We start from the raw sequence: 447,500 nt of genomic DNA, 5'->3' as shown, positions 1-447,500 counted from the left end.
CTCCCAAACATGCGTGGTGATGGTGGAGAAGGTTATAATAATGCATTTATTAATAAAGGGGGCTAGAGACTTTGGAATGTCTCTTGCACTATTAAACATTTTTGACCTGCGTGAATAACACATATATGGTATATATATTGTGGAATTGCGCCATTCTGTAAACAGCTCAAAGGTTTCCCGAAAATAAGCATGAAACAAATGTAGACTTTAGCCAGATGACTGGAAACTATCCATTTACATTTACAGCATTTACCAGACGCCCTTATCCAGAGTGACTTACACTCAGTAGTTACAGGGACAGTCCCCCCCCTGGAGACACTCAGGGTTAAGTGTCTTGCTCAGGGACACAATGGTAGTAAGTGGGTCTTACCCGCTAGGCTACTACCACCCTACTACCGTGTATGTTGCGTTTGGGCCCATTTAATAATTCGACTAAACGTGATGGAGCTTTGTTACCTGCCGAACTGCATTGGAAAGTGAAGAGTCACACCTCCGCTGGCTGGCAGAAGGGAGGATGCTCTCTGTGTACTAATGCGTTGCTGGGATGTATCTGGTGGTGCTTCGGTGACAAGCGTAGGCGCCACAGTGACATTTTATTTTTAGGCAGAGCCTCGCGCGCCCATTATGAGTCAGAAGGCGCGCACGGAACGCGGCTGTGAAGCGCGCTCGCGAGCAAAGCAAAGATCGAAGCGCCTGTTGAGGAGAGTGACATCTCTCCTGCCTCCCGGTTGTCTCGTCGCTGGGACGCAGCCTCAAAAGAGGTGTTGATAAGTAAACAGTGCCCGGGCGGAGAGGGAAATGGGTGCGTTTCAGCCTCTGGTGGAGCCCTCCTCGTGGACTGGGGGGGCCCCATCCCTTCCAACACTTGACAAATAAATCGGAAACACTGTTGACAGCTGCTTCCGATGAAGCAGGAGGACGGGGAATTGCTTGAAAGCAGTGGCGCTCGTGACAGATATTGTCGTGGCTTTTAAAGAGAAATCAGACTTGTTGGGGGAGGGGGGGGGGGGCGTAGGAGGGGAAGCTATTTGAAGGTACAGCAGGCTGCAGCTGGGTTTTTATGTAAAGTTTACTGTGCCCTATTTTCCCCCAGCGCGCCGCGCACTGAACAGCATTCACGTTGCGTGGAAGTAATGATGATATTCCGAGAGAAATTCGTATTCCGAGCATGGGTCGGACGCGGGGGGATGGCTAACCGGCGTGTGTTGTGCCACTTCGCCGTGATGAGAAAGGAAAATAAAAACGAGACGAAAACCCCGCCTCCTCGACCACACGCTTAAAAAAAAAAAAAAAATTCTGTATTTAATTGAAGGGCCCCGGTACAGCGGTGTGAAGCTAAGGGGAATTATTAAAGCATTAACCGGGGCCCTATTGGGAATACAGGCCTAATCAGGGGACTGGGGAGCGAGCTGCACGCTGATGAGAGTTATGACGATTATGACATGTTAGCACATGTCTGTAGGACAAGTGGACAGACAATGAGTTAATCAAGGGCTGGAGGAAATGGCTCCCATGCTGGCTGGGTATCTACCCCCTAGCCTCGGCGCCAGCGGCGTCTTATTAGGGTCAGGCGTGACTCTAATGGCTTATGTATATATGTGTGTTTCTTTCTGATCGTTTGAATAATTCATTGTGCCGCGTTGCATCACTGAGCAATGAATAGAGATGTCCTGCCGCCACGAGCCTCCAACTTCTATACGTCCGCGCCTCGGAAGCTACTCTGATAAATGTAGTTTAGGGACAGAGTTAACCGGGTCTGTTACAAGGACATTCCAATCGTCTGCGGTTTGAACGTTGGTCTGTTTTATGACTATTGTGAATGTTTCGGTACAGATTTTTGCTGTATTTCCCTAAAATATAACACCGTTTTTAAAGATATTACACCCGTCAAAAGTTTTACTTGACATAAATATTCAAAATCCATATGCCCACCATTGACCGGTTTTCTACATATATCCTTTATAGAGTGTGATTTTGTTCTGAACATCTTCTTAACTATTTACTGTATTAGTATACTAGAGAATAGGCGCCGCATATCTCTTATTTACTTCTGTGTTGGATTTTACATTTTAGCCGGCGTGTTTAATTGTACGGGAAACTTCTCCACCGCGGCATTGATTTTGCTGCTCGCAGAGCTTTAGCCCACAGATCTTCATGATGGCTGAGGAACGGGCAGAATCGGTCGGGCTGTCAGGATTCCCTTGTGTTTGTTTGTTCGCTTATTTATTTCTTTCCTTCAAAAATGGCTTCATTTCCGTAACGCTTTTCTCACCCGGCACGTCGACATCGTTGTTTTTTTTCTCACTCTTCACAACCTGTTTGATTTTCACACACCGCGCAGGAGAAGAGCGGGTTGTTCTACACCGCGTTTAATTGAACGTAACAATTGCTGCCTTACCGTTGTTGTGTTCAGAGCCAGGGCAGATGAAATCATCCCCGTTTACGTGGCAGAGGACCCCGTTTATTACCCCGCCCTACACGTCACAGCGTCAAGCTAATTGATTGGGCTTTGCTCATGTTAATTTACCGTTGGTAAAGAACAATACCCCACGCTCTCGAATTTACTTTCTCTCTCTCTCTCTCTCTCTCTCTCTCTCTCTCTCTCGTTTCCCCCCATCACTAATAAAGCTACCTTCCCTGCTGATGGAAAATTATCAGTTTACCTCGAGCTACAGGGGGCTCGGCAATCAGTCCTTAAAAAAGCCCTGACAGGTTAACCTGCTGTGCTCACGGGTCTCCGGGGAGCGGCCTCCACTGCAGTTTTACATGCCAAGCTTCTGTTTGCCAGTGAGGGACTCACCGCATAATAGAGTTGTTACCAGCCACTTCACTTTAACCTTTCAGGACCTTGGGAGAAACGTGCATGTTTTTAAACATTTTTTTTTTTTATTCCTTCCTCCCTGGTGTCCCTTAGCTTGAGAGCGCGCTGCGATCGTAAATGCAGACCAGGTCGTTTCTCTCCTCTGCGAGAGGAAGCCGCCATGGTGCCGGCCTGCCAAAGAGTGCTTTTAATTATCCCGTACTCTCTTTTCCTCTTTCGGGGAGCTTCAATAAAACTCTGACGGCGAATGGCGTCTTGTTCACTTACGCGGAGCCACGTCACCTGCGAACGGCGTGAAAATGGCCCGCGTTCGTTAACCAGGACGAGGCACTTCCTGCATTGTTTGTCGCAGAGCGCTTTTTGGAGGACGTTCGCAGGCCGCGCATAGCAGACAAAAGCATTTCCTCGCCGTTCGCCGCCTCTTCGGCATGTTTTTTTGACGCCGAGGGGCTGCACGTGGTGCGCAGGTAACACTTTCTTAAGAGCGGTGCCGGAGCTAAATGGTCTCCGGCATCATTTGCGGTGAAGATGGATTCCACGACTCGATATCTGCAATGCAAACAGCATCTCTGCAAAAAAAAAAAAAAACCTGAGATGCAAAAAAGGGATCATTTTGTAAAAAAAAAAAAAAAAAGCCGTAAACACAACGACATGTGGCCACTTTTCCTCGGTCCATCTTAACCTCAGATGCCCGCCCCACCTACATTTAGATTTACAGCATTTATCAGACGCCCTTATCCAGAGCAACTTACAACCAGTAGTTACAATGACAGCCCCCCCCCCCCCCCCCCCCCCCCCCCCGGAGTAACTCAGGGTTAAGTGTCTTGCTCAGGGACACAATGGTAGTGAGTGGGATTTGAACCTGGGTCTTCTGGTTCATAGGCGAGTGTGTTACCCACTAGGCCACTACCACCCTACCTCCGCCTCGTCTGCCTCATTATGTGCTTTTTTTGGGTCCTACACAAAGCTGACGACTTTTCAATATAATTTACCATACGTGCTGGTTTTCTGAACATATTTACAGATGCGTAGTGCACCAGTTCTTTTCCATATTTGCCCGTCTCACCACTTAAGACTTCGTAGAATTCGGAAATCCGGCATCTCTAATGATTATGTTCATGTTTGGCATTAATGGATACTAATGTGAACGAGGCCGCTTTATGAATAGCTACAGGAAATTATTTGAGGAGAAACCAGACCAAATACACACACTGTGTCATAGCTAATGTTCTATTACAGCTCTATTATTATTTAGAAACCAGACCAAATACACACACTGTGTCATAGCTAATGTTCTATTACAGCTCTATTATTTGTTAAATTACATAGTTCCGTGTAATTTGGCGCTCTACCTCGAAATTTTCTCACGTCAAAGATGCCTTTTAAAAACAAACAGGGAAGTGTGTTCCAAAGCGCGCCCTCCGCAAAAAATGTTCGTGACAGACGAAACCAAGTTGCCTTCTTCCAGCCAAAGTGGGAACAACGAGTGACTTTTAGCACGTTGGCGACAAGGAAAATGGCCAAACAACAGGCCGGCAAGCGCCTCGTCCTCGCCGTCGTGTTGATCCAGTTGTTGATGGAAATTCCCAGGAATGTCTCCCCTGAGTGCAATTGTCTGTCACTTAATTAGCCCAAGTTTTATCGCCACATGCTCCTCCAGTGTTGGATGGTGTGTGTGTGTGTGTGTGTGTGTGTGTGTGTTTTGGCCGTGCTCGCGTGTGTGTTTGCACACAGCCCTTTATTTCTCCGCGTGCCGGCGTAGGTTTAAGTCGAACGTGTGAAAGACAAGAGCGGCGACGGCGACCCTCCGATTTCCCTACAAAAATCCCCACCATTAATAGGCATCTGTCTGTTTTGGTCGCAATTTACCGCCGAGTGATCTTGTCACGCGCGCCATTGTCTTGACGGCGGCCGCTCCTGTATTTTGCCGCATTTGCCGCTGAGGGGAATTACGGGAAGAAAAGGTCCGGGCCGTACGCGCGGTGAGCTGAAGTGCCTGGAGTGAATTGATATTGAACTCCTCAGACCCGGCTTTAATTCGCGCCCGGCTCTGACCTGGCGCTGTGCGGGGATATTCATCGCATCCCTTTTAGTCAATTCACTTAATTATCCCCGGTCTTCCCGGGGTGCCGCGAATGTTGCCTCCTCAATACGAATGCATAAACAATGCCAGCCGCCCTCTCCCCGTCAATACAATCACTTACCGGCGCTTTACATCGGCGGAAAAATACCAGAAACTCCCATCTGCACCGCTGTTGCGATGCCTCCTCTTTCGCCAAACGCTGCCAATTAGCGGCCGACCGTATTCGGTTGCGTGTTGGGGGGGGGGGGGGCTGTCACTTTTACACGTTCGCCTCCTGCGTGCGCAGGTTTTCGGGGCGAGCGCGTGCTCTCGGGGGCCCGCGAAAATGGCGGCCGCGCCCGGCCCGGCGGCCGCTAACAAAAGCCGCGTTGATGTGGAGGCGCTGGCGGAGGCCACGGGGCAGCGAGGGAGCCCAAGCTGTGCATCTGAAAGAGGCCGGCCTCGCCCGCTCTGCCGGCTTAAACGTGCCCCCGAATTCAGACCCCCCCCCACACACACACACACACACACACACACACACAAAACCGAGGGGGGGGGGGTTATAAGGAAGAAAAATTCAGAAGAAGAAGAGAGAAGCGAGCGAGAGGGCGAGACAAAAAGAGGGCGCGAAAGAGACGGAGACTTGTTGTTTGATATTCCACATTAGCCGGCGGTTTTGGCGGCGCTCGGGTGTAAATGTGGCCGGGCCGGCAGGCGCCCCGATATCAAAGGGGCCCCGATGGCGTCCGGCTGCGCCGGTGGCGGCTGCTGCAGGTGGCCGCTGGATTCAGCCCTCGCTGCAGGGAGCAGCGCCGGCCCCAGCCCGAATGTGAGCCGCCGCAGAAAGGGAGAAGAAGGGGGGGAGTGGTAGAGAACTGAGAGAGAGAGAGAGAGAGAGAGAGAGAGAGATGGAGAGAAGGAGAAGGGAGGGGGGGGGGGCAAGAGAAACCACACATAGGCTGAGAAAGAAAACACCGGAGCGAGAGAATATAGACGTCCAGCGGTTTTTCCTGGCCGGACCATGGGAAGTGGATGAAATTACCGGAGTGGCGGGGCCCGGGAGTTTGTAGTTGGACGGACAGCCGACTCCGCTGTTATCCCAGTCAAAGGGAAAAGAGAAGAAGAAGAAAGAGAAACAAGCACACGCAAGCAAACCAAAAAAACGGAAAAGGCGGGAGGCGCCTGGCTTCTGCGTACGGAGGGATATAGATTGTAGGCGCCGTGGCACCGAGGAATTAATTATTTAACAAAACAGGAAACAACAAAAACTCGGCGGGGTGGGGGTGGGGGGTGGGGGGGGGGGGGGGGGGGTGTGGCGGGGGCAGTGCACGCGAGGACCGGAATGGACTCGTGTTAGGTGCGATTACGCCGGCCGACTGAAATGTGGTCGGAAACGGCCGAGGTGGAACAAGCGTTGAAGTAGGGATTATATATGTTGTGTACAAAGTACACACACACACACACACACACACAAAATCACTAAATACGCAACGGCGAATAGTTACATAATGCAAATAAATCTGCTGTGTTTATTGCTAATGTGTTATGTGGAGTGAATACGGCCCGATATTTATGCGTGGCGGGGAATGGAAAACACATCGTCGCGGGTATTTGGGGTCTTTCCTGTTATTTTCTAGCCGAGAGACGTTTTCTTTCCCCTAGATGACGCCGTGTTTTTTCCCCGAGACCTGTGCCGCGCCCGGGCGTGCGGCCGTGTTGTCTGAGGAGGAGGCTTGAGAAGCCAAGTCTCTCCTCCTTTGGCCGAGATTCTCATTAGAAAAATTGACACCGGCCAGACGTTAATTAGGGTCAGCTATGTTAATTGTGTGTAGGAACCCGATGTCATATCAATCTCGTGCGCTCACCAGCCGCAGCTGTGCACGGGTGCGCTGACAATGCGGCTGACCCCCGAAACAGCTCGCTGTTCGTACTGTCGTGTAGAAAAAGAAGGGGGCGGAAGACATTTAGTGAGATGTAAGCACTTTGTACATTTCTGAGATCTGTCCTTCAGTTGCTTGCGCCCAGTCCAGTCGGACTAATATAGAAATAAATCATTTAATAATAAATCATATTCATATGAGTATTGACTAGACTAGAGCTTACTTGATTGCCAAATTGAAGTGATTGAAACAGGGTCACGTCTAAAATCTGTAAAATGTTGAAAATTTTTGGGAAGAAACTTGCGTTGTGCTTATTGTAATTGTTTTTATAATCCCATTGCCATGTGTGTACCTGATGGTTTATGAAGTGAAGAGTTCATTAGCAAGAGATCATTTATAACTGGCTGTTGAGAGTTATTCTTATCCTATAACACATTCTGAGTGCTACATACGTCAGAAAAGCCATTTCTGCCCAATGTCGGGCCAAATCAAGAAACTGATAAAAAGGCGTTGCTATTCAACAAAACCCAATAGACCTGTCAAGCGAATCAGAACACAGCTTTTCATGTTTGTTGCTGTTACTGTTGAGTGATATGATATCTCCTGTCTCGGTTGGGGGGTTAAAGGTAAACTGAAATGTATACAACTACCGTGTGTCGACGCAGCTCCTGTGGGTTTATCTGCAATTGCAGAACAGGAAATGAGTTTAACCCAAAAACTCAGGTTGAAAAGTTTCCTGAATAATAGCTGTTATAATTTTCTTTTTTGATTGATTAAAATAATCTAGAATGCACAATGAATTCATTAAAATGTAGGTTTAGCTAATTAACTTTTAATAGACAACAAAGTTTGGATAAATATATATATATTTTATTTATTTATTTATTTATTTTTTATCCAAACTCTCTCTTTTATCTCTCTCTCTCTCTCTCTCTCTCTCTCTCTCTCAAAAGTTAACTTTCTTATGCTTTCTGCGTACCGCTTAATGTGCTTAGTGGAAAATGATCTTTATTTCTCTCATTAAAAAGAAATTATATTTTAATTATCTCTATCAGCAGTGTTTAGCGGAAGGACCAAACCGACCTCCCCTTCACATCCGTACTGGCTCCGCAGCGGCAGCATTGTTTCATTACTGCCTGACAGATGGTGTTCATTATCAGAGGTCACACAGACTGTCTATTAGGTTATTTAGGGGGTGACAATTGGTCTGTATATAGCTCTTAATAGATTTGCTTTTTTTATTTTTTTATTTTAATCATACAGATGCCAGAGTTCGACTTAACCTGCGTGCCTCCGCTTTATACAACTTCTGCTCTTCTATTCCCGGCAGAAGGAACATTCTGAAGTATTCGCGGTTACTTGGTTTTGGTGGCCGCACGTCTGCACCGGTGCATTTTTTCTTGGTCCTCCTCTAAACTGGGATGTAGTACCTGACTCTGCGCATTAACCTTTGCAGTGATATTTAATTAAAGGCCTAAAGGGCAGGCAGCACCTGCACCGCACTTTGAATGCAGCCGGAGTTGAGCGAAGTCGCGGTGGCGGAGTGGCGGCAATTAGCATGACCTTAAAAACCGCCGCCGCCCCTGCCCGCCCATGCTGCGCCGGGCCCCGCCTGCGCCGCGCCATGCTGTGGGAATCGAGATGGCCCCCGAGCCAACAAGCTCCCCCACGGACAGGCCCGGGATCCTCCGAGGGGTCCCTGGCTCCTCCGGGGTGCCACTGCGAAGTAAACCCTGCATTTGCGGCGCTCGCTCAGCGTGAACAGCGGGCCCCGGCAGCGGCCTGCGTCACGACCTGCCCGACCTGCGCCTTGCGCCCCCCCCTTGCCCCGGCTTCGGAGCCTCGCTACGCTTCTGCGGTACGCCTAGGCCGGCGTGTGCGCCGAGTGTAAAGGGAGTGCCGTCACCCCTACCTAACCCCCTACTCCACGGGGGGTCAGGAGCACCCGTAGCCCCGTGGCTCTGCCTGCTGGATCATGCTGGGCTAATATTTTTGTGAGCTTGAATGGCTTGCCGACACGGTGTTTATTTGGATTAGGGAGTTGCTTTCGTTAAATCAATACAAGACAAACAGGAAAAAAAAAAAACGGTCAAAAACCGTACACGACATCGGTACAAGAGCACCAAACGGAACGGGGGAGCGAGGAGGATGGAGGAGGGCCTCCTTCCCGCCGTACCTGGTTCTGTCAACGTGCCTGCTGCAATGAAGACGTCAGCGTTGCGGAAAAGCTACTGCGCTACTTCCCAGAATTCCTCCTCAAAGGGCCTCCGCTAAGCTAGGTGGATTTGTTCGTAATCAGCGACATAAATATTCACTGTTGGGAAAAGGAACTCAGCTCAGGCAAACATGAGCGCGTGCCCAAATAATGCACACTTTGATCCGAGGAGCGAACCGCGGAGCCGAAATGAAAATTTGTCTCCGAATAAACATGAATGCGAAGCTGTTTTTCCGTGGATCACTTATCATTTAGGACCACCAAGGGAAATGCTAATAAAATATTATCAGAGCTAAATGGAAGTTAAGTGGAGGGGAAAGAGCTGAATATTCACATTCGGCGTGGCTGGCAGCTGGGGAAGCTACTCACTCATCACACATTGATATTCATTGCATTATGCGCCCTCTTCCCCTCTGTGATTGCAATCAACAGCTTTAGCACCTTTGTTTTAATTTAATTAGAGGTGTGATTGCTAGAGTGAAAACTTCATTTGCACACATTTGATAAAATAAATAAGAAGAAATAAATAAAAAGGGGGGAGGGTGGAAAAAAGAAAACAATCAAGGAGGAGGAGCCAATTAGCCTAATGTCTGAAGTCCTAATAATTAGGAGGCCCACAAATGGTCTACAGCAGCGTTAGTAACGTATGAGGAACATCAAGTGGAGGTCTACTGTTTGCAGTAGGCGTGGACTGCAGATACAGAGTTAATTGCCAGCTTTTAAATGACCTCTGCTTTATAATTTTATCCACAACCATGTCGGTTTTGCATTTAACACTTTACAGAGTTCACTATTTAGTGTTAAATCACAGTGACTCCACCCCTACCCAGGTAACAAGCCCATATGGGGGGTACACAGTTACCAGACAGGTGGTCCATATCAGCCCCACCATAATATGAACCCAGCTGAGGAGCAACCTTGTTGCATAAAAAGTTGTATACAAGATGTACAAGACAAAACATCTAGAATCTAGATTGAATGATCTGTGTCAGTCATTTACACCACATACAGTGCAATATTATAACCACTGACAATTGAATAACATGGATTTTCTTGTTAAAATAGCACTTGACAAGGGATTGGATTTATTTGTTCTTAAAACCTAAAAAATGTGAGTGTTTTTAACAAGCAACTGCTGCTGATGTGGGATGTGCAGTGGTCAGGATCAACCAAAAATGTTACAAAGAAGGAAAACCCTGCTGAACTGGGAGGAATGTCATGGGCAGCCAATGCTCACTGATACCTGTTGGGGGTGCAGACTGACATGATTTGTCTGATCCAATAGAAGAGCTACAGAGGTTCAAACTGCTGAAAAAGATGTCTATGCTGGTTCCGATAGAACACACAATTAAGGATCTGCTACTGAAGCCTTGGTGCCTGTTACAACAGCATACCTTCGTAGGTCTGGTGGAGGTGAGGGCTGCCATAATAGAAATCTCTGATTCGGCCTAAGGCATGGCATGTCTTTTTCCATGTATGCCTTTAATTAAGGGACATTAAAATACGTGTTACTCATGGATACTTATAAAATTCTTCTGAAACTTATCAGTGTAGCCGGCTAACAGTGGAAGTTATGCACAAATTCATATATGTGCAGAGTCAGAACTGATTCATATATGTGCTGATGTTGCCATTCCACCTTATAACCTAGCAGGGTACTAGCCTAGTGCGTAGCACACTTGCCTGTTAGTTCAAACCCCACTTACTACCATTGTGCCCCTGAGCAAGACACTTAACCCTGAGTTGTGGCTGTGTGGTATGAATGGTATGTAATATAAATTTGACTAATGGGAGAGATTTCGAATTATACCCGCCTATATCTGCTCAAGAATAGTGTTATGTAAATATTTTCTGACAATATTTTTTATGTAAACTTTGAATACAGAAAATGCAAAAAAAAAAAAAATTTTAATCACTTGCATCATACAAATACCTGCTATTTCACTAGCCATATGTGTGTTATAGAAAGTCCACTTTCAGTAGAATTGCCCAGATATTGCTTTATCGGGTATACGGTCATGCTACATGTTGATGCAGCTGTAAAAAAATGTATTTTACAACTTCCTGCTGCAGTGCCTTTGCTATGGACACATTACCCTTTCAAAAACAGTTAAATTATTTTATCAAATTAAATTTATCAATATATACAGTCAATGGTTTACACGCAATATGATTTTTTTTTTATATATCGCACAGCCTTTCCTTGTTAATGTTGACATTTCCTTAACTCACTCCAGTGTAAAGGGTATTTATCGTGCTCTGTCTAGCTCATATTGTTTATGCCTGCGAAGCTGGCCTAATTCATTAGCAAGCTTGAGAGGTTCTGCAAGAGTAGCGAGCAATTGAGTTTCTTCACCAGATTGCGCACTGTGATCGCGCCACCGGTGGCGGTTTGTGGAGTCAAGAAGTATGCAAAAAATCTACAATGCCCAAAATAATGTGTTTTCTTTCACAAAAGTACCATGTCATTCCAGAAATACCCACAATATTGAATTTACTTCTGTTGTGTATATTTAAAAAAATTTGTGACAAAATACAATTTTAGTTAAAGTTTTGCTAAAAGCAAAAAAAATTAAATATACAAAAAAATAGTACAATTTGCTGGCAGCTCATTCTGAGAAAAACACACCGAGAAAATCGTGAATCGTATTCACCCACAAGCGCATGGTTACATCCCTGATTAACAATGGTAACAACTAACTAACCAGCCAGCAGTTTCTAGTTCTCTTGCTTCCACTTCTGATGGCGAGGAAATGTTGATGTCGTGGAAGCTTGGTGGGTGTGGGTGGGTGGGTTGGTTGTGCGGAGGGTTGCCTGCGTCTTGTGGGCTAATTTAGTGGAGCCCAAAACTTAGGCAGGGAGAAGGTTAGCCAGGTTATGTCCATTCTGGATCTGGGTTTCTCAGCTCTTATTGATATAATTCCATGAGTTTCACTTGCTCTGGGAGCGAGCTGCTGCAGTTCAAATCAGTGGTGCAGATCTGTACAGGGTGGAGAACTGCTTCCTACAGTCAAGAAAAACAATTAAGGTGGGTGTGTTATTCGCCCCAGACCTAAAGTTCCACATATAAACATCTCAGAACATTCATGAAGCTTAAAAAAAATAATAATAAAAATCAGGGCTCAGAGTGTACAGTAGTGTTTAGATTTAATTTTAGTACAGATTGAATATATAGAGATATCCCTCCATGCATTGTATGAACAAGTTTATGCAATCTTTGTTGTACAATCGTAATGAGAGTTCCAACTTAGTTCAAATGCTCCACAACCTGCTTGAGTTCATTAAAAAGTTCCCTGGGTGTGTGTGTGGGGGGGGGGCATACTATGAGTTGACCACAGTAATAAAACTATTTCAATGCTGTTAATTGCCGTTCTCCTTGGTTTGTTCATGATGTCTGTATGACAATGATTAAATAATCGCTGAAGGGAATCAGTAAATAAAAATTAACAACTGGGAAAAACTACACCATGTACGTAAGCATGTAAGTCTTCACCTACAATACGTCAATACCTTCGGATCAATGATGTGTCACCAAAGTACCACAATATACTGCCGTATCGATTTTTTTTACTCCCACCCGTAGTTTGAGGATGCTCAAAACGCAAATGCATTTCTGAATCTGCCTTTTTTTCCCTGCAGGTCAGGCTTGGTGACCTGGCTAATGCCTTTGGGCCTAAGGTCAAGTGCTCATCCACTCCAACGTCCTCGGGTTGTGGAAATCCTCAGCTTTTTTTTTTTAATGTTAAACAAATTCCATTGTTAGCCTTTGTCCTCTCCATGAAGGGCTGGAGGAAAGGACTTCGTCGCATCTGTATGGAACCGTAAACAGCCAGGTAATGGAGGTGCACTTGCATTCTTATCTCGGGAAAATTATGTAAATAATTTGACGTGCGTGTTGATTGTGCAAGGGCCCTTTCATATGCGGGAACGGTATTTTGTAGCCTCCCCTTTCTTCTTCCCTCAAAGGGCCGTCCTCAATGGGATAGCGGGTATACTTGCCCCCGTCACTCCTGGGGATTTTACTTTACCCTTTCCAATTCTCACCTACTTTTGTTTGCCGTCATACGTGTTTCATATGTCACAACATTTACGTGTGTTACTTTATGCCTCAATTTGGATGTGTGAGAGAGGAACCCCCCCCCCTCTCCCCCAGCCCCCTCCAAAAAAAAAAACCCCCAAAAAACTCAAAAACAGTTAAAAGAAAAGAGAAAAATAAAACCATTTCCCCCTACAATTATGAAATCATCTTCTGTGGAGCTGATGGCCATTCACTGAAGAACAAACAAAAATCAAAAGCCAACTCTGCTTTTAGCTTTTAATTCCAGTCCCAAAAGTTTCCAACTGCTAGCATAATTATTACCTTTAAAGAGTAAGAAAATGGCAGGTTAATTCAAATGCAAGTTTTTTTTTTTCTTCTTCTTCCTCCACTTCTACACTCCACCCCCTCCCCTTCCTTATCCACGGCAGGTAAGCATCAGTCCTCAGAGGAGTCCTTTCTGCTTGTAATTTAGCTTGAAACTCCAGTCCTGCCCAGATTATTCTTTCCTTGGCCCCGTTTCCTGGCAAGGTGCACCTTGTGCATGTGGAGAGCAACAATGCAGCTTCTGGCAGGTTCCAGCTACTCCCCTCCGGCTCTGGCCACCCTCCGATTGTCATGCAGGCCCCCCTCGAGAAAACAAAGGGCCTGATGGGCTTTGTGACACCCCGGGACCCCAGCATTGTTGTTGGGATCCCGGGGAGTGTTTGCTCTTGGGTCCTTTCTCATCTTTTTCTGGGACCCTGGCACCACAAGCTTTGCTGCAAGGTGACTCAGGAGCTGTGGAAGCCCCGAAACTGGTCTTCGCATGACGAATGACGCGGGAGGGAGGGAAGAGAAGCCGAGGCTGCAGAGTCACGGGCCGATGTTATTGTTCGACCGCTGTGATGGATGGCTGGAGTCACACGCAGCCTCAGCCCCTGCTGAAGGGGGCACATCGCCAGGCTGAACGTCTCAACTTCATATTGTCCTTGTCCCTGACGACAGTGGGCCACCGGTAGGGCTGACACTCATCACCTGCTAGCCGGGTTTATTCCTATTAAAGCTCCACAGAGAGCCCAGCCATAACCCCTGAAGGTGCATTAGTGCTGGATGTTTATCTGAGCAGCTCCTGCTGACTTGGAGTGACACTTAGTGTCTGATTTTCATGGCGCTGGAATATACCAAGTTATCCACCTACTTATCCAGTCCTTTTGCGTAATTATTTCTGAGAGTCAGAAGACTTTAAACGTAAAATTCCATCTATATAAAAGGCCACACCTTCTTTTTTTAAAAGGAAACATGTATTTACGTAAATAAGCTGGACTTGTCTACGAGCTGCAGGTGTCCCTGTTGAAACATGAGATATTGACAGAGGAAGAAGTTACAGGAAAGATTTTTTTAAAAGTCCTTTAATTAAACAAATACCTACATACCACAAATGCTTTTTTTCCCCAGAAAAATACTAGAGTTGTCTTCTTAAAAATATGCCATTATTTCTTCACAGAAATTCTCGGTGAAAACACAGGAAGAGTTACTGATCACTATCGCCATCGTCCTCCTGTGCACTCGAGCTTAAGTGCAGCGGCTCTATTTCCTTCTTTGAAAGCAAGACTGATCGCTTTTAACTGGGAATTCCCATAATTTGCATTTGTCCATGTCCTTTCCGTGATGAGGAAGAATCTGATCTGAAGAATTAAGTGTGAGTGAGTTTGCCATTGGTGTGACCTGTTTAGTCATTTCATTGGTCTGATGTGAGGAGGTTAAATGTGTTGGTAGGAGGAAGCTAGTTAGCCTATAAAAAAAATCCATAAATTAGCCATATTGTTGTCGCAGTTCTCAAAGCATATGAGAAAAATAGTAGCTTATATGCCGGAATTTACGGTATATATATTTTTTTTAAAGTTGAAAATGAGCCAGAATGACAGCCCTCATGCGCTGCACCCCCTTTAAACCCCCATCCTGTCAATTCATCTTTCTTGCTCATTTCTTTCTGTATTTCTCTTTGTAATTTGTTTGCAATAGCCCTCGTTATAATTTTGCCGATAGGTCATCATTTATTAAAGCATCCAGATTCTGCCGCATATGACATAGATCCTGCTAAATTGACCCAGAGGGTCCAGGTCCAGAGGGCCTTTTCATGGCAACAAATTAATTCAGAGCTTATTTATTAAGCAATTGTTACCATGCCCCTTTTCTTTCTACACGTTAATTTTTTTTTATTTGATAGGTAGCCACCTTTTTCTTGAGACAGGCGTCTATGGCACAGTCCAATATAAAGCATCAACAGCGATGAGCAGGAAACAGAATGGCTTTATGTGATAGCAGTGTGACATAGATGAGGAGATGCAAGTACGCTGATGTACTTACTGATGCAAATTAGACAAATGGAATGGAGCAAGAGTTCAGGCAGAGCATGATAAGCACTTTGTAACATGCAGTTATTGTTTTTGTCTTTTGTGCCTGTTGAAATCACTCTGCGTTTTACATTAGCATTTACTTCTTTATTACTTTTCGATCCTGCAGCTCTGATCCTAATATATTTCCACCAAGTGTGTCACAAAATTGCCACCCAAATCCATTCCTCAAAAATCCAGAAATGCGCTTGATCCTTGACCTTTGGAACGTTGAGGTGTGCATGGTGTCCAGACAGTTGATGCTGTGAGAGCATCAGATGCATTGAAACAGGTTTTCCACTCTCTGGCATTGCGGCCTGTTGCAGAAGCGGCCCGCGGTGCGGCACAGAACGGGTCTAAACGTACATTTGCTTCGTAAAACATGAGAAGCTAGGAAGGATTATCCCTGAAATCGTGTACCCGGTGAAGGCATGTACCTGTTTCAGAGGATCGCTGGCCTCACCTCCCAGTAGGACGCAGGCCCGTCTGCAGCCTGATCAGACCTAATGTGATTTCAGCGCGGAGGTTTCATAAAAGGCAACATCTGCTTGTAATTGTCACTGTGGCGCGGCGCGGACGCTGGGAGCAGGCTGCGGTGACGGCACTGACAGGTCTCCTCCCCGCGTTGGGCCTGGCAGATGCGGAGGTGTCACAATGTTGATTAATTGTTTATGGTCACCTGTCTGCGATGTCCTTCAGCGCCGGGGGGATCGGGACAGGCGCGGCAGAGGGGCGGAGGCGATAGCACGTTGGGGTCAGCGCTGTCTTCGGGCGCGTGTTTCAACAACGGCGTGGGCGTGTTAAACACGGGATCGCGGGTTCCCTGCATCCCGCCACTGCGGAAGCTGAGCCTCCTAGCTGGCGGGTTGTGAATATGCGGCAGTCTGCGGTGTAATTAAATCCTTTTGTACAAGGAGAAGTGTTGTTTGTTTTTTGTTTTTTCTTTGCAAATGGACGATTTTTGTGCGCAACTTTTCATATCCCTGCTGGGAAAATTTGCATTTTAATGAGCAAGTTGTTTACCCAAAAATGTGAGGAATTTTTTTCACCCCTTCATGCTGCCGACATTTAGGAGTCTCTGATTACATTTTTAAAGAGCGTTCAAATATCCCACCATTAACTTACTAGCCTATGGTGACATGTGGGCCCTGCTGTAAAACCTGTCACCTTGTCACAGGATCAGAATCAAGATATCCAAAAAAGACGAACAAAAATATGTAGAAAAAGAAAATTGGATTTACAATTGCATCGCAATAAATGCCACAGTGCAGCCAGTACAGCACACGTTTTCCATCGTTTTATAAACTTATTACATGGTTTCATGGGTTTCATTATCAACATAATAAACAGCACACTGTAAGGGACAATTTCTTTCCAAATTTCTGCAAATATTTCTGCAAGTATTCGACAAGCTATTTGAAAGTATGATCATATCAATGACAATTGTTCAGTAATATAAGTGAAACAATAGCACTACAAGAAGAAAGAAATGATCAAACTGAATATATAAATGGTACAGACAGTGGTGTCTCTCTTTTGAAAGAACACTGGCGTTACTTAAAACAACATTGTGTCAAACTCACACGATATTGTTCTGAAATGACCCGTTCAGTTTTACAGGGTAGAAATGTTTCACATCTTCCCCTCACTCACAGGGAGTCACTCCAGAGAACACCGGAGTGTTTTCTCTATCTATCTATCTGTTTTTCTGTATCTAGTTCTGCTCGGGAGCCTTTCAATAATTGTTTCCCATTCTTTATTTATGATCCATTATTAACTCAGGCGCTTCTCTGTATTGGGCTGCAGCTGGAAAATGAACTGGTTCCGTCAGAATCATCGGTGCCGCACTCCGCCACGCTGCAGCATCAGGACTAAATAACCCCTTAGTAACAAGCCAGAGGACGGCAGTCTGCTCCGCGATAGCCCAAACGCTCGCCGGCTGTGAAGGGAACATCATCAAAACTATTCGGCGTTGCCATGGTGATAACAGACCTCAATAAGTTCATCTTTGTGTTTTTTCCCCCTTATCTCTGACTCTCTCACTCCCTTTTCCTCTTTTTCACTCTCTCTCTCTCTCTCTCTCTCTCTCTCTCACCACCAACCCCCCCTCCTGTCTTCTTTTCTGTGTTTTCGACACATCCACCGGCTCTTCTCCCCGAAGTGGGTGCAGCGAGCCCGGAAGAAAGCAGCGATGATGTGGCGGGCAGGAGAATTAGGGGTGGATTAGTGCTCCACACTTTCTACCGTGTCTGGCCAGCCGCGCTGGGCGTCCAGAAATGGGTCAGAATAATTAGTGTTTGGCAGCTGGAAATCAAATCCCATATTTTTTTTTTTTCTTCCAGATGAATGTTATTGGATGGCTTGTTGCTATGCTGCTGTCGCCGTGCCTCAGATGCATGCAGCAGTGTGTGTCAGCATACGTCGAGCCCTTTCTGATGTCAGCGCAGTACTGTAATCGGCCCTTTGAAGAAAGCGGCATTTCCCCACAGCTGCAGTTGAATACAAATGCACCATGGTTGTAAGCGGAACGTGGCGTGGTTTCATCAGATGGTTTCCAGGGAAAAAATAAGAAACAGAAAAGAGTTGCGCTTGCTGTTAACTCAGAATCTCTTAATGTCAGAGGAAACCGTTTTTTTTTTTGTGGCGGATTTTACCACCGTTTATTACTATTCACAGGAGGAGGGGTGTCAGGAGGATGCTGATATCCCATGTTAAAAACGAAAGTCAAAGCCATTGCACACGGTGCACTTAACCCACGGCCCTTAGTGAGCAGTGGGCAGCCATGAAAGGCACCCGGGGTGCAGTGTGTGGGGATGGGACTTGAACTTGCAACCTTCAGCTCCACTAGGCCTCCAGTGCCCCATAATTTAGTCTGGGCAGGGCGAGGCACGGCTGGTGAGATTCGAACTCGGGCCGCCCAAGTGACATAACCGCTCAGCAACATGGAAGGTTTAAAATTCTCCTTCAGTGATCAGTTTCCACTGGAATAGTTAGCTCTTAGTTGGTGTAACATTCAGGTGTGTTCTCCATGCCTCTGTACTTTTTAACTTACCTTCTATATTTTACTGCTCACTGCAGAGATGGACATTAAACACATCTAATTCCTCTAATTCCTCCACAGCTAGTCTGATAAATCCTTGTCTTCTTCATACTTCCTCAAGCTGAAACTGAGCAACAACATGGCTATTACGGCTGTTCCGAACAGACTTTAAAAATAATTCTCATCCTTCGCAGTTGTATCCTTGAAGCAAATCCTTTGGTCTAAACAAATAGAAGTTAGCTTCTATTTCAAATATTAAAAATCTGCCCTCTGCTGTCTTCCTGATTTCAAGATTCTTCCGAAGATCGTGTGCTTGAAAGAGGCCTACGAATAAAATTAATATTTCAGTTATCTTTGTAAGCTGTGTTTTTGGCCACAAACAGATGAAATGAAAGCTTTGTTCAGTCCAGAAAATATGGATCCCGTGGTGAACCCGGCCTGTACTGCAACTTCTGTTCGCCGCAGCTCTACCAATAGAAAATGAAAGCCAGATACCAATGAAAGCGAATCTCTTGGTAGCGCAGGTTATGGTCGCCACGAAACACGGAAGCAAAGGTTCCAATTAGAATGGCAGACGCGCGTCTGCCAAAAAATTGTGCGTGGCGTTTAATGTGTTTTCTAGGCTTTGTACTGAGCTCAGATTATTCCTACTTTTACCGTTAAATTTTATGTACAATTAAGCATGATTAACATGTCTGTACATACGCTGCATGTTTTATACATACGTATAGAAGCATTTTTAGCACGTGTGAGAAATTTGCCACAGTGCACCACCGATTACCTTGTCAGGAAAGAAGTCATTCTCCCTGGTTAATTAGCCAAATCTCTGTATGGAAAGTGAAGTGATTGTCACACGTGATACACAGCAGCACAGCACACAGTGCACACAGTGAAATTTGTCCTCTGCATTTAACCCATCACCCTGAGTGAGCAGTGGGCAGCCATGACAGGCGCCTGGGGAGCAGTGTGTGGGGACGGTGCTTTGCTCAGTGGCACCTCGGTGGCACCTTGGCAGATTGGGATTCGAACCGGCAACCTTCTGATTACGGGGCCGCTTCCCTAACCGCTAGGCCACCACTGCCCCACTGGAGGAAAATCGTGCCCCTGCGCCCACCGACTAATGCATCGCACTGTCGAGAATGACTCACGGTGGCTGCAACGCATGGCCCCGGTTTCATAACCAGATCCGTGGCGGAGCGTGAATGAAGCCGTTTTTTTTTGCCGCGTTTGTAAGGACGTTCGCCAGACCCAAACACCCCTCGAGCGAGTGAAGATATATTTAGAGCACGGGAGCGGGGATTAGGAGCAATTTACGCGCAGCATTTGTAAATCGTACCTTTTGGCGTGTGGCGCGCCTGCTCGCATTCATGTGGCCGCGTACGTTCGTGCCGCTCATTGTCCCCTGTGTGACACGCAGCCTTCATGAATGACACAGGGGCCCTTTAACGCGTGGAAACGGCGGTGCGATGCCATTTGCAGCTGAAAGGAGCTTGTTCCAAGTTTGTATAGTTTTAGGATGCAAATGAGGCACCTCTGCCTCCGCATGACCTGGAGGTGTGGGCCGGAGAGCAGGGGACGATTTGGAAAGGGATTAGTTCCACAGGTTCTTTTCTTATGGTAAGAGGCCGAGGTGAATGGAGGAGGAGGAGGAGGAGGAGGAGGGGGGGGTTGAAGGTGAGCTCAGGGAAAGGTTGAGGGGGGGGTGCGTGGGGGATAATATCCCTCCCCGGAATCACCTTTGTAACGAGATGTGTGTGTGAGATTACCTGGGCTGGCACTTGCCTCACACATACACCCTTGAGTAGTTTTATGAACACACACAACACACACGCACACACACGCTCGCACGCATGCATACGCACACAGACAGCGGCTTAGCGACCCGTGTGCTCCGGCTCGTGGCCGCGATCAGGAAGAAACAGCAGTTCGGCAGAAGGAAAGAGCAACGTCCCCCACCGTCCCGGCCTCTCACGTCCCGGTTTGTTTGTTGTAAACACAGTTCTGTGACAGGGGAAAGTGAGTGACATTTGGGGCGGCCCGGACTTGCGGTTAATTTGTGGTTAATTTGTAAAATGTCACAGCGTGGCCCGGTGGAGAGTCTTCTGCTTGACTTGCTTTTAACGACCTCCGCTAATGGAATTACTAGTGCCTGGGAATTCATTTCATGTTCATAATTTAATTTCTAGTTCTAACATTAGTATCAGTAATGCATTCTTGAATGTACTCAATGTGTGAGTATTACAAAATACAGAAGCGCTTAAAGGTAACATGTTCTCTACTTTTACTTATTTTGGGTGATCAAGCATCATTCTTTGGACTCTTGGAAGAATAATGAACGTGGTGACAATGCACAATGCTCCCAGTTATGAAGACAGTTATAATCCACAGACAAGGTGCTATGGCTGGAAAAAAGTACATAAAAATATACAATTATTATCTTGCTTTTAAACTTAAAACTTTTGTACATTGTTACAGTATAGATGATGCCATCAAACTGCCTAATTAACTGACGAGATGTATGCAAGCGTGTAAGCCATTCAGTCTTTCACGTTCGCACTCCTGCGGTGTCCTTTCCCCCATCTACACTTCTACAAAATCTGCACATATTGTGCAAAGATGCAGGAACTTTCTCTTCCTATAATAAGTGTTAAAAAAAATTTCCTGTCTCCGAGGCAACTGGTGTGAGAGCAAATTTTTCGATATATATGATGATATATTGGCAGGTTGGGGTCTGAATTTACACAAACAATTGAAAGAAATGGTTTTGTAAGTAGATTGGATTAATTTATGAATAACATCATGAAATGTAAATTTCAAATGTAAATGTAAATTGTAAATTTCCCGCTTATGGGATCATCTTATTATCTATTATCTCTAAAGTTAATGAAGAAGTAGAAGCTATAAGGTCACAGTCTTGCCATTATCATAATGATGTTATAGTTATTATTATATTGTCGTTATTATTCTTAATAAGGATGCTGATACCTGACTGCGTGATTTAAACGTGCCCTGGTGGAGGTTTAGCCTCGTCGAAAGCAAATGTACCTTGTGTACTGAGTTCTGTTGTCTATGGCAGGGCTCTCAACATGTCACACACACACACACACACACACACACACACCGATCGTGTTTCCCCTGGACCGCTGCTCTCCCTCGCCCGGCCTCGCCTTCCAGTGTGCCGGAGCTGATCTCTTGTCAAGGTGTCAGGTTGTAATTAGCCATTTTCACTGCTGTGGTTTCCCAAGCAGAACTGTGATGCTGCGCGACGTCTGCCCGTGTGTGTGTTGTTGTGTGTGTGTGTGTGTGTGTGTGTGCGTTCTCTGTGCCATGTTACACTGTCTCTGCCTCTGTCAGACACACACGGGTGACTCGGGCTTCGTATTCTCAAGTGAACTGTACACGACTTCGTACCCCCCCCCCCCCCCCACACACACACACACTTCCACATGGGAAATGGGGGGAAACGAGGCAGCTAAACAATTCATGTGCACCCCCACCCCCACCACGCACCCCCGTGTCCCTGCCCGCTCCATTTCTCTGCCTCTCTGACTGTCTCTGGTGACGCGGGGCAATCAGCTACCATCTGATATGTTCGAGTTGTAAAGTTAAAGCCTTCATTATCTCCGCAGGCCACAAAAGGTGTCACCTTCATCGGCCCTGACGTGTGCTCCTCAAGCCGTGGGAGGCTGAGCACCAGAGCAAATTAATCGCAGTCAACGCCAAGGTCAGCTCCATGCCCCTGTGCACTCGCCGCGGTCAAGGCGAGGGCAACCTGTGGGCTGGACTTGTGAACCCCCCCCCCCCCACACACACACACACACGTATGCGCATTATTCATTCAATTCGACTAGTGACTTTAATTGCAAGTCTGCTAATATCAATGTATCAGTGACCTGAAATTTTTGTGACAATCAGGGTGCGTTGCAGGAAAAAAAAAATCTAGTTTCGTGCAATAAAAAAGATTATGGCCGGGAAAAAGTGTCATTACATAGAGGGACCTTTGCAGTTATAATGCATACGGTTATTACCGTGGTCCCCAGAAACATTTAGAGCTGAACATGTGTGCGGGTTTGCACAGACGAGACACTGTCGTCTCTCTTGACGCACCTGGAACAACATCTTTTTGAACTTAGCCAGGCCTGCTTTGTGTCTCCTTCCTGAAAAGAGTTTGAAAGTTTATTTCCTCTTTTTTTTTTTTTTTTTTTTTTTTACAGACGGTGTGGAGTGGGCCGTGTGATGTTCAGAGCTCTGTACAATGACAGATGTTTCTGAAACATCTAAAGCCTCGGTGAAGCCTCGGCGTGGGCTCATAGGAACTATTTTTAAGGTGTTTGCAGACACTGGGAAGGTTCATGTCTTTCGCAAGGTTATGAGTCCAGTGTTGGGATAAAGTGATGAAGGCTACTGAAGGCTACGCTGTAGTGCTGTGTGTGTGTGTGTGTGTGTGTTTGTATGGCTTTCCCCGGAGTGCTTCTGAAAGGAGAGGGTGGAAAAAAGCAGTCAAGTCGCTCCCTCTGCTTTAAATAACAGCTAACTGTTTCCTCAACGACCAGCCTCTTCTCCATTTTGTCTTGAGAGGACCTAATTGTCTGCATTTGGCAGATTTCACACTTCTTGTCTGGAGTGGCTGTTAAAGACAAGTGTCCTGCTTGACTGTTAGGGAATGGGAACCAAGACATTCACACACACACACCAATATAGACAAAGATGAAATGTCAGAGGAATCAGCTTTTCTTCCAGAATTATGTGATTAACAGATGTTTCAAGGCAAACCAGACTAAAATATACACACACGCACTGATGTGATGCACCATTTATTAATCAGACTGGTTAATGGAAGGAAATGATCCCATCTGTCTTGCTTCGTTTTTGCTATCTCTGCCTTTTCTCTCAAATTCGTTAACCAGAGAATGGATGGGGTTCTCCTGTGTCTGCCTCTCTTGCGCGGCTGAAAGGAACCAGGCTCAGATGGAAAGAGGGAGCCCTTCACCGACGCTTTCTGCGGCACCCGTCACCGAAAGAGCTTTAAAGCCTATCAGGTTTCGTTTTAATGTCAGTAAGTCAGCCCCTGTTGCTTCTGACACACTTAACAGCTGCCGCTTATGAGAAGCTACCTACCCCTGATACCAGACCTTCGCAGATCTCTCTATCCCCAAATCCAGTCTCGTTTGAGCTGGTTACCTCTTCTTCATTCACGAAGAGGCGATTTTTCCAATCTCAGAATCAAAAAAGTACAATTTATGAGCAAAAAAAAACAATAATTCACAGGCTTGTAGAACAATTAGAGGACACGGGGAAGAAGACAAGTGGCAAAGCCTCGATTTTTGCACATCACACAACAGCAGAAGTCCATCATTTACTCATAACAATGGGAAACAGAGGCACTGGAGTGAGAAGTGAGCCCACTGAGAGCCGGCAGTGCAGAGGCGAGGAGTGGGGGATGGCCTCGCCTGGCTGCCCCCAGCAGTCCTTTTCCAGACCCCCGCCTCCCCCAGCGACGCCTCAACGGCAGCACCATCTTCAATAGAGGAGCTGCTCCCCCTGCTGCCCGGACCTCGCCACTGCGCACCCCTCCTTCGCCCCTTCCACGAGGGACCCGGTCCTGTTCTCCACAGCCTGATTGGAGCGAGAGTGCGTGTACGCGTGTTTCGGGCCCTGACCTCATCCCTCAGCGCCGCCACTGACCACAGACAACGGCGACGACAACAAACAACAACATCTGCGGACGATTCAGGCGACCATTAAGCGCCCCTTTCTGCACTGCTCGCAGCTCCCCACCCCTCGCTGTAAAACAGTAATGACTGTGAAGGGTCCACACTCCTGATGGTATTCATTTGACAGCGCCCCAAATGAGAGAGGTCAGGAGGCTGTAAAAACGGGGCAGTAAATGGGAGTTTGGGAGAGAGAGAGAGAGTGAGAGCGAGAGACAGCAGTGAGAGTGGCCGCAGCGCAATGTGGCGGGGGCTGCGGGGGATTAGCGGCGCCGCACGCCTTCCGCCTCGCGCAGGATGCAGATAGAGCCGTCAGCCAGTGCTGAGGAAATTGGTTAGGCCGCGCGGCGCTAGCCGCACTGAGGCCGACCCAGCGCCGGGGGGTGGAGGGGTGGGAGCGGGTGCTAGGCCTCAGCACAGTCTCACCCATTGTTGGCTTGGCAGAGGTTTACGAGGCCTGTTTACTGGCATTTTTACAGCAACGACTCCTAGAGCAACGTAAAATACAGCGTGGCGTTTTTTTGATTTTTAGCTTAGCCATGCAGTATTTTTTAATGAGCCACCCAGTATTTTCAACAGAGAAGTTGCTGTGTTCTTGCAATCGCAACCATTAACACAGTTTTGCCCTGTGAATTTGGCACAACTTTGCAATTTAGTCCAATCTCCTCAACCTTTCTGCAACTTTGACCAACAAGCCTTTTTACATTTATATGCTCTATGAAATGTCGCCGCGAACTGCACTGTACGCATTTGTGCAGCCACATGTGTGTTACAAATGTCTTGTGTTTACCCACAAGTTGACTTAAGACGGTGCTGAGTGGTCCCTTGAATAAACTGCTTCCAGTAATTTCCAGCTTCCCTCCCCTGCAATTTCGCTGCAAAAAAAGTTGCAGAGAAATTAGACATTTTAATCTCTAGAATCCCTTTGTTGTGTGTTAGATGGTCTGCGTCGCGTTCGTACTCATCACACAATCCGTGACACCATCCTGGAGTACAACATTCCCACCAGGGTTGAAGTGTTATTTCACTTTAGATTGATTCCCAGTGGCGTGTCTTTAAGAGATCAAGTGGGTCCAAACCATGACAGCAACGTGGCCCACAAATGAGCTCTAATTTATTCCTTTACTTTTTCATCCTGCCTTCACTTTATTTCTCCCTCCCGCCCTTTGTTCAGCGTCTTGGGAGTTTCTCTGACTGCGTCATCTCCCACATTATATCAGACATATGGTCAGCTGTCATGTTCACATGACCATTTGATCAAAGCCTGAACTCATGTTTAATTGTTCCCAGTCGCTAGGCGAGGCCGTCACCGTGGGCAGGTGGTGCGGGAGGAGGCAGGAGGACGTAGCGGAGCAACGGGGGAAGCCAGGTGAGACCCCCGTGTGAAAAATCAACTTCACCTTGCTGGCCGGCCGTCAGTAACGCTTGGGCCTGTGTGCTGAACCGGCCAGCTGGGTAGTTCTGCACCCGCCTCTGCCCCCGAAACACCCACTGCTGTCTCTGTGAAGATGCCACTCAGTCATATTAATTCACATACTCAGTGATAATTAATCAGACGTTTTATTAGACTTAATTCCATATAGCCTTTTTGTTTTTCCTGGCTGGTTATATGATATATGATCTTCCTGACATTATATGAGCGTTATATTAGCACTGTTAAAAAATTCAAATGAATAAAATTGTACAATATGATCCCAAATGCTACAATGAATAGTTGACAAAAACATCTAATCCATTGATGGAAATTGTGTAATCGGCTATAGAAAGAAGTTTCTTCATTTATTTTAATGTCAAAATGAATTACTGTAAAATATAATGTTTTGTTAATCATATTTTTCTGTATTATTTCATCCATTATTCACTATTTTCATGCATATGTTTGTTCTGTTACTGTGTGACCTCATAACCTCATATTTAGCTGTGAAAGCATGTGGTTTGTAGAGGTGTGTTCATTTAGTATTACGCTAACGTGCATCCATAACTTGATAGTGATGACAGTGTGTGTTTGTGGTTTTATTTTTAATTATAACACTAGTCATGTGGTGTTGGTAGCTGTATTGGGTTTCTGTGTTTCATTCAAAGTGCCCCTACTCTCGCTGCGCCACATGGCATCATGTTGGGTTTTGGTGTTTCCGGCTGGCAAGGCCTCATTGATTGGCCTTTCATTTGGACTGGGTTGCCCATCCCCCCAACGCAGAGGGCCAGGAGAGAGGACAGGGACAGGCCCACTGGGCCCAGCAGGTGTGGGATTTGTATTTGCTCTGTTGGAGTGGCGGCCATTAAACAAAATGCATCGCGTTTCTTCACATGTTGCTGAAAATGGCTGGAATGTCATTCACTGCAGCTCATCATCGTGACTGTACAGTCATCTCACCCAGATGGTCTGATTTCCTGGCCCTGTTTTTCTTTCTCTGGTCTCTCGTCCCTCTCTCTCCTTTATACACTGTCTCACTGAAAGTGTCTTGGAGAAGACAGTGTGAAACCGTATGGTGAGAAAGTGAAACAAAAAATGGGTAAACTAGATGTATTTCAAAATTGCGTTTGTTTGAGTTGGCAGTCTAATCCAGCCTAACGTGCATCGGCAAATTAAACCTGCAAATTCAAAGGTGCTTTGGATTGGAGGTTGGTCTTAACTAGTTTAGTTTATCCCTAGTGTCTATGGGTAAAGTTTTTGAATCCAAAACAAGAGGGGCTTTATTTCAATGTTGGTTCAATTGTAAGCCAATTCTATACTGACTTGGACCAGTAATCTTGTTTGTTTGGCAATTTACTTCATTCTCTACAACAGACCAAATGGTCAGTATGCAGAATTGTCCTGTTGTACTTGTATTATATCGAGTGCCTTAATTTTGTCCCCATGGATTAACTCAGGGTTAAGTGTCTTGCTCAGGGACACAATGGTAGTAAGTGGGGTTTGAGCCTGTGACCTGCAAGGCGACTACTACCCCATATGTTAAACCGGCGATGTTTCACACGCACACTTCTGCACAGACAGAACTATGGAACACGACAAAAATGCTGCATATAACTGAACAACTGAATAGTGAGCTACAGTGTTAACGCAATTATTATCGAGCAAAAAGATGCCCCTGAAACGTTTCACTAAGCAAGTAGCTCTGTCTTTGGAAAGAAATCAATGCCAGTTTTCAGAAACACACCCACCCCCCAACCTCCTCTTCTGCACCCTGAACCAGCCCTGACAGAGCCGATTAATAATTGAATAGTCCCTTGTATTGTAATATATCTAAAGCGAGCAAGGTCGTGGGAATTAATAATAACCCCTTTTTGTGGTACTATACTGACAGGTTTACAAATTAACACTTCTCCAGAGGCCTGGGATTGCATTAACATTCCGAGTTTTCCTGTCTGTCTGAGGTGTGAAAGTATTCCGGGGGGCAGGGCATTAGGAGTGGTGGAAATGATGCTATTCCCTTGTTAAGCCTCGCCTTTGATTCTCTGAGAGGGGGACGTGCAGACGGACCTTCCCATTGGGTTCTTTTAATTAGAGGTGCAGGAGTTCCTCCTGAAACAGTAAACAGAATAACACGTTAGCGTGTTAAATACACTGATATGCTAATGGGGTGCAACAGCATATTTTCATATTTTAATTGTTTTATGTGTGCCAGTGTATGTTGGCAATGGTGCAAGATGGAGTCTCTTCCTGTTATCGGCACTCGAATTTTGTGCGAGCTCCAAGTCGAACAAGTCAGGGCTCACGTTGTGTGGATTTGTGATATATAGATTAATTAATTAAGTGCATTGATTGCTGCTGCAGCATCACAGAGTGTGGATTTTTAATTAGCCCATGCTTGAGTGTGTTAAAATTCTCTGGCCCTGGCTGTGTGGAACCAAGTGGAGCTGATAGACACTTTCTCTCTCGCCCGCTCACTCACTCTTTCTCTCCCTTCTCGTCCTCCCCCACCCAGAATAAATCCTCAGACTGTGGAACATGTTTCAAATACCTGCGTAGCTGCAATGCGGTGGGGCTCATTTAGCTGAGGCTAATTTTATTATTGCTATTATATATGAGAGACGTTCATTGGTGTTTTGTGTGGGTTTTAAGGTCGTGTCACGCGCCCCTCAGGACACCGACGAGCGTTTCACAGGCCCCCCTACCGACCACGGAGCTCTCGTTGCCATTTCATGCACTCTTCATAAATATTTCACCATCTCCTGATCAAAGTCCACCTTGGTACGTGTGCGCGTGCTATGTTAATCCAATCGGCCGGGGTGCTTTTTTGGGGGGTTATTTTTTGGGGGTATATTTACAGATCACGGCATACAGTTGAGCATTCGGGAACGAGAGAAGGGATGACTTTGCGCACCGCTGTCCTCTAGCTGTCCCATGGAACACTGTGTGGTGATGTGAATATGAAGTATGCACTTCTCACATTAGATCACTGACCTGCTAAACTCTTGGCCATGAAGTTGATTGAGGGTGATGGGTTAAATGCGGAGGACACATTTAGTTTCTGTGTTTCACAATGACAGTCACTTCACTTTAAAATGACGATGGTTTCTGGACTTTTTCTGTCACATTTAAATAAGGCATTTACAGCATTTATCAGACGCCCTTATCCAGAGCAACTTACAGTAGTAGTTACAGGGACAGTCCCCCTGGAGACACTTAGAGTTAAGTGTCTTGCTCAGGGACACAATGTTAGTAAGTGGGATTTGAACCTGGGTCTTCTGGTTCACCCACTTCTGTGTTACCCACTAGGCTACCAAGGGATAAGGGATACAAAGGAACACGTAAACATGAAAACGTCACAGTGAGGAATTCCTGCTCTAAACAAGGAGTTGACCAGTTACATCATTTAGGTAATGTTCCTAAAGACATTCCCAGTCGTTGGGTTGGGTGTAGTGGAGACCAAAATCTCCCTCAGCCACTGCCATTAAGGCAAAAATAATCTGTATCGAGTCTAAAGTTGTCTCTGATGTTTCGAATCAAGCTGCAGTGAGGGCGTGGCATCTGAGTGGTCTACCCTACCCTTCCGACCGTCAGCTGCGATGCAAGCGAAGCAAGGTAAGCGCGCTGCTCCGCCCTCTTCCTCTTGGAGAGAGGCGCCCCGTGACTGGTTCCCTGGCAGCCAGCCTCCCTCCCATCGATCCCTTCAGCCTCGAGCTGAAACTGCTGGACCACCTCGCCAGGGCTTTGCAGCCTTTCATGTTCTCTAAGTCCTGAGCTGTGCTCTCGTAATTCTAATGCACTGTTTGTACCTCTCTTCCTTCCTCGAGGCCTGTGTTAGTTACAGAAGAATTTTTATTTCATTTTTTATTTTTTTTTGTCAGTCCTCGCCATCCCGCTTCTCCTGTCTAAAGCGGGCTGCTGCATCCCCTACTGATGCGGAGCCTTAGCGAGGGGCCACTGGAGTTCTGCTATCAGCTACAAAGTCGAACGTGGCCGGGGCGCATTGCTGAATATTTTAGCTATGCAGATGTGGCGGTGACAGGACCGGGGCCTGTGCTCACGCTCGGTGCCTGTGGACTTGTGTGAGACCTGTGGAGTTCGCCCAGCCTATCAGTGCTCTGACACACACACACACACACACACACACACACACACACATGCACGAATGCACCCACACACTTGTACACGGACTACTCAGTAAAGCAGACACGACCCCTCAGATCAGAGAGAGGGCCTGGGGCGTCGTGTTTATTATTAATGGGCGGATTCAAGCTGGAGGTTTCGGGCCGAGGATGAACGGACAGAGAAAGAGAGGGAAAGAAAGAGAAAGAGGGAGCAGAGACAGGTGTGCAGGTGGCCAACTGACCCTGGCATGACGCCTGCTTGCGGGGTCTAGGTAGGCTATCTTGTTGGGGGTTTGGAGCTCGGTGGGACCCTGATCTGGTTCTGTTCGCCTGGATCGGCTTCTGAGCGACCACCTGCCATGCACCATGTGCAGACCTGGAGCGTTTCTGTTTCTGACCAGTCCTGTCTTTGGCTGAGAGGACCTCCCTGTTATTCTCTATATGGGTGTGTATGGTATTTTTTTAAGCATCAACTCTTTCATTTGTGGTGCAGATGACGAGTAAAAGTAAAAATCCTAAATAAATTGGTAGAGAAACTCATTTGTCGGGTCATTTTGCTGCCATGGTTTAGATCTACTTGTCCCCATAGAGTGAAGGGCCATTGTAAATTGGTGCAACGTAATTGTGGTTGATCGCCTGTATCCTATGACGAAACACTGTCTTGATGAGGATGGTGATGCCCCCGTGCACAGGTCACGGATGAAGGGTTTGATGAGTCTTTGAACATCAAAATTTCACTGAAGCCATTTTCTATTTTCTGGTGGCTCCATGAACACCAAACACCTGAGTGATTTTTCCTCATGCCTAGTGGTCAAATTTGCTTAACACTACAACATTCAAGCCACCAAAACCGATCATTACTCCGCATTAGGTCCTGTAAGTTGCAATGTTGGGCATCCTTTGATCAAACTGTTTTTAGATGGCTGCGGTAAAGACCAGGCCTTTTTTTCAATGTGTTCATGACCAGCATTAATGATTTCAGCAAGCGCTAAGGTGCTATAGTTGTTCTTTTGCTGGGCTAGACCAGTCCCCACAGTCATCAAAGAGCCTCGAATGCAGATGAGCATGTTGCAGTTTGACTACTTGACCTTCCTTAGACTACTTTTGGTACGTCATTATAACTGCCCACCAGAATGACCCCACAAGGGTCATTTTGCTCTGCCCTGTCATCGTGACGACCATCAGTAGTTTGCCGTTGTCAAAAGTACTCATGTCCTTGTTTTTACCCACTGTCCAGCTTTTTTGACAGATGTCATGTCAGATGTAACCAGATAACCATTTCAGATATTTGTGGTTTTAATAATGCGGCTGATGAGTGCCAGTGGGCCCTGTGGTCCCAGTTTAATTACATTATTCCGATTCCTTTTCCGCCGCCTCTTTCTGGCTACAGATTTTCCACGTCTTCCCCTCCGAACACAGCTATATGTGTTGGTGACCGGCGGGGAGGATTAAATTTGGCCGCCTCTAGCGCTGACGACTGATTAGGACTCATTGTCTCTGGGCTTCCAGGCCGATGAGCATGGCAGAGCCCAGCGGTAGACTGAGCGGGGAGCATCCTATACAGAGAAGAGGGGCAAGCGAAACGTTGAGGCCGAGCGATTTCTGCAGCTGTAATACCCCCCACCCCCCCGACCCGCTATTCTTAACCCAACTCCTCGGACGGTCCCTTTCACTCACCTCTCATAATGACCACTGTTTTATTTCCATCGCTGCCGGGGACTGCGGTGGCTCCTTCTTTTTTTGTGTGTGTGTGTGTGCGGTGCCCCTGCCGGCGGCCCTGGCTAAGGTGGCTAATTAAGGCAGGCTGTGGAGTGTGACAGGCCCTTTCAGCCCCGGCAGCAGCAGTGTCTTTCACCTGGCCTTCCGAAATGCTCCGGAGCTGGTGTGAGTGTTTTCAGCGGAGAGTGCTCAAGACAACAGCGGCGTCTGTTTCTGTGTTATGTCTTCGGTCGGAGGCGCACCTGCTCGGTCCACATGTTGTGCGTTGGCGCGGAAGAGCTCACCACTAAATGGGCGGCCATTGTGCGCGGGGCTTTTGGGATGTGCTGAGGTGGAAAGGCCTGGGCCGTGAGGCAGGGCAGGGCCCGGTGCCCTCATTCTCTCTGGCGCGACTCCGGGGGCGACCTGCCACCTTCAGAGCGCCGCTAATTACTGGGTGATTCACTGGGCTGTGTACCCACTTTTCATCGCCTGGGTTACAAGGAGTTCCTGTACGGGGCTTTTGAGGGGATGGAGGTGTCCGCCTTTTCTGCTGAATGTGTGTGAACTGTGAACTTTTACACAATAGAGATTTTACACAATACTTTGCATCCAGTACACATTGTAGGCCCTATTTTAGAATTTACAGTTGGTGCATGTTTTGCTCAGTGTTTTGATAGGTAGGAGGTAGGAGCTGACCCCCATTTCAGCAAAGGTATTGGTATTTTTTTAGTTTTTTTTTTTTTTTAGACCTTTCAGGACCATATCTATTCTCGATGCAAAGCACAAAGTTATTCTGGGGATCTGCAATTAAAAATTTTTGATCAGTCTAAACTATTATCAATATACATCTCATTTCACAAGAAGTAAAATAAAACATGCATTTAGAAGAAAAATTGACACCTTTTTGAGTGTAAAAATCATTACTCTCTACTAGACAGCAAGGATCATTTTAATTAAATATCTCTAACTAATTAAATATCACTAACTAATGATTCTGCTTATTCTTGTGCTGAGTAATCAATACTAAATAAATGAAGACATCATCAATGTTTTTCTCGTATTAAAGTAAGGTCAAATTCTTTGGGACACTGGCTGTCATAAAACAGCCATGTACATGGTGTGTGTGTGTGTGTGTGTTCGTGTGGTTTTTCGAAGTCCTGACCGTGTATATTTTCTCCGCCTGACCCTGCCACTGTTTCCGTAACCGGATTAACTGTCGTCGACTCGACCAGGACGCCGCTAAGCAGGTTAAACACGGCCGGTGACGGCTGCCACGGTCTCTTGTGTCACTACGGTGCCATTCCTCAGGCTCTGACCCCTGGGGGGGGGGGGGGGGGGGGTGGCCCAACTCCCCTCAAACCCCAGTTCACCTACCCCCCCCACCCCAGTCTCTTGAGCCGTCCGTGGCCAGGTGGCTCCTGACAGTGGCTGACAATGACAGGAAGAAGGCCTCATGACACGAACCCTGGAGAGTGTTTCGGCCCAGCTTGCTTACTCAGCGTTACCCTGTTCCCACCTCCAGCCCGGCTCACCGAGATGCCCTGGTCCTTAGGGAATCCGGGGGAGCAACATGATTTAACCAGCGGGAAGGAAAAATGCCACAAGACCCTCGTCATTTACATCTGCTGGCTTTTTTGGTTTATTTGTTATCTATAAGATTTGGAAGCCCTGCTGAAAGAGCTGTGCTCAGAATATATGATAAAGGTTTGTGTGTGTGTCTGTGTGTGTGTAGTTTGTTAACAGCTGGCAAAAAAATGTGATTCTTTAAGCATGTGTGTGACAGATATAAAATGTAACATTCATACCCAGACATATAGTACAGGCTAAAAGTTTGGACACACCTTCTCATTCAATGTGTTTTCTTTTATTTTCATGACCATTTACTTTGGTAGATCCTCACTGAAGGCATCAAAACTATGAATGGACACATGTGGAGTTATGTACTTAACAAAAAGTGGAGACCTGACCTCCACAGTCACCGGACCTGAACCCAATCGAGATGGTTTGGGGTGAGCTGGGCCAACAAGTGCTAAACACCTCTGGGAACTCCTTCAAGACTGTTGGAGAACCATTTCAGGTGACGACCTCTTGAAGCTCATCGAGAGAATGCCAAGAGTGTGCAAAGCAGTAATCAGAGCAAAGAAACTAGAATATAAAACATGTTTTCACTTATTTCACCTTTTTTTGTTAAGTACATAACTCCACATGTGTTCATTCATAGTTTTGATGCCTTCAGAGAGAATCTACCAACGTAAATGGTCATGAAAATAAAGAAAACGCATTGTATAAGAAGGTGGGTCCAAAATTTTGGCCTGTACTGTACATACTTTTAAAAATAAAGAAGCAATCTTTTCATCCGTGTGTGTTGTTATCAGTAGGCCGAGTTGTGGTAGTTACGTGAGCTCTGTGTGACTGGCCACAGTTTAGTGTGCTTGAGAAGTGTGTGTATTGGGAATTCTATCTGTTTGTGTGTGTGTGTGTGTGTGGGTTTGAGAGAGTGTCAGAGGTCTCTGGGCCGCAGCACTTTGATTCCTCTCCCAGGCGGCCGGCTAAATTTCCTCTCAGGTTTTCTCAGGCAGAGGTGCATGCTGGGACCTGAGAGGCCAGCCAGAGAAATTTATGTTGATGTCAGCAATGAAAACAGCCCCACATCTACAAATATTTGTCAAACAGCAGTGTGTCCATTCTCCGGCTCTGCCCTTCAGGTTCTCCCTCCTTTACCGATTTATTTTCTCAAAACCTCAGAGCAGGACGACGTGGGTTTCACACCTCATGTGGAATGTTTTTGGAATAAAGATTATTAATACTTGACTGTAATGCACACACATCTTTGGTTCTGGGTTACGCTTTACTGTAGGTTGGGTTTCACACTTAGGTCCTCAGCATGACCGTGCATCACTTCATTGAGGGGTGAGATCCATTTGGGGCACTGGTGGCCTAGCGGTGGCCCACTTAATCAAAATGTTGCTGGTTCGAATCACACAGTGACACAACGAAATGTGTCCTCTGCATTTAACCATCACTCTTAGTGAGCAGTAAGCAGCCATGACAGGCGCCCGGGGAGCAGCGTGTGCGGATCGGGATTCGAGCCGGCAACCATCTGATTACGATTACTGCCGTGTGCTGTACTGCAGTGTTTCACAATGACAATCACTTCACCATCACTTCACTTTCATTTGGGTGCAAGTGACATGTTGCCTTCTTTACAAGATACCAAAGGCAGAAACATCTACTTATTTTGATTTAACTTTGTGACTCCTTGGGATGATTTAATCACATGACAGCGAACAATAGTGAACAATATTTTATACTTTACCCAAAAACATTTTCCAATTGTTCAAATATTGTCACAAGCTCATTTTTGGCACCAAATTATTTTGTGAAGCCTTTTGGTTTTTGATTAATAATTTATTTAAACCCTTTAGCCAGATCAAGCTTCAAGCGTTCATTTGGCTGGACAGGCATTAGTTCTGCATGATACTATCAGCGCAATAAATAGACCTGTGCCAGTGTTGCATGTGCTAAATGTCAAAAAAGAAGAATCACTGCAGATTGAAAAACCAAACGTAAATGAATACACAACGAGGTGTTTGCATGGAGATCAGCTTCCAGGTTTTGCTCCCATCTGAGTATGACCGAAATCACTCCACCTCTCCTCATCTTCTCCTCATGAATATTTATCAGGCTGTGCATGTAAGGGTCTGCTTTGATGTCTGGTATGGCACATATCATTATTTTTGATACTGTGCAAAATTCAACACGCTGGCAGCTACGGTAGGTCATGGCAGGTGTCTGCTATTCGGGCTAAACGGCATTGGACAGCCGTCTCCACCTTTTGCCAGTGTTTACGAGGAATTAGATCTTTTATCGACCCCAAGGTAAGCAAAAACTGGGGTACGTGATGGTTAAGCACGTGGTGTGTGTGCGTGTGAGTGAGTGACCTTTTGCCTAAAGGTCAGTGATAACGCCCCGCCCATGCTCCTAAAGGCGATGGACAGATGTGTCACACGGGATAGAGGCGCTTTGCATGAAAAGAAGGGCGCGGCGTTGATGCACGGAGGGGGGGTTAGAATATTAGGAGGAGATCGGGACAGGAAGGCGACTGTGGGCTGTTGTGTGTGACCTTTCTGACTAGCCTCTACTTTGTGGGGGATCAGCATCTTTTGGCGCTTCTGAGAAGAGGGTCACAGCAGGTGGGAGCGTGAGGGTGGGTGTGGCACTGCGCGTCATGTGACCGAGTGTCAGGCCGAAATCCGGAGTCGGGTGTGACGGGTGTTTTGGCGTTTCATGGTGTCGTAATTGCAGGCGCTCTTCCGGGCCCCCAGACGAGCCGCCTCCGGAGCCGCGCGGAGCGGTGTGAGCCTTGGACCTCGGCCATGCCCGCAGGCGTCTTACCGCTGGCCTCGTCCCCAGATCTCAGCTGCCCGTACCGCGATCGAACCGCAGAGGAGAGGCTCTCCTCGGCTTTACGTGTTCTCTCTGCCTCTCTACATTACGCCGGCGTCTGTTTTCGGCGGGCGGAGCGGCCCGCGTGCCATGTGGCCCTACCTGATCAATGCACCTGTCTTTGTTGCCGACACACACAAATACACACACACACACACACACACTGACTCACACATGCAAATGTAAAGAGAACAGGCAGTCGGAGAGTCATCAGGAGGCGAATCCTGCTTGCCGGATTGATTTTAGTAAGAAAGCCTCCAGCCATGATCGGACATGAGTACATCACCCCGTCTTGAATCGGAATATTGATATATATGGGTGGGGATCGTCATTACCATAAATCCCGCTCTTGACAATTACTGGCACTGTGTTGTGACGGAACACGCTAAACAATGTTGCTCCGGGGGGATTAAATCTGTAATTTGCCGATGCGTGTCAATCTGGACCTAAAAGCATCCAGTCAATACACGTGAAATGGAAATAAGAGGTTGGGAGGAAAACAGCAAAGTGAATTATTTCCTTCTGTTGTGCTCAGCGTTGATGGTTAATTCAGACGAACGTGCGCTTTAAAAATTGAAAAATCTGTGCGACTCTCTGCAATCTGTTGAGAAATCTGAAATTGAGCTACTCAGTAGAGTCATATACGTGCTAATTACTCCTGAAGCACAAAACGGGAGGCGGTTTCCTCACACACTTCCTCATCTTGTGCGATTTAACCCCCCCCTCCTCATGGCAATATGAAGATCAGCGCTTTAATTCAATAATTCTGATTGGGTAACTTTTATCAAGCATTCACCATGTGCCACGTCCTACATATCACAGCATGAAACCAGCCCCCATGTGTTTCCACATTCTTCCGAAATTCGTGGAAAAATTATACGCTTTCCATTTTTTAAATATGTGTATAGGGATGATAGTAGCCTAGTGGGTAACACACCCGCCTATGAACCAAAAGACCCGGGTTCAAATCACGCTTGCTACCATTGTGTCCCTGAGCAAGACACTTGAGTGTCTGAGTGTCTCCAGGGACCCTGTCCCTGTAACTACTGATTGTAAGTCGCTCTGGATAAGGGCGTCTGGTAAATGCTGTAAATGTAAAGTAAATGTATAGTATAAGAAGGCTGGTAGTATGTAACACATGAATTCACGAGTGAAGCCATGTTGTATATTCTTCGCTCTGTCCTCTACTTCTCTCCTTTTCAGCTTGATTTACGGCTCATGTGCTCTGAATAAAATTACCCAGGAGAGGAAGAATCATTTTTTTTTGCTTGTTTATCGACAGGCATTTTCCGTAAATTATTAATAGCTCGTTCTTGTTCCGCAGGTTCCCTGACTTTTTTAGCCTCAGAAGGAAACACGGGCCAGGGCTGCATTGATTGGCCGGTTTGATAAGCGGAGCTCGCTGGCACAGGATCTCTCTGGTGTTGTTGTTTTTTTTTTTTTTTTGCTCTCTCCCCCCTTTTTTCTCCTCTTACCGCTACTTCTCTCATTTCCTCTCATCCCGTCTGCCTTCCCCTGCTCGATGTGGGCCAGTGCCACCTACCGCACTACAACCATCACCATGGCAATGTGTCTTCTGCACCAGGCCTGTGTGTGTGTGTGTGTGTTTCTTGTTGATTCTAAAAATACAATCTCTCGCTTTCTTTCAGGAGAAGTAACACAAAAGAAAAAGAGGCAATCTCCACGCCGCCTCCGTCTCGTCGTGTGCGCCTCTGCCGGCTGATTTCCATCATTTCCCTCCTCCCCGATGATGCGTGTTTGCCCGTCGCTTCCATCTCCCCTCCCCTGCTGCCGACTGGATGTTTGTTAGTGGGTAGTGTCCACTGGAGCCCGGGAAGCAGGTGTGGGCGACACCCCGGCGGCGGCGCTGATAACAAACACCTGCCGGTGATTTGGGATGGAGGGGGAGGAGGATGAGGGCAGAGGAGAGGAATCGTTGATGTTTAATGAGGGCCTGGCCGTGTGTCCCTCTAGTGCTCCCGCCTGGGACTGCGTAGTGCCACCGGGTTTTCTTTGTTCCGCGGCCGTGTGCCTTTCGGCCATTTGTCCTGTACTTGTCCCCGTTAAGTAAGCCAGGACGTGGCGAAGTGGCCTGTAAACACGGGCCGGGCGTGTCCCCGTGTCTCAGCGCCTCTCCTCGGGGCTCTGTGTCGCTCTTTCATGCCCGCGGTGGAGGTGGCGGCCCGGGTCAGAGTGCCAGCTCCCGGCCCTGTTCCTGTCCGCGGCGAGGACGGGCGGGGAGCCTCCGGGTCGGCCGGGAACGGCGGGGTCCCCCACGCTGCCCGTGACGACGTCCAGGCGGTTCACACCGCCAGACACTGGTTAAAGCTGTCGGAGCGACAGGGGATCAATTTATGCTGGGAAACTCGGCGGAGTCATGCTAGTGCTGCCTGCAAGCGTGACATGCACACACACACACACACACACACACACACCCTTACACACGCGAAGGATCCTAGAACTCCGAGAAATACTTGCCAAATGTAATCCAAAAGTAGAAGTATAGTAGTAAAAAAAATATAGAATTTGGTGTGGCAAATTCGTACAAACCGTACACACCGGTACACAAAGGAGCTGCTCTTTTTCTATTGTTTTCTTCTCTGTGCTGTGTGTGCCTGTGGTGCATGTGTGTATGTTGCTGGCTGGGGGGTCTCGGGTGTGTGAGTGGGGGGACGTTACGTGTGATGTAGACGTGTGAAGTCCTGGGTTTGGGTTTGTGTGTGTTATGGGGGCGTGTACATATGTGCGGGTTGTTTGTGGGGTTAGGGTTAGGGTTAGTGAAGTGTGTTTCAGTCGGGTCTGCAGTGCATCATGGGTGTTGGGGACAGCGTCCCTCGTAGTTCAGAAATCATCGAACAGCGTAAATTGCTTTTGTACGTGTGTGCCGTGTGAGTGTGTGTGTGTGTGTGTGTGTGTACATCCATCAGCTTGTGCCTGTGCATGCGTGTGTATGCGTTGTCGGGGTTCCCCCCTTGCGAGCGGGAAGCTCGAACGCCGAGAAGCCTGCGGGGGGATCAGGAGGCCTTATTTCAAGGTATGATATGTTAATAAAATGTGTCAAAATGTCTGGAACCCCTTCTCTCTCTTTATAAACCAACTTGCCGCCCGAACTGAGCTAATTAGCGAGCCCATCTGCTCCGTTTAGCAAAGTTGCGGATATTTACCAGGGAAACTGTAAAAAGACGAGCTCCAGCTTTTGCAGCGCAGATGACAAGTGTTATAAATCGCAGTTCAATTCCCCAGCCTGCTTTCTCTCGTCGTTCTTCAGTGTACGGTTATTATTCACAAAAAAACAAAACAAAAAAAAACAGAATGCGTAGTAGTAATTTCTTTTTATAACCTTTCACGGTGCAGCCTTATAAAAGGAGTCTCTTTTTGTTTGTTTTTTTGCGCTATTAGCTGAATAAGTGCTGGTGCCATCCCAGGTGTGAGTTTTTTTGTTGTTTTTTTTTATTTTCACGTTTTAGCGGTACGGGCGGAGCGGCGAAAGTGGGCATGCAGCAGCGCCGGTCCGGGTATTCCCTGAACAGCGTCGTGCAAAGCTGTTAGCGGCAATTTGCTGATAGTACATGGATTGCAGCGGGCCGGGCCGCAGCCATTGTGCATGCTAAGCACTGCGCCGCTAAGTCTGTGGTGGTGGTGGTGTTGGGTGTGTGTGTGTGTGTGTGTGTGTGTGTGTGGTGAAGACAGAGCCGAGCGGGTGGGATGAAGGAAGGGGGGGCTGAAAGATCCATCTGTTCCTTCTGCTCCTCTGCACTGATGTACGATTACGTTAATCTGGTTGCTTGTCAGGACAGGTTAGTGAAAGCAGGCGAGTGCTGGAGATTTGGGCTAAACTGGTTGGCTGGAAACGGCTTGATTTTGCCCCCATGCTCGAGAGTGTGAGATGTGGTGGAGGCTCCGGTAATCAGTTTCGGGGAGCTGCGCTGGTCGTCGATTCCGGGGAAAGATTTAAAAAAAAAAAAAAAGTGATCTTTGAGTTTTGGGTGTCGGTCTCCAACTCACTTTTTCTTTTTTTACTGTCTCTCTCCTCCCATAACAGGCGTTTATATATATATATATATGACGAATTTTAGAGGCGGTGGGTTAATGAGGTCCTTACATGGTTCTGTATGTAGTGAAACTATTATGAGGACGTTTTTAAAAAATAATGCTGGGTTGACTGGTGCACAATTGAAAACTTAAGAGTCATTAAATTTTAATAGGCAGTGTGTGTACTGATCTGGCAACATCTCTCTCTCTCTCTCTCTCTCTCTCTCTCCCCGTCTTGCTTCACTTGTTTTGTAAGGACCCTAGTAATGACTGTAACATTTGTATAATAAAGCCTGAGAGTACCTCTGTTTTGTTTGTTTATTTTAAAAAAAATTATGTATTCACTTTCACTGAGGTGACATCTTTTAATACTTTTCAGACTCTCAAATACAATAAATATCCATTACAATGAAAATGTTGGTTGAGAATCTTGACCATAAAGCATGTCCACATGCAATACATACACACACACATTATTAGTTGCTTAATATTAATGCTAATAGTACTTGACAGAAGGTGTTTAACCCTTTAATGCTATTTTGACAGATTGGAAGCTTGAGCCACTGGGGACGCACATGACAGAGTATTTCTTGGTGCCGCTCCCAAGCCCGGGGAAACAGGGAGGGTTGCCTCAGTAAGGGCATCCGGCGTAAATTTTTTGCCCAGTCAATCCGCTGTGGCGACCCCTAACGCGAGCAGCCGAAGGACGGAGGAGGAAGCTTGAGGGTCACAGTCATCTGCTCCATAATCCCTCCGGCCTGGCAACTATTCCCAAATCTTTGTGCGCGTTTATGTGTGTAACGGACATTCTTAACACAGGTAAGGTGCTATAAAACGGCAAATGCTCCCCTCCTCTCCCTCTTTAAGGGCTTCATCTGCTCCAGCTGCCACCGCGGAGGGGACGCTCCGGAAGCCAGATTTCACCTGAGCCCTCCCATGCGCCGCGTCGGCCCTGCTCGGCTCCCCGCAACATTTTTATTCAATTAAATTGCCCCCCCTAAATTCCAGTCAACATCCTGTATGCTTCAGATGTTGTTTTCTCTGTAAGCAGTTTAGGGCCGTAATGATTTTGCAACTTGTTATGCTAATTAACGCGGCCTTCCAAGCCTTTCTGGTGCGGCTGCGGATTTATTGGCCTTTTGCTCGGAGGGGAAGAAAAGAGAAGGAGTTGGGAGTAATTAAACCTGTTAACCAAGGATAATTGGGCAAAAAATAGCCTTGCCAATGGCTTTAACTCGGAGGAGTGGCTGTTAACCTTGTTTCCTGTGTTTTATTTAGGAGTTAATGTTTCCTCTTGTTTAAGCTTCCTCTCAGGATCCCAGCAAATCCCCTGTTCTGCAGCTCATTGGGTGAAGCTTGTTTGTACGGGGGCCAGCTGAGTCCTGCCAGTAAGTCACACTCGCCGAACCTCCCCCCTACTTTATCCCGTGCCATGGGTCACGGTCCCGAAAAAAAAAAAACACTCCATAGACCAGCAGCGGCCATTCATTCTATGCTTGTGTTTGAAGAAGTGTCAACGGCTCTAATGCTTTAATTTATTTGTTTTGTCCATGTTGTTTTCAGAATTGACCCTTAACATTACTTATTTATTAACTTATTCATTTTTTGCAGACATTTTTTGCAGAATTTTGTAGAGATATTTGCACTTGACACACTTTTAGTGAAATAAGCATTGCCAAATCCACAGCTTCATATTTATCTAAAATAATCCAGACACACTAGTGTGCTACCTGTAATAATCCATTTACGCTAGTTATAGGGAGCATGCTCCCTTGAAGAGGGATAATCCTGTAGTTTATTCTAGCAGCCTGTGCATGTGATTAAAAATGTTACAGCATTTGTGAGTGTTGACCAAGTGTATTTTTTAACCAAGCTGTCCTGACTTGGACAGAATGACACTCATACAGACACACACACACACACACACACACACACACAGAAAAGCCCTTTTTTTTATGTGCTAACATGGCCTCCGAACGGACGCTGTCCTCTCCTCCGATCCTCTTATCTTGTCCTTTGAACATTTGAGCGCCGTGGGCCGCGGGGGATCAGGCTGCTCCATTACTGCCCGTCCACTTCTGAGCAAACATGTAATTAATAACAGAACCTCGGCCGGTTCCCGCCGCATCAGCTGCAATAACATCCATTGCTAACTGATTCCATGCTCCCGGTCTCTTCCCTTTGGAAGAAATCGCCTGTTTTCCAGGATCTTAAGCAGGCGAGGAGCTGGGGGTGTGGGGGGGGGGGTCTCCTTAATTTGGCCTTGTTTTAACATTTTACAGGCTCAGGCAGGACCTCCTTGAAGCTGTGTTTGTTCTCACATCTGAAGGTGGGCTTCCTTAAAACATTAATTGTAGTTTTAACATTTATTAGTATTGTTTTTTTCATATTAAAATGTTCCCATTTGACACAATCTGTTCATCAATCTCATTTATGTCACTTTCCTGCTCCCATAATCACATACAGTACTAATAAGTGAAACTACTAATTCTAACGGTAAGTTCAATTTACATTTTTTCAGTTTGAAGAAAAAAGTTTCTTACCATTTTTACGTTCATTCTGAATAAATTGAGGGCAAATGTAAGGGCACAAGGGATTTTTAATTAAATCATCAAAAAAGTAAATGGACTGACTAATTTGCTAACGTGTATTTAAGTTCCACCTAATTAAAAATGCCCACACAAATCAACCTTGGGCGCAAATAATAAGATAAATAAATAAATAACAAATATTGAAGTGGAATATGGGCATTCTCAATGTGAACTTGTCCTGCCCCCTGAAGAAAGAAAAAAAATGTTGCTTACCATATCTACTCTGCCCATCGTCCCTGTCACCCGCCGCACAGGACGCAAGGACATCGCAGAGGGGAAGATGCAACAAATTAAGAAAGGGGGTGGGGTGGGGTGGGGGGAGTCAGCGAAGACCACTTGACACCACGCACTGAAGCGAACCCCCCATTAATTACACAATTTAAATAATTATTTCCTTGATTTGTTTGTTGTTGTATTTTTTTTTTCACCCCCTCCTCCCCCTCCCCCCATGTTTTATATATTTATTTAGTTAGTTGGCTTCCTCCTTCTCAGGGAGGGGTTTAACCATATGGTTGCAGATCAAATAATGTCAAACATTTTGCCCTTGCAAGTTTTTGCAATTTGCAGTTTTGCGACGTGAGACCTGTTGAAAGCACAAGTGATAATGGACATGCTCTACCCCCCACGGTCTTTGTCCCACCATATCTTCCTTCAATTAATGCTACAGCGGGGGTTTTATGTAATAACACTTGCGCTTGTGAGCTGTCCACGTGAGGGAGGGAAGTACAGGAGGTGGATGGGAGGAGGCGAAGAGAGAGGCAGAGATGGAGGGGACAAGTAATAAAAAGAAATTAAATGCCTAAAATGTTCCTTCTTTAATTCCTTTTTTTTCCTGTTCCTTTATTCTCATGGGAATGTCGCATGTCAAGCCAGGAAGGTCTAACGTGATTGGCTGTGGGTGGAAGCACGTGAAGCTTTGTCTATCATTAGTGCTGGGAGCAATCAAATGGGAGCCAGCGGGACGGTGGACGCGTTGACAGTTGTAATTATATATCGCCATGGTGATCACTTTTGGCCTGTCATGGAGGCCGGCGCGTCCTCTGCCACTGCCAGAGCCTCATCAGATTGGCCTGTCACTTGTCAGGTAGACGGAGGCTGGCAGGGGCAGCGGGAGTGGAGGAGGATGATGGAGGAGAGGGACAGGGGAAGGAGAGGGGAGAGCTGGAGATGAAGGAGGGGAAACTCATCCGCCTCCACGGGCCCTCGACTCCGGGCCGGGTGAGGAATGTTTAATTACACTCTCTCCAGTGTTCCCGTCGCCCCGACCGGACACTTTTGTCCCAAATCTCCTTCGCTGACGCCACTGCTGTCTGTTATCCATCGTCCCTTCATGGGCAGGGATTGGTGGGCGTGGTGGGGTGGGCGGGGCACCGGGTCTTCAGCCTATCGGGGTTGGGGAAAGGCACCGCTCTGTCTCTGGGAAAAGGCTGTCTCTCCTCTGCCTTCGAGGCATCCACAGACAAAAGAGCGCCTTTCATTTTTACTTGGGACAGCTCGGCACGTTTAACTGGAGAAACAATATGTGTGTGTGTGTGTGTGTGTGTCTAGCAAAGAAAAAGAGGAAAGAGAAGTCAAGCCATCAAGCATTTTGATTGGCTGCTGGCAGCTAGTTGGCCTTCCCGGCGCTCACCGCTTTCTGCCCTCGCCTGGGGGTGTCTGTGTTGGGTTGGGGGTTTTGGGGTTTTATATATGGGACGCTAGAGTGATATTGCAGCATGCATGGGAATGGGTACTCTATCGCCACGGATACCCCGACCCACCCCTCCCACACAGCCTCAGCAGGAAGTAGCCGAGCATTTGAGGCGGTGAGATGAAAGCTGGCCCTATAAGTGCTGTTTGTTTAAGTTGTTTTTATTACCCGCTCTTTTATATTTGGGTGGCTGTCGGTGGAACTAAAGATTATATTTGTGTGTGTGTATTTGTGCTTTCTTGGAGGGAAAAAAAGAAAACTCCCACTGTGTCTTTGTTAGTTTTTTTTTTTTTGGTTTGTTTTCATTATCACCCATCAGGATCATTTTATTTTATTCTGAAAACTACAGCAGTTGGCTAATATAAAACTATGACAAATACATTTCCAGAATATATACAGGCACCCCAATAAAACAAAAATGTATATATATATATATATATATATATATGTATACAGGCTCCCCAATAAAAAATGTGTGTGTGTGTGTTTTACATTTTACATTTACATTGTACATTTACAGCATTTATCAGACGCCCTTATCCAGAGTGACTTACAATCAATAGTTACAGGGACAGTCCCCCTGGAGCAACGTAGGGTTAAGTGTCTTGCTCAGGGACACAACGGTAGTGAGTGGGATTTGAACCTGGGTCTTCTGGTTCATAGGTGAGTGTGTTACCCACTAGGCTACTACCAACCCCCCCCCACACACACACACACACACATAGGCACCCCAATAAAACACATGTGATTGGTTATCTGGTTAAATAGACACCTGTGAAGGGGTGAAATTTATTAGCTGGGAAGTGACCAGTCGAGCGACACATTCAGTCTCCCTGTAGTTCCCTGGGTAGTGGAGGGTGTTCCACCAAGTTAAGTTAATTTTCGAGCCATACAGAAATAAAAGAAAAACTCTGGAACTCTGAACTGTGTGGGGAATGACTAACAAGGTAAAGTGCCAATCAGACATTGCACCGGTCTTCACTGCTTGCGAATGAGTTTACACGTGTTTGTAATTGTTGTAAATTGTTCTACTCATTGTCTGCAGTTTCTGGTTGAATGTTTGAATTCATTGCACAATTTCACTAGTCAAATTCCCGCAGTAGCTGTAGCAGCAGGCGTTTATGTTACCCGGGTAACGAACAGAGTAGGTATTTTTGTCCGGGTGACGTCACAAGGTGTTCCGAATGGAGTCATTTTGATGAGGAAGGTTCCCTTATCTGACAATACCTTACAGGCATATTACTTGGGAGCCGGAAAAAGGACAAATGTGAGGATCTGAGTAACTTTACCAAGGGCCACCTTGGGTCAGAGCAGATTTTGTGGAATGTTCCGTGCATGTTCTGTTCTGCTCCAGTAAAACAAAATAGATCCTGAAGCAAAGAACGGTGCAGCACAACCTCAACAGGTTTCCTCAACAACAAACATTGCTGTATGTCATGTATAATCTGGTCACGCTAATCGGTGTGTGTGTGTGTGTGTGTGTGTAGACTTAATTAGTTATTTTTCATTCTTCAGTAAATTATACTGCTAGTGTAGATTAAAAATGATTTAAAGTTTGTGCATCAATCATACATGTTTCTGAATGAAAAAAAGCGTGGAAAACACTCCTTTGTAACCTTTGCTCCTTACAACCTGTTCTTCTGTCCTGCAACGCCCCCGCAGACCCATGAGTGTTCTGCAGGCACCGTCATCATTATGGTGTGGCAGAGGGTTCCTCCCGTGGCTTTCTCTTGTGTTAGAGTAAGAATGTAAGAGAATAAGGCTGACAAATATTCTTTATTGGAAGTTTCCCCTTTCTTATAAGTTATTGAGTGCTGCATAGATAAAAAAAAAAAGAACTTCACTATTGACAAAGAGAGCAAAGCAGCTCTGCAGACCTAATATTGGTGGAAAAGCGTTGAATGGGTTCCAGCTGTTAATGTTTCAAGTGGTTCCCCTCCACATATACAGTCTCTGATTCTCAGCCCACTTACCTCCAGCCAAGTGAAGGAGGTCCCTGGCAGTGATTTCTGGTCACGATGATGATGGCGCCTTTCAGTTTTAACAGTATATAACAAGATATAACAACTGAACACAATAAGTCCCCAATGGCTCCACGTAGATTGTACTGCAGCATTTAACCTAGAAATGTATTCACACATTAATCACATTAAACTCGACAGTGTGATGAAAAATACCCAGTTACTGGCAAGTTCAGCCCATCACTTACTACAACACAAATGCTTTATACTCTGGATCTGCAAGGCTAGCGTTGGCGAAGAAGCAGTGAAGCCTGTTAAATTTTTTTTTTTTTGCCGTCTGATAAGTCCCCGGCCATCGGCGGCTCTTGGGCTGCGGTGGCGGGGGAGCCTGTGATTAGTCTTCTGAGGCGAGGCCTGAGGGACAGCCCGGGCAGGAGGCCGCCATTGTTCGGCACAGATTCAATAACTGACCACAATATGCCGCTCGGCAGGCCACCTGCAGACTGCAGTGTAATTGTGAGAGGGGCAGTTAGGTCCGCTGTGTAATCAGGCAGACGTGTCCGCGGCCTCCAAGCGCAGGAGAGGGAAGCGCCGGAGCCCGGCGCCGCAGAGCGCCTCGCGCGAATGGGACCTGCGCACCTGTTCCGAGGTAAGCCCCCATTCAGGGTTTGATGATAATTGTCGCAGGGTGCACGTCATCTGAGGCTAAGTTCTCTATTTTCAGGGGCAGTCTGGCTAAAGACTTTCCAGAGTTTTGGGTTTCAGTGTCTTGGTGTCTCAGATGTTCTTTTGGTTTCTTAAGAACATTTTTTTTTCAGTTCAATGACTATAAATCCCCATTAACAAAACATACTGAGGCACAGTCTATCAATCAATATAGCTGTTTCATTAGTTCTATTTGCTAAATTGTTAATAACCGGTTAATTTATTCTTCTCCGGCATGATGCAAGAGCCGCCGACACCGTGCCAGCTCAAGGCAGGTTTCTTCTCCCTCACGGCCTTTCCCAGACCCAGGCAGCACCACAAATACCCACCAGCTACTCCTCTCACATCACTGCAGGTAAGTGGGCCGACTCCCAGCGTCGGGGAAACAGCTGGAGCGGGTTATAATTAACAAATTGAATATGATTTAGCCCATTAGCTGTAAATTAAAAGACCAGAAAAGGCTGGCATTCATTAGCCAGTCTAGCGCGGGGAAGGAAATGATCTGATCTTTTGACAAAGAGTGCCATTTCAGTGCCAGTTCGGGGTATGACAGGGAGTTTAGACAGCTGTTAAAAACATTCCAGACACGACCCCGCGTCACCACAAACCAACAAATTACAGGCTTTTATGTTATCAGTGTTACTTGATATTCAATTGCTGTCACTGCACCTCATAGCAATAACAGTGTTGACATTTAGCATGATAATGTCTTTTTTTTTATAGTCCCTTATTACTGTATCCTTCGCCTCTTATGCGTGCTCTTAAAAGCTCTCAGAAAGACACATGATTCATACTCATTTATCCTGGAGTGAATCACTTCACTCTCGCTAATGTCTCCTCGCAATCAGAGGCAGCGAGGAATGAATCACGCCGTCTATTTCCTGTGCCTGTCCTCCTTCACCGGCAGGACTGGGGAGGGGTGGCCTAGCCGGGGCCGGTTCGGCATGGGTCGGCCCGGCTGGGCGTGCTCCGCCGTGGGCTGCAGGTGCCGCTGTCAGCGGCGCTTCTGGCCGGGACGAAAGGTCACTCTCACACGTTCAGCAGGTGGGACGGTGGCCTGAATTAATAATGCTGAGCGGCAGAGGAGCAGAGTGGGGGGGTCTGCAGCCAGTGGTCGGAAGGAAAGGTTTATGGGATAAAACAAAAACACACCAAAAAAGAATAAGCCTATGTTACACATGTTGGACATTAATTTATAATTTCTATAATAGGTTGATTTTACAATACTTAATAAAACACATTTACAATTTAAGTTCTCAACTGCTTATTAATTGCCCATTTTTCTATTGTTTCTGTGTATTAGTGATTTTTTTTTTGTTGTGACAGTGCTGCCCTGACCGAGCAGAGTCATGCTGCGCGACTGGTGGCATATGGCTCAGGCATGTATAAATATCACTCCTTGAATTTTCCTGAATCCGGTCAACAGGCCCATAACGACATTGGGTTCCACTCGTTTTAGGACATACGCTTGAAGATCAGACCATCAGGAGGATCCTGTGTGTCGTGCACAATACACATTTCAAATGTTTAAAATATTATTGACCTTTCCGGCAGGTGCATCCATTCAACATATCCTTCATGTTATTTATTTGTGTTTCTCAAGCTATTGATCCCACCTATTCATCCGCACCTTGATGATATTTAGCGTCTTTCTCTTTTTTTTTTTAAACCAAGAAGAATAATGCAGTGGAGTCCGCCGTGAATCAATAATCTGGCAGGAAGCTGCACCCTTCGGAGTACAAGCGCGAGAGAGCGTTGGAACATAATTAAAACCTAAAAATGAATATCCCACAGCTAGTCAGCCTGACAGAAGCTGGCCAGTCTGACCTTCTTTTGTGTGAAGTTCAATTGCTTTCGCCGGTTAGTGTCACCTGGGCGACGAATCAGCTTTAATGATTTTTATTTTCAGCATGAGCACATTTTTAGACTGTATTAGCCATTATTCCGGGCAAACCGCGCATCCCACTGTACCATATATATTCTTTCTGCACCGTGTGGACGGCTGTGGACCGGGGCTTTCCTTCAGGCTGTGTTCTGGCTGTTTGATGGCTGGACCAGCCCTGAGCTGGCCTGGGCGCCAGCGCTGGCACCGTTCTCGGCTGCTTAATGAGAGGAGATGATGAGGACGGGCCGCCAGCGGAGCTTGTCGGGGCGAACACACAGCTGCACAGTCATACATAATCACTGAGGAGTTCTGACCAGGCCCAGCTAAACACACACACACACACACACACACACAAACAAGGTGGAGAAAAAGAGTGGGGCCGGATGTATGACACATCCTCTTGACGCTTCGTCCCCTGAGAAGTCTGGAGGGTTTTGGAAGGGACATGCTCTCGCCAGGTCTGCATTTCGTATGAAATATAGCCCCACAGGATATGGCTCATTATAATAACAGTAACAACAGAAATTATAATTCCTCTTATATATAAAACTTCCTATTTTATCCATTACATTTATGTATACAACTATTTGATTCATAGACGCGCTTTTTCCAAGTCACATCCTTTCCTTTCTGCACTTTCTTTCGGTAAAATGTGTACTTCATGCATGAGAATAATTTGAAGCGACTACAGCAGAATGGGATCTGATATGGGATAAAGTGCACGGCTGCAGTGTGTGTGTGTGTGTGTGTTTGTGTGTGTTTGGAGGGGGGGTCATGTGAGATTGGAAAGAGATCTGAAACCCGCAGCGCGGTCCCCCACCTCCTCGGATCCCCTCTCCATGAAGCCCGCCACTCGTTATCGGGCCTGCGAGAGAATAATAAAGGGACTTATTGGTTGTTCTTTCTTTTCCTAATTAAAAATATCGGGAGGGGGCGGGGCAGAAATAAAGACATTTGGGGCAAAAGAAAGAGACATAACGTGGATTAGGTTTCAAACACCCATGTTCTTTCTGCCCTTGAAAGCCATTAGAGGTGTGGATTACGTGTAATGCGGGCAATAATTTGTTGTTTTGTTTCCCCCCTCGCAATAATCGCCGTTCTTTTTCATCCTCCTCTGCCTTCTCATCATCCCTCCTTTCCCCCGGTGGCCGCAGACAGTCCAGGTTCAGTTTCCCCCCTCCTTCTCCTCACGGTTTGCTTCCCGTTTCCCTGGTATAAGCAGTATTTACCGGCCCCGTTTGATCCCGAGCGCGGGGCTGAGTGTCTGGCCTGTGTTTTTCAAGCAGCGGGTCGTCGCAGGCAAGCTGTTGGAGGGTCATCATTCTTCAGCCTCGCCGCGACTCCAACACAGATGGAGACCTTATGAACTCTGACACGGGTCATTTTTAAATTACATATTTTATAAATTCCTGTTTTCTTTGGGGCCATTTTTTTTTTTAGAAGGGTGTCGGCCTTGACGGGCGCTTTTGAAAAATGTTGTAGTGCGGGAATTAGCGACACTGATCCAGTTTCAGTGCAGAATCTACTTTTTGGTCTTTATATGCACATCTGTCTATATACAGCTCTATAAAAAGCGACATTTTCTTTTTCCGCTTCATTTTTCAATTGATTTCATTTTTTTGGTAAAAAAATAAAGCCTTATATTTTAAATAATATAATATATCCATCTATCTGTCTAATTGTGCTTGTCTCATTTGAAGGCCAAGAATCATCATTCTTTCTGTCTTTTTCAGAGTTCGCATTTGCGTCCTCTGAGCCACGTGAGCAGCGACTGACTGGAGAAAAGACATTGTGCAGAAGAGGAGGAGGACGAGGAGACGTTCTGGCAGGAATCCAGCCGGTTGGAGGCAAGCCTGAGCCATCTTTTATGGCAGCCTTCCATGCCACATTACAGACAATCAGCGACGGGCTTCTGACTGTCTTGGGAAATGAGACGCAAAACAATAGCGTGCGACCAGACAGTGGCTGCGCGGTGACCCCGCCGAGGTAAACATTACGAACGCTTTCAGTGAGCTTCCACGTTCATCTTCCATGTTCACGGGGCCCATGGGTGAAAACGCCGCTGTGCCTTTTGTTCGAAAAAGATGTCCTTTTCTGTTTCCTGTGTGATTTATTTTTTCACCCTACTGTAGAACAGCCGTCTGGGCCCCTATTTTTTTTTTATTTCGCAAGAACGTGTGTGTGGAGCACGAGCAACAATCTTATTTGTAACTGAGCGTAATGCGTGCGCCTGGGCTTATTCCCTCGCACCATTGCAAGCTCCTATCTGAGTCAATTTAGATAAGTCACCTCCTTGGGAGGTGCTGGCAGGTCTGCTCGCTGCCGTGCTGTCCTCCATGTCTACTTTGAGGCGGACTCCCCCTCCGCCCCTCACTTCTTTGTTGGGGGGGCTGCTTCCTGGGTCCTTTGTAATGGAGGAGGATCTGGCGAGCAGGGAATTAGGACACTCCTGCCCATGTGTGATACAGGGTCTGTTGGGGTAATCAATTGCCTCGACCCATGTCCCCGGCATCTGTCATCAAGCGTCCCCTCTCCAGAGAAGTGGGGGCGGCTGAGGAAGGAAGGTGGCGGCTATCTGCTGGCACAATGCCGTTCGGTGACATCACAAATCCCTCTTTCACCCTCCGACTTCATCCCTGCAAGAGGGCTTCACTCGACCCTTTCAAGTTGTGTTGAGGCGAGCGCCGGAAGATTATCCAAAACAGGACGCTTTGTGTTTCCGTAGTGTTTAATGCTGGAGAAGGTGCCGAATTCGCTCGCTCCCTCTGAGAGGTGGTCGGACCGGACCTCAGTGCGTAAGGTGATAAGGGGAGCGCGTGTCGTTATCAGAAGGTCACATGCCCCTCTGAAGGCCTCTGCACCGCTGGGGGTCTCGCGGAGCACTCATTATCACTCGCTGACAAGACAGCGCAGAGAAAGAGGGGGAAGATGAAGGCCGTTGGGTTCTGCAGGTGCCAGAACTTCTCCTGGCCCGGTGTCTGGCCCAGTCCGGTTTCCATTTACCGTTCGTTTTCAGGTTCAAGATTATCCAGACCCAGGGGTTCTTACTGACTAACTAACTAACTAACTAACTAACTAACTAACTAACTATTAAAATTAATTACTTCATTAATTCAACTTCCTTTGATGCTTTCATCAAAAAAGAAGAAACATCATTTAACGAAAGCTAAAAAATAGTAAAGATAAAGTGTGACAATTTCTAAAAATAAGAGAGTATAAAATCATTAACAGTAGAATCATTAAAAGACGCAAGATCGCGGCAGACACTCGTTTTAAGGCAGAATAAGAGAAGTATATTAAAGTACAGGAAAAGTGAGAAAACAGTACAACTAAAAAGTGAAAACTGGTGCTAAGCACAGCACTACACACCAAGCAAAGGTGTCGACAGCATCCTCAGGATTCATGTAAATGAAAAGATGAAATGAGAAGGAAACAAGATTGTCAATCATGTGATTTTATTCAGGAGTGCAGGTTTAAGTCATCCATGACGATTTTAAAGAAATAATTACACTCCAACCCAAAAGGTGTTTTTTCTTCTGCAATGTATGGACAACTACCAAGAAGTTTCTAGTTTTATTGCTGCCATTTTGAAAATAGCATCTCTTATTTCAACAGATGTGGACAAATAGTCCAGTGGAACAGCAGCAGGACAGAGCTAATGACAATTAACTAAATAAACCTTCATGACACCAGCTCTAAACAGGTCTAGCGCCCCTGCTGGCAGCTTTTAACACTATGTATCCTTATGTGTTGCAATGACAAAATTTAGCAAAATGTACATTTACAGCATTTATCAGATGCCCTTATCCAGAGCGACTTATGATTTATGGGGACAGTCCCCTCCCCTGGAGCAACTTAGGGTTAAGTGTCTTGCTCAGTGACACAATGGTAGTAAGTGGGATTTGAACCCGGGTCTTCTGGTTCATAGGTGAGTGTGTTACTCACTACTACCACCACATAACTTTTCTTATATATTTTTTTATCATAAGTAGGGCTGCTTACACTTCCAAAAGAAGACCGATTGATGAAGAACCTGCAGATGAGACAGATGCATTGTGGATGAGGGTGATTTGACCAAATGAATCGGTTTTGCTTGTGATGACTGTGTACTCTGCTGCACATAGAGTACAGATATTTTGGCTCAATTTCATTAAATCAAAAGGCACCGGAGCGCCGTGTCCATGTTTTTTTTTTGTTGCTGTTGTTTAACGGTCAATGGGAAGCTCCCACAAGAGAGCAGCCAGTCTGTGTTGATATTGTCGACCCGCGTTGTCCTGAAGCGATCTGCAGACAGTTGTGCACTTGAAGCTGCAGTTTGCGCTTTTAATGATTTACTCTGATTTGTTTGGACAGTAGCACCGAGGCAAAACCAGACAGGATGGATAAACACACCCTGAGCCCCGAGGTTGAAGAGGACAGAGACAGAGGGATGGGATACAGCGTGGGGGAGGTTGCAGTTTTAGGGTACCCATGTGATCGAAACCCCCCCCCCCCCCCCCCCTTTTTTTTTTTTTGTCATCCCCTTCCTGCCCATCAAGACGCCCCTCTCCGGCCTCCGCTCAAATCTGCTGCGACACCTCCTGCTTTTAGAGCGGCCACTGCAAGGGAGCAAATGCACCCGTGCTGCAGATTGATTTCATGTGAAGTGGATTTGAAGAGGGGGCACCTGTGGACGACTCGGCTTGTCCATCTGTGTCACTTTTTTTGTCCGTCACCGCGGGTTTCAATCTGTGTTTTCTGTCGCATGGAATAACATTCACGCCTTTACGGTCGATCTCTCGTCTGCTGTCAAAAGATTTCGAGAAATCCACGTCTCCACTGCTGCCTGTGCCACCCCGTATGATATAGGATCCGCAGTGTTTCGGCAAACGCGGTGTGTGTCTGCTGCCGAGGACTCCTTTCGTCTCTGCTGCTCCATCGACACACAGCGAGCCTCTCGTTGTTCCCCCACGCTGCTCTCCGGGACCCATCTCCCCCCCCACCCGTCCTCCAGACAGGTGCGTGGCCTCCCACAGAGACAGTGGCTTTTTTCCCCGTTCTGGCCAATTGTCAACCCAAAGAAACACCATCAGCACCGCACCATGTGGAAGCCCCTTTTGAAAGAACATCGTGGAGATGCTTTCCCTTGGTCTGGTAGTAGGGTGGTAGTGGCCTAGTGGGTAACACACTCGCCTATGAACCAGAAGGCCCAGGTTCAAATCCCACTTACAACTATTGTGTCCCTGAACAAGACACTTAACCCTAAATTGCTCCAGGGGGGTGGACTGTCCCTGTAACTACTGATTGTAAGTCGCTCTGGATAAGGGCGTCTGGTAAATGTCGTAAATGTAAATGTCTGTACGGCTCAGTACGTTTCTGGCCAGTGCAGTAAATACTACGTCAAGAGACTTAAACTCTCTCACCTCCTCCCCAAGGAGGCTGGAAGAGGCCGCGCCCGCAGCGGCGGGAAGCTCAGGTATGTGAACCGGAGCTACTCCTCGCCCTCCGTGCCTCCGCCCCCCTGCTCCCTCGCAGCTTTAAGACTCTGAAATCTCCTTGAGCGGGCGAGGCTGGAGCAGCTCCCTGATTAAAGTTTGCCGCAAGAACTTTTCCCGCGGCCAGCATCGTGTCCCCCCCCGGCCCCCCCGCTGTGTGCAAGGGGTTATGGGTAATGTGAGTTCGGGGAGGGGGGGCGTTTAGCACGCCAGCAGGCGTGCGAGGGCAGCTTGGCGTGTCGCCTCCTCCTCGGCCTCATCTTCCTCTTCCCCCAATCTCGTTATCCGTGTCTATTGCAGTCGGTCCGCCCGGGGCCCCGCCTGAAGCCCGTCGGCGGCGTATCTCGCACATGCAACGTCCCAGCGCTCCGATCGCGAGGGCCGCGCGGCGAAATTGAATTAGCTATTGTGTAACAGATGTCAGATGTGACACAGATGTGACGTGCCGCTTATCTGGAAGCGCGTGGCCTGACGTCGAAGATCCTCCTTAATGTGCGTGACCTGCCGACTGCAGCATGCGACTGGGAGATATCCGCCCGGTGAGTGCGGGGGGACGGGGGGACGGGCGACCGTTAGAGTGGCAGAGTGCTTGACCTGCTTCTCGACGCCTGCTCTGAACTCCATTAGCACCACCAGAGGCGCGGAGTTGAGAGGGGCCTTCGACGGTGCGGATAATGATCCCGGCTGATGAGAGGAAGGCGCTGACGCGTCTCCTTTTGCCCGGCCGCCGATGAATCTGTCCAGCAGCCTTCCGATGAGCAACGGGAAGAGGAAAAAAAAGATGTCCAGGCCCATCCTAAATGTCTTGCTTTATATTCTTTGTTTATAGGTGTCGGTGAGGACCTCAGACTTTTTCCGAAAACCTCCTAGAATGGCATCTAAACTTGACAAGAGACAAATCAAACTTTGACATGGCTGTACCATCACTTAGATCTGAATTTTCACTATGGATACAAAGGGATATCGAATGTGGCAGTTGACAAATCATAGTAAAAGCTTGATATAAAACCAGATTTTGAAGACACCGATGGTCACTGACCAAAATCCGTAATCGGTGGGGGATTGGTGATGCAGCCGCAAACATATATCTAGCATTCAGCCAGACCTCCAACTGGTTGAAATGCACATTGTTTTTCATAACATTGTTATTAATTCTGTTTCTTAAACCTCAACAACCTGATAACAAGTCGGGGATTTGGTTACTGTGGTAAGTCCCTGAGACTGCAAAGCCAGCAGCTGTCTGACACATAAAAAAAACAGTAGAAACCACAATATGTGGTTTTTTTTTGTGCCATTAGTCAGTGTCACCATGACCCCTGACCCCGGATATCACTTTAAATATGGAGTCATGACTCGTCCGAGGGTCAAGGTCACGTGCCGGTTGCAGCATTAGACGCCGGGTCCGCCCCTATCGCCCGTCTTGGGATAATTGTGTTATTGTGCTAAGTGACAGCTCCTTGAGGAGTCCCGGCAAGTCCAATTAATTAGACCTACAAAACGTCTTTAACCTCCGATAAGTCGTTTAGGTTCCGGGCCCTGCTTCAGCACCGTGGCCACGCTTATTAGCATCTTCGGGAATTCATTAATCGGCCGGGCTCCTCTGTCGGGGAGCCTTTCAATCTCGGCCCATAAAGACATCAAAGTTGGGGGCTCCTGGCCCTCAGACGTGGGGATCTTTTATTTAACCTGCCGCTCCAGCAGGTTGTCAGGTGCGGCCTGCGGAATAACCAATCAGAAAGAGGGGGATGCCGGGCCATGGTGTGTCATGTGGCTTTTTTTTCTCTCTCTCTCTCTGTTCAAAGCCCTCTGTTTTAACTGCACCCCCCCCATCCTCTGCCCCATCTCTGTTTCCTGTTGTGAAGGGCGTCGGCGAGTTTGGGGCTCCTGCGTATGCATGACAGTTTTCCAGCGGGCTGGAAGGACAGAAGCGTCACCTTTGACGGCTTCCTCGCCGAAAATGACAACCGAGTGTCAGTGGTTTCCTCTGATCACGGCGTCACGTGCGCTAAAGCGAGGTGATGTTGCTGTGGCACCGCGGCCCGCAGGGGCTGCTGGAGGTCAGGGGGGAGGCCCGTCCGGCGTGTCGGAGCGTGGAGGGCCGGCTGTGCGCTGCTTCCTGCAGGAAGGGCCTGGGAGTGATTGATGAGGGGCTCATTGTTAAACCCCTGGACCTGGTTTTGTTTAACTTTCCCCTCTTTGCCGAGTGCCGCGCACAGAGTCTGACCCCAGCGCCCACACCCAGCGCGCTCACCAGCCACAGATGGTGGCCCCATTAGGCTCGCGTCTGATCTAGGGTCAGTGGAAGCCTGGGCACCGTGCCTGGTCGCAGGCTTTGTGGGCTCGACTCGTTGGTTAGAGCCCCCTCAGGTGCGGCTCTGGCACCCCTGCTCTCCCCGGTGGCCGGGCTCGCGCCGTGTTGACGCAGCTTTGCCCAATTGCCTCTAGCTCTTCCTGCCTGGTGCTTGAGTTGGCAGACCAGAGGAACACAAAACTTTCATCTTTTTTTTTTTTTTTGTCTGAATGGGCCAAAAGGGTCTGGCGTTTTATTATTATTTTTTCTTTATCAATTTAAAAAAAAGAAGAGATCACAGTGTTTATCAGACCTTGATAGGCTCTCCCAAGAGTATCCCTCCCAAATACAGCCATTAAAGAGTAGGCGTGTGCACCGGTGATAAAGCAACACTTTTGCTTTTATGGTGTCTTTTATGCCGCGATTTGATTGTACGTTCTGATAATATTTTGCCTGGTGCAGAAATCCCCAAGCAAAACATTGCCTTGAGCTCGGCTCACAGTGCAAACATCATCAAACCTCTTTTTCCCCCTACCATCAAAACATCTTTGGCTGTCCACTTTTCATTCCATCACTGCTCATGAGCATCACACTTTTATGTGTGAACGTCTAAACAGGCTGAAAAAGGCTGTCGGAGAAAATCAAAGGGCAACGGAAATGTGAGGGTATCTGAGGAGACGTTCTGTTCCAGATACCCTCGCGTGATCAATAGCACGTTTCTGTGCTCAACTCTACATGTTCCTCCAGCCTACGTAGCATTTCCACGATCTAGGAACTTTTTCATCGATCGGGGCTTTTTTTTTTTTTACTCTAAGCACACATTCTCATATTTTTCATTCATTCGTCCAATTTTTGGTTTTTGTTCACTTGTCCCTCTCTGACAATGTCACCCAATGACAAATACCCAATTTAGTGACCAAGTCACTTACAATTCTACATGTGGACATTTTTTTTTAGAGAGCATTCACACAATCAGACAGACGAATATTAACACATACTCTTGGATCTTAAAATTGTAAGGCGACTCCCTTTCACCCCCTCCTTCTCCCTCCCTCCATTCCTCCAGACCCTGGGCACCTCATTATGGAGGGGCGCTCCACTGCCACCCATCAGAGATGGAGCCCTCTGCCCAGCTCTGGGTCAGCCGGTACCAGGGGCCAGCACTGACCTCTGGTGAGTTTGGAGATTTATTCTAATAAGTACTCTGCTTTTGACAGGTTAAAAGCTGACCTTCGGCATCTGTGAGATCTCTCAGTGTCAGCGTCCTTGTGTTCCTTGTCTGCCTTTATCGGCAGGGAAAGAAAATGTAAATTAAACTCAGCATAAAAATAGATGATGGTGCTTGTGCCTCTCATTCGCTCCTTAAGTGGTTTTTATTCTTCTTCTTTCTGTCCCGCTCCTCCTCTCTTCCAAAAAAGATATCAATAAACGATTCATAAACAGTCCATAATATCACAGTAGTATGGTCATTGAAAGGAATAGTATTGACCTTGTCAACATATGCCTCTGATTTATTTATTTTTTGGTAGATCCTCAGTTCATATTCATCTAAATGCAATGGCTGACTTAAAAAAAAGAAAAAAACATTTGGTAGCTTGGCTGATCTTTATGATTAATTCAGCAAAACCATGCACTGGCCATATGCTGCAAGGAGTAAAATATAATTTAAAATTAGATTTATATTGACGTTAATGTATTATAAAATATGCATGGAAACACCTGTGATGATCCTGTGATTTTAACCATTGCACTCTATTATGGTAACTGGAGCTATGCACACTGCAATGACCCAAGACGGCATTTATATCTTATGTTGATGTTAAAAAAGGGCTGTTTTTCAGTGCTGTTTTTTTTTTTTTTTTTTTTTTTTTGAAGGGGTCTGACATTAGCAGCATTGTCTTACGCCCATTTGTTGTCTCCTCCTGCAATGCTGCTAAAAGAGCCCGTGCGCTTCGCCAGTATTATTGTAATGCTTTTGCTGTAGGTTATTTGGCAGCTGCTGCACCCCACTGGCAAACTCCATTCACGGCGGCCTCCCGTTCGCCACAGCCGGCGCACAATTGATTTTTCTCTCCTCTCTCCTAACCCGGGCCCATTCATTTCTGATTGCTCGATATGAAACATTTTAATTTCTGCCCGCACCTCCACTTTCGGAACAATCAGCGTCCTCGTTTTTATCCCCTACTGCGCCTCCCCTCCACCTCAACTTTAAACAGTCAATAGGATAAGGGAGGAGAAATAAATCCCCGCAGCATTTTGCAGTTTTCTGTGCCTTAAAACATTTGCTTTACATGCCAAGATTGTGTAATACAATTGTGACATTTTTCTGGGATGATGTTAAGAATGCTCCACATCAAAGACTTCTCTACTCATGTCCATGCCTGGCTATCGCCCGTTTCTAACCTCACCATCTCTGGTTACCTGATTTCTCAGTATTATGTTTCCTAACCATAATATGGAGGTTATATTTACATTTACAGCATTTATCAGACGCCCTTATCCAGAGCGACTTACAATCAGTAGCTACAGGGACAGTCCCCCCCTGGAGACACTTAGGGTAGGGCTGCACGATTTGGGGAAAAAGACATAATATTGAGATCAATATTGCGATATGCGATTGCGATATGATAAAGGACACTTGCTTGTATATCAATGAAAAGTCACTTACTAATAGTGAAATGTTTAATTTCTAAGTGAAACATACAAACTTCTTATAACAACCTGAAAGGCCCAGTGCTTTCAAAATACAATATTCTACAAAATTAAATAAATCACAAAAAACTCTTTACATTACTGTCAAATGACAAACCCTGGTAAGGCTAAACAACTGTTTTGATTATATTTGGCCATTATAAAATCCTGTATTATAGTTCTTACATTTAACCAAAATGTTGTTTGGAGGCTGACTTGAACACAGGGATGCATAGCTTTGCTAGCTTAGCTAAGGTTAAGATTTGTAAACTGAGGTGAATTTGTTTAGGAAACCTTCAAAGTTTGAGAAAAGTTAACTAAACAGCTAAGAACAGTCTAAATAGTTAATGATTATGTTTAGCCCAAACGTTGTTTGGAGGCTGACTTGAACACGGGAATGCATAGCTTCGCTAGCTTAGCCTAGCTTAGCTAAGGTTAAGACTTATAAATAAAAACGGGATTTTATAATGGCCAAATATATTCAAAACAATTGTCCAGCCTTACATATGAAATGTAATCCCCCGGGATCTGGTTTGGACCGTACAGCGGTTTTTACAGCCCCAAGCAGCACAAGAGTGAAGCATTGTTATGCACTTCTCTCCATAGACATGTATATGCTTCATGCCACAGCAGAGCCTATTGCAATATGGCATTGACGTACGATGCAGCGCGTCATGCGGCGTCTAACCATATGTCTCTGAATCGAAAGTCATGTGACCAAACACGTCACATCCGACTGAAGTGAAACTTCAGTCAGCTCGCAAACTTTGAGAGAATGAGAAAATGGATCGGATATGTTGCCGATCCAATCCATGTACTAATCATTTAAATCGCAGCTTTTTGCATTCATGTAATCGCACAGACTGACATCGCGATTACGATTGCTCCTTCCTTTTTTTGTTTTGGTCCTCGTACCATTACACCTGGTCCTCCCTCACCTACGACCACGATGCTTCTGGATGGAAACCAGTTGTTCTGAGTTACATTCTTTTCTCTAATCCTCAACTGCACTCATGACATGGGGCCATCATTACCGTGGAAGACAGTGCTCCCATCAGGTGTTTCATAAAGGAGATCATTCAAAGCTTTTACTGACTAACAGTAACCCTTCAAATTGGCCAACAAAGGAGTCTCCTCTGTCTCCTTGCAATCTGTGTGCATTTTTCTCTTGATCAGTGCTGCTGAAGTCATAGCCGTTGCCGTGTGGGTGGGCAGACACTTTTATTATGTGATTTTTTTTTGTTCTGTCTGTGTTGACTTTTTGTTCATTTTGGCATTTTCATGAAAATGAAAATGTCTTCGGCATGTCCTCAATGTCCCTTTCCCTCACAGACTCTCGTTTTAAACATTATGGGCACTATTTTCAAACTAGCCTGCATGCAAAACGTGGGGCTTGTTCACCAGTGGAAGGTCCTCCGGATTTTTCACAACCAAGGAACTTTTTTTGTTGGTGTGTGACGCCCAGGACATGATCCCTAAATATGATTTTATTAAAAAGGTGGGAGGAGCACAAAGATTGACACCTCTCACGCCGCCTCCTCCTTCCATGTGATTTAAACCCACACCATCAGCACATCACGTGTGTAAATATCAGTAAAGGTTTCTTTTTTTTTTATCTGCACATTTATGTAAACCCTTAGCGTGTCGCTAAGTTTGACAACAGTCCCCTACGCTTCAGCGCAATCCCGAAAGTTTCAGGCATTATAGTGTTCTGTTTCGTGAGGACTAGAAATCTACCTCATTGTACACATTAGTTGTTCGTGAGCGGGTCATTGATTTTTCTTTTTTTCTCCCCGAGGACAACTCTCGTCGCTCAGCTCAATGAGCCATGCCTTTGACAGTGTGTTACACTCTGCTGCCTGTTCGGTGACCTTCTGTCTGCGTGTGATCTACTCGCCGATCTGTGTGATCTCTGCCCAATGCTTTTTCTGGAATCTTCCACGGTCCTGCTGGCCTGTGCTTCCTGGCCTTGACCCCTCTTTTAAGACTCTGACGTTTGTTGCTTCTCTTTTTGTTTGTTTTTGGCCATTTGTTGCTTTTTTTTTTTTTTATGAATGTTTTTGTATGAATATGTTTGCTCTGTCTGAACCTTGCTCTTTTAAACTGATATTATTTTAGGATACCATGCCATGTTTTCCACTCTTTTATATTTGAAACTCCCGAGACCAAACGTTCATGGCGCCATTTGAGACATTTCACCAATGGCACATCAAGTATGTCTTCAGGATTTACAGAAAAAGACAGATAGAAGGAAGAAAGGACTGGTTGCTAGTTTCCTGGGACGTATGTTATTCCAGCTAATGCGTTGGGACCGTTCTGCAGTGTTCGCAGACAGGAGTGTCACTGAACGGTTAAGGTTTGCCACTAGATCTCAAACCAAATCAACACATATGGCCAATTTTGGAGCCCCGTCTTAAACAGCATCTCGACTATCATCACTAATGTCTGATGTGCCCATGCCTCCAGTAGAACACACTGAAGAACTTTGATGAGTTGCTTTTGTTGCCAGTGCCATTTTTCTTTTTTTTTTTTGCAAATGTATGGAATATGGAATATATAGTATATGCATGTAATTGTTATTGAGAGATATATTTATTAATTTGGTTATATTGTAGAGTGATGTCGGGCTCGGGAGAGGCAGGTAGATGGAGAGGGTGTGATCTGAAAGGCCCTCATACTCCTGCATCTTTGTTTTGCTATTGATTAAATTTCAAACAGCTCTCTGGCAGCATGGTAGCACCCTGTGGCTTCACAGGCTGGTAAATTCATTTCGGGGGTGGAGGCACAGTACATCAATCTTTAGCTCGGAGCCCAGCAGCCAGTAACGTTACCTTGCCCCTGCAGGTTGAACTCTGACCCCGCATTCCTACGAGGAGTTCAGTGGGTTTCCAAGTGCCCACCTGGAGAGGAGCTGCTCCCGCCCCAGACCTCACGCATTCATCACTTCCCCAGGAGGCTGCAGGACTGCCATCCCGTCACACGTCACAGGTAGCGGCGCCAGGAGGGACCTACCCCATCAGGTCTTGTCCCGACTGTGTCTAATGGATTTTTTTCATGCCGATTTCCTTCTTGTTTTTAGATTTTAATGATATTTGATGACACATGGCCAGTAAAACAGAACTCTTGTGTGTATGTGTATGTATGTTAATAATTCATTGTGAAACAAAAATATTATTTATTCATCAAGTTTATTAATATTTACTTAATTATACTGTACAGACCAAAAGTTTGGACACACCTTCTCATTCAATGTGTTTTCTTTATTTTCATGACCATTTACGTTGGTAGATTCTCACTGAAGGCATCAAAACTATGAATGAACACATGTGGAGTTATGTACTTAACAAAAAGTGGAGACCTGGCCTCCACAGTCACCGGACCTGAACCCAGTCGAGATGGTTTGGGGTGAGCTGGACCAGAGTGAAGGCAAAGGGGCCAACAAGTGCTAAACACCTCTGGGAACTCCTTCAAGACTGTTGGAGAACCATTTCAGGTGACGACCTCTTGAAGCTCATCGAGAGAATGCCAAGAGTGTGTAAAGCAGTAATCAGAGCAAAGAAACTAGAATATAAAACATGTTTTCAGTTATTTCACCTTTTTTGTTAAGTACATAACTCCACATGTGTTCATTCATAGTTTTGATGCCTTCAGTGAGAATCTACCAAAATAAATGGTCATGAAAATAAAGAAAACACATTGAATGAGAAGGTGTGTTTTGGCCTGTACTGTACATATTTTTCATGGGGGTACCAATATTTTACAGCTAGTGTGGAGGTAGCATTAATAGAGTAGTAACATGACATACATAGAAATGTCCCTGTCACTAGATCTAAAGGCCACAATCTCAGAATCAAACCCTCCCTTCTCTGCTTCTCCCACCGCCAGGAAGATGGATTTTTTATTATGAAGTGATATTTGTGCCTGTCAACATGACATGGAAACCTAGAGAAAGAGGGAACTGAACAACAGGCGGATAAATGGAGAGAGAAGGATGGCCTGGCTGCTCCCCTGACGGGTGTGGATGAATGGGCTCCGCAGCTGCCTGGAGTCAACTTACGACAAGATTCTCCACTATTGTGAGGATCTTTGTCCCTCCAAAGCCACCACAATAGGATGTCCCCCATTGGCCAAAGGATAAATATTGCCTGTTCTCAAGGCAAAGGCATTGGACAGATTGAATTGGCCCTAAATGGAAATCAATGCTGTACTATGGGGCCGAATTGCGGATGTTGACTGCCGTCCCCAGTGAGGAGCACGGGTGTTTACATTAATGGCAAGACCGGCACAATCGTGCAGAACCTGAAAGGTCAGGTAGGGCCATGTTTACTTCAAGGTTTGCACCGACAAATAGGAAAAATAGGAAAAATCGTGTGTAGGTCATTCAAGCTCATGGGCAATGTCAACTTAATTTTCTCTGTTTCCTCAAAGGATTCTTAATCATATGTTTTTTTTTTTCCTGATCAATAGTTTTTTTTACTGTTGAATTGGCAAATTGGCACTGATTAAAAAGAAAAAATGTGCAGATGCCCCAAATTTCAAGGGAATCAGAGGAACTCATTTGAAGGGTTACTGTAAGTCAGTAAAAGCTTTGAATGATCTCCTTTATGCACAGATGAAACACCTGAAGAGAGCACTGTCTTCACATAATTATTCTGTGACAACCTCAAGGCCCACCGAGAGCAATGAAAGTGACCATACAAAAACAGAAGGCAGACACTAAAAATAAAAAATATGAATGACAATACAAAAAAGTAGAACTGAAGATTAAATGTTTATAAAATTATAGCACAGTTTGAAGTCATAGTTATTCAATTTATATTGTAATTAATTATTATTATCATTGCACATAATTGTAGGGAGTGTATTACATCTTACAAATGATGCAGACCCTACTGTATATAACACTTCTGCTTTAGTTTGTCCTCACCAGTGGTGAGAGGGAGGATGATGGCACATTGGTATATGTGCATCACACCTCATTCATCATAATGACCCGTGAGGTTTGGTGCTTGGTTTTTTTTGTGATGGTTGGATGTGGATGTGGTTGGCTATTTCACCACCTTACAATAGCCGATGCTGGCCATGGCTGCCTGTAGCCGGCAGGTCCGATTGCAGAATCATTGGAGACGTTAGGACTGCTGACGTGTCACATTTCTTGTGCCAACCCATGCCCAGTTCCAGCACTTTCCACTGAGCAAGCCGCTTGGCGGTCCTTGGGTGCTGCCCGATTCGATTAGGACACCAGTGCACAGTAAACCAAATTTCGGTTTCATTTTTTCTGTGGCGAGGAACACAAGGCCTTATTAATTTGATTCCAGCAAAAGTCATTTTTCCGAGGTGTGGCTCGCACCTCCCTTCGGCAGCCATGCAGAACGGCTGCGGTAAAGCGCGACTGTGACGAGCAACAGGCCCCCCTCGAGACGGCTGCCTTAAGGGTTAATGGCGAGCAGGATGAGTGTCAAGCTGTTCCTGCCACGTTTACACCCCAGTTCAATTCGGCCTATTGAGGAGAAACAGTTAACCTTCCATCCTGGTAAAGAACCTTGTCCATCTTTCTTAGAAAGCGAAATCCAAGCGTATTATTAAGGTGATGTTTGGCATTGTAAAGGACCGCGCTCCCCGCCATAGAGGACGATAGCTGTGAAAATGGCTTGTGATTACTGCGGAAAGGTAGTGCGGCGCGGTGCCGGCCATGAATACGCTTTTTCGCCCCAGTGGCCCTGCGTCGACGCCTCGGACCGGAGGAAGTCGGCTGTTTTGCATAAACACAAAACGGCCTGTGTGGTTTCAAGCCTGCGGCCGCTTCCATTCGCGGGGATACGAGTGCGTCGGCCCCGTCCGAGACCGCCACGGGGACCGCGCCGGGGCTTTTTTTCGGGAAGGAACGGCATGTGAAGTTTTGTCAGGGGGAAATTAAATCATCCATTTGATCTAATCTCGCAATATATATTTTTACTGTGGGGAGGTTTTGGGGGGCAGAAAATAATTACGCACATTTCACACAAAGCTCGGCATTAATAATTCATGCTCTCTAAATTCATAATATATCATCTTGTCCCCAGCAAGCAACATTTGATATTACATTAAAGAGCCAGAGGAAAAAAATGTTTGCCAGAATCCCATCAAATGGTATTTCCAAAAATCCTGAAGACCATGTTTCACTCAAAGCATTTAAATTTTCTTTTTTTTTCTTTAAGAACCTCGAAGAGCGAAATCCCCTGCTATTTATTTTCTTTGGCACCACAGTCGTTTTTTTGAAAGTCCTTCATTTGATTCTGTGTCTTTTGTGTTCTTTCCCCCTCCTCTCTCCCTGCTTAGGACGTCAATTTAATTCAGTCTGAGGGACTTTAGGCACCGCTATCTTTTAATGTCATTTAGACAGGCACTTGTAACTCGGCAAATTTGCTCTCACCTTAGAGAAGGGACTGGAAGGAACCTAAAGATCAATAAATGTGAAGTTTCATTAAAACCACTTTTGCTCTGTCCTACGCGTTTTAAGTGGGCCATCTGTCTAAACATCTCCCATTTTTATTTTTTTTCTGATCATTTCCTCAACTTATTCATGAGCCCTGGGAGCCCGGCTTTGTAGTCTCCATGTAGCTGGTGCAGCCTACCCCCACTGAATACATCTATGCGTCTGCATAAAATATCTGTTCTCTGAGCATGGAAATTCTCTGAACTCTGTTCACATGAATGGCCGACTTTCACAAGTTATTTAATATATATATATTTAATTTATATGTTTATTTTTTACTCTCCTTTTCCCCTTCTCCTTTCCTTGTCTCTCACACTCCCTCCCCCTCCTTCATTGAGGATTTGTATGCAGAAAATGACCTTAGTGGCTACAAAGCACAGCATATTATTCTTGATCATTTTGCAGGCCCCCCGAGGAGAGAGTTATGAAGAAGGATTTCTTAATGATGCTTTGAGTATTAACATTGTTTTAAGCCAATATGTCCCCTTTATTTGGCTCTTCAATTGCTCCAATAAATAATAGAAAGAAGTGGGTGAAAAAAAAAAAACACTTAAGAGTCTTTAATGTGATCTGGTTTGTAAAAGGTCCATGAGTGGAATTTTATGATTGGAACTGCATCCGTGCAGTCGCTGAAACCTCAGGGCCCAGATGGTACTGGCATTTTGTCAGGAAACGAGAGCCCAAGTGTAGTATCACATTTTCACGTGGTGATTTCTTTAACACCCTGAAGGCTTTTCTTATGGATGAAGCTGGCATATGCACCTAACCAATAAAACCCCAAAGACTTTGCTTCTTTGAATAGTAAAATAACAAATAATTAGGAACCTGCCAGTTCATGTTCTCCCCGCTGTGCAAGTGAAGGCGTACACACACCCACAAACACACGCAAAGCACACACATGTAGGTGTCCCATAGTAGATACACAAATTAACAGACATGCAGAATATGCATTTTCCGCTGAAATAAATATGTACACATGGGGCTTTCATGGTGCTAAGAGTGGCTCCAAAAAGACTTATCAAACAGGCCATGTTCACTAATATCACATCAAATTTGTTTTCTGGGTTTTTTGATAATAAATCCTAACCCTTTTCCTTGGGGAAAAAACCTGGAAAAAACCTACATTCAACCACACCAGGTGCAGATCATGGGCTTATTTGACTTATTGCACATTCAATAAATGAGAAAAGTAAAGAAATAATTATTGAGTTATGTGCAATATATAAGGCAAATTAGATATTTTTTCCCCAGAAAATACTGTAATGAATTTCCATCTTTTGTATGATGGTGTTTTCGGATGAGCTCCCTCAAAAAGATAATTGGATAAACATGCTTGTTGCTAGTATTAAATTAACCCTTGTTCGTTTCCACAAATGTCAGAATATAGTTAGAATGCATTTGAAACCATGGACTCCAGAAACTGAAAAAAACATGCATGATCTGCACCTGTAGGAAAGAGGGGGCAAAAAACAAGGCGTGGCCAGGTAGGAGTGTGACAGTATGTGCTGCCACAGTGTGACGGGCTTCGCTTTCCTTTCACATCGCTCCTTCTCTCCCTCCCTCCCTCTCGCTCCGATTCTCTCTGTCTCCATCTCTCAGTGGTTTTGTGCTACATATGCAGCTCTCAGCTCATCATTCCTGCCACGACTGCTGACATCACCAGATGGGCCGTGCTGGCGTGACGCTTCTTCAAACATGTTTCTCAATTTCAATCTGCTGCTCTCAACACGGAGCTTCTGTAGGCATGTCTCTATTAGCGTTCACACACACACACGCACGCACACACACACACACACACAAATCATTCGCATGTGTGCCGTCTCTTAAACAAACCTTCCTATGGTTTGCCGTTAAAGATAAACGGACCAGGCCTCAAACTATGTAGCAGGGACTAATCTGCCCGGGGGTTTGGTTTTTATTAATAATAAATAAAGTTTAGGTATGTGGCAGCAGGGCCCAGATTTGGCACTCCGGAGCGGGGCGGGGAGGCGCTCGGTGCTCCCGTGCCCAGTTCCGTCTGCGGCCTGTTTGTGGTATTAGCGGCCACGCCTGGGCTGGGCTTGACCCGCTGTACTCACAGAGGCCAATTTGAGCCGCAGCCCCCTGGCCGCCGGCCAAGCACATTATTTTTGCTGAGGCCCGTGACGGAGGAGAGGAGGGCTCCAGTGTGCATTTTGGGGGGCTTAAACACCTCATCTTGCTGATTGCACTGGAAACGAGTGGAGAGAGGATAGAGATCCGCTTAGGAGCCAGCGCCGCAATCTGCTGCTGCAATAGGCTGGGCTGCTGCCAACGTGGATGGTCTGGCAGGAGGAAATATCCACATTCTGTTTAAATACCTTGGTTATATTGTTATCTATGGCCACGTGGCAAATAAAAATCAAAATAGCACTACATCTTCTGTTAAGATGCTAAATCTCGCTGCTCTGGTTTTTAGCCCAAATGGATTATCAAGTGGATTAACTACACAAGACCCTTGGACTTAATTGAAGTAAATGTCTTTAGCATTTAAGACATCCTGACTTGTCTTTTCAAGCCAGACACACTTAGTCCACCAGCGGCTAAATTTTCTTTCAAAGTGCTGTAATAGACGTGGTGTGTGGGGAGCGTTCGCTAATGTCACTTTTTTTTTTTTACAGGTTTTACAGAAATAAACAGACATGAAAAAGAAAATACTGTTTATTGATAACTAATTACCAAACTAACTTTCCTCTTTTGTCAGTATTTCTGTCACCAATTGCCAATGATTTTAAATGGAAAGATGAATGACAGCTCTCCCCCTACCTCCTCATTGTCAACGATTTACACACTCTCCGTGTTGCCAGATATGTGTTTTTTTTTTCAGCCCAAAATCATCTAAAATCCAAAATAGGATGAACACTGGTTCGGTATTCACTTGCCATTACAATTTAACATACTTGAATTAGAATTAGGTTCCTCAGTAGCTGTTCTTGTCAAGATTCCTAATATATCGAATTCATATCCACCCAATCTGGCAGCAGTGAAGACACGGTCCTGTCTCCTCCCTTCCTCCTGTATTCCCCTTTGTTTATTTCCTCATAATAGATCTTGTTCACGGCACCATCTGCAGATAGCATAAACACAATTTCCAGTATTGTCACCTCTGGACCATGTCCACTATCAAACCATAGATGCAGAAAGATTAGCAGAGCCCATCCCAATAACTTGACAGTAACAGTATAGTATAATGGTATATTATACTGGACAAGTCATGATAGATATTTAATATCTAAAATATGTTCTGCTCACATTTAATTTTTTTTTATTATCATGCCCAGTTCTCTGTTCATTCCTTATTATTGCATAATTATATATTTTTTTGGCACCACTAGTATAATTGTGAAAGAGTTGACGTGATCTCCGGTGATATGCACAGATCATTTTTGCCATGTTTTGCCCAGCCGAAATGAGCACTGTGGTTTGGTCAGGTGTGCCGATGCTCCTGGGCTGTGTTAGTCTGCAACTGACTGATTTGTTTTGATCAAGTGGTTGCGGTCATGGTTCCAGCATTTGTGTGTGTGTGTGTGTGTGTGTGTGTTTATATCTGAGTGGGTGCACATTGTGTGTGAGGGTTCTGTGTGCATGTGTCTGCGTGTTGGCGGGTGGCACTGCCAGGCTGATGCCCTGTGCCGTAGAGGAAAACTGGAGGCCGGCCAGTGTGCAGTCACAGAATTTAGGCTGGTGGCCAGCGCAGGATTAGAGACAAGTCCATAGCAGGAGTGTGCAGGCCTCCGCTGAGCTCTGCTGTTCAGAGATCTGTGAGGAGGGGGACTGGATCCAAATTTAAATGTGATCTTTAGATGACAGTGGTGGGCTAACAATGCAGGCGAATGATCTCCTGAGATTACATACTAGTAGTGCTCCAGGCTGGCTTCTTTTGGCTGAAAACTCTTATAATTTTTACAGGAATATTCACATTCTCAAGTAGATCTGTTGAAAAAGGAAGAAACCCTTTTATGTAGTGACCGAGGCTGTTGGTCAAAGCATGTTGAGCTCTGACACCACATATCAATAAAACTTTTCTTCAATGCTAATTATCTGCTCATGTGTAATAGTGTCATAGTCACACTGTTATTACTAGGCCGTATTTGGCAGCTACAGCTACTTCAACATACAATCTATACTGCAAAGTAAATATATTTTTTAGAGGACAGTGGTGGCCTGGCAGGTAAGGAAATGGACCCGTGATCAGAAGGTTGCCGGTTAGAATCCCGAGCCGCCAAGGTTCCACTGAGGTGCCACTGAGCAAAGCGCCATGTTTTTATGTTTAAATGTTCTGTAAATGAAAAAGCAACATAATACAGGGTATTGCCATTACAAGTGTGATATATACTTTGATCATATACAAACTAATATCAGTATTACTATGACTACTACTGTCAGTATATTAATGCTTATATTTACCTTTTTGCACTCAATAAACAGTGACCTCTGCTATCGACATTACTGATTGAATAAGATTGCTTAGCAACAACAGTGACATATAGATGGAGGCTCTATAAATGCCATTTTTGCCAGTGAGAACTGTTAAACGTACATTGCCGGGTGCTTAGCCCTTGCTTTTCTCTCAGCACTTGTGTTTTGTTTCCCCCTGAATTTACTTGTGGCCTAGTTTAGGTCATATTAACTTATTAGCAACAGATCCGGAACCTGACACTAAGCGTAACCTCCCAGAAGCTTGCGTAAACCCAGACCCCAGACAAATCGACGTTGCCTCGTAATGCGTTTGTGGAGAGCATGTGGGAGAGTGGGGGGGAACGCATAGGGAGTCATAATGGATCATGTTCATGTTTTTAATAAACCAAAGCAATATCTCAGAATTAAGGAGAATAGGATGTTTTCCGATGGTGGCTAAGCGGATTTAAAGATATTTCCGGCTGCGGCGCAGAGAAGCAGGCCGCTGCCATTGCGGTTGGGTTTGCCGTGGAGCGGGGTCCCGGGGGCCGCCGCGCACCTACAGTAGCCGGTGTCTGCAACCTACTGCGGGCCCCACACTCCCACTCAGCCCCGTGATGAATGATGCTGAGCTGCTGCTCACTGGAGGCCGTGGCGGGATCTCGTGGTTCTCGCCGGAGCGATTCGCGGCTCAGACTCGCTTTGCGAGCATTCGAGCGAGACGTGGCGAGGGGGGCGGGGGGGTTGATTCCAGTATTGTTTTGTCGAATCACCACCGCGCAGCGGGAGCAGGTTGGAGTAGAGGAGGGGGTTGTTAGCAGAGATGCAGTGAGAGGCCTGCATGCGTGGCGGCCTTGTTCGCCCTGGGACCGGTTCCGCAGAACAACCACACGCATCCATCCTGAATCCACAGCTCACAGACAGGTTCATTACATGCAGGAAACAGTTCATGCAGCCTTTCTGTGGCCGTTTGTCTGCACTTTCCTGCAGAGGAGGGTAGAGGTCAGCGAGGGGGGAAAAAATGGACAAGATTTTGTGTGAATGTGTGTCTAAAATTGAATGCATCATGTTTCCTTTCCACTAGAGCTCCTTTTTTTTTTTGTCCAGCTGAATAACAGCCATTATTTATTTGGGTGAGCGTTACGGGTGCCAGCAGAGCTGAATGGCAGTATATAAAATACAGCCCGCACCCCTACAGACGTCTTCTGGTCGCGCAGCCTCATTAGCGCGCCAGCGCTGCGGGGCCGCACAGCCGCAGCTGCAGAGAGCGCCGTCACCTGCAGGCGCAGGACGTGACATTCGCTGTCAACTCCTTCACTTTGCTCTCGTAGTCAGTGTGTTTGCGAAACAATCAAGTCATTTGATATTTTTCGAACAAAACCACAATTGAGATAAATACGAATTAAGGACATAGGAGGAGGGACCAGAACCTTATGGGTGTCCAGTTAACCTCTTTCCACAGGTTATTTACTTGCTCATTGTTACTCACTACCTGTACATTACTGACCACCAAACAGCCAGTCCAGAATAAATCCAGTCTATCGTGTAATGAAGTTTGTTCAGTGGTTCGGTCCTGTCCCATAAATCTGGTCATTTCTGGTCTGGCCATCATTTCACACAAGCAATGCTTGCATTGGGCTAAGCATCACCTTATAAAGGTAAATATATCCACAATGACCATATCTGACCTTAATTGCTTAATCCTATTTTGTAAATCTATATATACACACACACTCACATACATACATACATACATTTGAGGTTTGATACTTCTGATATTCTAATTATGTCAGTAAAATCTCCATAATGAAAATGCTTTGACTTGTCAGGAAGGTTGTTGTAAAGTTGTAACGCCATGTTGTTGCTATTGTATACTCCGCTGTAGATCACATCTCATTTTATGGCATAATGAAACCATCAGTCAATAACACTCAATGACAGATGCCGTTATCAAAACCCTTCGGGGAAATGAAAGGGTCTCTAATTAAAAGGATTAGAATTAATCAAACGGCCGCTCTGTGCTGTGCACACATGGAGGGAAATGCTAAATGTGTACATGGAGAATTACGCGACTTACATCTCATTACAAAACTCATTAAAAGTTCCTTAATTAATTATAGATGGCTACTTGACAAAATGCGTTTTGTGTGCAAAGTGTTCGCCCGATGTATTGCAATCAGACAGATCTGTTACTGTCTGAATACTTTGGGGAATGCTAATAGCTAAATGTATTTCTTAAAACTTGTTACCAGTTAGGATTACACTGCTGATTATCACACTGCTGGTTCCGGAGCTGTGACAAACTGTCTTTGTCCATATTGTCACCCGTGTATTGCGTCTCCTTATAGAGGCTTGTGTTCGTCCCAGCCTCTGTTGGAACGCTGTGTGCATCGTTACGAGCAATGGCAGGAAATCCGTAAGTCACGGCCTAAGTTATTATTAGCGGGGATTTTCTCTACTAATTCCAATAGTAATTTAACATGACTTGAATTGAAAAAGGCACAGCAAGTAGCAGTGATTCTTTTTTTTAAATGTCCCACATGTGACGTTGTGATTTTAATTCAGACGTCCACAGCCACATTACTGGCGGATGTATATTGTGCTCTGGTGATGTACACAAGAAACAAAAATTCACCACAAAACAGTGAGTGTAAAATATAGGATAGACAAACCAAATCCACCATAAAATCCACAGTGTACAGCCAGACATCACGCCAGTGAAATAAAAGCCCAGAGCAGACTAGTGTAAAAGTAGCCAAGGAGATGATCTAAGGCCATGGAATGTGTTAGTGTGGATGGGAAACAAACAGAACTATGACAAAAAATACAAAGTTCTAGAATCAAATCAAGTCCGCTCATCATTTAGGTTTAGTTTAATGCAGTTGTAATTATGACCTTAATGATTTGTGATCAAAACCGATGACTTAGTTATTTTACTCATTAGGTTTTTGATATTTAACCTTCATCTTTGGTGTTCTGGTAAGGGATTTCCCTACTTTTTCAGCACATGTACTTTAAGGTTTCTAGATGTGAGAACTTTTTATGATTTCCCTGCTGCCTGAAGTTGTCAAATTTTTTGGGGTTGTAACAGTGTAGCTTGCTTCATCCTCTACTGACACTGTCTCATTATTTGCTGGTTTGTATTCACTGCACCTCCCCATGAATCTCAGGCAGTGCCGGTGGTACCTGGCTAATAAGACCTCCATCACCCACCATCTGAACAAAAGTTCATTACAAAGTCATGCCAGGCCGGTATCTGGTGGATTTAGCCGTATTCTGCTATTCTGTTTGTTGTTGCTGTTGTCATAACAAGCCAAGGTTGAACTCGGAAAGGAGGCTTATTATGGGCCATGAGTGAAACAGCGGGAAAATGCAAACAGAAAGAGGTATAATCCCCCCCGAGGAGCTCCCACAACACTGTCTTTGATCCACCTCATCTCGCCCCCTCCAATCTGGCCGACACAGTGACCCCTCGCTCCCCAACGCAGCCTATATTAACCGCGGCACCGTTTCCAGCACATTAGAAACACAAAGACCAAAAATTCCAAACAATGGCACGCTCCAACTAAGGACACTGATTCGCAAGTACTCTTTGCCCTTCCCTTCCTCCTCCATCCATCCACCCATACTCCTCCCGCCCCTCCGGGTCATTACTTAGTGACTGGAGCGCAGCATCGTGCATGAAAGTTTCCCGGCGCATGTTTGGCATTTAAACTTTCTGCTTGGCTTTTGTTTGGACTGCCTTTGTAACCTTTGCTTGGCGAATCTGAGACGGAGCGTGGAGCCCCGTCCTCCAGAAGCCCGGCCTCGGTAATGCCTCCTGATCTGCGTCTGCACAGCGGATGGCAGCCCCGATGCGCTGTCCTTACGACCCTGACCTTTAATGTAAACTCCTTGTTTAAAGATGCCACGTTGCATCAGCGCAGCGCCGGAGCACTTAAGTCGGCCAACTGCCTGAAGTGAACAGAACCTGCCTCCTTGACCCCCTCCTAAACTCTAGACCTTTTCCTCTTGATCATTAAAGCTTAAATTCAAAAACGGCTTCTCTTGTCTTCATTCATGTTTTGGTTTAACCATTTGCGTTGCAGTTCCATCTTTTCAACAGGACCTTCAGAAATGAGAAATAATGGTACTTTGGGTCGTAGGAGCGTGTCACTCCTGGCTAACTACTGTTGTGACAATAAGTGTAACTTAATTGTAGGCATGTTGTGTATATCATGCTGGACATTGTCCTTTGTCCTGGTGGAGATCTGTAACTGAGGTAATTGACAGGTCCATGGTTGCAGTTTTATTATTCACTGCATTCCCCTGCTGTGTTACGATAAATACCAATGGGTCTGGTTTGTGGCAAAGCTTGAACAAGTGGTAGTGGCCTACTGGGCTATACACTCGCCTGTGGTCCAGAAGACTTCAGGTTCACAGGTTCAGAGCCCACTTACTACCATTGTGTCCCTGAGCAGGACGCTTGTCTCCAGGGGGGACTGTCCCTGTAACTACTGATTGTAAGTCGCTCTGGATAGGGGCTTCTGATAAATGCCGTAAATGTAAATGAAAAGAACTGGAACCTGAAGCACAAACCAGAAAAAAAGAACAATAGTTTCTTTTGGAGTAGTTACAGTAGTTATTGAAACTTACCCGGCAAATGGACTTAGGAATCTTTCAGTACATAAATGTGTTAACATGGCTAAAATGTAGTAGCTCCTAGTGTAAAGACTTAAATCCTACGCTGTAGGACAGCTAAAGTAGTCCCCAGTACTATGATTCCTAGAAACGGTTCTGTAGTTCATGTAGCGACAACATGCCCGATTTTTTGTCAATGGTCATTGGATCTGTGAAGTGTAAAAGTCCTAGTTCCCGGTATTGAACTTCCAACAATGGAAAAGTACCCACGGCAGTTTCTCACAGTCCGAGTTGCCTTTTATCTGAAGTCGGACCTGAGTTCCACGGCATCTCTTTTTTTTCACACCACAGGCTCCAATATTTTGGGTCTGAGGGAGGCCGAATGTTTAGACACATGCGCCCCACACCGCGGCCTCTGCCGGCCTCTCAGTGGGAAAGCCACACATGGTCTTCATCAGCTGCTCATGTGGGCCCCAAGGATGGTTTGTTGCAACAGAAATCGTTTTTCCATTCACCCATAACCGGAATCGCCGAGACTTCAAAAAAACGCCACTTGTCCCCAGAAAGTTTTCGTAAGGTTCCCAGTTTCTGAGGCTGGGCCCGAGATCTTGTGTTTGCACAACTGGCTTCGTGTGGGACGAGCTTCTCCCGGGTGCTGGAGGCTGTCAGTAAACAACAATATCCTCCGAACTGGCCCGCAAGTCGCTCCTCTCGTGTCAGGGGGCTTAAAGTCGGCTCTTTGAGCCGTTTATCCAGCCGTCCGCCGGCTGCTCCCGGAGGCCAGGCGTAATGGAGAGGGAAGCGGGAGCTGAGCCCGGCGGCGGCGGTGGCGAGCTCCTGTGTGATTTACAGCGGCTCAGCGGCCGGCCTCCGGATCGCTGTAATGAGAGCCGGCTGGAGGAGCCGCGACTTGAAGGGACGCGAGGAAGCCGTGATCAATGACATTTAACGGCCGAGAGACACCCGAACGCGATGCTTCGCGGCCGCCCGTGAAAGGTCCCCTCGCCCCGCGCCGAAGGACGAAAGGGGGGAGGGGTGGGGGGCGAGTGGAAGGTCACGCGACGCAATGAGGACTTACTTAAGCCCTCTGCATCTAATGCGCATAATGGATAGAAGTGTGCGGCAGAACATTCGCTAATGAAATGTAAGGCAGTTGAGCTGCTCTGATTGACATGGCGGCTTTCCAGAGGAGCAAAGAGATATGACACGGAGCCCTGCATTCAGTACCTGAGGCTGGGAGATTACCAGGAGACAAACGCGAGGGGGAAGGGAGAGACACTGGGATCTCTTGCAATTCAGACGTAATTGTAGGACTGGGGGAAAATCCACGAAGGGATTTTGGCTCGTAAAGTCTTTATTTTCTGGAAGCTCATTCATGTATGCACGCATTACTCCGGTAACCTTTTTTTTAAAGCACACTTTGCGTGCATATTACATATGCTAGAAGCACGTAACCTTTTCTTCACAGCTACTTCTCCTTGGTAAAATGCACATTGCTACGCATTTTATACAACCAGGTCTGTATAATTATTTTGTGTTTCACCTCACATGAACCGTCTTTTTATGTGGCTTCTAATATACTTATGCATTAAATATGGAAATTGACTGTACGGCCACTGTACATTTCATTCATAAATGTGAAACTATGCATGTGTATGTGTGTAATTTATTGAAAGCAAAATTTTAATTATATGAATTCTCCTGCTTGTCTGAATTAAAATCACAGTCACATGTGTGACATGAATCATTCACATAAAAAAAAACCCTGCTATGGGCTGTTTTATTCTCAGTGGAACAAGTTGCATTTCTTAATTAATTCTCCAACAAGTTTTGAATTCTCTTGAGGTTTTACTGACTCAACTTCAGGTTGCAGCAAACCCTAGAAAAGCTCACATCAAATCCTGGAGGGACTGACTACTATTCCCCCCTCTGTAATTCTCTGAGTCATATGTTTTTTTTATGATGGAGCAGTCGGTCCAGACTCTAGTGCATATGCTGCTTCCCATGACATTTATGAGGTTGTGTCATAGGAAGCCGAGTTTCCCCAAAGGGTCAGTAAAGAGCTAATATGTCTGAATCACACATGAGTTAGCTGAGAGCGTTTCGGGAAGGACTCCTGCATGTGGCATTGGAATAATAGCTTTTTCTCTCTCCCCCACCTCTCCTCTTGTGTCTGTGGCTTCACTCTGCCACTGAGCTCATTGCTAAATGCCTGTCTGATGCGCACGCCTCTTCTGGAATCCATTGTGCCGTAATTCACTGCCATGTTCTCACTCAGCTTCTCCCAGGCCCTATAAATAATTCATTGGCCACTTGAGGCTCTTCAGTTGGGAGCACTTGGGAGGCTTTTGGGTCCGTCTCTGTGTCCCCATACAGCCATCCACTCGACGTGTCAAACCTGACAAACCCCACTTAGGCCATTAAACAACCACTTTCTGCGCCGTAGGAGGCTCCTATCACCACGAGTCGGAGGTGCAGCCAAAACCACCCCCCCAGTGCCCGATTCAGACAGTTCAGGGTTAGATCAGAACACCTGGCTTACAACGTCCGGTTCCTCTTCTTTTCCTTTTTTTCCGCCCCTACTCAAAGCCATTGTTTGACATGTGGGGAAGAGACAAAAAGAAAAGAGAGGGAGGAGGTGCGACCGGGGTCACGGCACCATCTTGACTACCCGAGGAGAAGGAGAAATGCCCAGCAGCTCCTGCCTTATTAGCGGCGAGCCTCCTTCAGCTTGACGTAACCCCCGGCACCCTGGCAGAATATACATTATGGCCGGGCCATGCCTATGGGCCATGCGAACACATTTGTACAAGTTTTTGCCGATTAACTAATTCAGAACCGGCCTTCATTATTCCCACTTAATTAAGATAACAATGCAAATTCCTTCATTAATAGTGACACGGACAATTTCTCCCCGGCTCCGCGGGGACCAGATTATATGCAGGGCCCGTTGAGCAGGTTGCGAGATGTCACCGAATATTCAAATGGCAAGCTTGTTTAATTGCCGCAAATGTAGCACGTCCAGATAGGTGGAGGAGTTCTGAGGGGCCGGCGCGGGCGATGTGCAGTTGGGTCTGAAGGGCCCTCCTCTCTCCCAGGCAGCTGTTCGCGGCGCCTCCTCTTCTCCCCGGGGGCGGCGGCGGAATCATGTTGTTGGACCCTTGTCTTTTATGGCAAGAGCAGTAAACATGACAGGTTGTTTGGACACCATCTGTTTAAAATGGCTGCCGCATGGTAACTGGGAGATGAACTTGAGATCTAGTTTGCGTTCGTCTCCCCGATAGCAGTCCTGTCTTGTCTACCCGTCCCAGGCTAGTCTCGGCGGGCGGAGGACATTGACGGGACGCGTCGCGGATGTGGCCAGCGAGTGGAACCTGGCGTCTGCCGGCTTTGGCGTCCCCGTCATGGGGAAACGGCACCCAGAGGACGGCGCGGGCGGAACACGCGACACACACACGCCCAAAAAATGCACATGCAACAACACGACGCGGATACGGGCAAAAAAAAAAAAAAAAAACTAGCCACCCAGACGTTCCCCGGCTGCTGACGTTGTTCCAACACAGCCGTTCTCCCCGAAGATTCACGCTTGCCAATTTGAAATTGAGATTTTTAATGGGCAGAGTCACACTTTTCCTAACACGTTCCATTAATACGTCTCCTGCATTAAGCATTCATGCATTTACTCCTGCTTTCTTTATTAGGCCCAGTGTCATTCAAAAGCAAATATTTTCTCTTCCATACGCCCTTGCGATGCCACCTGGGAATTAAGTGTCACCTCAATTACACTTTTCATTGGTATTTAAAAAAAAAAACACGGAGCATTAAGTGTCTATGTTTTTTTTTCTTAACTAGTGGTGTAAATTCTATAGGATAGGATGACTAATCAAGTCGCAGAATCAGCGACAAGATTTTTTTCATCAAGGAACGAGGTCTCATCATACGGTGGCCTGACTTCCAATTAAAGCCACTGGACATGTGCCTAATCTCAGATATATTCTGTTCCGGTCTACTGTAGCACCTTTCATAATTATTTCTCTGTAACATCTCAAAGCGCCTCGATACAGGAGCGGAGAGAGAGTGCTTGACTGGTATGGCGGCTGTGAGCCCTCATCATCATTACCCAGCCTTCCCGGCGCTCCCGGCGGCATTAGCCTGGCTCTTTCTGTCTTGTAATTTGCCTGGCCCTGAACTTAGTCAGCCATTGAAAAGCTGCAGTGGTCCGCTGATTGTCGCCCACTGCATTTACATTGAATAGGTCATTGGGACCCAACTAAGTGGAACTAATTTGGGACAGAATAGTGCCGCGATTGGGTGCAGTGTCACATGAAGCCCTTGTCAGGTAATGAGAAATGCTTGATTGGCGCTAAGCATGGAAATATGCCACAAAGGCCATGTGTCTGCTGTGTGTTATCTGCTGAATTAGCAGGATGATTAACCATTATAAAAAAAAAGGCATGTCCATTGAGGAAATCTATACATTTAATTGTCTTTTTGATATTTCAGCCTAGGAACATGTTTGGTTTCAGCTGATGAAGACAGGTTGCTATGGACTACAAACAAATGGCTATAATTTGAAGATTAATTATATTTAATGGTTCTGTAATAGGGCTGAACAAGACCGGAGAAAATCACTTTGCAATATATTTAGATCAGTCAGCATGTTGATGAGGCCAGTTCAGGCCATAGAGGTGTGTAACAAAATCATTTCACCACTCTCTTTCATCAAATAGCTTATTGTCATGTGTTGATAGGATACTTTTCATATACGCTTTAGAAAATATATATATTAAAAATTTTCTATGTTGCTGTGACACAAGTATTTTATCTCAGGGAGATCCTGAAAACAAGGGCTTGACTTAAATATTCCTATATTCTTTTCTTTGAATAATATTTAAATTAATAGTTACCTAATATGTTAAGTAAAAAATACAACTTTCTGAAGTTGAAAGGTTTTTGGATGTGTCTGTGACCTGTTTAAGTAAAATTCTTTTTAGAAATTCTTTTTATTGACTACAAAAATAATGAATGTAGTCATATTTCTGCATCAGAAAAAGAAAAGGCCCATTACAGTTGTTGGGGACTAATTAAGTAGTGGCTTCTGATACAGAAGGCAGGACCATCTGGCTGTTGTCTTCTACACCACAAACATAAGGCCACTGACAAACATGAGATGTGCTCGAGAACAGCGAGCCAAATTTTTGTGGTTGAAAACTTGAAAACTGAAGTTGAACGTCAAATTTGCCTAATGCATGTCAGCTTATCAGATGGGTTTTATTTTTAGTTTGAGTGATTTTTTTTTTGTGTGTGTCTGTGTTTGAGAGAGAATAAGTGTGTATGTAGAATTTACTGGTGTACTTTAGTTTCTCTGTGTTTGGACGGACAATCGCTGGTGCTTTGGCTTTTGACCGATTCTCAGATCTCTTGGCTGGAAGTGTGGGTTGGCATGCGAACGTCTGCGAGGAACTTCAGCCGGGCGAGTTGGAGGGGATCGGCGTGAAAACTCCGTCGTCTGCCCGGTGCCCTGGGATACATGTCAGTCACGGCGGAGTATTATGTAACTGTTTGCCTAGCTAATAACAATTAGAGGTCGCGGTGCCGCTGGCTGAGTTATGTCACGCAATGTGCAAAGCCGTTGTTCTTGGCCGCGCACGCCGCTGCCGATGTGATTGTGTTTCCGTAGCGGGGGAAGAGCACGTGGGAGAGTGCTCCAGCTTGATTTAGTAGATGGAGACAAGATCAAATATTGAGCGAGTTAGGGAGGGCATCACCACATCAAAGGGATGGATCCCACTGCAGCGAGATTAAAGAAAGCCTTGAAGAAATGGGCGAAGGAGACAAAATACTCATCCAGGAGCCATACTATTGGCCAGTCAATACCTGACCCACTGCACTTCCTGGCTGCCATGCACACACACACACACACACACACACACACACACACACACACACACACAAAAAAAGGTGTGGGGGGTGTCTTAAAAAAGAGGCATGTGTGATTGGCTCCAGGCTTCTCAAGGACTCAGCAGATAACCTTGAATAATGAGGAGGTACAGGAAAAACAGATTTTATATATTTTTAGCAGGAAGATGCAAGTTCCTCACGAGGAATAAGGCCACTGGCACCGACCTCGCCCTTCGAGGTTCTGGTCAAAAGCTCCAGCCATGCTGCTTATTTTCCAGGAAGTTCACTCCCACTCAGTATCAAACTGCTGGCCATCAAGTGGGCTCTGGAGAAATTACGTCATTGGTTACAGGCCTGCAATTTCTAATTTTTGGACCAACCACCAAAATGGCATCGCCATCTGGCAGGCCAAACAACTAAACCACCCGAAAAGCCCAATGCTGCATGTTCTTTGAGCACTTCTCATGACCCAGCAGTAAGAACATGAAGGCCGATGCTCTTGCCTGTCAACACTCCCTCAACTGTTCCCCTCGTTCCTGCCCCCCATCCTGTCAGCCAGTAAACACTTGGGACCCTTGAATGGGAGTGTGCCACACAGGCCTTGGACCAGGTGCCAGCCAACAACCCCGGCTGTATGTGCATGTTTCTCCAAGGCAGCCCGCTTTGTCGCCCTTTCAGGTCTTCTCCTGGACCACGTTGTCCATTTTCATGGATTCTCCCATGTCGCTGTCTCTGAACGCGGCATTCAGCTGGGTCATCAGGACCACCTGCAGTCCAACGGCCAGGCAGAGCGGGTCAATCAGGTGCTGTGTGGTAGTAGCCTAGTGGGTAGCACACTCGCCTATGAACCTGAAGACCCAGGTTCAAATCCCGCTTACTACCATTGTGTCCCTGAGCAAGACACTTAACCCTAAATTGCTCTAGGGGGACTGTCCCCTGTAACTACTGATTGTAAGTCGCTCTGGATAAGGGTGTCTGATAAATGCTGTAAATGTAAATGTAAATGTCAATCAGAAAATGGGGACAGTGCACATGTCCCCACTACCTTATCTGGACTGAAATGTCTTACAATCTCCATGATCAAGCAATCAAATGCACAACAATGTTACACAACATTATACTGAGTCAGAAATAAAGCAATACTCTCTGCTTCATCTTCAGTCAATGTGAAGATATTTAGATTGCATGGGCCTGACCTGCATGTCATTATAAAATTCATTTTTAAAACCATGTTCTTGGATTAGATTCTGTGATATTATTACTGTTTGGGGAAATTCTAACCCCTTTTCACTGTTTGTACAATGCCATGCAGTCAATCTATGTCTAAGTCCCCTAGATAAACTCCCACAGGTCAGGGACAGGCCTCGTCCTCTGCTGTAATCGAGCCGTGCCGGATTAGGATAATGAAATCAGTGGCTGTCCTGCGTAGTAAATTACCAGCAGTGTAGCTGATCGCCACTTCCTGTTGCACGCATCTCTCTCTCTCTCTCTCTCTCTCTCTCTCTCCGAAAGCTAAGGAATGAGACCATATCAAACTTAGAACGACCGTGTCCCTGACTCTGCCCCTTCAAAGACACCACGTCCAGATAGCATCTAAGATCCGCCACGACTTGGTCACATTAAAAAATAGTAAGACAGATAAGATGTCCCGTAGCCACTCTGTGAACAAGTCTCCTGTCCTTCGGTTTTCACATCATGCTCCTTTTCCCCATCCGAGCAGCCGGTGAGAAACGAGGGACGTGAGCTCTGATGTAGAGATGATATTGGAGGGGGGAATGGCGGTGGCGGGAGTGGGCTTTTGAATAAGAATGATCACCCGCCAAGGCCCCTCTACCCCACACCCCCCCACCGGGGGCTGGCTGGACGGGCCTCATGAATATGTATGCAGGTAAGCCGCTGCGGCCCCTCGCCGGTCTGAGCCTTTTTGCTCTTTTCACTTCAGAGTCCTTCAGAAGTTGCGATGGCGGACGCGGCGGCGGACGCCAGATACCTGACGGGCGTCAGCCGCGCGGCGCGTCGCTCCCTGGGCCGAGCCGGCCCTGACCGGCCCCGCCCACGCCCCAGAGCCCTCGCAAGGCTCTGCCGGCCTCCGAGGGGATTAAAAGATTTGTGTCGCGGTGACGAGATCTTGGGAGAAGCTGCTGCCCGGCTCGCTGGGACGCAGCCCACAGGCATTGTTTTGGTCGGCCCTAACCTGTAACATGTGACAAATCTCGGCGCGGCTCTCCCGAGATGAGGCGGCGGCGGCGCACAAAGGGGAACCGGGCCGCAAATAAACAGCTCGCGCTGTACATTTTGCACTTTGATGTGCCGCGGCTGAGTGACGGGGGAGTGGGGACAGGATGAAATGGCGGAGGGCGAGCCGGAGAGAGGGGCCGGGAATAAAAGCGCCGTGCCACGGCCCACACTGGGTTCAGCTGTCACCTTCCCGTCCTAATTAAGGCCGGACTCTATGTGTGGTCATACGTGTTTACTGACTTACGTTTTTTAAGGATGTTTGCTATGGTGAAAGGTGGTTTGCTGGGAGCTGGACATGTGACTCCGCCCCTCCCCATATCTTTTGGCTATCAGGAGGCCCACAGCTCCCCCATCTGAAACATAAAAGCCCCCCAAAATCTCCGTTCCCCCTCCGCTCTTCAGATTTTCCCCCCGACGTCAGGATGCTCCCATTAATTGATCTTCGGGTTCGTGCGTCGAAGGTCCCGTTAATTCGCCGGTGCTCTGTGTAACGCGGCTCCACCGGTCCTTTCGCACTTCCTTTTTTCGTGACGAGCTCTGATTGCCGCGAGAACGCCTGACCCGCTGTACCAACAGCCATTGTAGTCAGACAAGAGCGCGGTCTGAGGATACGCCGCCACCCTCTAAACAGACGGGGACCTTCAACATGCTGCCGCGAAGTGCAACGGGAATGCCGGCAGTCTGCGTTGTTGCCTTTAATGGGTCTTTTGTCTCTTTGATAGCTTTGAGGGGTCGTTCCACACTCCAAAGACAATGCAACAGGCTAGAACTGACAGATGTGGCACATCTTTCCCTTTGTAGCGCGCAGAATAATTACAGAGATTATGTTCATAAGTTGGGTTAATTATTTTGGCCAGGAAAAAGAAAGCACTGGCGTGGTATTTGAAGAAAGCGGGTAGAGTCCCGCTACGAGCGGCTAAATTGAAGAGCGTAGAGCAGGTAGATGAGGGGAGCGCGTTGTACGGATGAACTGCGGTGAACCGAGTCCCGCTCTGCGGAGAGAGGCCGGTGTCGGCGGGAAGACGTTTTTCCGGCACGGTGCCAGAGCCAGCTTACTGCCCCTCTCTGCAGCGGATAGATCTGCCCCCTTAGAGATACCAGGAGCTTTTGTGCAACCTTCACAATAACTACAATTACTGCCCTGCTCAATTCCCCCCTCGTTCGCGGCGCCATCATGGCCCACGGTGCACATCCAAGAGGAGAGGTGAGGGATTCGGCAAAGGGTTCAAGGTCACCTGGCGCACTATGGGCTTTTTTTCGGCAGTATTCCTCTATAAATCCATATCAATTTAATCTCATGATCTGATTTGAATCACCATATAATTTTAAAATATATTGCAAATTTATTTGAGCCCGATTGGCAGCAGAAATGGCTCATGTGTGTAAAGTAATTGAATGGATGTGAAAATGTGTTAATAAAAATGACCACCTCTTGTCTTTTACCCAGAGTCCCAGATTTGCTCTCGATGTCAACGGATAAAACATCTCAGATGAGTTACTACAGGCTGTCAAATTCTTTTGTTAGTTTCACCCAATGATATTTTGATTTCTTAGTTGAGCCAAAATGAGACTTTTTAATACACATTTGTGGGATGTGTGAGTATCTCCAGGCTTCCTCCATAGCACTGGCGAAGCCCATACCATCCTGACCTTCCCGTCAGAGCTGCTGACGCACAGAGCCCTGTCATGAGGTGCCGAGGAGAAGGGGGTATAACCGGGGGCGCCGGCATGCCTGAAATGGTTCATTTGATTTCATGACACCGGGGTGGCACCGACAGTGCGCCCGCGCGCCCACGCTTTTGGCGGACGTGTGGGGTGGGGAAAGGGGCGAGCCCCTCCATCTGACGAGTGGGCACGGGGTGTGGGGCACAGAGAGAGGTTCCGCTGGCCTCTGCCATCGCGCCCGCTTGAAGGACGTCGAGATGCAGACAAACCCAGGCAGCACAGTTGGGAATTAATTCCTTGCAAAGTTCCTTGCAGTGCCTTTCATTAAAATGCATAAAGACGCGGTAAAGGGTGTGCCGCAAGGTTCTCCGGCAGAGTGCCGAGGTACATTTTGGAGGGTCGCGTCGTGTTACCTAGAGGAACATTTTTATTGACTTTGCACACGAAAATATGGACGTCAGTTCCAGAGCTTCCAACCATCGTTCGTTTATCCACCAGAGGGCAGTTCAGAGTGGAACATTTCGGAACTTTTGACAACAACAAAAATAGGGCTGACTGAGGAGGTTTTAGCACTGCGATTATTAAAAAAGAGGCTAAAGCTACGGCAGCTACGGCAGCGGCCTCGATTGAGTCATTTTTGTGATGACTTTCATCTATCTCGCATAACTGTTGTTTGACAAAGTTCCACCATGACTCAATAGTAATTTCGTCACTACTCACTACTGTCCCCAACATTTCCGATTTCACTGCTCCATTATTACGTCCTGGTCTGGGTCAGGAACGTAAACAACCAAGAAAGAGGGAGGGAAACGCCACAAACGTTTTAACTAACTTGTTAAATACAATTTAAGCCTTGATACAAAGACAGCAAAGCAGTCAGGCCACTAAGAAGCGCCGGGTAGACGACGACTGTATTTCCCCCTTTCCCTTCTTCTTCTCAGCATACCCACGCCATCTTTAACAGCCTCACTCCGGCGTCAGGTATGGGAGGAGCTCCGTAAATACAGGCCCCTCCTACAAAAAGGAAAACACAAACGGGACGTCACACCGTTCTGTCCACAAGAGTTTTTCTTACATTTAGGGGAGTATAGACAGAACACTCTCGCTTTTTTCCACATCCGTCTGTAACATTAAGCATGACTGAGCCTTCACTGCGGCACAGCGTCTATACGCAACTGTGCATATAGTCGCTTGCATCTGAACTCCCGCTGTAACAGTCTCATGGAACATCTCCAGCAAGAGCGAATATGAAAGGATCTCTGTGTGACTCTTTCAAGTATTTATAGCCTTTAAGCAGCGGCGGTCAAGTACAAACTCTGCAAATCAAACCTACGTCCGCTGCAGCAATAACATAGGCTTTAAGGGGTATGAAAGCAGGTCAGAGGGGTCCCCTGTTGATCGTGAGGGGAATGATGGAGGTCATATTCCGCTGTGGACTCTCATCGCGTGAAAGCTGTAGTAAAACGCACACAGCAGCGAAGGCCTGATCTGTGCAGGCTGAGGACCTCAGATCCTGAGCTGGATGAGCCGTGGGCCGGGGCTTTAAGGCCCATCACCGGGGGACCTTGATGGGGACGTGACACCACTGAACGGGGCGGACGGCTGCTTCGTATATGCCAATCGTTTGTGGAAGTGTCCGCAGAGAGCCACTGTTGACGTTGGCCACGGCCAGTCCGGACCGCACCAGGCGCCAAGTCTGCTGGAGCCGAGTTGCGTTCGGCCAGGCATCGCTCGTCTTGAGTAAACAGTGTCGCCTTTCAAAGGCTTAACACAGACATCGATCTGCTCACTTTTACTGCACCCCATGAGCGTCCCATATATCTGTGTCCTTCAGCCTTTGTCGAAGAGACCATTGCATGCCCAGGGACCTATAAAATATCGTAAATTAGAGCGGCCGCTTGAGTAATATGCCTCTGAATCACAGAATTTACATTGATCTGAATTGCTGCAAAATGTCGTGCGGCTAGATTACCTTTTTCTTTTGTCTTCCTTTCTCAGAAACTATATTGCCACTCATTTTGAGTGAAAGGACGTCTCTTTGCACATGCATTATTACCTTAGACCTCAATTATAATGTTTCAGGGTGTGAATTGTACATTAACTAAATGGCAAATTGGCCTCATGCTAACTGTATGCTAATGTGGCATCCTTGCAGCGGAAATTAACCGGGACTCGGCATTTGCATGCCGTTAATTTGACCCTTGGTGCAGATTGGCGGCGAACACATTTGGCCCATGGTAAGGATTAATGACAGGCATCTAAAACAATTTGAAACACAATCAGTTTAACTGAGGAGGGTAAATTTAATATGATAATTTTGCCACCTAAGCCGCCTTCGCGTAGCAGGGGAAAGTATGCAAATGTGCGACCCTTACCTAGCGCCTCAGTGCCGTTGGCCGCTGATGGGTGTGCTGATTTCCATTAACGAACTTTGGGGGGACTTTGGAGTTCGAGGAGGGACTCACACTCATACCTCATACTGCGACCGCTCCTGTCTCCGCATTTCCATAAATCACGGCTTCTGTGCCGTGACAGCAAGACGCAAATAAATGTTTCTAATGATATGAGATAGAGGTGTAGGGCCCAGTGTTTTAATGTAGCACGAGGCCTCCCAGTGGGGCTGTTATTGCCACTATAGAACATCAGTTACGCAGTTGCAACAATAGTCTCTTAATTGATTCATTTAATTAGCAGGAGATGGAGCCTGTGCTGTGTCTTGTCATCCTGTATCATAGGGGGTCCTGCGCAGTCTGCGCTGTCTGCCACTTAACAGTCTTTGCACTTGTCACGCTCCTATTACGGCGTAATTAGAATTATATGTAAATGAACCCCCCCCCAAAAAAAACAAAAAAAAAAAAAACAAAACCAAAAGAGTTCTTGCTTTCGTTTTTGGGGAAGAGGGGTGACCGAGGGACGGAGAGGTATGTTTGGAAAGTGCTCCGCCCCCTCGAAAGACAAAGCGGAGCAAATTACCCAATTTCTTTGACTTGCAGCTGACTCATTGCTATGATGGGGCGTGGGGGCCGAGAGCCGTGCTGCGGCGGCCAAGCGCCTTCCATTTTGGATCGATCGTCCCCCCAAACGGCCGCGTTTTCAGAAGGAGAGAAAAAGACCCTCTTCTCGCCATACCTGCCATGTGACAACAAGGGGGAGGGAGCCGCTGTGCCTGATTACAACTTCCTCCCGTCCGAGCGGTGCAGATGTTGCCGCCGTCCCGCCGAAGCGTGACAATGCCCCTCAAAGCCGGCACACAAAGGGCCTTTTCTTCGCGGCAGAGATGGCCCTCTAATGCCTTTGAGGCCGGGCCGCGCGAAGCAGGTGGCTAACAGAACTCAGGGGGGCCTTTCAAGTTCCCCGCCGCTGAAGACGTTCGGCCCGGCGCGGCGTGAGAGAGGTGACGCGGCCTTCTTCTGCGGTCAGCGCCGCTCCGGAGGTGCCAGTTAGCGGCGGATTAAAGAGCCGGGGCTTTGCGCGCGCCGCGCCGCGGCCTTTTGTTACTTTGTTAATCTTTGCCGGGGATCAGTGGAGGAGGCCGCCGCGCGCTCGCCGGCTCCACAGCTCACTGGTTCATCAACCCCCGTTTCCACGGTTCCCAAAGGCGGCCCTCCTTTCGCCCATTCGGGGTGTTGCCTGGTTTCAGCGGAATAAGCCCAGGTGCAAATATGCGGCTTAACTCAAGGTCTTTATTAAAAGATTTTCATGCCCCTTCTGTCGTCACCGCCCGATGTCACCTGCAGTCAAACAGGAGCACTAATAAAACAAACAGGCCCGAAAAACGGTGAAAACGCCACTTTCTGGCGGCGACGTTTCCAGCCCAGTGGCGGGTGGGTGCTGCGAGTTTCTGTGTCGAGGGCGGGGCCTTCCGTGTGGGTTTTCGCAAATTCATAGAGTTAATTATGTGGAGGTCTGGCTCCCGTGGTGTATTTATCAGAGATGCGCTTGTGTCCGTGGAAATTAATAATTTCACTTTTTTTTCTCCCCTTTGGCCGACTGTAGGAAATTGCTGGAAAATTTCACGTCCCAGCTGTGCGCCGAATGTGACCTGCAGGAAGGCGTGTCACCTGCCACCTCCGTGCAGGCCACACAAGAGTTAACATCTAATGAATAAATTCATATCTAATGAAGGCGACTGCAGTCAAAATATTTGCATGCTGTTATTGTCACTAACAAAAGTAATGTTTATTTTGAAAATATTGAATAACGTTTTGTTTACTTATTTCTAGAAAGCTAATAAGCTGATATTTTTCAAGTGCGGTCAATGTTAGCACATTAGTGCTCACAGATGGCAACATTTTTTTGACAATTCCCGTGTTTATTTGTTATTAGTTATATGACTAATAGGTGACGACCAAAGAAACACATTTTTGGTTAACAGCAGCATTCATGTTTTAACAAAAATGATTAATGTGTTATTAGTGCATTAATGCCATTACTAAATGCTAATATTGGCTTCACAATGTCTTTTGCATTTTGGATATTTAAAAAAAAAATATTAAATTATTGATGAAGTGTAGATTTTTGTTGCTGTTCTTGGCCGTCAAACATCTTATACGTCGCGGCAACGTTGCATGCTGGGCCCTTCACTTTGCTCAAGCACCGCAGACACTCACACCCTCAAACATTATAATTGAGGTCTAAGGTAATAACTGGGAAACCACAGCCGCAATGTGGCCAGAACACCATTCCGAAGTTTTATCATTCTGAGCTTGTTTCAGCGTGTCAGGTCTTAAGTAATTGTTGTGTCACTGCCACTCGCTGCTTGCTGGTTAATTGATTGATTGGGGTGATTAGTTGCCCTTGACTGTGGGGAGCATACTGTACCTCTGGAAGATTAATAGATCATTTAAAAGGTAATAGCGTTCTCATCCGCCAAAGCGCACTGAGGGAAAAGGTTATGGTTTGGGGAAGGATTATCGTTCTCCTTAATCCTGTCAAAACACTCTTATCTGTGGTTAACCCCGAGGCTGCAGTGAAGCACAAGTCCGCCGCGGCCCACCGCCGCATCAGCCGCCGCTCCCATTCAGCTGAAGATGTCTCAATCTCGGCATCAAAGCCTCATTGTTCCTCTGCTTTAGTTTTTTTTTTTTTTTTTTTTTGTGCTTCAGTGGCTTCTGATCTTTTCTCTCGTGCACATCATTTATATTTCAGTCTGGAATGGGGAGATTATACACGTAAGACATTATCTTTGGTGTCGGACCACCCCCCTCTCCCCAAATCTGCCCTCCGCTCCCTTTGTCTGTTTCGCTCCCTTCATCTTTTGCGGTGGTATTGTGTTCGCCGGCCGGGGAAAAGCTGTGGAATTTCCTGTCGGGGTAGGCCAACGTGCAGCTTTGCACTCGTCCCCTCCTCTTGCTCAAAGTGCGCCGGGGGGAGCGATCTGTGGACTAAGAATATCGTATCGCCTCGAGGTCAGAGTTTAATGGGCCGGGGCGCTGGGCACACCGCTGTTTATTTAGAAAGCAGAACAATGATTGGTCCTCGGGCCCGAAATGTCCCTTTTTTTAACCGTCAGGATATGGGTGTCGCTGCCATTAATCATTCTGCTCGTCAAAAACACTCGACTGGCGTTGCCCTCGAGTCGGGCACTTCCCTTTCGCCCGCTGTAGTGAAACAGCCGCATTGTTGCCGAAAAACGACAAGGTTCGGAGGAATTCTCGCAGCATCTGCAGCATCGCGCGGAACAAGGAGGTTGCGACGATGTCAGGGACGGTAATGGCTGGCTGAGGCTAATCCTGATGTAATGTACTCTCACGAGGGGGCCTTCATATTAGCGAGCGCCCAGCAGGTCTCCTGGCTAACAGACTTGTCAGTGATGAGCGGAATCAGTCAGTGACAAGCGATGCATCAGATTCAAGGCCGACTCCGGCAAATCAGACATCAGCTCTTGTCGAGTGCTCCAAACGATCGCCTGAGCCCGATTGAATATTCACTCCGCCATCTCCGGTGCCAGTGCTGGCCGATGAGGGATCGTGACTCCTTCAAAATGCCGTTTTTTTTGGGGGGAAAAGAAACGTAATAATACTAGTAGCATAACAGAATCGAGCCGGTTAAAATGCTGAGGTTAGGTCTTTAGCTAAATGCTCCTCTGGCTGTGAACTGGGTATTTTATTATTTGAATTACGCAGGCGACTGTGCTACAAATCCTGTTTTCAGGGGCTCTAAAAGGATTTGTTTGTGAGCGTTAAGCGTGCACGTCTCACGTATTGCTTTTCCTTCTTCTCAGCAATGCAGCCTGATGCTCTCTGTAGCCGAGCAAAGGTGGGAAAAGCACGTTTGCTGCCTTTTTCATCGTTCGCGCACAGGGTCGTGCTGCGCTTTCAATATCCTGCATCTCTGTACAACACATTATTTTATTTTTAACGCAGCACCTCATTTTATGTACTTCAAAGCACAGAGTGGGTCTTTCCTGCTTATAATTGACAGAAAATTCAGTGTTGATGGCTTCATAAAGGGCACAGCCACCTCAAAATTTGCTGTGAAGTCATTCTTTACACTACATTACAGAAGTTTCTGACCACCCATAAAATAAATATAATATATGAAATATAACAAATAAAATATATGATGGCAGTTCAATTAGTTATTTGGTTATTTTCAAAAGTTGCTGGAAACGATGTAGTGAATTAAACTTGTGCAGAAATATTCACATGCATTCAGTTACACAGCAACCAGTCATGTTTTAAGTAGTTTTAAAGTACTTAAAAGTAATGCATTTTTAATAAGGGGGCGGGCCCAAACGTCTGGGCAACAGTATATGTGCAAGGGGGCTATTTGAATATTGATATTTTGCTCAAGTCACACTGAGGTCATGACCCTGAGGAAATGTCAGGCATCCCCACGGAGACCCTGCAAACGCTTTAGGACAGCAGGACGGACACCTGACCCAGACCCAGCTCCAGGCTCCGGCACACCACCAGCGGCCCAAGGCCTGGAGACCTTACCCAGGAGAACAATCAGCCGTGTCAGTTTCATCAAAAAAACAAAGACAAAGTGAAAGAGGAAACAATTCGTTCACAACAGGACACGCGGCCGCTAAGGATAACTTGCTCTTCAAAAGACGCGAGGCCGGCGTGCTGGAATAGTTTAGAAGCTGCCTGCAGTTCAAAGCTGCGGCTCGGGTCTCGTCTCTAAAGCCTTTCCTGGCATTCTTGTGAAGCGGTGTTTCAGCACCGCATTTTTTATTATTTTTCTCTTTTTTTTCAGGGCGTGTGAATGCTGCTATAAGTAGAACCGCATCCTGTCCCCTGCGGTCTCAGATGGCGAGCCTTTGTTTGTGTAGCCGAGGCCGGGGCTTTAGTGGAGCGCTACGCTCTGATTGGCCCGTTGGCGCGGAGCGCTCCGGCGCTCCCGTCGGCCTTTACAGTTCCCCGCGTTTTGTGTGGAGCTGGTACACACCTTTAAGGTGAAAGACGTCCTCAGGACAGACCTGAACAGGTCAAATGCAGACGAAGCGCCAGTGAGGGCTGTCAGTCACAGTGTTCCTACCATTTTTATCCTTTTTGTTGTCTTTCCTTGCCGTGATTTTTTTTTCATATAAAGGGGTTCTCTCTCCTTTTTTCCATGTTAATTATGTGGGATGAGGGGAAGGGAGGGGTGGATGGGATGAGAGGAAAAATGAAACCATATAGTCAACTTCATTTAGTGTGTCCTAATTGCACCCTGCAGGCCCGCCGCAATCTGTGGGGGCCCCGGTGGAGTGGGGCGCAGCGGTGTGATTTCGGCGAAACGGGAGAACCCGGAGAACATGAAATGGGTCAGAGATTAAACACTTTCTTTGCGCTGGTAATTAAGCCATCATCAGTCAGGGGAGAGTGTGTTACTGCCGCTCGGGATGGGTTTTCGCGCGGATTCGGGGGCGGAGCCTAAGCAAACGCCCTTCTTCTGGGCCCCCTTTTAATGATGTCACTTTGCAGATGGGGGGTTGGATATTATATCCATCGACTTGGCTAAATCCTTTCATTTGTATTCAAAGCTTTTACTGGACACACAACTATTAGTGAAAGATGTTCCTTTTTTTAATACATTGTTGATGCCTCCTACAGATGAGATGCTCCATCTCTCTTCCTACATCCCTGCTTTGAACATGAACGCATTTAAGACTAATTTAAGCCTCTAATTAATATTATATAGATTCACTTGACAGCAGCATCATGAGATTTAGCTGACTTTGAATAACTGCCTATTTGTGACACATTTGTTAGTAATGTGCCTTGTGCCATGGGTTTGGTTTCATCTACCTTGATGGCTCCACCAGGCCATCACTTACATAAAAAAAGTTAAATATTCCTCTTTAAATACATAATAAAGAATGTAGGCACTTTCCGATTGCACAAAAGCACACGCAGCTCAGATTAATTTTTTTTCCGCTTTAAAATCCCACAGCAGTGTATGCAGAACAGGGACAAACTAAAGGACGAATACAAAAGACATTTCACATGGCTTGTTTCCGTGTATCTTCACTCATCATTTTCAATGCAAAAAAGGATCATGTGGATTCCCTCGCTCTGTTTTCTTCCACCCGGGTAGTAATTTGATTATTTATCAGGCCTAAGCCCAGAAGGAGGAAGATGGTTAATGCTTAGTCACAGCCCGTGGTACGTGCCAGACAGGGGTGTTACAGTGTGAGGTGACAGCGGTGACTCTTTGACGTGCGCGATGGAGGGCTTCATGCGTCACTCCCAGGCTTTTGTGCCCTTCCTAATTTTCAACATGTTTACCTTTGGTGTCCCTCCCACACGGTGGACGGCACACATGTTCCATTGTCCGATCTCCAGACGTAATTGCACGTAGCCTCAGCGACGGGGTGGTCAAAGTGGCACTTAGTTGAGTAAATTACCCTTGTGGGGTAATTACCTGCTTGTTAGGCTGTTTGTGGTCACCTGTCGGCCCGTTCCGGGCCCAGAATGATCTTCTCCACCTGCACCATTGTCAGGCGCACGGCCGAAGCCGGGGCACTCTCCCCCCACCCTCCTTAATGACTTTAAACTCTGTCCGCTCCTGGACTCAGGGGTTATCTCCCCCCTTAATTACGGCTCCTGCCTGATTATGGGGGAAGCGGCACGTCTCCGAGCGCCGGTGTTGTTTTATTGCAGTTGCTGCGCCATGTCGGTGTTATTGATTGTGTGAATTTTTGGACGCGCCCCCCCCCCTCTTCCCTGCCTCCGCTTCATGAGGGGAAAATAAGCATTGCAATTATTTGCCGGGGTCGCGACCGTGTCTGGCTGCAGACAATGAGGGTGGAGATGCGGAAGTGTGCGTGCCAGCTTTCCATTATGACGTGAAAAAAAACAGCATTACTGTAATCCGATGAGAGTTGGCGTGTGGAAGGTTGTGTGCCAGGCACCTAGGTGGGCAATCTCAGTGACAGTAGGGAGGCCAGTGTTATTTCTGGGCACATTTGGCATGGCCTAGATGGGTGTTAGGCAGTGAATCTGGAACAAAATTCTTTAAAAAGAAGGAAGTAGTAGTGTTTTTTAAACTTTTTTTTCCACTGATGTCAGACTCTGATTTTGGTTGAGGTTATAAATCCAACATGTGCACACATCATAAAGTTTATCTTGTGATAAACTTTTTTACTGTATTTTTATAAGATGTCAGATTTTCCATGACAAACATAGGATGTGGGCATGGTCTGTACAAAAATACAAATTCCATTCCATTTGAAGGCTGGAGAATATTACATTAATATCATTTATATTATATGGCCATACAAGCAATGATCACCAAACCTTTTGAAAGCATTGGAGTGTAGCGCCATTGAAATGGAATGGGAAGGTGCAATCAGAAGATGCTCCATGCTAATTGACACTAAGAGTATATTTGCAATAGCTTTGCACCTCCTACTTTGACAGTGAAAGGGAAGTGATTGTCATTGTGAAACACTGCAGCACAGCACACGGTGACACAACGAAATGTGTCCTCTGTACTTAACCATCACCCTTGGTGAGCAGTGGGCAGCCATGACAGCCGCCCGGGGAGCAGTGTGTGGAGGCGGTGCTTTACTCAGTGGCACCTTGGCGGATCGGGATTCAAACCAGCAACCTTCTGATTACGGGGCCGCTTCCTTAACCCCTTATCCACCACTGCCCCACACACCACTTTGGGAAGCACTGAGCTATGGCACTACACCCTTTCTATCATGACCATCATAAATCTTGGACCATTTTTGCAGGGTCCAGAGCATGCATTACCAGTTGTTTTAGAGACAATTTGACTCAGTCATACTGAATAACAATTTTCCAATTTTTCATGTCTCCTACACATCAATTATTCACACTGTATTTATATGGCACATTTTGGGAAGAAAGTTTAACACCAAGCACTTTTAATGTTCTGGCTCATTAGTCTGTATTTTTACATTTTAATTTGTGAATTCACGTCAAACTGAATACACTACAAAATTCTGATGTCATACGTCATATGAACACAGTCTGTATACATTATCACTAAGATGTCTAGATCCTATTTTTTCTATTGCTGCGTTATTATTGCTGTGGTCCTCATAGCTTCAGCCACGGTCTCATCAGTGAAATCTGCTCGACTTCTTTTGTGTTTAGCGGGTATTTAGTGAAGGCTGTCGTCCGTCTGGCACTCGGCCTGTGTGTGGCGGTTTGTTATTTTGACACCCACTTCAGTGCTTTACCTCCTCCAGACTGCAGCCAGCCCCTTTCCTCCTCGCCACGGCTTTGTTCCTTACCCGTCTGCTTTAATGACACTGTTGTGATCATGTTTCCATGTGCTAATAAAGCTAAATAAGCCCTGAGAGGTCCGGGAGGCAGACCCGACTCTGGGGAGCGCCGCTCTCTCTGCCTCTTTGTCTGGCCTTGTCTTTATGGAGGACTGTGTTGTGACACGTCTACCTTTGCCCAGCTTTGTCAACGAGCCAGACCTCAACGCGCCGGGCCCAGAGAGCAGCTGCCAAGTCGGGGGAAGAGGTGGAGCTGTCTAGGGGTGGTGGATGTGAAAAGTGAGGCCAGGGCTGGATGCTAAACAGTCCCGCTGATCCCCTGTCAACCACAGCGACGCCTCCGCTGCAGCGCTTGTGTGGTCTCCAGCCGCTCGCCTGACAGTTAGCGCTTGACGGCTACTTGTTGGCCTCTCGCTGCTTCTCTGGTCTTCTGGAACAATCCACGGCTTCATCCGGAGAGCCCTCTCTCCGGTGGGCACGTCTCTTTCAGCATGAGAAAGGAGAGGTTGGCCCAAAGCAGCGGGGTTGATTGGCAGGTGGCTGAAGTGTAAACCCCTTAAAAGACAAGGGGGCACAAACAAAACTCTCCGAGGCTCATTATCCTCCCCCCTGGTTTCCACTGAGAGAAAACTAATTAGCCTTCACCACACAAGCCCAAATAAACCAAGATGGGACCCATCTTCACTCTTACCTTGACACGTTTTGGGGTAACTTTAAAATCACGTTGTGTAAATAAATTAGCCAATAGCTAATGTGTTAGCAATGTTTAGAAATTGTTATGGCGCCCTGATTACAAAGCCTCTAAACCCTGGACACACGTGCCCTGTGGGTGGATGGACACTTTCAGAATCAGGTTGACTGGCCACTCACGGAATGTCATTTCTCAAACACGGAATGTTTCTCCAGCTCTCGTCCTCCGGTTCCCTTGTCCGTGGCCCGATGATTATTTTACAGAAAATATGTAAAGACACCTGTTTATGAACCAAAGACATGGGTTCAAACATAGTATATGGCAACGTTATGAACATGCAGGCTTGTGGACTAAAACTTTATTATAATAAGTGAATAATAATAATTACCTGACTACTACTGATGCTTGCTTGCTAGTGTAAGGTAAAAGGTACGGTGAAAGTCGTCTTCAGGATTTACATAAATAATTAAAACAAGAAAGATCCTCTTGGTAGCTGTCTGTATCTTGATGAAGAGAAATTAACTAACTATTTTGTTGGTGTTTCTGTCACGCAGAACACAATCTTTAATTCGTTTTTTTATAAGCAAAGTTTAAAATGGGAGGAGCCTAATGATTGACAGCTCTCACACACAATACTATGCTCAAATATCATCTTTCTTGTTTTATTTATTCATTTAATTATATCCTGAGGAGGTATTTCATGGCAATGGGTGTTGTTTTCGGGTTTCTGAACTCACAGACGCCCAACCTCAGGACAAGTAGCCTGCTTGACAGCTTGTCAATTTAATTTTGCAGCCCAGAGCACTGCTCCGTGCATCTCTACCTTGATAAAGTTTGCTGGGCTGCAGCTAACACCCTGACAACTGTGTTTAATTGATTTCTTTTGAAGTAGTTTACATGTTAGGTAGAGCCGAAGGGCCGTCTTTTATCTCGCACCCCTTGCCGGTTAGTCTTGCCCAGAGGACTCGTGTGTAAATGAGTCTTTTCAAATAGTTAGCGTCCTAGAGTACAACTCGTCTCGATAAAGCCGTCAGCCGCGGTGTCCAGTATCCTGCCATTCTCTGAATGCGTAATGCCATTCATGATTCATTGAGAGGGTGAGGATTTAATATTGCCTTTAATCCCCAATCACACTCATTTAATATTGCACTCATTTATTTATGCACATTTTTCAGTGCACATGCACTGGATGTCCGCCCCTTTTTGTGTTTCTCTGATATTTTGGTTTCCATGGTTACAGGTGCACAATGGACCCACCAAGGTCATGACAGCACATGACCTAGGTTCACGAGAAGGGGCGCAGGGTTTCCTGTGAAGAATAACTGGGAAATGTGCACTTCCCAGACCTCCCAGTGGCCCCCCCATATGGATGATTTAGGGTTCTTCACGCGGTTTCCCTGATTGGTTTTATGAAGGAACTTCCACCTTCTCTTCTCATAATTGTTTCTGGGGTGTCCCACACTCAAAATAACCCTGTTACCTTGGGAGGAAGAGCATGATGCAATGCTTTGTGAGCCGGGGCTACTAAATGTGGCCACCAGGAAAGTGTTGTAGAAGTCTGGCTAATGAGCTCTGAACTCTGTGCCCTCTGTGCATGAGGGTGGTAGAACACACACACACGCACACACACACACTTTACTAAGTGTTCCACCCCACCCTCAGCCCCCTCAGAGCAACATTGATTATGTGTGTGTGTGTGTGTGTGTGTGTGTGTGTGTGTGCACTTCTCCATGCAGATCGTCAGCTCACACCTTCAGGAAGCTGTTCGGGTCCCCAGCTGATGCGGTGGGCTCCAGATTAGCTCACCCCCACGGCAGAGATGTCCTTCAGCCCTCATACCCACTACCTGGGCACGCTTCGACCCTCATACCCAGTTCCTGGTCTACCGCTGGCCGGCCGGTGCCGGCAGCAGTGCAGCAGCTCACTCAGCCGCGTTACCCGAGCGGCCTGCCAATGGCGGTCGGACTCCGGGCTCTTGAGGGGGGCAGACCGAACAAAGCTGCGTGTCTCCAAACACCTTCCATGTGGAGAGATTTCTACCTCGGAGGGTGACTGGAGAGGATGATTCTCCAGTTTGGGGTCCGTTCCACGGGGTCGCAACCTAACAGACTCCTGTCAACGATCATTGGCCCCTCCCAACTCCTTAAAGCTGCCAGTTGTTGGCAGAAAGGGGGTCCGGGAGAGGAGCATGAAATATGTGCAGGGACCATGACCGGGGATAAAAGCTGCTGCCGGGCCTGCGCTCCCACACCCGGGGCTGCGCTGGGGACAGATGGCAGGCAGGGCTCCGGTGCGCCGGGGGCCGCTGGCAGGAAGAATGACAGTGCATCATGTGTGTTATGAGCTGGGAACAAAAGAGTGTGTCATTTCTCCCCGGCTGATTGAAACTGGGCAGCAGTGCTCTGGTAATTAGACTCCCGCGGATAAGCAGGAATGATTGGGGAGCGGCTTGTGGGATATTGTGTGTGTGTGTGTGTGTGTGTGTGTGTGTGTGTGTGTGTGTGTATATGTGTGTGTACTGACCGTGCTTTTGTGTCACTGGGCCAGTGATTTGAAAGGCAGTGTTTCTGCAGATTCTTCTTCTTTCATCCTTTAATGTTCCTCTCATTAATTTCTTCTTGTTGTCACGCTAGCTTCACTTTTAACACAGTTTTATCTGTTAAATAGACTTTTTTAACAGATGAGCTCAGGGGCTTAGTCAAAACTACTGTAAAAATACTTTGAGTCTCAAACTCTTTAAAGATGTTCAGAGGACGACGTGGACCTTTTTTTTCGAATGAAATGGATAAAAAAAAAAGCTTTTTTCGCGGGTAGGGCGTTTGCAGGAGGCAAAGTAACAGAGTAACTACATCAAGTGCAAGGCCAGAGAGGGTCCTGTGCAGTCCCTAATTAAAGAGAGCGGACCCGTGTCCGCCCGTGTGGGCGCACAATGAGGGGCCGCGGCAAATCAATGGACACCCAACACTATCATTATCATCAACAGCACCAAATTCAGAGCAATTGGCGGGGAACAAAAAGGGATTTTGAAAAACCAGAAAGTGAAAGACAGGTTCGGAAACTCCCGCCACCTGCATAGGAGAGGGAATCGGCGCTGTGGATTAGAACGCTGACATTCAGGCGGGAGATTTAAAAAGAAAAAAAAAAAAAAAAGTGTTTTGGGCCTCAGGAACCGGGATATTTACAGTGGAGCGTGGTGCATTCATGACGGGAAATGTTGAGTTTTGCAAATCCCTTTTAGTACTAGCCTGAAAACAGGTTCATATACACCCGATACAGCATAAATGTGCCAACAGTGCTTTTCTGACCGGCGTGCCTGAGGCCTGCCATATTAGGTTCCATGCGAGTGACGCAGTTTCAAAGCGCTGGTTCACCACGTGCTTTTTTGAAGTTCATTTTTAGCTCAACAGTGAGAGGCTCGAGTGACCTCCTTCGTATAAATGAATTTTGACAAGACAATCTACATACGAAAACACAGAGGCCCAGTTTGCTCCTACAGCCCTTATTCCAACAAGAGCGTCAAGTCGCACCTTTAATATTCAGATATCACGGCGCCCCCCCCCCCATCGCCCCATCCCCTGGCTAACCGTAAGACGTTAATTATGACGAGGTATTGACTTATCATGTGGCACCTATGTGTCTTGTTGACAGGATTGTGCGCTAAATCACAGAAGAGTGCCATATGGCACCGCTTCTCAGCTGAACAGTATATCCCAGTGCGCACGGTCCCCCCACCCCTCCACCAGCCGCTGTCATATGACTCTATTCACTCTATATGACACCACAGCTATTGTGGAATTAAGGGGGTCACAATTATCAGTTATACACTTATACTACAGTGCCCTGTTTCTTTATCTGTAGCATTAAATATAGTGTAACAATTTGGAATAACATGCAATTTACTCTATTCATCCCACTTCTGACAGAAAGCCCTGTTTTTTGGGGCAGTGGTGGCCTAGCGGTTAAGGAAACGGTCCTGTAATCAGAAGGTTGTAGGTTCGATTCCCGATCCGCCAAGGTGCCACTGAGGTGCCACTGAGCAAAGCACCGTCCCCACACACTGCTCCCCGGGCGCTTGTCATGGCTGCCCACTGCTCACTCAGGGTGATGGGTTAAATGCAGAGGACAAATTTCACTGTGTGCATCGTGTGCTGTGCTGCTGTGTATCACATGTGACAATCACTTCACTATTTCACTATTTCACATTAACCCTAATCTTGTTATAACATTTGCTTACATGGTAAATTGGACTATAAGGAATATTAAACAGTGGGACAGTGTGATGTTAGTTTGTCATCACTAAAGAAAGTTTTTTTTCTTTTCTGTTTTTTCTTTGTGGTATCGTGAGAGTTTCATTTTTTTTGCTTTACAAAACTAAATGAATAAGTGAAAGGATTGTGTTAAACCGCAGCACAGCACACAGTGACACAATGAAATTTGTCCTCTGCTTTTAACCCATCACCCTTGGTGAGCAGTGGGCAGCCATGCCAGGCGCCCGGGGAGCAGTGTGTGGGGACAGAGCTTTGCTCAGTGGCACCTAAGTGGCACCTTGGCACAACGGGAATCGAACCGGCAACCTTCTGATTACGGGGCTGCTTCCTTAGTTCAGTGTGTTAAAATGCAATACAGTTAAAATTCAGTTTTGAATTGTAACATATAGAATATAATCCACCCAGATTGTACACAGCATCTTGTATATAAGCTCTATTTTTATATTGTCAGTGAACTGTAGAATATCGCAATGTGTACAGTGTCACAATATATAGTCATATAATCGTATCATGACGCATGCTACGTATGCGTATCGTTTCGCATGATACGTATCGTGATACGTATAGTTTCGTGAGATCCTTGCCAATACACACCTCGAATGGAAACACATCCTTTTGAAATCAACACTAACTAATGACACTGAAGTAAGAACTTTTGAGTGATGCAAAGGGGCCAAGAACTCTGGGTTTATGGTCCACAGGCACTGTTCTGCATTCTAATTATTTTTCACTTGTTCAGTCTGTATGAGGAACTTTAAACTTGGTTTGCCTATAATCCTCAGCCTGTTTCTGGCTAGTTGTGTCAGTCTCACCCTTAAAAAGCTTTCTAAGACCCTAGAAAACTTTCAATTTAAAGTCCAGCACCTTGTCATGAGCCCCTTGGTGGCACCAGGTGTCCCCTGCGGTTGGTAGAACCTTAAAGCTTCCTGGCTTACAAGATGCTCTCCTGCTGTTCATAATCTCTTTCTTTCACCCTCTCCCTCTCTCTCTATGCCCTTTATCTTCCTACCTTCCTCTCCCTTTTTCCCCTCACTCTCTCTTCTCCCTCACCCTTTCTGCAGCTCTCATCCTCCTGTTCCCTTGTCCGTGGCACAGATGTATTTTCAGAGGCATGCTGGTACACACACAGGTGGGCGCTGCTGGGGACGCAGCTATGATCCCTTTTTCCTATTTCACCTCTCCATCCTCCATCAGAACCAGCAAATCCATGTGATGAATATATACAGTACTGTGCAAAAGTATCAAGCCATCCTATTTCTTTATATTTTACAAAGAAAGTAGGTCAGACAATTTTGAAATATAATTAAATCTTGCAAATTAAAAACCATATTTGAGACCGGCATGGGAAAGATGCTCAGATGAGGAAAGACAGGTAGATGATCTGGTAATGTTTTAAAAATAAAACCCAGACACATCGCAAGCACATTGCTCCTGTGTTAAATATGTTTAATAATTGATAGCATACATTCAGTGTTTACAATATACATGAACACTACAGGCCAAAAGTTTGGACACACTTTCTCATTCAATGTGTTTTCTTTATTTTCATGACATTTACATGGGTAGATTCTCACTGAAGGCATCAAAACTATGAATGAACACACGTGGAGTTGAATGAGAAGGTGTGTCCAAACTTTTGACCTGTACTGTACATACAACAGCATTTTCCCTTTCTCAAGAAAGCCTTTTTGAAAGCAAAATATGAGGGGAGGCTCAGGAGGTCCAAGTGTGTGATACTTCTTCCAGAAGCATATGGGGCAGTGGTGGTTCAGCGGTTAAGGAAGCGGCCCCATAATCAGAAGGTTGCCGGTTCGAATCCTGATCCGCCAAGGTGCCACTGAGGTGCCACTGAGCAAAGCACCGTCCCCACACACTGCTCCCCGGGCGCCTGTCATGGCTGCCCACTGCTCACTCAGGGTGATGGGTTGAATGCAGAGGACAAATTTCACTGTGTCCTGTGCTTCTGTGTATCACAAGTGACAATCACTTCACATCACTTTTTGACACAAACAGCATCCGGTGTGCCCCTCTACACAAAAGTACAAAAGTAAAAATCTACTTCTTTTGACTGGAATTAAAGAGGCCCAGCCGACAAGACCATTGGCTGAGGACCCTGTCTGTCAAGAACTCCTGCTCCTGGCCACATAGAGCAGCTTTCAATGCGATGTCATCTCCATATGGTTCCTTCGATAATCCTTTATCTGCCATGTCCCGCTCTCCTTGCCTCGCTTTTTTTTTGCCCCGTGGCTACATTTCTATCGCTGCGTCAATTAGTGGCGAGATTAATACAACAAGCGTGTTGGTTTGGCGGTAATGGCACACAATTAACATCTCATTCCGACATAAAGGGTACGCTAAATACCCGGCCACTTCTTTTCTCCGCCTGGAACTGGAATAAGTGTTCGTCCTAATTCGTACGCTATCGAATGTGGAGTGGGAGCGCTTTGTAGGCCGCCGCAGCCATTCATCTAATTATGGCGAGCTGCAAATGAAGCTTCTGTCTCGGCAAAGAGGATGAATGGAGTGGCGTCCCCGTCACTTCGAATGCCAGCACAAGGAAAAGAATTAAGTGGCCTTTATTTTTTTTCCCTCGACAGGGCCGAGACCTGTTGCTTTTCTTTCTTGCTTTTTTTTTTTTTTAAAACCATCCCTCATCCCGTCTTTCTTTCCCTCTCGAACACGGCCATGTGCGTCCTGCCTCGAGAAGAAGAAGAACAAGTCCTCGGAGTGTCCTGACTGACAGCTACCTCGAGACCGAGGCTGATGGAGCCGTCACGCAGGAACGCTCTTCCTGCGCCGTGGCACCTGCCACGTGGATTTCTCACTTCGCACTTGCACTTTAAACGGATGCGTTTTTTTTTTTTAAGCTGCCACGCCGCTGCACAAACGCACCTTCAGATGCGGGATCTCTGCGGGAAAAACGCTCGAACGTTCCCACGGAGGGGCCGTGTGGGTACTGGTGACGGGACGCGCGAGTCGTGAGCGGATACGCCGGCGTGGAAACGGTTTATTTCGAATGTTGGAGGGTTTTTAATATAAAAAAATCAGAATAAAAGGTATTTTGCAAACCAAGCTCACCTTTAAAACACTCGCTGTTATTTTAACTCCGTTCGAGCAGCAGGCGAGCGTCGTCCTTTTGAACCGCCAGCGCCGAGTGTGCGGTGTCCCTGGAGATCTCCACTATTGTTTAAAGCCTCCACTTTCTTCAGAACCGTGTCTCCAACTCTCTATTTAAATGTTTTTTTTCTGGTTTAACCTTCGCCGAGGATTTATTGTTCGGAGACTGGAGGTTCCTCGAGTGTTTTCGGCCTTTATGGCCATTATGAGCCTCCGCACTGCCCACATCTCCTCTGGTTGAGTTCTGTGTTAATGAGAGACTTACAGGGTGTTTGCATGTCTGCCACCATGTTCCCGCGTCCTGGGTAGTAAATGGGACACCGTGGGGCCTTCGCCACGCCCATAGCCACACAGGTCATTTTTTAAAGCGTTACCATGATGTCAGCGTTTATAGAGGTAACCTATTAAAACAAGAAATGACGGTCGGCTAGTCATCTAACATGGGAGAGGAGGAACTAACTACCCACCCACAGTGGTGGTCCTAGCCTGTTTGGTGGCCTGGGCGAACACGTCCTCTGGCATACCCACCCACACACACACACACACACACACACACAGAGCGAGAGAAACGTATTAAGAATCGTACATTATAATATTTAATTCTAAAACCTGCTGTCAGAAACATACTGAATCTAACCAGATAAACATACAGTACAGGCCAAAAGTTTGGAGACACCTTCTCATTCAATGTGTTTTCTTTATTTTCATGACCATTTACGTTGGTAGATTCTCACTGAAGGCATCAAAACTATGAATGAACACATGTGGAGTTATGTACTTAACAAAAAGTGGAGACCTGGCCTCCACAGTCACCGGACCTGAACCCAGTCGAGATGGTTTGGGGTGAGCTGGACCGCAGAGTGAAGGCAAAGGGGCCAACAAGTGCTAAGCACCTCTGGGAACTCCTTCAAGACTGTTGGAGAACCATTTCAGGTCACTCAATAAAATAAAGAATAGCTGATGCCCATGATGCCTATGCTAAGATGCCACCCTGGACAATCACCCATGTCGCACACATCAAAAAACGCCACTGCCCACCCCGCCCATTTTGTTGCCATGTAATTATTTTTGACACCCACAAGTGGAACTTTAATGAAGTTTTTTTAGACAAAGTTTAATATAGGAGGAGCCAATAACATTGATTGACAGCTCAAATACTCTACTGCTGTCAATACGACTCACACAAAACTGCAGTCTCCTCTCTTCTTCCTCCATTTGTTTTTCTCTTTTTCTTTGATCTTAATATCAAACCAAACTTGCAGGAGAACATTCTGTTTTGCGAACTTGTGAAATGTGAACTAGTGAAGAGGACCAGGATAATTTGTGTGTATTTTTATATGTATTTACTGCTGAATGCATATTTGTGTGTATAGGCATGTGGGGTGAGATGTTTTTGTGTTTATGCTATATTGGGGACTGGGGTGGGGGGCTTGGGGTGAGTTGAAAGGGATGAGACTGACCAACCTTACTCCACATTTGGTCACCGGATTTCGTTCCCCCGCCGCTTCTGCCGCCCCCGACCCCTGTTTCTTTTTTTTTCTGCATCTATTTCTCTTTTCCTCTCCCCCTCCTCTCGTTTTCATCTGTGAACAAAAGCTAACTGTTTTGCTCAGTGCTAGATCAAGGGCCTCCTTTTTCCTCCAGGAAAGGTGGAAAAACAAACATGGAGTATGGCGATACCTTCTGTTGTCGCTCAGGCTCACATCTGCAGAGCGCTGCTCCCAGCTGCTGGGGAGGATTGGGGCATCTCTCCCTCCCCGTCCTCTCCTCCTCCCCCGGGGACCAGGCTGTTTGGCAGACAGCCTGCCAACCAGATGATGGATCCCACCAGGAACATCAAACGTGACAGACGTAGGCAGAGCCATGGGTCAGGCCGGCACTGAACCGGTGGACGAGGGTGGGCTGCGTCGCTGCGGGTCCCTGCGCAGTGCGGCCTAGCGCAGAACCGAACCCTCCAGCCCGACTGGCAGTGTGGTATCATGGGCTTTATTTAATCATCTTTCTCTCTAAATCAGATGTAATGGTCTTAATTGGTAATTAAGTGAGAACTGATTGAAATGCAGCTCTAGTTTAATTTAGACTGTATATAACATTTCAATATGTTACATATTTTTAAATATGTTGGACTTTCATCCACAGTCCACAAAGTTGTCCGATCTAATGAGAACGAGGGTTCGCTATTTTTAATGTCCGAATTCTAGATTCCGCTCCGTATTATGAAACACAACAGACTAAAACCGTTCACATACGCCACAAAAAGCTAAATGTATTAGTTAGCTGGGTTATCTTAAAATAGAAGGCATGATTATTCATGAACTAAGCCTAGTCCTAGACTACAAGAGTTCTTAAATATTAAAACTTATTTGAAATTCACTTTTAGTCTAGGCCTAATCCATGAAAATGAACCTGACCCTTTATAGATAGCCTATCTTATTGAGTTCACTTTGTGGAACGGGTTGGTAATAGACACTCACCTATTAATCAGAAGATGCACAAAGTCACAGGTTCAGACACTTCTCACAACCAGTGTGTCCCCGAGCAAGAGACTTAACCCTGAGTGTCTCCAGGGGCACTGTCCCTGTAACTACTGACTGTAAGTCAGGATAAGGGCATCTGATAAAAAGTCTTAAATGTAAGTGTAATGACTTGTGAGATGTTGTCGTCTTGTTTAGCTGTTAGTTCTCAACCTGGAATAATGAGGATGAAAGGTCTCCATCATCACCTTTTGGTGTTAAAACCAGACCAATCTTTCCATCTACCTATCTGGTTTTTGAAAACAAATACAGTTTGCTGGGTTTAACATGACCAAACTGGACAATTAAAATGCAAACAGTGTGTAGCTGTAGTTATCTTGTGTAAGGAAATATGGAGGCACAGCATCAGGCTTGGTGGTAACCTTTACTGAGTCGACTCGCAGTACGTTCGATGCACCGGCGACGCAGCCCCTGATGCCAGAAACAACCCACTCTCGCGTAATTATACATGCTTGGGCCCTGGTCCTCTTAATGCCACCACTTCTTACAATTATCCAGGGAGGATTTCGCTGGGGAAGAGTGCTCCGGAGTCCCTGGCACTGGCCGCGCCGGCATTCATTTAGCCTGGCACTCCTGCGAGCGGTGGGCTTTTATCCGCTCGCTTATCTCCCCGAGAGACTGGGTTCCTCTGGGCAGGGCACATGCATGTCAAGTAACAAAAAAAAACCAACCGGACAGCAAAAAACATAAAGAATAAAATCTGCCTACATAAAATATCGAGCTGTTTACCACGGCAAAAAAGTGGTGGAGGAGCGAGGAATCCCGGCACCGCCTCGCCATTCACTTTATTCTCCCAACTCGTGCCGAGGAATCCCGGCGCCCAGTGACCTTCGGTGACAGGCCGCGTCTGGGAAGATGGAGCACAGCAACACGCAGGCCTTATGTAACACTGCTGAGGCAGTTGGGGGGGTTCAGCCTCATCCAAACGCACTCCCCACCAGACACCCATGGCCACGGCTGCACTTCTGCTTTTTGGGTTGGGATAAATAAACAGATGACTGGCTAATTAAATGCGTGGGCGAAATGGGCAAAGGCACCAGTCAGAGGTTTGTTGCCATCTTCTGGACTCTCTGCAAAACGTCAGTGGAGAAGAATAATTTTTTTCCCGCCTCTTCCTCCACATCTGGGCATCTCTTCTCGTAACACGTTTCGATCCTGAGGTTGATATGCTCATCAGACTTGTGAAAAAAAATAAAAATTCTAAATATTTCTCAATGTATTTATACACTCATAGCGATGAATTGGCATTTAACAAAATATCAATCACCAGGAATTAACATCAAATACGCATTTCACAGCATTTCTCTCTCTCTCTCTGTGTGTGTGTGCATGTGTGTGTGTGTGTGTGTGTGTGTGTGTGTGGCAGCAGCGTTGTACTCATGCTGGACAGAGTCTCGGCCATGCTGAGTAAGCAGAGCACCAGACTCTGCCAGGGCCCAGCGGTCACATCTCATCCCCAGAAGGAGGACAAGTTACTCTGACCGAGAAGCACCAGGAGCCAGATGTGAGCAGCACCCCAACCAGTAGACGTTCCAGATCAATCAAACAATTACTCAGTCAATACATAAGTACATACACTCTATTTTTCTATTTTGCTAATTTAGGATGTGCACTACATAGAAGTAGGCATTTATCATAAATCTTGGATAGTTCATGCATATGGTCATATATCATGACCTACAAGCATTCAGAAGAATGTTGAAATCTGCAGTGATGTTATTTTACACTGGTGGAAAAGTGAAATTGTTTCACAGATTGTGAAGTGTCTAATAAATGTGCTGCAATATCCAGAGCAAAGGCCCCAGTCCGAACGTCCTAATAATTCCCACATTCCCTAATAATGTCCATCCCAATATGCAGCTCTGTAAACACCTGCCAAAGTATCAAATCAAGTCTTCTTACATTCTAATGTCAGTGCAGGGTTAATAAGGCGGCTTTTAAAAGGGGTTGTCACGTTTACTTACATTTACCTGAATTCATCCTTTTACCCTAAAGAGTGTATGCTTAAACGAACATTGAAAGACGTCCGCAACCTTTCACACGCAGCTAAAGAAAGAGGGCCGGCTATTGAGCTCGTGTCCTTCAGCATGCTAATGGCGCCCACAGTAACAATAAAGGATAATTTGTTGAAAAGGGGAGTTTTTTTTCACACAGTTCAACTGGCTTGACAAGCCAGCTGCTGGTTCTAAATATGCCCGATACAAGCCTTAAAATGAAATGGAATTATTTAAACAATTAAAGGTGTATTATTCAAATGAACGTATGGCACATAAGGAACATCAAAAAGTTTTTGTCACATGAGTTTAGCTTGTATGTTTGCAATCTGTATTTTTTTAAAGCCCTTTTGATATTTTATCCACAGCACATATTTCAGGCGCAGCTCCATTCAATTGCTTTTAAAAGTTGGACTGTCAGATACTCCCCGGAATGTGGAGTGTGGATTCCACGTAATAAAAGTGCTTATAAAGTCAATGTAGTGGTTTGTACACAGAGTGTAAGTTCAGAAACGCTTACGGAATTGACCGGGACTGAGTCTGTCTCGATCTTTCCCCCTCAAGGAGCTCTCTCTCGCTCCACCTTCCCCTCTCCGCACGTCAGACCCTCGCAGCTGTGCTCTGTGTGGCTGAACGCTGGACCATGGAGGCTGTAGTCCTGCGACCTCTGCTTGTCAGTGTTAATTATATGCCTTTAATTGCAAAAACACATTTACTGTGGTGAAAAGAAGTCTCGGTTAAATCCTTCCTGCCCGGCTAAGGGCCGGTGAATTCAGCCAGTGCGGGGTGGGTGGTGTCAAGTTGCCGGGTCACCGGTGTGGGGGTGTGTGTGTGTCACCAGCGCTCAGTCGGTGCACTGGGCTGTGGCCGGGGCCCCAAGGCCACCCTCCGCATTTTTTCCTCATTTGGTTTGATCGCCATGTCTGCTCCTTTCTTCTCCGAGGGCCTTTGTGTTCTCCCCTTTTCTTGTTAATAATTTAATGGACTGTGAAAACAGGACAAGCAAGAAGTAGTGAAACTGAGCCTTTTCAAAATGTGTTTAATGAAGAATACAGCTTTTTTTTTTTTACAAGGCTTTTCTGTACCTTGCACTTTGCAATAATTAATGATTTTTCAATAGTGCAATATCAAAATCACATTTCGTTTTAATTGTGTACTATTGCTAATTTTGCTGAGCACAATATAGAATTAATTAACATATTACCTTATTTCATTGTTATTATTAATATTTAAACATATATATTTATGTTTATTAATTTATATTGAACAAATACAGTATTTTGCGGTGCAAAAAAAGGCCTCAAGGGATCAACTGAGAAAAAAAACTAAATAGTAAATTATTGGGCATTGCGCAAAAAAAAAAGAAAAGTTGAAACGTCTGTTAATGTCACGCCTGAACAAATGTGGATTGAGCGAGTGCATTTTTAACGGCCAGGGCTTTGTTTTGATTGACAGGCTGTTGACAGGAGTATTGCAGCAGTATTTAGCAAGGTTTCAGGACCCCCGTAGCTAAAGTGAATTTTATGGAGTCTCTGGCCGCTCTCACGCATAAAGGAAGTCAGGGACTTTGTAAAGCTCATGCAAATGTCCGTATTTCACGACCTGTCATGTGCCACAGCTGATCACTTTGTTGAGTGGATGGCGGGGATTTCTATATACAGGGTCGGCGTCGAATTATATTCAAAGTTGATGTGAAAGTCAGAACCTGTGTGTGTGTGTGTGCAGAATGGAGGGGTGTATATAACATCTAATTTACTGTGAATGTCTGCTGTGTAGTGATTTGGAGATTTTGCCTAGCTGAGCTTGGCCATGAGTGAAAGTGTTCCCCGATTATGAATTATTACAGGACAGATGACAAAAAACTGCCATCTTTACACAAATCTCACAATAAACATAATTGTTAAAATTGTCCCTTTTTTAACTTGAATTTAGATTATTTTGCATCTTTAATAATGTTGGTTTGCTTGTTTTTTTCCCCCAGAGATTATGAATTTTGCAAAGTGTCTTATGATATCCATCTGTATAATTAGCCCTTTTAGTATTAAGTGCACAGCAAGTGCGACTTTAATTAGCCCAGTTTTACATTTGAACACAGTATTAGCACTTTAAATAAACAAGAGTAGTTTGGCTCTGGTTTACTTGTTTCATTATTTTGATGGTGTTAATTATATTATTCCCTTCCCACAACACTTCCTGCCAGTGATGTGAATATCCATGAAATGCCCTGGTATGGACTGTAACATAAACAATTCATTTGATTCCTTGTAAAATATATACATTCATTAACAAAGTACATGTTTTCAGCTGCAAAATTTTAATTGTGCTATAACATTGACAAGAAATTTAAATAGCATCTTGATAGCTTATATATTTATTGAAATAACATTGGTTCAATTCCATTTATAAATCTCGTTCAATCAAAAAATATAATCTGATGAAGCCGTGGTCGTTATAAAAAAATAATATTAACAGTAATGTATATATATATATAATTTATTTTTTATTTATTTTTTTTTTAACCCGGCCTTGATGAGACTCGTCATCCAGTCGCCACTGCAGGGAGAATGTCGGCGGCGTGGGGCGTTCATCCAGCCTGCAGTTTCGTGGGCGACACTGCCCCCACAGGCCGCACGGAGAACTGCACAGCCTGGAGCTGCAGCAGAATAGCTCATTTATAACACTTCCCTGGCAGCCTTTATTCACCCCAAACACACCAATTCATTTTATAAACCATTTACTGCCACGTGTTCAAATGATCTTTCTCCATATACAGATTTGTGGATATTGATAGCTGGGCCAATGTCAGGGTAAAATAGATTTTAAAAAATTGCACGCACATGCTTTTCAAAAGATATGAAGGGATCTCGCTTTTCAGGAGCAGAAATGATGGAAAATGAATTAAACTTGATTCTCGAAGGCTTTTTTTTTATGATCCTGCAATCCTGAAGGAAAATGCAGCGTAAAGAGCCCTAATTAAAGGATTTTCACTTAGTGGAGCAGACTGCAGGGCTCGGACTGATTGTCTTTGGTGGGTAGATGCTCAGCGGCAGAAGGTGAGACCGGGGTGGACCCCTGTCACCCTCTGAGCCTTCTGTTAAATTTGGCAGAAAAACACTGGGGTCCGAGTCAGAACAAAGAGCAGCATTCACCGCAGAAATATACAAAGATGCCTGGAGAATGTCTTTAATTTGCCCTTATCTGTGCACCCCTTGTGCCCGGGCAGTGCAGCAATGATACATGTTTTAATTGCCCCGAATCCGTCCAAAGTTGTTGTTGTGCTTCTTTTCAGTGATCTGGAATATTCAGCTCAACTCACCTTAAAGATCTGGACCATTTGGTTGCCAAATGGCTCTTTCTTTAGCCAATTGATCAAGTTATTGAAAGTTAATTCTAAAAAAAATTAATAACTCCCCCTTGTTGGAATGAAGTGACACATTAAATGTAATGTAATTATTATTTGATTTAATGGTACTAAAACTAGTGTGCTGACTCACTGTGCTCTCATGTAATAAATTTATGAATGGATATCTGACTTTGCAAAGACCTCTGTTGTAAAGACTAGTATGTTAATGAATGTTAAGGAATATATATATATATATATATATATATATATATATATTCAGCAGTCAAGTTTTTTTTATAAATTTTGTATCTGCAAATAGTTTCAATTTCAATATATGCACTATTTCAATACATTTCAATATATGCACTATTTGTGATATGTAGTGAAATTGTAGATGCTTATATAGGCTCCTCGGAATTGCCAGGTCACTTATTTTTTTTGGTCAACCTTTTTCTCTCGTGAGATCTGGCAACCTTGTACAACACCACCACACAACAGATGCTGAGCAGTAATTGGACTGCGAAGGCCTGACCCCGGGTTCCTTGCAGAGGCCCTAAACAGCTTATTTATTATTTGCCATAACCGGATGCGGACAGCGAGCATCGGCGGTTTCGTACTTCACACTTTTCCAGTGTTGTGGGCTTGGGAGAACCGGCGTTTCTGCGGTAATGTAGGAGCAGCAGGTTCGCTCTAAATGCCATCCATCAGGAGTCCTCATCCTCCCCTCGTCTGGCTTCAGTGATGACTGATGAACCTGTCTTTGGTATGGATGTTTAGCGCAGTGGAAAGCCATATGCCACTGGCACAGGTTCCCGCTCAGCCCTGATGCGGGAAGATGGGCTCAGAATACAGACACAAAGAGTGTAGAAAAACTGGACAGTAGGCCCACGCCCAACCCCGAGCTCCCTTTGTGTGCTAGTTCTTCAAGGCATGAGGGGCTTTTTCACAAATAGCTTATGTAAGGGGTCTACACTCATTTGTAATCTTTTTTTTTTTTTCCTTCCGAAAACACAAAGGTGGACGCTCTGCTGAGAAAAGTAGAATTAGAACAGGTTTTCAGCATTTGAAAGTCATTCAAATCAGAAATATCGCAGGATATTTATATCTGCAGGTAGTTCATGCAAAGTTCTAATCTGATTTGCTATATTCAATCTGGCTTTCAGTGTACTACCATCTGTAGATTATTGGTTGTTGAGCAAGTCACATTCATGTGTGTGACATTCACCTCCACGGACACAAGTTACTTCCAAAAAATACGGTGCACTGAATCTGTGATTCTGGTGTGACGGACACAAGGGATGCTTTTTGTTTTTAATTTTTTTTATAAAACATTACATTGCACTAGTTACATCTGTTTAAAGCATTTCTCATGTAAATACTTACCTGAAATGGCGGTGAATTTATTATTTATTTTAATCTGGTGTGAATATGCATGCCCTTCATGCTAAGCCATTTTAACAGCCATTTACTTCTGTGCATGGTTCATTATTTTTATGAATGGATATCATTTTGTTTAATCTGCTTTTGTTTTTTTTATGTGATAAACCAATTGAGACCATTTTGCGTAGCTCTTTTTTTTATTTCGTGATCTAGTGTCTTGGCATTAGGCCTGTGCCGGTTCCAGAACATCTGGAAGCCACTGCAATATACTGAATCTACTGAAACATGATCATCTTGTATTTTCTACTTTTGCAAAAGCTGGACTTCTGCCCTCTTCATCACACACACGCCCTCCCAGGCCCGAATTGTTGTTTAATAGCAGGAGCGGTGTTTGCAGCGAGATCTCTGATGTATTTCTCCATCTGCTTCATGCAGCCCGGAGCCCAGCGAAGGTGGGCCGCCCCCTTGTGAGAAGAGCACAGCTGTTACTGTAAGAGGGCCGTCCAGAGAGCGGATCCCTCTCCTCCGCCTCTCCAAAGGATGAAATGAGCGAGCCGGGCACTGTGCAGTCAGCCTTTGCATCTGCAATTTCAGACCTCTTTATATCATTTTTCATGCTTGCCAGAAATGAATAATGCACGCATTAATGGCTGCCAGTTAATAAATTTCCGTCTCAGTGCACTATATTTTCAATAAGGTCTAGCTGCTTCATTTTGTTTTTTGCAAAATAGCTCAGAGGGATCCAGGCAAAAATTATTTTCCCCAAAATAGACTGAGAATAATAATGTACTTTATTTAAAACACGTCTGTTCCAATAACAATGCTTCAGTTTAAAAAAAAAAAAAAAAATAGCCTAAATGTCCGCTTTAAAAATTCAGTCCTTCTCATCAATGAATTCAGTACCTTCAGTAACTTAATAATATTCAATGCTTATTACTTTTTAAATTTTTAAAGAAAGGTTTAACGTAATACTTTGCGGTATGGGATAAAAACATGAGTAGATATGATCCTTTTTTGCCAGCATTCCCAATAGAGATGATGTGGCCATGAACATGGAGAAAGCAGCAGAAAAGTGGGCAAACGAAACCGAGGCCTGGCGCATAATGAGTACCAGTCCAGATAATCACATGTGAGGATGACCTCTGACCTCCGGGGGTCAAAGGAGAGCACGTGGCATTTCAAACCTGCGAAAGTTCTATCGTTTGGCCCAAGAGTTGGAAGGATGGACACACTGGAGCCTGTAAGGGTGGGGCAGAGAACCAGATCCCGCCAGACGGATTGCTGTCTGTCAAAGGGCTCCACTCTGAAGATGAAAGGCATTTACACAGCTGACAGCTGCCAGGGAACATGGAGTAATACGCCGGAATGTGTTACAAATACTGCAAATAGCAAACAACATATCATGTTATATGTGCAAAATTCTTTCCGTACATGAAACGAAAAAAAGTCACAATACGTTAAAATTGATTTTAATGGCATGTTTGCATGCTTTTTACATTGTGCAAAGTACTTACTTTTCCTGTAAGTACCTCTGTTACTGTGTTTCAGTAGTACATTGTTGAAACAACCATAGCACAGGACATTCATTTTGGTAGGCATCCCTGTGTTTTTGATCCTTGAAAATGTTTTTGTACAAAATTTACCAAAGCAATTATGTAAATTGATTTTTTTTTTTTGTCTTTACAAGGCTGAACTACAGGCCAATAGCCAGGGTGAGCCATTTATTCTGAAAACTGTCTCATATGTTAATGCTGTAGATTAACTTTTATCCTCAAATCCAAAAATGATGATAGTTTTGCATGCATTACGTTCAACTAAGTTTTAAACTTATTAAAGTTAAAAGTTATTACCCCCTCCCAAAAAATTACAAAAGAACTGATAATGCACATTGAGAATTTATTATATATTCAAAAAAAGTTCAACTGGCAACACCTCACAGCCCACCTTTCACAACTCAAACTGTTCCCAGATCTGTAACGATTTACTTTATTCAATTATACTTTGTCGGAATGTCAAGAAGTGCAAGTCACCGAGTGTATTACAAGCAGCGCACCACTAGTAGCCTTGAGCTGTAGGTGAAGCCATTTCTCTACAAAAATGCACCTGCGTGTCCTACTGTACACACCAACAAACACTCCCCTACCCTTCAAACGGCACACAGCTAGAGGCCATGTCTTCAAAAGTTTCCCGATGGTGTGTACGAAGCAGGTGAAAAAACAAAAGTGTGCCGACCCCTGACCCCGGGAGCAGACTTGTTGACTGAAGTTTGTCCTGGAGGTCAGGCCTCACTCAGTGGTAACTTTCATGAGGAGGCCGGGTGTGCGAAGAAGCCCCCAGGGACGTGGGGCATCAGGCCTCTTTGAAGCCCCATACCAGCGCCCCGTCTGCCTGTGTTCTCCGCTGCCAGGGCCGTGGGCTTCCTGCTCGGGCTGACCCCGCGTCTCCTCCTCGGGCGCAGCAGAACAGTCACTCTCAGAGAAAAAAAAAAAGAAGGAGCCCACCTTTCTTACATTAACTACAGAGGATCCGTAGAGGGACGGAGAGGCTGTGATCAGAGTGTCACATCATTCCAACAAGAGGGGGGGAGAAGGACAAGAAGAAGATTCTGAAACAAAAAGCCCGTGCTTGTGTCCTCAGCTGCCAGGGCATCTCGTTCTTTTTCCCCAAATGCAATTTGTAAAAGTGACTACAGCCCGACATTCTTGAGGCCGAGCCAAGCACAACAATCTTTATCGTTACGACGTAAAACAGACTAATAAATAGCGCCACAGCTGACATAACACGAGGTCGGGGATGAAAGGGGAGCTCCATTGTGGATGTGTTCCACATGTCTGCTGCCGAACACCGCACGCATCACGTTCAGGCTCGACGTCTCGCCCTCGTAACACCCAAAATCAAACACGGGGCAAACAGACCCCCTCCCCGACGCGCGAACCAAAATAAAGACATCAATGAGGCGGTCGCAGGACTCAGAAGTTCTTTTCTTCCCAGCGAGACACCGGCGCGAGGGACCGCTCTTTATTTATTCGTTTGGCGGTCGCGGCGGAGAGGACGGTGCCGCGGCGAGCACCGGCAGGCCGACGCTCCTCAGCCTTTGGTCTTCTGAAGCTGGTCCAGTTTGCGTCTCAGCATGCTGTAGTTCTCCCTGGTCCCGGGTGCGTTGGCGTCCAGTTTTAGGGAAAGTTCATAGTGCTTCTTGGCCAGGTCCAGTTTTCCCCAGCGGTGGTAAAGAACGGCTGAGGAAGATAAAAAGGTCAAACAAACCAAAACCAAATGTTATCATTTTTCATGTTCCAGACCATTTCTTGCTTTAGACTGTGTTACGATCAGGCCCACCTAATCTATATCTGGAAGGACGACCACAAACACAATGTGACTAAAATTAGAAGACGTGTAAAAAAAAACACATTATTTGGGTTTATATACATTTTCAAAAGTCTGGAGGTGTCATCGCTTTTTCTTATGTCATGTAGGGCTGCAACTAATGACTATTCAGAAAGTCGACTAGTAATCGGTGTGTGTGTGTGTGTGTGTGTGTATATATATATATATATATATATATATACATTTTTTTTTTTTTTTCCGATTAGTCACTGACTAGTCGGATTATAAATTGCATAATTACAAAATGCTCCTATCTAGCAGCCAGCTTTTACCTTCAGCATAAGGTTACTTAAATTATGTGGCAAATAATAACGACAAGAACGATACTTCACTCAAAAACATATATTTTATACAGAAGAACTGGGCAAAAAATTATAATGTTACCTAAATAACAGTTTATTTGTACTAAGGAATGTCAGCATTTCAATGTCTCTGGTCAGGCTTGCTCTCTTTCCCACTGCAGAGAAGATTCGCTCTGATGGGGCAGACTGGACATAAAAGATCTTGCCAGATTTGACAGCGTGGGAAAACACCCTTCATTTTCCCTCCTCCATCTGAGAGGGTCTTCCTTTTTTGGATATTGCTGGCACTTCCTTTCTCACCATTTGGGGTGAAATGGGGTGGTAGTAGGCTAGTGGGTAACACACTCGCCTATAAATCAGGTTCAAACACAACTTACTACCATTGTGTCCCTGCACAAGACTGTCCCTGTAACTACTGATTGTAAGTCATTCTGGGTAAGGACGTCTCATAAATGCTGTTAAGGTATATATAAATCACATGGTCCCAGAGTGTTTAATATGTGATGATGTCTGCTTTGGGGTAGCTGAATGCAGACCATTATGAAGGAGAGGTTGCAGAGATTTAATTCAACCATATAATCTCAAGGATGTTGTGAAACACTGCAGCACAGCACACGGTGACACAACAAAATGTGTCCTCTGCTTTTAACCATCACCCTTGGTGAGCAGGGGGCGGCCGCGACAGGCGCCCAGGGAGCAGTTGCTCAGTGGCGGGTTGGGATTCGAACCAGCAACCTTCTGATTACGGGCCCGTTTCCTTATCCACTAGGCCACATCCAGTGACATTTATTGACGATCAAAGCTGTCTGCAACTATTTTTATTACCAATTTTGGTTGACATTGTTGAATGCTCTGAATGTCACATCTCAGCCATTTCACATCCCTGGATAACTCAGTACAACAAATACAAGTCTTGCAAACCCCTGGTCACAAGACTGATGTTGAAATCTATAAAAGAACAATGTAAAACAAAAATTAAAAATCAACTGTATCGCAACATAAAAAATACAATAACACTTGCCTTACCCAAATTGCCATGACAACTGGCAGCACTGGGGTTGATCTTCAGGGAATGCAGGAAAAATCCTTCAGACTCCTTGGTGAAGATGTAGTGACAGAGTTAGGGCATTTTAAATCAGGTCTAAGTTAATGAAAACATGAAGTGTAATGACATTTACAGCCAGAGCTGGTTCCAGTCAACATTATTTTATCAGGCGCCATTGGATACACACGATATCTGCCAGCTAAACGGTCTGATATTATTGAGTCTTTAATGAACTATGGCATTAGCTGCATTGTTGGTACCTTATTGGTGACATGAAAACTGGAGATCACAAAAGCAATAGTCATCACAAAAGAAACATCCAACAAATTGTTCAAACGAAAGGCAAGTAACGTGCACCTTGTATTTTTGGAGTTTGCCAAGAACATTGGCTAATGAGAACATGATGGTGTGGTCGTTGGGTAGAATCACCAGAGCCTCGCGACCGATCATCTCGGCTTGAGCCAGGTTACCTGCAGGAGGGCGTCATGAACAAAGAGCTTGAAATTCGGGATGGGAAATGGTAACACAGCAAATTCTTACGGTATTCTCCGCAATGAGACACCGAACGGGCGCAGAGCTGAGGGAAGCGTATCAGCTTGTGAATGTGGGGAAATAGATAAATAAATAAATAAATCCGTGTCCCAGATGGACAGACAGTGCCATTATTTGTCAGCGGCGTCTAGGAGAGAGAGTTTTTCCATCTCTGCGCACGGAAGACTGGTTCAGTCTCCTAATTACAGCTCAACACAAGGGCTACTGATTTATTGATCTTCATGTCAAAAGGCCGTTTGACCACCACGCCGGGGAAAAAGTGCCTCTCACCCACCGCGGCCCTCATCCAGCACGCTCTGGATGGAGCGCTTGCTCCACCTCCGGGCCTGGCCATGACTCATGCTTGGTGTTTGACACGTCTATCCCTGCTAACTCAGCACTGACTGCTGTGATTTGGCGGGTAAGATGGAGTGAGAGAGAAGTGGAAGAAAAAAAAAAAGAAAAGAAAAAAAAAAACAACACAACAGGAAGAATTCCTTTTTCAATTTTGTGGTCGTTTATTTTGACGGGGTCTTGGGAAGGGGATGCAGGGGAAAATATATATATATTTTTTTTAAAAAGACAAAGGGGGGAGTCTTCCCTGGTGCCAGGGTTGTTCTTTCCGGGGGGATAAAATTGGACCATGCCAGGGCACTCCAGGGAGAGCCTGACTGCCAGCAATTCTGTCAAAAAAAAAAAAAAAAAAAAAAAAAACACACACAAAACACACACACTTCTGTTTGAGAGTTGCGGCATTCTCCACACAGCGGGGAAGAGTGCTTTTAAAAGCAACACACAAAGCTTTTAATACATAAATTTCAAGCATTGCTGAGTCCTGCTCTTCCGGTTTAATCATATTCGATGCTTACACCACATTTCAAGAAAAAAAATGGGTGGAGAGGGAAGAAAAGCTAAAAAATTATAAAAAAAAAGTGTTAATGAACTGGCTGCTCGTCCTTTGCTGTGTGGAGTGAGTCTGAAAGCCATTAAACAGCTGAGACAGAACTTTGGAGACGTGATGTAATTAATGAAGCAGCACAGAAGAGGATCAGACAAAAGGGAACTCTGGGAACTCGTTCTCTACCAGCATCTGTAATAATGTCACAGTGGTTAAGAGCAGCCAAGAGACGACGCCTGAGTTAAGTGCCTGAGCGAGTTCACTGATTGGGGAAAAAGAGAAAGGAGGAGAGAGGCGGGGGAAAGGTTAATTGGTGCAAAAAGGGGGCATTAATTATCTGGCGGGCCCCCGTCTGGCTGGGTGCACCTGACGCTCCGCATCTGAAGAATGGAAGTTCGCACCTCCAGCGCTCATCTGCGAGGCAAGGCTAAACTTGGGAGTCAGGAGCAAATTAGAGCAAAGCTGATCTAGATGAGAGAAGAAGTCACCATAGACACACACACCCCAGGGTCAGTGTAAGGTATGCCTAGGGCACCTAATGAGGAACCCCCATCACCCCATTACTATAGCTGCCTGAGTGGTCTCCACCCACTAGGACTAGCTGGTCACTTACTCAGGCCACGGCTGCATCCCAAAGGGATGAACTATTCCAGCTAAACTCCAACAGCACTTCATTTCGCACATTTCCTTTTTTTTTTTTAACCAAAGCCAGGAACAGAAGCAGGAAGTAGAGTAACAGAGTAACAGGAAGTAAAGAGTATGTGACTCATACGGCCAACTCTTAAAAGGCCTGACTGGATAGCTAAATACAATAGAGGGTGGTTCGATCCAGTTTTCAATGTTTGAATTTGTCAATTTGGAAAAAGTGAAAGTAGTTTTTATGACATTGATAATAAATGTGCCATTATTGATGTGCCATTATTTGATAATTTTTTTTGGTCTGTTTTTGCATAGAAAACTAAATAGATGAGCGTGACACTGAGCCAAAATGTCAAACAAAACCGATCAAAGACTCGTAATTGACCACTCTGGTATTTGGGTGCAATTTTACATTCAATTTGCTCATTTGCAGCACACAGAACAACCATTTATTTATAAAATCAGAATTACAAACCAACCAGAGCGCCCGCTGCTGCTGCTGCTGTTGTTCCCCTCACCTGTGTTGTCCAGCAGGATGACCATGTTGTTCCAGGCCAGGCTGTGGTCGGGCTTCAGCATGGTGGCGTTTCTCCAGGCGTTCAGGGCGTCCACATGCCTGTTCAAATCTGCATACTGTCAGAGAAAAGCAGAAGAATCAGTCACCCGAACTCCAATTTCACACAAAACTCAAAAACCGGACTGTACAAAATTATTGACATTGTGGGTAAAACGTTTTAGTTTATGATGCTCGACTGAACTCATCTGTGGCAAGAAACAGGTGCTGGCAATATAGCAATCCCACCTGACACCAGTTAAAATGGAGAAAAACAGACGAAACCTCTCTGTGGTGGGTCTGAGTGTGCCACACTATGCATGGAGAACAGAAAAAAAAGAGCATAGAATTTTCTGAGGACTCGAGGACTTGCGCAACATAATCAAGAAGTTCACAACATGTAGCTAATCTCCCTGGACGTGGACGGAAGAGAAAAATGTATAAAAAAACTGCAATGTCCGAACGGTGGATAAACAACCCCTGAACGAAATGAAATGCAATGGCAGGACAGCCAGGAGGACTCCACTGCTGACACAAACCTAAAAAAGCCAGACCAGAGATTGCCAAAATCCTTCTGGGTGAACGTCTGGTTACAGAAAACGGAATGAGGCCTACAAAGAAAAGAACACAGTACCTACTGTCATACATGGTGGAGGTTCTAAGATGTTTTGGGGATGTCTTGCTGCCTATGGCACTGGATGCCTTGAAGACTACCAAAAGATCTGGGGGTGCAATGTAGGGCCCAGTGTCAGAAAGCTGGGTCTGCGTCAGAGGTCATGGGTGTTCCAGCAGGACAACGACTTCAAACATAACTCCAAGAGTTATGACAAAGCGCTGGAGAGTACTGAAGTGAAATTCCAGTTAAGAAGAGTAACAAGCTTGTTGATGGGTGAAGGGTAGTAGTAGCCTAGTGGGTAACACACTTGCCTGTGAACCAGAAGACCCAGGTTCAAATCCCACTCACTACCATTGTTTCCCTGAGCAAGACACTTAACCCTAAGTTGCTCCAGGGGGGGACTGTTCCTGTAACTACTGATTGTAAGTCGCTCTGGATAAGGGCGTCTGGTAAGAGAGAAATTATGTCAGATTTGGCTTAACTGTTCTTTTGTGTTGTTCCAATGCACATAAAGGAAATAAACATTTGTAATTGCTCCAATTTTCAGGTAAATTTCGAAGCTCCCACCCATACCAGCCGGCCGAGGTTGTAGTAGCAGTCAGGGTACTTCCTCCTGTACTTAATAGCGTTCCAGTAGCTTTGTTCAGCTTCAGCAAACTTCTTCAGGCTGTTCTGCACTATTCCCAGATTCATCCAGGCAGCAGCAAAATCAGGCCTATGCAGCAACACAAGGAAAACATCTTACATTAAAAGAAACAGAAATGAGAAGAAACGAGAGGAAAAGGAATGAAAGCCTCACTGTATGTGAACAGCAGCGGTAAGCAGCTCCTCAGCCTCCACAAGTTCATTCTTTTCTTTCAAAATATTCCCCAGGTTGTTCATGGCATGTACATACCTTGGATGCAGCCTGTAGAAAATGAATACATGAACACCTGATGCTGAACATGCAAGCAAAAATCAGCCCAAAATGTGGCTTATACTACTCAAACATCAAAAATCGCTTGTAGGCAGTAACTGTACTTTTTTTTTTATTTGCACACATGTGCAATTTCACAGACTACCAAACATTATGTCATAAAAGCCTAAAGTGTATTAGACAGTTATGCAAATGTAAAAAAAAAAAAAAAAAAAAAAGTCTTCAATACATGTAAAAATACTAGAAATATTTCCATATTTTCCTTACATATGATAATAGATTAATGACTGGGCATAGCTGAAGGGCACGGCTCTGATTTAACCTAAAGAGCGTCTCATTTATACATGGTAGCCGCTGCATTTTCCACCCACGCAACAACTTGCAATGTGCTGTACCTCACAGCTTCTCTGTAGTACTGAACCGCTGCCATCTGGTTTCCCCTGTCTGCGAGGTTCTTGCCTACATTGTAATGAACCTACGGAAGATCAGATGAGGACAAGAGTTTCAGACTGAAGCGAACACTTTGACGCTTCAATTTAAATTTCTTGCAAACGCCGATACCAATGTGCAATCTACACCCTGATTTTAAAGATAAAATCAAAAAAGGGCAGCATCTGACCTTGGCATTGAGAGGGCACACTGACAGGGCGCTGGTGAACAAGCTCTGCTCGGAGCGCCACTGCTGGCTCCTTTGGGCACTGCGGCCGATGTTCACACACAAGAGTCCCATCATAGCCACCTGCAGCAGTTTCTACCGGGACAGCAGAAAATACACGTGCCAGCAATCAGTTCAGGTCAGCCAACTAATCTAACAAACACATCCGTACCTCATGGATATATTTTTTAAATATATATGTTTTTTACAGATTGTTGTAGCCTAATGAACCAGAAGACCCTGAGTGTCTCAAGGGGGACTGTCCCTGTAACTACTGTTTGTAAGGCACTCTGGATAAGGGCGTCAGATAAATGCTGTAAATGGAAATGTTTTTTGACCAATCTTGCTAGTATAGTATACAATTAATGTGATCTTTGTATAAAACCATGTTGTAACAGCCAACTGTGTAAATGTCAGGAAAGTCCTACTAGTTTGGGGGTTAGGGTTCTTTAATTAATTTGGTTTCTTTAATAATGTCAGATGTGAACCCAAGATGACTCTATGCTGTAATTAAATCCAAAGATGCAGGAGCAAAGTATTACTTGAAGGCTCACATTTATAAATGATACACAGTCTACGTGGTGCATGGCTACGGAGGAATGCACTAGAAGATGTGCTCCATGAAGGGGAAACAAGCATGAATTAAAGCAGGAGTGGAGACAGCCTGGGGGAAGAGGATAAGGTAGGTCCCACACGGCGGCTCGACCTCACTACCTTGTGCTTCCTCCAGAGGCAGCAGGAGTAGCCCACGGCATAGGAGAGGATGAGGCAGTACCCTGCGGTGGACAGATACAGCACCCTCTCGGCAATCACAAAGCCCACGCGGAAGAACAGGTTGCTGGCTGGGAGGAAGGGCACCACCAGCAGCACCAGCCCGAATGAGAGAGTCCTGAGAGCAGAGTGGTGCTGGGTGATAAAAGCTGCATTTCACAGGCGCAGAGCCATTAAAAATCACTACAAATATGAATAACGGACATCGCGTTTCATGTAATGAAGCGGTTGCAAACCAAGTTAGTGCAGGGTTTATTCTGTGTAGTTATGACTATGTAGTGATGAGAGTGTAGTAATCAAAAAAAAAAAAAAAAAAAAGTGTCCTTTAATTGTACCATCTAATTAACATGGTAGTATCAAATTAGTGTTTTATAAAAAGTCATATTAGGTTTGAAACTAAAAGTTTGGTAAATAAACAGTTACAGTGAATATATATATACCAATATCTTGAATATAGATATACCAATATCTTGATATTCCAATGCAACAGTGGGCAGTGGTGGCCTAGCGGTTAAGGAAGCGGCCCCGTAATCAGAAAGTTGCGGGTTCGAATCCCGATCCGCCAAGGTGCCACTGAGCAAAGTACCGTCCCCTGTACCGCCTGTCATGGCTGCCCACTGCTCACCAAGGGTGATGGTTAAAAGCAGAGGACACATTTCATCATGTCACCGTGTGCTGTGCTGTAGTGTTTCACAATGACAATCACTTCACTTTCTTTCTTTCCATATGATAATATGACTTGAATTGAATAAACATGGATTGACGGACCACCACAGTGTCATAGATTCCATGTGAAGCAAACAGAAAAAATTACTGATTTATTGGCTAAAGAGTGAGTGGTAAAGGTTCTGTTGCATTATTACATGTTACATGTGATTATTATGCATTCTTCATTTTAATTTTGAATTATTAAGCCTGTCAATCATGCCAAACAAACATTATCAGATCTTGAAAATCTAATGGACTGGAACAGTAAATACCTCTGATTTAATCTAGTTTTGATCTTTTCTAAGACACATTACATTTGTGGATTGTTTTCCATTTTAAAAGGAAGGAATCTTTGGTTTGCTTGTTCTAAAATAAAACATTTTCTCTCATTCTTTCATTCTATTGAAGCTCAAACTGATTGTTGGACTTTTTCAAATCAGTAATAGTTAAAGGACTAATCAATGCTGGAGTCCCATCATTATCTACCATCTGATCCTCAGAGTGCAGTCAGGCCTCAGCAGTCTGACACGGAACGACCCATACAGCAAAGGAGGAGAGGTGGCGGCCCTTCCCCTACCTTCTCTTAATGCCATCCTGTGTGCACAGAGCTTGGCTTATCAAGCCGATCAAGCAGCTCCACAGCAGCAGCAGCGAGATGATCCTCCAATCACTGACTGATTTAATGAGAGGTACACAGCCCATTGACCAATCAAAACACAGCCACCAGGGACACAGGAGCAGCCATGCATTCAAGGAGTAGTAGTAATTATAGTTCACAATCTGCCAATCAAAGGACACAGGAGGGGTTCAGAAGAAGAGAACAAGCGTGAGATGAAGGGGCACCACAAAAAAAAAAGTAAAATACAGCACAGTCATTATGGACAAAAATACACAAGAACATTCTACAACCACATAAATATATAGGACAATATTTAATTAAAAAAAAGAGCCGACTACTTCTAATAGCTAATTATTAATAGCTAATTAAAAAAAAAAACAGAAATGCTCACCCTCAAGAACACGTTTTCAGCAAAGGATGCTGGGTTATCCACTTCAGTGAATGCAGGGGGTCCAGTACCCATGATCCTCCACCGTGCATATAAAAGAACCCCTCCTCCAAACAATAGAAGAGTCAGACGTGTAACCAGTCTGGACCTGACCAATGCATTCATCTAGTTAAAAAAAAAATGCACTTAAATTTCTAATAATATAATGATGTAAACGCAGCTGTTGATTCATTATTGTACAAAGCATGAAAAGCACATTGATGTACTTACATCAACTGGTTTCCCCTTTAGGAGAAGCCTTTGGGTCAGCTCACCGATATTAACATTGCAGATCAAGAGAATATCAAATGCGGCATTCACCCCCTGACAGGATAGAAGGGGAAAGAAAACCGAACGTCGGGAATATGAGAGGTCTTTGAACGGACTCTGAGCCGCACAGTATACTGTATGTACAGCTGTTCAGAAGACGGTAGATAAGATATGGCATTAAAGTATAATGATATCGCAGAAATGTACGTGGGCTTTGAAGAATATAATCCTACAAAAAGATTTTGGTTGTATGCCATTATTGTTGGCTTCCCTCGGGATATGTGATATCTGACATTAAAGGCAGCCGCTAAAATGACGATCTATTTTTGGATTTATTCATAAGCATGACATTAAGCATGAACACAGGTCACTGGTCTAATGATGAAAAGCAGGCAGTTGGGCGTCTAGTGTGCATCGCAATTTTTACCTACCAGAACCGTGATGCCCTGTTCCTTACACAGCATGGCAGCTGCACAGAGCAAAAAGCTCGCAGCTACCCACGAGACAGAGAACGTCTTGTCATTACCTTCAAACGAAAGCGAAGACAACAACAAAAACAATCGATCATGGAGGAACGACACGGCAAAGGAGAACTTTTTCGGCTGCTTTAACTTTAACATCTTACGTCACCTTACACGTCCAGACTTTTATTTTTGGCGTATTAAAAGCAGCGAGCATCATTACGGATAAACCGTGGACGTGCCCTGTATATATATATATGGTACTAAACAAATAACAGTGTGAGACCTCCTCTGAAGGCTCTGCAGTACGCGAGGAAAGAGAACTGAAAGAACAAAGCACACAGCAGGTCCGCCCGGCCGACAATGCCAGCCACCTGTGAGGAAGAAGAAGACAGCGAGAGTCAGGGAACAACCGGGGAATTCAGGCCAAACTTTTAACGGCTAGACACGTCCGCTCGGGACGGAGGCGCGCCGCCGGAGGGAGTGTGATGGACCACCTGCGCCGGCCCGGGTCCCGTCCTGGGGACTCCACGCGCCCCCGCCACCGGGCTCTGGGCCGCTAACCGCGACGCGGCCTGGACTTTCATCAGCGAGCGAACCGGCAAATTATCCGCCTGCGCAGGAGGCTCTCATTACCGCGCCGGCGCCCGGGCCCGGCTGGAGCCCCGGAGCCGTCTCCTTTGATACATACAGTATTCCGAAGTCAGTGGTCTCTCGGCGAGATACGCCCACCCACCCCACCCCCCCCCGGTCGTGCAATGCCCCTCTCTCTCCGCCTGATTAAAAGACCGGCGAGCGTGTGTTCCGGCAACTCCTAGCTGAGCCATTATCGGGGGCCTCGCCTCGCCGCACACCTTTGCAACGCTCGCCAACCGAGCCCGGCTTTATTCTTCTCGCGCCTTTAATGTATGTTTGATAGGCTGCGCCGGAGCGCTCTGATGTCCTGCACTGTTCTTCCTCAGGAAAGGGGGAGACGTTGTTTACCGTGGCTGGGTGGGGCGGCCTGCTGAGTCACAGGCCCCCTCTACTTACGCTTTCCGTGTGAACCGGGTGGACGGCGAAGAGAAGCGCCGCCAGGAGGGAGGACCTGGGAACCTGGTTGAGCCTCCTGCCTTTGCTGTCGTAGGTCAGGCCGCCGATCAATATTGCAAAGACGTCAATCATTAACGCAGAAATCACACAGTGGAGCGCGATGTTCAGCACATGGAAGCCAACAGGGTGCAAGCCACCGGCCAGGAGGTAGTTCATCCTGCAAGCACCACAAGCATGTTGAACCTGCAGCAAAGCGGACTGGCATGGCGTGATCGCGCCATCTTGGTTCGTGCAATCAATGTTGATTTGGAGGTCCAGCTGACCATTCGTAGGTGAAAAATGGTGCAAAATAAAATTGTGTCACAAAAATCACAAATGACGTCCCGCCCCTTTCCATTTTTGTTTCTCTCCTCACTTTCTTTTACAAAGGCCGCTCTCATTTGCTGTAGCTCATATCTAGCATGATAAACTTCACACTGAAAATCAAAAATATTGGCAAACGGATGACAAAAATGGCACTTCTATAAACTATCACCTCTGGCAATCAGCAGAGCAGTGGATGGGGGCAGTGGTGGCCTAGTGGGTAAGGAAAGGGAACCGTAATCTGAAGGTTGCCGGTTCGATTCCCGAACCGCCAAAGGTGCCACTGAGCAAAGCACCGTCCCCACGCGCTGCTCCCCGGGTCCCCACTGCTCACCAAGGGTGGTGGTTAAATGTAGAGGACACATTTCACGGTGTGCACCGTGTGCTGTGCTTCACTTTCACTGTTGAAATCTCTGCACACAGGCGTGCAATGGCAATTACATCCCAATAATGGCGGCTTAAACTCACACCACTCAATAAGTCATAGGAACAGAAAACTAATTACTAATGCAGAACAGCAAATACTTCATTATGCACAAGCACCTAGGCTGCAAAGTAATTTAAAGCGACCATTTAAATCCATATAATGTTCTTATAACAGCAATTTCTGAGTGGTCCTCTGAGAAAGACGCAGAGGCATTTGCCACTGAATTCCCACTGAGAAAACAAATTGCAATTTCAACCATTATCTCTAATGTATGCAAGGTCATTCAGCAGCAGCAGCCCAACAGTGAGAAATATAATGGAAATGCCATCAGGCCAACGTCAGTCTCCACTCCTACCTAAATGTGAGCACCGTGAGTGGCCGGTAGGACTTGTGGCTGGAGTTGCTGCTCAAGTTACTTCCCCAGAAGTCATTCGTCCAAATGTTATTTAAAGGCGACGAAGGGTGCAAATCCTGAAAGGGGTCAGAATGGGACATGCATACAGCTTGAGCATCTTGTGAGGTGTTTGCTGATTGTCATCTTTATTGTCATGTATATAGGTGCAATGAAGTTTGCCCCCGGGAGCAGAGTCCCAGAGCCTAACCCACAACACACAGAACACGCTGTGTCGATGTTTTTTTATTCTTTTTCAGATCATGCATGCAATGTGTGAATATTTGTAGATGGAAACAACAGAAGACGGCGTACCTTGTTATTAACGATAGCCTCCGAATCGTCAAAGACAAACTCGCCATCGTAGCTGTTTATGAAACAGACCAGGGCGAGGAGGCCCACGAGAATCCGGGAATGGGCCGCGCCAAGCTTTGGCAGGGGAACGTGGTGATCCCAGTTCGCCTCAGACAGAACCATTGTGCATCATGCATCCCCTCTTACTTTCTGTGGACATAATGGCTTAATTTACATCACAGTAGGTAGGAGGCTGAGTACGTCAAAGCACATACCAAGAACTGAGAACGAACGAATACACACACACGGAATACACCCAGGAAACGTACAGTATGGATTTCACACAGCATACCTTCTCGACATTTTAAAATAAAACACGCTGTGCTGTGCCACAGTTGAACTGGCGCCCTGGGCCTGTCCTAATTTAAAAAATACGAACTTGGCACCGGGCTGCTCTGGTCAAGTCAGGTCGGAGGAGAGACAAAAAAAAGTCGAAATTAAGGTGGCGCGCTAACGTCACCTAGCATCCTTCACCTGGATCTCGAACGCAGACAAGAGTAGCCGGTTAAAAAGCATGTGTGAGAAATTGTACATCAAATACATATGTGTGTATCGTGCACGCGCTTGTGGCGCTGGAGTGAAGGACGGACGCGCGGCGACGGCGACACAGAAAAGGAACGCGTCGCGGTCGAGCTGCTCCTCTCCTCACTGACAGAGCGCGGCGCTTCCGCTTACGTCACAGAGCGGCGGTCACGTGACGCTCGGAATTCCACAGGACGACGTGGACATATGATGATGTTACAGGAAATATTAAACTGTTTCAGATATAGATCTTTGGCTTATAATAAGTTACTACTAATACATCTGACAAGTAATTAAAAGCAAGTTGACCTTTTTTTGAATAAATGCTTCCTGCACATTGCAGGGCTGCAATCAGACCTCTCGGCCTGGCGATATGGTGTAAGCCTTCTGTCGATGGTTTTTTCCCCTTCTGAATCGTCCACCCCCCCCCATTCATTCCTTTCGTCTACCAGCCTCAACATTCAGCTTGTGAACAGGGAATCTAATCAGAGCTGGGATCACCCTCGCTTTCCTGGTACAAGCGCTCGAGCACGAACAGACGCTCAACCGTCTGACAGGGCACAACTGTATGAATCACGGCCTTGTCTCTTGGTCCTTTCATTTCAACCGTGCATTGTAAATTGGACGTGAATAGGTGTAGGTACAGATCAGGAAACACACAACTTTTAAAAGCCTGGGATTCTGTCTTTTTGTTGCTATAGACACTAAGGCAGCACACTGACGTTTTGCTTCTGAAGAAGGGGTGTCTGAGGTCGCCTTGCTTGGTGTCACTGTATCGCAGTCACAGGCAAGGTAAAGTCTCGCTTTTTTCTCCTGTCACCCTTCCTGCTGTTCCAAGTTTCACGCCCCCACCGTCTGGGCTGCCGCCGTGTGGATTTGATGTAATATGTAACGCGGGATGATGGTGATTTTTGATTTGCACTGATGAGCTCTGCTGCTTTGTTAATGAATTGTTTGGCTCGGTCTAGATGTTTTGCGGTGGAGACGTGTGACCTAACTAATTATTCCTCAGATAATATGAAAATTGTGTGTGCCGCTACTGTGCTCATAAAATAACCTTCATTTTAAAAGAAATCATGTTGTACAAGGCAAGGAGTTATCATACATGCTGATGTTATGCTCTTTGTTAAGGGACATTCTGCATTTTATTTCTTTAATTTTGTGTGTGTGTGTGTGTGTGTGCATTGTGCATGCCCATCAGTTTCAATATATATTTAGCAAAACTATATAATAAAATAATAACTATATAAATCATGCATTTGTGATGTTATTACTACCTTAGGAATGCAATTTAAAAATATATATTTTTACATAATAAATTTAATTTTAGAGCATATTATATTCATGATTGTCAATGGAAAAGTAAGAATTTAAAAGTACAATAATGTACAGTGTTAGCATTAAAATGAGTGGGAAGCTTTAAATAATTAATGGGCAATTTTATTAGTATGTTCACAAAATTAAACATACTGTCCCTTATATTTTCTGGACAAAGACCTTTTTTTTCAAGAGAAATTAATGAGCAGTGCAAATGAGAATTTCTTTTGCTTGCAGCAATCCCAGAATCTTTCAGGCCTCAGTCTTTCTCATGATTAACTAATGAATGTAAAACTGATGTGCCAGCAGACATGGTGGCTTTTATATACTGTAGTAAGTTTACCCTGAATCTCATGGCTATTTTTCCAAAAGGATGTACAAGCACCTTAAAATTGTTTTGGAACTTGTACTGAGACTTCAATCACCTTGATTTAAGAAGGACATTATTATCATTATTATCATTCAGTTCCATTATCTGATATCCAAGATCTTTTTAAAGCCAAAAATACAACTGAAGATCGAGTCGGAGGATGATGCCTCTCCGTAAAATTGCACTCCTTTCAGGAGCCATTACAGAGATCCTCAATCTTCATGTAGCAATGGCGGGTGAAATGGAGCAAAACCCCTATTGCACAGACTTCTCAACAATCTGTTCCACTGCAATCAGTACGTCATTTTCATCGGCTCAGTCCCAGCATTAAGCATAATATTTGAAAGATATAATCTATGACATGATGTGCATTTGGAAGTGCCTTTTAAATTCACTTAACCTCACTGAGCCATAGTACTAAGACTTTTATAAGTATTTTATTATTCAACATTCAATGGATTTGCATTTATGCCATTTATCAGACACCATTATCCAGAGCGACTGATAATCATTTATTACCACTCATAGTTACATGTCTTTTTCAGGGACACAATGTGGTCTTCACAGGTGAGTGTGTTACTACGCAACTACCACACTATACAAGTCTGCGAAATGTCACGTAGGATCTATTTACCCCAGAAAAAGTGCGTGATTTTTTTTTTGTGGTTCTTGTTCTCATGCCTTTTGACCCACACTCCACGCTCCTTTTGTCATTTGATGTCAAACCGTCAAACTGAGCAAAGTCAATTTCTGTCATTCTGTTGCGTGATCAGCAGACATTACGTCTCAACGCTTTCCGATGAGCGGTCTGTCGCTTTGCATTTGGGCCACCGGCAGCAGCAGATCTCCTCATTAACAGTCTCCCCCTTCGCTGCAAGTCAGGCAAATAACAAACCGACGGCGTTACGCTAACACAGCGCAGCAGATATGAAATCCATACTTCATGCATTTTGCATGCGATGGCAATTAGTCAGGAAAACCATACATCTGCATTGTTGGACCTGAAGTACAAACAAAGGCATCAATTTATTTTGAATAAAACTAAATGAGATGAATTCTAAATGTCTGTCATTTAAAGTGGATATATCCTTAAAATGAAAAAAATAAGTGGCAATGTCTGCACTGAAAAAATGTGATGTCAGAATGAGCAACTTTTTAACTTTTTTACACATTCGTTGTTAATTTGACTTTAAAAGTCCCAGGGACAGTACATTTTCTCACACTTGAAATGACAGAATAATGGCTGGAAGAGAACCAGCATCGCGTGGCTTCTATCTTGCCTCGCTCAGCCGGCCTGTTTGTGTTGCCGGTGCAGATGGTTACAGCAGGACGCTGAATCCGAGGACCCGGCAGAGAGGGCGCGCCCTGGAAAGACTGGAGTCCGGCTGGAGCCAGTTCTCCAGCGGTCTGGACCAGTATGAGCTGCAGGATGACAACGAGGACGTGGACCGGTGCTATCGTAGTGACAAATGTGATGGGCAATAACGTACACATTTTAAAATGCTTTTAATGCTTTTGCAGGGTGCAAATCTTGGACTGAAGATGAACGGCTAATCCCCACCCCTCTTTCTAAACCTAAAATAATAAAACATAAACTGAGCGGAATGCTTTTCATGAAGCTTTTCTGTTGGCCCGTTTAATTACTTTTAAATTGTGCTCGCCGACGGGGGGCAGGTTGATGATCCATTTTTAATACGGCTCCGCAGCAACCCTCTTACATATTCACTACAGCATTTAAGATCCTAGCCGGTGCCGGTCCAAGGGGGTCCGGGACACTGACTCTCGGGGTCCTTATCTGGTGCAGGAAAGCGGTCCCACACCCAGGGGAAATCCAGGGACACAAACGGTCGGGCTCTGCAGCTGCCTCTTGAATTGCTATCCTGCTGGCCCCCTAAATCTAGCCCCTCCAGACCATTATTGCAGCATTTCAGGGGTCACATAGTCACTCAAATCTCCCCAGCAACAGAGAAGCATCCTCTCTCGCCGCTCCGGAACGATTAAAAGGCCATTTTCCTGCGCGTTCTACTGTTCTAGTTGCTGCTGGACGTGGTTCCTAAACCTGGTCCTGTCATATTTGCTTTCAGATTCCAGAGACATTCCTTTTCAAGCAATATACAGTTTTCACCCATTCAGTGTATCAGAAAGACGCACCACTCCTGGTGCGAATGATGGATGTGGAGCGCTTCACATGCACCAGGGTTAAGAATGAGACAGAGATTCACGTGTATTGGACTCGGATGCCATGCTGACTAATTGCAAGATGGTCATCTTCAAGGTCCTCAATCCCAACCTTTTCACAACGGAGCTGAGCCACAGGGACTTCACCTGGAAAAATCAAATGCCGCTTCAAGCACTTCCAGGCCGTTCATCAAGAGCTGCTGAAGTTCAGGGCTCTGCTGAGGATCCCCCGCTGAGTTGAATGTAAGCACACATACACACACGCATGCACACATACACAGCCTCAGCTGTGCTGTGTTATAATTTTCTGACCCATTTCATTTTGTATTGCTGTGTGTTTCCATGTTTCGCCTGGGTGTGCTCAGTTTGTCACAGTCACGTCATCTTTAGCACCAGCACAGCAAAAAAAAAAAAAAAAAAAACAGTCTTCAAAACATTCTGGTAGCAGTGTTTGGTGCCGACTAAATCAAATCAGAGAGAGTAGGACGGGCACGTTGTGACATCTGCTGGCTTTTTCAGACTTGGTTTCTCTTTGTGGATGTCTCTGTGAAGAGGAGGCCATCCAAAGGTCACAAGCGATTTTGCGGAGAACACATCCCAACTTTGCCACGAAGACACGATGCCCTGGTCAAAGAGGAACAGCTGATCAGTTATAAAAGTTATAGAACTTTATTATACATCACATAAGATAGAATGTGAAACAATTAAATGTTTAGAATTTAGTCTTATCCTAAATTACATACAGATTTATTTATGTGGTTGTGTTTATATATATATATATATATATATATACAGTGGGGCATAAAGAATTTGGCAGCCACTGATTGTGCAAGTTGTCGCACTTAAAAAGATGAGAGAGGTCAGTAATTTTCATTATAGGTACAATTCAACTGTGAGAGACAGAATTTCCAGGAAATCACATTATATGGTTTTTAAAGAATTCTGTTGGGTGCAGAAAATAAGTATTTGGTTAGTAGCATAGTATTGAGTTCACCTCAATACTATGTAATGGTTGGCAATGACCAGGTCAGCTGGTATTTTGGCCCATTCTTCCATGCAGATCTTATCAAGAGCTGTGCTGTTTTGGGCTGTTGCTGGACACAGATTCTCTGTTGGATTGAGGTCTGGAGATTGGCTAGGACACGCCCCTTTTTACCTAGCCACTCCTTTGTTTCCTGAGTGGTGAGTTCAGGATCATTGTCATGCAGCCACATTTCATCTTCAGGGCTCTCACTGATTGTAGATTGGCTTGTCCCAGTCCTGTGGGGGTGTACAATCTTGTCCCTGGTGTCCTTAGACAGCTCTCTGGTCTTGGTCATGTTGGAAGTTTGAGTCTGATGGCAAACAGGCACCATTAACACAGGTAACAAGGATAGACGTAACAGGTCTGTGAGGGCCAGAATTCTTGCCTGTTTGTATGTGCCAAATACTTATTTTCTGCAACATATATATAAATAAATGATTTAAAAATCCTACAATTTATTCCTGTTGCTAGTTCGAATCCCCATCCACCAAGGTACCACTGAGGTGCCACTGAGCAAAGTACCATCCCCACACACTGCTCCCCGGGCGCCTGCTCACCAATAGTGATGGGTTAAAGGCAGAGGACACATTTCATTGTGCCACCGTGTGCTATGCTGCAGTGTTTCGCAATCACTTCACTTTCACTTTTCCGCCAACAGTAAGCAGAAAATGCTTTTCAGATAGTTTGAATGTCTAGGGAAAAGTAGTGGTTTTTTTTTTAACTGATAGCAGGGCTGCTATTCAGTGAGAGTGACGGGCCGGAGAGAAGGTTCCAGAAAACCCTGATCCTGCTGAGCTGCTTCTCATTAAAAACTGAAGAAGCCTTCACTGGGCCATTATTTCTGGGCTCATTTGCAGGACTAATTACCTGGATCAAGGAACAATCAGCCTAACCTAATTCGAAAAATAAAGAAATTATTGAAAAAGTGAAAAAGACAAAACCACAGTTTCACATCAAAAGGATTTTTCTTGGATTCAGCACTCAGGGGTAATTACCAGTTAAAATGTTAATATCCATATTCGGAAAAAGAAAAGTGTATTCAGCATATGAAAATGAATTTTGCCACCAGCTGACTTTAGATGAGGTGGCGACAATGAAGCTTTGCTACTTCCCTTTTTAGCTTGAATTCCTGGAAGTTAGTCAGATGTCCTTCATCAAGGACCTGTGACCAAAGGGAATGTGAGAACAGACCCTACAAAATCATACACTTTCATGGGATAAACTAAAACCATGCTTCTGTTTATTTAAAGAGAAAGCCTCGTCTGAAAGAAGTCTGGGGAAAACACCCTGTTTCCCTGTTTGATACTGGTGAGGCTCCAATAGTGTCTAGTGTCGGTGGTCCAAAAGTTATAATGAGACTTCATGACTTGCCTGTAATTACACCGTGTGAAAGATATGTGAAAAATAAAAATAAAAAGCCAGGGGGAAAATGAATGGAAGGGAGAACTATTTGCCATCTAAATAATGTATGTTAAATAAATAATGTTTTAGAATAGTTACTGTTTAAACCAAATTTATTAACAATAGTCACATTTCTGCCTTTAAATCTTACATCTTATAAAAAAGACTCCATGGTTCCTCTGTGAAAATCCCTTATCTAGAGGGTTATGACCATTAATAATGGGAAACGTGGCCATTTTTGCAATCACGTTTAATTGAAATGTAGGAAATATTACTGTAGTTGTCTTTAAATGTGACTAATGTCATTTCCCGCATCCCGTTACCGTATTGCACACCTGCTGAATAAGCGATAAATACCCAATGCATAATGATTTTTTCCCTTCTCTCAGACCTTTGAACCAACGTCTGTAGATTGGGAACGAGTCTGAACTGGATGGAGGAGCACGGCTCACGTGTATTTCCCTGTGTGGAAAGGCCATGTTTTTATTTCTGTTTTACGACCAGCTAATGTTACACTTGCAAAATTCTCACAGCTCACAAAAGCAAACAGCACAGCTTCGGCCCCCCAATTGAATTTCTCCTCCTCACAAACGCCCTAGCTAGGCACTTGGGTCACGGCGTGTCTTTTGTTGCCAATGTTTACTTATTTGGTTATGACCTCGGCTCTGCTGTCTGGGACTGGACAGATCTCCCTTTCTCATGTCTCCTCTCTCACATGACGGCTGCTTCGCATTTCAGATGGCTGGTGGTAAAAGACTCTTTTGTTCTCTACATGAGGCCAGAGGACGGGCAAGTGGGGACAGTGATTCTCGATGTCAGGGGATTCCACATCAAAATAGGCGCCCAAGAGACTGGAGTCAGGCACGGGGTCACGGCCGAGGACCTATGCGGGCACGTTCGCGCTTCAGCACGTTTCCAGCGCCTCTCACACCGTTGTTCGTCCCACCTGTTTCAGGGTGCTGACCACCAAGTGCTCCATGTATCGGCAGGTTTGATAGCGGGGCGACACTGTCGACGCTCACAGACACGGGCAGGATTCCTTGCGAGAGAGCCCCCATCACAGAAAACACGGCGGCACAATGGTGAGGACGTCTGATTCCATCACCGTCATTATTGTCCGTCACGGGCAATATCTGAAGATTCTAATCCACATTATCCTAGATATTGCTGCTTTGAAGAACACTTCAGAAAGCCACTGTTTCAGATCTTCGTACAAAGACGTTACTCTTCTGCTAACGTATCTCTGTTTAACCTACTTGTGTGTGTTCTTTTTAAAAGCATTTTTGATTTTTTCTGACACTCTTGAAGGTTTGTTAACGCAGCTGGGTACTTTGATGCCATCGCAGATGCCCTGGAAGGTGCGAAGGAAGAGATATTCATCACAGCCTGGTGGTAGAGATTAAACCCACCATCAATCAGTCCTCCCTCGCAGAGATCCTCGCATGCTACCAACGTTTATTTCGCTGTCTTTGATGCAGCAGGGGTATGGGGCATGGTGCATTTTATGGGCTACACAAGAGCCATAAGACAATGTGTTCAGAAACACCATCCAGGCGCACATTCTAGCTGCATTTCATTGTAAAGTGTGGGACTCGCCTGACCTGCTTTTCAGATGAGCTTCTTTATATCTTGCAGGCTGAGTCCAGAAATTTTCCTAAAAAGGCCAGTGGTGGATGGGACCATGTGGAGATTGGACTGCATCCTAAAACGGAAAGCTGTGAGTGGACCCCAAAATTCATACACCCTGCTGCATATGGCTGATGCTCCCTGCCTGGAAGAAAATGAAGCGGCTTTGCCCAAGTGGGGATTTATTACTCTACCACGTTCGTCTTCATGGAACTGTGGAATGTAAATATACAAAAAACTGATATAAGAGAATTAAAAGGACATACTAAGCCCCTCATAACCAGAACCAACCAGAAAAGCTTCAGAACTCAGCCAGTGCACACAGTGAAATGTGTCCTCTGCTTTTAACCATCACCCTTGGTGAGCAGTGGACAGCCAGGCGCCCGGGGAGCAGTGTGTGGGGACGGTGCTTTGCTCAGTGGCACCTCAGTGGCACTTTGGTGGATCGGGATTTGAACCGGCAACCTTCTGATTATGGGGCCACTTCCTTAAGAGCTAGGCCACCACTGCCCTCGAGCGGTGGACAGCCATGAGAGGAGCAGTGTGCATATACGGATCCGATTACGGGTCTGTAACCTTACTTGCTGGTTGATCTCTTTTAAGAACATGGAGTGAACATGTGCGCCTTGCTGTATGAAGAGGTGGAGATGGTCCATGGCCTGAACAGTAAATACACTATGAGTATCCTGACGGGGGTCACCCCAACATCAGGGTGAGGCATATGTCAAACATTCCCAAACACAGAGCTCACTTTCCTACTGACAGCATGACGGCGAGGCCCTGTCCCCTCATATCAATTCTGCCTCACTGTGGGCTTGTGACTTGCAGCCCCATCAAAACACACCACTGCGCTGGAGTATTTAGATCATGTTTTGGGGTTCTCTGACAACCCTCCTGATGTGTTGAAGGGGGACAGGGTTTGGACCCCCACAGATCATGTCTGTCGATGGTCAGGTTGTTCTCTGTCAGGAGAAGACCCAGAGGCAACAAATGTGCACAGCTCTCGTGGAGCATCTCCATGAGCTCAGTGCCACAGCAACCATCACCAAGGCACCATGGGCCTCAAGCTGACTGACAGGCCGTCACATTATCTTAACTGAGTGCCGTCTGAGATGGAGCAGCACCGTGATCCTGGGAAGTGGCTGGGGACCCTCACCCTGAGGAGCTGGGCACAGCAGCAGCTGGGTGGAGGTATTCCTGGGCCCTGCTGGAGAACCAGCAGCCGCCACAGGCGCCGCGCTCTGGAAGGCTCCTGGACGCTTGCAGAGGCGCAGCTGTTTCTCACTTTCAGCGCAGCCTGCTATTTAAGGCATTTTGGGGTGTGTCCCTCTTTAAAAAAAATCCATTCCGTGACAGCCCAGCAACTTCACAAGAACTTCAACTTCACTAGTTTCCCCTAATTGTGGAAAAAAAGTGCACACATAATTTAAAACTAAGATGCAGTCACTTCAAATGACTGGCTCATAATTAGATGTCATTCAGATGAGCAGCAAACACTGGCCCCAGAAATGAAGCCTCCAGGATGTTAGTTTCTGGAGAGCAAAGGAGGAGACTTTGTGCCTTCATCCCAATGGACAGGTCATCCGGCACCCTGTTCACCTCCACAGCCCTGCTCTGGGCCCACCATGAGAAGATGGTGGTGGTGGACCAGTTGCTGGCCTTCTTGACAGGGATTGACCTGGCCTACGGGCGCTGGGACGACACTCATCACAGGCTGACGGATGTGGGGAGCTTGAGGAGGAGCCCCCAGCCCAGCCTGGCACTGTTACTTTCCTTTACCACCCTAAGGCTCGCACTGACGGCACAGTACATTAAACGGCACAGTACATCAAAGTACACAATTCACCGACGTTTACTTAATCTTCATATTTTTATATGAAATAATGCGCATCGCATAAACGTACTAAAATTGACATTAGACTTTGAGAAATATCCTTCAATCTCTAATACAGCGGGTATGACCATATAAGTGAGAGTTACTGCTCAATAAAATCAAGGATATTTATATGTATGGTCGGATTTTTATTTTGATTTTTTATTTATTTATAACTGTATGTGGATATAGCAAGAATTTCTGCAATTTTTTCAAGTAGTTGCATCTACTTATTTCTTCCTTTGTAAGATGTTCATAACAATCCACAAGTTGATATACTTCACTGACAGACAAGTATATAACGGACAAGGATATAACAAGTAAAGTTTTAAATCAAATGAGAACAATTGTTTTCAAAACTGAATTTAATTTTGGATTACATAGCGTTGTATAGTACAATCGTGGCCGAATGTTTTGAGAATGACACAAATACTGGTTTTCACAAAATGTGCTGCTTCCGTTTTTATTATGGCAATTTGCATATACTCCACAATGTTATGAAGAGTGATCAAATGCATTGCAAAGCAACTTTTTGCCATGAAAAAGAACTTAATCCCCCCTAAAAAACATTTCCACTGCATTCCAGCCCTTCTACAAAAGGACCTGCTGAGATCATTTCAGTGGTCCTCTCGTTAACACAAGTGAGAGTGTTGAGGACACTCGGCTGGAGATCATTCTGTCATGCTGATTGAGTTAGAATTGCAGACTGGATGCTTTAAAAGGAGGGTGATACTTGAAATCATTGTTCTTCCTCTGTTAACCATGGATACCTGAAAGGAAACACGCACAGACGTCATTGTGTTGCATAAAAATGCCTTCACAGGCGAGGATATTGCTGCTACTAATATTGAACCTAAATCAACCATTTATCAGATCATCAAAAACTTCAAGGAGAGAAGTTCAAGTGTTGTGAAGAAGTTTTCAGGGTGCCCAAGAAAGTCCAGCAAGCAACAGGACCAGTTCATAAAGATGATTCAGCTGCAAGATCAGGGTTCCACCAGTGCAGAGCTTGCTCAGGAATGGCAGCAGGCAGGTGTGAGTGCATCTGTACGCACAGTGAGGTGAAGACTTTTGGAGGATGGCCTGGTGTCGAGAAGGACAGCAAAGAAGCCACTTCTCCAAAAAAACAAAACGTTGAAATTTTGGGTCCATGGCCAGGAAACTCCCCAGGCCTTAATCCAATCGAGAACTTGCGATCAATCCTCAAGATCGGGGTGGACAAACAAGAACCCACAAATTCGGACAAACTCGATTATGAAGGAATGGGTCGCACCGATTATGAAGGAATGGGTCGCCATAAGTCAGGATTTGGCCTAGAAGTTGATTGACAGCATGCCTGGGTGAATTGCAGAGGTCAACAGGGCAACACTGAAAATATTGTCTCTTTGCATAAACCTGATGCAATTATCAATAAAAGCCTTTAAAGCTTGTAAATGCTTGCAATCGTGTTTCAGTACCACTGAAACAACTGGCAAAAAGATATAAAAACACTGAAGCAGCAAACTTTGAAATCAGTATTTGTGTCATTCGAAAAACTTTGGCCATGACTGTAGAGTTTAGTACAGTATAGTGAAGCTCAGTCCAGTGTAGATTCAGTATAGTGAGCAACACGCCGCATGCACGGGCGCTGTCATGCTGCAGCATTCGGCAGTAGGTTCCTCCGAAGTGTCGTCAGGTTGAGGTGGGAGGCATCGGTAGCGGCGAGTCCGCGCCGCTCCACTGAGCCGTGATTGAAGCCGGCTGGGCTGCACTCGGCGTAGACGTAACCCACGGAGAGCAGCGGGCCGCGGTGGGGCCGCAATGTTTGTCAACAGTGACGTGACCCCGTCAGTGTCGGTGCCATGTTGCTGCCAGCTGGGTGTTTCTGATATGTGTCAGAGAGCTGAGGCGAGAGCACGCGCCACATGCACCTGACAGCTGCCGGTTACTGAGCTGTCCTCCCCAACACGCTGCTTCAAAACTGCTCTCCTGCGCTATTCACGGTGAAAAGTTAAAATGTAAAAATAGAAATTGCACTGTAAGTGTAAAAAAACATCCGGTGCATTAGTAATATTCACTTTTATTTTAGTCAAGTCTCCTAATGCCATCACCCAGCAATGCATAAAAACAAATTAAAGAAATATAATTAGAATTAGAACTACAAAACCTTTCCTGGGTGTATATTTCTATTGATTAATAGTTAGTTTACAGAAACGTTCTCATAAAGGGAAATGCTGATCATTTCGTTGTAGGTCCGGGCACTTTATTATTATTATATTTGTTTAAAAGTGTAAAATCGCAATTACGGAGCATCTGGGGCTTGCTTGTGGGGCCGCCGCCCCGCCCGTCCTCTCTGTGCTGCGCTGCCTCTCCGGGGTCCCTCGGCCCCTCGAGAGCTGCATTAAACATAAAGGGGCCATGCACGGATGAGTGAGTCAACAAATTACTGGAGCCGCTAAATGGGAAATGATTTAGCCCGGGCGCGAGCACTCGGAGGCGGCTGCCTACCTGCCTGCCATTAAATATGGCCCCCGCGCTTTTAAATAAACATGATTTCATCCCTTCAATGAAGGCCCTTATTGCATTTACTTAAGGCTCCCCTCACCATGCTTGAGTGGCTGTATCTATCAAGCTCGGCGCTCCTCGGCTGTAAAATCTTTGCTAATATACATGAAACTGTTACAGCTGTTGGTATAACCTTTGAAACCGCTCCTAAGGAGCACAGTGATATTTGCACTTAATAAAATTATGCCTACCAGGAGAATACTGCTGTGACATTTGCCATTTGTCAAGTGGAGGGCCACGGCGATACTCTATGAGCCATTAGCTCTGCCACGTCAGGCCGCGGTTTTCTGAAAGCACAAAGCCAGCGGTGGCGCCTGGTGGCAGCGCTTATCGTAATTCACATCTGCACTCCCTGACATTTGTGTCACAGAATCTGCTCCTCTGGCCATGAAACATAATCTACTGTCAGTACTGCATTACTGTCTGAGTGGCTGGTGGCTGGCGGCATCTCACACACCAGCAGTGAGTCCTTTTTTAAAATGGCTTTATATATATATATTGTGTAAAATAAGGTGAGGAGAACTGTTCTGATATGTAGAGATGTTCTAGAAGAGCTCAGAGAATAATAGAACTATACCCAAATTCTGCAGAAAAGTATTTAGGTAAATCAACATTTGATCAGAGTTTGACATAAAAATATAATAAAAATTTCTTGCTGCTTAGATGAACCGTGGTTTTGTTTTCATCCCCTTTGTAAAGTGAAGTGATTGTCATTGTGACCCACTGCAGCACAACACACGGTGACACAGTGAAATGTGTCCTCTGCTTTTAACCATCGCCCTTGGTGAGCAGCGGGCAGCCATGACAGGCGGTACAGGGGACGGTGCTTTGCTCAGTGGCACCTTGGCGGATCGGGATTCGATTACAGGGCCGCTTCCTTAACCACTAGGCCACCGCTGCACAGTATTGGTGCACAGTATCCACTCTGGATCCACACCTCCTGATGCCAGCATGTCTCTCCATAGAGGAAGCGGAAGAGGAGGAGCAGCGGGATGAAGGACGGCGGGGTGGGGCACATGCGGATAGAGAACCAGTAGGTGAACCGAGACAGTTCCGCTCTGTCCGCGAAGGAGCTGCGTGGCCTGCATAGATCTTCATTAAGGAAGAGCAGCCATTGTGCTCAGGGCGCAGAGTCATGTGAGAGGAGCTCTTATACACGTCAATGCAATAAGAAATTTAGGGCAATGAACAACACTAAAAAGATAGATAGATAGATAGATAGATAGATAGATAGATAGATAGATAGATAGATAGATAGATAGATAGATAGATAGATAGATAGATACCTTCATCTCTGAAGGTACAAGGAAGACACTCATCTAGACTCTTCTCCGTCTTGGCCCCTCGGTGGTGGAATGAACTTCCCCTCGAGGTCAGAACAGCTCAGTCACTGAGCACCTTCAAACGACAGCTCAAGACCTTCCTCTTTAAAGAATATTTAGATTAAATTGTAATTTTCTTGTTGTCGAACTTTGTGTACAGAATCTACAACAGAGTGAATTAAATAGATGTATTCATAGTTGGGGTCCTAGTGAACCGGAATTGATCTCTTCATCGATGGTAACTTAAGCACGTTGTAAGTCGCTCTGGATAAGGGCATCTGCCAAATGCCATAAATGTAAATGTAAATGTAAATGTAGATAGATAGATAGATAGATAGATAGATAGATAGATAGATAGATAGATAGATAGATAGATAGATAGATAGATAGATAGATAGATAGATAGATAGATAGATTCGAACCTGTGACCTTTGAGTCTGTTACCCGTCTATAATACTCCTCATCTAGTAAGAGGTCCAGTTCATGTTGTGTTGTGCTTATATTGCAGAGTGCAGCAGCAGTTCAGCTCTGAGCCCCACGCTGCCCCCCGCTGACCCGGAGGGCGAGTTTCTTTACCTGTCATCTATCAAATGCCCTTTTACATTCCTTCATCTGACTGGTGATTTTAGAAGAAGTTCGCTACCCAAACATGACTTTTTTTTTTCTTTTTCAGACACCAGTTCGCCGAGGAGTCACGTCTGCAATGACGAGCTCTATGGACAAAGAAGGTTCTGGAATGGAAAAGACTACTGCAACTTCACCCTCAAAGACTGGGTGAGGCTTAACAAGCCATTTGATGGTACACACGAAACGTCCATCGCAGCACAAGCCAATGGAATAACCTAGCAGATCCCAGAAGGACACGGATTCATATAATAGTTGCCGGCATTAGGTCACATGAGCATAGCAAACAAACACGCATACAAACAAACAAACAAACAAACAGGAAGGGGGAGAAAAAAAAAGAAAATCACAAACAGATGCCAGCTACAGAAGTGCAGCCTTTGATCACATTCAGTCGCATTCATCAAACGAAACAATCCCCAGCAAACAAAAGGAAACGAGCCCAAAGACAAAAGCGGAGTTTTCTGTGTTCCCCGAGTCGTTCCCAAACTCCTCCATTCTATAGCCAGTGGGGGTTGTCCTCAGTTCTTGCCTTGCAATTCGAGAGGAGAACTCCGTTTTGCCATCTCAAGGTCTGCCCACCCCCATAGGAACGACAAGACAGACGCCCAGCGTGCGATGCCTGTCTGACAGATATATGCATTATAATATTTTCATCACAAAGGAAGCATCGATCTGGTGCCAGTGACGGGGATTAAAGCCTTTTTTAAATGTCTTATTAAATCATCTGGCATGCATTCTGGTATATTCTAGAGCTAAACAGGTGTCTCCTATAGGCCTTGACCAATTCTCCAGAATGCATATTTATGGGTTTCTTGGGTGTAACACATAAGGCAGCATAAAGATAAAAAAATAATAATGCACAAGCTCATCATCATTATCTGTCTGGGAAATACATTGATTATGTATTACAAATACTATTACGAATTTGTTCTAAATTGAGACCAGTAGACGGATGTTCATTAGCTTGAGCCTAGCACCCCCTGCAGCCTGCCATTGTGTGGTGTGCAGGACGGCTTTTTACAGCAATCAGACGCCTTTTCAGACTGAACGGGTTCACCTCAAACGCGCCGTCCCGCCTAATAATTAAAGCCAAGGCGGCAGGGCGCCGACCGGAGGGCGGGAAACAAAAGCCAAAAGAATGGCCGTGATTAGGGGTCCACCCCGGACCAGAGGACCCCGGCTCGCCCGCCATTTAGCAGACAAAATGTCTAGTCTGAACCACCGAAAAACGGGATAAAAGATTTAAAGCCGTCTGGCGATACAAGTATAACTTCACGAGGAGTTCCCGCTACACAGAAAATGGCGCGAATTGTGCAGGTCTTTGTTAGGCCTTTAGAAGTAGAAGTCTTGGTGTGTTAGTTGAACTTTAAAAACCAAAAAAATACTCCAAATGAACGTTGTTCCTGATTTCTCTCTGCTCAGAAACAATGTTTAAAATTTTGAGACGTTACTTTTAAAAATGAATGAAGCTGGATTTAAGCCTGATTTTAGGCCATACATTAGGCCTTCATGCGCAGATCATTAAAATCGAGGGACGGGCGCATAACTTCTCTTGTGCATGATGGTGACAAAAATCATATTATGTTAGTCAGTATAGTTAAAGATTTTTGGAGTAGTGCAGCCTTGTAAATATGATCATGTGTGACCTGGCCAGATCTTCTCCCCGTCCTGTTTTATGTTCTGCACCCACAAACTAACACCCCGCTGTCCCCTTGCCCCACGGCTTTTTTTTTTTAAATATACTTTAATGGTTTTTTATAGTAGATTGACCCCAGCACCGGCGTATCAAGGTCACTGTCGTTTGAGATCTCACTCGGACGCCTGGCAAACAGAAGGTGAGAAGACCGAAGTCCGGTCAGCTCTTCGTCGGGAATTAATGGATTTTAATCAACACATAATGCCAGTTGTTAATTGCCTGGGCTGCCTGCTGCTAGAATTATTTAATAGTTTTATTGCACTGGCAAGCGTGTGTTGAAAAAAATAAAAGCCTGCAGTAAATTCTGGCTGCCGACTGCTAATTTGCACACGGGCCGCTTTTACTGCAACAGAGTAATGCTGTAGAGGAGCGTAATCTAATTTTCAATCCCAACACAGGTCTGACTGAACGCAAATATTTTCACAGATACACGATCAGGTAGGCTGGATGGAAATATGGATTTTTGGGGGGGATTGACCCACTGTCAACATGTTCTGGTACAAAAACATGAAGGGAACGTTCCCACAAACGCTCATGCTTTCCATATGTGACCAGGCCGCAGCGCTAGATAAAGACAATAGATGGCTTGGCCGAACAGTACCCCGCTTGTGAGACGTCTGCCGCATCACCCGCCTCTCTGGCGTGGCGCGGTTGGCATTGTGGTGATTGAGAGTGCCGTTTTCGAAATAACTTTGCCCTCGCTGCCCACAATTTGTTGCAATCAGTGGCACTGTTCGAGCAGACGCAGAGGGACAATGACTTTAATCCGTCATTCATTCCAAACAAGTGCATTTTGTTAAAAAAAAGAATAATAATAATTATAAAAACCCGGGTCATCTAAATGTATGGTAATTATCATCTGTGTGATTTGGATGATTCTCTAATCATTATTTCTTTTGCAATTTTGTGGCAGTTGGTGAAAAAACAGTCTGGTGCCAAATGCTACCCGTGTTTGGTGCCGAAATCCCTCTCTGCACTCAAGAAGACGGCGTCACCCAGGGCCAGACGCACCAATGCCAACGTACAGGTAAGAGGTCGAGGACGCTGCACCTGTCTTCGAACCTCGGGCCTATTGGCACCATGGTGCCTGAGGACTCCATCCACCTGCCGTACGTCTCGGCTATTCAGAAGAGCAAGCGTTTCATTTACACCGAGGTGATATGTCTGATCGCCCCGGGAGCGTAGGGAATGGAGAGGACCAGAGGAGGACGGGAAGACACGTGACCTTGCCTTAAACTCACCCCTGATGTGTTCTGCGTCTGAGCTGTCTTCGTCATGGGCTCCAGAAATATTTACACACTGGGACTGGGCGACTAGATAGTTCTTCCTCTGAAAGTTACAGGTAGATGACAGTAAGCCCTTCAGGGGTTATACTTTACACTTTATACTTTAATCTCAATATAAGATGACTTGTAATTGATATAATTGTAAGACGAGCCTCCCCACTGCCTCCCTATCACTTCATATTTGGCGCCATCCATGGATTTTGTTAACGTAACAGAACAGACATATTTTGAGGGGAAAAAAAGACTCTCTTTGGAGCAATAAGTCATATTTATTCCTCACACACTGTGTCTACTGTAGTGCCATGTGAATCCATGTACAGCCCGTTCTTTTGAAACAGGCTGTTCTACCCTGCAGTAGGTAAAAGAGTCCCAACCACGCTGCAACCACTACACCACCTTCCCACCAGCACATCAGGGTCCCCGCTGTGATGTGAATTGTCTTTGGTCAGAATCTGGAAGCAGTGGGTACGCCAGGAGATGGGCTTCATGCGCTCCAAACCTCTCTATGGTGGAGGCGTGCCTAATAAACGGTCCAGCCAAGCTTGTGCCAGACATTTTCTCTGAACAGAACCGGATTTTCATCAGTTAGCGCAGACAGGACGATCCACAGCAGCATCGGCGACGCCCTGACCGAGAGATTTTACAGGTCAGGTAGGCAGTGCTGAGTACCGTGTTCATATGAGCCGCAGGGAGAAGAGGGGGTTCAGGGCTGCTGCCGGGCTTTGAGGGAGACATCTCCTCAGGAGGGGGCCATGCCTTCAAAGCAATCATGTACTTTAATTACAGGTAATCAGCATTGGCGCGTGTTCTTCTGTAATTACCAAATTGCCTCAATTAAACCCCCCCTCCCGCCGACCATGAGGACTGGACACCCGAGACAGGCAAATTACAACGGTGGCGACAGAGACAACAGGTCCTGCACGTGCCCAGCGAAAAGGAGAGAACAGACGCGAACAAGTGACGCCGGGCGGCTGAGACAGAGGGACAGGGTCGGAGAGGAAGGATGGAGGGGGGGGGGTTAAGACGTATGATTGGCAAAACACTGGGAGGCACTGCCAGAGCAATGATCCCACACTGTTCCCACAGGACCATGTGTCGGGGCGGGCGCTCCATCATGGAGAGGCTGAAACCTGTGAGTAAGTAGACGTCCCACCGCCGGCCCATTCATCTGACCCATTGTTCCCCCTACAGATCCATTATCCCGGCGCCGTTGTACGTACTCCCTGAGCCGGAAAGCTCCGGAGGCCGGCTTCACACGACGAACGGAGGGGGACCAACGTTGTGCCACCGCTGTTACTGAAGTACACGAGACGGATGCATGCAGGACGCTGTGTTTTAATTCAGATGTGCCCTGCTGTGTGTGTGTTGAGTGTCAGACTGCTGGATAAACTGCGCACGCATGCTGACCTGGACGGCCGGCTGGTCACCGAGCTCATCTATGTGCACAGCAAGCTCGTGATCGTGGACGACTGCACTGCCATCACTGGTCAGTGCTGGGTGACTGCACAGGAGCCCTGCTTGCTGTAGACTGTCTTCCAGCTTTTGCAAAGCACAATGCATTACCAAGACATTAGAAGTCATCGAGGACGCAGCCGAACATACATTCTGGCACACGCATGCTAGGTCACGCTCATGCCAGAAGGTGGCAGTGTTGCCAAGGACAAGCATGGTGCATTGCAATAAGGATGAATTCCGTCAAATAGCCTCGGACACTTGCTGGAATCCACAAGCCAAGGTAGCCCTGGCGTTGTAAAAGCTCTTTTGAGTGGATAGAAAAACCATGCGGACTAACACGTGACAGTGAGATGGCGGTGGTGGTGAAGGGTACAGAGTTTGTTCCCTCTGCCATGGTTTGAGAGAGCTACAAGGCAGGGAGGTTTGCTCTGTCCCTACGGCTGGAGTGTTTCAGGTAAACCAGCATGGTCGCCATATTCTTTTTTTACATTTACATTTTACATTTACATTTAGGGCATTTATCAGACGCCCTTATCCAGAGCGACTTACAATCAGTAGTTACAGGGACAGTCCCCCCCTGGAGACACTCAGGGTGAAGTGTCTTGCTCAGGGACACAATGGTAGTAAGTGGGATTCGAACCTGGGTCTTCTGGTTCATAGGCGAGTGTGTTACCCACTAGATTTTTCATCTAGTTTCTGTCTCTTTACCAATACTGCCTCCTACTACATCAGTACCTGTCCTAAATGATACCTCAAAGGGCGTGTACGGTTCATTGTGTTCAACACAGCGTTCCTAATTAAGTGGCCCTCTAGAGTTTATTGCCTTAAATTATTCTGAGTCAGACTGGTGGCAGCTTCAGCATTGACATCAAGGATCCCGCCAGTGACAGGTTCTACAAGGAGACCTGGATGGTAACAGCAGCGAAGAATGCCCGTGTGTACGACATGGCAAGTAAGAACCACCTCACAGCCATACAACCTGTACACACTGTATTCACCTGTCTGGTCAGGTTACTATAGATGGAATCAATAATAGTGTACAAGTAATACGCAAGCTATTAGTGTGTATACATGTGAAATGCTTATAATTGCTGTAATATTAGATTTTTAAGCTCCCATTACGAGGAAGCTCGAGCAGCACAGAGACAAACAGAACAAATGTACATTTTGTTGTTTTTATATCCTTAAATTATGTAGCACAGGGTGACCATTTAGTGCTTTCTGGTGCCCCATAAAAAGACATTAACATTTACATTAATGGCATTTATAAGATGCCCTTATCTAGAGCGACTTACAATCTGTAGTTACAAGGACAGTCCCCCTGGAGACACACAGGGTTAAGTGTCTTGGACACATTTGTAGTATGTGGGGTTAGAACCTGTGACTGTGGTTCTTAGGCAAGTGTGTTAACCTCATACAGTACTAGGCCTGTGAAGGGCTGAGGAAAGTCTGTGTGGTCCAGTTCCCCTTCTGCTTCCTGTCTGAGGAAAAACTCTTCCCCTCCATCAACTCAGAGGAAGGAAAAATGCCCATGGAGCTGTGGACATGGGACAAGTAGTCTCACGTTACATTTTCAATGTGTAAAAATCCATAGTCCTAATATGCAATAATGTCAATTACCTGTCATCAAACTAGCCAACAATACACAAGCCTTACAACAGTGGAACATTCCTTCTCTGTATTCGTTATTTTTGGTGCACATAATTGAAGTTGCTTTGAATTCACAGGGACTGGGCTTTTGTTTAAGGTGACAGCCTTGAATTAATAAATTATGAAATAATATGTTTTAAATATTTTCTCTGAGCTCTTACATTGCGTCTGGAGGTCAGCTGTGAAACCTTTACTACTCAGTTCATTATTAATATTCACAAAAGTATAAAAATAACATTTTATTCGTAGTGGTAACCAACTCAAAATTGGTAAAACTCAATGAAACATAGAATAGAATCATTAAATAATTTATTTAAGATCATTGAATACTTATAAACCGTGGTTTAGAATTACTTTTGATTCTTTATAAAATATAATATTTTATATTTAACAGAATCACATACACACATTTAATACAGTTACATTCACAGCCTTGTCTATATCCACCACTCTGGAGTCAGAACCCATTCTCATCTGGTCAGCCCTGGATTACAATGAAATACATCCAGAAAATGATGGCATATGAAGGTTATTGCAGTCCACTTGTGTATAGTGAATTAGCATCCAGGCAGTGTGTTAAGAGTCCCAGCAAGTGACTATCAGATGGGGTCAGCAGAGGGTATTGAGGTCGGTCATAGCACGTGAATGCTCGTACTATAAATTCAAATCACACGGGACATTGGCAACAGGATTTACAAGGACAAAACACAAGTAAAACAAACAGAATTATGGCTCTTGTATCGATATGACAGCGTGCTGCGAACACTTGGAGAGCTCTGTCATAACATTGCACTTGACCCAGGTATCACAAAAACTAAACCATTCAAAAAGCAGTGGTGTTCATTGCAGACGAGAAGCTTGCAGCATAAAATCCCTGCACCTCACGTGAAAGTCATAATTAACTCACAATTAAGTCTATGGAACGCCCATCATAGGTTATAACACAGGATATAAATGATGATGATGATGATTACATGGGATGGAAGATGACTTTTAGAGACTCGAAGGAGGAACCCTTAAAGAACCCAGCCTGTTCTTCACTGCGCAAGGTATAATGATATCTGAGGCTCCGCCCTTCTGCTCAGATGTCGATGAGGTCATCGCCACTCTCATCGCTCTCCACGGTCAACTGACGGGTCCACCACTTCTTCACCTCTGATCCTGACGATGCCTCGTCGCTCACGGGGTTCATCTTCAGCGCCATGGACTTCACACTAGTGCGGCCTGTGGGGAAGCAAATTTTGGTGTTAAATGCAACAATTATTACATCTTAGCACAAAAAGAAGTTTGAAAGAGGTAAAAAAGACTCACCTGCTGGAAGGCGCCACTGGCCCAGCTTCCTCTGTGGCCGGCTCAGGTCAGATGAGTCCTGCCTGTAGCCGCTGCGGTCTGACAAAGTGGGGCTCAGAAGCTGCTGCAGCCCAGTGCTCTGCTGCACAAACCCAGATAACGTTAGAGTAACAGAATTCAGGGCACAGGGTCATGAAGTCAGCGCTAAAAAACAGACACAGAGCTGAGTGCCTTTACACTGACGCACAACCAGTAAACTCAGGCAAAACTGATGCCCAACTGATACTTGTGTCCTATGGAATAAGTTTGATGGGAGATTGCATTACATTAAGCATGTGTGTATACTTCTCTCATGGCTTGGACAACCGCATTGATACTGCACTGTAAGAATGGACATCGCAGGAGCCTGTTTTTGCATTGCATAACAGATGTCTGCAGGGGGAAGTGTGACATTCCTGTGTCGATGGTTGAGGTTGAAGATTCGACACCCCGGTTTTTACATGCCTTTGTCCGACATCAACGTGCGAAGTATCAGCCGTCAGGACCGCCCACCCTCTTTGTCTTCACCAAATGGGAGGCACCGGGGGCGTGACATCAGAAACAACAGGTTCTGATTGGTCAGTGACAACTTCCTGTAGGCCAGTGACAACTTCCTGTAGGCCACTGACAACTTCCTGTAGGCCAGGGGTATAAAAGCCTGCGCACATGTGGAAAATGGGGCTCTGAGCTATCTTGCTCAGGGGGGTTTTTCCATCGGAAACCGGAAGGTTTCTGAGTCTTTCTCTCCTCCTCTTTTTCTCTTCTCCCTCTTTACTCTTTCTTCTCATGTTTATTTTCTCTGCAACCTTGGTACCTTTTTACATTCAATATTCACATGTAACTACAATAATTATCTACCAGTGTTAATAAATTAGAAACTGTTCATTTTTAACCTCTATTGTGCCATGCCTCTTTTTGCCAGGTAACATCAAATTGGAGTGGTTGAATACAGTGCTTTGTGTGGAGGGAGAAAGAGTTTTTTCTACACACTCTATTCTCTTCCCACGCCACATGGTCTTCGTGTGGTTTTTTACAAATGGTGATCCCGACGTGATACCTTTGCTCGGATGTGGATCTGTGACCGTAAGTCTCTTTTATCTGAATTTTACTGCATAGGGAAGAATAGAATCTATGTGCTTTAATTTAAATAAAAAGGATCTACATATCCTAAAAGCCCGGGACCGTAGAAACCGAGGCATTTCTAAATCCAGATCCACTCCGACAAGGTATAAAATGAACATAGACTAATTACTGTATCACTTACAATGTGGCATGTAGATATGGCTGGCACAATAGATGAACCCACAAACCAAAGTGTTAACCAGGATTTGTGACATTTTAGATTACTGGTATTACATTGAACATCATAAACCATGTCCCACGGTGAACAATTTGATAATAACTGATCAGGGATTGGAAATTGCACTGTTAAACTTAAATGTTTTTATTTTAAATTCATGTTCAGTATGATCAACATGTTTAGGATCAGAATTTAAATTTATGTGAAACTGTTTCTCTCTCTGAACACCTCAACAATGCCATAATCTCAAATAATAGCTTTTAGTGATAAAGGTGTAATTCTCTAATCACATGGCAACAAGCGGGATTTTATTTGTGTTTATTTTTCCGGCCACTGTTGTTGATTGAACTTCGTTAAGCCGATGCAAATTCGCAGAGTTATGAATTCCCTAATAAAGGTGTAATTCTCCAATCACATGGCAACAAGCGGGACTTTTTTATTTATTTATTTGTGTTTATTTTTCCGGCCACTGTTGTTGATTGAACTTCGTTAGCCGGTGCAAATCCGCAGAGTTATGAATTCCCTAATAAAGGTGTAATTCTCCAATCACATGGCAACAAGCGGGACTTTTTTATTTATTTATTTGTATTTATTTTTCCGGCCACTGTTGTTGATTAGACTTGATAAGCCAGTGCAAATCTGCGGAGTTATGAATTCCCTGATATCATTTTAAGCCTCCCACTATATTTACATGTTTTTTTGCATTACAGTATCTGATCATTGTTGTCATTTGTTTTTCTGGTTTGGTTTTAATGTACGATGAACACTGTTTTTCTACATGCACAATCTGTATGCAAACCTCATCACACTCCAGACAAAGAACCCAACCAAGTGTGAAAAGCCCTGGATCAAGTTGAATATTCTATGTATGCTGCTGTGTTTGATCTATGTCAAGAAGGCAGGTTTCCCTACAAGGGTGACCTCAGACGCCTGAAGATCGCAAAGGACACAGAACCACAACTATCGGCTACATTTGAATTCCTGACTGACCAGGAAGCAAGCAGATACACAATCATGACCCAATTGTGATCCCCATGGACCCTGAATACTCGAGTGCCCCAGGGGATCAACCGGCCGTCTGTAAGAATGGACATCGCAGGAGCCTGTTTTTGCATTGCATAACAGATGTCTGCAGGGGGAAGTGTGACATTCCTGTGTCGATGGTTGAGGTTGAAGATTCGACACCCCGGTTTTTACATGCCTTTGTCCGACATCAACGTGCGAAGTATCAGCCGTCAGGACCGCCCACCCTCTTTGTCTTCACCAAATGGGAGGCACCGGGGGCGTGACATCAGAAACAACAGGTTCTGATTGGTCAGTGACAACTTCCTGTAGGCCAGTGACAACTTCCTGTAGGCCACTGACAACTTCCTGTAGGCCAGGGGTATAAAAGCCTGCGCACATGTGGAAAATGGGGCTCTGAGCTATCTTGCTCAGGGGGGTTTTTCCATCGGAAACCGGAAGGTTTCTGAGTCTTTCTCTCCTCCTCTTTTTCTCTTCTCCCTCTTTACTCTTTCTTCTCATGTTTATTTTCTCTGCAACCTTGGTACCTTTTTACATTCAATATTCACATGTAACTACAATAATTATCTACCAGTGTTAATAAATTAGAAACTGTTCATTTTTAACCTCTATTGTGCCATGCCTCTTTTTGCCAGGTAACATCAAATTGGAGTGGTTGAATACAGTGCTTTGTGTGGAGGGAGAAAGAGTTTTTTCTACACACTCTATTCTCTTCCCACGCCACATGGTCTTCGTGTGGTTTTTTACAAATGGTGCACCATGTGAACTAGGGGAATGAACGGGTTATGGGGACACAACCTGTTTGATTTCCTTTAGGAATATCCCCCGAAATGTTGGTGAACGCAGCTATCCCATTTTCGTACAACTGATGTGTTTGGGGACATGAGTACCTCTGGCTGGGACGGGTTGGCCTGGCTGTTGGCGTTGGCGTCCTCGCTGGGAAGCGTGGTCTCAATGCTGGGAGGGTAGAACTGGCGAAGGTGCTGCTGTCCATCTCTCAGGCTGTCGATGATGCTGCACGACTGCTGCTGTTTCTATAGGAACAGGGCACCGTTACCTCATTACGCAGCGCTGGTCCTCAGTACGTAGCGGGGAACAGTTAGTGTGACAGCGGTGCTTACTGCGCGGATGCGTTTCAGGCACTTTTTCAGCCACATGCGGATGGTCTGCTTGGCCACCTCTTCCTCGATGGTGTACTCCAGCTGCTCCCGTGCCAACAGCTCCTCCAGCTGCAGGCTCTTGCGGATGTCCACAGAACGGTATGATAGCATGCTGCCACCAAACAGGTAGCCTCTGTTAGTTTACTCGCATACTTGCATCACCTATTTAGCAATTCGATCATGATATTCATAATCAGAGTAGGGCACATTACTTCAAAAAAGTCATAAGTTATAGTAACTGAGTTAGTAACTTAGTGTGTGCTGCTATCAACGTCTGTGTTCAATTTCGTGGCCACTAATTTTGATGAAGTGTGAGATGATGAGAGGAGCTTCATCATATTTGAATTGCTTGTTACTGACATTGGATAAAGACTTAATTCCGGGGCATAACGGGGCACTCACCTCAGCACATCGTGGAAGGAGACGTCCCCTCCGTTGTGCAGGCGCTCCATCTCATAGCACATGTGTTTGAAGAGCAGCTTGTCCTTGTCCAAGTCCACCTCCAGCCTGCCCCTCAAGAGCCGCAGCAGGAACTTCACCCGTGAGGTGGGAATGACGCCCTGCAGAAAGAGAGAGACCCTTTCTCTCAAGTACATGCAATGTTATAGACATACAATGTTATAGACATACAAATCAAGGTGATTTTCAAGACTCCTTTTGTCATCAATGATTATCACTGAAATGCCTGAGAGCTCTTGATTCAAGGCCGTCATTTGAAGAACAGCAATATTTCAAACATGTTTCAGAAACCCAGACACCATAAATAATCCCAGCCTTTCACTAGTAGTCGAATATTAGAGCAGAAGCCAGATCTGCACTTTCGATGCGTCTCAGATGAGCTAAGCTGACAGCGCCTAATGAAGACAGCGTCTCACTGCCACCGACAGCCAGTAATAACCCCGGCCCGTTCTGGAGGTGACACCATCAATGCACATGATTAGTTCATTTGCAGCCGAGGCGTCGGAGCAAATTGGAGTTCCCACACCCTGTCATTAGCACCGCAGCCCACCTCGAAAATGACAAATCAATGGAACACTTCCCCCCCACAGCCCGGATCTCCCCCTCTCACACTCTTTCTCTCACCTCCCGCTTGTCATCCACCATATTCCAAATGATCTGGAAGTGGCGCAGGTCGTTGTAGCTTAGCAACTGGTCCTCTTCGGTGGAGTAAAAAAGTGAGAAGTTCTCTACGATAATGGCTGAGGGAACACAGAGAGAAAACCAGTTGGGGTTTTGTGTTTTACTTGGGTTATAATTTGAAAAACAGTAAAGATTACTTTTCCATATAAAAAAACCCAAAATGTCCTATTGGTCTCTGGTGAGGTCAGATAGTCAGATGCCCATGCCTGGAGAGCACACCTCTCAAATCCCTGGGAAGCCTGTCCACGCCCCATGAACTTTAATTGGATGCAAAGTTTGAACATCGCTGCTTCAGAGCATATGAGACAATAAAAAAAAAAAAAACTCTTGTAAACCAATCAAGAATGAAAAAATGGAAGACGGCGGATATTGCATACCCACGAGCAGGTTGAGCATGATGTAGGCTATGATCACGTAGAAGGAACAGAAGTAGATCAAGGCCCCAGCATAGTTGCCGCAGTCTGTCTCCCAGTAGCGGCGTCTGTCTGGCGTACAGAATGGCGGCTGCACCTGGGGGACCGGCACAGACAACGCCTGAACGCTCAGGGCCCAACAAAATGAAATCGAATAGAAATAACGAGAGTTTCCAAATCCTCTTGAAAAAAAAAAATCTACAGAAATTTAGATCAGAACCGACCACACTGAAAAGCGTAATGAAGTTCTTTACACAATGACCTCCTAGACTACTGGCCTCAAGACCCACATCCCTGAGGTAGTCTTCACTCACCATGCAGTCATGCATGATCTTATTCCAGTCCTCCCCTGTGACGATGCGGAACAGCACAGTGATGGCCTTGCCAGCTGTGGCGAAGTTGGCGTGCCTGTGATGAAAAAATGGGCAACAAAATGTCCAAACAGATTCTCCAGTCATCAAATGTACTGTTTTGGGTAATTATACATTTTATTGCAGGAACTCCTGTTAATTTGTTAACGCGCTGGGAGCATAATCTCACATCTGCTGTAAGTGACACTTTATAATCAACACCTACACGCACACAAACAGCCTCACAACCACAACAGCCAACCTGTTAATGTTCTCTCCGTATTTGACGGTTCCGAAGAGCACCACGCCGGCGAAGGCGTAGCAGAGCAGCAGCAGGAACATTCCCACGATGATGAAGAAGCTCTTGTACATGCTGACCACTACCGTCAGCAGGAGCATCTTCAGGGTCACCTGCAGGGGATATAACCATATGGTTAATATCCCGATTAAGAGTTCAAGTATTAGGAATCAGAGTAAGAGAAAAAACAGCAATAACGTCCACGTTAGTAGTTTATTCCGTATAATATGCAAGGTACACAATCTTCAAACACTATCAGACTACATTTCTGCTTAAAAATGTTGTATTGTGTACATTGAGAAGCGCTCCTCTCTCTCCCTCTATTTGCAAAACTATTACATCCCTAATTTTCTTCGGACCCCTTGAAATGAAAGAACACTGTCCAAAGCTGGATTGCTCAAAATGACACCACACACAAGCCCAGCCCACTTATATTTCTTAAAAATACAGCATAAAACATAGTCTTTACATAGTTACATAGTAACCGTGATTAATTTGCATACTTACGTGTTTCCCACAAATGGTGAAAAACCGCAGCACTATCACACAGGTACCCATCATGTAGGTGTAGGCATTCTAGATGAGGAAAAATATGGTAGATGCGCAGAAAACGTGTCACAAATGATAATTATGTCTTAAACGAAGCTATAAAGATGCTGTTCTATCACCTGTATAGCAAAGTGTAGGATGATCCATATGAGCCCCAGGGATGTAACCAGCAGGTCATATCTGTTCCTCCGGCTTTGCCAGTACCCAGCGGGGGACATGGCCACCAGCTTCATTGTTACCTGGATCAGAGAAGCCGCAGTTTTGTTTTATTTTTTTAAATTGAAAATGAGTGCAAAGATGATGCAAATATGACAACTGTGTATGAATTCATACCTCCAGCACAAATATGAAGGTGAAAACCACAGACATGGTGGCCAGGGGGACAGTTACAGGGTCGTCCACATCCCACTGAAACAAACACACTTTTGTTTTAAGTGTTGTTGTGAGTAACTATAGAACAAATATATTATAAATGTAACGTATTAAATATAAATAAGAATTGTGAGCCAAGACCTGAACTATTTGATCCAATAAAGAGTATTCTCAAGCTACCAGCAGTGCAGTACCAAATGGATTCTCACCTTGACAGACAGCAGCACAGACTGGGCCAGCACAAGCACTGCGATACCCCTCTTAAAAAATGGGTGCTGGGTGATGTCGTACATTTTGGCCCGGAATCCGCCATTTTCTAAACCGGGTACAGAAATGTAGGGAAAAGTTGATACTCTCACAGGTTCCTTCGCCATCGACATCAGCACCGGAACCAGGCACATCCTTTACTAAAAAATAGATCTATCTGTCCGACATACTGGGGAGTTGAATGAAGAGGAAAAAAAAAAAGATGTGATTGTAGTGAAGCCAGGCATGCGGTGGGAGAGAAGAAACGGAAATGAGTCCATGGGTCCGCAGCGGGGAAGCAGGCAGGGTTACAGGGTAGCCGAGCGTTACACCCCGTGGAAGGAGGTGGCTGTAATCTGGCGCTGAAAGCGCTGCCAGGCTGTGAGAGAGCTCCTGTCTGTGAAGCCAGGTGTCTGACAGCCGAGCCAGGGTTTAAATGACACTGCCTCAAAAGGCTAGGAGAAGTGTTGGTGAGACACCTGGAGGGTCTGGGCTGCTCTTCCCAGAGACGGGAGACAGATCTGTATGCTGAAGAGTAGACACTGGTGTCTTTTAGACACTTTCAAGTTGTCCAAAATAAATAGACAGGGTGGGGGAAAGAGCTCGGGTTTACAGGCACCCAGAAGGCTCTTGGCAAAAGGACCTGCGGAGGCTTATCAGAAGATCCACGGCTTCCTGTGTCTGCTGCATCTTTGAAGCAGAGGCTCTGCTTTTTATGGGCAGCTTCCCAACTAAGGCTGCTCAAGTCAAACATGAGCTGCCTAAAAGAAAAAGCACCGCTGTGCCGGGTAGCCGCTGTGCCCACGGCTGAGGGGTAAAGTAAGGTGTGAGGAGGCACTTCCAGAAAAGCACCAAATCAATCACCGAAACAGGAAGAACAGGAAGTCGAGAAGACAGAAAGCTCTCATATGAGCCGCCTGAAGGCCTGACCAGACCGGACCGCTCGGTTCCCACCCAGTTAATATCTGCAGCCTGACAGAAGTGGGATTGGAGGTGGCTGGCTGTATACAGTACAAGGCAGAAGCTGGGGACGACTGGTTTTCAACAGTAACACATTATTCAGGTTTTAAACCAAGGGATGGTAGTAGTTCACTCTCCTATGAAACAGAAGACCCAGGGTCAAATCCCACTTGCTACCATTGTGTCCCTGCTCTGGATAAGGGCGTCTGATAAATGCTGTATATGTAAAATGGAAATGTAATGTAAACTGTTGGCTGATGTACAAGGCATATCGGGTGTGTTTTTAGTATATTAATATTAACTCTGCATGCTTAAAAAAGTGCTGGGAGGGTTTGGACACAAGTTATTTCCAAAAAGGATGCAGTGAATATTTGAATTTGATGTGATAGACATGACATGGAGATGGGATGTTTCCCATATCCAAACCGTAATTTATATTTAAGACAAGCGAGATAAAATGAGATTATTTATTATAGCCATTATTTATTATAATAGCCATTATAAAAATAAAAATATTTTTACAGTCAGCCATTTTTAAGGAAACCAATGAATAAATCAGCAGAAAGATGATGATGATGATGGAAGGAGCCATTAGAAGAGCGAATGGAAGACAAAGCGGATTAAGACGACAGCCGGAGCACCCAAACAAGACATTTATCCACAGCAGTCCAAGGATTGTCTCCTCGCTGTCTCTCTTCCATGCTCCCTGCTTCACCGCTCGTTACCATGGCCTCATCTGTCTCCACCTGACAGCTTTTCACTGCAGACCCTCTTTCGTCAGAGACAGGAGTCCAGAACTCAGCGGAGACACATAAATGCACACTTTTCTCAGATAACCTGCCAGACCTGGTCTGGGTGGTAGGTGAAGAGGCTGGGCGATCTTCAGTCTGCTCTTCAAATCCTCCCATCTCCTCTGGTCCACAGTGAGTAGAGCCGTCCCCTGAGAAACAAAGACACCAGTGTCTACACTCATTTTACTTCTGGCAGTTATGGACTCCTTTGTGAAAAAGCTCATACCTTATTCTCGTTGAAATTCGCTATGACAACCCCGACGAATAGCGTCAGGCCAATCATGCAGCCCAGAAACACAAAGACATGGATGTAGATGCCGTGTATCTGAAGGAGAGTGTTGTAGTAGAGTTACAAGGGGTTCTTATGGCACCAGTGGCAAAATAATCAAAAAGAGTTCATTAAAAACAGCATTTTGCACATAATAAAACAAAAGACAAGACACAACGGAGAGGGGCCAGGCACCAAAGTCAGGCTGGACAGTCAACCACATGTTGGCGAGACAGGACCGTCTCCATAACAGCTAACAGGACGCTAGAGCAGGGGTCACTGCTCCCTGGATCTGGAACATTTTTGGGTTTACCCTGATTCAACCTCCCATGAAAACAGGAAAAAAAAAACATTGTGGATGACCCCTGTACTTGAGCGTTGCTTGGATTCACTTCCGTAAAGCCAGAGGTCATGCTTTACATGAAATTTACAAATGTGGCCTACAGAACACATACAACCCTGAATGATGAAAAATGACACGTCTTTCCAGACTGTCCCTGATTGAGATTTAATCTGTATTTTATCAGGCCTGAAGAACAGCACAGTCTTACCGGCCCAACCCGGTGGATGATAACATCTCGAACCTCCACCCAGCCCTTCAGAGACAGCACCTCGAACAGTGCCAGCATGGCATTTCCAACGTTATCAAAGTTAAAGTTACGGGGATTGGCCCTGGAAAAAGAAAGATAGAAACATTAATCACTCAACATTTGCTGATTTAGCTGAAAATGACACTCAAACTCCTTAACTATCCATAACTACTTAGTCCTATTACTCAGGGTCATGGCTGCTGGAGCCCATCAAGGGCCACTGGGTGCAGGGCAGGGCACTCACCACAGGACACACGCACACATCATTCACCTAGTGTACATGTATTTGGATGGCGGGAGAAAAAACAGAGAACCCAGGGAAACCTGCACCATGCAAATGTCGCTAACCGCTGTGCAGCCCACACTCTGTTTTCTTTTAAAAAAAAGGCATTTTAATGGAAACTGCAATGGTGCTCACTGTCAGATCAAAAAGCACAGAGATGAAAGAGTGACTCAAAACACAGGAGGAGGTGCAAAAAGAGACAGTGTCAATGCTGTGTCACTGTGCTTCATTATTGTCGGAAACACACTCCGCAGGAAAGGAGGCTCATGGTGGAGTGGCCTGTGCGACTGGGAACACAGCGCCACCCAGTGCTGCCAATTGCTACATCTCTTTGTTCTCTGTGTGAGTCCAAGGCAAAAACGACGCTGCAGCGCCAATTAGCAGTCAAAGCTATTCCACTGATGAAATATTAATGGAGCCTTTTTTCTCGTAATGATGCATCCATCACTCAGAAAGAGACTGTCCTGGACTCGCTGGGGCTTCTGGGATTGCTGTGAGCTTGATACCAGGTAGGTACCACTCTCATCAGTCACTCAGAACAAGTGAGGCAGGGGTAGCTTCCTTCCTGCCTTCACCTTGTCAGCATGTAACAGTGGTCAATGTTTTTATATTAATTGGCCTCATTATAAATAATTCAGTCAAAAGCCAATCTCAGCCAATCATAATGCAAAGCTGTGAAAGTGCCATACCAGACTCTCGGTACCCAGAAGCCTGGTTTCTTTTCTCCTTGCCTCAGCTTCAAGTTTAGGTTTTTTGAGATGCTAACATTGATTCTGAAGATCCCATGGCAGTCCTCCTAAGAAAGATGAGGAAGGAGTTAATTCTCCTAGTCGGTTTTCACTTTCACTTTCCTCACTCTGGGAACACCTTAAGACTCCCACTTACCCGTGAAGTGACGTGAGGATCGTTGCACTTGGCAAGTTTTCCGGCAAAGAGCTGAACCCCGAAGCTTGCAAACACCAGCATTAACGTCAAGAGCAGGATGGAGACCTGGACACATGAATCAATATCACTCTTTAAAGAAAAAGACTTTCTCACAACTCTGGTCTCTAGGGGCCAACACTACAAAACCTTGCAGAACTGCACGGCCAATGCAGCTCAGAGGAACCCCACCAACACTGTTGAGCCAGTCAAATCCTTCTGGGACTTCTTCTTGATAAATTCATGAAGAGTTCATGAAGAGTTAAGGTATTTTGTATTTTGAGGAAAATACCTTAAGCTATGCTACTTTGAAGTATCTAACACAGAAATTTTTAACAGAAAAAAAACAACAATTTTCATTAATCAGATTTATTAAGCAGCCATCTCTCTTCATGAAAATGAAACATGTTTGTTTTTCTACATGTGCTATTTCATTGTTTTGACTATGACACCCTGACCTGTGGCTGCACTTGCTTAAATACCAACCAGGAAGATCTCCTTGAAGCCTTTAAGGACCTCACGCACCACCTTCCTCATCTGTGGTACCAGTTTGAAGATGCGTAGTGGGCGCAGGCATCGCAGCATCATCAGCAGCTGAGCGCCGGACTCTGGAGGCACGTCACTGGGCAGCCAGCACAAGAAGATCAGACTCACCTAATGGGGAGAGAAGAGGAGGGTATAAGAATAAAATAGAACTTGGGTCATCTAAGTAAGTCTTAATAACGATGCTTAAGCATTTATTGACCTCTTAACCTAATAATGGATGCACATAATTCTGCAAAGCCATAGCTGCACCAATGCATCCTTGTCCTTGGATGTTCAGACAAAACAGCAGCACATTTTAAACTTTTATAATTTATTCATCACTGCAATAAATGATGCATCCAGGGCTTCGGGGGACAATGACCAACTTAATGATCTGCCAGCTTTAAGGACAGGGGGCAGCTAGAAAGACAAAAGGACATGGGACAAATTAATGCAGAGAATCTGCAGGATTAAGAAAGTTAAATTTAAGACTTTGTTAAGGCAGAAACTGTGAGGGCCAGATGCTCTTCTAAAATACAATATTAATTATATTTTATCTTATTATTATATGACATTATTATATAATATATTTTTATTTTATACATTCATTTTCTGTTGTTTTTTTGCCTTTGTCAATGTTAACAGACTCATATTACCTGTACTGCAGCGAGCCACTAGGGGGTGACAATTTTTGCTTTCTCGTTGCTGGCCTTAATGAACCCGGATTACTGACAGATTGAAGGCTTTTGATGACTTTTCTCGCCTCAGTGGGCTAGCCCTGATTCAGTAACATTGCATACATTTTTAATATAAGGAGAACTCAGAACACTGCAGAATTTAGATGTTTAGCTCCATAGGCGGTTCCGCTAATTCTGACCTCATACACAGAACTGCAAAAGACATATTAGACATTCACCAAATAATTTAGATGTTACCAGTAAAAAATAGTTTGGGTCTGAATTATAATTATTATTATTATGCCCTTTTATCTCTGGATTGAATGATTACTAGTCATTTTTAATAATATTTAAGGCCTGAAATTTAAATGTAATTTTTTTTTACCTTATAATAATTCTTTTTTTTTTTTTTTGTCTGTTGTTGCAGCAGCATAACTTTGGTGTCCATTTTGGAGTAGAGTTTTACTGGGTTGTTCAGGTATGCAGCAAGCATGGCTCAAAGACATTCAGACAACCTTTTCAACGCCTTGTATATATTCTGGAATTTCTACTTTTGATTTAACCATCCTTATTTCCATCTTATTTGCAATTGTTGTGGTTCTCTAATCATTTTAGCTCAAAAGGGTTCATTCAAGTGCATTCACTTTTCTTTATTCATAAAAGTTTTGTTAAATTCATATATTACATGAAAAATATCAATATCTAGTATCAAAATACTAGACTAGTCTGCAATTGAAACCATGTTAAACTGGCATAATCTACATAGGTAAAATAGGGTTAAAAATAAGATTAAATAAATGTAAACTACAACGTTCATTTACCAAATGAGAATTTAACACCCACTGATGAATGATTTTCCCCTCTCATTCAGTATTATTCAGCTGCACTCTCACACTTATTTTTTGATTTTGGCCTTGATAAACTTGATAAACTGGACCATCATAAAAACTGACACACAGTTATGGACCAAGCACATCAGAGGCTTTCAAGATGGGAGAAATTTATTCTTCCCCAAACTCATTATACAATCTCTATGCAAATGGTGTTTGCACAAGAAAGTTGTTTTGGAACGAAGGCTAAACGGGACTCAACGTAAACAGGAAGATGTTTATAATACTGAGACATTAAAATGAAATGTTGTTTACAGTCATTAAAAAAAAAGTCCTGAAAAATCTTCAGACTCATTAGGGGGTCCTTGTAATCAAAGAGAAGCCTTCATTCCACGTGAGCTGCCAAGACATTTTGCCCCCAGGCTTACTAAGTAGATGAAGATGTCCATGACTCCACCGAAGTCCCGGATGACGGCTGTGGGTGTAAAGAAGAGCCCGTCAGCCATGATCTTCAGGTTCAGCTCGATGCTCATGAAGATGACGAACACGTACTCGCCAATCTGTAGCCAGAAGCACATACAAAGCCAGTCACGACAACTGAGACCAGAGATACCAGATATCCTCAACCCAGTCCTGTTCTGTTCCCAACTTTATATAAAAAACCACCTGAAGACACATTGCCAAGATGGGCTACACTCTGAGAGTGGAGACAGGAGGATGTAAGTGGGCTGAAATGAGTGGTCATGGCCTTTTGTGAAGTTCTAAATATCTCCACAAACCACTGTGGAATAGAGGAAAAGAGTGGATCTTTTTTTTCTCTGACTCAGATCAGACGTCCCCTAAAGACTGTCGCTCAAAATGAGACCATCAGTGGGAGACAGGAGGGTGAGTATGTGGCCTTGAAACGTGGGCAGAGAAAGGGGCTGCTGGGATACCTGTAAGGTGGGCACATGCATGACCCTGGTAAAGGGCGACTCAAACATCATGGAGATGCAGGAGCAGATGGTGACGATGATCATCACCCAGTCCAGATAAGTCACCAGGCCCAGGAGATCACTGAGGACACACACACACACACACACACACACACACACACACCATAATTGGGTCATGCTTCAGTACATCTCCATACGTTCTCGCTGTAATGAGCTGAATTTTATAATCTTATCCTGATTTCACACAAGGCAAAAACCTCCCAGGATTATTCTACAAGCCAAGGGTACCGAACCAAAACGTAAAGGTCACCTTTCAGAGTTCTTACAGGATTTTAATCGGATTTTTAAATCCCACAAGCAATCCCCTTCTCTCGTTTTAGTAAAGGTTAGAATGAAAATAAAAAAAATCACTAGCTGATGTTTTTATGATAAACTGTTTAATATGGAATAAAAAGTATATGCAGCATGAATAGGTAAAATGCACCAATGGCATTTCTAGTGCATCATTTTAGTGCATAACGTTTTCAGTCAGCAATTTAAATGGTAACAAATGGTATTCTTGCTGTGAATGTGAGTACTTACTATAGCTGGTGATACTTAGTGCTTTTCACTGCTCCTGTAATGGGGTCCGTTTTTGACCTGCACAGCAAAAGAATAAAACATTAATTTCCTGTACAGAGGGTAACTCAATACAAAACCCCACCCACACTCCATGAAACCAAACCACGGAAGTATATGAGTCTATTCACATACATCACCAATAGGTCATAATGTACCTATGCTGTCCTGCAGAGACAAAGAAGCTTCGAGTGAGTAATATTCTGCTCTCTAACGAAAAAACATCCCCAGAGAACGTTCATGAGAGGGCAGTACGCTATGCGCCATGGAATGGGAGTCATGAGTCGTTCTTCAGATGGATTTGGGGATTTCTAAGGTCTTTTGGACTTACGCATTGAAGCGTGCCCGCACCACCATTCTGCAGAAGTTCCTGAAGCGGTGCTCTCTGCCCACAATGAAAAGAGGCTTGTCGAAGTAAGGGTGATTCTCCCGTAGCTCTTCCTCCTGGACTTTCCTGTTAATGAACAGTAAAAAGAACAGAGCTTAGTTAAAAAATGTCAAAAACTGATGCAAAATCACCAAGACCGGTCGCACTTAAAACCTCCATTAAATAGGAGTCTGTATGTTACCAGAAAGACTCACCATATCACTCCTGGTAAATGGCATACTTTTCTTTCCCAAAGGTATTTGAAAGTAGCCAGCACAAGAACGCACAAAGTAAGTCTTTCCAAAGAAATGGCCAAAATAATATTTTTGTTATCTGTATTACATCAGCAAATCCACAAAGAAGAACTGTAATAGAATTAAACTGCACACACGCTTCAAAATATTGAAACACTGGCAAAACATTGATGTGGATTATGCTTCTTATAGCCTCAAATGAGATATTTACATGAAAAAAAGCAATAACTATTGCTTTATAATAAGAACAATAACTATTATCGGCTTAATCTGACTACGATCGCTGACTTTGTGTGCATTGTTATTTTATGACAGTTGCCTGCTCTGCTTGGCAGAACAAACTTGCCCTGAATTGTGCTCCTAAGGTAAGAGAATGCAGTGGGAATTCATCCTCTGACCGTCCAACTGAACAAGTGACACTCTGATTTCCATCGGAATCTGCTGATGCTCTTATCCAGAGTGACTTCCATTCATTATTTACTGGTCTGGTCTGCTTGGAGCAAAACAGTTCATTTGCTCAGGGACACGGTGGGAGCAGCTGGGAGTTCCCCTTTTGTTGATTAAGTGGCTTCAGACCTGAGCTCATTAATGACATGACTACTATTATTATTATATATTTTTTAAATATGGCTACTCAGTAACAGTGCCATGGTTCAAACTATGTGTATCCAGGGGTTTTGTCCAGGGCTGGAGGGGGAAAAGCAGTGCCTCGCCCATAGCCACTACTAGCCCATTCATGACTGGTGGGTTAGACACACGTCTGTGAACACAGGTTCATACCCCACTTACTACCATGCGTCTAATAAAGGCCAGTGTTTTAGTTTTATGTAGCATGACTGCTATAGCGGATACATTTTTAACATGATTCTAAAAAATCCCAGACAATGCTGATATGTGTCTGTATGAAACATCAACAGCAGGTAACGTGCAATAGAGGTTGATCTCGCGAGGTATCAGTCCACGATGCACTGGGTTACGGCAAGATCTGTGTGAAGTGCTGGTAGGATTTTTATTGGCCGGATATTTAAACACATGAAATTAGTGAGCTGCACAGTTAAGATTTGACAGATCATCACTGTATTAGCCTGAATCTGCTACTGTTAAAAGAGAAACATATGTCTGTGTAGGCCGCCACTCGATATGTGATCCCTGTGTTCGGTGACTGATAACTTCTCTGTCTATGTGGAACACCAGTAGCGAATTGATGGAAATGAGCTACGCCTGGCTATCCGAAGGCGCTCTTTCAGCAGAGGGTGTCTCTGTACTGCGTGTTGATGACACGCAGCGAGTGCCGGCAGTACCGTTTCATCTCTGCCTGCTCCTTTTTCTCCTGGATCATCTTAATCTCGCTGTCCTCTCGCTGAGCGTTGCGGTATCTCACCGTGCTCGAGTGCTGGGGGAGGAAACGGATCACGGGGGGATTCATCGATGTGAATGCAGCGCGGACAGAGATGGATGCGACTGGTGTTTCTGTGTGTGTGCGTACACTTACGTCCTGAGTGAGGGTCTCCAGGGATTTCCCTCGGCTGATGCGCTGGCTGGTCGACCCATGCCGCAGGGATCTGAAGGGTAGCAGGGTCACACACACACACACACACACACACACACATAAAGGCATCTAGTTTAAAGCAAACTTGGGCAAAGCACCGATGAAAAGCAGAGTGAGATTGTGCGTGTTTGTGAATGTATTTGTGCATTATTTTGTATTTGTACTGCACTTTGAGTTTGTGTGCTTGTCATATGATCATACTTCCAAGTTCAGGAATCTTAATTACTTACATTTATGCATTTATGGCATTACTTGTGTTTCACGAAAGCTACACTTAAGCATTGCTGATGTAAAATAAGCATGCTGCTATGAAGGGAGGCTCAGCAATACATTCACTAATCTGACAGCTGGTAGTAGCCTAGTGGGTAACACACTTGCTTATGAACCAGAAGACCCAGATTCAAACCCCACTTACAACCATAAGGGCATCTGATAAATGCCATAAATGTAAATGTAAATGTAATCTGACTTGGTTATGCTGCAATTCGACTGGTAAATCAGAAAAAAAAATTCCCCCTAGAGTTTCCATCTAGAAAAGACAAATTTGCTTGACCATTCGTGTGCCATTCACTTACACACAAAGGCATCATTTGAACTGGACGTTTAGTGGTGTGGATAGGTTTAGGTTTATATATAGCACATTTATATAACACATTTACAAAACATTGTTATGTCCATGTATGAATGTTTTTGTGTGTGCGTGTGTGTGCATGCGTGTGTGTGTGTGTATGTCTGAAACCTTCGCTCCTGGCGGATGTGGTGCTGGACGCTCAGTATGGAGCGCTCTTTGGCAGGCTGCCCCTCGAATGAGCCGCTCAGCATGCGCTGTCTGGTACAGGCCCTGAGAACAGGAGAAATTAAAAAATGAAAAAGTCCAACATCCAAACCACAGTCTGCGGTCGCGGCCTAAAATCCCCTCGCGTCTCATGACCAATTAAGAGCCAAGTGGCCCTATTAAAACAAATGGAATCGCCAACAACACATCTGGACTCATTACTCTGAAAGGCCACGGTCCCACTGATTTCGGTGAAGACAAGTTCAGGTAAGAGCCCACAGATGCTCATGCTTGATCTACCCTGTCAAAGGGTCGTCATCTTCAAACGCACTTCAACGCTACTGCTGTGCTGGCCACTCACATAAAATATACCATGATAAAGAGCAGAGAGGACGGATGAATTAAAACAGATCCGTCCCTGGGGTTATACTGCCATCCTGGGTCATCGGGTCACTGCAGCCTCCATTGGCTCATGGCAGATGGAGCTCATTAGTCCAACGCAGTGGGGAACCCTGGGCACCAATCTGCAGAGTGCGCCGATAAGGACTTTACAGGAAGCAGATACAGTGAAAAAGTGGGCATTTCAGAGGTCAGGGGTCAGAGATGGGAGGTGTGGTGCCAGAGATTGCAGGGGGTGTGCAGAATTATGTCTGCACTGAGGTTTAATAATTACATATTTTTTTGTAAGGATTACAATGAATGCAATAATATTACAGTAACTAATATGTAAACAATGCTGAGATCCAATATGACGTGTATTTTAATGGAAGTGGGTGAGGATGAAAAAATACATATTTTGATCGACTGCCTGCAGTGTGCACGGTTATGCATTTTGACTGCTGACTCCTTCGAGGTTTGTTGTCCTAATGAAGGGGATTCGTTGAACAAAAGAAGCCAACTGCGTGACTGAATACTTCTGATGAGTAAAGTTATAATATTAATCTTGCCCATTCCTAAATCATGCCGTGGTTGTGTGTCCAGAGGAGGGCAATTTGCCAAACTGTCTGCAAGCTGTCTATTAACTGCAAAGCCGCGTAGAAGAGCGACCGCGGCCCGAGGGGCAGGAGAGTCTGTTGTATTTACAGCCCCTCCGAGCTACAAGACACTCGCCGCAGACAGACAGGCGTGAGCCTGAAAATGCAGACAGAAATACAGACAGACAGATGGACAAACAGATGGACAGGCAGACAGGCTAACTGTCTGGGGAGGGCCGGCTGCTGATGAAGGTCTGGCGTGTTGAGAGGGGAGGGGAAAAGGAGGGAGAGGGACGTGACGAAACGGGAGGGCGGGGCACAGTGTGTTCTGCGGGGCAGAAGGAGCTTGCTGAGTCCGGCCCAGAGCAAATGAAAGTGAGATTTAGCCTGACAGGAAAGCTGATGCCAAGACTTTAACGAATCATTAGTTATCCCTCGCCGACCGGCGTCCCGTTATCTATCCCCACGCAAGACCGGCCGGATCACTAGCGGCGTGGGCTGTTTTGATGGAACGTGCGCAACCGAGCGCTGAAAACATTTTCCTGCATCCCTCTAAAGAGAATAAATGAGTGCTACGGCCCCGAGGGCAGAAATCCGGGGCAGCGCTTAACTGCGGCAAGCCGCGCGGCCTCTGCCTGTGTAATGTGTACCCACCCATTTTCATTCATTAAAAAAAACTCCCTCACCCCCCCCCTTGGAGGAACCCATGAGCGCATCGCATTACGAAGCTGCCACGTCTCTGAAGGCTTTTCTAGTGATTAGAACATGGGAAGACACGGGAAGAGCTCAGCCTCACCTCAGGATTTTATTGACGGTCGTTTCTTTCTCCAGCAGGTTGCGAGCGCGGATGCTGAATATCGACTTCCGGAGCTGTGAAACCGGCACACGTTCGGACAACGCAGTAAGAGACTGGACACGGGTTTTATGAAGTGCAATGTCACCAATGTATTATTCATTTTTGTACCATTGCTGAGCCACTGTTACTTTAGAGACTGCATTAATCAATGTGCAGAGCACAGACACACACACACATGTTTATGTTTTTGAGGAATAAACAACTTTCTGATTGGCTGCTAAGGATTCATAATACAGGACTGATTGTCAACATGGGTCACACACATCATGATCTTTCACCCCCCACTGTCCCTTTTGGTCTAAAGAACAACGATAAGCCGAGACACAAGAAATGTGTTTTTGCAAAACCGGCTTTTTAAAAATGAATGTGGGTAACATACAAAACCCGCACAAAAATTACAGGTTAAAAACCCATTTACTACCATTGTGTCCCTGAGCAAGACACTTAACCCTGAGCTGTCCCCGTAACTATTGATTGTAATTCGCTCTGGTTAAGGGCATCTGATAAATGCCGTAAATGTAAATGATGGTTAAGTGTCTTGCTCAGGGACACAATGGTTGTAAGTGGGGTTTGAACCTGGGTCTTCTGGTTCATAGGCGAGTGTGTTACCCACTAGGCTGCTGCCACAGTTTTAGCTGATCAAATGAATACAATACACCCCTCGATAGGAGTGGTATACCGATGACTGTGGGGACAGTGAGAGATTAATGGAACATTCCTTTGGAAAGTCATAACACAGTATTTTAAGTGTTATGCTTGTTTGACCCTTCACACAGCAAGACAGAATGAACATGATGTAAAGATAACTTTAGCAAGTAATCAAAGTTTACCAATGAACGGTCACCAATGATCCATGTTGAAACAATGCTAATGGATTAAATGAAGTCTCATCCAACTAAACTCATTAAAAGTTAGAGAAGTTGTTTTTGAACACAGTCATTGTAAATTGTGGAACTTGTGGAACATACAATGCATGTAAGTACCAATTTTATTTAATAATAAAAGTTATTTGACCTTCAGTCAATAGTTCTCCAACCCATCATTTTAGAGGGGATATTTTTGGCTACCTTCTGATCTATGTACTTGTTGTCTTCTATTGCCGATCGTTTGGAGTGGTCACAGGACGAGGACGACGCAGACGGTAGTCGTCTGAAGAGACAGCTGGTGTCCTGCTGCTGACGGTCGATGAACTGCTTCATGAAGCTCTCCCTAAGGCACGCAGAAACACAGGTGATGACAGGTGAGTGGGGGGTGTCTAAAGGGACCACAGTTCCACTCTAATTATACAGTAAGAAAAAGCACAGTGACGGGGCCGTCCCTACAGGGAACTGGACCAGAGCTCCATACAGGTTAGTGAGCAGGAGCGGTTTATTGGGCCTGACACCACACTGTGTTGAGTCGAATTCATGGTGACATGCATATGACCAAAACAATTTGAGTGCAGGTGTGCATTAGGGCTGCACTTGTGTGGAAATTATTTAGATGCATACTGAACAATGATCATTTTCAGATCAATATAAAAATTCACAAACAATGAAATAAACCTCAGTCAAATTGAACAATGCTAACATTACATAAAACATTACATAATGATTAGCTATTAACAGTTTTATATGATTATGTACAATGTAAATCATACCAAATAATGATGAAAGAAGCTCAAATACAAAATGTGAACTACCAGGTCAAATGTTTTGGGCATTCCACTCATGGAGGTCATGATGTTAGATGCTATTTTGAAGAATCGAATATATATTTAGTTTAAAAGTCGCCTCTTTGCTCACCTCTGCAATCATCATATACAGCTCATGAGGAACCCTTTTTGTCCCTTTGAAAAACCATCCCCGTTGTCTAACTTTAGGCTCTTGCCAAGAGCGTGAAATGCTGCCATTAAAGGGCTTAAAATATGAAATATCTCATGTGTGTTATTCTTCAGTTTTGCTCTACAATGTCAGAAAAGGTGGAAGCATGGGCTTCTGGATCAGGAAAACATCCACCTGATCCTGGGCACGGAGAAGTCAGAAGGCAGCTTGGAGATTTTCACCATCTGAGGCCGGTTGGGGAACTTCTCGAAGATCCGCAGGCGCAGCGGCAGCTTCTCCTTGGTGTCAGCGTTGGCTTCACTCTGCTTCAGCTGCCGAGGAGATAAGCAATTATGAACGGAAGATGGGAGGGACAAATGAAGGTGTGTGTGTGTGTGTGTGTGTTTGTTTAGGCTGCAGCGGTGGGGAGATGACTGGTGTAAGGAGTGCCTCGCTGCTCTCGCTGCTGCAGTGAACTGAATTAAGACACTTCAAAGGAACCGGGCGCAAAAGGTTACACACCACACAGCAGAAATGCTGCCAAGAGCCTTTCCACGGGAGGTGACAGCGCAAAAATTTCCAAGGTTGTCAGTCAGCATTGTTCTCCACGGAGAAAACAAGCACCCCCCCGCGGTCTAATGCACTGTATGAAAACAATGCATATCATCTCTGTCATACAGTGAGGTCCTGATTAAAGGGCCCGGGACTCCACTGTCTCAGGGTGCTACGCAGAAATTCGTCCAAAGGTGGCAGCAGCACACAAAGAGTCACAAAGACCAAGCGTCTGACCACACACCCTCTCACATGGAAAAAAATAAAACACTAACAATAAAAAAATGAGCAAAATTATGCAATTTAATAAAGTGTGTTAGAGCTGGAGCTGAACATGAAAGGATATTCAGATGATGAGGAGTAAACACTGGTCGAATGAGCGGAGTAAAGGCATTTCACATAACACAGGCACAATTATGTCTATTTAATAATATCTGAATGAGGCATATTGGAATTCTGGGTGAAAAGCCTGGTTTGGGAGAGTGAAGATAAAGCTGATGGCATTGTGATTAGGAAGGAAGTCACCAGAATAGCCAGCGTGCGATGAATACTTATCACAGGGCAGGGAGCCGCAGTTGGCTTCGATTCGGCATGTCTCTGCGCGGCTGACTCAGGCCCCTCCGGAAATGAAAAAGCATTTTGGGGGGGTGGGTGGCCGCCCATGGGGAAAGGCATGAAAAGGAGAAATGCTAATCTGCCGCTTGCCTCCTTCGGTGCGACGTCTGCTCCCAGACTGGCAGCCGGCAGGTTTGGCAGGGAGAAAAGCCCACTCTGCCTCCCCAGGTTATTAAAAAGATTCTTTGGCGGCTATTGCAAGAAGACCTAAATAATTGCTGTTTAGATTCATGTCTGTTTCCATTGCTGGTTGGTCTATTTGGCACATTCACAAGTGACAAAAACTGGCGCCAGAATGCAGAAATATACGCACTTATATGCATGCATTTGTACATACATGTGCCAACTAGAGCCTCATTCAAAAATATTAAGACTAAAACTGTGGAGCAGTACTGACATTAGCAAAATTGTCTCCATGAAAAACTTTAGGCATATCTTAAATGTTTTCAAATGTTTTGCAAAATGTAAAAATGTAAAAATTTTATTTAAAATAATTTACTATTTTAAAAGTTTTTTTGCATCTTTTGCAAAAATCTATTAACATTTAATGACATTAATAATAATAGATCAGCAATATTTATAACTGCAGCTGTGTTATTAATAATAACAGAATGTATGAATGCAGGTGATTGTTATTATTATTATTACAATATTATTAATAACAAAATTATCAAAACTGTTATCCTACTGAACTATTGCATTTTTATTATCGTTATTATTCACAGTCAGCCCTTTAGTGTACAGAGAGAACTTGACTGTGAAGGAGATGTGCACAGTCATCGGTGACACTGCTGGTGAAGTACCATCATAGCCGGATTGTGTTGAGAGAGAAAGACAGGTTGACGGTGAGCGTGTGGGTGCCTGAGCAGACGAAACGCGCTTGACCCTGCTCTGGGACTGGGTGCTGGAGATGCAGAGAGAGCCCCGCTAAAGCAACCACCTCCACAGCTACTGTCTCAGCAACACCCTGGGTTCAATCTCATCTAAATCAATCCAGAGAGCCCAACACCAAAATATTCTAGCAAGCACTCTGCAAAAACCTAGCAGCTGGAACAATTGGACAATGCTGAGCTCATGGGACTGGTTTAGGTAACAATGAAGAAGACACTGATATATGAAGCAGTAATGGTTTCTGCGGGAACTTCTGCCACCGAGGTCTGCATGAGTGCACACCGCCGATTCAATATCTTCCCGGCACTTTCTGAAAGTACCGAGCAAGATGCACTTTTAAGGTCCTTTACCACAGTTGGTTTTTCTCTCCGCGTTCATTTAAATCAAGCATTTGGAGACCCACCGTCCCCAAGGCCCCAATCAATGTTGGAGCACCTAATCCACACCGCAGCTGCCTCTGATTAGCTCCCCCGACTAATACAATCAGCCGTATTTTACCCTGTACATCAACAATGGGATTCAGCTGCACTGCCACCCTCATGGACTCCCGGTGTTTATTCACAGGCCACCCAAATAAATATACGTATTGATCTGTATGCACCAGGCATTTTCATTTCATCTCTTGAGCACAAACTGCACAATTTTACTTTCACACCACCATATAAGGTGAAATGAAAGAGGATGTACATTTGTGGATATGGTGATATGGTAACATATATACCTAACATATATACCTAACGTGAGCTGCTTCTGTTATTTTGGGGTCATTTGACATCACTGGCTGACCAATTAAGAAGAGAAAGATGGAGAAAGACTGGCGATCAGATGGTGCAGTGGTAGCCTAGCGGGTAAGAAAGCAGAACCATAATCAGAAGGTTGCCGGTTCGAATCCCGATCCGCCAAGGTGCCACTGAGGTGCCACTGAGCAAAGCACCGTCCCCACACACTGCTCCCCGGGCGCCTGTCATGGCTGCCCACTGCTCACTTAGGGTGTTGGGTTAAAAGTGTCACGTGAGCAACGCAGAATCGAGGCAACACGACTCCTATAATAGCCAAGATGTCCGTCATCCATTGCTCAGTCATTATTGAGATTTACTGAATAAAGACTCGGCCCATCCTCTTCATCCAAAGTAAGACTGTTCCTGTTCTTTTTTGCCTGCTTGTTCCCTGCCTTTTTTGTCCTGCCCTGTTGTTGACTTGTCTTTTTTAACACACAACCGTCAAAATCCGTGGATGTTGTGGCTCTCCCCGGTTCACGTTCATACATCAAAGCGGTGGAGATTCACCAACCTCCTTGTGGCTCTCTGCACTGGTTTTTCCTCTCTTCCTACACATGCTCACTTCACTGTTCTGCCTTGTTGTCATGAAAAAAAGAAGAGGACACATTTACATATAAGGCATGTTGTGTGCACCATGTGCTGTGCTTCACAGTGTCAATCACTTCATTTTCATTACTTTCCCTGGCCAAATATCATGTGACAGAAAAATTCATAAAAGAAAAAGTGCAAAATACACTATTTCTTACGAAATGCTGGGATAAACTCACACAAAATGCCCAGATATGGGTGGCTGATTACATGACACTGATTGGGTGATTTCTGGTCAATGAAACATGAATATATAGGTGACACATTAAACACCCCGAAACATATTAGGTAAGAACATGAGGATGTGTTTGGTCCATTCTTTGTTATATGCAGATGAGTGAGGGACAGTGTGTGTGTGTGTGTGTGTGTCAGTTGGCCCAGCTCATGGACGTGGCTCAGGAAGGTTTGTGGTCATATATCAGCGTCTGTGTCACAGCACTGCTAAGACTAATGTATTGGCCCTCAGACGCATTAGGACGATCTATTCACTCCTTTTCTCACAGTCATGTTCATTTTAGGCTCGGGTGAGTTGTACATTACGAGATTTTGTCAGGTCTCACACCCTTCTGCAAGATTGACTTCCATCATTGGCAACTGAATAACAGCTTACGGCACAGAATCACACCTATGGCCAATTTAGTCACCAATCCACCAAGGGTATATGCATTTGGGAGGCTGGCGGTAAGCAGAGAACCAAGAGGAAACCGACGCCAACACAGGTAGAGAATATAGACTCTCGAACCCAGATTTGAACTCACAACCTTGGAATGCCGCTCCAAGGTTAAACCAATTTGTGATTATTTACCTGATTTGCTGCAAGCCATTGGCTAATTATGGTACATGAAGTGGGTGGAGTTTATGACAGGTAAAATGATGAGAGATGGCTTTTGGCAGGGTCCCTTAGTGCCTTTGAACAGTAGAACCAGTGGGCAGTCAATGCTTAGACAGGATTTGCAAACCACCTCTCAATTAAAAAGATTGGCTGTCATTCAGAATTGGGACAATTATGCTGCACACAGCTCTAATAACAGTTACATGAACATGAGAAGCTGACAGAGCTGGCAAATATGGAAATAAAATTAACCCTCAGGCAGACGTTCAGCAAACTCTAAAGAAATCACAATCAGAAACTTTATGAAAGATTGCGCCGCTCCACCCTCGGGTCCACAGGGAGCGTGCGGCTGCCCACAGGCCCTATGAGCCAGAAGCAGATGTGGATGGGGTCGGCATGGCCTATAAACAGCCGAAAGTCATCTTGGCTAACTGCGAGCTCATTGTTGTCTACACTTTTCACTGTTGCAAGCTGTTTTTCTGACTGAACAAGCCTAAAAAAAAGCCTGCCACAGCTTTGACCATTCTTCTGGATTATCCTTGCCCGTCTCCTGTTTGAACCTGATGTTGCCAACCAATCGCCTGTCCCTGGATTATGCTTCTGCCTCGCCCTCTGTCTCCTATGCCATTGCTGTTGCCAAGTCATGTTTCCTGACTACCCGACTTCCTTCTGCCCTATGCACAGCACAATGGTAAAGCGTTCAATGATGACCCAAGCATCTGTGCAGTTCTGCCTGTCTCTTTCCTGCTTCTTTTCCAAGATCAAGCAGTCCTGCTCCTGCGCTGTCCACCCTCAGCTCTGACAGCATGAGATCACCATTACCAGGCACAGCGGGAGCGAACAGCGTTCTCTGCAGATGCAGTCACACACTCTCCTGCAGCTCAAAACAATGGTGTCCTCTCTCGTCACACAGATTCATGCACTCCAGACCCCACCAAGCATTTGCCCCACCACTACAGGGACTGTAGCCTCCAGCCTCCTCAGGCTGACATTGTTCACAGATGAGGAGACAGTGGTGGCATACATCATGACCCGGCTGACTGGCCTTAACGGATTACCTTATTGACTTCCCTACGATCACCAACGATGTTCAATGGACCAACGTCGGCCTCATCACCCCTTTCTACCAGGGTCTTCAGGACGTCGTGAAGGATGAGATTGTAAATAGTGACTGGGGTGGCACACTGGACAGCGTTATCGCCTTGCAACTTACACTGAACAACGGCAGGTGGAGCACTGTCAGGAACACCAGCAGCGGCCCCACCGCGAATGGACCAGGTCAGAGCATCCAGAAGAATCGCCATCTCCCCGCTCCTCCCTCGCCCCCAGAAAAGCCCCACTCCTGGGGCAAGCCCAAGACCAGATCATACCTGGCGATAAACAACGGCAAGTGGAGTGGGATCTGTGTTTCTACAGTGGAGGCCACTGCCCTCAACAATGGCCGACTTCCGAGTGGTCCGCCGCGTCAATCCGATGGCCAAAAAAATGTCCCTGCCATGCACCAAGCATGTCAGCCCCTTGGTGCTCCCTCTCTGTCGACATCCTCCCTTGCGTACACCGTCCATCAGCTCCTCAACGTCTGTCGACTGGCAGGACTACAGCCCGGAGGATGCCCCCGGCTGGACATCCCGGATCCCACCCTTCTCCAGGAATCTCACGACGCCCGTCCCCCGTCAGATTTAACAATTAAATGAACCCTGGCCAAGACAATGAGCTGTTCAAATCTAACATTTTAGACCTGTTGATTATGAAGCCCGAGTTTCCAAAAGACAAAGTCACCTGCTTTATCAGGTTATTGGGAAGTTCTTAAAAGATCTCATTGAAGCTCTGGTCAAATCATCAACAGGACCATGGATTCTAAAGTCTTCCACAAGTCACACAAATAACCACTGAGTCTGAGGGCAGCTGAGGAGAGGATTGCAGACCAGACAGCCACCATCTGCTCTGGAAGTCCCTCACCGACACTATGCTGTGGTGACAAGCCAATAATAGCATCTCCACTAGCCAAATACAAACACTTTAGCAGAACATTTTACCTAGGCATTATTAATGCACATAAAATTAATGCACATGTATTCATTCCACAAAGGAAAGGTTATGAGCGCCAGCTTCAAGATCAGATATTGAGATTAATCACAATCTGATTTGATCAAAAGGATGAAATACCTATTAATTAATGAAATAACCCTACTGAAAGAAGAGCAACCACCATGCTTCAAGAATTATTGTCATTAATGTTGAAGGAATATTATAATGTCATGTGATTTATGATATGATAATATTTATGATATTGTCTCACATCTTATCAGCTTATTATCAGAGTTGAAACAGGTTCAACAGAACCAAATTCTTGCCAATATTGTCTAGAAAACTCAAAATGCAGCAGATTATAAATGCAATACTGACATCCACAGGTCCAGACCAACAAAAAGAATACCACAAAAACCACTGCAAACACTTAATTTCATATCTGACTTACCCTACTTTCCACAAAACCCTTCCCACACTACCTTATTTCCTGCAAAGGCCACAAATCTGTACACAACTTCAATATTAATACAGATACTGATGTAACTTTGTGCAAACTAAGACTTTGCCTAGGGATTGATGTGAGAGGTTCATATCCAAGCTGCTCCTCTGTGTATTAACAAAGGGTCGGGAGCATGTCATACGATAATGCCTTATATGTAAATTGAAACAAGCTGTGGGGAGAAGCCCTTTAAAATCTCACAGGCGTTGGCAGAGTCAGGACTTGCTTTCATCTCTCAGCATGCCTGTCTCGATGTATCCTGTGCCACAGCCTCTGATCATTCAGCTGATTTAGTGGTCTGAAGATCTGAACATCTGCCTGGTTACCAATGAAAAGTCCCACAGTCAAGGCCCAGTGTATGAAAGGTGCATAATTTGGATACAATGTTTCCATTACCTTCCATTCCATCAAGCACAAATACCTCCCCACAATGTAAAATTTGGAGTCAGATGTTTACTCCTTCTATAGTCCAATGATCTGAATCACAAGCTCAACCAAGAATATGAATATGATCTGCTACCAACTTTGACCACATAAATGGAAAATCAGTTTAGGGTGTATATTTTAGGGTGTCACTGAAACACACAGTGCAGCTAAAAATGATATTGCATTTAGTCAGCAGGGGCACTAGAGTACAGTTGATTCTATGGTCAGAAGAACCCAAAGACTTGTTTTCAGTCCTAGCATTAGATATTTAATAATGTGATTAATTAACTCTAAATGACCTTTAAACTGCCAAAGTGAAATTAACAGTATATATTTTGACCTGTGATCGAAGACACAAGGACGTTGCAGGGCCAAGGATCGCATATTTCCCTGAATCCCATGGAGCAACGCACATGACTGAATCAGGTCAGTGCCAGACTGACTTTTAGTTGTACGGATAAAAGATTAATGTAGCAGAGTGAGATGAGTGTGCGCAGGTCGGTCCTAGGAAAACACACACACACACGTGTTCTTCTCCAGGTCCAGAATATGGGAACCTCTAGGAACAGATCAGGGGGGGAAGACTGGGGTCATTTTTTCCCCGTCATTTGGCATTTAATGAGCCATGAGCCAATAAGCCATGCTGGTGCCTATAAACTCCCAGACCACTTAGTACCACACTTTTGCCACCTGAGAGCAAGACTGGCAGGCTGCTTAGCCCAGTGTGGGGGTGGTGGAGCATTGTGGCACGCCGCCTTTCTGTGTTTTTTCCAACAGACGCCACGATTGGAAGAATGGAAGATGACACTGAATGCATTAGCATTCCCTGGTATTCAGTGCATACTTGGAAGGGCTGTTTCCAGCTCCATGAAAGGAAAGGAAAATGTAGACAGATGATCATCTGGAGATGCTGATAGTGAAGGAAATGATAAGAGACCTGTGTGCCAGGCTAGAGCAGAATGATGAGAGTATGAGCGAAGCCATGTTTTCAGGTGAGGCTGTTGCCAAGGGAAGCTGGAAGATGGGATAATGTGTGTAGGATTTTTTTAATGAATTTTATTTAAAAAATGCATTTGGGGGAAATGCAGATAAACTAATCCCATTGCTACGATTAGCATTTGCCAATCCAGTTAACAATAAGTTAAAGAAGCACTGCCAATTAAGAAATAACTTTATAAACTTTTCTTTTTCAGAATTGAATTGCCAACCTTGCAGTATTGACTAAATGCCTTAATACTTCATAAGATTTAAATTCTAGCACATATTGAGGGTCAAGATATAAATAAGTAAAATATTGTTGTCACATGAAAAGCCATTGCCAAATTAGAACTCTTTAGCTTCATTATCCTACTAACCTACAGGGTGACGTACGAAAACAACTGCGTGCATTCAGAGAGCAGTGTTGTCTGTGCCGGTGCCCAAGGGAAATGCCACCGCAAGCAGTGTGCGAGAAACCGGAAATGGCATAGGAAATGGGCGAGGCCAAGGGCAAATCCTAGCTGGCCAGCTCTCCCGTCAATCCTATTGTCTAATGTCTGTTCCCTGGACAATAAACTGGACTAGATGGATCTTGTTTGCACAAACATCTCTGGCGCTTACCAGGCAGAGCCCTGCCCCATCTTGGACAATCAGAGCACTGTAGTAGCGGTGATGGTAGTAGCCTAGTGGGTAACACCCTCGTCTATCAACCAGAAGTCCCAGGTTCAAATCCCGCTAACTACCATTGTGTCCCTGAGCAAGACACTTAACCCTAAGTCGCTCCAGGGGGGAATGTCCCTGTAACTACTGATTGTAAGTCGCTCTGGATAAGGGCGTCTGATAAATGCCCTAAATGTAAATGTGATGCTAATTCCAGTATACCGGGATGCACTGATCACCACAAGATCCAACAAGAAGATGTGGATGACTGCAGGGGTTCGTGAACTGCTCAAAGCTCCAGACTCGGAAAGAAGAACAGCGAGGGCCAAACTGCCTCGAGCCATTAAAGCAGAATAATGTGCTACCCATGGTGGAAAACTCTTCGCAGAGTTAACTCACAAAAGGCTGCTGAACACATTTCATTCAGTGTTTCACAATGACAAACACTTCACTTTCATCTCCCTGAGCACCCCCATCACACCGCCACATGTTTCAAGGCCACCACCATTGTGCCCGTGCCGAAGACGTCTCTAGTCTCATGTCTCAATGACTACCGTGTCTCGATGATTACACTTACACCCGTAATGGTGAAGTGCTTTGAGAAGCTGGTCATGACCCTGCTGCCCTCCACCCTGGACCCACAGCAATTTGCCTATCGTCCAAACCGCTCCATGGACGATGCCATCACCACCATATGCACGAACGCTGTTCATAGAGTTCAGTTCAGCATTCAACACCATCATTCCTCAGCACCTGGTCCAGAAGCTGAGCCTGCTTGGCCTCTGCAACTGGATCTTGGACATTGGGAACATCATCACCAACACCACCTCCAACACCACCACACTAAGCACTGGAGCTTCTCGGGCTGTTCAGATGTGCAGAGATGTGCGACTGTGCAGAGATGCACAGCTAAAACATATCATCAAGTTCGCCGATGACACAACTGTGGTGCCAAAACTAAAGACTTCAGAAGAGAAGAGAGGGACCACTCCCCACTGAACATCAATGGATCTTGTGTGGTGAAAATCAAGAACACAAAGTTCCTCAGTGTTCATCTACAGGACTCTCAACACCAGCTCAACAGCCAAGAAATCCCAGCAGCGTCTTTCTATAGAGGGACTATTGAGAGCATTCTGGCCCTAGCTGCCAGACTGTGCAACAGCTGAACACTCAGGGACTTTCCTCTTTGGACTGACACACACACTATTTAGTAATATTATCTATTATGGCACTGTTCTATTTTGCACAGCAGTATTTTGCACTATTTTTACTTTGCACTTTATTACATTTACATTTACAGCATTTATCAGACGCCCTTATCCAGAGCGACATACAATCAGTAGTTAAAGGGACAGTTCCCCCCCTGGAGCAACTTAAGGTTAAGTGTCTTGCTCAGGGACACAATGGTAGTAAGTGGGATTCGAACCCGGGTCTTCTGGTTCATAGGCGAGTGTGTTACCCACTAGGCTACAACCACCTTGACTGTGATTATTACTAAATTCACTGTCTCATTGTTGTCTACATGTTTTTTGTTATTTGTTATTCTTGCACTGCCAGTGTCCCGTTTGCACTTTACGTAGCCCAGTTTGTATATGTCACATGTGCACTTTATGTCAGTATGTAAGGTAGTTTAATTGTTTAAATGTTACATGTAGCACCAGGTTCCAGAGAAACATTGTTTCGTTTCACTATGTACCGTCTACCACGTATGTAGCTGAAAGCTCAACTTCAACCGTAAATAATAAGTAAAAAAAGTAATAACAAATGTTGCTATCACTACTGTTAACCTTTTTAAAAAACTTTTTTGTGTTACTCATCCTACAGATGAAGAAATGTATAGACATTATGTTGAGTTCATGATGACAGATCATTTAGACATGTCCCCTCCGCCCCAGGTTCCACCAGCCCTCAGAGCAGGAGCAGATGAGAGAAGCAGAGAGGGTAGTACACGGGGAGTGATCCCATCACAGGCCATATTTACTGCCTCCGAGTAAAGGAATGTGCCGTGTGCCATCTCATACATTCCTGAGCAATTCAAGACAGTAGGTACTTCAACACAGCAGTCTGGAACAAAAAGGGTGCTGAGGCTCCGCTTCTGTCTTTTTGACCCATTTCCCAGTTGTGTTTGTGATCATTCCCTCTCAGATAATAACCACACAAACTCTTTTCCTCTGACTCCTAGAAGCCATGACTCATATGGTCCATTAGAGCTCCAAGCAAATGGGTTGTGCAGTATCTGCAGTAGGTGGCAGTATGGTGAATGGAACAACGGGAAAAAAATAAATAAATTGATAGATCCAGGTACAAGGTTATAGAGAGCCTTGAAAGAAGTCCCTGCAAAGCAACCCGACCATCCATATGCTCAGTGGTCAGTGTTTATCAGGAAAAATAAGAAGCGTGCCAGAAAAAATCTCTGGCGCTCTCTGCCTCACTTTCAAAGATGAACAAAGCCATAATTGCAGACACACTGGCCCATTACTGTGTCAGCATGTCTTGGAGGGTGTGTGGTTGTGTCTGTGTGTGTGCAGATGCTGCAATGAACCCATATCCGTGGTTCTCTTTCTCACCCACCCACCGCCTCATTACTTGCAGCAGTAGGCTGGAAGAGCTTCAGCTGCAGCATTAACAAAGAGCCTACAGCGCTCTATTTTGTCATTATTCAGCGCCCTGGGTTGACAGGTCATGCATCACGCGCCCCAAAAAGAGAGGGAACTCGGACAGGAGACCCATTTCGGATGTGTGTCCCCCGTCACCTCTCACCTGTTCCACACGACACAACAGGGGAGACTGGAGAGCCTTCCCGATGTCAGGGAGGGAAGCCCTCGATTTGATTTCTGTCAGTTAAGATAAATGTTTTCCCCATGTGTCGGCCTCATCCCGGCCCGCTGCCACCGACCACTGAGGGATTAATGATGCGTTCAGCTGCTAACAGCCATCAATCTCCCAGCAACAGAGGAAAATGGGCCCATGAGCATCTAAATGAATAGGGGGGATCCTGTACTGCATGATTAACGGTGGGATCAGCATTCACGTCTCACTTCCAAGCCAAGCCAGATTCTGCAGAACATAAAAACAAGGGGAAACCAATGAAACCAAGACAATGGGACATGTGACCCCTCCCAACACTGTCAAATGGGATCCATGAGAACGATGGCCGTTAAATAAAGGGTGGGACAGTTTTTCACTACAAATGACAAAATTAATTACAATAAATCCTGACTAATCAAGCAAATACATCTATATTCTTGGACCAAAGAAATGCTAACTGATAATAGACTGATAAACTCATAATATAAAATAATGAATATAAATAGTCCATCCCTGGACACTGTGCTCACAGCGGCTCAGCCAGGGCGGGGCACCAGTCCTCTGCAGACACAATATGTCATACAGACAAACACGACAAAGAATCGTGTTCTTTGCCTAATCAAAAAAATGGTGGAGCGGGAAAAAAAGGGGGGAGCAGTGTTTTGGTCAAGGGGACCTCAGTGGCAGCTCGGCGGTTTGGGGTTCGAACCGGTAACCTTCTGATTATGGGTCTGCTTCCTTACCCTCTAGGCCAACCGCTCCCCCAAGCATGTAATGAAAATAATTGTTTTATGATCATTTTGTGCTACTTTAATACAGAATAGCTAGATATGGGACAGATATGGGAGCCACGATTTCACAAAACTAATCTTTTCAGATTAATTAAATTCATGAATGTGTTAAATATTATAAATCCATATATGATACATTATACATACATATATATATTATTTATTCAGGCCAGTATGCTAATCCTGAAAACAGCCAGTTTTCAACCATTGACGGGTATTACAGAATGCATTTTTCTGTTCAGATGCATTTTCCACTAACAACCCTGTGATATGAACCCTGGAATCAAACAAGCTAATATTAATATTTTTAGGACCTCAACACCTCATCTAGCAAACTTGAATACTATCTTTAATAAAAAATTTAGTTAGTAATACACTTAAAAAACAAACAGCACAGCCATAAGAGCAGCCATACATAGGAAGCACAATGTTAGGGCATTAATGATCTTCCATGTTCACCTAGAGCATGACCACAGGTGGACCACAGGTAAGGGTTTATCCAAAATTCCATTTGTTCTTTTGTATGGGAGTGGCCTGTTGTGCTGCAAGTAGAGCCCTCAGGCAGACAAGATTGTCATTTCAACGGATCACCAGCAGACCATTTCAGGTTTTCATTTTTTTTTCTCTCCTCCAGGATGTCTCCTTTCCAATCATTTTCAGTCAGCTCATACGCCGCGCTGTCTACACAATTCATTAAAATTTCCAAAACCTAATTTCACGCAATAAATGCATTATTCCAATCAGCGCTGACTGACTGGCGCCGGGACCTGACAGGGACAGAGGGAAGCTCATTAGGCACTTCCTGTTATCTCCCCCTGATCTGCATTGTGCAGTGCACCGGGTATTTATTAACAGGACCTTCGTTTATGCTGTCTGATTTAATTGCTAATGATCCTTCGACGCGGGCCATGGTAGCAAAGAAAAGCAAATGGCTTTTTTTTTTTGTAGTTGTCACGCCTTACTTTGAAATGGCTTTTCCCTTACCCCTGTTGGAGTTTTCTGGAGAAGCACCAATCATGATGATTTCTGGACGGCATTAAAAGCGGCGGCACAGCTATTCTCCAGGAATCACGTCCCCTGAATCAGTCACCACAATGTGCTCGTCTGAGAAGTCTGAATGTATATCCAATCCCTCAACGCAGGTTAATTCACAGACACTCACGTCACTGCCTTCGGAATGGGCTTCAAATCAAGATGAATAGCATGCCTGTGCTGACAGATGCAAGCCTCTTTATTCCCAAGTTCAGAAAATTATGACAAATGGTTTAATAATATTACTGATCATGCTGTTACCTTGTTGTTGCAAGTAATATTTACAATGGTATATGTTTCATGTTAGAATCACTATTAAAGCTTGACACATTCCGTATCAAATTTAGTCTTTAGAGTATAATATTTCAGCACCCAGGACAGCGACCCCAGCACAGACATGGGGAAGAGAAGGAGAGGTTTGTAGAGCAATTATGGAGCCAGTCAGGCCCAATCAAAGTACACATGAAGTACAGCCTGAGGGGTGGAAGGAAATGAATATCTCACCTGCAGGAATATTTATAGCAATTATCATATGTCAATGGATGGTAAAAACATTGTTAAATAGCATAATATGTTAATTGGTTAGAAAAATCCATAAACAAATGACATGTAGCGGATATTCTCAATATCCGCTACATGTAATATATTTGATTGAATTTGTTTTGCTATAATTCATCATTTGTGAAGAATGCTTTGATAATAGACGAAAAAAATCAAGGTTAAAATAAAAATGAGGCATCATGCACAATGTTTTCACATGCAAGGGGTGGTAGTGACAAGACAGAAGCTCTTGTACTTGGGCCTCAAGCAGCCAGGCATAAGCTGGCTGACTACACCATAACCCTGGATAGCCTTTCTATTTCACCAAGTATTGAATTAAAGGGTCTAGGTGTCATCATTGATGCAGGTCTCCAATTCAGTTTGCATGTAGATAATGTTACTAGGATAGCATTCTTTCACCTTAGAAATATTGCGAAATAAGAAATATCATTTCAATGCATGATGCAGAAAAGTTGGATTTATTACATAAAGGTTAGATTACTGCAATGCATTACTGTCTGGATGCTCTAGTCGGTGCATGAGTAAACTCCAGCTAGTACAGAATGTTGCAGCCAGAGTTCTAACTAGAACTAGGAAATTTGACTACATCACCCCAGTCTTACAATCACTGCACTGGTTACTCATCAAATTTAGGATTGACTACAAAATCCTACTTTTGACCTATAAAGATCTAAATGGTCTCGCCCCGCAATACCTGAGCGAACTTTTAGTTCTTTACGAACTGCCACGCCCCCTTCGATCAATGGGTGCGGGGTCACTACTGGTACCAAAAGTACATAAGGTCACAGCTGGGAGCAGATCCTTCTCCTATAGAGCTCCGCAGTTGTGGAACAGCTTGCCTGTCAGTGTCCAGGACTCAGACACAGTCTCAGTGTTTAAATCTGTTTTCTCTGGCTTTTTGTTAAAGTCCTAGACCCTCATTTCACTTCACTTTGACGCAGTGTCAATTATAAAGTCCAGTTTATCACAGAGTCCCCCTGTTAGACACAGACAAAGTTAAATTCACCCTAGTTAGGCTGTCCTAGTTAGGGTACCGGGCCACTGTAGCACCAATATACCACTATAACCACATATTTCAGTATCGGTCGTACAGTGCCACCGTCTGCCACTGCTTCTGTTTGTTTTTCTCCGAGACACGGAATCAAGCACCCAGACTACTGGCAGACCCCAGTGAAGAGACCAGCAAATAAATCCTGGTTCCTGACAACTGCTAAACAAGGACATACCATGAAACAAACCAGAGGGTCACCACAGCCACCACCACCGTTACAACTACAGCTTCAGGGATCTTCAAGTGGACCAGTAACATCATTATGGACACGTAATCTATACCATGACACTGGACTACATTTTGGACTTCTCCAACCCTACAACTGTAGGATTTATTATTATATCATCCCCAACCCTGCACTGACACCATTTGCAGGCTCACTCTACCCTGGAAGGGGGTCCCTCTCTGTATCACTCCTTCCCAAGGTTTCTTCCTTTCTTTTTTTTTTCTCTCTCCTAGTTTTTTTTTGTGTGGAGTTTTTCCTTGTGTGCAGAAGGGACAAGTGTGGGGGGTGTCAACTGTAAGGCCTGTCAAAGCCCATTGAGACATACTGTATGTGATTTTGGGTTATATAAGAAATAAATGTTGTTGTTGTTGTTGTTGTAGTGACCTAGTGGGTAACACACTCGCCTATGAACCAGAAGACTCAGGTTCAAATCACACTTAGTACCATTGTGTCCCTGAGCAAGACACTTAACCCTAAGTTGCTCCAGGGGGGGTACTGTCCCTGTAAATACTGATTATAAGTCGCTCTGGTTAAGGGCATCTGATAAATGCTGTAAATGTAATGCTACATTACAAATCTATAAATCAAACAGATCAGATAACCATAACAAATATTTTCTAAACATTTACACACAACATTTCAATAGAAAAGGGAATCTTTCAGGCCCATTAAACAAACTTATATTCTGGAATGCAAGTGAACCAAGTCAAGGTAAAAGGGTTGTGTCTGGAAGGGTATTTTTCAAGCAATTGGTCCGCTGTTGCGACCTCTAATGGGAGAAGCTTAAACGTGACTTCTGGAACATGCATTCCAGACAAAGCACCCATGTTGTGAACCCTAAGGAGGCAGTGGTGGCCTGGCGGTTAAGGAAGCAGCCCTGTAATCAGATGGTTGCCGGTTCGAATCCCGAGCCGCCAAGGTGCCACTGAGCAAAGCACCGTCCCCACACACTGCTCCCCAGGTGCCTATCATGGCTGTCCACTGCTCACCAAGGGTTGATGATTAAATGCAGAGGACACATTTTGTTGTTTCACCGTGTGCTGTGCTGCAGTGTTTCACAATGACAATCACTTCACTTTCACTTTCACTTTATTAGGGGTTTAATACTATTCTGCTGTCAACAGATTTTTTGTTTCCTAAAGGTTGCAGCAGAAGCCCTGTATACCACGGGATCACATTTCTGTCCTCTGAATTCACTCCATCGCACCAGTTGGGAGATGTTCAACATGTTTATGAGTTAGCCTCTCCATCTCTGAAGAGCATTCTCTGTCTGTCTGTCATTCTGTTTGGGCCAAAAAAATTTGCAATGCGGTTTCATCACACTCATTCTCAACCCTACAATTTGGCCACGGAATGAAATTAGATGTTTTCATTAATATGCTGAAAAGCTCCCCTCTAATTGGCAGATCCACAAATCATGCCAGCAGTGAACTGGGATTCCTAAGATTAGCAATATGCAAAAATTCAGTAGGTTGCCTCGACTGATCTGAAGGTCAAGGTGATGTGGGGTTTCCTGTGAGATTGGAGTGTAAATATGAATCAGTTTAGGATTTGGAGTTTTGCCTGGAGTATTTGAGGTTCATAGTATGAGAGTTCTGAACTCTCCTTGTTGAAATAAATTGAAATAATCTCATGTCAGGTCAAGATTTGTTTTGTCATCTTTTGTCAACCGTATACATTAAAGCACATAGTAGAGGCAAAATAAGGTCTACTGTTCCAAACAGTTCCAAACAGTTCAACAAACAACAGAACCAGGTCAACCAGGACGATAGCAGATCAACCGGGCATAGATTAACAGTGCTTTCCATTTGCACTTTAAAGGTGGCACCAGGTCACGGTGGTTTTTATTGCAATTTTTATGTACCTTAACATGTACTAAAAAGTAACTTTTTATATACCCTAAACTTAATTTCTATCTAAAACTTCACTATGACAAATTTGTTTTGAAATGAAGATATGTAATACACAATTTGTAAAACGTGTTTGTATTTCTATATTTCTATTTATGTATTTTTCCTATTTGAAAAATGTATATCAATATATAGCTAAAATAAAATAATAAACATACCACAGACCTTTTTAAATACATCCTTCTAGCTCTTTACCTCAGAGCTTCAATGTCTTCCAGCCTATCACCCAGGCAGCTCTCACAGAGAGCCAACCAAGATGCCAGACATGCTGTCTATGCCTCTGACTTAATCAACACTTTCAGGAAACAACTGAAGACCTGGTCGTGTAAAACCCACCTTCTCACTGCATGGCAGCACTTGGTCTGTGTTTACTGTAGCCCATGTATTTCCATGGTAGCACTAAAAACCGCATATACTATATTTTACAGTATTTATACAGTATTTACTCCTGACAGGAATGTTTTTTCTTGTCTTGTGTTCCTGAGTTCCTTGTTGTGTTTACCTTCTATTACGTGTATAAATCCTATTTTACCCTGTTTTGTGTATTTATGGTTTTGTCCATGTGAGGGTCTCTGTACCCTGTCTGCATTTCCGTCCTTTTCCCTGCCTGACAGTCCTAACACTAAATGACTACCGGCTTCTGCAACATGCTGTGCGTGCATGCTTGAGGTCTCTTGATGTGACCAAATCCTTATTTGACTCCAGATAGTAGCATGTACCTGTGATGTAACAGCTCCCCTGGACGCCACAGGGGGTGCAGGTGCAGGAGAGAGCGGTTCCCCATCCCCCGTGTCTCCCTCTAACTGGTTTGTGTGATGTCCTCTGTTTGTGTTTTTATGTGACATACATGAGCTTGTGAGTGTCCAGGACTGCTGGCCTGCAGGAGAGCAGGAAAGTGCTCGTGGCCATGTGCAAGGCGTAGGACTTGTGAAGGCAGACTGGCAGGCAGTGGTGACAAGGAGCACAGACTCTACTTACAGCTGAACCAGACTTTTTTCAGCACAAGGTATGGTGGCTTTTTTATGCCCATTCCCAATAAACTGTTCTTTTTTCTCCACTCTCTGTGTCTATTGTCTCCATTCCCCCCTCAGTCGTGACAGAAACAAATAAGAAGGTTTAATTTTACACAGTATAACCATGGCAATGACAACCGTCAGGTTTTTTTGTTCATGGTAACATTTGGAATCAACAGATTTAAATTGATACTCAAGCCTAGCATAGGCATATAAAATATATTTTTGGCGCAAAAGCTTACCATTTCAAATCCAATGAAATATTTTTCCATTTCAGCATAAATCACACAAATTAACTATGAGACAAAAGAATGGGAAAAAAACGCAAAAAATCCCATCACGGGACTGTTTGTTCCACATCAAAGGAAAACAAGACTTGTTACAATGAAGGTCAGCTCTGAAAATTGGTTTGTTGGCAAATGTTTATAAAAAAGGCACAATCCCTTAACCCCCCCCAGCCCCCCCTTCACAAAAAGCAATCACAATATAGGAGTCTACTTTTAGCCGCTCCCGTCTGTGACTAAAGCACCTGTAAAATAGGCAATTTTACAGCAGCAGCTGACGATCAGTCATCTGTAGCTGAGGGATAACCAAACAGGACGTCTAAAGATGTGGCCACAATAAAGCCTGCCGCCACCTTGGGGAATCTGGGGGAAATAAAAAAAAAAAAAAAAAGCCTACAGATGCTGGGATCCAAATTGCGGCTCAGGTTGCATTTGAAAGCCATTCGGCTAGCTGTTCGTCACACACAGCGGCTCATCTGCATCCAGCAGAGGAGGCGCCTAATTAAGGTTCACACATCAAACGGTTGCCACGGTAGCAGCGCACCCATCCTGTCCCTTTGCAATCAGGGAGTGTCGCTGGGTCACGCTCACTCTGGCTAAATGCTTGATGAGTCATACCTGCATGGCGCTCCTGGATTTTAAAACTTCGAACACTTGAATGTGCATCCCTATCATTTACATCAAATTTACAAACCCTATCAGTGTTTTCAGACATTGTGATTTAAACACTCAGATTTACACGAATCTGAATATGGTGAGTATTGTGATGTTAAAGGACATGAAAAAAATGTTTGCGATATGAGTCTTGCGATAATGTCATTATACCTCTCACATGATCTATATGGTCATCATAATCATCACAATTAAAAAAATCTTCTCATACCTGCTTCAGCTTTTTCAAATCTTCATCCAACTCAAGATTGTCTAGAATGACGGCCACAAACAAGCTCAGCAGTATCTGGAAAAGATAAATAAGTGTAAGTCTAAAACACAATAATAAAAAATATTAGATACCATTAACAGGGCTGGGCCATTTGCTACATGTGATAATTAATTCAGATAAAAATATAACAGGAACCAACGATTCCTTACAAAGGAAAAAGACATCAATGCGTTGTTATGACTGTTTTTGATTCTTCAGAGGGGTAGTTTTAGGCCCGCTGGGCCTGGATGGAATATTCTGGAAAGGGGGTCTGCTGTGTGACTCACGTCCACACGGATAGCCAATAATGAAAGGCCACTCACAGCCACTTATCAAATAGAGAATCGTTTTTTGACAACACTTGATCATGGCTGCTCAAACATATTTGTAATTTGTGAATATAATTTTTTTATTTTAATTTTGTCTGAAATAACACTTTACAATTCTCTGTGTTGGGTATCATGTAACTTGACAACGGTACCTGATTCAATCACCAAAATATCTGTATATATATCTGAGTAGGTATTTTACACATTTTAAATTTTGGGAGTCCTTCATGCACTGTTATTAAAAGAAGAGGATATTTCAGTGAAAATGTTTTCAAATTTGTGGTGATGGGGGAGAAATCACTTGCTGCAAGGATGAGTTGTGAGTCACCCTCTGCCTGATTACATGCTCTATCTATCGCTCCCTCTCCTTTCCATTTTTTCAATTTTCATTCCTGAGCCATAGTCCCTCACTCTCTATTACTTGTTTAGCGCCACGTTGTACACTAGGACAATTGATTTCTGGGCTTTTATGAGAGCAAATTTCTTTCTGAGCAAATACCAAAAATGTCACTGCTTTGGATTTTACATACATACAAAATGTATACATTCTTGTACTGTATGTTAATATAGTTAAAAATATATAGTTAAAAAAGCATGGTTTGTTACAGGTAATACAATCCAGCTAGTTTAACCAAGTAATGGTAACACAGACCACAGTAATCATGTCTAAATATGTACAGTGGGTATGAAAAGTATTCGTACCCCCTTAAATTTTTTTCTAATTAATGTACACACAGCATACACACCCCATAGTGAAAGAAAAAGACAAAATTGTTGACATTTTTGCAGATTTATTAACAAAGAAAAACTGAAATATCACAGTCCTAAGTTAATAAATCTGCAAAAATGTCCACAATTCTGTGTTTTTCTGTCAATATGGGGAGCTGTGTGTACATTGATAAGGAAAAACATGAACTTAGCAAATGGATGCAATATAACAAAGAGTGAAACATTTAAGGGGGTCTTACTACATTCTGACTGAATTCTTTTTATGAAGAAAATCTCTTGCAGGCAGGAATAAGACAGAATAAGTAAATTACCAGGGTAGCAAACAGATGATAAAGAATGAAGTAGATGGCAACGACCGGAGCCCACATGTGGCCGACCGCGACCAGGGTCTGATCCATGACGTCCACCCAGCCCTCCTGAGTTAAGATCTGAAACATGGACATGAACGCCTGGGGGAACAGAAGGAACACAGGCTTGGGGTCAACAAAGGACGTCCCTTCCAATAAACTGTGAACATTTCACTCTTGGCTTTTCAAGCCTGCTCACAATCAGCGACAAAGGACTGAAAATGTCAAGAGGCTCCCGCTGACTCCAGCCCTGCTGCACACCGAACAGGCAATTTGAAGTGAGCAGACGCCACAAGAAGCAGGTACAGGCAATACTGTAGAGCTGCGCAATTCATAAAAGAACTTATGGGTACATTGTTAAGGGCAGGGGGGAAAAAGCACATTACAGAGGGTAGGTGGAAGAGGCCACAACGGGGAGAATAAAGGAAGCAGAAAGGAAGCAAAATGTGGCAGCGTTCACACCGCCGTACAGTCAGCAAAAAAACAATGTACAACATGCAAATCCCATAACAGAGCTCCACACTGAGGACGGGGATTGAATGTGCTGCCACTAATTAGACAATCTTCATTTAAGCTCATTCATTCAACTGGAAACAACAAATGCTAATCACTTTAGCATAAAATGTGAATTGATTACTTCCAGGCATACAGTCTGACACTAATTGAGAAAAATGGCTTCTGTTATCAGTATTTCATTATTTTCAAAATGACGCCAGGACACAATGTTTTATAAATTGTTTAAAATGGACGGAACTTGTGTACTGACAGCTCTCACGCACGCTTCTCCTCCATTCTGGATGACTGAAACCAACGGAGGTCAATGCATTACATGTGCAGACATTTTGAAATGTCTTTCTTGTTATTCCTAATTATTTATGTAAAGCCAGAGGACACCTCCGACAAGCGAACAAGCCTCAAGCTTAGCAAGTATGGCTGGGCTCACCACAATTTCATCTAGAAAACTACTGCATCCTCGAGAAGCCTTTTTGTAAACGTGTATCACATTTTCTGTAGAGTTGTTAGTAGAGGTATGGCAATATGCTGTAATTGGTGCCAGGCACGTTACCACATTATTATCGCTTCAGCGCATTAGTTAAAGGTCCCCAATTATGAAAATTTCACTTTGTGAGATGATTTAACTTCCCTTAGCCTGTCTATGGTCCTGCAGTGGGTAGAAATGGTGATATGTATAAAGAGGGCTTTGGCCATTCTGCTTCGCCGGCGGCTCAGAAGGTTGGATCTCGAATTTGGCCCCTTGTGTCGTCATAAGTGGAAAGGTTACCTCCCGTTTCTCATGCTTTGTACGCATAATATTACCTATAATATTACCTCCACCGAACATCATGGCTTCCAAACGTGTGCAGCATTGCAGTTGCTCTGTGATTGGATGTAAAAAAATAAGCACAAATGTTTTGTTTTGTTTTTTGTTCTGTCATGGGAGACTCTAAAGAACCAGTGGGTTCTTGCAGCAAAAACTTCCTGTTTGCTGCAAACATTGAGCTCTGTGACGTCATTTCCATGAATGCGCCTTCAACTTCTCCTCCTCGTTAGCATTAGCTACACACAGAAACAGCACATTCTGGGGAAATCTCAATGTGAGACTGCCTAAAAATGGCTGTAATTCTGTACCATGGCTGAATTTTGGAAAGAGACTGCAGATATAGTTTTAGGGGACCACTGAGACCGATATAAAAGCAAAAACAATTTTCATGTCTGGGGACCTATAAATAATTTAACTGTTGTGTTATTGTTATTTTAATTTCAATGTCTGGGTCTGAATACATTTGGATATACACATATAAACCTTGGGTCACAGAACGGGTGGAATGTTGATAAGTACTGGCTTAGGATGGGTGTCATTACATGAACCGGAAGAGAAAATTTATGGCGGACAGAAAACATCACGGAAATGACACAGTGACTTGGTGCTCTTTGTGTCAGTGTTTAGGGTGACAAACCTCTTTTCCATGAACATGTCCTCTTTTTCAGACCTGGAAATTGTGTTAGGAAGGGTTTTTAGAAATGTCAGAATTTAAGAGCTGTGTCATGGCCTGACTCTGGAGGGGTGTCCTAATCTGGTGTTCTGGACCGGAGTTGTCATGCTCGTTGACATGGCGAGGCAGATGAGCTGGAATGATGGCTGGACATAATGATGAAGAAGGATGCATACGCACAACGTCACGAAACAAGGGTTTAATACATGATGAACAGGACAGGAGAGACATCCAGTAACAAGTAACATGTAACAATGACCTGGGGGTGAGCAGACACAAACAGGGCAGCTTTATATGATCAGACACAGGTGAACACGATCAGGAAACATTACACAGGATGAACATGAATGAATGAATTTTGTGTTGTCATCGTTGTCGCCCTGTTTAAAGTGTTTAAATGCCGTCCTATCATGTGTAGTCTTTGCCAGGTCGTTGTATGTAAATGGTTGTGTTACGTCCTGTATTTTGGGCCTTTGTTTCAAGTAAAATCCCCTCTCTTGTGAGTAGTCTTGTGAATGCTTCCTTGTTTTGTCATACATCTTGTATGACACTTAAAAATGTCATTGTACAATGTCTCACTGCCACAATGGTTTATAAAGATAAATAAATACAGAAAGAATTTTGAATTTATTACTGAACGTCACACACAACAATGCAATTAATTGTGATTAATAACTCACTCAATACTTAATTGTTGCCCAGCATTAGTTGCACAATAATCACTGCATTTCAGCTGTTTCCTGGCAGCGATGTGTCTGTATTACACAATTGTAATCTGAACACAACCGTTCCACGGGGCACACGATGAAAGATTTTTGGTTTTCTAAACAAACCACCACAGGATTCATTAAAACATGAAAACTCTGAACAGCAAATTTTTTTGCTTCTGTGGTCAGCAGGGGTTTGGGTCTCTTGTTTGTGTGTGTATGTGTTTAAGTTTTATTATTATTATTCATTTTGCCCTATAGGAGTCAAATGAAGGTTCTGGCACAGTTCGGCCCTGGGGCGCACATTAAGCCTGGCCACCCTCTCCACGGCTGGCCGACAGCGCGATAGCGATCATCCTACAACAGGTCTGTTTGCGGGGGTAACGGGTAAACACCATTATCTCCGGTGGTTATTGTGCCACCCAGAATGAAGAGCTGGGGAAATGAGCAGCAGCTGTTTATAGGAGCCCTTCAGCGTCCCGCCACCCCCAACCCTTGCAAAAAGATGCCGGATAAAAAGATTTGGCTAATGAGAAAGCATCTCATGAACGCGCTGTATCACAGAGCCTAGTGGCGCATATGCTGACAAATTAGATATTACAGATTTACGGTGCTGGGAGCGCTGGCTTTACTAGCACTACAATAAAGGTTGTTCTTTATTTTTTGTTTTAAAGAAATATGTGCCTTGGCTTTGATTTAATTTATAATAATTTAGCACAACATTTAGAATATAAAAGAATTTAACATAACACTTTACCACATATTTTTTGCTCAAAAATAAAATAAACACATTTTACATGTTAAAGCTTGTGTGCTGCTGTGACAAGCTCTAGGCCAATGGCCGAATGCCATTAATCAGCAGGCCAGCATCGATATAGAAACGTATAACATGACCTTGACATTGTATTATTAGCAGTTCAAAGGTGATTTTTATGATTGCCTGCGCTGATAATAGTTTCATAATATCACTCACCCACCCTAACACACCCACTATCCATATCACTTATGGATCAGGTGATGGAGCCCATCCTGGGAAAAAGGGCCCTGCCATCCCAGCTCAAATCTTGGCCCCCTGCCTTGGTATCACACCACATTATTTCAGTGGTCAGTTGTTTATTTAATTGTAAATTTTCTAATTCATCATGTGTGTGAAAGACGTCACAGCAATATAAATTTTTTTGCATCATTTAAAGTGAGAAAAAAGAATAATGTTTTTTCACCGTCGTGCAATAAGCTGATTAAATTTCACTCTCTGCCCGAGTGAATACTTTAAAGGCCAAAGGCTAGATGGTGTCTTCTTTGAAAAACAGCGTATGGCTACAGCCACAGCTAGCTGTGGTATAATAATTCATTTACAACATGCATGTCACACTTTTATGGCCTGTGTGGGTGTGTGAGAGAGTGACCGAGCATTTGCATCCGTCTGGACGTACGAATCGCTCACTGTCTGCACTTGAGGTGTGTAAGTCTGCATGCAGGTTGAGTGTGCGTGTGTGCGTGTTTATGTGTGTGTGTGAGTAATTACCCTTGGGAAAGTGGTGAAGCGGTCCAGCTCCTCCACAAAGCAGAACATCTGCAGGCTGATGGCAGACATGACGATGAGCAGGCTGGCTGTGAACACCACCAGACTGCCCAGCTTCTTCCCTGGACCGAAGATCTTGTAAACAAAGTCCTCCAGAGCTGGAGAGATCTTGATGAGCCGCACCACTCGCAGCACCTTTTACAATAAAGAATTAAACATGTTTCCATTACAACGTAGAGTTTAAAGCATTTCCAATAATAATAATAATAAAAAAATAAATAAAAATTGTCAGTGAAATTAAATGGATTCCAATGTGCAAAATTACTTATTTTTAAGCCGTACATAATATAAGCAAAATTATCATGAAAAAGCATTTTGAGACATTTTGAATGCTGGTGGATTAATTGAATTTTGGAGGAGAAGATAATGCCAAAGAAGTGCAGTGTAAGTATGAAATGACCACATGGACTCTCATTGATTTATTATCTAAAACAAGGAACATTTATCTCTCAGAAAAATCATCACCTCCTGACCAGAGGGAATAAAATGACTTTTTGTGACAATAACCCCTTAAAGGCAATGCATCATGGTCAGGTTTTGATGCGAGTGGGAGAATGGCTATTGATTTGGTTGGTTTGATTAGCCCAACTGAGCAACATCAATCTAGCGAGCCAAGAACCAATCAGAGAAAGACTGATACAACAAGAGAAGTAGCACCAGTTTTGCCAAAACCTTTTAGCAGCAGTAGGACTGCACTGCATTCTTCTTTCTAGGATGCATTTAAATGCACCCAGGAAGCAATTTCTGTATAATGTATGGAACAACAGTTAAAAATCTTGTGATTGATCTAAAAATCTTGTTTTGTGAATGAGTCTGACATTTTACCAGCATTGATCTACGCACTGTTTTTGACCTGTCTGAAATTTAATCTCAAGTAGTTCATGACAGTGTTTCATACCCCTCTAATATAATAAGAATCTATTATATATATATATATATTTTTTTTTTTTACACACACACGCACACACACATAGAAAGCCTATTTGACCAGAATGTATGGGAAAATGTTATTTATTTATTTTATTAACTTCCATATTCATATTGCAATACACAGCCATTTCAGACATGATGTGGTGTAACTCCTGAGATATTAAATGAATCACACAGCAATCATACAGATTCACGGCAGAAATTCTTGGAGCTTAATGTTGACTGCTGTATCTCTTCATACAGCACCAAAAATAATGGGGGGTGGGGGTTCAGAACAGGTATTTTATGGAAGGCACTCTCTTTGTGAATCGCAATTACTGATGGAAGGGATGGCAGAGCGAACATAATTACTGCTGTAAGTGGAGTTTCTGAAGTGCTCTTCAGCCTCTAATATTGACCACCTCGCCTGTAGATGGTTGCGAAGGTCACACGTTGTCTAGTTCACAGCCTACATGTCTAGTTCAATTCCAGCCTCTCAACACCAAAGTATATATGTGACTGTAGTTTATTGTAAATGGTCTAAACCCTTCCCATGAACATTAACCCCATGCCGACATATTTTATTATACTTACAGTATACAGTATATTATTATACTTACAGTAAGGAGCCTGTAACATACAGTGGATATGGAAAATATTCAGACTCTCTTAAAAATTGCACAATTTGTTATCTTGCAGTCCTTTTGCTAAAATGATTTAAGTTCATTTTTTAATGTGCACACAGCACCATATTGACAGAAAAGCACAGAATTGTTGACATTTTTGCAGATCTATTAGCAAAGAAAAACTTAAATATCACATGGTATAATATCACCTACACTGTGACACTCATATATTTAACTCCAACTCCATACTGACCATTTATTCTGATCATCCTTAAGATGGTTCTACACCTTCATTTGAGTCCAGCTGTGTTTGATTATACTAATTGGACTTGATAAAGAGCCTTGATGAGAGAGTCAAAGAACCCAAAGGTCACTGTGGCTGAGCTCTAGAGATGCAGTCGGGAGATGGGAGAAAGTTGTACAAAGTCAACCATCAATGCAAAGCTCCACCAATCGGGCCTTTTCTCGTCAGTGCAAGACACATGAGAGTCCACATGGAACTTCATACCAACTCTGTGACTGTTCTTGAATGGCCCAGCCAGAGCCCTGATTGAAACCCAATTAAGCATCTATGCTGAAACCTAAAAATGGCTGTCCACCAATGTTTACCATCCAACCTGCCAGAACTGGAGAGGATCTGCAAGGAGGAATGGCAGAGGATGTCCAAATCTATGTGTGAAAATCTTTCCCCAAAAGACTTGTGGCTGTATTAGATCAAAAGGGTTCTTCTACTAAATACTGAGCAAATGGTCTGGATACTTAGGCCCATGTTTTCTTTGTTAATAAATCTGCAAAAATGTCAACAAGTCTGTGTATTTCTGTCAATATGTAGTGCTGTGTGTAATTCATGAGGAAAAAATAACTTTAGCAAAAATCTGCAATATAACAAAGAGTAAAAAATTTAAGGGGGTGTTGTGGTGTGTCACATATGACAATAACTTTTTTAAGGGTTAAGAAGTGCATTTATGTTATTCCATAAGACATACGGTACATAAGTTGATTACTCTATATATGTACATAACACAATATTTTCAAGAAACTACTAAAGCACAATATACACTATATATCAGAGATTATGTGTATGTGTGTGTGTGTCTATACACAAACACATAATCTCGGATTAAGTGTTTGTCATGTTTGGGAAGAGTTGTGGCTTTAAAGGTCAAATTTGCAGTGTTTTAATTAGGCTTGTCAATGAAAGCACACCTCATCCTATCACCCATATCCAGCAGGTACCCAGAATCCCTGCTCCCAAAATCCATAATCTGGCATTTACAAACATTCTATATTTACCAAGGACTGTAGGATGGTAAAAGCAATCACATATACATTGTTTAATTAATAGGGTTTTAACATTCTGCATTAAAATAGGATTTGTAAGATTAAAATCAGATTGCAGACCATAGATGTCATCTGTTTCACCAAATAGCATCAATCAGCATTGTACAGCAAATAATATTTTAAAATAGGTACATTTGGGCTGAAGTACTGCATTAAACTGTGGGCTCATGTTATATCGAGATTGTGTTTTCTTGTCTCATGCACCCTCTATCATCCCTGTGCATGCCAGTGGATGAACACAAATCGACCTGTTAAACAGACAGACATTCATTTGGGTGTGATTTTTGCTCCAGACAGCAGACTGACAGCGGATTGGTGATTGAACAGGACAGTGTTAAATGGTGCCTTTAATTTATATTAATGGATGCATTGTCACAGACCAGCAAGAGCATGGGAGTGACAGTGAGAAAGAGCTCAATTATTCCCTCACTGCAGTGGATATGCCTGGTTCCTATTCTGATTTATTCATTTTGTTTGTTCACCTACTGATGTTGTGATATAGTTATTAGTTATTATTCCTCTAGCGCTTTACACTTAGCACCAATTAGAGTATCAGAGAAAACGTTGAACTGACAATGTGTCACATGCCTCTTTAAAAAGCATTATGACACCCTTATGACATTGTTTGGAATAATAGTTATGTGACAAGCAGCTCCCTGAATGATGTTGCTTATGGTTCAGCTGAATGCCAGATGGAGCTATTACATCATGAAAGTCTTTATTGTCACAACAACCATTAATAGATTTAAATGGACAAACATCTATCACAATAAAAACACGGTTCAGACTGTACTTTGCAACACTCAATCTTGGGCAGTAATATTACAATATCTACTGATTTCATCTGTTTAAAAAAATCTGACTAGTATTATTAAAGTTAAATTCATGTTTGAATTGATTTTTAATTCTAAAGTACATACAAAATTAAATCTCATTCCATCCAGTGGTTTATGGATGTCAAAAAATAAAAATAAATGAATATATTTTAAAAATAACATGTAGAGCAAAGCCCTGTGAAGGAACACATGCAGTCCAGTGTAAATGGGACTTGCAAACGGAGGGGAAATATTTTGCAGCACATTGTGAAGATTGATTGACGATATATTGTCATAGGAGGCATTTTCATTGCCTGAAAGGTAAAAAAATAAATGGCTTCTTGATAGATTGACCATTTAAGTATGTCATCACCAGAGGTGACAGTGAAAATAACTGCTCTCTGTAGAATACTTTTGGTAGGTAGGGCAGCAAAAAAAAGTAATATATTATTATTATGCTTTTTTAATGTATACATAAATTGCACTCACTGTCTACTTTACCATGTCATTATGTAGACATTAGATGTGTTGGCAGTTTCTTATTCATCAGTGTTTGCCTATAGAACAGCGAGCTGGAAATTTTTAGGTGGTGGACCACCCTCTACCCAGCAGTGACAATGAAGGACAAAAAAAGTAAAAAAAAAAAAAAAAAAAAAAAAAGCACAGCTCTTCTGTGCCTGAAAAACTCCCACTAGGACAACACCAACTGTTATCATTATATATGGTCAGTGTGCCTAACACTGACCAATGATGATTACAGTTGTGGGTGGATGATGAACTGTGAAAAGTCATACAGTGTGCAACTGTTCCTTGTCTATAATTCACACAACTGTTCAAAGGTTCCGGGCCATTTAGCAATGCCCTCGTTTTCTCTATCAAAACTACTGTAACATCAGTAACATCAAATGGATCAAGAATTCTGTTCAGAATTTTTTTATGGAGAGGCCCATTATCAGCAGCCCTTTTCCAATGATCTTACAGCTCAACATAGTCATACCGATTAAAGAAGCAGACTTTGTCAATGACTGTAGCTTATTTGTTTTGTAATATTTTCTATTCAAACTCCAAGTAAACAGAAAACAAGGGCATTTCTTAACCTTTCAGCGAGGTGGGTGGCAGTTTCTACGTTTTTCATTCTTCTGCCACGTTCTTTTTGGGAGGAGCGGGCGTACCTGGAAGTAGGTGAACTGCGAGTGGTAGAGGTCAGGGTAGATGTGCAGCGTGGTGCCGACCACCAACAGAGACTCAAACTTGTGCAGGGAGGAGCTGATGTAGCCCGTGAAGCCCAGACACCAGATCTTCAGCAGAGCCTCCAGGTCAAAGAGCACGGTGAAGGCCACCTGGAAGGGTGTGTGAGGGGAGGAAAACACACACACACACACACACACACTTCAGATCATCACATCACAGCACAGGATCCTTCCGGCCTTCTCTGACAGAATTCTCCATAATTGCCTCTCATTTTCCATTGTATGCTCTCCCATAAAATTAGACAAGGAGCAGGCTAATGGCAAGTGATAAAGCTGGGTATGAAATAAACTGATGACACGGAGCGCGAGCCGGCGCGGCCATTTTTATTGAGTGCGTGCGTGCATCCCTCCTCGCAACCGTGGGCTGATACCAATAAATAATGAAGGATTAATGATGATAGGGACCAGGAGCAGGTTGTTAGCACTGGGGTGTGCTTTCCTGCACTTATCTCTTTCTTTCAGCTGTGAGTGGGCGGGTGCTCTCACTTGACTATCCGTCTTTTTTTCCTGTTGCGCCGGCAGCATACTGATACCACAGGCAGCGCCAGGCAAACACACACACACACACACACACACACACACCTAAACAAAATGGAGAATGCCCACGGGCTGTGTCACTGTCACTTCTCACCTGATTTAATCTCCGGATTTGAAATCAGAGGCATGACAAGGAAAATATGAGGTGTTTCCCAGTAAAGCAATCTCCACTTCCCTTCACCGGGATTAGACGTAACATATTTACATATATATTTCAAGTGCTGGAAATGTCATCAGTGCAGCGAATGTGTTGAAGGTAAAAGAGCGTTTTTATTGAAATAAAAAAAGAAAACCAATGCTCCCCGCTGCATGGTATGTTACAAATTCACATACTTCAATATTTGCTTTTTGAAATATCAACACAGCTTGGTGTAATAAGATTAAATTCATCTCCAAATGCTCAGAGTGTGCATGTTTTTTTTCATTTTTAGTTTTTTTGGTGATGGAAAAACCAACCTCAGCCAAGTAAAACTCGTCGTAGTGCCTCTTGTGGTTTTCGCCCTTGTAGTAGTTGCTGGCGGCAACCACCACGTCCACAGCAACCATGCTCAAGATGAACATGTGGAAGACGGAGGAGCGCATCAGTTGCTGTGGAATTGGGGACAGAAAAGGCCGGAATTAGGTATTAGGTTATAGTGAGAGATTGGGGTTTCCCAGGCATGAAGCATATCAAACTATGTTATTAATGCAGTAAACACTAGTAAAACACAAATGTAAGATAAGTTTTGGGGAAATACATCTGAAAAAGTGGTGACATCTTAATTACAAACACAACACAGACAGATGGCTCAAAATATTTAGTAATTTTGAAAAAGGGCATCTTATTTTGGAGGTTGTATTATATGTAGGCCAAAAGAGTAAATTGAATAATTATCAATACCATCAAACTAAAAATTGCAAATAATAACAAAAAAAAAATCATTTTTCAGCAAATCAATGTTAACCAATCATATGACAGATATGCTATACCTATTCCCTACAGTGACACGGCTGACGGACCCATTACTCATGTTCGGAGGTGGACGCTTTATTGAAGAAGACCTCAGATTCAGAATGGAGCCGATTAATCACACGGGCGATAGAGTGGGGCCTGGCAGGTGAGCTGATGGACTTCCAAGTCCCTAGCCGGCCCAGACACGACTCTCCTCCATGGGCAGAGAAGAGATCGAGGCTGGAAGAGATGCACCAGTCTGACTGTCACTCCGGTATTAACTTGTTCACCACGCTGGAACCAAGTTGAAGGACTGGCTTTGGAGAAAATGACCGCATGAATCACTTTATACATGTAAGCTGTAAGGTGGCGTGAGTGATTGCTGAGTGAGCCATTTAAGATCAATCACAAAAGACCAGGAAATAAGAGCTATTAATGGATGATAAACTTTCATAAAATTAAGGTCTAACAATCATTATAATAAAGCTCATTGGTGTTTTTATTATTATTATAAATATTATAGTAGTATTCATATTATATGAATAATGTATTGATTTGATGTATAAGTGATATTGTAACCAAGGGATACTGCAGTATGTTTACAATCTGTTACAGACTGAGGAAAGGACAGCATATTGGTGACTGTGTGTGTGTGTGTGTGTGGCCTGGATGAATCAGCAGTTTGAAGGGCTTTGATACCACAGATGCCCCAACATCTGTGCATAGCTGTCCTGAGAGGAAAAAAAAAAGTGATGCCCGAAAACAATGTTCATTTGGACAGCACCAAAATTTGACCATAGCAATTTTATCAATTTCTGTTATGCACTCATAGATTACACATACATTCAGCCATTCATTAGCCATTAAGTGGTGGCCTAGCGGTTAAGGAAGCGGCCCCGTAATCAGAAGGTCGCCGGTTCGATTCCCAATCCGCCAAGGTGCCACTGAGGTGCCACTGAGCAAAGCTCCGTCCTCACACACACTGCTCCCCGGGCGCCTGTCATGGCTGCCCACTGCTCACTCAGGGTGATGGGTTAAATGCAGAGGACAAATTTCACTGTGTGCACCATGTGCTGTGCTGCTGTGTATCACATGTGACAATCACCTCACTTTAAAACATCAATATAAAAGCAGGTCTCTTGGAAAAAGTGAAATTAGTCAGACATGGTAGACCCAAACAAAGGGAAAAAAAGGACAGGAGGCCGTGGGCTAGACTCCAAGACAAGAAAAGCAATCAGCCCACTTCCCACTAATCACGCGTATGCAGGGATGACAACTGATTTGTTATGTATGAGTCCGGCGCAGCAGAAAATGAGAGCGGTGGAAGCAACATTTAAGGAGGCGGGGGGGGGTGAAAGAAACATTTTACGGCAGCGCCAGCTGCGTACTTTGGACAGGTATTTAACATCCAAAGGATCACAGCGTGGGCACATTTATGTGTGTAGAAGTCACAAGGCGAAGGTGGTGGAGGGGGGGGGGGGGCACTATTTCATTTCCATTTGAGTCTGTAAGTGGCTGCACAGCTTGTAGGTGGGAGGAAAATCATCCAAGATGAGGAGAGTTGGAGAGAGAGAAAAAGACTGAGGGGAGAGAGAGAGAGAGTGACAGAAAAATAGAGAAAGAGGGATGGAAAAAACCCATCAGGCACTGGGGAAGGAGACCTCCATTTTTTTTTTAATTTTGTGTTGTTTTTTTTATGTCTTGCACAAAGAATCCCATTTCTGCCTGCAGAAGCCGGGAAAGCAGCCATTAACACAGCCATTATACATAAACTCAGTTCAACCCATTTGCTTCTGAAACAAAAAGACTTGAGATGAAGCGCCTTGGCACACATTTGATGGAAGATGTCGTAACTAACATTTTAACATATTAACTGCTGCCATTCTAAAAACATGTGCGTATAAAGTTCTGTATTAATATTAAAATCATATACAACAGTCTTGGCACAACATCATAATGGACTTTATTCCTAAAGAATATATCACCTTTATGTGGTGCTAGTGGGTAACACACTCGTCTATGAACCAGAAGACCCAGGTTCAAATCCCACTTACTACCATTGTGTCCCTGAGCAAGACACTTAACCCTGAGTGTCTCCAGGGGGGGACTGTCCGTGTAACTACTGATTGTAAGTCGCTCTGGATAAGGGCGTCTGATAAATGATGTAAATGTAAGCGATGCAGGGGAGTGTGAGAGAAACGGCCTGAAACTGGAGCAAGTTAAATCAGCACAGGAGGTGACCAGGCCCAATGGCTGTCAGGCAGCGGGGCACCCTGTGGTGTGCACTGAACGTGCTCCGTACCCCGGAGGCTTGGGTGAGAGGAGCGTAATTGAGATGAAGAAGGGGGAGACCTCTGAACCTGCCTCCATGCGGCTGGGTCGGCCATCTCAGCTCCCAGCGTAAATTGTCTTGCCAAGACAGGACATGACAAAACAGTGTGACATTTCCAGCTTTGTAACACTGTCCGCCACCCTGGGGCTTAAGCTAAATAAATAACAAATTAATAAATAACAAATTGGCACAGGAAATGAACAGAACTAACCAATAACAAAATGTTGAAACAGTGCTTTATAAATCTCAAGCCTTATTAGGTAATGTAATAAATGAAATTGTCGAAAAACAGAGTGATGTAACATGATGAAATGTCTTTTTGATGTTTAATGTAGCTTGCAATAATGTAGCTAATGATAAAACACAACAAAAGCAAAACAAATATATGAATATTGCTGTAAACCAGTTTAGAAAAAAACAGAGATCAGGAACCATTTCTATTTAGTACAGTATAAGCCCACTAGTGGTTGCTTAAGGTATGATGTCAGACATCATGTTCTTTGCACTTTATTGTAAAAAAAAAAAAAAAAAAAATATATATATATATATATATATATGTGTGTGTGTGTGTGTGTGTGTGTGTGTGTGTGTGTGTAGAGAGAGAGAGTAAGTAACTTGTTCTGCATTTCTAACCAAATTAATAACCTAATTTGACAACTTTAGAAAGAACTGCACCTCTACACAACATGTAACCTCCAGCCTTTATCAGCTGGCTACACTTTTACTTTACTTTGCAGACGCTTTTGTCCAAAGCGACTTACAAGGAGAAGACACCAGAAATTCCCATTTGGTTTCCATAGATTGTGAGTTACAAAACTAAGAACCTGATAAGGTCTTGTCAAGAATAGAACATGCTAGGGAATTGTTAAGTGCTAGAAGATTATAATTTTTTTTTAAGTGTGTGCGTGTTAGACTTGTTTGAATTACTTTTTAAACAAGTGAGTTTTCAAATGTTTCTTAAAGGTGGTGGTAGTCTCGGCTAGTCGAATGGGGCAGGAAAGTCGTTCCACCAGCCAGGGACATCTAAGAAGAATAGAGTCGATTGGGATCGGAGACCCCGTGAAGAGGGAAGGTTTACAAAAGATGCGGAGTCCGCATCAGGTGGTATGAGGTCTGATGCGTCGGATTCCACGTGTAAAGAAGTGGGATTGTCAAGATCAATTTACTCTCTCCATGTCTGTCCCGTTTTTTTTTCTTGTTATCCTCACCTCTCTTGTCAAACTTTCTTGGCTGCGTTTGTCAGCAGCGGCACAATTAGCACTCTCTCTAGTAGGATTCCTCATAAATTCAGTCAGTTTTATCTCCACTATCAAATCCACATACTGCCAGGATGAAGCTCGGATTCGGAGGGTACCGAGGTCTGACTAGTCTGATGAGAAAAAAAGTTAGAGGAGTGCTTTTGGAGAGTACTTATCTGGATCAATGCCGAGTCCAGAGTGACGGAGGTGCATTGCCAGAAGGCTCCCTGACCAGCCATTACCAAGGTAACAAGGATAAAGGTGGTCACTCTGTGCACTGGGAATGATGGACACGCTGCTGGCACAGCTTTCTCAAAGAGCCCAAACTATTCCGTCGACAGCTACACACACGTCCACACAAACTCACACAGACGTCCAGGCTTGATCGTGGAGAAGCTGAAGGCCCCTTTTATAATGCAACTATAATGCACATATGCAGCTGTCCAGAGCATATACAGAGACATTTTCCCATTTTTGCTTTTGTGCTTGGTTATATAAGCTGCCTTGGAACAAAGGTAATGCAGATTCCCACCATTTGTGCCCTAAAACTATTCCAGTGGGACAACTGCACCAATTAGAAGGGAGAGCAAAAAGGCTGAAGAGGATGATGGACTCAATGTAGTTTCCCAAAGGGAGTGAAATAACACATCCACAAACCTGTAGCAGAGCTGGACACTGCAGACACTGCAATTTGGCTGATAAATTACAGCTGGAGCCGAAACCATCTCAGAGGGGCACTTATACCAGATACATTACAAAGTATTTCCATCTTCATAGTGACCAAACATCAACATTTCCTATACACCCTAGATGAAGCATCCATATTAACTATATATATAAATTGTGCTCTAGGTAAAAATAATGCAGTGATGTACATGATAAATTAGCTTTAAAAATGCGAAATAAAAACACGAAATAATAATGCCAATATCATTCGGCGAGTGTAACCTCATTTGTTTGCGTTGGGTGCAGTGCCCACTCTACCACCTTCATAAAAAGTCAGTGAATTCCTGTCAAAACCAGCCATCGGCAAATACGTTCCTTTTCCCTGCACATGTCCAACTAGTCGGGGGAATCCTGCTCCTTTTTTCAGAATTCATTCTCTTACTCTCTTCAAGAAAACACCCCCTCAGATCACAGTCCATGATGACAGTGGACAGAAAAAAAGCCCGGTTTCGCTTCCAGACAGAAGCAGAGGTTGCGGTTGAGAGGCCTGCAGGGGGTTGGAATCCCGCCACCTATCAGAGTGATTTATGGCCTGCATGAGATCCCCTGCCTCATTAAACCCAACTGTCCTGTCCTCTCCTGTCGTCTCTGCTCCATGGGCAGAGGAATTCCCCTTCCTCCATCTTTACCTCCCTGGCATGTTCCAATCGCTGGAGTCATGCAGTAGGACTCCCAACTGCGTTATGATCTGCAGCACTGTGATCAACACTGATAAGGCAAAGCACACACGGGGGGGGGATTTTCTTCGCAAAGTGGGTTGTTTGGGGATGGAGGGTCAAACACAGAGGGGCATGGGATGGCTTTCGGCTAAATAAATAACTTGTACCATGCCAACAAGGACTGCACCAAGTTGCTGAGGGTGTTCCCTATCTGGTTGCTTGGCTTGCCTTAATAGGGTTATCAATCAAACCAACAACAACCACAGTAGTAGACTAAAAGTGAGTCTAAGGATCTTCTACCTCTACTGAAAGCAAGCATTGCTGCAACAATGAAATATGTTCAGCTTCTAGAAATAGATTTGGCTGCATAAAACTTACACTGCTGGGTAACCATAGCCAGATCATTTTAATGGCACCTGAGATGAAAATTGTCAGAATAAGTGTCAAATTAAGAGTTCAAAATCTCAAGCATCCAAATCCAATTTGGTCTAAACTACAAAATGACCCCTAAGAGCAATCCAAAAATCATTAATCCTTGAACATCCCTGGATTGGAGAACTTCAAACTTACCAAAGCCAATTCCTCTGGAGTACAAAGAGTAAATCCTCTAAACACAGGGTTAAGATTAAAATCCCATTACGTATATTACATACATGCTCACAGCCTCCAAGTGTGCTTAACTTTCTGAAGCTCCACAGCAACAGTGAAAGTTCAAAGCCCAAGATGGATCACAAAGTCTTTATAGGGCCAACTTCATTAGAAAATTCTTAGCGTAATTACAGTGTAAGGAACTGCAAAGGTCTAATTAACATCTGGGTGGCCTGTTGAGTTGAGAACAAGGGCCCCTCATTAACCTTAGCAGAAATAATGGGACTTTTTTTATTGCTAAGCATGATGAGGTGGACATACTGTGTGATTTGCAATGAAGTATGTGTGCATTATTTCAAGACTAAAACAATTATAATATGAAAATAAAGACTCAACATGCCACTGAAGCACAAATAGGACAAAACTAATTAAACAAACGTATTACTCCAGTGTGGTCTCTTATAATAATACATTTTCAAATGTATTGATAATCAATAATAATATTGATGTATATTGATAAAATTCATTGGAGGGAGAAGGAGGTGCAGAAGTGGGACATTGTTGCAAGGAGACTTTATTATAAACAAACCAAAACCTGGCACAAAGGAAAGCAATAAACCAAAAGGGAACAGAACATAAACTAAGCCGAATCAGGTCGACAAACGACAAACACAAGGTAAGTGTCGAGTCCACATTAATGCAGCAGCCTTGTCCTGCTGCGGTCTCTTCCCTTTTACAGGGCTCTAATCATGGACACCTAATCAGCGGCAGCAGTCCGTGATTAGAGCCCGGCTGCACCCAGCCATGACAATTGATAACATTCCTAGTTGTTCATTGTAAGTCCTTCGGCAAACAGATGTAGATATGCACACTCATTAATAAAAGCATAGAAAAACATTCTTGCCTTCCATCAGCACAACCATTTTAATGGCTTCTTTGTCAGCGTTTTCATTGGCCAATCAGAAATTAAATTACAACCATTTTTGATAGGGTTTTATTATCATGGCAAAGTGCAGATCTCACCCAGGGAGCAGTGTGTGGAGCAGTGTGTGCTTTTGCTCAGTGGCACCTCAGTGGCACCTTGGCGGCTTGGGATTCGAACCGGGCCGATTCCTTAACCGCTAGGTCACCACTGCCCCATACAAGCCAGCCTGTGATGCCACATCCATCACTAATCCTTGGCCATCCATTAACCTGTCACCATTTCACAACTTTTCCTTCCTTGGAGAAATGTTTGTAGGTCCTAGCCAATCCAGTCCAGGAACATCTGATAAGAGCTAAAGTTTTGTAGATTCTTTGACCCAACTAAGCGCCAAACACATTTCGGTTCTTGTCAGAGTTGCCCAAATCCTCTCACTTCAATGTCAAGGACAAAATGTTCTCCTGCTGCCTAGTGTTTCCTACCCACTGCCAGGAGATTATCATAATGTTACCACTGAGAGAGAGAGAGATTCTTAAATTATATACACATTAATTCATATATACATAATTCCAGTTCCATTATACACAGTCCATTTTATGGCCTTCTATGTATTGTTTGTATTCATTATTACCTTCACATCCACCTTCCTGCTCTTGGTGGGCCTGCTATTTTTGCACTAATCATGCTCACATTTCATATCTTGAAAGCTCTGGAAGCAATGGCCTTGCAGGCATTGACTGAAGCCAATGGTTACATAGATTTTAACATCTTTTTATCTGACTTTTAAAATGTGCGTTCAGCTTGCTTTTTTTAATTCTCTGTAATATTCCCATCATAATCTTTTGTCATGCTTTCAAGACCTTCATTCAAAATATTTGTTAAAGGCAATAAATAAAATGAATGTACTGAAGAACTGTCCCTTTTTCTTAAGTGACTTAGTGTCAACGGCCAGCCCTGAACATTCTGGTGACCAAGGCCAGGCCATTAAAGGCAATCTGGCCTGGAAAAGAAACACAATCAACAGCAGACAAACACATAACTGCCCATGGCCTGGAGATACATGTGCAGCGCATACTGTTCAAGACCAAATGTCAGGTAATAAATCTCAGAATAATGTTGTGTATGGTTCTCCATTAATGCCCTCTGTGTACAAGTCAAAAATCTGACTACCCAGTAACACAATGGAATATTTAGCAACACCACCAGTCTAATACAGTAATGAAGAGATTTCAGATATGATTGATTACATGTTTATTGAGTGCCGTTTCATCAATACTTTTAGTTTGAGGCCTGATATGTTCTCTTAGCTCATATTGACAGACGTGCCTATGAATAATAACCCACCTGGCCCTGATCTGCTATTAATCAGTCACTATTTGGTTTGTTTCTTCATAAAGCCACTTGTAAGACCTGTGGGGAGGTGACCTGTCGGTGTGCTGAACTCAGGCCATTACCATCAACTCGTCTTTTTATCCACCTGAAACATTTTCACAGAATGATAATAAAAAAAAATACACACACACACACACACACCGGAACAGTGAATTTTACATCCGTTCTTTCTTTTTTGACCTAGACAGGTCTTCATTTGTCTGCCACTTCTGACGCTGGTCTTCAATCACAGTTCACAGGCCGCTGCATTCGGCTGAAAGCCGCTGTGATTGAACTCTGTGATGAACTTCACACCGACCCTCTTTGAAAGGAGAGCGAGGTAGACACACACACTCACACACGTACATACACACACACAGGGCACAATAGCACTTCTTTGCTTAATGGTGTCCCTTCAGAGTCACCTGGAGCCTGAAATGTCATTAAATGTCACACTTCAGTGACAAAGGCCTGGTACACCTTCCCTGATCAATGATTCAAAGGTTTCCAAAGAGAAGCACATGTAGCTTTGGTTATGTTGTCGACACTGTTTCCACAAGCTCTACAACACTGATGCTGGAGGAGGTTCTTGACAAAAATTTCCCTACAGCTATGCTTTCCCCATCATCGTGTATCTTTCACCACGTGAACTGGCCTTCGCTTGAGAATAACCATTAACACTGGAAACGGCACTCTCAGCATCTAAATCAGGCAATATCTGAAATATTGTTTAAACATCATTAGCTATGCATTCTGCCAAACCCTTCTACTTTCAAATCGTTCAGCCAGTCCCACAGTATCACAGAAAAAAATCTAATGAGTTTATATACAAAAGCAGATTGTATATTCTGTGCATGAGCCATTTGTAAATGCCACCAAATACCCTGCATTCCGTGCCAATCCAGACACTCAGCCACTTGGACATCTTACCATATTCACCACAAAACTGGTCATTGTGAGTATTGTGAGCAGAGTGGGTTGAAATAAAGACTCAAAAAGATTCCAGGATTGGGAAACACTGTGCTAATGAATATGGGCCGGATGAATATCAGGACCTAATTTACTCTACTGTGTCGCTATGTTGGTTATATATAACTTTGGTTATTTCCACTCAGGACATTTTTTCCTCCCACTTTTCTGGTGGCTGTTAATGTTAGAGCTGTGTTACCTGCAGGCAGGCTGGCGCACGACCATGTGGCTTATTCACATCCACCGCCACGAGCTGCCACCCTCCAGCCGAATCCTCATGAAACATCTGCAACGAGAGTGAACGATTGAGAAAAAAAAAAAATGTCAAACTGTTAAGAAAAATGGTCGGTAATTACATTTGGGACAATTGTATAAAGGTGCATAATGTGCGCTCTGCAAGCATTTACTGTAAATTTACGGACTATGATTCATCTTCTGTCTAGGCCGAGCTTTTATTCTTTTATGAATAATTCACGCAGATGCATAATAATTTTTTTAAAAGCCTAGCGTCTCATATCAATGTAAAAAAATATATATATCTATTTACTCCACATCCATTAACCCTTTCATTTCATTATCAATTTTTAAAACATTGAGCTCATACACAGTGCTTTGTGGCTTTCAGCTTGATTAAGGCTGTTTTAAAATCGACTGGCCCCATTATAACCCACATTTTCGCTCTTATCGAGTGAATTGCGAGATAACCGAGGGAAGCCCTAGAGAAATCATGCCTTGACGGTCCGCCCCTTCAGCTCTAACAGATTAAGAAGGAAAAAACACACAGCCGTCCATTGTCCTGTAGCTGTAACTTTGTCATTCGGGTGCTAATCTTCTTAAGAGGCCTTATTAAAAATTAATTCTGCATTTAAACCCCACGGAATACAGGAAATGCTAGGAAGCCGTCCCAGCAATACGTTGCCACCGCTCCCTGGGATCACCTTAGGACCAGTCTATTTCCAGGAGATGAAAAGGAGGACCACAGTCGCATTGTTGTACACGGAGCCGCTGGGCGCTTTGTGTACCGCTTGAGCTAATTGCTTTTCTTAATAGACAACTTGGGTGCCTCTGTAATTAAAATTAAATTAAACACACGGAGTCAAATTGCTTTCAAGGTCATGCAATGTGGTGGAAGATAAGTGAAAGGTGCAACCAAGTCTCATTCTGCAAACGATTCCACTGAGACCCTTACATACCGAGACAGATTTACTTCCTGCTATTTCCTGTTCAATATTTTCACAGGAAGTGGATATTTCCCCCACCCCTCTTGCGCTATTCTCCACATTCCTTTTGACTGTTCCTCCCTTGACTTCCAAGGCCCTGGGAGATTTTCTTAACCTCCAAACATCTGTAGATTTTTATTTTTTATTTTTTTTAACAGCCTTGACTGTCTAAAACACTAAACTGCATTAGACTGTTTATCTGAGCGATCCCATTACAGATAAGGAATCGATTTAAAGTTGAGAAAGGGCAGGCGCCTTCGTTACCGAATACCATTCAGCTCTATTTCCACGGAATGAGCTTCGCCTTACTTGTTTTCCTGGGATTTCATCTTTAATACAACATTGAACTTTATTTTGGTTAAAACGTTGACAGGACTCGGCCAAAGCCGGGCCAAATGAATGGGTGCGAGTCTTCCACCCAATCCACTGCACAGACACGACACAAATGAATTACAATCTCCATTCCTCCGGGTGCACCTTGGTAAAACAATCAATACCGAGTCAGAGAGGGCACAGCGGACCTTCTCACAGCCCCGAGTTAAAACCACTGCCACCGTGCCAGCCCTAGTTATGCCAGCAGCAGAGCTCCAGTCCAGCGCTGGCCATCCCGACTCTCAGAACCCCAGCCCACGCTCCAGATTTCCAGTAAATTCTCATATTCACGGTGTTTGTGTGAACTTCTTAAAGGGAAAAAGGAATTGATGTTGGAGTGACATGATGACATGAGGTGAAGTAGAAAGGCTGAGCTGACAGGAGAGAGGAGCTGGATGATGTCCCAATGGGAGGTTAAATGGGGGCTAGTTCACTTCCACACTTGTTTCAAACACATGCACAGAGAGACACACACAAAGCATCCCTATATACACACAGTTTAAAAAAACACACACCCACACACAGCATGAAATTCCACCACACTCACACTGGGCATGCACACAATCCATATACACACAACACAATATTCCAGTACACTCAAATTACACAGACACCTTACAATGAACACACATATGAACACACACACTCTCTCTCTCTCTCTCGCTCTGCCTGCTGCTTCCCTCGCTTCAGAATGACTCACCTCTCGTACTGCCAAGCTTCCAATCTCATCCAGACGCCGTCTGGGACCCGTCCTGACAGGCAGCCAAATTTATTTAAAAAGCAGCCTGCTTTCAGGTGCTCCCTGCTGGGCTAAGGCCAGGGAATCCAGCCCGCCACGGGCCCCCAAGGGACCCATCTACAGAATTCCTTCACACTCAAGTCTCCCTGTGTGTGGGGTACATGAAAATGTGTGTGTGCCTGAGTGTGTGTGTGTCCTTTGGGAATAAATCGCATTTCTGTCTGTCAGAACGATTCTGCCAGTCAGAGTTTCTTTTTCCCCCTTATCATGTGTATTCATTTGCATATCTAATCATCTTTATTACTGAAAGCTTGAATGATCTAGTCTTCAATGCGACAGACTGTGCTTGCATTTTCCTACTCTGTGTGTGTGGCCATGAGGGTAGCCCACAGGAAACACTTTTTTAATTAAAACTCAAATGGACCGAGTTTCAATCGGTTTGTTTCAGATTGTGGTGAAAATGGGAGAGTTCATAAAAAACTAAATTGCTTTCTAAATAATCAGAAAGGATGCAAATGAACAGATTTACAGCCCCCAGAGCCTACGATGCACAAATTTGTTGGCATAGCTGATAAAATATCTCAAGCTAAGGCAATGTTTGTTTTCAAACCACACAGATTTCATGATCAAATACACTTTATGATCAAATTTAGAATTTTCACATGCACAACCAATGACACAGATATAACACCTACACCTCAGTATAACACCATGCCAAACTGTGAAGTAAGAGTGATGACACAGTTGAGCAGTGACCCTACTTTTCATATCACAGAATTCATTAAACATGCCTGTGTTGTTGCTGTGGATGTTGTACTGCTCCTCGAACCCCACATCTGCTGGAATTGAACACGGATCTCGGCAAAGGTTTCGATGATGACAGCAATGAAGACATTCTGAAGGAATGGAAAAAGGGACAAAGTCACACCAAGACTACTTAGCAACACTATCTCTGTGTTGGCATTAGCACCAACATAAGTACACCACTTTTCCATCAAAGAATATATGACACATATTCCCATTCTCGTTCCCCACTGGCCTGTGAGTCATTGCATCAGATGAATTTTATATATTTCTGTGTAAACTGGAAGTGTGAATGGAATTTCAGAGGTAAGGTGTTACTCCCATTAAATCTCAAGCAGACTGAATCACACCCAGGCATGCTGGCAGTCCAGCAAAAGATGCCAATTTTCACATATGTGTCTATTAATGGGTGTTACATTGTGCATAGACTATTATGAGCAATATTGCATTTAGTTGTGCATGTTTTGTGTCACGATCCGGTCCGAAATGGGGTTTCATTGGTGTCATGTGAAATGTTCCCTAATCGTTTTCACCTGTGTTAATTGTATAAAGCTGCCCTGTTCGTTTCTGTTCGCCGTCAGGTTTTTGTGATGTCAGGTGAAAGCGTCCTTCATTCCTTCATTTCTCGTCACACTTCGTCCTGCTCTCCATTCACCTGCCTCGTCATGCCCGCATGGATGTGACATTTTGTAATTAATTTTGTAATTTTGTAATATGTTAGCCTTAGTACACTTAAAGATGTTAAAGAACACCTTGGTTATAATACCATTCTACTTTACTCTAATTTAACAATTTACTGTTGTGTTTGATTTTTATGAAATTATTTTCATTTACTTTCCACTCTGCTCACATCTATACAATAACTATATTATAATGTATTCATTTTATCATTATAAATTTACTGCATGGCCTATACACGTTTTATGCTAAGATATAATATATAATATACAGTACAGGCCAAAAGTTTGAACACACCTTCTATGGAGATATGTACTTGTACTTATGTACTTATGTGCCAAGAGTGTGCAAAGCAGTAATCAGAGCAAAGGGCGGCTATTTTGAAGAAACTAGATTATAAAACATTGTCATGATCCGGACCGGCAGGGGTTACTCCGGACTGGAGTTTCATGTTAGTCTTGTGTAATGTTCTCTGATCGTGTTCACCTGGTGTATATTTATATAATTGTATATAACTATCCTGTTCGTGTCTGTTCGCCGTCGGGTCATTGTGCGTGTAGATGTTCCCCTGTCTCGTGAAGTTTGTATTAAACCCCTGTCCTGTGATCGTGCGAATGCGTCCTCCTTCATGCCATGTCCAGCCCACCCGTGACAAACATGTTTTCAGTTATTTCACCTTTTTTTTGTTAAGTACATAACTCCACATGTGTTCATTCATAGTTTTGATGCCTTCAGTGATAATCATGTAAATGGTCATGAAAATAAAGAAAACACATTGAATGAGAAGGTGTGCCCAAACTTTTGGCCTGTACTGTACACAAATTGTGATGTACATAATAAATTATCTTTAAAAATATGTTGTTTTTTTAGTCTATTCTATTTTATTCTATGTGCTCCATTCAGACATTTTGGTCTGTTGTATTTCTATAATGCCTTGGCTTTAATGAATGTGCCATAATAATGCATGACTCTCCTATTGTTTGTCTGTAACATTTAGTAGTTCTAATTTATTGTTGTTTAATAATGTCTCAGGTTTTTCTGATCCATTATTAATTTGTTGAATAAATGTACATGTACATACAGAAAAGCAAAAGATTTACACCTTGACAAGCCAGGCGAGAAAGAAGATGAGCGTGATGAAGTAGAAGTAGGAGCGCCACCGTGGGAAGCTGTCAATGGCGCGGTACATGAGGAACACCCAGCCCTCCTGCGACGCCGCCTCGTACACGGTGAATATGCTGGTGCCTGGAGGGGAGGCAGAGAGCAGATGTCAGACCATGTCCCTGGGTCTGTCCATCCCCCATGCCGCCCCAGTTGCTCACAGATGCAAAAAACGTAGACATACACAGAGCAGGTGGGGCCATTGGCTCGCCTCGTCTGTTTTTTTTTTTTATTATCTAGGTCTGTTTTCACGTTCCTGCGTGACCCCGCCTCCGCATTCAACCCGCTCTCACCCTGTTTTGTGCTGACCACATTCAAATAAACATGTGCCCTGGTTCAACCTGGCTTCTCTCAAAAAAAAAAAAAAAAACAGCTGCCTTCCCTTTCCTGTTCTACACATGAAAAAAGGCAGAGCTTTGAACTGTAGTCTTTTCTTTAAAAAAAAAAAAAAAAAAGTCATCGCTTTAATAAAATCAAAAAAAGTCACAGTGGAGGAAGCTGAAATGGCTCAGAGGAACTCAGAACACTTTATTGCTGTGGTGCAGCAGAGAGATTTTACTGCTCATTCCTGCCTCCCTCAATTAAAGGCACATTTCAGTTTGTCGCAAGACGAACAACAGCTTGCCAAAGCCGAAAGGCCATAAATAACAACGCACAGCATCAAATTTAAGACAGCAACCCTTTAGATTTATGCCTGTTGATAGGAATAACGCCGGTCACTTTGGAAGAGTGATGTTTATTCAGCATGCAGTGCCCAGTCGGCTGTAGCTCTTTATTCATGAGCCCCTAGTGGGTTGCACTGAGGAGGCTGGCATATGCCAGTGTGAAGCATATCACCAGCCTCCACTCCACTGCCATGCCGTGACTCAGGCTGGACTGAGTCAAGGGCATGGGTCTGACACTGGCATAAATACGGATCTTAAATGCACACTGAGACCTCTGCCATAGCACGCCACTGCATATTTATAAGGCTACATGAATATAAAATGAGACTAGAAGTGCATATAATGTTTTTCATGGATGTTGCTACGATTCAATGTAACTCACTTTCCATAATGGGCTCACACACATACACCAAACAAACTTCTACATGTGAACAATTTAGTGTCACCAATTCTCCTAGCATGCATGATTTTGGATAGCAGGAGGAAACCAAAGAAGCCAGACTAAACCCACACCCACTTTGGGAGAGCACATACAATCTTACAATCTTGGAGATGTGAGGCCACATACTGCTGTTTGAATTCTAGTTTGTCTAGCCTGTCTATGGTCCTGCTGTGGCTAGAAATAACGACAGGTGTAAAGCGTGCTTTGCCCATTCTGCTTCATTGTTCAGAGAGTGGCAGCTCAGACGGTTGGATCTGGAAATTGGCCCCTTATACACATCATACGGGGAAAGGTTAACTCCCCTTTCTCAAGCTTTGTACTCCCAGAGAACTTCCCGCCCCTCCCCTAACCGACCGTCATGGCTTGAAAACGTGAAAAGCATTGCAGTTGCTCTGTGATTGGATGTAAAATTGAGCATAAAGGTATTTTTTAGTATTTTTTTTCTGGAAAATGTAGACATGACATCCTGATTGCTCCAAACAGGAAATGTTGATGACATAATTTCCGCAAATGCCAACTCTTTTCTATAAGCCACTCTCCTCCTCGTCCCTCCTCTCTGCTCCTCATTGGAATTTAAGTCTACACACACCAAAATGGCACATCATATGGAAATCTCATTGTGGGACAGGCTACAAGAAATTCTCCACCATGGCTATATATATATTTGCAGCAGTTAAGAGAGACTTTCTGAATTCAGTGAGCTGCCCAGCTAGTTTAGTAGCAAACAGGCTTGTTCCATTAAATGCATGCTTGTGTGATTACATCAGATCATGAAATTAAGGGCTTTTTTAAGGGACCCTCATCAGTCATGTCTTGTCATCTGCCTTTAAGCATGCCTGAATATCTGTTCAACCAGACATACTATGACATGGTAATCTTACAGATATGTGTTGACCAGGTTTTCACAGTTCATCTTCCACACTGACATAAAATGGACAGCAATGCATGCTCAGAAAACCAGCAAACCAACATTTTCTTTCAAACGAACAACTATACATATACATGCATTACAATACTTGTATATTACTTGTATATATTATATTCACCGCTGCTATGTCCTGGCCATAGCAGTCCCCTGCCAATAGTTGCCGCCACCTGAACTCAGGTGCCATTCTGTGCTGTTTCTATAAAGTCCAGCTTTAAAGGTGAAAGTGAAGTGATTGTGATACACAGCAGCACACGGTGACACAAGTGTCCTCTGCTTTTAACCATCACTCTTGGTGAACAGTGGGCAGCTATGACAGGCGCCCGGGGAGCAGTGTGTGGGGACGGTGCCTTGCTCAGTGGCACCTTGGCTGATCAGGATTCGAACCGGCAACATTCTGACTACAGGGTCGCCTCCTTAGCCGCTAGGTCATCACTGCCCCATCTTACCCCTGTTCATGAGTAAATCCACACTGCTTATGTTTTACTAAGTTTTACAAATGAAGCCTTATATCCACATTCATCACAACTCAGTTTCAATTCTGTGAAAAATATGCTCTTGTAAAATTTAAGCTTAAGGGCACTAGATATACATTTTATGAGCACATATTTTTCAATTCTTTTTTTGAGCCCTACATACAACCCAACATCAGAAACAAGCATCTGGCATTCATTGGTCTTGACTGGAACCTAAAATTCTATGACAGCAAATGGACAGTGTTAAAGTGAATCATTGCAATTCTCCTCAAAACAACAGAATATTAGAAAAAAAAAATCGTCATTTCAGCCATCCCACACAGAACAGGTGTGTTGGTGTGCCCTTGCCTGAGGAAAATGTGTGCAGGAAGGTTTCCCAGCCTCCGCTGAAATGCTGCGATTCTTGCCTTTCAAAGCCGTTGCTGAGGTCTGCGGCTTTGCTTCACAGCAATTTTGAGATTAGTGACATTGCACTGTGTACCTTTGTGGTGAATTCATGTCACACTAGAGCGATATGAAAAATGCTCCAAGCTGGTAAGTTACACTAAAACCTGATCAAGGCTCATAAATAACCTGCACTTTTGTGGTTCTGTGGCGCTCAGAAGTGCAGCCATGATGTAAAAGGATGCAGTTCTTGGTATTAGTTCAGCTCTATTTTGAAAAGAATAAATTGGTTTAGGGACACATTTCATTACAAGGTCTTCAAAATGCATCTTAACCATACTTGTTAATCACTATGGATCAACATTTCCTACATTAGCAAAGGATTATATATGAGCCTCAAATCCTTCAGATGGCATCACCCTGGAAAACCTCAAACACTCTACAGATAAAACACACACTCAGTACTGTGAGTTAAAAAGTTCCCATGGGACTTTATTCGTTTTGATCCTTTAAAATCCTGATAGTTTGTTAGAGTAAAAAGGGTAATGTTCTGCTATCAAGCGAGGACGGCTCCACAAAGAACATCATTATAATTCACTCTCTATTACAAGTATTGCAAGTACCACATTTGTGTCTCTGGAAGAAGAAACGAAAAGCATTTCCATATGTTCCAGAAGCCTCCAGTGAGAAAGAGACACACCATCCCAATGAAGGGGCGACAGAATGCGCCAAGAACTCACCAAGCTCATTGAACCCACTGTAGCCCAGTTCCTGCCTGCTGAGCCCCAGGCCCTCAAGGTCAACACACTTGAAGCCCGCAGGACACTGGTAGCCCTCGCCGTCTGGAGAACAGTGGGTGTCAGGGATGGCCAAGCTATTCCACGTGACGTTACTGGGAAATAAGAAAAAAACGATTCATCTCAATGGCAAATCCTTTCCTTCATGACTTTGTTATTGTCTCTATAATGCATTTTTATAATCTCAGCTAGGGTCTTTCCATTCCAATCAACAATTCCTTCCTTCTTTTTAATGTTGAATTGATAAGTAACCAAGGGACTGTGAAAGGGACTATATAAATGTAGCGTGTAGCTTCTTAATAATGGCTGAGCAGGGAGTGGACTGGTGCGAAACAAGCACCCAACTGTTCTGCAAACAAGACAAATTAAGAGCACGTCAATAGAAAAAAGGAGGACTGGCAAACAGTGGAGATACCTGTCAGGAATACTGATTTGTTGATCAAGCTAATAACAGCCAGCAGAGAAAAAAAAAAACAGAGCTCAAGAGTGCAACAGGAATCTGTTCGATTTTTACCAAAGCCCTCCAAGATTATCTCTTGGAGTGCTACTAAATAAAGTACAAGCAACAACCGTATCTTAGGCAGAGTGATTAAGAGCATCACTCACCAAAATATGAGGTTTGCATTTTACGCCTTCGTGTGAAGCGAAATAGGCTAAACTTGCAAACCCTCCCAAAACACGTGCAGACACACGCTCACGCACACATCTGCACAGCCGCAGTCTTCTCCCTGGGCCACAGGTGCTACTCCAGGAGCCGTTCGAAGTCTCTAATGAAAATTTATGCCTGCAAATTGGTGAGCCCGACATTCTTCTAAATTGTTTATTAAGGGTTTTGAAATGGGTTTGGGTAATTTATTGCTGCTTCGGAGCGGCCAATCAGAAGCTCAGCAGTGAATCAGAATATCTCTAATTATATTATGATGGATACTTGCACTGAATATTATCAAAGAAATCACCCTTTCCCATGAACCCAACATGATTAATCGACCAGATAATGAGTGACTACAGGTCCCCTAATATCTTGAAATAAATGCAATAGGTTATATACAAATCACACATTGTTGGGTAATAAAAAACATTAATAACTATATTTTTTATGACTCAATGTGGACAAATATCAACGTGCTTCATAATATAAATGAATCATTAGCCTTTTATTTTAATCTTTAAAAATTGGCTCATAACAGAAAATTAAGTAAAAAACATTTTTCAGTTTTCCATAAATGTTACAATTTGATATGCAAAGTCACCAAATCCAGCAATGTTTTCTTTTAAAAAACATTGTGTCTCTCTAACTCAATCAAATCCCTGTATGAACTGAGCCATGACTTTGAGTCAGAGAGCACGAAAATAGTATGTGAAAATAATATGACGTTTGCGGTCAGGCATTTCCAAAATAGGTAAAACCTCACCACCACATTAGGTAAACACCAAGCCAATTAAATTACTGTTAGATTTTTGACATTTAAGAACAATTATTCATTCAACAGTAAGTACAAAAAAAACAACAATTTAAAACAAAACTAGATTATAAAATGGTCTGTCAGGGCCAAAGAAGATATTGTCATTGGGCCAAAAATAGACTTTGGCCAAAGAGCAGAGAAGGTATTAGCTCTGGGACAAAGCGCAGACAATGCCGGAAATGATGGTAATTATGAATAGGGCTCTGCTCTGCTCTGCTCTGCTCTGCTCTGCTCTGCTCTGCTCCGAAGCCGGCAGCCTCTTTTGTTTCCTTGTCGCGCTCAGTCACTTCTGGACATGAATTTCCTGTGAGACTCACACATCTGTTCCTTCGCCCACTTTTCTCCTTTTTTCACTCCTGCTTTTACCACCTTTACGCTGTCAACATCGCTCTTAAAAATGTCAGAAGACGTAAGAATCCACAATACAGTCATAGAATGACAGTTGACACACCCATGTAAGGACTGCATAATGATTCGGCTTTGGCCATATGGAAATTAAAAAAATTATGAAATATGTATTAACATAAATTCTCACCATAAAGTGCAGCACGCCAGATTATATTTTTATATCTATTTCGAATAACCCATAATAATATTCCTTACAGCTGCTAGTAAGATTAATATTAATGTGAACAGCTGTCTGTGGGAGGTGTTGAGTCAAAGACGTGCCCTTTGCTGTTGGCGCAAGAACTGCCTATTGGCTAATGCATAGCATCATCCAATTTGTGAAAAACACCTATTTTAAACACAGCTTGAATACGAAAAAAATGACCATATTCACAAACAACATGACTTAGCGTACGGCCATTTGCCACGGCAGCCAACACAGCAGTTACTTGGCGATGATTTCACATTTGCTCTTTTTGTGCCATTTTAGAGGTAAGTACTCACTCTTTCTCAGTTTCATTGGTCACACAGTGATGATTGAATGTGCCAAACATCTGAACGCCCAGGATTCCATACAGCAGAAGGAAAAACAGCAGAAAGATGGACACACTCCAGATCTGCTCTCCAGACCGCCTATGGAGTAGGAAAAATAAACATTTCTGGCTACCTGTTAAAAGAACCAACAGAAAATATAGCAAAATCCAAAAAGAAGCTCATACTTTAGGATGTTGGTGATTCGACTTCGAGGGAGCTCAAATCTGAAGTAGATCCGAAAAGCTCTAATCATGATGAGAGCTCTTGGAATTCGCAGCATTCCCCACGGCGACATTTGGTCCACGAGCTCTGCGATCTCAAACACCTACGGCAACCACAACACAACTAGGAAAGTCATTCCAAGTGCTATATGGGATAAGACAAACACCACAACCCCCCCCCCCCCCCCCCCCCCCCATACCTGCAGCACGAGAGAAACCCAGAGAAAGACCACCATGAAGCCATCAAACATGCACCACCGGTCCTTCACGTAGGAGTTATCACCCTGGAATGCAACAGGGAGTGAAACAATTAAAAAAACAATTACATTTATCAGGAGGCAACGGTGAGTTGAAATGTCAAGTTCTCAGTTTATTATGAGTCTACATGCAGGGGGGACTTCCTTGGACAGCTTCACTTAACATACTGGCCCCAATTTAATGGGGTAAAATGAATTTGATACTCCACTTATCACATATTTTCAAATAGACTGCATTTGTGAGTACCATTTGGCAACATGTCACAGACCACCAGGGGTTTCCGGATCATTTTTAGAAGCACAATCAGAGCAAACTATATTGGAACTTTAGATTACTGGTTTGTGATTCGGTCACACACAACCTTTATAAACCTGTTCCATTACAACATTTTCATGCACTGATTTAATTTCAGTAGTTTGCTCTTTTGAACTAAGCTGTCGAATTTATGACAATAATGCTACTGACAACAAGTTAGTTTGGTTTATTTACATTATGCTAGTGCTAAAATATTAATTGACAGATTACTTAATTTTTTTAAGGTAAGCCCATGTTTTCTTTTCAGTGTAGTGGATTGTAAATCCACATGCATCTTCTCGAAATTGCATTGTAAGACGGACGGTGTGAGGTGATCATGTGGGTAACAAGAGCATCTGGGCATAATCCTTATTACCAATCACCTGCAGCACAATGAACAAGGCAAATGACTGGCCAACTTATCTGCAGGCCAGTTTAAAAGCCAACTCACCCCAGCACTTAATTATTTATGAAAGTTATTATTAATATGCCTTGCAAAAAAAAAAAAAGCTGATCATTCAGATTTCAGGATTTCATAAGGAGGAACAAATGTTTTAAGATAGCAGCTGCCTTTACAAAGTACATATTTACAAAGTATTAGGGAACGATATTGAGTGATAAAACAAAGCATATATGCATTCTGGAAAATTAACTCCTATTGCCTTGCCTGAGCAGAACAGATTTGCAAGATAAATAAAAAAAAATCATTCTACATTTCGTTCAATTTGATGTAAAATTGTGTAATGAGCTTGCTGTTAAAATATTCCGTGGCTGTTGACTCTGCTGTTTGGCAGCTGTGTGGGTCACATTTCTGGATGAGCTGAGAAACAACAACAGATCCCATCTGCCGTATAAAGGCTGGTAGTAATTGGGGTTAAAATGACTAAGGCTTCTGGTGAAATGTAGTCACCTCACAGATAACAGATATAATCGACTGGATGTGAATGCGTGTTTTGACACTGTTTATGCAAGACAGGCAGGCAGATTTCATATTACGCTTGACCAACTGCACTCAGACAGAGTCACTCTGGGGCATTATGACAAGAGATACTATGCATGCAATATAAGTGCATCTCAAAAATTTCACATGCATTACTGTTCACATGATGCACCCATAATGTCAGATCAACACATTATTCCAGATCGATGGGTCATTAAACCCTTATAATACAAAACATCCTTCATAAAATACCAAAAAAAACATTGACTGTGTCTGAAAAATACCTGAAACAGCCTTCAAACTGATGTGCTAAGTGCAGGCCTTGCACCCTAATGTAAGGTAAGGCAGCCATAATTTTATATTTTTAATTTGAAAAGTTTAATAGTTTGGCTTTTAGCACCAAAAGGTTCTTTGCTTGTAAATGTTTAAAAAGTACACCACAATACAAAGTTGAATTAAAATATTGTGAAAACAGCTTAAAATTCATCAGCTAAGGGATCAAAGTGATTTTTGAATAATTATCTTGACCCGATGTGTTGATTTGAATCTTAAATAGACAATATTTGAATTTCTTTTCTAAATTCAATTAACCTTGCAACCTAAATTAATCAAGAAAAAAAGACCAATTAGTGCACAGATCAAAGGGAATAACTGATTTCATTCTGCACAAGTAGTTGGATGGTTATATATGAATGCATAAAATCATGTGTCAATGTGGATATAATGGTAGGGGGATCCTCACTGGCAAACCAACAGGATAATGGTTACATGATAATTCTGTTCCCTTAAACAGCTTAATAGCACCTTCTACTAACTTCTACTAACCCACTGAACTGAAAGAATTGTTCCTGTTCAAATTACTCATCTGTTTGCTTGCTCCAAAAGCAGTGATTCACTGTTCACTGCCTCTCTGTGCGCTTGTTATCCTTGATTTGCCAATTAAGCTGTCCACACTTTCCTTAGCAGTAATTAAGGACCTTTCATCAGCCAGCTGCCCATTTATTTGCTTCTTCAGGACCCAATCCATTTTTGTTTCTCTTTCTCTCTCTCTCTCTCTGTTGTTCTGCCCCTGGCGTCTATTTCTGTGAGCAATCCGGAGGTCTGATTGAGGGATTTACCTTGACGATGCCCCTGATGTGCATCTTGGCGATCATCTCGGCCGTGTAGAGGAACATGAGCAGCGTATCGAGGGTGAAGGTGACATACTGCAGAGGAGGGTAGTGCTCGAAGGTCTTGGGCGTGTTCATGCAGACGGAGATGACGCTGATTATGGCACAGGCCCGCAAGAGTGAGTGCACCCACTGCGGAGAGAGGCGAGGACAGATATAGGTCAATCAAGTCAACTCACCACTTATCGTTTCCAGTTGACATTAAGATGCCGTAATTATTTCTATTAGGCCTTGGCACAAACTTAAAATAAGAAGATCATTTACAGACGCAACCTACAGGACCAAAAGCCCACATCTCTGGCCATGTTTGTTTGGTCCTCACGTGTCTTGTCTGCTAACTCACTGGTTTATTAATCCAGAGGATGTCGGCGCTGTCCGCGAGAGTCTCATCGGGCCCAAAGTCGGTCATGGGCTGGGCCTCCACTCGCGAGCTCTGCTTCCTCTTCAGCATGCTGGGGCTAGCTGTGCTATACAGGGAGTGGATCTGGAAGACAGGGACCCGGAAAGGTAACAGACACAAGGGTCACATGACAATAGCTAAGGGCAATGATGTAGGAATTCAGGCTACAGTATCGCTGGGTTGTAGATGGCAGGCCCATCAACAGTTCACTGTCTCCAGGGAGAAATTGGTCTACTTTTTTTAAAATGCTCCCATTCCAAGTTTAGGAAAATTGTGGAGCACTTCTAGGACTGATTATGTTTGATTTTTTTTTGTTTCACTCTGATAGACAGTGTACAAAGCCATTATCAGAAGAGTTTCACAGTTCTATGTGAGGATAGGACAAATCTAGAAAATCCAATTTAAAGCACAATCTCTTTTGCATGAAGAGATAAGTGTGATATCAAATGATATCATATTGTTGCTCATTATAACTCTTATTATAATGGCTGTCTAAATCTCACATTCACCAGACTGGACTAAATAAAGGATGGGACCCATAAACATGATTAATCATTATTATTTTTATATGTAACTCTGGACTAACTCAAGAGCCAAATATGGCATGTTTTTGGTCCCCCATGCTTTATGTAACTATGAACGGTTACTATCTAAACGATTAAAAGGGTTAAATATTTTATCAGACTGTAAACAGTGTTAAGTGCCTAAGTGGAGTTGATGGATGGCTGCTGTGATCAACACCAAAGCATATGTGGAGCACACACAGACACACAAACACTGAATATTTTCATCTCACACCGCTTACGGAAGGTGACTTACCTGTCCTGAAGATCACACCTGATCTTCACCAAGTCAACACAAGTCTACGGCCGACAGTAAGTGTAACACAGGTGTGGGGTAAATGGGAGCATGTTATGTGTAAAGGGGGCATGTTCACGGTTGACAATAATATAGATGTGTACAGAAAAAAAAAACAAAAAAAAAAAAAACAAAGACTCAAACAAAGACAAAGCGCACATACCAACGGGAAAAGTAAAGCTGAAATTGCTCCAGCACTGCACATAACATGCGATCAGGCATACCCTGTAAATAACACACAACAGTTAGTCAAATGGCATATATGACGTACCAACGTTTACAAATGCAGTAGGAGACTGCAGACAGAAAATGCAAACCACATGGGATGAGGCATATATGCAACACTGAGTGACAGATGGGAGCGTGGGACCATGGGACTCACGGTCAGGCTCCTCATTGGTGCATTCATCCCCGAGTTCCAGTGGGGTGGAAACCAGTGTGAAAGGTCAAAGTTCAGATGTTTTTCAGCACCTCCGGGGTCCTGTCATGGGATAGAAGTTACAGCTTACCTGTACAGTTGTACCATAACACATTTGCTACATTAATATAAAAATGAATATTATTATTCTTAAGGTATCAAATGATATCACAGTAAAAGGAATCTTATTTATCTGGCTCACAATGTAGCTGATGCACTGACTGAACAAAGTCACTGAACAAACAAAAATTGCTTTCGTTGATTGTTAAATCTCACACACTCATGAACATTAAGTTCATTTGTGGTAAATAATGTTAATAACGCACACAACAACCTTTTACATGGATGCATATCAATAAAGATATTGTAAGCTACACACTAGCACCAATATACAATGGTGTAGAAAAAACAGATTTGCTGGTTAAATATTAATGAAAATTGCATGAAAAATATGCAATCATACCCTCTGATCATCGTATCCAACTGAATATCAACGCTACTGATGTTTTATGAGGAAGACCTTTAAAACTTTTTTTAAGGCCAGATGTGATCAAGAATAAAGTCCCAGACTTGAGCGAAGTCTAGAAGCAATGCTTATGAACTGCACAATATTCTGCTTGTTCTTTAGTTGTGGGCTGAACTCTAAAAGTGTCAGAGACAAACTTGTTGTAGTCGAAAGCAATTTTCCACGTAATTGCTACACTTAGCATATGTTGGTGGAGATTTGAAGACGACAGAAAACAAAATTACAGGGTGTAAGTGCTATAATGTGGGAGTAAGTTGCCAAAGACTGCAATTAGTTTCACTTTTCTTTTCTTTTTTTTTTGTTGAGAAAGGCAGGATGCAATCACAAGGCATATCAATGGTAGCTGTGTCTTTGATTTGCTCTAAAATGTGTGGGGACAGTACCGTGCTCAGTGGCACCTTGGCAGTTTGGTATTCGAACCGGCAACCCTCCGATCACAGGTCCCTAGGCCGACCACTGCCCCACCGTCATTTGGGGCACAAATAATTTCAATGCACTCCACCATCACCAAAAAAAACTGATAAACAACAATATACTCCCCATTTTGCACATTTCTGCATTGTTTGTCTTGTGTGTCCTGTTTGAATATCCAACATGTCCACTTACAAGCATCCTACATGATTTTGTCCAGTTAGGTCCTGTTTGTCCTGTTCATTGTACAGAAAAGTTTTACTTTCTTTTATATAGAAGTTTTAGTTTAGTTAGTATAGTTTAGTTTAATGTGTATATACAAACAATTTTTTTTCTTTCATTTATGATTTCACTATGGGGGGTTTTGTGTGAAACATTATTTCAATACACGGTATACTGTGTATACTGTTGTACTGACAATAAACCAATCTTGAATCATGAATTTCACTCCATGATCATTTCATTGATGAATTTGCTAAGGTTTGGCATTGTTAGCATTGCTATGCTAAAAAAGCTGATATATGAAGTATATGGAGCAGGCCTGTCCACCAGGTACCCATTGAAGATTTACTTCTTATTATCTAATGTATGAGTGGAGTGCAGAGATCAACAAGTTTACATGTTGAATTGCATGTGCATTTTCACAGAAAAAATGTCAATTGAAGCCCTCACTGCAGATACCAGAACTGAAAACTGAGAACTTAAGTTACCACTGAGGTTCCACTGAGTGAAGCACCGTCCCCACACACTGTTCCCCGGGCGCCTGTCATGGCTCCCCTCTGCTCACCAAGGGCGATGGTTAAATGCAGAGGAGACATTTCGTTGTGTCACCCTGTGCTGTGCTGCAGTGTTTCACAATGACAATCACTTCACTTTCACTTCATATATGATATGAAATCAATAATATTCATCCTTATAGGACAAGATGAATGAACAATGAGGGGAAAAATCATAATCATCAGTGCTGGTCAATTCCCCTGTCAAGGGGAAAGGACCAAATATGGGCTTTACTCGTAATGTACAATGTGTTAAAATCTACTCTATTAGCTGGCTATTGGGTGAGAATAGATGACTCTGTCAGAAAGACCAAGCCACCATTACTACACTTAGCATTATCATATAGATCAGCACCACACAGCCAGCAGTACAAATCTCCCCAGAGCCAAGAACCAACAGAAACAAAACCAAAAAAAATAAAAAATCATAGAATGATTGTGCATATTTCACAACGTCGAATTATTATTCTGACCGACACTGTAAACTCGACACTGAAACCGTGATGTACACACGCAGACTAGCCGACGCCGGAACCGTGGATTTCCCGGTCCGTACCGCTGCCGAACCTGCTCGTCTGTTCACCTGCTGTCTGTGGCGAACAGGTCCTTTACCAGGACGCGTTGGCCCAGTCGGATTCCCGAATTTTGTCCGGTGTGCCGCGCAGGGTGAGGGATGCTCTTCCTCCCGCCTCCCCCGGTTTAGCCCGGTTGCTATGGGAACAGATGAAGAGGAAGGTCGCTTTTGGTTTAAACGCGAAAAAAAAACAGGGTGTTTTTTTTTTTGGGGTGGGGGAGCAGAGTGAAGATATTCTGCTGCAGAAATGCCCGTCCGTCGGCACCGCTGTTGCACGGCCTGTGAACACTTCCTGGAGGACAGCCGAGCGGCGCTTCCCTCTCGGTACGTCACGACATCCCCGTTTCCGCGTTATGGGGCCACGTCAAACCGGGAAAAGACGGACTCACGTGTGATCTCGGCGCAGTCCGGTTACCGCTGTCCGTTCGCGGCCATGGCGTGAGGCGGCTCTGCCGGTGCTTGTTGCGGAGCTGCGACTCGAGGCGCAGCGGCGGCGGCGGCGGCGGATGCAGCGGCTGCGCGCGTCCCCCCAGCAAGCAGCGCGCACGGGTTCGCCGGGAGCAGGAAGCGCAGGCCCCGCAGTCCTCCTACACGCAACATTCATCGCCAAATAAACGACGATGCTACGTTACACTGCATTATAGCGTGTGATGCGTTTGGGAAATATGCATACGTGCATGCATAATGCATCCATATCTACCTACGTACCCACCTAACAATATATAATCAAAATGTCCATGCACAGAAAGCACAACAATCATGCAAAATAAGCGAAAATCCTTAAATTGGTCACGTGACCAAAGATTATATGTGAGGTCGAAGATGTAACAGTTGCAAGGGTTTCTTTTGGCTACATAAGCTGGTTTCAAAAGTCACGTGGCGGTGGAGAATAATCACATGTGTACTTTACCTTGACTGTCCCTTTAAAAGTTTTGTTTGAATATATTCAAGGTTCAAGACTGAAGATTCAAGATTGGTTTATTGGTTTATTACAACAGTATATACAGTATAGCGTGTATTGAAATAATGTTTCACACAGAACCCCCATAGTGCATAATATATATATATACACACACACACACACACACACACACACACACTAAACTAATCTATACTAACTAAAAACTAAATCTTAAAATAAGATGAAGACAAACATGCCAAAAGAGCAGAGATGTGCAAAATGAGTTGGGATGTGGAACATTATTACCCATAATATTATCCACATGATTTTACAGTTTAGAGATAAAGCACAAAAACAAGACCAAAACACACCATGTTAAGCATGATCAGATATTATGATATGATACAGGCCAAAAGTTTGGACACACCTTCTCATTCAATGTGTTTTTTTTTTTTTTTCATGACCATTTACATTGGTAGATTCTCACAGAAGGCATCAAATCTATGAATGAAAACATTTGGATGGCCTGATACTTAACAAAAAGTGGAGACCTGGCCTCCACAGTCACCGGACCTGAACCCAATCCAGATGGTTTGGGGTGAGCTGGACCAACAAGTGCTCAACACCTCTGGGAACTCCTTCAAGACTGTTGGAAAACCATTTCAGGTGACGACCTCTTGAAGCTCATCGAGAGAATGCCAAGAGTGTGCAAAGCAGTAATCAGAGCAAAGGGTGGCTAATTTGATGAAACTAGAATATAAAACATTTTTTCAACTATTTTACCTTTTTTTTGTTAAGTACATAACTCCACATGTGTTCATTCATAGTTTTGATGCCTTCAGTGAGAATCTACCAATGTAAATGGTCATAAAAATAAAGAAAACACATTGAATTGAGAAGGTGTGTCCAAACTTTTGGCCCGTACTGTATATTGTTGGCCCTATGCCAGTGCAAAGCATGGAGTTAAATGCTGTATTTATTCTGTCTTTCAATAGACAAATATCCATATTTTTAAAAAAGGTTATTTACACAGAGGCGTTGGGTAAAAATCCATAATAAACCCTGCAGCCAACTGTTTCTAATTATGTGTTGTGAGAGGGACTCAACTTTCCATCCAGGCTGGTTACCCCTGTTCCCCTCCTGCCCCGGCACCTAGAGACAAAAGTAAGCAAAGGCACGGCATGGAGAGCACTACTGGCCTGGGACGGGGCTGCTCTTAGCCAGCCCGCTCCCCTCTCCCCCTGTATGGGAAAAGCCGAAATTCCTGACGGCATTTCACTCCAGGTCTCTTTGGGCTTTAATCATGCACGCGGAGGCTCTGGTGAACTCCGTCGTGGTTCCTCTGCTGCTGATTCTGCTCTCAGCCGTTGAGGAAAGTGTACTGCAGTCACGGAGGTGAGTTGTTGTGTTGTTTGCTTTTCTCATCAGCTTTGAAACGTCTTTTCTTTTTCTCGCACTGCTAATGCTGCCGGGATCTGCTGACAGACTCAGAAATATCGGAGTGCAGAGCTGCTTTTGCAGGCAGAGCCTTCTGGTGTGTCAGTGAACTGTTTGTGCTCTTGAACATTGGAAAGCATGATTTTGCGCTTCCGTTTGTATTCCCATCAGGCCAGAGTTTACTTTTTTTTTTTAAACCGGAATGTGAAACCTCAAAGTGATCAAATGTTATGTTTGCAAAAGTCTGGACTAGACTCGGCGAGCCTGACAGTATCTGCCTGTTCCTTTTTCATATGGTCTGCGTTAGGTTTAAACACCATTCGCAGGTCATTCGTCTTCATCCTGAACTCACAGATGCCACATTCGTAGATTGATTACGGGAAGCTGGGCTCCGCTTTTGGCCTGTGAGGAGGGTAACCGTGTACCACACGATGCGGGTGGTAGTAGCCTAGTGCGTAACACACTCGCCTATGAACCAGAAGACCCGGGTTCGAATCCCACTTACTACCATTGTGTCCCTGAGCAAGACACTTAACCCTAAATTGCTCCAGGGAGACTGTCCCTGTAATACTGATTGTAAGTCGCTCTGGATAAGGGCGTCTGATAAATGCTGATAAATGCAGACGATGCAGTACATAAAGTAGCATTAAGCACAGCAATCTTGGTAATTTGAGATGGCAGCATGCTCATACACTGTTGATAAGCTGATAGACATACTGTTAAAGTTCATATTCGGCTCTACTTAACAGATAAAATGACACAGTGAATATATGTTTTACCATGTCCGCTAACAAACCAATCTTGCAGATAGATCAATCAAGCAGTCAAGCGCACCGATGGTGGAATTGTCAATCGGACACTCACAAAAACATTCCTTATAATATATGCCCAGCTTAGGGGCAGTGGTGGCACCGTCCCCACACACTGCTCCCTGGGCGTCTGTCATGGCTGCCCAAGGGTGATGGTTAAAAGCAGAGGACACATTTCATTGTGTCACCTTGTGCTGTGCTGCAGTGTATCACAGTGACAATCACTTCACTTCACTTCTTGTATATAGGGACACTATGGAAGAGTAATTGAACCTATAACAGCCTACCACACATTTATTTTGGCTTTATGTGAATTAACATTTGAAATGCCTTTGATGTTCTAAACCGCATTAGACTGTCAACACGTTGCATGCTTCATGCCTTTAGAAATGTTCTACAAAAAGCAATTAGCCACTCAGCATTCACTTGTGCCTAACAATACCCTTTTGTAAATCACTGTGACCCCTTGACCCCTCATGGTATACTGCTTCCCTGTTACCTGTCAATAAAGTTGCCGACCATTCCTTTCCACTTCAATACTTTAATCAGCTCGTACAGGTAGGAGCTTCTGAACACTGTCTGACTCACTTCCGTAATTTGTAGAGAGATACCAGAGCATCACCTCAAAATACCCGAGATTTTTCCCCCCAGCTAATCCCACTGTGGGTGGCGACATGACACGTTGGCATCATGTCATGTTATACAGTCATATTTCTATGACTGTTCTGTCTGCTATTAAAGGCAGTATGTTTGTCAATTTCTGAGAACTTACAAGAGAATGTCTCCACCGTCCATAATCTTATCACTTTGATTAAAAGATTAGAAATAGTTCATTGTGCAATTTCCCAGTAATAAAGGCCATGGTCTGTAGCAATGACTCACTAGATTGTCTAGATGAAGGGGGGAGATTCTTCTTTTTTCTCCCTTTCTTTTCTTTTCCATTATTTCCAATTTTTCTTGAACAAATGAAACATCATCAAATTAACCAGTCATTAGCAAAGTGAAGGAACTAAAAACGGAGTTTGATATTGTGCCTAAAACAGCATTGTAATGGTGTGAGAAATGACCTACGGACCCTATTAATATGTGAGTCACATGACAGGCAGAGAAAAAAAGGACGAAAGAGAGATTTATTGCCTGAACGACAGTCTGGTTGTCATTAGGGTGCTCTTTCAAGTAACCATGTACCTTTAAAAAACTTTTTTTTTGCAGTTGGCAGCCATTTTTCAACAACAGCTTTTCTCCATGTGACAGGTCTTGATTCGGGCTATACAGTAAATTTTTTTAAGGATTCCGCTACCAAAAAAAAAACAAAAATTCGCATTAGGAACACAGTGTGCTGGAGTAAGCCCGGAGTAAGAGTGCCGTGCCTTTCTCAGGCAGGTGGGTGGAGGGTGCAAGCTCTCCACTGAAGCATCGCAGAGACGCTGCAAGACTCCAGATGGCCTGATCTGCAGCGGGAGGGGGGACTGTGTCTGTGGAGCATGCATATGTCAAGTCACCGACCCGGGAAAATACTACGGGCCTCGGTGTGAGTGCCACGACTGGGTCTGTCCAACATATGATGGGAAAACCTGCTCTGGTAAGTGTTCCTGCAGACCCCTCCATAACGCTGGGCGCGCGCACACACTGAATACACACATGTATGCAGCGTCTAGAGCCACCATCACACCTCCACCTTATCATCTAACATCAAGACCTCCAACCAGGTGTCTGATGAATAGGGTCCATTTTTCAGACGCACAGCCCTTGTCCGGCTTTTGTCACTGCCTTTGATGTTACACCTTTCTTTGTGTCATTAGTTGCAAGGCGCTCATTTGAATTTCACAATGATTTCATTCAGCCGAGCACAGCCACTTTCAAAGAGCTCTCCCGGTGCTCCGGCGCTTGCAAATCGTGGCTTCGAGAGCAGGCTGCCAATCGCTGCTTCAAAGGTGTCCGCTTTCCCTGAAAACGCTGCGTCCTTGGGTAAGATTTGGTTGGATGGCGGGACTTAATGCTTTGGTCAGGGTCGTGGTAATTGCCCTCAAATGCACGCGAGGGCACAAAAATTGATTAGTGAACTCTTAGCACGAATGCACGCTTGTGAAGTCACTGTTGGAAGAAACTGTATTTTTCATCTCGAAATTGTATGCACTCACACTACTCCGCCTGAATGCGTAATGTAGTGAATGCATAATGTCATATTAATTTTTCTAACACCTATCTCAAGACTTCACAAAACTAAGCAAAAAGATTTGATTTGATAAGAGTTTCTTACCTCTCAGTGTAGAGCTCAATTTCAGCCTCATCGTTAGCTTGTATAATCAGATTTCTAGTTTTATTAGACAATTAGAAAAATTCCTCCATCAAGGTGCCAAAGAACTTCTCTGACTTTAAAGTAATGTACATACTAATAAAATTTGAATGAAATGAAAAGTGAACAGGCATTTCTGATAAAATATATTTTAAATTATTCATTTAAATTGATTTCATTCATTCAAATGGATTTCATTGATGTAAATTCTAAAATTCAAAATTAAATTTTGATTTTTTATTTTTTTTATTTTTGCGACAATTGCACATTTGTGGCAGGAATGCAAGATCTTATTAACGTCTAGACTCTAATTCCACCTGTAATTATAATTTGGTTAAATTAAATCCATGTCACTGTGGGATATAATGTCCTATTAACGTCTACACTCTAATTTCACTAGTAAATATAATTTGGTTAAATGATTTCCTCTTTACAGAATAAGCAGGGCCACGAGTGTAGAATGGTTGAATTCACTGATGGAATCACATGAAAAATGGATGCTGGGCCTGCTTTGTGATTGGTTCTCTCCTGTGTGCACTCCTGTGTCACTTCCATGTATTCATATGCATATTAATGTTGGGTTATTATACAATTATACACTATGCAAAGCCGTCCTTGCTTTTTTTTTCTTCCTGCTTCTACTCCTTCGATCAGTGCCTGTTTTCTGACAATCACCAGTGTTTTCTTTATTTTGAATTGGGCAACCTTGATCAATGTGCTGCAAGTCAGTATTTATTTCGATTATGAATAAAGACCTGGCCATTTTCACTATAAAAAATCAATAATTTCAAACAAAGCAAGTGTACAAACTGCTACAATAAAGACTAGTTTTGGTTTTTGACTGAACCAATTCAGCTGGAGTGTGGAATTATCTTCAGAAGGCTTTCTTCACTTCCATTTCTTTCCTATTTTATTTCCAGTTTGACTTATATTTCCTCCTTGCCTTTGAAATGCATCTAGAAAATCCAACTACACCTTAATCACTTACAACCAGTAATGGAAAAATAATGGAAAGATCTTTGAAAGAGCCAACACATCTCAATATGAATATATTTCCTGGGTTTCTCAATCACCAAGTCTAATCATCTGTGTAAATTCATGAGAGGGTGCTACCACCTTCACCCTGTGGAGAACCAGGGGATTTTCTTATTCCGGACCACATTGCAAAAAGGACGTTAAAAAAAAAAAAAGAAAAAGAAAGAAAAAACCCTAGAATTCAAAGGCTGTCACTTTCCCAAGTTCACTATTGTATACTGTGTAATTATGTGTTTCTACTGTTTTATCCACTTCTGTAAATAGCAGAACATTGACAGCGGAACCCACCCACACTGTTCCAGAGAGCATGTCTGTGTTCTTAGGGTGGGACCAGTTGTCTTCTGGGCTGCTAGATAGATTGCAGAAGCAAATTAAATCGACAAAGGCAAATTGTTCTACCCATGCAGCACGCGTTTAAAGCGATCAGCCATAACGTCATGTTGAGTTGGAGACATGTGGTGTCTGTTGCCAAGCCTTCAGCAGCAGAGCATCCTAAAACGTTGAAGGTGGACCAAAAAATTATCTTTCATAATCGCATCATTAGTTCAAACAAGATTATTAGCAAACTTCTCCAGTAATTAAGAATCTTTAATAAACAGTGTCCAGCTTTACAGACATGTGGGGGACACTGAGCAAATGCATCTAGTTTACAGCTTTTATCACATGTGACATCAAACCCCATCATCAGCTTCATCATCAAACTTTGAACCAGGTCTAAACACACCCTCCCAGAGCACAAACATCTTTCCACCCCTCTATTTGCACCCATTATGATGAGGTCCATGATTCCTTTTGGTTCCACCCTCAGTTTTGATCATCAGTCCAGCGTAAACTGTAATGGATGTGTGTGGATGGGTGAGGGATTTATTTGTGGAGGCAGGCTTGCGAGCCAGTGAAGAGCTCATTAGTGAGTAGAAGGGCTGAGAGTGGGTCTCCTTACCCTCCTTCTGCCTCCCCTACTCACTGACTATGGGGTTTCACTCGCTCCCACATTGTCTGCAAATGAAGGCACATCTGCAGTCCGCTTTTATTTACGCATCCATTTTTGTCCATTAAGGCTGTTTAAGACCTCATAAGAATCCATTGGATATTATACATGCGTTCTTTCAAGCAGATGGTGCCTATTAGGTAGCTGGAGCTGAATAATGCAATTCTAGTCTTATTTGCATGGTAAAGTGGAAATCATTTTTTGAGTGAAGATTATGTTATAGAAGAGCAGGAATGTTCAACCAATGCCATTCAATATTTTCTGCTGGTTTTCTGTAGATGAACCTTGGAGGTAAATGGTTGGTCTGCAGAGGCTTTTCTGTTTTTATTATTTTGTGCTGTTGGCTGTGTTTTCACGTGTTTCCCTCAGACAACAGATTTCAATTTCCTTTTGGCTGCAGAGACTGGGTTTGGCAGAATCTTCACCATACGTCATTTATCCTAATAGAAAGGTCATGATACATTATGTATCAGTAAATCTACATAAAAAATGCTGTTAGTAATTCATTCGCCACAGTTTATGATGTAAAGGTGATGATATAACAGCCTACCACACAACTGTGTCTATAACATTAGAGCAAGGAAGGAAATGAACTCATGACAATGGAGTCAGTGTGCAACCTTTGTATTCAGTGCAACCCTTGAAGTACCTTGGTATGACTAAATAAATAAATAGATAAAACATAGATAAATGGTAGTTCAAATAGGGTATTAACATCAGAGGTTTACTTCTGATGGAAGGCACAGCATGAGTTCAAGCACTGCTGCACATTCATGTCAACATTAACTTTGTTTGGACAGATTGCAGTTAATCTAATATTTTATATAAAACGCTTATTTTAGCGGCACTTTCTGCCTTGTAGAGATCTTGTCTTTAGATGGACTGTACAAGTGTGCCAATCTTTTTACAAAATGAATTACACAATTTTTCTTAAAAAATGATTAATTGCACTTTTTATTATTATACACATACATTTGCTTGCACAAATTATATGTAATTTCAGGTCTCTTGGATTTAACAATTAATGATTATCAGCCATTTAAGTGTACCTGTAGAAAATGAGGATTTAAATGTTAAGGAAATTCAACCTGTAAATAGTGTGTTTAGCTTTAAATGCAACAGACAATTAATATCTCATGATCAGGAAATTTCAGAATCAAAGATTCAGAATCAAATCTGTAAATCCTGCCCAGTGGTGGCCTAGCGGTTAAGGAAGCGGCCCCGTAATCAGAAGGTTGCCGGTTCGAATCCCGATCTGCCAAGGTGCCACTGAGGTGTCACTGAGCAAAGCACCGTCCCCACACACTTCTCCCCGGGCGCCTGTCATGGCTGCCCACTGCTCACTCAGGGTGATGGGTTAAATGCAGAGGACAAATTTCACTGTGTGCACCGTGTGCTGTGCTGCTGTGTATCACATGTGACAATCACTTCACTTTTAACTTTAACTTTTCAGCAGTATTCAGCACAATTCAGAATATTATAAGAAACATAAAGCTCAACCTGTTATTTAGTTAATCTGTAATCCAAAGGTCCTATGTCAATGACAGAATGAGAGACCATCCCAAGCCTTATACACCCCACATAAAACTAATTCTAAAACAACCTGGACAGAATATAAAACAGGGGGAAATAGGACCCTGGGAACAAAGTAATGACTCCTTTCATTTCTCCGCCGTGAAGTTTATTGCGTCGAAGATGCGTCGAACGCCGCATGTTTGTGTGCCGGTGTTTTGGGCTCATATTTTCAGAAAGCATGTCGGTGGTAATTACTGCAGATGTAGAGCACGCTTTCAAAGAGAGTCGCCCCCGGGTCTCCTACAGGGCACCTACTAAGTGCTGCCTCTGTGAAGGTGAACTCCCTTCAGCAGCTGTCAGCCATCTGTGTGAGCTTCACCTGTTATTCTACCCAACCCCTGCTCTTTCATCTGCACCAGCCTCACTTTCGGCTTCCAAGATTTTGAAGAAAAGAGAAAAAAAAAAGATGAAAAGAAAGACATGGTTTTAATTCCCCGCAGATCTTGTCCAGTACATTTGTACTGCGTCGCATAATCGTCCAACTCATAATATGCCTTACTTTCCTTTTCTTTCCCCTCCTTGCACACTCATGGAAGCAGAGCTCAACGTGGCACTTTTCTCCCCTCCTCTCTCAGGGTTCTTCTGTTTATAAATGGGTCACACAAAGTCCCAGCCTCTCCTTCGCGCTCTGTCTACACCCCCTCCTCTCCCTGTGTCGATCTGTACCGAGTGGTTCCCCTCTGTCTCTTCTGCCTGACTGCGTCTGTCCTGGCCTACCAGTTTCAGTGAGGCGTTGCTGAGCTTAAAGGCGGCAGCTGGTTCCGAAAATGCAGGGTCCCATCGATGAGAGCATCTGTAAACATTGTTTAAACAATAGGTTGGTGAATTATGGATTGTCTGAAGGCCATTTTAGTGAGCATCGGTGTTCTCCTGCCCATTTTGTGGAAGAGGGATGGGCTGATTCTATTTAAATAAAAAAAAGAGAGAATTTATGGGCTCCAGATCTTTTATTCATGTATTCTCTATTTCACCCAGTAATCTACGGGGGTTTCCAATTTTTTAATCGTTAACTGGCAATTCTTTTTGTTTTTTTGTCACTGACTGGAGATGTGTGATCAGCTTTTACTTTGCTTTATATCGGAGATTATATAACACATAATGTAATTCCACTGCTAATGTGAGATTAGTAATGCTTTAGCGATGACATTGTGGCCAGATTATGCAGCACGCAAAGGGCAAAGTCACAAAGTGCCAAAGTGCCTGCTGGGAATGGCCTATCACGATTCCTGTAGTGTTCTGACACAATAATGATCGCTGGGCCTTTTTAGAAACAGCAATATGTTCTGTTTTTTGGCACAAGGTCCAGTTTTACAACATTGGTACGACAAAAGGTGATTTTTGTGTGGAACCGTAACAGATTCTGGGCTATGTTGTTTTTGAATGTCATGAAAGAGGTGATGATCTATCTGTGTGTGATCTATCTTTGGTTTAATGGCTGATATATGTAAAGTAGTAACAGTTTTTTTTAGCTTTTGTAGTTTTGTGTACCTTTTGGAGCAGTTTTGAAAATGTGGCAATCTGGCAACACTTATGAATATCAATTATCCCTGTTGGCTCCTCTTTTTTTCCCTTAATTTATAAAAGCAACATTTAAGTCCATATTCTGGGTGAAAAAAAAATGACACACCAACAAAATGGCTGAGTGGGTGGTTAGCTCATCCTGTCCTAGACAGACAACCATCAAGCAGTTCTTACTTGATATGAATCTATTTATCTTAGTAAATCTGTACATTTCTAGCGAAATGTGCTTGAATTCTTCCAAATGACCCACAAATTGTCCATCATTAGCTTGCATTTGTACGCACCAATGGCATGGAAAAATAAACGATTAGAAATCAATGGAGTCTCCTCAAACTGGATATCGGACTCCGCCCATAATCCTCCCGACTGAAATTGTGCTGAATTGACAGGTGAGATTTGACTCACAGCAATTAAGAGTCCCTGGTTGGCACAGGCACTGGGCTCTGCTGTTTGTCCCCAGCCGAAGCTGCGGGGATTATTACCCCACACAGGTGTCCGCCACCTCCTTCACGCAGAACAGGACACACACTGCAACCATTTCACGCCTGGCATCACCAAATAAAGGAATAACACAGAGAGAGTAATTGCCTATTTGAACTGGCCTTGTTTTATATATAGCAGGAAGCTAAATAAGCTGAATGGAAAGTAAATGTCATCATTAAAATTTAAAAGTGCTTCACCAGGCAGCTGTTACTTCATAGGCAGCCAATTTCCCCTGTTTTAGTCATGATAGAGAAATAAAAAAAAAGCTTGATATAGCAAATAGAATAAAAAAACACAACTGTACTAGAAATATCTGAAATGTGTTTTAATTTGCAGTAAAATGTAATGGAACATGCCGAAAATCTTTTTTTTTCTTTCTTTCTCCTGCTGGTTTACAGTGCAGAGTAATTTGGTTTCCTTCATGTGTAGATAATCAAATCTGTCTATTCTTCAGAGGCGTGCATGCAATAATTGCCATGTTGAATTCACAGGCAGTTTCCCATCTGAAATGTACTGAAGTTTGTATATAATTTGCAGGCCTCTATTGGGGTGGATTCAGTTCAATTCTTCGTAATCCATAAAGCAGTCTTTTCAGCAATAAAGCTTGTAATAAATATTTGGACTTTTTTTGCAGAATATGTATGCCATGTGCTTATTGCAATTTAGATGCAATATGGTGATTACATTAGTTTGAATTAATTTGAATGGCTCTGAATCAAATCAGCAGCCAATTTTCCTTCCAGATATTCCATTCTCCTAATGCTCCATGAAAGAAGTTAGCTTTCACCCTCTGCCACACTTAATTCATCCATCTGTTTCCAGATCCTGACACAAAATAAACGGTACACTGAAACAAAGAATTCATTGGATTTACAGTACTTAATTGAATAATGGACATTGGTTCCACATGATTCATTTGATTTAGGCTGTTAGTTCAGCTTGATTACAAATGATTTTATTAAATTCATCAAAAGTAATTTGCCATTAAATTCAAATTAAGCACATTATTCTTATGGTCAAATAATTTTCTTTTAACTGATTGATTAATTGATTGTGTCTTGTTAAAATATTAAGTCAAATCCATGTGATTCATGGATTCACGTTAACTTAAAAAGGGAAATTGAAAGTGAAAAGTGAAAGTGAAGTGATTGTCATTGTGATACACTGCAGCACAGCACACGGTGCCACAACAAAATGTGTCCTCTGCTTTTAACCATCACCCTTGGTGAGCAGTGGGCAGCCATGACAGGCGCCCGGGGAGCAGTGTGTGGGGACGGTGCTTTGCTCAGTGGCATTGGCGGATCGGGAATCGAACCTCAACCTTCCGATTACAGGGCAGCTTCCTTAACCTGTAGGCCTAGACTGCCTGGCACATGGCATCATGAATGTTCCCACCAAAAAGTTTCTCTTGTTTTCTTTTGTGACTTGGAATTTATTTGTTCTTCTAAACATAACAGTTGTTATCATTAGAGGCATCTTTCGGGGTCCTGTAGATTGTGATCAACTCATCAGACAGGAGCATTTAAGGACAACTCCAGCCACCAGAGGAGGGTAGAGAAGAGGGTTTGGGAGTGTTGGAGATAAGCTAGAGAAAAGCCTGTGTTGTGTGTAAGTGTGCTCAGTGTTGTGTTAGTTGTGTAAACTGGCTTTTTTGTGTAAACTGTATAAAGTATCTCCTTTTGTGTGTGTGTGTTGTTCCTCCTGTCGGTTGTTGTTGTCTTGTACAGCACTGTAGGTTTTGGTTGGTAGTTCATGTCTCACTGTAAATAACTGCACAGTATTTCACTCCGGTCTGGTGCTTGTGTATTCTCGCCTCACACATCCCTCTCCTTTGTTGTCACATTTCCCAACCCCTAGACAGGGACGTGACAGTGCCACTGAGCAACGCACCATCCCGACTCGCTGCTCCCCGGGCTCCTTTCATGGCTGCCCACTGCTCACCAAGGGCGATGGTTAAAAGCAGGGGACACATTTCTGATTCTGACATTTTGTTGTGTGCACCGTGTGCTGTGCTGCAGTTTATCACAATGACAATCACTTCACTTTCACTTTTTTACTTTCACTTTATCTTGCTCACATGCTTAAAAAAGGAGACAGCGCAGTGTGACTTCGAAAGCATTCTTTAGTCGAAGCCGCTATTAGCAGCTGAAGTGACTCATTTCGGTTGGACGCAGCAGCTCCTAATGCATTTTCCAGCTGTTTATTGCAATTCATGTTGCCTCTAGCCCTTGCTTGCAGTAAGATCTCCAGACCAAAGTATATTTGATGTCTAGTAGGCAATACGTGGCCGATGGCACTTTCTCAAGCTCCAACTGGCATCAGTGGCTATTAAAAGTACACAGGATATCAGCATGAGTCAACAGCATTATGTATGAACTGAAAAGGACCATCTGTGGTGCATGTAGGGTTTTATCAGACAGGCTGTCTTACACCTTGTCAGGGAAATTGGTACACAGTCTAGATTTTGTACAGTTTTAACAGCCCAACCTTCTTTTGCTGATGTACAAGATACTCAAATAGTGTCGTGACAGAGGTGGGGAAAAAAGTTGGACAGCGAGGCTTGGAAAAAAAAGGAACAGATTTTATAGGGAGAACATAAAGGGAATGGTCAAAAACAAGCCACCACGCCTCACTCTGAAGACAGTCCCCTCTGGTGCAGTGGTGTGCATCTCTTTTGGGCTGCAGATCGCTGCTGCGCTCCCATCACAGGCAGACGAGTCGCCCAGTAAAGTCCTTGTGGGGAACCCCCCCCCGACTGCGTGTTGGAAAACCACTCTGCCCATCCACAGTGCAGCCTGGTTACAGTGAAGCACCAGTCGCGCAGGTGGATTTAGGGGGCGCCCAGGGGAAGCCGAGCATCACAACTAGTCTGAAATGAGCCAGTTTTTTAAGTCAGTACAACTGTTTTCAAAAGGTTTTTCTAATAATCAGTAACACTTTTGAAAAAAAGTGTTGCTGATAATTGGCCATTCAACATTTTTGTAGATATTCCATATTCATTTCCAGCTACCATAGACATTTGCAGTGAACAATGAACAATGTTAGACAGGATTATAATAGAGAATAGAGAAAAATGAAAAACCAGGAGTCTTCTGCATGTTATATTGCCAAAACTAGACATTTTCTAAACTCTTATCAGTTGAATTGAAGATAAAATGAAAATAAAGTAATAATGAGAGGCGATTGTGCCTGGATGTGTAAATATCTCAACACATTTTAAACACACTTTTTAGCACATTCAACAAAGATCTGCTACAAGCATAAAGTCACATTTTTATTTAGTTGTAATTACAAGTTTAATTGTATTTTGCATATATGATGATTCAAAGATTGTTGTAATATATTAAATAGCACTCAGCACCATATCTTAGTGAAGTAAATAAAGAAAAATAGGCCCATTCTGCAACAGTTTTAAAACCAGTGTGGAGATCCTGATGGCTCATATTCTAAAGTCAAGCTGTGGAGTTCACTGTAATTCCTGCAGTAACAACAACACAAGTCGGCATGTTTGCTGCTCCCATCCAAGATGCGTCAGCACTAAGCCCGGTGGCATAGCAAGGCTGCTGAAGACGGATGAAGGAGCCTTGAAGAGGACATCAGATCTACATAATGATGGAATATCTGTCGGAATGAGTGAAGAAGGCTCAAGACGCCCAGGCCGAATGCAAATAGACGAATTTATAATCACTTGTCATCAGAGCTGAGTTGGGTGGTGTGATGATTTCCTTTTTTTCCCCGCCTCTCTCCGAACCGTAACAGTGATAGCCATATTGAAGCAAATGCCAGAAAGGGGACGTTTTAAAATAAAGGGCATCTTGAAGGACAACGAGTGGCTAAGCGGAGGGGAGTATGGCTGCATCTTTTGAGAGAATGAAGAATGGGCACCTTTTTTTGGCTATTCTGTCACTTTGCATCATGTGTCATACTACATAATGGAGAGGTGGGGGTGAGGGTGGGGGGTGCAAGATTGCAGTAGGTGCCTTTTGATTGCATTGGATTAAGCCCTTTTCTGACTGTCAATTAAGTGTTTCATGGTGTCAGAAGCATTTAAGCGCATTAGCCTGTTTTTGGACGAGTGCAGCCTCCAGTCGGCATTCTCTGTATTTCTTGGCTCAGTCTGGGAAGCTCTTCAAAATGTGTCACGATGGCTTTAAAAAGAAATATCAACCTGATTTGAATTTTGGTTAAATTCTGAGGTATGCAAGGATCTGGTTACCAGATCTAACAGATCTAACATGGCAGTTCTAACCATGTGAGAAGATTAAAGTCCTCCACACAACCACATATAGATGTGGACCTATAAAAACAAGTCCTTGTTAGAGACTCCTTAGTCTCTACTCTGTTGAAAGGACCATTTATAAAGATCTAACTATCTAGTAGGGTGTTCCGATGATGATGGTTGAAACAATGTGCCAAAGACATTGTTCCATGGTGTTGAGTTGGGTTGAGATAGGATGACTGAATCATGTCATTTACATCAAATCGTTAAACTCACAAATTACATTGGTGTCCTGTGGATGGGGACAGTACATCATCAAGCAATCACTTTCATGGCATCATCCCATGAATTCTCCATTTGCTTCTATGTAGGATCTTGATTTCCCTCTGACAGAAATAAGCCAGTGTTAGCAGTGAAGGTTTAGAAGTTCTGGAACTGTGGCCTCTGTCTTTGGCATTCAGGATTCTGTGTGTGTGTTGTGTTCTGCAGGACATGGCACCTGTGACTGTGGGAAGTGCATATGTGATGACAACTGGTTCGGGGAGGCGTGCCAATACCAGGAAGACTGTAATCTCTCCAGCAAGAGGAGCAGGGATCTGTGTCGAAACCCACAGGGGGTGGTGTGCTCCAACGCAGGTGAGGGGGGGGGGGGGGGGGGGGGGGGGGGTGCTGGTGCTGTGCGTACGAGGCTCTGGCTTTGAAGGGTTTATCTGCCTGCTGTAGAGTGACTGTGTGTGGGCTAGTTGTCCCCTATGGGGCCGCTGCCTGCCTCAGAAGCCACCTGTGGCCCAGCTCAATGTCTCAATAATATACCTAGGGTTCAGTGTGCAAGTGATTGGCATTAGGGGTGAGGACCATTTTATTCCAGTTATAATGCATGTTGTGGTAGTAGCCTAGTGGGGTTCTTGAGTAAGTTATAATGCAGCTGCTAGAAATGGCGATATGTATAAAGTGTGCTTTGACCACTATGTTTCGCCATTCAGACAGCGACAGCTCAGATGGTCAGATCTGGAATTAGTTCTCTTATCATTTATGGCATTTATGAGACACCCTTATCCAGAGTGACTTACAATCAGTAGTTACAGGGACAGTCCCCCCCTGGAGACACTCAAGGTTAAGTGTCTTGCTCAGGGACACAGTGGTAGTAAGTGGGATTTGAACCTGGGTCTTCTGGTTTATAGACGAGTGTGTTACCCTCTAGGCTCCTACCACCCCTCTTATGTTGTGATAAGAGGAAAGGTTACCTCCCCTTTCTCATCCTTTGTCCACCAACCGTTATCCACCAACCGTTATGGCTTGAAAACGTGCGAAGCATTGCCGTTTCTCGGTGATTCGATGTAAAAATGAGCACAAATGTATTTTTTAGCTTTGCCACGCAACACGTTTTTGTGGAAAAACGAGGACAAGACGTCATGTCCGTGAGTGCCCGCTCCCTTCTAGAGGCTCCTCTCCTCCTCATCAGCACACACACCGAAACCGCACATTCTCGGGAAATCTCATTGTGGGACTGTCTCAAAGTGGCTGTAATTTCAGAAAGAGACTTCAGATACTGTATTAGGGGATCACTAAGTCCAATATAATAGCTAAATCTATTTTCACAATAGGGGACCTTTAACCCTGGGTGTCTCCAGGGGACTGTGTCTGTAACTACTGATTGTAAGACAGTCTGGATAAGGGTGTCTGATAAATGCCATGACAAATATTGTGTATGGTTAATGTGTGTGTGTGTGTTTTGGGGGGGGGGGTGTTGTTTATGTTTCATGTGTTGGCTTAGGCATGAATCTATATGCCTGTGCTGCGCCGGTGTTGGACCACGGGCGGCGTGCTGTGCCGGGATTAGTGTTCTCAGCCTCTCCTCTGTCTGCCCAACAGGCTCCTGTCACTGCGGCAGCTGCATGTGCCACAACCCCGACGGCAGAGGCCTCATCAGTGGGCGCTACTGCGAGTGCGATGACAGCGAGTGCCTGGACGAGGAGTCTGGAGAGGTGTGTGGAGGTACGCGGCACCTCACCCTCACAACAGCCCTGTGGCTGAAAACGTTCTCACACGTTTCTTTATACTCAACATGTGGTATTGGTGCTGATGTGGACCCTTTCGTTAGGGTATACTGGCAATTACAATGTTTAGCAGAAAAATGGTAAATAACATGCTTTTATAAATAATTTTACAGTTTAAGTGAACCCTCATGACACGCCAGCAATTAGCTCTTTATTATTCAGTAGCTGCGTGTTAGTCATGTAGAAGCTACATGGAGTAAATGCATAGAAGACTGACCTATAACTTGAGTTGAGTGAATTTCAGTTCTATGCTCATATGTTCATTTAATGCTGTTGAATAGAAAATAATAAACCAATTCAGCATAATTACATTTATTAAAATTTAATTATGTGTGTGTATGTGTGTGTGTGTGTGTGTGTGTGTGTGTGTGTGTGTATAGATATTTTTTTATGCACTGCCTTTTTTTAAGAGGATAGAGAAACAGTTCGGCATAAATGATGTCAGACCTTTGTAACACTGTGAATGTGCACTGAAACGCAGACATTTATGAATGTAAAACTAATTATATTGATAACACATAAGACATTTCATCTTTAGTGAAATGATTGTTTTTGTCATTGTGATATTTCTGCAATTTAACCCATCACCCTCAGTGAGGGTTAAACCCTTAGTTTATACATTTATTTTTAAGAAAGCATGCTGTACTTATTTCATTTGCATCATTATTTCGTTTTTCTTTATTCTGTACTATTGCATTATTAAATGCCATATACAACCATTTGCATTAAATGTGATTAATTGAATGATTGAATCCTTTTCTGTTTTTTATTTTGTACAGGAAAAATGCTACGACAATTTTAATTCTTTAGTTAGTGTAAAACGTAAGTGGCTCACTGACCCTCCTGAGTTCCATTGTAATTTCCTCCCATCTCAGAATCACATAAAAAGTCACAAGCCTCCATGGTAAATAAAATGAATAAGCCTCGATAGGGCCTTGCGTGCATGTACATTGCCTCTGTCTGTCATCAAAATGTCTAGCTCATGATCGCAGGAAAACACAGTCAGTTGGTATGAGACGCCGCAGCAGACAACAAGCCAGCCCTGCACACGTCCCCTTCTCTCTCTGACTGCGTTCTGCTTCCAGGCCACGGGAAGTGTTACTGTGGAAACTGTTACTGCTCGTCTGGTTGGCATGGAGATAAATGTGAATTCCAGTGCGACATCAGCCCGTGGGAGAGCAAGCGCAGATGCACATCACCAGATGGCAAGATCTGTAGCAACAGAGGTTAGTCTTGAAAAAAACAAATCACACTGTTTTAAGTATTAGACTCATCAGACACTTTGGTGTAATATTTAGTGTGAAGCTACTACAGAAAACACGGTCTAAGCAGGTAGTTTAGTGTAATGCAGGGGTTTCCTTGCGGACGCTCATTCACTGCTGTACTTCTAAATAAGGCACGTTTCCTCAATCTGGCCTTTTTTTCTGCGTAATTTTCTTTTCACTGACATGGACAGATGAGAGTGGCCCAGCTTTGGCTTCATTCCCAAACTATTACAGAGACCGAAAAAAAGGAAGAAGATAAAAAAATAAAAAAATAAATAATCAACTCCTGTATTCTGTACAATCCATCATGCGTGGAAAAGCCCGGTTTGGAAAAGATCCCTGGAGCTTTCAGTAGAGCTCTCTAAAATTAATTACAAGCACTGGAGGACTGTTAAGTGGAACATGGTCTGGACTTGACCACACAGCTGAATATATCGGTCAAGTGTCTTAGCCTGCATGATGTAATCACACTTCTAGATTTCTATTTAACAAAAAAATTAAATTACTTTCTATTGGTTTTTAAATATAGGACACATTTGGAAGGGTATTGTGATGCATACATGACGGATTCATTAAAGATGGCAGAGAATGTGAAAATGTGTTGAACATAGTGGAGATCTAGAAATTGAACTTGAAATTAATCAGCACACAAAAGACAGAGCAATCACAATCACAGTTGCCTAGTCATTCCTGTTTTTAAATGCTGAATCTGTCAAAAGGAGCTGTGTGTCCCTTTGAGGTTTAAGACACAGACAAAAGCAGAAATGAACTAGAAGTGCCTGCTTGCATCCGACATCAAATGTAAAGCAGAGATACCTGTTATTTACCCCGCTGGGAAGCACTCTGGGTTCCTTGACTTAATATTATTTCCCACTTTCATCGTTCTGCTTATGGTTGGCACATTGGCACCTTTTAGTTAAGGCGTCAGTCAAACTTACTTTCTCCAGTTTCTCCAGAAATTGATGCCTGTTTCAAGATGATGCACAAGGCTGTACATATGTATGCTTACAGTAATAGTCTCAGCCTTGGACTTATATAATAAGAAAAGGATTATGAAGGGACACAATTAACAGAATGTGTAAGTGCATATATGTGTAGACCACAAAAAGTGTAATATTTTGTAATAAAAGCACAGCACAGCATAGCATAGCATGGCATATAGTAATGAAGCTCTTACTGCAAGTGAAATATAAGAAAAACTACATACATAATTGACAGAAATGTAGTGCAGCATTCAGTTTAAACTAAAACTGAACCTATTCACACACAAACATGCTTACAATGGAAGAAACTGTGTTAGAATGGTGCATATTATACTTTATAGGGCAGATTTTGCTGTCAGACACACCAAATTCAGAACTGGTGCCGGTGGTGGCCCAGCCCTTTCTGAGGCTGGGTCTGCAGTTCCCCTCTGCCCCTCCCTCCCCGCTCTCCTGCTGGATCACAGATAAGACAAAATGGGATTTCCACTGGCCGCGCTCAGCTGGTGGTCTGGCTTAAATTCATCAGAGGGATGGTGCTTTCCTTGGCCCCGTCCCTCTAGCTGGCTCGCTCCCGATGGCCACAGTCGGCCAGATTATCTCACAGGCAGAGTCGGGCTCTGCTCACCAAGCCTTGCTTTATAGTCAGCCGCGGTGAAAGGCTTGCCGGCCCGCAGGGAACCCACCCTCCTTTTCGGCAAATCACTTCAAAATTCTGTGCGGTTAACCGTAGCATCTAATTTTTTTCAAGCCAAATTAGTACAACCCCGAAAAGCTTTTAACGCCAGCGAAGAGCGACTTAATTATTATGTAAAATCTATAAAGGTTTCTCTAACCGACTGGCCTTGTTTTATGCATAAATGAGTATGTGTGCCGTCATCCCATTCTCCTGTTAAACCTGTAGGCACATGTGTGTGTGGGGAGTGCACCTGCTATGACGTGGACCCATCCGGGGACTGGGGGGACATCCATGGGGACACGTGCGAGTGCGACGAGAGGAGCTGCCACAGAACCTATGACCGATACTCTGACCTCTTCTGTTCAGGTGAGGGTCCTTGATTTTGGTGAACTGCTACTAGGGATGGCTGAGACGAAGCATAGCCTTGTCAAAAAAGACTGAATTGTCAAGGACTGAAGCTCACATTAAAAAAGTGTGGGCTCTGAAACTTAATCAAATCAAAAGAATAAAAAGTAGCTATGTGGGGGACAATCAGCTGCTTGTCAAATATATGTCCCATGGCATGAGAAAATGTTTTGCTTTATATCTAGGTCTTTAGTAGTCCCCTAATACTATAGTACTATACTCTTTCCGAAAATCACCTTGGTGCAGAGCTACAGCCACTTCCAACACAGTCATGGCTTGAGGGCGGCAGCCATGACAAAATGTGTCACCTGTAAAAGTTTAAAAGTTGAGCCTTATCAGGGCTCTTAGTTTGTAAACTCAATATTCTATAGAAATCGAACGAGAATTGCTGGTGTCTTCCTCTTGTAAGTCGCTTTGGATAAAAGCGTCTGCTAAATAAAGTAAATTTCAGTAAAAGCACTTAATGCTTAATGAGGAGAAGAGAGGCGGGGCGACGAGGAGAGCAGCCAATAGAGGTGAGGGGGCATTTTGCAGAAATGAAGTCACCAACCACAATGTCTAAAAAAACAAGTTTGCCATTATGGTCGTTGGACCTACTTTTTTCGTGGAGGGCTGCTCCCCTTTCTCAAAACAAGAGAAAGGGGAGGTAAACTTTGCCCTTCTGACATCCTCAGGGCGAAGCAGAATGACCAAAGCACGCTTTGCACATGTCGCTATTTCTAGCCACTGTAGGACCACAGACAGGCTAGGGGAACTCCTATTAGTTTTCATGTCATGGGACCTTTAATACAAGTCTAAACTAATACATCCTTCATTTAATAGCTGATGAAAAACATGGAGATAATAAAAGAATCTCTGTGAGCAACAATGAGACCAAACCGGATCTGTAATGATTACAAAGTAAACATATAACATCATTATTAAAATGTAGGAATATGTACTTTTTACTTTAGGAAGATTGTGATGATTTACAATAGAATAAAATAATATTAACTACAGATTTTATAAAAACTTGCCTGTTTTCGGAAAACAAATCAAACAATAGTTCATAAAAGTGCGATAATTGACTATAAAACTATCCATAGCCTTTAAAACACTAATTTAAAACATTAATTTATGAATTGTCAAAATAAATTTTGGAAGAATGGCAACTTTTACCTGCCAAGTAAAAAAATAATGACCTGGATCACCACACAACAGTCAGTGAAGCAAACAATGCTAAATTATCCTTGGCTTTGTTAAGGCTTTTCACAAACACACACGAAAGCCTCTTTATCCACAGTCTGGAGGGAAACACGGCTTCAGTGTGATGGCAGGAAGTGGACTCCATGCGGAGTCCATGCGGAGCTCCCTCCACCCACTTCTCATCACTGTGAACATATCTCTTCAGGATTAACGTCTGATCAGGAACATGGAAACTTGAACATGAAGAGCCTTTAAACATCTGTTTCTAATAGAAGGAACTAACTCAGCTTCACATAATATTTTCTTAAAATTGAGAGGTGCAGATTTCAAAGAAATGTTTAAATATACTTGTATAGTCTATAAATACACATTATGAAACTGGCTATAAACTATATTTAGTGTATATTAACACTGGCACACTTTCATCATGGTCATGTGTTTGCATTCATTTCTCCGAGCGTCACTTTTTCAGCGTCACTCTCTGGCCTCTCCCTACCTCTTCTCTCAAGGTCACGGCCAGTGCAACTGCGGGAGGTGTGATTGTCAAGAGGGCTGGACTGGCAAGAAGTGTGAGCACCCCCTCTCTTGCCCCCTGTCTGTAGAGACCAGCGTGAAAAAGTGCACCGGGTCCTCCAACCTGCCCTGCTTTGGGAGAGGTACAGACACCGTTTCTCTGGGAAAATAAGATCTCAGCACAGATGTGGCATTTGATCCCTTCACTGAATTGGTAAAATGGTGCCTTTTGAGAGTTCTAGATTGGGTCTACTTTTTTCCCGAAGGAGGAATCGCAGAAGCTGGATTCTTCAGACCCTTACCCTTGCCTTGAAGGGGTGAGGCTGACTCGAGAATACAGGTCATGTGACCAGAGAGCACAGTTCTGCTTCAGAATTATATTCCAAAGTCCACATCTCCACCCCCCCTTAGTAAATGAGCACTCCTTATGCAGAATAACCGACGGAGCAGGGATGAATGAATGGAACTGAGATGCAGAGCTGATTAATGCTGAAGTGACAAAAGTATGTCAGACATGACAAGACTGTAGTGGCAGTCACATTAAACTTATTTTCTTCACCAGCTCCTTTAATTCATGTTAATTCAACGTCATGCCATATCTCCACTAATTCACACAGAAGGGTATAAAATCAGTTCTTTGATTTAAACAGAAAAGCTTCAAAATGAATAAGTTAACACAAAATAACTTCTTATCGCCTGGCCCCGTGGAGAGCAGTGGTCGCTTTTGTTGATTGATTGGCTCCTACTGCAGCGGATTTCCTCAGCACCAATGCAAAGCTGTGAGGACGTGACCACGCCCACTCTGACTACACATGGCAACGCATTAATATATATATATATATATATATATATATATATATATATATATATATATATATATATATATATATATATATGTGTGTGTGTGTGTGTGTGTGTGTGTGTGTATGTATATATATGTGTGTGTGTGTGTGTGTGTGTGTATATATATATATATATATATATATATATATATATTAATGCGTTGCCATGGGTAGTCAGAGTGGGCGTGGTCACATCCTCACAGATTTTTTCTTATTTTATTTATTTATTTTTTTATGCCAAGGTCACTCCTGTACGTCGAGCGTTTTAAAATATAGCCCCTTTTGTAGTGGCAGACATGAGTTATATTGGTCAGAATAGATAATGAGAGGAAGTGAAAGGGCAGGAGACTAATCCCCACCTACATGAATCAGCAGTGTGCAATTTCACCGCTCCCTGCTAAGAGAGGAGACGGGAAAAAAAAAATTCAAAATAGTCCAGCCATTGCAGATGTTCTCAAAAAAGAACATTGATAATGTGGTCTCTTTGTTCCACAGAGCAGATTTATCCGTCAGAAAAAATGCCGTAGGACGTTTCCTCAGTAACAAAAAAAAAAGAAAAAAAATTTGTTGTCATTGTGAAACACTGCAGCACAGCACACGGTGACACAACGAAATGTGTCCTCTGCATTTAACCATCACCCTTGGTGAGGAGTGGGCAGCCATGACAGGCACCCGGGGAGCAGTGTGTGGAGACGGAGCTTTGCTCAGTGGCATCTCAGTGGCACCTTGGTTCGGGATTTGAACTGGCAACCTTCTGATTACAGGGCCGCTTCCTTAACCGCTAGGCCACCACTGGCCCAAATACAGTACAGTACAAGACATTGTGAATATGCGGATATACTAACAGTCACTCATATAAATTCACTGAAAATCCTTGTATTTTTCTGTATATAAGATTTTAGCTATATTGTATATTGTTGATGTTCTTTATACCATGCTTAAGAGACACCAACGACTGGAATCAAATTCCTTGTATGTGTTCACTCACAAATTTGGCCAACAAATGTGATGCTGAATCTGATTCTGATAAAGACTTATTCTAATTGTTAACTTACATAAAGTCTGTGAAAACATTAAATAGATTTATGGTAACATTAATGTGCTTGACACTGTTACCTCACATGACCACGCCCTCCTCACAAGCCCTGTCTATCTTTTAAAAGCATTTTCAGTATTATGAATTGGGTGGAGCTATACTACAGATGGAGCAATAGAAAAAGAAGACATATGATTGTTATTTAATTTTATGTTTTACTTAACTTGGATTCCGACAGTGGCTTACAAGTGGCCTCACATCTCCAAGGTTGCAAATTTGAATCCTTGTGTGGGAGGAGTTTCCAAGCTCTCCCTGTGTTAGTGCGGGAGATCTGCCTGTGTTACCAGAGGAGCTCTCCCTATGTAAGTGCCGGGGGTTCTCCCTGTGTTAGTGCGAGAGATCTGCCTGTGTTACCAGAGGAGCTCTCCCTATGTAAGTGCCGGGGGTTCTCCCTGTGTTAGCGTGGGAGATCTGCCTGTGTTACCAAGGGAGCTCTCCCTGTGTAAGTGCGGGAGATCTGCCTGTGTAGGCGCAGGAACTCTCCCTGTGAAGGCGCGGGAGTTCTCCTTGTGTTGGCGAGGGAGCTCTCCCTGTGTTGGCACGGGAGCTCTGCCTGTGTTAGCGTGGGAGCTCTCCCTGTGTTTGCGCAGGAACTCTACCTGCGTTAGTGTTGGAGATCTGCCGCTGTTAGTGTGAGATCTGCCTGTGTTAGCGCGGGAGATCTGCCTGTGTAGGCGCGGGAGCTCTTCCTGTGTTGGCGCGGGAGATCTCTCTGTGTTGGCGTGGGAGATCTGCCTGTGTTGGCGCGGGAGATCTGCTTGTGTAGGCGCGGGAGCTCTCCCTGTGTTGGCGAGGAAGCTCTCCCTGTGTTGGCGCGGGAGCTCTCCCTGTGTTGGCGCGGGAGCTCTGCCTGTGTTGGTGCGGGAGATCTGCCTGTGTTGGCGCGGGAGATCTGCCTGTGTTGGCGCGGGAGCTCTGCCTGTGTTGGTGCGGGAGATCTGCCTGTGTTGGCGCGGGAGCTCTCCCTGTGTTGGCGCGGGAGATCTGCCTGTGTAGGCGCGGGAGCTCTTCCTGTGTTGGCGCAGGAGATCTCTCTGTGTTGGCGTGGGAGATCTGCCTGTGTTGGCGCGGGAGATCTGCTTATGTAGGCGCGGGAGCTCTCCCTGTGTTGGCGAGGAAGCTCTCCCTGTGTTGGCGCGGGAGCTCTGCCTGTGTTGGTGCGGGAGATCTGCCTGTGTTAGTGTGGGAGCTCTCCCTGTGTTTGCGTTCCTGCGCAAACACACCTGTGTTAGTGTTGGAGATCTGCCGCTGTTAGCGTGAGAGCTCTCCCTGTGTTGGCGCGGGAGATCTCTCTGTGTTGGCGCGGGAGATCTGCCTGTGTTGGCGCGGGAGCTCTCCCTGTGTTGGCGCGGGAGATCTGCCTGTGTAGGCGCGGGAGCTCTTCCTGTGTTGGCGCAGGAGATCTCTCTGTGTTGGCGTGGGAGATCTGCCTGTGTTGGCGCGGGAGATCTGCTTATGTAGGCGCGGGAGCTCTCCCTGTGTTGGCGAGGAAGCTCTCCCTGTGTTGGCGCGGGAGCTCTGCCTGTGTTGGTGCGGGAGATCTGCCTGTGTTAGTGTGGGAGCTCTCCCTGTGTTTGCGTTCCTGCGCAAACACACCTGTGTTAGTGTTGGAGATCTGCCGCTGTTAGCGTGAGAGCTCTCCCTGTGTTGGCGAGGAAACTCTTCCTGTGTAGGCACAGCAGCTCTCCCTGTGTTGGCGCGGGAGCTCTCCCTGTGTTGGCGCGGGAGATCTGCCTGTGTTGGCGCGGGAGATCTGCCTGTGTTGGCGCGGGAGATCTGCCTGTGTTGGCGCGGGAGATCTCTCTGTGTTGGCGCGGGAGATCTGCCTGTGTTGGCGCGGGAGTTCTGCCTGTGTTGGTGCGGGAGATCTGCCTGTGTTGGCGAGGAAGCTCTCCCTGTGTTGGCGCGGGAGCTCTGCCTGTGTTGGTGCGGGAGATCTGCCTGTGTTAGTGTGGGAGCTCTCCCTGTGTTTGCGTTCCTGCGCAAACACACCTGTGTTAGTGTTGGAGATCTGCCGCTGTTAGCGTGAGAGCTCTCCCTGTGTTGGCGCGGGAGATCTCTCTGTGTTGGCGCGGGAGATCTGCCTGTGTTGGCGCGGGAGATCTGCCTGTGTTGGCGCGGGAGATCTGCCTGTGTTGGCGCGGGAGATCTGCCTGTGTTGGCGCGGGAGATCTGCCTGTGTTGGCGCGGGAGATCTGCCTGTGTAGGCGCGGGAGCTCTTCCTGTGTTGGCGCGGGAGATCTGCTTGTGTAGGCGTGTGAGCTCTCCCTGTGTTGGCGCGGGAGCTCTCCCTGTGTTGGCGCGGGAGAGCTGCCTGTGATGGCGCGGGAGATCTGCCTGTGTTGGCGAGGAAGCTCTCCCTGTGTTGGCGTGGGAGATCTCTCTGTATTGGCGCGGGAGATCTGCCTGTGTTGGAGCGGGAGATCTGCTTGTGTAGGCGTGTGAGCTCTCCCTGTGTTGGCGCGGGAGAGCTGCCTGTGATGGCGCGGGAGATCTGCCTGTGTTGGCGAGGAAGCTCTCCCTGTGTTGGCGTGGGAGATCTCTCTGTATTGGCGCGGGAGATCTGCCTGTGTTGGAGCGGGAGATCTGCTTGTGTAGGCGTGTGAGCTCTCCCTGTGTTGGCGCGGGAGATCTGCCTGTGTTGGCGCGGGAGATCTGCCTGTGATGACGCGGGAGATCTGCCTGTGTTGGCGCGGGAGATCTGCCTGTGTTGGCGAGGAAGCTCTCCCTGTGTTGGCGCGGGAGATCTGCCTGTGTTGGCGTGGGAGATCTCTCTGTGTTGGCGCGGGAGATCTGCCTGTGTTGGCGAGGAAGCTCTCCCTGTGTTGGTGCGGGAGCTCTGCCTGTGTTGGTGCGGGAGATCTGCCTGTGTTAGTGTGGGAGCTCTCCCTGTGTTGGCGCGGGAGAGCTGCCTGTGATGGCGCGGGAGATCTGCCTGTGTTGGCGAGGAAGCTCTCCCTGTGTTGGCGTGGGAGATCTCTCTGTATTGGCGCGGGAGATCTGCCTGTGTTGGAGCGGGAGATCTGCTTGTGTAGGCGTGTGAGCTCTCCCTGTGTTGGCGCGGGAGATCTGCCTGTGTTGGCGCGGGAGATCTGCCTGTGATGACGCGGGAGATCTGCCTGTGTTGGCGCGGGAGATCTGCCTGTGTTGGCGAGGAAGCTCTCCCTGTGTTGGCGCGGGAGATCTGCCTGTGTTGGCGTGGGAGATCTCTCTGTGTTGGCGCGGGAGATCTGCCTGTGTAGGCGAGGAAGCTCTCCCTGTGCTGGCGTGGGAGATCTCTCTGTGTTGGCGCGGGAGATCTGCCTGTGTAGGCGAGGAAGCTCTCCCTGTGTTGGCACGGGAGATCTGCTTGTGTAGGCGTGTGAGCTCTCCCTGTGTTGGCGTGGGAGATCTCTCTGTGTTGGCGCGGGAGATCTGCCTGTGTTGGCGAGGAAGCTCTCCCTGTGTTGGCGCGGGAGATCTCTCTGTGTTGGCGCAGGAGATCTCCCTGTGTTGGCGCGGGAGATCTGCTTGTGTAGGCGTGTGAGCTCTCCCTGTGTTGGCGCGGGAGCTCTCCCTGTGTTGGCGTGGGAGATCTGCTTGTGTAGGCGAGGAAGCTCTCCCTGTGTTGGCGCGGGAGATCTGCTTGTGTAGGTGTGTGAGCTCTCCCTGTGTTGGCGCGGGAGCTCTCCCTGTGTTGGCGAGGAAGCTCTCCCTGTGTTGGCGCGGGAGATCTGCCTGTGTTGGCGCGGGAGAGCTGCCTGTGATGGCGCGGGAGATCTGCCTGTGTTGGCGCGGGAGATCTGCTTGTGTAGGCGTGTGAGCTCTCCCTGTGTTGGCGCGGGAGCTCTCCCTGTGTTGGCGAGGAAGCTCTCCCTGTGTTGGCGCGGGAGATCTGCCTGTGTTGGCGCGGGAGATCTGCTTGTGTAGGCGTGGGAGCTCTCCCTGTGTTAGCCTGGGAGATCTCCCTGTGTTGGCGCGGGAGCTCTCCCTGTGTTAGCGCGGGAGATCTGCCTGTGTAGGCGCGGGAGCTCTCCCTGTGTTGGCGTGGGAGTTCTCTCTGTATTAGCCTGGGAGATCTGCCTGTGTTAGCGATGGGGGAGCTGCCTGTGTTTGCATTGCTCCAGCAGCTGACTCTTAATTGTTGTCTTGTAATTACTTTAGTACATAATTTACAGTAAGTGGGATTTGAACCCTGTCTTCTGGTTCATAGGTGAGTGTGTCCTGGACTGGATTTGATAAGCCCTCATGGACCATATTATCAGAATACCAGAATAGGCTTTTATCAAGAGAGCACAACCTGCCAATTCCTGTTAATGTGAGACACCTTGTGTTTACAATTACTTAATGCTGGGGCATTGATTTCTGTATTTGATTAAATTAGGGTAAAAGCAATGGAGAATGCAACACAAGGAACTGAAGTGGCACAGATGAGCAATCATCAGAAGATCGAGCAAATGGTCTCCCAGAGGTCCATGGGCCACCGTGCATTTTATATCAGTCACCTGCAGTAATTCTAGCTTTGGCATATCCGAATGCAGAATGAGAGATGGCTTTTGGAGTCCCCAAATCCGAACAGCAGCACTGGTTCATCTCCATGCTTGTCCCACAAAGTGGGAGCCTTTCTCACATGTAGTGGTGTTGTAGTTCAGCTTGGCGCTCGGTGCTTTATGGATGGTAGACTATGCGACTTTCCACCGTGTAATGAAATAAAACGATTAAGCTGTGGAGAGAGACTTAATTAGTTTTAATTTCTCCTGCAGTAACTTTAAATTATCTCAGAACTGCTGTTTCAAAATGTCAATTTAAAATTGCCTGGTGCCAGAGAACAATTAATCTGGTACACAAAGTTTCCCTGGGAAAAGTTCCATCTGTGTTTCGGCCGACGAGTGTATGGAGCTAAACTTCTTTATTATGCAGCATGCGTCCAAACAGCATGACTGCTATAAAGAATGCCAGGCTTCATCACTAGGTCAACACATTCCGTAGTCAATCGTTGTTGCAGGTTTCTAAAGATTTCATTTGGCCAGTGTTCAGTGGCTGTTTTGGTCTTATACTGATAGAATCATGTAATGGTATCCATAGTCACAATGGTGCCACATTCATGATGGACACCCAGGTTCTGCTCAAGATATAATCTATTGGTATCCATTTGAATCCATTTGTATAGACAATCCAAGTGTTGTCTATAGGCTTGGTGGGAGGTACTGCATCTCTTGTCATTGCACACATTGTATGTTCCATTCAGAGTCACTGCAAAGTTTTTAATTCATTTCTATAATGTCATGATAATTCAAAACATTTCTGTGACTGGTTGCTTATTTATGTTAATTGGTACATAAAAGATCATTACTTATTTTCTCAGGTCTTGACTTCACAACTGTCTCTAGACAGCTAGATAAAGGCTTTTCAGCTACTTCCCCATAGAAAAAAATGTAAAAGACAGAGAAGCATATTATTTTCAGCAATGCATGGCAATTCCCTGGTGTCGCATTCTTCAAATGCTGGAATTTCCATGAGTGGTTCCCTCCCCCAGTAGAAACATAACCGTGAATAAAGGCACAGTCTGCAGATGATGCTGCTGTAAACTCACAAAGAACACCAGACATGGTTTTAAATGTTAGTGTGGATAGTGTGCAACCCCCCCTCCCCCCAACAACTATATACTTTATCCTATTCTATTCATTTTCTCTGCAATAAATACGACGCAAAGAATGTGTCTTGATTAAATGGTGCCAGAAGCAATCACTACGTGGAATAAATTAACTCTGCTAAGCAGTTGTCGAGATGGGGAAAAAAAGTCTCAACTTGCCTCACAGATGTTAACTAGTATCCAGAGTGCTGCTGGGCTGCTTTAAAAGCAAATAATCTGAATTAGCGCTGATTGCAATCACGCCCCCCTAGTTCCATGATGGTAGATATGCTCATTAAAAGAAAGTAGAAAAACAGATGCATGACAAAGGCAGCAGCAGGTTTTTGCTTTTGGAAAATTGAGCATGGTGTGCTGAGGCTCTGGGAGACAGACACCTGTAATCTTGATGGTCGGTGGATGGTTTGAAGCATAGCCTTTATGTTTTTGTGCGAAAAGATGATTGCCGCTGAAGTAGGTAATGTCACTACAATCATTTTTGAATAGCTTGTTTCAGACATTTCAAAATGTTCCACGGTTGTTTTTGGTGTGAGTTTTCATACTTCTTTGAATCATATAATTCAGTTTCTTGAGTCATAAAAGTCATAAAAAATACTGATTTTATCATGGTTGTGGGCCGTTGTCCAAAGTTTGAGTGGAATTCATTCTGTCTTAAACGCTGTTTGTATTGTCCAAAATTGTGAGGTTTAAGAATTATTTCATTTCAAACACAAAGATTACTTTTCCCCCACAAATAAATCAATGTAATTGTTGTCAGATCACAATTGTATAGAAATGTTCTTTTGGGGGCATTGTTAATTACTTAAGTAAATTATTTAGTAACATGATTTTGAGAGCACCATGGTTACGTACATATTCATTTATGTGTAATAATAATCAGTAATGATTAAAAGAAACCTGTAAATGAGTTACAGTTGCTATGCAACAAGCAATAAAAGGTGTTATTAAACTCTCTGTGCAGGCATTCATACAGAATTCATAGCAAAAAAACATGTGTGTGTTTTTTAATTCTACAAAATCTAATATTAATACTGATATTTTTTAAAAATCACAATAATTATTTAAATTTGCTAATGTAATTACCCATATATTACTTACATGCAATTTTGCACTCTGGCTAAAAATGATGCAGTTTACATTTCAGTGGGTTTAAATCAAATTTGTTATTTTTTCTTTGTACTTATTATTCTTTCATATGTTTGGATGTGTGAGCAAAAGTGACTATATGAAATCTGGTCAGATGAAATGTATTTGGATTGATGGATAAGCATAAAGTGAAACATTCTGAAAGTAATTTCTCTTTGTTTCTCTGTGTGCCTAATTGTCATGGCTGCTGCCACTGAATGACCATCTGATTAGAGGATGTTTCCAGAAGCTCCAGCAGCCCTGACTTGTTCCCTGACCTTTCATTTCCTATGCTGATTGAAGGGTCCCAAATGCTGGGGTTGGAAAAGGCCATGAGTGAAAAGCTAGCATTTATCTCCTAGCTGCTCTTTTATTGGAGGAGTGAGCCTGGGAATGGGGGCATAATGGAAAAGGTATTTCTGTCTTTTACTTCTCGTAAAAAGGCTGTGAAAGTGGACACTGATGCAGATGGAGCTGGGACCAATGGGAGCTGCATTGAATATTCTGAATCATGCAGTTTTATATTTTAATTCATTAACCAGAGTGTTGAAGAACCACTTTTTAACCAGGCTAAGGAAGGCAAATAACTATTATAATAATATAATATTTGTAATAATCTACTAATTTAACATCCATAAAACCTTAAATTGGATGAGTCGACTAATACATTTAGTGGAATAATTAATAATCACAATGAATTATGTCGGGCAGTGGTGGCCTAGCGGGTAAAGAAGCAGACCCATAATCTGAAGGTTGCCGGTTCAGGTAAAGTACCAATCCCACACACTGCTCCCCGGGCACCTTTCATGGACGGCCACTGCTTTACCAAGGTGATGGGTTAAATGCAGAGGACACATTTCTTTGCGTGCACCGTAGGCAGTGTTACACAATGACAATTACTTCACCTTTCACTTTCTTCAGATTCCAGCAATGTCTGATCATTTAAAAAAAAAAAGAGTACCCCCCCACACACACACACACACACAAATAAATCAATGTAATGGTTGTCAAATCTCCTGCTCCTGCCTAGCTATGCATCATTTATAATATAATTGATAATGTATCATTCTATATTGATCTAACCCTTCAATTGAGAGGACTGTTATTTTTCAGCTTACCGTACCATACATTAATCCTTACCTTTTTTTTTCAGTGTGAGGTCCATTCCAGAGGACAGATTCAGACCTGTTTTGTTGATTATTTTGTTTAAATCTTGAAATGTAATGTAAGCCTGCAAAGTCTACAATATATTTAAGGTTCAACTTAATTTAGCTGTAGCTGTGATTGGTTGCACTGCTCCTTACTGGGCATCAGACAGAGACAAAGAAAAATTTAGCCACACCCACAGCAACGTCTTTTTCAGACATCACAGTCTAAACTTTCAGAGGATCAACAGCAGACATGTAAACATGACCTGAAAAAAAAACTTGCTTCAATGTGTGGGAATTATCTCATTTGGACTAGAATTTGGACTTGGTCCTACAGACGTAAATACTGGAAGTTCAGAACACCTAAAAAAAAAAAAAACATAATCTGGCATCATGGTTTACATCTTCAACGGTCCAACAGTGGACGTGCAAAGATGACCTGAAAAAGAGTGGGAATGACCACATTTGTACTACTTTTCAACTTTTTTGCACCTGTCAACTTTTTTGCACCTGTATTAGACGTCCCCATAACGTCCGAAAAAGTTACCAAGTCTGGGTTTGACTGCATATAAATGATCAGTATGTCCACAAGACTTCGAATGTTTAGTGGGGAGGCTCAATCTAACGTTAAAAAAAAAACACTTAAGCTTCTCACAACAACATGTTTTATGAAATTTTTATGAAAATAGATACTTAATCAATAGGACATGGCATGCATTAATAACCAACTTTGCCCTTTTTATTCACTTTTGTTCAAAAACTATTAATGTTGCAGGGGTACACAAATATTGTATGTTTTGTATGTTTGTACTGTACTCTTAGCATTTCAAATTATCATTAATATTTGAACTTGGAATAGCGTTTAAAGAGAGGTCTCTGTGTGACATTAAGATTAGAGAGAGTGTGACTGTTGCTCCTAGGACCCCTCTCATTTAATAGAAAATGCCTGGTCCAAACAGTGATATAACTCTTATAACACATATTTGCCAAACAGCCTCCTTTAAATGAATTTTCAACAGTAATCAGTGCTGCATCCTCAAAGCCTTTCCTTCTCAATTCTCTGAGTGCATCCTGTACATGTCACCGCTTTGCATCAGAAATCCCTGAAACCATTCAAATTTTCACTTCTGCCCAAGGCCAGAGGCGAACATAATCACCTGGGGACCACTTCTCCTCTTGTTGAGAATACTGCATCATTCACATGTCCTGTACACAAGCAGTCTCCGTGGGCCTTGTTCCTTTCGAACCAAGCTTTTATTATTCCTTATTTTCATTTGCCCTGTTAATAGAGAATTTATTTATTCATAATATGTAATGGGCATTTTCAAGTGTGCATTCTATTGTTTTTTGGTTTTAAATCAGCAATGAAAAAGCATCCATCAAGTGCTGCTGTCCTGAGTGTGTCCTTGGGCAGCTGGCTGAAGACAGCAAGATGCTCTCTTCACATGTTCTGGACACACTTCTTCAAAGATGTGCAATTTTGTTTTTTGTAGGGTTGGGTTAGACCCAAGGTGATACAAAAATCCATGAAAGTGACATAGCAGCCCAGTGAGTGGTAAACATCCCTTCAGGAGGAGCTGTGACAACGAGGAAGCTAATCAATATAGCAGAAGTTCTGTGACATCACCAGTCTCCGTGGCAACAGGACCCATGCAGAGGGCTCTTGTCTGCTCGGGGTTGCCAGACAGGGCGGTGCTCATTGTCGTCCGTACTGGTGGCCGCCATCACTGATTTTATAACACTAGAGTGCAGTAGCATGGGACTGTTCATGTTTTATTAATTATTAATGGTTTAAACTGGTCTGGCTTCGATAAGGTCAATAAAATGTCTTAGAGTTAGTGTCTAACTCACATTAGCAATTAGTATGTAACATACAGACAGTAATGATTCAATGTATTCTGCTACAGTACAAAAGTAAAATATACATAGAAAATATATTTCTAAAATACACTGTATACACGTGCTGTAGTTTTTTATTTCTATAGCAATACTTGTGCACAACAGCAAAAAAACAGGGTTACCTTTTTGGTCTGACTGTGATGTATCTGTATTCTAAATATGGTTTTGAAAATATGGACTGAATATATATATTTATATTCTGAATACATTTAACTGTTATTTGTTCCTGCTAATGGTGTGTGCCAGTGAACTGCACTTATGTCACACATTAGCAATTAGCATGTAGCTAGAAGAGCACTAAATTAGCACTTGTTTTTCACACGATCAATTAGTATGAATGTGCTGACACTTACAGTGTCAGACTAGTGCAATAAAAATGTTGGCCTTTCAAGGAAACGGTATGTCAAAAAGAGACAAAAGTTCAGATGTTGTTCTTTTCTGTTTTTAAAAGCTCTCGGTGTCACAGTGGAGCTCTTCTGAATGTCAGGTGTGCATGAAATAAACATGAAATGTTCTGAAGAAAGCAGATTTTTTCATTTGCAGGCTTTCCGGCCACATTCAGACGTCTAACATCTTGACATGATGTGTCTTTGATTAGCAGGAATTGTTGAAATGTCATGTTTGATGAAGAGAAAAAGAGTAGGAGAGCAGAAACGTCAGAGCTAATTTGCCGACAAAGTCAATCTCTTGTTCTGAAAAGGTTTTGTGAAACAGTGTGGATCTTTCTGGGCTGAACACCATTATGAATGGCTCATGATCTGCTCATAATGTGTTCGAATGAGGGATATTATGAGTTTTGATGAAATGCATAATAAACCTTCACATATCTACGGGAGTCCATGCCTTGATGGGTCAATATTCGTCTCCGTATTAGCTGTGTGGTCATAATGTTATGGCTGCTTCGGTTCTGTATATATAAGGTTTCCACACATTTACAACTGACCTTTGGCCACAGTGCTGAAGTCGACGTTTGTGTTCCAGGGATGTGTGTCTGTGGCCAGTGCACCTGCCACCCTCCGGGGGACAGCCGGGTTCATGGCAAGAACTGTGAGTGTGACGACCGACAGTGTGTGGACACAAACGGCGAGATCTGCGGTGGTAAGCACACATGCACAACAATGCTTCATGTCCATGTACACACAGATTCTATACAGATTCCTCCATCCTCCAGTGGTGGCCTAGCAGTTAAGGAAGCGGCCCCGTAATCAGAAGGTTGCCGGTTCGAATCCCGATCTGCCAAGGTGCCACTGAGGTGCCACCGAGCAAAGCACCGTCCCCACACACTGCTCCCCGGGCGCCTGTCATGGTTGCCCACTGCTCACTCAGGTGATGGGTTAAATGCAGAGGACAAATTTCACTGTGTGCATCGTGTGCTGTGCTGTGTCACATGTGACAATCACTTCACTTGTGTGTTCGCGGTGCATTTATTCATGGGATAGCCTACTTGGAAAGCTTGGAAAGTGGACGTGCAATACAATAGAGATGGACTAGCAATTAATTAATAACTTTTGGTCATTCCATCATTCATGCAAACATTGAACTAAAACTGCCTTTACACACCCATGCACTGGGAGAGGAAAAAAAACTACATTAGAGAACAGCGGTATCCTGATGGATGTACAGAATGGACGTATTGAATACCTGTTATGCTGACTCTCCCACTGTGGCAGGATGTGGAGCTGGAGTGGAGGCGAGGGGCCTTTTAACCTCGACAGGGGGGGCACATTTTATTATGTGTCTTGCACTGACTGAGCTGCTGCAACACAGGGAATAAATTTTTTCCCCCCTGCAGTATGTACTCCCAAATCTGCAGCAAATTGCAAATTAGTTTCTCATAAATAATGTTTAATGACATATAGTTATTTTTATAGTTGTTGATATTAAGTATTTTTTTTTACTGTTGCTACTACAAACCAATAGTGGAGGTCTTTTTTTCTGTACTGTGAGGGCTTTTCTGCACATGCAGTAGCAGCACATCAAAAGCTGCCAGATGCATTTTTCTTCAGGTTTTGTTTTGATGTAAGCATTTATTAACGAAAAAAAATTTATTTTGTAGGCAAACATTTATTAATCTTCAGTTACATTTAGCTATGTAGTAACATTTTGTTTTTTTAGTAATGAGTTGGTACTGTTCAAAGTATTCGCGAGTACTTTGCGCCAGGGTAAGGCCGTAAACTGGCGACCATCACGTCATTGATCGTGTAATGCTCTTGATTCTCTTGCCACATTCAGTGTCTATTATTGATCAGGGGGGTAAAGTGTGATACAGGATTGACAGGGTTAAAGACACACGAGGACGGAAATCCTCGGTTCCACGGATCCTTCTACTGACTTGGGCTGTCAGGAGGAGATGAAGAGTTAATCGATCGTGCGCCAACACTAGTGAGACATCAACACTGGCTTCAGTCACTGTTCACTGTTCTGCCCTTGTGTACTCACATACTCTCACACCATATGGATTGGTTAAAGCTGCCACGGTTGGAAATCGGTACATCAGATTGAGGAGTTTATTTGGGAAAGGAAAGAGGAGTTGGGGGGAAAAAATCAATGCGATTTGATCTGACTTGCTCTTTGATGTCCACCAGCTCACCAAATTCAATATGAGAAAATGTACGCTTTTGAAGTTCCTCTGCCACTCCCGGCACACTTGCACTCCTGATGTGAGCATTTAGGCATGAACGCACAGATGGGAAGGTCGATATAAACTGGAATCATCCGCAATTTGGATTTAAACTCCTGACGGTGCTGTCTGGCTGCTTGGAAGGCCGCAGAATCGCACAGTGAGTTTGAGGAACGAGGGCTAATTATTGCTTTCACCTGAAACTTTAAAAAAAGAACCCAAGTTAAAGGATAATGATTGTTATCCCTTTCTGAACGGTCGACCTTCCTCTTGAGTTTGAGAGTGGTGGCCATGGCGACTCCCTCGTCTCCTCATCGGAAGCGCTTTCATTACGTTGTCTCTCAAAGGATTGCGGGAAGGCACATGCTGCTGTGTGCACTACAGCCCAATCCAGCTGAGAGCCTGGTGGCTGAGGCCCTAATCACACTGTCAAGAAAATTATTACCTTCCCCGCGCTTCCATTTCCTGGCTGTTAGCATTAGCAGGCAAGGATAGAACAGAACGTTCTGGCCTGTTAACACAAAGTGACTGTGATGTCATCAGTAGAAAAGCTTCATCACATTCTCCAGACACGTTCGTCCAAAAGATATTTGGCGTTTTTCTGTTGGTGCAGAATATGCTGTCTGAAGTCCATTTCAAGCAACAAGATTATCTAGATTTTAAGCTTTCGCGTGATGAAAATGGCATCATCTAGCAACATCTTGCATCTTTCTATGTAAAGAACCAGCTACTTGCTGGTGGAATGAACACTAAGCTACACATTGGTGGAATGAACACTAACCAGGTCAGGAAGACCTGTATAGTCTAAACATCCTTCCAAAATCTCCCAAAGGTGTTGATTTGGGTTGAAATCTGGTGACTTAAGGTCATGGCCTTCATCTTCAAACTCATAAAGGCCTCAGTGATTCTCAGGAATGGAATGCCCATGGATGGACACCCCTCCTGGACAACATGCTTTTTACCACCATGCACTGCTGCGTTGGGGGGCAACATAGTTCAATTTTTCATTTCCTTTTTGGGTGGATGCAATATTAATGGTCCTGCTTTACAGAGATTGCTATGTTTGTTGCTAAGTGACAATGCCATGGCTGGCAGCCGAGGCGCTCCTCTGCTCAAATACTGGCCCTCTGGCACAGGAAATGGGTTTTTAAAAATGCAAGGGTTTCCTGTGTGCTGTGTTGTAGGGAGCCTCTTTTTGACATCTCTAACATGCGGCATCCTTTTCTTTTTATTTATTTATTTCCCCCCAAGTTCAGGCCAATTTTCCCATCTTTCTCTCACAGCTCAGCATAGAGAGATTTGCTAACAGCCCTTTGGGTCTCAGTTTATTATATATATATATATATATATATATATATATATATATATATATACACACACACACACACACACACACACACACACACACACACACACACACATACATATACATACATACTATATATATATATGTATATATGTATATATGTGTGTGTGTGTGTGTGTGTGTATATATATATATATATACATATATATAGTCCAAGAGCAAATTGGCCAGCAATTAAGCCTTAGTTAATTCATAGTGCTTGGCATGGTGGCTAAACAATGGCATGATGCTGGACCAGTGGGTTGAAGTAAACTCAGTGACATGTCTGCGCGTCACATTTCCTTCTGCATTTTGGGACTCACAGGTGCAGTTTAATTGAAAAGGAGGCAGCGCTGCTCTTCCAAGGCAATTAAATGCTCTCATAGGCTGGCTGATTGAAGCAGCCATGCGTTCACGTACCCCTACTGTGAAGCAAACACCAGTCCTTCGTCCCTGCCGATGACATGCAGAAGGAGCAGAATGGGGGGAGAGAAAGTGGGAATGGGAGATTTTTTTCACATTTCATTTAATATTTGCTAGTTAGACAGATTTGGTACATTGTACCTTGAAAGTTGGATCTTGAAACTACATAATTTTCAACCTCCAATTCTTTAAGTTGACAAACAATAACGTTCTTGGATTTGGAAGAAAAACCAGTAGCTTTAATTAATTGTCATACAGATAAAATCATTCAAAGAATATAAGCAGCATTTATACTAGCATTTATTGTTTCTGGTGTCTTTTACGTATTACGTATTTGCAGATCTGAAGTTCCCAGTTGATACTGATTGCTACATAAAATCTACTCAATCTTATGTTCTAACTCTCTCTCATAAGGCAAATTTCTCACATATAAATCAAACCTATAATATGCAAAAACACACTTCCTTATTTATTTTATTTTTATTTACTTTTGTCTATGCATCTGTGAATGGTTTTTATACATTTAGTTTATGAATTAATTTTATCCTTGCACAGAGGATATTTGATATGCAGCACATTTAGTGTGTGATTAGACCATTTAAATGGACTGTTGGTCTTAAGAGAAAGGTTATAATTTAATTAGGAGGTACACATGGGGCAAAAGAACACAAAAAAATGCAACTGGCTATAATTATAAATAACGCAAATAGTGGGGGAAATCCTACCATACAAATAGTTCACCTTTTTTTAAAAGTCATATGCTTGCGTCAGAGCAGTACAGTGATTGCTAGGTGCCGATTTAGACTTTAGGTGTGTTTGGGTACAGTAAAGAGAGTCGAAGGCCTGGTTGGGCATTTGGGAAGTCACTCACACACAGTCACAAAAACAGAGAAATCCCTCATAGGTCAAGCAGCAGAAAGTGTGTTACCACACACTAGCTAAGCAGATGACCATGCTACTGTGAATGACGTTAATTTGTATTAAGGGATTTTGTAACTCTGCATTGGAGTTTTCCACTAGGCAGACTTTATTAAACCCAGAGGAAATGATAAACATGACGACTTAAGGCAGCATCTGTGCAAAAATAAATTTATTTTAACAAATCCTTTCTTAGCGTTTCTCCCTGTCTTAATTTTCTCCCTCTCATGAACAATCTGGTCACACAAACCCACAGCATTATGAAACCTACAGCCAGTATAAAGTAAAGGTCTAGGACTCTCTGGCGGCCCTGCAGACAAGTAGCACCGGACCAAATGTGGAGGGTCTCAAGCCGTCATAAGTCACTCTGGAGAAACTTTTAATTGGCTGCTTCAGCCAATCGTGTTTAATCATTTATGGCATTTAATAGATGCCCTTATCCAGAGTGACTCAGAGTCCCCCCTGGAGCATTCTGTTCATTCTGTTGTGTGTTGTCTGAGATAAATGGCATTAAGTGGTGACTGTGTGGTCCTCTCGCGTTCCCCAGGCCACGGTTTCTGCTCGTGCGGCCGCTGCATTTGCAGTGACGGATGGTTCGGCAAAGTGTGCCAGTTTCCCCGCACCTGTGCCATGAGTGATGTGGAGAGCAAGATCCTGTGTGAGACAGACAGTGGAGTCCTGTGCTCCGGAAAAGGTATGTCCGACACATCAGCACTGATAAAATCCCCAATAAGAGCTGGTTTTCTATAATAGCCACTAATAAAGGCCAACATATTTGGTTAATTTCCAAGCAACAAAATGCACTGTAGGGGATGTTGAAATGAATCTTATAATGAAAGCATTGTTATGCAGATATGGACGATTCTTAATCGATTCAGTGCAGAACATAATCGATATCATAATGACGTTGCTTGGTGATCTTCTGTCGGTGGTATAAAAATGCTTGCTGTTAGTGACCGTGGCTGCCTGATCTGTGTACAATGCTGCACCGGGTTGGAGTTTTGCAGTAGGCCACTTGCCGGCCTTGTGCACGAGACTTGTTGAAATTTGACTGCTGCTGGTCGTGATGCGTTTCCGTACGACTAGTAGAATAAAAGCGGCCACATTCACAATGCGGAAATGGAGGAAACGCAGATCTCATCAGTCTCTGAGTGTCCAGAGATCTACCTAGGTCTTTCGATTTATAGGTGAGTATGTTACCCACTAGACTACTACAACCCACTTTGTGATGCATCGATAATCGAGGCATTAATAATCATAATTGAATCATGAGACCTCTACTGCACTGTATCTTTATTTTACAGTGTATCTACAATTTAACATTCACATTTACAGCATGGTCAGGATCCTCTCTGGAAGGGGCTACTTCCAGGGATCCGGGGGTTCGGACCAGAGTTCCATGTTTGTCCTGTGTTATTATGTTTCCTGATACTTTCACCTTTGTCTGTCGGTGTAAAGCTAACCCGTTAATTTCTGTTCATGGTCAGGTTGATGTTTGGTGCGGTTTCCCCTGTTGCGTGCTCTATGAAAACAAATACGTATGCGTCCTCCATGTCCGACTACTATGACAAGCATTTATCAGACTCCCTTATCCAGAGCAACTCAGGGTTAAGTGTCTTGCTCAGGGACACAATGGTAGTAAGTGGGGTTTGAACCTGGGTCTTCTGGTTCATTACTGAGTTCTTGCCCACTAGGCTATTACAATGTCATTTGTGTCATGCAAATTTAATTCAGTTGTTCAGTTATTAGAACAAATAGCAGCCTGGGCTATTATATAAAGTCATTCCGGAACTCAGTTTGACCTCTTACATTGGAATCCATGCAAATTTTGTATACAGTTTGTATATACAGTTTATGAACGGCAGAGGCATGTGAGCAGAGAATTGCATATGTGCCATCACAGTGTCTGTCACAAAGGCCAGGAGAGATAATAGGGCCTTTCCAGCTTTTGTTCTGCAGCTTTTTGCACACGGGAGGGTACAAATAACCAAAATTGAAATCTATGCGTCCCCTTTGGCTTAGCCTTGGACAGTGGGATGCACGCAAGTCGACTGCCAGCTTAACACCTTATTATCCTGCTCCACACAGTGCCTCCTACCCTCCAAACACACTGAAGTCTCGAAGTCAGGCTGGTAATGCAATGAATTTAGAAACAAGAAGCTCTGGAGACAAGGGACATTTAACTCCCTGTCCACACCATTCCAAGCTCTGTTTCTGTGCCAAAAACAGAACAAGTGTTCAACATGCTCACCTGTAGACACACATTATGTATTGTACATTTGTTTTCTTTCATGGTTTCTTCCATTTAAAGTCAAATGAAAATGTCTTCATTACAGACTCGTCCCTAATACCCCCTCCCAAAAAACATGAAAGGTCAGTCAGAGATTGAGATGGACTTCCCATAATGGCCCAGGCTTTCATTTGCTCTGTCAATAAACACACTGCTCAATCTTGAGTGAAAGAGGCTTTGTGAAGGTTTATCAATATAACATGTAATTACATAGAAGTCGTCCAGTATTAGATATATCTGTTTTTTAAAATACTTAATTTATAACATGAGATTGTAATATTTGTCCAAATGTAGTTTTTAGAGAAATGCAGCTAGTGGAACTGCGAGATCACTCTTCCATCTAGAGCAGTGGTTCACCCCCACAACTGACACTAGATCAGATCAGTATCACACCCTAAGCCCACAGATGCTGCCTCCTCTCACCCCATTTCCATGTCTGCGTCCTCCAGTCTTCAATTGACAAGATGTACACCTCTAATCTATATATAATCTATGTCTATACAGAGTTGTGAGTGTGTTATTGTGATTTTAGATATAATTTGGTAACCTCAGCGTAGATACAATTCTGACCCCCACCCCCCAGGATGTAGGAGGCATATTTTGAAAATAAGCAAATTTCTTACGAGCAAAGTGACTAATTTGTAGATACTTGTCAGTTCAAGTCTTTTGGACAGCTGTTGAATTATTGAATATCATTTGATTTTAGCTGTATATAAATCTCCAATACTCTGGATACCTTTATTATACCAGTATTGGAACTGTTATCTTGAACCAGTATTAGTTTTAGCCGAGGTTATGTGATTCTATTATGCGATTCTGAATCACATAATAGATCGTCTACAATTTAATTTGTCTTTAGAATATAAAAAATACTGTGGCAGTGATGGTGTGTGTGTGTGTGTGTGTGTGTGAGAGGGACTTTTTGATTAGCCCTTCAACATCATGTTAAGTGGAAAGGCTCAGGTCTGTAACTATATGTGTGTCTGTGTGTGCATGCTGTTCTCAGGGTCATGTCACTGTGGGAGGTGCATATGCTCTCCGCAGGAGTGGTACGTGTCTGGAGAGTTCTGTGAATGTGATGACAGGGAGTGTGACCAGCACGATGGCCTCGTCTGTACAGGTAACAGTCTATACAATGACAATCTCATACACACAGACACATGCATCTTGCGAGACGCTTTCAAGTCGCAGTGATTGACGACGCAGAAATCTGAATGTGATGGATTGGACAGTAGACAGGCAGCTCTGCGTACAGCGTAAACATAGATGTCCAATAAATCCACATCCCAGAGTCTCTGACTCTTCTCATAATGGTCTTGGCTGAGATTCAAAAGGAGAAAGAGAGAGAGAGAGAGGCGTTCTATCTAACCAGCCCCCAAGGAGTTGTCTGCTTAATGAAAAGCACAATAAATATTTATTATTGTTAATATTGCTCCCGGGTGCTCAGACATTCGAAAAGCTGGTTTACTCACTCGTGCCTTCGTTATCAGTTGCAATGTCATTCAGCCAATTACCTCAGACAAAGAAAAAAATAAAACTATTCAAACAAATAAACAGTTTTAAACATGTCTGCAAAATGTCACTGATTACCATCGGAAAGATTAGGTCATGTGTCAGAATTAACATATGCAAATGGTTTATTAATAACATGCTTTCACTTTTTTTTCCTGGAAAGATGTATTTTTTTTAATCCTATGGTAGGCGTAGTGCAACCAGTCCTTTTCAGTAAGTCGTGTACAAGCGCCATCTGCCAAGGAACAAATACATATCCCGCATCTTGCGCATTTCATGCGTTCTTCAGAGCAAGGGATTCTCATTACGCCCACAATTGATGAGTGATGTGGAAAATTCAGTGTATTAGGAATGGCTGGTGATTAATTTCATGCACCAGAGATTATAATTCCAACTGTTTTAGTGGCTATGGAGGCCCTCAAATGTCTTCATGGGTAAGACAATAAAAAAAAAATATTACAGCCTATTACTTAAAATGACTCCATTGCGTGCAAACACACCATCGTCTTCTCCCAATCTTCAGTGCACTCAACTTTCATTATAATCTGCCATTGCATGCTATTTTTTAATGGAGCATCCCTTGGCCCCGGCTGCTTTTTTAATCACTTTTGGGTTAGGTCTGCTAATTTAACTGGACCGGCAGGGCTGCAGGTCGTTCGCTGGGATAACCAGCAGGTCAACATGTTGGCCAGAGCCAATTACAGAATTCTGAGGTGCATCCCGGCTCAGGAGAGCAGCAGGATAGTGACAGACTCAGCAACACAGAGGCTTGTAGTGCAGGGGAGACATGACAATTACCCACATCCGCTGGCAGCCGCTACACAACAGCTCAAGCAAGAGCGGCACGTCACCCACCACAGCACAGATTGAAAAACAAAATTGCATACTATTACTAAAACAGAGAAAAAAATATTATAGAAAAACAAATTTCATTTTCCCAACATGACATGACATGTTAATGTCATTTATTATTAATAATAATTGTGCTTTTTCTAATTCTGGGTTTGTGTCATGTTATTAATTGTATACATATTGTCATTATCCACACATAACTGCAGTTGTATGATCCTTTGCTATTACACATTATGGGCCTTTTATAAGGCAGGTCCAGCCAGGCGATCCTTATGCTTTTGGGGATCTTCTGATTCCCAGACCACTGAAGTGTAGCCCAGTGGGCAACCACCCTGCCATCTAATCCAGGCTCCCAGGAATTTAATATTTAACATGATTTCATCGCAGTGACTAACATTCTCCATAGTTACCGCTTCAGATTTTTCACGGCGCTGAGACAGCGCAGCAACATCTCTCACATCAGAGCCGTGTGACATAGCTCCAAATCAGAAGAAAGCCCTACTCTGTCATCCGGAGCATGCTCCTGCCACGCCTGACACCGAACATGTCAACAAAGTACAATCCCATCTGTGTTTATGTGCATGTGTGTCTTATATTCCATACACTTTAATGCTTCAGATTCATCAATGGATTACCGGTCCTTTGCTTTGTCCTTTGCAGCGAGTCTCGGCGGGCCCTCACTGGGTCGGCTGTGGCTACAGTAGTGTGGCCCGGATGGGATGTGGGGGGATGGGGGAGCTTGTAGCAGTGAAGAGTACAAACTTGTTAAAGGTCAGGCCTGACGTAGTAGTTCCTTCAATTCACAGCTTCCCTTCTCACCTCCTCTTTTGCAGGGAATGGCGTCTGCAACTGCGGAAACTGTGACTGCTGGGAAGGCTGGACCGGGAATGCCTGTGAAATTTGGGTTGGAGAGGAGTACTGACACCGGAAAACACTTTGAAAAGACTGTGCCACTTTTTTTTTCTTCATGTGTAAATCTACACACACACACACACACACACGCAGTAAAAGGGCCATTGGCATGAAACTAACATTCACGATTGATCTTAGATAGAAGAAAAAAGAAACACTGAGACTGGGATATAACGCTTCATTCAGAATTTCTGCATATCACGTGTATAACAGCATTCATTGTACTGGTTACAAATTATCTTTATTAAAACTATGACGTCTCTGTAAGCAAGGAAAAAAAAAAACAACCGTTGAAGCGGAAGCAGTTTTTTTCTTCATTGACACAACTGCTGAAACGTGTGAGGCAAGTTCTCAACAGCTACATATAACCATATGCAGATACAGGAACAGAATCCAGAACCGTCAGAGAAAACAACATGGTTTTATTGTATAAGGTTACTGAGTTTGTAGTTTGTCTGTCTGGTAATGCACCACCAAGGCTCTTGTGAATATTTAGTCTTCAAGTTCAATAGTATTTAAAAATAATAATAGTAATAAATTGTACAACCTGATGCAAAACGATCAATGTCAAAATGGGCGATATTTGGCTTTAGTCAATAGCTCGCCTGGTTACAATGAGAAAGGAAAATATAGAAAGTGTATAGCTATCTGAAATGACATGCTCAACTAATATGTCGATTAAGAATATGGACAGATTATGGACCTTTTTTGTTCTTACTTTTTTTTATAACATGGGCTTCATTAGCAGCACATCCAAAGTGTTCCGTTTCTGATTTGTCAAGAAAAGAAAAAGATGGGTGCAAGGATGCTGTGTGAAAATTCCTGCTTTGGCATTTTTCATGCTTTTAGAACTAGCCAATGTCTGTTAATTAACTCCATCAGATGCCTGGTGCAGTAATATACTGCACAGAATATTGCATTTTGGTTACGGACATTACAGTACACCTTTATATAAATATTTTATTCAATATGTTGTATCTGTGTATACAACAAAGACAATCTGTACAGTGCAGACAAACTTTTTGCATATATGTATGTAAAATTAGCAGAACATACCAACAGTTCTTGATACACATAACCTACGACATGCAGTTCTTCAAAGCCATCCTCTTCCCATGCAATGGATGAAATGGATAAATGAAAAGCACATGGAAAAAAAAAACAATGCCCTCACCTGCTACCAAAATGAGCATATAATGGATTAAAAAAACACACAGATAAAGACAGAACATGACAATTGTTCATAACAGCTCCATAATAGGACAGCAATAGTACCCTGGTGCAAATGGAACAAACAGTGTTAGCTCTGACATGACAAAAATAATAAAAATAATAATAACAACATTGACAGGGATGAACAATTACACACCAGTCATTTACAAAAATAAATTCAGCCTCCATAAAACCAGTCATCTGGTTAGCGGGGCAAGTGTAGCCCAGCATGTAGAGTTCATTGCTGAAAAAAATGATTTGTTTCATGTAAAAGTGGGACGCCAGCCCTAAATAGAAGTAAAAGTTAAACTCCTTTAGTGTATCGAACTGTTCTGTAATCATAGCATTAAAGTAGCTTTTGCACAAATATTGAATTCTAACTAATGTGCTTCATCACCTAATAAGAAACTAGCTTATAATTTCCAATAGATTCCAAAAATTATAGGTTGTGAAATGAACATATTTGTATATTTGCAAATTTAGCAGCACAGCCTCAGTCTACCTAATGTCATTCTACATCTTATTCATTATTCAAACTATGAAAATTGTTAAAGCAAGACAGGATTCATATTAAATCTGCAGATGTCCGATAAATCTTGATAAATCACTAAAAGTTGCAAGTATGCAATGAGTCAACTTTGTTAAAACGTAAAGAACGCCGACTCGGACACAGAGTCGTAGCTATGAGAGAACTGTGTGTGAACATGCCAAATCCAATGCTGACCTAATCGACTCGTCATTAATATTCTGTTCTATGCTTCCCATACTTTGGTCCGTTAGAAAAAATGCATGCAGGTGAATAGTTACAGGTACCCATACTCTGCCTATAAAACTGAGCGCTCTCTGAATGACATCAATCAGACCTTTTGCAGTGATCTGTGCAAAGGTCAACAGAGAATCGATTTCTCCGGAGAAAGTTAGCCGTAGTCACAGTGAGTAAACAAACAAAACGGGTGGGATCGAAAGGAGCGCCGGGTGTCGCTGTTTGTCATCATCATAGTTGATTTTCATCGTTGACATTGCTGTTGTCATTATTGACTCCTTGGACATGGAGAACTTTGGTAATTTAAGGACCAGCCCGTTGCAGACTGGAGAATGTACGGAAAATGTTGGTCGAGTTTTGAGTCTGATGCTACTGTTCCTCTCTGGTCGGGGCTGAAGATGAGGCACCTTTAACCCAGCAGTGACTGGGTAGACATTTTTGCATGCTGGGTTAGAGGTCTGCACAGGCACGTGAGCAGTACTGGACTCTGCATGCTGAGCTAGAAAAAAACCTCTCATAATATCTAGTAATTAAAAATCTCCTCTTGTTATATAAGTGTTTCTCTCTCTTTTTTTTTGTATTTTGTTTTATACAGTGAAAACGTTATTATAATATAAGCCATCTCTTGCATTGCTGCTGCAAATATAGAAGACAATACTAACCTTGCCCATGCTTTTGCTGAACAGAATTGGGGATGCGGCCAGCGGTAAAGGCTGTCTACTTGCACTCGATCTCTAAGTAGAGTCTAAGTGGAGCGGCTGCCGCTGCACCCGTCGTTCAGAGGAGTCACTGCGAGGGAGGCGGCCTGGACAAGAGGCCCACAAGGCCTATAGATATTCCTAGAGCCAGCGCTCTAAAGTAAGAATAAAGAAAAATAGACTTTAGGGGCCCTCTTTTTACACTCTAACCCCACTGATGGAACTGGATAGTGATATGTCTGAACCACTCCATAGACTCCCTGTGATGGTGAACTCACGCATGGATTACGATGGGAGGTTGTTTAGCTTGCCGCCAGTGTCGTGCGTGCTTGTGTGTCTTGAGTGTGTTTAATCCGAATGCTAAAATTATTTCCAGAGAAATTATTTTTAAAAATCCAACCAAAAAAAAAATAAGCACTGAGCCTGAGATGCCAGATCTACTCTCTGTCTGCTTCCAACCTTCCTGAATGATTCCCTGGAACCAGCCACTGTGGCAAATCCTTGTCTTATGGCCTGTTTGTGCCGGTTGAGCATGTGGTGAAATGTGTGTGTGTGTGTTTGTGTGTTGTTATTTGTCTGAGAATATGCAGTTGTGTATTAGAAAACCACACACAGCCCCTGCAAAAAAAATAATTTTTGACAACGAGAAAGATAATCATTGAGTATAGACATAGAAAGAGCAAACAGACAGGAATAGACATGTAAAAAATAGAGGGTGACGGTCCATTTCTTGACTTTTTTTTTTGTTTCTCCCCGTATATCTGTACAGCATCTACCCCAGGACATAGCTGGTGTACTGTCGTGTAGAAAATAGATCTGGATTAAATGGATTCTGCCATGGCTGGGCTCTGAAGGGTAATCATGTGACCATCAGCAGGCAAACGCACATCATTCTCGTGGATTGTCACAGTAACAGAGATTTTTTTGTTGTTGTTATTTTAAAGGCATTCCATATCTGCTAGGGCATTCCATGGTCATAGTTTAGCTGGTTTATCCAGTCGGGTCACCCTCTATGGACCGCCTGGTCACGCTTCCAGGCGGCTGCGCCGGTGGCTGTGGAGAGTCGGGGAGGGGAGAGAAGAGAGGAAAGAGGAAGAGGACAAAGGCCTGAGCCTGATCCACAGACGAGAGAGGGTGCTGAGTCCGGCGAAGTCAGAGCGGCTCCTGAAGGCCGGGCTATGTTGTGGGCTTGCTAGGCTTGCTGACAGGCTTGCCCCCGTTCATCACAGCTGGCTCAGTTGTGCTTTTACTGGGAGGAACGGCGGCCTTGGGCACCGTCTCTCCTATATCATGCAACGATGGCTCTCTGTACATGGCAACTGTGAACGAAAATAACACACACACACACACAAATCAGTCAACTACTTTTCAGGCAAACAACATATTGTAGAATCTCATCATGGACATGAATGGGGTGCATCATATATTTTTATTGATTTTTAGAAAAACATGAACTGAGTGCACATGTTGGAATTCACACAGTATGCATATTTGCAAGGTACACCCCACCTTTAACAGTCATTGTTAAACCAGTCATCATATAGATCTTGGTATTACATATGGCTAATAACATGCTTTTAGTATTTATTTCCCACCAACAAATATGTTTTTTTTTGCTATTGGTTGCATTTTAATTTGACTGAAAAGACCACCATAGGCCACTGGGTTTTTGTCAGGTTTCAGGTTGATTTGTACATTTTTCCAGTTAATATAAAAAAAAGTTTGCATTTTGATTAGTGACATCACACTGAGGCAAAGCCAGTGCTCTTGTCTGATTTGTGACTACACTAGCAACCAAGCCCCACACACAGCACTGCACTTACTGCAAAACTAAAAGTCATCTAATCACAGAACCTTAGAGCCTATTTTTTTTATTTAATAGGCTTCTGGTATCACTTACTAGAGTGAAGTATGTGCTACTGATAACTCTCTTCCACAAACTCCTCACACCTACCATTTTTAAATCCAAAGTGATTAAGTCTAAGAATGTTACCTGCCTCCTCTTCAGCTGCCTGCCTCCTTCTGGCTGCTGTGCGCTGTGACTGAGCGCCTTGACACCGCGGTATTGATTCTGACACGCTCTGAAGCCATAACGTTCGTCCCTGGGCTGTTTCTCGCTTTCCCTCCCTCCGCCTGCCACCGGAGTGGAGCTTTCCCTCGGAATATTAAAACCGACTCCACAACAGCCATCTAAACACTCAGTACAAACAAGACACCCTCAAAGAGATGTGAGCCAATATGCACCTCCCCTCCGCGCTGTCTCGTCTGTTGTGTTGCCACTCGCCGTGCACGACACAGCAGGAGCTGAGCTGCCCTTGAAGATTCTGTATCGTCCTCAAAAAAATGCATGGCCAGTACTGGTTTGTTAATTACTGTTTGCCTTCGCCTAATGTTTGCACGGGATTCAGAAGAGAAATTTCACAGAACAGGGATGCCGTGCACACTTTTAGCCACAAATCAACACAAGAGTGCCGGATTCGTCTCGGTGTGATTGCATTAATCAGAATGCAGAGTCGAGGCAAAAGCAGACATATCCAGAAGCATTTTCTTTTTAAATAAAAAATTGAATGTGCAAATAAATTATCCCAAAACGTGACACAGAGTCGGTGAGTGCAACGGGCCAATGGTAGTGTTTCTTAGTCCAAAAAATACGCCACAAATGTGCCCAGAAACAAATTGTGTACAGTGTACACTTTGATTTCAGCATGCTGTTTGCAAATTATGTAAAATATGTGACACCAACCCACAGACATGACCATCTCGTAAAAAAATTTTAAACATGGATTACTAAAAAAAAAACAAGTCATAGCTCATAATCTCAATTTCTATCATTTATTTTTGGCTCAGCTCAGGTCTGGTCTATAGTTCCTTTCCATATGATTTGCTGCTTGTAAATTTGTGTTTCACATGTTGTAAATTAGTTTTATTAAATGTACGTTTTTTTAATGAGATTGATTTGCAAATCTCGGCCACCATTGTCAGGTGATGCTTTTTAATTATCACGAGAGAGATGCAAATATGGATGCTGAGGAAGTCACACAGAGGCTAGCCTCTGGCATTCATATTTTAAACCCACTCATTTCCTTTCCCTCTCATTGTAACGCTCATAGTGCATGCTTTTAAAAAGCTGTACTTGTCAGGCTGTTTCAGGTCGTTTCAGGTAAGATTCCGTGGGCTGTGGTGGCCAAGCGGGTAAAGAAGTGGACCCGTAACCATAATCCCGAATCGCCAAGGTGCCACTGAGCAAGATTCCATCCCCCCACACTGCTCCCCGTGCGCCTTTGCTCAGGCCTAATGGCAGAAGCATGATAAGTGCATGGCTGGGGTGGCTGGGATCAGAGATGATCTGTAGAGGTCCTGGACGGCTGACTGGCGGTTCGGTTCTGGAAATGCGCTGTGCTGATCGGAGCAGGGCTTTTCCAAAGCACTCCGGCTGCCTGAGTGATACTGCCAGACAGATCAGTAGAAGCTGGAGAACTCTGGAGTCAATATCTCAATACCGCTGTTTTCTCGATGTGTACGGAGGTGTGTCCTTCAGCCGGTCATCTCCTGATGTCCACAACGAGCTCCTTGGTCTTGCTGACATTTAGCAGCAGGTTGTTTTCCTGTCACCATGAGGCCAGGGCTCTGGCATCAGATATGCAGCAGATAATGTTATCATCTCTAAATGTAACGGTGGTGTTGGTGAACGGAGATGTTTAGCAGGGGGCTGGCCACTGCAGATCCATACCACATCTGGTCTAGTCAGCAGCTCATCCAGATACATTTGACAAGTGCTATTGACCACGTTCACAAATACAGTCACTGTATTTGGTCACTGCTCGTCGTCCAAGGTTGAACTAGGCTGTAGATGACTGGGACACATCCCTGTTGTCAACAGAATGAAATGGCTTCCCTCTTCTCCCAGTTTTAGAACTCTTGTACACTATGACAACCACCAGGTGCTGATTATTGGGTAGGTAGTAGCCTAGTAGGTAACACACTCGCCTTTAAACCAGAAGACCCAGGTTCCAGGGGGGGACTGTCCCCCTTAAGTCGCTCTGGGGGTCTGTTAAATGGTGTAAATGTAAATTATTCTGGAATTTTTTTTTCATTTAATTATTTTCATTACAAAAGATATGTGGTCATAAGTAGGTCATATGGTACAATTTCCCTATGTACTGGCTTCATTCTGAAATAGGTACCATCTCCATGCTTATTGTTAACATTTTATTATTTAAGGCTGTCAATAAGCAGCACTACTGGTTTTCAAACTTCACTGGCTCCCAGTAGTTGCCCGCATCAGATTTTATATACTGATGCTGGCTTACAAAGCCAAACATGGGGTTTAAAAGCACTCTCAGAGCCCTTATTATACGTCACACTGCACCTCGCATTCTCAGACCCTCCAGTACTGCTCGCTGGTTCCTCCACCGCTGAAGGTATGAGGAAGACACTCATCTAGACTGTTCTCTGTCTTGGTCCCTAGGTGGTGGAATGAACTTCCCCTCGAGGTCAGAACAGCACAGTCACTGAGTATTTTCAAATGGCAGCTTAAGACCTTCCTCTTTAGAGAATACTTAAACTAACTTGTAACTTTCTTATAGTCTGAGAAAAACTACAGAGTGAAATAAAATGATTGTATTCATGGTTTTGAGTCCTAGTGAACCAGAACTGATTTCTTCATTGATTGTAACATGAAAGCACGTTGTAAGTTGCTCTGGATAAGGGCGTCTTCCAAATGCCATAAATGTAAATTTATAAACTATTTAATGTAACTAATTAATCATTAATTCAACAAAAGCTTGATATAATATTTAAAATTATTACAGAGACAAGTGACTGTACACTTGCACAACACAGTGCACATGAAGGCGGTTTCAATTAACTTTAAATAGGTTGATGCCAGAACTGAATTGGTTGGTAGTAGCCTAGTGGGTAACACACTCGCCAATGAACCAGGAGACCCAAGTTCAAATTACTGCCATTGTGTCCCTGAGCACGACACTTAACCCTAAGTTGCTCCAGGGGGGGACTGTCCCTGTAACTACTGATTGTAAGTCACTCTGGATAATGGTGTCTGTAAAAATGCTGTAAATGTAAATGATTTGTGGGTTCACATTGCTTTCTGCAGAAAGCGCCAGCCAATAAGATCCATCTATCCATTTTCTCAGCATGCGAGTGCTTTGGCCAACTATTTTTTTTTATATTGCAAGGCCAGCATTACATGGACATATTTATCTCTGTTTCTTGGAATAGAACTCTCCTCTATTAACTTATCATATCATAAAACAGTAGATCCTGTGATCTCAACTTTGTAAACAGTTAAGCATATGCCTGGCATAAAGGTATTAACCAAAACAATATCTGTTCTGGCCCTCGATTTCTCTCAATGCCACAGTGACCTGTCAGTGATGGGTTGGATCTCTCAGGACATTACCTTCTAATGGCTTGGGCAGGAAGTGAGCAGCTGGTTTGGTTTTCTTCACTCGGTTCCCCTTCATGGCCTGGCCCTCTTTATTCAGACCCAGGAACCAGGCCCGGCCCGACTCCTGCTGCCGGTACAGCATGGACGAGTAGATTACATAGTAATTTTCAAACACAGACTCTTTAAACTTGCACTCTGCCGTAAAGAGTTCCTGCAAGACAAAAGGAAAAACAAACAAACACATAAGCATGATGTAGGTCTGTAACCCAACAATCCCAAACCCAATTCATCTTTGGCACAGGTCTGTTCTGGGTTTTTATGTGTGATTTTTTGGAAGCTCATTTTCATTTTCCTTAATGCCACCTTGAAAACAAGAAAAACCTGCAAATCATGGAAAAAAAATGATATCCTTGTGTAATACCTCAACCAACTAGCTCTGTCTGAAATACTGTTAAAGTTTAAAGAGAAGGGACATGTGACACACAGCAGCACAGCACACGGCGCACAGTGAAATTTGTCCTCTGCATTTAACGCATCACCCTGACTGAGCAGTGGGCAGCCATGACAGGCACCCGGGAAGCAGTGCGTGAGGACCGTGCTCTTGCTTAGTGGCACCTCAGTAGCACCTTAGCGGATCGGGATTTGAACGGGGCCGCTTCCTTAACCGCTAGGCCACCACTGTTAATTACTAGTGATGCAAACAGTGAATAAGAATGGTCAGCATTTAAAATGCTGTGTACACTGCAAAAAATAAAAATAAAGAAAGATCCTAAATCCTAAACAAGAAAAACAAAAAAATGTACTGAGAAAGTGTCATTTGTTCTTGTAGTCAACGATTGTAAAACTAGATTATTTACAAGTCAAGCCCAGTTTTGAAGTTATTTTATTGCTCTTCAAGATTTTCTGGCTTGTAAAGATTTCTTTTGGTAGTATGACTTCTAAGTTAGGGTTGGGTTCATTTGCGTGGCTTTAAAATCATTGTTGAGGAGCGTCAAGATCACTGTTTCTCGCCTGCACGCGATGGAGACCGAAGCCGCAGCGGGCGGCGGTCACCCCTTGCCCAGAGAATGTCGCGGGGAGGTGCCAAGCCATGTGAAGGGGCCGTGCATTTGGCCAGTACAGGGCTGGGATTCGCGCCCTGGGGCCAGGCTCGAGGCCAGCCGCCCTTGCTCTGGATAATGACTTCCGATTTTCAAGCGGCTAATCCTGTAATGAGCTGCTCAGATGAAATGTCGTGGTCCCAGCCAGATTCAGCACCTCATTTTTTCTTCACGCCAAACTTTTTTCTCCCTGTTTGCTGATACGCTGACATTTATTTACTTTTTTTTTTTTTTTTACTTTTTTTTTTGTAGTTTACGGCACCGACACGGCACAAACTGCAGCATGTCAGCAACCTGCAGGTGACCCGCTTCTCTAAAAAAAGTTCTTAACATCCATTTCGCACTGCATGTCTCCTAGCTCCTAGGGGGCAGTGGTGGCCTAGCGGTTAAGGAAGCGGCCCCGTAATCAGAAGGTTGCCGGTTCGAATCCCGATCTGCCAAGGTACCACTGAGGTGCCACTGAGCAAAGCACCGTACCCACACACTGCTCCCCGGGCGCCTGTCATGGCTGCCCACTGCTCACTCAGGGTGATGGGTTAAATGCAGAGGACAAATTTCACTGTGTGCACCGTGTGCTGTGCTGCTGTGTATCACATGTGACAATCACTTCACTTTGTAGCTAAAAATAAAGACGGCTTTCATTAGGGTTTGATAAGCGAACAGTTGGACTGCACAAGGCTCTCTGGGAGGCGGGGGTGAAATCCTTTGACACAGGGATGTAGGTGTGAGCTTACGCCCTGGCCAATGTGACAATTTTATTATTTTTATGTTTTAAATGAGCTGGTTTCTGTTTTTTAAATTAGCTCGATGAAGCGCCTAATAGAGAAAAAAGTTTGATCGGCTGCATTATCGCTCTGGACAGACAACTTTGATGAATTAATCAGGACTTAATTGCGCTCATAATTCTCGGCGGGACAGAAAGCCTTGGTTTAGCCGTGTGCGTGGGTGAGATGGACATGGCGGGCACAGATTATGGGTTATGGGTTATCGTTGAAACCTTGAGCATCGTCTGAGGAGGACTGAAGGGAACATGAGACCAGATGCGTGAAGATCCCTAACCCCTTCTAGAACCTGTAGCCCACAGGTCCGAAAATGTCCTTTGTCATCACACAGTGAGAGTGGGTGGAGCAGACGGCCTCCTGCTGTCACCAAGTGTTTATTAGCTGGTGTCCGGACCTAGGTCTAGAGGGACATGTGAGACGCTTGATGTCTTGCTGTAATTTATCACCCATTCTTACCTTCATGCCGCTAGGTGCAGATTTTCAGAGGCATTTGAAGACTTTGAGGGTGGAGGAACGAATTAGAGGAAGGCCACTCCGACGTAATGAAATCAGGAGAAATTGCATTATGTAAGGACAATGGGCTTGGGTGTGTTTTGGAGAGCTCTCCCGCCGCCCCTGGATTAAACAGACTCTGCTGACTGTGCGCAAGGCAAGGCTCCTTTCGAGAACTTCGAGGCCAGGCTGTTCTTTTCAGATCTGTTGCATTATGCACCATGTTCCTTACAACGTAGCACAAAAAAATAAAAACACCATATCACAAGGGCTCTTATCACGATGGAAATGTCAGGGAGGCTCGGTTTCTTCTTGAGAGCTGGAATCACACTTTTAGAAGTGAAGTGCACTGATGAATGGTGACGGGACAGAAACAAATCACATTAAAAGCAAAAAGCGGAACAGTTGGTGAAGAGGGGCAGGCTTCCGTCCACCCATAGATCCGTGTCCGCTGAAGTGTATGATCTGTTGCAGGAGAAGAGGGCGGTAATCTCATGTGTTCATTCATAGTTTTGATGCCTTCAGTGAGAATCTTCCAATGTAAATGGTCATGAAAATGAAGAAAACACATTGAATGTGAAGGTGTGTCCAAACATTTGGCCTGTACTGTATTATGGGGGATATTTCTGTGGGGAATGTCTGCGGGGACATTCGCCAGCCAATCAGAACATTTGAATTAAAGCTCTCACAATCAGTCTGCTTGTTTGGTTCTGTTAGCAGACATGTTCACTGACACCAGAAGGCATTGCAGGACTGTAGAGAACGGAGGGACACTTGACAGGAAGGAACATTTCACTAGTTTAGCGCTGTCTGTCTCACTGTTGTATACATGTTTTTTTGTTTATGGCTACCTTTGCACTGCCTGTGTCCACTTTTTGCAGTTTATAAGCCCCGTTTGTCTGTGTCGCACACGTGCACTTTGTTCAAATGTTACATGCAGCACCAGGTTCCGGAGAAACGTTTCGTTTCACTATGTACTGTCTAACATTGTCACGATGGGCTGGACATGGCGAGGAAGGAGGACGCATACGCACGACGTCACATGACAGGGGTTTAATACGTAATACAAAGGACAGGTGGAACATCAACACACAAACTATGACCTGACGGCAAACAGGTCTCGGAGTCACCCCTGCCGGACCAGATCATGACAAACATGTTTATATCCAATATATCCAATAATCAATAAAGCTGAAATCAAACTCAAACTAAGGAAGCAGGCTCTTCCCAGTTTAATATTTGGTCATGAGAGTGTCATGAAAGTTCTTCTTCTCTGTGTTTGAAATAATTAAACATCAACAAAAATATCTGGGTGGATATTTTTAGTTATTCGATCCTCTCTTAGAAACATGCAAGCAGCCCTGTCTTGTTAGTATCTATTAATAGTACCCTAATACTGTATCTACTATAAGTCTTTTTCTGAAATTCAGCCATGGTGCAGAATTACAGCCACTTGTAGCCTGTCCCACAATAAGATTTGGTGTGTGTGGCTTTAAATGCTAATGAGGAGGAGAGAGGCGGGACGAGGAGGACAGCAACTATTCATGGAAATTACGTCATCAACACATTCACCAACCAAAATGTTTGGCGCAGGCAGGAAGTTGTGTCGCGTTTTTTCAGATATTTTATAAAATGAGACTTCTTCAGAGTCTCCAATGACAACACTAAAAAAAAACATATTTGTGCTCCTTTTTAAGTGCCTTGCAAGATTTCCATCAATTGAATTATGCTTGAAATGCACGGCATTTGACCCCAACAAATGAATAAGTCATTATCCTGTGAACGAAAAAAACGAATAGATGGCGGGGTATGTGCTGTTCTAATCAATCATTTTCTGTGGAACGTCACAGGCTGTAAATCTTGCAGATTTTGAAACAATAACTTGTTCTTGTTCATAAGAACGTATTATATGGTTCCTGTTGATGCTAGTAACATGCATATATATACCAACAATGCATTAAGCACATAATCAGTATAGAAAATGGCTTTTCCGGGAACCTGTAGTCTGTGTCGCTCACCGCGGCTTATTGTTGGGTTAAAGTATCTCGGCCTTCCTTTAGCTCAGCCATTATGTTTAAGGCGCACCTTTGTACTCCAGCAATGTCAACGCTGGTTTCAGCTTCATGGCTGCCTGAGTCGGTTGACACAGAGACACACACTCCATTTGCCAGGTGAGGCATATTGCCGCTTGGCTGCCTGCGGTAATTGGTTTGATCCTGTTCGATAGGGAAGACGGAGAGGCGTGCTGATAACCCGCTTTTTTTTTTTTTCCTCCGGCCCCCGGATCGTCTCATCTGCCGCCGACCCGTCGTACAGATGGCAATTAAAACTAATTGCAGTGTTTTCATTAATTACAAAATTTGCGCAAATTATTTGCATGAGAAAGCAGGCCCTTTTTTTTTTAAGGCCATCTATAAAACGCACACATCTTTGAAATGCAAAACGCATCTGCATGTTGAAAGTGAAGGGAAGGAGGGGGGTACCTCCTTTGATTAGTCCTGTCTTTCATTTTCCTTAATTATGCAGACAAAAGGGTGCAAAGCATATTTAATAAGTCATCACTTAATAACTAAACAAATGCTGCAGCTTAAATGTCTTTGCTCACAACCACTTGATGCAACATTCAGAGCAAGCAAAGCCCCATTATTACCATTCGATTTGATAAGGGCTTCTGTGCTGTAATCGAATGGATGTCCCTTTCAGGCGTGTGTTTCCAGTGCGAGGAACACCTCCCACACTTCACACTGCAGGTCGGGGGCGCGAGCGCCTGCCAGGGGCGGCGGCGGCGGGGGGGGAGCGCAGAGTCAGTACAACCGACTAAATGGAGAGCCACGTTTAATTTCGCACCAAAAAGCAGTAAAATTAGACAGGTGAGGGGCGCCAGGCCCTGTCAATCTTTCATCAGGGGCTCGGCAGCTTTATTAGGCAGAAGCCAACGCAAACTCCCCAGTGCTGCAGTTCTGCAGATGTTCCTTTCTTGACAGCTTCTTTTATTCCAAGGAAAATGTAAAAAAAAAAAAAACTGAGTTGCCATGGTAACACTGAGGGCTCCTGAAAGGCAATTAAGTTTTTACTTTTTTTTAAAGGTGAGGGAAGACAGCATTATGCATTCAAAACCACAGGTGGACTAAAAAGGGCAAATACGTGTTTTTTTTTTTTTTCTCATGAGAACGTCCTGTTTATAAACCAGAAACTATTCAAGAAATTATTATAAAAAAGATTCAAGATTCTAGATTGGTTTATTGTCAGAACAACAGTGTACACAGGTACAAAGCCTCCCATAGTGCAATCATAAAAGAAAAAAATATATGTATATGCACACTAAACTAGTTTAGTTTTTTTTTTTTTTTTTTTATAAACTAACTAAAACTAAAGGTTTCTCTATAGGAGATATATGTGGTATAAATCCAGAGAAAAAGCATCAGACGTACTAAGAAACTCAATTCTGCAGGGGCTTCTCACCCTGTGTGTGTTCAGTGCTGCCAAACCACCAGAAGAACAGCGATGGTGAAAATTGGCTGGAGGGTACCAAGAAGTGGACAGGAGTCTCGGAGGAAGGCAAACCAAATGGTTTTCCTGCACTCTCGCCTCGCCCGCCCGCCCGGCCCGCCGGACCACCACATCAACATTTCCCTCTCCAGATTGGCTGCGGTTTGAATGTGTGGCTATAATTGACCTTGGCCATTGACGGGAGAGGGCCAGCGTATTTCATACAGAGATAATAAGCCCCATTTCCCACCAGCAAGAAGTGGATATGGGGAAAGACGGTGAGGGCGGTGGACGAAAGAATCCAACAAAACAACAAGCAAGTGCATGAAAGAGAGGCTAAACGTGATGCGCTCCATCGAGGTGGGGTGGACGCAGGTGGGAGGTGGGTGAGATGAGGAGAGTCTAAGTCGCGTGAATGAAAAACCAGTGCCATCCTCCACGAGCACAGAAGAACCTGAGAAATTGTTTATTAATTTTGCACTTAATCCAATCTCCAGGAAGCAGCGGCGAGCTCGCAGCTTTCACATCTGAGCAAGGCGAATAATGTCCGCCGACCGACGATCTGACCAAGGACTGGACTGCTGCTTAGATGTGAAAGTAAGGCGATGCATTGGTATGTAAAAGCTGGACCATGTTAACACCCCCTTTTTTTTTGAGGCACATGAGTGCACATGTTGGAGTGGCTCTCGAGATTCTCGAGATTCAAAAAAAAAAAAAAAAAGACTACATCTATGTTCATATTTACAGCATTTATCAAACGCCCTTATCCAGAGCGACTTACAATCAGTAAATACAGGGAGAGTCCCCCTGGAGCAACTCAGGGTTAAGTGTCTTGCTCATGGATGTAAGTGGGGTTTGAACCTGGGCCTTTGTGGTCTTCAGTGTCAGAGGCAACTCCCACCCTTTCTGACATGGAGTGTATAAAAGCGCTCAAAATAGCATATAAACAGGACACTTGGCATTACAATTTATGGAGCAATTAAAACACTTAACATATCTGAATAAACATTGTTCACATAGTATATAGGTGCTTAAGTGAAGTGATGTGATTGTGATTGTCACTTGTGATACACAGCAGCACAGCACACGGTGCACACAGTGAAATTAGTCCTCTGCATTTAACCCATCACCCTTGGTGAGAAGTGCCCGGGGAGCAGTGTGTGGGGATCGGCGGATCGGGATTCGAACCGGCAACCTTCTGATTACAGGGTTGCTTCCTTAACCGCTAGGCCACCACTGCCCCAAAGCTGGAGAAAACACCATTCTTAAACACTAATTAAGTATAAGTTACAGAATAGAACTGCAAGAACACGTATCATCATACCACATCACGTACGGATGACTTCCAGCAGATCCCTGGCCTCCTGCCCCATTCTGGATGTGTTACAGTTCACAAAACATATCGGGTTTTTCTTATTCCGGACAACGATTACATTTTTTTTTTCTTGTTTATTTTTGATCGCAGCAATCCTCTAATCCTCCGGATCTGCAGCCAGCTGGAGAGAGACGGGAGCATTTCTGAAATCGATTTAGTTTCCAAGGCAAATATTTGGATTAGTTGTGTGTGCTTCTATGAAAGAAGCATGTCATCAGCAAATATTAAATTAATCAGCGTATGGTGTTTTCTCCAGCTAAATAAACTAGCTGATGAGGTCATTAATGGGAATTACAAGCCTGTAATAAGGCAGTGAACAGTGTAACAAACGTGGTATAAAAACAAGTTTGTACATTTCAGCTTGAAAATCTGGGACAGAACGATGCAACTGCTCTCTTACATACTAAAGGGGTACGAGGTTTCTGGTACAGTTTGCTGATCTACTACTGTGTAAAAAAAAAAAAAATGCAGGTTGTTTTAAGTAATATGGAGAACATTTTCTACTTTTTACCTTGTGTGCTTTTCTCCTATTTTTCTACAATTGACACACACCAGACGTTTGTTGTTGACGTTCCAGGCCAGCAGAAGCTCTTAAGATCTCGACGAATCCTCCCAATGATCTTTCAGCTACGTTCAGATGTTTTAAGTAGGATCTTGATTCCAGACGTTGACGTGTTGGTGTGGGGGGTGTAAATTGCTGTCCACAATGAAAAATCAGCTATTTATTAGAACTGATATGAGCGTGGAACATCTGCCCGGTGTCAACCCAGTGATTGGAATTGAGAAAGCGGGACACCGGCCTCAAGTGTCTTAAGGAAAGGGCAAGTGCTATCAAACCCAACGTGATCCAGCATCTGCACGGCCCAGTGGGTTGACAGCAGCGACCAGCTAGCGCTGATGGGTAAATTGGGCCTGGGCCATGGGGTTAAGAGGGCCCGCCTTTCCGCGGCCTGACACTCATTACCATTCGAGCCGCAGTCTGGCCTTTTCAACCAGCTGATAAACTGGTGCAACTCGGCTCTGTGGCGAGGCAGTGATCCTCCAGCTCGCGTCGGAGAGAGCCACGGAGGGGCTTATGGTCCTGCAGAGCATTGTGGGCCGTGTCTAGACCGAAAATAGCTTCTTGGGTGCCATTGTGGAGATTAAGACTTACTAATATTGGACACCAATGAACACTAACGTGTAGTGATACTACTGTCAGGGCATGACCTTACATCTTAAATGGCACATTAGTGGGACATCATTTATGGAGTTAATAGCTCACACTGAACCCCAGTGACTCATTTGCAACATCATTTACCACGATTTGAAACAACGCGGTATTTCCAAGGCCGAAAACACTGCTGTGAAGTAAACAGTTCCCATTCATCATGGGCACAAGTGAGTCACCATCGCTCTCCTTCATCAGCCAGCAGAAGCAGCAGCACACACACAGAGGGGCAGACCCTTCAGAAGCCCAACATCTGATGCCAACAACTGCCGCTACACAGGAGGGTATAAATATGCAGGTACATAGAAGTGGCTCTGGAGGGAGAACGAGTCGCGTTCACCTCGCAGCGGGATCTTTTTTATGTCGGTTTGTGTCTCGTAAAGAAGAAAATGCCCCGTCCCTTGTTCTTTGTAATCACGCGTGTATGCAAAATTATCTTCAGTTTGATAAGCCCTGCTGATATATTGGTATTTCTCTGCACTCCCACGGGCGACGGTCTCATCCTCCCTAAGTGGCTGTGTTTACATGCACAACAGTATCCAACCTATGAAGCTTTGATCCTGTACACGGAACCAGAGAAATCAGGTAATTCCCCTGTATGCATGATCCTACTTCACGGATTACCTATTACCGTGTGGTAAGTTCCACTTGGATCCACCTGGATAAGGGCGTCTGATAAATGCCGTAAACAAAACCAGCAAATTTAACTGTTAACCATTTTAAGTAATGTGGGTGCCACTTTTAAAAGCCAAAACAGACTATGCATACATTACAATAGAGAAAATCGAATTATTGCGGCCGTCTTTAGTCAAAGACGGCCGTTAGTCAAACTGAAAGCCTATAAAATTGAGCTTCTCAAAATCACACCCAGACAATGTGACCGAAAGTCAAGCTACTCCTGCATCTAAACGTTCAGCTGGACCCAAACCAAGGACACATTTCGGTGTGTGCATCGTGTATGGCAATGAAACCCTGTAACTACTGATCGTAAGTTGCTATGGTTGAGGCTGTCTGACAAACGGTGTAAAAGTATCACAATGACAATGGCTTTCACTTTTTTTAAATGTCCACCATGTTTTTTAAAGTTTCCACCAGGTGTTCCACGGAGTGAATATGAACATGCGGCTTCTACTAATTAAAAGCGTGCATTAACCTTAACCAGGCTTTATTACACGGGCATGTTATTTTTGGTTATACTACCCAGTGTGCCGATGAGCTTAAGCTACATCCGTTGGTTTCCTGCAACTGCAGCGGCATGTAGACGTGGTATTAACTGGGCACAGTGCCAGCATGTGACGGGCATAGGTCAGGGGAGAGTGGCTCCACGGCACATAAATATTTCTGGAGCTTTGGCCACAGGACTGTGTCACAGCGCTGGCGGCGCGGGAGGGGTCGGCGTTTGTTCACCAGGAGGGTGGCGGGAGACGGTGGTCCCCTCCAGCTCCGACGCGCCGGTCCCCGTGCCAGTCGGCCGAGCCAAGCTGTCCGCTCCGTCCCCGCAGCCCCAGCTGTTTCAGGCGCCTAGATTAATGATGGCGCCGATTAAAGCGAGCAGGAGGGCCCTGCTGGCGGAGCGTCCGTTTCACCCGGCACGCCGCCTGCCACCTCCGCACCTGACAAACAGGACGAGGCGGTGATGTGCGGTAATTGAAGTCTGCGCCTAACAACAACAGCGTGCCGGTGGCTGAGTGCTGAGTTATAGCCCTCTTTAGAGCTTTCAGACCTTGTTTACTGTCACACGCGGTTCGAGCCGCGCATTAGCATGCCATCATTTCAACGCTGGTTCGGTGTGTGTTTTGCGGCGTCGAGATAGTTTGAGACTCTTTGGTTTATCTTGTCTATTCAGAGCCAAATTAGTAATAATGTTCCAGACTCAAACCAAGTGCACAATTTGCGTTGCACATACATTTTTTGCCATAAAGGACGATCACGTAAGGTCACGTAAGGCCTTTGAGATGTCTGGGAAATCACTACTCAATCAGAAAATATCTACATCCTGTCTTGAAACATGTGGGTGATATGTCTTCAAAAAAAGCCCTTCTACTCCCATGCCAGTCATTCCATGTCTATTATCTGCTGAATTTCTGCACCAACAAAGCAGCATGACTATCTGCTTATTAGACGACCAGGTCAACCAAAGGTTTGAGAAACACTGCTGCAGGCTTAACCCTCATATTTCATCCTTTTTTAGGTTCCTTTAGTTAATGAGTTATTATTTTTTATTTGTTGGTGTAAATCTGTTTGATTTGCTGTTGTAACATTGATGACTTTTAGAGAATAAAACCTTTTGATGATAATTGGACATTTTTGATGTGATGAGAAGATGACTTTGTGTCTGTGTAAAACATGATGTGTTGTGTACATGATATATTTTACACAAACACAAGTCATTCAACTGAGCAATACAATTTAAAAGAAAAGAGCTGTATATTCGGATATTATATATATATATACAGTATGAATGTTTATTTAATTTATTAACAAAGTAGTTTTAAGAAAAACACTGCAGCTCAGCACACGGTGACACAACGAAATGTGTCCTCTGCTTTTAACCATCATCCTTGGTGTGCAGTGGGCAGCCATGACAGTCACCCGAGGAGCAGCGTGTGGGGACAAAACCTTGCTCAATGGGACCTTAGTGGCACCTTTTGGCAATGTGATTATGCAAAGTAGGAAAGGCTGCACGGTGCAATGGTGAATTACTTATTAAATAAATAAGCATATGATGAGTATAACATCTGAATAAATGCAAATAATATTTTATAAATGCAGTGTTTAAATGCCTCACTGAGACAGTACAGTCATAGGTAAGGGGTAGGTGCTGGTGCAGTGTTTCCCTTGTTGTAGTGAGTGCTGCTCCACCCTCCTCCAAAGCCTCCCTAGTCACAGGCTGTCAGATCCTTGAGCTGGCATGTGTGAACATTCTGTGGAGGAATTCCCATACTGATCAAAAAGCAGATAAAGAAAGAAAGAAAGAAATGAAAGCAGAACTTCCTGCTGCTGCCAGCCAGGATGAAACGGCCAGTAAATACAGTCGGGGCATTGATCAGCAGCTCACAGAGCAGTGGATTAAAGAGCACGTGCGTCTGCTCCTCAGAGATAGGCCGGTCGGCGCGCCACGCGCTAAAACCCTGCGCTAAATGACGCGGGGCGATACGGTATCGCACGTCTCATCTTCCGGGCGCAGCGAGGGGCGCCGTCGCTCCTGCTGAAAGCCGGGTGTCAGATTAAGACAAGGCGAGAGCCGCTCCATGCTTGGTTAGTGGTTGGCTTGATGCATAGCACAGTTCTCTCCAAAATAAAATCAACGTAACATTTGTTAAAACTTGGTCTGATTGTGTTACCGTGTGCTAAGATGCACCATCACTTCACGTTCACTTTTTTTTTTGATGATGCATTACAACACAATGTAATCAAATCATTGCAACTTTGTTTAAGATTTCCAAATTTTAAGACAATTTTAGATTTAAAAATTCAGTTTGATTGTTTAAATACCCTCTGAGGTTGTGCAGAAGTGTTGCCGAACTATGCGTACTATGAACAGGCGGTGAACGCGGCCTGCTGAAATCAGATGTGTTTTACATCAGGGCACGGCGACGCCGACCCGGGTTTAAAAGCGCTGTGATTAAACTGTCGGCTGTTTTTATACGGCCGCGGTAAAAAAGTAACCTTGTGCTCCCGCATCAGCACCTCTGCCAGCACCCTCCTCGGCCCTGTCAGCTCGGCCTTGCCGGCGTTCTCGCGCCGCTCCACGCGCAGATGCCGGCTTCCTGTTTTCCACGCGGCCCTACAACATTAAAAACCGTGAACATGCTGCTGTCTGATAGACACAGGCAACACAGATGTTACACCTAAAATACGCACACCTCGCTTTCTCCGTGTTCATGGACCATGTCCCTGCACTGCAATACTCTGCCGTCTTCAGATTATCTCCGTGGATCGATTAAAAGCATTGAAGCTGTGAAGTTCGGGGGGTTCATGCAAAATGTGACTTTTGGCTTCTCCACTGGCTGAAAGGAGGACCAGGAAAAGAGGGAATTGTCGTGACTTTTTCTTCTTCTAAAGCCTCTACAGGAGTACGGTTCAATAAAGTGTTATAGGGAAATAGAAATAAAATAAGCCTTGTGACACGTGCTTTGGGCCTGACTGAGTAGAGGGTGTGCGTACGTATCTATGTGTGCGTAAGCGTGTCTTTGATAAATGCGCTGCCTGCTCCAGGACTCCCGGTGAAAACCGGTGCCTTCTGGGAGCCGGTCTTCACCGAACTCATCCGCAAAAAGCAGGTGATGTATGGCGCCCTGTTTTCGGTAGCACATTCGTTCATTTTCTCGCTGAGGTTTGTAAGCATGGAGACTGTACCGACTGTATATCGTTTATTGCCTTCCTTGAGGGATTTCCCAGTCCAATCTGAAGTATTCGCACACCAGCTGCGGCCAAGCCCCGAAAGCAGCAGCGGCACCGACAGGAAAGGAGCTCATTAACTGTTCATTCGAAGCCAGGAGCACAGCTGAGACCAGGTTGTGTCCAGTTTCAACCAGCCGCAAGTGGCAGGACAGGGACGAGAAAAGGAAGGACGCAGAGGGAGAGCCAGAGAGGAAATGGGGTCAAATTGCAAGGTTAGAGTTTTTCCTCTCTCAAACATCTCTCTCAAGGACCCTTTTTATCCCTATTGAACAATGCATGCTTGAGACATCCCCAGTCATCTTTTTAAAACATATGCATTTTATGGGCCCTATTTTCAAGGCTGTAAGTCTTTGTACATGATTTTAGGAGTGAAAATGCTGATTTCGTTGGAATGACTGTCGCGAAAAGAACTCGATATTGCAATATATTGTTGTGCTCTCTGTCGCAATAAATAATCGATGCACTAAAGGCAAATATCGATATTTTATTACAACACAAAATGATTCATTTACCCGTTGTCAGTGTCACTGTCAGTACCCAATTCTGTTTGCGGGGGCGCTGTTCGGGTAAATTGGGGTAAAGTGGCGCAAACAGCGGCCGGTGAAGAACACAAGAAGAAGCACAGAGAATGGCGGAAAATAATAAAAAAAACGAATCAAAGACCCACCCGCTACTTTCCACTCTAAAGTGTGGAGACTCTTCGGGTTTTACGAGACAGTTGAGGGAAAGGCGCTGGATAAAGACTACGCAATCTGCAAGAACTGCATTGCAAAGATAAACTATAACAGCAACACCGTGAATTTGCAAGTGCACCTCGTTCGCTATCACGGTGAACTACTCTCATGCTGATCAGTTAGTGTTCCTCAAGAACAATATGCCTTGATGTGTCCACTGTCCAGGTTAATGCACTAAAGCACTTTACAGTAACTTACTACTGACGTTTCAGTATCATGGTTTACACGTGTTAATTAATGTTCATGTTGTTTTTTAATGTTCATGCACTTTTATCTGTCTAGCTGTACAGTGTTTTCATTTAAGGCCAGGAGGCAGTGAGTTAATATGCAAATGAATATTTCCTTGCACAATGTTGGACATATTGCCATTAATAAATGCATAAGATTTCCATATTATTTCCTTATTCGTTATTTTTCTTTTTCAGTCACATATATCGTGATATATCGTTGATGAAATTTCTTCCAATATATGGAATATCATAGATATCGCGAATCGTGATATTATCATTATTGTGATATTATCATTATCATCCCACCCCTATTTAATTCTAATGTTTACATAGGACACATCTTTCAACGGTCTGGCACAACTGCACATAAAAATGACCGGTGACATCGACTCTTTGCTTCTTTGACCCAATAGTGGCATTCAATGGCCGGATGTATGGACACCATGGAAAGCTATTTCCTAAAACTAGAGTTTTGACATGTACGATTCCACTGAATGAGTTCCCAAAGAGAAACCTGCAGTAATTGCAGGTGAAGCTCGATAGCATCAAAACCAATCTGCTTGTCACACAGGTCACCCTCCACTAAATGCAGACAATCAATTCAGAAATGGTGACAAATCTGAAGAAATGCACTCCAGGTCAAAAAACGATATGTTGTATTCACAAGCGTTTAGTGAACTGATCTCCTAGTGTCCTAGGGAACCTTTATACCAATTTGGAAGAAACTCCATTCATACATTCTTGTGATATTTTCTCCATAGGGACGGGGCGTGTGGTATACATGGGTAGACAACACGGTCCTCCGGCCCCGACTCTAGCCAATGGGGCACGTGCACTAGGTGCTCAGTGCCGTTTTTCCTGTAGGACTGTAGGCCCATTTGGACTCACATCCCTCAGTCTAGGCCAAAAAAGTCTTTGATCCTTTCTGCATGGCTGCTGCTCTGTCCTCCACTTTCACAGAGCTCCTTCATTCAGATGCAACACCATCCGCTTCCTGCTTCTGCACACACAGAAACCAGCAGGTGGACAGTCGGAACAGGAGTGTCCAAAACCGGAGCTACACTCAATTACAGCTGCCACTGCGCTTGCAGATAAGTTTAGAGGTTATTTCTTGGCTTCAGGATGAATGCCAGCATCAGAGCCAGTGTGAGATCTGCAGATAAGATCAGAGGAATCCATTGTGCGAAGCCAGCTACAGAAAGACCACAGCACACTAGAGGCATGAACCTTCACTGGTCTTCTGAATCAAATTAATTACGATTATCAATGCTTCAATTATCGATGAATCATGATGCATCCCATCAATATTTCTACATTATTTCAAACTACAAACTACATCGTTCCCATGGACATCTACCAGGCTTTTTTCTGGTGTTTGTGCCATCATGTGAGCGAGGACTGAACACTACTTACTGGAGCAAATAAAAGCTGGACAAATCCTGACGAACATTAAACAGTGAAACTGGAAGTGATTAGTTGTCAAATGTGACACACCACAGCACAGCACCCAGTGCACAGTGAAATGTGGTCTCTGCATCTAACCAATCCTCTGAAGGACCAGTGGGCAGCCATGCTGTATAAGCAGTGAAAGCCATACCAATGGTATAACTCATCGATGAATCACAATTATCTCTTTAAAAAAAGACATTATTCATGTTCTTGTTTATTCATAACTGTCCAAGAAAAAATTCTGCACTTGGTGCAGCATTCAAGTCTAATAAATGATGAAATGCATCAAAGAATGCTTCTTTGCATTACTTATATAAAAAAAAAACCTAAACAAAAGCCTGTCTCATCTTCAATCAGCCAAAATACACGCCAGTGGTGGCCTAGCGGTTAAGGAAGCGGCCCCGTAATTAGAAGGTTGCTGGTTCAAATCCCGATCCGCCAAGGTGCCACTGAGGTGCCACTGAGCAAAGCACCATCCCCACACACTGCTCCCCGGGCGCCTGTCATGGCTGCCCACTGCTCACTCAGGGTGATGGGTTAAATGCAGAGGACAAATTTCACTGTGTGCACCGTGTGCTGTGCTGCTGTGTATCACATGTGACACTCATTTCACTTTCACTTTCTTCTCACCTCTCTCCACTGGCTCCCGGTAGCTGCTCGCACTCAGTTCAAATCCTTTATGCTGCCTACAGGGCTGTAAATGGAAGTGCACCCTCTTATATCAACACACTACTAGCTAGCTACACTCCGCCCTCTCAGATCTGCAAATGAAATGAGACTGAAAATTCCCTCTTCACGGGGTCTCCGATCCCAATCAACTCTGTTCTCCTTTGTTGTCCCTGGCTGGTGGAACAACCTGCCCTGGTCCATTCGACTTGCCGAGACTACCAACACCTTTAAGAAGCAGTTGAAAAACAACTCATTCAAAAAGTATTTCATACGAATCTAATTATTTTATGTTCTTTTTTCTGACAAGTTAGGCCTTATCAGGGCTCTTAGTTTTGTAAACTGCAAGAAATTGAACGAGAATTGCTGGTGTAACGAGAATTCCTCTTGCAAGTCGCTCTGGATAAAAGTGTCTGCTAAGTAAAGTAAAGTAAAGTAAAGTAAAAGGTTGCACACAATTTATACACATGTTAATATAGATTATTACATTTTTACTACATAATTTCCATGAATTCTACTACATAATTTCCATAATTATTCTAAGGTAAATCTTCATTCTCTGAAATTTCTGTGCAAATAAAAAAATCACAAAAAGTCTAATTTAACAAATTATTGTTAAACAAAATTCATGACAACCCTGAAAAGCTTAACTTAACTGACAGTGTTTTTTCCTTCAAGTTCTTCTCCAAGCAAATGGACCCATTCAGGTTTGGCCATAGATCATCAGCTGTAATTTACATAGAAAAACTTGGGAACTGCACTTCACTATACATTAAAATTTCTTAACTTTTCATGTTTTTAATGACTGTAAGAACCCTGTTATTAAGCTACAGATTTAGGTGTTTTTAACAGAAAGCAGATGCCGTGATTTAGCGCATGCCTGGTTTTCAGTCATCAGAGGCTCATCGAACATCAGACAATGATTATGGGGTCTGTTTGGATGTAGTTCTATCCTTGACATAGGGTCACTCGCTTAAAACCACCAAGCAAATTGCGCATTATGCATAGTGAATACACACAAACACAATACACAAAGACCAGTTAATGTGCCATGTCTCTCACAGTACATGTCAGGCTGACTAATTAGCATTCACTTACTCCGGATCGACATGGCAGTGAATAAAGCGAGACACACATTAGTGTGGGCAACAGGTAAAAGCACGTTTGTATGTGATAGGCTGGCTAATTAGAACTCACTGCTTTGTGTTTGTGGTCAGTATTCCAAAGGCTGCTCTCCAAAGGCTTCAGCTGGCCTGAAACGCGATTTATTTCCACATTAGGTTTCACAGAGCATATCATTGCGCAGCGGTCTGACATTTAGCCCTGTTCTTGTGAGCTACTGGGTGGATTAAGGTCACTGATTCCGAAAGAGCTGCAGTGTTTTCAAAGATCACTGGCAGTCTAATTGAATGTGGCGAAACAGCTACGGGGCAGATTACAGTGCTCATCTTATTAAAGAATACAAAATTAATTATTCAAATTATTCAAGAATTATTCAAAAATAAGCGCTGTGCTCTAAGCATGGTAAGTACATAGATGAAACAAGGAAGAAACACTCGGTAGTTATCTGGAACTACCCTCTTTATTTGTCAGTAGTTATTTCTGTCACCCAAAATATGATCTTTAATGGTGTTTTTATAAAGTTTATAAACTTAAAAAATGGTAGGAGCCTGATGATTGACAGCTGTCATGCGCACTACTTTCTTATTCAGGATTATTCGATTTGCACCCATTAATTGAGTCTCTTTCTTTTATTTTCTGGGGTTTTTTTTTAAGTAAAGCCTGAGGACGTAAATTCTGATCACTGACACTAGTGAACAAGCCCCATGTTCGAAAACAGTGACCCAACATTTTCAGTAGTCATGAGCTCTATCACTGAAAGTGTAGTTATGACTGTATTTTTATTTATTTAGATATTAGCCTGGTATTGTTCATGGGTGTTAATAATAAGACTGCATAGTTACAAGGATTGTCTGTAGGCCTGCATATTGTATTTCCTTCAGTCATAAATCCTACCGCCCCGGATTGGCTGACAGGACAGGACTTATCATCCCAATCCTCCAACAATACACAGTCAACACACACACACACACCGCCTAATCTGGTCGCACAACCATGGGATTCTCCCGGCTTTGTTATGTTGCCCTGCTATTTGACATTTCATATTTCCTCTGTGTGTGTGTATGTGTGCTTCCGGTCATTTTATAAGCTCAGAAATTCAATCAAACTCTGCAGGCTGGATTCTCGGGCAAGGATTAAGGCTGGTCCATAACCAGATCTTATTCATTTACGGAGTCAATTTTATTTGCTCACTGTATGGAGGCGGAAAGCGAGGACCGCAAAGGCTGTAGTGGGCGGTAAGGAAAAATCATATGCTCTGCCCTGTCACAATTGTAAGTCACAGACAATTTTTGCACGCAAGATCATTGTCACACTCAACGGGGCCTTATTATTTTTTTTATTCCCTACTGGGGAAACTACAGGCAGACTTTAGTGGAATGATTATCCAAAACATTAAAATGATTTCTAATGATATTTGGACCATGCAAGATTGAAACGAAACTCAGCTTGTCCAACAGATGGAGTAGGCCAGTACTCTCGTCTAATTGTCTTTGCTTAACTCCAGGCTTTCAAAGTGTTCATTTGACTGCAAAACACTACACTCTCTTTACTGGGGAGCTACTTAACCCTGCCAGGAAACATTCAAATCTGTCTTCATGAACTCTCAACTAGCTGCACCTAACGTCTAATCCCCAGACTCGCATATGCTCAATATGGACTATATGACCACTTCACTTACTATCTAGTCATGTAATGGAGTTCATGGATCCACAGTAAATCAATTTGCAGATTTCCAGAAGCAGTCCCTCATGCAAATGAGATATTTCTGCTTTAAAAAGTAATCAAAGGATAAATAATGGGATCGATAACCCATCCAGAGGAGCTAATTGGTGTGGCTGATGGACGTGGTGGAACGTATGAACACACAAATTGGAGCAGAAATAAATATAAGAATGTATTCGAATGTATGTTAATGTTGCTGGGGCTTCCCTCTGTGATCAATATACGGTTCTTTCCAGTCCCCTGCATTCTCATTATATAACTAATTCATATAATTTATGGCTATCAAAGGTTGAAGAATCACTCTGGACAATATTGCAACCATTTTATTTATTTATGGGGTGTGCAAGTCATCATACTTTATGAAGATGTAAAGAGAACTTTGGCAATGACCGAGCCTATTATAATTCACTAATCCACCACACACCAGCCACCATAGAGTTTTGATCGATGAACACTGGACGCTGTTCATCATGGACTGGCAGGAAACAGGATGGAGGGAAGGCCAAAGAGACAGGATGAGGATCAATGGTCCCGACGTGGCCGTGTGACAAAGCTCGACACATGACGCGTCTGTAAATACACAAACTGGAATTGTCCTTAAATCAATAAATGTAGCCCTGGTGCCAGCTCATGAGTCCCGTGTGTACTTTCGCGGTGAAGCTCATTTTCATTTCTGCCATGTTGATGCATGGTCACTGTGATGAACATGTGTTGCATAAATCTGAAATGCTAAAGATGCTAGGCATGTGCTGTACAATTATCCTGAGCTACGAGACATGAAACGAACGATACTGTTATCCCAGATGCAAGGAAATGACCTCCTGTCGATTCCAGTGACACCACAAGTACTGGCTATTACGGGAGCATGCATCATGCAACAATATTACTCACCACCAGAAATAGATTTTCAAGACAAATTGTTGTACCAATGCATACAGCACATTGTTTGTATAGCTTGACTATGGTTGCTCTACGTAATGCATTGCTTCACTGTGTATCTCATATTTCATAACAAAAGCTGCCACCCACGCTAACACTATCAGTTATACAAGAGAAATTTTGCTTTTGAATTACAGTGACATAAGTACTATAGCAACATCCAACAGTGAAAAAGAAATCACTTTCCTTCAGTGCATTATTATGGGGTGGTAGTAGCCTAGTGGGTAACACACTCGCCTATGAACCAGAAGACCCAGGTTCTAATCCCACTTACTACCATTGTGTCCCTGAGCAAGACACTTAACCCAAAGTTGCTGTAACTACTGATTGTAAGTCGCTCTGGATAAGGGAGTCTGGTAAATGTTGCAAAATGTAAAATGTGTAGTATTTTTTTAATGTGAGGAAATATTGCTTCATTATGTAATGAAGATCATCACAATTATAAATATATGCCAAGGCACCATTTCTCTGGCCTAAATCTGGCAGAACTGACTTGTTCGCTTAGTTTACTAATCATGCACTAATGATTAGTTTACTAATTCGTTTAGAATTTAGATTTTTGCTTAAAGCCTCAGAATACAGATTGCCAACATTTTTAGTGCGCACAATCAGCCCCAAAACAGCATGAAAGCACTGTGATCCAGGAGCACAAGAACAAATCCTGATGCAGTGGGGACAGTGAAATTGTCACGCGAACCGGGACCAGAACGAGAGAGGCGTGTAGGAGGAGACGAGAAACCTCGGTGCGGTGGGACGCAGGGAGGCAGGTAAGTTCCTCCGCGTTTATCTTCGATAAACACTGATCACACTGATGTTGTCGTTCGTGTGTTAAGACACGAGACAGGGCAGGACAGGGCAACAGGAAGGAGTTCATGAATCAGGAGAACAGGTACGGTCTTACATGGGTTGAAGGTCTTTCGGGGCCGAGTCGAATGGCGTCATTCAATGACTGAGCAGTTGGCAGCTGCTCTCTAGCCTAATATATAGGAGTCACGTTACCTCGTTTCCGTGTTACTCCCGGTCACATGATGGAATCAGTACCCCCCCTCCAGGGCCGACCCCCGATGGTACGCTGCCGATACTCAGTCACCAGAGAAGGGTCCAGGATGAAACGACTCGGGATCCAAGATCTTATCTGCATCTATTCCATTTATGTCTACCAGATTTCTGCTATTGATCCCATTGGTGGGGTAGTGGTGGCCTAGCGGGGTAAGGAAGGAGATTCGTAACCGAAGGGTTGCGGGTTCAAACCTTAGACTGCCAAGATGACACTGAGGCCGGCTTGAGTTCATGGATCCATGAACTTTCACTTTCAAATCTAATTGGTATTCAGTACGTGGCTGCCTGACTCCAGAAATGCAAGCCCCAACTCATGTGATGGAGAAGTATTCATTTTATATCATGACCATGTGGTCTGGTGGAAGTAGCCTAGGTGGATAAGACACTTGCCTGTGAACCAGAAGACCCAAAGTCACAGGTTCAAACTGACTAAACCTCTGACTATCATTGTGTCCCTGAGCAGGACACCTAACCCTGAGTGTCTCCAGGGGGGGACTGTCCCTGTAACTACTGATCGTAAGTTGCTCTGGATAAGGACATCTGACATATGGACAGAAGGACAACCGAATGAATTGTAAAAAATCTTGATTCTAATCTATGATGATGCCTCGATGCAATAATATTTGATGACATACCTAGCTTCCAGTTATCAAAAACGCATTTCCAATAACCTGTTTTGTGACCTATGCCAAGCTGATTGACAAAGATTTTTAAGTTTGTGTTTGTGGTAATATGCATATGCTCAACATTTTGCTCTGATACTCCAATCCAAACCACTTCAATAACAGCCATTTACCATATATAAAAGCACTGTCACTGCCATAATGAGGTTTAAGAAAACCATATTTAGTTTTTCTAAGTAAAATGATTTACCTCCACAGTCTGTGACAAAACCTGAGAAATAATCAGGCAACAAATTACACATAAAAATAAACACATAACCGGGAGCAGATAATGATTGCTGTAAAAAGGCCCATTGAGCAAGATAATGCACCACGGTGTCACTGCTGAGTTATGATGAGATCTGAATTGGGCTCATAGACTAGGGAAAGACCCATGGTGGAGGTTGGAGTCTGACTGTTGCAAGGTGTGGACAGGCGTCTTTTATCCAGATAACAAGTTCAAACAGGCGCCATTCATACCGGTAATGAGTGAAGGATAGCCTCGTAAAGAAGACAAATTCTTGTTTGTTTGTAGGTGCTAAATACTTATTTTCTGCACCATTATACAAATAAATTCTTTAAAAATTGTACAATGTGATTCTCTGGATTTTTTTTCTGTCGCTCACAGTTGAAGTGTGCCTATAATGAAAATTACAGACCTCTCTCATCTTTTTAAGTGGGACAACTTACACAACTGGTGGCTGCCAAATACTGTATATGGGCCTGGTGCATCTGAGTGGGTATTATCCTAATACCCACTGTGATGAGTTCCATCACTGCCTGTACCGCTAGACTACAAGTGGTATGGTTTGTGTGTGTGTGTGTGTGTGTGTGTGTGTGTGACATTTGTGGTAACTACCTCCAAAAAAAGAAAAGACAAAATTAATCTTTTAATAGAATTTCCGGAATTTTATCTATTGCATCTGCAGCATACTGCCCATGGGGGAGAGCACTAAACTTTGGTAAGCAGGGGAATGCATAAAAATGATAATCTGTACTTTACTGAAATTATGTAGCAGATGTGTTAAACATTAGATCTCCAGTTTCATTTAAAAGAGACTTTTAAAGGAAATCATACTCCAGCTGCTCACATATTTGTATTTAACCGTCAAAAATGTCCTTCCTGCGGCCTACTCAAAAAGATTTTCCTCTCCTGCCATATGTGCCGTGACAGTGAACACAGTGAACATAAGCCACGGGGCAGCCACTCTGCAAGGTTTATTTTTGCAGCCAGCAGATGTCTAAGGAAAACAGTTGTGCTGTAAAGGGGACCACAGCGCCAGCGGAACGCGGGAGGCGTGGCGCTCCCACCTGTAAACGAGGTGCCTCAACACGCCCACTCTGCTCAACAGGCAAATGTGGGTTAGGGAATAACAAGGGGAAAATGGCAGGGCAGAGGCCCAGGCCTGCTGGAGAATGTGGAAGTTACTGGTGATAAGAGCCATTGTAAGATACTGCAGCTATTATACGAATGATGAAAAGCTGGTTTAATTTCTATTCCCCAATTTGGCAAGTGAATGTACAGTACAGGCCAAAAATTTGGACACACCTTCTCATTCAATGTGTTTTCTTTATTTTCATGACCATTTACGTTGGTAGATTCTCACTGAAGGCATCAAAACTATGAATGAACACATGTGGAGTTATGTACTTAACAAAAAAAGGTGAAATAACTGAAAACATGTTTTATATTCTAGTTTCTTTGCTCTGATTACTGTTTTGCACACTCTTGGCATTCTCTCAATGAGCTTCAAGAGGTCGTCACCTGAAATGCTTTTCCAACAGTCTTGAAGGAGTTCCCAGAGGTGTTTAGCACTTGTTGGCCCCTTTGCCTTCACTCTGCAGTCCAGCTCACCCCAAACCATCTCGATTGGGTTCAGGTCCGGTGACTGTGAAGTCCAGGTCTCCCCTTTTTGTTAAGTACATAACTCCACATGTGTTCATTCATAGTTTTGATGCCTTTAGTGAGAATCTACCAATGTAAATGGTCATGAAAAAAAACACATTGAATGACAATGTGACAACGTGTTCAAACCTTTGGCCTATTGTACATTTTATGATATAATACATGCACACGTTGCTATTTTAATTCATTTGCATGTTTTAGGGGGGGGGGCATCATACTACTGTTGCTCCTAATATCTACATAATACAATAGAAAAAAACATTAATATGCTTGGATTAAAAAGGGGGGAAAGGATTAAAAAAATGATTTTTTTCTTTTGTAAGATATTATGGAAGCATTTTGATCCCATCAAACATCACTGAATGAAACCCCGCTAACAAAGGAGCCAGAGACGAACCACGGGCCTTTAATGGCCTTCCGCTGCCTTATTCTGCAGAGAATAAGAGAAGCCCTTTCAACGGTTCATCATCTGTATCTGATCAATTATGCCGAAAAAGAAACAATTGGTGATAAGCGTTCAGCCGTCATAAATTTTCATCAGGGCCTAATGGTACGAGGACCTGGATTTGTGCTATTGTTCAGAGCTCACAAAATGTTTCCAGCCCGTCTGGGATTGTCCTCGTGAATTAAAATGCACATCACGGCTGGCTAATTTCAAGCACCTTGCGTGACGTCAAACTGGAGCAATTGGCAAAAAAAAAAAAAAAAAAAACACGGAGAGGCATTGTGCTGAAATCTCAGCACAGAAGCAGCACATTTCATTATATAGAGTAAGCGCTAAGCAGCAAGGCGCAGCAAATGGATGGAAGGTCATCCCAAAAGCTTTACATTCACGGGGAAAAAGTGCACGATAATGGATGGATGTACAGCTGCTTTTCACGGGGGAGCAGAAAGAGGGAGGAGAAAAGAAAAAAAAATGTAAAAACGTGAGGTGTCTTTAGCTCTCTCTGCCATAACCTGAGTAATCTGAACAGGCAGAAGGACAGGGAGAAAGGAAGAGAAAAAGTGTGTGTGGGCACTTCCTTTGCAGTTGATTAGAAAGGCCATTAGGGACGAGAAAACCTGTCATTGTGCGGTAAAATCCTCGCATGCAGGAGTGAGGATGACTGGGTCGCTCACCCTCCACTCTGCTCCCCTCACCCCCCCTGCCCCATTATATCTCAACTCAAACCACATACTTTCCCAGCCCATACCAGTCATGATACTGGTAGTATACACAAAATGTGCATTTACATTTCTGGTGCATCCTGCAAAAATGCTTTAAATTATCCGATGGATTAAAATGTTGTTTTTCATTATTTTCATTATTTAACTGATTGCAATGAGCACTAACCATGCTTTAAATCCAGCTCTCTGAGAAATCAATTAAAAAGTCTTTTCGGCCTCAGGTCAGCACGCTGATTTTAGTGAAAATCTGACATAAACAGTGAAATAAATAGAATTTTGTGTCATAATACAAACATCACACCCAATCTCTCATCATTTTGAGAATTGCTACACTTTAGCGTATGAAGCCGTGTGGAGAGTCCTCGGCATGAGAGAACCTCATTGCCAGGAGCAAAAGGGGCGGTGAGATCAGCACCTGGGCTGAGGAGCGTTTCGAATTGGTGGCGCTGATTGGTACCTACGGCTGAAAAGCCAGGTGAGACTGGAGGTCAAGCTTCTCTTAAATATACAATACAGGCCAAAAGTTTGGACACACCTTCTTATACAATGTGTTTTCTTTATTTTTATGACCATTTACGTTGGTAGATTCTCTCTGAAGGTATCAAAACTATGAATGAACACATGTGGAGTTATGTACTTAACAAAAAAAGGTGAAATAAGTGAAAACATGTTTTATATTCTAGTTTCTTTGCTCTGATTACTGCTTTACACACTCTTGGCATTCTCTCGATGAGCTTCAAGAGGTCGTCTCCTGAAATGGTTCTCCAACAGTCTTGAAGGAGTTCCCAGAGGTGTTTAGCACTTGTTGGCCCCTTTGCCTTCACTCTGCGGTCCAGCTCACCCCAAACCATCTCGATTGGGTTCAGGTCCGGTGACTGTGGAGGCCAGGTCTCCACTTTTTGTTAAGTACATAACTCCACATGTGTTCATTCATAGTTTTGATGCCTTCAGTGAGAATCTACCAACGTAAATGGTCATGAAAATAAAGAAAACACATTGAATGAGAAATTGTGTCCAAACGTTTGGCCTGAACTATATATATAGATATGTACACACACACACACACACACACACACACACTGAACTAGTCGGCTTTGTAACTTTACACCTCCAAGGTAGTGCATTTGAATCTGTGAGTGGTGTGCGGTTTGAGTTTGCAAAACGGATTCTCCGGTTTCCACCAAAAAGTGAGAGTGACCTCCATATTCAGCAATTTACATAACAAAGCCATTAAGTAAATATTTTTTGCAGGATTGTTATGGAGGGTACAAAGGCGCTGGCTATCCTCGGCACAGATTTAAAAAGAACTCCTCGTCCACCTCCAGTGGCAGGCACTGAGCGGCAGGTACTCACAGACGTATAGAGATGCCCCTCTCCGTTCATGGCGATGTATAACCCTGTCTTCACCGACTGAATAGCGACGACTCGAAGGCCCACAGGGATGAGGTTGAACAAAGCTGTGGAGACAGAGCGGGGTTGTGGGAGGAAAGAGAAGGCGGGTTTTGAATACACGTTGCACATATCAGCAAAGGCACAGGGTTTTCTTAAAAGTCGCAGCCCAAAAAGAACTGCAGAAATCAGCAAGCTGAACAGTTACTGGCCCTTAATAGGATCGAGTGGTGGTGCATGGCCGGCCTAATGCCTCCTTTGTTGTTGCGCCATGCGCTTTGGGCTTGTTAGGTAATGGCTATTGTTGATGCCGAACAGAAATAACAGTTGAAGCCGGTGACACTAAGTGCATGTGTATGGCTGATTTAAACCTGCGGTATAATGAACTCTCTTGAACCGGCACGGTAATTGGTATTGGCTCGCGCGCCGCATGACTGATTTAAGGCGTGCGGACTTCAGAGTTCTGAAGTGCCTCTGTGGCTGAGATTACGGGCGCGGAGGCTGTGATGTGGAGTGTGGGAGGAAGGCAGCACCGGGGCCCGGCGGAGCTGAGGCTGGGACTTTTTTTTTTTTTTTTTTTTTTTTGGTCCTCCGCCTGGCGCCCTCTCTACCCAACAATCAACGGAGACTTCCTGAACGGAGAGCATGGTACAGGCCACAGGTAAACACTCAAAGTTTGTAAGTCTTACTGCAGCAAATAGTCCAATAAAATAATGGAAAATGGTAAAATTTCAACCAGTGTAATTTACTGCAATAACAGGAAAATAAAAGCTTCACATGATACAGACAGATACATGATACACATATAATACAGTCGTCTTCTATATGGGATGGTCAATGGCCAGCACCAATATTTTGCCAGCAGTTATTATTAATAACCCTGATGCTTTTTAGATTTATTCTTTCAAAACTTAATTTTACTTAACCTTGTTAACCAAAATTTAGTTAACATGGTTTAACATCGTTAATGCTTTACACAATTATTTTTTGTGCATTGGCTACATGTTAATTAAATTGTAATTAAATTGAAATAAAAAAAAAACGAATAATGCATTTATGACAAAATGCCCTTTATTGGATGGTCCTCTCTTTAATTATCAGTTCTATTTGACCAATCAGAGCACTGCTCTGTAGCATGTGTGATCACATGTGTGTATGTGAGGTGACGTGTGTCATCTCTGCTCAACGTATACAACTGACACAGAGCCTCGCACTGTCGCTATTAACCTGAATCAAATTACCCACCGTGCCTGGAGCGCTTCACAAGCAGGAACACAGAGGGCTAATAATACTACTGAGCATCCTGTGCCACTTTTACACACACACACACACACGCACACACCATTTCCTATGAAATTCTTTTGGGAGGGCTGCTTCCCCACAATTGTCAGGAGGATTCGACTGCATTTGCTAGAAAATAGCAGCGCACAGGAAGGCTTCTCTCCAATTCACATTACGATCCAGCAGCCCCCGTGTGTCTAGACTTCATGACAGCTTCCCCACAGCTTTCTTACATCTGATGGCGTCTAAATTGAGCATACAAGTAGTTATTTATTTATTTCCTTACTTTTACTGATTAGTCACATTCTCGCTAATAAACCTGTTGAGATGATAACGTTGCACCTTATTTTGCAAGAGGGAAGCGTTGCATCAGGCAACGCTGTAGCGGATGAGGGTAGTCATGACGAAGTCTTGTTCCCAACCCAGTCCTCAGGGACCTACATAGCCTGACCATATTTTTTCCTCATATTCAATCTCTTTAAACCAAGTCTTATATATTCTAATGCACCAGCTTATACAAACCTGGAACAAACCAGAAAACACCTGAAATATAATAAATTGTAAGATTTATAATAATATTGTGGCCTCTGATAAGAGCTTGACTAACAGTAGGGTGCTAGTAGCCTAGTGGGTAACACGCTCGCCTATGAACCAGAAGACCCAGGTCCATATCTCACTGTCCCCAGGGACTGTCCCTGTAACTACTAATTGTAAGTCGCTCTGGATAAGGGCGTCTGATAAATGCCCTAAATGTAAATGTCCTGTTCAATACAATGACCATGACTGCAATGGCTCTTCGGTAAGTAAAATAAATATTATTCAAATTGCACAATAATGAGGACCTGCTATATTTTAGCAGCATTTGATGTCCCCTAATCAACAAGGTTTTATGGGGAAATTTTGTGGATTAATTTTTTGTTCTGGTACATCAATAAAAGAAAAAAACTGGAGGTGTAAAAAGGCACTCACAAGAATTACTGCTGTCATCCTTGGTCCCATCCAGAGATCCATCTGGGTTCATTTGCAAGTAGTATCCCTGCCTGCAGTATAACCTGGTCACAATACCCTTGAGCTGGGGATCTGCAAAAAAAATAATACTCAGGATATAGCATGCATACAAATATTTTAATAATTACAAAATTATGTGGAGATTGACACTTGACATAATCTTTAGTACAGTAGTATTGCTCATGATAAACATATGTATTTATTGTCTTCCACATATGACTATATATATAGTGATATTGAGAAACCGTTAGATGATATATCAAAAACACATGAACCCAGCAGCACCCTCTTCAGGATGCCATTACAACTGCATGCCACACAACCGTTTGGAACTTGGCTCAGCTCCACATTTTTCATCAGGTGTCACACCTGATCCGAGAGCAGATGTAAACACATTGGCATTACTGAGGTTGGTTTGGGCTAGAAAGAATATAACACAATTCCGGTAGGGCTGGGGAATATGTTGTGTGTGTGTGTGTGTGTGTGTGTGTGTGTGTGTACACACATGCATGTATCACACTTCAGCTATGAGCAATGCCCTTGTCTCCCGTCTCTCCGGATCAGGACTTCAGCCTTCAGCTCACTCTGGGGAGACGAGGAAAAACAAGCTGAGTGTGTCAGCTTGTGCATATTCGCATGTGTGTTTTAGTTGTGTGTTTACTTTCTGCAAGTGTTTACTGCATGCATAAACCTGCGCATGTGTGTGTGTCTGTCTGTGCATTTTGATTGTGTATGTTTGTGTGTGTGTGCATGTGTTTGTGTGTGTGTGTGTGGTAAGTATAGACTGCTTTTCCCGGCTGCATAGCCTGAAGCAGTGCTGTGCGAGGGTGGATTCTGTCAGGCAGGTGAAGGGCGTGGCGGCTAGGCGACCTTTACCCCGGGGGGTAACATTGCATAGTTCACCCAGAGACCCATCAGAAGCTCAGGAATGGCTGAGATAAACCCCAGTGGCAACACTTAATGTGAGTCGCAGAAGTATCTGCATCATTTATGCAGAATAAGATATTATGAAAGTATTTGTGACAATTTATTCCTATAAACCCTTGTTTAAATAAGACCCTTAATGGACAGGTACCCATCTATCTCACTGATCTTCACTGACCATACACCCCTCCAGGGTCTTTAAGAATGTTTGACCAGCTTCTACAGGTCATACCTTGCCCCATGACTACGATAAGATCAGGTCCATTTTTTTTTTTATTTAAAACATACATTTTCTACACTTTCTAAACATACATGTTGACACTATGCTGCCAGCTTTGGAGAAGGCATTCAATTTTGTGTGATTTTAATGATAGAGAATAAATAATTACCTTGCAATATCCGTTACTAGTATCGTTCCCATTTTAATCTTGAGTGATTGCGTTCAACCCAAATCAAATCTATCTGTGCGTATAATTTGATTTATGTATGTTTTTTATTAAAAATAAAATTCTGTCAAGATATGAGACAATTATAGGCATCATTTGTTATACCCTTGTCATGCACACCCCTACACAAAACATCTTTTGATTACACAGTACTTGCTAAAGTACTGTTGAAATGTGCTTTACAGGTAAAACCACATTACTACGGACTGGAATGTCCCAAATGCAACCCTGTATGCCACATTCACCGAATGGCCAGTTTTTACCCATTGAACTGCCTGCTTTTGCAATATAAAATGTGTAAATGTGTTGCACTCAAACTGCATGGCTATGTATAATAAAACTGAGCCCTTCTATATCTGGTAAGTCCTGGCTGTGAGCCTGCACCTTCTAATTGACCCACATCAAGCAGCCCAGACCCACACCCATCCAACATTATCTGCTCCTGCTGCTTCTGCTTTTTCATGGGCTCTTGGCTGGCCTACAGCCTTGTGAGAGTGTGAGCGAGACAGACAGACAGAATGATAAGAAATAGCCTGAAAATTCAGAAAGACAGACAAAAAGAAAAAGAGGAGAAGATGAGAGGCACTGTTAGAAAGTAAGACAATATGCTGAAGTTGAGACAACCTAACAAACAAGAGAGACAGATACAGGGGCAAGAAAGCCAGAGAGTGAAGAGACACAAGCAGAAATATGAGAGGGGACATAGAGACATGAGAGAGACGTGAACATAGAAAAGAGTATATAGTGAAAGTGATGCTTTGTCACTGTGATACACAGCAGAGCAAAGCACACGGTGACACAACGAAATGTGTCCTCTGCTTTTAACCCATGACCCTTAGTGAGCAGCGGGTCTAGGTGGACTCGAACCTGCGACCTTCCGATTGCCAGTCATGCTTCCTTAAAAGCATCGGCCCACCACTGTCCCCGGAGACAGACAAGTGAGAAACAAGTGGAAGCAAGTGAAGAAAAACAGACAGGCAACTATGAAACAAGTAAACACACACACACACACACACACACACACACACACACACAGATATGATAAAGAAGTAGAGAGAGGTGAGGGAGAGACAGGACATGAACCCCACTTTACGCGCTGCGCCTCCTACCGACAAACACCGCAGCTACTCCCGCCCCACTCCATCCTACCCGGCAACACACGCAGTCTCAGTAATTACCCAGGGCTGCAAGGGAATAAAGGGGATCCGCCTGTCCCCCGGGGTCAGTTCCTAAGGTCAGGTCCACGGAACTATAACCTCGAACTACAACCTGGTCGATAGTGTGAACACACACACACACACACACAAAAACAATCCCCTGGGTCTAGGTGAAGATGGTTGTGTAACCATCGGATGCATGATTTGCATATCTGTGACCTGGAGAAGACGCAGCGTGACCAGCGCAGACACTGAGAGACAATTTAACGTTCAGGAGGCGTCTTCAGATGTCCCCGCCAGACGTCTTCACCTGTGGAATGCATAAGAGCGTTTCGACCCGCCTTCTCACGTTGCGCACGTGAAATGCAAAAAATGACACAAGGCCAGGGACACCGAGGACACCTCCACTGTCCAGTCTTCGTCTTCATCGCACCATTTTCAGAGCCGACAGGAGATGAAGAGACTTTATTCTCCCCCTTTCACGGCACTAGAGGTAGCCATCAGACGGAGGACACATGCTTGGCCGCGCACGGCAGCTGCACACTCGGGCGCTGGCTGACCCACTTTGGATGCTTCCGGAATGCAAGAGGGGCTTTTCCCAGACTGCAGAAGTGCACTGGCGCTGTTGTCATGCAACAACAACAACAACACCAATATATATAAAAAAAGGGGTGGCGTCACATTCTCTACAGTCGCCTAGTAATCTCACGCTGTCCCAGACTCACTATCTGTGGCAAACGCTCTATTTTGCAAAAATGATTGCATTCCGTACACCCCGAGATCTGACATTTCGCACGTTCCCACCTCAAACCGCCCCTTTTGCCTCCAGAGCGCTCGGAAAGCGGAGGACGCCGAGAAGACTCTGAGCATGACACTTCCCATCAAGTTTAATTGAGTGTACACAGAATTCGTCTAATGCATTAATGAGGCACACGGAACATCGGGAGCGGCACAGAACAAGCCGAAGTGTGCGTCTGACATGCGCCATAAAAGTTCTTTTCCCCGGAATTCAGCGGCAGATTCCACTTATGTCAGTCAGGTACTAATTGGCCTCTGAACAGTGAGCCCGGCGGGGGGGGTGGGGGGTTTATCCTGCAACTTAAGGGACTCAATTCGGGTGGTGAAACGGCCGGCCTTGTTTTCTGACGGCTTGGAGAGGATGTTACGACCAGCTGGTGGTCGGAAAAAAGCGGGAAAGAGGGAACGACATGCACCACGGCCCAGCACTGAGAGGTATTCAAAGGAAAGGGCCACTAATCTGTAACGTGGGGATGAATGAGTGCCGGAAAGGGACGGTACATTAATGAAAGCTGCGTCAAGAGACCTTTCATGTCCTCAGCAATTTGCCAGAACGTTCTGTGGCCCTGGTGGGCACCAGCGTACAACCAGACCCCCTGGGTCCATTAGAGCAGAGCCAGTCACATGATTCAAGGCTATGAACACATTTCGACAAACTTATCATAGAAAAAAGTAATAAAAAAAAGTGAAGTGATTATCACTTGTGATACACAGCAGCACAGCACACGGTGCACACAGTGAAATTTGTCCTCTGCATTTAACCCATCACCCTTCTGATTACAGGGCCGATTCCTTAACTGCTAGGCCACCACTGCCAACCATCCATAGTGACAGTTAATGAAGGGCAAAAAACTGAAATCATATAATGAAACAATATATAGTGTTTTTATCCAATATTCAAAAAAAACGGAAGCCTTATCACAGCCGGTGCCACCCAATGAAAGAAATCCACGTTAGTAGCTGAGCCCGTCAGATGAATGATGCATATGAGCATCGTGAAGAGTCCGACCTCTATTTCCTTGAGAATATGAGTTGATAAAAGAGCCTCAGGTTTTCCCCATGAATAACGAGAGCAACGCCTCGCGTGCCCTTGCCCCGCTCTCCGCTCTTATGTTTTCCCGCGCTACAAATTAGCCAGAGCGATCAGAGGAGCTAAGCTGAGGTGACACTCCACAGCCTGGAGATGCCCGGCCGACGGCCACGGAGGGATCAGCTGCACCGCAGACACGGTGAAGGTGGCCGCGGGGGGCTCTAGCTGTGGTCACAATGCCGCTCAGGTCCATTTCCAGAGGCTCGCTATTGACTTGCACCACACCGACCATCGGTCTTCTTTAGAGCGTGCCGGACGAGCGTGACGAGGCATTGATGTGTGGACACCGACGAAGGGGAGCCTTCGTGGCCGGGGCTTAAACGAATGAAGTTCTTTCTTTTTTCTTTTTTTTTCTGTATCTTATGCGGATGGGAAATTAATGAGCTGAATCCCACAGGTCCCTGATCGCAAATAACAAAAGAAAGAAAGAAAGAAATGTTATCCAAGCTCTGCTACTTGTAACCGTTTCCCCCTGGAGCGTGATTAGCCCCTGCTCACCCAGAAACCGGGACAAACCATTCGTCTTCGGCACCCGCTTATTCAGAACTTGCTCGTAAAAAAGGCTTTCACTCTGGCGGCCTACGAGGCGATGACCCAGTGCTCCTCTTCTGCCCGTTCAGCCGGTGGAAAAGCTCAAACGCCGGGGGGGACTGGGCGGGTCACCAGCCGCCCGGGACTGTGTAAAATGGCCGAGTTTGTCCAGACGCTCCAGGCCCAGTTCATCGCTCCCACTCCCCCTGGCATCAGCAGCCCCCCCCCCCAAAACCAAACTGTGAGGCCACGCCCAATGTTCTCATGACGGCTTTATCGATCAAATGAGAGTAGAACGCCGATGAAAAGCTATTGGGTTGCGTGGCATGAATGCTTTTCACCCAGTTGACCAAGAATCTCCCACCATCACCGCCATAAATATAAAGCGATGCCCACCATGCTCACTGCTCAAACCCGTTTTCAGACGGATTCTGTCTTATTTTCAGGCCAATACAGAATTATAAAAGTGTTATCTTCTGTCCATCACCCATCGTCTTCTACTGTAGTTTCCACGGGAGGGAATCGCAGGGAATCTTCCATTGTAATATCAATATGCTGTCCGCAATAATATATCACATCCAATACCCAATACATATGAAAAAAGAGGACAATTTCACATTTTAAAAAGCCTAATTTTAGCATAAACCATAAATATCCCTTGTCCCATGTGTTCACTGCATTAATTATAATAGTACTAATAATAATAATATATGTATTACAATAAATAATAACAAACAGGAGCTGCCAAGAGGTTCATTAAACACCTCAGTCTCCAAACATTCCAACTGTGTTCATTTAGCGATATGATTCAAGTCAAAGGGTACATGCACATTATTGATGGTTTTTCAGCTATAACTAATGAGACAAATATTCAAAGTGTCTGATGACACTCTAGTATTTCCAACATCAACTATAAAAAAAAAAAAACAGAATTGTTGATAAATCCTCCTTTCCTTTCATTCAGCAAATACAGAAGAAATAAACGAACGTCTATTAAATAAATGGAGGAAACTCGGCCAGGTCCGGACGCAGGCCGGACTCCCCACGGAGGGGTTAAACTGGCCCGCGTCAGACCAGCATCCCTCCCGCAACAAGTTGGGCACCTGCTGCTCTCCGGCGCGGTTCCGCGTCGAAACCACGGCCACGAAGGAACCGAACCAGGGGTGACGCCACGCTGCGCGTAAAATAAAAATACGATATTTCCCTGGAGGGTCGGGGGTCGTGGGGAGCAGGAGAGGAACTTTTTTTTTTTTTTTTTTTTTTTATTATTCCCCACACCTTGTCGCCGCAGCCGCCGCTTCCTGAGGCCAAAGATCCGCACTTTGGAGAAGATGTCGACCAGGTTCCCGTTGCAGAGACCCTTGTTCTTGCTCGGGCTCTTCCTCCGCCGGTTGGTGGAGGGCCGGTCGAGGTGCTGCTCCCGCGCCTGGCGCTTCTGGCGGATCAGACCGCTGGCGATCGCCGCGGCCATGTCTCAACGTCCGGGGGGACAGAGCGCAGACGACGCGTCGCTTCCCTGCTCCTGGCCGGGCTACTGTCCCATTTTCGCAGGTTCCGCGCGCTCCGAGGATGGGTGTGTGTGTGTGTGTGTGTTTTTTTAAACGCCTTCTTCCCGATCCGTCCAAGTGACTACATTTTACAGATATTAAAAATTCATATTTACATGGTCCCAGACGTCCGCGTATTTTTCATGCCTGCAACATCTGTGCCGCCATCTCCTCCAGAAACGAACGTGGAATAACGGCGGCTGCGTGCGCGCCCCTGCGCGTCTCCGCTTCGGCTCTTTGTGTTCTTCCTCTCGGGGGGGGGAGTGGATCTTCCTCTCCGTGGTACGGACCACCCGAATCCCCCCCGCCAACCCCGAAACCGCGGGACCTGCGGCGGTCAAGCGTCACGGGCGGCGTGGGTCCATCCTCCTCCTCTCGCGTGGGGCTGGGTGGCGACGGCGGAGGGGAATAAGTTGGGAAAACGGGATCCTTTTACGCACGCACGAGAGAGCGAGAGAGCCAGCGAGAGAGAGAGAGAGAGAGAGAGAGAGAGAGAGAGAGAACGAAAAGTCCACCGGCAGGTCGGGTGCGTGGAAAATCCGGAAACACTTGGGAGGTTTTTACGCCAGACGCGCGTAACGCGTAACGCGCAGGTACACTTCCCCCTCCTCTCTCTCTCTCTCTCTCTTTTTTGTATGCATGCATTCAATTTTCCTATTTTTTCCAGTCCGACATCAACAAGTCTCAAGCATCCTTTCCCAGACAGTAAGCCGGAGGAGGAGGCGGGTGGCAGAGCCCACCCATACCACGGAAGAGTGGGTGCTCCCTCGTGTCGGGCAGCAAGGAATCCGCTGCTTGGCGCGCAATTACGGCGTAAACAGCTACCGGGGCGACCGGAGGGTTTCTAAAAGACGGACCGTCCAACGTGGAGATCGGGGATCGCGGCGGAACCGGGATCCGGGCACACAGTCCACGCACAATGGAGTGCAACATTGCACGATATTATATTGCACATATTAATCGTGCCATTGCTTTCCAGACGCCGATAATAATTCGGAACAAAGTACTAATAAGTAAACTTGTGGGGTGCGAATGAAATCTGTGGGCGCCTGGTGTGCACGGCGAGGGGTTTACGACACGAAATAGTGCGACATCTGGAGAGCGGGAAACAGATGAGTAGCAGATGAGTAGTTGCGCGTAAAACGGTCTCCGCGGATCAGCACCGCGGACAGCGCCTCTGTCCGCCATGTGCGAGGTTGTAAAAGCCGAGCATCTGTTCACCGGGTCACGTACAGAAAGACTCGAGAGCGCCATCTGCTGTTCGTCCCTGTAATAAAGCGTGTTTCAGACCTTTTTATATATATATATTATATTATGATTGTTTAAGTGTACACATTTTATAAGTGGTCAGAAACTTGTAAATAACTAATTAAAGAATAAAGTTACGTTAAAACCAAGCACACCATTGTTTTTCTTGTGAAATTACCAATACATTTGAAGTGTCACATGACCCTCTTCCTATTGAAAAAACAAAAGTTGGATCCAAGATGACCGACTTCAAAATGGCCACTATGGTCACCACCCATCTTGAAAAGTTTGCCCCCTCACAAATACTAATGTGCCACAAACAGGACGTTAATATCACCATCCATTCCCATTTTATTAAGGTGTATCCATATAAATGGACCACCCTGTAGATAGTTTTACACACTGAAAGGGCTTAGTTTGGATTGTACTGCTGACCTTCTCAACCGTGAAAAATGAAATAAATACAGACTATTATTAGTCCACGTGTTAAAATGAAAAGTTATATTTCTTAAAATATGACTTACTGCAACAAATCTTCTAATTTCATTCAAATGGAAATGGCTAAAGAGTTGTTTCGTGACAGCATGTTGTACTATGTAGTGTACTGCTATGTTCATACCCATAACACGGCGTAAATATACATGTTGTGATGAGGAAGCAGGGTTTTCTTTCAATCCGTGCAGTTTGCGTCGCAGCCAGCAGTGGACACTGCAGCACAACACAACACCAGGAGTGATGCACACACCTCCCCACTGCAGCACAACACAACACTACGGCCTAAATGCCTAATTGGAACAAGTTTCATCTGACATTTGCATGTTGCCAAGTGCAGTAAATTGTAATCTTTATTTTATTTTTTTTTTAAGAAAGGCACTGTTTGGTAAGTAAACCCCATGGCAAAGTTGGACATCTCTGCGATCCCGGGCTTTCGGCCCTTGATCAGAGCCGAGTTCCCTGTCTTGGTCTCCATTAAATTGGATAATAAATGATGCATGGAGACTGCACCGCTGCTGAGATATTGTGCTGCTCTGTATTCAAAACCAAACCCGAGGCTTCATCTCCACCCACTCTTTCTCTCCGGACGGCTGAAATGGCCAGATAAAACACGCACAGTGCCGAGCAGAGCCCATCATTCATCGCCACAAAAATCTGCTTACACACACCGGCTGTTAATTCAAATTAAAGAAAACTTTCATGGGGAATTTTATTAAAATTGAATTAAAAGAGACACAAAAATCACTTTGATAATGAAAGCTATTCAAATATAACAACATATACAAGTTTTTTTTAGGAAATAGGAATATAGGAAACATTATAGGACACATTTAACATGTAACTGAGCGATATTAGAATGTGGACGTACCAATATGCTTCTTCCATCTGAATGTGTGTGATTCCATAGTGAGTCCATTGCCACGTCAACACAGACAAGACCACTTTTCTCCTGCGGACGTGCAGCACCACACACCCATTTATAGGGTCTATGCCTGGACATAATGTTATTAGTCAAATTTGACAGTCCGCCCCAAACCACTTAAATTCATTTAGCCCTTGTTGCTTCAGCACAGCAGCGTGAAGACAACAGGTAGGGCTTCAGGTGACAGCTTCCCAATGTGGTGTCTTATCGATCTACATTAATCATTTTAATCACAAAAAAGAGGGGTGGGGACCATCAGAATTATCATGAGATAAACAGGAAATGGGGGCAGTGGGGGCCTAGGTGACCGAGGTGCCATTGAGCAAAGTACCATCCCCACACACTGCTCACCAAGGTGATGGGTTAAATGCAGGGGACACGTTTCATTTTGCGCATCATTTGCTGTGCTGCAGTGTATCACAACGACATTTACATTTTACATTTACAGCATTTATCAGACGCCCTTATCCAGAGCGACTTACAATCAGTAGTTACAGGGACAGTCCCCCTGGAGACACTTAGGGTTAAGTGTCTTGCTCAGGGACACAATGGTAGTAAGTGGGATTTGAACCTGGGTCTTCTGGTTCATAGGCGAGTGTGGCTACTACCACCCTCACGACAACCACTAAACAAGTGGTTAGAAAAAGAAAAGGAGGAAGCAAAATAGTTCTTCCACTCAGGGTTGCCATCTTGGGTATCGAATAATGTGATAATAAAAATGTTTATGGAGAACAGGTATCGTGGACCCGCTATGTTAAGTATTTGTGACAGATTTGTGTGTTTTGATGCATTTTTGGACATTTTGGTGCTGAGACAATCAAGGATGTAGCAACACGTGTTTCATATTGACAGCTACGTATCATCCAGAATGAGGAAGTAGTGAGCCTGGATGGTGTCAGTTATCCCAGCGCACCGCTCCCATTCTTAAGTTTATAATAGGATCATTAAAAGTCATCCTCTGGGTGATGGGAAAAAATAAAACATCAACAAAAAGGCCTGTTAGCCTCCCCTTACCAATTCATATATCATCCAATATATATCCAATATTCATATCTGTAAAACCTGAAGACATACGGGCTCAAGTGACATTAACGGGCACATGACATTACGGGCTCACATGACATTCACAAACAAGCTCCACGCTTGGGCTGAAATGTTTTAAGAAAAAATTGAATCGCGATTTATTTGACAAATATTGCAAAATCAATTTCATTTGTGATTATTTTCTATGGCTTGCATGGCACAAGAGGGGTTGCAATGTTTTGCATACTGTATTCCCCCCAAAAAACAACTTCCGTGTTTGAAGCAGCGTCATGAAACAGTTCCAGTTTAGCTGACACAATTAGACCTGATACTGCTAAAGGTTAACTGGCAAATGAATACAAATGCTCACAATTCAGACAACAAATCTCATCACTGCAATTGCTTTTCTCTTTAAAAGTCAGTAGGCCACACATTTGGGTGGCTTCAGGCCCTCTCCTTTGCCTAAGTGGTGATTGTGAAAACTGCCAAATTCCTTAACCTCCCACCGCAGGTTAATTTCGATTATGCAAGGGGTTAAATCAATTTCGGCCATCTTGGCGAGGTAAGGCGGGGGGGGTCTTAGTTGAATTAAGCGGAGAGCAATTCAAACTTCAGTGATGCCTTCCCACCTGGATCAATCCTGTCTTCTCTAACGGTGTAAATTAATAAGGCAGAGAAGATTTAGAAACTGCGAACCGCCCGGCTTGCATGGGATATGAAAATTGAGTGTTCTGCTTAAGTGGCAGGAAAATTGCTCCGTTATATTCCGGGCAAATTACAGGAGGTGAACCTGGAAGAGAAAAGAAACACCGAGCGGAGGGAGGGGGGCTTTAATCACCAGACACCCTGTTATCGCCACCCTTCTCCATTAGAGTTCACTTCATTCTGACATGAACGGAGACACAGCGACTGATTAACCTTCACAATGCTTGCAAATAATGAGGCGAAGGGAGACGGCGAGGAGCACAACGGGGCGGCTAATGTTCTGCAAATTGGTGGTGCTGCCGGCCTCGTTGCTCAGATCCAAAAAAAAAAAAAAAACTCCGTTGTGGAGCTGGGAGCGTTGGTGTGCTGACCGGCTAGTGAGCTTCGCTGAAGAACGAAAAGAGAGAACGCGAAGACATGAAGAATAGACAAGGACAGATTCAAATATCGGGGCGCGGAAAAGCAGATGGATAGTAACAAAGCAAATTGTTGCTGAGAGGGGTTGCCATTTACCCTGACATTTAAATATTAGCCAGAAATCTTATTAAGCAAGTGAACGAGGCAAATAGAATTAGTTACAAATGCCCCAGGAGTTAGGTGAGACAGCGTCTCCATCACAATTCGGACAAGATCAAGCCGGGAATTGTTAAATGCTGCAATTTTCACACTATCAACATGTACCACAAACTGTATTTAATTAACCGTGGCATAAATGCTTGATGTTTTATTAATGATTATGTCCAAAGCAGAACACATACCCAATGATTTATTAAAGTATGTTGGTTTTTTTGATGGTGTCTATTGAAACCAGCTTTTCCTAAGAGGGCAATGATTGCCATGCCAATGTCCAAGGTGCTACAAATCTCATCAATGGAACCCAGAGAAGTCCATAACACACCCACCAGTGTGTTCACAATCACAATATATACGCCCACGCTCTGAATTCAACTTAAGACAAACAAGGCGCGGTACACACCTCTGATGAGGCTTAGATGTGTGCGCCTTGTTGAGCATGGCATGCAAGTTGTGTACGCAAGTTAGTAAATTGAACACATTGTCACCAACAATGGCGTTGAACTTGGATATTTAGACTTACACCAGGATTTAATGACCTTAGACTGCAGACAGTATAGACTGCAAACAGTATACACAGCTTTAGACACCAGGGCATAAATAAATCACATTGCTACTTACATCTTAGTGCAAATCTTGGGGAATAAAAGCAGCAGTGGGAATATGTATGTGTGTGTGTGTGTGTGTGTGTGTGTGTGTGTGTGTGTGTGTGTGTGTGTGTGTGTGTATATATATATATATATATATATATATATATATATATATGAAGTAGGAGCTGCACATAGAGCATGCAGGGTACATTTGCCTTTTGATCCTGTTTTAAGTATGCAGCAGATAAATGTGTCCCGTCAGCAACAAGCGAAGAAAAGATCCTCGTCTCAGAAGCCCTGTGCCGGCCTCCAGAATTTCAATTAGCCAACACCCCTCCTGGCGAACCCCTGTTCTTTCGGCCTGTTGGGAGGAAGAGGTGTGAAGGGGCGCTGCTCTAATCTCCAAAAGGAAACCCAGGGGACCTACACATACACAAAAACAGGCAAAAGCGTGTAGCTGGGACAGAGCCTGAGGAATGTTAAGAGCAGTAGTGCCCATACATTTTACAGCTTACACACACAGATAAATAGATGGATCGATTTTTAAACTGTCATACTACATTTACTTTATTTTATTTTGCAGACGCTTTTATCCAAAGCGACTTACAAGAGGAAGACACCAGCAATTCTCCTTCGATTTCTATAGATTTTGAGTTTACAAAACTAAGAGCCCTGATAAGGCCTAATTTGTCAGAATAAGAACATGCTCGGAAATTGTTAAGTGCTAGACAAAGAAAAAAAACATTTTTGATTTATTTTGTGCAGTGTGTGTGCATGTGCATGTGTTAGATTTGTCTGAAATACTTTTTGAAATACTGCTTCTTAAAGGTGTTGGTAGTCTCGGCTTGTCGAATGGAGCAAGGCAAGTTGTCCCACCAGCCAGGGACAACAAAGGAGAACAGAGTTGATTGGAATCGGAGACCCCGTGAAGAGGGAATTTTCAGTCTCATTTCATTTGCAGATCTGAGTGTAGCTAGCTAGTAGTGTGTTGATATAAGAGGGTGCACTTCCATTTACAGCCCTGTAGGCGAGCATCAAGAATTTGAACTGAGTGCGAGCAGCTACCATTTTCAACCCTTCTTGGTGGAAAGAGAAAACAAGATCTAACAATCATCTCATCCCACGGAGACCAGACATGGCAGGGCACTGTAGGAAGTCAAGCCTGGGTATCCGGCAGACAGTCATCAGTGTCCTCTCACACTCCTGGTGCCTAACATTTACATTTACATTTAAGGCATTTGGCAGACGCCCTTATCCAGAGCGACTTACAACGTGCTTTCAAGTTTCCATCACCTTGATTGAACATGGTGAAACAGTGCATTACAACTGTAAATTATACCTCAGTTTGTTCCAAACTGATAATCGGATGTGTTTTCATTTAAAAAAAACATCACATTCACAGACGGAACTATTTACTCTGTGAATTTATTCCAAAAGAAAAGTATGGTATAAATATAATAACACACTGGAGGCAATATTGCAAAGACACCAGCGGCTATTGCTTCAGCAGCTGCATGGCCTTGATTGTATAATCGCTTAATAGTCTGCAATAGTTTCTTTCTCGATCCCACAAGCACCACTGTGAGCCTGTCTGCTGCATAGAACCAACACTGATGCCAACACAAATGCCCACAATCAACTGTTTTCTCCGTTCATATACTGACGAAATCACAGCAATTTTAGTAAAGCTTATTGACTTTTTTATATTACTTACCAACCCATTTAAGTTTTGTTTATATTGGCAATTGTCATGCGCTGGTGCTGGCTCCACCCCCACGACAGGCTACCCCTCCCCAGAGTATTAGGGCCTGCGTCTGTGCGATCCTAGAGAGCGATCCTCCCTCGTGTAAAGAGCGTCAGGCGAGGCTTGTTCTATCTCATCCGTACTCCCCTAAAAGCCCAGGGTGAGTCTACAGATGGGATATCCAACTCCAATCCCGAGGCCCTCCATGTGTCCTGTGTGTCTTGCCCCCTTGCAAAATACTGGTACATGCCTGATAACGTAACCTTAGAGTGTGTGTGTGTGGTCCAGGAGCGTGTGTAGGCATGTTGGACTTCTGCACCCTGTGGGACTCATGACAACAGGACAGTACTGGACTGAGAACCACAAGACGTGGCCACACTCGGGCGTTCGCCTGGCACAAAGGACAGAGACAGAACCCTCCCCACTTTTCAGCGCTTGCTGTGGTGGTTTAGTTCTGCTTGTGTCTTCCCCAAGCTGCACAGGTTATCCACAGCACCCCCCGCCCCACCCATTTCCCACCTCTGTCACCACTAGGTGCCCCCTTCACATTTCTTTCTGCCCCGTCATATATGCCTGTCTTGAACCAGCCCTGACTGCACTGCTGCTGAAGATTCGGCCTTGACATCGTGACATCGTGCACATCACATCAAATTAGCGCCGGGCCTCACAGTCACTGCACGCTGATTATGAGATGTTAATTAGCCTGTAATGACGAGCGCGGAGCCAAACACGGCTGGTGCCTCTGGAAGGTTATCTTTTTTATTGCACATTTTATATAGTATACATTCTATAATACAGACTAAATTGCGTAATTGTCAGCGCTATAAAAATTACAATTCCAATACAATAAATAGAATTGAACTATATATTGAACGATAGATAGATCCGTTCGACCCGGCTGCCAAATCTGACAGATCTGCAGTGCAGATTACACCCCCCTTCAACGAGCAAAGAGAAAGAAATAGGACGACTACGAACCGCCGGTCACCGCAGACACAAACAGGGTTAAAAACTGAGGTCCGGGTGCAAAAATGTCCTTTGAAAGCTTTTGGACGGGCTGGGTTCTGGATGTGTGAATGGGACACCGGAAGCTGCTACACTGTCGCCACACCCCATTGTGGCACACATTCACGGTCTATTTTAGGACTGGCGGTTCATTTATTAAACACGAGTGGTCTGCCGGGGTAACCCTTTCAGCGCTGGATACAGTCTATCTAACTGCTGAAAGGTTTGATTTAGGCTTCAATATTAATTGCATTACAAATAATTCTGGGTCAAAATAATTTTAGGCATCTGTGGTACAGAGGGTTCACAGCTATAAGAAACTCATTATACAAAACGTGTTAAACAACTTTGCACTACCGTTTTGACTGAATCTCCATTTAGTGAAAGTGAAGTGATTGTCATTGTGAAACACGGTGCACACAACAAATTGTGTCCTCTGCATTTAACCCATCGCCTTAGTGAGCAGTGGGCAGCCATAACAGGCGCCCGGGGAGCAGTGTGTAGTGACATCAGCACGCAACCTTCTGATTATGAGTCCACTTCCATGACTGCTAGACAAATACTACAAAATGAATGCTGGTTTGTCATTACTATTTATCTTCATTAACTCAGTTACCCACCTTATGTAACAGTGTGTAGTGTGATGTGTGATGAAAAACTAACCCATCAAGAATTAACACCACTGACTGCATGACATTTTGTTACATAAATAGAGAAAAACCACAGTACATCTGCGATATGACAACAGTTCATCTAGTTGGTTCACTAGAATTACATTAAAGTTATTTATATATAAAAAAGGCCCCCTATCTGAAGCTGAAAATAAAACCGCTAAAAGAGGCGGATTCTGGTTCCACCGAGTAAAACGTCGCCTCCGGTTTTCCACACTCACACCGGAGGAAACAGACCCCATTTGCAGCAGCGACAAAAAGAACAAAGCCGAGCTGTGGCGGGAGCAGCGGCCGACTGGCACGGAGAAAAGGGGGGACAGAAATTACATAAAGCCTTTATATAATGGGTCTGCGGCTGTACTCGCCCGTGCGGCTGGTAGCGGCGTTTCATTATCACCCAATTTTAATTAATCCCGGATTAGAGGCAGGTAAGGCAGTGGGTGGGAGATATTATCATGTATTGAAAGGGCACATGCCAAACATTACTGGGTCAGTTCTACAGGGTGGGCCATTTATATGGATACACCTTAATAAAATGGGAATGGATGGTGACACCAACCATTCCATGGTAAATAACTCAAGAAAGAATAAAGTTACGTTAAATTACCAATCATTTTGAAAAAACACAAGTTGGATCCAAGATGGCCAACTTCAAATTGGCCACTATGGTCACCACCCATCTTGAAAAGTTTGCCCCCCTCACATATACTAATGTGCCACAAACAGGACGTTAATATCACCAACCATTCCCATTTTATTAAGGTGTATCCATATAAATGACCCACCCTGTACAAAAACAAGCGCTCAAAAATCACAGGCTATATTTTATATATTTTCAAAGGCAAATCATTCTATATAGAACTTATAATGAATTAGTCTCGTTCCTGTTTAGCCTTTAGATGCCAAACCTGATATAGTTTCTGCTCTGACGCCGAAACGCCACAAGAGGGACACCAAGAGCAGCGCAGGCCGGCGTCAGGCCTGCGTGCATCGCAGGGACAAATCAGGGTGTGCGAACGCACACGCCGATTAACCATTCAAATACCTGCTCATCGGCCTATTTGGCGTGTTTCCTAAACACAGACACCCGCACTCACACACCGCTTTCCTGCCCTTCGCCCGTTCGATGCACTGTCACTATATACCGCACAATGTATATATTATTACTATCCAACATACATTTTGTGCATCCAAAAATGCAGGAACGATCGGAATCAGTGTCACGAGGGGTGAATCCTTTCCGCGCACACAGCAGCAACACCACACCATGCCGAGCGAGCGTCAATCGTTTCAATTAGATAACAGGCGGCAGGGCCAGGGCCCGGTTCGGCTGTGTGATGTTGTAAACCGGGGATTGATTGGCGGTCCTTTCATGACCCCTGTATAATGTTATTAGCTACAGTTCCACCAAAGCACTGCACTCTGGGAGCTTCCGCGAGTTACGCAACACTCGCCGGCATGGATTAGGGCCCGGGGCGGCGTGATTCGAGTGAAAACTGCACCAGATATGGACCGCCTGACCCGGCGCTAATTAACTAACGCTTACAGTACAGTGGGGCTTTTCTGAACACCGTGGCGCGGACCACGTGACGTATCAAGTTGAGCAGGAAGGTGCGACTCCAAAAGTGATGAATCGCTCAAATCCCACATCTTTCAAGCAATTAGGGGGAAAATGGCATGGGCCCAGGAAGACGTTTGTCTAAATGCTGCTGATCGAGCACAAATTTGAATTGATGTGGCCCTTGCCACTAAGTCACCTGTCCAATTTAAATCTACGCTACGGCGTTACCATTAACAATTTAAAACAGTTAGTATATAGAGCGCTTGTACAGTTCCTGGGTGCAAGTGGGAGTGCTACACACCGGACCTAATCAGTCTTTGTCTCTGGCTCATCCTCAACGGGTCGGCGCTGCTTCCACTCCCACCCTACTGGATACCAGATGAAACAAGCTGAGGACAATGTGCAAATCACAGAGCCCCACGTTGTCCCTCCCCACTTCCGGCAATGGCCCTCATCAGCATGTATGCTAACCGGGACAGGGACGTTGTATAATTATTCGACTGACCACATTGACCTCTATGATGCATTATGTTATATCCTTAATGAGAGACTTAAAATCCTGTCATCTAATTTCATTTTTTTTTGGTGGTGCGGTAGTGCTACATGCTAGAGCTGTAACCGCATCAGCCGGACCCAATCCAGACAGAATCTGACCCGACCCGACAAGTACAGCTTATTAAAAGCCCGGTGTTTAAAAAAAAGAATAATAATTTAATAAAACTAATTTACAACATGTGAAACACTTTTACCAATCATCGAAAAAAAAATGATAAGCAGCGCATCATAACGAAAGGATAGGTACTGTAGACTGGAAGTTTGTGTTTTCTGTTTGTTATTTTCCGACTCTTAGCTCGGGCCAAGATTTACAGCTCTACTACGCACCCACTATCAATATTCAGTGTAATTTAAGGAAGCGCCACAAGATGAACTATATGGATGTGTCATGTGAGAAGGATTTCATATCGCCCCCTTGTGGTCAGTCATTCAGATTATTATAACAAACTACATTAAATCCAGGGCCAAACGAAGGAATTGGAAAGCGCACGTACAGGAAAAAAAAGTGCACATCGATATTGTATGAAAGTCAGTGCTTTGTCTAATTCCCAGCTGTTTTTTTCCTAATATGCAAAGGAAAAAAATAATTAAAAGACATCTCTCATAAGGACGAAAGTTGGGAGAAACAGGGAAGGAGGGAGAGAGGAGAGCAAGGGAGAGATTAATGTCCGATGCCCCGTGATGTTACGGCCTCACATAAACGCAGCAATGAGGACCGGTGAAGAGGCGTCCGCCAGCGGGACATGGCCATCTATCAAAGGTGATGACGCTCCTTTGTCAACATCACTCCCGGGCCTATTCTGTCGCCGGCGTACATCATCACCTGGCAAACATCTGCGCGGGACCTTCATGGCTGAGAAAAAGAGCTTGCGCACTCAGCCCCAGAGCCTAATTCGGAGCTTGGTTCGCATCACTCAGCGAGGGCCCGAGACACAGTGCACCCGTGTCCCAGGGTGGGAGAGTTTCAGTTGCACCGCGCTGCACCGTGCCCGAGCAGGAGGAAGTGACCTTTCAACACGGCCTATAAATAGCCACTGATAGGAAGGGGGGTAAAAAAAAAAAAAAAAACGGTACATCCTTTCCCTTTCTGTCTCACGCGCTAATAGACATGCGTTTCGTCTTTGCCTCTCACCACTGTCGAGTGCCTGACGCTTGGTCAATTTTTTCTAAAGGAAGAACACCCCACCCCACCCCACCCCCTCCCGTTATCGACAGGCTCAAATGAGATTGGCTAAGGCCATCCATCTTTCGTAAAGACCCTCCGCTGCAGCGCCGGCAGCAACTTGCAGGCTCCGATTTGAACGCCACGTGACCGGCATGACGTCATCTGCTCCGTACGCCCGACGTGGTCTTCTCGCAGCCAGCTGCTTTTACGCTGTAATGTCACGTCTACCCAAGCACGTGGCTGATGCGGCTGAAGCTGTGCCTCTTTGCAGGTGGGTGATAACAAAAGGAGAACAAGAGACAGTTTGTAGACCTGTATTCTACATTAAAGCACAAAAGCATTCATATTAGAGCACACTTGGGGAGTTATAATGCTTTGAATGGGGTGGTGCGTTGTTGAACCAAATTTGGGACTAATATCTTATGGCAGAAAGAACTAAGACCTAACGGTCAATTAAATCGGTTTATACAAATATCGCTGTGCAGGTACAGTCATGCCAGGCAGGCATACTGGATATCGGGTTTAGCGCCAATATCTTTTAAAGGACCTACTTGGTAGACCAAAAAAACTATTTGGATGTGGTGTCAAGATGAAGAATATGCTTTAGTTATAATAAATATCAGGGGTGTTAGAAAATACATGACCCATAATACATATCGTATCATGAGATGCTTGCCAATACTTTATTTTTTTTACGTAAGACAAGAGAATTTATAGTTTGTGGAATGGACTGTGTGAGGATTTGGTGCTGAGACCTCACTATCATCCCACGGCCAAAGGCATAACCTCCTTACTGCACGACTTCATCCATCCGTGCCTCCTTCCTGCAGTGGCAGCCCATCGTTGCTAGGTAACACCCAAGAAGCTCCACCAAGGAGCTCCCATAAAGTTCAGTGGCACGTGACACACCGACTGTGTCAACAGGTGCTTGCACACGCTCACACAGACACACACACACACAAACACAGCCATTTTGACATCTTCGTAAGGACCCAGGAAAGTGAAAGTGAAGTGATTGTCATTGTGAAACACTGCAGCACAGCACACGTGCACAGAACGAAATGTGTCCTCTGCATTTGGTGAGCCGTGGGCAGCCATGACACCCGGGGAGCAGTGTGTGGGGACGGTGCTCAGTGGCACCTCAGGGACACCTTGGTGGCTCGGGTTTCCTGTTTCCTTAACCGCTAGGCCACCACTGCCCCAGGATATATTATACGATAATATACGATATATTATATTAAATTATTATATCTTTATTGTTGGTATAAAAACTATGCAATAGATGAACAAAAGACAAAAAAAAAGTAAAATCCAGAATGCATTGATGTCTGCAAAGACCCGCATCTCCTGCGAGTTGATGGATTCGAATTAATTGCACTGGAATGCAGCCGGAATTTGACAGGATCGCGACTCATTGTCCCGCAGTTAAGACTCCCACTGACACCATTTACGTAAGATGCCATCCGGACCCACCCCAAAAAAACTGTCACAATCAATTAACGTGACATTAGGCAGACAGAGACAGGACGGACGGGCGGAGGACAAAGGACAGAGTGGCGCGGGACTCTGCTGCAGCAGCGGCAGGGGGAGAAAAAAGAAAGGAGGAAAAAAAAAGTGATTTATGGAGGTAGGGCTGTATTCATAAAACATGAATCCCCTGGCTGTTGGATCGCCGGGTCCCGCTGCTCATTACTGGGCTGCTAAAGGGGCCGTTTCCGCAGCCTGAATCAAAGGCGGCGTGCAGAGTGCTGCGCGCAGTCGACGGCGCGTCGACACGCGGGGCCCGGCGCGGTGGGGGGGGCCGCAGAACAGGAGGGAGCCTGCTTATCAGGGCGGCGTATGCTAATGCTAACACGTAGACCTATCTGGGGCAGGTACAGCACCGTGGGGACGGGGAGAATGTATGGGCTTCTCGGAATGACGATTACGAGGACAGAACTTCACAACTTTGTGGAGTCACAGTATTCAATGGCAATCCATCAAAGCAAAGTGACCTCTCAACGCGGTGCATGGTGCCACAACAGCTCAGCTCTGAACTAGGGGCATAACAACCGAGCAAGCCAAATAAATAATCAGCTTTAAACAATTCTGAGGACCAAGAGCGCTGCCAAATGTGCATGCAGCAGTCAATGCTTTACGCATCAAGAAATAAGTATACCATTTACATCTTTCCCAAATTCCATGCAATAGTTATAGTAACTGTTTGTCAAGCCTCTGAAAGAGTCTAGTTGAGGCAGAGAGACTGAAAATGAACCCCACTACTGCTTCCATAATGACTCTTACACTCTTGTCCCCCTGCTGCTCTAGAGGACTCTGACAATGTAGGTCCGTAACGTGAGGCTGAGACTCATTAGATAAGTGTTACATAAATGAACGTGAATGTATGAAGGACTTCCGGAGAGCAAGCACAAGGCCAAAGTGCTCCTCTAATCCTCTCTATCCGTGCAAGACAATGTCTCTTTCATTATTAAGCATCCTTCCAGCAGCCGTCCCAGGGACTGGATCCGCCACCGCTGCCACTCAGCTGTCAGGAAATCTCCCTAAACGTGGTGAGAGGCCGACAAAGCCAGCATGGGTGAAGGGGTGAAATGGCCCTGGAACATATACAAGTTTACAGACCCCCCGCTGGTGGGTTCATTTGTGTGCATCTTGCCAGAAAGAAGCAAAGCAGTGCGAGCTGGTGCCGGGTTGCCGGGGGAACGGTACATCGCTGCAGACTTCATACGCTTCAGACTTCCGACGACAGAGACAAAAGGGCTACAGCAGCAACTTGCCAGCTAATCGAGTGAGTTGCCGGTTGTATCCATTAACATCTGTGCCCTCTGCAGGGACATTGGACAGGCTTTCTGGCCTCTGGTAGGCTCCGCCCATCGCTTGCCTCAGAGCTCTGCAATGTTCCGGCAGGACCGTGGCACTCCTGCGCCCCCATGGTGTCATTCAGAAGTTGATCGCCATCCAGTTAAATCCGGTTAAATCACCGGCTTGCCGCCGGCCATTGATAGAAGTGAGGAACCGGCAGGAACGCTGGCAGTCCTCTGGTTTATTCCCCTGAGAGACTTGTCAAACTGAAATGATAACGTTACTGAGCAAGGGCCATATTTTTCTGGTGCCACGTATCAGGTGCGTGTTCTGCACCTGAAGAAATAGACAGACACCGGAAAGGACTGCTTAGTCTGTGTGAGCCCCACTATAAAACCCCACTGTGTTTAAACCCCACTCATCCGATGCTTCCTGGACATAAAGAGGTGAGGCACAATAGAGGCTACAAGAATGAACATTTTCAAACGTATTAACTCCAGTAGATTAATATTGCAGTTACATGGAAATATTGTACGTAAAAAATGGTAACAATTTTTATTCAGAAAAAAAAAACAAAATAAAAGAAAAGAGAAAGGGATAGAGGAAGAGAGAGAAAAGCCAGGAACCAGGCTTCAGAGAGGCCGCCTGGCCCAGGAGAAACTGGTGGGAGAGGAGGAATAGAACAGAATAGAACAAGAGAAAACTCTTCTATACAAAAGAGCAAAATTTCCATCTCACAACGCATTCCTTTCGTTGTGTCACGTGAGCAGGTGAAGCGCAGCGTTCCACCTGCTCCCTCTCCCCGCTGTTCTCCGCATTCTTAATACCCCTTGTACACGGGAGGTGTCAGCAGACATCGCAGAAGTGATTTCTGCTCTCGGTGTCTCAGGAATCATGCATTCAGATGGACGGACTAGTGACTGTGACATTAAAACATCAATATGGTACATATATCAATGGTACATATTGAAGACAGTGTGGCACATGTCACCTCCTGCAAAGACTCTACGAAATCAACTCTCAACTTCTACGTAGTCTACATGCTTATAATGATGCACCTTTGATTGAAAATACCCTCAAGAGCAATTGTAATAAACATTAAATGAAAACACTTAAAGCATATTCACAAATTCTGGGTCCAATGGTGGCCTACCAGGTAAGGAAGCAGAGTAGCAGACTTATATATAATGGGAAGGTCGCCGGTTCGAATCCCGAACCGCCAAGGTGCCACTGAGGTCCCCTTGAGCAAAGCACTGTCCCCACACACTGCTCCCCGGGCACCTGTCATGGCTGCCCACTGCTCACCAAGGGTGATGGTTAAAAGCAGAGGACACATTTCGTTGTGTCACCGTGTGCTGTGCTACAGTGTTTCACAATCACTTCACATTCACAAAGGTACCATTTACGGAATTTACAGCTCCATTTTGATTACATAGACCACTACACCAGTCGGCTGGAGTCCAGCGATTCACCACTATTCTTTTAGCAGGGCTATTCTGACCAAAAAAAAGCCTGTTGCATTGAAGGTGGTAGCGGCCTAGTGGGTAACACACTCGCCTGTGAACCAGAGGACCCGGGTTCAAATCCCACTTACCATTGTGTCCCTGAGCAAGACACTTAACCCTAAGTTGCTCCGGGGGGGGGGCTGTCCCTGTAACTACTGATTGTAAGTCTCTCTGGATAAGGGCGTCTGGTAAATGTAAATGTTACCAACTCTTCTGACAAACTGGTCTCACCGAGGTTTATTTTTATTAAAATGGACACCGGGGCAGATTCATGTTCCCTGGATAAAGTTTGCTGTCTGCATGCATTCAGCATGCTGTCAAGAGCGGCATTTTAGCCTTGCTCCAACGGCCACGATTCCTTTTTTCTTACATCACGGCATTTGGAACAATAGCAGTTTGCACGCCCAGTGAATTTAGGAACTGTAAATAAAGATGCAAGGCTTCAAAGACCGGTGCCGCCGTTCCATACGCCTAAGCTTCCATTAATCAACATGAATTCAACGAATGGCTTTTCAAGCACCAATCTACAAAAAAAAGGCATTGTTCTTAAAACAACTGACTTAATTCTAGAGCACGCTGTGGACTTTATTCGGTTCAACTGACACCCCACTCACCACTAGACGTCCGCCTGCCAGTGTCTGCTTAGAATAATTCTTTTGTGAAGTATGCGTGCATTCCGTCAAAGCACGGGCAGGTGAAAAGGAAAATCCTGAACAAATGAGGCGAAGGCCGTCTTTCCTGATGATGGCCTCCGTTTCCTGGCCTCACTCATAACCACCACCGTCATTCTGAAGCTGCTCAGATCACCGATGCCACCTTGCATCACGTTCCTAACACTTATTCCAGGGCCACACGAAACAACAGGACAGTTACTGCACCCTCTGCTGGCAGGTGCTGTAGAAAAAAACGTGCTAAATCAGGGTCCCCATCCATCCGAACGCCATGGCCTTTCGGCCTCTCTCTCAAAAAAAGGCGACACCCAGACTAGCCGTTTGTGCCACATCATGAGGCCATTTCCTGTTTTGGAACGAAACAGTTCCGGGTCATCGGCCCGGGGCACAGTTTAATCATGAGTGCCGGGGTCAGGCGAGAGCGAGCTGACACAAGCGGAACTGTTCATCCACTCCAAGCGGAAGCACTGAAGGTGGTGTGTGCCTGTGTGTGTGTGTGTGTGTGTGTGTGTGTGTGTGCTAATATCATGATTAAATAAAGCACTCCACGTCTAGGAGCACTTTGGAGGCGCGTTGGCTAAAGAAGCCTTCTCCTCAACTTCGGCGCACGGAGGAAGACAATAAGAAGACTAAACCAAAGAAGCATGAATTGTTCCGTCCTGTTATGTTTGAAAAAAGAGGGGGGGGGGGGGGGGGGGGGGATAGGCTGCGGACGGGCCACTGGGGTCACTGTACTTTTTTAATTAAAAGCCGCTGTTTTAGGGAGTCAAATGAACCCATTCTGGACCCCGTCCAGGCCCAGGACTGCAGCATCTTCACTAAAGCGGAAGGCAATTCATCATTTTCAGCCCAAGCCAAAATAAAGGCGGATGTCACGGGCAGGTAAAAGCGGCTGTAAAGCAAGTCCGAGCGGCATAAATCAGGAGGACAGATTGAGGGCTTTTACTTCGGCCCTTTTCAATTCCAAAATATCAGCCGGCATTCTAAATTAAAGCGCGCTCAATTACAACCAACCTACTTTACCCCGATAAACAGGCGGAGCGAGGCGCAGGGACGGTTGCGGCCGGACGATGCAGCGGGGGGTTGCAGAGATGGTGCAGTGAGAGGAATGGCAGAAACAAACTGGATGATGGGAGAGTTTGGCTGCCTGCGACCCTGCGGCATTTCGTTGCAGGACTGTTCTCTACGACGCGATCACGATATGTGTATGAGTGGAACAGAGGATTTGAAAAAGCCGAAACGCTGCATTACGCTGCATTACGGGAACAACAAAGGAACAATGCACTGCATAAGCGTATTAACGTCAGTGCTGACGGGTGAAAATTGCCTTTCTTCCCCCTGCTTCCTCCCAGTTTCTCACACACAGGTTCAACTTAAGCTTCGATATACTGATACCGGAGAGTGCATCGATCAAATATCAGTAAAATATTATCCCAACACTAGTGAACGTTGCACGCCCGCAGTGCAGGGTTGTGGCCTGCGTGGTGCCTTGGGTGTGTACGGGAGCGTGTGTTGGTAGGGGCAGGACTGAGGGTCTCCGGCGAGCAGATCGATTCATCTGACTCGGCACTTCTTCACAGCACACACACACACACACACACACACACACACACGTAGTGTAGAACAATCTCATACATTACAAAGACACACGCACACTCGCTGCAGCCAACCCATCCCGAGTGCATCGCAAAGACACGCTGTAGACACAAATACACACATACACACATTTAATCCCCTCACACAGGGTACACCACAATGACAAACTGAACACACACACACACACACACACACACACAGCATTAGCGCAGAAAAAAGCCGCACACTACCACAATTACTACGGCCGCACCTAATTATTTTGTAATAGACTATAATTGAAATTGCGTAATTACAAAATGGCTCCTGTTTAGATCCTAGCTTTTACATTCAGCATGAGGTTGTTCAAATGATGTGACAAATAATAGACAAGAAAGATATTTCAGTCAAAAACATCTCAACAACATAAAAAAACGCTTTCCTTTTCACATTCAAATTTGTCAGCAACTGTTTAAATAATCAGTTATGTCAACAAATAATTTAAAACCTAACTACTACCGGCATAGTAATTTGTAAAAATTGGTAAAAATCTAAAATTGCTTTAACAGTCTCTTAATTTTAAAACATTTTTAAAATATATTTTTTTACTGAAACTTCTCTATTCAAAGAAAAACAAATGCCTCATTAAGAAATAAGTATTTTGAACAAAAACACATGCCTCAATTTTTGGCAGTCAGCACTTCTTTTGCCCTTTGCCAAAAAATTGCAGAACTAATTCTTCTCTTTTATATTTTTTTATGGTTGGAGAAAATAAAGCACGGCATCTAAACCATCTCTCCAGATCATCCAGGATCTTAGGTTCTGTCCTGTGTGTTCTCCTATTATCTCATGCCACAGGATTTCAATAGGGTTCAGGAGACTGGAGCAGAACCTTGACTTTGTCAGATACCCATTGCAGGGTTGAACCGAACATGTATTTTGAATTATTGTCCTGCTGGAAGATTCAGTGATGACCCAGTTTTAGTTTCCTGGTGGAGACAGGAAGGTTTGGATTTAATATGTCCCAATATTTTATAGAATTTATGATGTCATGTACCCTAACAATGTTCACACCACACCAGAGACTACACCTTGAAAGTTTATTGCCAAAAAGTGTATGTGATTCCAAAAAAGTAGAAGCAGGATTTTACAAACAGTTTGTGAAGAATCGAGAGGAAATGCTTTTTTTCTCGCATACCTTTCAAATAAAATGTTGGCATGGAAGTGCTCTCTGATTTGCAATTTTGCCTCTCTTACAATAAACCGGACAGTTTGGGGGGCTTAAATAAGCATGGGTCCTCTTCTATTCAAGTTTATCACAATTCCAATTGTTAACCAATTTTTTTAATTATTTTATTATTGTCCTATCAATTTCAGCCATTTTCAGCCAAGCAACAGTTTCCCCTGAAAAAAGTGTTTTTCTTTTCTTTGCCATGATGATGGGTGGCAAAGGGACTAAGGGACTCTTTTTCTCCTTATATTTGTCTCCCAGTAAATCATGAGAACATATTTATGACATTTATCCAGAGCAAGTTACGATCAGTAGATACAGGTACAGTCCCCCTGGAGACACTCAGGGTTAATTGTTTTGTTCAGGGACACAATGGTAGTAGGTGAGGTTTGAACCCGGTTCTTCTGGTCCATAGGCGAGTGTCTTACCCACTAGGCTTCTACCACCCCAGAATACCTCAGCAACTAAATCATTTTTCTAACCTTTTTCTAACTCATTCTAACTCAAAAGAGTGATGATATAATAGTGTAGGCCACTATAATAAAACATACACACAAACACATACACAAACAGGAGTGTCAGGACACTCTGTTAACAGCAGGCCACCTTCACAGGACAGCAGGGTGAATGGCGGACTCGGAGCTTTGTCACAAAGAACACTTTGGGAAGGTTATCACTCACTCCACCACTGCCACCTCTACCCAGTCCCACAGGCCACCCACCACCCTGCTGTGTTTAATTAGCATGGGCATCGGAGCTCAGGACAGCCCGCAGCCGGTGGTCCGGGCCAAAATCTGCGCTTTAATGAGCGAAGACTGGCGACAGGGCACAGGCTTCCACCGGGAAGAACAGCCAGGAATAATGAATGCCTCCACCCCGGTGTACCACAACCCCCCTGGCCCTGAGGGGCATGAGCATGCAGCACGGGATCAGGATGCCCGACAGAGGAACCTTCATGCTACTCCTGAGGATAAGGCGACCATTAAGGGACGAGGATGCTGGGCGCTTTAACGCCCCAGCTGGTTTCACAACCAATCCAAACAAGACACACAAGCTGAAATGTCACCAAGACCCCATTCGACCTGTAATAATGATTCCTTCGCCCCTGTATGAATAGGACTGTTCTGCACAGCAATTCAGCACTCAGTCTGCATGTCATTGTCAAAGGGCAACGAGTACAGAACTAAAAACTATAACAGAGAACTTCTGGTGTATATGTTCTTTTCCTTTTGGGATGAACTAGAATGGAGATTGTGAGTCAGGTCTGACCTCTGACCTCACAAAAGCTCTTATGAATGAATGGCTGCAACCTACTCTTGTGGAAAGTCTTCCCAGAAGAGTTCTTTTGGCAGATGCAGATGCCTATGAATTTACAATGGGACCCCATAAAAGCTCCTGTTGGTGTGATGGTCAATGCTTTTGCTCATGTAGTGACATTGCTAGCCAACTCGCCCAGGTTGTCAGGGGTTATTGTAGGTACTTACTCCAAGATTCATCTGCAGAATTTTTGCGGACACTAAGCAGCAGCGATGAAAGGCAGCTAGGCTCCGTTCAGCACAGACAGTTCAAAAGCCATTCAGAACATCGTGTCACACGGTAAAAACATCAGCAGCTGTGTTTTCTTGCAGGAAGGGTGACCATGACAGGTTCCTTAATGTTGCTTTTGGGCAGCCAGCTGCTCCGGAACGTTCAGTTCTGAGAGAAAACGGGATAAAAGCCTCCACCACTCGCATGCCCGTTTCTAATCTTTACCAGCCCCTGTATCAAATGTGTGTGAAGTGTTGTAAGCAAATAAACTTCCTTTGTCCAATGAAAGCCCTGCTGTGGTCAGGAGCCATACATCAGTTAGTGAAAGAACAAAGCGGATTAATATGCCTAAAACAAACGGCAGCCTCCCAGTAACATGGTAAGTATACGGGCAATGAATCTGCTGAGGCTTCCCTGAACACCAGACCCTGTTTCAGCATCTCCTCGGTTAGAGGGGTTAACCCCAGCGGACCCCTCCGGATGACACACACAAGGCCACCCGCTGCGGACTCCGGGTTACGAGCACCACGCAGCAAAAAACCAAAAGGCCGTGAACACGGCCTCAAAGCGGAGGTATATATATGAGCAGAGCTGCTGACTGCAGATTTACAGGGGGTGGGCCACGTTCGGTGGTCCGCATCACACAGGAAGCAGTTCCCAGCAAAGCCTTGATTCCCCTGAGGACCGACTCCTAATGATGCTTCAGAGGGCAGCACAACCGGCTGTGAGGAGGGTGATGTGGGTTGAGCCTGTGCGGGCGAACAAGCGCCTGGGTGGGCGGGTGCTATGAAGAGGGAGAGGCAGCTGACCTGGCACTGCCCACAGCGCTCTCGCTCCCTCGCTCACTTTCCGCGGTCCCTGTTGCGCCACACACTCACCAGCCATGGGCGCTCAGCCCGGCAGGCGACAGCCCACATCAAGCACCTGTCACTGTGGCCCCATGCACCGGTGGAGAGGGTGGAGGCGGGTCCCTGATGGGAGGCTGTCCCTCCCCCACAGCTCCTCTCGGCCTAATGAAGAGCAGGCGCTCTCACTCGCCATCGCTCATTAATATTGATGCACCAGGCCTTCACTCCCAGCGCTGTGGAAATGCTGGCCGCTGTGCGGGGAAATGGTTGAACAGTGAGAGCAAATCATTAAGGTGGAAACGGAGGTGAGCACTCAGAACTCAAACAGAGAACCAAGCAGGAGCAGCATGAGGGTTGAGAGTGACGCCCGTGTAAAACTCATAGGGTCAGTATCCCCATTTATGTATTAAGCTTCTTCCCTAGACTACAAGATCTCTTTTAGCCTAGATCTAGGCTTAAACCACATCATGAATAATATAAGAACAAAGTGAATATTCAATATGATTCTAATTCTTAAGCAATTATACACAATGATTAGATACTGGCAGTCCTAAATATGCATTATTTGTACTTTTAGTCCCCAGTGATTTCACAGAGAGACAGCAGAGGAACTATTAACCCTTTAATGTTGTGCGTATCATATTTCAAACATGCATTTCTGAGACCCATTGCATTACCACAAGATAAAACCCATACTATATGATGCTTGTCATCTAGCTTTACAACAATTCTAGTGGACTAGCTTGTAAGGAATCGGACTTGTGATCAGAAGGTTGCCGGTTTGAATCCCGAACCACCAAGGCGCCATTAGGGTGCCACTGAGCAAAGCACCGTCCCCACACACTGCTCCCAGAGTGCCTTTCATGGTTGCCAAGTGCTCACCGAGGGTGACGGGTTAAAAGCCGAGGACACATTTTGTTGTGTCACCGTGGGCTGTGCTGTGTGTCACAATGACAATCACTTCACTTTCAAAGGGCAAAATAAAAAAAAAAAAATCTGTTCATTTTCGTCTTGGTTCAGGCATTAAAGGGTTCAATAGTTCTGCAGCTAGCACCTGAGGGGGCATTTCTGAAAGTGATTTCAGTTAAAGCCATCTGCACATCCATAGATAAATGCAGCAGTAGTAAACTCTGCACCATCCTGTTCATTATCAGGGGTTACATGCAGGCGCCATAGCCCTGAATAGAATTTTAAATAATGCAAGAGGCAGGTAAATTACATAACAGACAAACGATGTATCTTAATTAGTCTTCACAAAATCACAATATTTCATCAATGCATTGCCCAGTCATATTGTTCAGCGATAATTAGACTAGCACAGTTTATGTTGTAACAACAAAAAGAGCAAAGTTGCGCAAAGCCAACAGCATGGAGTGGCGGGCTTAGTAGGCGTCAGGTGGATATGTAAGCGTGGCAGTTAGGTGCCAGTGACCCCGCAGCTGAATGAGGGGCCTTCTGGCTAAACACCGCTCTCCCGAAGCCGCGGGTGGGCCGCGCTGTGGAGGAGGCCGGTTCAGGTTCCAGCTCCACTGACTCATTTTGCAGGGACTCGCTGTTCCACATCACTCCTGTTGGTTTTTCTTGGACCCTGCTCAGCTTTTACATGGGCAATTGGATTTCGCCATCATCAGCCGCAGTGGAAGCAGCAGCCTGAGTGGATCCAGCGCATCCATCCAGAAATCACGCTCTCACGCCAGACTGTCAACAGCGATACAGTCCAGGTCACCCTGAAATACACACACTGGCCATTTTATTGGAAACCCAGTCGCCATATTTAGAAATAAATACACTGATTGCCCCAAATTCTTCAAAGGTAGAGAGTCCAAAAATTATCAGTTCTGTGGTCAAAAATCCATCAGTGATACAAGGATAGAACATTCACAAACTGTACATGTCAACATCCAGACCTGGACGTCTCGAATAAAGTGGACAGGGTGGTGACATTGTGTGAACAACTGCTATACAAACACACACACACACACACAATTGCTACCAATCTTTGGTCTACTGCTACACCCATACCAATGTAAATGTTGTGATTTAGTACAAAATACACGCACACACTTCCAAGATATTATGGCTACAGTACAAAATGACAGTGATGTATTGCTTGCTCTTAGTCTACTTTAATACAGCAGACACACACATTCTTCCTCCCAGAAGCACATGCTACAAGTCCTTCTCCCGTATAAAAAAACATGGCTCGGCTGTGATGCAAGGCTTTCCTGTGGAATGATGCTGGGATGCCGGTGGTGGCAATAAGGGCAACCGGTCCCCATCACAGAGCACAGTGTGAGTGCACACCGCGCAGTATCATTTTAAACACTCCCATTTCACATCCATCGGCGCTCGAAAGTGACAGGCCTGCTTCGGTGGTGCCACGCAGCCAGCCGGAAGCTGCTCAGTAACGGTGCCATAAGCAGCACACGCTGACACATTTAACTCCCATACTGCTTGATGTAAGCCTTGAACACGGAAAACTGTGATGTGACTTGCTAACAAGCTCTAATGTCTGTTTTTTATATCATCAAAGGGTGAAAAATCACATGAGCACATTTGCATCTATACAAATTCACATTCAATAAATAATGCAAGTGTAATGGAAATGCAATAATCACTGACATGTTGTGAACATATTATGTTATTAAATCAGCCTGCCTACCCAAGCACTCCATTAATGGACTCCCCTTGTCTTAGTAGTTATCCTGCATGTGTCCTGTTACAACCTAAGACGCTAACAGTTCAGTATTGCTTGATGCTCAGTTTTTATATAAATGAGGTACCTATAATACACTTTGTGATTCTTTGTGTCAATGTTTCACATGGACACTATTGTGGACAGCAGTTCGGACGCACAGCTGCAGTAGCCCAAGCCTGAAAACATTAGGAATGAAAGTGCCATTAAAGTGCCCACTAATAACTAATTACACTCACATTGTTTTACATTAGGGTTGTCAAAAACATTAATCCTCAGACAATCCTCAGATTATTTAAAATATATATTAAACTGCATCGATTCTGATATTTATTTTCAACAATATTGATATTATCGATGTCGTCTTTGTCACGCACAGCAATGGAAGATGTTCACGGCACCTCAACATGCTGGCAGAACATGGCCTGGACATTCTGTGGTAATGAGGCAAATGTCCAAGGGACAGCTAATGATGTCGATATGCCAACATGCAAAGAGTGCTACAAAGTGATGGCCACCAAGTCGAGTTGCACTACAAACTTCTGAAAACGGCTGAAAGGCCCACGGCCTGGTCTTTATGAGATCAGAAATGCTTAAGGGCTAAATGTTACAGTCATGTACATTAGCCACTTAACTATTAGCAATTAGCTGTGCGTTAAGGTATAATTTAAGGTAGTGGCTAGCGGCTATTGCTAATAATAAAACATTAATATTGATATGGGAGATCGGCAGCAAACCTGTCCTTCATGTTTTAATAGTGTTAATTTAGCAGAATGACTGAATTATTTGTGTCTAAAAAGTGTTATGGTGTCTTCTTATGCCCTACATAAAAATATTTGCCAAGCCTTAGTTATGGTCCTTCAAAGCTAACATTGTTCTAATGCTTATATTTTGCTTTTATACTATTCTAACAAATGTGTCTCTTGGAAACAAAGCCTTGCTATACGGCATCCACAATATTCAGTGGTACCGCTGTGAAAAAATATGGACAAAACAAACAAAAGGTAAAGGCAGAATGTCCATATCTGCCTTTAACGTTTAGCATAAATGGACAATTACTTTAGTTTTGTCCTTCATGCATTTTATGTTTGTCATCCACTGTTATGCAACTCTCTTATGCAAATCTCACAATGCCATTATTACACTCCTATACTTTAACCAATTACCCAATTTAGCGTTTAAACACCATCTATAACCGAACCGCAACTGGCCCACGTCGCACAGCGCGGCTGCCTGAAGCCCCGCTCCCGCTAGGCCGTGGTAATCAGGACAGCGAGGACAAGCCGCAGAGTATAATAGAGGGCCCTACACTGTAGTGTGCGAGTAGCTAATGATGCGCCACTGACAGCCACTCTGCCCACGGATCTGCCATGCGGGTGCGAGAGAGAGAGAGAGAGAGAGAGAGAGAGCTGCTCAGGTGATGACTCCGGCACACAAATCAGAATTTAATGAAATACGGAACGTCCACCCACCAGCGTGGTAAATTAGCTGCTAACGAGGAAGGGCGCAATTTTCACTCTTGCCTCGGTGAGCAAAATGCACTGCCAACACGGAAACAACCTGCATCAGCGGCGTGTATTAAAGGAAGCATGAATCTCTCCTGTCCACCGCGCAGCCGATCAGCCGCAGCCGCGCAGTTACGCTCGGCACCAACCTCAGCCAAACTCTGGGCTTTCAAATTGTTTCATCACCGCTGCTTAATCAAATGAAGTAAGCATACACACACACATACACACACACACACACACAGGAACACACTCTGGGTAGGGCACGGCTGGGCACAGAGAGCTGACTGCGTGGAAAAAAAAACGACTTCTCCCCGGGTGGATTTACTATCCGGAGCTGTAACTCACGGCGGCCCGGCGCTCTGCGGATGTCAGCACTTCAGAGGCAGGGCCACTCCAGGAGCCCCGACTGCGCCCCGCCCGCCCGCTGTCAGGTTTGGGAGGCTAACGGAGGGCATCCGCCCGGGAAAGCGGCCGGGGAGAGGGGACAGCGCGGGACGCAGGAGTCTCTGTAGGGCGTCCACCCGAGATTTACCATCGGGGGAGAGGAGGCGGGCCAAGCGAACCGCAGACACGAGCGGCGGGGCGAAACGCAGACGCATACGTCACAACAGACATTCAAACAGCCCCAAAGAGGAACATCTAAACACAGTCCTTTTGATTGGCTGACTCCTTGATTTTAAGGTCCCACCTCATGTGAGCTTAAAAGCTTTCTTTTTAGCGAATGCTTTGACCCCGCGCTCCAGGGGTCAGCACCAAAGGGGCCGTAGCTCCTCTTTATTTTGCCACGAACTGCAGGCAATTAATGCTGAAGGTACATGGAGCAAATCCAGCGGGGGAAACTAAGCAGAATAACAATACATACATACATACATACATACACACACACACACACACACACATATATATATATATATATATATATATATATATATATATATATACACACACACATACATACATACATACACACACACATATACATACATACATACATACATATATATATATATATATATTTTTTTTTTTTTTTTTTTTTTTTCAATATACCACATGAAAGATCTTGCTCAGCTAGTTCTGCTGGCAAAAGGATGAATAAATTCATATATTATTAAAGTCATTGAACAAAAGAAGTTGGCGCAAAAAAAAAACATTCGAATAAAGTATAAAATGATGTTCACTGTGTATACTTCATGATGGAATAAATGAAATCAACATACAAAGATCAAAATATGCTAATTTTAAAAGTAGTCAGAATTGCTCTCACCATTTCATTTCAATAGACTTCATCATTCTAAGGAGATTATTGTTGGCAAAAGCACTCGGTCCCTTGTCTGTGTGGGTATTTCTCCGGGTGAACTGTTTTCTGCCTCCAGTTAAAAGACCCTGATGTGTGCGTTTGCACCCCAGGTCGAGCATAAGCAATTTTTTTCGAGTCCAAACAATGCTCCCTGTGAATTTTCCACCGAGGCTGTTAAGTGTGTCAACTCGACTGCACGGGAACATGATTTGGTGGAGGAGTGTGTCACAACAGGAGGCGAGCTGATCTAAACCTGAGAGTTCCTCTTTCACCACAGTCAGCGCTGTGGACAGCTCCACAATTGGACTTTTTCTCGGGCCCTTCAGGATTGTGTGGGTTTTAGGAGGTTTTTTTTTAAAGAAATTTTTAAAATAAGGATGTTGGGGGAGATGTGATGAGAGCAAAAATAGATGCAGTTGCCGTTCATGACTTCATTCGTGCACACATTTTGACATAATTTAAGACAAAATCAGGCCATGTTAAAATGTGACAGATACAATTTAGCACAAACATCACATACACGAGCAATGGAGGCTTTCCACACAAGCCACACTGCAGCTTCATAGTAAACAGTTCGAGTGGGGCGCAACGCACACCTTATTCTACTTTTTTGATGTTCTGATTACTGTTGGTGTACGTCCGTTTAGGGTGGTAGTAGCCTAGTGGGTAACACACTCGCCTATGAACCAGAAGACCCAGGTTCAAACCCCACTTACTACCATTGTGTCACTACCATTGTGTCCCTCAGCAAGACACGTAACCCTAAGTTGCTCCAGGGGGGGGGACTGTCCCTGTAACTACTGATTGTAAGTTGCTCTGGATAAGGGCGTCTGGTAAATACTGTAAATATAAATTGCGCCAACATGTACCCAGAGCTGCTTAAAAGAGCAGTTGGTGGCTCTGACAAACCCTCAGCAGAGCGTTGAGGACGGAGGTCGCCCTCTTGATATAAACACCTACAGTAGTTTTATAAAACAGAATTGAGTCATCTTGCACAGTTCTGTTGGGTTTTATTGTTTTTATTTTTCGGCCAATCACGTTAGTGTTCAGTGTGCTTTGTTTTTGTCTCTGGTGTTGATTCTCCCTCCCATCTGTGTATTTGTATGTGCGTGGATTCGCCACTGTCAGAGTGTCGTATGTAGTTTGTTTCGGAGTGTTTTGTGGTGGTGCACATAGCAATATTAATACTTTTTTTGCAGGTTGGGTTGGCCCGTGGGCCCGCCAGGGCGGGGTTGTTTGAGTGTGCATGATCGTGAAACCCTCTGAAGGACTGACTTCCAGCCCCTGCTTACTGAAGAACATGACAGTATGCCAGCACAGCCAGCACAGCTTTGTTACGCTGAGCGTGTGCATGTGTGAACAATATTTTAAGCATTTACAAGATAGCTTTTCAGTGGTACCTCATCAGTCAAAGTATGTATGTGCCAAACCAATCTTAGTTACTGAGTGCAAATGTTACACAGACACAGAAAAGGCAGCAGGGACTTTATATATAAAAAAAAAACTGTGTCTTGTAGTGTTACGCCAAGTCGCTGTAAAATTACTTTCAGTGGCTTGTGTTGCCCATAAATCACCCAGATTTATGGCATTCATTACTTCCAGTCCGCTCCACAACACACCACAGAAAAGCACGTGAGGCCCTGCTGTTTCCAGCTGAAATGTAAAACAATGTCACCCTCCAATTACATAGTTTCAACATTACGAGCAAATTCACACTTCAAACGAAAGTCTCGCGTCTGCACCAGCAAAAGAATATTTTAAAAGCATGATGTCCACACCACAATCGGAATGGCAACCAATATCACCACATCCAAATCTGATCCCATCACAGTGCACACAATGGGAATGCATGCTAATGACAAGCGCAAGATTGGATCCTTCATTATCCAGGCATTCGTATCCGGATTCAGATCGCATATAAATGGAAAGAGGTTTATAATATCTGGCTGCAGCGTGGCATGCTTATTAGGGTAAGGTCTGTGGGGGCGTTGCACAGATTTGGCCGGAGACTCGCGATCGGCAGGTTCACACTTAAAAAAAAAAAAAAAAAGAAGAGAGACGGGGACGGGACCCACTGTTCCTGCAGGTGCACGGGTACGAGGGAGGTGAAGTGTGTGTTCATTCAGCGGACCATCTTTTCCACACAGGTTAATTACTGGAGCGCTGAATACAGTTCCGTCTTTCTGTATTTATTTCAATTGCGGTTATATTTGCAGAATAAAAACATGCTTCATCACATGTTTTTAAGGCCAGCATCATGTGCCCAAACGTAATATGAGAATGTTCCCGGTCCCGGTCCGCCAAGGTGCCACTGAGCAAAGTTCTGTCCCCACACACTGCTCCCCGGGTTAGATGCAGGGGACACATTTTGTTGTGTCACCGTGTGCTGTGCTGCCGTGTCTCACAATGACAATCACTTCACTTTCACCTTTCAATTATGTCTTCACGGTGTTATCTCCTACAGGAAGTATCTGAACCCAGAAAGTCGCTAGATGTTACTAGATGAGGCCATATGCTATATTGCATATCCATGACATCATCATGGGGGCTTGTGTGGTGGTTTTCGCTTTTCTCGATCTCTCTAGATTATTTAACTTGCAAATTGGACATGTTTAGTGGCACTGTCTAATTTGACTCAATACAGATATCTCTTGCTCAAGGTGTTTAATTTATCACTCTCTATTTTAAAATGATTTATCTTGATGAATGCAAGCAACAAAGGCAGTAGATGCCCAGCATGGGTCTCATCCCGGTTTTTGCGAAGAAAGTTGACGACAAAGCAGTACAGAAAGAAGCTGGATGCTTTTTAGGTACTAAAAAGCATCCATACCAAATGTTCTATTTGTTCATACCAAATGTACTATTACCAAATGTTCTATTTGTTCTTAGTTTTAAACAACATTTTTGGACCACCCTCATTGGTTAGGTGTTTGCGAGAAAAAAATTGCGAACTGATCAGATCTGGTGGTGAGCGATGGTCGGATCGCAGGTGTTCCAACGCATGGTAACTAGGTAACAGGTAATCGGGAGACGGGCTCTTCTCTCAGCCCGCCGCCACGCAGCCGCAGAACAGGGGGCTGATTAGGTTTGGCGACTGGGAGGATCGATCTGCGGCACCCCTCTCATCCATCAGCCACCCTGCTGCCATCCAGTCGGCCTGCAAGTGCTTCGGCGCCAGGGGTCGTGGGGAACAAAGCGGACGAATTCCCAGTGTCTGTGCTCATCGTCATGTCATCGCCACCGCCTCCTAAAAATAGCTCCGTAATACGCAGCGTGAAGTGTGACCATATAGTTGACTTTTCACACACGGCATGGGCAGAACAATTCCACTGTGGCTTAGCTGGTAGAAAACACTGGTAATCAGTAAGGTTGTGGCAAATACTCTCCAAAAAAACCATTAAGGAGTTCAAACAAACCGAAGGAAGAAAGAAAAAAAATAAATCTCAGAGTTTACTGTGAAAGCAGCAGCCAGCAGCTTGACCCATATTCTGGTCAGGATATCCAGGGCAGCCTGCTTTACAAACTGCTCTGTTTCTGTAAATGGGTCTTGCAGGCCTAGTGCAGTACGGAGTACAGTAAGCATTCGCACGCTGGGTCGCGGCTCCGCTCCGACGGGCAGGTGGCGAGGAAAGCGGGGAAAAGCACTGGATATTACACAAAAGCTGCAGAATGTTTTTACATGTCCCACGCCTGGAAATCAAGGATAGTGCAGTGTAGCGCAAATAAAAAAAAATTGTATTTAGATTATTGATAAAAATCCAATCATGACAGACTGAGATTAAAAATATTCTGGGAAAACTCTTGTATATTACTGTCCCACTTGACCCACACTCCTCCCTTCTGCCCTCTGTATGAAGGTTCTGTAGCAGGTTTGATAGACCTCTGCTGCCAGGATGGGCAACTGAATGACTCCATCCACTAAATCATTAAAATATCCCAAAATTTACCATATTACTGTTCATAGTGTTGATATTTCTCTTTTTAAGACAATGCAAATGAATAATATTCAACAATACTGACATTATTCATAATTGGCACTTGCCAAACATTTTATGCACACAAAACGGTACTATTATTTGCTTTAGTTGCATCGGCTGCATTGACTACTGTCCCATCTTGTTTTGTGCCGCACCACGGTCCTGGAGGAAAACCATTTACTTTTTTAGAAGGGTCGACAAAACTCTCACTTGACTTGATGGATCTATTATTCTTGCCTTCCAGGTAAAATCGTATGCCCGACTTTCGGCTTTAGCGCCTCTGGAAGAGGAAGACGCGGCTGTCTCCCACTTCAGCATAATGTACAATCTGCACAGTGGCAGTGCGTACTACTCAAACATGCAGCAGAGCCAACAGAGCCAGTATGTACAGTCACCTCGACACCGAGCTCAGTCTGAGCTGAAGCGACGGAACAGGGGATAGAGAGAGAGAGGGGTGGGTGGGTGGGTGTCTGGCTCCATCGTGCAGCAAGTGGCTGTTCAGCTTTCAGGATGGGGTGGATGAAGAACCTGGGCAGAGGCGGCACCGAACACAGTAAAGGGTCCAGCTACTGTCACAGGATGAGTACATTTGCAAAAGAAGGAATACAGATGTTTCAGTTCCAGTTTCATGTTCATGCTACTTATACATGGCTGAATACAAAATCTAAATTATTCAAATATGGCACCTGATCTACAAAACAGCATAACTCAATGTACAATGTACTTTATGTGAAAGAAAAAAAAATTTGAGTGATAAATTGATAGAAAACCAATGTTGAAAAAATATTGTTTATAAAAATCAAGGTAAACTACTCTTTTTAAATAAAAAAGAATACAAAAGTGTATTTTCTTAAAATTATTGTTAAAATTATACTGATTGCTTTCCTTTTTATCTTAATCTTCCGTGCTATTCTCTGAACTTTCTACGTTCTGATTATGACTATGATTTTTTTTAAAGCTAAAAGGTGTTACCTGCAGGTACAACGCAGGGCCATGCAGGACTCTCCCTCCCAGCAGTTAGGTTTGATGCATGGGACACTAATGCTGTTTTCTGCCTTCTGTCATGTAAAAAATGCATAACTGTTAAAGCGTTCCTGCCTCTGAAACAGGAGAGAGATACATAAAAAAAATGAAAGGCCACTAAATAAAGAGTGTTTCTGTTCATAGAGAACATGGCTGAACAGGTTTAATGGGCCATATTTGTACCAAACGTGACGGAACACCACACTTCCAGGATACCTGATCTATCATCACTTGTTGGAAATGGAGATGTGAACAGCAGATCATAAAAATATCAGGCCTATTTTAAAAATAGTGGGAGGGAGGTGTTGCTTAGCTCTCCAATCTCTGTAAATATACAAGCGTAATGAGTGCTATGCCGTTCTTATTAAAATAATAACAGCCATGGCTCCAGGCTACTGAGTGAGACATTATCACAGTTGATCCTGAACGTATCCGGTAATGCAGTGCCCTTGGATTTCCATGTACACACACAACACTGTTTAATCAGGCAGTTCGGGGGTCAACAAACCCACCAGTCATGCCGAGTCACACGTTCAGAGATTATTCTGCTACCGCTATCCCCCTTGACAAATTCATTTAAGGCATATACACGTAAATGAATACGCAGTTGTTAATTAATATGCTATTGTTTCTAATTATTGCATCTCATTTGTGTTGGAATATTCTGCTTTTTATGGTAGGTTTCAAAAAGTTTGATTATTAATGGACATGACTATTATGCTGACTAAGTTTGATGGAAAGAGCAGAATGGGAGATTGTCTGGAGGTGGCCTTGAAATGCGGGAAAATTGGAGTATTGACTGTTATGGCCACCGATGGGAAGTCAGTGTCACTGCTGAGTACAGAAAATATCCAGCCAGCAGCCATCCTGCGGTCCAAAACAAACCACCGACGGGAAAAATTCATTTATCTAAAAAAAAGTTCATAATCATCGATCGTTGTAGATTCATCTTTCCCCCCAAGAATGTATAATGCTATGACTGGGTTGAGATAAAAAAGATAATATTTTATTCTACTTGACACTTGACTGACTATAAACAGGCTTGCATCCATCTTAAACCTATCATGTGACAAGTCTCCAGATTTTAACAGAGTGTGGCTGGGGGGCTGGGAGCGTCACGGCAGCCATCAGTCATGCAGAGGAGATGTTAAGGGGAGGCAGCTGCGTGCATGTCACTTTTTACCCCCGAGGATTACAGCTCACGTAGAGGAAAGCCATGTAATCTCACAGAAAAAAAATGCCTGCATTAGACAAGGCTTTAAAAAAAAATGTTAAATGTGGTTCCCTTACTAAAGCCAATGGAGCGCCATCTTCAACTGTCACAGGCACATAAATAAATCATTAGGTAAATAATGATTTGTAAACAGCCTGGCCGCCCAGCTCTCGTTGTAAATTGAAGGTGAAGTGAAAACAATGCAACAGTGGTACTTTGCTCAGTGGCATCTCAGTGGCACCTTGGTGGGTCGGGATTTGATCCGGCACCCTTCTAATTACATGTTCGCCTCCTCATCCGCTAGGCCACCGCTGCCCTGGTTGATCCAAAAGGGCCCGAAAGACCTCCTGTCCTGACAAGATCATCAGTGTCAGGTCCAAAAAGGATAACATTACCCGCTCACACAATGGGTGAATCTCAGTTCGAGGGCTGCTTACTCCAGAGACCGAATGTAGTAGCCTAGTGGGTAAAACACTCGCCTATGAACCAGACGACCCAGGTTCAAATCCCGCTTACTACCATTGTGTCCCTGAGCAAGACACTTAACCCTAAGTTGCTCCAGGGGGACTGTCCCCTGTAACTACTGATTGTAAGTCGCTCTGGATAAGGGCATCTGATAAATGCCGTAAATGTAAATGTAAATGTAAATGAATGTGTTACAAGGTTGTCCCAATTCTGAGGCTCTTTCAAATGCATTCCACACACGTGCCATAATTCAATGTATAGATAAAAAAAAAAACCTGACTGTTGCCACAAAGGAAACATTTCCACAAAGGAAAACTTGGGACCTTACAGAGACAGCAGTTCAGCATACAAGCTGTAAAGAAACAAGAGTAGACATGTGAGAAGGCCAGGTGACAGGCACTAAGGACACAGGCTCGGAACACTACAAGCTTCTCAAGATGATTGTCGTTGTGATACACTGCAGCACAGCACACGGTGCACACAGCGAAATGTGTCCTCTGCTTTTAACCATCACCTTTGGTTAGCAGTGGGCAGCCATGACAGGCACCAGGGGAGCAGTGTGTGGGGACGGTACTTTGCTCAGTGGCACCTCAGTGGCACCCTGGATGATCGTGATTCAAACCGGCAAACTTCTGATTATGGGGCTCTTAGTTTTGTAAACTCAAAATTCGATAGATATCGAACGAGAATTGCTGGTGTCTTCCTCTTGTAAGTCGCTTTGGATAAAAGCGTCTGCTAAATAAAGTAAAGTAAAGTAAAGAAAATAGAAACATAAGATTTTTTTAGCCTTAAGTGCTATGTGTGTAGAAAACCAGGCACTGCTCATCACCTGTCCAATACAGTCCCACCAGTGAAGCATGGTGGTGGCAGCATCATGCTGTTGGGGTGTATTGCAGTTGCAGGGACAGGACGACTGGTTGCAATTGAGGGAAAGATAAATGTGGCGAAGTGCAGTGATATGCTGGACAAACTCCTTCTCCAGAGTGTTCCAAACCTCAGACTGGGCAAAAGGTTTACCTTCCAACAAGACAAGACAAGACCTTCCCTTCCCTTCCCACACAGCTAAATTAACAAAGGAGTGGCTTCACAACTCTGTCACTGTTCTTGAATGGCCCACTTAAACCCAATTGTTCACCAACGTTTACCAACGTTTATCCAACCTGCCTAAACTGGAGAGGATCTGCAAGGAGGAATGGCAGAGGATCCCCAAATCCAGGTGCATTTTTTTTTTTTTGTTAAGCCCCTCCCCCTCCTTGTTACAGTTGTTACACCAGCTTTGTACACCAAAAAGCAATGTCCAACATGCAGTCCTTAGGCTCATTACCCCGAACAAAGCCATCCGGACTGTAAGCCTGGTCCCCCAAACTCAATTACCCTTGCTTAAGTACTGTATCAGAGACGCTCAGCCAATTAGATTAAGCCGGTGAGACGGGACCAGTGCTGCAGAAGACATGTTTGTCTAATTCTATTTGGACCTCATTTGGTGATTTTCTTTTTTTGATAAGAAGAAAAGTTTATTGGTTTTTGTAACAATGTTTAAAAAGAAACATCAGAATGGCCACCTGACTTCCAAGAACATTTCACTGTGAACCTTCAGTACACCAGACCAAACCAGTATATTAAAAAACCAACATCATTGTACAGTGTGGGCCGTTTATATGGATACACCTTAATAAAATGGGAATGGTTGGTGACATTGAACACATTTTTAAGTGGTCACACTTATATTTTATGTGTCACATGACCCTCTTCCTATTGAAAAAACAAAAGTTGGATCCAAGATGACCAACTTCAAAAGGCCACTATGGTCACCACCCATCTTGGAAAGTTTGCCCCCTCACATATACTAATGTGCCTCAAACAGGACATTAATATCACCAACCATTCCCATTTTATTAAAGTATACCCATATAAATGGCCTACCCTGTATTATTCAGTGCCTCTTGCCTTTTGCTAGTTTGTGGCCTGATTTCATCTATTCAAAAGATCCAAAAATCCAATGCATTTTGAAATGAAATGTGAGAAGCAAAAGAAAAAATTCTAAATAGTTTTGCTTTCGTGGTATTAACTCATTACCACAGCGTTTGACATCCATTGAAATGTAGTCATTTTTTAAGACTTGTAAAAATGTGCTGCTGATAAAAAGTATGCATCGTATGTACATGCACAGTCTGAAATAAACCAACAAAAAAAAAAACAGTTTCTTAAAGCACAGCATGTACAACACCGTGATTTACTGATGTGTACCTGTGCACCTTAAGAATTTTTTCCCATTTATACCGAAAACTAAGAAAAACAGAGACATGTCCTCTCCATTTGCAATGAATGAGGGAAATGGTAGCATTAGCCTCTTTAGTGGCGTAGGTTCTGGCTCGATGGGGTCGTATAGCGGGAACCGGCGACACTTATTGCCCAGCAGTGAACAGCCAGCTGAGGACCCCTGATAATGGCATCTGTAATTGGATTCTGCACGGGCATCAGCATCGCTCGAAATACGATGACAGCCGAGAATAAAGCTTCTTCAAGGAACAAAACGTCGGGGCCGCGGTGAGATCGTGCCTAGGCTGCTCTCTGCTTTAAAGGGGGGTCTGTGTGGCGATTGGCGATGCGCAGGACACCCCCCCCATTGCTAACACCGAGGCCTGTTCCATCGGAAAAACTGTCTGGATTAGCAACGTTTAGGATATGAACTCTTACTGAGATGAAAAAGAGGGGGGAGGAGTTTTGAGAATTGAGTTTGATCATAAAAAATTAAATAAAAATGCGTGAAAGGATATCTAGAGGACACGGTAATCCAGTCCCCCAACCCGAAGCACAGTCGGTAGGGAACACGGCGTCCCGTGTGAGGGCGGGGCTGGAGTTGTCGGGGTGGCAGCGGTTTCTGACGCCTGTGTATTTCAGCCGTCAATACCGTGGCAACTGGGCCAATCAGGCGGTGCGGCTATTCTTAGGGCTTCTACGGAGGCTCCGGCGCACGCACGACCCACGTCGCCCTGCAGCTGGTGACAAGGCGCCACTGATGTGCCATCACATCATGATGTGCGCTAGCATAAACACACACCCATAAACCGCACACTCGACAGGGCTGCCTTGTGAAGCTGTGTGTGCGCGTGCTCGAGTTGGGTATTGTGTGAACTGCGTAGGTACGATCTGTATTTTTTAGCCATTCCTTCGCCCTGTAGGCACACTGTGCACATGGGTAAGCTGTGTGCGTGTTTGAGCTGTGTAGGTATGGTTATGGCATTTATGTAACTTCAGAGAATGTGGCGCGCGCTCGGTGTAGGTACCATAGTGCATGTGTGTGACCTGTGCAGACACGGCGAAGGCGAGCTTGCGTGAATGTGCGCGCCGTCTGTATAGGTGTGTGTGTGTGTGCCTGCGAATGTGTGCATGCAGGTAGTGTGCATGCACTAAATGAGCATGCATTTATATTCAGTGTAGGCACAGTCTGTCTGTGAATATCAAGGAAATACACTGTATATGCATGTGCTCTGTATAAGCACATCCTGTGTGTGTGTGTGTGTGTGTGTGTGTGTGTGTGTGTGTGCTCTCCACCCTAACAGCTGGCTGTGGTTGAGGCTGTGACCCCGCTCCCCGCAGTGTAGTCTCAGTAGCACTGACGTCACTCCGCTGTCTCTCTGGTCTAGTTAAAGTGAGCTGAGCTGAGCTGCAGAGCAGCGGCGCCTCGTCGTTCGCTCTCTCCCTCTCGTTCATCCCGTTCTCTCTCAATCCTCGCACGCTCTGCTGTGCCGTTTCGCCCCCCGAGCCCCTCCTCCCTTCCCCTATTTCCTTTTTCCTTCTGCATTTCCTTCTCTCCCCTTCCTCCACCCTCCTTCATCCGTACGTCGGATCGCGGCGCGGACTCTTATTCTGCCAGCTCTGCGCTTTGACTATAAGTGACAGTAGGCGCTGCTCCCTCTCCATCTGCAGCCTCCACACTGACAATTTACTCTGTACCCCACCGCTTCGTAGAGGAAGCCTCTTTCTGAAAGGTCAGGTATGATTGCAGGTTCCCTGCAGGACAGTTGAACACACCAAACACACTGAGGCACACACACACACACACACATCTGAATGAAATGAAATAGGAATATGAGCACAAGGAAAATGCATTCCAACACACCCATCGATCTGCTGAAACTGTGGCTCGGCCTAGGGAAGGGAAGTTTGCCCCGTGTTCACTGGAGAGCATCGTGCTGGAGGAGCACCATGTGTATCCTATTTAAGCACTTTTATTCCAGCTCAATTCACACAATTCAACACCAGGTAATAAATACACGATATTACAGAAGTATTAAAAGGGTGTAACTATCGGCCCTTTTAATGACATGCAACACTTTTCCTATCACACACAAACACAGACGATACACACAGTCAAAGTGCGGGTGTGATGAGAATGTTTCCGGCGCTCTGCGCCTAGAAAAAAGCTTCGCCACTGTTCGGGTGGCCACGTAACGTGCCTCAGGCCCTGTGCACACAAGGGAGGCTGCAGTAAAGAAATCTTCACCATGAGCCAGCAAGAAGGACACACAAATGGAACGATTTCAATCTGCATTGAGAAAAAAAGCTTGGAATTTGTCAGAAATGCATAATTTCCATCATGCTTCATGTATGCATAAGAATAATCTTTTATGCCTTGACTCATCATTATACCTATGTTCTCTTAATAAAATAATTTAATGCCTGACTACAGTACCAAAAGGCCAAAATGCATGAGAAAGGCCTACGTCTCACCCATTCTGAATTGCAACAAGCTTTCGGTACGGGCTTAAATGGTACCATGGATATAACTAGACATGAATATAAATCACCACATTGTAGAATGTGCAAAAAACATGAAAAGGTGGAATACGATAGTAGGCATAAAAGGCCCTAACTCTTGTAATTCCAATATTTAATCATGTAATATTAAACATTATACTATTAAATACTAATTTATGTGTTAAAATTTTTATTTTTTTAATCACCTCCACGCTCCATTCTGTGATTGGGTAATCACAAATCTAATTGTCCCCAAAACTCTCATCAGGACATATGAATTCAGATTATAAAAATGTGAATTATGTAACTGCTGAAATGAACCAAGCTGCAAACTGTAGTGGAGAATCTTGGCGGTACTGTTAATGCATTGCTAATTCATGGACTGGTGAGTCTCTCAATATGCATGGAGCCACTGGCTTCCTGGACAAACATCTCGCTGATCATGGCCTCCTTCTGTTTTCTCTTCACTTCCATGGCCCTTGCCAGTGGTGTACAGATTCCCAGACACAGGGACCAACACAGCTGGCCAGCCCCAGACGCCAGCTGCTCCTGACCAATCCGCTCCCGGGAGTCCTCATCGCTGTGACTTCAAATACGTCTGACTCCACTAACTACACATTCACTCGCTCGCTCACTCGCCCAGCTTCCAAGGCAGCAGGAGTCAGCTTTTGCTCAAATGCTTCTATTTCTGGCCCCCGAGCGGTCTCACGCTTTTTTGATTTCGAGACTCGTTTTTTTATGTTAGTCAGCAATGTGATGATTTCCTCTGGCAAAGAAATCAACACTAACTGCTTCCAACTGTCAAACGTCACTCAAAAACATGAACACACACAGACACACACACACTTACAACAACAACAACTGCACACCGCATCTAGGGTCAGTTAGCAATTAAGTGGGAGAATTGATCTCCTCCTGACGACACAGTTTCCATCAGCGTGGCCGACCCTGTAGACCCGCCTCGGGTGGTTTATCGGGGGGTCCTGAAACGCCGTGGGTCGCATTAATGTCCACCAGGCGGAGATAAATTAGGGTGATGTGAGGTGAAATAAAGGCACCGAAGACACTGTGGACCTCCACATGTCCTTAACGTGGCTGATTATCTCACAAGACGAAGGCCTCTGTCATAGCTCACATAGCAGGAGCTCAATGCTGTAATTAACAAAAACATGATTCATGCTTTCAATATTTGCCATGACACGCTCTATGTTCTTGTATATAGGCAGTATAATTTGAGCTTCGTGTCTCACATATTGCTGTGGACATGATGTAACAACAGTGTTTAACTGATACACAACCTTGTTAATAATGTAGACTTCGTTTTATTCTCCCACATAAACTGCACATCTATAAAGAACACAGAAGGTAGTTAAATCAAATTCCTTTCTCCATTGTTGCAGCAGAGGTAATGTAAAGAGAGCCTCAGTGCACTGTGGGCTCCTCGCGGGTGAGCAAATTAGCTGCAAAATATATGATACTTGCATCCCACAATCTCACTCTCACCGGCCACATTTTGTAGTACATGGTACAACTATAGGTGTAACTGAAGTAATAGAACGTCTATACACAGTTGTGGCCCAAAGTTAAGAGAAGGACACAGTTTCCTGCTCCTTCGTTTTAATTATAACAATTTGCATATACTGAATATATTTGCATAGGTGGTAGTAGCCTAGTGGGTAGCACACTCGCCCATGAACCAGAAGACCCAGGTTCAAATCCCACTTAATACCATTGTGTCCCTGAGCAAGACACTTGCTCCATGGGGACTGTCCCTGTAACTACTGATTTTGAGTTGCTCTGGATAAGGGAGTCTGATAAATGCTGTAAATGTAAATATATGCATATACTGCAAATATATGAATAAAAAAACATCAACAATAAATAAATAATATAGAAAAAAAAAACATATATACATAAAAAGAGCATATGCTGTTTTTGTAATCATTTCAAGCCAAAATCCTAATAAAATTTTGATTAATTGTCCAGACTTACTAATATCTAATATTAATTAGCAGTCCTGAAGATAGACAAGTGTAGGGCATGTGTGTTTTTCAAATGAACAATATTCAAGTTTGCCTTTCGCACAGCCGGTGCCACCTGCCCTGAACCGCACTATGATGTGTATTTGGGTTTCCTAAAAGTATGTGTATTTGCCACCATGCCAGGTTTATTTTTGTTATTAAAAATCACGTGTTTTTTACAATGCTGTGCACTCTAGGAATCAGTATCATGACACAGACATGAGTGTCTAGACTAGCCAATGCAGACTTCATTTTTGATTTTGTAGGTAATGGCATCACTTTGAAGGTAAAATGCTCTAGAATACATCCTGTCTTCCAGCATACGGCAGTCTCCGAGGCACTGCCGGACTGGGTGCTGGGCTGGACGCACACTCAGCAGGGGCATCCGCACCGCACTACGGGGTCAGAGCCGAGGCACCCCGGAGAGGGCCCGGCTGAGCGTGAGCCGCGTGCTGATGAGGGCCGCTACTGTACACCACTGAGGCAGGCCAGGCATAAACAAGCAGTCCGTGGCTTTACGGCTCCGCTGCCGGAGGCGTTGACTGCTTAATTTGCTTTTTATCTTGTCCTTAATTAGGGTCGGAGGAGGTTTAATAGCTGCTTTAAAAGCATGCTATCATAGAAACTCCGCTAGCCGGGAAGTTACACCGGATATTTACAGAGGACAGTACGCCTGCCTGCTGGTGGCGAAGTGCTCGGCCACATCTGAGTGCCCAAATCAGACGCTAAAATTAGAAAGAGGACCAATCACACACGGATTACTATCGCGTCCTTAACTCCCTCTACTTAAGATAACACGTTCCTCCTTCTGATGCAATATTCCTCAATCGAGTTTGAATGCGATTCTGTCTCAAACTGAGAATGATTTGTCATGGGAAAAAAGAACCTTCGTTTAGAGAAATGTCCATTGTACTATAGCGTATAATCTTTTGGAAGATAAGGTATATTTTGGGAAGATGCTGCATTTTAAAGACCACCCTAAAGGGACAGAAAAATCACAGTTCAGTTCAATTTATTCTGTGAATAATTTATGGGGGGTCCCAGCCTTAGAACGTGAATGTCTCTTCAACTACCTTTCATTTCTAAAAAAAAAAAAAAGGCCTGAGCGCAGATTTATCAAGAACAATTTATGTTTCAGGTTGAAATAAATAACCCACCTCAATACCTGAACGTGAACGTGAACTGGTCAGGGTTTTCTCGCTTTAGGCTAAAACTCTAATTCACATTTGAAACATCAGTTCAGTTTAATGAACTATTTTAACAGGATTTTCATATTGTACATATTGGACTGAAGCAAAATTATCATTGTATGCTGTTATTATTTTTGTTGTATTTGACTGATTGGTGAGGACTGGTATTCTTTTTCGAGATGAAAATTTGCTGTATATCCAAAATGTTCTGCTGCTAAAAAAGGCCATCGTTTGGCCTTTTCCAGAGCAACTCACAATCAGTAGTTACAGGGACAGTCCCCCTGGAGACACTCAAGGTCTCGCTCAGTGACACAATGTTGGTAAGTGGGGCTCGAACCTGTGGCTTTTTATGGTCTTCTGGGTCACAGAAGAGTGTGTTACCCACTAGGCTACTACCAAACTCAAAATGGCTCATTGATCAAAGCAGGTAAGAGGAGGTTGACACGGAGGTTGTGCCGATCAACAGCGTCCCTGCTGCGTAAAGGAGGGTCCCACGCCTACAGAACATTCGGTCAACGGCGGTCCTCCACCCAGAAACTGAGCAGGTGGTTCACCTGGTCTACAGCCTGTAATTCTACAACTTGCTGGTGCCTGATATGGTGGCCGAGCCCAACAGGTTGAATGGGGGGGGGGGCATTTGTGATAAGCAACTTCTTGTTGCGCACGCTCAGTCACCAAAAAACAGCGCGTTCAGCAGCACAGCTGATTAAAAAGCTCCATTTTCGGCCAAACCAGCCTGCAAAAATGCAGACGCAAAGCACCGCCACCGCCAAGTCCACCGTCAAAAATGTCACGGACACTCATGACAAGCTCAAGCCCGGGCTTGCATGCCAGGTGGGATAGAATTACAGCACCAATTAGCACGATCCTCGGCCGTGTGTGTGTGTGTGTGTGTGCGCGTGTGTTATAAAGACCGCGCTTTGAAAGTCACCAGCGACGCGGTTGCCTGCAGTGTAAGCAGCAGCGCCGGGTGTTGAATAATTCCCAGCGGAGTGAGCCCCACACACTCAGAGGAGCGTTCAGGTTCCTGCGAAGCATCCGTCACTGTCTCGAGATTTCTCGCAGGTCAGCATTTCGCCAAGGGCCACACGCGCTACGCTGCCGTCGGCGCCGCCCGCTAAGCCTCCGACTCCGGACGGTCGCTCGTTCCCTTTGCTGTTGGTCTGCCGCCGCCTGTGGGGGGAGGTGCATGCACGAGCCATCCCGCAGGAGTTAATGGTACTATTACCGTTGATGGCCCACCAGTTTTTACACTCAGGGCCCGGCCGGGCGCGGTGCGAGGGGCACTCAGAGCCAGCGCTGGGGTGATGGCCGGGTGCTGAGAGGCACAAGCCTATTCATGAATATCCGCCAACCTCAAACCCCATTCCGCCCTTCAGCGCCGGCACGCGCGCGTTTTTTTCCGAAGCTGCTGTTAACGCAAAGGAAAGACAGGACAGGGCAGACAAATGGAGGGCAGGAAAGGTGTTCTACACCACAGGCAGTGGTGGCTTAAACGGAGCGACTTACATAAGAGCTTTAAAATATCCATCATTGAAATTTAGATACCAGTCGCATAACAACTCAGACCCCGGCCGTTTTTTTTAATACAGGAAGTTTAAATTCCAGTAATGTAGTTAAATACCCTCAAAACTATTCAAAACGTGATTTTATGATCATGGATCCAGTCCATAATGCAAGTGGGCACAACTTTTGTTGTATTCCAGGTCTTCCCAGTGTTTGTTTATTTGATACGTTTTTATGTTGATTTCAAATGCAAAGCACTTTTATTTTACATTGTAATATTGTGATATTGTAATATTGTGAAATAGTTCTTTGCATAAAATGCACATATTATTTACATGTAAATGGTTTACAAAAGCAAACAGTAAATGCCCAAGCACTTTGATGAACAGTGATTAAATGTGATTTGTCATATTGCATAATTTGTTTTCACATCCACTCCATTTCTTAGGTCAATAAACACATTTCTAACAGAAAACATGGATTTCAGAAGAATTAAAATGAAAAAAAAATTATTTAGGAAAAAATAAAACATAACACTTAGTATGTAAGTGTGTGTATAGAGAGATAGAGTAACACAGCAAGTTTTGACTATATACACACACACACACACACACACACTTCCTGGTACAAAGGAAGGAGAGCCTGGACCCTGTGTTCCTGACTGAAATATTGCCTACATGGGCTTTTTAAATGAAGCCAACAAAGGGGTCAATGCTGGACTTGGGACAAAGAATAAGGACATCAGAGCACTCCAGAAAGTTCGGCCTTAGCCTTTCGCCACCCTACAACCCATGGATTTCCATAACATAGCATGTCATGAATTAATAAATCCACCCCAGCTATGAAAACCCCATTATGAATATTTCACAGTATTATTTTTTAAACATCACAAACCAATGAATTGTTAATACCTTTCTGCCCAAACAGGCCTTTTTACAAAGACCCTTCATTTCTATGTCTTCAGAGTTTAAAAAAAAGTGGAAATTACTCTGACAGCAGAGTCTTAACTTGTATTTAGTGCAACATTTGTTAGGACTGCAATGTTGATGCATTTAAACTGAATTTAAATCAAATGTAAACTCGATTTTATTCAACTACAAAGATAAAAATATAAATTTCTGAAGCTGCAGCCATGTGTTTAATATTATCTTTGCATTAAATTTAATATTCAAAATGACAAATTTCTGACTAGTTTCTATTTGTTCTGATGACAAATGAATCTGTCCCATTCAGATGATCCTCAACATCTCACAGCCCCATGACTGTCTTCCAACAGAAAAATTATTAACATGGCATGAAATACATGGAGGTGGAAAAAAGTAAAAGAGGTCAAAGATCACCGAATCACCAGATCAGACCCCTGTCTGGGGGACCTGACAGTCATTGCCATTAAAGGTGTAATTGATGACACTGATTCGGAATGCAGTTCAGGCATAATAAAAGGCACAGCCGCATCTGTAATATGATTGGCCAGACCATCTCATGGGGGTCCTTGAAAGAGTGCAGTAGCTGTACATTTAGCTTACTACCACTTGCTATAAGCAGTGTGATAAATTTTCCCTGTGTGTGAGAAGGCAACTCATGGGAATCAGTGCTGATTACATAACTTGCACACACACACACACACACACACACACACACACCCATATTTATATATATATATATATATATATATATATATATATGTGTGTGTATTCATATATTCATATATATACAGTATATATTAGATTTGTTTGTTTAAAATATTTTTTTTCAAAGGCTACACTGATTTCCAGATATTCTTTGTGACATACAGTACAGGCCAAAAGTTTGGACCCACCTTCTTATACAATGCGTTTTCTTTATTTTCATGACCATTTACGTTGGTAGAGTCTCACTGAAGGTATCAAAACTATGAATGAACACATGTGGAGTTATGTACTTAACAAAAAAAGGTGAAATAACTGAAAACATGTTTTATATTCTAGTTTCTTTGCTCTGATTTCTGCTTTACACACTCTTGGCATTCTCTCGATGAGCTTCAAGAGGTCGTCACCTGAAATGGTTTTCCAACAGTCTTGAAGGAGTTCCCAGAGGTGTTTAGCACTTGTTGGCCCCTTTGCCTTCACTCTGCGGTCCAGCTCACCCCAAACCATCTCGATTGGGTTCAGGTCCGGTGACTGTGGAGGTCAGGTCTCCACTTTTTGTTAAGTACATAACTCCACTGTGTTCATTCAAAATGAAAATGCAGACGGAAGTCAAGGCCCACTGATGGGCCCTAGGTTAGATAAATGTCACTGTGTCGTGACGGCCCAGTTTCCACTGATGCAGCGTTGCTGTCAATACTCATTCTATTACCGCACCCTTGATTTCGGGAGATCCGTGTCAGCCTGCCATTGATATATCACGTCACGGCGAAGGCGCTTTGGAAAATCCTAACTCCGTTCCCTGCGCCACTCAAAAGGGAGTTTATTTAGTTAGACAGCTTTCCCTCCCACCCCTCCTTGCGCTGCCTTTGTCAAAGTCATCAAAGTATTCAGTTACTGGAAGATAAGACTGGACTTTTTCCTGACTCTACGCTAAAGGACACCAAGGGGTCATCTGGACAAATCAACAGGGGGTCTGGCACCGAAAACCACAGTATTCTGCTCCCCAATGGGGATCAGCTTCCCCTGACTGCTCACTTTTGAAGTAGGCCTGGTGTTAATGATGCAGCATCCACAGGGTAAACTGATCCAGCAGATTGGATTTTTGGAGGAAGTGAGCCTCACCGCAAAGAGATCCCCTATCACCCATCACCCGTTTCTTAATGTGAAAGATTTATCTGCAAACAAGCTCAGCTGAATGCAAAGTGTTACTCAAAACATTACTCGAGATACAAGGGACTTTCAGACTGGAGGGGCCTTTTTGGATTGTATTTAGAAAAAGCAGTAGTATCCTAGTGGGTAACACACTCATCTAAAAAAACAGAAGACCACAAAGTCACAGGTTCAATAGTACACATAGTACATTTGTGACCTTGAGCAAGACACCTGTAACTACCCATGTGTACGTTGCTCTAGAGAGCAATTAGATTTCCAGAAACCTTCATGGCATAACAATGGACTTTTCAAAATTGGAAACTTTCCGTCGTAATTAATGAGAAAGCGAGGAAATGAATGGAAAATAATTGGACATTTTAAGCAATTTACACAGAGTGTATCACCCATAAATTGTAACCAACGTCATCCAACGTCAGCTGAGTGCAGACCCCGCCCCTTCCTGATTCCCCCTCCTGTATAAGACTCCCTGCACTAGGGTTCCGGGTCCGGAATTAGTATGGCTATTTGTCCGTCAAGGTGTGACTCCGTGGTGCTGAGGGTGTATTGTGCGTGTGGTCGGTGTGGTCAGACCCATAGCGGCCCTCGCCCACGAGTCTTCATGGAGTCAGCGTGACTCCGGAGTGTCTATGTGTAGGTGAAGCGTGCATATGTTCCCCGAGTGAGAGCAACCTTTCCCCGTCTCCACTTCCATTTGCCCCAAGTGGAGCCCTATATGTTTGTTTGTCCATCATTACATTACAAATTAAGCACCTTGTTTAAGCACCTGCTCCTGGTTCCTCCCCTTCCTTGTCTTGACAGAAATATTTAAAAAAATATATTGAAAGTGAAGTGATTGTCATTGTGATACACTGCAGCACAGCACATGGTGACACAACGAAATGTGTCCTCTGCTTTTAACCCATCTCCCTTAATGAGCAGTGGGCAGCCATGACAGGCACCCGGGGAGCAGTGTGTGGGGACGGTACTTTACTCAGACGGTACTTTATCTGTGATGGAGGAAGGTACAGTGTAGACAAAATTACCTCTGGACATTTTAACTAAGATTCCCTGATATATACGCTAAAATGTAATTTATTCCATATAAATTAATTTTTTCATGGCATGTGTGTTTGTCTGTGTGTGTTCAGGGCTTCAGGGCCATGTGAAAAATATTTTTATATAATGGCCTCACCATTAAAATCTCAATTAGCGCCAATCACAAGGATCTAAATCAAAAACGGCACTGATTCTGCAGAACACTTCTTTCACAGTAACAAATGTCCTTAGACATAATGTCACATGATATGAAGCTTGCAACACGGGACCCTAAGCACTCTCAGATATGCAGATATGTGGAAGAAGAACTAAATCAGTATAAGCCATGAATGAGTTATGTCATGCCATAACAGATAATCACAATTAATTCTTCACCAAAGGTGAGATGCATTTTTTCTTTAATTGAAACACTCTGCCTCCCCATTTTTGTTGTTTGGATTTTAATACACTTTTTGTACAGAACTAATCATGATTTAACCTTACAACTGAAGCTAGGTATAATATTTCAAAACTGTAACAGAGACAAGTGAGGGGAAGAGGAATCACGTGACATGTTTAAAATTGTCACCCAGCGATATAAGCTGTCAGCATTTCCTTCGTCCAGTTTTTCTTTCCACAAACAGAACAAAAAAAAAACCCCAGCGATCCCAGCTTTTTAATTTTACAGTCCTTAATCTCTCCCTTTGTCATTTCAGTACACTGTCAGTGCTCGGGGGTGTGAATCAACTGGAGGAACAGCGCCGAACAACTGCACGGCTGCACATTTTAATCGAATCACATGACTGCTGTGTTAATAATAATTGAATAAATTGAATATAGAGCTAATTTATAAGGATCCGTCATTTCACAAATGGACGGGTTTTCATTTCAGCCTTCGTGCCGCTCGGCAAATGCGGCACAAAGGCCTATTTAACCGACAGCGGAGCCGGGATACTTGGAGCGTCACTGACACTCCAGCACCATCCACCCCCTACCCTGCACACCACACACCCAGAGCTATTAGCCTCCTGAGCTGTGAAGATCCTCCATGTTCAAAATTTGACTTTTTGGTCCACTGGTCTGGAACGTTTAACAAAGCCTGGATCACCTCTCTGTCTCTTCATCAAGCGGCGTTTTAACTCACCTGAAAATGCTTGATTTCTGAAAAGAATGTCACGGGCGTCTCATTTGACACCTCCACCCCCCCCACCACCCCCCACCCCCACAGTCTCTCTCGCTCACTCACTCTCTCTCTCTCGCTCGCTGAATGCTAAATTTAGTTCGGCTGAAAAGACAGACGAGGAAAAGCCCACGACGCTTCGCTCAGAGCACAACGCGCAGCGTTGAGAGCGGGATCTGACGGCAGAAGCGTGAGCAGCAGGGCCCGGCGTGACAGTATCAGTTTCCTGCCACACCCGCTCCCGGCCTTTTGGCCACAGTCGGTGCTTATCAGCTTCTGCGGTGTCTCAGGAGCAGCGAGAGATCATGCGGCCTGTGTTCGGGTGTTTGGAATCCAGCATTTCTTGATTCAGACATATGACAATATTGCAGCACTTGTCAGAACACATCACAAGGAAATACATTTTAAAAATAATAAAAAATGAAGTAAAATAAAATGGTTGTTTGATGCAACCAGACTGTTTCAGTGTTAGGTTCTGTGAATCCTTTAACAGGGTCCATCAGCAGACACCGCCATTGTGCCATATATTTAACGTAGGACTATTTATCGATAAATATTTCAATGTATTTCAAGTTTTTCAATGTATTTTGAACTATTACCAGAGGCTCAAGCTATAACAGTACACTTGTGTGTTGCCATTTAAACAGCTATGTGTCATGATCCGGTGCGGAAGGCATTACTCCGGAGTTTCACGTTTGTCATGTGTTTAATTGTATATAGCTGCCCTGTTCGTGTCTGTTCACCGTCGGGTCTTTGTTATGTTACATGTTCAACGTGTTATCGGCTGTCTCCCCTGTGCTGTTCTTCACAAGATTAAACCCCGGTTTCGTGATGTCGCGCAAATGCACCTTTCTTCCTCGTCATCTCGTCTCCGTTCACCTGACTCGTCATGCTAAATGGCCGTGACACTATGTTGTCGTGAGCAAGAACCAATGGTTTGTATGACAAACACGCCCATCCTCAAGAATTCGTTGAATTAGTCTACAGCAAACAAATGTTAAATGTTAAATGAAAATAGCTGAATAATAACTGTCTGTGTTGCTGATTTGAAGTTATATATTGAAGTTATATATATTGAAGTTATATATTGCACTATGCTGAACTGGAAGGACGAGGAGCTGACAATTCAGTGGCCTCAACCACAAGCTGAATTATGTCTTTGTCATGTGAAATATTATTTGGCTGTAAATGTGAAATATCAATGCCACCATTGTTTAGAGCTTCAGCCTGTTTCATCCTTAACATAGCAAAGCAACTTCTATCAACCGCCACCTTATCTTTTGTACAGATTGGTGACTGTAATTCATGATTAAGTGTCATTATTAGTACTGTCAATGTGCAAATGTATGCAAGTAATTAGGAAACCTTCATCCATTACTGTTTTTAATGCAAATTAATCATATAGACAAATATGAACTGCCTAAAGACAAGCGAGACAAACAACATCACTGAGGAGACACGCGTGCGAGTTTATAATGCTCGAAAAATGATATTATATTTTCAAATTATATACGTATTTATATTAAATAAAGTAAGTATTTCTTTCCAAAGGCACACATTTGTTTCATCTTCTAGAAGAAAGCCTAAAATTTTGCCTTTTTAAAATTAGGATCACGATTAACCACAGTCAATTATTATGATTACCTATGTATTATGATTCATTCATTTATACAACTATGATGTGTACACACATAAACAACATAAAAGCATACATCCTAAAATGAAACATTTAATTAAGTCCAGTCATGATGAATGTATTCAGAGGACAGATTTCCTGAACGAAGTGGTAATACAACAAAATTTGGGTGTCAATTTGACTGTTCCTATTGTGAGAATAAAATGTTAATCTTATTACCCAGGCTACAGTTATGGGGGGTAATATACGTGTACAGTACAGCCATTAAATGTATGACCATGATGAAGAGACGGGGGCCAAAGCCTCCTACAGCTACACGAGTGTATACTTGCTCCTCTGTCATCTATCCAGCACTGCGTTTTTTTTTTTTATTATGCTCATTTTTCAAAAAACGGGTTGGCCAGGGCACATGAGTCATGGAGTGTCTCCTCCAAGTACTCGTGAAGTGCATTAAAACCCTCTCCCCAGCACAATGCCATCAGGGGAGCGCGAGAGAGAGATGGTACCACCAAGTTAAGCGTCTGCTGGAGAGGGTCTCTGGCGTGATCATGACTCAGCCGTGAAGGGCCGCAGACAGAGAGCCCGGGAATTGTATTATGTCCCAGTGCCTTATTTAGATCTCTCACTTTTTTCTTTTTTTTTTTGTTTATACTTCTTAAAGCGATTATATTCTGACCTGTGCTGAGTCAGTAAAAGCAGCAGGACGGAGGTGAGGATTATGTGATCTGATTCAGCACAGTGCAATAAAAAAAAAAAGGTGGCGATGAGGACAAGCTGTCAAAAGTCACGCAAATCGAAAAAATGCGAGGTTAACTGCGGAGAAAGAGCATTAAAAAGCTAAAAAGTGATCTAATGAGACAAAACAAACGGGCAGCACTGCTGGAGGGATTACCGGATTATTCCTATCAGGCCTGTTTGCATGTCTGCAGGCACGCTGCTCTGGGCTCCCTAATGCGCAGGCCACTCACGCGCACGCTAGGGGTGGTACACAAATGCAAGCCCATCTACCGTGATGCATTATCGATACACCAGTTTCCAGTTCTTTTTATATCAGGGGACAAAAAAAGGAAAGGAGCGTTTCTCAAATGTTGTCATTTTGGGGTGGAGAGTCGTCCAGCAGGGGTTCAGGACCATGACCGGGGCCGCCATCAGTTGCAGATCAGAGACCTGGTGCTCAGTCCGCCACGAATGAGTCGTGCTTTGGCACTCTCATGGACTAACTTGGGGGTACTTTCCGGACTGGAAATTACTGTGGACTGTGCTCCCCTAGTGTTTACACAGGGTGTTATCTATACAAAACCTGCACTGTTTGTATCATGTCTTTGTCGGATCATTGCATGTAGTGTGCGTCCTGTCCAGTGTTACCATGCCTGTTCAGTTTTTCTTGTTTGTAATAAATCCCCCTTTGTGTGTACAAGTCGAGCTCTTCCACACCTGCAACCGTAACAAATATGCATTGGACCAAGCAACAGCTGACAGCTAAGTGAGAAACTGCGGTGCAATTCTATGGCTGATGCGTGACGGATGCTGTGAAAAATACACACTTGTGACATTTTGACATTATGTGTTACCAGCAATTTAACAACCACACTGCAATAGCTTTTCAAAACCAGGTAGTTTATACAAGGCACACAAGAAAATCTTTGCTCATGTTAACTTGCAAGAAGTGTATTTTTAAGGTAAAGGTGGCACGATCACTATCAATATTATTAATACTCTAATATTGTTAATACAATCAACAGAAGCCTCTGGTTCTTTTTAAGACTATAAATACCATTCTACATGCCCCCATATCAACCATCTGGCTTGCTTCATCCAAGGCTTGTGAGGAACTGCTATGTTTCTTTCAGAACAAAGTAATTCCACCTACATCTCATGATCCATCCATGCCTATCTCTACCACTGTCCATCAGTTAAAACACAATGTCCCCTTCACTTCTATCAGAAATCATTGCCACCATAAATCTTTCTGGTTTCCCCACTGATGCCATAACACCACGTCTTATTAAAGAACTTCTATTTACTGTAGGACCTCCGGTCCTAGATATTACCAACAGCAGCCTTCCTGAGCCTCATAAGCATGCGGTTATACGAGCACTAGGGTTGCGGGCATTAACCGGTTTGGCGATTAACTGCGGCGTGAAATGTTGCAATTAATCCCCCGTCAAGACTTCCACAAAAAATAATTTAATCCGTCGTAACCAAAGACATAGAATAGCGTGACCCGCACGGGCAAAGTGAAACACACAAAACACCTCAGGCGGATCATGGACAATGAGAGACAACCAACAATGGGACCACTCCACTTAGGAAGTCTCCTGCCCGGGAATATTTTAGGTACCCAAACGTGCGGCACACTATGTCACCGCACACCACAGCTGCCACAAGGTTAAAGTTGCGTACCATGGCGCATTGGCACACGACCAATAGAATCAGCGCCCAGAGGTCTACAAGGATCTCCCAGAGATCGACATTGTCATCTTACTGGTAGTTTAGAGACCCATGGCAAGTATTGAGTGCATCTTGATGTTTTTGTTGGGTGGTAGGAATTTAATATGAAGATTTACAGGATTGACAAGACTTACAGCTCTATTCTGAATAGCGTACAGGATTACACAGGTTTTGATTATTTTTTGGAGTGTGTATTGGGCTTTTGTGCATTTAATGTATAGAAATATAAATTTGGTAACTTCAGTGCAGGTACCTAAATGAATTTACCTGTGTGGCAAAGCCAATTGAGAAGAAGGAGTAATAACAATAAGGATTCGTAACGTTCCTCTGAGGCAACTGCAGAACAAAATAAAAAAAGAATAAATGACACCCTGAAAAAAGTGAACACTGGCAAAACTTTTAAAAAAATTTAATTAATCTGTCACACCTAATATTTTAGCATTGACGTAACCTGATGAAACCTGTTTATTTACATTACGGCAATGCAAAAATATTAGGTGTGACAGATTACTTATTTTCATTCAGTTTATCCAGTGTTCATTTTTTACAGTGCACCTAAACGAGCGACTTTTGATGGACAATGTACTGTATGTGTGTGGTTTGTTATGCAATTTTATGTTTATTGGAAGACAAGTGTCTGTGTGCATGCAAAAACACACACACACGCAGAATTAAAATTTGTAAATGTTTATGCGGTTTCTCCTGTTTCTACAGTGTGTCAGCAAAGAGCCTGTCAGATCCTGGTCAACAGAACAGGCTGCACGAGACATCACAAACATGCTTATTGTGCATTATTAACAGTAAATGCTACTGCTAATTGCACTTTGGCAAAAAAAAAAAAAAAAAAAAGTGCAATTCCAGCATAAGCAAAGCATTGTTCAGGTGAAAAACGAAACACTGGAATGAGCGGAATATAAAGTTAAAAAAGTGTACGGTAAGATCTTTTGTCACCAGCTTCTGCTAAGAACAGCTTTCAGTCGACTCTCGCCTCACTGAGCACGCTCGGAAATCACCACGACCATTATGTCCCGTCCTTTACATAACACCTAAATAAATAAACAAGACAAAGTAGGTGTGAGTCAGGATCGCTCCATTCAAAGAGATTCAAAAGGCAGCAGCGAAGTTCGTCTTCGCCCGTCAACGCCGTACGTTCCTGTTGCCATGCCGGCTTTGAAAGAGTCGACTATATATAGACGGACGTTATTATGAAGCCATTCACACATGCCGGCAAAAGACACGGCGAGGAGGTGTGTGGAGGCAAGTCACCTATCTGCTGTGTGTCCTTCTGGCAGATGCTATAATGCACGGTGTCAGGCTGATGCAAACACGGCACAGGGTCAGAGTGCACCAGCACCACCCCCAGAATAAATACGCCCAAAAGCTCACAAAGCACATTCACATTCACAAAGGTGACCGTCACGCTGAACATCTCAAACATTCCAAAAAAAGATAACTAGCAGCAGTACAGATGCCCAAAATCAATATTTCACATTATTATTTTGTTATGCGCTACATTATTGTCGTAAAAAAATTGGCATAAAAAACTTTGAGATGTCCTTGTATCACAATGTTCACTGTATTTAAATAGGCAGTGTTGAGAAAGTTCACAGCAATATTAATAAAACTGGTCATTACAAAAGTGGGAAACTTGGAAGAATTTACATATCTTATCTTCTTAGTATAGTCAAAGTAAAGATGTTGCTCAGAATGTCGAAACTGTGATGGGCCATGGTTCAAGCATTATATAAACTGGCCTGGCATTCATAATTATTTTATATACAGCATTTGGAGCCCAGAGCTCATTTGAAGCAGAAGCCAACGGCGGAAGCCAAGCTCCTTTATAAACTCCAAAAGACTTTAGCACTCATATAACCTTTAAAACCATCTTACCCCTGTTTCCCTGGGATATTCGTCCTCAAACTTTGAGGTCAGAAGTAAACTTGAGTACATAAAAGTCTGCATTGCACAACTGGTGGCAGAGTAGCAAGGATCTGCGTGTCCCATTGCTGTGAACGATTCTGGAAATGCTGAGATTAAAAAAAAAAAAAAAGATTTTTACAAATTGAGAGATTGTTTTTGTAATTGTGATACACAGCACACGAAGCACACAACAAAATGTGTCTTCTGCATTTTAATCCATCACCCTTAGTGATTTGAATCCGCAAGCCCTCGGTCAGGAGTCCCGCTAGGCCACCACTGCCCCTTATTAATCTTTATCTGGTCCCACCCCTCTCAATTAACAGGAGATACAAGTTGTACCACAACACCATTTTAAAAAACTAAAAAAAGAATTTTGATTTATTTTAAAGTAGCCAAACAATAAAGGGAACATTCTTTTATATTGCAATTGTGATCTTCAACCTTCCCAAATTCTCCCACACCACCCCTCTGCTACGTTCTCTCCACTGTAGCTGCACGCATCAGGTTCAAAATACTGATGCTGGCCTACAAAGCCAAACATGGAGTAGCACCATCCTACCTCACAGCCCTTATTACACCTCACACTGCACCTCGTATACTCCGAGCCTCCAGTACTGCTCGCCTGGTCCCTCCATCTCTGAAGGTAAAAGGGAAACATTCATCTAGACTCTTCTATGTCTTGGCCCCTCGGTGGTGAAATGAACTTCCCCTCGAGGTCAGAACAGCTCAGTCACTGAGCACGGCAGCTCAAGACCTTCCTCTTTAAAGAATATTTAGATTAACTTGTAACCTTCTTATTGTTTAACTTATGTACAGAATCTACAACAAAGTGAATAAAAAGATTGTATTCATAGTTGGGGTCCTAGTGAACCAGAATTGATCACTTCATCGATGGTAACTTGAAAGCATGTTGTAAGTCGCTCTGGATAAGAGCATCTGCCAAATAATTCAAATGTAAATGTGCACTTTTTTTGTACTTTGAGTTGCATGAAAGGCCAATGAAAAGCCACTAGTGTGTGTGTATGTGTGTATAGTTTCTTGTACCCAGAGTGTTGTGTGGGTTAAGTGCCGGGTGCATGTACCAAGTCGGTTCCCAGCAGCCTGTCCTGCGGGGCATATAATGAAGGCCCGTCCGTGAAGGCAGAGTTGGCGGACAGAGGGAACAGCAGCTGGACCTCGGTGGCAGCGCCACCTCCAACGCGCACCTGACTGACTCACATGGTGCAAAAAAAGCTGGCGGAAAAGAGAGTTGGCAGTGGGAGCATCCTGCAGCACCTGGACCAGCCCTCCAATCACCAGTGTTCTTAATTGTTGCTCCTCCACCGCTCCATTTTTCACCCGAGACACAAGGAGGGGCGGGGGTTGTTGGGGTATGCGGTGTGTGCATAATGAAATTGTTCTCACTCCCACGGCTATGACAAACAGATACCTCGCGAAAACACGTTACAAGGCATGACCTTCAAATCTCATCATCTGCAATGCAGTCATTAGTTTTACCAGCCTGCCTCGGCGGGGCACTTATTCCTGCCCACACCGACGCGGTGACTGATGCCTGCCTGTCATCGGCGCTGCATATGGGTGGGGGCAGTGGGTGAAAAACTCTTTCATTTTTATTCAAGTCAAGTCAAGACAAGTAGTTTATTGTCATATGTACAGAGCACAATGTACCAAGCACACTGAAATTCTTACTTGACTACCATCTGCAGACAAGAAATATAAGACTTCAAGCAGAACTTGCATATATATATATTTTTTTTTTTTTTCCCCATTCAGCACTCTACGATCATTGTAATATCACATTTAGGTAGTTTCTAAAACTGCAATTAGATCAGAATCTTAAAAAGCATATTTTGCTCATTCCTTCTTTCTAACGCATTAAGAGGGTGCATTTAGTCTCAGATTTTGTTAGGTTTTTTTTTAGTAACTGGACCATGAATGCGTGCGTTTTAATGTGATTTCAACAGTAGCAGACTGGTGAAGTGCTCTTACTGTGAAATGCTGAATAATTTTTTATGCATCTTATTCATTTCTCAAGGCATTTTGTCGTAAAAAAAAAAAAAAAGGGCACAGATGATTAAAAGACTACCTCGGTAATTAATATCTTTGGAAATGTGTAATGGAGTGTAATAGCGTGGTAGCTTTATGTACAGCAGGGTATAAAAAAAAGCAATGCTGAGGATCGTTTAGTGACGCGATTAAACGGCGCTGAAGTGCTTAAAGGGTGACAAGTCGTGTTAATTAGTTGCGATGCTCGAGTCTCTCTGGTTACTCTGCATGAGAAGGTGAGTCGCAGCATGTTATTATCGCCTCAGAATCTGAACTCACCCTGCTGAGCAGGTTTAAGTGCAGTCCGTATGCGCTTCTCCATGATCTTCGCGAAGCCTGAATGCTCCATTGATGGCAACCTCCAGCACCCCGCTTCGCTGCCTATTAAACATTCCAGCACCCTCTCAAACCCCCCCCCCCAGAGAGTACTCCACTCACTCGTACTTATCGCCTATGGGGGACCAGATTGTGACCTCCAGAAAATGTCTAGGGCCTGAGATATGGCCACGTCACATGGACACATAGTTCAGTGCTGAAACAACCATACTGGCCCAGAATCTGGCTTCACTGAGCACGGTTATCCAGCAGTACATATTGTGAATACTGATCATTCTTTTCGGTTTTATTATGAATAATATCATTATGAAACAAAATATATTGCATCAGAGCCTAGAACTGTACTTATATATAGTCATGTTGGTGATATCAATATTAGGGCTGTCCATTGATTAAACAAATTCAACTAACCAATTCAATGAACATTCTGATTAGCCACAATGAACTCTTAAGACCAAATCTTGGTATAACATTTAAAACTACAGGTGTGGGAAAGGGGCTCAGGCTCTCACATACACGCTTCACATTTCACTTTGAACAGAGTGATGCCATGCACCGCAAAAATGAATTATGGGTTTGTGACAACCAATCAAATCCTTTAATGTCAATTCTGTGGGTTGTTGCGAGCAAGAAACTAGAATAGCATTGATTAATGCAATTAAGACATTCACTTTGACAGCCGTGACTCTTATGCATAATTATTCAAACATCACGAACCCTATATCATCATAATAGGGCAGAAGCTAGTCCATACTGCCCTGCTCTGATTGGTCAGGCATAACATAGACGTGTGATGTGTAGAGCCCTATGAAATTCGTTGTATCTCTTCCTAAGTCCTTTTTCCTTTTTAATTCTTCTTTAATTACAATTATTATTTCAGTTACAATTATTATTTACTCACCTAAAAACTGTGATAATGGAGTGGATGTGGGGAAAAAAGAGCAAATACAATATGAAAAAGCACATCTAACCACTGTTCAACAAAGTGCTTGTGCATTTACTGTTTGCTTTTTGTAAACCATTTACATGTAAATAATATGTGCATTTAACTATTTTGCTAAATTATGCATTCTTCAATTTAAAAAATAAAAGTGCTGTGCATTTGAAAAACTTATAGATAAACATTGGGGAGACCTGGAATACGAAAAAAGTTGTGGCCACTTGCATTGTGACCTGGAACCATGTGAACCGTCATGTTTTGACTCAGCTGACTTGTTTGCATGACCAAGAGTTTGCTGAACTGCGCAGAGTTTGCAGAGTTTGATCGGGCAAGTGGTCCGGATTCGTGACTGACAGCCTCTTCTCCATAGATGACGGCAAGTTTAAAATTGGAAAAGTGAGTGTGGTAGTAGCCTAGTGGGTAACACACTCGCCTAAGAACCAGAAGACCCAGGTTCAAATCTCACTTAGAACCATTGTGTCCCTGAGCAAGACACTTAACCCTACGTTGCTCCAGGGGGACTGTCCCTGTAACTACTGATTGAAAGTTTGAAAGAAAGTGAAGTGATTGTCACACGTGATACACAGCAGCGCAGCACACAGTGCACACAGTGAAATTTGTCCTCTGCATTTAACCCATCACCCTGAGTGAGCAGTGGGCAGCCATGACAGGCGCCCGGGGAGCAGTGTGTGGCCTCATTTTGCCCTCCTCAACGCGGGGCTGTGGCACCTTCCACCCTCCACTCAGGCACGCAGGAGGCAAAATGCATGCAATTAGTCTGGGGGCAGGCGGCAAGCAGCAACACAAAGCGAGGAATAACAGTCATTAGGCGTAAGGCCACAATTAGCTCTGCCAGGCCCGTGTTTGCGCTGCACTGTCGCTATCAATAAAAAGAAGGCGGAAGTAAGACGGCGAGTTCAGAAGGCACGGAGGAGCGCGTACTCATAGAAAGTGGCGGGGTGGGAGGAGCATCTTGGCAAAACAATAGGGAGAAATAAGAACTTAACAAAAAGGTCAGCCGGAACGTTGACGAAGCTATCTGAGTGGCGGGGAAACAAAGGAAAGCCGCAAAGAGCAGGAGTTGCCAACAATGATGGATGAATCGGAAAACTCCGGGACCGATGCGATTTTTTTTTTTCTCCGTATACAAAACTGTCTGGAATTGTTCCACTACTCCCCAAACAACAAACACACACTTGGAGATGGAGAGAGAGAGAGAGAGAGAGAGAGAGAGAGAGAGAGAAAGAGGGGAGGGAGAGGCAGCGTGTTATTATACAGCCTGCTGCACTGCACCAAAAAATTTACACAGCGTACCACACACGGTGCCTCAGTACACTTACAGCGAAGGAGGGGACGCATCAGGACGCAACACATGCACAATGGGGTGAACTGTGGCTACGTTCACCCTGCAAGACAAAAAATAATTTTTTTTTTTACTTTAGGCCATTCGTTCAGTTGTTCAGTTGTAGATAATATCAGATTCTGGGGTGAACTGGTCACGGCTCTGAGGTGATGTGCAGAAGAACATTTATAGTGTACGTCGTTACATGTGTGTGAAGCAGCACATTTAAAGAATGAGACGTAAATCAGGTGAAGGGGATGCGAAAACACTAAAAGCCACATCGGTTATGAGAGAGTCCGCTGTTTGCATCTCACTGTCACCCCAAATACTCATCAAGAACTTCACAGTCCGTCCACATCATCCCTCACAGTGTCCCTCACATGCTCAAAATTCAAAAATATTTTTTGCATGTTTCACATTAGCACCTTCTCCGCAGTGGTAAAGATATTAATAACCAAATATGGTGGCCAGACAGCTGAAGGCCTGTGCTCCCAGAACACTGGTAGTGAAATTGATAAAGAGCCGTGCTGATACAAGGGATCGATAATGGTTTCTATAGCAAACCCAAATCAATTCCCATCTCGTACCGTCGATGAGCTTGGTGCCTCCGCTACACTTCCCCGTCTGGTTCTACGTTTTGTGTATTACATCATCTACCACCATAGCACACCATGGACCCTGGGCCCCCACATCAGGGCCTGTCCATGAAAGCGGAAGTGCGCTGAACATGACCAGGCGGGGTTTTTTTTGCGAATTAAAGCGGCTGCTAACTCAGTGAACCGCCAGGGACATGACTGAAAACAACGGTGCGGGCCAGAGCTTAATGAGCGGCTGAAGGGCAGCGCGGCGGATTGGCCCCCAGCACTCCACCGCTGGGAGTGACAGCGAAAGGGAATCGCGTGCGCCCCCTTTCCAGGCCCCCCAAGCTAAAATGGGAAGAAATTCTCCATATTAAAATGATATAAAAATAAATACAAGCGTGGCAATTCTGAATAGCTTTTTTTGCGATAGAGAAGCGCCAATGCGTTAACTGCAGCCTCAGCACAAGCGCCTGGTGTTACGTAACGTGTCCACAACATGTCATAACGGTACGTACACAACCGCCCAAATGCATCATTGGCTCATGCCGAAGCACACAAAGGAAAGTCAAGGAACAAACACACCGGCCGAACGAGGCAGCGCGGCGGCCGCGTCGAAGGAGAGGCCTGTCTTTTGGAACGGCTCGCCGTTCGTTGCCTTGGGGCCATGTGTGAGAGCAGCGATTGCCGAGGAGAGAAGAGGAGGAGGAGGAGGAGGAGGAGGCGGACAGATGAAAGGTAGCGGCCGGTGCTCGGGAGCCATTTGATGCTGGGTGTGAGCGGCTCGTGCCACAGAGCGCAGCCGGCGAGGGTTAAATGCAGGCGCGCCGACCCACGGGTGCATCCGCCGCTCGCCGGCACGCCAGTGCATTACTGTTTGCTCAATGGCTGGCCGTGTTCAAAAAAATGCACAAACACAAAATATCGTACACATACATTGCATATATGCCCACCCAAACAACATTAGCATACGGCCATCTCTGAGGCTTCCGGTTATTTATCCATGCTCTCATTTTGTTAAGTTAGCGAAGCGCATCCATGATCAATGATCAATGACACATCTTTAAACATCGGCTCTTCCAACTGCATGTGTAATAAACTGCTCTGCATAGCACAGCACACTTGTTGTGGTGCATTAATCCGAATGGTTTTAGCTAGACAATGCTAATGCTAGGCGACTGGTAGAAGATGCAAAGAAGCCACAGAACACAAGATAAATGGTCTGTATCAGGCTTCTTTAGCGGAAACATCTGAAGTCAAGGCCTGGAAGTTGGATTAATAATAAAGTATAATAATAAATAAAGTGAAGTGATTGTCACACAGTGAAATTTGTCCTCTGCATTTAACCCATCACCCTTGGTGAGCAGTGGGCAGCCATGACAGGCGCCCGGGGAGCAGTGTGTGGGGACGGTGCTTTGCTCAGTGGCACCTCAGTGGCACCTTGGCAGATCGGGATTCGAACTGGCAACCTTCTGATTACAGGGCCGCTTCCTTAACCGCTAGGCCACCAAAGTTTGCAACCTCAATCCTGCATGGTCACCACTTTGTTTACAGGTGTGACATAATTTTGATATTTCTTCTACTTTGTGTTAACATCAGTTGTTGCACATATTTTCATATAACAAACTACACTTAAAACTCCTTAGCATTTTGAAACAGACAATGTAGGCGCTTTCTGCTTTCATAAGAAAGGCTCAGAGGTGGTTTGAGTAACTAAAAACTGTACTCAACTACGAGTAGCATTAATAATATTGTTCAAGTACAATAAAAAATTTGACTTCCAAAAAATTGCTCAAGTTAGAGTACAAAAGTGTTAGTGTTACGACGGGCTCGTTCCACGCCATAACAGGGAGGTACAGGGAGCTACACAAGACGAAAGAAATGAACAAGTGGGAGAAGAGGGGAGGACAAAGTAAGTGGAGGAGTGAGGGGGAGAAAATCAGGCGTCCGCACCAACCAAGACGAGAGTGTCTTTCCCCCCTAGAGAAGGAAGTGAGCCACTTATGTAACCCCGCCCAAATCGTAGGCGTAATTAATAATTATTCACCCCCGGACCCCGTCCTGTCCATGCTCTGACACGCCAAGACCTGGAGGGGCAATAAGGATAAGTCTACTCAAGTGCTGAGCGACTGTAGGATTGTAATATCTCATAATTTTTTTTAGAAACAATGTATTTAGGTAGAAAGAATATAGATGTGCTCATTCTGGTATTTCCTAATGATAAATTAAATGTGTAGCAATTCATGGACTAAATATTAGTGTAGAAACTATCTTATACATGATAATTATGTCTGTTAGTATTGATTTATTAAATAAAACACCTAAGTGATAACGCTAATTCCGTGCTCTGTATAGAGGACTACTTAGTTTATGGCACCATGTAATAAAATGTTAACAAATGCTATATAAAAAAAATGGGATTCTGTTTTCTTTCTGTAACCTTTGCCATTTTTCATTCCGTGTCTGCAATGGGTACGTACTGCTATGCCGCCATGGTTTGAGTGTGGTCATGTGACTACATGGCTACATTTAATTGGTGAAACGGTGACATGTGATTATTGTTGCCAAGTCTGAATGGTGTGTATTTTTACATTTACGGCATTTATCAGACGCCCTTATCCAGAGAAATTTACAATCAGTAGTTACAGGGACAGTCCCCCCCCTGGAGACAATTAGGGTTAAGCGTCTTGCTCAGGGACACAATGGTAGTAAGCGGGATTTGAACCTAGGTCTTCTGGTTCATAGGTGAGTGTGTTTCCCACTAGGCTACTACCACCCGTGTGTATATACCCCAGTGTTCATTTAAATGATATGCTGCACTTTGCTGGCATGTACTGTCTATATAATATTTCATTTCTATTAAACACAGGGGTCAAGTGTCAAAAGCTTTTGTGAAAATAAAGTGCAGCGTGAGGTAGTGGTGATCTGAAATTCACAAACTCGTAACTGGCTGACCCAAAGACAACAGGACCCATGTTAGTACCTCAGACACAGTCAATTAAATCTTAGACTTATATCTCTTTCGCAAAGAAGTAGAAGGAATCGGGAGATACTGGTTTAAACAGAAAAATTGCTGGCGATGCGTTCAGCACAGCAGATGGCAAAAGTACATGTGCATCATGGAACATTTTGGACAACTCAAACATCTATGCACACTTGGGACCGGCCACAGATTTTCAGACAACTTCTGTCACTGCCACTGACACAGCCTGTAGAATAAGCCGCTACCATGGTATTTTCAGAGCCATGCAGTTTTTTTGTAGGGGAAATGTTACAGAGGCTTCATCAAAGTATTAGTTTTGGGTGTGCCTGCTGCTTTTTGCTGTATATGTTCTCAGCTAAATTGTACGGGTCATAGGTCACATAAAAGGTGGAAAAAAGTTTCAAAATGATTTATTGTGGTCTCATTTCTTACATCATCATTTCTTAAATGCAGTCTGTGTGCAGGCCTCGGTGAAAGCAGTAATACAAATTCAACTGACAGTGACAGCCCTGGTTAATACTGCACCACTGAAATGGATATTGGGATCTAGGCCTGTCGCATTTACTTCAGCAGACTGCGATTATTCAAGATATCCAACCTCACTGACAGCAACTCATATACACTGTATGTCAGAAATTAGTTTTTTTTTATGGCAAGACGGAGCATACATGAGACTAACATGACAAGGTAATACACCAGCAGAAGTTTAATTTAAATATACATTTTTTTTATTCATGTATTCATTGGCCCAAAGCAAAAAAATAGGCCTTCTTCATAAGATGTATGTGTATTATTAAACTATGATTATGCATACTTTAAAATAATGCTAAAATGAGCAAAATGGCATTTTTAACCATTAATCGTAATTATTTACATCACAATTAACCTCAGCTAATAGCTGATTGTGACGGCTCAACTGGGATTTTTGTTCCCCTTTAGCTTCTAAACGTGTCCCCCGATGAAAGAAAATGAAATATGTGTATAAAGAACATGGTCAGCATGTGGCACAGCACTCCGTCCCACGATGTCCCGAACGTTCTCAGTAAGGCACTGAGTGGTGAATGCAGAGGCTAAATTCAAGAGAACAAGTATGGGGATTAAATATAACCACGTGTATCCTACAGGCAATTAAAGACACTAAGTAAGTAGTGCATCTTTTTGAAATGATGGGCTTATGATTAACAGCACACGCATTTTGCTCTGCTAATATCTTCATGCGGAGCAACAAGGCGAGCACTGCGGAGACTTGCCCAGAGGGTCCTGAACAGCCCCTGAGCGGCCGCGCTGCTGTCGCCACGGCACATTTCCATTCGCAGAAAACACGCGCATGCTCCGACAAAAACGCGAGAACTACACTCCACCTGAGCCTCCTTCCATCGACCAGTTCCCGCACTGAACGAGAAGAAGGAGAGGAGGAGGGAGAATAGGAAGCAGCAGAGGGCTGAAGATCAGAACAGCGTCAAGCGATCCCACGGTGTCCTCTGCGGGAGTCAAGGCCAGCCGCTTCCTGCGAGGCAGTCAGCCAAACGTGGCCCAGCCCGAGAGCCCGCCTCCACCAAACGCGGCCACCGTCAGCCTGATGGCAGCTTTATGCAAATTCCGCGCAAAGTTTTCCGCGGTGAAAGCTGCGGACCTTCCCTACCCTCTGTACTAATTATGCTGCCTTTTTAATGTTAAGTTTATTCCCTGTCATGGAGCGAGGAGAGAATCTTGAGACAGGCCATGAATTCCATTCCCCTGTGACACCAGCGCACTTGTCAGTGCCAGAGGGTGGGGATTTTTCAAGGGCGCGATCAGTAAATAAAGGATGAAATCAATTAGCCCTTATAAGTCAAACCACACGCATCAGGTTGCAGCAGCAGGACCACACCCCTGGCATGTGTGTTTGGGTAGGCACGTGTAGGCCTAATCCTAGGTCTGATAGTTCCAATCTGTAAAAAAAAAACAAAAAAAAAAAAAAACGGCATTTTCAATAATGCAAGCTTCGGAACCAAACAGGCCCACTTTGATTGAGACCATTTACACCGTTAGTCTCCTTAAAGCCATTTCTATACTCCCGTTTAATTAGTTCACTCCCACATGGATCCAGGAATGTGTGCCCCGCACTTGAAGAATTATATTAATTCACTGGTCTCCGCTTTCCTAAGGTCTACATCGCAAATAAGGGTCTTGTGCATAATGTTTTACTCACGTAAATGTGTCTGCACTCAGCACAAAGTTCCTGAGCAATTTTGCATGTCATGTATGTAATGTCTTGCCCCACAAGCATTTAATTATTTATTGCACCTTTTTAATTCCATAGCTGCAACTGCAGCTTTGCTGTATTTGTCTATATCTTAAATTAGATCTGACATGTTCATTGCAAATAAATACAGGTAGTTTCAGTAAAAGACTGAAAAGAGAAACACTGAATGTTACGATTATTCCAAATTCTCTCTCGTACACATATAAACAAAGGGAGGAAAAACAACTCAACACAGCAATATGCAAAAGCAATTGGGGACACTCCAGCGATGAGGCCACGGCCCCGTAGCACCAATGAAAACAGGACCGCGGCGCTGCCTCTTCAGGCCCGGCGTATTCGCCGCCTCCATTCAGCACTGAGAAAACACACAAATGGCACTCGGCAGAGAGGGCACGCTCATTATTATTCCTCATTCTTCTTTGTTAATCGCGTACTTATCCGCCGGCCAACCTCCACGCACTACTACACTCACATTTACATTTACGCCATTTATCAGACGCCCTTATCCAGAGCGACTTACACTCAGTAGTTACGGGGACAGTCCGGGACACTCAGGGTTAAGAGTCTTGCTCGGAAACACAATGGTGGTAAATTGGGATTTGAACCTGGGTCATCTGGTTCATAGGCGAGTGTGTTACCCACTAGGCTACTACCACCCTACCACTTGTCCGGTAGGGCTAGTGGATGATGCATGTGCAGTTTGGTGTGCTTTCAGTGACATTTTCGGTCCCACCTTGTCAGACGGCCATCAAAGGTTATGACCCAAACCTTGTGGCTTCACTGAGGCAGTGCATGCAGTGCATACAAAAGATTAACGGGCCAGCAAGTGAAGCGAGTAATAAACGTGTGTGCAACTGTACATATGCCATGCATTAAAAATTTATGAAGAGCCCATAAACTGCTTTTAAACATCCGCAGCATGCAGTTCATATCTAAAATGTATGTGCTTGCACTTAATCAGTATAAGTGATGCAACAGGTGCAGAAACAATAGAACTTTGCGTTTCAGAGGACAGGCAGCTGACTGGTCACAAAGCAAATCCCACAACGTCTGTGGGTGTGCAGAGCCAGTGTTCGGAATGCAGTACTCAAGTGTTACTCCAGAGTATCACACACCTCACCAAGAGCATAGGCATAAAACAATAAAGAAAAAGCAACAGATCCACTTCACTTCATTCACCTGCTCTTTTTGTTAGTTTGTCTGCATAATTTGTCTAAATTAAGCTAAACGGGTGGATTAAGGGCTATTTTAGAGTTTTTAGAAATCACTGCTTACTTGCATTGTTTCTGATAAATGCTTGAGACATACAGCCCTGACTTTAAAGGTGTGTCTTCACGTGCAACGTGGCACAAGTAATGTTGCCAGATATGTGATTGTTGCTCAGCACCAAAATGCACACAAATCTGCCAAACTGATCTGATAAGCATGTAACTGATGCTAGATACATGAACAAAAACTGGGTTCCTCAATTCCTGTTCTTGACTAGATTTTTTTCCCCAAAATGTCATATCTGCCAAATCTGGCAACACTCAGCTCATAATACCACTTGTTCTGGGTTCCATCAATTATCTGATGACAATCGTCCCCAACATCCTGCATTGTGTGACACCCTTTGCGGAAGTCTTATTTGTGCCGGTGTTAACACTCTTCCTGTATTTGTTCAGCATCATGTTTCGGCTCGACAGCACATTCGAACACTAATGTTTTCGTTTACCCCAGTTTTTCGGCCGGTTAACATGCATCGCAGCACATTTAGTAAATGAAATGGCAACAGAGCACATGAATCTTAAACGAACAAAGAAAGCAAAAATACGCTTGCACTGAAGATGCTGTAAATCTTCCATTTTATTGCTCTGGGGAGTTCTTTTCCTCTTTACAGGGGTGACGATGACAGAAAAGTAACTGAAATATCTGCGACATCGGACCCCATCGCCAGGGATGCCAGTGTTTGCCGAGGTTCATTTCAGCCTTCCGCGTAATCACCCAATTGAATTTATTACGTGCTCGCAGAGACCTCGGTGAGCCTTTCTCACAGCGCTCCGGCCAGAAAACGAGGGCAGAGCAATAAAGCAACAGGCACGGGCCCGAGGCGGTCCAAAGAAAGCTGCTGATCATCACTGAGGCGCAGTGGAGTCCAAAATCCAGACTGGCGTAATAACTTTGCAGCCTTGCTCGAGGTGCATATCTTCTGTTCTGAAAATGTCCACTGGGAGCACGGTTTGGAGTTGGGCTGAGCGATGCACCGGAATCGAATCAAAATGGCAATTTGAATAAATGTGATTTTATAAACCGCAACGACTGCGATTTTCCAACCCCAGACTCTGCTCCATCGGCCAATGTCAAGGTTGCTGCAGGAAGATGCATGCGCAGACACGCTGGTCTGGCAGAGTAGTCGCAGCTGGAGAACGGGACCGTGGGAATGCGGCCGAGTGGGCAGAGGGTAAAAGCCACTTTCAGTAGGAACATAGCATGTGGAACACTCGCCGCAAGTTTTGAGCTTCCTCTCAAAAAGGAAGGACAGTGGTGGCCTAGCGGTTAAGGAAGCACCCCCGTAATCAGAAGGTTGCCGGTTCGAATCCCGATCCGCCAAGGTGCCACTGAGGTGCCAGTGAGCAAAGCACCGTCCCCACACACTGCTCCCCGGGCGCCTGTCATGGCTGCCCACTGCTCACTCAGGGTGATGGGTTAAATGCAGAGGACATTGTGTGCACTGTGTGCACCGTGTGCTGTGCTGCTCTGTATCACATGTGACACTCACTTCACTTTACACAATAATGGACACCCCTTTGCCCGAAATCCAGTATAAAACTGTGCCGAACTGAGGAGGAAGGGAGCGAGGCCTCCCGGCCCAGCTGCCGGCTCATGGGCTGTGATGTGGACAGGAACCAGGCACGCCTGCCACTGCACATAGCACACAGAGGACGATGACAACACCGAAGGGCTCTTTGTGCTTCAAAGGGCAGAAATGACAAGCCGGGATAATATAAACAGTGGGGCAGGGGGAGGTTTATGCAACTGCGACTATTTTATGAAAGTTTAGTGGCACTGGGACTTCCAGCGGGGTTCAATCCAATCCTGCATCTTTTGTGGCAAACATTGTAGAAAGAAATTACTTTGAATTTGATTCTTTTAAATAAATAAAAATTATACGGAACAGGCCAAAAGTTTGGACAGACCTTCTCATTCAATGTGTTTTCTGTATTTTCATGACCATTTACGTTGGTAGATTCTCACTGAAGGCATCAAAACTATGAATGAACACATGTGGAGTTATGTACTTAACAAAAATTGGAGACCTGGCCTCCACAGTCACCGGACCTGAACCCAGTCCAGATGGTTTGGGGTGAGCTGGACCCCAACAAGTGCTAAACACCTCTGGGAACTCCTTCAAGACTGTTGGAGAACCATTTCAGGTGACGACCTCTTGAAGCTCATCGAGAGAATGCCAAGAGTGTGTAAAGCAGAAATCAGAGCAAAGAAACTAGAATATAAAACATGTTTTCTGTTATTTCACCTTTTTTTGTTAAGTACATAACTCCACATGTGTTCATTCATAGTTTTGATGCCTTCAGTGAGAATCTACCAACGTAAATGGTCATGAAAATAAAGAAAACACATTGAATGAGAAGGTGTCTGAACTTTTGGCCTGTACTGTAAACATTTACATCAATGTGTTGCACTTGTTTTTAATGGGGCCAAAGTTCTAGAGCGAATGTCACCGTTCACCCAGACACGGTTGACCTTCCCAGCAGCAGGATCTAAAAGAGAAAAAGCACAGGCCGGTGTTTACCCGGCGTCTTCTCGAGAGTGGCACTCGTCAGAGCCTGCCAAGAGCAAGACTTCAGCCTCCGCCAGGCAAACACAAGGCTATCTGCAAGTGCCATCTGGTGGAACAGAAGGCACCTCGGCGCAAACCGCACTCGGCCGCCCGCAAACTCCGCTGTCTTGTCTACTGTACGGCGGGGTCGGGTCAGGGGAAGCGGTGAGAGAGAGAGAGCATCGGATAAGGCGTAACGGCCCTGTGTTGTGGCCGTGTCCAGGAGGCCTCGGAAGCGCCACTCCTCGGACTTCATTAGTACAGTGCCGCTACGGCCATAATAATCAGGAACCCCGTAATCAGAAGGTCGCCGGTTCGAATCCCGAACCGCCAAGGTGCCGCTGAGGTGCCACTGAGCACAGCACCGTCCCCACACACTGCTCCCCGGGCGCCTGTCATGGCTGCTCACCAAGGGCGATGGGTTAAATGCAGAGGACACATTTAACTGTGTGAACCGTGTGCTGTGCTGCAGTGTTTCACAATCACTTTCGACTTTCATTCAACTATTTTTGCTGCATCCCTTATTTTGCAGCAACTTCACAGCCTTCTGGTGTCCCGTCGTCCATGCTGCAGTGTAGAATTTAAAAGAAATGTTAACTTTCCGGATCGGGACACGCCGAAAGCCGGTCAGCTCGGTCCCCAGCGTCCCGGCTGCGGGACGGACCGTCGCACGGCCGCCAGTCTGGACATGCGCGTCCCTGCCCGTCCGATCGCGTCACGTCGGCGAGGCTCGTTCGGCGCGATCTACCGCGCCGCAGTGCCGGCGACCGACGGACCAACTTCGGTCGGTCCGGCTCGGCTCCCCTGGAGCTGCGGCAGCAGGACGGTGCGGCCCTGCAATACGCCGAGATGTGGGGGCGAGGGCGTGTAGTTCGCGGGTTGCGGCGGCGGCGGGTACCCCAAAAACCACCCAACCCCCCGGTTTTACCAGGGGGAGAGAGAGAGAGAGAGAGAGAGAGAGAGAGAGAGCAACAGCATACAGAACAATGAAGTCTAAAAGTTGGAGAGCATGACGGGGTGTGTGTTGGGGTGGGGGGGGGGTCTTCCTTTTCATTTTTGGGTACCCCCCCCCCCTCTTCTGCGCTGGCGGTTTAAGTTATTCCTCCGCACTCCGCTATATGCCGATCTGACCACACACACACACACACACACACACACAAAATGCGAAAAAAAAACAGCCAAGTCACCGGCAAAAAGCACCGAAGAGGGAGAATCGAGGGAGAAGCTTACCACTTGGGTTCTTGTTTTTCTTAAGACTCTTGCCACAAAGACACTGCAGCATATGCGTTCCTTTGCTGAAAATGTTCCAAAGAAACCACATTGATTTGGGCGAAGAGCAATCCAGCAGCTTAGACACCCTGATCCAGAAGAGGTCCTTGCGGTTGCATAATAACACCAATGGATCGGCTCTCCGGGACCGGGCGACCAATAGTATCATAGAATAGAAAAAAAATATATATATATGTATATATATATATATATATATATATATATATATATATATAATATTTGCTTGTTTATCCAAGTCTCCTGCGTGTTCGTGGACGCATCAAATATCTCTGCTCCGGTGGGAAGTACGAAAAGGATTCCTCGCCTCAAGTAGTCAGTGATAATAAGAAAAAAAAAATAAGACTCTGATTTTTTTTTTAATTCAACAATTTTTTTTTGCACAATAGTGAAGAGAAGGGAAAAAAAACGAGAACGGGAGGACGCGCGGTCGGTTCGTGCACGGAACCGAACTACCGGGAGCGCAGGAGGTGTTCCGAGCCCAGCAGAACCATCGCCTGTTAGTTCAGCACTCGGGGGGGAGAAGAAGGGTGGATCTGCACGGCATCGAAAGCCAGGAGAGGATGCATCATCCTATGCGAGGACCGCAACGGTGAGCCCCGAAGAGGAAGAAGGAGGAGGAGGAGGAGGAGATGAAGAACGGTCACTTCGCTGGACGCTTCGTCGGGAAAAGCGGCTGTGGGCTTTTTTCTTCTTCTTCTTCTTCCTCTTCTTCTTTTTTTGTCTGGTGTGCCGAGGTCAATTCCCAGCCAGCCCGGTTGTCATCTCTCCCCCCCCTGGAAGCAGCGCTCGGTGGACCGGCGGGCTTTTTATTGTTTCCTCGGAAGACGTGCGCGTCCCGGTGCCTGCGGCGCGTATTTCTGCTCAGATCGGCCCCGCGTACGATGGTGCATCACGGGAGGAGGGGGGGTGGGGGGGGGCGGGGTGGAGAAAAAGAAAGAAAAAAAAAAAAAGTATCGCGCCGCCAGAAAAACGGCGATCGAACCCGGATCTCGGCGTCGGGGACAGAATGGGGGGGAGGGGGGGGGGGGTCCCGTTACGTAAACACGTGGTTTCGAGGGGACGATCGCCTCGGGAGGGCATCGCCACAGGCCCGCCGGCTCCCCCCGGACACGCAAAATAATAATAATAATAAAAAAAAGTGATAATCCGACGCCGCCGGCGAGACCGCAGTTTCGTCTCTCGGATCAACAAGTCACCTCGTTATCGGGCTCGTTCTTTTTTTTTTTTTATCCGGATCCTGCTGGAGGCCACGTCAACGTAGAAGACGTGATATTGTCCACGTCGTGCTGTTGCACCAGCATCGTAACGCTTGCTGCTGCCGCGTGGAACTTCAACTTGCATCGCGGAGTCGAGTAGGCTGCAGCCATGTTGTTTAAAATGGCATTAAAGGGCCTTTACGTTCTTATATTACACGCAATGCAGGTAATCGGATGTCATTTGTTGCGAAGCGTGATATGCACACTGTGATTCAAGCTATTTAAATTGATTAAACGTGTTTAGGATTAAACATCCTGCTGGTATAATGTTAACAGAAACGAGAGTGAGTGAGAGCCGCTCAGGTCTGTTGCTCAGGGTCATGGCTGCACATCCCAGGACAATGGGTGAAGGGCAGGGTGCCAGCCCACTGCAGGGCACACACACACACACACACACACACACACACACACACAGTTACTCCCAGCAATTCAGAGCCACCAGTTCACTCGAGAGAGAGAGGAAGCCCGCACCAACACAGGGAGAGCGTGCAAGGTCCGAGCCAGGATGCAAACTCACAACCTTGCAGGTGTGAGGGCACGTCGGCATGCCAACGTTCATCTCTGTGAGCGTAGCAAATTTAAAAAAATAAAATAAAGCTTGGTTCATTCTGTTGGCCACCAGGTTCAAGGCTGTCTTACATTCGTCACTTAAACTTAAACTTGCTTTGTGAGGTGTAAGGGAAATTCCATAGACACAAAGTAAAAAACTATTGCTCTATTTGTTAATGTGGCCTAAATGCCTTTGCATTAATACATATGTTCTTGTTATATACTTTATTAAAAAGACATAATCAATGTAAAAGGACATTCTAATGGGCCCAATGTCAAACTACACCAATAGCAAATGACTTGAATGTTTCTGTAAAACCAAATCTCTATGGAACGTGTTCATAATATAAAAAAAAAAACTGGATAATAACAAGATCCTTATTTAACAACAGGGAACAATAAAAGGTGGAGCATGTAAAATATAGCTGAAAACCCCACCCTCACCCCTCCATCAGCTGATTTCTACTCACTGCTCTTCTGAACCCATCTGGGTATACTTTAGTTGCTGTGTGCAATGTGTACAGCGAAACTTCAGGTAACTTTTTTTTTTTATTGCAGGATAACTGCATATTAAAAACTGTGTTTGAAAAGTAGGACAGTGGTGTTTTAATGCCTTGCTGCCATATTTCAAAATGCATGTGCAGCGCCTGTGATAAGCAATGTGAATCACTGGTCCCAGTGGATGATATCAGAAGTACTGTAACTTCAGAAAGAACATAAGAGTGATTCAGTCTAATTCCCAGTAGCCTGCATCACAATGCAGCGATGTGGGCCCGGGAAGCTGTCAGTGCAAGTGGGATCCCCGTCTCGGTCCGTTCTGGGGTCACAAGTGAATCAGTCAGAGTTACAGTGAATGAAGGGCCAGGGATTTAATTAAAGGACCGCACTTCGCTCCTAGGATGATAACAGCATTAATCCACTTTAATGGCCTACTTTTGTCAAGCCCAGGTCTTGTCACTTGTCTGTGATAACTGGGTCCGCAGGGAAGTGGGCCACTTTGAAACACAATGTTTCCTGATTAAGTTTTTGTACAGTAAACCCACAATGAGTGACACAGCCAAATCATCTAAGAGCATGCACATCTGAAATTAAATAATTACCATCAAAGACCAAAAAAATCCAGTTCATAAATGCAGGAAAAAACCAACACTTGTATATATAGTGTATATATTTTTTTAAAAATCTTCCACGGTTTCAGCCTTATTTAAAATGTTGTGCTTAAGGACTCAAGTTGTCGCCTCTAAGGACGCCGCTAATGAGAATAACTGAAAGCGTCGGCGCTCCTCGGCCGTCCGGTGGCCAGCTCTCCATCTCAGTCATGACGAGAGGCCAGCGCCAGTGGGAAGTGGGGTCCGCTGGGGCCGGCGCGCTAGGCCGCCTATTGATCTGTTGCCGTAATGTAAAGTCTCATTGCATCCTTGAGGATATTGTCTGACAGGTTTGTCAGGCATGATTTAAAAGCCCCTTTCTGATCACCTGCCTACATCTGCACATGTAGGTATTGGCATCTCGTTGCTTTGTTCCACAAAATGAACATATTTACCCACAGACTGGACAATCGTTCTGTCATTATGTTTGACAGCAAAAAAAATAAAAAAAAACATCAAATGATAACTGCTTTTCTATAAATATGTGAAGTTATGCGGAGATTTTAAGACGCATGTCCTTCAAATGTCCATTCCACTCCCCTCCCTTCAACAAACCCCCTAACCATGCAATCACCTAATGGGACGAATCTGCGATAGGTTTCTGGAGCTGCCGGTGCCCCAAGTGTGACCTTTTGGCATGTGCAGCGTTAACACGAGCCACTCAGGTGCGATGAGCCCACCCTCCCACAGGCACTCAGCCAACTGCACGCCACCTTCCAGGTTGTCCTGAACACGTCTGCTGATGCCTAGTTGGAGAACTGGCCTGTGCATCTCAACGCTTCTAAACTCCACCAAAAGCTAACCAATGGCGGAGCGATTTGACCTCGTCACTCCTCCCAAACGCTCAGAACCTTTGATTCGAGCAAGATGCAGGTTTGACTTTGGTCTATTTTGCATGAAGTATGTAAAGCTTAGGAATGGCCACTTGACGCGCAATGGCAAAGACACAACAAAGTAATCTCATGAATACTCACAAGCCATCTTACTATTCAAATCAGGGTGATTTGCACAAATTCATGATTTTGATGCATCCTCTGCTCTTACCATTGATCATACCAGTCCAGATGTAATGTGACCTGGATGCATGTTTAATCGCACAACTTCATCTTGCAAACAAGAACACATTAAAACAGAAAAAACCTTTATTGAAAATCTGCATTAAACCATAGATATATATACAAAAGAAGATATAGATTTTAATAAAGCATGTGATAAATCATTAAGTCACAAAAAAAGGCCCTCAGCTTGAACAAGAAGTAACTCATCATATAATTTAAAGAGCAGCATCAGTAAACTTTCTTGCACACAACCATTTAATGAGGGCAGTCAAGCCACCGTGGACCCAAATAAAATTAGGAGCAGTCTGAGACTTATCGCATTTTGCATCGATTTCATTAACTGATATCCCGATTTCAAAGGAAAAGCCCAACAGCCCTCTAAGAAACTGGCACAGAGGAAGTGATGGATGTGTAACCGGTTGTACTGTGACTGTGAACGTTCATGCTATCATCGGTCACAACACAGGCTTTTCAGCGCCGCGGGCCGATGCCGGCGCACTCTGACAGCGCACCAGAACTGATGGTTTTAGGATGGTCAATAACCATGTGGTCGGGAAACCCGCCGCCGATTCTTCACGGCGAGTAACAATTCCTCTGCTCTCTGGCTTAAAAAAAATGTTTGCTGCGTGAGTCAAAATTCAAATCAAAGTGGTTACCTTGACATATGAATATGTGAACTTATTACAAATATGTAATTACGTGTGTATTTATGAATAAAGAAATGGAAAAAATAAAGAAGATCTTACTGTTTTTCTTTACCTCCACCTGAACCTCAGCACTTCTGCAGTGAACACACTGGGAGCAAAGCTGCAAAAGGAACACAATGGAGTGTGAATAGTCCTACAATGAGAGCTATAATAAACTCAGTCTGGATAATCTGCTGTTATCTGGCAAGAGACTATAAATGTGATCTCAGTTGGACACAGGCGGCCTACAATTACAACACACCATGCTGCGTTATGTAGTTTAAGCCAGTGGAGTTCCAAAAAGTGAATAAGGTTTTTAAATTGGTGATAACTGGGAACTGTTAACTGGCATGTATAATTCCTGTGGAAGCATATGCACAGGGCCAAAGCACCGCAAAGATAAACCCACACACTACCTTACCAACAGTCACTACATATGTAGCATGTATGTATTATATGTATTATATGTATTGCTATGTAGCAATATATTTAATTATGTACGTAAAGATTTATTTATATTATTCATGTTATATCGAAGCTGATATTTAGACTAAACCAAAAGGCATTGATAAAGGTTTCGAACAGTTGGTGGCATTAATTTGACTGTTGACGCGAACCAGCTGCTCCTCGGTTCAAAGACATTCTGACGGAGATGAGACCATGCATCTTTAGGCAGTGTGGGTCTCCAGGCATTTGAGAGTCTACTCCAGGGAGCTGTTGCCTTGGTCATTTTCCATTTCAGCAATGAAAAACAGGTCTTGCCCTGTTGGGAACGCCCTTGGCTTTCCTTCTCAGTAGAGACCGCCTCTCTCAAGCAAAACAAGAGGGAATGCTGGGTATTTTTCTAAACCGTTTGGCCAACATCGACAAGGGAGGCAACTGGATATGATAAGGGAAATCCATAAAAATTGAGACAAACTATAATGTCCAATGACTCAACAAAGGGACAATAGTGTTTCTGTGCGTGAGGTTCTTGTAGGTTTTTAGTCCAATGGGAACGTCCAGTGTTCTTTTCAAATATCCGATGTCCTTTCTAGTGGCAGGAAGAGTTCACACACCACTGCCAGATAATTAGACATCAACAGGTTGAACAGTGCAAGGGGGAATTTCTGCGCATGGACATGATCTTCAGGGAGTGGGGCTTACCAAAAAGGCTTTCCGTTAATGATGGCTTGCGTTTGAAAGCATCTCCACGGACAGCGCCGTGGAACACTGCCACCACCAAGACTTGTGCAAAGAACTATGCCATCAACAATAAAAAGATAGGAAGAGAGGAAATGATTTAGCAAGGGGCATGTTTCTGGAAGGACAAACGAAAGGGTTGTGTCAAGGGGATGAATGATGTAATGAGATTATATTAAATGGAGGCATTAGCAACCGTTCTAATTTGTACCGTGTCTGTGAAATATATCCGCATAAAAGGGGCCAAAGTCTACACAAAGTATTTCAGACATCTCGTATACCGCAAAAATTCTTTCAAAATATGAAACATGCTGTAGTTCTGATGCTAGCGACAGAGTTGTTAAGAGCTTTGGCACAGGGTCCAGGATCCTACAGCCAAGAAAATGAACATTAACTTCATAATTTGTGCACCAGATTGCACGCAGTAGCCTTTCACAGGCCTCGTTTAACACAGGCGATATTCCGATCCAATATCCCAATTTATATTTGATTATGAGCCTTGGAAAGCTTGATGTGGACTGGTTATTGGGCACCACTTCCTGAATCTGTCAGCGTGACCGGTACTGGAATATCCTGAATTTTTGAACAGACAAAGAAAAATAGTTATATTTTGTGCATTTGCATATGCTGACTGGCTTCCATAGTTTCAAATTTAACAGGCCTTGAATGTATACACCTTAAAATATACTTGTGAAATGATTTTGTCTGCAGTGTTAAAATTTGTCTTTAAAAACAATGGAGAAATGTGCCTGTGCTGTGTCATCGTCCTGATAACAGCCATCTGCGCACGCCTTCTCCCTCACAACCAGGCAACAAATTAGACGGGAAACATTTTGCCGCCCATAATTCATTCATGAAGACTTTTCCAGAGCAATAAAACCCGCTGCTGAGGAGAATAATTACTTGGTAGTCAGAGGGTCCGCAGGGAGGAGTTGGATGCTGAGAACACAAGGCCTGGGAGGGCAAGGCCACTCAGGACTTGTTGTTGGAAATGTAAGCAGCTTGGCTCATTAACACGCAGACCCGTTACCAAGCAGCAATGTCCTTTAGGCACCAACACTTATAGCATGTACAAGCCAGTAAAGGCTACTGAAAACTCTGGGAAATACGGTCAGATGACAAGATATGAGTCGTTTTTAATAGTGTAGATTACTGTTAAGAAATTGCCCATCGGTCAACAGTTCCTATGCCGACATAAACCATGCATCTCCTTCACTAACAATAAAAACTGCCATGCAGGTCTTCTCTTTCAAAATGAACCACTACGGTTACCTTTTTTTATATATATAAAATATTAAGTAAATGGGGAGATTTTGCCCCATTAAGGGTCTCTGGCTGCAGTAGTGTAACTGAGTGTTACTCTCAAATTCAACCTGCAGATGGCAATATTGCAAAACTTTTAATAACTCGCATGCATTTAACTGTGTTAATGATCAATAAACAATATAGATTTATATATAATGTTTGTATGCCTCTGAGATTCAAAGAACCGTGCAGTCTACTTAATAGCTCAGTGTTGTTTAAAATATCATGAAACAACCAACATTTATTGAATTAAAAATTGCATTTATCAAATAGACTATTACTAAAAGTTTGGATTCATGTTAAATTGCATAGTTCAGCCCCCATTAGTTTACAACAAGAATAAGGCTCACAGTATGTTACGTTCTTAATCTGTAACCAAGTAACAGTATCCATGGAGACTTATACAGTAAGAAAATAAATAAAAAATAAAAGATGAGGGGGTAAATGCACTGATAAATGTGTGCATGGTTCTATAATCTTCATAGTTTGTATAACAATCAATAAAAAGAGTGATTTTTTAAATTCCAGTGTTGTAATGTCGTTTGAAAATCACTGATCAGGATTCCAAGTATTTTTGATCTTGGCTACATTTACAGCCAGACCTAAGGTGGCTTTTGTCTTGATGTTTGACCTTGCACTGAGTTGTTTTAGTATTCCACACGCATCAGTTTTAAAGACACATGCAGTACTTTCACAATGCTAACAGTTTCCAATAACCTATGGTAACTTTCCTTTTAATATTATTTAAAATTCATCCATTCATCCATTCTTTCTTTTGCTTACCATCAGCTACATCCTTCCCCTTGGGTCCCATTCAATGAGTGAGTCAATAAAGGATGTGCAGCGAACCAATGGATTCTGGGGCTGAATCTCTGTCCTTGAAAGGAGTTGAGCTGTGAGAGCCACTGCACAACACTGAACAAAATACAAGGCTGTGTGCAAGTTGGGGATATGAGGAGTGTGCGTACAAAAAAAGAAGAAAGAACAAAAGAAACGAAAGTAGGTCTATCCATTCAGTAACTGAGCCGTACCTGGCTTGATTTAACCAGGTCAGACAGACAAACCAACTTGCTTGTGTCATCTTAAAGTAGCCTGTTTTCTCATTCACCATCACCTCCACACTGGTGACCTTGCAGGTGGGAAAAAATGATCCAAAAACTGGCCAAGAAAACTCCAAGTAGGACATCTTCTGTATTAGTGAACAGATGCTTGATGTGCCACATCATTTTTAATGGATTGCTTAAGTAAGCAATCGCAGGTTGCACTGATTTACACACATGGCTGCAGAATGCATGCAGTAATATTATATAGGTGCACAATTTGGTGAATGTAAAAACATTTTGAAATTAATTTTTTTTCCATACATGCTTTGGATAGTGGAAAGGCTGGTTGATAGTGACATGAACATTACAAATGGATTGAATGTATTTTTTTCTCACACAACACCCCATAATGACAACATGAAAAAAGTTTACTTGAGTTTTTGGCAAATGTATTTTTTATTTTTTTTTATGAGAAAGCACATATACATACATATTCACAGCTCAATACTTTGTCGATTGGCAGCAATTACCTCCTCAAGTCATTTGAATATGATGCCACAAGCTTGGCACACCTATCCTTGGCCAGTTTTGCCGATTCCTCTTTGAGCACCTTTCAAGCTTCATCAGATTGTATAATTGTATAGTCATTTTAAGATCTCTCCAGAGATGTTCATTCTGATTCAAGTCTGAGCTCTGACTGCGTCACTTAAGGTCATTGAAATGGAATTTTAGCCATTTTGGAATAAGGCTGTGAAATAACGAAATGTGGTAAAAGTGATGTGCTGTGAATACTTTCTGGATGATCAGTTTCTGTTAACATTCTTTTTCTCCCACACTTTCTCTTCTTTACGTAATAAACTTTACATTGTCAAACATTTTTAAAAATGCGTTCCGCTTTTAAATCCTGCACTTGGGCTCACCTTCATCAAGAGACTGTATAGTTAACCTGTTCTCAGTGGTATTTGTTCTCATGGCAACCCTCACAATGACAAACCGGCCGCTGGCCGAACACAACGCTGAGATCTTCTGTTATATGTCAGGCGGTAATGGCGCACCTTGCCTACCAACCAGCCCAGCCGTGCGTCAGCAGACTTCTGCAGTACAAATGGGACAAGAGCGCCTACAATATGCACAGGATGAAGGTAGGCCCACCGTTTATATCTAAACGCCTGTCAGTTATTTATTCTTATTATTAATTAGACCGTTTCAAATTAACGTGAAAAGTTCACAGAGCTCTTTCTTTCTGTGAAGGTGTCCTCGGCAAAGGCTACGATTAACTCAAATCCTCCAAAAACATACAACCACTTGCTGGTCAAAAAGAAAAAGCAGAAGGTAATAAAACTTTAAATGAAGTGGAATAAACTAAAGAGTTTTACAACTAACTTATATACTGTTGTTGTTTTTTTTTTTTAACAAGCTCGAAGAAGAGCGTATTGGCACAATTAAACGTGACAACAACATACTGCTTGGGAAAATATCCCACATCATGAGAACGACCGGCAGCATCGACAACAGAAAGGACCAGGCAATTAAAAGGTACCTGTTTTAAAACCCGTCTGTGACTATTTGCAGAGAAAAGCTAAACAACAAATGTTGCCTCGTTTTTAGGCCCCGCAGCAACAGGAAGCAACTGGAGCTGCTACGCATCACCGTGGAGAACCGGCGGACCGAGGAGCGCCTGCGCCGCTGCGCGCCCAGCTACAGCGTGCAGAGGTGGCGCGACGACTGGCGCGAGACGCTCAGGCTGACGGAGGCCATCTCACGATACCCGCAGGTCATGACGTGATACCCGCGGGTCATGGCGTGATACCCGTGTCGAGAGATGCTGGGGGTTCATGTTGCGATATCTTCAGGCCATGTCACAATACCCAGGGGTCATATCGTGCCACCCAGGGGTCATGTCACGATACCCGGAGGTCATGTTGCGAGATATTAGGGGTTCATGTCACAATATCTTCAGGTCATGTCACAATACCCAGGGGTCATATTGTGCCACCCAGGGGTCATGTCACGATACCCGGAGGTCATGTTGCGAGATATTAGGGGTTCATGTCGCGATATCTTCAGGTCATGTCTCAATACCCAGGGGTCATATCGTGCCACCCAGTGGTCAAGTAACGATACCCGCGGGTCATGTTGCGAGATACCCATGGTTCATGTCGCCATACCCAGGGATCATGTCGCGGGATACTCGGGGGTTATGTCGCAATACGCGCAGGTCATGTCGCGATACCCGGAGGTTATGTTGCGAGATACTAGGGGTTCATGTTGCAATATCCGCAGGTCATGTCACGATACCCAGGGGTCATGTCACAATACCCAGGGGACATGTTGCGATACCCGCGAGTCATGTTGCGATACCCATGCATAGATCTCGCAGAGACGAGCACTGTGAGCACTGCATCTGAGGCACTTTGTAGTGTTTCCCCCCAAAAAAAATTCCACTGTAAATTGGGTCAAAATTTACATTTCTCCTTAAAGTTGACCTTTATCAAAGGTCAATTTCTGACCAAAACACCGCTGTTGATCAGAATTAAAAATAAAAAAAAATGCTAAAATGTAAGTTCATGCCATCATTGTCTTATTAAAATGTTATGTTTTTCTTCCTACAGAATTGCCAGAAGTCTCAAAGGAATATGGAAGATTGCAAAAAGTTTCAAGAACAAAAAGAGGCGGTCAAAGATGCTGTTTAACAGTTATTAGAAGAACTGAAATATTTACACGAGTCGTTTTTTTTTTTAACAGGGTAGTTTCGGTTTAGTATTGATAATATATGTGATCATATAAAATATAAGCACACGGAAAATGTATATTGACCAAACCTGACAGTTCTGTTGTACTGTTTTAATAAAGGGAATGCATATATTGTCCATCTGTTTTCACATTAGGTACTGATTTATCGAGGAATTTAGATGTGTACTGCTCCTCAGCTCCAGTAGGGGGCGTTAAAGCAGCTCTTACGTTAGAGAACAGTCATCAGTCCAAATTATGCCCACGCAGAACGCAGTATAGTGAACGACTTCATAGTTGGGTGTTTACATATTTCGAGAGATTTCAAAAATCTTGTTTTGGTTGTTTTTTTGGAGTATGTTTTGCCCGCAAGAAACCCCACGTCCTATTTTAACATGCATAAACTGGAAGCTTTTGGCTTGGAAAATTGACGTTCGCGCACAGCCCGGGTTTTTATTTTATATATATATATATTTCGGTCGCAGTCATTTTAGCGATTTTCTGGAGGGCTTCAGTCCGCTCACGGATCAGCGAATTTCCAGCCGGCCCCGAGATTCCCGCCCGGCCACTTTTCGGTGTTGCACTACCGGTGCAAAAGTAACCGCGGAATTGATGAAAGTGGCCGGTGCTTCGTAGCGGCGCTGGGAACGTCGGTCGCCCGTTTCTCGCCGTCGTGACGCCGCCATGGCGGCCTTTTAAAGCGCGCCCCGAGGACCTCCAGACAATCACCATGAACCTGGACCGGCTCCGGAAGCGGGTTCGGCACTACATAGACCAGGTGCGGAGCGCGACCTAGCACGCCGGCTAACTGCGGCTGCGGCGGCTGCAGCCGGCGCGGTCCCGGTGTTCGGCGTCGGGGCGACCGGACGTTGGGTTTTAAGGCGACTCGAGGCGCCGTCCGTTCGGGGTTTTTTTTTTGTTGTTTTCTTTCCTCGGCGTCGTCAGGCTGCGGCGACCCGTGGACGGCGGTAAACAGAACCGGAACTGGTCCGCCTCGGTGCTGCGTGTTAATAATTCGTAATCGGGGCCCAGGTCACTTCGTTTCGAGTTCAATAGAGATCCTCGATTTATAAAAATGATGCTGGTTAAGTGAGGGGTGTGACCAGGGTTGGCCTTCGTAGCGCCTGAACTCTCTCCTGTCTTCGTTTTCAGCAACAGTATCAAAGTGCCCTTTTCTGGGCAGACAAAATAGCCTCTCTGTCGCACGGTGAGTATTGCTATTTTCCTGCCACCTTTTTTTCAATCGACCGATCAAAGCGCAAACTTTTTTTTTTTTGTTCCTTTCGCCCAATGTTTTAATTCCGCAGAGGACCCTCAAGATATCTACTGGCTGGCACAGTGCCTTTACCTCACGTCACAATATCACAGAGCCTCGCACGCGCTCAGGTCGCGCAAGCTGGACAAGGTGAGGGCCCGCAGCCACACGCCACCCGTTGCACCGTCACGCTTTCGGGTCCACACGCTTGACCGCGGTCTCCCGTTTTCTTCCCCAGTTGTACGGGGCGTGTCAGTATCTCGCTGCTAGATGCCACGTAAGTAAAAGGCTGCGTGTGTCCGAAATGCCGCCGGTAGACGGCCGAGGAGAATAAGGGTCCTCAGACCGCCGTGTCCTGCTGGCTTTTTTGCAGTACGCTGCCAAAGAGTACCAGCAGGCCCTGGATATACTGGGCATGGAAGAACCTGCGAGCAAAAAGCTGCTGGATAGGAGCATGAAGGAAGACAATTGCATCAAAGACACTGCCAAGGAGTGGGAACTGTCCCCAGCATCAGTGAGTCGGGTCCACTTCTCTCCACGTACTTGTTTTCCACTTTCCGGCCGTGGTGCCCTCTTGACATTTGTTGGCATTTGGCAATTATTTTTAGGTCCGAGCGTGATGTGGGCTTCTCTTTGCCATCCCTTTTGCAGATCAATAGCTCCATCTGTCTCCTGCGGGGGAAGATCTATGATGCCATGGACAACAGGCCGCTAGCCACGTCCAGCTACAAAGAGGCGCTGAAACTAGACGTCTACTGCTTTGAAGCCTTTGACCTTTTAACGTCTCATCACATGTTGACTGCCCAAGAGGGTGGGTTTCTCTTGCCCGGGGGCATCGGCGCTCCAGCTCCTTTTAATTCACCCCACGCTTCATCACATCTCTTGCGATGTTTTTCTTTACAGAAAAAGATTTTCTTGAGTCCCTTCCCCTGAGTCAGCAGTGCACGGAGGAAGAAGAGGAATTGCTCCACTTTTTGTTTGAGAATAAATTAAAAAAGGTCGGTGCTTCGGTATGCATCGTTTTAATCAAGGCCCCCGACCGGTCGTGCATCGCGGTGTTTTAATTTGATTTCTATCTCTCCGCAGTATAATAAACCCAGTGAAATGGTCGTCCCAGACCTGGTCAGTGGTCTCCAGGACAACTTGGATGTAGTCGTCTCTCTGGCGGAGCGGCATTACTACAACTGCGACTTCAAAATGTGCTACGCTCTCACATCCATGTATGTGCGGTGATTTTTTATTTCCCCAACCAATCATTATTCTGCCGGTTTTTGTCATGCCGACGGCGGCATCTTCTCGTTTTATGTTCTCATTAGGGTGATGGTGAAAGATCCGTTCCATGCCAATTGTTTACCGGTGCACATTGGTACTCTGGTTGAGCTCAGTAAAGCAAATGGTGAGGTCACAGTTCACACTAAGCTCCACTGCGTTCGTCCCGTTTCTTAACGACGTGGCGTTGTCTTTTCAGAGCTCTTCTACCTCTCACACAAGCTGGTAGATTTGTATCCCAGCAATCCAGTGAGTACACAGATCAAAATCTCCTTCCCCCCCCCCTGGTTATTACAGAATATTTTGTTGCATTCGTATGTCACAGGTTTCATGGTTTGCTGTTGGCTGTTATTATCTGATGGTTGGTCATAAAAACGAGCAGGCACGACGATACCTGAGGTAAGAGTGCCCAAAAAAAAAAGGTTATTGTTGCCCTTATGTTGAACGCGTGGAAATATATAAATTGTGCACTGCCCTCTTCTTCCCGTTAGTAAAGCCACCACCCTCGACCGGACATATGGGCCGGCGTGGATCGCTTATGGACACTCGTTTGCGGTGGAAAGTGAGCATGACCAGGCAATGGCAGCCTACTTCACTGCCGCCCAGCTAATGAAAGGGTAACGTGTAATATATTACTTTTATTCGAAACACACAGGGCTGTCAAATATAAATGGCGGTGTTCAAAATATAACAGAACTTGTTTATACGGATCACACAACACTTTAAATCAAATTGTGACCGTGCCCTTCCCAAAAAGGATAGCCGGTGCTTAAAACTGTGGAATTTGTACATAATCTTGAGTGTTGATGTTTTTGATGTGCCACCAGGTGCCACCTCCCCATGCTCTACATCGGGCTGGAGTACGGGCTGACCAACAACTCCAAGTTGGCTGAGCGCTTCTTCAGCCAGGCGCTCAGCATCGCTCCAGAGGATCCCTTTGTCATACACGAGGTGGCTGTGGTGGCCTTCCAGAATGGAGAGTGAGTCAGAGCTTTCGGTGTTTGTTTTACGTCGCCTGTAGGGATACACAAGTTGTACCATGTCTAAGCCAATAATTATTATAACTAAATAAAATAACAAAATGAGAGATTTTTAGATTTCACCTCTATTACCATCAGTTGGATTTGATCTGAAATCAGCTGTATTGGTTAGTAAATAATAATCTTTCTGCCAAACTTAAAAATGACATAAATAATCCAGATCTGTGTGTGTGTGTGTGTGCTTTATCTTGCTTTCAGCTGGAAAACTGCAGAGAAATATTTCTTAGATGCCATGGACAAGATTAAAGCCATAGGGAATGAGGTATGCTTTTTAATTCTTGTCAGTGCATGTGTGTCATACGGCATGAAAAACTTTTTTTTTTTTTTTTTTTTTGATTGATTGATTGATCCATGAGCAGAGTCGAGTTGACATGATGTCATCTGCACATGTGCAATCCCGGCTCTCAACTTTGCATCTTACATTAAAAACAATAATACTCTTACTAGTAGGTTGACATTAAACATAGAGAGAACTGCACCCGGGAAAACCCAAAACCCCCTTCTCACCAGGAGACTAACCTCCAAAAAACCCGAGACATGTTACAATAAAAACACCGTCGTCTTGGGTCGTCTGTGAAAACATCGAAATTCACCCATAATTCACTGTTCTCAAATCATGTGATTTGGTTCGGCACGCGTTCTCACCAGGCGAACTGCACCAGAGTTTGAATTTGATTTGAATCGAGACCATGTTTTGGCTTTTTTTTTTTTTTTTTTTTTTTTTTTTTTTTTTTTTTTGTGGGTTTCGGTGTATTTGTTTTGGTGCACGCCCGTGTGATTACTCTGTTCACACTGGACTAAACAAACCGCACCAAGGGGGTGAAGTGATATTGAAGTTCGATTGAAGCTCACTAAAGCCTGTATGGGTGAAAGCGCCCTTGTTTTTTCTTTACACCTTGTTAGAATGTAGAGTTCTCTAAAATATTGTTAATGTTTACCCTGCAGGTCACAGTAGACAAATGGGAGCCATTACTGAACAACTTGGGTCACGTCTGCCGGAAACTCAAGTAAGGTCTTTCTGCTTAAATGAATGGGACCCTGCCTTTTTAATGATATTGTCCGAGCTGCAACCTGTTTGCTGGATCCCTAACTCGACCTTCTTTTAATCTGTGTGTCCTAATGAATTATGCATTAATCACTCAGCGCTTATCAAAGAGGCTCACAATTCAAGTTTGAAGATGCCTCTAATTATGTATTCTCTTAAGTGGTGCTTTTGCATTTTCTATTATTAGCCTGACAGCTGCGTCACCTGTGCGGCATGTTATTGTGTGTTTGGATTTGTAAAGGGAGATGTAAAAAAAAATATATATATATTCCTTTAGCTTGTACAAAAGTAACATTAACCTAATTGTGTCATTCTAATTGGCTAAAGCAGAATAATGAATAAACTGTGTTTCTATAACATATAGCATATTTCTATATTCTATTATTGTGGTGCTTAAGCTATAAATGTATTTGCTCGAATTCGGGGACCTTTTCTCTGCTGAGTAGGTATAGCCAGCAAAATTTGACTCTTGTGACCCCTCTGCCATTACAGGAAGTACGATCAGGCCTTGGAGTACCACCGCCAGGCTCTGGTGCTCATCCCACAGCATGCATCTACCTACTCTGCTATTGGCTATGTGCACAGCCTCATGGGAGATTTTGAAAGTGCCATTGACTACTTTCACACTGTATGTGTGTGTTTGTTTTTTTGTTTGTTTTTTTTTTTTTTTTTACATGGTTTTAGTATTTATGTACGTTTTTTTTTCTATTTTCAGAATGTTCAAATTTCAAAATATACATATATACTTTGTTCCTTTTACTGAAGGCACTTGGTCTGAAAAGAGATGACACATTTTCTGTGACCATGCTGAGTCACTGCATAGAGATGTACATCAGTGACACAGATGCATATATAGGTAAGAAAATGCCCCCCCCCCCCCCCCCCCCCCCCCCCTAACAGTAGTCTTTATTCGTATTATAGTAAATCCGTATTGCATGTCTCTGTGTGTGTGTGACTGGGTGGGTCATTTATTGTTCTCTAAACCCACCTCACAGGCACAGAAATTAAAGACAAGGTGAGGAGCACCATCAGCACGCCCGCACTGATGAAGATCCTGAACACGTCGGCGGACGGCGGCGACAGTCGGCCTCAGACCCTGGAAGAGAGCGCCGTTATGGAGACACCGACCCCGAACCCGGACAAGTCGGGTGAAGCAGGCTTTCTGCGCTCCCTCCCTTTGGAATGTGACATGTACGAGAGCGACATGATGCTAGAGACTTCCATGTCCGACACCAGCACATGATGGATCCACTCCACAACTGTTCTGGGATCCCCGTCCCGATGATTGACTGACTGAACTGAAAAAAAAAAAAAAAAAAAGATGAGAGCCATGCAGCTTTCTGGTCCCCATTCCCTACCTAAGAGTGTCGCTCACCTGTGGATTTTTACTTTGAATAAATGTGAAACACCGAATCCAAGAGGGTTTCATACAATAAACGCTGCATCCATATTTTCACACTATTCTTTTTTGTGTTTTTTTTTTTTTTTTTTTTTTTTTTAAGGCAAGTCACCAATATCAGAATCTTTTATTTTAATCTTATATTACTGTTATGTATAGTTGTTCAAGCAAAATCATGATCTACGGTGGGTTGCAAAAGTATTAGGGCCCCCTTGAACTTTTCCACATTTTGTCACATTACAACCACAAACAGCCACAAACGTGTACACTTGAGAAGTGGAACGATAATCAGACATGATTCCAAACTTTTTTTTTTTTTTTTTTTCAAATAAATAAAATTGTAGAACCACCTTTTGCTGCTATTACAGCTGCCAGTCATTTTAGGGTATGTCTCTACCAGCTTTGCACATCTAGAGACTGAAATTCTGAAACAGCTGCAGCTCAGTCAGATTAGATGGACAGCGTTTGTGAACAGCAGTTTTCAGATCCTGACACAGATTCCCGATTGGATTTAGATCTGGACTTTGACTGGGCCATTCTAACACATGGATATGTTTTGTTTTAAACCATTCCATTGTTGCCCTGGCTTTATGTTTTGGTTTATTGTCCTGCTGGAAGGTGAACCAGGCAACAAGATTGCCCTGTATTTGGCTCCATCGATCTTCCCATCAACTCTGTCCAGCTTCCCTGCCCCTGCTGAAAAGAAGCACTCCCAGAGCATGATGCTGCCACCACCATATTTGGCAGTGGGGATGGTGCGTTCAGAGTGATGTGCGGTGTTAGTTTTCCGCCACACATAGCGTTTTGCATTTTGGCCAAAAAGTTCAATTTTGGTCTCACCTGACCAGAGCACCTTCTTCCACATGTTTGCTGTGTCCCCCACATGACTTGTGGCAAACTGCAAATGGGAATTCTTCCATAAAGGGCAACTTTGGACGACTAATAGTTGTCCTATGGGCAGATTCCCCCACCTGAGCTGTAGATCTCTGCAGCTCGTTCAGAGCCACCACGGGCCTCTTGGCAGCGTTTCTGATCAGCGCTGTCCTTGTTCAGCCTGTGACTTTAGGTGGACGAGGTGGCCTTGTCTTGGTAGGCTTACGGTTGTGACATACTCCTTCCAGGGTGGTAGTAGCCTAGTGGGTAACACACTCGCCTATGAACCAGAAGACCCAGGTTCAAATCCCACTTACTACCATTGTGTCCCTGAGCAAGACACTTAACCCTACGTTGCTCCAGGGGGGACTGTCCCCTGTAACTTCTGATTGTAAGTCGCTTTGGATAAGGGCGTCTGATAAATGCCATAAATGCAAATGCAAATGCAAAATTTCTGAATGATCGCTTGAACAGTGCTCCGTGGGGTGTTCAAGGCTTGGGGAATCTTTTTGTAGCCTAAGCCTGCTTTAAATTTCTCAATAACTTTATCCCTGACCTGTCTGGTGTGTTCTTTGGACTTCATGGTGTTGTTGCTCCCAATATTCTCTTAAACAACCTCTGAGGCCGTCACAGAGCAGCTGTATTTATACTGACATTACACACAGGTGCACTCTATTTAGTCATTAGCACCCATCAGGCAACGTCTATGGCCAACTGGCTGCACTCAGACCAAAGGGGGTCTGATGCACACCCCACTTTTCAGTTATTTATTTGTAAACAATGTTTGGAATCATGTACAATTTTCGTTCCACTTTTCAAGTGTACACCACTTTGTATTGGTCTTTCACGTGGAATTCCCAATATAATAGATTCATGTTTGCGGCTGTAATGTGACAAAATGTGGAAAAGTTCAAGGGGCCGAATACTTTTGCAACCTACAGTAAATATCATGATCTAAATTTTTACTTACCTGGGATGCTTGAAATTAGGTCAATTCGTGACCTTTGCACGTTCTGAGGCGTCTCCGAGATGTAAAGTTGTGCTGCGGGATCGTCTGGTCACTACGCCGGAGACCCCGTCCCCGAAAACGTCGCCGTGACGTCAGCGCCCGCCCACGGCGGGCTACATAGGGGCCGAGCGTGGACCGCGCGCGCGGGAGTGATGGGCTGCACGCCGTCCACGTCCAGCGCGGCGTACACCCACGAGCGCGTGTGCCGGGACCTGGACACGGGCTCCACGTTCGTGCCCAGCCTGCGGAGCTCCGTGTCCGCGCCGGAGCGGCCCTCGCCCGCACTCTGCGTGGAGACCTGCAGCGGGAAGCAGACGTTCCTCAGCGGTGAGCGGACATTCAATTATTTAAATGTCCCGCCATTTGCGTTAACCCCTGTTTATTGGAGTTATTATGTTAGAGTATGACGTCATCGCGTTTTTTTTTTCCTAGTCCCGGCCAGTGACTGTCACCGCAGGTCGCCGAGTCAGCCGTGCAGCCCCGACGAGTGGAGCACGTTCAGCATCGCCGGCACCGCCACGCCGCTGTCACCACGCCGCGCGGCCGACAGCGACACGGACGACAGCGAGGGCCCGGCGGTTCCGCGGCGATGACGTCACAGCCGACGAGACACGCGATAATAACGCTGCACTCGTGGTCGCAGAGCCTAAATGGCACTACCTCAAAGCAAATCTATAGAAATGTTGCAGACGTTCCTTGTTTTCATGAATCAATGACATGACGTGTGTGCTCTGTTGACTCTGTAATTCAATTCTTCTCCATCTGTAGACTTTCGATCAGTCATTAGTTTAGAGAGTTGGGCGAGACCGACACCCAGTACTTCTAGGACGTCCCTACATACCAACATTTGTGTGTTTGACACAACTACAAAATTAATGATGGGAAGATTTAAAGATTTAATAACCGTCCCACTGCTGTGTATTTTCCTGTGTAATTATTTTCATACACTCCGCTTCTAATTAATTTAATTGTCCTGTTGAGTCACATCGCTTTCACTGGTAACGCCTGGTTTGTACTTTACGTATTTGAGTCTTGCAATAAAAAAACAATCCCATAAAAAAGTTTGATTTCTAGCCATCCACCAAACGCTGAAACGAAATGAACGAGGTCGGTCGGTGAAAACGCGCGCCCCCGTTAAATCTCGCGGTATCTGGCCGCCAGCTCTCGCGAGAGGACGCGTCCGACGGCGGAGGAGAGAGAGAGAGAGAGAGAGAGAGAGCGCGACATGGAGAGATGAAGTCCGAGAAGGAGCCGACGACAGCGGGCAGGGAGAAGGGCGTCGTGGAGATCCACTTTCGGGACATCCAGCGGGACCGGGACGACGTCGCGACGAGCCCCAAGGTCAAAGAGGAGAAGAAGGAGGTCTTCACCAAGGTAACATGGACGCGCCGGGATCAGCACCACGGACAGCGCGATCGTACTGACCAATATAATAATAATTGTAATAATAAAAAAGACGAAATCAACCGCAGATCTGTCGCGTCGGGAGTCTTTGGAACGTTGGCACGAAGCACGCAGCATGCATTTCACTCTCGCAATTTCGAACATTCGAGCCCTTCTGGTCGGACGTTGCGTAACTATTAACGACCTGCGCCATCGCACGACAGTCGCCACGCGTGCATCTCCGTCTTCCCTGTCCCCTGCAGGTCGTCATTCGCCGCCTGCCCCCCGGACTGTCCAGGGAGCAGCTGGAGGAGCAGCTCAGCCCTTTGCCGCCTTACGACTACTTGGAGTTTTTCCCGGCCGACCAGAGGTCACAGTTTACTCACTCGTTTATACACACACACACACACACACACACACACACACACACATACACACACTTCCCAGTTAGAAGTAAAAATATTTGTGCAAGGCCTTTTTGGGGTGTCAATAACGACGACGTCGTTGTGCTTCGACTCCCCTTGCAGCCTGTACCCCCATCTGTTCTCCAGAGCATACATCAACTTCAAAAACCAGGAAGACATCGTCCTCTTCCGGGACCGCTTCGACGGTTACGTATTCATCGACGGCAAAGGTGAGATTTTTTTCATCCATAGTTTATGAACTGGACTGCCCTGTGGCACGGCGCAGCCGCCCACCTCCGATGGGGTGACGGAGTGATCTTGAGCTCATCATGGGTTGTTGTAGCCTAGTGGGTAACACACTCGCCTGTGAACCAGAAGACCCAGTTTCAAAACCCACTTACTACCATTGTGTCCCTGAGCAAGACACTTAACCCTGAGTGTCTCCAGGGGGGGGACTGTCCCTGTAACTACTGATTGTAAGTCGCTCTGGATAAGGGCGTCTGATAAATGCCGTAAATGTAATGTCATCACGATGTCCTCCTGGAATGTTTAACCTACTTTTTGGTGGCCTAGCGGGTAAGGAAGCGGACCCGTAATCGGAAGGTTGCCGGTTCGAATCCCAGTCTGCCAAGGTGTGACTGAGCTGCCATTGAGCAGAGCGCCGCCCCCCCCGGGCGCCTGTCATGGCTGCCCACTGCTCACCAAGGCTGATGGTTAAATGCAGACACTTCGTGTGCTGTGCTGCAGTGTTCACTTCAATTTCATTTTCGTTAACTGCGTTCCTTAATGTATTTGCTGTAATGGCGATGATTATTTCTCCAGGACAAGAATATCCTGCCGTGGTTGAATTTGCTCCGTTTCAAAAGGTCTCCAAAAAGAAGCTGAAGAAAAAAGATGCCAAAGCTGGGAGTATCGAGGAAGGTACGATGACTTAAAAAAAAATTTTTTTTGGTTGTTGTTGGCTATTTTGCTTGACAAATAAGCTTGATTGCTGTTCCCTACGTAGACCCAGAGTACAGGCGCTTTTTGGAGAGCTACTCCTGTGATGAGGAGAAGTCCATGGCCAATCCAGAAACGCTGCTGGGGGAGATCGAGGCTAAGACCAGGGAGCTCATAGGTATTCGTTTGCAGACGTCTGGATCTGCGAGGTCTGATGTTAACGCTTCACGACATCGGTTTCGTTTCAGCTAAAAAGACCACGCCTTTGTTGGAGTATATCAAACACAAGAAGCTTGAGAAGCAGGTAGCTGCACAACGCTCAGTTCACGTGAAGTTCGTTCTCGACCCACAAATAAACCAGCGTTGCAAACTGAAACGAGCCTCCTGTGATCCACCTTGGCAGAGAATCAGGGAGGAGAAGCGGGAGGAACGGAGGCGGAGGGAGATGGAGAAAAAGCGGCAGCGGGAGGAGGAGAAGAGGAAGCGGAGAGAGGAGGAGAGGAGGAAACGCAAGGAGGCCGAGAAGCAGAAGAAACTGTCTGAGAAGGAAATTAAGATCAAGGTATGGATGTCCTCCGACATTGTTGTACAGGTACAGAAGTCTGTTGTTTGGGATTTTTAATATTTCTTTTTTTTTTTTTTTTTTTTAACCACAGCTTCTGAAAAAGTGTGACCGGGAGGACGACTTGGACAAAGGAGACAGCGAAGAGCCTGAGAAGTCCAAGTGGGAGAAGCCCCCAAGTCACACGAAATCAAAGGAGTCCAAGGAAAAGTAGGGAGACATTTTTAGGAATTGTCTGGGTATTTTAGCGCCTTGAAACATTGATTACAGCAGGGCGCATCTTCTGAAATCTCAGAACTAGGAAATTTCTCGCATGGGGTTAAAGTGGAAAAAATGGCCAAAAAAAAGCCTCGATGTTTCACAATTTAACAGAAGGCTTGATATTTTGTCCGTTTCCATGCCACCTTCAGTTAGGCGATGGTCAGAAGGTTGAGAATTTGCTGCTGCCCGTCCCTCGAACGAACATGTTTCCTGTATTAGGTGCTTCAGGCCTCCATGGCCTCCGTAGAGCAGGCGCGGTGCGGAAAGTGTTTCTAAGCTTACGCCGCTCCCATCGCAGGGGCCACGTCGACAGCGACAAAGAGCAGCGCGACGGCCACGGCCGCCGGCAGCGGGACAAAGAGCACCGCGCCCGGGACGAGGAGCGCAAGCGGCAGCGGCACCATTACGAGTTCGACAAGTTCATGCGTCGCAAGGAGGAGACCAAATGGGGCAAGGGCTTTTGTCCGGACCGGGCCAAGAAAGACCAGGGCCATCACCACGGTTACGCCTACTGCCCGGAGGGCGGGGACAAACTGGCCGGCCAGGACAGGGACGACATGGCCAGCAGGAAGGAGCGCATACGGAACAAGGTGAGCAGGGGGCCCCGCCCATCCATTCCAAATGCGCTGAGAGTCCAGCCGGCGGCCATCGCACATTTCTCTCATGCAGCCCGGCGAAATGACAGTCCCATCTTGCAACCGCTGTCCCATCGCCCTTTACCAGGTGTTGGTGGTCCCACACATGCCCGTCACCGCATCCGCATTCCATACTAGCTGACGGTCTGCAATACAAACTCCGCCCAGGGGCTTTGCATTGCACCCCCCCACCCCACCCCACCCCACCCCGCTTGTGTTGTGAGCTGATGTGTAGAGGCGGTTAGCTGTGATCTGGCTGTGGCGGCGCTGGGTGGTCTTATTGACGGAAGGCACGTGTTTCTCAGTCTGTGTTAGTGCAGCAGGAGAAAAGGACCTCCCAGTCCGAGGGGCGAGACCAGATAAGAGGGGCTCTGCCAGCGAAGGTACAGCTAGGCTTTGAGCCTTTTCTCTCCGGGGGAGGGGGGTGGCACGTTACTGTGGCTGACACTGGGAGGCTCCACGCTATGCCAGGCATTGCTGTCGACAGCAAAAGTTCCTCCGTTTTAGGGACACTCCACAGTAACATTAAATAAACTTAAAATAAACATTAAAACACTTTACTGCTTCATGTTAACTGTGCACTATTTTACACCAATATATGGTGCATTTGTAAAATATAAATCTTTTGTATTTAATTTGGGTGTAATACTGCCCTTTTGCTGTCATGGTAAATGCTACAGAGATAAAAATGTGTACATATGGTACATGTTTTATTTATTAATTTTTTTTATCATGGGGGGGGACAAAAACTTTTTTGTTTTAGTATAAATGTTTGGGATTCGTAGAAATGAAGTTAATTACCAGCCATTATGTGAATGTTGTGCTGTGCCTGTGGCACTTGACAAGGTGGGGGGTTCGTGACGTGAAACGTGTCCCTGTCTCTGCCTCCTCTGTCTCCAAACAGGACCGGCCCGCCATGCAACTCTACCAGCCAGGCGCGCACAACCGGAAGCGCGTGGGGTCGGGGGGCGAAGCCGCCGACCTGCTGGCGCAGTCGCCCGAACGCGACGTGGAGCCCTGCTACGAGATCGCCATGGGAACGGGCTCAGAGAAGAGTGGGGACGAGTAGCCCTATATATATATATATATATATAATTTTTTTTTCGGTAGTTATTTATGTCATATTTAAGTATAGCACAATAACAGAAACCCTTCTGTAGCTCTTGATTGACATTTAACCTCCCCTGTCTCTGTGTGAGCATCTTCAGGACAGATGCTTTGTAAATACTTTATATGTATATTGCACCAGATTACACTGCCTGATTTTATTTCAAATTTCACCACATTGTGTGACAATGACAAAACGCGGCACATTTTATTTATACACACACACACACACACACACACACGCCTGAGATCAAATACCTCATCAGCAGAGAACAGAGAAATTATTTTTAAGGCCTTTTTTTGTAAAATAGTCATTACTCCAGAGAGTTTATGAAGAAAATCTATAGATTTTATTGTGAAAGCTTCATTTAAAAAAAGATATGAAATATGCGCGTGACGTATTGAGATATAACAGTTGCTGTATGAGGTGTGTATGTCTGAGTGTGAGTGAGTCGACTTGGGTGTCTTTTCACACATGCGTTGTTAAATGCTAGCAGCAATACCGCCGGCTCCTCTATAGTTCTTTATCTGGGCATGCGCCGTTCTACAGATTCATCCAAGTGGCCTGACGTCTACCATCCTGTTTAAAATGTTTAAAATGGCGCATATTCGTGCATTTTTAAACTGTGTTTGTCCTGCGAGCCAAGAAGAACAAGACAGACTTTTAAATAAATGTTAAAGAAATTCCATTTAATTTTCTACATGGTGCGCCTGGAACAGTGAAGCATGTTTTTGTCATTCTTATGAAGGCTGCATAAAGCTATTATGTACAACATGCCTTAGATATGACGTTGCACATAAAACACTTACCGATGTTTCAGCAATGCCCTAAAGAAGCTGTTGTCGAGTGTTCGTTTACTTTGTGCAAACTGTGCAAACAATAAAGCGTAACTAACCATTTTAGGTCCGATAGGGGGAAATTTAATAAACGATGATGTATATGCAGTTTGGTTCCAGAGTCTTCTTTCTTCTGCACTCCAGCACATGTATGCAGCATATAGCATGTATATAAAACCAACACTTCTATAAGCCCTGTTGCCCCTCCTACCATCTGGCAGACGGTTCCGCAGCATCATTTTGCACATGTTTGTTGTGTCTTGTGTGTCCTGTTTGAAATATCCAACATATCCACTTACAAGCATCCTGCATGATTTTGTCCTGTTCATGGTACAGAAAGGTTTTCTTTTATAGAGATACTGTACAGTGTTTTTCCTTTAGATATAGTTAGTATAGTTAAGTGTGTATATACTGACATACAGTGCAGGCCAAAAGTTTGGACACACCTTCTCTGTGGTCCAGCTCACTCCAAACCATCTGGATTGGGTTCAGGTCCGGTGACTGTGGAGGCCAGGTCTTCACTTTTTGTTAAGTACATAACTCCACACGTGTTCATTCATAGTTTTGATGCCTTCAGTGAGAATCTACCAACGTAAATGGTCATGAAAATAAAGAAAACACATTGAATGAGAAGGTGTGTCCAAACTTTTGGCCTGTACTGTACATACATATGTACATACCGTACTGACAATAAACCAATCTTGAATCTTGAATTCCTTGAGGAGTCTGAGCTTTTTCCACCTCATTGAACAAAACACCTACAAATTAATCATGGATGATATTGGTTCGACGTCCCTGATAGAGCGACCAAGGGGCTTGATTTTGTCCTCCATGTCTCTGCAAACGCATTTTCCGCATAAATGTCGCCCTCTAGTGTTGAACAGGCAGCACAGCGCCTGTCCTCGGTGTTTCCGGCTGGCGTCTTCACAAGAGAAAGAGCCATGACATGGGTGAGAACAAATGGATTCAAACACTAAGTACTTTTACTCAAAATGATACCGTGTTGATTTAAATTTTTTAATTAAAACTCCCTGCCTCACTTTCATGTTGTCTCTTTCAATGTTATTTCATTTAACACATAATTAATTGTTATTTCATTTAATTATACGCAACGTTTTCGTATTTTAAAAAATGGATATTGGATGAGGTGCTTATGGGAACGTTTTCTGATATTAACTTTCGACGGTTAGTGGTGTGTGTCGTACAAAGCTCAACGTTTAGCACGGGGGAAATCTCAGCTTCCTGTGTCAGACCTGCGCTGTTTTTCTCTTCCTTCCATCGCTCGGTGCGAGTGCAAGTCTGATCCGCTCCTTGGGTTCAGGGGCAGCAAATGCCAAGACCCACCAAATAAGGACTTTTTGATTTAACTTGAGTGTTGGGCAACGCTTACCACGCAACTCTGAAGAGCTTTCTGTTTCATATGCTTCCCACAAAGGCACCAGCAACACAGACACACACACACACACACACACATGGCCATAAATTAATCTGAATTAATATATATGATAATGATAAATGTCATATGATAATGATAAATGTCAATAATATATATGAATATGATAAATGTCTAAAAAAAACACATACTACATTTTAGGACCATTTCTATGCATGTGATGCCATGTACACGTCTACGTCTTTCATGTCTCCGCTTGCGTCTCGGCATCAGGGATGCGCCGGTGCTGTGCTTGAGTTGCCTAAAGTTGACCTTCGACATTGTACATATGAAATTGCTGCCTCAGCCAGATGTGCTTAGATTTTTTTTTCTGTTCGCCTTCTGCGGGGGATTTTCTCAAGCTGCTTTCGTACACGATGCCCAGAAATCTGTGCTTCTTTATCTCAGTTGCTGAAAAACAAAAACTCTTTAGCAGAATAGAGTTCGGTCAAATTAGCTGTTTTTTTTATTAATTATTTTACCGTTCTAAGACACAGATTTCATGTGTGTGAGCTTCAAGCTTTTTTTGATTGGTCTAATAAAACAGAAAACACACACTTGACCCCCTTCCCAATCGAAGAATAAAAATGTACAGAATGTGCATTTTTTATTATCACCCTTGTGGCTGAGTGACACCATCCTGTCATGCAGTGATTTGTTTTTCTCACTCTGCATAAAAATCCCACTTCGAATGAAGTTGCTCCACTGTAAATTATGGTGTCTGTTACGTCGTACTTTATGTCATGGCATCCTATTTTTATTTTTATCCAGTCTTATTGCTGTAATCCTAATATCCATGTCAGGATAATGGTTCCAAAGGTATGAATAACATTGTAATAATGTCCCTGAGATTTGCCAGACTTGGTGATTGGCAATGACGGCATCATTGATGCTGCTTTCATTTGGAGCTGCTGCTTCTAAAGCGATTGAGGCTTATTCCAGGGGTAGCAGGGCCACGCTTATCTGGGTCACATCACACATCCTGTTCATGAGTTATAGCTCTGCTACAGTTAAACGGCCAGTGACTCAGACCATGCGAGGCAAATGCATAAAGCCTGGAAAGGAGAAGACAAGGTCTGACACGTCTTCCGATCGTCGAGATTCGATGTTCTTATTTGCAGTAATTACAAATGATTACAGTGTTTCTATAGTTACGTCTATTTAGATGCAGCAATAGAATTGTTGTGTCGAAACTGACCTTGTCATCTAGAGGCAGGACGCTGGCCATGGGTTGACCTCACACTACAATAAAAAAGCAGAAGCCACTTGGCCAACACAAAGTGGTCATGGGTGATCCGGTGAACCTTGTGGCCAATAACAAGTGGAAAAAACTTGTCAGCTAGTCATAAAGATGTGTTTTAGAAAAAAATGACTACTACTGCGTCTACCATTATTCCCATGATTTAAAAGGACAAACCGTAAAGCTCTTTCTTAGAACTTACGATTTTTCCATAAAACCCATGGAGATTCTGCATAAAGAGATGAAGCATTTCCGCTAGAGCCAATTCTCTAGCCCCATCTTTATCGCCTTTTACCATAAATCACTTCACTTCTTTGGTATTGCTGTTGTCTGCTTGCACACTTTTATACATGCATTTATCTGTGAATATCTCCATATCTGTTGTACGTGTGTTTTCGAACTGACATCCCAGGCATGCATCATGACACTGAATAACTATAAAATGATAAAAACCTCCAATCTATTCTGCTAATAATTTTTGTTCTATGCATAATGCATAAAAAACCAAGGACAGGCTGATCTCTAAAGGCAGATCACAGTGACATAGAGGTTAATAGGAACTCTTTGGCACAGGCATATGACAGTGGACTAGATTTAGCAAAACATCATGTGCTTCCCAGAACCACAAGAACGAAGGCCTTCAGCATCGCCACTCTCGCCTCTGCCTCTGATGATGCCCACACGATGGACCCACAGTTCAGACATTGTTCATGTTGTAAATCACTCTGGAAGCTGGAAATGGCTGTTAATGATGGAATATCAGCATACGTGTAGAGAGGAGCTTCAATTAAAACTGTCCATTTTTAGTTTAAAGTTTAATGAATCAATAGAAAACTCATTTTGGTTATTTTAATACAGCTAAATTAAGAAACAATAAAACTGGACAAATTCACATTAGTTTGCATCAGCAAATCTTTATAAAATGACATAAGATGACATCACATAATATTTTTCTAACATAAATCTATGAAAAGAAAAGACAAAATATGCCTTAATATAACGTGACATCATATAACATGAAAGACTATAAATACATGCAAAGAAAAGTCATCTTTCATATAAGTGCTGCAAGCTGCAGATGCATCTCCCTGGTAGAGCCCTTACTGAACACCAGCACATATTGCAACACTGTTGTTAATATTTTTTTCGAATCTGTTTTCCTTTGTATCACCGCTTTAGACAAGGTTGTGCCATGTTTAAATGAGGAAGTCTTAGAATTTTTTTTTGTATGAACTTTAACAAACATTACTGTTTGATGGATTAATTAAATGATTACAAAGATGACATTCATTAGCCAAACATGCTGCTTTTTTTTATAACTTTGTAACTACGGCCATGGGAAATAGTGCTTGTTGTGTTCATTTAAATTTTATGTTATGACATAACTGCATTGTGTTATGACAGTTAGTCATGCATTAAAACAGACACACACACACACACACACACTCAGTTTACTCCACCTGCAGCACGTTCTATTTTCCCCTCTACAAGTGAAGAGCGCGGCGCTCGTCACACTTCCTCTAAAAACGAAAAAAAAAAACAGAACATAGAGGCACTGGTTTCCTGACTGTACAACTCTCAACACTCTCAACCGCCTGGAGGAACACGTGCTTTATCAGGTGAGTGAATGTGCTGCTTTTCATCCAGTAATTAACGTAAATTCAATGTAAAAAAAATCCAATGGATAAATCAATAGGGATTTTTGTGTAAAACACTTTTGCTCTCGTGTTTTTATTTAAAAAAAATGATCAAGTAATGTCAGTAGCAATTTAGCATGTTGTTCAGAAAAAGACACAAACAAAGTGGTGTTATGTTAATGGAGGTTGTATAAAATGTTCAGAAAAGGCACGACGACTTTTACGGAATGGAAGTTGGTTTTGTGGTTTGATGACTGCCGCCACATGTGCATTTTGTGTGCATGAGCCCCTATGCGGCTAACCATACCGATATTCCCAAACGGAGGATAGAAAACCCCAAAACATTAAATTGATCCCAATGTGGTGTTGTGACGAACATAAGAGCAAAAAAATTCGGAAAAAAAAAAGTGATGCGACACAAAGTGTGTAGTAGACACAGGTCCATGCCTCTGACCCTGGACTGACATGTCCATGCCTCTGACCCTGGACTGACATGTCCATGCCTCTGACCCTGGACTGACATGTCCATGCTTCTGACCCTGGACTGACATGTCCATGCTTCTGACCCTGGACTGACATGTCCATGCCTCTGACCCTGGACTGACAAAAAAAAGTGATGCGACACAAAGTGTGTAGTAGACACAGGTCCATGCCTCTGACCCTGGACTGACATGTCCATGCCTCTGACCCTGGACTGACATGTCCATGCCTCTGACCCTGGACTGACATGTCCATGCTTCTGAACCTGGACTGACATGTCCATGCCTCTGACCCTGGACTGACATGTCCATTCCTCTGACCCTGGACTGACATGTCCATGCTTCTGACCCTGGACTGACATGTCCATGCCTCTGACCCTGGACTGACATGTCCATGCCTCTGACCCTGGACTGACATGTCCATGCTTCTGACCCTGGACTGACATGTCCATGCTTCTGACCCTGGACTGACATGTCCATGCCTCTGACCCTGGACTGACATGTCCATGCTTCTGACCCTGGACTGACATGTCCATGCCTCTGACCCTGGACTGACATGTCCATGCTTCTGACCCTGGACTGACATGTCCATGCCTCTGACCCTGGACTGACATGTCCATGCCTCTGACCCTGGGCTGACACGAACGTCTCGTTGCATGCGTTAGAACTAAGGACTGTGCATTGCTCATCGGATGGATTTGAGTTGTTGGCACTTTTGCAACACTTTGGTGTTGAGTAAACTTCTCGCCCCGCGTTGGGGGGGAAAAGTCCCTTTCTGAGGAGAGACAGATTGGGGGTGAAAATGACGTCCGTGCTCCAGTTTGCCGGTCTGTGATTTGACTTTTTAGAATGTGTGTCAGAGTGTAACCGAGTGGTTTACAGCGAGTGAGGCTGTAACATCCTGTTTGCCGCGCTGCCCTGTGCATTGAAAGAGGCGTGTTGTAACACCTCGCCAGTCTCGCGTTCCTCCGCTGTCCACAGTTTCGGCTGTTTGTCACGCCGTCTCTCTGTGTCTCTGCAGACGTTCCAATCTCATCATGTCCTGGATGTCAAACACCACCCAGCTGGACAACGCCACCCTGGCCATGTTCAAGGACAGGACTTTCAGCCACTTCGTCTCAGCCGTGTACGTTGTGGTCATTCTGGTCAACTTCGTCAGCAACGGCCTCTCCCTGTGGCTGCTGGTGTTCCGCACCTCTCCCAAAACGCCAACCATCGTGTTCATGATCAACCTCACCCTGACCGACCTCGCCATGGCCTCGGTCCTGCCGTTCCAAATAACCTACCAGATGAACGGCTACGACTGGACCCTGGGCTCCGACCTGTGCAACCTGCTGACCGTCGTGTTCTACGCCAACATGTACTGCTCCATCCTCACCATGACGGCCATCAGCATTGACCGCTACCTGGGCATCGTGAAGCCGCTGCTGTTCCGGGAGATACGGGAGAACACCACATATGCCGTGGTTTGCTGTATGGTCATGTGGGGCGTGGTCTTGGCCGTGCTTTACCCAATGGAGTCGACCGACCTCACGTTTAAGGTGAAGGACCTCAACATAACCACCTGCTTTGACGTGCTCAAGAAGGACATGCTTCCATCCCTCGCTGCCTGGGCGCTGGTGATGTTCGTCATGTTTGTCGCCCTCTTCCTCATCCCATTTCTCGTGACGATATTCTGCTACGTCAGCATAATCTGGAAACTGTCCAAGGACGCGGCAGACGACCAGAAGAGCCGAGCCATCCGCCTGGCCTTCACGGTCCTGTTCGTCTTCATCGTGTGCTTCGCTCCCAACAACATCTTGCTCATTGCCCATGCAATGCGCAGGCTTTTTCACAACAAGTCTCTCTACATGGCCTACAAGATCTCGCTGCTCCTCAGCTGCCTGAATAGCTGCCTGGATCCGTTCATATACTACTTTGCCTGCCGAGAATTTCGCAACAAGCTCAGGCGCATGCTGAACCTGCGGGCCTTGAGCAGCACGGATCATACCCTCGGACACAAAGACAGCATCTTCTCTTCGCGCTCTCCATCTCACGAACAAGAAGAAGAGATTTTAAAATGTCTGCAGAACGGACAAACAAGCATGTAGGCAGCAGACTGTGGATTACGTAGTTATTACTACTTACTTGGAGAGTGCTGCTGCTTGCAAGAAAAAGGTCTGGATCCAAACCCCAACTTGGCTGCTAGGTCAAAAGTGCTTAGTTAGAGTTTAATGCCAAACTTTGTGCCCATTCGTATCTTTTTTTGGTGGGTTGGTGATACTAGTGCTCAACCTGTGAAACAGGAGTGCATTAATGTAATGTGAATTGTATGTTGTTGAAAAAATATTATTTGTTTCTTATATGTTTTTTTTTTTTGCATTACATTTACATATGTACATATTGGTTACATTTTATTATATACATTATATACAAACTTTAGTTGTGTTTGTGTTTTGTTGTATTTGTATTTTTCTAAAATCTAAGAAAAAATAAACAAAAGTCTGCCAAACGATTTTAGAAGAATGATTCTAGGTTTATGAAACAAGCCATAAACACAGCGCGGCTTCGCATCGGGCCACGCTTGCAAGAACGCACTCCCCGCCTTCCACGCGTCACGGCGCCTCGCCGGTCTTCCTGAACACGTCCCACTTGTCACTGCGCATGCGTCGCGCAGCCTCAGCCCCGCCGCTCTGCTCCAACTTTGGCGTACTGGAGCACCTTCTGCTACCAAAGGTAGGCGAAGCCCTAATAACTCTGATAACTAAACCACTTGTACTTCCTCGTTAAACTGCGTACTGCTATTGTGACTGACGCCGGTGACGTTTAACCTAAAAGCGGAATTGGTCGATATTGGTCGAATGTGTAATTGGACGCAACAGATATGTGGCGTTGTGTTAGCGCCGCGCACTGCGTAATTTACGCAATCAGAAGGATATAAATGAACGCCGTGTCGTGTGAAGAAGTTGAGTAGCCTGCAGTTCACTGCCAAATGTGACCCCAACACAGCTGCACGTGTGGTTATGAGGCTCATCGCGAGATTTTGCGAGACTTGGTTGCGTTCCAGGCGTAGTTCATACAGCCAGTGATGTCGTAGAGAGCTGTCGGCATGGTAAACGAGACCAGCGCTGCCCAGCACGGCTCTCTGCGTTTATTACATGCTCATTACTCTCCCGTGCTTTCCCGTATTTTGCAGCCTCCAGTTGAAGCCACGTCCCAGGGGAAGAACTTGCACCATGGTGTTAAATCCAGTCATTAACAAGCTGTCTGGAAAACTGGTGGTGTTGGCCAGCGCATCTCCCAGGAGGCTGGAGATCCTGACCAACGTGGTGAGCCGCGAGCCCGCCGGCTTATGTCTATTTCTCAGCATGCGCCATGCATCATGCATCATGCGTCACGCTCGCTCTCTGTTGCAGGGTTTGCGGTTTGAAGTTGTACCGTCTTGGTTCAAGGAGACTTTGGACAAAGCGTTGTTTAAAGCCCCCCATGAATATGCAATGGCAACAGCGAAGCAGAAGGCCCTGGAGGTGGCCAAAAGAATGCCTTTTGTGAGTCCATTTCGAATTCATTATGGTTGTAATAATCCACATTATTGTCTTCTGTAAATTTGTGAAATTCTTTCGAGTTTCAAGAGCCATATGCAAGTACAGAGATACAGACACAAATTGCGGGTGCTAAACTGGACAACAATAAAAAAAGACTTCTACCAATATATTTTACAAAATAAAAACCTATGTGGACGTTAGTGGGACGAGTTTAGGTAATAACAGCAATGTTAAAATGTCTTCTTGTGCTGCTGGGTTTTATGAAAGTTAAATATAGGTCAAAGGTCATCTGTTAAGGCAGATACATACCATTTCTGGATATTTATATATTTATTTTTTTGGCAGAAATGTAGACATCCAGAAGCTTATTTAGACAAATATCGAGGGGTTATAAGTTACATCTTGCCAAATTCATAAGAGAATAAAAAAAATTTAAGTTTGTGTGCTGCTTTTATATAAAAAAAAAAGTAAACAATACGTTTAAAATATACATTTCTGATTCTGATCAGGATCTTTCATTTGATACCTCCATCTCAGTTTTGCCCAAATATAGTATTCATCCCTCGATGTACACAGCAGACTTCGGAGCCGATAGATCGAGCTTTCACGTTAAAGACGCCATAACGGCAGTAGGGAAGTGCAAAAGAAAAGTGTTCTTAGTGCCAGAGTGCTGAACTTAACGATTTGCGCATTAACAATGTTCTATTTCATTCAGAAACACTTGAAAACACCGGATATTGTAATTGGAGCGGACACTGTTGTGGTAAGGCCTTGTGTAATTAATTGTTGGATAAGATCATTCATGGTCCACGTTTTCCTCATTCTGACTGTGGTTTTTCTTTTTTCCCAGACTGTGGATGGCCAGATCCTAGAGAAGCCGGTGGATAAGCAAGATGCCTACAGGATGTTGTCCAGGTTGCCAGTTTTACTTTTTATGCCATTTTATTTTATGACTGTGGCGCTATGCAGTGCACACTGATGACGTTATGAGATTCTTCCCCCCCCCCAGTCTGAGTGGAAAAGAGCACAGCGTCTTCACAGGCGTTGCCATCGTGCTCTGCCACGAACACAAAGGTAATTTGCAACATTGGCCTTTTGGCATTTTAGCCAGGCTCATAATGGAATCAGCACTTTGAATTCATTAATAGTACCATTAATAGAGCCACACTCGTCTTCTTTCCTTTTTATTAAATTTTTTTTCTTAAAGACTGATGTGGTTTTCCTGCCTAGACGCAGAGGCAGAGTACCAAGTGGTCGACTTTTATGAAGAGACGAGGGTGAAGTTTGCAGACCTGTCGGAGGAAATGCTCTGGGAATACATTAACAGCGGTGAGCCAATGTAAGCGCGTCTGCTGTTGAGTAACGCTTATAGATTTTTATTTTTTTTTGCCCCCACTGCAATACTTACACTTCTGAGAACTAATGTACTTGTGCAATGCTCGCCAGTCGGCTGTTTGCTTTGACTTAAAGTGAAAGGTTATGGGATTTGGCTGACCTCCCAACTGAAGTCAGTGTTTTTCTCTCCTCCACAGGGACAAGGCTGGTGGGTACGGAATCCAGGCTTTAGGTGGGATGCTGGTGGAGTACGTCCACGGTGACTTTCTCAACGTGGTGGGCTTCCCGCTCAACCACTTTTGCAAGCAACTGGGCAAAATCTACAACAGCTCGCCGGAGAGCCCAGCTCACAAGATGAAACGGGACGATGTGGAAGCACCCTGGCCTCTGGTCAACAGCCTCTCCAAAGGCGCAAAGGCGCAAGCCGGTGGCAACGATGCTGCGCACGGGCGGCTAAACGTTCCTGGTCCTGCATGTGGCGCGAACTGTAACCAGGACGGATTCCCTCAGAGACTGGTGGATATCATGGATGGATTCAAAGCCTCAAAGGTACAGCGTGTGCATAATTTGCCTCTGTGTCCTCAGGTACTCTTCATAGCCGTGTCCATGTTAGGCCGTTATTAATGAATGTGTGTAACAATGTGCAGTGACTCTGTAAAATGCAATTAGGAGGGTATGTTTCTAGTAATAATGCATTTTACAGAGCTTTGTTACAATGTACCTACACATGATAAGTACAATTTAGCATGTAACAAAATGTAATTCCAATGTCAGGGCTTACATTTACAGCATTTATCAGACGCTTTATCCAGAGCAACATACAGTCAGTAGTTACAGGGACAGTCCCCCCCCCTGGAGACACTCAGGGTTAAGTGTCTTGCTCAGGGTGACTTTGTGGTGTTCTGGTTCATAATCGAGTGTATTACCCACCAGGCTACTACCACAAGTAAAATTGACTGTAAAAGTCCTGCCTTGGGTTCTGTGACTGTTTCTGATTCATTTTGTAATGAATTGTAATACATTTTTTAGGGAAAAAAATCTGGTAGTTGACTGGTAACAGTTGGAAATATGAAAGGTATCGGCCCTTTTTTTCTGTATGTCTGGATGAACAACCTAGTTAAGTGGCTTATTCATAAAGTGATAAAGTGAAGTGATTGTCACTTGTGATACACAGCAGCACAGCACACGGTGCACACAGGGAAATTTGTCCTCTGCATTTAACCCATCACCCTGAGTGAGCAGTGGGCAGCCATGACAGGCGCCCGGGGAGCAGTGTGTGGGGACGGTGCTTTGCTCAGTGGCACCTCAGTGGCATCATGTTATCCAATGCAAGACACGTGGGACAGATTAGCTTTGCACATGGAGTTCAGACTCTGTTCAGCTTCCGGTGGAGTCTTGAGGCAAGAAAGCGGTCGGAAGTCCCACTACTTTTTGCTAGGATCGTGTCAAAGCGCCTAAAAAGGAAATGTGCACTTTCAGTGAAATCTGTGAAAGTAGCAGGTGTTAAGTGAGAAGTTCGAGAACATATCTGCAGCTTCTTTACCACAAAGACTTCACCTCAGTTTTGTGTTTAACAAAAAAACAAAACAAGTCATATATGGTTTCTCTATTTGCGTATACAAGCTTGTGTTTCACCGTTCTGGCTATTTCTGTCCTTTATGAAATATGAAAGTGCTCTGTGGCTTTTTTGATGACATTCCCCCCCACCCTCTTGGTAGACCCTGTTCGCAGCAGCCGAGCTCGGAGTCTTCGACGTCTTGAGCGCCTCGGCCGGGCTGGCGGCGTCCGAGGTCGCAGAGAGGATCCAGGCCTCCGCCCTGGGACTGGAGCGGCTGCTGGAGGCGTCGGCCTCACTCGGCCTGCTGGAGAAGGAGCGGCGGGCCGACACCGTCGGTCAGCACCCCTCCCCGCGACTTCAACTGTCACACTCGCTCCTGAAGTCACAGAGAGGACCCCTTACGCGTGCCTCTCGTCTTCTACCACAGTTTACAGCAATACCGAGCAGGCGAGCCGGTATCTGGTCTCGGAAAGCCCCCTGTCCCTGCGCAGCTACATTCTGCACTGCAACGACACGGTGTGGCCTCTGTTCACACATCTGGAGGCCGCCGTTCGGGAGGGGACCAACCAGTACGAGCGAGCCTTCGGCAGGAGGTCCGAGGACCTGTGTCAGGTACCTCGTTGCAGTACATTATATTCGTATATATCACTGTAATGCCAGAAGTACTGTGATTTGAATTCATGGGTTTCATGGCCACAAGCTCCTTGGCATGCAGACTGCTCCTACAAACGTATGCGAAAGATTGGTTCGTTCAGTACATTTTGGCACGGCGCTGAGATAAGACGACACCCTTTGTGAGATTTTCTCGCTACTTAATATCCCACAGCCCACACAAGCACACCAGCACACAAAGCCATAAAGTAGTAATAAATAAATAAAGTGAAGTGATTGTCACATGTGATACACAGCAGCACAGCACATGGTGCACACAGTGAAATTTGTCCTCCGCATTTATCCCATCACCCTGAGTGAGCAGTGGGCAGCCATGACAGGCGCCCGGGGAGCAGTGTGTGGGGACGGTGCTTTGCTCAGTGCCACCTCAGTGGCACCTTGGCGGTTCGGGATTCGAACCGGCAACCTTCTGATTACGGGGCCGCTTCCTTAACTGCTAGGCCACCACTGCCCCTAAAGCCAGATCCAAAAAGACATCCATGGTCCATGAAGAACCTGAACCTGACTTGCTGCAGCACGTTTGGAATGAGCCAAACCTTCTTATCCAACATCGGTGCCTGACCTCACAATAATGCTCTTCTCGGAACCCCCCCAACATTTAACAAGTCCAGGTCTGCTGGTGTTGTGGTTTTTACGCTACTTTCGTTTGTCGTGCGGAAAGCAGAACAACATGTGTACAAGTGAAGTGTCAGAGCCACACCCGTGAGGCGGACACCTAACCCTTGCGCTGCTGTGAATGTGTTAAAAGGGTGCCTATTACGACCAGGAGGAAGTAAAGCTGCGGTTCATGAAGGCCATGCACTGCATCGCCAAAGTCACCGGCGCCGATGTGGCGACCTCGTTTGACCTCGCCGGGTTTAAGACGGCCTGCGACCTGGGAGGTGCGGAGTTCTTTTTCGGCTCTCACTTTCACTCCTTTTTTGCCTTCTTGTGCTTATTAAAGAAGTGCAAACGAGGATGTGCTAATATTTGATGTTTTGTGTATTTTTTTCCCAGGATGCACTGGGGCCCTGGCGTATGAGTTTACCAAAGCACATCCGGAGTTATCTGTAACAGTTTTTGACCTGCCCCAAGTCGTCGCCATGAGGAGTCGCTTCCAGCCTGAGGAGCGGGACGAGCGAGTGTCATTCGTTGCTGGTGAGTGGGACCCCAGGGCGTCGACCCCTCAGCCCGACCCCCACCATACTAGAGGTCACCACGAGTGTCCAGTGCTGTACGTCCCTCGCGCTCTCGTGGTCACCGTCTGTGTGTGAAACTGAAAACAGGCGACTTCTTCAAAGACGAACTTCCCAAAGCCGACCTCTACGTCCTGGCGAGAATCCTCCACGACTGGTCTGAGGAGAAGGCCCACGCTCTGCTGAAGAAGGTGTCAGAGGCATGCAGGCCAGGTAAGCCTTTCAGGTTAGCACCAAAACCTAGAAACGGGCCTTTTTACAATTGCATTTCTGCACTTCTTCAACGATCCATTACTATCTAAGCCCCATGCTCACGCTTCATTATGAGCTTTTTATCAAATAAATGCATGTTTGATTTATTGAATGAATGTCTTCAGTGTTCCTTTTTTTGGCGTGAGTTTAGTTAATAAAGCTGTAAGTTTGCTCTCCACACCTGAGGCGTGAACAGGTTGCAGTGAAGTGCTGTGAAAGGTCACCAGAAAGTTCACCCTGACATCTGTAGTCCTTATCTCAGCGTTTTTTTTTTTTTTGTAAGAAAAGCGTTTCTCGAAAACAGTCAAGCCCTGGTAATCCGAAACATCCCTTCCCATGCCCTTCCCCGTTCTGCTGAGCGCCACACGAGCTGCCGTGTGTATTCGCCGGCCGAGTAGGCGCTGAATGGCGGCGCCGAACGCTCTGTGTCTGTGTCCCTAACGCGCAGGCGGCGGGGTGCTGGTGTGCGAGGTCCTGCTGGACGAGGACCGGAGGAAGCCGAGCCGGGCCCTGCTCCAGGCCCTGAGCATGACCGAGGGGCTGCAGAGGTGCGCGCCGCAGTACGCCGAGCTGCTGAGGGCGCACGGCTTCACCCAGACGCACGTCAGGCACACCGGGAACCTCCTGGACGCCATGCTGTTCGTGAAAGAGCGGGAGGAGTCCCCGGGCCCGGCTCTCTACCACTGATCTCACCATGTTACTGAAGTGTGGTCCACATACCTCCTGCCCCTGACAATGACCGTTCCTTTTTCTAATTAACTGTTGTAAATAATTAATTTATAATCATGTCTGGATGCTTATGTAAAATCATGGAAATAAAAGATTTTTTAAAGCAACAAATGGGTATGTTCATCGTTTTTCTTCTTTTAAACAAAGAAACAGTTTATAAATCAATAGTCCTCAACAAAGTCAAAAGTTCTGACCCAACTACTCTGTGGCGGTTATGGAAACTAAGATGGAGCCATTTTGAAGAATCCAATGCAAGAAACATACTTAGTATTTTCGTAGCAGAACAAATGATGAATCTGTTTTTTCCGAGTCGCTTCTTTTTACTTTCATGGCGGCTTTCTTCACTATTGACATCATCAAAAGCCGCTTCATGAGATTCTCATTTACGTGAGCGACTGATAAGAAAGTGCTCGGCATAAAACGTCAGAACAGTTGGAAGCCGTGGTCTAAATTAAGGTTGTGGAGAGAAATGCTGCCATCACAGCAAAAGCTCCCGGCTATGGAGAGACTCAAATCTTCAACCTTTTGCCTTTTTTTAAAATTACATAACCTCACATGTGTTATTTCATGGTCCTGTATCTTCGGTTTTATTGTACAATGTAAAAGAAATGCATGACCCATGAATGAGTAGGTGCATCCAAACGTTTGACTGGTAGGTTACGTCATCCCAGGTAAACCTCGCCTATGAACCAGAAGACCCAGGTTCAAATCCCACTTACTACCATTGTGTCCCTGAGCAAGACACTTAATCCTGAGTGTCTCCAGGGGGGGACTGTCCCTGTAACTACTGGATAAGGGCGCCTGGTAAATGCTGTAAATGTCAACCTGGTCAAATGAAACGGGATTCTGCGCTCAGAAGGTGAGGCCACGCCCACGTGACCACGCCCCTCGGGACGGACGGCGTCGCGTCACCAGGAACTGTCGCCTGGGTGGAGACTGTGGCCATGGTGCGGCGGCCGCTCCGGCGTCGGGGTGAATGAATGAGCGAGCGGGGGAGCGAGGAAGAGGTCCGCAGTCCAGCCATGGCCGACACCGCGCTGACTTTCGCCAAGAACTTCCTGGCAGGCGGGGCCGCGGCCGCAATCTCGGAGACCGTGGTGGCGCCCATCGAGCGAGTGAAGCTCATCCTGCAGGTGAGAGCCGGCTAGAATAATAATAATCATCATCATCATCATCATCATAATGCCAACAGCACGGTTTTTACTCTGAACGTTTATGGAACGCGTTAGTTCTCCGGTCATGTGATCCATGTTGCTCGAACTGACCTTCAACACGGAACACATTTTAATTCTGACATTGACGTGCGTTGCACTAATTCTTAAAGCAATTTAACATTAGCATTAATATAAGTAACACACCTCTCGCTTATTTACATGTGTTATAAAAACATAATAACCGGGGCTGGGCTGTAACGGAATACATTCCGTTTATTTCGTGCTATAACCTCCAGTTTCATTTCTTTTTTTTTGTTCACATTAGCAGCGAGGCATAAAAATGAATCTTTTAACGATATTCTGTTTGTTTTGTCTTTGTTTTTAAATGATTATTTCCCCTATTTGGTGTTAAGCCGACTCCACTAGAGGTACGCAGATTAAATATTAACCCATTTTTCCTTTCCTTTTCCTTTTCTTAATCAAATACAACATTCAAGTAATATATTTTTAAAAAAACAAGCACATCCATCCTTTTTTACGCTTTTTTTGTCGCAACCAACCCTTTAAAAACTCGCCGTGAACGCTGTGGTTATTGGCTTATTCTCGGCTTGCCATAATGGAGGGAAGTTATGTGCCATTATAATTTGCCATTGTCTTTGCTAAGCAGGTTCAATTCATGTGGTCTTTTCATATTAGGACACGGTAATACCAACAAGTTTCGCTGAAGACATAATTGATGAAACATCAGAGCTGTTTTACAAGGATTTCAATACCTTAAATCTATTTTTTAAAGTTTTACATCTTAATGTACTGTAGTAGAACATAATGCCAATGCCCTTCTGATATGGTCAAGGATCAATTTCATTCTTATTATAGCAAACATGTTATTGTCATTTGTGACTTCTGTGTGGAATGTTTGTGGACATTTGCTGACCAGTCCATGTTTTTTTTTTTTTTTTTCGTCACCGCCTTTATTTCGCCTGTCCAGGTATAGATGACTCGCCGCATTACTGATGAGGGATCCCCCATGCTGGTCATTTTTGGATAAACTACGCTGCATGGTTTGACCTGCTGAACCAGATATACTTTCAGCAGCGTTGGACAAAATACACGAACCATGTACTTCCGTTAAATCAAGAGATACCCAGGGAAAAATTCGACTCCGCTTGAGTAAAAGTACAAAAGTGCATTCAAATTTGACAAATTGCGTTCACTTCATATCTGTCCACGCTGCTTTTCAGACGTGATTGTTGGTGCAGTTTGGATCCATGCTGATGCGGTGGACCATGCACCCTCATCTGCACGACACTCCATTATGATGGCAGTCGTCGTCTGAGGTCACTTTATTACCAAAGCAGACTGCGTGCGGTTGTCCGTGCTCATTGTCCCAATGTGCCGTGTCCACAGTGACAGCTGCACAGCGAGGGTCTGTTGCTGGGTGCGCTGGCAATACTGGTTTCTGGCGAATTTATGAAATTTGAGCTGGCCATGAATGTTTTACACCGTAATCAAGTAACACACCCTGTCTTGTCTTCTGCCACAGTTTGACGCCACAGTGGTACTTCAGAGGCACAAAGGCAATATAACATGTAATTAAATGTGGTAAATAGCTTGTGTTGTTAATAAAGTGCAGACAACAGTGAAAAATAAGGATAAAAAGAAAATTGTCGTTTTTTTGCTCTGAAATACACTGAAAAATGTCATTTTCAATGCTTCTACCCGCAGAAGAAAAGCAATGTTTCAGCCAAGTCTTTCGTATTGTTCATTTAATTTGACTTAAAAATGTAAATGTATGATGTTTTGACCTTTAACGTGGCTTCTTGTACAAGGTCGCATTTTTAAACCAAACGATTTTAAAACGATGGGGTGTAAGATGAGAACCGCGACTAGTATTAAGTGGCAGGCGAATGTAACACCTCCCAATGTTCATGTTCTGCTTTCGTTGCGGTACAAATTCTATGATGAGTGTAACTTCCCGTGTAAAGGGAGATTATACTTCTTCCCTGGTGGCGTGGTGGTGATAACAATCTCCGCCTTCCCTGTAGGTCCAGCACGCCAACAGACAAATCAGCGCAGACAAGCAATACAAGGGGATCGTGGACTGTTTTGTGAGGATCCCCAAGGAACAGGGCTTCGTCTCCTTCTGGCGCGGCAACCTGGCCAACGTCATCCGCTACTTCCCCACGCAGGCCCTCAACTTCGCCTTCAAGGACAGGTACCAGAAGTTTTTCCTGGGCGGCGTGGACAGGCACACGCAGTTCTGGCGCTACTTCGCCGGGAACCTGGCGTCGGGCGGAGCTGCAGGGGCAACCTCGCTCTGCATCGTCTACCCTCTGGATCTGACCCGAACCCGTCTGGCGGCGGACGTTGGCCAGAACGCGACCAGCAGGGAGTTCAGCGGTCTCGCCGACTGCCTGGTGAAGATCTTCAGGTCAGACGGCTTGCGGGGCCTGTATCAGGGCTTCAACGTGTCGGTGCAGGGCATCATCATCTACAGAGCAGCTTACTTTGGCCTCTATGACACAGCTAAAGGTAATGAAAGGCGAATAGCACCTAATAAAGCATTTTAACATAACTACCTCTGCAGTGTGGGGGAGACGGGCCATTATACTAGAATTTGATATTTTATACTCAAACTTTCACATTTTTTCCAGCTCTATAATGCAAGTATTGATAATCCCAAGGAAACCAAACTTGGGACTCTTAGTTTAGTTTAATGTAGTATGTAGAAACCTCCTATAATTTCAAGCCTTTTCCTTGAATGGAAAAAGTAAATCAGTAAATCTCAGTAAGTCCTGCAGTCCCACCTTCTCCATCAGATTCTAGGAGTAGGACTATGAAACTCTGGTCTCCTGCTTGTCTTCATTTGTGTTTCATTTGAATAAAATCCATTCATTTGAATGGAAAACATTGGTTTACTTGGTTAAAAGTAAATAATATTCCCAGCCTAAAGTATGATGATAAACAGCTTGTCTTTATTTCTCTCTTCGGTCAGGTATGCTTCCAGACCCCGAGAACGCCCATATTATGGTGAGCTGGTTGATCGCCCAGTCGGTGACTGTGGTGGCGGGCACCATCTCGTATCCCTTCGACACCGTCCGCCGCTGTATGATGATGCAGTCTGGGTGTTCGGCAGGTGAGTGGCTAAAAAAACGAAGCTATCGCGAGGCCGTAATCGTAGTTCCCTCTCCTTTCGCTGCTCATAACGGGAGTTCGCGCCGTTCCGTTTGGTGGAGCGATGCTTATGTCCCTTGTTCCCACAGCTGATGTTATGTACACCGGATCGCTGGACTGCTGGAGGAAGATCGCTCGTGAGCAGGGTGCCAAGGCCTTCTTCCAGGGCGCTCTGTCGAATGTTCTCAGGGGCGTGGGCGGCGCCTTCGTGCTGGTGTTGTACGACGAGTTAAAGAAATTTGTCTGAGTCCACCCAGCCAAGCAAGCAGCAACGATCCAATACGACCAAACAGGTTGTTGCAAGCGGGAACTCCTAACATGTGAAAACACTCTGTGCCTTTATCGTGTCTGGTGTATGTTTTTTTTTTTTTATATTTTAAAGGACCATGCTGGACCAAATGGCAGTGAATGAAATAGTTAGCTGCCTATATGCTAATATGCTAATATTTATAAATTCATTTGAATCTTTCGTCATGTGACATTCTCTTTCTTCTGTGTGTGGGGACCTGCATTTTTGTGTAAATGTCATTTACTTTAAAATGATATGCAAACTAACAAATATTTTACACAGAACAAAGTGGCTTTCCATCCATCTCTGGACTGATGTGTGTGTTTCTTAGATATGAACAATCCATAACACTGCCTGAGCTTTATTTATCGTCACTGCCATCACAATAAATGGCTCAGCATCTAATAAAAGTTTTTTTTTTTTTCTGCCAGTGTGTGACTTTTGATTTTGAAAAGAACGAGTGCAGTTCTGTACAATTTCCACACATATTGCCACCTATTTGATGGATTGTGTTGTGCACGGCCTGTCCAAGAAAAAGTCACACACTAATATTTAGTTTGCCCCTCCTTTACCTGCAACTTGTCCGCCTGGTTTGTCTCGACCTGCACTATATCATGGGTCGTTGCACAACATCCTGTGTCATGTTGTTGTGTTGTGTGTCATGTAAAATTTCCTTTTGTGCACCGTGAAACCACAAAGCTTTGCAATCTCGTCTGTATGTGTACTTCGATAGGGTGAGATGACAATAAATTTCACTTTGACTTTGACTATGAAATCTGCTGTGCCGTTGTTTTGATGCGACTGTGCACCTTCGTAACATTTATTTCTGTCCAGAGTTATTTGCGTTATTTTTTATGCCTTGTAGGGATGATGGGACAGTTGAACCCTTTTGCAAATTCTCCTACAGCACATCCACGTGTGAAAATAATGCCTCGTGGTCCATGAAACACTCTGTCACTATCTGAGCCGATGGATCCTGGCATTGTCATCTTGAAACATGCCGTCAAAAGTAATTCACTGATGGAACAACCAGCAACTCGCTGCATCAGTTGGGGTTAAATAACTGAATTAAATAAATAACTAATTACCCATGCACCAATTATCCAGCTCTTACTTATTTTCCAGTTGTTTTTTGCATATTGTATATATGCGACTATAAAAATTCATAACATGAAAGTAGAAATAGACTATTTCGTAATCTAGTGATGGAGCGTACAGTTTACCTTGTGCCTCCATCTAGCGGCGGCCACGGGTCATTGCAGCACAATCTAAAAATACGGCAATTCACAAGCACAGAAATTGGGATAAAAGTCACGCTGAAATATATTGAAAAGGCCTACTTACGTAACTTCTTCTGCCAAAAGTGTGCACTGCAAGTGAAATTATCATGGTCACGGTTAACAGTAGCCGCGGTCTTGAATCTCGTTTCTCTCGCGAGATCTGGCTGCGCCGCCGCGGAGTCTGCGCGCAGCGACATCCGCAGACTCCTCCCTCCCATCCCGTCCCGTCCGTCCGTCCGTCCGTCCGTCACCGGTTATCTGCGAGCATCGCTGCCATGGCGGACGCGGCGATCTCTTTCGCGAAGGACTTTCTGGCGGGCGGCGTGGCCGCGGCCATCTCCAAGACTGCGGTGGCGCCGATCGAGAGGGTGAAGCTGCTGCTGCAGGTGAGAACGCGGCGTTCCTTCTGGGACGGAATAAAAAAAATATAAAATAAAAAATCCTTACATCATCAGCCGCAGCATCCCCGAGCGTCCGTTCTACCTCAAGGATGCAATTTTGTTCCCCGGTTTTGGGGGTTAATGTGCACAGTCGTGCGTTCGGAGTGCGTGGGTTTATCGTAGTGGGCGCCGTCGCACGATTGCACATCTGCAGCCTTTACCTCATTCTGTAATGCGGCATCTGCAGTGACCTGCCGTTCGGCCTGAAATTCTCCAGTGCTGTCGAACTCATTTTGATCGTGTGTCAACTGTGATCAATTATCATTTGGAGTATCATTTTTAATAATAATAATAATGTATATATATATTAATATTATTTCCTGTAGGTCCAGCATGCCAGCAAGCAAATCAGCGCAGACAAGCAATACAAGGGGATCGTGGACTGCATTGTGAGGATCCCCAAGGAACAGGGCTTCGTCTCCTTCTGGCGCGGCAACCTGGCCAACGTCATCCGCTACTTCCCCACGCAGGCCCTCAACTTCGCCTTCAAGGACAGGTACAAGCAGATCTTCCTGGGCGGCGTGGACAAGCACACGCAGTTCTGGCGCTACTTCGCCGGGAACCTGGCGTCGGGCGGAGCTGCAGGGGCAACCTCGCTCTGCTTCGTCTACCCTCTGGATTTTGCTCGAACCCGTCTGGCGGCGGACGTGGGGAAGGCCGGGGCAGGCAGGGAGTTCAACGGTCTCGCCGACTGCCTGGCGAAAATCTCCAGGTCAGACGGCTTGCGGGGCCTGTATCAGGGCTTCAACGTGTCGGTGCAGGGCATCATCATCTACAGAGCAGCTTACTTTGGCATCTATGACACAGCTAAAGGTAGATTATTATAATTTTTTTGAATAAGTGTGATTGTATTGTGGGCCATGTAATTGCACACTAATGTAAATTCTTTAAAAAATGTGAAAATCAACCAAGGATTTATTAATTACAGGCCTGCATGGTTTTTTTTAGACCCTGGTTTATTAAACATCGCTTTCCTATTCATTTTAGGCCTTACATGTTATGAAGAGTCCAGTAATACCTTTCAGAGACCACAAGGGGGCAGTATAAACAGTCAAAGGTTCCGGTATCACCAGTGGTGGCGCTTATTCAGATCACACTAAATTATTCCTCTCCCCTGTGCAAAGCCATGCACACTAGTTGAACTGATCGAAGGTGAGAGTGAATGTGTGTGTGTGTGTGTGTGTGTGTGTGTGTACCCGGTGGTGAGTGGGAGCTCTGGGTAGGTCAACATGGCTCCGGCAGCCGCGACCTTGAATAGGACTAAGGTCAGTGGCTGACTGAGTGAAATCATTGATCATTACCAACAAAGGGCAGGAATGAGAATTCTGCTCTGTTACCAGTAAAACGTTTTTGAAATGTTCTGAATGCGTTTTGTGAATGTATCTCTGCAGGTATGCTTCCAGACCCTAAAAACACTCATATCGTGGTCAGCTGGATGATCGCCCAGACGGTCACCGCTGTAGCAGGGGTGGTCTCGTACCCCTTCGACACAGTCCGGCGTCGCATGATGATGCAGTCCGGACGCAAAGGAGGTGAGCGGCATTCTTCGAGCCGCCTGTTCTCCCAGGACGGTGTTCTCCGTTCATCCAGCACTGGTTCCTGGCTCAAGTTACACTGAGCTTTATTGCCTTTATTTCAGCTACAGACGTGTTAGACAGTACGTAGTGAAGCGAAAACAACGTTTCTCCGGAACCCGGTGCCACATGTAACATTTCAACAGAGTTGCATACTGACATAAAGTGCACGTTCTGATTATTTCGTTGATGGTAACATGAAAGCACAGTCGCTCTGGATAAGGGCGTCTGCCAAATGCCGTAAATGTAAAGTGCAATACGAAGAAGACAGCCTGCGAAGTAAAAACCGCAAATTTTGCTGTAAATTTGCTATCTTAGTTTGTTGAACGCCAACGTTGCCGCCGTGCTCAGCATTAATGAGCTGTTTGCTTGGTTTTTTTCCGCAGCTGACATTATGTACACCGGAACGCTGGACTGCTGGAGGAAGATCGCTCGTGACGAGGGCTCCAAGGCCTTCTTCAAAGGGGCTCTGTCCAACGTGCTGCGAGGCATGGGCGGAGCCTTCGTGCTGGTGCTGTACGACGAGTTCAAGAAATATGTTTAGGCCCGCACTCGCGAGGAGTAAAGTAGAGTAGCCGCCACCCTGGAACCTGTATCCACACCACACCATTCCAGCGTAGAACGAGCATGGGTCTCACTCCTTGTTTTAGACGACAACCTGCCAATTTAACCGTGTGTTTATTTGCACAAATTATGGATTTTTTTATTCTTCCAGTATTTTTTTTCTTTCCGCAAGAATTTTACCAGTAGTTTTTGCAGGTTATGTTGGCTCACCTCAAGATGGCGCTATAAGAACATCTTTGCCCCCCCATTCTTCCTCGAGGTCCCTTATAACCAAAGCATAGAACAACGCGTTAAGCAGAAAATAGAGGGCAGATTTCCAGGCTTGATGGAAAGGACATTACATTTATTACAACATGCAGACGAAAGTGACATGAAACGCTGCGGCTGCGAGTGCGGCCGCTTTCATTCGAAACAGACGTTCTCTGTATCTTTCTTAGAACCTCGAACGGAGGGCCAGCATATGAAGTAGGCTTCGGCAGGGAATATATGCAAGTGTAGGGGGAGTACCGCACGCAATATGGATTCTCTGTAATAATAGTAATACTCTCGATATACCGCAAATGACATCAAACACATATTTTGTTTGTTCCAGTCCAGTCCTTTTTCCCCCTTCGTTCGGGACAATGAAACATGGCTTCTTTATTCTTTTATGCTCTTGTAGTGTTGGTGGTGACTTTAATCTGACTTTTAATAGATAGATTCCACTTTCATGTTTAAGTTCGTTTTATTTATTTTCACAGAATACAAGATGAAGTGTTGAAATCCCATGTATTTAATGAAATAAATACCTCATTCATAAATTCTAAAAAACAAAAAGAACATTTCTTGGCAATAATTAACATTCCTGTCTCTTTCCTTCAAGAGAAAGATTTTATTTAATTGTGAAACCATTATTGTACACAACCAGGTAATATTTCTGTTTTCTTTTTATGTTTTAAATGGTTTAAAATTAGTTTATTTGACTGAATTTGACCTTTACACTGTAGATTAATTAGTTTATTGTTAAAATAAGGTTATGCTGTGAAATCCCCTGCAAGATATGTACTGATAAGAGCGCGGTTTTCATTACAATTCAGTCGTTTATGGCTGCAACAGAGCCAGAACAACAGAAAAAGGGGAATTTAAAAGTTTTTTAAAAAGTCAAAACGGCATTAGCTCAGTGCCTGTTGCAAGACTTTGTAATGAAAAAGCTCACGAGTCAGTCGTGACAGCTAACAGAGATCAAAAGGCCAATGCGATTTGCCAAAGCGACTGTAATGCGTAACCATCTTGTGTAAGGCGATCCCGTACTGTAGTCCTCTGACAGGCGCGTTTTGAAGCTCCACCTGAAAGTAATTATAATGTTATAATGGCGGTGTTAAGTGCTTCGATATTAAAACGAGCGATTTGAAGACGTTCGTTGCTGCTCAGATGGCGGGGGACGCCGCAACGACTTCCATGTGCAAACTGCACGTGCTCGTGGGCCGCGTTCAAGGTAAACATTGGACCTTTTCAGGCTTTTCAGCGACTGTAAACAGAGGTGGCTTCACTTTCAATTCCAATTTACAATACTATATATACAATAGGATAGTTTCTAGTCGAAAATATTAAGATAATAATAAACCCTTTATTATTTCACATGCGGTTTACATGCTGTACTTGATAGATAAATCTGGAGTGTACCAGCTTGTAACAAGTTGTTCAAGTAAATCTGGAGTGGTTTCATTTTTTAAAACATTTTTCACATACTTTGCAAATATAGTCAGTAATGGACAGATTGCTTTGGCCTTGAAGTTTGCGGCTACTGTCCTGGGGCACAAATTGCTTTCATTATAGGTTATATTCACCTTATAGGACATAGTGTGCCGATGAGGAGGCAAGAACGTGTATGTGGAATTCTGGATTATTGTCACAGATGGGTAAGCTCATGCAAACATCCAAAGTTGTCTTATAAGTTTCTCATGAATTTTGCTTATTAGCCACGTGGAAAATATGGAAAAGGTGGGTGGAGAAAGTGGGTGTGGAATGTAATATAAGGGGAGAGGGTGAGTTTCGTGAAAGTGGGTGATGAAGGGGACATTATGATGATGGTTTGGAAGCTCACCCATCGATCTGGGACCACCTTGTCTGTAGGGTTGGCAATGCCAGGCAACCTTCCATTCCAGATCAGGGAGAGCTAATTGTCACTGTGTAGGTGAGATTTGTAGTTTGCTCTCATGCCTGCAGTGATCCACAAGATATTATGAAGGTGTCCTATGGAATCATCTGGCCCAAAGTTGTTACCAGAAGGTTTTTTTTCCCATGCATGTCCCATAGATGCTTGTTTTGATTGTAATTTTGAGAATTTTTTGGCCAACTCAACACTTGACCTCTTTGTCATGTTCTTAAAGTGGCTCAGATCTTGACCAGTATCATGAAAATGAATTAATAATGACCTTTTCGCTTTGTTCGTCCGTTGTTTTAAATGGTCATGTTGTGACACCAGTACATGTGGAACGAGTGGCAAGAAGAATGTTTAACTGTCGATACAAGGTGAGAAACTGAAGATGTAAGGATGTGTAGTTGACTCAAATGACAGAGATGACTGTGTAAGTGGCTTTTACTCAGAATTGCTGAATGGAGTTTTTAAAATGTAAACACATACCTGGAAGGATATTATGCCAGTATCATGAGTGGCGTGGCAAATGCTCCCACCACACACAGAGTTGGCAAGGTGAGTGGGGGGGTGGGGATTTCCGTCACTCAGTCTCATTCACAGTCGCAGCACTGCGTAATGGAATGTCCACAAGCTACATTCTCACCAAGCTGCCGGTTCCTCCCCTAGGTTCATTATACGTAATCTATTAAATCTAAGTTAAGAAATTACTTCTGGCTAATTTCAGGTCCTGCGATTCACACATTGAAATTCTTTCCTTCATCTGCTTACTGAGTGGTGAAAACAACTTCAACAACTTCATTGGAAGTCACAATGCCCTGGGTCAAGCCCTGCTCTACACCCAGGATGTCCCAGGATGGGCTCCCAACACCTTGACATGGACTGAGAGGCTATGGATATTTAGTGAGTGTAAACTGCATTATTTACTGCCTTGGTTCTCAAACTGGTTGTACTCGGCTCCCAACAGCCAGCCAGTCATCCGATCTGCCCCGAACTTCATCGCTTTATCACCGCCTCCAGCTCTGCCTCCTGTCTTTTCCATCGATACCAACTTCTCCAGCACACAAAACATTGACAGTCTCACTACTGTCTTCTAAACCTTCGCTTTCTCTGTTGTCTCTAACCGCCTGTCACAAATCACCTCCTGCTCTGGACTGTCCTGCCTCTGAAGTCCTCCACCTTCGCCAGCTTTCCTCGCTGCAACCTGTCCACCCATCGCTGTCCTCCCTCTCCTTCACACGCCTGTATTCTGACCTCCGATTCCTCCAGAACCAGCCACTCCACATTGGCTACGAATACACCTCGGTCACTTACACCTCTGTACCGTAGGCCTGTGTACGCTGGCTGCTTTGTACTGCACAGTTTGACGAACAGGAACTCTGGCCTAATGGGTACAGAGCGGAGACCCGGCTCACCCGCTCACTCGCGGTGTTCTGCTGCGTTCCCTGCTCAGGAAGGAACCTGTGGTCCGGACAGAGATTAAGCAAGAGATCTTACGGTGTTTGTCACCGCGGAACTCGCCTTCATTTTCTAGCAGGTAGTTCCAGTTTTGTTCCGTTTGGAGACTTTTAAACGTCGAAGCATTTTCTTTTGTCGCTTCTGTATCTTTATTTGTCGCAACACACTGTTGTTTAACCTGCTTGTCAGTTCACGCCCACGCCGGTAAACATAATGGGGTCCTGCACCACCGCAGTCGTCGAGGTGGCCTCTGTCACTCGCGAGAACATCTGTCGAACTATTTTTCCGCGCTGTGCTGAAAGGAGGAGCTGAATCTCCCCTCAGAAACTGACCCTCGTCCTTAACCCAGCCGCCTTCCAACGTGCCGCCTCGCCGAACAATAGCAATCAATTCTCCGACATCAGAGAGAGCCGGAGAAGAGCTTATAAATGATATGCATCTCCTGCTGGTCCCATGGCAACCGTGTTGACTTTATTGTTGCTTTCTTTGATCCTGCGCCGCTTTGATTCACTTTTCTCTTGCCCTTTTAGTTAAACACATCATCAGAATTTCCGTCTTTGTTCCTGACAGGCCTCGTCTTACCTCTGCTGCTCGGCAGACTCCGAGCTCCTCCCTGAGGATGCTGTGGTCTCCAGCAGAGATGGGGCTTGGCTTCACTCAAAGGCTTCTCCCTCCTCTTTGACACCTCGTTGCCTTCCCCGTTCATCTTGACCTCTCCCCCCCCCCCCCCCCGATCGCACCTCTCGGCTCTGTCCACATGCGGCTGATGCAAACCAAAATGCATCTTTGAAAATGCAAGGATGCCAACGCAACGGCGAGATTGTGTGCTCTGGAACGGAACAAAACGGCTCATCCGCAACACAACTAAATTAGTGCATGTCAATGCGTAACGGACTGGCGTATATCGAGTGGACTAACAGTGACATGCTTGTTCTGCAGTTTCTTATCTTAGCAAAAGTACGTGTCTCCAAGCGCTACTCACCGCCCCTCCTGTTCACACAACCGCAAAAAGGCCATTAGCTCCCCCTCCGTATCTGTCGGCGATCATTTCTAGGTACCGTCTCATTTTTGACATTCGGTGCCGATGTACAGTACTGATACGGCACGTCCGCTGCCTTATCTGCTCCGCGTCGCTCTTTTTTTATTGTTCGTTGCTGCCCGTGTCTGGGGAAATTTTTCACAATGACTAATTGCGGGAGACGAGAGAGGGAGCACTTTTTTTTTTTCCCCACCGAGTAATTAACACTTTGCACATCAAACATGCTGTAATGGGATTTGGCAGTTTAGTCAATTTGACTGTATTCACAGAATGTGGCACAGGTTCTGAAGCTCTTCCCATTTTTTTTTTGTTTTTTTTTAGTTATTGAGAACCATGGACTTCACTAGACCTTTGAAGGTTTTCCATGGATTCTGACGCCAAGCTGTTAGTAACAGATCCTGTTGTGCCGGCACTTGTTTTTTCAGCTCATCCCACAGACCGAGAACTGGAGAATTTGGAGAGGCCTCAAACTCATTATTCCTCGAAATTAATGTTCTCGAACCATTTTTGCAGTGTGGCCGGCAATGTTATCCAGTTGAAAGAGGGCACTGCTGTCTGGGAACACTGTTCCCCTGAAAGGAAGGGTGAATACATTGCACATGGTGAGAACATTGCATGCATGCTGGCTTGCTTGCTTTTTGTAGTGAGCCCTGGTGCCTGCTGCTGCTCTGTCGTTCGTGTCCCTTATTGTGTGCGCCTGTATTTATTTATAAATGTTCATGAGTGTTTCTAGTCTGCATGTGAGCATTGTGTCCCTTTGGGGCAGCGGTGGCCTAGCGGTTAAGGAAGCGGCCCCGTAATCAGAAGGTTGCAGGTTCGAATCCCGATCCGCCAAGGTTCCGCCACAGTACTGAGCAAAGCACAGTCCCCACACACTGCTCCCCGGGCATGGCTGCCCACTGCTCACCAAGGGTGATGGTTAAAAGCAGAGGACACATTTCGTTGTGTCATTTCACTTTTCACTTTCACTGTCACCCGGCATGTTCCCTGATTCCTGCATTGTGTCATATTTTGTTTGAGTCGAGTTGAGTGGTCCTCCCTGCACCGTACCAAGTGACACTACTTTACACAACTTTTTTTATGTGCCATCATGGGAAACCTTACTGGTCTTTTACACACCTGACCCCTATACACACCTGACACCTGTCCTATTAGAACCAGCATGGACGTTTTCCTTATTTGAGCTACAGTACCTCTTATATCGCATCAACTTCCAGCATAAAAATATTATATGCTGCATATTTATTTCTCTTAAACAGCCTTTGACAAACACACTTTACATTTATGGCATTTAGCATACCCTTATCCAGAGGGACTTACAATCAGTAGTTACAGTGACAGTCCCCCTGGAGACAAGTGTCTTGCTCAGGGACTCAATGGTAATAAGTGGGGTTTGAACCTGTGACTTTGTGCTCCCTTTTATAGGCGAGTGTGTTGCCCACCCGGCTACAACCACCCTACCCCTTTGTTGTGTGAGACTTTTTTTTACACTCCTGTTGTAGGTCACAGAATAAGAGGAAGTGAAAAAAAGTGAAGAATCACCGGTCTCTCTCGCTCACACAGCAAACCCTCATTCAGACAGAAGGAGCGACAGACGCAGCTCCAGCACGAGGTGGAGGAAGCGCAGATGTTTCGGTCGCGGTGAGAGGAACCAGTGATGGGACGGTCGATCCTGACTCGGCACCTGCTGCTGCTCCTGCTCTCCCCACTCGCCACTTTCTCCATCCGCACTGACTGTAAGTCTTCCTATGTCAGTCTTATCATAGAACACCGTACAATCTCAAGAGCGTGCTTTATTATGAATACATATTTATTTTTTACATAATTTTATAGATCTTTTATGATCTATACTTAATTTATGTTTAAAATTGCCTTCCACGATGGCATAAATGAAAGGTGTAAAAGTGAAACATTTAAGACAAAAAGCAGCATGAAAAATTGACGCATGTGTCATATTTGGCACAGTGTCATCTGGCACCACATCAAATACATGAAGGCGTGCAGACAGTGTCTCACGCTAGATTTGCATTTTTTTTTTATTTTGGCCTTGCTGTACACGTCATGGTATAGACATGATTCAGCCTACTCTCGCTTTACACACTTAGCACCTTTTTTTTTTTTTTTTTTTAACCCACAGCCTCGTAGTACTAGTTACATTAGTTTACAAACAGTTGGGCTCCCCGAATCAGGTCAAAACTGTCCGTAACTTCTTATTCGTTTCCCCCCGCAGACATCAATTCAGACAACATCAAGATGAGCATTAATGTAACAGGACACAATACAACCGTGACATGGACAAATCCCAACAAAAATATCAGCGGCAGATGCTACAGCACCGAGCTGCAGTACCGTAGAAGCTGTAACACTCACTGGCAGGTATTTATAAAGAGCATTGAAGTTTGCAGATTCTTCTTTCCTGCATCTCTGATCTGGCAACCGCAAAGCCCCACAAAAAACAAGCATTACCGGTCAGTTTCCCATTCATGGATTAAGCCTAGTCCTAGACTAAAAGCCTTTTTTTTTATTATTTGAGTCTGATTCTCTATACTTTATACTTCTAGAGTGGAACATGAACTGGTTTATTGTGCCTCGCTTGTGTTTTCCTTCTGAATTCAGGAACAGACTTTCGACGTGATGGAGGACTTTGTCAACGTGTTTTATCTTACTAGAGGGAACTACCTGTTTCGCCTGAGGATGAAGTACGGATGCATCGATAAAAGTGAATGGAGCGCTTGGGTTGACCAGTGGAGAAATGACACGGAACATGGTGGGATTTTCAACAGTCCAAAAGAGTTTTTGTTCAGCCTTATTACTTACTGCACCTTTTCCTGTCTGTAGATGCTTGTGTTCTTCAGGTGCCTGTGGCGAACTGGTCTTTTTATTATGCTTTACTGGCATTGGTGCCTGTCACACTTGTCCTGCTTTTTTGCATTATAAAAAGGTAAATATGTCAGATTTGCCCTTGTTACCTATAATCTAAATGTAAGTTATAATCTATGCATGTTATCGCGTCTTGATTTTTGTTTTCTCAGAATCTGCCAAAATAATTTGCCCGTAGTTCCAGATCCGAAACATGTACAAGAAAAGATTTTGAATTTAAGTCAGTCCCAGGTAACGACAAAAAAGCCTTCATATGATTCGTTTTCATCTTCAAATCCCAACCCTTATTTGGTAACATTTTTCTTTTTTTCTTTCTTTCTTCCACATTAAGGGTCGTTCTTTCTTTCTCTATGTCTCTCAGTGGTGGGACAGTGTCTCCCAAGACAACCAAAAATATGAGTGTAATACTGTTATGATTGAGGTGGTCTCGCTCACCAAGAGCGGGAACGGGGAGCAACAGACAGAGGACGAGGACAACTACGGGGACCTCTGTGAACCCAGCATCACCACCATCAGCGCCTACATCCACTGGGGCCAGAGCCACGAATGGTCGACTGAAGCCTAACCACTCTGGAGATCTTATCACGCTGCTTATCACACAGGCCTACTGCTAATACCCATGTTTTTTTTTTTTTTGGCCGATGCTTTATTAACCTTCACTGTCTAAACCACATGTACACTTTTTATGCGCCGGGACATCTGCGCTGGGACATTTTTATCTCACGATGCGGTGCAAATCGTGTTGTCGTGGTTAGAAAGTCAGTTTGAGTGGCTAAAGCCTGCAAATCTCACTGAGTGCGTGTTTATCTGTTGAACCTGATGGGGAAAAGATTCCTGTAGTTTTCTATAATATAAGTAAGAATAAAGCGCTTTGCAGGGACTTAAGAGTTGCCGAGGATTGAGGGACTCCTGTTGCAATATATTCTGAACGAACATAATCACAATTTCTATTTTGGTGCTGTGCATGAGTGTAATACAATGACTGAACAACGGAGGGCACTCCGACTTTCCTGATGACTTGAATCAGAGGCAAACCGTAATACATTCCCTGCTGTGTTGGGCCTTTCAAACCAGGAGAAGGACAGGATGTAGGTTAATTTGAAAGCTGATTTGAAAAAATTAAGACCACACTTGCTCTCGAAATGGTGTGCTTGCCTGCTTTTGCCCGCATGTTTAATAACTTGGGGGATTTACACAACATAATGTCAGATAAGCACGGTGGGTAGAGCTGCATGAAACCACGGGCCCACGTGCCCACGTGAACATCCTCTAGACACCTTAAGTTGTCTCTGCCCATGCAAATGAGATCTTAAATGCCAGATGAGAATGATATGGACCACACACATGTAGTGTCACTGCAGAAAACGGGAGGGAAAATTATTAAAGCAGTAACACCCTTGCCTATGAACCAAAAACCACAAAGTCACAAGTTCAAGCCCCACTTACCACCATTGTGTCCCTGAGAAGAACACCTAACCCTGAGTGTCACCAGGGTGACTGTCCCTGTAACTACAGATTGTAAGTTGCTCTGGATAAGGGCTTCTGATGACTGCATAGATACGGTGTAAACGCCTCATTGCTGAATGGTGGGATTTTTAATATTATTCACTTTTTGCCAAAGCAACGTATCATATGCTTTAACATACATTTCATTGCATTTTATAACCTGATTAAAGGATTTAGACATTGGATTTGAGTATTTGATTAAAGATTGCTATCTCTGCCATTTTTGTTGTTATGTTCACAGGATGCCTGCTCTCTCTCTCTCTCTCTCTCTCTCTCTCTCTCTCTGTGTGTATGTAGGTACAAAACATGTCTTTGTTCTGTGAAAAGCCACAGGATCGTACGGTGAGACACTGAGTAAAAAAGCAGAGGGCACGTTGCTTGGTGAAGCAGCTGCAAAAGTTCACCTTTGCTTTCTGGGACTGGGATAAGATGACCCAACCATGGACGCATGGTGGAGCTCTTCAAAGAAAGAATTAAAAACGCCGTTGATGCAAATGACGTTGCTATGGTGATAGAAGACATCGACATTGACCCAAGCGAGTCCTGAGACAGGAAGTGAATGATGGAAAGAGTTTACCAAAAAAATCTATGCTTTAATATCTGTGTTGCAGAAACAGAACTAAGCCACATTTCGAGTGAAGATTAAGTCGAAGGCCTGGCATTTTTACAAATGTTCATGATTCTATTTTGCTCCCTGTAATGAATTTTTGCATTTTACTTTGTCACAAATAAATACATTCTATGTTATACCCTAGCGCTGGGTGAAAGAGTGTTCTATTTGGCTTTGTGCCTTTAGTACAATCAAGTGTGGGTCTTGGACCTTCGAGAACCAGTGGACCAGTTTCAGAGCTGGAGAGCTGGAAAGACGAGACCACAGCCGGATCGACCATACTGACCCACAAACCCAGGTCCAGCGTGAGCATATGATTGGTCGCTGTTTTCATCACATCATGTTGTGTGAAAATGTCATTCTAGTAGTTTTCAAACCCACTCACTTTTTTATTAGACAGTAATTATAAAGGGCAGAACTGGGATAATTAAACCAGGGGCACAAGTATCCTGTGCAAAAAAAGATGCCCCACAGAAAAATTCAATAAAACCAAAAATATCGTTCATTTCAATAATGGTTGAATGTGGTTCCAGTATGTCATCTATTAGGCCAGACAAATATAAAACATATATTATATAAAATATATTATGTGTAATGCTAATACACCTGAACAGCTGCAATATTAACAAGTACATGGTGGCTTTTTGTCCAGCAACAGCCAGAACAGAGACCCTCTCTCCACCTCTTCCTCTTTAAGTGCCTGTGTGTTCAATCCAACACTAAAGGCAGGGGTGGCACCCCCACCCTCCTGCTGTTGGAACAAGCGCAATCCGTCCCACACTGCTGTCAACCAGCTGTATTCATAGCCAGTCCAATAACATTCATCTGAGTCTCATTAAGGAAGGTCCTGTAGGAGCGGAGTTGGAGGGTTAACATGCCTATAGATTATAGTATATAATACTAATACTACTAATAATAAGAACACCACATTCTCTACTTTAATGTATGGTGCATATGTGTAAACACTGTAATTAAGAAACTAAACATGCCTTGCATTTGTTTCCATAAAATTTGACAAGTCTGATGATAAACCATGACTAATGTGTAAAATGTGTAGGAGGATTCTGATGTGCATTTGTTTTTTTTTCCCCTCTGCTTAATCAATAATCTCTTTTTATGTCAGTCAACTGGTCTGCGGTGTAAACTTCTCTCGGAAGCCAGCGAGGCAAGGACACTCAGCAGCATGTAATGTTCCATTAGAAGCACCTGTGTGTGACCAGGAAGTCATCCTGCAAACCACAGCAATGTGATAGCACTGAGTGAAGGTTAGGTGAGCGTTTTGCTGCAGTTTTGTATCCGTTCACTTCAAGAAAGAGAAGATGGACATGGGATGTCACAGATTATCAGATTTGTTAGATATGTCTGAATTAATTAATATATGTGTGTGTATTAATTAATTAGGACAATGATTGAGAATATTTTTGAAGTAATTAATATCTTGACCTGTGGTTCTCAAACTATGGTACTCAGGCCTGTGCAAGAGACTTATTGTTAACATTGTCATCAGACGTGTGTTTACCTGCATTGTTGTTAAATATCCTGATGTCTTAACATCCTCAATCTAGTACAGTTAATACCCCACAGTGGGTGTATCAAAAATAATATTCATACCAGGAATATAACAGCTTTCTCCATACTGTACCACATACTCATTGTGAGGTTCTGAAAAAAAGCAAATGAAAAAAGGTGAAAGAAGGTGCGTCTCTCAAAGCAGGGAGCTTTTGCAGCATTTCACACCATGAAGGTAAAAAGAGGCAACTCTCTTGCTATGAAAATATTAAATATGTTTCTTGTCACGGATTCTTCAAAATGGCTCCACCACAGAATAGGTGCATCCAAACTTTTGACTGGTTCTGTAAATGGACGCTGGTGTCTTTTCTTCCTCCAGGCTGCAACATTTGGTTTCAAAATCCACTCGTGTGTTTAAGTGTGCTTAAGTGTATTTAAGCAGCAATCAACAGCATGCTCCATTAATAACTGAGTGGCCTAGAGTCATGTTTCATTAGCAGAACTTAATAATAACCAACACTCGAAAAATTACAGCGTTACTCTTTTAATTATGTTTTTTTTTTCTTCTTAAGAGCGAATGTGAAAAATTCCTGGTCCCGGGCGAATTGTTCTTTTAAGCATTTATGATATTGTCTGCATCACAGCCTCGCTTCCTTCAAGTGGCAGAGAGAAGTCGTCTTTCACACCGTCGTTCAACCTCGGCGGAGCTGAATGTTTTATTTATTGAACTGTAGAATTCATTACCATAAAGGCCCGGAGACGCCGAGCACAAAGTCGGTTGGTGCGTGCCATCAGGTGCCTGAAGAACACACAGGTGGAGCAGTGGCTTCAGCAGCGGCTCGACTCGCTGCCGCAAAGTGACGGAGGGTGACAGAGTCAAAGCACTTTTGTCTCGCGCAACATAAACTGTCCCCGAAGCAGAAACCTAGGGGAGATGTAAAACACTGGCAATTTCATGCCGTCGCAGATGCGAGCGCGGCGTTCGTTTCATTTATTTATTTATATATCCATCCCCATCAACCTGCTTTTAACACGCCACTTCCAGCACTGTCAAGGGCCCCGGGCTCTAAATGGTGGATGACAAACGTGTCTGCTGGCAAACTCACGAGGGTCTGACCATGTTGTACCTGTGTTGGCGTCTCTTCATGTCAGTAACGCACAAAGCTCCTTGGAACATGAGTCTGTGTCACCAAGCACTTTCACTGTGTGTGTGTGTGTGTGTGTGTGTAAATGTGCGTTTGTGGTTGTGCATGCCAAGTGTTTGCACAGAGGATGCGAAAGAAGGAAATACAGATGTGGGAAACCCTGCAGAGGCCCCTTTTTTCTGTTCAATTATTTAGCGAATGAGAAAGAGACACTCCAGTATCAACACACGTCCTGTGATGCGACAGTGTTCA

General features: G+C 44.4%; 12 protein-coding genes and 1 long non-coding RNA gene across 29 annotated transcripts; 10 read left to right on the top strand and 3 right to left on the bottom strand.

Moving 5' to 3' along the window:
• Positions 1-50,422: 50,422 nt before the first annotated feature.
• On the top strand, positions 50,423-113,239 carry LOC114797291 (uncharacterized). 2 transcript variants are annotated; one of them, XR_003750839.1, is made up of 5 exons: positions 50,423-50,672; positions 57,517-57,623; positions 61,986-62,129; positions 107,123-107,257; positions 112,906-113,239. It is a non-coding gene; the product is annotated as an uncharacterized LOC114797291 (long non-coding RNA). The 2 variants fall into 2 exon arrangements; XR_003750838.1 differs by lacking the exon at positions 112,906-113,239 and having other exon boundaries at positions 107,123-108,383.
• A 1,110-nt stretch (positions 113,240-114,349) lies between these two features.
• On the bottom strand, positions 114,350-128,514 carry tmtc4 (transmembrane O-mannosyltransferase targeting cadherins 4). 5 transcript variants are annotated; one of them, XM_028991509.1, is made up of 18 exons: positions 128,125-128,514; positions 127,794-127,982; positions 127,443-127,558; positions 126,298-126,514; positions 125,552-125,639; positions 125,236-125,330; positions 124,766-124,858; positions 124,499-124,660; positions 124,066-124,268; positions 122,724-122,898; positions 121,974-122,105; positions 121,750-121,829; positions 121,238-121,345; positions 121,006-121,153; positions 119,788-119,902; positions 117,559-117,671; positions 117,183-117,252; positions 114,350-115,706 (listed from the first exon to the last, which is right to left on the bottom strand). In XM_028991509.1, the coding sequence occupies exons 2-18, from the start codon at positions 127,953-127,955 to the stop codon at positions 115,558-115,560; spliced, it is 2,226 nt and encodes a 741-aa protein (XP_028847342.1). In that variant the 5' UTR covers positions 127,956-127,982; positions 128,125-128,514; the 3' UTR covers positions 114,350-115,557. The 5 variants fall into 5 exon arrangements, with proteins under 5 accessions (XP_028847342.1, XP_028847344.1, XP_028847343.1 ...); XM_028991511.1 differs by having other exon boundaries at positions 121,012-121,153; XM_028991512.1 differs by lacking the exon at positions 114,350-115,706 and adding an exon at positions 116,000-117,104.
• A 2,766-nt stretch (positions 128,515-131,280) lies between these two features.
• LOC114796838 (phospholipase D1) lies at positions 131,281-148,793 on the top strand. Its single transcript, XM_074933636.1, is given in 32 exon segments — positions 131,281-131,522; positions 132,118-132,171; positions 132,173-132,239; positions 132,317-132,370; positions 132,372-132,450; positions 132,585-132,619; positions 132,739-132,868; positions 133,175-133,188; positions 134,364-134,422; positions 134,494-134,533; positions 134,535-134,588; positions 135,381-135,535; positions 135,600-135,692; positions 135,694-135,726; positions 135,953-136,036; positions 136,280-136,365; positions 136,874-136,965; positions 137,822-137,868; positions 137,870-138,120; positions 142,518-142,854; positions 143,139-143,205; positions 145,246-145,401; positions 145,404-145,487; positions 146,187-146,204; positions 146,206-146,276; positions 146,312-146,404; positions 146,705-146,754; positions 146,989-147,006; positions 147,009-147,104; positions 147,392-147,540; positions 147,917-148,025; positions 148,510-148,793. Coding segments are annotated over 32 exon segments (3,039 nt in total). The 3' UTR covers positions 148,632-148,793.
• Positions 148,794-149,804: 1,011 nt separating this feature from the next.
• nalcn (sodium leak channel, non-selective) lies at positions 149,805-229,713 on the bottom strand. Of its 4 annotated transcripts, none has more exons than XM_028991883.1 (47): positions 229,511-229,713; positions 229,131-229,258; positions 226,799-226,897; positions 226,580-226,641; positions 225,502-225,642; positions 225,108-225,290; positions 222,698-222,781; positions 222,462-222,601; positions 222,247-222,375; positions 219,836-219,987; positions 216,145-216,287; positions 214,352-214,456; positions 211,429-211,515; positions 201,950-202,081; positions 200,879-201,046; positions 195,959-196,150; positions 191,697-191,834; positions 190,289-190,363; positions 171,074-171,210; positions 170,144-170,285; positions 169,017-169,090; positions 167,211-167,312; positions 166,415-166,484; positions 166,224-166,315; positions 164,633-164,755; positions 164,266-164,322; positions 163,684-163,804; positions 163,177-163,308; positions 161,203-161,370; positions 160,681-160,785; positions 160,485-160,591; positions 159,474-159,594; positions 158,881-158,979; positions 158,710-158,803; positions 156,867-156,973; positions 156,619-156,693; positions 156,405-156,524; positions 156,244-156,312; positions 155,701-155,849; positions 155,403-155,496; positions 155,053-155,185; positions 154,619-154,734; positions 153,938-154,095; positions 153,497-153,647; positions 153,266-153,409; positions 150,035-150,155; positions 149,805-149,947 (listed from the first exon to the last, which is right to left on the bottom strand). In XM_028991883.1, the coding sequence occupies exons 4-47, from the start codon at positions 226,619-226,621 to the stop codon at positions 149,805-149,807; spliced, it is 5,235 nt and encodes a 1,744-aa protein (XP_028847716.1). In that variant the 5' UTR covers positions 226,622-226,641; positions 226,799-226,897; positions 229,131-229,258; positions 229,511-229,713. The 4 variants fall into 4 exon arrangements, with proteins under 4 accessions (XP_028847716.1, XP_028847717.1, XP_028847718.1 ...); XM_028991884.1 differs by having other exon boundaries at positions 150,035-150,152; XM_028991885.1 differs by lacking the exons at positions 149,805-149,947; positions 150,035-150,155; positions 153,266-153,409; positions 153,497-153,647; positions 153,938-154,095 and having other exon boundaries at positions 154,640-154,964; positions 155,057-155,185.
• A 1,490-nt stretch (positions 229,714-231,203) lies between these two features.
• itgbl1 (integrin, beta-like 1) lies at positions 231,204-274,836 on the top strand. Its single transcript, XM_028991888.1, is given in 13 exon segments — positions 231,204-231,226; positions 231,228-231,324; positions 231,326-231,417; positions 233,648-233,850; positions 244,875-245,021; positions 246,258-246,380; positions 247,528-247,668; positions 249,592-249,732; positions 251,466-251,612; positions 264,190-264,306; positions 269,062-269,208; positions 271,811-271,924; positions 274,002-274,836. Coding segments are annotated over 13 exon segments (1,581 nt in total). The 3' UTR covers positions 274,091-274,836.
• fgf14 (fibroblast growth factor 14) lies at positions 274,483-387,644 on the bottom strand. Of its 3 annotated transcripts, none has more exons than XM_028991889.1 (5): positions 387,425-387,644; positions 310,308-310,418; positions 308,022-308,125; positions 282,173-282,371; positions 274,483-278,072 (listed from the first exon to the last, which is right to left on the bottom strand). In XM_028991889.1, exons 1-5 carry the CDS (start codon positions 387,630-387,632, stop codon positions 277,930-277,932), a joined length of 765 nt encoding a protein of 254 aa, XP_028847722.1. In that variant the 5' UTR covers positions 387,633-387,644; the 3' UTR covers positions 274,483-277,929. The 3 variants fall into 3 exon arrangements, with proteins under 3 accessions (XP_028847722.1, XP_028847723.1, XP_028847724.1); XM_028991890.1 differs by lacking the exon at positions 387,425-387,644 and adding an exon at positions 316,571-317,534; XM_028991891.1 differs by lacking the exon at positions 387,425-387,644 and adding an exon at positions 316,956-317,534.
• An 8,928-nt stretch (positions 387,645-396,572) lies between these two features.
• On the top strand, positions 396,573-398,563 carry cfap97d2 (CFAP97 domain containing 2). The gene is made up of 5 exons (XM_028992018.1): positions 396,573-396,853; positions 396,963-397,043; positions 397,129-397,247; positions 397,320-397,485; positions 398,324-398,563. The coding sequence occupies exons 1-5, from the start codon at positions 396,758-396,760 to the stop codon at positions 398,402-398,404; spliced, it is 543 nt and encodes a 180-aa protein (XP_028847851.1). The 5' UTR covers positions 396,573-396,757; the 3' UTR covers positions 398,405-398,563.
• Positions 398,564-399,039: 476 nt separating this feature from the next.
• On the top strand, positions 399,040-404,506 carry cdc16 (cell division cycle 16 homolog (S. cerevisiae)). Its single transcript, XM_028991417.1, has 18 exons — positions 399,040-399,219; positions 399,594-399,648; positions 399,749-399,846; positions 399,935-399,973; positions 400,070-400,210; positions 400,348-400,507; positions 400,600-400,694; positions 400,783-400,916; positions 401,013-401,092; positions 401,165-401,214; positions 401,291-401,364; positions 401,457-401,582; positions 401,793-401,945; positions 402,204-402,267; positions 402,951-403,012; positions 403,543-403,678; positions 403,816-403,906; positions 404,046-404,506. Exons 1-18 carry the CDS (start codon positions 399,172-399,174, stop codon positions 404,291-404,293), a joined length of 1,854 nt encoding a protein of 617 aa, XP_028847250.1. The 5' UTR covers positions 399,040-399,171; the 3' UTR covers positions 404,294-404,506.
• Positions 404,507-407,488: 2,982 nt separating this feature from the next.
• Positions 407,489-412,567, top strand: upf3a (UPF3A regulator of nonsense mediated mRNA decay). 2 transcript variants are annotated; one of them, XM_028991095.1, is made up of 11 exons: positions 407,489-407,705; positions 407,978-408,084; positions 408,242-408,348; positions 408,941-409,039; positions 409,125-409,235; positions 409,306-409,361; positions 409,461-409,619; positions 409,714-409,829; positions 410,179-410,470; positions 410,821-410,898; positions 411,420-412,567. In XM_028991095.1, the coding sequence occupies exons 1-11, from the start codon at positions 407,565-407,567 to the stop codon at positions 411,582-411,584; spliced, it is 1,431 nt and encodes a 476-aa protein (XP_028846928.1). In that variant the 5' UTR covers positions 407,489-407,564; the 3' UTR covers positions 411,585-412,567. The 2 variants fall into 2 exon arrangements, with proteins under 2 accessions (XP_028846928.1, XP_028846929.1); XM_028991096.1 differs by lacking the exon at positions 410,821-410,898 and having other exon boundaries at positions 407,490-407,705.
• A 4,104-nt stretch (positions 412,568-416,671) lies between these two features.
• Positions 416,672-419,472, top strand: p2ry8 (P2Y receptor family member 8). The gene is made up of 2 exons (XM_028991671.1): positions 416,672-416,750; positions 418,269-419,472. The coding sequence occupies exon 2, from the start codon at positions 418,285-418,287 to the stop codon at positions 419,335-419,337; it is 1,053 nt and encodes a 350-aa protein (XP_028847504.1). The 5' UTR covers positions 416,672-416,750; positions 418,269-418,284; the 3' UTR covers positions 419,338-419,472.
• A 159-nt stretch (positions 419,473-419,631) lies between these two features.
• asmtl (acetylserotonin O-methyltransferase-like) lies at positions 419,632-426,603 on the top strand. 2 transcript variants are annotated; one of them, XM_028991051.1, is made up of 14 exons: positions 419,632-419,962; positions 420,423-420,555; positions 420,643-420,774; positions 421,487-421,534; positions 421,622-421,686; positions 421,781-421,845; positions 422,002-422,110; positions 422,304-422,655; positions 423,825-423,999; positions 424,092-424,276; positions 425,085-425,217; positions 425,333-425,473; positions 425,602-425,724; positions 426,212-426,603. In XM_028991051.1, exons 2-14 carry the CDS (start codon positions 420,463-420,465, stop codon positions 426,448-426,450), a joined length of 1,860 nt encoding a protein of 619 aa, XP_028846884.1. In that variant the 5' UTR covers positions 419,632-419,962; positions 420,423-420,462; the 3' UTR covers positions 426,451-426,603. The 2 variants fall into 2 exon arrangements, with proteins under 2 accessions (XP_028846884.1, XP_028846883.1); XM_028991050.1 differs by having other exon boundaries at positions 425,602-425,737.
• A 795-nt stretch (positions 426,604-427,398) lies between these two features.
• On the top strand, positions 427,399-434,947 carry slc25a6 (solute carrier family 25 member 6). Its single transcript, XM_028991329.1, has 8 exons — positions 427,399-427,625; positions 429,692-430,178; positions 430,642-430,782; positions 430,910-431,061; positions 432,548-432,775; positions 433,156-433,642; positions 434,221-434,361; positions 434,790-434,947. The coding sequence occupies exons 1-8, from the start codon at positions 427,473-427,475 to the stop codon at positions 434,945-434,947; spliced, it is 1,947 nt and encodes a 648-aa protein (XP_028847162.1). The 5' UTR covers positions 427,399-427,472.
• Positions 434,948-436,346: 1,399 nt separating this feature from the next.
• Positions 436,347-444,550, top strand: crlf2 (cytokine receptor like factor 2). 5 transcript variants are annotated; one of them, XM_028991788.1, is made up of 8 exons: positions 436,347-436,441; positions 437,829-438,004; positions 441,162-441,334; positions 441,829-441,974; positions 442,215-442,365; positions 442,437-442,539; positions 442,631-442,709; positions 442,810-444,550. In XM_028991788.1, the coding sequence occupies exons 3-8, from the start codon at positions 441,256-441,258 to the stop codon at positions 443,041-443,043; spliced, it is 792 nt and encodes a 263-aa protein (XP_028847621.1). In that variant the 5' UTR covers positions 436,347-436,441; positions 437,829-438,004; positions 441,162-441,255; the 3' UTR covers positions 443,044-444,550. The 5 variants fall into 5 exon arrangements, with proteins under 5 accessions (XP_028847621.1, XP_028847624.1, XP_028847619.1 ...); XM_028991791.1 differs by lacking the exons at positions 436,347-436,441; positions 437,829-438,004 and adding an exon at positions 436,842-436,865; XM_028991786.1 differs by lacking the exon at positions 436,347-436,441 and having other exon boundaries at positions 437,723-438,004.
• The last annotated feature ends 2,950 nt before the right edge of the window (positions 444,551-447,500 follow it).

This window comes from Denticeps clupeoides, chromosome 9, assembly GCF_900700375.1.
Source record: "Denticeps clupeoides chromosome 9, fDenClu1.1, whole genome shotgun sequence".
In the NCBI taxonomy this organism is placed as follows: domain Eukaryota; kingdom Metazoa; phylum Chordata; class Actinopteri; order Clupeiformes; family Denticipitidae; genus Denticeps; species Denticeps clupeoides.
Note: the sequence above shows the minus strand (reverse complement) of the source record. Positions and strands in the feature narration are given on the sequence as shown.

Excerpts from the sequence above, each read along its gene's own strand:
- cfap97d2 (XM_028992018.1), top strand. The coding sequence starts at position 396,758 with ATGGCGCACCTTGCCTACCAACCAGCCCAGCCGTGCGTCAGCAGACTT. Across the intron at positions 396,854-396,962 it reads ACAATATGCACAGGATGAAG|GTGTCCTCGGCAAAGGCTAC; the intron begins GTAGGCCCACCG and ends CTTTCTGTGAAG. Across the intron at positions 397,044-397,128 it reads TCAAAAAGAAAAAGCAGAAG|CTCGAAGAAGAGCGTATTGG; the intron begins GTAATAAAACTT and ends TTTTTTAACAAG.
- crlf2 (XM_028991788.1), top strand. The coding sequence starts at position 441,256 with ATGGGACGGTCGATCCTGACTCGGCACCTGCTGCTGCTCCTGCTCTCC. Across the intron at positions 442,540-442,630 it reads CTTTTTTGCATTATAAAAAG|AATCTGCCAAAATAATTTGC; the intron begins GTAAATATGTCA and ends TTGTTTTCTCAG. Across the intron at positions 442,710-442,809 it reads TGAATTTAAGTCAGTCCCAG|GGTCGTTCTTTCTTTCTCTA; the intron begins GTAACGACAAAA and ends TTCCACATTAAG.
- slc25a6 (XM_028991329.1), top strand. The coding sequence starts at position 427,473 with ATGAGCGAGCGGGGGAGCGAGGAAGAGGTCCGCAGTCCAGCCATGGCC. Across the intron at positions 432,776-433,155 it reads GGGTGAAGCTGCTGCTGCAG|GTCCAGCATGCCAGCAAGCA; the intron begins GTGAGAACGCGG and ends TATTTCCTGTAG. Across the intron at positions 434,362-434,789 it reads GCAGTCCGGACGCAAAGGAG|CTGACATTATGTACACCGGA; the intron begins GTGAGCGGCATT and ends TTTTTTCCGCAG.
- tmtc4 (XM_028991509.1), bottom strand. The coding sequence starts at position 127,955 with ATGGTTCTGTCTGAGGCGAACTGGGATCACCACGTTCCCCTGCCAAAG. Across the intron at positions 124,859-125,235 it reads AACAGGGCATCACGGTTCTG|GGGGTGAATGCCGCATTTGA; the intron begins GTAGGTAAAAAT and ends CTATCCTGTCAG. Across the intron at positions 117,253-117,558 it reads GCAAACTCCAAAAATACAAG|GAGTCTGAAGGATTTTTCCT; the intron begins GTGCACGTTACT and ends ATCTTCACCAAG.
- fgf14 (XM_028991889.1), bottom strand. The coding sequence starts at position 387,632 with ATGATACTATTGGTCGCCCGGTCCCGGAGAGCCGATCCATTGGTGTTA. Across the intron at positions 310,419-387,424 it reads GAAAAACAAGAACCCAAGTG|ATCCCCAGCTCAAGGGTATT; the intron begins GTAAGCTTCTCC and ends TTTTTTTTGCAG. Across the intron at positions 282,372-308,021 it reads AGGGGCATCTCTATACGTCT|GAACTCTTTACGGCAGAGTG; the intron begins GTGAGTACCTGC and ends TTTGTCTTGCAG.
- asmtl (XM_028991050.1), top strand. The coding sequence starts at position 420,463 with ATGGTGTTAAATCCAGTCATTAACAAGCTGTCTGGAAAACTGGTGGTG. Across the intron at positions 424,000-424,091 it reads GCGGCGGGCCGACACCGTCG|TTTACAGCAATACCGAGCAG; the intron begins GTCAGCACCCCT and ends CTTCTACCACAG. Across the intron at positions 425,474-425,601 it reads GCGAGTGTCATTCGTTGCTG|GCGACTTCTTCAAAGACGAA; the intron begins GTGAGTGGGACC and ends AACTGAAAACAG.
- nalcn (XM_028991883.1), bottom strand. The coding sequence starts at position 226,621 with ATGTGCAGTGCTGGAGCAATTTCAGCTTTACTTTTCCCGTTG. Across the intron at positions 201,047-201,949 it reads ACGAGTTTTACTTGGCTGAG|GTGGCCTTCACCGTGCTCTT; the intron begins GTTGGTTTTTCC and ends ACACCCTTCCAG. Across the intron at positions 154,735-155,052 it reads CATGCTCAACCTGCTCGTGG|CCATTATCGTAGAGAACTTC; the intron begins GTATGCAATATC and ends GTGTTCCCTCAG.
- upf3a (XM_028991095.1), top strand. The coding sequence starts at position 407,565 with ATGAAGTCCGAGAAGGAGCCGACGACAGCGGGCAGGGAGAAGGGCGTC. Across the intron at positions 408,085-408,241 it reads TTTTTCCCGGCCGACCAGAG|CCTGTACCCCCATCTGTTCT; the intron begins GTCACAGTTTAC and ends CTCCCCTTGCAG. Across the intron at positions 410,899-411,419 it reads GAGGGGCTCTGCCAGCGAAG|GACCGGCCCGCCATGCAACT; the intron begins GTACAGCTAGGC and ends GTCTCCAAACAG.
- p2ry8 (XM_028991671.1), top strand. The coding sequence starts at position 418,285 with ATGTCCTGGATGTCAAACACCACCCAGCTGGACAACGCCACCCTGGCC.
- cdc16 (XM_028991417.1), top strand. The coding sequence starts at position 399,172 with ATGAACCTGGACCGGCTCCGGAAGCGGGTTCGGCACTACATAGACCAG. Across the intron at positions 401,215-401,290 it reads ATTTGTATCCCAGCAATCCA|GTTTCATGGTTTGCTGTTGG; the intron begins GTGAGTACACAG and ends CGTATGTCACAG. Across the intron at positions 401,365-401,456 it reads CAGGCACGACGATACCTGAG|TAAAGCCACCACCCTCGACC; the intron begins GTAAGAGTGCCC and ends TCTTCCCGTTAG.